Below are 561,184 nucleotides of genomic sequence, written 5' to 3'. Positions count from 1 at the left end.
CACACTTTAAAGCTAAATTAGCCCAATAGTAAAGACTATTCTAGACCCACTTGAATAAAGCTGAAAAACCTGTTCTGCAAGTAAATTAAATGCTTTCTTGAACGAAACTTAACAGTCTTTCAAGACAGACAACAAAATTCAGGTACTTACCTATGTAATATATGCAATGCCTAGGATCCAATTAAAAAATTACTACACATGTGAAGAAGCATTAAAACATGAGCCATAAATGGGAGAAGAATCGATCAATAGAAACAGACCCAGAAATGACCAGGATGATGAAATTAGTTTTTGTTTGTTTGTTTGGTTTGGTTTGGTTTGGTTTTTTGAGATGGAATCTCACTCTGTCACCCAGGCTGGAGTGCAGTGGCACAATCTCGGCTTACTGCAAGCTCCGCCTCCTGGATTCACGCCATTCTCCTGCCTCAGCCTCCGGAGTAGCTGGCACTACAGGCACCTGCCAACACGCCCAGCTAATTTTTTGTATTTTTAGTAGAGACGGGGTTTCACCTGTTAGCCAGGATGGTCTCGATCTCCTGACCTTGTGATCCACCCATCTCAGCCTCCCAAAGTGCTGGGATTACAGGCATGAGCCACCGCGCCCGGCTGAAATTAGTTTTTAAAGCAGATAAGAACTTCACTTTTCTTCTTTAATTTTTTTTTTTTTTTTAAGTTTTAGAGGGCATCAGCACACTGGGGTTACAGGCAGGTAAGATAAGAACTTTAAAGAAGCTATTATAAATATGGCCAAGAACTTAAAGAAACATAAATAATGTGAGACATGAAAACTGTAAAAAGAACCAAATCAAACTTCTAGAGCAGAAAGCTACAATATCTGAATGATAATTTTGCTCCATGGGCTTAACAGCAGATTATACATTGCTGAAGAAAAGATCAGTAAACAAAGTAACAGTGAAAAATAATTATCTACATTAAAGTGCAGAGAGAAAAAAAGTTCAAAATAAAATGAACAGAGCCTTGGTGACCTATGGGTTAATACAAAGTTATCTAACATGTATAATCAGAGACTCAGAAAGAAAGGAGAGGTGATGCAAAATATTTGAAGTATTAATGGCCAAAATTTGAGTTAAAAAATATAAACCCATAGATTCAAGAAAATAAACTAGGCCAGGTACAGTGGCTCACACCTGTATTCCCAGCACGTTGGAAGACCAAGGTGAGTGGGTCACCTGAGGCCGGGAGTTCAAGACCAGCTTGGGCAACATGGTGAAACTTCATCTCTACCAAAAAGTTAAAAATTAGCTGGGCATGGTGGTGCATGCCTGTAATCCCAGCTACTCAGGAGGCTGAGAGAGAAGAATCTCTTGAACCTGGGAGGCAAGATTGCAGTGAGCCGAGATCACGCCATTGCACTCCAGCCTGGGTGACAGGGCGAGATTTCGTCTTTAAAAAAAAGGGTATATACACAAAAATTAGCCAGGCATAATGGCGCATGCCCGTAATCCCAGCTACTCAGGAGGCTGAGGCAGGAGAATCACCTAAACCCAAGAAGCGGAGGTTGCAGTGAGCCAAGATCACACCACTGCACTACAGCCTGGGTGACAGAGCAAGACGCTGTCAAAGAAAGAAAGAAAGAAACTAACCGCAAACAGGATAAACACCAAAAAAAGCTGCACCAAGGCCTGTTACACTCAAACTACTGAAAACCAATGATCAAAAGAAAATATTAGAAACAACCAGAGAGACACTGAAGCCACCTTGCATATATAGAACAAAAGTAAGAGGTACTACTGACTTCACACTTCACATCAGAAAGAAAGAAAGCCAAAATATAATGAAATAAAAAGTTTAAAGTCCTGTACGTAAAAACTCTGTCAACTCTGAATTCCATATCTAGGAAAAATTCTTTCAAAAAACAAAAGTGCGGCCAGGCTTGGTGGCTCATGCCTATAATCTCAGAACTTTGGGAGGCCAAGATGGGAGGATTGCTTGAGTCCAGGAGTTCAAGACCAGCATAGGGAACATAGCGGAACTTCGTCTCTACAAAAAGTTAAAAAAAAAAAAAATCAGCCAAGCATGATGGCACATGCTTGTAGTCCCAGCTACTCAGGAGGCTGAGGTGGAAAGATTGCTTGAGACTGGGAGGTTGAGTCTGAAGTGTGCCAGGATTGTGCCACTACATGCCAGCCTGGGTGACAGAGCAAACTCTGTGTGAGAAGGAAAAAAAAAAAAAAGAAAAGAAAAGAAGTGAAATTAAAGGTAAACAAAAGATGAGAGAATTTGTTGCTAGCATACCTGAATTATGACAAATGTTGAAGAAAGTTCTTCAGATTGAATGAAAATGAGTCCAGATAGAAACCCAAATTCACTTTGGGAGGCTGAGGCCGGCCGGTCACGAGGTCAGGAGATTGAGATCATCCTGGCTAACACGGTGAAACCCTGTCTCTACTAAAAATACAAAAAATTAGCCAGGCCTGGTGGCAGGCACCTGTAGCCCCAGGTACTCGGGAGGCTGAGTCAGGAGAATGGCGTGAACCCAGGAAGCGGAGCTTCCACCACTGCACTCCAGCCTGGGCGACAGAATGAGACTCTGTCTCAAAAAAAAAAAAAAAAAAGAAAAAGAAAAGAAAAAAAACCCTCAAATTCACACAAAAGGAACAAAAAGCACTAGAAAATATGAATATATGAATTAATATAAACATTTTCCTCTTTTGAAAATGTATATAATTAACCACTTAAAGCAAAATAACAAATTGTTGTTAAATAAAAATGTTTGTAACAAATTAAGAAGTAAAACATATGTTAATGATATTGTAAGGGAAAGGGGAATGAATATATACTGTTACAAGGTTTTTGGCACCATACATGAAGTGGTGTAACTGTATTTGAAGGTAGAACATAATAAGTTAAAGATACATATTAGGGCCAGTGCAGTGGCTCACACCTGTAATTCCAGCACTTTGGGAGGCTGAGGCGGGTGGATCACCTGAGCTCAGGAGTTCGAGACCATCCTGGCCAACACAGTGAAACCCCATCTCTATAAAAATACAAAAAAAATTAGCTGGGCGTGGTGGACGCCTGTAATCCCAGCTACTTGGGAGGCTGAGGCAGGAGAATCGATTGAACCCGGGAGGTGGAGGCTGAAGTGAGCCTAGATGGTGCCACTGTACTCCAGCGTGGGCAACAGAGTGAGACTCTGTCTCAAAGAAAAAAAAAAAATAGCCATCTCTACATTATCTTCTACCTACTCTTTTCTCCATATATCATAAATGTCTGATACCTTTGGTCCCATGTCAGATCAGAATGGTCAGGCTTTTATATCCTTGCTTCATAAAGTCACCAGATATGGATTCCCCCAAGATGGGCATGATATCAAACAAGGTAGCTCTCCAAAGGTGAAGCACATACAGAAAGCTATCAGCTGGAGGCTACCTCCTGACTCTCCCTGCAGCTGGGTGACAGGTCCTCCCTTGAAGGAGGACCCAGACAGGGAATTTCCGTGTCTACCACAGACATACATTGTTTCTGTAGGATTCCCACCAGAAATGCAAAACCGGACAATAATCACATGGAAACATTAAAGTAACCCAAATTGAAAGACATTTTTTTGTGACAAATTGCCCCATACCCTTCAAAAATGTCAATGTTAAAAAGATAAAGAAAGGCTGAGGATATTTTCCAGATTAAAGGAGACTAAAGAGACACAACAACTAAATGCGATGTAGGATCCTGAATGAGATCCTGGACTAGAGGAAGAAATGGCCATAAAGAACATTATTTGGACAACTGATGACATTTGAATATGGACAGTAAATTAGATAGTAGTACTGTATCAATACTAAATTTATTAATTTTGATCATTTTAATTTTATTTTAGTTAAAATTAAGTTTTAAAAATGAAGCAATGTAGAACTTTAAAAATATTGATTGTATGTGTTGAAATGCTAATATCTTGATATGTGGTTTAAAATATATTATGGTCAATGCTATCTGTTTCCTTTTACTTTTTTAAGGTGGCTACCAGAAAAAAATCACATATGTAGCTCACATTCTACTTTTATTGCACAGCACTGTTTTATACCGTTACTTTTTCATAATATATAATCACGATTATTTCTAGCACTCCCCCATCCCATGGTTTTTTTTTTTTTTTTCTTTTTTTTTTGCACTTTGAGATTTCTCTATTGGTATGTGAGCCAGTTCTGCAGAAGGCCTGGGCTTTTAAACTGTAACGTGAGATAAACGGTTAAGACTATGAAGTCACCTTTGTGCAGCCAGTCTGAGGGAGCCCCTTATACTGCCAGGCTCTAGGTGGAGTTGCCAGGGAGGTGCAGATGTGTATTTGGGTAGAATTATGTCTGAGTCTTGGGACAGAGCGCTACAGAACCAGGTGAAAAGAGTTGCCAGCAGGAGGGGCTGGAGAGACTGGGGCTGGGATGGAAGCAGGGATTTCTCAACGTTGCATTTGCATCAATAATTTTGCCAATGTGGCATTGTTTCCTTGTCTCTAACACTGCATGTCTAGCGCTGTCCTTAACACATAGGTTATAAATATGATTTTAAAAATTTATAACACATAGGTTATAAATATAATATAAATAACGTATTTATGTTATGTTATTTTTCTTTCAGGTTGGCACCATCTTTGACAGCAATATTTCTAAAACAAAAAAAAAAAACAGAAAGAAAAGTTTCTTATCTGTATCTTGGAAATTCTGAAATAACATTTCCATCATGGAATAAACGGTTTATTAGTCAACGTTGTGTTTTAATTAATGCTTCACATACTCAACAAACATTGTGCATCCTCTCTGTGCTGGGCAGTGACAATGGTAAATATGATATGGTCCCTCCTTTAAGGCACTCACAGGATGGGGAGAGAAACATGTATAAAGACAATGACAACGGCTATGGTCTGAATGTGTCCTCCAAAATTCATATGTTGAAACTCAATTGCCAATGTAATAGCATTAAGAGGTGGGGCCTGTAGGAGGTAATCAAATCATGAAGGCCCTCATAAAAGGGATTGAGGGAGTGGGTTTGTGCTCCTCCACTCTTCCACCACGTGAGACACAGCATTTGTCCCCTCTAGAGGATGCAGCAACATGGTGTCATCTTGGAAGCAGAGATCAGGCCCTTCCCAGATACCAAACCTGCTGGTGCCTTGATCTCAGACTTCCCAGTTTCCAGAACTGTGAGAACTAAGTTTCTGTTGTTATAAATTACCCAGTCTCAGATATTTTGCAATAGCTGCACAAATAGACTAAGACAGCAGCCAAACGAGACAGATGCCAATAAAACCTGACCAAATGGCTCTGGGAGGATTCCAAAGGGACAGAGCTAGAGAGAAACATGGAACACTTTTTACAAAAAGAGGTGATATTTGAGAATTACAGGAAGAATAATCACTTATCAGGTAGATTGTGGCAAGTCATGGAGAAGAGAATCCATAGTTGTAAAGCACAAGCACTAACTATTTAGGGAACTGCAAGTGGTCTGCTATTGCTAGAAGTGTAGATAGGAAATGAAGCCAAAAGAAAGGCCAGGCTCCAAAGAGCTGATATGCCAAATTGCCAAGTTTGACTTTCTCCTGCACGCAATGGGAAGACACCAATGGATTTTCAGCAGAGGAATAAGAAGACTGGATTGGTATTTCTAAAATAAGCAATTCTATAATCGTTAAAAAATTAACCATAAAACAGTTATAAGATAGCTATAAGAAAATAAAGATGGATTTGGCTTTGGGAGAAAGAAGAGTTTGTAAGCATGAAAGCAATGAAGAAACCACAAATAAAAAGATAATAGACCAGATTGACAAGTATAAAACATCTGTACATAAAAAAATGAGTGAAATTAATATTCCAACCAAAAATTGAGAGAAATATATGCTATATGAGACAAAGAATGCCCACATATAATAAGAAAATGAGGAACACTCCCATTGCAAATAGGCAATAAGCCTAAGAAAACAACTTGCAAAACAAACATTTAAATTATAATTAAAGGAGAAAAATGAAATATCCTGCCTTTCTAGTATTAATGGAAGTTGCATTTCATTTTGGAGTAAGCAAGTAGTTCCAGTTGAGAAAGGAAAGCTCTACCTAAAAGACTAATGGGAAATAAATACAAGAGAAGGAGTGACAGAATTAGAAAATAATCATTTTCGACCCCAAATGAAAATAGTGATTTAGACAGAAATTAAGTATTGGTGGTAAAGTCATTAGGTGAATAGTAGATGGATGGACGACGTTCTTATAGTGCCAAAGTATATCACAGAAATTACTCTCCAATTCAAAGGAGAAAACCCACCTGCATGAAGGAAGCAGGTTGCCACTACCATAATTCAGGAGTCAATCTTAGTGGCCCTCATCACTGACCAACAAGATGTCATGGGTCAGTCTCCTGATGTGACCCAATAACAGGTATACCACATCACCTATGATGTATTTTTCCCAAAAATGTTTAACTTTAATCTGTCACATTTTCACAGCTAGCTCCCTGTTTACAAACATTAGAGGGAATAGAGGACAAAGTTGAACAGTACTACAAGCAAGCAACTAGAAAAGTCCTGAAAAATAAAATATTCTGCAGGCAACTTCAATAAGTCAGTGTATGGAGAAAACAAAACAAAACAAAACAGAAAGAAACCATAAATTAAAAGAATCTCAAGAGACATAACAACCAGGTGCAATGCACGGTCTTGGGTTGGCTTTTGTTTTGAACAAACCAGAAAAGACATTTTGAGACAACTGATGCAATTTAACTGTGAAATAGATATTAGGTAATATTAAGAAATTGGTATTATTTTTGTTAACTATGACAATGCTTTTTGACTATGGAAGTAAATGTTATTTTTTAAACTACAAATGAATAAAATACATTTAAAATTTTTTGACTACACTAACAATCAAATAAATATGTTTAAAAACTTTTCATTTTTACCTATGAAATAGGCCAAAGTTTCCTTAAATTAATAAAAAAAAAAAAAAAAAAATTAGCTGGGCGCGGTTGAGGGCGCCTGTAGTCCCAGCTACTCGGGAGGCTGAGCCAGGAGAATGGCGGGAACCCGAGAGGTGGAGCTTGCAGTGAGCCGAGATCACACCACTGCACTCCAGCCTGGGCGACAGAGCGAGACTCCGTCTCAAAAAAAAAAATAAAAATAAAAATAAAAAAATAAAAAAAAAACATTAGTCAGAGTAGGATGGCCAAAGCTTCATTCTGTCTAATCCTTTTCTGGTACAAGTACAAATTAATTCAGCCATTCTAGTAGCTAATTTAACAATGTATATTGAGAGTCTTTAAAATACTCATGTCAGGCTAGCACAGTGGCTCACACCTGTAATCTCAGCAATGTGGGAGGCCAAAGCAGGAGGACTGCTTGAGCCCAGGAGTTCAAGGCTGCAATTAGCTATTATTGCACCACTGCATTCCAGCCTGGGTGACAGGGTGAGACCCTGTCTTCAAAAGAATATATATATGTATATATTCACGGCAATAGTACACTTCTCCTTCTTTTCTTTTCTTTCTTTTCTTTTTTTTTTTTAGACAGACTGTTGCTCTGTTGCCCAGGCTAGAGTGCAGTGGTGTGATCTTTGCTCACTGCAATCTCCATCTCCTGAGTTGAAGTGATTCTCATGCCTCAGCCTCCCAAGTAGCTTGCATTACAGGCTTGTGCCACCATGCTTGGCTAACTTTTTGTATTTTTAGTAGACATGGGGTTTCACCATGTTGCCCAAACTGGTCTTGAACTCCTACCCTTTTTTTCTATAAATGTATTTGGATGAAATAATCAGAGATACAATGAAATATCTATGTACATATATACATACATACATAGTTTATAATAGCGAAAAGTTAGAAACCACCAAAATGTTCAATATTAAATAACTGATAGGACATCATAATATGGTATATTTCATAAGTATGAAAATTGCCAAAAACTGGTAATAATAGGAAAATGCACATAATAAAATGCTAAGTGGAAAATCAGTATATAATGCTATAGATTTTTAATCTTTTCAAATATATGGAAAAAAGACTGGAAGACAATACAGCAAAATATATGTACAGTTTATCTCCGAGTGAGATAAGTGTTTTTTTGTTTTTGTTTTTGTTTTCACTTTTCTGTATTTTACACACTTTCAATAATAAATAGATATTCTTGGCCAGGCTCAGTGCCTCATGCCTGTAATCCCAGCACTTTGGGAGGCAAAGGCAGGCAGATTACCTGAGGTCAGGAGTTCGAGAGCAGCCTGGCCAACATGGCAAAACCCCATCTCTACTAAAAATACAATTAGCCAGGTGTGGTGGTGGGCACCTGTAATCCCAGCTATTCGGGAGGATGAGGCAGGGAGAATTACTTGAACCTGGGAGGCGGAGGTTGCAGTGAGCCGAGAGCACTCCAGTCTGGGCAATAGAGTAAGACTATGTCTTAAAAAAAAAAATTATTTCATAATTAGAAGGAAACGTTCATAGGAAAACACCTCCCAAAACAAGAAGAAGGTTGCATCAGGTTCGCCTGATGCAGTGCGGGACATGGGCTGAGAATGAGAGTTGCAAAAGCCTGTTTATGTAAAATTACATGCTGTCTTAAACAATTTTTTTCTTTTTTTATTTTTTGAGACCGAGTCTCCCTCTGTTGCCCAGGATGGAGTGCAGTGGTGTGATCTCAGCTCACTGCAACCTCCGCCTCCCAGGTTTAAGTGATTCTCCTGCTTCAGCCTCCTGACTAGCTGGGATTATAGGCATGAGCCACCACGCCCGGCTAATTTTTATATTTTTAGTAGAGACAGGGTTTCACCATGTTGGTCAGGCTGGTCTCGAACTCCTGATCTCATGATCCGCCCACCTCGGCCTCCCAAAGTGCTGGGATTACAGGTGTGAGCCACCGCGCCCAGCCTTAAATGATTTTAACAACAAAAATCACTTACACTTGCCATAAAAATTATAATGTGGTAGCATATAAAGTAAAAAATGAAAAGTCACCCCTCAACTTTTCTTCAGTCTTTCTCTTACTCAGTTAGTGAATAGTTTTTCATACACAGCTTTTTCAAAAAATGAGATCATATTCTACATATTGTTCTATAACTTGTTTTTAATGACTTAACAAAATTTTACGGAGCATCCCCCCTTTCTATCCATCAGAATATGTGGGTTTACTTCATTCTTTTTAATAATGGGAGACGGTAATGAGGATGTACCACAAGTTATTGAATCATTTTCTATTAGCAGATGTTTAGGTATCCTTTTCATGACATTACAAACAGCACTGTCACCAACACTGTCATATGTGCATCTTTACATAGTGTGTTTAGGTAGAACAGATTCTTTGGAGTGGGATTTCTCTGTCAAAGGGCATGCAGGTTTAAACTTTTTCTCCTCAAATTCCTATACTATATTGACTTGTACTCTCACCAATAATGTGCTTGTTTCCTCACACTCACACCAAAACTAGACTTGTATCATCGGACTGTTTTTAATTTTTTTTTTTTTCTTTTGAGACAGAGTCTCGCTCTGTTGCCTGGGCTGGAGTGCAATGGCGCAATCTCGGCTCACTGCAACTTCCACCTCCCAGGTTCAAGCGATTCTCCTGTCTCAGTCTCCCAAGTAGCTGGGATTACAGGTGCCCGCCTCACGCCTGGCTAATTTTTGCATTTTTAATAGAGACGAGGTTTCACCATATTGGCCAAGCTGGTCTCAAACTCCTGACCTTAAGTGATCCACCCACCTCGGCCTCCAAAGTGCTGAGATTACAAGCGTGAACCACCATGCCCGGCTTTGCTTGCAATTTTTATGTTACTAATGAGATTGATATTTTTAATTGTTTCTTGACCAAATGTGTGGAATCTTTTGTAAATTACCTATTAATCTGTCCCTTTGCCTAAACAATATATGAATGCTATTATTAATTTGATAGAACCTTCGATTTAAAGTGGCTTCCTAAAATATTACAAATTCTATTAACTAAGGACAAAATGTTTCAGGCTTCACCTGAAACAAAGATTATCATTTCTTAGACTCTTGTTTTGAATGTTTGCTTATTTGGATCCCAAAGTCCAAAAACCTGGTTGATGTTCTCCTCTTTTTAAAAAATAGAATCTTGTGTCATACTTTGCAGATAGTTATATTATCATAATTTTCCAGATGGGGAATCAGAGCACGAAGTATTGTACTTAGAGTCACAGAATGATTCACTAGCAGACATGCATCCAAAATCCATTGCTCCATCTTATTTTTCAATTATGTGCCCCACACTTTCCTCCAATTCACTCCTCACCACAGTCTCATTTACTGGAATAAAGAGCCAGTTAGTATTCATAGGTTTTATTCAAACACATAAATATGTAAGTTCATGAAAAAGTGAAATGATTGCACCTAGGCTATAAATTATTTCTTGTTCATGTTTACAAACGAGGTTTTAATTACTGTATACTTCTTGGCCATAGGAAAAATGACTTAGGAATAATTTTCCTGCAACCAAAATTTAGTAAGAAATATGTTTTAGTACAGTGGTGTTTGCACAGAGAGAGAAACCTCAATGTGACATTCTGGCTGTAGTTTAACAAAAAAAAATAAGGTAAGCTGCAAGGAAAGGACTTTAAACTTTTATTATGGGAGAGGGTTTTAAGTGGGGGATGTTCTCCCGATCCAAAATATGGTTTCCCTAACTGCTATAAATATATAAATCACTTCTTCACCGCCTCCATATGGCAGTGACCTTGTAGGACAGATGGAGTGGAGAGAAAAGCCTATTTCTCAGAAATGAGGAGTTGGCTGTGTGGTACAGTAATACCTTCTCTTTCACTATTTTCTGGGGACTACGAGATGTTGTTATTAATACTGACAAAAATCATTTTAAAATAACTGCTCCTGTTTGTTTATTGTGTGCTAATTACTTTGTACTCATTGAGTTCTCCTAGCAGCCTTATGTTTTCAGTATCTTTTATTTTATTTACTTTACAGGACTAAGCCCCAAAAAACTTGGGCAATTTCCCACACCGAGTAAAAGTAAGAGCCAAGATTCCCATCAAGACCTACCCACTCACATGCAGCTCTGTTCCCCAAGACGCTTTGCTGCCACGTCCATTTGGAAGTTCCGGGATGGTGAAGGCAGAGGGAGGTGCCCTTGGGGCACCTCATATGTCTTAGAGATCCAGCCCAGGTCAAGTCTGTCTCTTGGCTTTGCAAGTTCAGAAAGCCAATGTTCTGAGCTGGTCCATCCAGAAATGGGGTAAAGCACTGGGCTGGGGGCATGGAAAATGTGGGTACAGACAAAATCCCCAGGACTGTGGAGGGGTGAGGAGTCAGGGGCCAGGGAAGCCACAGAGGTGGGGAGATGGGAAATACAAAGAGCACGCCACAGCAGATGTCTGGTCCATTCCAGCCATCACAGCAGTAGGCTGGAAGCCACATCATGGAGTGGTCAGGGTTCCCCAGAAGCCAGCCAAATGGCAACCAGGAATCCTGAGGAACTAAAGCAGCAGAAAGGCCTCTGGGAGCCTTGCCTCCTCTCACTGTGCGAGACCAACCTGTGTGTGTCTGGAGGCTCGCTGGGAGATCAGGGCAGACCTTGGGCTGGGGATGCAGGAGCACAGGGCAGGCACAGCTGCTGGATATGCATTGATTGACCCAGCCAAGCAACCCTACTAGAAACGAAGCTGCAGGTTACTTCACCACCACAACCAATGAACCTTTTGGGTTTCAGTTTTTGGTTCACATTCCTGAAAGGATCAGTCTATTAATTATGTGCCAACTCATTCCCATTTAGCCACAGTGGATTGGAACATGTGACCAAAGGAGTCAGCCAGCAACCAATTAGATTCTCTCCTGAGTTTTACCTAAGAAACAGAATGAGTGAGTCAGATGGTATGGGCATGGAGCTGCAAGGTCATGTGGAGAGCTGGCTGGAGAGCCGGTGAAGTGCCATTTGTGGCCCAAATTACAGGGGAGTGGACATTTAGAACACAGCAAAGGAAGCCAAAGAGAAATGAATAAAATTATATATCTCTGGGGAGAGAGAGAGAGAGAAAAAGAGAGAGAGAGAGAGAAATCTCATTTTATGGTTTTCAATGAAGACAGGCTATTTCCTATAATTAATTCTCTGCGAAATTCCCCCCAGTGTTGATAACAAACCCTCTTTTTATTTGAGTTTCTAAGAGTGGATTGCTTTTCTTACCAACAATTTCTGATCCAGAAGTTCATAAATTTCTGATTTATGAATAAGAATGCCATTGTATTCATGAACAATGGGATGCTACTTTCCAAGGAGAATTTTGCCCACACACATGGAAAATGTAATGAGTAATCCGAATGTCACTTTGTGAGCAGAGTTGTCAGAACCCAGGATGTTGGATCATCTCATAAGTTTGGTTCAGACTGAGGCAGCAACTGGAGAATACTGTTTCCTGAGGAAGCAGAGAGAAAGGAACAATTACTGAATATCTACAGAGAGACCCTTAGATGTTGCATATGGGTTATATCATTTACATCTCACAACTCTTCAGGCATGGTGGCTCACTCCTGTAATCCCAGGACTCTTGGAGGCCGAGGTGGGCAGCCCAAGAGTTTGAAACCAGCTTAAGCAAGATGGTGAGACTCCATCTCCACAAAAAAATACAAAACACAAAAAATTAGCCAGGCGTGGTAGTATGTGCCTGTGTTCCATTACCCAGGAGGCCGAGGTGGGAGGATCACCTGAGGCCGGTAAGTCAAGACTGCAGTGAGCTATGATCATGCCACTGCACTCCAACCTCAGCGATAGAGTGAGACCCTGTCTCTAAAAATATAATAATAATTAAAAAATCCTATTATTTTATTGTAGAAGAATCTGAGGCTACAAGAAGTTAACAAAACTGCCCAAGGTCACAAAACTAGGAAGCCTCACAGCTGGGAATCAAAGTCTTCCTCTTCCTCTCAGGTACTCTGTCTCCTAGGGACTAAATGCTAACAGCAACTCACCACAGCCTTTACCCCATTGAGTAGTGATGGTCAATTTTTGTATCAGTGTGGATGGGCCACTGGGCACAGTGGCTTACGCCTATAATCCCAGCACTTTGAGAGGCTGAGATGGGAGGATCACTGGAGTCCAGGAAGAGACCAGCCTGGGCAACATAAGGAGACCCCTGTCTCTACAAAAAAACTTAAAAAAAAAAATAGTCATCTAGCTACTTGGGAGGCTGAGAGGCAGGAGGATCACTTGGGCCCAGGAGTTCAAGGCTGCAGTGAGCTGATTGCACGACTGTACTCCACCCTGGGTGACAAAGCCAGAACTGGTCTCTAAAAAAAAAGCAAAACAGTGGGATCTCAAAATCAAAATGATTGAACTCATGGATATAGAGCGTCGAAGGATGGTTACCAGAGGCTGGGAAGAGTAGTAGGGGGCTGAGGGGAACGTGGAGATGATTAATGGGTACAAAAAATAGAAAGAATGAATAAGACCTACTATTTGATAGCACAACGGGTTAGTAATAACTTAGTTGTATATTTTACAATAAAGAGTGTAATTGAATTGTTTGTAACTCAAAAGATAAATGCTTGAGGGGATGGGTATCCCATTCTTCATGATGTGCTTATTTCACATTGCACGCCTGTATCAAAATATCTTATGTACCCCAAAAATATATATACCTACTATGTACCCACAAAAATTAAAAATAAAATAAATAAGCAAAACAAAATAAAACAAAAACATGGCTGGACTACGGTGCCCAGATATTTGGTTAAACATTATACGGGATGTTTTGTGAGGGTGTTTTGGGTGACATTAACATTTAACATTAGTCATCTGCTTGGAGTCAAGCAGACTGCCCTCCATAATGTGGGTGGGCCTCATCCAATCAGTTGAAAGCTGGAATAGAGCAAAGTCTGGCCTTCCCCATGCAAAAAGGAATTCTGCTGGCAGATGGCCTTCAGACTCGAGCTGCAGCACCCATGCTCTCCACTCTCCTGGTTTCCTAGCCAGGGGTCCCCAACCTCCTGGCCATGGACCGGTACCAGTCCGTGGCCTGTCAGAAACTGGGCCACACAGCAGGAGGTGAGCAAGAGCATTCCTGCCTGAGCTCTGCCTCCTATTAGGTCAGTGGTGGCATCAGATTCTCATAGGCGCAGCATGTGAACCGCGCATGTGAACTGCGCATGTAAGGGATCTAGGTCGCACAGTCCTTATGAGAATCATCCCCGCCACCCCATCCACGGAAAAATTGTGTTCCATGAAACCAGTTCCTGGTGCCAAAAAGGTTGGGGACTGCTGTACTAGCCCATGCTGCAGATTTCGGATTGACCAGCCTCTATAACCTCATGAGCCCATTCCTTAAAGTAAATCTCTCTATAAATACACACAGGCTATTGGTTCCGTTTGTGGGGTGAACCCTGACTAATACAGGCAGTGATGAATAACTACTACTGGCACTTTTTTTAAAAAGTCTGTATAAGTTAGGGCCATTACTTCTGACACCTCGGGCTTATAGAAAAGAACATTCAGAACCACAAAATAGAATACATCTGTTGCAAAAACTCCCCTCCCTTGTCTATTAAATTAATTAATTAATTAATTTATTTTTTGAGATGGAGTTTCGCCCTTGTCACCCAGGCTGGAGTGCAGTGGAGTGATCTTGGTTCACAGCAACCTCTGCCTCCTGGGTTCAAGCAACTCTCCTGCCTCAGCCTCCCAAGTAGCTGGAATTACAGGCATGCACTGCCATGCCCAGGTAATTTTTTTTTTTTTTTTTTTGAGACAGAGTCTCGCTCTGTCGCCAGTTTGGGTGCAGTGGTGGGATCTCGGGTCACTGTAACCTCCACCTCCCAGGTTCAAGCAATTCTCAGGCTTCAGCCTCTCAAGTAGCTGGGACCATAGGTGTGCGCCACCACCCCCAACTAATTTTTTTGTATTTTAGTCGAGATGGCGTTTCACCATGGTGGCCAGGATGGTCTTGATCTCCTGATCTGGTGATCCACCCACCTTGGCCTCCCAAAGTGTTGGAATTACAGGCATGACCCGCCGCACCCAGCTGAATTTTTGTATTTTCAGTAGAGACGGGGTTTTGCCATGTCAACCAGGCTGGTCTCACCTCAGCCTCCCAAAGTGCTGGGATTACAGGCATGAGCCACCCGGCCCAGCATATTAAATTTCATTAGATTGCATTTTAGAGTAACTTTCTTGACCTTGTCTTCAGATTCCAGCTTAGCTCAGTGTTTCAAGTAGTGGGAATATATAAATTAACCAGGGTATTATTCATCATACTTTAACACCAGCAATAATAAGTACTGATTCTGGGCCTACATTCTTCAGCACAATCACAAATCTCCATAACCTCCATCCGCACACAAGTGTCATTGATACCTGCAAGTGCCAGGGAGGAGATGCTAATTTGAAAACTTTTATTGGCTGTAATTTGTTTGAAGGTGGTGAACTGAATCACAAATCAAGCTGAAGTTGTGCTTTAATATTCTTCATTAGTATACAGAGTTGTTGGAAAGATGTAGGGAGGGTGAGTCAAGGATGAAATCTCAGATTATTCAGTCAATTATGCATATTCTATTTTGGAACACTCTTCTCATTTCAGGCAACCAATAATTCTTTTGGAGGGAAGGGGAAGAGCAAATGGACAGTATTTACTAAAGTTGCATTTTGAACCTTGTGCCAATGACAAGGATACTGTTTAGACAAATACTCATATTTTAATAAAATAAAATTAGGAATAATAATAAAAAAATACAAGTTCCATACATTTAGAAATGAAAAGGGGCCAGTCACGGTGGCTCATGAGTGTAATCACAGCACTTTGGGAGGCCAAGGTGGGAGAGTTGCTTATGCCCAGGAGTTCTAGACCAGCCTGAGCAACATAGTGAGACCCCATCTTGAAAGGAAGGAAGGAAGGAAGGAAGGAAGGAAGGAAGGAAGGAAGGAAGGAAGGAAGGAAGGAAGGAAGGAAGGAAGGAAGGAAGGAAGGAAAGAGAGAGAGACAGAGAGAGAGAGACAGAGAGAGAGAGAAAGACCGAAAGAGAAAGAAAAGGAAAGGACGGAAAGAAAAAGGGAAGGAAGGAAGGAAAAGGCATACTAACAAATAATCTGTGAGTTGAAGAAATAGAACCCTTAAAATTATACAGTGAAAGCACTGCATACTAAAACTTAAGAAAAAATAGCTACATTCTTATGACTGTCTATATTAGACACAAGATAGCAAATTAATGAGGAAAGCATTCAATTCAAGAAGTTAGAAAAAGAGTAATAGAATGAATTAAAAATAATAGAAGGGGCCGGGTGCAGTGGCTCAAGCCTGTAATCCCAATGCTTTGGGAGGCTGAAGCGGGTGGATCACCTGAGGTCAGGAGTTCGAGACCAGCCTGACCAACATGGAGAAATCCGTCTCTACTAAAAATACAAAATTAGCTGGGCACAGTGGCACATGCCTGTAATCCCAGCTTCTCCAGCTGAGGCAGGAGAATCACTTGAACCTGGGAGGCAGAGGTTGCAGTGAGCCGAGATTGTGCCATTGCACTCCAGCCTGGGCAACAAGAGCAAAACTCCGCCTCAAAAATAAATAAATAAATACATAAATACATAAATTAATAATAATAGAAGGAAGAAAAAATGAAGATGAAACCAGAAATTACTGAAAGTAGAAAGTAAATAATGGGATGATTACCAAAACCAAAACAGATTATTTGAAAGGTAAAAGGACAAAGCTCTTTTAGCTCCCAACCAAAGGAGAAAACAGAGTAAGAGATCCACAAATAAATAAAGCTAGTTAGTTATAAAAAGGTTGATGATATAACTATAAACCTAGCAGAGAATTCAAAACCTATTGGGGGATTATATAAATGAATATCACGCCAAATTCTGAAAACATAGTTGAAATGGAAAACTTTTGAGAAAAAATATACATTACTAAAACTTTCAGAGAAGGGATAGAAAATTTAGGTAGACCAATAACTATTTAAACATTGAATCAGTCATCAAAAATTGACTCCCCAAAAAGGCACCAGGCCTAGATTTAAAAAAAAAAACTTTTTATTTTGAAATAATCTTAGAGAAAAGTTGCAAAAATAGCATTGAGAGTTCCTGTGTCATCTTCACCCGGCTTCCCCTACTGTTAACAGCTTACACAACTACAGTACAGTCATCAAAACCTGGAAATTAACATTGGTACTATAACAAAAAGACTAAAAACTTACATAATTTTGCTAGTTTGCCCATGAATGTCCTCTTTCTGTTTTGGTATTCAATCCAGTATCTTGGGTTGCATTTAGTTATATGTCTCCTTAGATTCTTCCAATCTGTGAGATTTCTTTGCTCTTTTCTTGTTTTTCATGACTCTGATACTTCTGAAAAGCACTGCTAACTTATTTTGTAAAATGTCCCTCATTCGGGTTTCCCTGGTGTTTTCTTATGATTAGATTAAGCTTATGCATTTTTGGCAAGAATATTATGTTTGGTCATTTTCAATGCATCCTACATGAAGAGGGTACATGATGTTAGATTCTCATAACCGATAACATTGTTTATTACTGCTGGAACAAATCTGGCCCTTAAAGCCTTCTTGATGGCTGCAGGATGGGGCACTCATCATGTCCCTTTGCTGTAAGAAGAAGAGAACCTTAACCTTAAGGTCAAGGGATCCAGGTTTTTGTTTTTTAACCTTAAGTGCGGAGAGTTCATCATCATCATTTCAAGAGTTCCTGAATTCATAGCAAATTATCATGATCAGTCCATTAAATCCCCTCTCTTGCTTTATATCATTTTTAAGCCCAATGCTATTCATATTACTTGAAATGCATCAGTACACACAATAACATCACGTATTCATAAGGATATTCGTATACTTACGGACACATCTCACACACTGGTAAGGGAGATGCACATGGGGACAAAAGGGAATCTGTAAATTAAAAAAAAAAAAAAGCCAAGAGAGGGGCTTACCTGCCCTGGCAGTGCTAATCATGTCCCCAGGTTGGAAGGATTATGAGAGCAGCTCTCTGGAGAGGTGGTCCACGGAGGTGGGAGCCAGGCAAAAATGATGGGCAGAAACCACGGAGGGTCTATCCAGACCTACAAGCAACACCATGAGGCCACAGGGAATTTGCTGGACATGCAGAGAACTTTCCAGGTCTGTCTGCCCTTCTGTCCACTTTAAGTGTCCAGTGTTAACACATTCAGACCCTGGTACCTGGGTAGCTTCACGTGGAGTCACCTGGCAATTCCTTAGGTTCCTAGAAACACAAACAGCCAGAGTCTGACTGAATTTTGTCACTGATTTATTTCAGGATTGATATAAAAAGTAAATTGTTCTCCTTAGAATGGTGTTCTCCTAACATATCCCATCAGGAAAATGTTCTCTTTTTCTGTGGCCAAACAGTGTGAAGGTTGTAGATTTTACAGAAGGACGAGAACTGAGGGTCATGTCCTGGGCAGTCCTGGCCACATGCTTAAGTGATAGGGCTTGTCTGTGGATTGTCCTTGTTAGAAAGATGGATGCAACTGCAGTGCTGGTCACCAATGCTGGTGACACACAGCCTTATCCAAAGAGATACATTAAGAACTTAGTGCTTGCATTCCCCCAAAGTGATCCCAACCTCTTTCTGGAGGAACTGGTTAATTATGATATAATCAGACAATGTAGTATTTTGCACCCATGGAAAATCCTGCTTTTGAAGCATTCTTATTGACACAGGAAAATGTTAATGTCACTTCCAGTCAAATAATATTTAGGGGGTGTCTTTGCACAGAACGTGAACTGATTAGAGCTGAGCAGAAGGACAAACAAGTCACATAAGAACCTACTGAAAATAAAAGGACGCTGGTAATAAGAACTATTTTCCATACCATAGCTGATTGGTTTGCTTTTCAGACCTCCTGAGCCACAAGAGATCCCCTTTGAACCACGCAGCGCAAGAGCCTGGGTCCTCACAAAATGCTGGGTGATTGCAGTAGCAGAGGAGATCATGAGGGTATTTGCCAGCCAGACCTTGTGCAGGGGCTAAGCCTTCCCATCTCCTCATGGCCCCTAGTCCCAAGGTCATCCTGGAAACACAGTCCCTAGACCCTCATCTATGGATTGAAGAGTAGTAGGAAAACTAGATTTGGGGGTATTTGGACATTTAGAGCACAATAAATCCATACAGCCTGTGCGGTCCTCATTTTTACCCCAAGGGAGGGATGCAGGGACTTGGATGCTGCGCTATCCCTGTGGCCAAAAGGCACCCCCCTGCCACAGTAGGAGCAGTCCCCTCTGTGCAGCTGGACCTACAGACCCTCCACCAGTTCCTGTTTCAGGACACCCTCATCCAATAGGGATATGATTTTTTTTTTTTAATGTTCATAAAGCCTCTTAATCCTGAGAAGGGTTTGACTGTGCATTGAGCTCCTGAGAACAAGATTGCAAAATATCTATTTTTATTTTTATTCTTTTAGTGACAGGGTCTGGCCTGTCACCCAGGCTGGAGGGCAGTGGCACGATCCTAGTTCACTGCAACCTCGAACTCCTTGGTGCAAGTGATCTTCCTGCCTTGCCCTCCAAAGTAGCTGGGACTACAGGCACACACCACCATGCCTGGCTAATGTATTGTTTATTCAATTTTTTTTTTTTTTTTTTTTTTTTTTTGTAGAGACAGGGTCTTGCTATGTTGACTGAGCTGGTCTTGAACTTCTGGTCTCAAGTGATCCTCCTGCCTCAGCTTCCCAAATTGTTGGGATTACAAGGGCAATCCACTATGCCCAGCCAGGATTGGAAAATATCTATAAAGCATGAGTCTAATTATTTTTATATCTAAGCATCCAGATACACCTGGAAGAATCATAGAAGAAAGTAGGCCAACAGCTCTCCCCGCCCCCCATACCATATGTGATGGTTTTAAGGAAAGTTAAAATGTTTCCCTAACAGCTTTATTGAGATATAATTGATATTGAACTTTGTTTTAAGCAAACCGAAAATGAACTTAGGAGTTACTTTTTTAAACTTAGGGTGTGAGAAAATGAAATAAAAGGCATCCATATTGGAATGGAAAAAGAAAAACTATCTCTATTTGCAAATGACATGATCTTATGTATAGAAAATCCTAAGAAATCCACTAAAAAAAACTACTAGAACAAATAACCAAGTTCAGCAAGGTTGCAGGATATAAGCACAATATACAGAAATCAATAATATTTCCATATAGTAGCTAAGAACAATCCAAAAATAAAATTTTTTAAATTCAATTTACAATATAATCAAAAAGAATAAAATATTTAGGAGTAAATCTAATAAAAGCAATGCAAAATTTATACTCTGTAAACTACAAAATACTGTTGAAAAATGTTACAAGTTTTTTTTTTTTTTTTTAGATGGAGTCACCCTGTCACCCAGGCTGCAGTGCAGTGGTGCGACCTTGGCTCACTGCAAACTCCACCTCCTGGGTTCAAGCAATTCTCCTGCCTCAGCCTCCTGAGTAACTGAGATTACAGGCCTGCACCACCACGCCTGACTAATTTTTGTATTTTTTTTCAGTAAACATGGGTTTTCGCCATGTTGGCTAGACTAGTCTTGAACTCCTGACCTCAGGTGATCCACCTGCTTTGGCCTCCCAAAGTGCTGGGATTACAGGTGTGAACCATTGTGCCTGGCCAGAAGATTTAAATAAATGGACAAATATTTCATGTTCATGGATCAAAAGACTAAACATTGTTAAGATGGCAATACTCACCAAATTGATCTATAGATTTAACACAATCTATGTCAATGTACTCTTGCCCCTACCAGCTGAACTTCTTTGCAGAAATGGGCAAGATAGTTCTAATATTCACTTGGAAACTCATGGGACCTAGAACAGCTAAAACAAAATTGAAAAAGAACAAAGTTGTAGGACTCAAACTTGTGATTTCAAAACCTATGAATCTATAGTAATCAAGATGTGAGGTACTAGCATTAAAATAGACATATAGATCAATGCAATAGAACTGAGAATCCAGAAATCTTCATATTTACAGTCAATTGATTTTCAACAAGAGTGTCAAAACAATTTAAAAAGTGGAAGAATCATCTTTTCAACAAATGGTGCTGGGACAACTAGACATCTACATGCCAAAGAATGAACTTGGACTCCCAATTTGTTAAAAATTGATCAAAGACCTAAATTTAAGAGCTAAAACTAGAAAATTCTTAGAAGAAAATATAGAAGTAAATCTTCGTGACTTTGGATTTGGCAATGTTTTTTGAGATATGACACCCAAAGCATGAACAACGAAAGAAAAAATAAATAGGACTTTATCAAAATGTAAAACCTTTTTTACTTCAAAGGATGCTATCCAGAAAGTGAAACAACACCACAGAGAATGGAAGAAAATACTTGCAAATAATATATTTGATAAGAGACGTCTATCTAGAACATACAAAGAACTCTTACATATCGACAAATAATCCAATTAAAAAGTGGGCATGGCCGGGCGCGGTGGCTCAAGCCTGTAATCCCAGCACTTTGGGAGGCCGAGACGGGCGGATCACGAGGTCAGAAGATCGAGACCATCCTGGCTAACACGGTGAAACCCCGTCTCTACTAAAAAATACAAAAAACTAGCCGGGCGAGGTGGCGGGCGCCTGTAGTCCCAGCTACTCAGGAGGCTGAGGCAGGAGAATGGCGTAAACCCGGGAGGCGGAGCTTGCAGTGAGCTGAGATCCGGCCACTGCACTCCAGCCTGGGCGACAGAGCGAGACTCCGTCTCAAAAAAAAAAAAAAAAAAAAGTGGGCAAAGAATCTCAATTGACATTTGTTCAAAGAAGATATACAAATATACTAGTACATGAAAAGATGCTCAACATAACCAACCATCAGGGCAATGCAAGTCAAAACTACAATGAGATGCTATTTCACACCCACTATAATAGCTTTAATCAAAAAGCCAGCTAATAACAAGTATTAGAATACGGAGAAAGCAAAACACCTGTATATCATGCTGCATAGATGGTGGGAATGTAGAATGGTGTATCTACTTTAGACGCCTGTAATCCCAGCACTTTGGGAGGCCGAGGCGGGCGGATCACCCGTGGCCAGGAGTTTGAGACTAGCCTGGTCAACATGGCGAAAACCCATCTCTACTAAAAATACAAAAATTAGCCAGGCGTGGTGGCACTCGTCTGTAATCCCAGCTACTCGGGAGGCTGAGGCAGAAGAATCACTGGAACCTGGGAGGCAGAGGTTGCAGTGAGCCAAGATTGCACCACTCCACTCCACCTTGGGTGACAGAATGAGACTCCGTGTCAAAAAAAAAAAAAAAGAAAATAGTCTGGCAGTTCCTCCAAATGTAAACATAGGTTACATGTAATTCCACTTGTTAAAAAATAAACTGAAGAACAGTACATTTTTAATGAGTTTCTTTGAGCATTCAGCAATTCAGGAATCTGGCCACACCATAACACAAGCAGTTCAGTGAAGGAATATGAGGGGAAATTTTTATAAGGTGTTTGTGGAAGCAAGACAAGGATAAATTTGATCGGTTAAAGTGGAAAGTCCCTAGCTGGCAGTTACTTGGTTTCTGATTGGTTAAGCTTAAGTTTTGTTTTATTGTTGTCATTGAGTTGAGTTTTGGTTTGCTTACATAGGAACCCAACATGCTAGAGCAATCTTAGCCTAATGGCCTCCCAATTAATTATATTAACACATTCCTAGGTATATACCCAAGAGAAATGAAAACATATCTTCACACAAAAATTTGCCTGTTAATATTTATATCAGCATTACTCATAATAGCAAAAAAGTGGAAAAAACCCAATGTCCATCAACTGATGGATAAATAAAATATAATATACCAATACAATGGAATATTATTTGTTATAAAAAGGAGTGATGAACTTATACATGCTACAACATTGGTGAAACCGCAAAACATTATTCTAAATGAAAGAAGTCAGTCACAAAAGACCACATATTGTATGACCCCATTTATATGAAATGTGCAGAATAGACAAATCTATAAAGACAGGAATAAGATTAGTGATTGCTTAGGACTGGAAGGTGGGATTAGGAGACTGGAGAATGATAGCTACGGGGTAGAGGGTTTCTTTTTGGGGGTGATGAAAATGTTATAAAGTTGATTATAGTGATGATCACACAACTTTGTGAAACACCATTGGATTGCACACTTTTTTATTTATTATTTTTCCCATCTCCCTTTCCTGGTATAATTGCACACATTTTTTTTTTTTTTGACAGGGTCTCTCACTGTCTCCTGGGCTGGAGTGCAATGATGCACTCTCAGCTCACTGCAACCTTTGCCTCCCAAGTTCAAGCGATTCTCCTGCCTCAGCCTCCTGAGTAGCTGGGATTACAGAAGCCAACTATCATACCCAGCTAATTTTTTGTATTTTTAGTAGAGACGGGGTTTCACTATGTTGGCCAGGCTGGTCTTGAACTCCTGACCTTGTGATCTGCCCGGCTCGGGCTCCCAAAGTGCTGAGATTACAGGTGTGAACCATCACACCCAGCCTAATTGCACACTTTTAAAGAATCAATTGTAAAGTATGTGATATCTCAATAAAGCTGTTTTAAAAAGTAGGGACTAGTTACTTTAAAAAGAGTCCTTACCTGTCCGGGCGCGGTGGCTCAAGCCTGTAATCCCAGCACTTTGGGAGGCCGAGACGGGCGGATCACGAGGTCAGGAGATCGAGACCATCCTGGCTAACCCGGTGAAACCCCGTCTCTACTAAAAAATACAAAAAAAACCTAGCCGGGCGAGGTGGTGGGCGCCTGTAGTCCCAGCTGCTCGGGAGGCTGAGGCAGGAGAATGGCGTAAACCCGGGAGGCGGAGCTTGCGGTGAGCTGAGATCCGGCCACTGCACTCCAGCCTGGGCGACAGAGCGAGACTCTGTCTCAAAAAAAAAAAAAAAAGAGTCCTTACCTTAAAATAATTTACAACAGAATTCCCTTAACTGGCAGACTTAATAAGTGCATTTTAAAATATAATTCAATTACCATATATTTAAGGCAGGAATTGCTATAAGAAGTGTGGGATACATATGTGGGTCAAATTCACTCACCTGCTGTAACAAAGCATCTGTGAAAAAGATGGCACTTCTTTAATTCAGTCAACCCCATGTATGGAAACAAAATAAAATACAAGATGCAGTCATATACTTTTTCATAAATGCCATCTCCCAAAGAGAATGCCACATCCTCTAAGAAAAGAATGTCAGGTGTGTGTGTAAAGCATACATTTTAGCAGTTGTTTCAATGCGGTTGCTCAAGCTGGATCCATACTCGTGGAGCACTCTTCCTTCCTGCCAAACCTTGAGCAGGACACAGAGGCCTGGCTGAGCTCAGAGCCACTCAGAGTAAGCTGAGACCCCAGTCCTGGTGACAGGTGAAATCAGACAAAGGATTTGGCTTGAGGGTTTCCTGAAAATTCATTCCACTCTGGGACACTTTATGCCTTTCCTGGGACATTGACTGGAAGTTACCAAGTCTGAGTAAATAATGAACTGAATATATTTGTATAAGCATGTAAGGAAGAGATGAACCACAGGCCTGGGTCTCCCTTGAGAGTCCAACACAAGGAACTCGTGGCCCATGAGAGTTTTGTAAGAAAGAAATAGATCAGATACTTCATAAGACAGTCCGGAACTGCAGGGTCAGGGGACAAGCCACTCAGACCCCTAAGTAATCATCGTTTACTGTTTTGTTTTTTGTGTTTTTTTTTTTTTTTTTTTTTTTTTGAGGCAGGGCCTTGCTCTGTTGCCCGGGTTGGAGTGCAGAGGCACAATCTCAGCTCACTGAAACCTCTGACTCCTGGGTTCAAGCGATTCTCCTGCCTCAGTCTCCTGAGTAGCTGGGATTACAGGTGCGTGCCACCACGCCTGTCTAATTTTTTGTATTTTTAGTAGAGACGGGGGTTTCACCATGTTGGCCAGGCTGATCTTGAACTCCTGACCTCAAGTGATCCACCATCCTGACCTCCCAAAGTGCTGGGATTACAGGTGTGAGCCACCACGCCTGGCAAACTGTCTTATCAGCATATCTTCTCTGGAACACAGGACTCCTGACAGATGGAGTTCTAGTTCCCTATAACAGGAGTCAAAGGTCACAAATTCACAAAGGGGGAGACTTCTTATTCCCCATTCATAGGACCTCAGTGAATATTTTTAGAAAAAGGAGCAAAAATATTTATTTCTCCTTAAATTTAACCTTAAATCTCTTTGTACCCAGCTTTTTGCTGGAGACTTTCTCACAAGACTGTTCTCTGTGTGCATATATATCACATTCATATGTACACATATCTGATAGTCCATTCACAGGGTGACATTTTCCATTCATGCCTTTCCTGGGCATTGATGAATTCAGAATTGCACTTAAGAGAGTAGATGAAATTCTGAACTCCAGATTCATCTGAATTCACATTAAGACAGCCATGACAAGTCTTTCCACATAATCAATGTTTTCTGCACCTAGTATTCAGGAAACTGGGATTATTAGACTTCCTCTCCCCACCACCATTATCAGCAACCGGACTTCGATTCCTCAACTGTCAAACAGGGATGATCATACCTGCCATCCTCACAGACTTTGGGAGGTCATGGATAGGGAAGTGCTTTGTGAATTGCACAGACAGACCTCAGTTTGAGGTTTGTTTCTACCATTTATTGATGGCGGGACCTTGGAAAAATTACTTCACCTCACTGAGCCATAGATCTTTTATCTGTAAAGGACACTAGTATCTGTGCACAGATGAGCTATACGGATTAAACAGGATTTAATGTATTTGAACAACACATAGTAAGTGCTAAATAAATAGTAGCTTTATTTAGCTGCTAAATAAAGCTATTACTATTTAATAGTAGTAGCACTTATTATGTGTTATTTAAATACTGTTTAATTGCTGTTACTGCTATTACACCTATGTTTATAGCAGTTGCATCGACACTATTATCAGTTTTGTCAGCATCATCTATAGGCTTGGAACAATCTATAGGCTTGGAAAAAGACATTTTAGAGCAGAGGATTGGAAAGAAAAGTCTGGAAAATATGGAGAAGGAGAAAATGCATCACAGGTACTGGGAAAAGTTAGGAGGAAATGGCCTTTCTAGTGTGAAGGGCTGCAGAGAGTCATGGGAAACTGGGTTCAAGAAGTCAGCAGGAGCCAGAGACAGTGAAAGCCTCTTAAAGCAGGAATAAGACCTGACAGAGCAGAAGCACCATCTTCTCGGACAAACACCGCCACTTTAACTTCCAGCTCCCTTTCTAGCCTCATGCACTTCAAGGAAATCACTTCCTTTCTAACTATAAGCAGCCAGAAAGAACAGACAGTAAAACACAGATAAGACAGCTTGGGCACAGAGGGAGGTGGGGGGAAAGTCTCTTGGGTAACTGCCAAACTTCACCCTCATACAATGGGCCCCAGTAAAACAGTGGGCCTTAATAAGCACATCCCTTTCCCTTCAGGTGCACTAAGATAGGGAAGCTAAAAGCAGACTCGGGGGATATGCCTGCAGCTGCAGAAAGATTTATGGAAACAGACACACAACTCTCCCTCCCAGATAAGCACGACAAAAAGACACAGAAGCTGTCCAAGCCTCTGATAAACTCTCCCACCCTGAATCCTTAAAAACTCTTAGTCTGTAAGAGAGCGTGCCTCTGACCTAACTCGGCCAGAAGCTCCTCTCAGGTTTGTTTTCTCTAAAATAAACCTGTCTTGACTGGTGAACCACGTTTTGTGTTTCTTTCCTCTTTAATTCTTTCAAGACCTTTGATCACAGTCCTGGGAGCAACAGTCTGAGTAACTGTTTTTAGTATTGTCCAGAATGACTGAACTCTCTTTGGTGACCCAGGTCTTGGTGCCAGAGCTGCACAGCAGCAGAGCTTCCTAGTAAATAGGGCTGTGGGCAGGGCCCTTGGTAGATAGAGGCAGCAGCTGGCTTTCGTTAGGGGTCACTGGCTCCACGGCCATGGCACCAGCTGGGCTTCCTCACCTGTTTGTTCATTGGTGGCCCCACCTCCTGGGAGGCCTGATACTGCTGGGGTGTGAGGTCCTCAGGCATGGCCTAATACCTTGGCTATGTATTTATTTTTAAATCAGTTTATTAAAAAAGTAATAGATTATTATTATAGAAAAGTTTGATACATCTCAAAATCACAAAGAAGAAAGTAACAGTAATTTCAGGCCTCTTCCCAGTTCTAATGACTGCCTTTTTGCTTCTATCTATAGTTTTAAAATAGTTTTGTAATATGCTTTTTTCATTCAGCAATAGATCATGTACATTTTTTCAAGTCATAAATATTCTGATATAATTTTTTTTAAGGATTACACTGCAATCTAGTGTATACATTAAATGAGTTTATATATATATAGTTCTTTAAAACAATCAGTGGCATGTGGTAAGCACTTAATACATCTTAGCAATTATTAAACTACGGATATGTCTATAAGCTGTATGTATAATTTATCAGCCCTTTATTATTGAACTTAAGGGTGGCTTTCACTTTTTCACCTCTATAATTATGCTGTAGTGTCCATCCTTGTGAACAAATGCATACTTTTTTCTCTAATGATTTCCTTAGGATATATTCCTAGTAGTAGAATGGCTGGGTCACAGAATAGATAACTTTTCTGATTATCAATACATGTTCCTAAGTACATTTACCAATTTATATGTGGTCTAGGCTATTAAAAAGAAAAACTTCTTTCTCACCTGATGAGGCTGGGTTTGGAGTTGGTTTCTTCTCTGACAGTGAGAATTTCTGCAGCTGACAAAAACGTGACTGCCCCATTTTATGACAACAGCTGGAAGGTATGACCCCAGAGACTTAAAGAAAAGCTCAGACCAGCTGTGCCATGTAATTCATCATGAGATCTTGGATAAGGTACCTGACTTCTCTGCATCTTAATTTCTTGACCTGTAAAATAGTTTTAATAACACCTGCATCCCTTAGAATTGATAAGATCAAATGAGAATTTCAAATCTCTTCTTTCCATGTTCTAGCACATAGGAAGGGCTCAAACACGGCGGTATCATTAGCAGATACAGAAGCAGTATAATTAGTCATAGCACCGCAGCAATAGCAGTAGTAACAAGAACTGAAAAGCCCAGCAACAACCTTTACCTCCTCCTCCTCTCCTGGCTCTAGTCAAGTGGAGACAATGTTGGGGGGCAGTGGGCTGGCCCCTCCCTCTCCCAAGCAGACTGAACAACAATACAGGTCTTCAGCTTTCTCCCACCACCAGTCAAGGAAGTGAGCAAGACACAAGCCTCCACTGCCTCAGGCTGTCCTCACCTCCTGGAAGTGGGCTAATCCAGTGGAAATCCAGCCAGACCTGCCAGAAGGCATTTTATTTTATTTTTAACCAATCTCCTCCACTCTCCAGGTAGTCATCCACCCATGTATCTAATATATATGTTGTTAAATATGCATGTATCTTTATAAAACATGTGTTGTGTTACGGTATTTGTGTAATCATTTCTTTCCCACGGGTAGTAAATGACATTGCACAAAGTCTGATGCAAAAGTCTGGACTAATTTTTAGAATGTTAAATAGGCCACTTTTTCCACAGGACTTTAAGGTAATGTGCTGATGAATAGACTATGCAACTTTATTGCATTTATGTGGTTTTCAATGCCCTTTGAAATGTGATTAATTCTTTTAAGGATCATGGACCCTTGTGACACTTAGCTCATAAATTATTAAATCCAATTAATACTCCAGACTGAACCAAACCCAATTTATTTCAAGTTCCGGTTCTCAGCAGAGGAGGCCTTGGTTCACTACTTCTGAAATAATATCACTACCTCACTCTATCTTCCCTTCAATTCATTTGAGTACTAAAACAGGTGACAAAAAGGGAAAGTAATGCATGGAGAGTTTACATTAACATATAGTATTCTATTAATTTGAAACATGTTACAATTCAGAAAAGTAGAGAGAATAGTAGAACAAACTACATGCCTCCACATTTTTTCTTTAAAAAATGATTTATAAAGTGTGAAATAATATATGAAAAGCCATTAAAATAATATAAAGAACATCACTATGCCCAGCCCGCAGACTAAAATCATACAAATGCAGTTGAAGGCACCTCCCTGACTCCATTCCCCTCCATTGTTTCACTGCCCAAATCACCGCTATTCTGAATTTCGTGTTTATTATTCCCATGCAACTCTTTTAGCTTTTACTACTCATACATGCATCCAAAACAACAGTATTGTTTCATAGATTTTAAGCTTTATATAAATGATATCATACTCCTAATATCTTTCAACTTTCTAATTTAATTTTTGGAGTTTTTTTCTTGTTAATAAGTATGGCTCTAATTCATTCCAACTCCATTGCCACCTGTTTTTAATTGCATGATTAAAATTTATTTTTGCCATGACCAATGACGTCGATGCCAACATTATCAAACACATCCTCTTTTGCACATGTGAAGGAATTTCTCTAGAATATGTGACGCTGTGTTTACAGACAGCAAATCTAAATTCAAAAAGAGCAAAAACTCAGCCTAATTTTTCCTTAATTATGTAGAGCTCTGTAAAATGGTAGAATGTATGAGGCTCCCAACAGGACAGACCCGAGAGTGATAAACCTCATATTCCACTGAGGTCCATTACTTTATATCTCTCAAATATAGTTTTTGAATGCAAGGTAATTTTATTAAGTTGGAAAAAATCTAAATTCAATCATTTATTTTGGTGTGAATTTTAAAAAGAAGAAAGAAAGTGAAAGAAACAAACATACATAGAAGCAAAATGGAAAGAAATATTCTACTTACTGACCTCCACAGAGCTCAGAGAAAGGCCTCCCTCTGGCCTCCCCTAAGCATAGAGAAAAAAATAATCAGAATTAGGAATTCGAAATGCCCAGAAAGCCAAAAGAATTCTTCTTTCAACACTTTCTGCAAAAGCCATATGAATTGGGGAGGCATCTTCTCCCACCTCCTCACTTACAACAACCTATCAACCTGCAGAGAGAGGGCCTTGCAAACATGATGTGGGCTGAGAGTAGTGGTTCACAACCTTTTTTGCACTATGGATGCTCTATGACGACTACCACTAGCACTAATACCTCTACCATTCCTACTCCTATTGCTGACCTGCATTTATTGAGAGTTTGCCATATGCCATGTTAAGCAAACTCTACGTTAGTGCTCAGAACAACCTAGTATGAAGAAATCATCATGCTGTTCTCTGTGCAGAGAAAGAAGCTAAGGCACAAGACAGGTTAGGTGACTTGCTCAAGATCACCCAACTAATAATTAATAGCAGCCTGGCCAAGGATTGTGATCCAGATCTCTGTTGGCTCCTGAGCTTACTAAAGTGCTCAGCAGCTCTGCCTCACTGGCTTTTTGATGATACATAACTGTTATCATTGATAACACTTTATTAGATGATGCCTGTTATGAACACTGCTTACCGCCAAAAAATAGATGAAAATGAAAATCATCGGTCATTCTAGTAGAGGTGTTGTACTTAAAAAAAAACGGCTTTATTGAAATATAATTCACACACCATATAATTTACCCACTTAAAGCATATGAATTTGACAGTTTTAATACCTTCACAAAATTGGACAACCACCACTGCAATTTTAGAATATTTTCATGGATCCAGAAAGAAGCCCCATATCCATTCTCCCACCCCGCTATTCCCCAGCCCTGGGAAACCACTAATCTACTTTCTGTCCCTATAGATTTGCCTATTCTAGATGTTCATATAAATGCAATCATACAATATATGGTCTTTTGGAACCAACTTCTTTTTTACTTTTATTATTTATTTATTTTTATTATACTTCACGTTCTAGGATACATGTGCACAACATGCAGGTTTGTTACATATGTATACATGTGCCATGTTGGTGTGCTGCACCCATTAACTCGTCATTTACATTAGGTATATCTCCTAATGCTATCCCTCCCTGCTCCCCCCACCCGAAGACAGGCTCTGGTGTGTGATGTTCCCCTTCCTGTGTCCAAGTGTTCTCATTGTTCAATTCCCACCTATGAGCGAGAACATGCGGTGTTTGGTTTTCTGTCCTTGCGATAGTTTGCTCAGAATGATGGTTTCCAGCTTCATCCATGTCTCTACAAAGGACGTGAACTCATCCCTTTTTATGGCTGAATAGTATTCTGTGGTGTATATGTGTCACATTTTCTTAATCCAGTCTATCATTGATGGACATTTGGGTTGGTTCCAAGTCTTTGCTATTGTGAATAGTGCCACAATAAACACACGTGTGCATGTGTCTTTATAGCAGCATGACTTATAATCCTTTGGGTATATACCCAGTAATGGGATGACTAGGTCAAATGGTATTTCTAGTTCTAGATCCTTGAGGAATTGCCACACTGTCTTCCACAATGGTTGAACTAGTTTACAGTCCCATGAACAGTGTAAAAGTGTGGAACCAGCTTCTTTCTCTCAGCTTGTTTTCAAAGTCCATCCATGAGGCTGGGTGTGGTGGCTCACTCTTGTAATCCCACAACTTTGGGAAGCTGAGGCAGGAGGATCACTTGAGCCCAGGAGTTGGAGACCAGCCTGGGCAACATGGCAAACCTCGTCTTTACAAAAAATACAAAAATTAGCCAGGCGTGGTGGCAGGCGCCTGTGGTTCCAGCTACTCAGGAGGCTGAGGTGGGAGGATCACTTGAGCCTGGGAGGTCAAGGCTTTAGTGAGCCCTATTTGTGCCACTGCACTCCAGCCTGGGGGACAGAGTGAGACCCTATCTCAAAACAAACAAACAAAAAATACAACAAGAAAGTTCATCCATATTGTAGCTTGTATCAGAACTTCATTCAGTTGAATCATATTTCATTGCATGTGTATGTCACATTTTGTTTGTCCATTGGTCTGTTAATAGACATTTGGGTTGTTTCTACTTTGGGACTATTTATAATATCACTCTGAACTTTCATGTATGTGTAAGTTTTTCTGCCCATTTGTTTCATTTCTCCTAGGAATGTAATTGTTGGCTCATATGGTAACTCCACGTTTAACTTTTTGAGGAACTTCCAAACTGTTTCCCAAAGCAACTGCACTGTTTTACATTCCTACCAGCAATGTATGAGGATTCTGATTTCTCCACATCCTCGTCAACAGTATCTTTTTATTATAGTCATGCTACTGGGTAGAAAGTGCACCCACTTTGTCCTTCAAAGCACAAAATGTTTTAATTTTGATGCAGTTTCGTTTATATATTTTTCTCTTTTCTTGCTTGCCCTTTGTCATATCTAAGGTCAAACCTTATTTTTAATAAAAATATTTTTAACAAACGAAAATCAGAATACATTAAAGCACTTCGTATCCAATTTTTAATATCATATTTCACCATAAGCGTTTTCAGCTGTATTTACCTAAAAATTCCCAGCCCCCCTCCATTTTACTTTATGTTTATGCTGTCTAATTTTATCAAGGCCTCAGAGATTTAGTGGCATTAAACAAGAAGCTGGAGGGCCAGGTGCGGTATTCCCAGCACTTTTGGAGGCTGAGGCGAGAGGAATGCTTGAGCCCAGGAGCTCAAGACCAGCCTGGGCATCCTGGTGAAACTCTGTCTCAACAAAAAAATATAAAAATTAGCGGGGCATGGTGTCACACGCCTGTAGTCTCAGCTACTCGGGAGGCTGCGATGGGAGGATGGCTAGAGCCCCTGAGATTGAGGCTTCTGTGAGCTGTGATTGCGCCACTGCACTCCAACCAGACTGGGCACAAAGTGAGACCCTGTCTCAAAATAAATAAAATAAAATAAGATAAAATAAAAAATAAAATAAAGGAGAAGAAGAAGGTGGAAAAACATTGGGGGAAAAAAACAACCCCAAGCCAGTAAAAACACTGGGGAAAAAACCAACAACTCCAAGCCAGTAAATCTCCATTCCAAAAATTTAACAATATTTTTATTTTTAAAGTAATATAATCACATCACAAAAATGTAGTAAGTATAGAAAAAGAATAAAAGTATCCACATGCTCATCACCTAACAGCCCTATCATTATCTTTTTCATGTGTTTTCTTCTGTATTTTTAAAAAGCATATTTTTGAAGAATTGCAATCATAAATATATTCAAACTGACATTCTGCTGTTAAAATTTAACCCATCATAAGGTTTCTTCCATGTTTTCCCTTAGTTTTTAATAACTATCATTTTTTACCACCTGCAGAATATAACAAATGAATGTGCTATAATTTACATGTTCTTTTATTAGCTATTTCAATTTTTTCAGGGTTCTCTCCTCCCTCCTTTTTTTCTATTATGAATAATGCTTAGATGATTATTATTTTTTGGTTGTAGCTGTTTCTGTATTTGAGATTATTTCCTTAGGATACATTCCTACAGCTGGAATTGCTAAATTGAAAGTTATAATCTTTTTTGTGCCTCTCAATATATATTGCCAGATTACTTTACAAAATGTTTGAACCACTTTAAAACACTATTGGTGATGATTGATAATGATTCTTTGGGTGCTATCGTTTAAAAAATGCTTTGCTAATTTGAGTGGGGGAAGAAAAGCTCCTTGTTTTAATTTGTATTTCATTTTATTACTACTTAGGTTATACTTAAGTTAAACATCTCTTCTTAGCTAGGGCTTTCTAGTTTTATTTTCTTTTAAGTTCACTATCAATGTAAGGAACACAGTCAGACCTGTCAAATATTAAATATGTAGTTCTCTATTCTGTAGATATGTGTATAGATAGATATTTCAAGGGATCCGGTATTTTTAAGTTTTATTTCAATGGGAAATTTATGTTTATAACTTTGTCATAGAGATATAACTCCAGTAAATGTATTCCATACTGGCTGAATCAAGGTCTGTAAATTGGTGAGTTTTTTTCCCTTCTAGGCAGAATAAGGGCAAGTGGGGTGAAAAGATAGATTAGCAAAAAAACATATTCATCTAGATAAGGTATTATTATGCTTAATATTGCTCATGTTAAAATTTTATAGCCAAGTTCCCATCATTTTGTAGACATCTTTTAGTATGTAATTATTTTAAATATAGCCTATTATTTTAATTATCTCTAATTAAAAGTACTTTCACACATCAATGTGTATTCTAATAAAAAGGAACTTTGAATTCTTTCTATTTTACAATTCAGTCTCTATTTCTCTCTTTAAAGTAACTTTGTATGTAGGCAGTAAGTCCTGGGGAGTTTCTTTAGATAAGCTATTAATTTTAACACTAACTCACATTTTTATTTTATTGTGCTACAAAAATAAATGTTAAAAGACTTTTCACTAAGTGTTTCTTGCCTTCACTAAGTACTTTTCTTTTATCTGATTATTCACATGCTGCTTTGAATGAATACTAACTACTTCTATTTGGCATTCTATTTCATAGCGAGAAGTTGGATTCACCACATCCTAATTGTCATTATTATTCCATTACCCAGGTGGTCCTCAGGAGACCACAAGAATGTGTCCTGTTATTCGCAGTTATGGTCGATCATTACCACCTGAATTAATGCACAATTAAGTCATGAATATCCTGATTCAGAAATCTGTCTTGAAAAACTGGAGATAAAAAGACATTTGGAGCAATTTCAGAATATATTTTTTTCTTCATTGATTTTTAAAAGAGCCCATCAGAAGTTTACAAAATGGGCCGGGCACAGTGGCTCATGCCTGTAATCCCAGCACTTTGGGAGGCTGAGGCGGGCGGATCACGAGGTCAGGAGTTCAAGACCATCCAGGCTAACACGGTGAAACCTGTCTCTACTAAAAATACAAAAAATTAGCCGGGTGTGGTGGCGGGCACCTGTAGTCCCAGCTACTTGGGAGTCTGAGGCAGGAGAATGCCAGAACCCAGGAGGAGCAGCTTGCATTGAGCCGAGATTGCACCACTGCATTCCAGCCGGGGCGGACAGTGCAAGACTCCGTCTCAAAAAAAAAAAATTTACAAAATGATATCCATTTACTTGCTACTCAACTTGGACTTCTCCATTCACATTCTCATTAATTCATTATTCTAGGCCTGCTTTAGGAAGTTCTGAGAGTGGGCTCTCATTTCAATCCAAATGAGGGAAAGCCCACCTTGCTTCCTCTGCTCCACTGCTCCACCTACATTATTATATTCATCCCTTCTTTCTTTCCCTATGACTATCTTGATCTCATCAAGGCCTCCCATTCCCACCTTATTCCCCCTTTCTTGGCACTCTTTTTTGTCTTCCCTGACCTTTCTTTGAACACTACCAAATAAATACCAAGTCTTATCTCAAATTTAATGGAATCTCATTTTTCTCAACCCCCATTCTTTCCTCCATAGTAACATTTGTTGTTTTTATTATCATGCATTATCAAAGTAATTCATGCTCATTATAAAATCTGCAAAAACATAAACAAGTAGAAAGAAATGAAAACCATCTGTTATTCCAACTTCCAGAGGTAGCCATTTTCAATTTGTTGCTGCATTTCCTTCAAGTCTTTTTTTAATTAAAAAATGTCTTAAATAAATCAGGATCATAGTAGATACATTTTGTTTCTAGCTTTTTCATCTAGCATTTCATCATGAGCATTTCACTTATGTAAAATTTTAAATACATCACTGAAATGAAAATTGGAATATCTAGAAAAATAGGATTAAGAAAATGAAAATCAATCCTAGTTTTATCAACTCCAGATGATCACTTTAAATATTTTGATCTATTTCTGGTCTTCTTTTTCTATGCATATTTTTAAACAAAAACTGGATCATACTCTACATACAGTTTGTGAGATATGGGGTTCTATGTGAAAATTTCCAACATTTATTCAACACCCCTTGAGTACTTATCCTTTTCTGGTTTTGGGGGCAAAATGGCAAACTAGACAGAAAATGTTTTTGCCCCTAGATCTTACATTCTAGAGGGGAAGAAAGAAAATACGTGAACAAATAAGACAGATGTGATGCTCTTGGGATAAATGCTATCAAATAAAAGAAAGCAGGGTGAAGAATGGAAACTGGCTCTTTATATAGACCGGACAGAGGAGAGTTTCCTGAGCAGACTCCTAAGAAAAAATTAATAGAAATAAAAACATTGTATTGTTTTTCTGGATTTTATGTTATTTGTGGTATATTTCAGCTTTTTAAGTGTTTAAGTTTAACTTGTGATTTCCTTTTTTCAAGTAAATAGATATTTACCATTGTCACAAATTTTGCATATATTTATATATTTTTCTGAGACAGGGTCTCACTCTGTTGTCCAGGCTGGAGTGCAGTGGTGCCATCAGCTCACTGTGGCCTCCACCTCCCAGGCTCAAGTGATCCTCCCACCTCAGCCTCCCAAGTAGCTGGAACTACAGGTGCACACCACCACACTCAGCTAATTTCTGTATTGTTTGTAGAGATGGGGTTTTGCCATGTTCCACAGGCTGGTCTTGAACTCCTAGGTTCAAACAATCCACCTACCTCAGCCTCCCAAAGTGCTGGGATTACAGGCATGAGTCACTGCACCTGGCCTAATTTTGTGTGTGTGTGTGTGTGTGTGTATGTGTGTGTATATATATATATATATATAATGTGTGTGTATATATATATATATATATATATTTTATTTTATTTTATTTATTTTTTTGAGACAGAGTCTCACTCTGCCACCCAGGCTGGAGTGCAGTGGCGCGATCTTGACTCACTGCAACCTTCACCTACTGGGTTCAGGCGATTCTCCTGCCTCATCCTCCTGAGTAGCTGGGATTACAGGCACCCGCCACCACACCAAGCTAATTTTTGTATTTTTAGTAGAGACAGGGTTTCACCATGTTTTGGCCAGGCTGATCTTAAACTCCTGACCTCAGGTGATCCGCCTGCCTCAGCCTCCCAAAGTGCTGGGATTACAGGCATAAGCCACTGTGTCTGGCCATTTTTGCATATTTTTTAAAAAGTGGGTCCTAAATTGCATCAGCTTCAAACCTCAGGAACTGCAGACCTATTGCTGGCAGTCCTGCCTGTGAGGGAGACTAGGAAATGTAACTCTTTTTTTTTTTTTTTTTTTTTTTAAGAGATGAGCTCGTGCTATGCTGCCCAGGTTGGACTGCAGCGCTCTTCACAGGTGTGATCACAGTGCACTGCAGCCTCAGACTCCTGGGCTCAAGTGATCCTCCTGCCTCAGCCTCCCAAGTAGCTGGACTATAGGTATGTGCCACTGTGCCTAGTTCATAGGAGATGTAACTCTTAAGGGAAGAACAGTGTTGGGTGGCACTGGCTCAGCAGACCAGAAACCCAACCTGGCAGTAGAAAAGCCAAGAAACAGATTCATGCTACAGAACTCTGGAAAAGCGTAGGATTTGGAGGCCCCAACTACATCCGAAAGGGAGGCTGAAAATAGGGGGATAGGCTGAGTACGCGCAATACATATTTTCATTTGTCCAAATGAAAATAAGCGAATTTAAAAATGCGTCCAAACTGTAAGGCGTTCTACACAGGTAAAGAGTTATTCTTTCATACGGTTATTAGATTGGTTCACCAGAGAAATGTGGTAGATACTAAATCCAGACCTCAACAAAACATTTGACATTGTCTTTCATTGTACCCTTTAGGAAAGGTTGGAAAATATCAGTTAGAGGCTGAGGTAATTAAGTGGGTTAGGGACTTGCTGAATGATTGTATCTAGGGATGCTGAACTAGTGGATTGATGGGAAATTTCTATTGGCCTGCTACAGGATTCTAGGTTAAACTCTATTTTTTTTTTACAACATTTAAATTCTTGTCAAATTTGCAAGTGACATGAAGTTAACGATAGAAAACTTATCAGAGACAGAGACAGGATTGAAAACATCCTGGCAAACTAAAATTTTCAAGAAAAAATTTAACTGAAATAATTGTCTTACAGCAAAAATAAAATTTGCAAAGATCTTTAAAAATTATAATTTCCAGAGCTAACAAGAGTTTAGGAGAACAGGTCATTTCATATACGCTTAGTAAGAACATAAATAGGTAATTTTTTAAAGGAAATTGACAATATATCACAGGCTTTATTTATTTATTTGAGACAGAGTTTTGCTCTTGTTGCCAAGGCTGGAGTGCAATGGCACGATCTTGGCTCACTGCAACCTCTGCCTTCTGGGTTCAAGCAATTCTTCTGCCTCAGCCTCCTGAGTAGCTGGGATTACAGGCACCCACCACCATGTCTGGCTAACTTTTATATTTTTAGTAGAGACGGAGTTTCACCATGTTGGCCAGGCTGGTCTCGAACTCCTGACCTCAGGTGATCTGCCCGCCTCGGCCTCCCAAAGTGCTGCTATTACAGGCGTGAGCCACTGTGCCCGGCCCTACCACAGGTTTTAGAAACATGTATATTCTTTGACCCAGAAGGCCACTTCTGAAAATTCAAAAATGTATAAAATAACAAAACCAGAGAGGTATATACAGCATTATTCATAGCAGGGAATAATTATAAATAACACGTACATCTAATAAGATAGATTTCTAAGTAAATGATCACATTTATCCAGGATAAAGTACTACATAGCAACAGTTCTCAACTGGGAGTGATTTTGCCCTCTAAGGGACAAAAATATCTGGAGACAATTTTGGTTGTCACATGCAGCAGAGTCGGGAGATGCTACAGGCATCCAGTGAGTAGAGGTCAGAGGTCTGCAACATCCTACAATGTTCAGAAAAGCCCCTAACAACAATTATCTGACCTCAATGTCCATAGTGCAAATATCAAGAAACCCCATTGCATAGTCTTTAAAAATTATGTTAAGGAGAAATACCAGATGACATAGGAAAATACTCAGAATATCTTGTAAAAACTTTTAAAAGGTTACAAAATGGTAAGATTTTCGTACGTGTGTGTGTCTCTGTGTGTGTGGAAAAAAACGTTTAATAGTTATTCATGAGCACCAGGATTACAAGTGATTTAAATCTCCTTCTGTGTGCTTTTCTGCACTTTTCCAGGTTTATTATACCACATGTGGTTACCCTGAAAACCAGCAAATAAAAATATTTGGTGAAAATGAACTATCAAGGATTGGCCTTTCCTGTGGGCAGCGTGAAAAAGCTTTGATGGATATTGTTGATGTCGAGCCTACGTTCTTAGATTAGATTAACCGAGATAAAAGATCTGGAATGAGGAGTTCAGGGCTCTCTCTACCCTGTGTGGGCCAGGTTTCACCTGCAGTCTTGTGTTCAGGGCTGGGCACCACATTTTATCAGGCATAGAGGAGTTGCATATTTTCGTTGTGCCTATTGTGTAGAGAAAGGAGTGTGAGTGTGTGTGTGTGAGTGTGTGTGTGTGTGAGTGTGTGTGAGTGTGTGTGTGAGAGTGTGTGTGTGAGTGTGTGTGTGAGAGTGTGTGTGTGAGTGTGTGTGTGTGAGAGTGTGTGTGTGTGTGTGTGAGTGTGAGTGTGTGTGTGTGTGTGTGAGAGTGTGTGTGTGTGTGTGTGTGAGTGTGTGTGTGAGTGTGTGTGTGTGTTTATATTCCTTGATTTAGTAGAAATGATGATCTCAGTCTGATCGAATACACTGAAAGTCATTTTTAGGTGACTTTGGGATGACTCTGGGTGAATGAATGCTCAGGGTTTCAGAGTTCCTCTCCTCCCTTCCCCATGAGGTGTGCACAAACTTTCATGTTGTCCTGGAGACAATTAAGGAGGAGGGTCCCCCCTTGGTCCTGCAGATACTCCCTCCCTCTACCAGTCAATGCTGCGTGGGCTGGCGGCTACTAACGCCTGAGACTCAGGCACCTTCCTTCCTCCTCTAGTCCTGGCTGGAGCCCTTTGTCTTCCATGCTCGCTGGCACCACCTCTTTCCCCTTTGTGCTGTGGACCCCTGAGGCAGGCCTGTGATCTCACCGAGGTCACACAATCTGGTAAGCTCCTTAGCCAGACTCCCAGACATTGTCTGCAACCTTCTGTGGAGGTCCAAGGAAATCCTGGGTCCTGGCCACACAGGAAGCAGGCCTGCCTGGAGAGAGTTTGACTCAGCCCTCCTGCTAAAACGGGTTGCTGAGTTATTTATTAACGGTGTGCTGTTTGTTTCCATGTATAATTTTTAGTGGGCGGGGGATTAGGAAGCACTTTTCATTTTGACGTAGTTTCAAACTTATAAAAAATTGCACACACCTTTTGCCCAGATTCACCAGTTGTTTACATTTCGCCTTGTTTTTCTTTCTCTTTGTGTTTGTATTTATGTGTGTGTATGTGGGTATCTACATAGTATAGCAGATACACACGTACATACACATAGATATATTTGTTTTTCTGAATCATTTGACAATTTTTATATACAGGTTTACTCTAATTCCTATCAAAATCCCAGAAAAATTTTGATGTGGACAAAATTATTCCAAAATGTATATGAAAAGCAAAAGGAACTAGAATGGCTAAAGGAATTTGGAAAAAAAAAAAAAGTAGTAGGAGAACTCAGTTTATCTGATTTCAAGGCATTACATAGAGTAGTTAAGATGGTGTGGTATTACTGGAGGAATAGACACATGGATCAAAGGGACAAAATAGAGAGTGCAGAGATATACCTGTGTAAGTATAGCCAACTGCTATATATTTTTTTATTTACAACATTAATCCTTTGTTTTGTTTTGTTTTAGAGCTGCAGTCTGTTATGTTGCCCAGGATGCAGTGCAGTGGCTATTCACAGGTGTGATCATTGCACACTACAGCCTTGAACTCCTGGGCTCAAGTGATCCTCCTGTCTCAGCCTCCTGGGTAGCTGGGACTACAGGCATGTATCATCACTGCACCCGGCTTCCAGTTGACTGATTTTTTACAGAAGTGCAAAAGAAACACAGTGAAGGAAAGATAGTCTTTTCAACAAATGGCATGGGAACTGAACCTTGACTTAAGTTTCACACCTTATATAAAAATTAACTTAAAATTGATCATATCTTTAAATGTAAAACTTTAGGAAAAAAAGAAGAAAATTGTTGCTATCTAGGGCTTAGTGATGAATTCTTAGATGTGACATCAAAAGCATAATCCACGAAAAAATAGTAACATTAGACTTCATCAAAATTAAGAAATTTTGCTCTGTGAAAGACTCTGTTAAGCAGATGAAAATATGAGCTACAGACTAGGAGAAAACATCTGCAAACCACATTTCTGACTAAGAATGTGTCTAGAATATGTAAAGAAGTCTCAAAACTCAATAGTAATAAAACAATCCACTTAGAAAATGGGCAACAGACATGCAGTGACATTTCCCTGAAGATGATACACAGATGGCAAATAAGCACATGAAAAAATATTCAACATTGCTAGCCATTAGGAAAATGTAAATTAAGACTATGATGAGATATTACCACATACTAATTAGAACAGCTAAAATTTAAAAAAAAGAAAGACAATAGCAAATGCTGGTGAGGATGCAGAGAAACTGGATCTCACACATTACTGGTGAGATGCAAATGGTACAAACACTCTGGAAAACAGTGTGGCAGTTTCTTTAGAAGCTAAACACAATCATACTCCTGGGCATTTATCCCACATAGATGAACATTTATGTGCACAAAAAGATTATACATAGATGTTCACAGCAGCTTTCTTTGTAAGGCTCAAAACCAGAAACAGCCAAAACATCCCTTAACAGGTAAATGGTTAAATAAACTGTGGTACATCCATACCATGGAATGCTACTTAGCAATAAAAAGGAGCAAACTATTGACTTATGCAAAAACTTGGATGAACTCTAACAGCACTATGTAGAGTGAGAGAGGCCAATCTTGAAGGTTACATATTATATGGTTCCATTTATATAACGTTCTCCAAATGACAAAATTATAGAGATGAAAAGCAAGTTAGTGGCTGCCAAGGTTCAGGGGAGGTGGGGAGGAGTCTGAATATAAAGGGGAAACATGAGATGTCTTGTGATGGAATAGTTCTGTATTTTGATTACAGCGGTAGTTATGCGAATCTACACAGGTGATAAATGGTACTGCACGAAATTTCAAGGGACGCCCCCCAAAACCAAAACAATGTCAAAAAAGAACAAGAAGGCTGGAGGACTCACACTTCCTGATCTCAAAACTTACTACAGGGCTATAGTAATGAGTGTAGTACAGACATACAGACAGACATACGGACCAATTAAATAGAGAGTCCAGAAATAAACCCTCACATATGTAATCAAATGATTTTCAACTAGAGTGACAAGACTATTCAGGGAGGAAAGAACAATGTTTTCAACATGTAGTGCTGGGAAAACTAGATATCTGTTTTTTGTTTGTTTGTTTGTTTTTTCTTTTTGAGATGGAGTCTCACTCTGTCACCCAGGCTGGAGCGCAGTGGCACCATCTCGGCTCACTACAACCTCCACCTTCTGGGTTCAAGCAATTCTCCTGCCTTAGCCTCCCAAGTAGCTGGGATTACAGGTGCCCGCCACCATGCTCAGCTAATTTTTGTATTTTTAGTAGAGACAGAGTTTCAACATGTTGCCCCGGCTGGTCTCTAACTCCTGACCTCAGGTGATCTGCCCACCTTGGCCTCCCAAAGTGCTGCTATTACAGGCGTGAGCCGCTGCACCCAGCCTGGATATCCATTATGTTATGTAAAATACACATAACCTAAAATGTTATATATGTTGTCTAGAGGTGTTTGGCTTCCAGGGACTGTTCTGCTGCAGGCATGGGAAGGTGATGCTTCTGGGTTCAGAAACTGGTCTGCTCCACTGCAACATAAGAAGATGTGGAATCTCATCTGGAAAGCATCAGGCCCTCTTAGGAAGACAAAGCCTATGCTCAGGGGTTACGTGACCTGCCCACATCACACGGAATAACACAGGCACCAGCCCTGCCCACAGGAAGCTCCCAGTGACTGGGCATCGCTGGTCAGAACCAAACTCTGTGCTTTGTGCTCTTACTGTTCCCCATTATTTTATCATTAAGATTTGAACAACAAAAGTGCTATCAGTGCCACTGAATAGTATATGCAAAAATAGTTAAAATGATAAATCTTAAGTTATATATATTTTATAAAACAATGAAGTTGGACCCTTACCTTACACCACATAAAAATTAACTCCAAATGAGTAACAAACTTAAACTTCAGAACTAAAACTATAAAACTTCTAGAGGAAAACATAGGGGAAAACTGCAGGGCATTGAATTTGACAATGATTTCTTGGATATAATTGGCAACAAAAGAAAAGATAAAGTGGACTTTATAAAAATTAAAAGCTTTTGTGCATGAAAGGACATTATCAAGGGACTGAAAAGACAACTCACAGAACATGATAAAATATTTGCAAATTATATGTTAGATAAGGGATTAATATCCCGAATATATAAATAACTCCTACAAGGGAACAACACAAAACCAATGTGAAATGGGCAACAACTTAAAGAGAATAAGAGAATATCTTCTTCTCCAGATAAGATAGGCAAATGGAAAATAAACATATGAAAAGATGCTCAAGGCCAGGTGAGGTAGCTCACACCTGTAACCTCAGCACTTTGGGAGGCGGAGGTGGGCAGATCATTTGAGGTCAGGAGTTCAAGACCAGCCTGACCAACATGGTGAAACCCCATCTCTACTAAAAACACAAAAATCAGCCAGGTGTGGTGGTGCACGTCTATAATCCCAGATACTCAGAAGGCTGAGGCATGAGAATTGCTTGAACCCAGGAGGTAGCAGTGAGCCGAGATGGCACCATGGTACTCCAGCCTGGGCGACAGAGTGAGGCTCTGTCTCAAAAAAATAAAAATAAAAAGATGCTCAAAATCGCTAATCATTAGGGAAACACACTTCAAAACCACAGTGAGATGCCACTTCACACCCATTAGGATGGCTACTATTAAAAACGAAACCAAATCAAACCAAACCAGAAAATAACTGTTGGCGAGGATGAGGAGAAACTGGAACCCTCATGCCTTGCTGGTAGGAACATGGAATGGTGCAGTCACTGTGGAAAATGGTCCGTCCATTCCTCAAAAAATTAAAAATAGAGTTACCGTATGACCCAGTAATTCCACCTTCAAAAGAATTGAAAATGGGATGTCACAGAGGTATTTATTTGTACATCTATGTTCATAGCACCATTCTTCAGAATAGTCAAAAGGTGAAATTGACCCAAATGTCCATTGATGGATGAATGGGTAAACAAAATATGGTATGTACATACAGTGGAATATTATTCAGCCTTAAAAAAGGTATGAGATTCTGGCTGGGCGCGGTGGCTCATGCCTGTAATCCCAGCACTTTGGGAGGCCGAGGCAGGTGGATCACGAGGTCAGGAGATCGAGACCATCCTGGCTAACACAGTGAAACCCTATCTCTACTAAAAATACAAAAAATTAGCCAGGCGTGGTGGCGGGTGCCTGTCGTCCCAGCTACTCCGGAGGCTGAGGCAGGAGAATGGTGTGAACCTGGGAGGCGGAGCTTGTAGTGAGCCGAGAATGTGCCGCTGTACTCCAGCCTGGGCGGCTGAGCGAGACTCCATCTCAAAAAAAAAAAAAAAAAAAAAAGTATGAGATTCTAATGCATGCTACATACTTTCAGGAATGAACCTTGAAAACAGTGTGCTAAGTGAAATATGCCAGATACAAAACGATGTACGATTTTGCTTATATGAGGTTCCTAGAATAGTAGAATTCATAGAGACGGAAAGTAGAATAGGGGTTACCAGGGCTAGGAGGAGTGGGGAATGGAGAGTTATTCTTTAATGGTTACGGAGTTTCAGTCTGGGTTGATGAAAAAGTTCTAGAGATGGATAGTAATGGTGGTTGGACAACAATGCAAATGTACTTAGTGCCACTGAATTGTACCCTTAAACATGATTAAAATAGTAAATTGTGTGCTATGTGTATTTTACCACAATATAAAAAGGCACAGACATACACACCTTCACTCAGCTGCAGTAGCCAAATTTCAAGTTCTCAATACTCATAGGTGGCTAATGGCTATTGGGTAACACAGGCCTAAGATAGAGGATTTTGGGGCCGGGTGTGGTGGCTCATGCCTGTAATTCCAGCACTTTGCAAGGCTGCTCCGCTGTCCATGGAGAAATACCAACGAGCAGACAAAACATGTTACCGCTGTGCTCAGGCTCTGACTGCACCGCTGGGCACAGGGCTGGGTGTCAGTCACGCAGGCATGCAGAAAGCATGAGGACTCACCAGAAAGGTGCGTCAAAAAAGAGATGTACACAGGCAGGAGGCCGAGCGAGGCACCCATCCGTGGAAAATGTGGCGTAAAGATTTGGGGTTATTGTGGTCAGTGGTGGGGGCTGGTGAGATCTAACATCTGCACCTCAAGAACACACCATCCCTTCCATCCGGGGTGCACAGCAAGCAGCTGGCACAGAGACCCCCTTCCCCCACTCCATTCATGCCTCTGAAGCAGCAACTTAATTTTCTTTAAAGGGAGAATGGGGAGGGAACGGAGAGAGGAAGAGAAGACAAACAGCTGGAGAAAGATAAATACCTAACTAAGTTCCAGGAAAACACACACAGAGGAAACACACCAATACTGAAACCACAACAATCCAGAAGCTAGTGTTTGGTTACCATTTGCTTCAGCATCCCAATTTCCCTGATCATCTTTTTTTTTTTTTTTTTCTTTTACTTTTCTATTTTTGAGACAGGGTCTTGCTTTCTAGCTAGGCTGGAGTTGTCATGTGAACATAGATCACTGTAGACTTGAACTCCTGGGCTCAAGCAATCTTCCCTCCCCAGCCTTACAAGTAGCTGAGACTATAGGCATGTACCCCTCCGCCCAGTAACTTTATTTTCTGTAGACATGAGGTCTCATAATGTTTCCCAGGCTGGTCTTGAACACCTGGCTTCAAGTGATCCTCCCACCTCAGCCTCCCAAAGTCATTGATTATCTTGACGTATTTCCTCTCATTAGCTTGTCATTTTCCAGCAGGATATTCTGCGATCCAGTTTCCCTGTTCTGCTCTCAAATGACTGACAGGGGGCCGGCACTCTCAGGGGTGACCTCCATGCAGACAGGGCACTGGAGCACAGCTCTGTACCTCCCAGCAGAGGTGGAAGGAGAAGGATGTGAGTATCCACCTTTGTTAGTACAGGCTCCATGAAAATAAACCATACCACCAAATAAATGGTTTAATTTTATTTCAAAATTGTACAAAATGGCCATAAGCGGCTATAAAAAACTTTGTCTTCAGAACATGTGGAAATTCAGAAACAACAAAACAGGTATCATTCACAGTGTAATGGAAAAGCTTTTTCTGAGGCAGGAATTATAACTCTTCCTTCTTTTTCCCTAGTCTTTCATGGTCTCCCTCCCGGAGGGCTCGAATATAATTGGTAAATCCCAATTCCTGCAGGGAAGGGAGAGAGAGAGAGAGAGAGAGAGAGAGAGAGAGAGAGAGAGAAGCTTTAATCCCTGAGCTGGCCATGCGCGCTCCCTCCCCACCCCCCCGGCCCCTCCAGGGGCTCACTCCTGTGACAGGGAGAGGTGGGCAGACGTCTGCAAGGCAGAGAGGGTCTGCATGGCTTCCACCAGCCCTGACCAGCAAGTGAGAAAACCCTCGGCATCTGGAGTCCAGCCTGGCTCTGGGGACAGGACATCTGTGACAACCCCTTGGGACTCTCCTCCAGCAATGTCAAGCCTCAGCCAGGCCGAGGGCCTGTGGCCTCTCGGTGCAGTGTTCCAGCTGACTTCCGCGGTTTCCGGGACGCTGCCCAGTGCTGTCCCTCCTCAGTGGCAGTTTCCCTGCCCATCAGCTGAGCGAGCTCTGGGCAGACGCCTCTCCCCGACTTACTGTGCGGTCGCTGTCATACTTTTCTGTGAACTTCCCATAGTGGTAGTAGTGGAAAGTGGGGTAGCCCTTGACGGCCTCCTGCTGGCACAGGTCTTGGTTCTTGTCTTTGACACAGTCAACAGCAGCACAGGCGATCTAGGGGGCAAGGTAAGAAGAGTTGGCACAGGGTGTCCCCAGGCTGAGGCCTGGACCCCACAACACAGATTGCACATCTAGTCCACGTCACAGGCTCACTCTGATTTTTCTCCTCAGTGGCAGGTAGGAACTGAACCAAAGCACCCTCAACTCAGGGCTCCTTGGAGACTGATGGTGCTTGTTTTCAATTTCCAGGTGGGTAAGGTTAGGGGACTTGGCCTGGAGTGCCTTTAGCTGTCCTTTAAAATCAAGAGTATGACGATCATAAAGGAAATGATGACTTGAAAGCATTTGTAAACACCACAGTTTCTGTGGTGCTCTCTGTAAGGGACTGGAGGATTCAACCATTTCTCAACTAATATTTCTGGAACAGTTGCTTGGGGGACAGTATAGTGCCAAGGTTAAGAGCAAGAACTTTCAAGTCAAGTTCCCCAAGTGCACTCTTGGTTTGCCTGGACATTAAGACTTAAAGAAAATGACCCAGCCTCTTGGTGCCTCATTTTTTTCAGCTGTAAAATGGGGATAATAACAGTATCTTGGCTATCAGGATATTGTGAAGACTGAATAAGAGAATTCGAGTGAGGCCAATGAGCACAGAACCTGGCACCGGATTCGTGGTCAGGAAATGTCAGCTGTTATTACAGTCACTTCTTCCGACCCCATATACAAGCTCTGTCCCCACTTAGGGGCTCAGTGTCTGGGCAGGGGTTGGATAAAGTGACAATTCCAACACGGTGTGATGTGAGGGATGAGGGAGGTGGCCCAGGTGCCAGGTGAGTGGGGCAAAGGCGCTCTGTATGATTCGCCATCTGAGCCAAGACTGGAAGAGGAGGAGACCAGGGAAGCACATCTGGAAACTGGAGGAGCCCTGCATGACTAAAGCCATCAGAATGTTTGGTCAGAAAGTGGTTCCCACATTGGCCACTGGCCTCTTCTTGACCATCTAGTAAATTCCACATGCTGGGCAGCTTTTCTTCATCATTAGTTGTTTTTTCAAAGGAAGAGAGTATAAAGCAGAAATGGGGAACTTGTTTCCTATTGAGGGTCATACACCAGGGAAGCCGGAGAGGAGGTCCTCAATGGCCACACCCAATACAGAGGTGTTACGGAAGATGGGGCAGACTCCCATGAGAGGGAGTCCTCCCACCAGGCAACACGCACTGAAACCCTGCCGTGTGCCGAGCCTGTTCTAGATGCTGGGGGAACAATGCTGACCTTGACAAAGTCCAGTTATCAAGCGTCTGCTGTATAACAAATGAGATCATTTTAGATAGAGCTCAACGAATGCTTGGAAGAAATTAAAAGAGGGTGATTCAATAAGATAATTTAAAATTGTTGAATAGCCGAGATTCACACAGTTCTTTGGTTGACGGTTATTTGCATTTGGACAAAGGCCCCTTTCCAAGTAGGACAGTCCTGCCAGCCCCCATGGCGACATTTACTCATCATATCCCGCATGCCCAGGTGAGCTGCGGGATGGATAGCTGGAGAGAAGAGTAAGGTGCGGCCTCCCCTGGCCACCAGGCGCCATCCTCACCCTCTCACCCTCATGCTTCCCTTCTACTCTTCAGTTACGTAACATTCTATATAGTGAGACTTATAAAACAGAGTTTACAAACTTGCTGCCTGCAATCTGTGTCTGGCTCTTAGTCCTGTTCTATTTGGCCCACATTGAATTTAACAACAACAACAACAAAATAAATAAATAAATCTGAATTAGCTCCACCATAGAAATGGAGCCAGAAGATCTAATACAACAATTTGGCTTTCCAGTTTCTCTTTCAAAGTCAGAAGAGTTGATGGCACTTACCCTGCAGTCTCACAGGTGACAACTGGCGGGGCGGAGAGGCAGCTGTCCTTCAGGTAGGCTAAATGTACCTTCCCCAGCATCCCCTGGAGCCCAATTCACCCAGGCCACCAGACTGGCCCCTACACACTTCTGATAACTCCAGCCCACCTCTAAAGCACTTTAGTATTTAAAAACATGAGGCAGATGCTCCCCTGGCCAAATGGTGGGGTTCCATTTCTCAGGGCAGGTGCTATGGGGCCCTGCCCAGGGGCACGGGCATCCACACACTCTCCTTCCCTGCAGCCAGCAGCTAAGGCCCCATGTCCAGCCTGGGCCAGGAGCTGCTGCTCCGCTGTGAAAGTGCTGGACGAACATGGCTCCAGGCTGCTGCTCTCCCTGCATCTGCTTTAAATCATGAATTTAATTTGTATACATGCTCTGGAGCTGTTGGAAACACAGTGTATGGTTTTATAAATCTACTAAATTAGAAATGTATACTTGTTCTGAATCACCTAAACTAGCTGCCAGCTGCACACACGGAGTGCAACTTCTAGCTGCAAAGGCGAATCCATGTGCAGTTTCCACAGAAGAGACAAATGCGTCCTCCCCAAAGGCAGCAGCTTAGACTCTTTGGAAAGAAGGCAGTGAATAAAGCTCTTCTCAGTCGTTGAAATTTCACCTAAATGCCTGCACCCCTACATCCAACTCAAGATTTGCACTGATCACCTGCAACACGAACACCTATGATTTCTCAGTTTGCTCTATGGTGGTTGGTACAAATTCCTGGGGCACACACTGCTGGTGTCCTGCCACATCCCCTCGGACCAGCCCTTGCCACAGCACCTGCTACTCTCAGCCTCAGAGCATCCTCCCAGCCTCAAGGAGCTGGACGTAAGGCCAATGACAGATGGGGTTCTAGAACAAGGACCCTGGCTTCCTTGGCCTTTGAGTGGAACAGCTCTGTGTCATGTTTCCTGGTGAGGTTTCCCGTGGGACTGAGCCTTGGTGACTCATACAGTCATCTGTCCAGAAAACACCTGCTTTGGTTCCTCCCCTTTCATGTCTCACTTCCAGGATCCTCTGTGAACTTCCTGAGGTCACTTCCCAAATACATTCCCTGCACATGAGCCCAGGAGCAGAGTCTGCTTCTGGGAGAACTCAAACTCTGACAATACTTGTTTGCGATTCTGCCCCTCTCCGGCTGAGAAACTAGCATATGATCTCTCTAAGATTCAATCACCTACCTCTTCAGCAAAATGAGCACTGTAACAATACCTAGTTGAGCAAGCTATCGTGAGGACAACATGATGTAAGTAATGCTTTCAGTGGAAGAAGAGCTCTCAGTAAATATCAAATATGTTATATTGCTCCTTCATCCAGCCAACATTTACACAGGTCTGAGGGGTCATGACTGTGGGGAGTTCAAGGACAAATGAGGTCTCTGTCCTCAGGGAGTTTTCACTCGGAAAAGGCAGTAGCCAGCCTCATAAACAGGAGGACCTACACGTCACGGCCAGATTCCGGCAGCGAAGTGGGCTCATCGCAGAGGAGGGGCCCCCACTGTCTCAGGGCCTCCCTCTAGGAGTGACCTTCACACCTAGCCCCACCCCACCCCCAGGCTGGGGACACCTTGACGTGCAGTGAAAGGTAAGCCCCCCACCTGCTTGCCAGCCCACCACAGGTCCTGTCTGCCTTGCCCCTTCAATAACACCATCTGTTCCAACACTAACACATTGCAGTCCTTTCCCCATCAGTGTGCCAACCAATTAAGTTCCCAAGTAAGCTCCCGGGAGGGGGTGGAGGCTCCCCGGCTAAAATATGAGCTGCCACACACAGCTTTATTGATTCAGTAAAATAAATCTCTGCAGGACCTAATATTGACTTTGGCTATGAAAATGGAAGTGAACAACCAACTGCATATTGATTGGGAAAGGAACAGGGGCTGGCTTCTGGGTGGAAAAACCCCACAATTCCAGCTAAGAAGTGGCAGCATGGGGTGTCAGGAGACCCAGTTCTGGCTGTCAGTGACCCACTGGGCATTCCTGGGCATGGGACACAGCTCCTCTCTGAGCCTGGATCCCTCACATATAAAGGGAGAGGGGACAGGCCAGCAGTCCCCACACACCAGCCTGTGGCCAGCACAAAAGCCAGCTCTTAAAAACCACAAATTTCCAGCACCATCCCCCAGAGACTCCGATCTGATAGTTGTAGGATGGGACCCAGTAGTCACGGTGCCATGCCTGGAGCACAGGGTGGGCACCAGTAAGTTCAGCCCCCCAGGCCAGATGGATGGCTTCCCTGATGTCATGAATGTAATCTCCAGGAAACCCAGGCAGGCCACCTGCCTCGGACAGAGAGGTTATGAAGTGCATTCCTGAACGCAAGTGAAGGTGATCCCTGGCTTGGAATAAAGGAAGCTGAAAGGAGAGACAGAAGGAATAAGAGACAGAGGGATTGAACCCAGGAAAACGCCACAACACCACTGGTCTAAGACAATCAAGCAAAGGTGCGTCAGTGTCTAAGGGGAAGGGAGCATCAAGGAAATGGGCCCCCGTGTAGCAGTGGAGGGGGAATGGGAGGAGGAGACATGGGATCTCAGTTGCCCGCTGGAGGCCTGGCAAGTCTGGCCTCACCTGCACTGATGCGGGTCAGGCCATAGGGCAGCCTCAGCAGTGGTCTAGTGGGCAGAAAGGGGCCACATCAATGGGGCTGCCCCTTCAGGGTTTCCCCAGTCCCCCAGGTGCCTCAGTTGGACCACACTCCCTGACACCATGCTCCCCAGCATGGCTGGGAGGGCAAGCCCAGGTTGTGTGGGCCAGTCATGCCTCAGGATCCTCACAGATCTCCTGGGGCCTGTGGAGACCTGAGTGGCCGGTGGGACAGGGAGATGGCACACCTCAGCCTTTCTCCTGCTGCCCAGAGCACCCAGCGTTCTGGGTGGGGTATGACGGACGTCAATGCAGAGTGGCACCTATTCCAGTCCTGTGGACTGGCAGCCCAGGCCGTGCTGGATATCCTGGGACCCCCAAGCAGGAGCAACCACCCTGTGCTGTGCACAAGTGGGTGGGGACAGTGAGGGACATGGACATGGGAAGGAAGCTTCCGCTGCCACACACACCTCAGTGCAGGGAAAGGGGCAGGCAGAGGAGAAAATGCTTCTGGTCATTGTACTCCCTTATGGTGGGGGTGAGGGGTGTCTCAAAGCTGCAGCCAAGGCTTGTGGGTAACAACGGGACCTCCTGACTCCAGAGAGAGTCCCGGGCTCTAGGTCTAAGTGGGAATCAGGTCCCCAGTTCGTCCCTACTCTCCCTACATGGGCCTGTCCCCAGCCTGGCTTCTTTTGGCTTTATGTCCCTGTAAAGTTCTCATCACCCCATCTCTGCCACTCTCTCTGGGCCTGTTAAGGTGATCCCAGCACCTGTATCTCTGCTCCTACAAGGTCTGGATGGTACCTTCACGCCTGACCTCCTGTTGGCCTCGATCAAAACTGCAAGCCCTGCCCACCCAGCCCTGGGATGGCCATCCGTCTCTGCTTGTGAGTGCTGTTCCACTGATACCAGCTCCCCTTCCCTGCCTTGGCTGAACCTCCGTCTAGGCCTGCTTGGCCTGTTTACCATCCAGGACTCTCTGCTCAGCTTATGTCTGGCCTTGGTTCCTTCCAGCCTGCCCTCGCCCCACCTGGGATTCCACCCAGGAAAGTAGGTAAACCCACGTGTGACTCTGGGTTTGGGTGTGTGTGAATGCAGATCCCACATGACTGCCAGCTTCTAGGGCCTGTTAGGCCAGAGGTTCCCATGACTGAGTCTCAGGGTTGGGAGGAATCTTTGCAGTCTTCTGCATCAGCACTGCCTGGCATGGATGAAAAGGGAACTCAAAGCCTGGCAGTCAATCACACTTCCCCAAATTCAGGGGTATTTCCCTGTCCCACAAGCCCTCTCCCAGCAGCAGCCCCCACTGCACCAGCTGCCTTGGGGGGATGTGCCTGGGGGACGCACCTGGCGGCCCTGCACTCTAATCCAATCTGCAGCTCTAGCTTGTTAATTTTATGCTTCATCAGTTGGCAGCTGCAGGAGCCTTTCACTTAGGCAGGGCGAGGCTCCACTGACATAGCCTTGCTCTCCTCCACCGTGGCATCCTCCAGTTGACTTTTGTTGGATTTTTAAATTTGTATTTTTAATTATATAAGTAATGCATGATGATAATCCTACAGTAAAAATGTTCAAGCACTAAAAAAGTAAACAGATGACCCTTTTAACCATCCCTCTCCTCCAAGTAAGTGCTGGAATGGTTTAGCGTATCCCTTTTAGTTGATTTTGCAGCATAAATCCAGCCTGCCCTATCTTCCTTATAAAGAGAATGTCCTGGTTCCCAAGGAATTCCCTGCTTACAGGTCTTAGCTGACCTGCCCCTGTTTGGGGAAGGGACTTGAATGACAAGGAGGAAGGTGTAGGAATTAGCTGGAGGCAGATCAGGAGATGAAGAGGGTTATCCTTACCTTTCGGTCATCTTTGAAGGCATCAGCAGCAGCAGTAAAGTGCGGAATGACCTTCTTACAGTGTGGGCACCCTGTGTGAGGGGGGAAGAGAGCACACAGGACAGTGATGCATGGGCAGGGAGGCTGCAGGGCCAGGGGCCCTTCCTGAAAGCTCCAGAGAGGGCTCTCCAGGAGCCCCAACCCAGCCCGCCACACTGTCAGGGTCCTTTCATCAACCTTGCCAGTCTAACCACCTCCCGCCCATGTCTGATCTATTGGTGGGGGGATTGGTAGGAGTCCCTGTCACAAGCATCATATGCTCCTGCCCAGGCTGGGGGGCGATGGTCACTGTAGTATAGTTCTGCTCCTTCCACAGAGGACGAGGAAGAGTCTGATCTTGGGGGCAGAGGGAGCTTTGGGCTTAAAGAGGAAGACACGGAATTCTCAGAGCCTGCTACAATCTTCTCTTGCTCCAGGGACAATAGCAAATCTCTCCATTTCCTGACTGAGAGGAAGTGGCACTGGAAAATGCAGGCTGGGGGGATTTCAGTGCACCCACTGCTCATGCTTTGCTGCTAACTTCTGCGTTCCTAGCAACTCCCACCCAGCCTAGACTATGAGCAGCCAAACCAGGCCCTGGTCCCCGGGTCTCCGTTGACCCTCTGCTCTACAATAACCAGAACCTCGAACCCAGGAACCAGAAGGCCATGGTCAGGGTAAGAGGGAGAGAAGCTACAGGATGTCACCAGGCAGTCCTCAGATCCCTTGACGGTCTCTGTCCCAGGTAGAAAGCTTGTCAGAGCAGCGTAAGGCCTTTGAACTATACAGGGGCCCCTAACTCCAACATCTGTCTCTTGTTCTGGGCATCACCCTGAGCCCCAACTCTGACCTCAGTGTCTCAGAAGCAGGGTAGGGACCTCTGTGGGGGCCACTTTCTCCTCCTGTCCTGGTGAGCCCAGGAAGCTGCAGGCTGACCCAGCCCTTCCCTCAGCACTAACAGATCAGAACCCAAACCCCCCTCCTCTCTCAGCCCTTTCCCAGCCACTGGTGAACAGAACTGCCCAGGGCGCAGTAGGGCTCTGAGGGGAGGGTTTCCCTGAGCAAGGGGAGGCTCCAGCCCACACCTCCTATGTCAGCCGGCCTACCTCAGCCTCGGGAAGGCAGAGATGCCACGGTGGGAACAGAAACAGCTCTGCTCATCTACTTTCTCCTTTTTAAAATAAGATAATAATGACTGGCATTTCAAAGGGTTTTGTGAAACCAAATTAAGGCTAAGCTACAAGTTTAATCTGAATTTTTTCCTTGATCCAGTCCTGAGATGAGCAGGACCACCCACATGACCTGGCTGGCAGAGTGGCCAGCTGGCCCAGAGCATTGTGGGGGGTGACGGGGGGTGGGGGTGTAGAGGGATTTGCCAAGTCTCATGCAGAAGGAGCAGAAGAGACCTGGGCCAGCGATGGGTTATATCAGAAATGAGACAAGCACAGCTTAGCAATGTGTCTAGCATAGCCTAGCTCAGCAGAGACTGGCTGATTTTTTAATAGCCTAAAATGGCAATTACAAGTAACACTTCACTAATTTGACATAACAGAAAGAAAAATAGCTCAAATTCACAAAAATGTCACACTATAAAGGGATGATGTTATAAAATTTTCAAAACACTTAAAGAGCGCAATCTACTGGTTAACAAGGTACGTCACAGACAGCTCCTGCAGGCAGCTGCAGGCCCCTTGTGTGTGCTGTATGCCCATAATAGCATTAGTCTGGCTGAAAATAACCACCCCTTCCTGGAAACCTGGTTTGACTATTAATTTTTCCTTTTTAACCTTTGTTCATTGAAAGTCTAAAGGTAACTGTCAGCCTAGTGTAAATTCCTGTTACCATCAATTTAAAATATCTAGGCCTCAGATTAATGGACTTCTGTTGCATCTAATTTTCTCATTATCCAAAAGAAAGAGTGGGGCCAGTGAATAATGGGAGGAAGGGCTGTTTCAGAAAGTGCACGAAGATGCTTCCAAGAGGTGTCAGGAGGGCCAGATGTGGATGATTTTTTTTTTTTAATGTAGGCTTAAAAAAAAAAAAAAGGCACTGCCTCTGTGTAGCAGAAAACCAAAGAAGCCTCTCAGAGAGGGGAAAGAGGAACAAAGACTGAGGACAGGCTGGACAATTGCAGTTCTAGAGACTCCGCCAAGCTGGCCTAAGAAGGGCAGTCACCATGACCAGACCATTCAGCATAAAAGGAGCAAAGAAACAGCAGGAGGAAGAGCCGTGCAGAAGCTGGGGAGACAGGATGTGGGGGCAGACATAGTGGGAGAAGGGATGTGGGAGGTGGAGAGATGTGAGGGGAGGTAAGGTGTTGGGGTGGGGCAGCTAGAAGGGGAGCAGGAAATGTGTGGGCAGGCTGCTTTTCCTTTAGACCTCTATCAGGCATTTGACTTTACTATTTGACATTTCTGTAGTGTTTAGATCCTTCATATACAAAAAGCATATAGTATATGCTATATTTATATATAAAAATAAGGTTTTTTTATTATTAAAAAGTCAAAAGAGATATCTTTTTTGTCCTTGGACAGTCTTCCCCCTGTAACCCACTGATAAAGATGTATGTCCCTGGGGCAAGGTTTAGGGACAGAAAAACACAGTAAGAGAGATGAAGAAACTCTAAGGAGCAAGCCCTCTGCCAGAGGTTGAGTCACTCAGCGTTTAGAGTTTCGTCAGGGTAGACAGTGAGCCTCTTGAGGCCTGGCAGGGACATGTCTCCTTCCCTTGTACCCTGGGCCCTGGACACTGCACAGCACAGAGCTGATATCTGATGGATAGATGGAAGGCAGGCAGGCAGGCAGGCAGGCAGGAAGGCAGGAAGGAAGGAAGGAAGGAAGGAAGGAAGGCAGGCAGGAAGGCAGGAAGGAAGGAAGGAAGAAAGGAATGAAGGAAGGCAGGCAGGAAGGAAGGAAGGCAGGAAGGAAGGAAGGAGGAAGGAAGGAAGGAAGAAGGAAGGAGGAAGGAAGGCAGGAAGGAAGGAAAGAAGGAGGAAGGAAGGAAGGCGGAAGGAAGGAGGAAGGAAGGAAGGAAGGAGGAAGGAAGGAAAGAAGGAGGAAGGAAGGAAGGAAGGAGGAAGGAAGAAAGGAGGAAGGAAGGACTTGTAGATCTTTGGCAGCCCAAAGGGGTAAGAGTCTCTCCCAGATTCCCTGGGGATTCAAGCACCTGTCTGCCTCAGCAGCCAGGGTCAAGGGTGGCGGAGGGCTTATGTCTGCTCTGAAGGCCCCTCAGTCAGGGAGGAGCTGAAGAGAGGCAGAGGAAGCACTGTGGCTCTGGTCCAGAGGTCTGGGGGAAAGTATTTCATCTGGACTTTGTAAAGTTCACCTCAGGGCTGGGCAAGGGCTCCCACTCCTGCAGCCAGGTTCTCACTTGCGGCTGAAAACACTCTCTCTCTCTGGCCTGTGCCTGTGACAGAGAGCGAGCCACGCAGGCTGCGGGAGGGGCCTGCCACTAACTTGCCCCATGGCCTTGGGCAAGGCTCAGTCCGCCAGAAGGAAGACGTCAGCTCCCGAAAATTTTCAGGCTTCTGGGCACACTGTACAGACTGAAGAGGACAGCCGGAAGCTCCCTAACGGACTGGGAGGGGACAAGTCCCACTCTGAGAAGGAAAGGCAGAAAGAGATGGGCAAGCAGGCTGCCTCAGGGAGGGGGCTGAGGCTGTGGCGGCCCCTCTTAGACCCTGAGATCACAGAGACTCCATGGATTACTGACACTTGAAAGGTGGGGGCAGGGGGAGCCAACAGGAGGGCCGGCTACAACTGAGCGGGTTTATGGCTAGATTGAGCTGCCTGGCTTCTCTGTAGACCGCAGCTTTTATTATCCTCACTCCATTAAGCTGAGTTGTAACCTGGGGGAGAGAGAGAAGGGCAGCAGAGAGTGGGAAATTCTAAGAACCTTTCATTGTAAGTATCAATTAACAACTTCAAAATGGGAATACACAGAAACCCGAGGTCACAGACGTCAATGTCGGCAGACGTGTCACTTCTTCAGCTTAAGCTATGATTAAAACGAGAACAGCACAGGAGCTCAGGAGTGAATGTGGCTGTGCCTATGCCATGGCTCCAGAGCCATTTGGAAGGGCAGGGAGAGGGGGTTCCAAGTGTCTGGAGGAGGAAGAGGGGGCGGAGGCAGCTGAGGGGTGGGAAGTGTGCGAGTAGGGGACAGGGGCATGGAGAAGCCCAGGGACAAGAGGGAACCAGCACAGAGGCAGAGGGATTTAGGATACGAGAAAGGCTGCCCCAAAGGAAGGGGAGTCCAAAAAGGCTGACAAAAGGAGGCCCTGGATTTGAAGGGCCTGTCAGCCTGGAATAAAATTGGAGAGCCTGGTTCATAGCTGCCTTGGTCCCTGGGGTGGGTGTGCAGGTCTTCTTGGTTTGGTGGGGCCAAACACCTCTTACCGTGCCACTCAGTGAGCACCCAAGCTACTTACAAGGGGCGTAGAACATGACCAAGGTGTGTTTCTTCTTCTTCAGGGTCTCCCGGAAGTTGTCCCCCACCAGGTGCAACACGCTTGTCTGCTGCTCTTCCCACGTGGGCTCTGGCGGCGGGGGGGCCTCAGGGCTGCAAGAAGCCAGGGGAGGGGGGAGGCAGCCATGAGGAGAGATTTTTAGATGGGCAAGGAAGTCCACCCTCAATGTCCCAACCACTCGGGGGAACGTGCATGAAGAAACCACTACAATCCTTCTAAAATTTCATTTTAAAACCGTAGTTCAAACGCAAACAAATCTGTGCCACCAGCAAAGATCTTCCCTGATTCCCTCTGAGGAGCCCCTTAAGGAGCCATTTTGTAAAATATGGAAGACTTGACCCCATTTTAGGGCAGGGCAGCCCCCCAGTTGTGGGCCATGAACTCCTTGACAAGGGCATAGCACCACCTCCACTTGGGTTCCCAGGCCCCTCCTTCCTGCCCCCTCTAGGACCCTACATTATCGTTCATTATTTTCTGCTTCTCAGCCTTTGTTCTGGTGGAGAGCATGGGCCAAGGAGTGAGGCGGGCCTGGGTTCAAGTCCAGCTGTGCAACCTTACCAGCTGTGCAACCTTAGGTAAGTTACTAAACCCCTCTGAGTCTCCATTTTCTTTTCTGTTAAATGAGGACAATAGGATCTTTATGAAGAGCATAGAATATATGTAAAGCATCTACTCAGTCAAGGAACTGATATTTACTGAGAGCCTAGATGCTCTAATAAATGCCAGGTGTTGGATAAATATTATTGCTTCTCAGTCTCTTGCTGTCCACTGGGTCCTTCCACTCTGCCTCATGCAAGGATGGATCTCGAGGGCCTTGCAATAGCCTTTGCTCCCCTGCTCCCCTCTCTATAACCCAACTCCCCTTTTTAATTCCTCATTTAATTCCCTAGACAAGTCTATGCGGAAATTACTGTCTCCATCTTACATAGATGGAGATGGGAAGCTGGGGCTTAGAGGCGTCAAAGAAATGGCTCAAGGTCACGATCTGAGCCCAGGTCTCTCAGACTCCAAAGCCCATGCTCTTGACCTAAAATGCTTAAGAAAGTACTTAAACCTGAAAGCACTTAGCCTGAGTGCTTTTCAGGCTCTCAGTAGCAGCAGCGGCACACAGAAAGGGCGGAGGCCCCTCATGCTCGCTGTTTGTGTCCAGGACTCTGGAGCACTGGTTAGTGATGATCGACACTCTGGATTCCCTCGGCTCTCTAACCATAAGTCCAAGCATCACAGGGACCTGGCCAGATCCCCCGCCCCACCCAGTCCTTTCCAGTGAACCAGCTCTGGCACCAGAGCAAGGTTGGAAAAGTGGGTGTGAACAAGCCACTTGCTTCAGACACTAGAAGGCCTTGATGGGTGAGCACCTTGTCCGTTTCAGAGGCAAACCATCGTTTTCCTCTGGTCCCTAAGACAAAGGCCTGGCTACTTTCCGAATCCTCCCAGTGGACGAGCAGGACAAAGTGGGAGAAGCTGAGGCCAGGATCTCACCAGTCCATTCACCTCTTGCCAGAGGCCTCCCCTGAATCTAGTGGCAACTTTGTTCCCATTCCACAAGCTGGTGTTTCTCAGAACACCATGGCTGAGGTTCCCATTCACACCTCCTGAATCAGAGTCTCAGAGTCTGTGCTTTAAAGAAACACCTCATATCTGACCAATGTCCTAACAAAGTAGCTCAGACCGTATCGGTTCAACTGTGTCCCCCTCTAATTCCTATGTTGAGGTCCTAACCCCCATTATCTCAGAATGTGACTATCTCTAGAGATAAATTATCCCTTTAAAGGGATAATTCAGTTAAGATGAGGTCATTAGGGTGTGCTGTCATCCAACATGACTGGTGTCCTTATAAGAAGAGCAGATTAGGTCACAGATACATATAGAGGGGCGGCCATGGGAAGTCACAGGCAGATGGCCAAGGGGAGGGGCCTCAGAAGAAACCAACCCTGCCAACATCTTGATCTCTGATTTCTAGCCTCCAAAATTGTAAGAAAATAGGCTGCACACAGTGGCTCATGCCTGTAATCCTGGCACTTTGGGAGGCTGAGGTGGGTGGATCACTTGAGCTTAGGAGACCAGCCTGGGCAACATGGTGAAACCCGTCTCTACTAAAAATACAAAAAATTAGCCAGGGCGATGGCATGCGCCTGTAATCCCAGCTACCTGGGAGGCTAAGGCAGGAGAATCGCTTGAACCTGGGAGGTGGAGGCTGCAGTGAGCTGAGATTGTGCCTCCAGCTTGGGTGACTGAGTGAGACTGTCTCAAAACAAAACAAAACAAAATTGTAAGAAAATAAACTTCTGTTATATTGTTATATTATATTGTTGAGCCATCTGGTCTGTTACTTTGTTATGGCAACACTAGCAAACTAATACACAGGCTGAGGGGGCTCTTCAAAATCTTTATCCTCAGCTGCAAACCACCGCAGCCTGCCCTGTGGACACTACCGGAGGCCCGGCCAACCACTAGCAAACCTGGACGAAATGAGTCTAGCTCTGGCTATGAAGAGCTGTGTCTCCTTCATTTATTCAAAGGGACTGGAATAAAATGCAGACAATGAGACTTGGGCCTAAGGAGGCTGAGATAGAGAAAAAGCAACACACAGTTTAGTGTGTCGATGAAGCTGCGTCCAGAAGGACTGCCAGCAGTGACCTGCTGATCAGGACATGTGATCAGCACACAAAGGGTGGCTTTAGGGTTGAGGAAGTCAGATCTGTCTTGACTCCTGAGCCCAGGATATTGACCATAAAGTTTACTTCACCTCCTCAAGGTGGTCTCCAGGGGCCGCCAGCCGGCAGTTAGGATGTGCTATTGAGATCGTAACACTTACTTTTGCATCCACTCGAGAAACTTCTTCTTTGTCCTGAGCACGGGCACTGCATATTTCTCTCCATTCTTAAAATACTTCAATGTAGGAAACTCTGAGATGTGGAATCTTTCTGCCAGGGCCTTGTTGACAGTGGCATCGACAGCTGCAAGGACACCAGAGCTCTGGGATGGGGGAAAGGCCAACCATGCATTACAGCCTCAGATGCGGTGCTGGTGGAACACAGGAGCCCAGACGCTGCCCCCACAGCCCATCCTGGACCTGCCGGAATTTAACTGGGGTGGCTAGCCCGATGGGCTCCCATATCCCAGGGAACAATTGAACACTGGCATGGCCATTTCTCATTTAGGAGCTGAGATGAGGCTTTTGAATCTGCCCCACCAGCCACGTTGAGTAGATTGGCACCTGTTCCCATTAGCCAGGGTCCCAGAGAAGAGAGGGAGCAGGTAGAGGTCACCCAGACGGGCATGGGAACATGGCCCAATAGTCCTTCTGCCCTCCTGTAGGATCCCATCTGTCTAAGGCGTTCTACTTGGGCACACAGAGGTACTGCTGGCCTCCAGGGACCAGGGGAGCTGCAGCAGGGCTTGTAGGGCAAAGTCATAATGATTCCACCTGTCAATGATTCTTTCAAAGAGAACGGTGAGGGGAAGGAAAGGAAGCTTACATCTGCTTCTCCATGGAGGGCTTCTGCTGCCTTCTCAAACTCTGGCTTCATTTTCTTACAGTGGCCACACCCTGTGGGGAGAGATCAAGAGAAACCATTCTTATGGCACAGAGGCCCTCGGGATGCTCCCCTGCGCCGCCTCTGTAAGGCAGCTCAGCCCCATTCCTAGACACTGGGGGGACCTGGGAGAAAAGCAGCAGCAGCACCAGCTCAAAGAAAAGAAATATTTTGCTTAATCCACCAGAAATGGGTTGGGGTATTGGGAAGGTACTCCAGACACAAAAATAAAACAACTACATAAAGAGGCCTCTGAGGCCTGAGGCCCTGAGCTGGGCATAAAAATTCACAGAAGCATGAGTATGGGACATAATTACATCCCAATTGTCCCCACATGACATGATAGGATTTTCTTGGGATAGAAACTGCTCCGTCCTTTTCTTACAGCCACATGAACACAGTAAGATGTCACAAATCACAAAATTTCATGCATTAAAAAGTAATTAAGCACTTCGTGTAGATGACAGACCTCGACATTTGTACATCGTTTTCAGTTTAATAGAAAGAGTACTTTCTGGCCTCCGATGCTGGAGGGACTGGGAGGTGAGGGATCTGCAGACTGGCTTAGGCTGGAGGCTGCTCAGAAGGTGAGCCCGGCTGTGCGGGGATCATGCATTAACCAGGATCAGTGGATGACAGGTCGTGACTCAACCTTCTCAGGGGTGTGCTACTGTGTGGGAGCTGAGAACACTGTAATTCTACCACTGATTGTTAGGAAAAAGAAAGACAAGAAGAAAGGAAGACAGAAAGTCAAACAGTATAATCAGAGGAGACCTCCCACTGAGCTATGGAATCGGCTTTCCTGCCTCCAGCTGAGCACATGGCAGGGATGAAAGCTCCTGTCTCCTCCTTCAAGGCCATTTCTGCAGAACTCAGCTCCAGGTGAGACATGAACCTGTCTCATGCTTAATCTCTCCACTCCACTCCTGCCTGTACCTGGCTTCCTCAGCTCATCCTCACCCTGTCCCTCTCAGGGACAAAGGACCCTGGAGTGCTACTCCCCACTTAACTGATAACAGAAAACCAAACCGATCCTCGAGCTCCCAGGCAGTGTTGTCAAGCTCCTCCTCTGGACAGAGCACTGGAGACATGACTTGGTCAAGGGCACTGACCCTCATGGAATGCAGCCAAGGGAGTGACTACAGTTCCGAGCCACACCAACATGTCTGTTCTTCCCAGGTGGATCCAAGAAGAGAGACACTGCTAACCCTCAACTGGGAGGCTCCACAGCAAGAAGAGGAGGAACTGCTGGGTATACAGGCATCTCTGCTGCCATTATCTAGGAAGCTCCCTACTCCTGTTGGGCTATGATGCAGAAGAAAGGGTAGAAAAGGCATTAGCCCTTAGAATCTTCCAGCATAATGACAGACAGGACCATGGTCTTTGGTCCAGAGGGGAATATAGTGGCACACATGATGTCTTCAAGGGATGAACCAGAGGAAGAGCACTCCTCACCTGCCCTGGCAGCCCTGGGGGAGCTGGCAGCTGCTTTTAGCCCTATTACATATTGTGCACACACTACACACTCATCACGCTGGGCTCTAGGTACCGGACAGTGACTCTCTGGTTTTTTTTTTTTTTTTTTTGAGATGGAGACTCGCTCTGTCGCCCAGGCTGGAGTACAGTGGCGCGATCTCAGCTTACTGCAACCTCTGCCTCCTGGGTTCAAACAATTCTCCCGCCTCAGCCTCCCGAGTAGCTGGCACTACAGGCGCCCGCCATAACGCCCGGCTAGTTTTTTGTATTTTTAGTAGAGACGGGGTTTCACTGTGTTAGCCAGGATGGTCTCGATCTCCTGACCTCGTGATCTACCTGCCTCGGCCTCCCAAAGTGCTGGGATTACAGGCGTGAGCCACTGTGCCTGGCCCCAGATGGTGACTCTAAAGGTGGGACTTGAGGTTTTTTTTACCTTCTACCTCCCCATGAAGCAAAAGGATCATCATTTAATAGATATATGATAAATATTTACTGGTCAGCAATGCAGATACCTAATTAAATAATTAGTAGACAACTCCTGGGGTGACCAGGGGCTTGAGAAGACCTCCTGGAGGTGGTAGATGAAAGGACACATGGGGGCAAGTTAGAGACAGAGGACAGAGGTCCCAGTCAGGAGGGCAGGGCCAGCCTCAGAGAAACAAGGATGTCCCCATGCCCAATTCAGCAGTGCAGAACTCTGCTGCCAGGGCTGAGCAAGGCACACAGCCCCAAAAGTGCTCCTAAGGGCTCCTCTGGGACTGCTGAGCTCAGCCACCTAGAGGCTGCCCCTGGGCTGGGCAGGGCAGCTTGGCTGTTCCTGGCCTGGTTCTCCACAGCAGATGTTCTTAATGTCCCCTGCAGTCAGACATTATGGAGATCATGATCAAAGTGGTAAACCCTTCTTCCAGAAAAATGCACACAGGGTTAGACAATGTTGGGAGTTTATGGTCTGACTAGACCCCACTTGGGATCCCCCCTATCATGAGCTGTAGAGGCATCAAGATCATCATTATTTTGAATGACAAGAATATCACTTTCCAGAAATGAACATTAGCATCATCACAAGCCATGTGTCGCCTAAATAATCCAGTTACAAAAGGGTTGTTTTGTTAAGTTGGCTGTTTTCCCCACAGAAACAATTTTACACACCGATTACATGCAGATTCCCAGAGGCAACCACAAAAGCCCATTTAATAGGATGCACCTGAAACAAAAGCATGCAGTGCTATTTGTATTTCCCTGAGCCTGCTCCCAATGGGACACGTGCAGCCCGTGATCCAGTGGGGAACAGTAGGCAGGCCCCTCCTTCTAGGCAGTGGCCCCCACCTCAGCAGTGAGAGGAAGAAGAACTTCAAGAGGGACCAGGGAGAGCTGGGGCAGGAGTCTGAGCCTCCCCGGCAGTCACATTCTTGAGACTGTCACAAAAGCCTCTCTTCTCCTTCCCCACACTGATACAGATACTCCACATGTATGTATAATTCCAGCAGGATCCTCAGAACTGGGGTTAGGAGCCAGGACAAAGGAGGCCACCAGACTCCAAGCCAATCACTTTCCAATGGGAGGGGAAGTGGAAGAACACAGACTACTGACTTAATATGAGGTATATTAAGATTAAAAATTATTTTTTTGCTTCTCACTAAAATAGAGTGGAGTAAACCATCCTTTGGGGCCATGGTCAGGATGAAAAAATTCTACAGTTCTTAAAGGGATCTTCCTGCCCCTGGGGCACCCCCAGGCTGCTGCTCCCTGCACCTGTCCAAGGTGAGCCCCCCACTCTCCTGCTCTCAGGCTGACCTCCTCCGACTGGGGCAGAGCGAGGGGCTCACCCTGCATGAACGAACTGCAGGAGAAGGAAGCTCAGAGACTCGCCTGCGGCTGTGAGTGAGTTCAACCTGCTCTGGAGAGACGTGAGTGGTCCCTGCAAAGTCCTCAAAGGTCCACTGCCCTGAGACAGACTGACTCGGCCCAGCAGCACATAGTGGAGGACACACAGGGAGGCCTCAGGAAATACAGGCGTGAGGCCCTGGGTGGCCTCCGTGGGAGTTGGGAGAGGTAGGGAAGAGAGGCTCCCTTGACCACTCTCCCCGTACCCTCCATGATATGGATGGTGCTGTCAGGTCAGCTGCTGGCAGGGCCCACGGTCAAGGTGGACAGTGGGACTGCAGTAGGAGTCGGGGGAGGGAAGACAAAGAAAAGCCAGCCGTTGCCATTCACTGCGAATCACTGTTTCTTTCGAAAGTGACCCAGCTGATGTGGCAGGACTCCTGAAGATGAGAATTCACTGTGTGCTGGTAGGGAGGTTTACTTCATCCCTTTATCAGGCTCCAGGCCTTTGACGCCACTGCCCTGCTAGGGTGGCAAGTGGGTTTCATTCCACCTGCCAGCTTCCATCAGCAGTGGGCCTGAGACAGAGGCTGAGTCTGAGAACTGGCTCACTGGGAAGAGGAGCCGTGACCACCTTGCAACGTCTGCCACAGACATGCGAAGCCAGCTGAGGTCGATACCAGGAAACCAGTTTCTGCAGCTCACACACGTGGCTGTCTCCTGGACTTCGGCCTCAGCTCCCAGAATTCCCTACCTCTATAAGGAAAGCACTCGCAATCTGTGCTGGGCTTCCACACTGTATTGCAGCAGCCCCACCAGACATGTGACCCAGCTCAGTAGGTCCGTTTTACAGTGCCAGAAATTGTGGCTCTGGAAGATGAAGTAACAAATCCCCCAGGGCCATCACCACCTGCCCCCTCTTCCTCCCAGCCCCTGTCCTGATGGATAGGACCTCTCCACAGGCAGCATCCACCCTGGACAACCCCTCACAATCCTGCCTTGGTTCTGGCCCCTGCTTTGAGTCTTCCCAGTTCACTGTAGCCCCATCAAATGATCTGTTTCTCTTCTAATTACAAAATACTTCTTATTCAGGTATTTCTATGGCATTTAATTTTGTGTTGCTTTGTGACTGTGATACTGCTGTCTTCTGTTATTTAAGGGCAGCTGGGGTATATTTTCAAAACATCAATCATATCAAATCGCTTTGCTTAAAACTTCCCAGTGGCTTCCTATCACAGGTAGATTCAAATCCAAACTTACTATGGCTACAGACCCCACACAGTCTAAGTCCTGCCTACCTTCAACCTCAACTCAGGTCACTCCTACTGCAGCCTCTGGCTCTCCTTCTCTTCTGCAATCACACCAAGCTCATTTCTACCCCAGGGCCCTGCAACATGTTCTTTCCCATGTGCGGCTCACCCTTTCCATCAGCCACTCAGGCTTCCACTCAAATTTCACCTTCTAGGAGACCCTCCCTGACCACCCATCCCAAAGGTGCCTCACGCTATCATGCTTTCTCCCAATAACCTGTTTTGTTTTCTTAATTGTACTCAAAGCAGCTGGAGTAATCTGCTCACTTGTTCCCTGCCCATCCCCTCAACTGGAATGGAGGCTCCGTATGTGCGGGCAGGGGCTGAGCTGTCTTGTCTAGTTGGCCACTGTATTCCTGATACTGCCCACGCTGCTCCACACACTTCCTGAATGAATTAGCCTCATGACTTGTTAGGTTGCTAGGTTTACACCTGTGCACACAAGGTTTGGCAGGACTAAATTCTTTATGGGCAAGGGTCATGGCTTGCACTCAAATAGTCGTTAATATGACTAAACACCTTGAATGAGCAGAACTGGCAACCAAGCCATTTACTGTGCACGCCCCCTCCCCTCCCCTTACCACTACCATCTTTGTGCCTCCTCTGCACCTCACTAGGAGAAAAAATGTCTCCCAAAACCTCTAATATCTAAGGATGCTGTTCTAAAGTTTCCCATACATACTCTAGAATTCTCTTGGTATCGTTATGGTTTTCAATTCTAGCATCAATTCCCTCTGACCCTGAATAAGACACTAAGGCTAAGCAATAAACTTCTGCAAACAGAGTTTAAGATGAGGAACCTGGCCAGGCCCACAGGAGGAGAAAGGTCTGGCTGAGCAAACACCTCCCTCCCTGACACCCTCCTGTCTTGGGGAGCCGCGGGTGATGGATAGAGCTGGCCGTGACCTGAGCACCAGCCCCCTGGGCCTGGCCTTCATGATGTCTCTGGCTGTGGGACAGCTGGAGGAGGAGGGTTACACGCGGGGAGCGGGACTCCGGCCCACTGCATTCCGTGTCCTGATTGTGATTTGAGGGGCCATTAAGTTTTATTGCTAAACTTCCTTGTTGGGCTTTTATCATCTGTGTAAGTGCACTTACTCTAATTTCCATGATCTGGCATAGAGGTCTGCACATCAACTCCTTGATCATGCTCTTTTCTGGCTGTGGGAATGTTGGCCTCCTGTCGACCCCAAGCCCTTGGATTCCTCTAGATTTCATTAAATTCAATTATTCTTATGATTTTATTACAGACCAGCTATAGGGCTTTCCTGGATGCTGGAACCAGAATTTCCCAGGGGACTAGATTAATCTGTAAAGCTCCCTGGTAGCCAGGGTACTGGGGTAGTACTTGGGCCTCTAGAAGAGCCTGCTTCCTGCCTTGCTTGGAATCTGGCTTGGGGCATGCCAGGGAGGGAGGGTCTCCTACAAATGCCAGCAGAAATACGGACACAGAGGGGCCTACAGAGACCTCAGAGCTCTTTTAAGGCTTCCAAATGCATAAGCACCAAAGTGGACTCCTTGACGGTTACAGGCATCTTGGGGAAGACTCACGCACTCACAGACGCCTCTATTCATCACATGGCCCTTCCTTTTATGCAAAGAGTTTGTTTTTTCCTTTATGTTAGTGCAAAATGTGGATAAACAAGCTTTTAAAATTTTACTTCCAGGTTTCTATCCTAAGGAAATAATCTGACATGTAGACAAATATTTATGCATTAAAATGTTCTTTGCAGCATGATTTATAATGGGAAATATGGTCAACAACTCAAACTTTCAATATTATGATGCTAGTTAACTAATTTACAGTGTCATTATATTATACAGTGGAATATTATGTGGCCACAAAAAGCATGTAAAAAAAAACATTTTTAGTAACATATGAAAATGCCTACAAGATAATGTTAAGGGGAAAATGTAAAGGAAAAAGATGCATATGAAAGACTTAAATAAATAAAATTAGGGCCAGATGCAGTGGCTCATGCTTATAATCCTAGAACTTTGGGAGGTCAAGGCAGGAAGATTGCTTGAGGCCAGGAGTTTGAGACCAGCTTGGGCAACATAGTGAAATTCCACTGCTATAAAAATTTAAAACATTAGCCAGGCATGGTAGTGTGTGCCTGTAGTCCTAGCTACTTAGGAGGCTGAGGCAGGAGGATCACTTGAACCCAGGAGTCTGAAATTGCAGTGAGCTATGATCATGCCACTGCATTCCAGCCTGGGTGACCAGAGTGAGACCCTGTCTGAAAAAAAAAAAAAAGAAAGAAAAAGAAAGAAAGAAAATCAGATCCCTTCCTCCCACCTGGCACAACAAACAAACGAAAAATAGAGATGAATTAAAGAAAGAAATGGAAAAATACAAACATTGTAACAAAATATAGGGCACTATTTTTATATCCTAAGGGAGAATTTCCTAAACAACCCACAAACCCCAGAGGTCAGGATGGGAGAAGGCAGACTTGCAGAATGGCTCAGTGGTTAGGCTGTGGCCTCTGGGACAGCCTGGGATTTCATCCTGGCTGCACTTTTTGGCTATGCGACCTTCGGAATGTTTCTTGACCTCTTGGTGTCTCTCCTTCCTTACTTATAAAATGAGAATAATTAATCATGACATCAAATTCACAGAATTTTTTAATGAAGACTAAATGAGTTAAAATATGGAAAGTACTAGAACAACGCCTGATCCATAGTAAGTGTGATCAGTGACCAATAAATATAATAGCCATTATTTAGCTAAAAAGGATGTAAAGCTTTGTACAATGAAAGGCACCATAAACAAAGTTAGAGCAAGAAATAGACTATCGGAACATGGAAAACGGAAAACAGATAAAGATTAATATCTATAATTGTAGAGTTCTAGGTCAAGAATAAAAAGACAAATAAATAAAAAGACCTAGCAGAAAAATGGGCAAAGCGTATGAATAGGTGGTCCATGGAAGAAACATGAAAAGCTGATTATCACATGAAAAGATATCCAGCTTCCCGAGAGGTCAGATAGCTGCAGACAAGTTGCTCTTTTGCCCAGCTTAGCAGAAATATAAAAGGCAGATAGTATCCATGGCTGCGAGGACAAAGGCTCTGTCACATGCCGGGGTTGGGAAAACCTTTCTGTAGGGCAATTTGGTAGCATCTATCAAAGCTCAAGCTTACTTACCCCAGGGCCAGGGAAATTCACTTTTAGGAATTAATCACAAATATTTATACATGTTCCCAATTATATATGCTTACCAATGCTCACTATGTTGTTTGAATAGTGAAAAACTGGAGATAAATACAATACCTATCAATAGTGGAATGGTTTAAAATTTCTGGCATATCCAAATTATAAAATACTATTCAATGGTTAAAAAGATTGAGGTAGATTTAGGTGCCAATATCTACATTTACATGAAAATATCTTCGAGACCTACTGACAATTTAAAAAAAGCAAGTCACAGAAAAATGGATAGAAAGTAGTGCTATTTATGTTAAAAACAAAAACAAAAAAACCCAACCCCTGTTGTTTAGGTAGAAGCACTGCAGAAGGAGAAGGAAGGATCCATCCTCCACTGTGAGTGGTGACCAGCCCTGAGAAGGGGCACGGCATGGGAAGTGAGGGATTTTCACTGTCTACACTGTACTCTTATGTATCCCTTGAACCTTGCACTGCTGACAACAAGAATACTGTTAATATTATTCTTAAATTATTTGTGTAATTAGAAAATACAAGTGGCCAAGTGCAGTGGCTCACACCTGTAATCCCAACTGCTTTGGAGGCCGAGGCAAGAGAATCACTTGAGCCCAGGAGTTCAAGACCAGCCTGAGCAACACAAGGAGACTCCATCTCTACAAAAAGAAATTGAATAATTAGCCAGATGTGGTGGCCTGTGCCTGTAGTCCCAGCTACTCAGGAGGCTGAAGTGGAAGGATCACTTAAGCCCAAGAGTTCGAGGCCAGCCTGAGCAACATAGTGAGACTCCATCTCTAAAAAAATAAAAGAAAAAAAAAGAGAAATAAATGAATGAATGAATAAAGTAAAATGACAGCATGAAGGCACTTAGTGGCATGATAGTTACACAAATCTATACATGTGATTAAAAAACAAGGTCAATTTTATGGTATATTCATTTTAAAAATAAAAGTTAAAAACAAGGGGAAAAAATAAATGAACGACAATAGCAAGAATGATGCCAAAAAGTGTAAAAAAAAAAAAAAAAAAAAGTGGTTACCTCTGGATAATGGGATTATAGGTAGTTTCTTTCCTTGATCATTTATATTTCACTGTACCTTCTAGGTTTTCTACAGAGGTTATATATTGCTTTGAGAATAAGACAAAAATAAAGTTAAAAGCTTGAAAAAAAAAAAAAAAAGATAGCAGCAGAAAATCTTGAGTCTGATAGGGACCTGCTGCCAGAAACAGCCCGGCTCCTGGAAGGCAGTGCAGACACTTGCTGGAGGCGAGTTATGGCAAAGAAAACATCCCATCTCAGACCTGCTGCCAAGGAAAATGGGTTGATGAGTCAGGGGGTGGGCAAGGGTAGAGCCACGTGGCCCCCCACAGGCCCTGCAGCACAGGGGAGAGGAAGGGCGGGGGTGCTCAGGATCCCCAGCACCTGCATGGGTGTCCACGGGCCTAGCAGAGACGAGCTGCTCCTCAGGAACACCCCTCTCTGGGATGCCCGCTTTGCTCCCCTGAACATCCCCACATAAATGATGTCTACTCAGGTGGTCCCACAGCAGCCTGTCCTTCCCCTGCTAATGCAGGCCTGGAGTTACTAGAGAGGGAAAAAAACAGTGACAAGCGGCGATGAGTATGGCCACACACACTCTGACTTCTCTCATACAGAACGCTGCAGAAAAACAAAAGGTGCCACGGGTGGCAGCAGCCAGTGTCCTGCTGACACACCCTTTGCAGAGAGCATCTCTGTCGCCTGCAGGATGGGAAAACTGGGCCTGGGGCTACATGTGAGGCCCCACCGTGAGGACCAGAGGGAGGTCAGGCATGAAGCCTCGCTACAAAGGGGAAGCCAAGTGCTAGCAAGAGAGGCTGTTCCTGGCTTTGGGCCCAGGCTCTGTCACTGGCAGTGCTACAAACGCCCCTCTCAGAGCCCTCTGCTCACACTCAGCCTGTCCTGCCCAGGAGGCCCAGCCCAGCTCCTGGGGGACAGTGTGGCCTGCGGCAGGATGGAGATCACCCATATGAAGGGCCTAGCACTGTGGCTGCCTCGGGCTCATGTATATAGTGACAACTTAGGCATCAGTTGGAGAGGCCACTGAAGTGTCTGTGGAGGGTTTCTAATGGGCTGTTGCTGGGAGACAAAGGGAAGGAAGACAATGGGGAGACGGGGGAGGCTGAGGTGGGAAGTGAGTGGCGGGAGTGCTGGCAAGAGGGTAAAGGAGCAGGGCCCATGGCATCTCCAGGTCGGTCATCACTCATGGTGATGGGTAACACAGAATAGGGAGGGGTGCCGTGTGCCTTTCCTACCAAGAGCCCAGCAGGGCGGCCTCACAAGTATCCCATCAGTTCCAGGCAGAGAAGCAAGTGACTTGCCTCTGGAACCCACAGGTGACAGAGAGCACCGCCTTGGGGCAGCACAGATCAGGAGGAAGCTGAAGGCCCTTTCCCTTCCTGGCCTTTCTAAGCAGGATACGGGAAAGAAACTAACATTGACTGGGTACTTACTATGGGCATAGAAGCAACAATGCAGACCAGCCTGGGCAACAAAGTGAGATCCCATCTCTACAAAAAACTTAAAAATTAGCCAGGTGTGGTGGTGCGCACCTGTAGTCCCAACTACACAGGAGGCTGAGGCGGGAGGATCACCTGGGCCCAGGAGGTTGAGGCTGCAGTGTGCTGTGTTTGTGCCATTGCACTCCAGCCTGAGTGACAGGGTGAGACCCTATGTCAAAAAAGGAAAGAAAGAAAAGAAAGCAAACAACACTGCAAAGAAAGACCATGGTCTTCTCTGGGAATCAGTATCAGGAAGCATTTTAATTTTCTTCTCCATACTTTCCTGTATTATCCCCTGACAAAATGTACATGCATTACTTTTATAATTAGCATAGAGTCATAAAAAATAAATTCAGCTTTTTAGTTTGAACCCCACTATTTTGGTTTGTTGGGGTGTTTCAAAATGTCAATGCATGGCCTGATATTTCAGCTGGTTAGCTTTTTCCCAAGGCTAACCCTGCCAAATGTGAAAGTATGCCTTTTTATATTGTTAACAAAGTTGTTGATTAAAAACAAGTACATACGCTCTAGACAGACTCAGGCCAGATTCACAGTCACAATGTATTCAGGGGATGCTTCCCCTCAGGGTAGCTCCATCCTGTCTGATTCTCCCCATCACACTCAGGAAAAGAGCCACTCATTTTGTCAAATGTCTTGATAAAAGAAAGACATGCTAATTCATCAAGCTCAGCAATCCTGTACCAAGAAACAAACCGAGCAGCGCATTCAGCGATCTGGAGTAGAAGCTGTGGTCTGCTATGTTAGATGGATCCCAATTTGTTTCTGTGAGTTTCTAAAATGGTCTGTCTCCAAATCACTCCGTATTTGGCCTGGGACTGACACCTGGAACACTGTGATTTCTGGAATTCATCCTTTCTGCACTTAGGAAACCCAGGATGACACTGCTGGTCTCTGGCCTCTTGGCATTTGTCCTTTACTCCAGGTCCCTCAAACACTGCAAAAGTGGTTTCTTGATCACTGGGGGTTCTCAGAAGCACTCTGGCACGAGGTACAAAGCCAGGCAGCTACGAGCTCTCTGCTCTCAGTTCACCTGTCCTGAGCTCTGAACTCCCTAAAAAGCATGTATATTCCATCCCTTCATAGGCTAAAGACCACGCTCCTAATGAAAGAGCGTGTAGAAAGAGAATTGTTCCAGAGCTATTACCATCTAATGGGAACATTAACGGGCGGCACATCAGGAAGCTAACCACGTGCTTTTGCCCTGATCCCTCTCACTCTGCCAGCCCAGCAGAAATAAACTCACACGCGCAGAACCATGAATGGCCAGGGGACTGGTGGCCTCTCCTGACTGTAACTGGAAGGACAGACACATGGCAGTGAAGACGCTGGAGGTTCCCAAGAAGAACTGAAAACAGCCAGCCAGTATCTGCCGTCATGGTTGGGACGGGGTGCAAGCAGGGTGATTTCGGCTCTAGGTTCAACATAACTTGCTGAAAGACCTGCTTCCAGCAGCAGCTCTGAGGCTGGCCAGGGAGTGTATTTTATAGCTAGGAAGAGAACTGCAGTGCTGCCTGGCTGGCCTCATGGTGGGCACTTCTTCGGGTACCTTTACCCTTGGGGATGCCCTCACCAAGGCCCTAGCAGACCTGAGGCAGACACCCCTAAGGCCCCATCACTGCACTTCATCAGGAGAGGCCCACAAGACTGGAGGGTTTTCGAAACTTAGTTTTGGGGGCTTGTTTTGGTCTCTTTTCTAGGAACTCAGAAGAAGAGCTATAGGAAACCTTTCCTTTGGATTCCCTTAAGAATTTAGCACTTGCAAGAAAGAAAGAGTTCAGAAAATCCATGGTAAGAGTACGTTGGATAGGTAGCCAAACCCACAGCTACTGTGGGGGAAGGGGAGGCGGCCAGGAGACCAGGGCTCAGGCTCTGACCCTGTTCTTCCTGGATCCTAAGGCTCTTGAGGCCTGAAGCAGCTCAGGACTCATGGAGCCGTGGGCGGTCTACGTCATTTCTCTGTGTGATGGTCTCATCTGTAAAATGGGGCTAATCGTACTCACTTTTGGCACTCTGGGTAAAATGAAAGATGACCCTTCAGGAAGACAATTTGTTACCGCCGTCAGGTGACACACAATTGTTGGCATGAGGATCCTATGTTTAAGAGGAGTAATAACATTTCCTCCTCACAGAATATGCCTGTATGGACTAACCGTCCTCAGGCACCGTGACCTCGCGATTTCAGCCCTGCTCCGTGAGGCACTGACCTCTTGCTTTTCCTCCACAATCTCTTACTCACAACACTCTGTGCCTGTGCCTGCCATCCCCTGGCTCTCACGTGGCCTTGTTTGCCTTCCCAGGGGCAGCCCTGTCCCTCTTGGAAACCACCGATGGTCAATTTTCCACACTCCATGGGAGTAGGGAGGACACTGGCCCAGAAAACTCCTGAGCCACAGGCCTTCCAGCCCTTATCGCAAGCACATTTGATAGCATTTACAGCATTTTACTTCCTTGATTCACTGTGGTCATTTCAGGCTGAAACTGCAACCAGGTGAAGCAGACAGAAGGCATTCTAGATGCTACGTGATCTGCAGCTCTAGTCTGGCCTCCCCATGCCTTCTCAGCTCCTGGGCAAGCACAGGCCCTCCTGTGTGCACCACCATACCTGGCTAATTTTTTATTGCTTGTAGAGATGGGGTCTTGCTATGTTGCCCAGGCTGGTCTTGAACTCCTGGCCTTAAACAATCCTCCTGCCTCGATCTCCCAAAATGCTGGGATTATAGGCATGAGCCCCCAGATGAGGCATCAGCCCTAATTTTATTTCCAGGCCCAGTCTGTTCTAGGTAACATCTCAGGGTGCTTCCAGCCTAATTTCTCCAATTCATGCTGACTGGGAGGAAGATGCTCAGAGCTAGGGGTGGTGGAGCCTCACTGAACCCTAGCTAAGTGACAAATGCAGCCCAGTCAGGACTTCTGTGCTGTTTCTATGGCAATGGGGGGTAGGCCATGTGCACTATGAGGGTGGGGACCTTGCCCGTCACCACTGCATCCCCCAGCTTAGCACGAGTCCTGGCATCCAACAAATAAGTGCTTCTTGGGTTCACGTTGCAAAGCGCCACGCTCATCCTACTCTGAGAGAGGGGAGGGTGTGGAGGGGGAGGAGCAAAGTTCCACTCACATGGGGCGTGGAACATGACGAGGACAGAGGAGTGTTCCTTCACAAACTGGTCAAAGTCTTCATCGGTCAGGTGATAAACGGAGCCGCCCTCATCTGCCCAGGGAGTCTCAGGGACCTGGGGCTGTGGCGGCTGCGGACTGGAAGACCAAAAACAGGCAGAGCTCAGAGCAGGCCCTGGGGCCTGGGCAGCCCTTCTCATTCCAGCCCCCTGGACACGAAGCTCCCCACAGGCTCGGGATGGCCCACTCCAGGGGCTCAGCCTTTAACAAACCAGAAACTGCCCTCATGGAGGTGTCGTGGGGTGAGTGGTGCTGCCCTGCCCACCTCCACCTTCCCCACAAAGCCCCAGACAGGTACTTAGCTGATATCCTGTTATAAACAGTGGCTTCTGGCTACAGCTCTCTAGATAGCCTAAGAAATCTCACTTCCTCCTGGGAATCTGGGGGCTTGTTAGCTTTCTCAACCTATTTCAAACTTTGAGCAAACTGGAAAGAATAAATAGCAACAGTGAATGGTGACCTTTGGAAAAGCTCACTGTTGTGTTTAAAACTGCCCCCTGGGCAGTGGAGGGGAGGAAGAGGATACAGAGAGGAGGGGGTGAGGAGGAGAGAGAGAGGCCAGGTATCTGAGAAAGTTCAGATTTAGGCCATGCAAGGGGAAGCTGCCACATAGGGGTGCAGGGAAGGTCGCAGTGAGGGAAGCAAGGCTGGGGGTATCCTAACTATGAGAGTGTGGACGCTACATCACTAATCCTTCCCAGAGGCCAACAACCAACTTACTTAGTTCTCCCAGAAGCCAAATCAACTCTACTACTCATCAGCTGCAAAATCTTAGGCAGCCGCCTGACCTTTCTGGAGCCCGTTTCCGCAGCGTGACTGTGTGCCAGTCCTATGTCATCATCTGCTAGGAGGAGGGAGGCTTGCAGGGACCCTCTGTTGCTCCAAAGTTCAGGACAAGGCGGCTGGTGGTGACACAGTCTCTCTGCTGCTTTATTGCCACGACTACCCTTGCCAGAGCACCTTAATTGCAGCTTTGAAAAAACCCTCGAGGATGACAAATGTGAAAAGACAACCATTGTGTACCGCCTTTGAGAGCCTACAGGAGGAAACATTTTAAAGTTCCAGCAGCCAGGGCTGGATAATCCAGAAGGAGCGAAGTGGCTGACACAATGGAAATCTGCCACTCGCTTCCCTCCGCAGAAGCCCGGGTATGATGTCGCCTTCAGAAGCCCTCTCTGGCCCTTCTGACTGGGCCCCACTGGCTGCCACGGCCTCCCGGGTCCCAAGAAATGGAAGGAGGCAGGGAGAGGGCAAATCAGTCTCAGCCCATGCATATCCAATGTCAGATAGGACTGGTGACAAAATCAAGCTTCAGAATGAGTCATCAGCCAGACAATGGTCCTAGACAAACATCATGCAATCTAGGTTCCTATACTTGGGCTCAAACTACTGACCCCTCAAAACACTACCAATTCCACTTCTTATCTTTACAATACACCTGCACACAGTGCACAATTATGTGCATCTGAAGGCATTCACTGCAGGTTATTTGTCATAGCGGAGACTGGAAGGACGGCTTAGGTAAACTGCTGTCCATCTACACGAGGGAGGGCTGAGCACTACAAAGAATGATGTTCTGTACGCACTGATGTGGACAAACTGCTGGAGATGGAAGGAACAGTCTAGAATTTGCTAATTTTTGCATTAAAAGGGGGGAGATAAAATATACTTATTCACATTTGCTAATATCTACATAAAGCAACACTCTAAGAACATGAAAGAAACTGGTCTAAGTTGTAAACTCTAGGGTATGGGGGGGAGGATAAGAAGGAGGAAAGAAGTGAAAGGGAGACTTTTGAATGTATTCTTTTTAAGCATCTTAAAATTTTGCCAGCCTGCGCAACAGAGTGAGACTCCATCTCCACAAAAATATGAAATAAAAAAATTAGCCGGGCATGGTGGCCTATGCCTGTAGTCCCAGCTACTCAGGAGGCTGAGGCGGGAGGATCGCTTGAGTCCAGGAGTTCAAAGCTGCAGTGAGCTATGATGGCACCCTCTGCACTCCGGCCTGGGTGACAGAGCAATACCTTATCTCAAAAAAAAAAAAAAAAATTGAATTATGTGAATGTAATCGACTCAAAAACTAAATTTTTAAAAAGTCCAGCAAGTGCACAAATATAGGATGGAGAAGCCATGGCTTTGCAGGAGTACAGGCACCGTAAGGAAATAACCGGAGGAACTTCTAGTTAACCACAGAGGCAAATACACTCTAAAACTGCTAAAATAACAGTTCAGGAGTTTAAAACAAAAAACAAAAAACAAAAAACTTTCTGGGCAGAAAAAGCAGAGTAGGGGCCCAAGAACAACACCCACACAGAAGACAAGGCTCTGAAGGGCCCGGAGGCCCACTCCTTGAAGCAGAGCTACAGCCTACAGCTGAAAACAGGAGGTTTAGCGGTCACAGGAGTGGTCAGATCCTCAGATCCTAGGGCGCCCCCCTCTCCCACCCAGGAGGCGACTGGAAGTTTCTTTTCGGAAGAGGACTGGAGAACTGGGCACCGTGGTAAGAGGATGTACTGGGAAGAGACGAACTGAGTGGGAGTCTGAACCCAAAACGCTAAATGATGCTTTTCACTCCCTGCCTACCCCAGGCCGTGAGCTCCTTGAAGACTGGGCTCTCCCTCACCTCTTTACTAACTCCTGCACCTAATACACAGCAGAAACTCAATACATGCTTGTTGAATAGGAGATTCCTTGAATGAGGGAATGCTCATTTCTCTCATTCGGGGAAAAACGGCTTAAGGAACCGGAAGTGTTTAATTTCGAGAGAGGACATAAAAGAACACAGTGGCTATCGTCAAATATTCCAAACTGCATTAAGAAAAGAAATTCAGATTTGTTTTCTAGGGCCCTGAAGAGGAGAATCAACACTAACGAGTGGAAGCTCCAGAGAAAGAAACTTCGGTTTGGTGTAAATAAGAGTGTTCTGTCTACAGCAGGGGAGAGGGACAGAAGGCCAAACTGGGAGTCAGAAGACCTGGCTTGAGTCCTGTTTCCTCCACTAGCCACAATCAAACAGCTTAAAACAGTGACAAGACAATGCATTGTGGTCCTTTCTTTACCTAGCTCTTAGGCTCAGCTAAGCTGAGAATGGATGTGAGATGCTTTGTAACTTTATAAAGTACTACCCCAATGCTCCTAGATATAATTTATCACCTAAATAATAAGAGTCATTCAAGCATGAATGGGGAACCTCAGAATGAGTCCAGTGGGAGTGAGGAAATGCAAACTTTAAAAGGAGAATTGCTGGGGCAGATTTGATGACTTGTATGTTCCCTTACGATCTCCCTTCATGTGACTGATTTTATGAGCTCCGCAGTTTGGAGACAGCAATTGTCCCAGGCTCTCTAGGACTGGGAGGGTCACACAGTCAGACCCTCATCTAAGCGAGATGCACGTGCCATAGATGAGAAGACGCAACTCTACACATTATGAGTCCAGAAAACTTGGTGTTTGTTAATTCAGTTCACTTCTGGTTGGTATAAAGCTACACAGGCCAAAATGGCCCTGCCTAAAATGGATCACTGCTTATGCACCCCTCCGCCTGTCTTCTAGCCCAACTCAGCATGTGACAGCTTCAAGGGGCCAATGAGATATGTGGCCATTAGGAACACAAAAGACACCAGCGCCACGATCAACGATCAACGTATCTACTCCAGAGCCCTCATACACTCAGATGCCAGGGCTGACTCCCTGCCCTGCCTCACCTGATGCCACCCTTCCCTGGTCCAACCACCAGTGTCACACATTGAAGGGCGGGACCTGGGTCTTCTCTCCTAGGCATTGGAGAGCCATCTGGAGAATTAGTTAGGCTGGCTTCACCCTCATCTTTGTATACTTGGCTGCACAGAAGCCCTGAGCAGCTAAGGGCCAATGGAGAAAGCAGGAAAGATGAGGTCACTATTGCCCACCAGGATCCAAGGGGAAACTGGAAAAGGCTTAATCCACATGGGACCGGGAAAACCCACATGCGGAGCTGGATCTGTGCAGGGGAAATAACAATATGCTATCTTTGGGTAATAGGGTGGGGGAGGACTTTTTGTTTAACCACACTTTTAGGTTTTTCTATAATAAGCCTATCTTAGTTGAGTATCTCTAAAATCAGAAAAGATTTTTAAAAATTAAGCCAGCTGGTAGCAGAATGACATTGCTAGCTCTTGCAGAGGATAAGGCCGTTAACAAGAGCTCCTTCTCTCCCACGGTGGGGGATGGGGGGAAGTAGGAAGTGGGGATGGGGTGCCCAGGACCAGAATCTGGAGGCAGCTGTGGGGTGCAGGCCAGCCAGAGCAATGTGGGTGGGGGAGCCGGGATGGGGTACACCGAGAGGAGAGGAGTGAGAGGACGGGGTGGGAGGCTCCAACGGGGAGATAACAACCTAGTTCAGAAATGCCATTGATGTGCTCCCTTTGTCTAGGGTTAGCAGGTAATTCTGAACACTTAAAAAAAACACATAAACCTTATCCTTCCAAAAAAGATATGAGGGTGTTTTGAAATCAGAAAAGGTTAGAGAAGGGAAGGGAAGCAGACAGATTTTATGCTCTGGTGACAAATGAGATTGCTATTTGTTGAGACCTTCTCCCAAAGCAGAATGAGATGTGTCTGGCTGGAGGAGAGGACACGCTTATTATCAAATGAAAAAGGAAAACAGGAAAGCAAAGGCCCAGGTTAAGACAATGAACACATGATAATGGGCAGCAGCCTTCCCAGGCGGGGGCTGGAAATGAGGTGGCCGATGGGGACAGAGATGTGAGAACGCTTCCAAGAAATAAAAGACATGATGCAAACATGTGCTAGCACTTGTGTCTTATCTCCCGGGAGTAGGCAGAACAAAAGATGGAGATTCTCCACCTTTAGAAATCTAACAGTTAGTTTCATGTGCATTTTTTTTTTTTCCTGGTACAAAACCCACCCTTCTTTCCCATTTTGAAAATACACATTTTCAACCTCCGTATCTTTGGATAACTAATTCTTTAACCCTGGGGTTTGCACACTATGTCCCTAAGGTAACGATAAATATCCACTGTGCTGGCAGCCGAGGGGAGGGGGTCTGAGCAGAACTTGAGGAGGCTGAGTTGGACTGTAGGGGCTGCAGGGATCCATCAGGGCCCTGCCACTGCTTACCGGCAGCACCACCCCCTCACTGTGCCTCAGGAACCTCATTCATAAAATGAAGAGAATGGTAACATCTTCCTTACAGTGCTGTTGTGAGGATTAAAATGATAATCCATGTAAAGAGCTTAGAACAGTGTCAGCCACAAAGGAGAGCCCAAAAGACATTGGCTGTTATTATTCCAACACATATACACAAATACCCATGAAGCAGCAGTGGCTGGTAAGTGCCAAACTCGTGACACACAGAGCGCAGCCTGAGCCGGGTGCGTGCTCAGCGAGGGTGGCCTGGGGAGGCTTCCAGAAGGGGACATCGTGAGCCTGTTGTGGAAGTGCTGGTGAGAAGTGGGAATGGGGTGATTTGGCAGGACAAAGCAGCAGGCCTAGCACAGTGGGGGCTCCAGGTAAGGAGGCAGGGGCCAACAGTGTGGTGGGGTTTGGCATTACAAGGATCTAACCACGTTATAAAACAGGGATCACAGGTTGCTATGAAGCAATGCCTGTGGGGGTTGAACAGTAAAGCACTCAGCAAGCCTAAGGCATTAGAATATTTCTTAGTACCTTCACAGCACCTAAGACAGTGCTGTGTTTGAAATAAGTGTTCAACTGACAATTCTATTTTCAGAGAGACCTGCAGTGGAACCTCTCTCAAATCTGGTAGCCTAGGTGAGAAATACCTCTATCCACCAGATAGACGTGTTGAGGAGAAACTTGATGTGAAATGTGGGAAGATTTCAGAAAGGCCCTGACTATTCCAGAAGAGCTGATAGGCTTAGACAGCCCCTCCCCAATTCCAACCCGTGGAGAAGGGAGGTAGGGGAGACAGACTCCACACCCAACACCGAGGCAGGTCTGATCATCACAGGCTAAAATCACACCAAATCCTCCTGGCTCCTGCAACCTAAATTCCCACAATCCCCATAGTGACCTAGACTCAAGCCAGAGACAGCTATGCAGGCAGTACCACAATTCCCTTCCTTATTCTCTCCCCCAATCCCCAGCCAGAGCCCTGCGACCCTCAGGCCCAGCAGGTGCCCCACCCTCTGGGTCCACGCCCCCTGACACACACACACACCCCACTTACTTCTTCAGCCACTCCAGGATGTCCTCGGCCGTGGACCCATAGTTGTCATACTGGAACAAGAACCGTCCTTTCCTGTGAAACGTGGAGAAACAACGTGGGCTCAGTCAGGGATGCAAATGCCACCCTGAGATTATGGTCAATCACCAGGAAGGGAGGTGAGCTTTAGAAGGAAAGTGGGGGACGTACTCAAAATAGCAGATGGTGGGGAAGCCGCGCACGCTGTACTCCTCCTTGATGTTTTCAAATTCAGAGGAGTAGACATTCATCCCGGCCAGCACCTGGGAGGAAGCGGAGAACAGCCGTGTGGAACCTGTGCCCTACAGACACCCTCTAGTCCACACGCCATCTGTCCAGCTGCTGTCCCACCAGAAAGACATGTGGGACAAAGCCCCACAGACTGATGTGCATCAGGGCTGCGGAGAAACAAGGCCAGCGAAGCCAGCCAGGAATCATGACCTGGCGCTGGAGAAGCCAGGCAGCTGGGCCGAGTGCTACACTCTGCATGCCTGCTCCCTCTGCCTCCCTGCAGAAGGAACCACCCCAGAGCAAAACAAATGTTCTGAGGGTTGCAGAAGAAGCCTGGCCTTGCCATCAACTTCACACTGCTCTCAGAGAGGGACCACAGTCAAGGATGTGTTAACGCCTATTTCTCTGCTCATGTCAACTAGGGTTGTACTCTTTCCTAAGCAATGGAAATAAGTGGCTTTCATACACCAGTTCAGCTCTGCACAACGTCCTTAGACACCTTCCTCAATACCTCATGGTTTGCCCACCTAGGCTTGAGTGTGATGTTTTCAAAACTCACAGCTTATCTGTGGCCAGGGAGGCTGTGTGGTTCTCATAACACAACATGAGAAACGAGGCACCTGCCTAACTCTCCTCCCTCTAGGCTGAGCTGTGTCTCCCCAGTGTTTCCTCCTGTTGGTGACCATTACCCACAGCCTGGCTGGATCATCATCTCAGAATTCTGAACATATTCTGGCTCCAGGGGTCCACATGTCCACTATCCCTGAATCAGAAAGAGTATTTTAGTAGCTGGGTAACTGATGATGTAGCTAAATACTAAGACTGACTCAAAGAATCCCCTAAAACTCCCTCTGCAGTGGCATGATCATAGCTCACTGCACCCTCTAACTCCTGGGCTCAAGCAATCCTCCCCCGTCAGCCTCCTGAGTAGCTGGGACCACAGGTGTGTGCCACTATGTCCGGCTAATAATTTTTTTCTTTTTGGTAGAGATGAGGTCTTGCTGTGTTGCCCAGGCTGGCTTCCAACTCCTGGGCTCAAGCGATCCTCCCTCTTCAACCTCCCAAAGCACCGGAATTACAGGCATGAGCCAGCATGCCCAGGCAAGACTTTGAATCTGTTCTCACCAGAGAACATAGCTAGAATGGCCAGACACACAAAGGATGTTCCACAAAGCAGAGTGGCATAGAAGCGAGGGAAAAGTTAGTTAAAAAAAAAGCCAGCAGCAGTTACAGAAGCAGAGAGAAGAAACCCAGGAAGCTGGACTTCACTGAATAGTATACAAGGACACACACAGAGAGAAAAATAAATAGTGGTTTCAGTGGACAATAAACTTGATTGCAAAGACAGTTTCCACCTATGAGTCATGTGACCTTGGGCAAGTCACTCACCCTCACTGAGGCCCCTTGCTGGAAGATGTGAACATCACAGGGCTCTTTAGAGAACTAAATGAGATGAGAGGTTTTAGCACAAAACTGGAGCTGAGTAACTGTCATCTTCCTACCAAGTCTTCCTGGTGATGGGAGCCGCTGTGCCTCTGGCCTCTCCATTCCTAGGGGCACCTGGGTATCTTTCCCATTGTTTTAAGTCCCTAGCACAAGGCCTCACATACAGCAAGGACACAATAAATGCTCACTAGATCACTGATTTTTTTTTTTTTTTTTTTTTTTGCTAACCCATTTTAGGATGCAGCAAATAATACAGGAAGAATAAATTTGAATTCAAATTTACTTGAAGCCCTGGAACGTTCTATAAAAGTCATTCTGCTCATTTCCCAGACTGCTCCAGTGGCCTGTTCCAGTAATATTTGTCTACTTTAAAAGTCCTTTTTTTTCTGCCTAATTGATCTCCCCAGTGTCAGTGTACATTCACCACAGATTAATCTTACATGTCCTCCTCGCTCATTACATCACTTCCCTGCACAAAACCTTCCAATTTCATTGAATATAGGCGAAAATCCAGCTCCATATTCAATGCCCATATGTTACCTATTTCATTTTTGAATCTTTCTTTCTTACAAAACTCTTCATTGTACACCTGTTAGGGTCTAGATTTTTTATTCTCCCAGGAACAAGACAGTCGGAGATTTCTGCACAGGAAGGAAGTTGGGCCATCTGCCTTCTCAGACATCTTGCTGAGTGCAGCAGCAACATGGTGCAGTGGCTGGAAGCATGGGCTCGGGACGCCTGGGTTTGAGTCCCGATTCCCCATGTGGTCGTGCATTTCCTTCATCGAGTCACAGTTGTCTCTGTGTCTCACTTTCCTCATCTGCAGCCGCCTCATGTGGTTGTTGAGAAGATTCAATGAGATAATACAAGAGAAGTATCAATAACACTCAAAATGTATTAGCTATTTTTGTTACTAGGACTAGGAGGTGCTCTATTTCTGCCCACATTTCTGGAACACTCGCTGTTCTCTCCTGGTCCCCACTTGGTGCCTTCCAGTCCCCTTGCTGAGGCTGCCCATCCCTCACCTCCTGGAGACCCCCAGACTCACCCATCCCTTAAGGCAAATCAAACCTCACCTCTCTAGCCTTTTCAAACCACCTTTGCTTGGGGTGAGCTCTTAATTCTCCAAGTTTCTGTAGCACTTTTGTGCCACTTTGGGGGCATCTATTAGTTAACGAGACAAAGGTTTTTGAACAACTACATACAAACACTCTCTGGAGTTAGAATCTGTGAAGTCAAACGAGGCGAAACACCTGGTCTCGGCCTATGGAGAAGATAAGAACACAGCCTCCCCCCGCCCCACCGCCATCTGCATGCTTGGGGCCACTCAGCTGGCGTGACATGCTCTTCTGTGTGTTCAGCTCTGCTGCCAGGAATCATCACGGCAGCTTCTCAGCGTAGGCTGTATGTGAGCTTGCACTCAGAGGAGAGTAAGATTTCAACAGACATCCTGGGATGGGGAACCGGAGGCAAGGCAAAGAAAGATGTGGCCCAAGAAATGGAGCACATTTCCTTCTAACTGGAAGGCAGGATACACAGAAAGGAGAAGACATGAGAGAAAAGGCTGAATGAGTTGGCCAGGATCACTTTGGGAAAGGCTTGAAATGCCTGAGAAATCAGGACTGTATTCAGGAAGTGATGGAGACCTCCTGAGGGTTTCTAAGTAAGAAAGCAATCCGCAACCCAGTTGCATCTCTCAAAGCAGAAAGGATGAGCTATGAGGGAATGCTGTGGTCGGGAGACAAGTCAGCAGCCTTTGGCAACCAGTTAGCATGGCCCATTAGAGCGTGGACAGGACTGGTGGGCAGGGAGAGGATGAAGGGCGCATGAGGAAGATGCCTGATGATGCCTCAGTAAAGAGATGTTGGGGTGGGGGGCGGGGAAAGAGCCTGGCCCCTGGGGAAAGGTCTTAATGCAAAGTTCACAGTCTGCCAGATGGAAAGATACTGAATTTTCAGACATGCATTTGAGACACAAGTGAAAAAATCCAGATGGAGATGTGAAGCAAGCCATCTGACATGTGACACTGGCACTTAGGGGAAGGACTCGGGCTCCACAGAGTTATGTTTTGTTGAAGCTATGGACAGAGATGTGGTCATTGGAGGGCAAACCGTAATAAGACAAACCCTTGCTCCAATGTGTTAACAGGAAAGCGGAACCTTGGGAGCACCCCCATCTAGCCGGTGGGAGGAACATGGTACAGGGCAGCTGTAGGGAAGAGAGGGGATCAGTCACTTTTGTCTGTGAGTGCTCTGTGGGGTACGGGGCTTCTTGCGCACAGCCCATTTGTTCCTCACCACAACCCAGTGAGGTGGGCAGGGTTGGCATTATCATCTCCATTTTACAGATGGAAAAATGGAGGCTCTAAGGCTAAGGAACTTGGACCAAGATCTCCCAGCTGGTTAGCAAGAACCAGCACTAGAGCCTGGTCTGTACAAATCTGTCGTCATGACGGTTCTATTTCATGGTGTTTATACCCAGACATGGCCGAGGTCCACCAAAGACTGGCAAAGCTCAAAGGCTCAGTGCAGATGTCAATAACTGGCAAGGCTGGGAAGAGGCAGATGGAGACAGGGCTCATTCTAACGGTTGCTCTGAGATAGGGGGCAGCGTGGCTGCTAATGAGGATGTCAATTAGCAGGAGTAGATGGGACAGACACGATGAGTCACCAGACGTCAATGACAGCAAAAAAGAGGCAGCCCTAAGTTTGGAAATGGCAAAGGCTGTGCATCCCTGACCCGGCATGCCTTCCTTTCTAATGATATCATCAGGTTGAACACTTCCCAAGAAATCTGTAGAGGAGGAAGATTTTTGACCCTTGCCAGAGACAGAGCCAGCCAAAAAGGCTCAAAGATGACAGAGATGAAGAGGAGACAGAAGGACCTAATCCAGCTGTGTTTCAGCAGCGAGGAGGAGGTGAGCTTTGATTTCTGGGGAACAGCAGCCCATTTATCAGTCCCACCTCTTCTCTGTGTGTGAAGACAAAAAGCAATTGACACCTGTGGTCACTCAACCCCTCTAGCCCGGTCCCCAGTTTCTGGTGAGCTGCCCCTGCAGAGTAAGCCCTAGCCTCTATGGGCCTCCTACATGGGTGATGCCTGCAGTGGCCAGGGCCCTTCCCCCTTTATGTAGCTGGGAAAGGGCTAGAACTTTCCAGAAGATGCTTTTCTAGGAAATGAGAGGGAAAATAAAACAAAACAAACCCAAGCAAGAAAATATACAAACAAAGAAATGAGTTTACACAACGCAGATGTCTTAGGCCAAGGCAGCCAACACCTGGTCACAACTTGACTTGCCCAGCTTTGTAGACAACGCCCCCGACTTTTCTGTAATGTTGAGGGAATTGGAATGGGTAACTTTTATATTTCTAGACCTGGGCCAGGCAGGAGAAGCTGAAATTCATTTTTTCTTTTTTTTAGAGACAGGATCTCACTCTGTTGTGCAGAGCATGGCACAATCATAGCTCACTGCAGCCTTAAACTCCTGGGCTCAAGTGATCCTCCTACTTCAGCCTCCCAAGTAGCTAGCATTGACTACAGGTGTATGCCATTGCACCCAGCTAATTTTTAAAATTTTTTGTAGATATGGGGTCTCACTGTGCTGCCCAGGCTGGTATTGCCTCAAGTGATCCTCCTGCCTTGGCCTCCCAAAGCACTGGGATTACAGGCGTGAGCCACCACGCCCTGCCGGAAGCTGGTATTCTGAACACGAGTGGTCTTTGCAGTTAACCTTATAACCTGTCCCACAAATGTCCTTCTCACTATGCTTCTGGCCTTAATAACAAATGCTCTGAATTCCTTTAAAAGAGAGAACTATCACTCTTAATATAGAGCTTAAAATAAAACATACCCATCAGGAGTGATGAGCCACAAGCCTATTCATTCATTGGCAAATACCGGGTATCTAATGTGAGCTTGGCCCTGTGCTATGTGCTAAAGAAAACAGACATGAACATGACTCCCGTGCCCAAGAAACTCACATATCATAATTAGTTTCAAGTGCTGAACAAAGTGATCTGGAACAAAAGCAAAGATGAACGTATCTGGCTGTGCGTGACAGGACAAGCTCTGTGGCAGTGTGGGAGGGGGCCTGGAAGAATACTGAGTTTGGCAGTGGATGCAGCATTGGCTGAGAATGGCCCACGAGATGCACCAAGACTGGCACCAAGTCCTCTTCTGCTTCAGTGGGTCTGGCCAGGATAACTTGTGATCTGATTTGGGGCTGAGCTATTTACCTTCCACAGCACAGAATTCAGGAAGTTGAGCTGAGCAGATTTCTAAGTGTATGCGGGTGCAGGCAGAGAAAATACTGTGGGTAATTAATTCTTTTCTCCAGGCTAAATAATCTCAAAATATGGTATCTATTGAGGTCCCAATAATGTGAAGCGAAACTTCCCTGGAGTGTTGTATGTGTGCCCCAAGACCAAATGTCTCCAGGCAAGTTACTAAAAATTCATTAGTGAGAAGCAAGCAGGACCTCAGTGTCACCCCAGAATGAGGTCAAAAGAGAAAGCATTGGCTTTCTGCAGCCCCATCTTGCAGCTGGCGAGCAGGGCCATCGCCATGCCCAGGTGCTGCCACTTAAACTTTTTAAGTTGACTTTGAGCTAATCACCACTTAATTTGATCCACAAAGATCATGATGCAGTTTCAGGACCTCAGGTCTCCCTTAATGGGGCTTTGGCCACACCACTGAGATGGCTCCTCTCGATCATCTTTCATGAAAGATGTATGGATTTTTCCACACTCCCTAGAGGAGCCAGCAGCTGTTTTTATGTTGCCATCAAAACAAGATACTTCTGCTACTTGGGGTAAGTGCAAAAATGGACAAACAGAAATCGAGAAGAATTAGAAGCAGGATCCCAGAGAGGTATTTGCACACCCATGTTCATTGCAGCATTATTCACAGCATCCAAGAAAGCTGGAAGCAACTCATCAACAGATGAGTATGTGAAGAAAATATGGTACGTACATACAGTGGAATATAATTCAGCCCTAAAAAAAGAAGGAAATCCTATGACATGCTACATGGATGAACCTTGAGGATATAATGCAAAATAAGCCAGTCACAGAAGGACAAATACTACAGATTCCACTCATAGGAGTAACTTAAAATAGTCAAAATCATAGAAATAGGCCTGGCCAGATGGCACACCCCTGAAGTCCCAGCTACTCAGGAGGCTAAGATGGGAGGATCGCTTGAGCCCAGGAGTTCAAGTCCAACCTGGGCAACATAGTGAGACCCTGTCTCTAAAACAGACAGACTATATAGACATATATAATCATAGAAACAGAAAGTAGAAAGGCAGTTTATCAAGGGCAGGGGTGGGATGAGAAGGCAGAATTCATATTTAGTGGGTATAGAATTTCAGGTTTGCAAAAGGAAAAAGTTCTAGAGAAAGGTTGCACAACAGTGTAAATATACTCAACACTACTGAACTGTACATTTAGAAATGGCTAAGATAGTCAATGTAATGTTACATGTTTTTTACCACAATGAAAAAATAAGACACAAGGCAGAGAACAAAAAAGCCTGGCAGGGTGGGGGAACACAGAGGTACCAGGGAGCACTTGGTGACTGACCATTGGCCCTTCTGGATGAGGTCTGTCCCCCCTCCCAGCTCTCTTCTCCCCTGCAACACTCCATGTTCCCCTTTTACCTCTCTGCCCCATCCCAGCTGCTCCTACTTCTCTGAAGTCCCATGTCCTTAGTGGCTTCTCTTCCTCCTCCTGTGGAGGTAGGCATCCTTAGCACACGTGTCTCCATTCTGCCTACTCCTTCCTGGGAGAATGCCTGCATTCCCAGGTGTCTCACTCCCCACCCAGACCCACCTCCTCCTCTGGTTTCCACCATTCTTCTCACCCCACAGGAACCACAGAGCCTGGGAAGCCTGGACAGGCCATCAACTCTGTGAGCCCCCTTTCTGCTTCTGGTCCACCCCTAAGGTCATCGCACCTTCTTCTTTGCCATTGGGCTCCCCAACAGCTGCCTCAGCTCACTTCAGAGCCCAGCCCTCAAAATTCCGGACTCATGATGTTCTGACCTTGGTCCCTGGTCCCCTGACAATGTCACATGTGCATCTTGCTGGTATCCTATTTCATCACTGGCCTTTGGCAGGTGTCAAACTCTCCTGGTCCTAGCAACTTGGTGGAGTTCTCAACCTTCACAGAGAACAGGTCTCTGAGCTCCAAGCAAAGCTTCGATTCAGCAACGGCCCAGGCAGCTGGGTCAGCCATCCTCACCATTTCAACACCTGTCCCCACCCGACCCCCGGCACGCTTCCTCTGCCAAGTCCAAGAGTGACCCAGCCCTGCCAGGCAATGGTGCCTCACTTACGGCGTGGCCTCGCAGCTGAGTTGCAGCCTTCTGGAAGTGCGGCATCATCCTCTTGCACATGCTGCACCCTGGTCACAGGCAGGAGAGAGACCACATCCGGTTACAGGGATGGCTGAGCCCTTCCACTCTGCCCTGCCTCCCCATGGCCATCCTCTACCCAACAAGAGCTTATCCAGCCTTGAGAAGCTCAGGACTATTCCAGACCCTGGGAACACAAAAGGAACAGGAGGTGGGAGTCCCGGTCCCCAAAGAGCTTACAGTATCAGTAGTGCAAAACAAGGCACTGCCCAGAAACCACTCATAAATGTTGGACTGAAGAAACAAACATGACACGATGGGAGAAGAGCAGAGCCTAGAATGCTTCAGTGCTGATAATAAATTCAACAGAAATTCAGAAAACCAGAACAGGTGTCAAGAAAGCAACTGCTGCGTGTGCAGCGAAAAGCCACCCCCACTGCCCAGGCAGGGCTGCAAATGAGCTAGAGTCAAACGCCATCATGAAGAAAAACGTGTGACCACGAATACAATCACTTTTGGAATGTCCATGCCTCCTTTCTCTTTCATTAACAAGGATAATTAAGCAATGACCGGAGGCAGGCTGACCGTGAACAGTGCTGGCTCTGGCCCGTGGGAAGAGTGACGGGCCAGGAATCGGGATGCCACGCGGACTCTGATCTTCGCTCAACTTGCTGAAGGCCTTGGAGAAGTCACTCCCTCTCCCTGGGCTGTTTCTTCTGGCAGATGAGGGGGGCTGGACCACACAACCTCAGGCCCCTTCCAGCTCTGATAGCAAAAGGTTCTGTCTGCGATGGCCTTGGCTCAGCCCTCTGGGGCTCTGTGATCTACCATGGTCACACTCCTCTCCTAGTGGTGAAGACCCGCAGCCTTGATAGGGGGCCTTGAACTCCTGGGCTCAAGCGACCAGGAAGGCCAGGTCCCAAACATCCACTAAAACATCAGAGTGACCTTAAACTCCTTCCCTTAAACCAGAGCAGACCATGTTTCAGCACTGATCCCACAGGACATGAGCAGTTTCTTCAGACAGCAGGGATTCTGAAGTGCCAGGCTATTACCCTTTCTGACCACCTCTCTGCTACAAAACAAGGCTTCAGATGCATCTGAAGACCACAGAACCAAAGCTGCCTGGAACCATGTGTCAGGCTGATCTCAGCTTGGCACAGCGGGCACAGGGTCCATGTGGCGACAGGCAGCCTAGCTCCAATCCATGCTTAGCTGACGCCTAGACAGGCTGTGAAACCAGAAGGCCAACATTCCTTCTGGGTCACAAGAACCTCCCCAGCACCAAGCCTATTGGACAAGATGCAGACACTGGACATTTGGCCATGAGGCTCCAAAAATGCCCCACAGCCCCCTCCTGACATTCTTGACAGGTGGACTCACACACACCCCAGTACGTGAACCCTGGGCTTAAGTTCTGCCATCAGTCCTGGCAGGAGAGAAAGGGCTGTTTCGAGGCCAGCCTGCAGTGGGAGCCTACCGAATCTGCCCTCAGAAGATAAGAGGCACCTCTCCTCGGGACCTGCCACCTCAATGCGACCACCACCAGCAGCATGAAGGAAGGAATATGACACTTGTCAGGGGCATTGTTCCCACTGTGGGGATTCAGAGAGAGGAGAACAGAAGCAGGAACAATGCTCTGGGAGAAATGCACCGGGTAGAAAACAGGAGGCTGCAGGTGGTGCAGAGGAAGGAGCTCAGCTCTGGGAAGAACGAGGCCGAGACCGAGGTCTGCATCTCCCCATAACTCCTGCTGGCTGGGTGATCCTGGGCAAGTGGCTTGGCTTGGCTTCCCTATCTGTGCAGTGGGGATAGGTGCCCCGCAGGTGTTAGATAGAGCTGGGGAACATTCAGTGCCTGCAGAGACATCTTAGTTCAACGCCAGGCCTGAGAACGTGCTTCCCGGTCCGTGGTGGGGAAAACACTTCCAGTGAGGGAAGAGGATGTCGCTCCACTCCCCAGGAAGGAAAATAAGGAGGGGACACCTGCAGCCTTTCACTCATTCTTCACTCAGTGACTTGAGTCTGACGCCCACTGGGCCACACTCATCTATCAAGAACTTTATTTACTATCTGTCTCCACAGTGGGGCCTCTCTCTTCCTGTGCTGCCTGTTTGCAGCCTGCAGCAACAACACCCTGAAACAGGGATAAGTCGGCCAGCTGTCCCAGTGGGCAGGGCCAGCGGTGCTGGGTGGAGGTTATTGGTGGGGGAAAGGTGATGGAGGAGGAGTAGGAAACCACAGGCCAAGCCAGTTTCCAATTTAACTTTACCAAAAATAGAGCTGGCCCTGTGATTCCTGAGTTTATCTTCTAGCTGATTCCACTGGGAGGCAGGGGGAGAGGTAAGACTAACTATCACTCTCAAACCCCAAAAGTCAGAGTAGTCAGCCTTTCTATATCATTAATTCAGAAAGCAAACCTGGGGAGCCAGGTTCCTTGTCACCACCGAAGGTTCCCACTGCCTTTGGGCCCATTCACCCCACGTGTGACCAAAGGGTCACAGAGTCCTAACAGACGTCCCAGTTAGGGAACTGCTGTGTATCCCAGGAATCAGCTGAATGTTGATGCCATGAAGACTTGATTAGACTAGTGTGCTAAAAGCACAAGCTTGTTTCATTTTGTGAAAAAACATACACATGTGCATAATCAAAAAAAGAGTCCTGAGGTTCCTTGGGATCTAGGAGTCCAACCAATCTGACCCTCTACCAAAAGTTTAACTTAACCTCCGAGTTTTCTCCTCCCTCCCCGACCACCAATAAGCTTTGTGACTCTGTGAGGTACCTAACTTCCCCTGCCCCAGCTTTCTCTTCTGTAAAGATGATAACTGTGCTCGCATCTCTGTTGTGAAGGGTGAGATGAGCACACTGCCACACAGCCTGGGTGCGTGGCGGGAGAGGGCACAGCATGCAGGTGCAAACTGCCAGTGCACCACTTCTAAATGACTAATGGCATCACACTGAGACCTGCCTGGTTACACCTGGATGCTGTCTTGTGGCACGTGCTGCATGTTGACATACACTCCGTTTTACAGCTTCATTTAACCAATGTGTTGAGTTCCGAAGGACTTTAAGATACACCAAAGGAGGCCCATCCTCTAGGAGCTGTGTGGACAAGGATAATTCCTAAAGCAATTCACAGCTGGGTAGCTAATAATATTCCTCCAAGAAGAAACAAAAAGGGGTGAAACCAACTAATGAACATCAATAAAGAGGGTTAAAGTAGCTACCATTCAGGGCAGAGCTGGATCTATAGCAGGTAAGACACCAGGGCCTTCTCCCAAAGGCGAGCACAGCCCTGGGGCCAGCGAGGAGGCCTGGGGAGGAGGCTGAGACTGGAGGACACCCAGCAATCAAAACAGGGCTGGGAGGGTTGGACACGGTGGCTCACGCCTGTAATTCCAGCATTCTGGGAAGCCGAGGTGGGTGGATCACCTGAGGTCAGGAGTTCGAGACCAGCCTGGCCAACATGGCAAAACCCCATCTCTACAAAAAATAAAAAAATTAGCTGGGCGTCATGGGCACCTGTAGTCCCAGCTACTTGGGAGGCTGAGGTAGGAGAATCATTTGAACCTAGGGGGCGGAGGTTGCAGTGAGCTGAGATGGCACCACTGCATTCCAGCCTGGGCAACAGAGCAAGGCTCTGTCTCAAAAAACAAACAAACAAACAAACAAAAAACAGGCTGGGGAAAGGCTGCTGTTATGGTGAATAAATTACTGGCTCAAGTCAGGCAGAACCACCAGAGTGCCACAGAGGGGCATCCGGCAGGGGGCGTCGTCCCCAGGGCACAGATGGGGAGAACCTTTGCCTAAATAACTCAGGAAGTGGGATTCGAGATGGGCTTTCATGAGCAAAGAGAACTCTGGTTTGCATGACAAACCAGCGCCTATGACACCCTCCTGGGCCACACACACACCTGGGCACACCTGCCTTGCATCATATACAGCCCCTCTGTCACCACAGCCTTCAGGGAGACAATGACGCTGCTGGCTTCATGAAGGGCCGATGCAGCTCACAGAGGGGCAGCACAAAGGGCCTTGCCAGGCTCAAACCCAGGATTATTTTCAGTCTGTGAGTTGGGACCCATTAGAATGTGGAGGTGCCAGACAGTGAATATTTGAGGCTCTGCAGGTCACACTGTCTCTGTTACAAGTACTCAACTCTGCTGGTATAGATCGTGAGCACCCACAGACATCACATCAATGTATGGCCATGGCTGGGTTCTAATAAACCTTTACAAAAAGAGGCAGCTGGCCCGTCGGCCATAATTTGGTGACCCCTTGTCAGAGAGTTATGAAGCAGTAGGAATAACCAATAATTTTTAAATAAAACAGAACAGAAAATAGTAGGCATTACATCTGGTAAACAACAGATGGCAATAGTAAGGGCAAGAGTGGTTTTGCAAAACTTTTGTTTCAGCTTATTTGCATATAATTTATACATACTTCTAATACTGAGTTGCAATATAAAACGTTTTTAATTCTGTGAAATTCAATCAAAAAATTTGAAAGCCACTACTGTGATCCAGTCCCTTCTCTTACAGATGTGGAAACGGAGACCTAGCGAGGTGAAGGACTTGGTCAAGTTCACCCGGCTTGCTGGTGGCACAGCTGGGATTCAAAGCCACATGTTCGGGCTGTCATCTGAAAGATCCTCCTGCCATTTCCACATCCTCCTGCCTCATATAGGGACTGAGCCCAAATCCTGGAACCCATTTCTCTCTGCTCCTGGTTCCCCGATCCTCCCAGGTAGCACCTGCAGAGGATGCCAGCAGAGGATGCAGGAGTCAGAGCTAGACGAGCTGCTGCCCCCAGAGGTAGGCCAGGCTCTGGACCATGACGCCATGCCTGAGGGGTGGAGAACAGCCACAGGGTGACCGGCACTGAGGCATGGCACCACCAGCAGGAAACGGGACATGGCTGGGGAAGGTGGAGCTGACCAGACAGGGTGGAGCTCTGGATAAAGAGGGTAGAAGGACACAGATTCTAGTGGAGACAGAGTGCAGGGCGGACAGCAGGAGGGGAGGAGCCAGATGAAAAGGCAAAGATGAAGGAAAAGAGGAGCAGATGGAGAGATGAGTTTCAGCATTCTAAGCAAGGCACCGGGCTAGTCCCCCCAACTCCGCCCGCAGCCCCTACCCGCCTCCTTCCCACAAAGAGACTAAACAACTAGCTCTGGCCCAAGGGAGAAAGTTTACTCACAGGGGGCATAAAACATGATGAGGAGCGGTTTCTCTTCCTTCTTCAGGAGCCGTCTGAAGTCCTGAGGCACAAAAAGAGAATACCAGCAGCTCACACACAACACAATAACAGGATGAGACCCCCTCCCTGACCCTTCCGCACACAGTGGGGTGAAGGGTAGGGATGGGGAGGGGAGCAGGAACGAGCACTTCAGAAAGTACACGCTGGCAGCTGATTTGCAGGTGGGGGCAGAGCCGCAGCAGGTCAGGAGCTGGAAGAACCACAGAGATGGTCTATTTGAGACCACCATCGCCCTCGTGTATTACAGATGGGAAAACTGAGGCCTCAAGCTAACAAATGGCTTTGGCCACCTGGTGAGAGGGAGTCGTGAGGTCCAGGCTGCTGGCTTTCCTTTCAGTTCCACCTGAACAGTTCAAAGATGGCAAAGAGCGGCTTTTGTCCCATGGGGTTGTTGAATAGGCTGCCCCTTCCTGTGACTTACACAGCGGTTTTGTTGTGGTGCGGATGGCTGTTTTCATGTGTGCCCGACTTGGCCAGATGGGGAGCCGCTCACTGTGGGAAGAGGGGTTAACCCATACCCACTAATCTCTTGCTAATCTCTTCCCAGGCTCCAGCTCTGCCACCACCATCCTTGTCCCCAGGAGTCCACGGAGCACACAGGGCAGAAGGAGGGGGCCTGCTCCACCCTCCAGGAGGTTACAGGCAAAATGGATTTGTAAAACCCTTAGAACAGTGCCGGGCATGTTATTAAGCAATACATAATGATTTGTTAGATACATACAATAAAGGCAAAAAGACAAACGGCCACACAGTGCTCATGTAAAGACTTGAGTGTGTGAACAGGGTAGAGAGACTTTTCTTCCAACGAGAGGCAATGATGGATGGGAAAAAGCAGCTCTACCAAGGACTGCAGTGATGCACGATGATAAGAGCATATTTTGATTAAAGTAAGCTGCTCAACCACATTTTACAGAAGAAAACGAGAGGGTTTTCTCTTTTGAATAATAAGGAAAATAAGAAAATTTCAAAATGCAGCTTTCTGGCAGCAAGAAGGCATTAGGTAAATAAATGATGGCACATTCAGCACAATGGGATACTACTGCTTCATTAAAGCTGATAAAGAGGAGTGTTTAATGTCACAATCAGATGTGCACGGTGCACTAAAGCGGGGGGAAGCAAGTTACAAAACAGCATATAAAATGTAATGACATCTTTGTGAGTAAAAACATTATGTACACATTACCTTGAAAGCCTGGAAGCCTACAAAAATATCAGCAGGCATCTCTCTCAATGTAAAGGTATGGGGTGATTTATTTTTTTTCTTTATGCTGAAGGTGTATTTTCTAAATTTTCAACAATGTGCATTAACTTAAAATTTTTCAGTTAGATTAAAAAAAGTTTAAATTTTTGTGGATATCCAAAACACTAGAATAATTTCTGGAAAAGTTTACCCTCGTTTCCATAACTAGAGAGAGGGTTAAGGCACTCATTTTCAAACAAATTTTGTTTGCACTAATTTCCAAACAAAATTAGTAACCAAGATATTTAACCCTAACTAGAGGTACAGGAGGCAAATGCTTCTAAAATTGTCTTCTGGAATTTCTGGAGATAAAAGCTAGTAAAAGATCCGAGAAGAGATTTTTATTGAGCCTATAGCAATTTGGTTTCATATCCTGAGTAGTAACAGATATTACATTCAAAGATGCTTAATTACCTTCACAAAGTATGAAATTTCAAGCCTACAAATTGAATCAGCCATTCAAACTTGAATTTGGAATTTTTCATTACTTATGTGGACATTCTATTAGCAGACAACCAGCTATACTTCTTATTTCCATAGGAGAGAAAAGAGCACAAAGCGGAATGAGAGGATTCGCTACAGGTGTGAAAGAAATATTTCCGCTTGATATTCCTACAGTTACAGAAGAACAACCTGAGGAAGGTTAGGACGTTGTATCTGGGGGAGGAAGGCACCAGGCAATCACTTTCCAGAGGAGCTCTCAACATTCATCCTCACAGGAGCAGCTCTCCGTTTAGGCTGTTGGTATTTCCATGGTTCTAGGCACATGTGCCATTCTCTCCTGGCACTTGCCCCTCTTATGTTTTTTTTTTTTTTTTTTTGAGAAGGAGTCTTGCCCTGTCACCCAGGCTGGAGGCAATGGCATGATCTTGGCTCACTGCAACCTCTGCCTCTCAGATTCAAGCAATTCTCCTGCCTCAGTCTCCCAAGTAGCTGGGATTACAGGCACGTGCCATCACGCCTGGCTAATTTTTTGTATCTTTAGTAGAGACGGGGTTTCACCATGTTGGCCAGGCTGGTCTCGAATTCCTGACCTTGTGATCCACCCTCCTCGGCCTCCCAAAGTGCTGAGATTACAGGCGTGAGCCACTGTGCCCGGCCTTAAAGATGTCTTTTTAAAAAACATGTGGGCCCGGCGTGGTGGCTATCACTATGTTGCCCAAGCTGGTCTTGAACTCCTGGCCTCAAGCAATCCTCCTACCTTAGCCTCCCAAAGTGCTGGTATTACAGGCATGGGCCTCTGTAACTTGCCTATTGACTGTACTCTTAATGCTTGTTGGCGCAAAAGAAAATGATGCCTTTTTTTTAACCTTCTGGAGGAAGATAAAATGTATCATCATTGTAGGCCAACCAAGTGGATCAGTGGTGATTCAGATTAAGGGCTGGGCACAACATTTTCTGGGATACAAAGAGCCAGTATTGTCATCTTGAAGATATCTTTTTTTTGTTGTTGAGACAGAGTCTCACTCTGCCACCCAGGCTGGGGTGCAGTAGCATGATCTTGGTTCACTACAGCCTCTGCCTCTGGAGTTCAAGCAATTCTCGTACCTTGGCCTCCCGAGTAGCTGGGATTACAGGCATGCGCCACCACGCCCGGTTAATTTTTGTAATTTAGTAGACGTGGGGTTTCACTATGTTGGTCGGGCTGGTCTTGAACTCCTGACCTCAAGTAATCCACCCATCTCCACCTCCCAAAGTACTGAGATTACAGGCGTGAGTAAAAAATTAAAAACTAGCCAGGCATGGTGGCATGCGCCTGTAGTCCCACTTACTTAGGAGGCTGAAGCAGGAGGATTGCTTGAGCCCAGGAATTCAAGGTTACAGTGAGCTATGATCACAACACTGTACTCCTCCAACCTGGGTGACAGAGCCAGACCCTGTCTCTAAAAACAACAACAAAAAAGAGTCAACAATTTTAAAGGAAAAGGGAGAGGAGAAAGAGAAAGATGAAAGCTATGTTTTATTTTATCGAGATAGGAATGAACCTTCTCCCTCCATCTACAGAAAGCACTGCTTGACTCACAGACCATCTGGACAATCACAGAGAAATTCTTGCCCATCCTAAGTGAAGGCATCATACAAACACGGATGCACATGGCTAAAGATGCACATTCAGGTCAGGTGGGCAGGCTGTGGACGGAGGGGCAATGTGTGTCACAGCTTTTGCATTCTTTATTTTTTTAGAGATGGGGTCTCACTACGTTGACCAGGCTACCCTTGAACGCCTAGGTTCAAGCGATCCTCCTGCCTCAGCCTCCTGAGTAGCTAGGACCACAAGCACCTGCCACCACAACCGGCCTGTCATAGCTTTTGTTAAATACTTAAGAACTAACAAAGACTATAATCTAGATCTACCCTTCTACCTCCACCCCTGGCCAAATTTGGAAATCAAAGCATAAGAGGGTAAATAATTGGTTGAAAGCTATAGAATGATCCAGAATTGTAGAAATCTGCCTCAAGTCTCTGGAAATCTAACCTAAATGTCTAAGGTTATTCTTTAAACAAAACAAAACAAAACAAAACAAAACAAAAAACAAGATGTAAAGCCAATCCTAGCAGCATCTGGATTACACAATAGAGAGAGAACATTTAAACCTATATTAATGTATGGAAAATCTAAACGTGTTCAAATAAATTAAATAAGGAAGGTGAAGAATGGAGAAAATTCTCAGGCAACGTGTGATCGCCACTGGTTACAAGATGGAGGTGGGAAGGGGAGTCAAATATTAGGGTCCTGGTCTAGCTTCCCTAGAGGAAAGTACAAGTGATCCTGGAATAGTCCCATTTCTCAGTTCGTTGGGCTCCTTTCCTTGGGAGGCCCTAGTACTAGGGAAGATTCCAGCACCCATCAGAACTGACAGGAATACATTACCTTTTCACTGTCAAGGTGGACAACATCTTTGGCTCCAGGATCTTCCTCCCACAGTGGGGGCCCTTTTGGATCCTTCAAAAAAGCCACTATGGACTGAGGAAAAAAAGAGAGAAGAGAAAATGCATTTTAGCCCTGAAAAGAGGGAGGTGGGGGAATCAGGAACCTGTCCTGTTTCCCTGCCTGGAGACCTGGGCACACCAGGTGCTGGGTTCAGGACTGCATGTGGCATGAGCTTTGAGGGTGTGTTATTTCCACTGTCCACTGACATCATGGATAAGTGCCCCAAAAATGCACCTCCACCACTCCCACCAGGCTTTTTCAATCACAAGACACCTTGCCCACTCCAGTCAGGTGGTCCATGCCTACTATGCATCTTCATAGACAAAAAAAAGAAAATTTGAGACAATGAGTTGGCTTATTCAAACCAGAGACATACTAGTGCTTCTACTAAATCTCATCTCCTCCAAGAAGTCTTTCTGACTAATGGAATAATGGTCTCAGTCTCGTCCAAAGGAGACATTTCCACATTCCTGCAGCCACTAAAACTGTCATCCCATAAGCAGATCATCATGCCTACTTACGACCTGCTTGGTATTTCATGATCTAAACTGGTTTTGGAGTGGATTAAATCCTGATTATCCTCCACTATATGTGAATAAGTGGGGTCCAGGCTGGGAAGCCCCCAGGGCAGGGTGAGCACCAATGTGGCCTCACCCTTGTGGCTATACTTCTCTTCCTGGGCCCCTCTTCTAGACTGCCTGGATTGAAGATCTGACATAGTTCTTACAGATAAAGGGCTTTGCTGGCCTTTGTTATGTGTACAATGACTCAAATCTTTACTCCCTTTGGGGAAGACGTACAGGGGCAGGGAAGAGGAGCACTGTCCTTCCACCCTCCTCCGTACCCCCCTGCCACTCTCATCGGTTCAGGGCAGAAGCAGCATTCCCTTCCCCCTCAGTCACTCAGAGACGGTGCTCAAAGTCTGTGAAAGCCAGGATCAGGTACCAGACCCCAGTCAGATTCTGTTACTTCTGTCAACTTTGACCACGCTCCAGCGAGCAGATGCTGAACTGAGAGTGTGTGTGTTTGTGTGTGTGTGCGGCCTGAGATGAGAAAGGGAGGTGCCCTTCTATAATAATAAGGGTATGCATTCAGCCCATCCACCGGTCACACACGGAGAGGACCTTAGAAAAGCTTATTATTTCTGGAAACTCTATTTGGAAAGAACTACTACGGGAGAATGGGAGACAGCCAAGACTTCATAGGATTTCATTCAGGTAGTGCTTCCTGCCTGTCCAAGTGGAGCTGTGAAACGCCTCCTGGCAAGAGAACAGCCATTTCTGCCACAGCAAAAGGCGGATCCACCCTTTCTCGGTCCCTTGTCAAAGCTTTGCCATGACAACCTAAGGAACTATGGAATTGGCAGGATCTTCCCAACACCCGCACTCACCCACAGCTGCAGAGGCACCTGTCCACGAGGCCATGTGAGAAAGATGCTGGTAGGCGCCCACCTGCCTGGGGTTCCAGAAATACCCGGTGCAGGGTTCTTAATCTAGGGTGCACGAGGGACTTCAGGAGTCAGTGAAACCCCAGGCTCATGTGAAAACATTGACTTTGACTGTATGCACACACACTGTTTCAGGGAGGTCTGTGTTCAGCAGGTGCTCAGTGGGATCAGGACCCCAGAACAAGTTAAGAACTGCTGCTCTGGGGGGCTCCTGGCCCCACGCCCAGCCCCCCGCCCCCATCTCCACCTCAGCCTGAGGTCCCATCCAGTCTGAGGGTGGCCAAGAAGAAAAGACAGCAGTGGATGGAAAAAGGAGAGAAATGACCTTTTAATGTGACAACTGACATGTCCGTACACACAACCTTGCTTTTCAGGTGAGGATTATTCTCATTTAACTGAAGCTGAATAACCCCACCCATAGGTTCTCTCCGAGTTGATCTAACTGGACAAGACCTCATGGGGAAAGTCTGTGGGGAGCAGTACTGGAAGCCCACCCTCAACGGTCCTATTCTGGGTGCTCTGAGTCCCAGGCACCGCCTGACACTGCATCTGGCCTTCAGGACACCTTCCCGGCTGTGATCCTGGCTCATAGCTACTGGGCCCTGAGGTCATCAGTGAGTCATCTGAATGCAGACTGCCAGGCACCTCTGGCCCTCACCACTTCTACAGTAAGGATTTGGGGAGTATGTGTGAACAAGGAAAGGGCAGCTTAAAGGGGATGTTCCCCGCTTTGAGTTTCCTATTCTTTGCCAATGGGGAGATAAGTTCTCACTTATCTGGCCTGTGACCTCTCTAGATGCCGTGGCACAGCATCTGTGACCAGGCTTCTGCCCAACCATGTGGGTTGACAAAAACCACAGCCAGAATATGGGCCTGCAGGCCATGGGCCCCTCCTACTGGGGGCTCCTCCGTCTCTCTGGAGTCAGGGTCCCAGGAAAGTTAATCAGTGACTAAGGTGGGCTCTGATCTCAGCTGTCTCAAGCTGAAAAAGCAGAAGCCATCAGCAGTCAGGGAACCATCCTGTCCCCTTCCCTCTGCCCTGGAGAACTCCAGGGACTCTGCCCCAGTCCTGCTGGGGGTGCTGGGACTAAGAGTGCCATCTGAAACTGAAGACTCTGGCCCCGTACAATGCTCAGCCACTTCTTCACCTTGTTGATGCCAAAATCACGGGAAGGTCAAGAGAACGCCGACCTCACACACCTGATCTTTGTAAGAGGTGGGGCGAAGCCAGGATTCTGCCTCTCCCACCCAGACACCCAGTGGCATGCTGGGGCCGCCTGGGCTCCTTGCTGCTTCTCTGCTACCGCAGTTTTGAGTAGCTGCTCAGAACTCCCTGCTCCATAAGCCTAAGATGGATTCCTCAGAGGTCTCAGTTAAACATAAAATATATACAGCCTCCAATAATAAAACAAAACCCTAGCCCTCTCTCCATCATTGCATAAGCGCTTCCCCCATCCCACCCAATTAAATCTTGTTCCTGGGGAACGTGTGTTCTCTCCAATAACTTCGGTTGACGTCTTAACACAGAATAAGAAGGGCTGAGCAACTGTAGTTGGAAGAACTTTCTAAGTGTCTAAGTAGGTGTTAAGGTGATGAGTAATCAGGCTGAGTCCCTATATAAGGTGAACGCCGTAGCAACTTAAAAAAAGAATGAGTGTTAGTGGATAAGCAAGAAATGACCTGGAGAGATGGTGGGGAGAGACACAGGGAGAAGGAAGGGCAGAGGGAGAGGGTCTCTGACAGCTGCACAGACAGACGGACAGATAGGAAAAAAATGGAAGAGACACAGATGGAGAAAGAGGGGCAGATGAAGAGACAGGAGCACAGGGTCCAACCCAGTGTGGGAAACAGGAGGGTTAGGAAGTGAGTTCAAACATGTCAGGACCAGAAGAAATATATGGCTTCAGCCAACACAGGACCAGAAAGCAGAAGACAGGTTGGAGGAAGGGAATCCTAACCCTGAAGGAGGAGAGTTGCAGTTCAGGAGGACTAAGGGCTGGGGCAGCTGCTTTGTGGTTACAAAGCATGTATAGATTACAGGATTTTATATTTCTTTCCATTTATGCTTTTTCATCTACTTCTAAACTGGATTGATAGCAGAGAACTCTTCAATGATACCCATATCTCATCTGGAACAAGCTACATCAGGCCAAAGGTGCCAACCTGCCCATGTGTGACACCCTGTGCTAACCTGGGCACCGTACGTCCCACCCAGCCTGAGGGTGGCCACTACCGCAGAGATGAGGGGAGGACTTTGAAGCTACAGCAAAAGGAGGCCCAGGCCTTTGGCAGAGAGAGAGGTGACATCATCTGCCTCACTGGACAACTGCTGATACATTCACAAACCCATCTCCAAAGCTGGGTTAATCTGTTGTGTTAAGAGCTACAAACTTTTCCAGATATTCTGCTGACATATGCTCTAGAGATAAGAATCTCTCAGGTCATTCAGAAGAGCTATTTGTGCAATCTGCCCTTTCTTTTCTCAGAGAGAAAACCTGCCAGACTTTGGGCGTCCATTCAGACTCCACCTCTGCTGAGAATGAGGGAGGTAAATTTACCTTAAATGTCACAGCTCGGTTATATTCAGTATGAAATGCACCATCCCTGTCAAATGAGGAGAAAAATGTGTTAACTTTAAGAATGGTTGTGAAGATACATACCTTTGGTTTCCTGCAGCATCTTAATAAGGTTCAGCTTTTGAATGCAGTTCAGGATTTTATTTTTTTAAAGAAACAATTGTAAACACAGGAAGAAAACCATTCTGAAATAAAATTAATCTAACTAAAAATTGCTGTTCACTGGAAATACCAATGAAAACGTTCGGCACTTACTTGGAAATTGGAAATGCCCATGTGTACTTACTGGTAATGGAATAATTCGACCTTTTTGTCCTTCGGGCTCAGGTCAACTTTCATCTTCTTGCACAATTTCCTACTCTCTGCATCACTGAAAGACACAAATGTCGGGAACCATTTATCACCTGAAGTCCTCATAAAGGTGTTGACAGCAAAATCTGCTGGTGTCCTAAGAAATAAGCCAGGTAACTTGGAATTCCCAATAGCAGATGAGGGCCTTACTACAGATGGGCTGTGAGAACTGGAGGGAGGAGACTAACTAGGAGGCTAAGGGCTGATAAAGAAAGACAGAGGCTGGCTGCGGGGGCTCATGCCTATAATCCCAGCACTTTGTGAGGCTGAGGCAGGTGGATCACCTGAGGTCAGGAGTTCGAGACCAGACTGGCCATCATGGTGAAACCCCGACTCTACTAAAAATACAAAAATTAGCCAGGCGTGGTGGTGCATGCCTGTAACCCCAGCTACTCGGAAGGCTGAGGCAGGAGAATCGCTTAAACCCAGGAGGTAGAGGTTGCAGTGAGCCAAAATTGTGCCACTGCACTCCAGTCTGGATGACAAAGAGAGAATCCACCTCAAAAAAAAAAAAAAAAGAAAAGAAAAAAAAGAAAAAAGAAAAAGAAAGAAAGAAAAGAAAATAAAGAGACAAGCAGACAGGAGCAGGTGTGTCACGACTTGTGGGTGGCAACACAGACAGACAGAGGGAGAAGGACATTTAGTAGAGATCGGGTTTTGCTATGTTAGCTGGACTGGTCTCCCTGCCCCCTTCCTCCCTCAGGCCCAGACAAAGACAGGTCCAGACAAAGGAGGTGCCCCAGCAGCTTAGGGGGTGGATAGTCCATGGTAACAAGAAAATAAACTCCAATCCTGGCCACTCTTTAGATTTACCAGGCAAGTTTTTAAAAAGATCGATGCCCTGGCCTTCCCCTGATTATTAATTTGGAATCACTGTCGGGGGTGGGACAAGCAAGATTTTTGTTTTTAGAGCTCTGACATAGGCTACCTGCTATACACTATGTGACCAAGGTAAGAGGAAAACATGCTACCATGTTGAAGAAGTTATGAAATCTGGCCAGGTATCGACAAAAGACAAAAGGAGAAAGGACCAGGCTGTGGTTAAAGGAGCCCCTCCCTTGGCATCTGGGATATTACACTCTCTTCCAATAAGAAATGCCTGTCAGGTACCATTCCCCGTTTACAAAGCACTCGTGCACAACCTCATTTCATCTTAGTGCCCTGCCTGTTAGAACAATGGATTTCAATATGTGGTCCCTGAACCAGTAGCACCAGCATCATCCAGGAACCTGTTAGAAATGCAAATTATCAGCCCCATCCCAGACCTACTAAATCAGAAACCCTGGGGATACCTGAGCAATTGCATTTGAAAAACCTTCTAGGTGATTCTGATGTGTGCTCAAGTTTGGCAACCACTCATTGCATTAGACTAGCTCCTTCACTGGCTCATGTTCTTCTCCCCTACCTCCACGAGGTTTGGCTCCCCTGTGCCCCACACCAGCCCCTTAGAGACCTGACCTGCTCCCACAGCTTCCCCATCCTGCCTGCACTCAGCCAGTCAGAGAATTCTGCTTGTTACTTGGGGGTCATCTCCCCAGCCCTGAAAAGACTCAGTGAGGGCATCTCGGCTACCCAATGCCCACTGGTCACCATTGACTACACAACTGGAGTCATCTTTTGGGGAACTTTGTTGGGACAGGTACGACAGCCACCTGAGGCAAGGCACTGTATCCCCCTGTTGCTTACACGCCTCACCTCCACCAACAGCCATTAGCTTCACACAGCTGTGCACCAGCCCAGAACAGATGGACTAATTAAACCACTCAGCTCAATTCTAAAAGCAACACTCATCAGTGGACATGTAAAAAACGCAGGACCTCATTTTAAGTGTAAAGATGCAATTTGCAACTCAAGAAGCATGTCTTACTGGAGAGGTGTGTGATGGTCAGAGAGGAGGAGTGCCTCCCTGCTCCCTTCCTCCCTCAGGCCCAGGGGTTTCCTCCCTACTAGTCCCAGCTGTCTAGCCATCGCTGCAGCCACTGTAGCTTCCAGCCCTGGGTCTGGCAAACAGTGGGGACTCACGAAATGCATGAAGAATCCAGAGAGGAACTGCAATAGTTCCTCCCCCAAGGTGGCAAGGACATTTTAGGATAGAGTCCAGAGAGAAGCGGCAAGCTGGGGGTGGGCTCTCCAAATACAGAGGGCAGCCCAGGGCATCCGCTGAAAACTTTCTTATCCTAAAGCCCTCTGAGGTCCACATATGCCTCTTCTGACCACTGCTATTACAGTTCAGGTGTGCCCTGTCCCACAGGGACTCTGTGGTGAAGCTGCACTGACAGGTGGTGGGTCTGTTTGAGAACAACTGCGAATGAGGTGCCCCTTCCCCGCTTGAGTTAATTCCCTGGGACAGAGGGCTCGACTCGGGATGTTTACAACCACTCACTTGGCACCTTCCTCGTTGGCCTTTGTTCTGCTGTGCTCCACTGTTTCTGTGACCACCTACCGTCCACCCAAATGCAACAACAAACAGCAGCTGGGGCAGGAGCCAAGGCTGGGATGGGATGTGTGCGGCCTCCCTCAGCCCCATCAGCCCCATCCTGGCACCCGCGGCATGCGAAGGGCTGGCTCATCGCTTCTCTGTTCACGCTGCAGTGCCTGCCTGGGTAGCTCAGACGCTGCAAGGCAGCAACTGGAGGGAAGAATCCCCACCCTATGTCCCTCTCTCTTCCATCAAGCCTGGCTGGCAGCCTCTGCCTGTGACTATCACAAAGCAGAGGGAGGAAACAGGGGCTTGGTTCATTCCCACGCCAATCCCGGTCCACTCTGTGGGAAACCCATCCACGAAACAGTCCCACGACGGCAGCCTTAGGTTCCCTTAGGGGCCAGGCAAATCAACTAAGTTGGCTGGTAGAGCTGGGGCCACAGAGGCACCCCTGCTTATTCTTCAGCTTGGCCTCCAAGGTTCAGCCCAGTGCGCAGCCTCCTGCCCTCACTCCACCTAAGCAAGTGCCCCACGAGCCCTCAATGCAGACTCTGTGCCACCTTCTTTGTTAGGTTTTGTAACACTCCTAAGGATTCTCTCCTCTCCCCATCCCCTGCATTCTTTCTCTCCCTGAGAGGTGAGTGGGGAGGAGGCTTCCTGTCTGGTCTGAGCACACTTCCGGCACAGACCCGAGGACCACTGGATCCAGCACTCCTAATCTCCCCTCCCCTGTTGTCTTCCTCTCCATGGCGCTTGTCAACATCTGACCAACTTGTCCACTGCCTGCCCCATCAGAAACATGTGCTCCGTGAAGCCAAGGGCTTGGTTTTGTGCACAGCTATCTCCCCAGTGGCACAACAGCAACTGACACATAGTAGGCACTCTATAAATCACCTGACTGAATGGCTGAAATGAATGATATTATCTTACCGCTGCTGGGATAAGGCTCTGCGTTTCTGGCTTTCTGGGATCTCTGGGCTCCGTCTACTGAGCTCCAGGAATCCTGCCAGATGACAATTCCTGACAATGTTCTCTCAGCACTGCTCCCCTCCTTCCCACAGTTCTGTCTCTCAGAGTGTATAAGTGTGAGTAGTGTGTGTGTGCGCAAGCATGTGTGCACACACTAATTGTGCAGTGCAGACAATAAATACCAGAAGAGTTCAAGTAGGGGAGAAAATTACCTAAGCTCAGAGACTTAAAAGGATCTGAGTTGAGAGATTAAGTACAATTAATTGATCTACTGCCTACCTCCCTCCCCCAGCCAGTGACTGAGGCTCTAGGGGAGAAAGGAGACAAAGCAGTGAGCAGGAAAACGAGATGCTTTGCTAGAATTGAGGGGATGGAGAACGCCACCATGGGTCATGGAGAAGGGGCTGGCAATGCAAAGACCCTCACCCGCCACTCCCCTGGCCCCTGTCCTGCAAGAACCAGCCATCCCTCTGCCCATTTACTCACCACTGTTCCAAGGAATGAGGCGCCAAGGCCACTGATCTGCTCCATCCTATCCTTCCCCACTTCACTTGGTTCTCTTCCACGAATAATGTGGAAGAAAAGACTGCAGAGGCCTATACACACTTCCCTCCCCACCCCACACCCCCACACCCAGACAGACACATGGGCATGGGTGTTTTCATCTGAATCTGCCATGGGACAGCTGGCTGCCAGTCGGGAGTGGCTGCTGCAGGTACACAGTGCTGTGTTTATTGGATTTTCCTGTGCAGTAATTACTATCCAAGAGACTGGAGACACACACTCTGGGGAGTCAGGCCCAGGGATCAAAGTGGGGGTGAGAGCAGGAAGAAAGAGAAAAAACAAGGTCTGGGAGACGGCGGGGTCAGGGGGTGGGGGTCTGAGGTCTTTCACGAGTCCAGCCTAAGTACCACAGCCCACTAGAATGACAGTTTCAACATCTGGCTCTGCCATTAGCGACCTCTGGCAGGACCCTTAGTTTCCTGAGCTGCAAAATGCCAGAGTTATCCACATAAACTGAATGGAGCTTGATTTCTCTACGGGGTCAAGTCAGACTAAATAAAGCATTGAGACAGGTTGCCTTATATCCTGACACATGAACCACGAGCCAGAACCTGGGGCGAAAAATGAAGACAAAACAACCTCTGAACCCCTGTCATCTCTCTCCTCGCCTCCCAACCGGCTCCTCAGTCAGCCACAGTTGGGGTTCTCACGTCCACGGCAGACCATGTTCAGCCCCTCCTGGTGGGGTAGAAACAAGACCACACTGAAGATAAGAAGGAAGGCTTCTGCCTGTCTTAACATTAACTTTGTGCCCACGGCTACCCCAGCCTCTCTAGCTCCATTTCCCCATCAAAGAAGGGATAACTCTCTTCCTCCCACCGGCCCCGGTCTAACATGGCAGGATTCTGGCCAGGTGGACCCGTGATCCCCTGGGGACAGGTAGGAGAAGAAAGGTAGAAAGTGTCCTCACTTCAAGGACGTGAAGAAAAGGGGGGCGAGTGCTGAGCAAGAAATACTGAGTGACTGCCTGAAGCCAAGTACCGAGGATGACGTGAAAGAATGTGGCTGGAGGATACAAGGCAGGAGGCAATGAGACAGAAGTCCTGGAAGAGCTGAACCTTGACCTTGGACAGGCCGTGGTGGTCACGTAGCACCCTCTGAAGGAAGGATTCCCTACAATAGGGTTCCTCCCCAAGTTGGCTGTTTCCCTTGGTACATGCCTCAAGAAGGTGCATCATAGGGTCTGGATTACGCAGTACAGTCAGTAAGAGTGGTGGGAAAAAAAGAGAGGAACATGGCTTTTCTGAAGAAATGTAAGGTGCCTCCCCTCTGCTGCCCTCCCAGCCCAGCAATTCTAAGGCTCTGCTCCTCAAGGGGATGTGTCACTGCAACAAGTGCATGGTGGTGTGCTGGAAGGTATCTGAAGCCACAAGATAAACATGGCACTTCTTCTGGGAGTCTGTTTTACCCCCGGGTAAGTAATGTTGAACATGCTGAGGAGCAAATGCTAAATTCAAATAGTTTTTAGGAGAAAACATAAGTCTTCAAAATATGTTATGCCTGCTCTGGCAGGTCCCCAATCTTACACCTGGGAAGCTGTCACCGCTCCAGAGAAATCAAGCAGATGGGGAGAAGGGCAGGGAAGAAAGCAGATGTGGTTAAGCAATGACCCTAAGCCTTAAGGAAAAGAAAGTAGCAAGCACCTGATAGGACAGTCTTGCCCCCTGTGAGATGCAGCCTCAGGAATTAGCAAACCAGGCACAGCTCCATGCTGGCTCCAGCTCAACTTCCCAGACAGCAGCACTCCACGCCAAGCCCGAGCCCAGCGCCCAGCTGGCAGGGCACGAGGGGAATACCAACTCCCGCACACACAACCCGCTTAACAGCCGGACAACCACCACCAGCCAGACTGAGCGTGGCTGTTGAGGTCTGAGCCAGGAGTGGAGTGAGGGAGAAGGAAAGCTGACAAAACCCTGGACAGAAGTCAGACGCCCTACAGACACCCCAGAGCAACAAGTTACAGGACCTGGAGCAGGGAGAAAACCAGCGGAGAAGTGTTCGTGTGTTCCTGCAGGTGCGCATAGAGGAATAGGGAGGAAAGAGCCAGAAAAGCAAAAAAATTAAAAAAAGAAAAGGAAAAGAAATATCCATACAGAAAGGAGAGAGGAGAAAAGAGGCCAAAAGAAGGCCAGGCCAGGCACGGTGGCGCATGCCTGTAATCCCAGCATTTTGGGAGGCAGAGGCAGGTGAATTGCTTAAGCCTGGGAGTTCAAGACCAGCCTGGGCAACATGGCAAAACCTGGTCTCTACAAAAAAATACAAAACTTAGCTGAGCATTGTGGTATGCGCCTACTGGGGAGGCTGAGCTGGGAGGAAGGCTTCAGCCTGGGAGGTCAAGTCTGCAATGTACTGAGATTGTGACACTGCACTGCAGCCTGGGCAACAGAGACTGTCTCAAAAACAAAAAGGGCCGTGCAAGGTTGCAGGGAGTCCTGGACTCAGGATTGGGAAAAGGGAACAGAAACCTAATAAGGGGAGAGAAAAGAGGGAGACAGGAGAGAACCTCAGAGAGAAGGACACGCACCCTTCCAAAATGGGGAATGGGGAGGGAGGGGCACAAAGAGAAAAAGACCCCCCTCAAAGACTAGAAGGCACGTGCCCACCACCATGCTTATAACACACACACACCAAGCCTGGAAGCTTCCAGCATTTTTTGAACCAGGCTATTTAGGGATGAAAGCAACTTGGAAGACTCAACCCCACATTTCCCAGAAGATTCAACTGAAGCCCAGAGAGGGGCAGTGACTTGCCAAAGGCCCCACAGCTATTTGATGTCAGAGCCTAGACTCAAAGCTGGGTCTCCTGACCTTTAGTCCTACAAATTCCACTGCACCCTGTACTTTTTTTTTTGGACGGAGTTTTGCTCTTGTAGCCCAAGCTGGAGTGCAATGGTGCGATCTCGGCTCACCGCAACCTCTACCTCCTGGGTTCAAGTGATTCTCCTGCCTCAGCCTCCCGAGTAGCTGGCATTACAGGCATGTACCACCATGCCCAGTTAATTTTGTATTTTTAGTAGAGATGGGGTTTCTCCATGTTAGTCAGGCTGGTCTCGAACTCCCGACCTCAGGTGATCCACCTGCCTCGGCCTCCCAAAGAGCTGGAATTATAGGTGTGAGCCACTGTGCCCAGCCTGCACCCTGTACTTCTTAAGGGTCAGAGCAAAACACCCATGGCCTGGGGCTCCCTCCCATGCCCAAAACCTTCTTCAGGTTCATCCTTACAAGAACCAAGGGGTCCTCACCCAGTAAACAGTTGCTGAGTGAACAAGCATACCATTTCTCCCCCTCCAGCTTCCTCCTGAACAAACTTGTCTAGATGAAAAACAACACTAGGAGAACGGTGTCTCACATTTAAATTGTATTTCCTATTTTAGAAAGAACTTTCATTTACCCGATCCTTATTACAGACCTGGAAAGAAGGCAGAACGTGTATCGCTGTCCCATTTCACAGCTGAGGAAACAGACTCAGGGTGACCGACTTGCCTGGTGTCACAGGGCTAGTGAGCAGCGCAGCTAACTAACTAGTCAGCAGTCAGCCCGGGCCCCCTCCTAAGCCCAAGGCTTTCTCTTTTATTCCACACGCCTGCAAAGACACCTTGACACTGAAGTAGCATCTTCTCTCACCCCAGATGCTCCCTGTTCCCCTCACCTGCCTTTTAAAGGGAAAAGTAGGGTGGCCTGTGTACTCCTGACCTTCCTGGTCATCCCAGCCCCAAGCCCTGTCCCCATCCTAGCCACCAACCCTTCGTGGGCAGGGCAGGAAGTGGAGCTGGAAACGATGAGAGATGGGTGCCTCAGCAGGGCCCATTTGAAGGAGGTGAGCTCTGGCTGGCTACCTGCTATTTTACAGTGACAAGGATAAAGAAGGCAGCCTGGCCCCGTGCCACCTACTCGCTCCTCAGCACACAGCACCAGAAAGCAAAGTTCCCAACGGCACTTCTGCCCATCCCTGGGTGTGTCTCATTCACAGACCCACAGAATGGACTGGACACACTTAGGACAACCGCGAGAGCTCTCATTGCAGGGCTCTGTGGAGCTAACACGGGGGCTCCCCATGTCCTGATGATTCCAGGCAAGTTTAGAAGTCTAGAAGCAGGAGTGAATGAGCTGGAGGGCAGGAGCTGAGTTCTCGGAGATCTCCTTTTCCAACAGTGGTTCGTGACAGCTGCCACCCAGAGTGGCCTACCTGGGCCACAGCCCAGAGTTCTGAACCTTGGGCTACTCAGGAAAGATTGCACCCTGCCTCTAATTTCAAACTCACACCCAGATATTCCTGAGTCCAACTTAATCCACTTTGGCTCCATAATTCACCTACTTATCCACACTATTTTAAAAGCTATCTAACATTTCAGTTTCTATTTCCTCTTACAGGAATAAATTCAACAGAGTAAGGCAACTACATGGAATAGTCCATCCTTCCGTCTTCGGGTTAACTCTTTCAAGCTCCAAGGTGCTTCCCTGCCCCAATTTTAATTTGAGCACGTGGAAATTCACAGGATGTTCTCATTGGCACTTTTATTGACTCCAGACATCATGTTTCCAAACTTGAGTCCTGAAGTTGAATCTCCATAGTCTATCTTCACCCACTACCCCGACCCCATTTCACTCAGGCACCTTGCGCTGCATGTTTTCCAGGCTACTCAGGGACAGCAGCAGGCCTTTCACCTCCACAGGCAGTTCTAGGGGTCCACTCCATAGGTGGCCGCCTGCAGGGAAAGCCAGGGCACTGTGAGCATGTGGTATTGTGCTCTGAGGTCTTTGCACCAAATGTGAACACGACCTCCTCTGTGAAGCTTTTCTCAACCTTTCCAGGCAGAATGGAGGGGCTCTCCTTCCATACATAGAGTCTGTGTTTGTGGCACTGTTCACCTGACATTGGAATCACTGGGCTAAGTGTCTGCCCTCTCCTCACATACTGAGCTCCTTGAGGATGCAGTTATCCATCTGTGTGTTCTCAAAGCACGTAGTAAATGCCCAGTAATGTCTGTTACATGGACCCAGGTGGAGATAGCAACTAAGTCAAAGCTCCTCTGCCCATTTCTGCCACCTACAAGCCTTGTAAGAACTCCCTACAATAAACCTCCATCAGCTTGGCAGAACTGCTGTCATCTCCAGATATGGAAATTCCAAAGTGCCTTGTCTCCATCTAATAGGCTTTGTTACTCTGCCAGTCACACAGAGCACAGCTGGTCAAATATGGGAGACAGAGAGATGCCTGGAAGGCAAGCACCCTTTCGGATCAACTATGAACTAGAATTAACCAATGGCTAAGATCTCACCTACTGCCTGGTGAGCAGCCTTTTCTGTTCAGTTAGTATCTGAATGAATCTAGAAGTATAAGGCCACACACACACACGCACACCCTCTACAGCACACACCACTTGACTAAGACTTATTATCCTAGTTTCACTCAGTGTTTTGTCAAAATATGAATCTCCTTCAATGCTCTCTAATCACAGGCAGAACAAACTTGAGGTCATCAACTTATAAATCAGTTGTGTCCCAAAAATTCACTTGAAAAGTAACCATTTAGAACTCAGACTGAAGAGGAAGAGGATTACACTGGGGTGGGTACCATAAATGTTCACTTAACCTGCAGGGTAGTAACAGGGCGTATTACTCAGGCAATAATAGCTACATTAAAGATTTAGAAGACCTTTACAGGCCTGGGCCCCCTCAGAAGCCAAGGCACAGGCAGCTCGACCCACTGATTCTACCTTTGCATGTTGGGCAGCAGAGGCATCTAGTGGTAATGTCCTGGGTTGGGGGTAAAGCTCATGGTTCTTGCTGCAGACCCACCACAGGCAAACCTGCTGGGTAACCCTGAAAATCACCTTGCCTCTCGGGGTATCAAGGCCACCCTCTGTAAGACAGGAAGGCCCCCTCTGCCACTCACCTCCCTCTGGGAAGACAGAAGAAAGCAACACATAGAAATAGAAGAAAGTGAAATCTCTATGGAAAAAGGGAAGAAAGGGGGCTGGGCTGTGAAGAAAGGGGTGGAAAGCCAGACACCACTCTTCCAGTCCCGAGTGACCTTGAAGTATCACTAGAGGGAACCTTTCCATCGCATACTCCCTCCCAGATTATGAGTCAAGGGACAGTTCCCGTCCCCACCCTTCAAAGCCCCAAGTGCCCCCTGCCCAGCAGCCACATGGCACATGGCCCCAGCACATACCCACAGTCCACCCAGCAGATGGTGCCTTGTCCTTTCACCGCTTGGGCCACTGTGGACAGTAACCTGAGATGATTTTCAGCTGCCGCCTCTGTAAAAAAACAGAAAATTAAACATCTGTGCCCAAAGGCACTGGGTCACCTCTGCCATCTTCCCTCAGAGGTGAGGAAGGATGGAGACCAATCCCAGAGCGGGTGGAAAAGTCCTGAGCACCAGGTAAAACACCCATCCCTGCACTCAACAGTGCCAGGGCCTGTGCTGCAAGAATAGTCCTGGCTCTTCTCAGAAACCCCTGATCCCACCATCCTCAGGGGCCTTCCTCTTGGACACAGAACCCCCAAGTCACCCTGCCTTAATCCACACTTCACACCTTACTCTTCCAAGAATCTCTCAGCCAGATCCTCAAGGCCAGTAAAGTCTCTGACTCATGTCTTTCTGGGATACATTTCGAAAATTCCATAAACAATGACAATCCTATAACTAAAGCAGGGAATGATGCTGCTGACTCCATGTTCAAATGTCCTGGCACCCCACCTAGGAGCTGACGAGAGCTGGGGTCAGATCCTTCCTTTACTTGTGGAGCACACGCTTATCTAGGAGCTCAGTACAACCTGGTGGTAAAATGAGGTCTATACGTGACACTAGGCTCTGATGGGCCAATGCCAAAGACACCTAAGCCCCATTTAACAGCCCACTTCCCCAGAAGCCACGGGGCAAGAGCTGGTCCTGACAGCACCTCCAGGAGTCAGTTGCAGGAATGTGGACCACGCCTTGGGACAGGATGGAGTGATCGCAAGAAAGGAAGACTTTCTCATTGGTGCAGGTGTCAATCCTGATGGGTCAGGGCAAGGCACCCGGATACTACTGTGGGAGGGCAGGGTCTTAGGGACAGAGCCTCTGTGGCCAGGATTTCAGCACTGCCAGCCTGCAATGATCCACTGCAAAGTGGCTGTGGCCAGTGTTTGATTCCTATGGCCAGCAGGCTCCTGAGTCACATTCTCCTAGGTGACACCTGTGAGCTCACTTGAAAGTCCTGCCAGACAAAGACTGGTGGGGAGAGTGATCTGCCGCTTTCTCCCGCCAGAAACCGTATGATACATCCCCACGCCAAGCAGAAATGATGTCTGAATCATGTGCCTCCACAGATCGCCTTTTCTAGTGTGGATAATGGTAGCTGTTTGTGAATACAGAGCATGCTGAGCCTTTCACAGAAGCAAACAAAAGTATCGCTCAAGAGACATGCACGGAGTCACTCGGAGGAGGCACTCCCAGGAAACCACGGCCAGGGTGACAGGAGGAGGGCAAGCCACTGAAGTGGGGAAGCCATTGTTTCACTGTTCTGACTGGGTTCTGGGAAGCAGGGGAGGGGGAGAAATAAACTAGAGCAAGATAAAGTACCCCCTGCCCTAACCTGCATTTCAGCCATGGAAAGGGAGGCACTGCTTGGAAGGATGGGAGGGAGCAAAGAAAATCCAGTTTTTGCACTGCTCAAAATCCCACTGAAGGTCACATGTCTCTTGTGCAGCAGGCCTGGGCAAGGAGGCAGGAAGTTAAAATAATTGCCCAGGCCCCATCAGGCAATGAAAGCAGGAGGTAGGCTGACAAGTGGGAAGCACCAGGGCCTCTACTCGCAATGGCTCGAGACAGGGTGGGGTGAGGGAAAGAGAGCTTAGGCGCTACCTCCTGCCCTGCAAGCTCCTGACAACAGGCCCCACCTTTCCACTCTCTAACTCCCTAATGATTTTCCGGCCTCAGCCCCATTCTGATCTCAAAGCCCTTCTCTCATTGCAGAATCAATACTCTCTTCCCATCCTCCATCAGAGAAAATAAGAGGCAGCGGGGCATAGGGGACCAGCTCCCACCTGCTGCTAGGAGATCTCAAACGAGTCTGCTACTCCCAGCTTCCATTTCCTCATATGTACACTGGATGTCCTCTGACAACCCGCACTGCCTCCCTCCTGGCAAAGGAGCAAATGAGACTGTATTATGATGAGCTTATATGGTGGGATCTACCCTAGAGAAGGAATGGAACATGTCTATCACTGACAGTCATCCTAGCTCCAACTCCAGGAGTATCCAAAGCAGCAAGCCACATGTTTTCAGGGCCCTATGCCCCAGGCCTCAAGAGTACACTGCTTCCCTTTCCCTTGATTTCACCTCTATTCCTGAGAGGTGACAGCAGAGAAATGCTAGTCACATGCTGTGCTCCCAACAATGCACTCGGGGTATGTGTGTCAGACCCTCAGAAGGGGAAGCAGCAGCCGCAAGTGGCAATGAAGACATCCCACATGCCAGGGATGCCTGGAGAATGCAGGCACATCTGGAGCCTCTATCATCCCCCAGGTGCCAGTGAGGGTTGAGGCTGAGCTGCCGGGGAAACCTGTGCCCGGAACCGGCCCAGCCATTGGCTGCTGCTTCTCCAGGGCCACAGAAAACTTGGCATCCTTAGAAGCAGCAAAAAACACTTAACTCCGCTGGAACAACTTCAACGGAGTCAGTGTTCACCCTCCCCCAAAGTCACTGCCAAGAGCCAAGCAAACCTCTCTCCATCTGCTATGTCCTTGCCAGTCTCAAGGTCGGAAGAGAGGCAGGCTGCTGCTCCTGCCCCCAAGAAATGCTGTGTCCCAAGCTTAGAGCCCACTCCAAATTCAGTCTTGCATCTGACCCCAGAGCAGGACAGATGGGCTTGGCAGGGCCAGGGCTGCCAGCTGGGGTGAGTGCTCCCGAGCCTGGGGCCCATTCAGCTGGCAACAGGCCGGCCTGGCCAGTAAATCAACAGCTCTGGCAAAGTGTGCCCTGGCAGGGATCGGCCCCATGCCTGTGCAGGAAGCCAGGACATCCATCCCCAGTGCCCGCCATTGTGATCCTCCATCCTACTTCACACACGCCCTCTCCCTCTTGAGGAGTGAGGGGCTCCAGAGGGCTTTCCCAACACTCATAAAAAGAAACGGAACCACCCCTGGGATCAGAAAGCGGCAGAGCTAATGCTCCTGTATGCCTCTGCCTCTGTCTTCTGAGGAAAGCTAACAAACCCCAAGTCCCTTGGACCCTCCCTGAGTGGTTTTCATCCTAAGGTCTCCTGCTTTCCATGTCCACCCCCTTCCTTCCCCTGAATCCCATCCTACCCCGATGGTTGACCTCAAGGCTGGAAAGGGACACTCACCAGATTTGGAGTAAAGCACCAGTACATTATTCCGGGTTCTGAGCAGTTTTTTCAAGTCCTTGGGGTCAGAGATTCTCTCAATGAGTGAGGAGACCTTTGCAGAGGACAGCCACAATGGCAGGACCACCTGGGGATCAAGGAGCCAATGACCGTGAGTTCCAGCTTCTGGCTGGGCCCCAGAAGAATCGGTGCCCACAGATGTGCTGCCTAGAGTTGCTTTCCTTCCAGAGGATGAGGGCAAACCAACACATCTCATGCACCACACCTACTTCTTCACCTCTAGGGACACTCTGCAGCCCACTCCCAGTCTCCCTTCCCCATGCACTTTTATAAGGCTGTATGGACTACAGATATACATAGTCAGCCCTCTATCTCGCAGGTTCTGCATCCACAGATTTGACCAACTATGGATGGAAAATGTTTGAAAACATAAAAAATAACAGGATAACAGTAAAATATAATACCAATAAAAATAATACAATATAACAACTACTTACATGGCATTTATATTGTATTCAGTATCATAAACAATCTAGAGATGATTTAAAGTATACAGGAAGCCATGCATAGGTTAGATGCAAATACCATGCTATTTTATATAAAGGACTTGCGCATCTATGGGCTTTGGTACCCTGTGGAGGCGGGATGCTGGAACCAATCCCTCAAGGATACCAAGGGAGGTTTGTATAAACATTCTGCATTGTTACACATCAGTCGAGAGCCCCCTGGGAGGTCAATGTCTGTCCATATTCCTCATGTTACCCCAATGCCATATTCTCGGGCAATGTAAAAACTCCATCCCATCTAGCAGCACCAAAGCATAAAATATACAGAGAAATAAGATCATCCCTTAATGCTTAGGGTGGGAATGGATGGGTAAGAGGCTTTTAGCTTTTCTTACTCAGGCAAGTGATCTCAGGAGGTTAGTCAACAAGAAATAAGCCAATTCTCCCCCAGAGAACCCTGGGAAACTTTGGGAACTGGAGGTGTCAGGCACCTCTGCAGGCACAATGAAGGGTGGGCTAAAAGCAGTGGGTGGGGGTTTATTAAAAGTGTGAATAAGGAGTAGACACAAAGCAGATCCCCTTGCCCAGACTGCACAGCTGGGCAACAGCCCCTTGCCCACCTGACAGAAAGCAAGAGGGTTACTATATGGAGAGATTGAGTAAGAAAAATTCCACTGGGAGATAACCCGGCAGAGGGTAGGAGGATGGCCGTCAGAAAAGACAAGGGGATTCAGAGGAAGTCTACAAACTGAATCTTGAGATCACTCATTTCTCCAAGCTCCTGGCCCCCAGCATCTCCCTTCCCTTCTCTGGAATGCGACCTGCCAGTCTTTTTCCCCAGGCAAGAGATTAGAGAATTTCCCTCTGGGGAAACTGAGAAGCATAAGAAAAACAACATAAAGACAGTGATTTGGAGATCAAACAGCTGAGTTCCTGCTCAAATCTCTACTGTGAGGCTCTCCCAGTAAACAAGCACTCTCCACTCCCTCTACACACTCACAGAGCTGCCAGTCCATGGGCGAGTACCTTGCTCTTCAAAACAGACAGATGATCAAAGTTCACCAGTTACAAATGACAGAGACCAGAACAAACCAATGGAAAGATGAAATGTAGAGGAAAAAGAAAATTAAAAGCACAGAAGTAAACAAGAAAATTATTATTCTCAGAGAAATAAAATGGTGCATCCATAAAATAAGAATAGAATGACATGAAGAAAAATAAATACTCAAAGAGAATCATGAAAATCTCTTGGAAAGTAAAATTATCACAGAAATAATTAGGGTTGGAAGTAGAATTGAGAAAACAAAAACAAACTCCTGGAAAACACAACAAAAAGATCAAGAAATAAAAAAGGACTTAAGAAAAATAAGAGAATGGACCCATTAAGTGCAAGAGCCAAATTAAAGAGACTCAAGAAAAAGAAAAAGAGAGAAAAAAAAAGAGAAAAATCAATTATCAAAAAGTTAATTCGAGACCTGGCACAGCGTCTCATGACTGCAGTTCCAATTACTCATGAGGCTGAGGCAGGAGAATCACTTGAGCTCAGGAGTTCATGGCCAGCCTGGGCAACAGTGACTCAATCTCTAAAAAAGCAAATAAATTAAAAATAATCATTCAAGAAAATGTTCCAAACCTGAAGGATGTCAGTCTTCAGATGGCAGGGCCCAGCATCATGAATAAAAAGACTCTTACCAAAATACATCACTGAAAACTTTCAGAACACTGCTGACAAAGGGGAGATCCTAACCATTTCAAATAAAAAAAAAATACAACATACAAAAGATCAGGAGTCAGAACTGCCATAAGACTGTTCATCAGCACACAAAAGACAATGAAACATTGGCTTCACAATTCTCAAGGAAAATGATTTCTAACTGGAATTCTGTAACCAGCTAAACTATCCACCAATCATGAAAATAAACCTACTTGAACAGATTAAAGATATCAGATGTATAAAATTTACCACCAGTGTACCCTTTCTCAGAAAGATACTAGGACCCATTTTCCACTAAAACAAAAAGTAAATGAAAAATTCGACATGGAAACAAAGAATTTAATGAAAGAGAGAGACAAAAGGTTGACCGCGTTGATGGTGAAGAGAAATCCCAGGATGACAACTGTTCAACAGCCTGCAGAGCAACCAGACCAGAACAGAGTGAGGACAGAGCTCATGGAGGAACACGGTCAATAAGAAGAGGCAACCATAGCTTATTTGATATGCTTGGTCATACTGAGAGGAGTTTTAATTTCTGCTACAAAAAATTGTTTTAAAAATAATATGACCAAAATTACACAGCTCGTTAAGTACAGCCAGGACCTGAATCCCAGTCTTTCTAATATGAGCTCACGCCTTCTCAGCCCCCTGCCTCTTTGCAGCCAGAAGCCTTGGATTGAGTCTGAGCCCTACCACTCAAGAGCTAAGATGCCTAGCCAATGTCACTCAACCTTTTAGAGGCTTAGTGACTCCCGTCTGACATAGAGATAATGATACTTCCTTCGTGGGATTGCTGTGAGGATGAAATGGGATAATTTATTGAACGTGTTTTATAAATCAGAAAGCACTCTGAGAGTATCAGTTACCATAATATGCAACACAAACTTCCATCTCAGCAGAGAAGAAGACTGAAACATGACCATATTCTAGTGTTTCTAAATATAATCTGCCATTGGAATTCAAAGTTTCCCTCTCCCCAGAGTAAAGCCATCCAAGAGGAAGCCAAGGTATGATTTCTCCCTCATCACACCCTGCAGAGCAGGGTAAAATGCCTGAGGACCCACTGCCCTTATGCAGGCCACCTTAAGAGCTCACCAAAAAGCTTGCTAAACTTTATTATTATTATATGTTATCCTACTGCTCCCAGGGAGCTAATGGAGTTCAGACTGAAAACTCCACAGCTCAATGCACATGATTAAAGGGAAAAAAATAATCTGTTGGAAAAACACATTGCCTCACTGCTGTTTTTAATCCTCAGATAATCTGACCAGTGGAGAGCAACAACTGCTCTTGCCCAGGGCCTCAGGACTCTGACCTGTAGCCCAGCCTCTCCTGAGGCTGGTAGGCACCTACGCTTCTGGAACTAGGGAGAAGGAAAAGGGAAGGCAGGAGGGAGGGTGAGCCTAGAGCTCATCTGCCAGGCAGCACTGTGTGCAGCTGGGTTGCAGCGACAACAAAGCGTGTACAAGAGAAACCACAAGAGGCTGAGGCTCACAGCACACCCTCAGCTTCCTTCCCATAAAACCCAGTCCATCCCGCAGGTCATCTAACCAAGGGCCACTGAGATTTAACAAACCACTTTCCAGCCAGCCAGCCAAGCCCCTCACCCAGCGTTTGGTGTCACGCAGTAGAGAAGTTAAGCCCAACCAGAAACGTGCTGAGCAAATTTACTTTGCTTGAAAACCATCACTGGGCATGACGCTGGGGCTCAGACTGGGCATAACCCACAGCCAAGCCGGTTTGGAAGCTGTGTGAAGGGTCCATCTCCCTACCCTCACCCCCACCCCCAAGATTAAGAGCTCTGGAGGAGGGCAGGGCCCTGCACAGGGCCTGGTCCATTGAAAGCCCTCAGGAAATGTTTGCCCAGAATTATAAACATGACAAATTATACTGTCACCACACTCCTGACCTTAGCAGAGGTCACCCACTATCAGCATGTGATGGGGTGAGTCCACAGCAGCCCTTGGGAGGCCCAAAGGGACTATGGAAACGAGACAGATCACAGCTCAGGGGGTGTCTGGGCTGGAGCACGGCAGAAGTCAGCGGGGCAGGCTGGGCTCTTCAAAGTCTGCCCAAGGGCCTGGCCTGGTGCAAGAAGAGAGTGGGAAGCATCATTGCCCAGTTAGCAGGGGAGTGAAAGGATGAACATGGCATTGTAGAGACTCATCTGGCCGTGACCTCAGACTGGGCAGCAGCCAGGGAGGCCGGAGGTGGAGGGCCCTGCTGGGTGACTGCCCGAGTGGAGAGACATGGATCAATGCAAAAGCCTCAGAGGGAAAAACAGCAAAACCCAATGACTATTCATAGGTAAGTGAGGAAGAAAGAGAAAAAAAGTCTAAAATGACTCCCAGAATTCTGGGTTGGGAGGCTGGAACAACAGCCAAAGATGGAAGAACAGAGAAGCAGCAGCGAAGGAGGCTTTTCTCTCACATTAAGGAAGATGATAATAGGCTCAGGTTTTGGACAGGTAGACAGTGAGGCATCAAATACAGGCATTCTCCAGGTTGCAAGGTGAGCCACCAAGTAAATGAAGTCCCCGTGGGCCAGGCTCAGAGGGAGGAGACAGGAAACACCCTCAGTGAGGGAGGAGGCAGGACCAAGAGGGAGGTGGGGAGGGCTGCGTCCACAGAGACTAGGGAGGGGACGCTTTTAAAGAAAAGGGAGTGATCCACAGGCAGGCAGAGTGGGGAGGGGCTGGGACAGGGCCAAAGGCGGTGAAGTCCCTGGGAACACTGGAGAGAATGTCAGTGGTACACGTGGCGGGAGCTGGAAGCCAGGTTGCAGAGGAGAGAAAGTCTACCCAGCACAGGAGCTGGGGTGATAATGGGAAGGTGCAAGGAGGTTCCACAGGGTCAGAAGAAGGATAAGTTGTATCCCATGAAGATGGGGGCGTGCAGGCATTAGTGGGCAGAGGCGAAGCAGGATTTGCCCAGAGTGGCAGGATCTGAGAACAAGAGAGGAAAAATCATCAAGATAGGCCGATCCAGGGAGAATCCTGAGACATGGGGTCCAAAGAGTTGAGACACTAACCGGGCTTTTGAGAAGGGGAAGGATGAAAGGCCCCTCTGTGTCTGGCCTCAGACAGACCCTCACCCTAGCAAACAACCACAGGGGCAGACAAGTAGGAGGCGTTTCCTCCCTCCCCATAAGCCCAAGGGGACTTTCCTCCTGCCACTTAACATTCTCCTTTCTCCTCCACTTCAGTCTATTTTAACCTTTCCAATGTACACGCTCCTTCCTTTCCTTAAGATGCAGTCCCAGCAAACCTCGCGGCACCTTGCCAAGAGCCTTACTGCAGACTTCATAAGTCACAACCCACAAACCTTGATAACAACAATAACTACAGCAACAATAACAACGTTAATGATGCAAAAACTATCTGCTCCTTTGTCAAGCCCTTGCGGGGGAAAGGGCAGGATTTGAGAAGTGCTTCCAAAGGCAGCCAGGGTTCCATGCCAGTCATGGCATTGTTCCTGGGCTTGGCAGGCTCTTTACATTCGAAGTCAATCGCTCTAGAGGTAAAGGAGAGAAAAAAGATCCCCTTTGTTCACCATGCAAACCCCTTCTGACCTTCTCCAATAATTGCTTTCTTTCTGCTCACAACCCTCAGCTTTAACAGTATTTACATCAGGGCTGAGCTGCCCCTGCTGGCTGAGCTGAGACCCATAAAGCATCTCCCTGGTGCAGGGCAGAACACTGCCAGCAAAAATGGTTTTCCCCTTTTCTGCTTCTGGGAAACAGAGGCCCCCAATGCCAGGTCCTGCCTATTATCAGCCAACCAGCACATCGCTGTCAGAGCACCAATGCCCCCAACCTCCAAACCCCCTCACAGAGCTTCACTGCACCCCCTCCCTCCAGAGCACCAGTCCCCTTCCACCACCCAATCCCTCCCCTGAGTACAGGCTCTCTTCAGAGTCCAGCAGCAACAGAGTGCCGGGCACGGAGGTCCTCACTGCCCACCTCTGCCATGTCTGGAGGCAATGGGGTGGAGACTGAGTCCTTCCTCATCTTCCAGACCCCCTGCCGTGCTCTTGTAACAGGTGTCTGCTCATTCAGAGCCTGCCAGACAAACCACCATCCACTTAGAAACCCACTCTCTTCTCCCCGCTCTGCAGTCTTCCAGACACCACAGAAAGAGCACTGGCTCAGGAGTCAGACAGACCTGGGGAAAATCCAGGTGCCACCACTTACAGCAAGATGACCTCAGGCCTGTTACTAGACCTCTGAGCGTCAACTCCCCACCTGCAAGGTGGAGAGGAGAATACCAGTGCCCAGTTTGCAGGGTGGCTTAGGACTACATGAGGGGGGAAATGACAAAGAATCTAACGTTTGGCATGCAGAAGCACAGAATAATTGCACTTCTCTGTATTAACAAGACAACTTAGAAGGGGAGCAAGGACAGCAGTAACACAGGGACCACCTCTTCCTCTCCAGGGGCCCTGTCTGCAATCAGGCAGGGCAGCAGGTCCAGGCAGGAAGGAGCGAACACGTACACACATTCAGCCACCAGAAAGCCTCGAATCATCACCAGCTGCACAGCGACCCAGACCAAGAGGTCACACGGCACATTTAGAGCACACTTCCCAGGTTTCATACCCACTAACTCGTTTACCCCTCACAATACCCCAGTGAGTAGGTACCTGCCTCATCCTACAGATGAGGAAACTGAGGCTCAGACAGGTTACATTAATTACGAAGGTCACACAGTAGGTAAGTAACAGAGCCAGGACTACAAGTTGGGCCTCCCAACTCCCGACTCCTGGCCAGAGGAGGCCTGCTTCTCTCAACCCCACAGGCTCCCTGGACTGCTGCAACAGATGGCACAACCCAAGCAGAAAAGGCACATCTCCTTCCAAGGCAGGGCCTGCCAAAGCAACCAGGAAATGCCCCCATCTCCCAGAATCCCAGGGCAAGGAGGGTCCCAGCAGGGGTTTAGACTAACCCTCTGCTTTCTGCAAGCCCAGCAGATCCTGGAGTCTCCCAAGGTTCCTGGGACCAAGAGCATGAAGATCCTAAATGTGGCAATTAGCCCAGGTCTGTTCCCAGCCAGAGACTGTGTGCAGGAAGTGTGTGGTCCTCTCCATCTGCTAACACAGCACACACAAACTCCCCTCTTCACTTACCTCACTTAATGAGGCTGATCGCCACCCAGCATCACCATCAAACTAAAGAGATAAGAGTCCCAGTACGCCGGAAGATAATCAGGGAGAACAGTCCTTGCCACATTACACCTCAGCTTTAAAAAGTTCCTCATCTCTGGGGCGTGTGCCAGCACCCTCACATTCTCTGTAACTAGCAAAGCCGTCTGTCATTATGGATTTACTATTCAATGCAGACCATGAAGCCAGCGATATTCAATTATGTAAAAGCAGCTTGCTAACGGAGGAAGACTTGGGAACAGAAGTTTAACATTGAGGAAAAAGGGTGAAGGTGGGACTCAACCTCTTTTGCTCTGTCACCTGGAAAAAAGATACCCTTATGTTGAGAACTGTGAAGAAACAGGTTTAATTTAGTTTAACCCACATTTTGCTCAAAATAGTTTTGAAATGTCAGAATCTAAGTCTAGACTCTTAAGAAGCTGGTACTAAAGGGACTCAGGGAAAAGAGGAGGACCTGAGAAAACAGATGTGGCCCTGAATCCAAGGTCAGAGAACTTGAGCGGGCTGAGAATTTAGAGCTTGTGGTGTGGCGGAAAGAGCACTGTACCTGGAGTCAGAAGCTCAAGTTTTGTGCTGACTTTGATTATTACTGGTTGATGTCTCTCCTTCTCCAAGTCTGCTTCCTACTCTGGAAAACTGAGGAACTGAGAGTGATTTCCAAAGTTCTTTACAGTCGTATCATTTGGTAAACCTATTCTCATGATCACTACCAGAGGACTGTGAGGTAATCATGCTTTGTGAAGAAACCATTGAGTTTCCCTGGGTAAGTGGCCACCTGCAGTAAAAACCTCTTCACCTCTCAGTCTCCCTTGCAGCAAGTGTGGCCATGTGCCAGCCCCTGGAACGCGAGCTTAAGTGTGATGTGGCAACTTTAACAGACATCTGACATGACTCTTCTCAGTCCCTGCCTCATTCCTGCCAGCTGGAATTTGGACAAGATGGCTGGAACTCAAGCAGCCACCTTGAGACAATGGGGAGGAAGGGCCTGCTAAAGAGGAGCTAACAAGATAGATGTTACCTGGGTCCCTGACACTACACAGGGATATTCTGGCCCTGGAATATCCCTGTGCAGGCTTCTGCATGAGTGAAATAAATGATCTTTTTTTTTTTTTTTTTGAGACGGAGTCTTGCTCTGTCACCCAGGCTGGAGTGCAGTGGCCGGATCTCAGCTCACTGCAAGCTCCACCTCCCGGGTTCACGCCATTCTCCTGCCTCAGCCTCCCGAGTAGCTGGGACTACAGGTGCCCGCCACCTCGCCTGGCTAGTTTTTTGTATTTTTTAGTAGAGACGGGGTTTCACTGGGTTAGCCAGGATGGTCTTGATCTCCTGACCCCGTGATCCGCCCGTCTCGGCCTCCCAAAGTGCTGCGATTACAGGCTTGAGCCACTGCACCCGGCCAATAAATGATCTTTTTAAGGAGTTCTCATTCTGGGTCTTCTGGCACACATACAAATAGATCTTGAACAAAAGCTTTAACTAGAAAGAAATACAAACATCTGTTCTAATTGGGATATTTCAAAGTGCCTCAAGCACCAAATCATGCATTAAACTTTAGATATGTTATCTATAAGGAAGGAGACAGAGAGACTGTCAAGGGATTGATTTACCCAGTGTTCTTCCTAGTAGCCCAGATTTTCAGTGTGCCTGTTCTTATCAGGTACCTTGGTCACCTGATGCCAGCTATCCACAAATGAAAGAAGAATTAGCCCAGGAACTCCCCTGTTTCCTTACCCCAGCCCTTTTCTGGTAAGAGGACCATTCTGGAGACAAAAAAGCCAGGACATCTCTTTCAATTCGGATTTGAGTTGGGCTGACTGGTTTCCCACAAATATAGAAATCCCCTCAAAATTCCTCACATACCATCTCCAGCCTCCAGGTAGCCCTCCAGAGCCAGGGACTCAAAATCTCCTGAGACCACTCAACTCAGCTGGACCAGGAAGCTGTGGGAACTCAATATGCTAATATGTGGAAGTCCCATGTCCTACACCATACCCATATCATCTTGGAGCGCTCCTCATTAGAAATGTTAAATCCCCCCGGCCACGCGCGCACATCTGTCAGCCTATCACACTCCAAAGACAGCAAACATGTCTCTTCTAGGATTCTCTAGGTGAAATATCCTAATTCCTCATGCGTGACCTCAAATCCCCCACTGTCCAGACACCGCCACCTCAGTGATTCCCAGAGCTCTTCCCAATGCTCTGTTTCAGACTGTTACAGCTTGAAAAGAGTAATGTGCTATTTTATACCATAATTTGTTTTTAGAAATAAATACCTAGGCTCTCATAAATCAAAATATAGGAAATTAATCTCAACCCAAATCTTCATTGGTGGGTCACAGTTTAAAAAAAATAAAAGGTTGAGAAACACCATTAGTGAACCTCTTAAAATATGGAGCTCAACTGTCATATACTGCTGGCAGAAACCTCAACTAGTACCATTCTTTTGGAAAGGTAGCTGGCATAATTTATCATGTATCTCTAAAGTATTTATGCTCTTTGACTTGGTAATTCCACTTCTGGGAATGTGTCCTGAGGAAATTAGCAGAGGTCTGACACACATATGACTCACAACCATTCTACTCATAAGAGTTAAAACCTATAAACAACCTAAATGTCCAGCAACGACAGAATGGTTACACAGAGTAAGCCACTCAATAGAAGAATAAGCCATTTAGATGGTATTTTATTTAAATGGTGTTTTTAAAGACTTCGCAATGCAAAAATGTTTGCTTTAATGTTGTCTTTAAAAATAGAATTTAAAATATGCATGGTATAACCACAACTGTAAGTAAACAAAAGTATGCTCAGAAAAACACTGAGGATTTGCCCTCAGTAGTATTTATTCTTCCCCTTTCTCTATTTTTTCCACTTGTCATAATAAGCATGTCCAATCTAAATGTTTAAAGAAAAAAATTACCACCACTTGGCTACCATTATGAAAATAATTAACTGCCTCAAAGTGTCTCCCCATCAGAAAATGTAACTTTACAGTGGTTCCCCACTGTAGATGGCAGAAACCCCCTTAACTAAGGGGCCAACAGAAACACCACCAGTAATGGGTCAAGTTGACGTCAGGTGCCCCCTAATATAACGCACTAAATGAAAACATCGTCAAAAACCAAATTGAGGATAATTCTTTAAAAATGTCAAGGTCACAAAAGACAGAGACTGAAGAACTGTTCCAGATTAAAGGAGACTAACGAAGGACAATTAAATGCACTGTGTGATTCTGGTTTGGGTCCTGAATCAAATACTACCTTCCTAGTTTTGATCGTTGTACTGTGGTTACATAAGAGAATGTTTTTGTGTTTTAGGAAATACTGAAGTATTTAGGGGGCAAAGGAATATCATGTATAAACTTCATATATATAGAAGAGAAGTATGATAAAACCAAATGTGATAAAATACTAATATTTGTGGAATCGAAATAAAGGGCACATAACAATCCTTTGGATTCCTCTTGCAACTCTTCTATAAATCCGATGTTATTTCTAAATAAAAGTTAAAAAGAAAAAAACTTGCCTAAAAAAAAGAAAGGAAAGAAAGAGGCTTCCAGAACACAACCAGATACTGCCCTTAGCTCTTGCATAGGCCTTCTGATTCCTCCCTGCCCAGCACTTGCTCTGTGTCCTTTCCCATGTATGTGCAGTGCTCATGTGTCCTTCTGCACTGCTAGCTGAACAGTCTCGTCTCTGGTCATGAGACACTGGGTGGTTTGGCTTTTTTTATAACTATTATATGGAATCTGCAAAGTACTTGGCATGCAACATATACCTAGCAAATACTTGTAGAATGGTTTTGATGAGAGATATAAGAAAGAACATTAATTTTAGGCCAGGCGCGGTGGCTCACGCCTGTAATTCCAGCACTTTGGGAGGCTGAGGTGGGCAGATCACAAGGTCGGGAGTTTGAGACCAGCCTGGGCAATATGGTGAAACCCCGTCTCTACTAAAAATACAAAAATTAGCCGGGCATGGTGGCACGCGCCTGTAATCCCAGCTACTCAGGAGGCTGAGACAGAAGAATCACTTGAACCAGGGAGGCAGAGGTCATAGTGAGCTGAGATCGTACCACTACACTCCAGCCTGGGCAACAGAGTGAGACTCTGTCTCAAAAAAAGAAAGAAGGAAGGAAGGAAGGAAGGAAGGAAGGAAGGAAGGAAAGAAAATTAATTTTAAAATATGCATACTGTATGCCCCTTAAAAGGGTAAATTCAAGAAAGAAAGAAAGAAAGAAAGAAAGAAAGAAAGAAAGAAAGAAAGAAAAGAAAAGAAAAAAGAAAAGAAAGAGTCAATTTTAAAATCTCATGTAATGCTTATAAAGGATTAAATTCAAGAAAGAAAAGAAAGAAGAAGAAAGAAAGAGAAAGAAGAAGAAAAGAAAAGAAAATTAATAATTTTAAAATAATATACTATTATTATAAAGGATAAATTCAAACATCTGCCATGAATACCGTGAAAACACAGGGTGGGAGAATCAAGGCCTGGGGATCTCCTGGGCCGAGATGATGCCAGCAGCCTGAAATAGAGCCAAACATGGGTCCCTGGATGGTGGTGGTGTGTGTGTGTGTGTGTGAGAGAGAGAGAGGTGGCAGGAGAGGCTGGCCCTGGGATGTGAGACCCTTGGCTACTGGGAGCCAAGAGAGCTAACTGTGCTTATTAACAAACAGAAATGCAAAAGCACCTGGCAAGGAACAGAATGCAAGAGAGGATCCTTTAATTCCAAATCCAGGGCTTAGGGATTAGCCCATGATAACAACAACAGCCAAAAGCAGAGTGCTTATTGTATGACCAGCAGTGAGCTAAGCAGTTCACATGTTATCTAACTGAATTATCTTGACAAGTGTACGAAGTAAGCACTTTTATTGTTCCCATTTTATAGATAAAGAAACTAAGACTAAGGGGAGTTAAGAAATTTGCTGAAGGTCACACAGCAAGTAAGAGAGCTATGATTCAGACCCAAGTCTGACAGACTCCAGCACCAGAGGTGGGGCTAAGGAAGACAGATTCCCAGAGCCACATACATCTTACTGCTTACTGCTGTAAATACAAGGCCAGCTGCATTTCTTCTATTTCGCTTCCTTTAAAAAGCCACACCTTATATTTGGGGCTACGCAGCACAGTTTCTCCCCTCCCGTATTCCCCACGGCACAAATGTGGTTGTCAACAATAGACAATTCAGGGGCAGGGCAACTTATCTGAGAGGTTATGAAAACAGGTTTTCTTATCCTGAAATTGCAACTGCAGTGCATTTAGCCAGGACTTAAGTCCCTAAAGCTTTTAATGTTTTGGAAAACCTCTTCTTGAGCCAAGAGGGCTCTGGATCACTGCCAGCTTGGTGTGCCAGGCCTGTTAACGAGGAAGAACTGGGAGAGGGAACATTGAATTAGGCAGCAGGGAGGGAGGAAGAGCAGGTGAATTCCCACTCCGGAAATCAACTCTGCCTCCAAGCTCCGTTAACTGATAAGAAAATAACAACTCAGTGCTCATGACCCATGGTGTACATCTATGCTTTTACACACATGATCTCATTTCATCCTCTAAAGTTGAGAGTCTAAGCCACTGTTTCCACCCTTCAGGTCTCAACCCAAGAGTCTAGTCATAGAATCAGTGAGTTACAGTAGCATTTTTTAAAAATTACATTGACTAGAAAACATCAGTGAGTAGCATAGGTAGCAACACTGTGCATTCAGTGAACCGAATATTACTGGGTTACACTGTAAAATGTATGACTATTCTTGCAGGAGTTGAAAAACTATATCATAAACAATCAGTGTTTATAGGCAGAGGTGGTACTATCCCCACTTTAGAGATGTGAAAACTGAGGCTCAGAGAAGGGATTTGCCTCGGATTAAGCCTAAAACAGTAGAGCCAGGACCCTGCCAGGACAGATCTGATGGTTTTCTCTTGGCCTGTCAATGTGAATAGTTCCGACAGACATCCCTGGAGCATCATCCACTCCCCATTGCTCCACCCAGAATAACACCTGAGAGGCTGGCAAGTCTGCTTTCCCTTCCAATCTAGCTGTTGAGCGTGACCTGCTGAAAAGAGCCACAGTGACAACCTGATCCATCTTCCCTCTGCTACCAGCACGTTCACAAGCCCCCAAATCCCTTCAGAGAAAAGCACTTGCTCAGGTCACGTGACAGCAAGCAGACAACGGTGACACAGCTCCAATGTGAGCAGAACTTGTGCTACACACTCAATCGAGAGCACCCAGCTCGGCTGGCAAAGTACCACCAGCCATATAAGATTAACTTCGAAATGTGTCTAGTTTTGTAGCTGTACCACAGCACTCAGTATTCTGGGAATACAGATTCCTGGGCTTTATTCTTGAAGAAAAACATCTCCAGGGGCTGGGAGCGCAGGAATTCATTTAACACATATCTCCTTAAGGTGAAGAAACTCCATCACTGACCCATCTTTTAAAAACCCTCTCTCTGGGCCCCACATCACTCCCCTGTCCACTGTTAGCCAGAATTTTCCATCTCCCCCGCTCCTCCCATCCTCCTGCCTCCTTCTATTGCTCATCCCTCTGAAATCTGCCCTCCCTACCACCACCACCACCAAAAAGGCTCTTGGTGAAGGCTCAACAATGACCTCCCTGTAGATAAACCCTACAGGCACTTCCAGTTCTCATCTTGTTTGGCCTCTTGAACTCCATGCCACACTTGGTTTCCCTCCTACTTCTCTAACAATCATTCCTTTCTTCTTTGTAAACCCTCCTCTTCCCATTCTTTAAATGTTGAAGTTCTGCAGCTCACTCAGTCTACCCTCTCTTCCTACCCTATATGCCCAGCCAACTTCACCCACTCTCCTGAACAGCACCCCTAAATCAACATCTCCAGACCAGACCTCTCTTCTAAGCAACACATCTTTACGTTCTGCTTACTCAGCAGTTCTCAAACTGGAGTCAAGTATAATTCTAAAATGTTAAAAGCCTAATTCTCATACAAATAGGTATTGAGCATATTTCAGTTTTACTTAACTCGCTAATAAGAGACCCTAAAAAAGAGGATATAATCCTGATATAAGACTGCTACATTAGATACCAACAGGTTAATGTCCTTCAGGGCAATAATCTTTGTGTTTCTCTTCTTTACCAAACAGAAATAATTTGCATCCTACCTAACTTTACAAAGTATGGCCCATAACAAATAATAAACAGAGTTACATCCCCTAGAGCACAGCTGGTCCTTAGGTGGTTTTTTATACAATACTCTAGTACGATACTAAAAGGTCACAAAATCATCTTTTATTTCTAAGTTTTAGATAATTTTTTTCCACTGTAGTCTACGAATTTGGATGGAGAAAAATGACATCTTTATCTTCACTAACTTCTAACTGAAATTTAGCCTTTCCTGTCTTATGAATGTATTTATAAATGTATAAATGCTTTCTACATTTATGAATGTAGATAATAAATTACAGTAGTAATTAGGGTACCAGTGTCTGTGACTTTGCCACCAACAGAAATCAGATTTCCTTACCACATTTCAAGATATCCTGAAACACTATTTATGCTCATCACTACTTAAAATTATAGAAGTTATCAAACTTGTACCTTCAATCTTTTTATACGATGCATTAATAAACATAAATATTATTTTATCACAACCTTGTTATATTTTGATAACTGTATTTCAATATAACTGCTTTCTTTGTAATTCTATGCATTTTACTTTATACATTTAAACACATTATTCCAAGAAAAACCCAGAGGTTCTCAGAGAAGCCTTTCCTGACTCCTTGAATTAGGTTAGGGAGCCCTGTTATACATTCTCTTACCACATTATATTAACACTTTCTGTTTTCAGCACTTATTACCTGAACTAAATAATTAATCAGTGGCTGTCCCACTAGGCCATGAGAGAAAGAGATGTTGTCTGACTTATTTATGGTTATCCCCAGTGCCTTAGCATGAGGCCTGGCTCATAAAAGATTCTCAAGGAAATATCCATTTGGGAAAAAAAAAGAAGTATCTGTTGAATGAATGAACATCTGTGGCACATGTAGGATGCGGATGCTGGTCCACTTTCCTTTGAAATAGGGGGCATGTACTAATACTCTGCTCAGGACCCATAAAGACTAGACCCCGTGATGAGAACAAATCCACTTGGTCCTCAAGACCCTTCCCTGCTTGGCCCAACAACAGAGCTTTCCTACCAGGCCCACATTTGGGCTCAGATACTGGATCACCTTTATGTTTAAGCCCCAGCTTACAACGCTTAACCTTGATTTTCATCAACATCTTCCAACAAGGATTAAAGGACCTGCTCACAAATTCAAGAAATCTGCCTGCACCAGGGGTTGGAGGAACTGTGGGATTCTTTGTAGCAAATGGACATTCAACCCCTGTGCCTCCGCAGCTTTAATGAGTTGGAAACTCTGAAGCCAGACACAGGCCCACCATCACACCATCTAGGAATGGAATGTGCATCAAACTGGTGCCTCAGTATGATTTTGAGGAATAAAGGCTCTTTTAATCCCACACTACATGAGTGTCTTCAACCCCCCAGTGCAAGATCACAAAGCTAATTAATTATAAGTGGTTGCAAACTGGTATATGGAAAGAGGCCCTGTTGATGTAGGGTGGCAACAGGGGACAGCGAACTGGAGCTCCTCGGGGGAAGGACACAGTCAGCACGTGCCTGGCTGGCCACTCCCGTACAATGTCACAGCCACGAGGGAGTAGCTGAAAAACAAGTTTCAGGGACAATCCTGGAAAATGGCTGCCAACACAGCTGCTTACACATTCAAGCCAGGCACTGAGAACTCTGACTGTGGTCCCCATCTATCTCTTTATTCCTTCACCTTCCAGGCCACAGACTCCTCAACCTCGTCTAAGGGCATGTCGCCTCCCACCTCCCTGTCCAGCCACCCATTCCTCTCCAGGGGTAATGGTACTGGGCTAGCCTACTCACCTCACCAAGTTACATGGGGCTCAAAACCACACTGACGTGAAATACATGGAAATGCTTTGCAAACTCTAAAGCCTTCTACAAATGCATCCGATTTAACAATTCTGCCAACAGATCACATGGGGAGCCAGAGGCTCCAGTCAGTGCTGAAAGATGGCCAGGCAGAAGGGATGGGCTAGCCCACCAGGGCTGAGAACTCCTGCTCCTTCCCTCTCCCGTTGGGACCTAAGATGTCAGGTGTTAAAGACAATACCACCACCACCCCCAACCCCTCCCCCCCACACACATGCACACGCACAAGGAAGGAGAGGTGGGGGGCAAATAAACCATCCCAAGTCCAGGTAATGTGGAAGAACCTCAGTCTCTCCTTATACCCCATGCATTCATTTCTGGCCCACTGTCACTCAGACAGCCTCAAAAGCTACCACAACCACCAAGCAAGACACAAGAGCCCAACAGAACAAAACCGCAAAGCTGGGGCAAAACCTCCAGGGATATAGTGTGTTTGCTGTCTTCATTCCCAAGAGGGGATCTACTTTCAGAAGAAAGGGGAGAGAAACCAAGCACACTTATATCCTGAGCCCTTCTGCACACCGCCCCGACCTGGGATCTCTGCAGCGGCCTGGCAGAGAGGGGGCAAGGAGGGAGTCAAGAGCTCAGCTCCAAGTAACTCCCGTGGGGAGAATCCTAGCAGCACAGGGGGCCCCCTACCTGGCATTCAAATCGTGCAGCCTCTCTCTGGCCCTTCCCTGCCCACCTCCTCCTCTTAACTGACTTCCCCATCATCTCTTATTCAACAACTGGCAATGACTGCTGAGACTCCCAGTGACTGGACACTTTCCTGTGCCAAGCACTGTGCTGGGTGCTTCCTGTATCTCTTCTAATCCTTTCAACACTTCAAGATGGATATCATTATCACCACTTACAAACAAGAAAACTGAGGCAGGGCCCAAGGTCAGGCAGCTCCTGAGTGTCTAGCTGGCTGAAAGCCCATGTTCTTTCCACTACATAACACTTGAATTTATCCTGTAGATAACAGAGAGGAAAGTAAGGATGAAAGTGTTGTTCTGGGAAAATTAATCCAGTCTCTCCCCCTCCCACCCAACCCTGCATGTGACCTGATTGATCTTGTTATTAAAAGGGCAGCTTTCATCATGTCTCTCCATTACCTTCAGAATCGAGTCCCCATGGCTTTGCCAGGCATTTAAGGTTCTTTACGATCCACTTTTTCAGTCTTATTCCCCTCATCCCTAGACTCAAACCCTCCCTCCATCCAGCCTGGCCTATCATTCCTCATTTTCCATGTCTCTGGCTTAGAAGGTTTCCTTCTCTGCCTGTGACATTAATTCCATCAGCCAAACACAGACCAGGGCTGATGACATGCCAGGCCCTGAGTTAGGTGCTGGGGACACCACAGCCAGGACAGGGTACTCTCTGCTGTCACAGAGCTCCAAGTCTGCCCTCCTTGTGAGGCCAGCTCACACCCTGCTCTTTCCTGGGGCCTTCTCTGGTCATTCAGTGTCCCACTGCTTGGCCTCGTCCTGAATCCCCAGCACACGGGGGTTGCCGCTCTTATGGCAGTCAGCCACACTTCCACCTTATATGCCGGGTCTGTTTTAAGACTTCCACTGTAATGTGTTTATTTCTGTGGGAAATGTGCATTCCAGGTTCCAAATAGCATTTTAAATGGCAATTCAGTCCTCAGGCCAGCCCACAAAAGCCTATTAAATATATAATGGTCCCAGAGAAGTACAGAACCTAAATAAGTGTACCTTAAAAGCTCTACAGGAGAAGCCAGGAGCAAACATCTGCCTCCTGCACCTCCAACCACTGTCCTCCAGGGTCTGAGCTTCAAGCGACCATCAGGGGCAGAGGCAGAGAAGCAGGCGGGAGATGGAGGCGTGGGAAGAACCCGATTTACATTCAGCAGATCTGGCTCTTCTCCCAGCTCTGCCTTCACTAACTGGGTGGCCTTGAGTGAGTCCCTTCCCTCCCTAGGCCTCGCTATTCTCTTATAAAAGGAGAAGGCTGAGTTAGATCAGTTCTGAATCTCACAGATCAGCAGAATATATGTATTTTTAAATATAAATATGCAACATGGATTTTATATTATTAAAAATAAATTTTATCAAGAAAGGACTTTTAAAAAGAAATCACAATGTACCACAACCAGCCTCATTTTTCAAAAGGATGCTGTAACCCCCTCCCCCTCAAAATATGGTCATCATGTCAGAAAAATTGACAAGTTTTTAAACTGAAAACATTTGGATTCATGAAAAACAAACAAATACACCATTTTTTTTTCCAGTTTGACTGTAGACCAGAAAAGTCCAGCCCAGCCCAACTTCAGTCCTTGGCCCGATGCTTGAGAACCACTGAGCTGGGAGACCTAGAGTTCGCTCCAGCTTGATGTTTCTCCATCCTACAGGCTTGGTGGAGACCACAGGACAATCAGCATGGATAGCCCTAGAGAAGGGTCAGCTGCAGGGAGGAGCTGAGCTGGACAGCAGGAAAGCAGGCAGTCAGCGCAGGGATGGGAGCAGGACAGCACGGCCCGCCAGGGATCGCCCTGCACCCTAGGGCTACCTCCTGCCCCTGTGCCCAGAAGTGCTTGGGAAGGAAGATACCACCACCCATAGCCTCTGAGGGCACAGACACCCAGCCTGGAAGCTCTTGGAACTAACCTGTCCCATGTGTTTGACTGTGACACCTTCCACCCCAGTATTCTTCTGGAAGGCTGAGGGTTCCCAAAGGAACATTTTTTAAAAATCTTCATTAACTTTCCTGATTATAAACTAATACATATTCATGTGAAAAACTTGGAAACCACAGAAAAACATAAGCAAAGAAGCACAAGTCATCACAACTCCACCTTCCAGAACAATGACTGTTAACATTTTGATGCACTGCTAATTCTTCATGCACGTAACTTCAGCCACCCTGGGGTTTGGTTTTATATCCTGCTTTTCCCTTAGTTATCATACTTGGGCATTTTTCCACATCCTTAGATATTCTTCATAAACATCATAAAATGTTTTCATAATAAACATAACATTCTAGTAAATATAAATATTCTTTACAAACATTGGAATGGACTGAAATATTTCTTCTTCTTTGTTTTTTCTTTCTTTTTGAGATGGCGTCTTGCTCCATCCCCCAGGCTGGAGTGCAGTGGTACAATCTCGGCTCACTGCAACATCTGCCTCCTGGGTTCAAGCAATTCTCCTGCCTCAGCCTCTTGAGTAGCTGGGACTACAGGTGCCTGCCACCACGCTCGGCTAATTTTTGTATTTTTAGTAGAGATAGGGTTTCACCATGTTGGCCAGGTTGGTCTCAAACTCCTGACCTCAGGTGATCCGCCTCAGCCTCCCAAAGAGATGGGGTTACAGGTGTGAGCAACTGTGCCCGGCCAGGACTGAATATTTCTGTCATTCCCCCAAAAATTCATATGTTGAAATCCTAACCCCCAAAGTGATAGTATTAAGAGGTGGGGCCCTTGGCAGGTAATTAGGTCATGAGAGTAGATCGCTCATGAATAGGTTTAGTGCCCTTGAAAAAGGAACCCAGGAGAACTAACTGTCTAGTCCTCTTTCTATCATATAAGGATACAATGAGAAGTCAACAGTCTTCTGGAGGAGGGTCCTTGCCAGAATTCAACCATGCTGGCACCCTGATTTCAGACTTCCAGTCTACAGAACTGTGAAAAATACATTTCGATTGTTCTGCATCACCAGTCTATGGGATATTTGTTATAGCAGGCCAAACTGACAAAAATAAACATCACTTTTCATGATATGAACAAGGCCAGATATTATTTAACCAAGCCACTATTATTGAGCATTTAACCCATTTCCACATTTTTGCTATTGTAAAAAATACGGTGGGTGTATATCCCTGTACATGAATCCCTGCAGATGCCTTTATACCCTTCAGGTCACAGCCCAGTCCTGTGCACATATCAGCCCTCAGTAAATATTGAATGAACAAAGAAACCCAACCTGCTTCCAGGAACCTGGAGAGCCCTTATCAGATAGGCACAGCATTTAAATTTACAAAGGCCCAACCCACTGTCCAGCAATCACTCACCACTGCTCCTGTTGGCATGCTCCCTCCACCTCCTACCTGCTAAGCCAACTCTAGGGCTTAGGGAAAGGAGAAGATAGAAATTGCTTGCTCAGGACTCCCAGGTTCTAGTGCTTTCAGCAAACCTACCTGCTCTTCCGCACCTCCCAGTGAAGGGGAGCCGCAGCCCTCCAGTGCCTAGCTAACTACCACACTCCTCTCAGACTCTGTTCAACTCCACCACCTCAGGAAAGCCATGGCTGACCTCCCTTTAAATCAATGTATGGCTCCCGTTCAGTGAAGGTACCAGTACCTAAGGTCACAGCACTTACTGTTCTGTCATTATTTGCTCACAGGACTGACTCCTTTGCCCAATCCAGGGCAACACCAGATGGCAGGCACAATGTGTGTTTTGCTCTCCACCCAAAATCCAACCCAGTGGAGGGCAAAATATCAATCCAAACAATGTGATTGATAAATAAATGTCTGCTGAATGAAATTTCAGATTCTCAAGCCCATTGTTTTCACAAGAGGGAGGGGAAAGGGAGGAAAGCAGGACCTCCTACTCAGTCCAAGTGCAAAGACCCGTGGGGGCCTTGCAGAAGATAGCTCCCTCCTCCTGGCCCAGAGACCCGCCCAGACCAACTGGCTCCAGGGGACTGATGGCAAAATAGCGTTCAACAAACCCAGACGCAATGAAGTGACACTGCCCCACTCCAGCCTGGTTCTCCCCGAGAGTGAGAACACAGACCTAAGAGAACAGGGGGCTTCCTTCCCCAACCGCTTCCAACCAGAGAGTCCCAGGCCACTCCTCACTGGTGATCCAGGGTATTGGGAGATGGAAGTGTTTCAAGCAACTCAACCCACACTCCTTTTCTCCTCCTCTTTGCCCAGTGTCCTTGCCACACCCAAATGGAAAATAACGGGAAAATCTGGGTTGGGGAGGGTGCCAGGAGCAGGAAGTTCCCTGGAACTTCAGGAGAAAAGGAGCCAGGATGGTCCTAAAATAAGGGAGGGCATAAGTGCCTGGGCCAGCAGGCACACCCATTCCGACCTCTCTCAGGGATGCCTGGAGTCCCTCCACCAAGTGTAGCAAACTCCTCTTGGAGCCCACTCCTTTTCCACTTTCGTAAGATTTTGCAGTTTACACAGCTTCTTTCTCTGAGACCTCATCCGACCCTCAGAACCACCCTATGGGGGTACCTTTGCCTTTCTATATCATGGATGAGGAGACTAGCTCAGATACATTAAATGAACCGGCGCGTCACACGGCTAGAAAGTGGCTGAGGCTCGAGCCAGCCCCTCAGTTGGGTGTAGGAGCAGCTCCTCAGCAGGGGCGGGCTGCGTCGACCCCACCCAGCCCACCGAGCCTGGCCTGTGGGCGGAGGCCCAGGTGGTGGCCCGCAGTTTCCCAGACGCCTGGGGCCGAAACCAAGAACAAGGTGGCCCTAAACCAAGGTTTCCGGCAGTGCAGGTAGTAAGCACCCCCATCCCACCCCGCACTCACACAGGTGCAGGGCTCGGAGTCTGGGGCTGAGCACACCCGCAGCCAGCCGGCGTCCCGCCTGAGCTGGTGGCTTTGCCCCGACCTGCATCCGCGCAAAGTTGTGGCCGTGGCGTAAGCACCCTGCCAGGGATCGCCCGGCGCCCCACAGCTGCCTCCTGCCCCTGCGCCCGGGAGCGCTTGGCGGGGAGGGCACCGGGACTCCCGCTGTCTCCCGCGTAGCACCCGGTGCCCGTCTGCCTGGCATGCACGCCCTCATCCCGGTGCCCCGGGGCAGCTTCCCGCACGTCCTGGAGAGGGCTGGAGCAGAGAGCGCAGAAGGGCACGCGGGGCACACGTGCCGGCCCAGCCCGGACCCCTGCCCCACAGTCTCACCCAGATTGCCAGCAGCAGCCATGCCGGCCCGGCCCGCGCCATCCCCGCAGCCGCTGCCCACCGCTGGCTCCTGTCTCCACTCCGGCGCCCGCGCCCGCCCGCCTGCTAGCTCCACCTCGGCCAACCACCACGGCTACTTCCCAGCCGCTCCCCGCCTCCGAGTTCCCGGTGCCACGTCTGCCAAAGCATGCGCAGCAGCCGGGGAGAGGCGGCCGGGAAGAAGTGCTCGCTGGGAGTTGTAGTCTGCAGCCTGGCTCAGCTGGGGGCTGCGGGTGCGGACTGGCCTCCGACGCCACGTGGCAGCGAGTGAAGTGTGAAAAGGCAAGGTCAGGGAGTAAGGAAAGGCAATTAATGCACGGGGGCTTACTCTGTGCCTGGAGCTTCAGAAACAGTATCTCACGCAGCTCACAGAAATTAGGTTTTATTTTCTCCACTTTGAGGATTAGGAGGCAGTCCAGGGAATTTAAGTACGTTGACCCAGATCACACAGCCGGTAAATGGCAGAGTCCAGTGCTGCCTGTGAAGGACAGGAGAAGCCCTCATTCCTGCCTCCCAGACTCCCCCCTGCTTATTCTATTTAACTTCAGTAAAACATTATTGAGCTGTTGGAAAACAATTTGGTGGCTCCTCAAAAACTTAAACATAGATTACCATTTGACCAGCAATTCCACTCTTAGGTAAATACCCAAAAGAGTTGAAAACAGATATTCAGACAAATGCATGTACACCAGTGTTCACAGCAGCACTATTTACAATAACCAAAAGGTGGAAACAACTCTAACGTCTGTCAAAGGATGAATGGATAAACAAAGTGTGATACATCCATCTAATGGAATGTTATTTAGCTATTAAAAGGAATAAAATGGCCCAGCAGGGCAGCTCATGACTGTAATCCCAACACTTTGGAAAGCTGAGGCAGGAGGATCATGTAATACCAGGAGTTTGAAACCAGACTGGGCAACATAGCGAGACCTCATCTCTGCTAAAAATAAAAATAAAATAGCCGGTGTGGTGGCAAGGAACTGTAGTTCCAACGACTTGGGAGGCTAAGGCAGGAGGATTACTTGAACCTGGGTTATGGAGACTGCAGTGAGCTGAGCTCATGCCACTGCACCCCAGCCTAGGCCACAGAGTGAGACCCTGTCTCAAAAAAAAAAAAAAAGGAGCAGGGGGGATAACATGCTAACATAACACATGCTGCAATGAATGAATCTCAGAAATGTATGCTAATGAAAGAAGTCAGACACAAAAAGTCACATATGATGTGATTACATCTTATGAAATATTTAGAATAGGTAAATCCACAGAGACAGAAAGCATAGTAGTGGTTGCCCAGGGCTGGGGGTGGGGAGGAAGGAATGGGGAATGACTGCTTAATGAGTATAGGGACTCCTTCAGGGGTGATAAAACATTTTGGAACTAGATAGATGATGGTTCCACAACATTGTAAGTGTGCTAAATGCCAGTAAACTGTACACTTTAAAATGGTTAATTGATGTTATGCAAATTTTACCTGGGTAAACATTTTCAAAAGAGAAAAACTATTTAACCCATTCCATGTTCTAAAGCAGGGGTCCCCAAATCCTGGGCCTCTGGACAGTCTGTGGCCTGTTAGGAACCAGGAGGCGAGCGGTGGGCCAGCAAGCATTACTGCCTGAGCTCTGCCTGCTGTCAGACCAGTGGTGGCATTAGATTGTCATAGGAGTGTGAATCCTGTTGTGAACTGCACATTCAAGGAATCTAGGCTGTGGGTGCCTTATGAGAATCTAATGCCTGATGATCTGAGGTAGAACAGTTTCACCCCAAAACCATCCCCTGTCCCCCCACTGTCTGTGGAAAACTTGTCTTCCACAAAACCGGTCCCTGGTGCCAAAAAGGTTGGGCCCTGCTGTGCTAAAGCATTCATGCATGCAGTCAGTTTATACATTCGAGAATGTTTATTGAACACTTACTATGTCCTGAGGCTCAAGATATCCAGTAGTGAGATGAACAAGAGAACTGCACAGTCAGAGGTTGGTAAGTTATAGCTGAAAAGTCCTTGCCTTCTGTCAGGAGAGTCAAAGCTCAAAACTTAGAAGTTATCCATCACTCACTTCCTATTCCCAACAGGCCCATCCAACCCCTCACCACATCCTGTCAGTTTTACCTCCAAAATATATCTCTTCCATCTCCTCCTGAGTCTAAGTTGCTGACATGTCAGTGACTATTACCTAGGAAAGGGTAACAGTCTCTGAAGGAGTGTGCCTGCTTCTCCCCCATACCATCCGTTAATGTCAGTTGGATCTTGCTTGCCCCTCCCTTGAAACTCTCCAGTGGTTTCCCATTACCCTTAGAATAAAATCCAAACTCTTCCCACAACCTGCAAGCCCTGCATGGTCTTGGACCTCGCCTGGTAGACCTCATCTCCTGCCTCCCCCAACCCCTGTCCACTGGGTTCAGATACACAGACCATCATTTCCTCATTCCTCCCCTCTCCAGAGCTGCTCCTACCTCAGGGCTTGTGCTCCTCCTAAATTCTTTGCCTCAGCAATTTCCTAGGCCTTTGTCTGGCTGGCGCCTTGGAATCCTTTAGGGTTCTGCTATCCATGGCCTCTCAGAGAGGCCCTTCAAGAGCAGTCCATCTACAGGTGAGTTTACCCTCCCCACGGCTGAGCTCCTTTTTCTCTATCCCAACTTCTGCTTAGGTTCTGCTGCTTTTTTGCCTAGCACCTACTACAATCCACAAGACTTACTGAGTCCTTGTGTTCATTGTCTTTTGCTCCAGCCTGAATGTCAGTTTCCTGTCTCTCTGTTCATCACCTTGCTTCCAGGGCCTAGCACAGGACGGAGCCACAGATGGTTCTCAATGTTCTTTTTGATGAATGACTGAATGATTGAGCGAGGTAATGTGTTGGGAAGTGTCAGAAATTCCTAAAGCAGTTTTGGGACAGGGCTTCCTTGGCACGCTCTGCTCTGCAACCTCAAACTTATGATCTGCACATGGGAAAGTGAGCCTTGCACCTCTCTGTGGGTCTCTGTTGCTCATTTGTAAAATGAAATGGTTGGTGAGGATGCAGAGCTACTGGAATGCTCACACATTGCTGTGGGAGTGTAAATTGGCTCACCTACTTTGGACAACTGTACATGTACAAAATCTGTGCCAAAATATTCATGGCAGCTTTATTCATAGAAGCTGTTATGGACTTGTGTCCCCCGAAATTCATATGTTGAAGTCCTAACTAACCCCTACTACGTCAGAATATGACTGTACTTAGAGACTTTAAAGAGGTAATTAAGGTTAAATGAGGTCATTGTGGTGGACCCTAATCCCACATGGCTGGTATCCTTATAAAAAGAGGACAGTAGGACACATATATAGAGGAAAGCCCGTGTGAAGACACAGAGAGAAGACAGATGGCCAGCGACATGCCAAGGAGAGAGGACCTCAGAAGAAATCAACCCTGCCAAAACCTTGATCATGGATTTCTAGCTTTCAGAATAATAAAAAAAAACACCAAACCTCTGTCATTGAAGCCACCCAGTCTATGGTGGTCTGTTACGGCAGCCCTAACAAATTGGTACAGCAGCCCAAACCAGAAACACCCCAACTGTCAGAACAGGAGAGGAGATAAATTAATGATAGCATATTCTGCAAAAAAGAGAGACAGAGAGAGAGAGAGAGAGAACAAACTACTGATTATATACAACAACGTGGATGAATCTCAAAACCCCGATGTTGAGCAAAAGTAGCCAGACACAAAATAATATATACTGTATGATTCCATTTATCTAAAGTTCAAGAACAAGCAAGTACAATCTGTGGTGATAAAAGAAAACAAGTGGATGAGGAATAGAGACGGACTGTGGGGAAAGCATGAGTAAACCTTCCAGGTACTGGAAACGCTCTGCATCTTGCTTTTTTGTTTCTCTGTTTTGAGACAGAGTCTCACTCTGCCGCCCAGGCTGGAGTGCAATGATGCAGTCTCAGCTCACTGCAACCTCCACCTCCCGGACTCAAGCCATCCTCCCACCTCAGCCTCCCGAGTAGCTGGGACCTCAGGCGCACACCACCACACTGGGCTAATTTTGTATTTTTAGTAGAGACAGGGCTTTGCTCTGTTGCCCAGGCTTGTCTTGAACTCCTGGGCTCAAGTGATATCTGCCTGACTTGGCCTCCCAAAGTGCTGGGATTACAGATATGAGCCACCATGCCCAACCTGTATCTTGATTCAACGGTAGTTACATGACATTTAACATGTGTTAAAATTAATGTATTATTCCAGCTGAATTGATTTATTATCTAAACTCTATACCAATATTTTACACTTTATATACACTATCTCTCAGTCTTTTTCTTAAGTCTAAACATTTAAGGGTGGTATGAATCAGCTAATCATCAGGATTCCTTGTAGCTCTTGTATCTTCCAAGTTCAAGACTGGCTAAAAGTTCCTGGGTCCAGGGAGGGCTAAACTCTGCAGAAATGTAACTGCCAAAAGGGGCAAGAGTTGAAGGGAGGAAGGGAGGAAGGAAGCTATGCACCTGAGAGCCAGGGAAACAGAGGGCAAGGGACTGAGGGGGGTGGAATAAAAATTTCCAAGAAAACAAGCCATTTCATTCTGCAATTGAAACAAGCTAAAATGCGATTTGTGGCCCTTCTGGGAATGCTTACCAATTCTCACTTCACTCTCCTTGAAATATTAGGAGAATAGCACAGGGCAAGCACTGTCCCTCCTCCATTAGAGCCCTCAATGGGCACCATCCATTTTCCAGCAGCAGCCCCGCAGGGCCAGGCCAGAGACACTTCTTGTCTTGCAGTTTATTGCGAATTATGACACCACCTTACATTTGTGTAGCCAGTTCCCCTCCATCATCTCAGCTGGGATGAGGACTAGCACAATGACCATTTTCTGACATTCAGGCAAGATAAGAATCGGCCCAGAAAAAAAGGAGGAATGTTGAACCAAAGAAGCCAGACACAGACAAGTATATTCTGTAGGATTCGTTTATATGAGCAACATGAGGCGAAGGTTGTCTATTTTGTTAGAAGTCAAAATAGTGGTTACCCTTGGGGGAAGGATGTCAGTAGTCACCGGAAGGGGTCTCTTGGGGTGCTGGTAAGATTCCACGTCTGAATTGGGGCACACGGGCATGTTTACACCGTGAGAATTAATCACACACATCCATGGATTATAAGGTAAGATATGGTTTGGATCTGTTGCCCCACCCAAATGTCAAATTGTAATCCCCAGTGTTGGAGGTGGGGCCTGGTGGGAGGCAATTGGATCACGGGGGTGGTCTCATGAATGGTTTAGCACCATCCCCCCTTGGTACTGTATAGTCAGTGAGTTCTCGTGAGATCTGGTTGTTTAAGTGGGTGGCACCTCCCCCCTCTCTCTCTTCCTCCTGCTCTGGCCATGTGAAGATGCCTGTTCCCGCTTTGCCTTCCACCATGAGTAAAAACTCCCTGAGGCCTCCCCAGAAGCAGATGCTGCCATACTTCCTGAACAGCCTGCAGAACCCTGAGCCAATTAAACCTCTTTTGTAAATCACCCAGTCTCTGGTATTTCTTTACAGCAGTGCGAGAATGGACTAATAATACAAGGTACATATGTTACATTTCACAAAGAAGTTCAAGATTTTTTTTTAAAATTTATTTATTATTATTATACTTTAAGTTGTAGGGTACATGTGCATAACGTGCAGGTTTGTTACATATGTATACTTGTGAAAGAGGAGGAATGAGATGGAAGGAAAGAAAAGTCAGCTCTGAACAGGGAAGGTGAAAGGAACGGGGGATCCCAAAGAAGAAACAGCTGGGAAATAATTCAGTAACCTCAGTGCCTGGGCAAGCAGTCCATACCCCCGAGAGGGACTGACCAGGACAGCTCGTGGTGCCCAGAATACCCCAAGCTGCCTCATAAGCCTTTGCTTCTGCTCATCCCAGCTGCTGACATGCAGCTCCTCCCTCACTTCCTTGCTTGGCTGGTACCTACCAAGCTTGAGCACCACTCCTTCAAAAGCCTCTTCTTACACTTGTCATCCTCCTACTGACACCCTACCAGTCCAGAGCTAAGTGTCCCTGCTCTGTGCTCTTACAATTTCCCATGTAGAACATGGTCCTCAAGAACAAAGACTGGGTTAAATTCATGGAGACAGAAAGTAGAAACCTGGTTTCCAGGGGCCAGGGGGAGGGAGCTATTGTTTAATGGGTACAGAGTTCCAGTGTAGCATGATGAAAAGTTCTGGAGATGAATAATGGTGATGGTTGCCCAACAACGTGAATGTTCTTAATACCACTGAATGGTACACTTAAAAGTGGCTAACAATGGAGAACCAAAAAGTGGTGTCAGGAGAACTAGACGTCTACAGGCAAAAGAATAAAATTGGACCCTTATCTCATACCATATACAAACATTAACTCAAAATGGATCAAAGACCTAAATATAAGAGCTAAAACTATAAAACTCTTGGTGAAAACACAGTAGAAAATCTTCATGATATTGGATTTGGCAATTATTTCTTAAATATGAAACAAAAAGCACAAACAACAAAAGTAAAAATAGGTAAATGGGATTGTGTCAAAATTTAAAACTTGTATACATCAGAGGACACAATCAACAGAGTAAAAAAGCAACCTACAGAATGGGAGCAAATACTTGCAAATGATATATCTAATAATGGGTTAACATCCAGAATATAGAAAGAACTCTCTCACTCTCTCTCACACACACACAACTATCTAAAATAAGCGGTGCCGACCTTGAACACAACGTGATCCGAAGAAAAATATGAACCAGCACATGAAAAATGTGCTCAACATCACTAACCATTAGGGAAATGAAAACCAAAACAACAAGGAGACACCCCCTCATACCTATTAGGATGGCTGCTATAGTGGAAGGAAAGAAGGAAGGAAAGAAGGAAGGAAGGAAGGAAGGAAGGAAGGAAGGAAGGAGGGAGGAGGGAGGGAGGGAGGAGGAGGGAGGGAGGAGGGGAAAGAAAGAGAAAGAAGAAAGAAGGGAGGGAGGGAGGGAGGAAGAAAATAAATAAAGAAATGAAGAAATAATATGTGCTGGCAATGGGTGGAAAAATTGGAACCCTTGTACACAGTTGGTGGGAACGTAAAACGGTTCAGTCACTATGGAAAGTAGCATGACAGTTCCTCAAAAAATTAAACGTGGAAATACCATATGACCTGGCAATTCCACTTCTGAGCATATATCCAAAAGAATTGAAAGGAGTGTCTTGAAGAGATATTTGTATACCCATATTCATTCAGCATTATTCACAAGAGCCAAAACGTGGAAGCAATGCAACTGTCCACTGACAAATGACTGGATAAACAAAATATGGTATGCAATGAAATATTAGTCATCCTTCAAGGAGAGAAATTCTGATACAAATTACAACATGGATGAATCTTGAGGACATTATTCTAAGTGAAATAAGCCAGTCACAAAAAGGCATATACTGTATGATTCCACTTATGAATTACCAAGGATTGTCAAATTCATAGAGACAGGAACTAGAATGGTGGTTGCCAGGAGTCAGGGGAGAAACAAATGGGAAAATAGAAAGTAGATGTTTAATAAGTATAGGGTTTCTATTTTGCAAGATAAAAAGCATTCTGGAGTTTAGTTGTACCACGATGTGAATGTACTTAATATTACTGAATGTACACTTAAAAATAGTTATGGTAAATTTTATGCTATGTGTATTTACTACAATTAAAAGAAAATGTGGCCTTATAAAGGCATGGATACGAGCCCTGGCTCTGCCACTTACTAGCTGTGTGGCCTTAGAGAAGTGACATGACCTCACATCCCCCTTCTGGAAAATGGGAATAGTAACAGTACTTTCTTTACAGAGTTATATTGATGAGTAAGTGAGATTACCTGTGTGAAATATCTAGCTAGCATTTGTACTGGATGGATATTTAGCTCTTCTTTGATAGTCCTCTTTACAAAATATTATATTTTCCTACAACATCCAGTTTCTCAACACCTCCAACACCCATATCCCAACATACACACAAACACACACACACACACACACACACACACACACACACACACACACGGTGTTAACTCTTAAGGACAAAGATGGCACGTCATCTGGTTTACTTCATTTATCTTGGTATCCCCAGTGCCTGGCACATAGTAGGAGCTCATTAAATGTCTGAAATGAACTGTAGCAAGAGGGTTTGACAACACAGATAAGGAAACCCTGTCAACATGAATATAGACAAACAGCGGAACAAACTGATCAAGTAATTTTAAGACAAAAAAGAACTGTCACAGACCTGGGTTAGGCTACATCCTTCCAAAAATGGGCATATGGAAGGACAGCTTCAGGAGAATGAAACTGGGTGAGCAGCCCATCTCCCCAGGAGGGACTGACCGTGACAACAGTCAACCTTTGTTTCAGGGCAGGCCTAGGAAGCGTGTGGTTGGTTATTGAACAATAATTAGTAACTCATTATTGGACATTGATTGGACATTCATCATAGACTCATTTGTAGGGCCTGCCTCTGACATTTCATTAAAAAAACATCACATTACAAAGCCCAGTTCTTAAGTTGGTATGTGTGCTTTCTGCCTGTCCTCTCCAGCCTGGGTCCTTATCTCTTCTGACCATCTTGCCCTCCTTTCCACCTACCCATCCTGACTCCAGCTGGTGAGCTGTTTAACCCTGTAGTCCTGCAGGCCCACCCCTTGGCCTTCAGTTAGAATTATGACCACCCCCTCATGTGGCTGGAGTCCCCCAGACAAACTCTACCCAGTTCTAGGACCTGTGCTTTTGGGCCTCTTTCATGGACCCTAAGTGAAACCATATGACCCTGTGGTAGTGCATTTGAACTTCATCCTACTCAGAAGGTCTCCCTTGAGAACTATATCTCCAATGTGTCTGTATTTTTTTCACTTTCCCCATTTTTTCTCATAACTTAGCTCTCCAACTGATTTTACCTACAAGGTCCCAGGCTCTAGCTCATTTAAAACAACAACAACAAAAACACATTGACTTGCTATAACCAAATCTAGGGCTGACCTTAGAAGACATCATTTTCTTCCTTAACAATAACATTCACATTACTGAAGACTCCAAGTTTATATTTAAAGCCAAATGTCAGCATCCAGGATATCCTCAGATCCTCTATCTTGTGGGGTCACCCTTCTGTTAATAGTTAAATTTAAATGACTCAAAACCTTTTCCCACTTACGATGGGAAACAACTCAACACCTTCTCCCCACTAAATACCTTTGGACAGTCTCAATCGAGGACTCTCACAGTGGGATTCTGGGGGCTCCCGGGGATGAGATGTTTTCCTTTGTCATCTCTAGCTCCCATATCTCGTTTCCACCAAGGCATACACATCTCAGTGGAAACAAGATATTGGAGCTAGAGATACTGGCACTTTGGTTTGTTTTCATCCTGTGCTGACACAAACATGAAGCGGCCCCTTAACCTTTGGGGTCTACACTAACTCTGGGAGTCAGTGTTAGAATTGAATTGAATTGCTGGACACCCATCTGGGGTTGGAGAATCAGACAGAAACCCTTCTGTGATGGGGATTGCTCTAGTGGTACCTGTGGATGTATGTGTGTTTGGCAGACCCGCAACCATGCAGGTCTTGGTGACAGTCAGAATCCTGCCTCATATTTGCAGCATCCCCAAAGGCCATATTGCAACTGAGGGTTGGGCACAGTGATCTAAACTCAGCCAACCAGCTGCCTAGGCCAGTGACTGTATCTTTGGAGGGAGTGCTATGAATAACGGAAGGAATGTTTATAGTTTATAAGAGGGGCACCCATGTCTGGGCAACATGGCCTAGGGTGTCCAGCCCTGAGCAGGCTACTCCTTGGTGTGGCCTTGGCTGGGGCACCGGCTGTCCAGCTTTCTGTTTTTCAAGTCTCATTCTCCAACTTTCCTGGACAGTTCTAATTTTAGTATATGTCTACAAATTCTTTGATACTTCTCACCTGCAAGAACTGGGGCTTAATTCCCCTTTCTGTGAGGATGGGCTAGACTTAGTGACTCACTTCTCATGAAAAGAATGTGGCAGAAGTGGGCCAGGCGTGGTGGCTCACGCCTGTAATCCCAGCACTTTGGGAGGCCTAGGTGGGCGGATCACCTGAGGTTGGGAGTTCAAGACCAGCCTGGCCAACATGGTGAAACCCTGTCTCCACTAAAAATACAAAAATTAGCCAGGCATGGTGGCACACGCCTGTAATCCCAGCTACTCGGTAGGCTGAGGCAAGAGAATTGCTTGAGCCCAGGAGGTGGAGGTTGCAGTGAGCCAAGATCGTGCCACTGCACTCCAGCCTGGCCGACAGAGTGAGACTCTGTCTCAAAAAAAAAAAAGAAAAAGGAATATGGCAGAAGTGACCATGTGTGACCTGTGAGACCAGGCCAGAAGAGGCACTGCGGCTTCCTCCTTTCTGTCTCTCGGACTGCCCATATGTGAGAAGTCGCCTTTCATGTCCTAAGGACTCTCAGGTGGGATTATGGAGAGTCCTGCCTGTGAGAATGAAGCCCCATGCCAATAGCCAGTGAAGTGATGAGGTTTCCTATTGGCATCCCAGTGAGTGAGACATCTTGGAAGCAGCTCCTCCAGCCCTAGTCAAACTTCAGAAGACTGAAGCCCACCGGACATCCTGACTACAGCCTAATGAGAGACCCCAAACCAGAACTACCCAGCTAAATTGCTCCCTAATCCTTAACAGCAGAAATTATGAGATAATGAATGTGTGTTAATTTTTGGCTGTAAGCCTTGGGGGAATTTGTTGTGTACCATAATAGCTAATATACTTCTCCTGAATTTTTTTTTTTTTTTTTTTGACAGAGGTCTCACTCCCATTGCCCAGGTTGCAGTGTAGTGGCACCATTATGGCTCACTGCAGCCTTGACCTCCCGGGCTCAAGCCGTCATCCCACCTCAGCCACCCGAGTAGCTGGGACTACAGGCCCGTGCCACCTCACCTGGCTAATTTTTTGTATTTTTAGTAGAGATGGGGTCTTACTATGTTGCTCAGGCTGGTCTCGAACTTCTGGGCTCAAGCAATCCTCCTACCTCAGCCTCTTAAAGTGCTAGGATTACAGGTGTGAGCCACCGCACCCAGCCTTCTCCTGGATTCTGTGAGCCCTCCCTGCGAGTTTCTTTTCTGCTTAAGTTAGCTAGGGTCAGGGTTGGTTTCTGTTGTTTACAAACAAGCGTCCTGGCTGATACCACTCCACATCTTCTCCCTCTACTAATGTGGCGGCTGCTAACCTCCACTCCCAATCCACGGCCCCAACCCCTCAACCCCTGCCCTGTTATTAGGCAGCGTAGCTCAGGTTTCTCATGACCTCACCGGCATATCCAGGTTATGTCCTGGAGTCTTCAACCTTTCTCATCAAACAGGCCATCCAGGTATTTTCCTAGTTGTAAAATCATTGTCACCACTCCCTGAGAAGGCAAAAACAGCTGGAGACCACTGTGGCATTAAATGACTTGCAGCCTCCTTGCCGCAAGGCCTTCCCATCTGTCTTCCACCCTCATCACTGACTTGCCGCTCCTGTGGAGGTTTCCCACCGTCTCCTCCTCAGTGAGTTAAATTGCCTGGTCTCAGTCCCCTGAGAATGTCCTTGTTTGGCCTGTGTGCAGTTTTGGGTACCATTCACCAGGATCCTCTTCTGAAAACCCTCTCCTTCCTCGATTTCCTCTGTGTTGCACATGCTACATTTCTGCCCCACCTCTCCCACTGCTCTTTCTTTATTTTTTAGGTTATTTAGTCTCTAACTTCCTAAATAATGTGTCTCCCCTGGTTTCTTCCTCTGCGCTCTCCCTGGGCTGCCTCAGCCTCTCTCAAGCCTCAGCTCTCAGCTAAGGGGAACCCCTGAATTTCTAATTCAGCAGCTGACTTCTCTCCCAAACACCAGGCCCCATTTCTTTCTGTTCAGTTAACGCTAATTAGCTCTGTCACTGGTGCCTCAGCTCAGCAACAGTGTGTGAGAGCCAGAGCCTGCTCATCTTCTCTCCTGACTTCCCTCCTATTAATGGTATCATCCTTCCTTCTGGAAATCAGTCACAAATTCCCAGTCATCTTTGACATCCCCTTTCTTGTTACTCCCATATCTCCTTGGTTGTGGAATTCTACCAAGTCCTTCCCTTGGGCACCCCCACTTCCCTTCTTAGCCACTCTGGCCTCTCCCCTCTCATGCTCACCTCCGTGGGTATCTTTATAATCTCTGCCCCTGTCTGCACTCTGCCATCTCATCTCTCAGTCATACAGGCTCCAGAGCAATATTCCTGAGAAATAATCTCCATCTTACTTACTGCCTCACTTAAAAACCTTCCATTCTATTTAACAGTTATTGAGTTCCTATTGCATGTGTATTATTTATGATTCTTTGCATGCAACCTACTGAATCCAACTTGTGCCAGTTTAAACCAAAAAGGGGGTGTTGATTACAAGGATTCAGGGAGAACGCAGCCAAGCCTCAGAACTGGAAAACTCTCAGGACTCCACAGCGTGCTCTCTCTCCATCCCCTCTCTGCTTTTCTTGGCATTTACTGCCTCCTCCCCGGCTGCAGAGCCCAGCTTTGTCTGATACCCAGTCTCTTGCAGGAGATCCCTGTCTCAAAGGAGCCAAGGTTTATTTTTATCCCTGCCACTCAAAAGACCACTCCCAATAGAAATGGAGTCTTTCAGTCCCAGTTTGTAATTTGCAGGTGTGCTGGTCCAGGATCTTCTGCTTGCAAATGATGAAAACCCAACATAACTAGCTTGGACAAAACCATAATTTATGGGCTCTTATAAACAAGCCTTAGAAAGGGCAGGGCTGGGACTAAGCCTCCTTGACAGAGGGTGACAGGGACTGGATATCATTCATATCCCCATTTCTCTTCTCTGACTGTGAGCATCCTTTCTTTAATACAGACCTGCCCTTTACACATGTTGAAGGCCATGAACCCCTGATGACGACTGATGTATCTTACCACCTAAGAGGCTTGACTCTTCTTCCCCAAATTTCAATTTTTTTAAAAGAACCCTTAGAACTCTACTTGATCCTGCTTGGGACAAGTTTCTACTCCTCATAGGCTCTGAAGTCAGACTGCCTGGGTTTAAATCCTGGTTCTTTTACTGATTAGCTCTGGGACTCTTGGCACTTAAACCTCTCTATATCTCAGTGTTCTTGTCTGTTAAGTAGGGATATCAACAGGACCCATCCCATAGATTTTATAAAGATTAAATTTAGACTGCTTAGAATAGTGACCAGCACAAAGTTAGGCTCCGTATGGGTTAGTTATGATGATGATGATGTTGACGATGATGATGATGATGACGACGACAATGACAATGACCACAGGGGAGGAGGAAAGGAGTAACTTCTTCTCGAACCACATGCTTGAGAAGAGAGGAGAAGCTCACCAAAAGGAGGGTATCCTAGGACTGCTGTAACAAAGTATCACAAACTAGGTGGCTTAGAACAGATATTTAGTGTCTCAGTTCTGGAGGCTAGAAGTCTGAAATCAAGGTATCAGCAGGGTTGGCTCCTTCTGAAGGCTGTGAGGAAAAATCTTTTCCCTGCCTTTCTCCTAGTGTCTGGTAGCCTCGGGGTTCCTTGGTTTATAGACGGTGTTTCCCCTGTGTCTTCTTATCATCTTCTCTTTGTACATGTCTGGCTCTGTGTCTGGATTTCCCCTTTTTATAAAGGACACTGGTCGTGTTGGATTAGGGCCCACCCTAATGATCTCATCTTAACTGGATCATCTATTTCCAGAGACTTCATTTCCAAATAAGGTCACATTCACGTGCTAGGGATTAGGACTTCAACATTATCTGGTGGAAAGAGAACACAATTCCACCCACAATAGGCAGGGATGGGGCGGTGCTGGCCAGACCGGCAGCAGCTGTTCCTTCCACTGATGATTCCCAGGACTGCATATACTGATCAGGCTAGCTTGGATCGGTTGCTCAGCCCTAGCCCTATCAACAGTGGCTTGGGAAGTGGGATTGAAGTTGCACTGCACAAAATAATTGCTGGGGACAGTGACATGTCTCAGAGAAAGGGACTGGGATGTTCACATGCTGGACAATCATCTCAGGTGCTGTCCTCTCCAATGTGTAAAGTGCCCATCACTCAGTGGGAGGTCCCTGGAGATGAGCAAGATGTTTATGCAGCAGTGATGCTTGGCAAAGTCCCCTATTGAAGAACGAATGTGGCACAGAGTAAGTGCCACAGAATAAGTGCTCCCGTGGAGGCACAAAGCACTATGGGACCACAAGATAGGGTGGAGAAGTTTCACATTGGTAGGGAGGGGCTGGAAAGAGCCTTTCCAGAGGAATGGCAGTTGAGTTCATCTTAGAGACAAGGGGAGAATTTGGTGGGTAGAGAAGATGCAGGAATAGGAGGGGAAGAGTATGATCCTATGGTCACAGAATGGTGAGGAAATAATCTAAGGTGTCAGGTTAGTCAGATGAAAAATGGAAAGTGATTGCAAACATTCAATGAGAGTTAACCGGATATGTGACATTGTGTTATATGTTTGATGTACATAATCTCTGCTCCCTTCACCGTGACCTCTACTTTGGTACCTTACCATCACTCCTATTCTACAGATGTGGTTCAGGGACCTGCCCAAGGTCACATGGCCAGGAGATGGTTGAGCCCAGGGTCTCCATGCTCAATTACTACCTCTGCCCCCTCTCCTATGAAAGGTTAGCTTGGAAAGCTGTGTAGGCACAGAATGTGACTGGCTTTGCCAAGGAGTGTGGAATTTATTCTGCAGGTAACAAGAACCCACTGAGGAGTTGTTGGCAGAAGAGGACCTGATTGGGCCCTTATTTCAGGATGACAGCTTGGTGCCAGTGTGGAGGATGCTGTGGAGCAGGGAGAGATTCCAAGGGAGCGAACACCTGTCTTCTCCTATCCCACTGGGAGGCAAAAGCATTAACCAGTCATCCTTCTATATAAGACAGCACCGGGGCCTCGGGGACCATTTGCTCACTCGTTCTTTTTAATTTAATTTTTATTGAAGCATAACCTACATACAAAAAAGTGCACAAATCATAAGTGTGGTTTGATAGATTTTTCATCAGATAAAAACACCTCGCGGGTTCATTCTTTACCTTAACAACTCCAAATAATTCCCTATCAAACGTAGCTCTGAACCCACCACTCTGACTACCCCATCCTTCCCTGGGAAACCTCTTACTGATTAATTATGGCTCTACACTTTCTGCTGGAGAAACACACTGTCCTTCCAAAGTCGTATGGGCAGCAGTGCTAACTCTGAGTCACATTTCTAGACTCCAGGCTTCCCCTTACTCACGGTGCAGCCTGAGGCCACAATTCCTTTACCTCTGTAGGGCTTAGTGTCTGCATCTGTAAAATGGAGTAGTAAGGGTTAGTTTCTATTTCACAAACTTCATAAAAAATTAGCTGTAGGCTGGGCATGCTGGCTCATGCCTGTAATCCCAGCACTTTGGGAGGCCGAGGTGGGTGGTTCAGGACTGTTTGAGCCCAGGAGTTCGAGACCAGCCTGGGCAATACAGAAAAACCCTGTCTCTATGAAAAATACAAAATTAGCCAGCCATGGTAGCAAGCACCTGTAGTCCCAGCTGCTCAAGAGGCTGAGGTGGGAGGATCGTTTGAGCCTGGGAGGTCAAGGCTGCAGTAAGCCGTGATTGTGCCACAGCACTCCTGCCTGGGTGACAGAGTCAGACTCTGTCTCAAAAAAAAAAAACAAAGAAAGAAAGAAAGAGCTGTAAATAAACAAATGCGTTATAAATTAAAAATATATAGAAACATAAAATTGATGAAATGTAATAATATGTTATGCTTATAACATATAATATATAATGTATATAATTGATGACATTAATTAATTAAATGGAATAATTATTGGCCATCACCATCTTTGATGGTGTCCATTCCTTTTACTTTGATATACATTTATGGAGGTGTTTTTATGCCAGTTGAAGGCAAGGCGCTGTGGGGGACACAGAGGCCAGGAAGATGCACCCCTCCCACACCTGCCCAACAAGCACTGGAGATATAGTGGAGAGTGGTAGAGAGGTGTACAGTGTGGAAGCCAGGTACACAAATGACCTTTAAAAGATTCTCTCGGCTTCAGCCAGTGTGGTGTTTTATGGGGCTCTGATGGAGCTTGAGCTGTTTACTATCTCTCTCTGCTTTGCTCTGAAGAATTCTGCCTGGAGGCAAAGGGGAATTGAGGCCCAAACTCAGTGGTGATGGTTGGTTAACCCTTTCCGGCCCAGAGTTGGTGATTAGGGTTGGACTGGGAGCTAACTTTAGCTGCTAAGCTTCGTGCTTCATGTTGCATTTTCAATGATCAGTGATTGTGTTTTCTCCTCTTCCCTCACACACTTCTAGCCAGGTCACTCTCAGACTGCCTCTCCCCTTCATTCAACTCACATCCTGGGAGACAGGGAGCCTCAGACTACAGAGCTCCCAGGGGAGGGGCCTGCTTGCTAAGTGGACCCATTATCACCACTGGCCTCCTTGAAGGTCAGTTGCCCAGCTCTGCTTCTCCCCTTCTCCTGTGGGAGCAGGCTCCCCAGGGTACTTTTCCATGCCTCGCAAGCTCCAGTGTGGGTGGCTGAGGATAGGAAAAGCCATGGCAGGTGGAAATCAATGTTTTCTGGGACATCCGAATCCTGCTTCTCTGGGATTTATTTCTGAAGCATGGAATCACAGAAAGGATGCTAAGGTCAGAGGGTTAGAAGTTGGAAGCCTGGAACTCAAGTCTACACGTGATCAGTCCTGATTATCTTGCTGTTTGTTTGTTTCTTGGAGCTTTAGTTTCTTTGCTTATAAAATGAGAATAATACTGACCCAACTCATCGCAAAAGAGTGATTGTCCTTTTGAACTGTAATGTGCTAGGAGGAATGTATGAGATTATTATTCTTACTATTGTTCTTCTTCCCTGCCCTCCCGTTATTGGAAAACCATATAATAGTCTTTTAAAAATAAAATTACAAAAGTAATACATATTTAAGACATATACTATAAGCAGTAAGAAGGGCCCAAGGTGAACAGTTCAACTCCCCTTCACTATCCTCACTCCCACGCCTCCAAACCCACCCTTCTAAGATCGATACTCCTGTTCATTTCTTTTCTTTCTTTCTTTTTTTTTTTGAAATAGAGTTTCGCTCTTGTTGCCCAGGCTGGAGTGCAATGGTGCAATCTCAGCTCACCGCAACCTCTGCCTCGCGAGTTCAAGTGATTCTCCTGCCTCAGTCTCCCAAGTAGCTGGGATTACAGGCATGAGCCATCATGCCCAGATAATTTTTGTATTTTTAGTGGAGCCGGGGTTTCTCCATGTTGGTCAGACTGGTCTCGAACTCCCAACCTCAGGTGATCCACTTGCCTTGGCCTCCCAAAGTGCTGAGATTACAGGCCTGAGCCACTGTGACCAGCCCCGTTCATTTCTTATGTATCTTTTCCGACACCTTCTGTGTGTACACAAGTGAGTATGTATGTAATAGGGTTCTTTTTACCTAAATCAGATTATACTGTACATCTCTTCTGCGCCTATTTTTTCATTTAGAATTTTGAAGAACTTTTCATTTTAGCACAAATAAATTCTTTCGAGTGGCTACATGACACTTCAGGATGTGAATATACTATGATGTGTTTACCAAGTGCCAAAGTTGAACATTTGGAATTCCCATTTTTTCTTTTTCTTTTTTTTTTTTTTTTGAGACAGGGCCTCGCTCTGTCACCCAAGCTGCAGCGCAGTGGTGTGATGATAGCTCACTGTAACCTTGAACTCCTGGCTCAGGTGATCCTCCCACCACAGCCTCCCAAGTAGGTAGGACTGTAGACACACATTACCATGTCTAGCTAATTTTTTAAAAACAATTTTGTAGAGATGAAGGTCTCACTATGTTGCCCAGACTGTTGAACTCCCAGGCTCAAGCAATCCTCCCACCTCGGCCTTCCAAAGTGCTGAGATGACAGGCTTAAGCCACTGCGCCTGGCCTCCCATCCTTTTAAGGTCCCTTAGGCTGGCAGTTTGGAAGCTCCACAGTTGTCCCTGACTTTGTGCTCTTCCTCATTTCATCCTCTTAGGAGTCCTTGGGGCCCGTGGGAGCTGGATGTAGCCGGCATATCCGGCCTCAGGATGGGAGGAGCAGTGAGAGACTTGTCGGCACCCATGGGCTGAGGTCTCCCCAGGGCACAGGAAACAGAGGAGGAAACACTGGGGCTAGGGACATCGCTCAGTGTCTCTGTCTCTGTTGACCTCTTCAATCTTCCTGACTACCTCCCAACCCACGCCGGGGTGCTTGATCTGGCCTCGCAGTAGAATCACCGGGAAAACTTCTGCCATCTCAGAGTGAGACCACGTCCCAGGCTAAGTAAACTAGAATCTTTAGGGGCCAACCCTGGATAGCAGCAATTTGAAATATTTTAGGTGATCCTATTGTGCAACTGCAAGAGCTACAGTGCCTAAGCCTGGAAATAATAACAGCATGACAGGCCTGAGAGTCTTTGCTTTCTTCCTCTTTTCAACTATGAGAGCGAGATGCTTATCTCACAGCATATGCACCAGAATGCATTTAACATCCGTGTTGTGTACATTTTCTTATTTTATTCCTATTTTATTCTTTGCCAAGTTTTTATTTAGTTGCTCTTTTGACTCTTGTTCGAAATTGTTTATGTAAATTAGTAAGAAGCTCTTAGCAGACAATTTGGCAATATGTATCAAGAGAATAAAACTGTTCAGAATCATTGGCCTAGTTATTCCACTTTTGGAAGCTGTCCTACAGAAATAACATAAATGTAGGGGGACGCTATATGCGTAAGATGTTCATCGAAGCATTATTTATGTTAATGAAAAACTGGCAAAACCTAAATGTCCAATGATACAGGAATGGATAAGTAAACTGTGGCACATCTCTCTGGTAGAATATTAAGTAATCGTTAAAATTATGGTTATGAAGCCAAAGTAATAACATGGAAAATGCTTGTGCCATAAAGTTAAATGAAAACGTAGGACACAAAATTGTGCAGATACACTATAATCACAACTACAGGCAGAGGGAACGAAATATAAAGGAAGCAGAAAGTAGAAGAACAAAATGCTAACATAGATTGTGTTAGAATGTTAAGACTTTCTTTCTTTTTCCTGCTTTCCAGGTTTTTATAATATGATTACATTACTGTTGAGCTGGAAACAAATGGTAAAAACAAAAAATTTCTCTTGTGCATTTTTAAATATGTCTGTCTGAGACTGGAGACACCCTAATGTTAAGATCCGTGGCCAGGCGTGTGGTGGCTCACACCTGTAATTCCAGCACTTTGGGAAGTCGAGGCAGGTGGATCACCTGAGGTCAGGAGTTCAAGACCAGCCTGACCAACATGGAGAAACCCCGTCCCTACTAAAAATACAAAATTAGCTAGGCGTGGTGGCTCATGCCTGTAATCCCAGCTACTTGGGAGGCTGAGGCAGGAGAATCGTTTGAACCTGGGAGGCGGAGGTTGCAGTGAGCTGAGACTGCGCCGTTGCACTCTAGCCTGGGCAACAAGAGCGAAACTCAGTCAAAAAAAAAAAAAAAACACAACCCTACAAACAATGCTAAGGCCACTGTACAGCATGCAGCACCTCAGGCTGCCTACAAAAGGCCTGACAACAATGGATCAGAAGTCAGAGGACCTGGCTTTTAGCCCCACTCTCAACTTCACAGTGTGACCTTGAGCAAGTTTTTCCTCCTTTCTGAACCTCAGCTTCCTAATCTGTGAAACAAAAGATTCAACCAGGAGGATGCTCAAGAGCCTGCCGGCTCTGAAGTGTGATGATCATGACGTGGGTGGTGAAAAAGATGATACTATTGAACCCCAAGTGCATTCAGATCCATCGAATGGGAGACTAAGAGGTAGAAAAGTATCTGTCCTAAAATGTGTGCAGGCCAGCTGCTCCAGCTCCTTGTTTCTACACTCAGAATTGCTACACTCCACCCTTTAAATCCTGAAAAGCATAACTGAATAAATACAAGGCAAATCACGCCCTTCTGTTCAATATTTGGTCATTTCTCTCCACAACACTTGCATGCAGTCCTGATAACTTGTAAATATAAGTGCCTCTGAAATATGCAGGAGACTGTTTGGAGCCAATCAGGAAACCCTGCTCCACCCCCAGCCCTGATTTCTCATCTTGATAAAGTGATTTTCCTCAACAGGCAGAGGATGGGGAGTCATAAATCAGTGACAACACAGCTCCTTGGGGTCCGTGCTGCCCTCTGCTTGGGAACGATGCCTCTCTTAGATGATGTGGATGCACCAGCCTGGGGCTAGAGAATAACAAGGAGAAAGGTCTGGGGTTGTTAAAAGCAGAATCATTCTGATGGGAAGGAAAATTGAAACCCCAGGATTTAAAGAGAGCAATAAAGGTGACGATGGGAACCGGGAAGCCCACGGATACACAGTGCCGCCTCCCTCATCTGGCAGAAGGGAAGGAGCTGCTGGGATTGCTGCCTTTTCCACATGACTGAAGTTTAACTGTTGAAGTGCCAGAGTTGACCTTTAACCCCATTAAGATGCTTCTCGATCTTCTTAAATGTCGGTGTAAGACATAAGTTAGCGTTTTTCTAATAATGCAAGGGAAAGGAACCAAGAGTTATATCATCATATATTTATTTGGGTGATTATTTGGGGAATGTCCATATTCCTCATGGGACCATAAGTTCTGTGAGGATGGGGACTGTGCATTTCAGCCCTCAGGATGTGCCTGGCACAGACATATTTGTTGAATGAGACACTCAAGACCTATTTGTTGAATGAGTGGATGAGAACCCCCGACTTCCAATAAGCTGTATTATGAAGAACTCTCTGCACTGTACATATTGGAAAATGGCTTTTGCTAAGCTAGGCAAAACTGGAAATGTATCCAAGGGCTTTATGGGGCCTATAAAGGCACTGTTGTACTGAGAATTGACTAGGACCCGGCTGGAGCCCTGCGGAGTCCCAGGAAGAACTCCTTCTCCTCACTCCTGCTTGTCTTTGGACTCTTTCGGTTTCTCTCCCATTGAGGCCCATCTTTTTCTGCTCTGCAGAACAAGGATATCTTCATCTTTTATTGGTCCTCAGTTTCCAGGACCGAGATTGGCCCTTCTTCATTTTTTCAGTTCCTCAACTTCCCAGGATAGGGCTGCAGTTGGCCTGGTTTGGTTGGTGTGCATCTCAGAACCGATTAACTGTGGCCAAGGAGCAGGGGGTCTTGACACCATAGGATGACTGCCCTGGAAACCGTGTAGGTGGAATGGGAGTGGGAGTCCCCAGACAAAGGGGTATGGCTCCACAAAACAGTAGGCCCTCACTACATTCACACCATCTCCTTTAGTTTTTATCACAATAATCTTGTAAGGCAGGTGGGCCTGTTGTCTTCACAAGCAGAAAAACTAAGGCTAAAAAAAGGATAAGAAATTTGGCTGAGGTCACACTCCTAACAATAGGTGGAGACTAGAGGCAGGTGTGGCAAGAGAGAGGTGGCATCAAAGCCTGGGGTGTCCCTCTGTGCTGTGCAGGCTCCTTGGTCAGCCTTCCAAACATCGGCCACTTCTTTGTACTGCAGTAATTGCAGCAGACAGGATGGCCCAGAGGGCTGAGTGATCACTGACCCCAGGAAACACGCTGCAAATTGCCCTTTTGGAAAAGCCCCAAAGTCAGCTTGCTTTTGGCTGTTTGTTTGTCTCTCTGAAAGCTGGATGAAGGTTGTGTCCTGTCTGCTCTTGGGAGCCATGTACTGCAGGTTGCCTTTTTGCAAAATTAATTAGCAAATCAAAGGTCGGAGCTGCCTCCTCAGTGATTGCTTGGACCTCCAGAATAGCTTTTTCTTCCTCACTGTGGCCGTTGGTGTCCTTTAACTCTTGCACAGCAATGGAAGCTGGCTCAGTTATATCTGCATCTCTACCCCCAGGAACTAGACTCACGCACTGTGCCTTCTATATTTAGGAGGTTTTTGTTTTGAGTGTAAGGGAAGATTATCCTTTGCCACTGCCAAGAAGCTGCACAGGTGTCTTTTGACCCCAGCTTATCCCATCACTGACATTATCATCTTTCTCATCACCAGGTGACACTTTTCTCCAGATATGCCACTGGTCATGATTTCCCCAAGTTCTTTTAATGTTTGACTCTCAACAACCTCTTAAGCACAAGCAATATGAAAACCATATCTTTAATATTGTCACAAGGCTGGAAAAAAAATCTTCTATAGTGTCTACATGGCAGAGCAGCTTGCTCATGACATTTGTTTTGTAATAATACTTCATATTCTGAGTATCTCCCTTCTCCACAGGTCAGATCAGGAAAGTAACATGGAGAAGATGAAGCGGAGGAGGCAGGGCAGGGAGACGGTGAAAATATTGTCAGCTCATAACCTTGGGGAGCATTTTATAATTACCTAATAATAAGATAGCTTGGCTTACCTAGGGAGTTCTGCTGTTCTCAAATAATCATTCATGAAAAGTTCAAATGGATGTTAGTACCAGTTAGGAAAAATATATTTGTCTGAGAGCAACTGGTGTCATGTATTTAAAAGATTCATTCAGTTAAATCTCTAAAAAATATTGTAAACTCCTGGTGGGAAAGAGCTTTCAAATAACAGAAAACAACTTAAAATGCATGAAATGATGAAGAGATTTACTATTATTTCATGTAACAAGGACAGTTTTTTGGGTTGGTCAATTTATTGGTTTAACAACAACCTCAAAAACCCCAGCTCTGTCCATCTCTACTTTCTGCCATTCTCAGTACACTTGCTAGCTTTCCTCACAGTCACTAGATAGCTGCACTATCTCTAGACATCACATCCTCACACATCACCATCCAGAAGCAGAAACTGGACAGTCTTTTTTTGTGTGCCTTTATTTTTTATTTTATTCTATTTTTTTGAGATGGAGTCTTGCTCTGTCACCCAGGCTGTAGTGCACTGGTGCCATCTTGGCTCACTGCAACCTCTGCCTCCCGGGTTCAAGTGATTCTCCTGCCTCAGCTTCCCAAGTAGCTGGGATTACAGGCATGCACCACCACCCCTGGATAATTTTTGTGTTTTTAGTAGAGACGGAGTTTCACCATGTTGGCCAGGCTGGTCTCAAACTCCTGACCTCATGATCTGCCCACCTTGGCCTCCCAAAGTGCTGGGATTACAGGCATGAGCCACCGTGCCTGGCCCTGTGCCTTTATTTAAGACTAAGAAACCTCTCTTGGAATAATCTACCCAGTCAGTAGCTACTAACGGGTCACTGGACAGAATTCAGTCACGTGTCCTTTTCAAAGCCAATCACCAGCAGAATTAGCAGAATAGTTTTGAATGACTAAGACTGTTGGACTGGGACTGGAGTGATCCATCCTTGAAATACATGACTACCCGATATCTGAAGAGTACATATATTCTCTTAACAAAAAGGTAGCTATTGGGTAGGGCATCAACAATATCTGCTACAGGGTTCACTACACGTTTCTTGATTTTAATCTATTTTATTCTGCTTAAACCCCAGGACATTTGATTCACTGATACTTACTGAGATAGACATCATTAAGCCTCACATAATAACAAACTGGTTTCAGAAAACTATAAAAGTGCTCGAAAGAGACAGTATTCAGAAAAGAGTTCCTTGAAAAAGTCCCAAAATGATCTACAACTTCACGACGAAGTGATTCCTTTTCACTAACTTGATATAATCAAATTCTGTGCCTCATTTTGAAATGCCAAGGCAGCCCTTCAGAAAACAAATGACTCCATCAACCACACTTGCTCAAATCTGTTTTTGCTTTTTCAATTAGCACTGGGCCAGAGAGAGGATGACTGTATGATATTTGAAATAACAATTGTATCCATATATACCTATATGTGTGACTGTCTACCTATCTATCTCTGTGCACCCATCGATCCACCTGCCACCTCTCATAACTGTCTACATTCCACAAAAGCTAAGATGTGCTCTTTGACATTTTCATTAGAGGAACTTGGGAATCCCTCTCATAGGATGGCACTCATCATATTGCAAGCTCTTTTTTTTTCCCCTCCAGTTTGACACTGAAAATCTTTCCATTGCATGTAGCAGAAATCGATCATGGTTAATTTATAAGGAAAAATAATTTATTTGGAGTCCATAGAATCAAGAGAAGATCCAGGGATCTGCGTACAGGAACCAATTACGGTTAGTTGCTGGGATGAATTCACTCCTGCATGCCAATCCTGCCCTCAGATTCAAGAGTCTGGAGAGAACGTCCAATTGGCTGCGCTTAGCTACAGGCCCTTGTGTTAGCCAGAGGCAGCTGGGGCACTTTTATTAAAATGCCTATCAAAACTGCAAAACTGGGGGAGGAGTCTTTCCTCATCAGGAAATCAGTGTTTGGGGGCTGGATGCTGGGCAAGCAAATACAGACACCCAAAGCAACAATGAGCACTGCCTGAAAGAAACACAGAAGCAGCACATGGAGCAAACAGGATTCATAGAATGTAACAATAAAATAACTTTTCTTGCTTTGCTTCCCATGTCTATTTAAAGCTGCTTGGTGGAGGAAATCTACCCTGTGACTGTAAACTCTACCCTGACTGTAAACTCTACTTACTTCTAGATAGTAAAACAACCCACGGTCACTTTAAGATGCAAACACAATCTGGAATTCAATAACAGAATGTTAATTTTATTATCACTTTCATCTTCATTCAAAGATAAGACTCCTCCCCAGTTCCCTACCCGGAATCAGGGATCAGTTGCAGGCAACCTGTCTGCCTCTGGTCATGAGAGTGGTCAACTTTTCTTTCCCTCTCATCCCTCCCTGGTCACAGCGAGGGTGGAAGGCATGGGAACAAGGACAAGAAAGTTTGTATTTAACTGGTACTGTCATCAAATGTCCTTGTGTTCTCATGGCAGAGCAGAGTTTTAAAGATGATTCTTTGTCCCTGGGCACCTTCATGGATTTTTTTGAGACTCATTTACTGTCTTTTTGACCACAACCCTTTTGCTCTCAGCTTCCCAAGTAGCCCACCTCTCTAGCTTTCTAGGTTTCATGAAGCAGATGACAGACACTAGTCTCCTGTGCTCCCGGCCTCTGACAGTGAGGGTCACATACTTACTTTTCTGAGTGATCCCGTTGTATCCCCCTTCACTCGGCTTGAGCTGAGGGATTGGCATAGCTCTGATGGGGTGTGTGTGATTCTCGGCACAATGCTCTCCAAGGAAATTGTCTTAAGATAATCCCCCTCTCCCCAGCTGCCATACCCTCAATTCTTTGGGTTCAAGAACACGAGGGGTTCAAGAATTATAATTTTTTTTGTTTTTTGAGACAAGGTCTTGCTCTGTCAGCCAGGCTGCAGAGCAGTGGCACGATCATGGCTCACGGCAGCCTCAACGTCCTAGGCTCAAGCAATCCTCATGCCTGAGCACCCCCACAACACCCCAGTAGCTGGGACTACAGGTGCCCGTCACCATGCCCAGTGAATTTTAGTATTTTTGTAGAGACGGAGTCTTGCCATGTTGCCCAGGCTGGTCTCAAACTCCTGGGCTCAACCATTCATCCCCCGTCAGCCTCCCAAAGTACTGAGGTTACAGGCATGAGCCACCACACCTGGCCTGTAAATAAGTTTTAAAAACCTTTGCCAATAACAGACAATATTATTTTGTTTTCATTTGCATATCTTTAACTACTAATGAGAGTACACATTTTCATATGCCCTGTGTGTGTCTAATAGTAGGAATAGTTAATACACAACTCTTACTATGCACTAGGTACTTTACTTAAGCCAACTCATCTAATCCTCACATAGACACTATGCAGTAGGTACTATTATTATTCCCATTTGGCAGATGAGGTTCAGGTTGATAAATTCACTTGCCCAAGGTCACACAGCTAGTGGATCTGGCTCTAGCGTGCTCCTGACTGACTTTTTCAACATTCCCTGCTCTGTTCATTCTACCTTACTCTGTGTCCTCCTTTTCTTTTTCTTTTCTTTTCTTTTCCAGTTCCTCCTTACCCTTCTTCTTATCTTCTTCATTTTCCCAGGGAGCACTTTGACCTCACTAGCTGTTGCCAACCTGTTCGTTTGGGTTCAACACACATATAGTGAACATTTAGCATATGCCAAACACTATGTGAGGGGCTGAGAGACAAATACAACTTGGAGTGACCCTCAGGAGACAACCATCTAATAGGGAACTTATGGGCTGCACACAAAAAGCACATCATGGTGTCCTAGGCATGCTCACAATTCCCCCTCCACAGTGACTGTTCTCAGAGACATTAAATGACCTGGAGGTCACGCAACTCAGCCATAGTGGAAGAGAGGAGACAGTATGAGGATTTCTGGCATACAAATCAGTCTCAGGTGAGCTCTGCAGACCTTTTATACTTTTACTGTTTTCATTGTCATTCCGTGTCCGGGGCACTAGAAATAGCCTTCATATCCATTTTGAGGCTGTTCCTGGAGCTTAAAGCTCATGGAAGGATACTCTCTGGTTAACTGAGGTGTTACTCTAGCAACAGCAACAATACAAATCAGAATAGTAGCTGCAAATTTCACATCAAAAGACTCAGGTGTGGAAACGTGTAACTTCATTTTCTTACAACTCAGTTAATTTCTGACCCCAAGCCTGTATTCTGCTTGAGGCAAGAAATTTATTCTAGTCACTTTCAAGTACAATCAATAAACTTCAGTATTTCTCAGTCTTTTTAAAATTCAAAACTTAGTCTATTCAGGATGATTTCCACTTTTCTGTGCTCCTGGAGAAAGGTGGGATTCCCTAAGTGGTCCCCCATTGGCAGTGTGCTTCTGAGGTGGATGGTGGTGTCTGTTTGCAGCTTCTGTGGGCCTCATTGTTGGGCTTGGCTGGGGTAATAAATAGTCCTGCTCAAACAGAGATTGCACTGTCCTGGTGCTGGGGATCCCTGAGTTGTAATCACATCCCAGTCAGATTTGCTATGGGGACAGTCCACACCACATCCCTCTGATGCGTGACCCCTCATCCCAACTGAGATCCCCTCCTAAGGCTCTCTCTCAGTTAACTTCCTTGACCCACCTATAAGAACCTGAGTCACCCTCTCATGTCACTCTCAAGGCCTAGAAAGCCCAGGGGATAAGGGCTTTCTGTCCTCTTGCCTTATGGCCAGAATGAGATGGAGAAGAGGAAAAAGAGAAGAAAAGAACACAGTGGTTATCATCTCAAATATCATTCTGTTGCATCAGTACACATTGCCTCCTCCAAAGCAGTGCTATTTTTTCATTTCCAAGTTGAAATCTACCAACATGCTTCTTTTGTTGCCTTTTAACCAGGTTTCTACTTCCTTCTCAGATTGATCAAAGAAACACTGGGAACTTTCCTCTCCCTGAGGAACTTCCACAGATGTACTCTTTTGGTCTCCATCCCAAACGTGCTGACCTGTGAATGTTCATCCACTGCCAGCCACCTCTGCCCTCTCAGCCATCGGTCCTCTGCACCTGGGACCTGTTGCTCTGCACTTATGGACAATCTCAGCTTCCATCCAGCTCCACGTTTCACTCTTTCCACTCTTGAATTGCATGAACCCAACCAACTGGTTGATATGTTTATTTTTCATGTCCTTCTTTTCTTCTATGTAAGTGTTTGTTTATTTTTTAACCTTTTTACTTGTCTTGAATCTTTTTTGGAAATAGATGAGGTCTAAATTAAAATTGTAATAAATAACACCAGTGTAGCCTTTTTAAGGTTAAATGCCTAGAACTACCCACATTATGCCAGATGTGGATACACCATAATTTTCCTGTCTCCAAATTGCTTTCATTTTGAATAGGTTTCTTTGTGATGTTTTTCCTCCTTCTGAGTCAGTAATCCTAGTTAGGTAAAAGAAAGAAAGAAAAAGAATAATGGTGTTGGGTTATCTGTGATATCCCAGGTTTTATGCTGGACACATTTGTCTGCATTATCTTACTGCATGCATCCCAAATTCCTAGCTGGAGTCAAACCATATTTACCCTATGGTTCAAACAAGCCTATCTGTAAGACTGCAGGGGGAAATGGGTGGACAAATAGGCAGAGATTGGTTTGAGTCTCCTGTGAAAAAAATTAATTTTCTGAGCTTGAAGAGAGAATCCACCTGGAAGAGAAGAATTTGTTAATTCATTCAACAAATATTTATTGAGCATCTACAATGTACCCAGCACTGTGCTAGGGATACAATGGTGAGCAATTCAAGGGCAGTGAGCCAATTTTGGAGGAGAGGAAGAGTTCTGAGTGCAGCAGGGGTGAGTATATCGCTCGGCTTGTCCTCTGACCCAGACAGTCCTAAGGCACCACAGCTGCAGTGCAGAGACAAGAAACACCAAAAGTTGCTTTAGTTCCATTTTCAAAGAAGAGTGAGAGAAAAGTTGAGGCCAATGTGTTCTACATCCTGCAAAACAATCCCTCTTCACAAACATCAGGAAACTTAACTTGGAGACGTTCTTGGACACCAGAAGGGGACGTAAAATGAGACATCAATAGAGTCTAGGGGCATTGACCCAAACAACCAAGGCAAGGAGGGACAGAGCAAGGGCAGCTGACAGGACTCGGGCCCTGGACTTGACTGAGGCATGTGCTGGGGCTTGCAAGGACTTATCGGGAAAAATTCGGGGAGAGCTGCAATTCCCAAGTTAAGAGGGTGGAGTTGGAGAAACAGCTTTGGGACTTGTGCCAAGTCTCTACTTGTATCCCCAGGCTAATGTGGCCTGGAGTGGGTTAAGTTATTTCACACTGGGGCTCAGAGGAGATAATGCTCTCTCAAAGTCATTGATTTGGTAACAGTCTTTCTCCAAAGTCCTTCCCAGACCCAGTCCACCATATGGTATTTTAGAAGAGCTTCAGGGTTCCCATCTCTGCTCTGCTGTTAACACATTGTAAGATGTTGGACAAGTGAATGTATTCCCTTGATTTGAGCTCTACTTCTTCATCTTTTGAAGGGAGTTGTTGGACTAGAGGAGCTGCAATATTCTGTGATTCTTGGGCTGATTTCACTGGTTCTGGGTACCGCCGATAATCTGATCCAGTCTTACGTATCCTGACTAATCCCCCTCATGTCCTTGGCCCTTTCGCTCTAGCCAAGCCAGTTTTCTCACTGTCCGTTGAATACAGCACACTCATTTCCATTCCTGACTCTTTGGCAAATTCCTCCCTAGGGACACTAAACACATCAGAATGCACATGCTGGTCAGACCACGGTCCCTCCATTGTCAGGAGGGACATACCCACTACCTTCCCTGATGCGGACTTTCCAGATGGGGGTATGTCAGCTTCCCTGGGCATCTATTTACATCTCTGACATTGCTTTGTCCAGATCCTTTGTGAATTCATTTATATTTCCCTCATATACTACATCTTGCAGTAAAGTGTTCCACAAGTTTATTACCCATTCCTTTTATTTGCCCTAACTATTCCTCTCTCATCTTCCCCTCCAGCGAGTATTTGGGTTGAATAAGTCCTTGTTCACCTTCTGGTTGTTGATGAGTTTACTGATTGCCTTCGTGTCCTTTTCCAGTCTGGAGGGTTCTAACCCTTTCTGGCCTGTCTTCCCTCGGCAGCCTTCGGTTATTCTTTTCCGTTCCTTCTCCAGTATCTGAACATCAGAGGTTCAGGTACTAGAACCCAGCACAAATCAGTGAGAGGTGGATGTATCATGTTTAAAGAAATGCGGGGGTGGGGGCTCTGTTATTTTCAGCCACCTCCTCCCCTTGCTGATGCCTGACGTGTTTTCTTGGCTTTTGGAGCAAAGCAGGACTTTCAACTCATGTATCGGAAGGGAAAATTCTTCCAAAGGCCCTCTCCTGACTTTTGACAGAGATGTTAGTCACAGAGTTCGGATTTTATTTTTAAACGTATCTGCACATACCACATTAAATTTATCTGCCCCTTTTCTGGCCAAATTATACAAACTCGGTGGGTAACAATAACTAACACTTAGTGAGCTTTTACAATGCCCCAGGCACTGTATTAAATGTTCTCCTTGCAGTATCTCTTTTAATTCTCTCTGCAACCCTATGAGGTAAGGACTATTATTACACAATGTTGAAGACAAGGATATTGAGAAACAGACAGATTAAGTAACTTGATTATCACACAGCTGGCAAATGACACAGCCTAGACTCAAACTCAGGGAGTCTGGGGTTTTCAGCCTTGATGCTCTAACCATTCGACCCTGGCTGTGGACTGGAATCACCTGGGAGCTTTGGAAAAAACCACTAATTCCTGGGGCCCCACCCAGGGCAGTTAAATCAGATTCTCTGGAGAGATCTTCAAAAGCTCCCGGAGATGATTCCAATGTCCATCCAGGGTCAAAGACCAATGCTCTGGTGCCTCCTCCTGTCAAAGCCTGTCAGTTTCTTGCTACTGTACCTGGAGGATTATAGTTGGAGCCATCTGCAAGGGAAAGATTTGTCATGTGACCTTCCCCTCCAGAACATGTATAAAGATGTTAAATTATACCAGTCTTGGCACAGACTCTTTTGTTTTTTTTTTGCTGTTGTTGTGGTAAAATATAAATAACATAAAATGTATCATGTTAACTGTTATTTAAAAAATATTTACTTTTTAATACATAAACTGGGTCGTTCTACATATGTATATTTTCTTTTTAAATTGTGGTGAAACACACTAACATAAAATGTGCTGTCTCAGTGCTCTTGAAGTGCACAGTTCAGTGGCATTAAGCACATTCACATTCAGCCACCGTCACCACCATCTATCTCCACAACTTTTTCATCATTCCAAAGTGAAACTGCACCCATTAAAACCTAACTCCCCATTTTACCCCTTTCTCAAGTCACTGGCAACATCCATTCTACTTTCTGTTTCTGTGAGTTGACTACTCTAAATACATCATAAAGGTAAAATCATACAGTATTTATTCTTTTGTGTGTGACTTTTTTACTTAGCATGTCTTCAAGGTTCATCCATGTTGTAACATGTGTTAAATCATTTTAAAGGCTGAATATTTCATTGTATGTTTATCCACTTATTGCATAGATTCTTGAAGAGAATATTTTAACAATGGGCCATCTAAAGAAGCCTAAATTTTTTTTTTCTTTTTTTTCTTTTTTTTTGAGACAGGGTCTTGCTCTGTCATCCAGGCTGGAGCAAAGTGGCTGGATCTTAGCTCACTGCTCTCTTGACCTCCTGGGCCCAAGGGATCCTCCTGCTCAGCCTCCCGAGTAGCTAGGACTACAGGTGTGTGCCACTATGCCTGGCTAATTTTAAAAAATTCTTTTAGAGTGACAGGGTCTCGCTATGTTGCTCAGGCTGGTCTTGACCTCCTGAGCTCAAGCAATCCTCCTGTCTCAGCCTCCCAAAGTACTGGGATTACAAGCAGGAGACACTGTGCCTGGCTGAAGCCTAAATTTGTTCCTACCATCTATTTTCTGTTTCTAAGTCATTCTCTTGATAAAAGAGATATCGTTCTTTCCTCCCCCTCAAGTTTCATGGTGACTTAACCTTTTAAAAGAGCCTTTCTTAGAGAACTTTGTCAAAAGCTCTTTAAAAGTCTAAGTGGGTTATAGGTGTTTCCTTATTATACCTAATCCTCCTTTACTTTCTTAAAGAACTCCACTAAATGCATGTTTCCTCGCCTGCACCTGTCCACGACTACATTTTCTTTGTGACCTAAGGCAATTCCCACCTCCTTGGAGAAGCCTTCCTGGACAGTAAGCCTCAGCGACTCCCTTTCCCCTGAACTTCTCCAGTGTTTATTGCCTGCAGCAGTCAATCTGGCATTTACCTGCTATTTACTTCTTGCTTGCACCTCACGTTCCCAGTAAGATGATCATCCCTTAAGCACTGCTTATCCTCTGTGTGTGTCCTCTCTAGCCTCAGAACAGAACTGAGCAAATAACAGGGGTGTGAAAATTCTTATTTAATTGAAGTGAGGAAGCCTGCTGCCTCCCACTCAAATCAGGGCTTCTTGGCTAACATCTCAGATCCAAGCTACCTGCAGCATCGCCAGGATGTGTTAAGGACACGTTCTATCCCCCTCATTTCCCAGATGGGAGCAGAGCCAGCACTAAGCCAAATGGATGGGGCTCAGGCAAAGTTGTCTTCATCAGGCCTTCACTTACCTCACTTGGCTCACACTCCCCCTTTCTCTACTGAGCACTCATATAGTTTCTCTTATTCTTTTTTATTCTTCCCCATCTCAGTTTCTTCTTCTGCTTTCTGACCCCTTAGGGTACTACCTCATGCAATAAGGGTGGATAATGGGTTTTCATTGTTTTTGGCATATCTGCCCCAATCAAGATCCTCCTCAGGTGCTGGGGCTGTCATAACAGTCTCAAACTGGTCTCCCTCATTCAAGTTCAGCCACTGCTACCGTTCTCACTGTATCGGCCTTCTGCCCCAAACTTTGGATTATTTCCCTTGCCTGGACTATAGGAAAAATTCCTTCCGCCTTCCATGGCATTCAAGGCCTCTCTGGCCCTCCCATAATCACACATCATCTCCTACTGCATACCTCCATGCCTTCTATCAATAATAATATCTTGAATGCCTTCTCTCCAGGGGCTAGGGTTCTAGGTGCTTTGTATGGTCCTGGTACAGTGGTGTGCTCAAAAGATCATTCAGAGGAAACAACTGTTTATCTCCCACTCCTGCTAAGGTGCTGTTAATGCATGGGTTGCCTTGTTTAGATAAGGCATTAGGCCAACCTACTGTTTCACTGCTATGAGGATTTTAGTCCATGGAACACCAGAGGAGAGACATTTTGATGGGGACAAGAAGCCTTTCTGGACCTCTCAACCACTCCAGTGGTTTTCTACCCCCAACCAGGCAGAAGGTTCTCCCTCTTTATGCCGTACCCAGGGATCTGGTCCTGCTTGGGTCTTCTAAGCACCAGGCCAGGTCCATGCCCCTTCTTGGTTACAACCTGGGATCCTTTCCTTCCTTCCTTCCTTCCTTCCTTCCTTCCTTCCTTCCTTCCTTCTTTCCTTCTTTCCTTCCTTCCTTTCCTTCTTTCTTTCTTTTCTTGACAGAGTTTCACTCTTGTTGCCCAGGCTGGAGTGCAATGGCACAATCTTGGATCACTGCAACCTCCACCTCCCCGGTTCAAGTGATTCTCCTGCCTCGCCTCCTGAGTAGCTGGTATGTGCCACCACGTCCGGCTAATTTTTTGTACTTTTAGTAGAGATGGGGTTTCTCCATGTTGGTCAGGCTGATCTCAAACTCCCAACCTCAGGTGATCCGCCTGCCTTGGCCTCCCAAAGTGCTGGGATTACAGGAGTGAGCCACCACACCCGGCCGGGATCCTTTTTCTAATGGGATGCAGATCTCCTTCTGGGAACACTGCTTTAGGTGACCTTGGCCAACGCCCATCCTGTTTTGATCTTGTCCAGGACCTCTGTGGCTTCACACTGGTCCTGGGAGATAATCACAGACACAGATCTCTAGTGTTCAAATGCCTTCAAGAAGGGTGACCACACCTTGTGTTCTTCCTTGGGTCTAAACATCCTAAGAGTTGCCGCTGTCCTCCTTGCCTGGAGTTCAGCCCTTGACTTGACCCTTTAACCTGCTCATCTGCCAGGAATCCTGGTGTCATCCCTAAACTAGCCATGCCTCTGATCATCGCACCCCACACCTCACTTCCTCTTGATGTATCCTCAGCCCAAATCTGACAGTCTGTGCCAGCTCAGCAGGAAAGAGGGAGGCAGAGAGGTACTTGTGAATGCCCAGGAAGAGAGGTGCGACTACCCCTGGGTGTCAGCCCGAGGCCTAGCTACAAAGCCTGCCTTTCCTCTCTCTCACCACACCCTTGACTTAGGACTGTATGAAGAAAAACTAGAAATGTAACACAGGGAACAAAAATGGTTCCAGAAAAAATGTGTGCCTATGGGACTGATGAACACTTTTTGTGGGTTTCAGAGCTAACTCTCCCCTCTGTTGTGACTTGGAACGCTGCAAGTGGTTAAGTGGGTTGAAAAACAATTATCATCTGTTTTACTATAATACACATTTTCTATTAAAGAGTTTTTAATTGCAAATATAAATATTAACTAATAATTAAGCAACTGGAGAAAAAAATTTATATGGAAAAATCTCAGTTCAAGTGTAGCTCTGAAAATTACCAATTGCATCCCTGATTCCTATCTGTAAAATGAGGATAATAATCATTCATTTATTGAATCATTATTTTGTGCCTTTAAAAACAAACAAACAAACAAAAAGCAAGCCCTGTTCTGTAAGCTGGGGCTATAGTGCTGAACAAAGCAGGCAAGGCCTCTACTCTCATGGAATTTAGATTCTGGTCAGGGGAGACAGACAATAAATATGTACAATGTCAGGTGGTGATAATGACAAGTATTTGTCATTTTTGAAAAGATGGTAATACATCTCTGATGAACTGATATTTGAGCAGAGATTAAAGGAAGTGAGGAAATGACCTATGTGGACATTTGGCAAAAGAGGTTTCCAGGCAGAGAGAGCGTCAAGTACAAAGGCCTTCAGGTGAGAGCCTTGGGTGTGTGAAGAACAGCAGAGAGGCTGGGGTAGCCTGAGAGAAGTGAGGATAGGGAGAGCGCTAGCAGATAATGTCAGACAGGCCTTGTGGGGCTGCTAAGGCTTTTTCTCTAGAGAGTTGGAGAGTCATAGAAGGTGTTTGAGCAGAGGAGTGATAGGATCTGACTTAGGACAGCTTCCGTGTGGAGAATAGACTAGGTACAACGGTTAGAAATAGCACAGCAAGCCGGGCGCGGTGGCTCAAGCCTGTAATCCCAGCACTTTGGGAGGCTGAGACGGGCGGATCACGAGGTCAGGAGATCGAGACCATCCTGGCTAACACGGTGAAACCCCGTCTCTACTAAAAATACAAAAAACTAGCCGGGCGAGGTGGCGGGCGCCTGTAGTCCCAGCTACTCGGGAGGCTGAGGCAGGAGAATGGCGTAAACCCAGGAGGCGGAGCTTGCAGTGAGCTGAGATCCGGCCACTGCACTCCAGCCCGGGCGACACAGCAAGACTCCATCTCAAAAAAAAAAAAAAAAAAAAGAAATAGCACAGCAAACATCCAGGGGAGAGAAGAGAGTGGTTTCAACTAGGGCGCAAGTGGATGAGGTGGGGTGAAATGGTAAGATTCTGAAAATATTTCAAAGATAGAGACGATAGGATTTATGGATGGTCTGGATGTGGGGTATGAAATGACTTCAAGATTTTGACCTTGAGGAATTGGAAGAATGGAGTTTTTATTTACCAGGATGGGGAAGACTGAGGGAGGAGCTGGTTTGGAAAAGCAAATCAGAAGTTCAGTGTTGGGTGTGTTAAGTTAGAGATGTCTCTTAGAAGGTCATGCAGAGGAGGGGCAGGTAGCTGGTTCTGTACATCCAGATTTTAAGAGAGAGCGAGGGGTCAGAGCTGCAGATACAAACTTGGACGTCATCAGCACAGAGAGGTTTCCAGCCAGTGACTGGACAAGCTCATCTAGGTCTTCAGTGTGGCTGTCTCCCTTACATGGCTCTGAAGGTCAAAGGGGAGAGAACATGGCAAATACTTTTGTAAACTGTAAAGTGCTACACACAAGGAAAGGACCAAGTGTGCAAATATGGTAAAGAGCATAATGTAGAGCAGGATTTAAAGAAGTATCTTCAGGTAGAGTCAGAATCATAGAATACATGTGCAAGGAGAAGCTTACAAACCAGTGGATCAACCCCTTCCATTTTATCCAGGAGGAGCTGAGGTTGGAGAGGTTAAGAGGCTTGTCCAAGGACACTCAGCTCATCAGTGGCCCAGCTCATCCTAGGACTGGGGAGCCCTAACTGCTGGTGCGGTGCTCTTTCCACCACGTGAAACACCTGCTCACATTTACTGCTTCAGCTCTCTCTGATTCTGTTAACCAGGGCCAAGTAATTCTTCAAACAGAAATCTAATTATATCGCCTTGTGCTTTTATACATGCTACTTCCTCTGCCTGGAATACTCTGCCTCCTCTTGCTTCTCTGTCTGGCAAATTCCTGCCTTATCTTCCACTCCTAGCTAGAATGGCCCTTTCCAATGGAGACTTCTTTGTCCTGTTTGGTAGAGCTGGTAACTGACTCTCCACGTGCCTGCAGAGCTCCCATCCTGTGGCAGTCCTTGCATTTGCTCTGGCTACATCTGCCTCCCCTGCCTGCCTGTGAAGCTCTTCCTATGACCTCTCTGCCTCGCATACTGAGTGACACTTAAATGTTTGGGAAGGAAGGAAGGAAGATCTCTTCTTTCACATTAGTTCAGGACAATGGCAAAGCAGTCATTCTGTGACACTTCAGTTCCTCTGACCTGAGCATGCTTTTGGTTCACAAACTGACAATGACTTCTGGGGTGGGTATTTTCTTTTTTCTTTGCCATCCCCAGGCACAATGAGCAGACAATTCTGGGACCAGAAAATGATTTGGACATTATACTTGCTTACTTTTTATTTTCAATTCTCTGTCTCCTATTAGTATATGACTGGCTGTTTGCCTTTTGCTGCAAGACAAGGTTTGTGTTTGTGCCTGGGCTATGCACAAGCATGTGTACACACACACACACACACACACACGTGGCCTCTTGGGAGAGCCTGCATTCATTTTTTAGGTTTATCTCCCCGAAAATGCCCTCAGGTAGGAGGAAGAAGTGTTGTGCTCCCAGCTTATCCTGTCAAACTGCTTCTTACCATCGTCCAGGGGTAGGAGGACGGCAGGGAGGAGGTGCTTCTCTGGGGCTCTTAGTGTCTCCATTCTTCTGCTGTTCCACCCTTGAGCATGATAATTTGGACCTATTTCTTAACCTCTTGGAACCTTAGTTCAATATAGGTTTGGAATTTCTAGGTCAAGAGTGAATCCTAAAAACTCCTTCTCACCCCCTTTATTCACTGCTCTTTAGCTTGTTTGCTTGAGATAACACTGTTAATTACTATATTTCCATTCTGCTTAATTAACAATGTTTCTCAGTAGGAGGAGAATTGCTCCTAACAGAAACAATTATCTTATAGGTTATTGCAAAGGTCTAAGGAAGGTGGCAGAAGCTGGTTGTGACACTGCGGTGATGGGATCAACACTCCAGGTTTTGCTCCAAGTAAGTGATTCAGATTCTAACCGGGCTGGGTTTGCCAAAGAGCAGGTGGTAAGCCAGGCCAGTAAAGAAACTGTCCCTTCCGGAGGGTTGGGCTTCTGAAGCTCTCTTGTATTGAGAGCTCTTGAGTAATCACTGTTAATCAATACAATACTTTAGGATGCAATTAGGATTAATTAGCCCAGTGTTGCTAGCTGCCCTGCTACTTGGTCTGTCTCTTTGGGTGCCTCCTTATCTTGGCTCCTGCTTCCCCTGAAAAGGAAAATTTCCTTCCCTGTGTCCCCAGCCTGGGGTCTCCTCTCTTCTCTTCCTGTGCCAGTCCCCAACCCCCTCTCCACTTTACAACGTGGAGAGGGAGAGCCAGGAAGGGCCTTGACTTGACAGTGGGAAGAAAAGAAAGAACACAATCAAAACATGGTAGCAAACAAGAGAGCAGGTGAGAGAATGTGTGAAGGGTGGAGAATATTTTGGTTATCTTTCAAGAGAGAGCTGTGGCTGACAGAGCCACTTAGAAGGCATTTTGTCTGTTCTCCCAACCAGACAAATTGGAAGCTCTCTTGTTCGTTCCCTGGTCCTACAGTATGAAATAGCTTCAAGGTTTTTTGTGTTAATTAAAAGGTATGTCTATATTGCACATACTTCTATTTTTTGTGATGACAAAAACATTCCCCACAGCTCTGTAGGGAATGAGGGGGGCACGCTTATAACAGTGGGAAGGTTCCACAGTGGGGATCAGGAGACCTATCCCCATCTCAACCTGGGACCTGGAAGAATGGTCCAGGGCTCATGATAGATTTTCACTCAATATCCTGTGCTGCCTCTTCCAACTTGATTTTCACCCCAATATTAAATGAATGAGCTACCAGACTGGTATGCCCGCACATGCCCATTTCCTTCCTTTTCTTCTCTGCGTCTCCGCCTTTGTGTCCAGAAGGTGTTTTCCCTTTGTAAGTTTCTCTCCATTCTGCACATTATGAGTTTCAGCATTTCCGTTGCCTTAGAAAGTCTATCTTTGAGGTCTTGCACTGTCTCTCTTTCTACAGTGTCTCATAAACTCCCTTCTTGGATTCAGAACCACCCTTTCTTTCCCATTATCCTGTCAAACTGCTTCTTGCCATGGTCCAGGGGTAGGAGGATGGCAGGGAGGAGGTGCTTCTCTGGGGCTCTTAGTGTCTTAATTCTTCTGCTTTATCGGGGTTTCCTTTACCCAGAATTTTATTATGTAAAATGCTTCACTCAGACTTTGTTCTAATTATCCGATTTTTGGCATACTCTAGAAAGTCTTTTGATATTTTCCTTCCTCCAACATCTATTTTTATTCCATAGTTCTCTTTGGTTATCTTTTAGATTCACACTTTCCTGGTTTTAGCTTTTCAGATCCTTTGTCTTTCTCACTCGTTCTTAGGTCACCTTTTTTTAAATTTTCAAATATATTTTTTGTTCAGCAGAGGGCTCCCTTCCCATCCCTCTTGCAGCCCGGGCAGCTAGGATTTGAAGCTTGCCCCCTGCGTCTTTCTCTCCCGCCTTCTAGCCATCAGAAACACTAGATCACTTAAACTTGTAAACAATTCGGCCTCGCTTGTTTTGATTGCGCTAAACCTTACGTCCTCAGCCGAGAACGCTCCAGCACCTCCGCGGATCGCTCATCTCTTGGCTGCCCTCCCACTGTTCCTGATGTTATTTTACTCCCCGTATCCCCTACTCGTTCTTCACAATTCTGTAGGGTGCGTATTACTAACCCCAGTTTACAGCTGAGGAAACTGAGGCTTGGAGAGGTTCGCTCAATATCGTACAGTTTGCAAGGTTAACCCTAATCGGCCAGTTCTGGCTTTCAAGCCCAGCCCAGCAGCCTAGCCTTCCTCTCTGCCACTGCAGGTTATAACGGCTCTCCCCCGTTTTACACGAGGTCCCTTCCCCTTCAAATCCACAGGCAGGAAGATCGTTCCGAACTGATGGGGCTGGGGAATGTGGGAGTCCGGAGTGGGATTTGGGGGAGCTTCTTCAGGCCCGGAATGTTGGGTTGGCCAGGTCCCGCCGATGGCCCGCGAAGATGTAACATTTGAGATGGGGTGACCGAGCACTGCAAGGCGGGATGTGGCAAACGGCGGCAAATGCTCGGGGGCCTAGGTCTCGCCGCCGGAATGCCCGCCGGGGAAGGGGCTTCAGCCCACCCGGCTGGTAACCACACTCTGCAGGCCCTGGGCGGGAGTCGGCCGAGCGGCCGCGCCGCAGGGCGCCCCCTCGCGCTCCTCCGCGCGCCTCGAGGCTGGCGGGTGCAGCGCCCGCCGCGGCAGGTCCGCTCCAGCCCCCTCCTCTCTTTCGCTCCCGCTCCCCTCCTTCTCTCCTTTCGCTCGCAACTCCTCCCCCACCTCCCCCTCCCTCCTTCTGCTCCCGCGGTCTCCTACTCCCTGCTCTCTCCGCGCGCCGGGTCGGGAGCTAGTTGGAGCGCGGGGGTTGGTGCCAGAGCCCAGCTCCGCCGAGCCGGGCGGGTCGGCAGCGCGTTCAGCGGCTGCTGGGAGCCCGAGTGCAGCTGGCGCGGGCCGGGGTCGGGACTGCACTGGAGCGCTGAGAGCTGGAGGCCTTTCCTGCGCGGCCGCCCTATTCCCAGACGGGCCGCCAGCTCTCCTGGTTCGCCCCCGACGCTCCGCGCCGCCCGGGAGTCGGGAGCCGCGGGGAATCGGGCACCTGCACCCGTCGCTGGGAGGTGAGTCCCGGGAGCCCCGGGCGCTTCCCCTGCGCGGGTTGGGGCTGCAACTTGCAAACTTCAGCAACTCGGGTGGGTATCGGGGTAGGGAGGTAGGGGTCTGGGCTCTGGCAAGTTGAAGCCAGGTAGGTGAGGCTGCGGGCGGGAGGACAGGGGGTCCTCTGGCTTCCGCGCCACCCGCTGCCACCTCGGCTTAAGAGCCCTTGGCGCTGCCGCGTTCCCGCCGCCCGCCAGCTCTGGGTCCCGGTTGCACTGGGCCCTGCCCGGGCTGTGGTCGGCGCATCGGGGCTGCAGCGGCGATGGGGACCCGGGACCCAGGCCTGGAGAAGGAGACGGACGGGTGAGGCTGAGGGACAGAGGGACAGAGGGACAGAAGGACAGAGGTGAGGAGATGGAGGCTTAGGTAGGGCCGGCTAGTAAACAACGCGGAGGGAGAGTGCGGGCGGCGAGGCGCGTGGGAACGCGTGGCCCGCCTGGAGTGTGAAATCTCCCGCTCAGGGACGTCCCCGCTCCACCGCCGCCGCCTGCGGAGCCGCCGCCCAGATTCTTCCCAGACCCCCCTCCAGGACACTGTTGCCCTGCGGAGCACGAACTCTGCCCGTCAGGCCCCAGGGGCAGTGGCTCAGGTCCCTGCACTCCCGACTGGGAGGGTGGAGAGGGGTGCGGCAGCTGGAAGCGGGGACGCGAGCGGCGATTTCCCGATTTATGTTTCTCATGGTAATTTGTCTTTGTGGTTGGGGCTGCCCATTCACTTTCCGCTCACGTCCTGCGGGAGATCCAGCGAGAAGGGAGGGAGCGGGGGGCGCTTGGGCACAGAGAGGGATGCAGACGGGAGAGGGGATCGGGGACCCGCGCGGGGCGGGAGCCGAGAGGGAAGTGGTCGCGGGACTGGAGGAGGAAGAAGGCGAGACTCGAGAGGATCCGGCCCAACGGAGCCGACTCCTTTGCCCACCGCAAACTTTAAACAAGGAGGAGGACCACCTGCAGCGCCGTTCTCACCCCCTCCTCCCCCCTCACCCCAAGCCCAGTCTTTGGGTCGTTCCGACTGCCCACCGCGCCAGGCGGGAGTGGGCCTCGAGTCTGGATGAGGAGAGAGGAGCGCTGGATTCTGCCCGCACCCCTGCGATCCTGCCCAGGCTTTCTGCAGAGGGGCGGGGTGGGAGCAGCCGGAGCCGGGAGAGCTGCCTACCCTGGGGTGCACTCCTTCCTGGCTAACGGAATTGGGACTGGGGGTTTGGAAGCTTGCGTATCTAGATCTCACCACGATCCTACCTTCTCTGGCCCTAGCCCCATCTTTTTCCTTCAGCCCCTAGTGAATCCTACCTCCTTCCACGTTTCTCAGGCACCCCGACCCACTTCGGCCGCGGGGCCTCTCTCCACAGCCCTCCCTGCCCGCTTGCTCCTCACTTCCCACTTCCGCTCATCTCTTTAAGCCTGTTCTCTTCTTGACAATCAGCAGTGGCCTCTCACCTTTTCTAAGCCGGGACAGATGGCCTTGAGGAAGGGGCAATGAGGAAGGGGCAAGAGGGGAACTTGAACCTTACAACTGGACCTCACAACTTAGGAAAAGAGGGGCAAATTTAAAAACAGCTTGGAAAGAAATAGCCAGTACCTTGCCCCAAGTCTAGATTTTCAACGGAGGAGGAAATAAAATATAGGAGAGACGGGAGAACTTGCCACTTGGTCACTCATGGGGTGGTGAGAACTGTTCTGACCTTGGGGTGTGGGAGTAGACCACTCGCGAGGAAGGGCTGCCTCTGGCTGTGCTGTGTTGGGAAAGGTGAGTGTAGGTGAGTGTGGGTTTCCGGGGGTGCTCTTTTCTCCATGTGGACACCTATCACCACCAGTCTGAGAAGGAATGGCAGATCTTCCATCCCTTTTCTTTTTCCAAGCAGCCAATGCCAGAGCCTTCCTCCTCCAAAGCCAACAGTAGTGAACATAATCATCACTGTGGACATCCAACACTGTTTAAACCCCTACTGTGTGCAATGCACCATGCTAAATGCTGGTAGATAAAAAGAGGTACAGTGCTGAGCCCATGCCTAGAGAGGTTACTAAGTTCACCAGTTTGATCCTGAGATACTTGTCTACGTGTCTGGGGAGGGAGAATATGGAGAGGAAAATGCAGTGGCTGTACAGGCAGCAAGGTTCCTGATGACCCAAGGGTTTAGGAGAGGAAGGGTTAAAGAAAGCTTGATGACTCAGGTCAACCAGAGAGCTGAGCTTATTGACTCTGGCCTGAGATAGGACACCCACTAGCGAGGGGAAAAAGTTCCTTTACCACTTCTAGTGCCAGACTAGAAAACCAGAGAAGCCGAGAGGTCCAGCTCCAAACTATAGATTGCTACCTCCCCATTAGGACTGAGGAGCCCCAGAAACTTTCTTGTCTTAGGGTGAACTTCCTGGCTTGTTTGAAAGACCCTCCACTGGTCACTTCTTATTGAGACTCAAAGCTGGAAGAGGCCCTGGAGATTGTCCATGTCAGGAGAAGCACAAATTCAAATGCCTACAGAGGGCAGGCAGATCACAATGTGTTGATCAGGCAATTAGAGTGGCCCAGCTTATGGGCAATTGGGAGTTCAAAGCCAAACTGGCCAAGTGAAATGGTCTTAAGAAAATCAATTAACAGCCTTTAAGTAGCCTGACCCCTTATATCTATAGAGTAAGAAATTAAGATTCTAAGAAGTGAGCTCATCTGCCTTGAATGTACATGTTATCTTTTCTCCCTATACCTTGAGGATTGATTGAAATATGTCATGGCCTGGTTCTACCTCTGACCTGTTGGGCCCTTGGCTCACCCTCATTCTCAGGGCCCATTAAGATTCTTCTGTGAGATGATAAGTTCCTTGAGGGAGCCATCTTGTTTTACTCAAATCTGAGCACATCACATCCATCAATATTAGGTTCCACATGCAGAGCCAAGACTGGATTCAGATCTCCTGTCCCCCTTCCCACTGGGAATCCAGTGGGTGTAAACCAATTTTATTCTTTACAAAAAAGAGAAAATTCAACCATAACTTTTTGTTTCATCTAATGTAGCAATAGGGTTAGAGGAGATAAGACTAGAAGCTCACATTGGATGTTTGCAGATTCCAAGGAACATCCAGAAAGCCCTGATCCCTGAGTGGGGATCTAAAAAGAGGAATGGGAACCATCATGGGGGAGAGGAACAGCAGACATTTATGGATGGAGTACATATATTTGGGAGGAAGATGCTATTGGGTCCAATTATTTGAACACTGACCATGACACTCCTGTCCTTAGTCTTGGTCACCCTCTTATATCCAATGATCTGAGTTAGCAACTCATTACCAGTCAACAAGTTCACCACTTTCATTGATGACTGAGGTGGTAGAATAGACAGAGAGGACAAAAAGACAAGATCCCTGATTAGAAGTGCATGTCACCTTGTTATGTCTATTGCCTTAAAGAACCCAAAGCTGAGTTCTGGTGCCACATCACCTATACCCTGGCAGTAGACAGAAGTTTCCTATGATCTTCTAGTGTTGGCTTTGTCACTGCCTGGGTACAGGGTAGAAGAGACCATCAGTGGCAGTAAACTCCTGTATTCACTCACCTACTATGTGCCAGGCACTGTTCTAGGAGCTGTGGATACAACAGTAAACAACATATGCCTCTGATCTCCCAGGATGGGATAAATCAGCATGACTAAGAGTACACAATTATCAGCATTGCCTCAACATCTGTGGTGGAATTTACTGTGGTGTTTTTCCCCCTGTGGGTTTGTCTGGGAGACCTGACAGCTAATGTGGAGTTGTCCAAAGGACTTGGAGTCCAGGGTTTTGAGGGAGGGTCAGAGGGCTAGGATTCCATCACCTTAGCTGTTTCCTAGTTTCAAGTTCCCTCTCTGTGCCTCAGATTCCTCACTCATCAAAAGTAAACATGTACTTTGTACCTACAGTGTAGATAGAGGCAAAGCCAGGCTCCTGGAGATCTGGGCATCTGGAGCTCTGGGGATGACAAATGCTTGGAGGGAGTGTTATTTATACTTAAGCGTCTAAACCACAGTGGATTCTGGGGACCATCTTTTGCCTTATTCAGTCACCTTGATCACTAGCTTGTCTTCATTTCGTGTGTGTATGTGTGTGTGCGCTGGAAATGGTTACTTCTAATGAATGAGTTTTCTTTACATTCAGATCTTTGCATTTGAGTTTAGCCATCACTAAGTTGGCCTTAAATTTATGACAACACTTAACTAACTTGGTCTTAAATGTATGGCAAGAGGCCAAAGCAAATGCCTTGACTAATGGAATTTCATTGAATTGACAGAATTGAGCCCTTCATTTATAGCATGTGTGGACAACACCTGGATTTTTCACTGGCATCGTACTATACTTTTGCAAATCCCCTTCTTTGTGACTTTTGGTTTGATGACATCTGCCTTAGCTGAGGAGAGAATCCTCTAATGGGTAATCTGGAACAGGATCTTCATGAATGCCATTCTCTTTCAGATGGATCTCCTGCAATACTTTCCTTCTGAAGAAATTTCCTTTATAACCAGCTTGAATGCTAGAAAATGGCAGGGAGAAGTTCCAGCTGAGAGTTGAGTTTTGAAAGGAAAGGGACAGGAGGGTGCTGAATGTTGTGTGGCTCTGCCATGCCACTTCCCTTCCCTTCTGTTTTAGTGAGCATGAGAGATGAAACCCAAACCTTGCATGATGGCCTCTCAGTCCTGATTTGAGTGGGAGACTCACCAGTGAGAAATTATTTGACTTGGTGGCTTCAAAGCGGAATAAAAAATGAAGATGGTTTTCTGTCCAATTTGCTGCTGGGCACAATAGAGAAAGCAGAAGGAGGGATCTCTGGGACGGGGACTGGGGTCAGGAGAGTTTAACCTTGAGCTCTTCTTGGCAGTTGGTCTGCTGATTCTCCTCCACTGTCTCTGACTTGAAATAGAGGGACAAGGATTCCATCGGGCTTTCCCTGAGTACACGAAAGCTTTAAAGGCAATGCTGTGTGTGCTGAATCCCTCCATGACACTGTCCTCATTGATCTGCGTTTAATAAGGATGACTTAATCAGACTTACACGTGGAACTCGTTTGAATTTGAAGCCTTGTCGATATGATCAGAGTATCTTTGCATTCGAACCAGGAATGTCTCTGGCCAGCATCTTCTGTGATGGGAAAGGTTGGTACGTGAAGGATGGTTGGTGACCATCTGTCCTGCCAGTCCCCTGAGGATCAAATTCGAGGTTTCAGTTATGGAGCGGGGAGGCTGGGTTAGAAATGAGGGAGGCTTTTCTGCTTGAGCACCTCTGCTAAACCACTGGGTTCTTCATCTGTGAATGGGAGGTGTTCACAAGAATCCTAAAGCCCTTTCTGGCCCTCAAGTCAGTGGTTTTGAATGGATATTACAGTTGCTTCTTGATTTTCCAGGAGTGGCTCATTGACTTTTCTGTGGATTCTTTGTGGGGAATGTGAGTCTCAGGCTAGTTTCTAGTTACCATCCAGCCCCCCTGTTGTTAACCCATCTGACCGACTGCCAGTCGCTGCATCTTCAGAGAATGCATTTTCCTGTTTGCCTCAGCCTGAGCCAAACATCATTTGGAAGGTAAATCTGCTGTATACTGAGGCATACATGTGCATATAAACATACATATATATGTATATATATACACACATATAAATGTAGATGCAAGGCATTCCAAAGCTGTGTGTTACCGGTTGACCATCTGATTAACCGCAGTTCTATCCGCAGTTCCGTTCCTTGCCAGCACTGATGTGAGCCCGCCCTTGGAGGCAACTTTAGGGAAATGGCTTGCGGGGTAACAATTTAGATCCAGTCCGCCACCTCGCCCTGCTAATTTTCTTGTATTTTTAGTAGAGACGGTGTTTCACCGTGTTAGCCAGGATGGTCTCGATCTCCTGACCTCGTGATCCGCCCGTCTCAGCCTCCCAAAGTGCTGGGATTACAGGCTTGAGCCACCGCGCCCGGCCTAGATCCATCCCTATTTGCCAACCCCACTGGCCTACCTGAGCCAAAACTCCCTCCCTACTGCCCTAGTCATCATCCCAAAGGCCCCCCAAGAGCCCCACTGTTAAGAATACAAAAGAGCTGCAGTTGACTCTTAATTATTCAGGGACAGATGGATCCAGTGTGTGAAGCACCCGACTCAGGCCTCTTCTTTCCCTTCTTTCAGTGCCTTGAGTAACTCTATATCTGTGGTGAGAAGCTGGGGGAGATCTTATCATTTAATACAAACTTTTGTTTCTAGCAGCCAGCTCCCTCTGCTTCTCTTCCCTCAAGGTGCCCGGGGGAAACTAGTAGCCCTCTCCCAGAGGCCTCATCCACTCAAAGCAGACTGCTTTTAAGGTTTACACATTGCCCTGTTGGTTGGTGTGTATTTCTGCCCAAAAGCAGGACAGAAAAGGAAAATCCCACTAGCTCTGGCTGATGCAGGGTCAGGCCCCTGCAGATTTCCCCCTTTTGTAGAGCCTGGACTTTCAGTGTTTGGCGTCAGGGGTACCCTGGGTGGCGTCAGGGGTACCCTGGGTCCCATCAGGAGTCTAAGTATAGAGCAGTGTCCTCGTGGTAAAAGCTCCAAACAGGCAAGGTCTAAGGAGCACTTCTGTTAATGTCCCCAAGGCTGAGGGTAATGTTTCTGCATAGACCAGGTGCCTTGGGGCACCTGCTCCCTTTCAACAGCTCTCCACGTTCCAGAGTGAGACTTTCCTCACTTTCCTGCCTAGGCCCTGTCCAGAGAGAAGGCAGCTGTGAAGTGGGGTGAGCAGCCTCAAGTCCACCTCTGTATACAGGTAACAGTGGCTTGGTCCAGCTCAACAAGTAATTCACTGACTTCCGTAAAAATCACCTGCAGAGCTTTAAAAAAATATATATTTGACAGCCCTATCCTAGACCTTAATTAAGAAAGAATTTCTGTGGGGGGAGCCTGGGCACTGGTATTTTTTTTGAGCTTCAAATAGGCAGCCATGGTTGAGAGCCACTGACCTAAATCTTCTTTTCTAGGCTCTACCTGGCCTCACGCCAATGGCATGCAGAACCTCTTAGCCCTCAACCCTTCTAAACAGCCAGGTCCTTTCTAATGGGCACCAGCTACAGCTCCTGGCATTCAGATCATAGCTACTGTTTGTGTTCTGAATTTAATGACTTTCTATTATAAGCTGATTGTGAGAGCTCCTGTCTGGTTACTTCTTTTTGGTCATTTTTTTCTTAAAAAGCATTTACAAAAGTAATGAATATTCATTCAACATTTTTGTGTGTTTCGTCTAGATAGGTATGTAACCAAATTGTGATTGTACTCTTTGTAACCAGCCTTTTCATTTAACAGCATATTGTGATAATTTCCCCCTTCCTAAGTATCCTACTAAGATGGGCTTTATAATGGCTGCCTGGTATTCCATCATGTGGATGCGCCATAATTTATTTAACAAACCCCCAGGGTTGGACATTTAAATTGTAAACCACTTTTCACTATTATAAACAATGCTGCAGTGAACATCCTTGCACATAAATCTTTGTGCCTATCAATGATTATTTCCTCAGAACAGATTTCTAGAAGTGGAATATTGATGCCTTTTCACATGGACCATTTAGACCATTTTTGACTGACTTCCTACAGCAATAAAAAGTTTCCGGGGCCGGGCGCGGTGGCTCAAGCCTGTAATCCCAGCACTTTGGGAGGCCGAGACGGGTGGATCACGAGGTCAGGAGATCGACACCATCCTGGCTAACACGGTGAAACCCCGTCTCTACTAAAAGATACAAAAAAAACTAGCCGGGCGAGGTGGCGGGCGCCTGTAGTCCCAGCTACTCCGGAGGCTGAGGCAGGAGAATGGCGTGAACCTGGGAGGCGGAGCTTGCAGTGAGCTGAGATCCGGCCACTGCACTCCAGCCTGGGCGACAGAGCGAGACTCTGTCTCAAAAAAAAAAAAAAGAAAAAAAAAGTTTTTGGATTCAGAGTTTTAGAGACATTTTTCACTGCTCTCCTCTGAGACTTCGCGCTGACTGCTTCCCCCTCCCGGATTTGAGGTCAGCATCCCTTGACCTAGCCTTGGTCCGAGGCTCTGTCTCCAGATCAGTTCCACAGAATACTGCCTCTCCCTTCGTAGGAACTCCTAGGCTCTCCTGCCCCCACCTCCAGCATCCTTGTTTCTCCTTTCACCTGTTCAGCCCTTTCATCGTCATACCTCCAGCCCCTGAACCGTAACACTCAGTGCCTTCCAGCTAGTGTTCTGTAAAAACAGCTGTGGTTTATAGAGTTGTTACTATACACCAGCCTGGTAAACTTTTTATGTGCATTATCTCTTTTAATCCTCAGGTGCCTTATGTACACATTAAAAAAATATTTATTAATTTATTTGAGACAGGATCTTACTCTGTCACCCAGGCCAGAGGGCAGTGGTGCAATCACAGCTCACTGCAGCCTCACCCTCCTGTGCTCATGCCATCCTCCCATCTCAGCCTCCCTCCCGCGTAGCTGGGACCACATACACACACCACCATACCTGACTGACTAACTTTTGTGTTTCATGTAGAGATGGGGTTTCTACCCAGGCTGGTCTCAGACTCCTGGGCTCAAGCGACCCACATCCCTTGGCCTCCCAAAATGCTGGAATTACAAGCATGAGCTACTGCGCCCAGCCCACATACTATTTTTATCTCCACTTTCCTCATAAGGAAACTGAAACCTTGAGAAATAAAATTATTTGCCTAAGGTCACACAGCTAATAAGTAGTAGAGCTGGGATTTAAACACAGAACCTACACATTTAACTACCACATACGCTTTTCTCAATCTTCTTGGTGTTAACTCTTGGCTTGTTGTCAACAAGTTGTTCAGAAATGTTCCCTCAGCATCCCATGGACATATGCTGTGTCTTTCTCCAGTAGAAGAGGGGCATTTCTCAGTACAAACAGCAGGAGAGTCGGGATGCTGTTCATCAACGCCCCCCTTTCCTTTTTACTTCCTGGGTCATGTCCTCATCATCCCTTTATCCAGGTAACCCATGCTAGAAAACATTTCTTGCTCCTCACTGACCAGCTGCCAAGATTCCAGCATGCCTTGCAGCTGAGTAGGTCCAAGTTATGATGTATTCCTATTACAGCTTCTCCAGCCAGTTGGAAGAATTTGGGTGCTACTTTCCCAGTGTGGAATATAAGGCTGTCAGGGAGGCATGCTATAGTCATGACAGGGCATAGGCAGTTTGACTTCTACTGGAAACCAGATACTGCTTAAAGTGGAGAATTGGATGTATTCTTGCATTCTTGCCTCTGTAACATTGTCATGACTGAGAAGGTCAAGAAATGGCAACTGAAACTATCCTGATTCAATTCTGACCATGATCCAGAATGAGGTGACAAGATATGATAGGATGATCAGATGAAAGTGACCACATGCGCCTGGTGTTTATAATAGCCAAGGAAAGAAACCATGTACCCGGAGACCTCCCTTAGACTATAGGAAGTCTGACTTGGGGAATTATGATCCTAGAATTAGGGATTTTAAAAGAGAAGACAGTTTGTGGAAGGTGAGATTCTGGAATATGAAGCTTCGCGTTTTTATCCATGACTTGGATGAAACTGGAGTAAGCAAAATCAAATCTGTTGACAAGGCCGTGATAGGCAGCTCCAATAAAAGACAGAATAAAGATTCAAAAATGATCTCAACAAACTGGAATGCTGGGTTTCAACTAACAAAATGAAATCTAACAGCAGCAGATGGAAAGTTGCATTTAGATTGCAGAAATTAATTACTCAAGTTCATGAGAGGGTTGGGAACAGACCTGATTTGGTTGAGGTCCTGAGAAAAAGATCTGAGGGATTCAACTGCACACAGGCTTCATCAGAGCCGGCAAGGTGATGGGGTGGCGCAAAACAACACCATCTTAAATGGAGCTAAGAGAAATGTGGGGTCCAGATTGGGTTCTTCCTGGTCATTCTGTGCTCATTTATGAATATGGATTTGAGAGGGGACCCTGCCCAACTCAGATGTGCTTCGTGGAGGGCATCTGGCATCAGGAGGAGGTTGGGAAGCCCAGCCGCAAAAGGTCTGGTGAAAGAAGCTCCTCTGCTAAGACAGGAAGAAAACGCTGAGGGTAACTGTGGTCAACCACAGAAGAAGCAGGGCTTCCTATGGAAGAACATACTCATCAGCCCGGGAGAACCAGAAGAGCCCAGAGTGAAAAGTACAGGAACCTAGGTTTTCTAGAATGAGCATCTTCCCAAACAGATGGACTCTAGTGAAGTAAGCTTCTGTTTCAGCACTGGCCAGCAGTTCTGCTGCCTGGCTTTTGCGGGACTCCTGCCCTGGGAACAGGTGATCATCCTACCAGTGTACCTCTATGTCTTTGCGGCTCTGAGGCTGGAACGCCAATTCCTTTCCTGATCTCTTTAGAGCTGGGATTCTCAAAGTAAAGCCCCTGACCGGTGGCATTAGTGCCACTAGAACTTGTTAAGAACGCAACAATTCTTGGGCTGTACCCCAGACCCACTAAAAAGGTTCAGTCAACCTTTTGCTGGGCTGGGGCCTAGCAAAAAAAAACTTTTTTTTTTTTTTTTGAGATAATGGAGTCTCACTCACTCTGTCACCCAGGCTGGAGTACAGTGGTGCAATTTCGGCTCATTGCAACCTCCGCCACCCAGTTTCAAATGATTCTCCTGCCTCAGCCTCCCAAGTAGCTGGGATTACAGGCCTCCACCACCATGCTTGGCTAATTTTTTAATTTTTAGTAGAGACGGGGTTTCACCATATTGACCAGGCTGGTCTTGAACTCCTGACCTCAAGTGAACCGCCCACCTCAGCCTCCCAAAGTGTTGGGATTACAGGTGTGAGCCACTGCGCCCAGCCAACCTGTGCTGTTAAAAACCCTGTTGCATGCTAAAGCTGGAGACACTGCTTTGGACCACGTTAGGTCATTCTTTCTGTTGCTGGATGCTTGTGGTGATTATTTGAAACTCACAACCTACATCCCTTTACTAGGGAAGCATTGGAGAACCTTGGAATGAGTGTGGGTTTGAAAATGAGACAGATACTTGGCTTCAAACCCAGCATGGCTGCTTTTTGGTTGTGAGTTTTGTGTAAGTTCCTTTCCCTTTCTGAGCATCCTTTTCTTTTCTTTTTTTTTAACTGTAAGATGAGGTAGGACTGTGTTTAAAGGAGGATTAAATGAGCTCATTTAATAATCCTGGGAAGTATAGTCAGCTCTCTGTATCTGTGTAATCCATGTGAGGATTCAGCCAAACTTGGATTGAAAATATTTTAAAAAAATGCATCTGGGCCAGGTGCGGGGACTCACGCCTGTAATCCCAGCACTTTGGGAGGCCGAGGCGGGCGGATCACAAGGTTAGGATATCGAGACCATCCTGGCTAACAGTGAAACCCCATCTCCACTAAAAATACAAAAAATTAGCCGGGCGTGGTGGTGGGCGCCTGTAGTCCCAGCTACTCGGGAGGCTGAGGCAGGAGAATGGCGTGAACCCGGGAGGTGGAGCTTGCAGTGAGCTGAGATCATGCCACTGCACTCCAGCCTGGGCGACAGAGTGACTGTGTCTCAAAAATAAATAAATAATATAATATAATATAATATAATATAATATAATATAATATAAATGCATCTGAGGCTGAGCACAGTGGCTCACACTGGTAAACCCAGTGTTTTGGGAGGCTGAAGCCAGAGAATCACTTGAGACCAGGATTATGAGACTAGCCAGAACAATAGCAAGGCTCTCCCTATCTCTACAAAAAAAAAAAAAAAAAAAAGGTTTTTTTAAAATTAGCCAGGTATGGTGTTATGCACCTGTAGTCCTGGCTACTTGGGAGGCTGAGGAGGATTGCTTGAGCCCAGGAGCTCAAGGCTGCAATGAACTACGATAGCATCACTGCACTGTAGCCTAGGTGACAGAACGAGATCCTGTCTCTAAAAAATAAAAATTAAATTAAATTAAAATTTTAAATGTATCTATACTAAACATGTACAGAGACTTTTTTCTTGTAATTATTCCCTAAACAATACAATATAACAACTGTTTACGTAGTACTTACGTTGTATTAGGTGTTATAGGTAATCAAGTAATGATTTAAGGTATACAGGAGGATGTGTGTAGTTATAGGCAAACACTACACAATTTTATGTAAGGAACTTGAACATTTGTGCATTTGAGAATTTGCAGGAGGTCCTGGGACTGATCCCCCAGATATACTTAGGGATCACTGCGTCTTCTTACCGGCATCACAGTTGCCTCTCCTGCAGAATACTGTCTTCCCGGTGAGTTCTCCCTGAGCCCCTCAAAGAGAGGTCTGAGTGTAAGTTCCTCTGTGTCCCCTCACAGCACACACCAATGTGGGGCTCCCTCAAGTTAGGGATCAATTAACTCCCTGGACAGTGGAGAGTCAGGGCAGCTTTCCTTCCCACCCCTCATCCTCCTGGTACCCCTATTCTGTGAGCATGAGCAGGTTCATCCCTCCAGTGGACCTGGGTCTCACGAAACCTGATCTTCTGAGACCCATGAGTCAGCACACAGTTTAATCTGCTGAAGCCCTGGATGAACAGTCTTGAGGCCCAGACATGGCATGGTGGCCTCTAACTTTAAATAGGTAAGAATCTCGAGTTGCTGGTGTCAAGCCAGGCTGGGAATGTGAGTGGACCCTCTTTGGAGCTACAAGTTGCCTGAGTCTTTGGCACAAGTCTCTACTGAGTGGTCAGCAGGTGGAGTCTTGAGTTTCTCAGAGACAGAGAGCTCAGGTCCCCACGAGATAGCCCATTTGATGTTTTGGGCAACACTGCCCAATAGCATTCTTTTATTTCTCTGAAGTCTGTTTCTCCCCCTGTGGGTTCCATCACTTCTTGGTGTGGATGGCTGTTCGTCCCTCTTCTATGCCACAGCTCTTCAAACATTGGAAGCTGGTGAGCCTCCCACCTCTTCCCCACTTCAGCAGTCATCCTCTGGCTTGTCTCTTCATCTCTGGGCATAGGACTCTGAAGATCTCCCACTTCTCTCCAGTTGAGGTCACCAGGGACCAAAGGTGGCCCTCCAGGTGAGGCCTGACCAGCATATCCATATCAACTCACCTAGTGTACCTTCTGTTAACATACCCTCAACTCTAATCTGGCTGTCTTTAGCAGCCACACAGCACTGCTGATTTCTACTGAGCTTACAGCCAACCAGCACCCCAGGGTCTCTTTAACATAATGTACTCAGCCGCATCTTCCCAATTTTACCTGTGTGTTTGAATTAGTTTTCTAGGGCAGCTGTAACAAAACACTCCACACTGAGGGGCTTAAACAACAGAAACTTATTATCTTCCAGTCCTGGAGGCCAGAAGTCTGAGATCAAGGTGTGGGCAGAGCTCCTTCTGAGGGATATGACAGCAGATCTGCTCCGTGCTTCCCTCCTGGCTTCCAGTGGTTTGCTGGCATTCTTTGGTGTTTCTTATTTTATAGAAGCATCAATATAATTTCTGCCTTCATCTTTGCAACACGTTCTCCCTGTGTGCATGTGTGTCACCAAATTATCCCTTTTAATAAGGACTCCAGTCGTAGTGGGTTGGGATCCACCCTCCAGTGTGACTTCATCTAACTACATCTGCAACAATCCTATTTCCAAGTAAGGCCATAATCCGACATACAGGGGGTTAAAACTTCAACCTGTGAGCTTTTTGGGGGGACACAATTCATCCTACAACAGTGCTGTAGCTTTTTGACCTCCTGTTTGGGACTTTACATTTTTCCCTAATTTATCTTATCTTGAAATAATCTCTCCAGCTGACAAAGATATTTCGGATCCTGCCTCTGTCATCCAATGTATCTGTTGCTGCTGTCAACTTCAAGTGCTTCTTGTACATTGATCCAAGGATTTGCTAAGAGGTTGAATGGGGTGGTGTGTGTGGGAGCTCTGCAGCATGACCCCTGGACACTTCCCTCCAGGTGGCTGGGATCCATTGCTAAGCCCCCTTGGGGTACAACCAGCTGTATGTCCCACTAATGCTACTGCCTTCCAGCTTCCTCTCTAGCTTATACACAATGATTTCATGAAGAGCTTGTCGGATGTCTCATTTAAGATCTGGTTGATGAGCAAACTCCATTTCCCTTGTCTACCACCATGGTGACCCTGTCAGTGGAGGAGATGTGCTTTGCTTGACAGGACTTTTCTACCAAACACACACTGTCTGCTGGTGATCTCAGCTGTCCTTCTCAAATGCCCACTAGCCTTCGTTTAGAGTCTCTGCAGGAGGCACATTGAGTTGACCTTTGTGGTTTGCAAAACCCACCTCAGACCCCTTTCTGGAAGTTAAGACTGCATGGTCCCCTGGAGGCCTCCCAGCCACCCTAGTGCTTGCCAGAATCCTATCATGATTCCTATGAGATCAGGAATCTACAGCTGTTCTGAGCCTCATTTGCATGTTCCCTGTTCGCTGGATGTGTGTCCGGGCCAAGTGGCTTGAACACATTCAGAGCAGCTGGAGCTTCTCCGGGCCTCTCACCAGCCTCCAGCTTGGCCCTCCTGTGCCCAAAGCTCCTCTCACCATTTCCTTCCTGTGGAATACCGCACCCTGATGGGGGAGACAGAAGCCAAGCTGGAGACAGCTGTAGGACGTGCCAGAGAAGCCTCCCAGATTGATGAGCAGCAGCCTCGTTCCCCTTCAGCATCCTTTACCCTCCAGCTCCCCTCTTCCCTGAAACCTTTCCTTCTCTCCTTCCTATTCTGGCTCTTTGACTCCGTGGGGAAAGCACATAAGTGAAGATGGTGTGTGCCTCCAGACGCTGGACGGGGGGCATGAATCTGGCTAGATTGGGAGCAGGGAGAAGAGCTAGATGTGAGGGCCTCAGACACTCTGCTGAGGAGTGGGGCTTGGAAGACAGTTTGGGGTGGGAGGGAAAGCCGGGAGCCACACAGAGCTGGGTTGAACACCTACTTTGCCACTTACTATTAGAGTGGACTTTGGGCAAATTATTTCTCCTCTCCAAGGCTCAGTTTCCTCATATGTAAAATGGCCATCATACCTACTTCAGAGGGTTGTTATGGGAATTGAACGACACAAGTTCCTTTCTGTATAGCGGGTCACCTGGTAAAGCACCTGGGACCTCAAGGTACCAAGCGAACCAGACCTTTTGCAGAGTGGACTAGCGAGCTGGAGCCCAGGACTCAGCAGTTTGCAGAAGGGGACGGGTGTTGTGAGGATTTCCTGGTTTCCTGAGAGCTTACACTGTAGCAGCCTGTTTTAAAAGCTGTATGTGTTTTAGCTCATGAAATTCCTCACAGCACCCCCATTTTGGAGTGACTGAGCCAGGCTGAGATAGGAAGGTATTAGATAACTAGTAAGCCAATCCCAGTCTTCCTAGCCATGTGGGCCAGTGCCTCCCAACTCTCTCCTGTGTGTGACCAGTGTGTTCTTTTCATTCCCGCTTTTCCTTCATCCATTGCATTGCCTCCATCCCTGGCTCCATTCTGCAGGACGCTGCATTGAAAACAGTCCTTACACTCTCTCCTCCTCATGGTTGGGCTGGGGGCAGGAGGGGACTCAAGGCTCTGTCCATCTCTAAGGACACCTCTCCAGGCACCTTCCGTGAAGCCCTAGTCACAGCCAGGTCTGTTATCTCCACTCCCTCCATCCATCTGTAGAGAAAAGGATGTCATCAGTTAGACTACAGCTGATGGAAGGCAATTCTGGCATGGCCTGGCTGGAGAGCTTTAGGACTGGGGTGGGGGGGTGAAGGAAGAAGGTGGGGGAAAGGTGGTGTGGGTCCCTTTCTTGCCTCCTGCAGCCCTGAACCTCTGGATGCTTGATGAGAGGAGGTGAGGTGCTTCTCTATTCAAGATGGCTGCACACCTAATTAACCTGTGGCTTTAATGACACTTCGCAGCCCAATCCTGCTGGGAGGGAGGATTGTTCAGAGATTGTCGCACTGGGCTAAGTGTCTGCAGCGGTTTCCACTTCAGGAAAGCCTCTCCTTGAAAGGGTAGGACCGGCGAGGATGGATCCACACAGACCTGGGGTCTAGGTAGGGCAGAGATGCCTATGGCTTTGCCCTGGTCATCTGCTGGGGAAATCTCCCTAACCTAGGATGAATCTTGGCCTGGTTCGGTGCTTGGCCTCCTCCAGGGGCACAGAGGAAACTGGTGGTGGGGGTTGGGGGAACATGGGGGAGAAGGCATAAGAAGGCTTAGGGGTGGTTGAAAGCCTTCAGCCCCAGGGATTCTGATGGGATCTGCATCGTATTCTCAAATAACAACTTCCACGTGTAAGGACTTACTACCGGCCAGTCTCTCACTGAAGTCCTCATGAAGGCCTCCCAGGGAGAGATGATCCCCGGTTTACACACGAGGAAAAGACCTCAGAGAGGTTAAGAAACTTGCCTCACATCTCGTAACTGTATAGAGGTAGAGGCAGGATTTGAACCTAGGCCACAGTGAAGCCAAAGTGTGCTCTTTAACCTGACACTGGGCCTCTCCTGTGGCTCCTGCGGGCACAGTGCCAGACAGAGCCCAGGAAATGCATGTGGTGTTGGAGGGAGATTGGAAACCAGGAGGGTCAAGCAATCCGAGGAGGCAGAGTTTCACTGCAGGGATGTTGTTCAGAAGCTCTGTCTTTGCTGGGAGGCCCAGAGGGGGTTTCTGGCTCATTCTCTGTTCTGGAGAGGTGATGGGAAGCCACTCTACCCTTCAGCACAGGAAGTGCTTTCTCAGCCAGCATTGCCATGGCCGCTTCCTCTCTCTAGCCCTGTACTGGTTCCCAGTCTGTCCCTCTCCTGTGGCCTCTCTGGGGTAGCAGCCTTAGTGCCTGTTCCTCTGTCAGGAGCATGTGTCCTGGGCTCTGTTTCTGAGCTTCCAGGATGCAGGCATTAACCTTGGGTTGCAGACTCTGTGCATGAGTATGCTGGGCAGGGCTTCATTTCACAGAGGCCTAGGGGCAGAGTCTTTTGTCCTGGGGAAACCCCACCTTCCAGCTGGGCCTGAATTCGGGATTCCCCCCTTCTTGGGCAAAACCCCAGATTCCGTCTCAGATCTTTCCATATGCACAGGGAATATGGGTAAATCGAGGCCTGGGATGAGCCCTGGCTACCCCACAGTCTCCTACACTGAACTGCACAATCCTGACCTGGCTCAGGTGTGACACAGAGGCTGAATGGGGTGACCATGTCTTGGATGCTCGATGTGACAGGCATTCTGTTTTCTAAACACAGGCTCCCTAATCCCCAGGGGGCCATCCCAAGAGCTCTTCCTTCATCTCATGAATGGGGAAACCAAGGCTCTGGTAGCTAAGTCACCAACCCCAAGACACACTCTTTCCATTCCTTTGCTGCTCTGATGGAGGTGGGAGAGTGAGGGTCGTGAGATGGCAGCTTTGGAAGGGGCTCCACTGTTACATGAGAGGAGGGGCTTGCTGTACATCTCCCCTACTTCCATGTGCTCAAGAATGGCCTTTGGGCCTGTGCATTTGAGAGTAGGCTCCCAGGATGGGTTGTCTGGCCCCATCTTCACAGGAGTGTCCTGGCCTCAGTGACAGAGCCCATGACTGTCGGTCCACATGTTCAGTCCGATTCACACTTGCTATTTGCTGTAGAGGTTTGGGGTGGTGGGTCCCAGATAATTCACCCTCACCTGCTCTGGGCTAAATGATGATGATATTGAGAGAAACCTTTTTTTTTTTTTTTTTTTGAGACAGAGACTCATTCTGTCACCAGGATGGAGTGCAGTGGCGTGATCTCAGGTCACTGCAACCTTCACCTCCCGGGTTCAAGCAATCCTCCAGCCTCAGCCTCCCGAGTAGCTGGGACTATAGGCACGTGCCACCATGCCCAGCTAATTTTTTGTATTTTTAGTAGAGATGGAGTTTCACCATGTTGGCCAGGATGGTCTCCATCTCTTTACCTCGTGATCTGCCTGCCTCAGCCTCCCAAAGTGCTGGGATTGTAGGCGTGAGCCACCAGGTCCAGCCGAAACCATTTTTTAATGGACCACTTCACTGTTGTTGAAGGACATCTGCATCCTCATTTACTTCTCCCAGAAGCCACAACTTCCCTTTCCTTAACTCCATGCCAGACACTGTTCTAATGCCTTCAGTACATTGCCTGCCTCACTTAATTCTTACAATTACTAAGTTCTGAGTTTGGTACTGTTATACCCATTTTAGAGGTGAAGAAATTCTCCAGAAAGGGTATGACCAAGGTCGTACATCTACTAAAAGGCAATTTTAAACCCTTGTCTTCCAATTCTAAATTCCATGGTCTGTCCCATCCTACCACATGGCCTCTGCTGTTGGTGTGAACATGCTGGGGGATTATGGGGTGTCAGGCCCTGGCCCTGAGCCGTGGGGTTCCAAACCTCCCGAAGGCACTCCCCACCTCTCACCCATCCAGAGCCAGCCACCTCCTGTCCTCCAGGCCCCACCATCAAAGAGGGACTCAGTTCATCCAGCGGGGAGCTTGGGCATCAGCATATGTTTTGGGGCTCCCGCGTGAATCAGGCACCTTTTCCTGCCTTTGCCTTCAGCGCCTGCTGCTGCCTGTACTGCATCACCATGTGGTCTCCCTGCTATGAACTTCATTTCCCAGGGCAGGGACAGAGCAGCATTTGTCTTTGTGTCCCTTTGCCCAGCCCAAAGCCAGGCACCAAGGCCTCAGTAAATGTGTGTCGAGTTATGGTTAAAGAGAGAGCTAAAGCCATAAAACATCCCAGTTTCCCCCTCCTGCATCTGTCTTTCAAAGCCTGGACAGAGCATCTTCTCAAAAAGAAGATCCTTGATTTTCTATTTCCACTGTAGGGTGAGGACCAGAGGTCCTGAACCCCTGCAGGATTTCAAGGTCACTTGATGAGCCTCAGGGCCTGGAAATGGAGCAAGGGAAACGGGCTGGCTGCTGCGTGGAGCAACCATGGAATAGCATTGTCTTTCTTTTCCTTTCTCTTTTTTTTCTCACTCTCTCTCATACACACACATGCACAAACACACATACACGCACACACATACGTGTGAATGGAGGGAGTAAATCTTTAAATACAGTGGTGGGTGGGTGCAACGTGCAAAGCTTGGGGGAACACATTTTGTACTCTGTATTTATCCCTGATGTGCTCACAGGACCCTCCCTCATCCCACAGAGGAAGCTTAGATAATTAAAACCTGCAGAGGTAACACAGACCCTTCCCTTACCCACAGTCCCCTCTCCTAAAGACACTCCCACTGTGTGTTCTTACCCAGAAGGAAGAGAGGAAATGGAGAAGAAAGTAGGGAAGTGTCAACCCCCGCTCCCTGCACTGAGAACCCCTCTTCACAGAGTGGAGAGGGGAGTGTGGGTGCATTGATAGGAGTCTGGGTAAAAGCTCCCTTTCATCTCAGGCTGAAACACTAAGCCTTGATTTCCTGCCAGCCGCTCTGTCCATAAAGCAATTGCCCTGCCACAGGTCCACCGGGTCCGTGTCTTATGCAGCCTCATTGAAAACTGGGTGGCATTGATGGAGCAGGTTGCGCTGGGAAGCTTGGGTTTCCTCTGCCCAGCAGCCTGAGCCACATCAAAGGTGCACCTGTGGTGGGGGGCAGGGCACTGCTCTTCGGGCTGTCCTTTGGCGACACCCAGCCCTGGGAAGCTGCAGCCCCCCAGCTCCAGCTGGAGGCCTCTGTGCCCCTCAGCTCCTGAACCCTGAGCCCAGGGGAAACCCCTGCCACTGTTGGTTGACACCTACCTGCTGCTTGGATGGCCACACCTCTCTCCCCCTGTCTTCAAATGGGCCCAGTGTGGTCCTTCTCCAAAAACCTGCACCTAACTCAGCTGGCTTCTGGATTGTCTATGCTTTTTCTTGTCTACCAGGCTTCTGAATGTGTAGCCCCTACCTACTGCATTTGTGTAATCTCCCAAATTTGACACTGTTGACAACATCTTCTCAACACCCTGTCCTTCCCCAGCTTCCTCCTGACCCTCCTCCACACCTTGTCCTCACTCTCTCCTCTGCCTCCACTCTCCTCCCTTCACATTTGGATCCCACCCACCCATCAGGGCTATATCCAGCCATTCCTGATGCAAAAGGCCTCTTCTCCTGGGCCCCGAACTCTGGGGTGCCTTCAAATAATCCTTTAACAAATACCCACTATACACTTACAGGTGCCGAATACCCTTCCACCACTTTGGAAGGGGAAAGTACTGACAAGAACCCTGTCCCCATGGAGTTTATATTCTAAGCAGCGGAGACAGAAAAAACAGTGTTCGATTCTCAGTTTATTTTTGATTAGATGCCAAGCCTCATGAAGCTAGATGTTAACATATAGGCAGATAAGTTGCAAGTGATTTTTACCAAGTAGAGATGCAAATTATTTCTGTCCAGTAGAAAAGATAACTCCAAAAATTATGGTGTTATTGCCCTGTAGGACAGTTCTGTCTCGACCTAACAGACTTATTTCTGCATGCCTTTCTTGATCATGCAAACCCCGTTCTTCAAGTTCTTTTGAGCCAGCTTTACCATTCCTCATTAATGAGTTAAATAAATATACATATATGAGAGCATTTTGAAAATTATACTTTGACAGTGGCTTATACATTTTCTGTGTCTTTACTTAGTTTGGTCTGCCTCCTGGCATTTCTGGAATTGGAATTATACTATATTGGAGTATACTGGAATTGGATTTATACTGTACTTGGTATCTGTCTTAGTTCATTTTCTGTTGCTTATAACAGAATACATAAAACTGGGTAACTTATAAAGAAATGGAATATATTTCTTACTGTTATGGAGGCTAAGATGTCCAAGGTTGAGGCACTGCATCTAGTGAGGGCATTCTTGCTGTTGGGAACTCTATAGAATCCCAAGGTGGTGCTGGGTATCACATGGCAAGGGGGCCAAGCATGCAAATGTGCTCACTTAAGTCTATTCCTTTTCTGGAAGGAGCCACTAGTTCCCCTCCCATGATAACCCATTAACCCATGAATGAACTAGTCCATTCATAAGGAGTGAGCTCTCATGATCCAATCACCTCTCAAAGGCCCCACCTCTAATACTGCTACAGGGGATTAAGTTTCAACATGAGATCTGAAGGGGATGTTCAGACCATAGCAGTATGGATAAGGGGAAGAATCAATGTTTCAATTGAGAAGTGCTTAGCAGATATCACTTAACTCTCAAGTGAGGGAGGAGGTGGCCAAAGAAAGTTACCCTGGCTCTGGCCTCCCTGTGATCTACCCTAGAGAATGAGAGGAGGGTCAGGGTCTGTGTATGTTAGAGGTAGTCCCAGGGGCTATCTAGTGAGCCCTTGTCCACCCTCAGCTCCTGAGAGCAAAGCCCTGATACAGCCCTAACACTGAGTGGGACAGAAGGAAGGGGGCAAGAGCAAGATCCGTGTGCATAAGTAGGTGTTGGGAGGTCCAGGGATGTCCCCAAGGGTACACTGGCTTGCAAAGTTGCCCCATGCTCAGAGGGCAAGGGTAACATTGTGGGAGTATTCTTTTATGTCTAAACATTACCACCCTCTCATTCCTCATGCTTTTCTGGGTGGGAAGTTCTGCTTTATATTTTATTCCAATTATTCCATTATAGTTTAGACCCGGGGATGCAAAGAGAGGCTGGAATATCTGAAAACGCAGCTGGGATTGTAGTGGGAGGGCTTGTTTGTGGTGCAAAGCAGCTGCCCTTTTCATCTAAACGGCTGTGTTTCTGTTCTGAGAACGGGGGTGATGGTGGTAGGGGATGTGTGCGGAGCAGAACTGAACATAGATGGGAGGAGAATGGTAAGGATGATTCTGTGGGTTCCCAGGCCTGGCAGTTGCTCAACACAGAAGACCAAGGCTTCCCTGGGCTTAAAAAAGCCCAATTGCCATCCTGGCTCTCTCAGCCTCCTGAGTACCTCTTCCTCCAGGAAACCAAAGCAGCCCAGAGTTAGGGACAGGGTTTGCCCCTCCCCAGGACCCCACCCCAAGCTTCCAAATCTCCCAATTCCTAATTTCAGCTCTCAGTGCAGCACCAGCAAGCCCTTTAGAAGGCTGTTGTTTAAAATAGGGATTTCCATTCAGTTTAAATGTTGAATGTGTTCAGTGTTTATTTAAATTGGTATGGGAAAGCTTTACTAACATCCTTTTCTAATTGGAGCTGGGATGACTTTAAAAAGTTACCTAATCAGTGGTGGGGGCCGCTATTTGGGGAGCATTGTTAGTTCCTGGAGACTGAGGGCGGCAGGAAAGGAAAGGCATTTCTTCTTTTCTCTCTCTCTCTTCATTTTCACGCTCCTGACTTGTGAGTTACTCCCATCCTCCTCTGTCGTCCCCTCATTTGGTTCATGTACCACCCAGCAGCCACCCCTTGGGGGTCATTTACCAACACCAGACATTGGAGGCACAAAGATGGATGAACTGCTTTTCCCAGCGGCAGACACTCCTAGCCCAGTGGACAGTGACCCTTCATGAGTGGACAGTGCTTTCAGGTTGACAGAGCACAGTCACATTTGTTGTGTTTTGAGTCTCATGAGAACTGGGGAGACAAGCCAAGGCAAGCATTATCCATCTTAGGAGGAAGTTGAGGCTCAGAGACATTGCAGAATAACTCCAAAGTCACACAGGTGGTGTTTGACCAAGCCAGAAAGAGAAGAGCCTTCTGAGTAATGGCCAAGCCCATAATCTCTGGCCATGCAGGCGCTGGCAATGAAAGATTACAGGAATTGGTGGGATGGAGACAAAAACAGTCTGCATGGTAGGCAGGTCCCCGGGACCAGCGTCCCCTGAAACTGGAGTGTTTCAGGTATCAGGATTGCTCTCTCCATTGCCTGGAAAAAAATGAAGAGCTCAAATGACCCCCTCAGGCCAATCACTCTTTCATCCCTGGGAGTCACATTCTGGTGGCCAAGGAGTCCTGAGTCCCTATTTATTCTCTATTCCACCTCCCTTGCCCTCAACCTCAGCCTGTTACAATGAGAGGAATTGGAGTTAAATATACAATGAAGCCTGGGCAACATAGCAAGACCCCATCTCTCTAAAAAAACCACAAAAGATTAACCAGGTACGGTGATGCACACCTATAGTCCCAGCACTTTGGGAGGCTGAGGTGAGAGGATCACTTGAGCCCAGGAGTTTGAGGCTATAGTGAGCTATGATCACACCACTGCACTCCAGTCTGGGCAACAGAGCAAGACCCTGTCTCTAAATAATAATAATAATAATAATAAGCATCAAATGAAGAACATTTCTTCAGTGAGACAGAATGGGGTGGGGAGTCAATTACAAAAGGAACTTGTGAGGTAAAAACTGGCATGATGTCCTTTAATAGGTGACAGATAATGTCCTTTCTGGCTAGGGAGGACCCTGATGCTGTCAGGGGTGGGGCCAGGTGGAGGAAGGCTGTGGGCAGGAAGAGGGTGTGTAGGGGAGCAATGGGGTCTGAGTGGTGGATTGGCTATGGTGCTTGAGTGAAAGTGTGCTCATCCCCGGAAGGAGTGAGTGCTCAGGGCTTCTGCCATTCCTCTGACCTTTCATGCTGGCCTTCTTGAAGGCAAGAGAGGGTGTAGAAGAGATAACCTCTCAGAGTTCCATAAGGCACTGGTTCTCCCATTCAGGAAGTTTTTCCTACAGAGTATTCTGGATTTTCAGGGAGGCAGTGTGAGGTTTGGTCAGACTGATCATCAGATATACTAGGGGAACTTTAAGAAAAGACTGAGTTTGGGCCCACCCATGAGATTCAGATTTGATAGGTCCAGGTGGGGCTGGAAGCCTGAATGTTTGTTCTAAAAGAGCAACATCCTAATCCAAATACCAACTATTTGTTCACTGGAAATGAGGTGCAATCAATTTCCATCAGCGTGGAGGAGCCTGGTGGGAGGCCAGCTGTAACATATTGTTGCCTGGGTATGTTATATTTGCAGTCTGCCCCCGGAAATCCCAGCTCTCCAGAGAAGCTGGGGTGGGTCATTCTAAAGTGTAAAGTGTTCTACCACACTTTAGATCGGCCTCTTTAAGCAACAACACTTTTACATTGTTAGCCATTGTGTTTGTGATTCTCTATAAAATGTGTTATATGCATCCCTGCCTTCTTACACGGGGTAATGCAAGTGTAAATGTAACCTTTTCTTGGTGTCCCAAGGGTATATTAGAAACCTTAATTAATGGACTGGGCTCTGATTCAGTGGGGTGTATGGGACAATTTGCTTACGCCAAATGGCCCCCTGAGGTTTTGAATTTTGTGCCTGCTCTTTCCTTTTTCCAGCTGTGCCTCTTGCTGACGGATGTCCCTTCTTGCTAGACACAGTGTATCTGCCTAAGGCAAATTTTTCTTCACGTTTAATTTGCATTTCTTATATGGGCTTGGAAAATGGGTAACTAAAGTTCTGAATAGGGCACCTTGTAGTAAACTTCCCATCCTCCATTCCACACCTCCTCCCGGAGTAGCAGCAGTGAAACTCGGGCTTGACTAAGGAGATGGCCTTGACAGGTTTAAGGGTACGTATGCTGTTTAACTTTAGCAGGGGTTGGGCCATAAATGGACACATGACACGATTTTGACTAATGAGATTCGAGGAGAGGTTTTTGATTTCTAGGAAAGTTCTTCCTGTTTGTCAATAGAAAGCCACCAGAAGTCATTCTCTAGGTAGATGTTAAACAAGGAAGGCTGCCCTGATTGTTCTTGGCAGCTGAATTATAACTTCAAGAACTTCCTTTTTTTAAAATTTTTTTCCAAGACGGAGTCTCAGTCTGTCGTCCAGGCTGGAGTGCAGTGGCGCAATCTCAGCTCACTGCAGCCTCCGCCTCCAAAGTTCATGCAATTCTCCTGCCGGCCTCCTGAGTAGCTAGGATTACAGGCACCTGCTACTACGCCTGGCTAATTTTTTGTATTTTTAGTAGAGATGGGGTTTCACCATGTTAGCCAGGCTCGTCTTGAACTCCTGACTTCATTATTTGCCTGCCTCGGCCTCCCAACGTGCTGGGATTACAGGCGTGAGCCACCACACCTGGCGAACTTCAAGAACTTTCTTTGGGGAGAGGCCTCCTGAGGATGGAGAATGGCAGGATATGGAATTTTAGCGGCTGGCAGAGTGGAGAGATGGAAAGAACCTGAACTGCATGGTTTTTATTATCTCTAAAGCTTCTCTCATGTGAATTATTCTATTTTCTTTGGTTTAAGCCTCTTTGAATTGAATTGGGTTTTGGGTTACTTGAACTAAAAGCATACCAATGGCAAATACTGAGTGGATGAGCTAATAGTGTGTGGGTGCAAGGGGAAGCCTGAGGCTTTAGTGGGAGCACTTTGTTACTGTGTTTCTGTTTCTCTGAAGGTGGTTTTATGTTTTGATTTGGAAGTAGGCTTATTTCTTTATGAGATTTTCCCGGTGGGTAGTGGCTGCTTCTCATTCACTTTTGTGTCCTCAGTACTTTTTGCAGTGCCATGCACTTACTGGACATTCAAAAAACTTAAATTGACTTGAACTCAGCCATCTGCAGGTGACTGCAGCGTGCTTTCCCCTTCTTGGTGGTAACTGTACCTGCTTGTTGATTTTACCTGTCACGCTCACTAGGATGATAGACATATGACACACTATGGATGCTAGTGATTGTTTTTGTAGTGCTTTCCGGGTTACAAAGCACCACCTCATCCTTATCTCTGGAAATAAGTATGTCTGGGGTCATTACCGTTTTACAGATAAGAAAACTAAAGGACTGTGTGTTTACGTGAAGTTTAATTTTCTGGCTAGTTCTTAACAAATTTAATTTGGAAATGGCATCCAAAGCATTTTCTTTGAGAAGAAATAACCCTGTGCTCAAAAAGGAACCCCTCTTTTAATATTTCTCCTAAACAAGTGTCCCACTGTTTGCTGAGACGTGAATGACTTATAATGATCAATGTCTGCAGGTTGGGGCTTCAGGAGGCTACTTTGACTGGAGGCTGCCCCTGCCTCCCACCGCTCCCTCCAAAGAACTGCAATTTGCTGTCAGGTTACAGCTCTTCGGGATTCACAGCTTGAGCTTCCCACTTAGTTAATTGGTGCTTATTCTTCAAATTGGGTTGTTTTCACCAGTAGAAGAGAAGCAGGAGTTTGCATCCGTCTGCTGCTCTTGCAAGCTTTGCAGCAAGAAAATGAACTGGGAAACTTGAAGTGTCTCTTACTTAGAACGGTGATTATCCACACAAAAGCATTTGGGAGCGGGACACTGAGTAGGTTTGCTTCTGAGGGAATGCACGCATTTTCCTGTGTCTATCAAGACTGACAGGCTCCCTTGGAATGCAATGCACTGGGTTAATGGAATAGTGAAAGTTGAGCTCCACCTGCATACCCCATCCGTGATGCCTGTCCACCTGACACCAGCACAGGGCTCCAAGAATGATGCCCTCCCAACGCCTCTTCCCTAGCTCTCTCCCCATTACCCCATGGGTTGCACCCATTTGTGTTTTCTGGCACTTGGGTTTCTTCATCCTTGTGCTCACTGAGGCCTCTCGACATGCTGGGATGCACAGCCTATTCTGATTCTTGTGCCTTGGTTGTCTAGCTGAATTCTCTTTCACTTCAAAACACCTATAGAAATTGTTGCGGAGAACACTTATTTTGACATTGTTTCAAAAATGGCATTGCATGTGTATCTTGTCTCCCGGAGGGCAAGGACTACGTTTTACATTGCTTTTGGAGGAATGAGCAGTGCCCAGCATGCACCTTATTGTGTAGAATTTGGAGTTATCAAAGGAGTTTGTTACCCAATAAGTGCCTGAGGAATGTCATCACCTCTTCTTTTTGCTTTATGGATTCCCTGTGCTCGCTCCTCCTGCCACTAAGTACCTTGCCTGGCTGCCTGCTATGAGGTTGAATGCAGATGTCACCAGGCTTGGGCTTTTAAGGGCATGAATGGGTATGAACTTAGCTCATGTTGTCTAAATGCATTCTTCAGTACATTATAAATGTAAATGATAAATGTACATTCAGTACATTATAAATGCATTCTTCAGTACATTATAAATACATTCTGGAGTTTCGGTCACTGGGAATTACGAAGGGGAGAGAGGCAGGAAGAGAAGAGTTGGATAGAGTGGAGCGGATGTATTGAGTATGAAGGGAAAAAGGTTTGAAGATTCCTCCACTGCCCCGATGACTGCAGCTCTTTGTGAATTTTCTGCTGCCACCAGCTAAGGTTTTAAAAAAACGGAGGGAGTCAGGGTGTGGGTAGTTCCTTCTCCAAAATCTATGGTTCTTGGACTTATTTTTCTTTTTCTCCATGATACTCCTGCTGCTCCCCAAGCCTCTGCAGAAAAGCTCACCCCACAGAGGCTGAGCTGTGGCCGGTGGCTGCCACCCACTGTGTGAGAGAGGGTGGGGATGCCGAGGTCATCCCCACATTCAGACTCCCCTGAGATTTCCCTTCAAGCCTTGGCTGTCTGAGTTTATAGTCTCTTCCCACTGCCTTTCCTTCTTCTCCAGCATCACCCCCTACCCCGTGTCACATCCTGCTGGGGCCCAGTACCTTGAGCTCTGGGGGGCACTTGGATACGAAATCTGTCCTGCTTCTCCCAGGGCTGCCTCCTGGGGACCAACCTGTCTAGCACAGTCCCTTGCAGAGCGAGGCCAAGCCTCTGGGATTCAGTGTGTGCTCCCACTTCATCCTTATTTCTCGCCTCAGGTGGTTCTCCACCTGGAGTGGGTCGACTACCACCACGTACGCAGGTGTCTGAAAGTACGGGGCTGTTTTGGGTATTCAGGTGACTGGGGTATCCTATTGTCATTTGGTGGCCAGGGATGCTAAATCCTTGCAGCTCACCAGGAAGGTGCATCCCTCAAAAAATGCCATGGCCTCCCCTGTTAAGAAGCACTGTGCACCCCAGTCTGGAGTTCCAGCTTTAGTCTTCTACAATGGCAGTGTGTTGGAGTCACAGTAGGTTTGAGTCCCTGGGTTTGAGTTCCTGCTCTGCCACCTATTGGCCCTGTTACTTTAGTTCCCTAGCCTCTGTCTCCTCACCTGCACCATGGGGTGATGACAGTGACCCCACTTCACAGAGCTTAGATAGGGTTAGATTTGTGAATACACCTAAAGCACTCTGGACAGTGCCAGGTGCGTGCCAAATGCCAGAGAGCCATTTGCTGTTATGATGCCCTTTACAGCCTCTTCCTGCCTGGCCTCCAGGGCCACCCCTTTGGCCTCAGGTTGAAACTGTTGTCCTGGCGCTTGCCTCATGACGACTGGGCCATGGCCATCATGACTGAGAACCTTGGCTCAGGGTTTGCACCTGCACCACCTCTAGGACCTGCTCCCCTTGCCCCATTCCTTCCCAGTCCAGCTCCTCCCTCCTGCCCTTGCCTTATTCTGTCCTTCAGGAGGGCTGCTCCTTTGTTCCTCCCCCCCTTTTTTTTTTTTTTGAGACAGAGTCTCACTCTGTCACCTAGGCTGGAGTGCAGTGACGCAATCATGGCTCACTGCAACCTCTGCCTCCCGGGTTCAAGCGATTCTCCTGCCTCAACCACCTGCTGGGACTACAGGCGTGCGCCACCACGGCCAGCTAATTTTTGTATTTTTAGTAGAGACAGGGTTTCACCATGTTAGCCAGGATTGTCTCGATCTCTTGACCTCGCGATTCACCTGCCTCAGCCTCCCAAAGTGCTGGGATTACAGGCGTGAGCCACCGTGCCCGGCCTGTTCCTTTTATTAGGAGTCTATTTTTGTGGCTGTCTTTTTCTCTGTGTCCCCATAGCTGTTGTGGATGTTCGGTGTTTTCTTCCTTAGAACCTGTTTTAGCCTGTGTAGATTCTTGGGCCCCACTTCAGAGACTGTGCTATAGGATGTCCAGTTGGGACCGAGTATCTGCATGGAACCAGATGCTGGCGGTCTTCGTGGAGCCAGCCTGCGGCTCCATTGGTCCTGTCTGTATGACTGCTCCTCCCTGGGGAGGGGAAGGGGGAAGGGAGAAGGGAGGGTCCTCGCTGCCCTCAGCTCCAGGAGGTAGAGGCTCATTGGTGTTTACAGCTGGTCACCATTTGCCTCAGGTACAGATGTCATTATCTTTGGTGAGTTTTTTTTTTAATCTACTTAAAATTCTACATTTATATTTTCTTCCAGCTGGGGACACGCCTCAATTCTAAATAGCTGCTTTGGGGAATGAAAGATGATGGAAGGTGAGAGGTGGCATTGCCTTCCCTTAGGAATGTGGTGTAACGGGAAGGGGGGCCTCCGGGCTGGAACTCGACGGCCTGGGTTTCTAGCTCCGACTCCATCACTAGCTGCTGTGTGACCTTGGTTGAGTCAACTACCATCTCTTGCCCTCATTTTCCTCATTTCTAACATGAAAGGGTTGGACAGATTGGACTTGCTGAAGTTGTCTTCCCACCCTCAAAGTCTGTAAGTCAGTAAGTCTGTTTAATTGTGCTGACAGCTTTAGAGTGGCTAATGAATGAGAGTTTAGTGGGAACACAATTAAGTGGTAATGAAGGCCTTAGCAGTAAATCTCTCTACTTCTTGCAATGAGTTGAGAAGATGAGACTTGGAGTGCCTTTTCACTGAGCGGAGCCCCTGGGAAGAGGGAACAGAGAACTCTAGGCTCCTACTTGGAGACTAAAGGAGGCCAGGAGTCAGGGACGAAGTCACACCTCAGGGGAAGCTGGGTAGCTAGCTGACTATCCTACAGCCAAATGGGTGGACTAGCAGGGTAGGTCTGGAGCTTTGTGGGGTGGAGTGGAATACTGACAGCTCTGCAGACCTGGGTAACACTGACCCAGGCTTCCGTCCATTTCCAGAACATGTTCACCTGCTTCACCTTGTGGAATCCTCTCACACCTGGTGAAATAGATAAGCCTGGAACTTTTATCTTTCCCATTTAACAGATGAGAAAAGGAGGCTCAGAGTGGTGACTGGCCCAAGGTCAAGGAGCTGATAAGTGATAGATCAGGATTCAGCCAGGCTTCTTGATACCAAAGCCCCATCCTTTCTACTCTACTCGACTAGCTCCTCCAGTCTGCGGGCCAACCTCTGCGGGCTGCTGTGAGTGGCCGACCCCGGAGTGAAATGGGTCTTGCTGTTCAGAGCACTCCCAGAGGGTTTGCCAAGGCTCCCTGGGCCTTGGCTTTGTGGATGGGCCCTGGGAGAAGGAAAGATCAGGTTGGTATACGAGGTGGGGATGCCTGGTCTGTGGTAAGAAGGCCCCAAGGGAGGCTCCTGTGAGGCTTCTCAGTGTCTTGACAGGCTGTGGCCTTGCTGCTGAGAGCTGGCTCAGCCAGGTACGTCACTGTCACCAAGCTCTCCATGGCGGTCGTCAGGCAGTGTTTGCCCCCTGAGGTTGCATCAAGCTGGGAATGTCCTAAAGTGGAGGCGTGAGGAAGAGAAGGGGTGATACCTACAGACTGGGGTATCTCTGTCCCAAGGAGACAAACTATAACAAGACCCGGTGAGGAGAGAGGCCCACTCTGGGTGGTGTGGGGCAGGGGCAGGGTCTCCTGGCCTGGGGGTAGAGGCCTCAGGCCGATGAACTTCCCTCAAAGACTCTGGCTGCTGGTAACTTTGGCTGCAGAGACACAGACCTTGACCTTTCCCTTCTGAGTGAAACAGGGCGCAGGCATTATGCAGAGATGCAGCATCTTTGCTGCAGAGGGAGGGAGGAGGGAAGGGAGGGAGGGAGCGAGTATTCGTCTGGGTCCTGCCCTAGAAATGCTTCAAGTAATAAAATCAGGATGACTTAAGAAATCCATTACCCCTCTTGGCCTCCCACAGCCACCAACATGCTCTGGTGGAGATGGGGAGGGGAGAGGTCTGGGGACCAGCCAGGTAACGTGGCCTCAGTCTCCTGGCCTGTGAACCAGGGGATGGGGTAAGGTCCCCATCAGCTCTGACCTCAGGTGGGTCTGGAGGAGAGAAAATCTTCTGGGGAGGGGCAGAGGAGGGATTGAGAGGAGATGCCAGAAAGAAAGGAGAGAAGAGGAGGAGCTAGAGGGGAGGAGAGGAAACTGAAGGAGGCTGAGGAGAGGGGGAGGTGAAGAAAGCCATGAGAAAGCGAGCAACCCACAGAACACAGGTGTTCGAGTCTTTGCCTGGCCGTGGTGAAGTCTGTGACCTGGATCCGGTCAGACACTCTGAGCCTCGGCTTCCACACCCGAAGAGGAGATGGCAGTGCCCACTGCACTGTTGCGAAGGGGGAAAGGGCAGTTCACAAACCATAAGTGCCACACAAAGTGATATGTTGAATTCACAAGAAAAAAAGCAAGAAAGGAGGTAGCGAAGGTGGAGCCAGGGCAACAGGAGAGAGCATTTTCGGGGCTTCCCTTTCCTTGGGTGTGGACATAGGACAGCCGGTGGGAGTGGCAAGTAAAGAACCCACAGGTGGACCAGGGAGGGAACCAATCCTCCCTTGGTGAGGCCGTTTGCGCCCCCTCCAGGAGACAGAATCCAGGGGCTCCCTGCGTCTCTAGCTGAGGGATCTTTGCCTGTGCAAGAACATTCTTTGTGGGGACTGGACAGGTCGAACGCTACTCTGGCTTCCTTCCCAGAGGCCCAGGGCAAGGGCAGGGCAGTCTTGGGCTCTGGGGCCTCACGGAACATCCCAATTTCTGTCAGACTTAAACTCTTGAAGGGCTGAGGAGGCTGGTGTGAGGGGTGCACGGTTATAAAAGAAAGCCTTTGACAGAATCTTGAACAGGAAGGCTAGAAAGACAAAAAGAGAAAAATATGGCTGAAGAACATTCTGGAAAGCCCCAAACCAAGACAGTGCTCTTAGTCCACGTGGGCCCAGCCCCACAGTCCCTCCTTCCACTGCTCGTGCCTGGATCTTGGCATGTGCGAGGCCAAGGCGGGGAAGCATGGGGCCGGGGTCAGGGCAGCCAGCTCCCCTGGCAGGCTAGATTTATGATTTGGCTGAGCTGGGGAGAGAGGGAGCCTGCGATGATCCAGAGTATGAAAGGCAGCCCAGTGTTTCCTGGAGCAGCCGTGGTGCCAAAGGCAGGGACATCCATCTGGCCTTGCTGTGTAGTACATTTGTCACCCGGATCCCGGGGCCCAGACGGCCTCCCTTCTGCCACCCGTAGCCACCGAGGCCAGCTCCCACCTTCAGCAGCCTCTGCTGTGGGACCTGCAACCCCCGTAGATGCTGAGTGTGTGTGTTGGGGGAGAGCTGCCCCCTCCCTTGGGACCCTCTTAGGCTTCGCCCTCCAGCTGGCACCCATCCAAGTTGGTGTCTACTCAGTGTTCCGTGGGGATGAAAAGCCCTGGAGTCAGAGAGGGGAAAGGCCCTCAGACTAGTGCTGTGATCTCAGGCTGTGTTCTGAGGAGCTCTAGAGCACCTCCAAGTCACCTTAAGAGCTGCTGAAGGAGGTTGGCAACCAGGCTCCAGCCCTTGACCCATCAACGTAGCTCTGCTTCTGTCTGATCTGGATATATACAGATATTCTAGATAAGATTTCACTTTAATAATGAGAAATGGAGGCTCAGAGTGATGAGAATGGGTTCTGCTGCTGAAAAGTAAACAGTTTGAAGACCACAAATCTGGTCTCATTTCAAAGAGGAAGATACAGTGGGCCAGGGAAGACCAGCAGCCCAGCCAACTGTTGGCAGAATAGGGACTAGAACCCAAGCCTCCTGCCTCCCCAGCCATGATCTCCCCATGATACTGGGCTGTCTCATTTGAGGTGCTGGTCTGAGCATTCACGGCCATCCCCTCTTTTGAACCGCAGGCACTGCTCTCAAGCTTGGGTGCTGTGTCCTCTCAGCTTTAGCTATGCTAGAGGGGGCTTCAGGATGTAAACCATGTGTGGCCCAGGCCAGCTGTTTTCAGGTATGAATTGAGACCTGTGGCTGACCCACGATTACAGCTTCTTCTGCCTAGAACCTGTCTCTAGGCGCCGATGCTTGGGCTATGGACACCCTGTCATCCCGGGGGGCTGTTGGTCGTTATCAAGGGTTTTCTGGTAGAGCATAGGCCATTGCCTCTTCTTCCCTTTTGGTCTCTGGAGAAACTTGTCCTGTTCTACTCAGGCCTCCATTTGTCCATTTGGGATTCTGATGGTTGTTGCTGACCCAGCCACCCTCTGCCATGGTCCCTGGGTTCTGTTCCAGAAAACCCCAGACTAACATTTTTCCCAGGGAAGCAGCTCTCTCCACCCCCACCACCCGATGCCCTGCTTCTCACAGGGTCCCTCCAGCCCTGGCCACAGTCCTGGTCCCCAGCTTGGCTTGTCCTGGGTTATGTTCCGCCTCCTTGGCTGGACTTGCTTTTCCAACCTGACATGTTGCCCCTCCGCCTCTCCTCTCTGGGTTTACAATCCCCGGCTTTCCTCCTGCTAAACACCCCTCTCAGCTCCTTCCAGCCGGCCCTTCCCCTTTAAGCAGCTCACCTGGGGGCCTCCTTCCCAGTGCAAGAACCACCACCTCCGTTTCCCAGGATTCCGTAGAAGAAGAAATAAAGGATCCAGCATCTCTGAGGGCCAGGCATTGTGGGCGGCATTGTACCCATTTCATCCCATTTGATTCTCACAACAGCCCTATGAAATAGATATTAATATTCCCACTTATCATATAGGGAAACCGAGTCTCAGAGATTTAGCAGCTTGCTCAAGGTCACACAGTTGATAAATTCACACTTCTGGTCCTGCCTAACCCCTGAGCCAAGGCAGTCAACCACAACAGCGAGCTCCTGGGCGGTCACCTCGCATGGTCAAGCCAATTACCCTTAGGACGAGGGTGGCACAGCCTGTGGTGCTGTGTCTCCAAAGAGCTCCTCCCAGCGCCAAATCCCTCACTCTGTTTACCTCGTTCCCCATTTCTCCCTACAGACCCATCAGCACACACCCATCATGGCAGGAAAATGTAGGAAGGAGAGGCAGGGGCCTCCCTGCTTTCACAGGTCAAGAAAGGGTAATCACTTTTGCACTCGTTGAGAACCACCATAATTGTTTGCAAAGCAAGAGGTAAATATGAAAGCCATAGATGGGGTCCTGGCCTCCTCTGTGGTAGCCAAGATGTGAAACAGAGAGGTGTTCCGCCCTACAGGTGGCTAATCTTACAGGAGAGGGAGAGATGAGAGGCTGTGGAATATCCTCTACTCCCCACTACACTCTCTGCAGTCCTGGCTTCCCTCCAAATGAATTGTGCAGGCAGCCTGGAGTTACCACTCATCCTGTTATCTGTAGGGTGTCTTGGTGGGCAGCACAGAGGAGGGAAGGTTGAGGAAGTCAGGCTGTAGTGGCGCCGGGCTGGTGGCACACTCCAGAAGGGCTTGCTGTCCTCCCAGCCCAGGACCCACAGGAAGCCTGGTGAAGAGGATATAGCTCTGAGATGGGCGGGTGGGGAGAGGCTTCTGAGGCTTATGGACAATGGGCGTGGGGACAGGTGGGCTTGAGGCGGGGAGGACAATGACCAATATGGGAGCATAAAAGGACCTGGGCTGGGAAAAGGAGGGGCGATGCCGCTGACTATTTGGTGAAATGCTTCTTCTTCCAAAGTTGTTCCCCGAGAGTATTCGGCAGGGGGAGCTGACTGCTGACAGCAGCAGCTGTGGGGGTGGCAGGAGCGGGAGGGGTGGCATTATCACCCTCTCAGAGCGGGTGGCAAGGGGGCGGGGAGGAAGGGATGGTGTCTCCTGCCTCTTCTGGAATCTGTGTCTCTCACTGCCCATCCCCCGTCTCCAAATCCAGGAGGAAAGAGGGATTGGATGAAATTAGAGAGGGACAGAGAGATGCTCTGGGAAGATGCACGCACTGCTTCTCACCCTCCTCTCTTGCTCACACGCACACATACGGTCTCTCACACACTCTTACACACACACTCTCTCTTCCTCCCTCTCTCACTCTCTAAGCCAGGGCATTACACCACTGCTCTCTGGTCCAGCCAAAGTTGGGACGAATAATCCACTCCACGAGGATAAATCATCCTAAACCATCCTCAGGCAGCTTTGAGGAAACACGGGAGAGGAAGCCAGCCCTTTTGGGGTGGCCAGGGCTTGGCCAGCTGGGAGGACAGTCTGGCGCTGGTGATTGGTGTGTCACAGCCGGGCTGTGAGCTGCTTCCAGCGCTTTTGTCTGGCGCTGGGAGTGAGGCTCAGCAGTGCGAGGGACAATCGGAGCTGCTCGGGGGCAGGCTGCCGCGTTGTGTCCTGCTTTCCCGGGGCCAGACCAAGCCGCCTGGAGCTGCTCGTCAGGTTTTCTTGCTGACCTCACCTGAGCACAGTGGCCTGGGTGGACTCTATAGGAAATGTTGGTTTCTCCCCGTGAGCAGTAGCAGCAGTCCCGGCTCTCCTGGACTGAGAACTCATCAGCCTCAGGAAGCCCAGAGCCCCTTTCAGGGATCTGGAACTGGAGTGCCTGTGGCCTCAGGTCTGCTCCCAGGCGTGGGCTGAAGTCCTGACCTCTGTCGCTGGGGGCGAGGAGTGGGAGAGCCCAGAGCCCAGCTGCTGCCCAGGCTCTGGCAGACAGCAGGCTGATGGTGCTGGCTTCCCGGGACTGCTTCTCCTGCCTGCTGTCTGATTTCCCTGCACGGTGCCCACAGCTGAGCTACTACGGGTGAGTACTTGGACAGATGTCCCTTTCTGCGCTCGCTGGATGTACCCAAGTGAGTCACAGTGGACCAGCTCTGACGGTGTATTTTCAGAGACTAGACGTTAGTTTGCCTCACCTCATGCCAGCTGGATGGAGTGGGAGATCTAGGGAGCAGGGCCAATAGGGGGTGAGGAGGTGGGGCATCAGGGAGCTGGGGCTGCAGGTATTTTTCTCGGGAGTCAGGAGACCCTGGAAGAAGTTTCTCCTACTTCTTCCCTCTCCTGGTTGGGTAGAGATGTGTCTAAGAGCATGTGGAGGGATGGTGTCTCCGAAATGCCCCACACCCACAGGTGCTCCAGGCTTTCACTTGTACTCTTACTGCTTAACCCCTGCTAGGTAAAGCGCATAGATCGCAGAGTGAGATCTGCCCTTTCCTTTCCCTGGCCACGTGGCCTCCTCCCACGCTGACATCATCTTCCCAAAGCCATTGAAAAGTCTCTGTGATCCTTCTGCTTTTGCCCTGGAGTCCCTGACCCGTGGGCTGCTGGGCTTCTCAGAGTCACTTTGCTATCAGCGCTGCCAAGAAAGAACACGGGAACTCTTTTTTTCTTTGCAAACAGTGGTGGGTCCCCGCTTTGAATGTGCGCAAAATGAAACACCATAAGGCTGGAGAACCACAGCCTTGGGAACCCAGAGACCCTCTGTTATAGCCTGGATCCCTGCCTATCCATTAAAACCCTTCCCCTTGGTGGTTACAGTTTTGTTTTCAGCTTGGGCTGCGTCTGGGAATAAGGAGGCCTAGGAGGTCGCCACATGCTTCCTGTATCCATAACGGGTTCTCAGCGATCTGTTTTGCCATCACAGGGATGCCCATCTTCCTGGAATTCCTAACATGCCTGCAATCGTGTTTTCTCTCCTTTGTGATAGTATGGTCTTTGCTTAAATCTCCCTAAGTTTCATACGATGAGTATGTTTTGACAAGATAACCTCTGAGGTCCCACTGGGAACATTTCCAACTTTCCAGAAGGTTGTGTGTGGGAAAACTCTGTGGTGCGCCCCACCCCCACCCAGTATACTCCAATCCTTTGGAGCTTGTCTGAAATCTAAGGCAGGGCTGAAGGACCATGATTCTGACTCATCTGAGATTTTCCTTCTTACAACTCACTCAGTAATCACGGCATGGAGGGTGCAGCGGTGTTTAGGTCAAGGTTTCTCAACAGCAGCACATTGAAAATTGCAGATGGATAATTCTTGGTGGAGCAGAAGGGGAGTGTCCTATGCCTTGTAGGAAGTTTGGCAGCTTCCCTGGCTTCCAACTGTGAGATGCCAGTAGCACCTTCATTTGTGACAGCCCCAAATGCCTCCAGACATTGCCAAAGGTCCCTCAAGGGCAAAATTGCTCCTGGCTGAGAACTACTGGTTCAGGTGAACACTGCTGCTGCTACATCTTCTCCTTGGGCCCCCATGTGGCCTTTGGTCCCCTGAGACTCGGTCTCATCCTAGCCAAGTGAAGTGTAACCATGTCTGGCCTAAGAGTGCAAAGGCTTGGGCTCTGGGCTTGTGTGAGCTTGCTCACGTTCTCACCCAATCCTGACTGGAGAATCACTTCTCCCAGCCTCCACCAACCTCCAGCTCTTTCTAGTGGAAATGCGGTGGTGAGTCTCGGCTGCTGGTTTGGGTCCTCCATCTGTGCAGTGTGAAGTCTGGGAAGGAAAATCCCACTGTAGGGTACCACTGTTCCTTCTTGACTCCTGCTCAAAAGCTAAAGTGGCATCAAGGCCAGGATAGGTTTAGCATCCAGAGCATGTGTGAGCATACACACGCGTGTGCATATATTTACACATACACTTGCTGGCAGCATTCTGGGTCCTGTACTGAATGTGAATGATGTGGAGGTGAGCCCTGCCCTGGGGAGCTGTTGAGTGAGACAGACACCATGTTCTGCACCAATAATGAAATAAATCAATCGAGAGGATTCTGTACCTTGCTTGGATTAAGTCTCATCCTAAAGGCAAAATAATTCTGAGGAAGAGTAAGCAGAGGAGAAGAGCCTCTTGAGTTTCTTGTTATCAGAATCCCTGTGGGGTCACAGGGGTCCTGTTCTTCATCGGTCCAGGAGGGCTCCGTGAAGGAGACATTCCAGAACCTATGATGTGAACAGGTGGCAGTGTGGTTGTGTGTGTGCATGTGTGTACATGTATGTCGTATATTGTGAAGCCCTCGGGTCCTTCTCTTACCTGACAGTGAGTTTGGGGGGCAGGTAGAGAAGACAGCTCAGGAGTGCCCTTGTCTCCTCCCAGGCAGGCAAAGTTAGTCCTGGGTGAGAACCACTGGTTCAGGTGAACCCTGCTGCTGCTGCTACATCCTCTCCTTGGGCCCTCGTGTGGCCTTTGGCGCCATAAGACTGGGTCTCAACATGGCCAAGTATTTGGCCAAGGGCAAAATCCTTCTGTGTAGGAAGTATTGCCTCCTGTGTAGGAAAAAAGGCGCCGCCCTTCTTTCCATGTCTCCCATTGACTGTGCAGAAACTTGTCCCCAGAGCTGGAGGGCAGGATCCCCAGCTCCCCCTTAGCAGAGGAGGGACTGATAGGAAGCCTCATGTTGCAGAGAAGTTATTGGCCAAAATCCAGTTTGTGGAAGGGAGCTGAGAGGTGCTCCAGGTGCCACAAACCAGCAAATCATCTCTTAATCAGCCTGCTGGGCTTTGAAATGCCTTGTATGATCTATTTCAGCAGATTTTATCTCTAATGATGCTCGATACTGGCAGGTAAGTTTACAATCTCTAAACAGCATCTGAAGAACAGGGACAGGGAGGTGGCTGGACAGTGCTGCCTGGGATCTTTAGTCACCCCAGACAAGCCACAGCATATTGTTTTTAGGGCCCTGAGTCTTCATGGTCTCTGCCTAACTACGCAGAATCAGTTTGCCCCCAGCAACTGTTTGGGAGCCTTCACCCTTCTCTTTTTCTGACCTTTACTCCCCCAAGGAACCAATTTTCTCTGAATAGCTCAATGGACATTGGAGTAAGGGAGAGAAATCTCACCAGATGGACAGCTTTGGGGTAATAAGCAACTCTGTGATTTGCACCTTTCCAACCTCTAGGGTGTAATGCTCTGAGGTTTGCAGTTTCATGGCCCCAGGACAGAGCTGGGTCACATCTACCGTGTGTCTATTCTGTTCTGTGCTGGTCTGTGAAACTTCCAAAAGTGACATGAGGATTACCCAACGTGGAACAGAGACAGAGAGGTCCTTCAGAGGCCCTCGTGGGCTGCCGTAGAAGGCACAGCACATGTCCATGAGACCAGGTGCAGAATCAGGAAGCCTTCCCAGAACGCTGATGGGCCAGTCCAGGGTCGACTATGAGGGGAAGGTTCAGAGCCAGGACACTGCCTCTGCAGTCTCAGCGCAGCTCTGCACTTGGGACCTTTCTCCCCACAACTAAGCCTGGCAACATCAGGCAGCAGACCCCAGCTCACAGCCTTCCCTGACCCGCCAGCAGCCTCTGTGTGGCTGCTGGGAATCTGCAGGGGCTCTGAGCCTCCCATCTGAAACTGATGGGACAAGGGGCCATCTGTGGACAATAGGAGCTTCTCCTAGGGTTAGGGATTCCAAGACCGGTCTCCCAGAGCAGGGGTGTGGACTCTCTCAGAACATACGCTGGTTAGATGCAAAAAGATTGTTTTCCCCTAGCAGAGCAGGGAGAAAGATGTGGAGGGGACATTTTGGAGAAGAGGGACTCCTGTCCATACTGTGCCAATTAGCAACAGACACCCCACTGGCCATCCCCAACTGGTGGGATTATACAGGTGGGATTCCTCTTGAAGTACACTGATGGCAGAGCCTGTTTCTCCAGAGCAGAAGGGCTGCATTCATGCCTGCATTCATTTCTTTATCCAACTTTTACCAAGTGCTTACCAGGCTAGAGCTAGGTGATGTGTCTCTGGCTTTGAGGAGCTCCCAGTCTCGAGGAGGATGAGGCTGATGTGTCTCGAGGAGGTGTGGTAGCCCTCATGGGCATGAGAGCCCAGATGAGGTGAGATTAATTGTTTTTTCTGGCCATTCTCCCAGCAGAGCTTTCCAGGCCCCACCCCAAGGCCTTAGGAGATAACAGATGTGAGGTCAAGTCACAGCTGGAAGCAGCAAGCTTGCTCCCAAACTGCCAAGTCCTAGAGAGACTTATTAATATCTGCCCTCCAGGACTGGCAGGAGGCTCCCCAGTGTCCCTTAATTGTTCACTCTGTGTTACTTGCTTTCCGTAATCTGTGTGCTCCCGCTCTTCCTCCTGCTGCTGTCTGCCTGTCCAACTGGTCACTTTATCCTCAGTTTCCCATTCCGCCCCTCCAGTGGGATCCGGGTGGTTGGGGTTCTATAGACTCAACCTTAGCACATGGAGGATATAGACGGTGTTTGATTTTAGCAGAGTATGGGCTTTGTCCTATCCCTTCTGCCTCACCTCTACACTGGGGTTTCATGCTAGAGCTGGGTGCCACACCTTCTTTTCAGGAAACCTGGCTGTGAGTTCCTGGCTCTGCCATTAAAGCCCTATCGCCTCAGTTTCCTCGCCTACAAAAGGAGGGGTTTTCTAGAACAGTTGTTCTCCCAGTGTGTTCCTTGCACCATAGCACAGCATCACTTGGGGACTTGTTAGAAATGCAAATTCTCGAGTCTCACCCCAGATGGAGAATCAGGATCTCCGTGGCTGGGTGCCAGCAGCCAGGGTTTCTGCATGGCTTCTGGGTGGTTCTGATGCAGCTCAGGTTTGAAGACCACTACTCTTGCACATCTCTGGGGCCCCCTTCCAACTGCACTTCTGTGGCTGGTCTCAGCATTTTCCAACTTGCGGTAAGTAACCAGTGACGTGCAAAGATCCAGTGACCACATTCTGGAGCACTGCCAGCTATTTTGCAGGTATCATAAAATTCTCAAAATTGAAAACAAAAAAATCCAAAAAACCCAACCCCAGCAAAACCCACTCCTTATGTCCTGATTTTTCCCGAAAGGGATTCAAGGTAGTTTACATCCCCATTAATTTCAGTGTCTGTCTTCTCCCAGTCCCTGTCAGGAGGAGGCTGCAGAAGTATCTGTGCAATCCTGTGACCAATACAGGGCGTCCGTCTGTAGCACACACCATGGCCCAGCAGCATCAACACTCCTGCCCTTCCAGGACCTCTGGGGAGAGTGGTGCCTCAGTGATTTTCATGAGGACTCTGTCCCCAGAGCAGCAGAATGCCCTAACATCCCTCTCCTGCTGCTGGCATTTAGCCCATTGCTGAGTTAATTCGAGCAGTGCTAATAACCAGTTTGAGGGAGAGGACCTCTTGCAGACCCCTAAATCCTACTCACTGGGGTGCTGATAACAGGATAAGAATCCTGCCCGGCCACCTGCAGCCATTCAAAAACGGCACGTAAAAGGCCCGCCGCTGGCTGGATTCTGTGGAGATAGCAAAAGAGGCAGACCTTTTGTCCCTGTCCTTTGTGAACCCATGTACGGGGGGAAGAAGACTGCATGTTCAATGTTTAGTAGAGTTTCCCCCCCGGCCTGCATTTTTCCCTTCCCAGGACTTCCCCTCTCCAAGCTTTCTCTCTCTCTCTCTGTCTCTCTCTCTCTCTCTCTCTCTCTCTCTCTCTCTCCCCTGTCTTCCTGGTATCACTTTCCTGGAGGTCCTCAAACCCCAGCCCATCTGGCTTCACTGGGTCAGGCACAGCATCCCTTTTTCCGCAGGTTCTGTGAGGGCCCAGCCCCAGCTGAGACCTTTCCTGGCCTCTCTCCGGTCTCCAAGGAGCCTGCAAGAAATGCAGCCTGAGAAAACAGCCTCCCTTCCCTTCCCCCACCTCTCTGTTCTTCTTCCCCACAGTCCTGGGCCCCACACAAGCTCCCCAAGGCCTGCTAGCTCATGGCCCTCCTAAACTCATGTTTTATGCAGGAACATCCCCATTCTCATGGAAAGTGCAGCAAAGTTTGGGAAAGAATTTCAAACCTCTTTTGAAGATGGTGGAGCAAATGCAGGGTTATAGGGTTAACTTCAGCTGAGAGTTTTTTCTTGGCTGAGTGGACACCCCCTTGGCAAGTGTGTGTGTGTGTGTGTGTGTTCCTTTCTACCCAGCATTTGCATTGCAGGGAAGTAGGGGGAAGACCAGCACACTTACACACCACACACACACACACCCCAACATACACACACACACACACACACACACACACACACACACTGGGCCTGCCTCATCTCCCAGTGCCCCCTCCTGCCTCTCTTGCCTTATAGGGAGCAACAGGAGTGACTTGTCTTGGATTTAAACATTCTTTGGAAGCACAGGGAAAAAAGATCATTTGTTTCTCGAATATTAGAAGGAAGATGAAAATTTGTGTGCAACTTTGGTTTTGGTGATTTTTCAGAAGATCTCATGTCTCTTTGTTTCAAAATGTCAAAAATGGTTGTATATAATTGATTTAATAAAAATGAAACTATCTTGTTGGGTAGATCAAATTGTATGTTGCAGTTTGCTCTGCTAATAATTTCAAGTTTCCCATTATAAAAGCACCTGTCCTTTCAGAAGTCTCACATGCACTGTCTTCTGACACTTTTTAATAAGCAGGCAAAGCCTTGAAGAGAAGAAACCATCTACAACACACTTAGAGTAAGACAAAGGACAGTATTATGCTTTCTGGACTTGGTGTTGGCAAGAAACAGAAAAGCACTTATTTTCAGAAAAGGAATTGTGAAAAGAAAGGAGAGGAAAACCTTTAAATCTCATTGAACACAATTTACTCCATAGAATTTTATCTAATCAGCCTCATTCTTTGAGCCATCACCTTGAGTCATATTTGATTCTTCTAACACTTCGTTTTTATCATCTTCCCTGAGTCCTGAAAACTGAAGATTTGCCTAAATTGGGACAAGCTTCTCTCTCTTTTCACATGTTAATTTATTTCTTGATTTGGACTATGTTTTTCCAAATATGGCTCCATTTCTTTTCACATGCAGTAGAAGATGGAAGGGGCAGATTGGAACCATAGGCTGGCGTGGCCACCCTGTTGGGGGATGGAATTTTCTTGGGAGATCCCCCAGCTTTCTCCGGGCTCACACCTCCTCCTGCAAGATTCCAGCTATCTGCAGCATTGAGCAGCTGGGCGCTGGGGTTTGGGAGCTTTTGGGGGGTAGATCTGTCAAACACTGTGGCCATTCCCCTTTTACCTCTTCACAGGTCTGCCTCCAAATCCTAGATCCAGTACTTTCATGGAAGCTGAAGTTGCTGGGGACAACATTTTTCTCATTTTTCTTTTTCTTTTCTTTTTTTTTTAAGAGACACTCTATCACCCAGGATGGAGTGCAGTGGTACAATCATAGTTCACTGCAGTCTCCAACTCCTGGGCACAACGGATCCTCCTGTTTCAGCTGGGACAGAGTAGTTAGAACTACAGGCAAATGCCACCCACCAGGCTACTTTCTTTAAAAAAAATTTTTTTTTTTAAATTTAGAGACAGGATCTTGCTATATTGCCCAGGCTGGTCTTGAACTCCGGCTAGAAGCAATCCTCCTGTCTTGGCCTCTCAAAGTGCTGGGATTACAGGTGTGAGCCACTGTGCCTGGCCATTTTTCATTATAGTAATCCATTTTACTTCCTCTGTACTTATAAGTTGAAATGTACTTGGATTCTCAGTAACAATTGATTTTTCTGTAGGTCATTTAGAAAGGAATGTCAAACAAGATGCATCATTATATGCAGACAAAAAGATTGATGTAGCTTTTTTAACTTAAAATCTTACGGTGTAATTTTTAGAAATGGTTGGGGAACATAAAAATACCCTGTCCTAGACACTTTATTCATTCTAAAAAGTTTTAGGATCCAGAAACGTATTTGAAATCGTATATTTCAAAGAAGTCTTTGGGACAAACGGGGAAATTATTTTTTCCCGTATGTGATTTTTCTGGGCCTTTACATTTTCGGTTGTGTCCCTGGGGAACTGCCTATGTCAGACAAATTTAGAATAAAATCTAATTTCCTCTTTCCTTCTCTGAAGCTTTCGTTTTAATTACTTTTTTTTTTTTTAAGTAGAACTTTTTTTCAATTTAAATTCTACTTCAGATTCAGGGGATACAAGTGCATGCTTGTTACATGGGTATATTGTGTACTGGTGGGGATTGGGCTTCTAGTGTACCCATTACCCAAATAGCAAACCTTGTACCCAATGGGTAACCTTTGTCGTTATTCTTAATGAAAACTATTTGTGATGTGCCCAGGATTCTGCTGTGGGTTTTTGTTGGAGCAGAGGAGCCCCAGAGGGAGAGAGAGCAAAGAGACAAAGACATGGGCCCAAACAGAAGCCACAGACGGACATGAAGAGGCATGGACATATTGGCAGCCCCCGACTGGCAAGTGACAGCAAAGGGGGCTTTTAGTGGCAAACCCAGATGCTCTCCTTCTGAGGCCACCCCTGCTGGCAAGAATGGGAGTCATAAGGTTAATGGGAGGGCCTCCAAACACTTTGCCAGGCTTCTTCATTAGCTGTGGAGTTGGGGAGGAGGTGAGGCAGACAGACCTGAGGGGAGGGTTCCCACTGGACCTTCAGAGCCCACCTGCAGCTTCCAATCCCTGAGGGATGGCCCTATGTGAATGAGCTGTAGGTGGTGGGGCAGTGGGGGAGGGGGAGGTGGGGTGGGGAGAGGATGGGGGCGGTGGGGGCATGTGGGGGAGTGAAGGAGAAGAGAAGAAGGAAGGTTACTTAGAGAACTATGGGCAAGCCCTCCATAGCAAAACGTTGTAGGAAGGAAAAGGCGGCCTGTACCAGCTTTGCTAGCTGGTTATTTCTTTCCTCCTCTGCTCCTCTGCACGTAAGACCAATGATGAAGCTGATGATGAATTTCCTACTAAGAGCCAAACTCTTGGAATGACCTGCCCTTGCTTCTCTCCTTCCTCCTCTTTTCCCTATCCCTTACCCTGTCCCTTACCACTCCCTTTCCCTCTGCTTCCACAGCAGGAGTAAGATAATCATAACACTAACATTTATTGGGCAATTACTGGGTGCCAGGCTCAGGTGAACTGGCCCTGGTCAACCAGGTCCTGCCCAACTCTTAAATTCAATTTGGTAAACATCAGTAGCCTCCAATCTTTAGTGGTAGGTGAGGGCTGTAGGCCTCCTCCTCACCTCATTCCTGGGTTACCATGAAAGTCAATCTCAGGCCAAATTCTGCCTGTTTAAGATATTTATTAGCAAACCAGCACAAAACAGTCACACAGCCTGTTCTGGAAACTCAAGGAAGTCCTGGCTCTCTGATCCTTTAAGTGCTCCAGCAGTACCTGGCCTGAAAGGTTCTCTCGAGGCCTGAAATGTTCCCTCGAGGCCTGAAAGTTTCCCTCGAGGCCTGAAATGTTCCCTCGAGACAGTTGCCACAGGATTTGGTCAACCATCTGGTGCAGGGATTCTGAGCCTTGGAGGAGATGCTAAAGAAATGGGGGTTGTTCACTCTAAAGGAGAGTTTCATATGGGAGCCTGAATGAAGATACAACTGACTAAACACTTTGATGACTTTTTTTAATTTTAATTTTCAAACTTTGAGATGCTATAAAACAAATATAGAAAACCACACAAAGTAGATGTTTTAGTAATGGGTTATTATAAAGTTAAGCTTTTTACACCATCACCCAAGTCAAGTAATAGGACTCTGTCAGCCATTCTAGAAGCTTCTCTGTGCTCCCCCAAAAGTAGCTTGGCTTTCTTGTGTGTCTTTATAGGGTTTTTCCCCTCCCCTGGATGATTTATTGTGCACAAGGTAAGGCTCCAGCTTCCTGAGCTCAGAACAACCCATAATGCATTGAACCTGCAGGAGAAAAAATTTAAGTTAGACTGTAAAAAGAATGTTCAAGATTTTAGAACACTAGAAATCAGTGACATGAGGACAGAGAAAAAAATGAAACAAAACAAAACAAAATCCTTGAGATGACTTAGATGTACTTCTGGTTGGAGGCAGGGAAATAAAGGAGACGAGCCTTAAAGATCACCCCAATGCCTGGAGCTGCCCCTCAAAATTAGACTGGCCACATGCCCCTTGCCTCTTCTGACCAGCAGGAGGTGGAGGAGTGCTGCAGGTGGGGTTGGGGGAATGGACACCAGGCTCAGGTGAACTGGCCCTGGTCAACCAGGTCCTGCCCGACATCCCGCAGCCGCCCTGCCTGGCCAGCTGGGGTCTGCCAGGTGTCTATAACCCCTCCTTCTGTGATCAGAGGCATGCTCTTCCTCCTGATGTCTTTAATCCTGCCTCAGCCCGTCAGAGAGAGTGACTCTCGAAAGAGAGAATGACCAGCTGGTGGACAGGCCTGGGATCTGAGCCCATGCCATTCCCGGGTGACCAGGGCAGCTGAACAAATACACTCTGGCCCTAGGCCCAAGGGACATCAGGCAAGGTGCCTGGAGGAAATGGGGCAGTAGAATAAGAGGAGAGTGAATGGTCTCCCTGCTTTTTCTCCATTCAGTGTGTGGTTTCCATGGGACTCTAAAAGTGTTTACAGGCAGCAGACCTGGGGAGTTGGGGGTGGTGCATGAAGGGATCTGGGCTGCGTGGCTGCAGGGACTAGAAAGGGAAGACCAGGGGTTGGTAGGGGAAGAGGGGGAGGGCTGGGGCACTTCAAAAAACCAAATAAAAAGTTGGCTGTTGAATGCTTTTTGCCAACCGTAGTCAATTCTTAATTATCCCCGTAATGGGCGGGAGCGGTGGCAGGAATCATGCAAAGTAGCAAACAATCCCAAACCATTTAAGCTACATGATTTTTTAAAAGAGAGAGAAGATTTCCCTTCCTAATGATGTCTGGCTCAGGCTGATGTTAAATGAGGGAAGTATTAACAGCGAGCTCCCCAGGGATCGAGGCTAGAGCCAGTCTTATTTAATGTGTTTATGAATTATTTAGCATCCACATTTCCTGATTTTGTGAACCAGTACTGGGAGGGGGCTGTCAGTCCTCCCAGGAGCCAGAGGAAACCCTCTTCCGGAGACTATGCCCTCACTGGAGGAAATCCTCCACATGGGAAATGAGGAAGGGTTTGGAGGTGTCAGGCTAACCAGCTGCTGCTCGTGGGACACGAGAAGTCAAGAGGCACGACCCTCCACCCTTGTCCTACCTGTGGCTAAAAGGAGTGTGGGTCTCTGCTCTAAAGCATTGCATGGCTCCCAAATTCTCTCTAAATTAAGTGCAGCCAAAGCCCTCCACTGTACGGTCCCAGCCTCTGTTCCTGTCACTCCAGCCCTGACTTGAGGAGCACAGCCTACAGGGGCTGATGACCTGCCATGGTCACGTGGCCAAATGCAAAGCACTTGGAATTATACCCAGACTTCCGACTCAGAGACTCCATCCATCCGTGTCACACCAGATCCTGGTTGCCTCCCAAACCCACATCACCTGTTTCTGGAATGTGACCCCTGCTGCTTCTATCTACTGTCAGGATTCTGTCTATCTCAAGTGCCACCTCCTCGGAGAAGCTGAGAAGCCTTTCCGGCTCCAAAAGTGTTCTGTCTCCACTCAAAAACCAGTGCCTGTGTGCCTCTCTCATGGCTTGGGTCAAGCTCTGCCTGTGTGACAGCTTCGGTGTTCTTGTCTCATTCTGCCTCCAGCATGCTGGTGTGCTGTTCAGGAGTTCGTTGAGAAGCCAGTGGGGACCTCCATGGGAAAGAGTAGGAAGTGAGTGTAGGAAGTTAGATCTGACTCTCATAGGCCAGACATGCTCTCAGGGATGTGCTGACCTTATTTCCCAATGGGACCCTACCTGTTGGTTTTCCCAGGAAGCCATCAAATGCAGCCTGGCCACACATGAACCAAAGCTGGGGTCATGTCTTTCCCTTGTGGAACGTGGAGCAGCTCTGGGACGGAAGGCCTCCCAAAGTGGGGTGCCCAGTCCCCTACCTCAGCATCACCTGTTGCACCGGACCCAACACAAGCTCTGAGGGGCCTAGGACCCACATTGTAACCAGCTCTTCAGGTGTCTCCTATGTTATGCGCAGGATGGTGTGAGAACTGCTCCCAAAGGGAGGGAGGGCAGGCCCCTGCGATTCGTGGAGGGCAATTGGAGGGGGTGCACAAGCACATGTCTATTTAACACACACCAGCCTGCAAGAGCCAAGTGTGTGTTCGTGCCCACATTTATGGGTGCCACTCCAGTAACCATGTCCGTTCTTTCTTTGCCATGTCCTCAAAGCGCTACCTGGTGACATACTTTAAAAAATAACTTAGGGATACATGCTACAACATGGATAAACCCTGAAGACATTATGCTAAGTGAAATAAGCCAGACACAAAAGGGCAAATACTGTAAGAGTCCACTGATATGAAGAACCTACAGTAGCCAAATTCAGAGACAGATAGTAGGATGGTGGTTCTCAGGAGCAGGTGGGGAGTGGGGCTTGGGGAGTTACTGTTTAGTGGGCAGAGTTTCAGCTGGGACAGTTGAGTGGGTGCTGGAGATGAATGGTGGCAATAGTACACAGCAGCGTGAATTCACTTAAAGATCCTGAACTGGACACTGAAAGATTGTTAAAATGGTAGATTTTGTGCTATGGATAATTCACCACAATAAAAATAATAATAATTTGGGTCATTGCCCAAATGGAAGAGCATCCAGGAAGAGCATGGCTGGCCAGAATTATTGGCCTTGGTCCTAGTCTTGAAGCTCTCCAGGGAAGCTGACCATCAGTCACCACTGCCCACCCCAGCATCCCTGAAACAGGGAGTGCTTCCTTGGTCCTTTAGATCCACACCAGAATACATCATCCTGGGACTGGGATGGAGTTTTGTGTCTTGGGTCAGAGACTGGCTTAAGAATGACACAGAAGAGAAATGATACTTTTCGGGTGGGGGATGTCAGTGGCAGAGTCCAGTACAAAATGTAGGTAACATCAGCAGCTTCCCAGTGATGAAATGTCAGGCGAGCTGTTGCATATGGCCCAGATAAGTATAGCATCCCTTCACCCTGGATATGCAAGGCCACACACTTAGGGGAAAATCAGTAAAGTCATATCCACAAATGGGGAGTTGCCAGTGCTCTGACATAACCCAGTAAATCTAAGGATGTTAGAATGTAAATCTAAGAATGTTAGCTGTTAGAATGTTCCCTTAAAGGTTTTGAGCCCATATGCTGGTTTGGCCAAAACAAACAGCTAGATAGCCGGGCATTATTGCAGGGGGGCTGGAGACAACATGGTCCCGGCCTTGGGGAAACCAGGTGGATGGCCTGTTGTTCCTTCTTTAAGGGATTGTCTTTCTGGATTTAGTTGAAAAATCTACCAGGATCCCAGGACAGAAAGGAGACAGTGAGGGGGGGACATCCCAATTGTGAATGCCCCTCTCCCTTAAGGCTGCCATAGGGTGACATGTAGATTTCATCTCCAAGTCCCTGAAATCAGAACAAGAGAGAAGGGGAGCCCTTGAAGGCAGCCAAAAGAAACTAGCACAAATGAAAGTAAGTGCTATTTACACAGCAGGTAGTAAACTTATGTGGAACTGGGAACCCCCAGAAGTGGCACAAGCTTAATCCAGGAAGAGAGTTGGGGAGGATGTGGAAGCGTTTGTGGATGGCAGGTTGTTTGGCTGGCTCTGCAGGCCATGTCAGGCAGAAAAGCATTTCTTCCTGGAGACACCCAGGTGATCTCAGAGACAGAGGGGCTCTCTGCTGCTCCCATCCTGAATGTTCTCCTCGGCGGGTCTTTCCACTGTCCACGTTCACCTTGCCTTGTCCTGAGAGCGATGGTGTCTCTGGTCATCCTCTCTCAGTTATAACCCTTCAGACACCTGAGGACTTTGGTTCTTCCCCCGCCTCCCATCCCATTTATCCCATTGTTCTTTTCCAGCCTGCAGAGCCCCAGTGCTTTGTCCTTTCTTGTCAAGGCATTCTTTGTGTCTTGCGTCTCCCTCTTTGAACCGCCTTCCCAGTTGTTGTGCGATGGCTCACAGGGCAGGCTGAAGATGGCCAAGCAGGACCTGGGCAGGAGGACGGGCATGAAGGGAGCCAGGTGGCATTTGAGGTCACACAGAAGGGGTGGAAACAGAGCAGCCCAGAGCTGCAGGACGTGGTAACAGGGGTAAAAGAGGCCTGGAAGAGGGGCAGCCACTAGTCTCCTCTCCTCTTGCTTTACCCTTTGCTCAGTTGAGCTGAACATGCATTTGTTGAGCACCTACTTACTCCCCATCAGGCAAGGCCCTGAGGATGAATGCCCCTTCTGACACGAAGCTGGCTGCCCATGCCTCTCCCCTCCTGGAGGCTGCCCAGCGGAGGGATCCGCCTCCAGCCTTCTATCACGATGAAATGTTTAGAACGCTGGTCCTGGGAGATGGACCTAACCCACCACCAAGAGTCTCTTTCTGCCCAGACGCTGTCATTCTCTGGCAGTTACCTATTTAGCTGTAAGGTTTTCAGGGACATAACTCTAACCAGCAGTCTATGGGAGTCTATTAAAAACAAACAAACAAACAAACAAACAAACAAACAAACGAAACAGCTCTGTCATCATGGGCTTGTACAACCCAGGGTTGATTTTCTTCCTTTCTCAAGTGTTTGGGATGCTGCGCGGGTCCCTGTGGCCCTACGCCCCGCCTCCCCAGCCGGCCTGTGAACATTCAGCTGCTCGCTTCCCCAGCTGAGTGAGCGGTTCTTTTCAGGGGCAACCGACTGCACATAGATTCCTGAGCCATGATCTCATCGGCTCATGAGAGGCCGAGCACGTCCACCCCACCGACTCGCATGGGACAGAGAAGGGCACCCTGGGGCCCAGGTGGGGCTAGGCCTGGTTCAAGGGTTTGCCCTTTGGATTAGTGCCAGGGCTGGTGGAGTTGCCCACTGCCTGCAGCTCTGTCTCCTGTGTCTGTCTGTAAACTCAGCTGTGGGTCCCTGCCTGGGGGCAGGACTGGCTGGCTGGCTCCCCATCTGCCATCACTCCACTGGGGGCCATTCACAGAGCCCCTAGGACACAGTCTTGCAGAGCTGGTCTGGCCCTGGCTCAGATGCCTTCCTGCCCACACTCCTACCTCCAACATCCCTTTAGTCGGCAAATATTTATTGAGTGACAACTGCAGTGCTTCCCAAAGTGGGCCCGTGGAGCCCTCGGATCCCAGCCATCTGGAGCGGTGGCTAACATGCTGGCTCCTGAGCACTGTGCCAAACCTGGTGCATCAGAATCTCTGGGGTGGGGCCTGGAGACCTGCATTTTAATTGGTTCTCCCCAGTGAGACTTTTGTACTCTAATGTTTGAGACTTGCTGACTGTGATGGTTAATTTTATATGTTAATTTGGGTGGGCCACTGTGCCCAGATATTTGATCAGACATTATTCTAGTGTTTTTGTGAGGGTGTTTTTGGATGACATTAACATTTAAATCCTAGGAGCATGAGAGGCTGGCTAGGCAGAGCTGTAGTCCCTGTTGCCAGCCCTGACTCTTCTCTGGGTAGAGGGTTCTGATCCTGGTGCTCTCCATAAGACAGGACTGAGTTCTAGGAGTGCCAGACTTAGCAAGTGAAAATATAGGTTGTTCAATTACATTTGAATTTCAGGTAAGCAACAAAGAGTATTTCAGTATGAGTATGAGTATGTCTCATGCAATATTTTGGATACACTTATACTAAATAATTATTTGTCATTTATTTGCAATTCGTTTATTATTCAGTGATCCTGCAACAGCTCTGGACACCTTCCTCTCCAGCATGGAGTCAGGGATTGCTTTCTGTTAATCATATGACCCTTTACAAAGGGCTTTCTCAAATGTGATCTCATTCAGTCCTCGTAAGAGTGGGACAGGGAGGCATAGTACGCATCATCCTTCTCCTCCTCCTCATTTCACAGCAGGAGCTGAGCCTAAGAGACTGTCAGTTTCTCACCTGTGATGAGAGAGGCCCTGACTGCACAGTGTAACCATCTGGAGGGCTTTTCTTCTTTTTCAAGACAGAGTCTCACTCTGTCGCCCAGGCTGGAGTGCAGAGGCCCGATCTTGGCTCACTGCAATCTCCGCCTCCCCAGTTCGAGCAATTCTTGTGCTTCAGGCTCCTGAGTAGCTGGGATTACAGGGGTGTGCAACCGTGCCTGACTAATTTTTGTAATTTTAGTAGAGACTGGGTTTCACCGTGTTGGCAAGGCTGATCTTGAACTCCTGACCTCAAGTGATCTGCCCGCCTCGGCCTCCCAAAGTGCTGGAATTACAGGCGTGAGCCACCGTACCTGGCCCCGGAGGGCTTTTAAATCACTCAGATGTGTTTGTGTGATGTGTTTGATGTCTGCAACTTACTTTGAAATGCACCAAAAAATAAAATGGATGAATGCATGGGTAGACAGATGTGTGATAAGGGAAATACAGCAGAATGTTGGTAATAGAATCTAGATGGCGGGTATACCGGTGTTCACTGTGCAGTCTTTTAACTGCTTTGTATGTTTGAAAATATTCTTAATAAAATGTTGGGAGAAAAAAAAACATGGATGCACAGGCCTAACCCCAGATCAATTAAATCTGAATCTCTGCAGGTGAGGCCCAACCAGCTGTATTTTTTCAAAGCTACCCAAGTGATCTGATCTAACCCATCACTTCTCTCTGTGTACCAAGCATCACCTGTAGGGTGCAGGTACCTTACATCAGTGGTTCCCCAACTGAGTGTGCAGTAGTTTCTGGAGAGCTGGTTAAAACACAGATTACTGGGCCCTGCCCCCAGACTTTCTGATCCAGTAGATCTGGGGTGAGGCAGGAGAATTTGCATTTTAAACAAGTTCCCAGGAGGTGCAGATGCTGCTGGTCCTAGGAGCACACTTTGAGAAGCATTTCCTGCATCTGCACAGCCCAACACAGGGTGGGGAAATGATGAGAGTATATAAACCACATGCTGCATCTGTCAGCAGAGGAAGCTGTTGGCTGCGTGAGGGTCAAAAGGAGCTTCATGGATGAGCTGGCATTTGTCTGAGCCTTGGTGGCTGAGGAGGTTTTCGTTGGAGGAGAGGGCATTCTACAGGGATGGGCGAGCAGAAGTGAAGGGATCGAGGTGGGCAAGTGCATGACGTGAAGAGTATCTAGATTTGGGATGTGATGAGGAGGTTGGATAGAGGGGGAATGGCCAAAGAGGAGGCAGGAGAGGGAGTTTGAGGCAGATGGAAAGGCCTTGCTATGCAGGGCATTTGGATTTGATTGTGTAGGCAGTGGGGAGCTGGTGGGGGTTTTAAGCAGCAGAATAATGTGACCAAATCATTGCTGTAGACTGTGTTCTGGCAGCTTTGTGTAGGACGGATTGGAGAGGAGAGATGAAAGATAGGAAGCGTACTTAGGAGGCTATTGTGAGCATCTGGAGAGAGAGACGGAAGGTCCGCATAATCACAACACTAATAATGATGATAAAATAATGGCTGACATTTATTGAGTGTTTTCTAGGTGCCAGATAGTGCTATGTGCTTCCGCAAACATTATCTTTTAATCTTCACAACTGCCCTGTGTGGTTTTACAGTTGAGGGAACTGACTCAGAGAGGCTAAGGGAGCCTGGGCTGGGATTTGAACCCAGGGCTGCACGTTTTGTGGCATGAGTGCTTCAGTGTCAACCCAGGCTGTGCCAAAGCAGGGGGGTAGTGGGGAGGAGAAGGGGGAGGGCAGGTCTCTGCCTTGGTCTCCGCCTCCTCAGGCAGAAATCCGTGTTCCCTGGCTCAGGGTCTCATCGTCCTTCCTTCCCCTGCCAAGGCTGAGGCGCAGCTGGGCAGGGGAGCATCCATCACACTCCTTTCCTGCCAGGCAGCAGCGGCAGCTCTCCTGGCAGACAGGGGCTCAGCTGTGCCTCTGCTTACTCCACTGCTCCTCACCCCTGGACCCAGGGTCCCCACTCCATCTCTCCTTGTCTGGTGCTCCCCACGTCTGCCTGCAGACCACACCTGTGGGCACTTGACTAAAGCTTCTGGGAGGAAAATGACATGGCTTCCCGCTCCCTTCCATATCTCTGCTGTCCTTGTGGACCTGAGCGGAGGACACTTCCGGGCTCCCTCCCCAGAATTCTTGCATTTCAGATGCTCCTCCAACAGGCCTCTACGAGGATAACTCTATTCCAGTTCCATTGTGGAAAAGGAGAGCTGGGGGTGGGGGCCGGGCCTACAGGGTGAGTCATAGATAAAGTCCTGCAAATAGTAAGCCTGTTAGCTGTTATTCTTATTATAACTGAGCTCTATGAATATGGAACTTAAGGGGCTTTGGCACCAATGGCCAGGTTTAAAGAGAGATATTCATTAAGCACTGGAAGGGTTTTGTCAGCCCTTGACCATCTTTCTGTCTCCAAGAAGGGCTTCTTTTATACCAGATCAGAAAGAGCTCACTGTACTTCTCTTAAAGACCACCCCCCTTCTCTTCCCATCCCCTGGCCCAGGGCTGGAGCTCTCTATTCTGCCCACAACCAAGCCCCATGGCCTGCTCACCTCCTGGACACCCTCGACCTGAGAGGTCCTCAGGCATGTGTCCCTGCCTCACCCTCCCCAGCCCATACACCCAAACCCAGAAGGACTAGTCACCTGCCTTGTAGGCGCTCAGGGCTAGGGCGGCAGTGAGGCTGCATCATTGCACCTGCAAAGAAGCTTTGAAGGAATGATCTGGATCTCAGGCATGTGCGCAGGCGAGTGTGCACCCACATACACCTTCCTGTGTCTGGGGCAGTGGTGGTGGTGGAGTCCCAGGCCTGGCCTTCACTCAGACCTGTCTTTCCCCTGTGTGTGTGCAGGAGTGAGGGGGCTCACCTGGCAATGGGAGTAGGGCTGAGACCAGTTCCCAGAAAGGCTTCTGGCTGGGGCTGGACAGGGTTTTTGCTGGTCCCTGCTCTTTCTCCCACCCTCCCCACTACATCAGCCAACCACCTCAGGCTTCTCCCTCCCCGCCTGCAAGTGTGTGTCACATGGCGGGAGCAGATGGGGGGTGGTGTGCTTGGGCTTTCTCTCCCCTCAGCCAGCCATTTGCTCTCCAGATGGATCTGGGCACTGACAGGGTGTACATTCGGGGAATGGCAGCCTGCTCCTAGCCGGCCCGACGCTGTGCCCTGCTGAGCTGGAAGACAATTATGTTCTGGAAGTTCAGGAATCTGAGCTGGCAGGACCCAGAGTACCAGGAATTGAGCCTGGTGAAGAAGACTCACAGCCCTCCAGAAGGAAATCCTGAATGGGGTTTAAGGAATTTCTCCCTACCTTCCCCTCCCTCTCCGCCCATCCCCACTCCCATACCTCTGCCCCTCTGTCCTGGGCTCCACACTTGGTGGGTTGTAGATTTCCAGAGTGGGATAGTGAGGCTCCACATTGCCTGCCCTCCCTGGGAATCTACAACCCACCAAATTTGCAGCTTCGTGCAACCCCAACACAGACCCCAAACACTTTCCCTTCACTGTTTCATTTATTGCACAAACACCATCATAACTGCAATAACGTACACCAAAAGGAACAAAACTCTGTCCATTTCACGACCTTCACAGATGAACTGGCCTCAGTGTTCTTTATTCCCTTCTGATCACTGTCGGTGTTCCACCCCTCCTCACTCTGCAGCACCCTCCACTGCCTGCCAGGCTGGGCCCCACTCATCTTGGGGTGGGGTTTGGGGTTCTGCTTTTGGCTGGTCACATGGCAGAGGCTGAGCTGGACTAGCTTATGTCCTCTGGGTTAGCAGCTCATTGGCTGGCTCCCCTCAGGGCACCAGAGGCCCCGGGCCACTTGGCATCGAGTCTGGAAGCTAGGGGTGTAAAGGGAGAGAAGGGCGTAAACGTAGCTTGAACACAGGCTGGAGTCAGGGGCTCAGACTGGGATGAGCATCCATCATTTCTCTTTGCTGCCCCGGAATCAATACTGCTCACTCCCCAGAGAGAGCATTGTGAGTGATTTTTCTGGAGACCTTGGGATCCTATTATGTTTACCTCTTAGATTTCCAAAACAAGGTATATAGACACTCTGAATGACCTGTCATTAATCCGTAGGGGTTCTCCCACAGTTTCCAGGCTCCCAGCTCCCAGTGGCTCGGGGCCTTATCCAGTGTGAGCCATCACGGCTTGACTTGGGGAATAAGGGTGTTTCCGGGAGCCTGGAGGGGCTGCGGGGTGGGAAGGCAGACCCGGGCTAACTTCCCACTCTGAGCATTTGGATCTGTAGCTGCTCTCAGGGCCTCTGGCTTCTCATCAGTTAAATGGGAGCCATGACAAGCCTTCTGCAGACTTCACAGGGAATCTGATGGCATCATGGTTGTGAAGAGCAGCAAAGACCCATCCACATGGGGATTTGCATGATTCCTGACACGGCCTTTCTGCTTGTCACCTATCCTGCACCCAGCCCAGCATCCCAACGGCTCTTACCAACTCAGGTGGGGGTCTCTCTCCCCAGTGCTGGCCCAGTTACATCTGTGAGATCATCTGGAGCCAGTGGTTAAAGAGCTGAATAAAGTCAAACCATAGCACAGATAATGCAGAACAGGGTGTGATCCAAGAACAATTTTTATTTTTAATTTTATTTGACTCAAATTTCGAGGGTGACTGATCCAGGCTGAGTTTTGCACACACGTAACTGGATGAGGGGAGAGATCTGGAGTGTGCCACATGCCAGGGAAAAGGGCTGGCATGCTTTACACACGGGCAGCAGAACCATTTGTCTTACCATGTGGCTTGGAGTTGCACTCATTTGAATACATCTTAAGTCACTGTACACTCTCCATAGCATTAGTTCCTGGCTCCAAAAAGTGTGTTTCTGCTGCTTTCCCGGGAAGGCAGGGGAGACCAGTGTTAGAGAGAGGTTTCACCAACTGCCAGCCTATTCCTTGTCACCGCAGACAGTGGAGTAAAAGGGTTTAAGTTGCAGCAAGAGGAAAGCAAGTCAAGTAGTGGTAGAGCTTCCTATCTGGAGCAGTGAGGGACTCTTCTCAAAACTCTCCACGCTGGAGAAGTGAACCAGCCATGGTGGATCTATCAGCGGATCCATGTGGACAACAAGCATTTGTTGAGTGCTTGTTCCGCTCTCAGTGCACAAGTATCCCACCTTCACAAGTCTGTGAAGAAGTTGTTATGATTGCTATTGTTGTTGCTATCATTATTCCCCCTGTTTTTTAAAGAGAAGGGAGGCAGCAAGGCTCAGGGATGAAGAAGACGGTGCCTGTTGCTCCCACTGGGATTGTGTCTATTAACGAGTTCAGGAGTGGCTGATATCAGGGCTTGAACCACAGTTTCCCACTCCAAGTCCATGCTCTTCTCACCATGCCCCACCTGCCTTCCAGAAAGCCTTGGGGAAGGCTTCTTGGGCAGAGGCCCACCAGCACCCACGCAGCAATCAGTGTGTGAACACCTTCCCCACTGGGCATTCAGGAGCAGAGACTCGCTTTCATTCATCAATAGACATGGGCTGAGGATCCAGAGGTGAATAAGACCTCATTCTTGCTGGCTCTTGGCAGGCAGGCCTGTTAATATCTTTGCTTCATGGCCCACGATGGATTTGGAAAACATTTCCGATCAATTACCTGGAGCAGAATTATCACCTGCCACATCTCCCTTCTCAAGGCTGGCTGCTTTATGAGTGTCTACACTTTCAACCATGAGTGGGCACATTATCCATAGTCCTTTTGCCTGAGAGCAAAGATTCATTGCCCTTTGTTCCACTATTCAGTCATTCTCTTATTCAACAAATAATTCAGTGTCTCTTATGTGACGGGTGCTGGGTTAGCAGCTGGGGATATAGCACTGAGCAAAACAGACATGGTTCCTGCCATGAGTTTGCAGACATTAACCAGCTAATTCTCCCATCCCGCTCTGATGTATTCCCAAGGACTAAGGCGGTTTGTTCAGGAGTGACTTCCTCAGGCATGGCACTTCAGGGCACTATGCTGCCTCAGGGTCAGCCCTCCTGTCTCCTGGGAATTACAGGCCACTGGGTAGTGCTCCAGGACCAGGTCTTTATTGATCATTCCCTTTGGAAGGAGGCAAAGGACTCTCCCCTCTCCAAGCCTTCTGGCTCTTGACCCAGCCCTTCCTGTGAGTTGCCCCGATGGACACACTTAGAAGGGCCCCTAAAGGGAAGGCTATTCTGCTCAACCCCCAGAAAGAAGGTATATTTTGCAAAGAGGCCCAGTTTCTCTGTGCAGTTTGATGATTTGGGAAAAGCATGGGCACTGGAGTTAGGCTGATTTAGACTTCAGTCCCAGAATTGTCCTTCCTAGTTCTGCGACCTTGGGCGAGTCATGAACATCTCTGTGCCTTAGATCCCCAGCAGTAAAGTAGGGGCAATAATACCTACCTACCTTGCAGGAAGGCTGTGGTGATTAAACGAGATGTTCATGAAAGTTTCTGATGCATATTTGCCATTTAATAAATGTGTCTCACCCTTTCTTCTGACTTTTAACTTCTAAAGGACACGATTACCTCTTGAGTTGATACTTACCAAACAAAGCCTTGCCAATATTAAAAGGTAAGGAAGTGGGAAACTCTCCTATTCTATAGCTGCTGGGCTATAGCAGTGGTTCCCAAAGTGTGGCCCCTAGACTGTAAGCATCACCTGGGAACTTGCTAGAAATGCAAAATCTTGGGCTCCACCCTAGATCAACTGAATGAGAAACTCTGGGGCAGGGGCCCGACAATCAGTTGTAACAAGCCCTCCAGGCAATTCTGATGCACATTAGTGTGTGAACCGCGAGGCTGGAGACTGCAAACCAGTTGTCAATGGGCCAAATTCTTTCACAGATGTGTTTTGTTTGGCGTCTGTCATCAGCTGGAGCTGAGGAGCAGCTCCTCCTGGGGAGTGATGGTGCCCTCCTGAGGGGGTTCACAGTCCTCGCTCTGCCACTCCCTTTTGTGTGACACCAGCTGGCCTCACTTGGCTGCCCACCTGCTGTGGGCATCCACATTTGCAGCCCAGGCTCTAGGTCAGGGGCAAGTGTGGTTTCTGAGCCCTAGAGAAGTAGCAGTTCTGCTTCAGCGGGTCCTGAACATCAGCCGAGACAGGGAGCCACCCAGCTCTGCAGGAAATAGGAACAGGGTGGACTGCTTTCTAATTCCTGAAACCAGCAGCCAGGTCTTGCTGGTTGAGCTTCAGTATTTGGTTTGAAGTGTTGTGAGTTCCCAGCATATAACATACACCCACATTCAACTGTAAGTCCAAAAATACCTTCCACAGCCAAATAGAGACGATTCTTACATTCCCCACTACCTCAGATTATCTGCCTCGCTGCTCTCTGCCACCCGCGCTGTTGGCACAAACTAATGAGCAGTGACTTTCCCTGCGTCAGGGAACGGAAAGCAGAAGGGACCAGTGACTCCGGCATCCGCAACAGTGAGTGGGACACAGAAATATCAATGCAGGTGGGTGCCAGGAAGGCTGGGGGCACCTAGGGGCTGTGGTGTCCATGAGGTGGAGCAGAATGGGAGTGGAGCTGGGAGCTCTCATTGGAGACACTGAAATAGAGAATTATGATCAGAGGCCCTGGCAGTAGCAGGCATCCTGACCAGGAGAGAGAAAGAAAATGCATCCAGAACCCAGCACGAGATAGGACACAGGGAGGAAACTCTGGGCAGTGGGAGAGGAACTGGGCTGGACTCAGCTTTGGATACAGGGAATCAGGAGGAGACCTGATCCCTAAAGGGTGGCATCCCTTCTCTGTGCCCCACAGCCAGGAGAGAGCACCAAGCCCCTTCACCTTCCTTCCTGGGGAACCTCTCTCCAAAGCATCCCTGGAAGGAGGCGGGAAGCAGGTTGACTAAGAGCATGGGCTTTGGCATCAAAGAGATCTGAGGGCAGATCTGGCTCTGCCACTTCTGGTCTGACTTTGGGCAAGCCGCCCAACCTCTCTGAGCCTCAGTTTCCTCATCTGAAAAAAAGGCAGCAAAGCTTATTTTATAGCCATATGGTGAGGATAAAATGAGATCACATTTGAAAAACAATTAGCACACTGTCTGTCATAGAAAAAAGAACATGAGAAAGCTTAGATATAATTAAAATTATTCGAGCACAGAACCCATGTATTTTCACCAGAAGTCCTGGTATCTGGGATTTGACAAGTTGAGGATCATTGGTGAGAAAAATGGAGTCAGATGTAAGCATTGGCAAGTGAACAGAGGATAGAATGCTCAAAAGAGGGGTTCCTCAAAGAGAGAAAATGACCTGCCCCAAGACTTATGGCCCATAGCATTTATTAGGACCCTTGATGAATGTTGGGTAGAAAAGATGTAAGAATGTCCTGACAGTGATGGCCACCAGACACAGCTGAGGTCACCAAGAGATGTGGCTGGAGTAAAGCTGCCCTGGATTGAAGGAGGAACTGTCTTCCCTGGAGCCTGGAGGATGGACAGGATGACCTCAGATGCCCGCAGAGACATTATCAACCATAGGAAGATCCAAACTGACCTGATTTCCACTGCCCTTCCATTTCTACTGGAAATAAATGTATTTCCGGCCGGGCGTGGTGGCTCAAGCCTGTGTCCCAGCATCTTTGGGAGGCTGAGACGCATGGACAGGTCAGAGATCGGTGACCATCCTGGCTAACCCAGTGAAACCCCGCCTCTACTAAAAAATACAAAAACTAGCCGGGCGAGGTGGCGGGCTTCGTAGTCCCAGCGCCAAATGGGAGGCTTGAGGCAGGAGAATGGCATGAACTCGAGGCGGAGCTTGCAGTGAGCCGAGACTTCACTGCACTCCAGCTCTGGGTTACAGAGTGGAGACTCCGCCTCAAAAAAAAAAAAAAAAAAGAAATGTATTTCCAGTAATGTTGGGGTGGGCGTTGGAGTAGGGTACATAAGAGTGCAAACAGCTGCTTCTCCCACCCTTCCAATCTAAGAGGCACAGCACCTGTGGGCTGGACCCCCATCCTACCCTGCTACTAGGTCACCCCCAAGGCCACCATCCCTCACTCAGCTTCATTGCCTCTAGGGAGGCAAACCCTGAAAAAAGAGCCTGGGGTCGGGGATTTGCATCCATACATTTCTGTCTCTGTGCACCTGTGTAAATGGTCCAGAGGAGAATAAAGCAGACCATAATTATCACAATTATAATAACAGGGGAGAGGCACAGATGCAGAAGTATAATCCAAATTAAACTGTGAAGGAGGTAGCTACATCACCTCTCAAGGCCCTTTTTACACTAATACTCTGTGAGTCTCTGAGCCTAAACCTTCCTGGGGGCCCAATTCTGATAATGTGGTGACATGAAGACCAATTGACTTTTGGATTTACAGTTTTCTGGGAAAGTGTTGCTGAGCCTTGGAGAGGATCTGCACATTTTCTGGAGAGAAGGGGGTAGCCAGGGAGGTCAGGAGCGCATGGAGGATGCAGGAACACATGCTAGCTCTAGTCAAGGCTGCTGTCCTTGGGCGGGCTGAGGGCTGGGCCTGGTGCATGGTCTCTCGTGCACATAGAGTGACAGGGCAGAGCCCTGGGCCAAAAGAGAAGTATGAAGAGCTTAGTTTTGACGCCAGCCTGCTTCTTCCCCTACCTCCTTCTCAGTCCTCCTCTGGGAAGGCAGAAAGGGCCAAAAGGCCTATCTCAGTCCAGGTTCCCTGGAACAAGCAAAGCCTGAATATATTCTTGAGCAAGTGACCAACCAGGTAGTGCCCTCCAGAAGAACCAGCATAGAGCAGAGGACGAGGCCAAGGCTACACGATCCCACGATCCCACGAGGAGCCCTGGAGCATGAATAGCACCACAGAATCCGCTGCACCTGGAGACATGGGGGCTGGGCTTCTGTACTCCTCTATCAGCTGGTGATTGCCTAAGAGCCTTGGAATGGTGGTGAGGGTTGTAGTCTCCAGGAGTCTGCAGTGGGTGAAGGGCAGGCCTCTGGAGAGGGTTGCAGGTGTGAACCATTAACAGCCAATCTGGATGAGTGCACCCACCCATGCATGGGGCAGGCACCAACAGCACCTGCTACTCTTTCTCTCCTAAGAAATGTCATGTTAATTCAACACAAGAAGATCCTTGCTTACTTCTGAAGATAGTTTCGAAGTCATGTGGGGGTAGTTAGGAGGAGGAATTCTAAGGTTCTTCACCACCCTAAAATCTACAGGATTACATTCAAAAGTGAATAATTGCTGGGATAATTCTTCCAAGACTTGTCACTTTTAAAAGCTTATTATAATAAACATTCTTAAGGCTGGGTGCGGTGGCTCACGCCTGTAATCCCAGCACTTTGGGAGGCTGAGTCGGGCAGATCACCTGAGGTCGGGAGTTCAAGACCAGCCTGATCAACATGGAGAAACCCCGTCTCTACTAAAATTACAAAATTTAACTGGGCGTGGTGGCGGGCACCTGTAATCCCAACTACTTGGGAGGCTGAGGCAGGAGAGTCGCTTGAAGCCAGGAGGCAGAGGCTGTGGTGAGCCAAGATGTAAGCGTTGCATTCCAGCCTGGGCAACAAGAACAAAACTCCGTCTCAAAGAATAATAATAATAATAATAATAATAATAATAAACATTCTCACAGTGAACTTCCACGCTGAGTCGGCACTCCCCTCACACAGAACTGTTGCTCAGGGTGGTTGTTTCTCTTAAGGTGACCCAGCCAGTCAATATGGTCCATGTCTAATAGGACAATTTCAGGCAGTACTACAGACTTCTGGGACTATTCTTTTTAGGAGGGGCCCTTCTCTGAGCAACTCTTTAAGTCACAAACCTCTTTGCATGCTCCAAAGCATCAACTTCAAATGAAAACATTTATCAACTGTTTTCAGTGTTCAAGACACTGGTAGGTCCTGGAGGCTGAAAAAGGAAGTGGTATCTGCCTCCCGGGGTTTGCAGTCAAACCAAGAGCCATATTTGGAGCGAATGGGGAGGTTTGATTAAGTGCCAAATAAGAGGGTAGGTGGACATCACAGGAAGTGGGGAGGAGGAGGGAACTTCTGAAGGGGAGCGGTATTCCATTATGGCCTTCTGAGAAGGGTCTGGAATCAGAGAGATTCAAGCTAGCTGCTGGAGAGTCCCTTTCTTCCAGCTGGTTGTCGCTGGGCCACCTGTGCCAAGAAGCGGCACATCCAGCCATTGATGTGTTCACACAAACCCGTGTCGGCTGAGCTCCCACTGTCTGGCAGGCTGTGAGAGGACTCCCTCGGAGCTCCCATCTCATGCAGCCATGGCCCACTCTACTAGCTGCTTTCCAGTTCCTAATCCTGCGTCCTGGGTCATCCAGATTGGGAGGCACTCTGAGCAGCGTGTCTGCTCTTGACTTTACCCCACTCTAATTAAACAAGTGGTCGCTTACTTATCTCCCTAGAGAGAAGAGGTTTTAGGGTAGGGAGTGTATCACTTATGAATGCTTTTGGATGCATGTAACAGAAAACACCACCTACAATAACTTTAAACATAGAGATTTATTTAATCACTTCCCAAGAGGTTTCAGAAGGGGCAGCAGCTGCTGGTCTTTGCTCACTGACTCAACAGCATCAAGGTATTCTGTTGCCCTCTTGGCTCGTCTCTTGTCTTATGGTTAAAACAGGGCCGCTGTAGCTCAAGACATCACATTCAAGTGCAAAGGAGGAAGGTGGAGAAAGGAAAGGGATTGGTGCCCACTGAGTCTTATCTCTTACAAGGAAGACAAATGTCCTCCCAGAGCCTGTAGCAGACTTCTGCTTATTTCTCCTTGGTCAGACCTGGGCACCCGTAGCTTCAAAAGAGCCTGAAGAAGCAAGTGTCTCGCCTGAGGCTGGAAACATTGCCACTCTGTGCAATGTGGGAGTTTATTATCGAAGACAATGGGGGAATGAATTTCAGGGAGGCAATCACGTTAGCCACAGAGAGCTGGTGACTTCCTCATATAATCCCAGGCACTGAGCTCCTGCCCAAGAAACTTCTGGACAGTCCCTACCACTGAAACGTCAAGCTGCTTCTTCCTAGCCCGTCCTTAGATGAACCTTGAGAACATTATGCTAAGTGAAGTAAGCCAGTCACAAAGCTACCCTACTGTCCTCTTCCCTCCAGCACATGGAATCAAACACCAGCCTCCTCGCCCTCCCTCCCTGACTCAGCCAGGAGGCTGTTCTCCTGGTTTCTGCTCAGTTTCACCCACTGTGGAGCCCCTCTGGGAAAGTTAAAGGGAGGGAGAATGAAAGAGGAGGGAGAGTGTTAATTAAACACCAGATGTTTAACTCTGTTAATTAATGGCTCTGTCACCCTGAGTGGCAGCAGCCTTCTCTTCTCTGTTTCCTTCACCCTCACTATTCTCTTTTTCTCTGGAGGGCCTTGAGTTTGAAGCTAAAGGACTCAACATTTGTTCAGTGGGGCCCTGAGACCAGCAAAGGGTGAAGGGAGAAAGCTGGCTAGGGCAACCCAGGAAGAGAGGGCTACCTTGTCCAGGAGGGAGGCATGGACATATTTGGCGGTAGGAACGGAAAGAAGGAACAGTGGGAGAGACCAAAGCCCAGAGGTCAAAGGAGACATGTTTTGTTTGGTGCATGTAGGGATTTCAAAAAATGCAAGTGGTTGCAAGCATTTAAAAATGGGGAAAATGTCACATAAATCCAGATGTGCAGATCTTTAAAACTAGGCAGGTCGGGGCCTGTGTCCTCACACAACAACAGTTAACTGGTGGAAAGTGGAGCGGGGTAGCTGGTAGCTGTCCCGCCCAGACGAAGCGTGTGTCCTCCCATCCTTCTCTGCCTCCACCCCACATACTTGGCTCATCTGTCACATGTCACCTGCCATCCCATCTGGGGTTGGGATCCACTGAGGTACAGGTGCCAGGACTCGACAATGGGTTGCCTGTAGGAGATGATAGAGAGGAGAGCCTGAGAATGCTGAAATGTGAGTCAGGATATTTGGGGAAATTGTAGGACCAATGACAGAAATGAGGAACGTGGGAGGAGCAGGTTAAGGGAGAAAAATGGCAAATTTATTTTGAGCAGGCTGCGGTAGTGATGCCTGGATGACATGGAGACGGAGGCGGCCTGGTGGTCTGGAGTCTGGAAGAGAAGGACTGGCAATCCGCAGAGCTGGTGGGGCAGGGGTGGAAGTGAAAGCCCTGGGGAGGGAGGGAGGGAGGGCGGCTGAGACCACCCAGTATTGCCTACAGTGAGAGAAGAGGGAATTGAGGATAGAACCTTTGAGAACCACACATTTGGGAGAAAGAACCAGAAAGAAAAGTTAGGGTCAACTGAGAGGGTAGAAAGAACCTGGACTGTGTAATGACAGAGAAGTAGAGTGAGTCTCTGACTCAAAAAAAAAAAAAAAAAAAAGAAGAGAAAAAACTGTGATATAAGTGGCTGATTTTATTCCAATGTTATTAGAGCTAAGAATCTGAAAGGCAGGAAAGAGGTTAAAAAGCTGATATAAGTGGCTGATTTCGTGTCTCACTGGGGAGCCAGCTGTAGCAGATAAGAAGGGAGACAGAGAACATGGGGCATCGGGAGGAGCAGAACATCTGACTCCCTTGGCTTTCTGGAAATACCACTTGGGCATCAAAACAGATCATATAGAGGAAAGTGCCAGAAAAATATTGAACCCTGTTTCTGTTTTCCAGGCTGGAGTGCAATGGAATGATCTTGGCTCGCTACAACCTCCGCCTCCTAGGTTCAAGTGATTCTCCTCCTCAGCCTCCCAAGTAGCTGGGATTACAAGTGCCCACCACTGTGCCCAGCTGATTTTTGTATTTTTAGTAGAGACAGGGTTTCACCATGTTGGCCAGGCTGATCTCAAACTCCTGACCTCGTGATCCGCCCACCTTGGCCTCCCAAAGTGCTGGGATTACAGGCGTGAGCCACTATGCCTGGCCCTATATCACAGCCTTTTAGCCTCTTTCAGGCTGTTCAGATTCTCTTTTTTCTTTTTTTTTTTTTTTTTGAGGCGAAGTCTCATTCTGTCACCCAGGCTAGAGTACAGTGGCGCGATCTGGGCTCACTGCAACCTCTGCTTCCTGGGTTCAAGTGATTCTCTTGCCTCAGTCTCCCAAGTAGCTGGGATTACAGGCACAAGCCACCACACCTGGTAATTTTTTTGTGTTTTTAGTAGAGACAGGGTTTCACCATGTTGGTCAGGCTGGTCTAGAACTCCTGACCTCAAGTGATCTGCCCACCTCGGCCTTCCAAAGTGCTGGGATTACAGGCATGAGTCACAGCACCCGGCCAGTTCGGATTCTTATTTCTAATAACTTTAGAAAGAAAGGCTTGGTCTCTAATGGAAAGTTTCATTAGCATCCCAGAAATGACCCGCTAGGTAAGCAATGGCCCCTGGTGCTGTCTGCTCATCTCCTTGAGCGTGTAGGAGGGATGCAGCTTCTGTGACCAACACAGACACACACACGACTCTTTGCCACCCTGAAAAGTCTCTGCTGTCTGTGAGTGGCTAAAAGAACGGGGCTTTGGAGTCAGAGTGCCCTTGGGCCAGACCTGACCTGCAGCCACCCATTGTGACTTTTCCCTCACCTCTCTAGCCTTGGTTTATACATGTGTGAAATGAGAGTAAGGGTGGTGTGTGCATTAAATAGGATAATTTTCATGGGGGGCCAGGGGGTTGAGGAAGCTGGGGCAGAGTCTGAGCCCATCACCCCAGTCTGTGGTTCTTTCTGTCTCCCTCTGACACCACCAGCACAGAAAGCAAGGCAGCAGATGTTACTGGTCTCACTTCATTTCCATAGATTTACAAGCATCCCTTTATGTGTTACTGAAAAATTGGGTGTAAATCCTATTTTAAGAACACAGTGGAACTCATTACTTAAAGAACACTTTGGAAAATCCTTTTGGGAAGTGAATAATAATCACCGTGTGTGCTGGTGTTGATGAATTTCTTTTTGTTGGAGTGCAGTTCACCTGGAAGGTCTTCCCGCAATCTCCCTCTTTCTATTTTATGGCTGTCCTTTTTCTCATGGGACAGACCCTGTTCGCTTTTCCTGTGCCTGTCGTTTCCACATCTCTGCTCCTCCGTCTTCCCCGCCCCCTGGGCCTGCGTGTCCGGCTTCCTGATGTTCCTCTAGCAGTAGCTCCTTCTTCCCTGAGACCATGTGACCATGACTTGCTGGGATCTATTTACTGGCTGCTACTCCTTCTTCAGAAATTCAGTCACAGATGAGTCTCTGGATGCCAGAAATGTGTTTGCCATGTGGGTATGACTGAGCGGGAGTCCCTAGGGTGGCTGTGGCAGGCAGATTAATGGCTCACCAAAGATGTCCATGTGCTAATCCGTAGAACCTGTGAATATGGTGCCTTACGAGGCAAAAGGGAATTTGCAGATGTGATTCAGTCAAGGACCTTGAGATAGGGAGATTATCCTGGATGATCTAGATGGGCCCAATGTAATCACATGGATCCTTAAAAGTAGAGAATCTTGCCCAGCTGTGGTCCACAGGAGAGGTAACAGTGGAAGAAGGGTTAGAGATTGCAATGTGGCTGGCTTTAACTATGAAATGTGGGCAGCCTCTAGAGGCTGGGAAAGGCAAAGAAATGGATTCTCCCCCAGAGCCTCCATTGAGGAATGTAGTCCTGCTAATGCCTTGATTTTAGCCCATTGAGACCCATGTTGGACTTCTAACCTATAGAAGCATAAGACAATACATGAGTGTTTTAGGCCCAGTGTGGTGGCTCATGCTTGTAGTCTCTTTGGAGAGAGAGAGACAGGAGGACACTTTGGAAGGCTGAGGCAGGAACATCACTTGAAGCCAGAAGTTCAAGACCAGCCTGGGCAACATAGTGATATCATCTCTACAAAAAAATTTAAAAATTAGCCAGGTATGGTGGTGCAGGCTGTTGTCCCAGCTCCTTGGGAGGCTGAGGCAGGAGGATCTTTTGAACCCAGGAGGTCCAGGCTGCAAGGAGCTATGATCGTGTCACTGCTCTACAACCTGGGCAGCAGAGCAAGACCCTGTCTCCAAAAAAAAAAAAAAAAAAAGTTTGTTTCAAGCCACTAGTGTGGTGATTTGTTAAAGCAGCACCAAGAAACAAACACAGCAGCAACCATGTGGTCCCAGGGGCTGTCTGGCCTCATATCTGACCTCATCTCTTTTGCCTAGTTCATCATGTATCCATGACTCACCCAAAATTCTCCCCCTTCAGTGAGTGGTTCCAGCTGGTGCCTGGCCTGCGTCTCTTGGATGCCTTGAGGCTTCACTCCGTCTCCTGTTGCCCACCACCTCGTCCCTGGGCCACCTGATACCCCAGCCCAACAGCTAAGGTGTGGATGGACAGTAGGGGGCTGGCTTCTCTCACTGGTCAGGGGTAAGTGTGCCCAGGGGAGTGTAAGGGGGCTGCAGCAGGTACCAGACTGGGGGGAGAGCAGGGAGAAGACCCCCTCATCTGGGGTATCATCAGCATACCTCCTAAGACCTCAGTCCACTGTGTTTGAGCAGCTCTTCCTTTTTAAAAATTATGGTAACATATATATAACATGAAATTGGCCATTTAACTCTTTTTAAGTCCATGGTTCAGTAGTATCATGTACACTCACATGGTTGTGCAGCCATCACCACCCTCCATCTCCAGAACACTTCATCTTGCAAAACTGAAACTCTACACCCGTTAAACAATAACTCCGGCTTCCTTCTGCCCCAGGCAAGCACCAGTCTACTTTCTATCTCCACAGATTTGACTATTCTAGGTACCTCATATAAATGGAATCGTGCAGTGTTTATATTTTTGTGACTGGCTTACTTCGCTTAACATAATGTCCTCAAGGGCCATCCATGTTGTAGCGTGTGTCAGAATTTCCTCCTTTTGTAAGGCTGAATAATATTCCATTGTATATATCTTGCACATTTCATGTATCCATTTATCTGTTGATGGACACTTGGGTTACTTCCACCTTTTGGCTATTGTAAACAATACTACTATGAACATGTGTAGGAATATTTCTTCAATATCCTACTTCTGATTCTTGGGGGTATATACCCAGAAGTGGAGTTGCTGGATCATACGGTAACTCTATGTTTAATTTTTTGAAGAACCGCCAGGTTGCTTTACATAGCGGCTGCACCATTTTACATTCCCACCAACCCATTTTAACCATTTTCAAGTTATGCGGTTCAGTGTCATTAAGTATTCACACCGTCCTGTAACCATCACCACCATCCATCTCTGTAGGAGCTCTTTGAATTACAGAGAACTAACTCTCTGGATATGAGGAACGTTACTGGAGGAAGTGAGCAGAAATGGGCCCTCCCCACAAAGGTTTATGCTGAGCAACTGAATTTATGCTGGAAATCCCAAGAAAATCCAGGCCTTTAGTTGGATTTGCTGCCTGTTTTTGAGCTGTGGGCATGTTTTCAAATGCAGTTTTCATTTTATGCTGCAACTGAGTATCTGATAGTGAAATGTTTCCACGGAGAGAGCCTGCCCATGGGGAGGAGGAAAAGGAGGCTGCTCTAATGAATAGATAAGCTTGATTTGCGTCTGGTGACATCCTTAGCATTTAATTTCAGCAATTAAAGTAGGCAAGTCTCCTTTGTTTTCTTTTTCCTTGCAAAAACAATAAAACATTACAGAATGTTTGCTAAATAAAAACAAAATCCTAGTCATCATATTACCTTAGTGAAGCCACCACCACCATTTGTAATGCTAATCTGTGCAAGGCATGAACCAAACATGCTATTCACCTTATTTTGTTTAAGCCACACTGCTACTCTATGAGGCAAGGGCCTGGTTCTCCCCGATGATTGCACGCTCTCAGCGCATGCATTTGGTCCATCTTCCTCCACATGCCTGTCTTCTACACAATTGCCCTCATGATGTTCACACTTTGTTTTCCCAAGTGATGTAAACATTCTTGTTGTATTCTTGTTTTCAATTCTTACCATGTGTTGACTTACTCTGTTCTTAGGAGCAAGACTAGTCTCTATGATCACAAATACAGCAGATTATAGACCATGTTTAAGAGGTTTTCGCCATCTGCAAACCTTCCCTGGAGTGGCCTGGGCTCTACCCACATTGCTATGTCAAATAATGTCATTTTCTAAATGGCTGAGTCCTGTGTGATGTGCTGGCATTGAGTAAGGGGCAGACTCCTGAGCCCGACTGCCTGGGTTTGAATCCAGCTTTTACAAGTTTGACCTCATGCAAGTTACTTTTTACTGGTCTGTGCCTCAGTTTTCCCATCCATGAAATGGGGATGATTATAATACCCGCCTCACAGGGTTATTGTTTGGATTAAGTGGCATAATATAAAGAGCATAGAACACTTCTGGGTACATAATAACATTGTTATTATTGTTGTCACTGTTACTTGATCCTGCTATTATTTAGTCTCTGCTGTGAGCTCCCTGCCCAATCTTGCTCTGTCCTCCCATCCTCAGTTTCTTCATCTATAAAGTACAGTGTTGAACCATGTGATCTGTGTCAGAGTCCTTCTTGTTAAACTTTCGGTCATCACCTTGTTCCTTTTATCTTCCCCACTGCAGCTGGAGGGATGTAGGTGGGACTGCAGGGAGGACTGCCGGAACACTCATGACACACACGCGTGACTTGGAGGTTTCTAGGAATATATGGAGGAGAGAAGAACTCAACCCAGATTGCAGAAGGCAGAGGCAGGGGATGAACTTGCCACTGGGAGAGGGCAAGGGAGTTGGGGTAGGAGAGGCTCCCCATGTCCTCACCCCCCAGATTTTAGAGCTGAAAAGTGCTAGGAAGGGTTTCCTCCCCCTAACCCTCCCCACTCTGGTCCAAACCTTCCCTCTGGGCCCCAGTCCCCCAGATGGTCTTAAAGGGAAGAAAAGAGGAAAATCCGTATCCAATCTGCTCTATTCAGAGCAATGGGAAGGCATCTGCATCTCAATCTTATCTTTGTGCTGAGTTGGGCTAAGCTTGGCCCCCCAAGTGGTGAGTGATGGGTGGGTGGGAAGATGCCTTCATCGCCCCCACGCAGAAGCCAGCTGCGGGGCCACCATATTCGTGGCCCTGGGCAGGGGCAGGAGAGGGCTGCCTCCACAATGCCTTTCCCCCCCTGCCAAACTGCAGACAGTACACATTCTTCCCTGCTCTTGGTTTCCCCTCTATTTCCTCTTCTTTTATTTTCCTTCTCTTTTTCTCCCCCTTTCCCAGGCAGGCAGCCAAGTGGAGACTTTGAATGGAGGCAAGGATGGAGGGGACTCAGGAAAGAGGACCGGCCTGAATCCCCTTCCCCAAAGATCCTCATGTACTGAGCTGGAGGTGGGGAGTAAAGGAAGCATCGCCTTCCTTCCCACCCACCCTGGCCCCTGGCTGTCAGGCCTGGGCTGGGGGAAGCTGCCAGGTGGCTGTCATCACGCTGGGCTCGGGGCTCCAGACTCTGCCCTGTCCATCTGGAACCTCTAGAATTTCTCCAGAGCCATTCAGGACCCGGAAAACCTGCCTCCCACAGCCCAAACTCACAGGAGGCTGGTGTGCAGCAGGAAGTCAGCTGAATAATTTATAGCCAGAAAGCACTCTCCCTAGTAAGGAAGCCAACTCAGAAAACCAAATTAAACTGGGAGGGCCGCTTGGAGAGCGTGTGGAGCCAGGGCTGTGGAATGCAACGATAGGGCTGGGGCCAGTTTGTCTTCCAGGGAGGATGGTGAGTGTAGCGGCCTAGGGTGTGGGCTTGTGCAGCAGACAGTCTTGGATTCAAATCCCAGCTTCACTGGCAGTGGCAGGGGGACCTTGGGCAGGTGCCTCAGCTTCAAGAATGATGCTTATGTGGGCACCTCTTGGCCTTCTTGCAAAGCTGCTGTGAGATCCTGCAGGGGAAAGAGCGTACTTAGCACAGTGCCTAGCATGCTGTCAATATGCTCCAGGCACTTGTACTCAAGCCCTCATCTTTTAGGGTTGTAAATTGTCTTTTTCTTCCTGAGGACACCCTTTCATGGTTTTTTTCACTAAAAAGAAAAGAGGTCTGAGGTTACCCTGGAGAGGACCTCCTTGTCGGCCGCAGTATGAGTGGCCGTGCTGCTCCTGCCTGGGTGCAGCTCTGTGGGCCACACGACTTCCAACCTGGTCCCTCATTCTCCCTGCTTCTGTCTGGAGCCAAGCACCGCAGTTGGATTGGGGAATTCTCCACAAGGGTGCAAATGGGCCTGAGATCTAGCTGCATTCTGGGTGCAAGACCAGCTTCCCAATGTCTACAGTTGCCCTGCTGATAAACGGCCTGCTCTAATTCACCTGTCCCCTTGCTCACTGCCACCAAACTTCCCAAAGCATGCACCGACCCGACCACATCTTTGTACTGTCCCAAACTAGCCACAAGTCCTCTTCAGCAGACGGAGACCTCCTGAATCTTTAGGTTTGTGCTCAAGTCTCACTGTGATTTGGCCTCGGTCCTCCTTTCCAGACTCAACTCCCTCTCTGCCTCCCTCCACCAGCTTCTCCAGATTGTCCAAGGATAGGCCAGGGCCAAGTGTTTCCCCTGCTGTGCCCTCTGGAATGCTCTTCGCCCCTGGTGGCTGGGGAAGCTCCACCCTTGTTCTCTTCAAGAGAGTCCCGCTTTCTACACGAGGCCTCTTAGCCGCCCTCCTGACTGCAGCCCGTCAGCCACTTTCCCAGGGCGTCTTTTCCCTTTTAGGGTATTGCCTGCTGCTCTACCCATGCATCCATCTTGCTGGACCCTGCAGGAGGGCCGGGCCCGATGCATCCTCCTGCTGAATGGAATGATCCCAGTGTGGCAACTCAGCTGCTACCCACCCCAGAGTGGTCTGGGTAGTCCCCTCTCTGAAAATGGGGGAGGGTTCAGTTGTGCAGGGGGCGCCTGTTAGGAGGCCAGTTTGGGCTCTGTGGGGAATTCAGCTCTCATACTCACTCTCTTCGCCTCTGTCTCCGTCGTCCTTTGCCCCTGAGCAGAGGGCACGGGTCGCTCTGTAGCTGTGGGCCTCCTGATTGCTCTGGCCTTGGCTCCTGCCTCCACTTCTCTGCGCTCCTTCACTGTCACTCGCCAATTTCACCCCCTCCGCCTGTTTCAGCAAACCCTCTTCCTAATCTCTGTGCTGGGAAAATGAGCCCAGAAGAAGTCCCATACAAGGCGGGGAGGCCTCAGGGGGCATGTGCGTGGGCGTGCATTCTCTCACACACATACACGTGCATTCACACGCCTCCAGGCACCATTAGAGTGACCCCAAACCCAGGACCCACAGGGAACTGGGACAGCAGCGGGAGAGAAGGCAAGAGAAACTCTGGCCAAAGATTTGGGAAAATGCTTTCTTCGCTGCTGAAGATTTCCCAAAATAGCAGGAGTCAGCTGGTGCTGCATCTCCCCTCTCCCACTCCTAGAGCACTCTGCCCCAGCTCCAGTGCCAAGCAGGCCTGAGGCAGGGCAAGACACGGGCCTTCTGTGCCCCTTTCCCCATCCAGACCCTGGGCCACGGGTCGCTGTCTCTGCTCACTGGAGACATGTCTCCTCTCCTCTTTTAGACTGTAAGCTCCTTGAAGGCAAGGACCATGCTTTTGTCTTGTGAACCTCCCTCCTCCCCACTTTCTCATCTATACAGGACCCAGCACATAGCAGGTGTTCAGTAAATGCTCAGTGAAGTATTGTATAAATGAATGAACAGATACTTAGGTAACTAGTGGAATATGTTTTACATATTACTAGTAAACTAAAATATGAATTGGATTTCATAAAGAGCCTCCTCGGTACCAGACTTAGTTCTGGGTGTATCAAAGCATTCTCTCTAAGCAAGAAGCTATTAACCTTATTTCACAGGTGATGAAACCAAGGTTTGCAACCAGGTAGGGCAGCCTCCCAAGCTCAGGGCTTTCTATGATACTATACAACCCTCAGGATAATTGGATTGGCTATGCACTGCTGGTGGGAACTTCTGGAACTATTTTAACATCAAATCAGACAGACGTGTTAGAAATAGAAGTTTCTGTTTGTCTTGAGAGTATTTGGTTGTATGTATGAGAAACCAAAGTGTATGGGATATGAATTATATTTAGTTAATATAATCGAGATGTGAAAAGCAAGGACTTAAACTAGTTAGGAGTGTATTATTTGCTCATAATAATAATAATAGCACTTATACAATGCCTACTTTGTGGCAGATGCTGTTCTAGGCCTGTTAGAAAAAAATAACTTATTTCATCTCCACAACAGCTGTGAGCTGGGTGTTATTATTCTCCCCATTTTGCAGAGAAGGAAACAAGAGACACAGCAAGCATAGGAAAGGAGTCTGGAGGTAGACAGAACGGAGTTGGTTCCATCTTCAACGTCCCAGGTTCCACCTACCTCAGCATATGGCTAAAGGTCACGTCCTTTGTTTTTTTAGAGACAGGGTCTAAAAAAAAAAAAAAAGAAAAAGAAGAAGAGAAGATGACTACTCAGGTAGGCTCAACACCTGTAATCCCAGCACTTTAGGAGGTCAAGGTGATAGGATAGCTTGAGTCCAGAAGTTTGAGACCAGCCAGAGCAACATGGTGGACTCTGTTTCTACAAAAAAATAAAAAATTTAAAAAATTTAAAAAATTGCCAGGCCTGGTGGTATGTGCCTGTAGTCCCAGCTACTCTGGAGGCTGAGGAGGGAGGATCGCTTGAGCCTGGGAGGTTGAGGCTGCAGTGAGCTGTGATCATTCCACTGCACTCCAGCCTAGCTGGCAAAGTGAGACCCTGTCTCCAAAAAAAAAAAAAAAAAAAAATGACCACCACATAGGGTCCATATTTATCTGTCCCAGTTTCCTCTACAAAGACTGACCTGACCTGCTTTGCCATCCTTAGCATATGGCTAAAGGTCACTTACCAGCTGCAGATGGCTACTGTGGCACCATTCCTCCTATCTGCCGACCACTCTGGAAAAAGGGAAGCTCTCTTAGAACACATCCCTCTAAGCCCCACTGACAACCTCCTCATGCATCTCATGGGCCACCTCTGCCTGAAAGACTAGGGAAAGTTTTGAGCAGGGCGGGTTGCCTCCTGCTGTCATGAAGCCGAGGCTCCTTTAGAAAGGAGGAAGGCAAGGACAGACTTAGGAGGCAACGCCTGTCGGCAACTCCTAGTCTGATATAACTCCAATGGGATTAAGTAAAAACGGGAAATTTTATTACAAGGATCTGGGAGTGGGGGTGGCTCATGGAAGCAGAATATATTTAAACCTCAGGAAAGGGCTGGAATTGGGAACTGGAAAGCTGTCAGCACGCCTCTGTCTCCTGTCACTTGTCTTTGCCTTCAGATTGTCCTCAGCTCACATGGCAGGTAGCAGATAACCACCCCACGGTGGGCACAGAGGCTCATGCCTATAATCCCAGCATTTTGGGAGGCTGAGGGATTACTTGAGGCCAGCAGCTTGAGGTTACAGTGAGCTATGGTCATGCCTACTGCATTCCACCCTGGTTGGAAGCAGAGTGATATCCCGTCTCATTAAAAAAACAAAAAACAAAAAACAAAACAAACAAACAAAAAACAGAATATGACCAGGGTCCACATTTACATATTCCAGTTTCCTCTACAAAGACTGACTTGACCTTGGGGGTTCACACACCCACATTGCTGTGGGAGAGACCTGATTTGTTTGTTCTGATCACTTGACCATCCTGGTACAAGTAGCTGTGGCTGGGATGGGGACCCCATGGTACATATGAGGCTGCTGGGGCCTACCCCTTTGACCACAAATGGAGGGGAGATGATTGCCATAGATGGGTAATTCTTGGGAGTTGGGAAGTCACCTCCCAAGTCTAGAACTCGCCTCGAAAAGTCAGACCCCGAACATTTCCAGTGATATGGGAACCGACCACTCTTCTTTTTTCAGTATGATACCCGTAGTTGTGCTGAAATTTGCAAAGCTGCAGGCATAGACTCCTTGCTCTTGCCTCACCTGGAGGGAAGGTAACTGAGTAGAGGAGATCCCAGATCTAGGCTTTGCTCCATCCCTTCCCCACCCTTCGTGTCCTGTCCTTCCCTTCTCTCCTGAAACAGCAGACAGACGTGCTGTGCTGGGCCCCAGGTGGACACAGTAATATTAATCTGCAATTACTGATTCAAAAGGGACTTGGAGGACATATTTACATAAGAATGGAACTTCTGCTGCAGAACTTAGGTACCTTAAGTCCTAGGGTTCAGGGTAGGAGAAGGGGCCCAGGATATGCTTCTAATTCCGGCCCCTGGAGCTTGGGATCTGGCCACATAGAGGGCCAGGCCTGGGGCTCTGAAGCTGGTGGTCAGACCTGGGGCGGGGAGGCAGAGAGGCCTGGGAAGGGAGCACAGGTCAGCGGGAGGGTGGGAAATAGTGAGGGGAGAGGAGGGCAATTGTCCTGGCACCTTGGATATTCTTAGGGGCTGACAGGAGAAAAGCCCCAGCTAAGGGCTAAAAAGCTGCTATTTGCATATGCATTGAGTATCCCTAATGAGGTGTTCTATCAGTCAGGGTCCCCCCAGGAAACAGATGACATACTCACTTGGGGTAATGTGAGGGCAGTTTAATAAAGGAACTGTTTACAAAGGTGTTGGAAGGGGGTTTGGGAACCACATGGGATAACTCCCTGTGCAGTACCCAGGGGCTGGTAAGCAAGGAGGCGGCACCACCCCTAGTTCTGAAGGGAGGACAGAGGGCGCGATTTCCTTCTGAAGCCTGGAAGCAGGGGAGCTCTGGTCTGTCGAGGGATGCAGCTGCGCTCACTCTACTGCCTTCTCCTCCCTCTGTTGGCCAAACCCAAGCAGGGCCTCCTTGGATGCAGTTCTCCCACATTCGTCCACCTCCCAGGCACAGAGCAGGGAGGAGGTGCAGGCAGAGGGCATCCAGCATAAGTGTCAGAGGGCAAAAGGAAATGCTCCAGTCCCTGTTCCTCTCTCCCCAGAGCATCAGAATAACTCATGCTAGTTGATCACTCTGTCTGCCAGGTACTGCTCTAGGCCTTTTAAAGGTAATAACCCGTTTCATCCTCACAACTGCTAAAGAAGTTGATATTGTTATTATCATCCCCAGTTTGGAGAAACTAAGGCAGAGAGAGTGTTTTTCCCAGAGTCACACAGCTAGCAAGGAGGAGGGCCAGGACTGGGCCTCAGGTTGTCTTGCTCCAGAGATTTGGCCTTGCCCTTTGAATCCCTCTTCCCCAGTCCTGCGGCCTTGTTTGAGGGGCCAGGGGTCAATGTCAGGAAAATTGGTGGGCTCCAAGGATGGGCAGCAGAGCCAAACCCCATGCCACAAGACGGACCCAGGCTAGCACTTAGGAAAAACTCCACGTGAGTGACAGTGTGAAAAATCACTTCAGGGAGTGGGTTTGGACCAAATCTCCCTCCCAGAGGGTCTCTGCTAAGAGGAATGGTCAGGCTCTTCTGGGGAGGAGTAAAGTATGAATGAGTTTGAGCCTGAGGATAAGGGGATCAAAAAGGTGCTGTGGGTCCTAATTCCCTATGGGGTGCAGACCAGGGAGGGAGTAGGGGGAGAAGGGGCCAGTTGGGTGCACTGGCTTCATCCTGTTATTTCCTTGGAGGCGTACAACCATTCAGTGATGGGTATTATTCCATTTCACACACATGTGAGGAAACTTAGGCAGGAAAAAAGTAATCCTACTGTGATTTTCCAGACCTGGAGTAAGGTAGTGGCAGTAGGAAGGGAAGAGCGAGGAAGGGTTGGGGCAAACGTCTTAGAGCAGGAAGGAGCCCCAGCCCTCTAGTCCTCCAGCTTCCACCCTGGGAGCTGCTCATCAGAATCACCTGGGAATTCCATACCTGCCAGTCCAGGACTCTGCTCCCTCAGGGGGATGATTCTAATTCACCCCAGCTCCTGGTCGGAGATCCCCAATCTAGTTCAACCTTTCATTTCATTGCTGAAGAAAGTGACACCAAGGAGTTCACTCTGGGTTAGAGACCTTTGAGAGACATAGGGTCAGTGGGGCTTGGTGACATGTTGGATGCACTAGGGAAGGAGAGAGGAGGTGGAAGGGACTCAGATGCGACAAGTCAGACAAATGTTAGGGTTTTCCAGGAGTTTTAGTGAACCCAAACTAGTTTTTTTTAAAGTTTCTTAAATCTAAAAACTTTATTGAGTGGCCAATATGATTACCTGGTCACAAATGAAAATAATATAAAAAGGTATTTACTGAGAAGCCTTGATTCTCATTTTGCTACTTAAAGATAACCTACTAAAATTAGTTTTGATTTATTTTTCTAATGTATATCAATGCTATTATAAATATATATAAATACATATGTTCTTATTTTTACCCTCTTATTTTCACAAAAGGTACCATGCTATTAAGCTGTTCTGCACCTTGCTTTTTTCACTTTTTTGATATGGATATTTTTCCATATCAAAGCCTAGAGGAAGCCTGGGCAGCAGAACAAGACGACCCCTCCACTTACAACAGAGCATGCCCCTCTAGCCATGCATGATGGTGCATGCCTGTGGTCCCAACCACTAGGGAGGCTGAGCTGGGAGGATCGCTTGAGCCCAGGAGCTCAAGACTGCAGTGAGCCATGATAGTGCCACTGCATTCCAACCCGGGTGACAGAGCAAGACTCTGTCTTTCTAAAAATTAAGTAAAATAAAGAGAGAAAATCTTCATAGTTTTTAACAGCTGCATAATATTCCATTGTGAAGATATACCCTAGTTTATTTGAGCAATCTCCTGTTTCTGAATATTTGGTTGTTTCCTGCCTTTCTGTTCTTTCAAAGAATGTCACAATGAAGAATCTCGTATGTAAGTCACTTTGCATGTGTGCAGGTGCCTCTGTGGTCTGTTTTTGCCCTCAACTATCTGTGAAGAGGCAGGTTTGATTTTTCAATTTACAATCTGTCACAGATGGATACTTACATAAAATTCAATAAAAGTGAATTACTAGAGAAATGAATTGAAATAAAACATGCAACATACAAGCCTGAATATTTTGTTATTAGATTCAATATACATAAAATTACTCTGTCAAATTATTTTAAAGATTTTTAAACACTGACTCTCAGATCTCTGCATTTCTGTGACCGTGGAGTTGTTTCAGTGTGTGAATCGACACTGGTTTGTGGAACACACTCCAAGGAGGACGAGTGTAGACACAAAGAATTAGGTTGCTAGGTTGAGGGGTAAATACATGGGTAGTTTTGCCAGATATTGCCAGGATCACCCCACAGGGATTTGCCATCTTGCACACCCCAACCCCCACAGCAGTATATGGTAGTGGCCCTCTCCCCACTGCTTCACCAAAAGACTGCAGCATCTAACTTGGATTTTTGCTAAACTGATAGATGAGAAGTGGTATCTCAGTCTATGTTTTAACTGGTGTTGCTCTTATTATGAGTGAGGATAATTGTCATTCATATTTTAAGCTCCTGTTTATATTTATATTCTTTGCCTATTTTTCTACTGGATTGTTAGTCTTTTCCTTCCTGATTCCTAGAAGTTCTATAATCGCTGCATGAATTCATCTTGCTCGCTGTCCAGAAAAGCTGATGCATTGAGAACAGCGAGTTTTTGCAATAGAGAAAGAACTTAATAGATGCAAAGCCAGCTAAGCAGAAGGACAGGAGTTTATCATTATTCAAAGCAGCCTCCCCCAAAATTCAGAGGGTAAGGCTTTTAAAGGATAGTTTGGGAAGCAGTGGGGCTAGGGAGTGGAGAGCACTGATTGGTTAAGTCGTGGATGAAATCATAGGGAGTTGAAGCATGTCGTCTTGTGCTGAGTTCAGTTCCTGGGTAGGGGGGCCACAAGGTCAGATGAACCAGTTTATCAGTCTGGATGGCACCAGCAGATCCAATAGAATACAGGGTCTCAAAAAATACCTAGAACACCAATCTCAGGTTTTACAATAATGTTATCTATAGGAGCAATTATTAATCTTGTGACATGTGGCTGAATGACTCCTGAGCCATATTGTCTTATCCTGTGGCTAAATTGTTAGTATTACAAAGGAGGTGTGATCCCCAAGCAAGGAGGGGGTTTGCTTTGGGAAGGGGCTGTAATCTCTGCTTCAAAGTTAAACTGTAAACTAAATTCCTTCCACAGTTAGCTTGGCCTAGGCCTAGGAATGAGCAAGGGCAACTTGCAGGCTAGAAGCAAGATGGAGTCTGTTAGGTCAGATTTCCTGCACTGTCATACTTTTTGCAAAGGCAGTTTCAGTTCTTTATATATTAGTAATATTAGTCTGTTGTTTGTGATATGAATTGCAAATATTTCTTTCTAGTTTGTCATTTTCCTTATGATTTTGATGGATTTTTTAAAAAATTTTTTATTTATTTATTTTAATTTTTTTTTTTAATTTTTATTTTTAGTAGAGAAGGGGTTTCCCCATGTTGGTCAAGCTGATCTTGAACTCCTGACCTCAGGTGATCCGCCCTGCTCAGCCTCCCAAAGTGCTGGGATTACAGGCATGAGCCACTGCGCCCGGCCTGATTGATGTTGTTTTGGGGGAGAGGAGGGGGAAGTGCAGGTGTTTGCGATTTTAATGTAGTCAAATGTATCAATCTTTTCTTTGATGGCTTCTGGATTTTGAGCCATGGTTTCTCATGCCAAGGTATAAAGGATCCTGCCTGCATTTTCTTCTAGTATTTTTATGATTTTTATCCTTAACATTGAAATCTTTTGTCTATTTGAATTTTTTCCTAGTATATAAAGTATGAGTTACGGATCCAGATTTATCTTTATACAAACAACTACCCATGGCCTCAGCTCCATTATTAAAATCCCTAAGATACTACCTTTATCATTAAAACTAGTTTTAAACCATTTGGAATCATAAATAGAAAAGGCACTGTAATTTGTCAGTTTTGTAGAGAATGCTATTACAGGGGAAATTAGCTTTCAGGGAATGATCTATATCTTTGCATTTACTAGAGCAGAGCAAACTCTGAGTAACATAAATACAATAGAAATTTATTTTTCAAATCCGGTGGGGGCACTGATAACCACAAGGAAATGGAGGGAAGTGGGCCCAGATGGAGGGAGCCCTTGGTGAGACTTAGTGTTTACTTTACAGGTCTTCTCCCCTGTCTGCCTCCCGGAGCTAGGACTGCAGAGGGGCCCACCATGGTGCTTGCAGGCCCCCTGGCTGTCTCGCTGTTGCTGCCCAGCCTCACACTGCTGCTGTCCCACCTCTCCAACTCCCAGGATGTCCCCAGTGAGCCCAGCAGTGAGCAGCAGCTGTGCGCCCTGAGCGAGCACCCCACCGTGGCCTTTGAAGGTAAGAGCTGCTTCCTACTTGGCCCTGTCTTGCAATGGCCGTGTCCTGAAGGACTTAGGTCAGGCCTTGGCAGGATGTTTCTGGCTGTTGAATGTCCTGGGGATGTTCATTAACTGCTGGGTCCCGGGGTCCTGAGACTCTTCCTCTGGTGCTGGATGTTTTAAGAAGGATGGGGAACAATGGGCTGGAGGGGTCTAATTTTTGTCTCTTGGTAATTTATTCAGGCCCTTCATGCATGCCAACCTGGGGGAAGGGGAGTCTTTTGCTAGAAAAGGAAGTTGTGGATGCCCTGGGTGGAGGTGGCCAGGGGTCTCAGCATGACTCACGCATTAGGAGGTACCTGGAGATCTCTGGAAAGCTTCCTTCTGCTCTAAGGGGCTGCAGCGATCCCTCTCTTTAGGGTCTTGGGAAACCTCAGTGCAAGGGCCCTGGTGACTCATAATGCCTTCTGTTTGTCAAGGGAGGGTATGAGAATGTGCTATTAAAGTGTTTCCCAAACTGTGATCTGTAAATCACTGGACATATTCCAAGGGGTCTGTAAATTCTTGATAAGAGTTTCTAAAATTAGTATATACATTCTAATACTTGCTAAAAAACAAAACACAAATACCAGAGCATCCCAGACATTCTCTCACGACCTGTTACCCAGTTTGGGTGGGTCCTGGTTGTGTTACAGTCACATTAGTACTTCATGAACCACCACCTACTTGGCAGCTCACACTGGGATCTGCAGATGTAGTCTCAGGGGTCCCAGGCTCTTAAGTTTGATCGACACTGGCTGGTTTCCTCCTCATAGTAACCCTGTTGGGGAGGCAGTGCAAGGAGATCGTCACTGCCTTTTACAGATGGGAAGCCTAGGCGTGGCGGGCCAGAGAGGCTTGTCAGAGCCAGTCCTCAGTGCTGGGCTCCTGACTCCACGTGCAGTGCTCTGTCCACTGCCCACTGCAGAGCGATCAGGTGCTCTACCCTCCGGTGGCCCATACGGGAGGACATGCAGAGCCCCATCCTGCAGGAGTGGGCGGGGCAAGATGGAACCCGATTGGAAAAATCAACCAGTGAGGCCCAGGATTTGAGGGGTGGGAGAGGCAGTATGTATGAGAGTCTGGGGGTGTTGAGGAAGGGTGGGATTCCCAGCTGTGGGCTGGTTCCTCTCAGGGAGGAAGGTTTCCAGCTGTCTTCTCGGTGCTGTCTTGTTTGAGCTGGGATCCAAGGCTTTGAAGGCTTAAGTGGATTAAAGTAAATTAACAATGTCCTAAGCCTGCAAAACGCGTGCACACCCTCAGACTTCTGATGGCTCCTGGAGTGCTGGTGGCTGTCCCTGAAGAGGACAGAGGGAGACAGAAGGAGTGGATTCTTAGGGCTACCCTCCTCACATTGGGGCCCCTGTGGCAGCTCCTAATGAAACATTTCCTCCCAGGGGCTTTGTTGGGGGCACTGTTGGCCTGGCTGAGTCTGGGGGCAGGGATATGGAAGGAGAGCCGGGGAATCCCTGTCTCCCGACCAGGCAGGTCTCCATCTGTGCAAATTAGATTGGGGGGAGGAAGTCAGGGAGGTGGGAGATATCTTCCTTGTGTGCCTGGGGTCCTTGAAACCATTTTTGATCCTCAGGTATGAATTGAATGAATCTGACTTCTCACCCTACCCTCCTACAGAATGAAGGAATGCCCTCCTCCCCTTCCGCATTCTGACAGCTTTGAGTTTTCCTATCCATTTACTGAATTTGTATTGGGCCCTGCTTTGTGCCGGCTACAGAAGGGGATGCTGTGGGGCCTTGGAGGTGAACAAAAGTTTTCTTTGCGTACCTAATGATCTTGTATTGTTGGTTAAAAGTCACTGCCTTTGGTCCCTCAGCCCAGCTGGTACTGGTTCTGGTCTTGGACCAGGACTGGTTCTCTTGTGTTCCTACATCCCTTAGCACAGCTGAGCACACAGTAGGGACTCAGTTCACACTGGGCAAAGGACTGTGCTCTGGAATGCTGTGCTCAGAAGTTGCCCTAATCAAGGACAGCACCAACCCCAGCCTCCAAGCCCCCTAAGATGTTACACTTCCTTTCTGACCAATCTGTAGGCTGCCAGCTTGTAACTGTGAGTTTCCCTCTCCCCTGACACCTGACTGAGCCTGTGCATAACCCCTAAACACCCTAGAGGAGCTGCCAGTCGCCGAATCTGACTGCTGTTTTTCTGTCGTGTAAGGTTAAATTTTCTCCTGTGGGTTTCTCTTGGGGGGGCCAAGCTATGTTTCTCTTCAGCCTGCATATTCTCTCATTTGCCAGTGTTACCGTTCCAGGCAGCAGGAGAAGCCAGCCTGGACTTAACACTGGCGGTGGTTAATCCACAAGGTGGGTAATTGAATTGACTATAATTAAAATCACAGGCGCGTCATGGAGAATGTCATTTTTCTCTTAAAGTCACCATCCAAAGCCTTTGCCATACATGGAGCTCAGAACGTGCTTGGTGTTTTAAAGACAGCCTTCCCTCTGGTCCCCTTGGCCTGTTTAATACAAGCAGTCTGGTTCCCTTCCCAAGGCTCCCCCAGGATCCCTGTGCTATGCCCGGCCCCTTCTGTCCCCACTTCCCCCATCCCCCTTGCCCGTGTTGGTCGGGGCTATGGGAGAGGGACTGAAACTGGAAGAGGCCACCACCCTCCATACCTCCACTCCCACCTCCCCATTTTTATCCCAGCTTCTACCCTGTTTCCTCTTCTTTTCCCCTCCTCCCCAAGAAAGGGTCTAAGTGAAGACTGAGCTGGGAAGTCCCCAGAAGGAGTATCCACTGCAGACCCAATATGCCACCTCCTCCCTCATTCAGCTGCCTATATCGGGAATACCCTTGTTGAAAGGGAAGGAGGGAATTAAGGTGTAATCTGTTTGCTGCTGTTAGGGAGCACCCAGTCTCACAGGGACAGGGAAGACCCCACCCTACACACACAGAAAATATTTGACCACATTCAGAGTAACAATAACATACAATGTGAATGGAATGAAAAGGATAGAGAGAATGTGGAACAAAATAAGATCAGGGTGGAGAGGCTGTAATCCAGGAAGGCTTCCTGGAAGAGGAGGACCCTTGGTTTCATTTCTAAGGTAATATAATATTTATCCAGGATTTCTGAGAGGTCAGCTAAAAACCTAACCCACCAGACTCCAGATCCACTTCTTATCCTATATTGCCCAAAGACCATCGTGACTACATGACAATTCTTGCCAACCTATAATCACCTGCTGGGGGCAAAGGCAGGCCCAAGGGGTTTGCTTCATTTTGCTGCAGAATTTCTTTCTTCTTCTTTTTTTAATCATGCCTATCACAGTTTTCTGAAAAACATCCAATTCGCAAAACCTTCAGTTCTCCAGGGAGCGATTAAGTGTTTGCCTGTCGTGCAGAAATGAAGGGCTGCTTTTACTCTGTAGTGGAGGGATAATGAGCAATGATTTATTTCCCTTGGATTACACACACAGTCTCTCTCCCTCCCCAACCTCTCTCCCCGCGCCCCCCTCCCGCCACCCGGCCGGCCGGCCGTTGTGTGAGTCAGTTGCTAAGGCGCTATGGGGAGAAAGCACAGTGCCTCCCATTACCCCGGAATCTTTACCACCATCGGCATGAAAGTCCCTCTGCTCCATGGCTCTCTCCTTACTGGTGCCAATTCCCACCCATCCATGGGTCATGCACAGGCTGAGGGAGAGCTATCAGGAGGCTGTGAACCAAGAAGGGAGAAGTGTGTCTCCAGCAGGAGGGAAACAGAGAGAGTCAGCTGGCACTTTCTAAGCAGGCCCTCCCAGACCACTCCCCATCCGCCCAGAGGCTGTGAGGTCTCCTCTCTGCCCACCCAATCCCTTTGAAAGGCCTTGGTTGGGAACAACCTTCTTTAGAGGCAGGGTGGACACTGACCACCCAATCTCTGCACCTCCCACCTCTGCAGAATCTTGTCTGAAAATCCAATTCCCCTCATACAAGGAGGGATTGAGGATTATTCATATATTCGTTCAAACACTGCTAGGTGCTGAACTGAGACTGGAGATCTAGGAAGCAAAGTCTTTCTTGGCCCCCAGGGCAAACTACCAGGCTAGACACACAGTGTGGCAGTAAAGTAGAAAACTACGGGAGCTCTTAACCCTGGCTTGAAGCAGTCAGGGAAGGCTTCTTGGAGGAGGTAGGGATGGGGGTGAACAGGAATTGTTCCATCGAGGGAGAACAGAAGCACAAAGGTTTGCAGGCTCTTGTGGGATGGACTTGGGGAAGTATGAAGTGTTTGTTTAGTGTGGCTGGGGTGGAGAGTTTAGGGAATGTAAAAGGTGAAGCATCATTCTTTCAGGGGATCAGTAAATAATCACTGTGCCAGGCACTGGACTTGGGAGGACAGGGGACCAGAACCTAAGGGCCTTCGCAAGGGTTGGACTTTTCCTGGGGGTGGTTGGGAGCTGTGGACGGATTCTGGGCTGGGGAGTGACATGACCACATTTGCATTTGAGAACAAGCGCTCGGGTTGCTTTGTGGGAAATTGACTAAAGGGGCAGGCGTGGAAACCAGGCTGGTTAGGAGGCTGTTGGCACTGCTCCAGACAAGAGCTAGTGGTGGCTTGGATGGGGGTGGGATACAGTGGGAAAACAGTGGAAGGATTTCAGAGGCAGTTTAGAGGTAGAACAGGCAGGATTTGCCAGTGTATACTCATGTGGCTAGTGAGGGTCTGGGGGAAGTCAAGGGTGAGTATAGGTATCCCTTCATGCCTCTGCAGGGACGGTAATGCCCTCCTCTGAGATAAGGAATGTGGCAGAACAGTGACTACAACACCCATTCCCAAGTCCCTGGGGCCACAGAGGTGGGCAGGTGACACCAGATCTCCTGGGTGGCACTGCCCCACTTCCCCCCCGATTTTCACCCTTCTGTTCTGTGGTCTGCTGCGGTGCAGTTGGGAGCCCCTGGCCCAGCAGTAACCACAGTGTTGCCTCTCCCTCCACCAGATCTGCAGCCATGGGTCTCTAACTTCACCTACCCTGGAGCCCGGGATTTCTCCCAGCTCGCCTTGGACCCCTCCAGGAACCAGCTCATTGTGGGAGCCAGGTAACAAGGGGCAGAGGGGTGGGGGCCGGAAGTGCAGGGGCTTGGAGCTGGGTGGAGGCAATAGTATTCAGGATGAACTCACCTGGGCAGACCCATGTGCTGGGCCCCGTCCTCTCTGCTGGGCCCTCTCCGTGTGGATGTCTGTCCCCCACAGAAGGAAGCGTGTTTTGGCTGGGTGGGGTGGGGGTGACTCTTGACTTCACAATCTCAGCCAGCTGCAGGCCTCTGTGGTTGACAGTTAGTGAGGGCAGGGATGCCTGCTGACCACCTCTTGCCCGGTCCCTGCCTGGTCCCTGCTCGGCTGCCAGAATGGCTTTCTGGGCCAGTTCCCTGGGAGCTCCATGCAGAGAAGGTGCCCAGGAGCCCCCTGCCGGCCAGCCGGTGGCCTGCACCTGGGACGGCTGGGTAGGGGTAGAACCTTTCCCGAAGGACCTCACCTGCCTGTGGCCTGACTTCTTAGTCCGCTGTTCAGATCCAATATCCAACAGACAGTACTCTCCAGGGGAACCTGCGGAGGCTTTCTGGGTGGACTAGGAGGAGCTCATTCCTCGTGAAACCACAGACCACTGGCTCTGGTAGGGAGGGGGCTTAGAGAGGGCCGATTCCAGAGGGTCTCAGGGTGCAGTCCCTGGCCCAGCAGCACCTGAGAATGTGTTGGAAATGCAGATTCTTGGGTCTTTCTCAGACCTCTTGAGTCAGAAACTCTGGGAAGAAGCAACCTGTGTTTTAGCAACCCTTCCAGGTGGCCTGATCACACTCAAGTTTGAGAATCTCTGGTGTCATCCAACTGTCCTCATTTAAAGCAGGCGGTAGCAGAGGCCCTGAGAGGGGAAGGTGACCTTCCCAGCATCACATAGCATGATGGCAACAGGGTGTGGGGACTACAGCCAGGTCTCCTTAACCCAGGCCTAGAGTTGCTCTGCAGGTCTATCTGTGTCATCACCTGGGACTGCACTATTTTTCAGCTCTGCAGCCCAGAAGTTCTGACTCAGTGGGTGTGGGGTTGGGGAGAGGGTGGCCACTGGGTTGGGCACTTCTAGGCCACGCTGTAGCTGACCATCCTTGCCCTGGAGCTTTCCTTAGTGTCTCCACCCCTTCATTTGCTGTATGAAAATGAGGCAAGTCAGGAACAGAGCTCTGGATTAGGTGTGGATGAGCTGGGTTCCTGTCCCGGGGGATCTTGACCTTGGAGCCTCAGTAAAGTAACCTCATCTGTAAAGTCTGGGTTACTGTCTCTGTGCCACCAATCTCACAGGGCTGCTGTGAAGCTGGGCCTGAAAGCATTTTTCTTTTAATTTTTTAATTTTTAAATTAACTATTTTGTCTTATGGTAGGACATTCAAAAGGTACAAAGGAGTATATGGTGAAAAGCAGGGCCACCCTCTCAAACAAGCAGGACCCCCAACTGAAGGTGCACCCAGTGGTGAGATTCTTGACTGTCCCCCCAGAGGGAGTCTGTCCATATGCAAGTATACAAGAGGATGGACTTTATTTTCCCAGCAAAGAGAGTAATTGTTTTACTCTCTATTTTGAGATGATTGTAGATTTACATACAGTTGTAAGAAATAATAGAGAGAGATCCCATATACCCTTCACCCAGTTTCCCCCAAGGCTAACATCTTGCATTACTGTAGGACAACATTACAATCAGGAAACTGGCCTTGATGTGATCCTTCAACCTAATTGTGATTTCTCCTGTTTTACATGTGTACTTTAACAAACCTAGATGGTAGCATCCGAAGATTCTGCTCTGAGCCTTGTGAAAGCATTTCGAAAGCTGCCATTTATTCCGCACTGGCCATGTGCCAGGCATGTGCTATATATGTAGTAAGTCAGTTATTGCATGTAGTAAATGTAGTAAATCACACATGTGTTTAATCTAATACATGTAGTAAATTATACCTGCAGTAAATCATTGAATCTTCACAAGTGGGTGAACCCAGGAAGTGGGTTCTATGTACCCCCATTTTATGGACCAGGAAACTGAAGCTTGGAGAGGTTAGGTTACCCTGTGACTGTGGTCACACTGTTCTTCCTGGTCTGCTCTGTGGCTTCCCCAGAAGGTGGTTATGTTTTCTGTCTGGAGGCTTCCCACACACAGATGGAGGGACACGTTTTCCTGCATCCTTGAGCCTGGCTATGCCCTCAGATGGACGGGAAAATCAATTCTAAACCTGGTCCCTCAGGCTTCTTAGAACCAACGTAGTGGGTCCTTGACCACTTTCTTTTCCTGTCTCCAGCTCATTTTCCTTCCTCCTTTTCTTCTGCCTGACATTGTCTTCCCTTCTTCTTGACCCCTGGACCTCTGGAATTCAGGCTAGGGAAATTTTATATTCATTTATACCCCTCCTTGTTCCACAAGGGATTTAGGGTGGGTCAGGCTACAGAGATTTCTCTCTGTTCTCATATTCCAGCTCCCAGGAGAGCTGACTGCGATGTTGTGATGAATGATTTTTGATGGGATAAAAATGAATAAAGTGATGCAATGTTTCCCCTAATTTGTTAAAGCTGTGAGCAGATGCCTGTGTTACCTGAGCAGGCAGCTGGGGCACAGCCATAAGCTGGAGCTCATCTGTTCCCAGCCCAGGAGGGTGGGATGGGGGGAGCTCTGCTAAGGACTTGGGGAGGGGGTTGGGGAAGGACAGCAGAGGCCTGGAGCCAAGGTCACCCAGGAGGCCCCCCCAGCCCCAGGACAGCAAAGAAGCTGAGTGGGACCTGGGCCTGGAGCCAGAGCTGGGAAGAGAAGTCTCTCGGCCTGCGGCGTCTCCTTCCGGCTCTGGATTCCTTCAACACGGGCCCCTCTTTCTCTTTCTGGCCCACTCCACAGCCTTTCCCCTCATTTCCCTCCTCAGCTGAGGTAGGCCAGAACTTTCTAAAGTCTTTATTCCTAAAAAGTTTAGGAACCGAAATAGGAATAGCCCAAAGAAGACCGAAGAACCAAAGCAAGAAAAGTGTTGGGGAAACCAAGACCTTACATGTGTTCAACATGAACAGAGCCTTTTAATGTGCATCACACCATTCCTCTGTCTCCACAGTCCTGTGAAATAAGACAACCATTCACTTCCCCCATTGTACAGACAGGCACTGAGGCTCTCAGAAGGTGGCAGGTGGCTGAGCTGGAATTCTCCCTGTCTGTACATGGTGGCCTTCTGGCTCCAGCGTCCATGCAAAGAAATTGCAGCAGTGGCTGACACTTACGATACTCAAAAAGTGTCTGATATCATTATTCCTAGTAGTAGTATCCTCTTTATTACTGAAGGTGAAAACGGTTTGAGGTAGGTGAGCCTGGAAGCCCTGTGCAGGCTGGACTGTGGGGAGAAGGATGGTGAGGTGGTGGATGGGGTCTTTTGGGCTAGAGGAGAGAGGGCGGTCCAGAGAGGTGGCCACAGAAAGGTCAGACCCGGAGTCACCGACTGCTGGAGAGACTGCAGGAGATGAACAAACAAACCGGACTCAGGACCCCAGGACGTGGAACCAGGAGAGATGGCTGGCCTGTGTGAGGAGGGGTGGGTCAGGGTGGTGGGCCAGGATAGGAGGAAGCTGGCTGTCTGCATCCCTGTAAGAGTGCTGTGAGGTTTTACGTTTAACAGCCTCCATGTTTGGAAAAGGTGGGGTCAAGGGGTTCCTCTCTGGGCCAGCTGAGTTGGCTGGGAGCAGAGACAACATGGGACTTGGAGGAAAGTCTGGGTTTGAATCCTAACTCCTTCACTTACTATCTTGGTGACTTGGGCCATTTACCCACCTTGCTTCATCATCTGTAACATGGAGCTTCCTGGATTTCCTCCCAGGGTTGTGTGAAGATTAAGTGAGCAAATGGAGGTAAAGCTCTCCTTGGGGGTTGACCCTAGGCAATCAGCACCCAGTCCTGGCATCCCAGAAGGCCCGAGCCAGGAAGCTGCTCCCTGGGTCCTGCCTGCAGAACCAGCGTCACTTAGGATGTCTGTTTCCATTTTCACAGGAACTACCTCTTCAGACTCAGCCTTGCCAATGTCTCTCTTCTTCAGGTACGATTGCTTTCTTCCCTTCCCTTCCTGTAATTTCCCGTATTCCAGAGCCCAAGGCAGGGCAACGCAAGTGGCGCCATTCAGAATTCAGCCTCTAAAGTTGAAAACAGGAGCCACTTGTTCTTTTCACTGGCCATGGACTCAGACCCTAGCTATCAGGGTCACTGCAGGGAATGTATGTGGAGGGGTGTGGCTCACATCAACGCAGAGGCATACAGGGCTCTTGCATCATGCAGCAAGGCTGCTAATGAGGAAGGGAGGAAAAGAACGCCAGGCTGGGCTGACCAACTGTCCCTGACTGAGAATGCAGAACTTCCAGTGCAAAAACTGGGACAATACTGGGCAAACTGGATTGGTTGTTATTGTAAGTCCCCAACCTGGATCCACAGGAGGGTCTCTGAGTTCAGGCCTCCACGGAAAGAGTATTCCTAGTTCCTTTCCTAGCCCAACCTGAATGATCCCATTCTAACTCAGCATTTTCTCTGAGCTGTGATTGATTTATTATCTGCTGCCAAGAAGGACTTCCCAAGCATAATTCCCTAAGTGCTCTGAGAGGCGTTTTAATGGGACTCCTTGATCCAGAACATTTATCCCAGATTGAGAAACAGATGCCAAACCATCTTTGCAGAGGCTGAATATTGTAGAGAAAGGAAGGCCATCTCTTCTTCTTCAATGAGGGGAGAGCCTCAATTCTCATGTCTAGGAGACATGTTCTGGTCTCCCAATGATTAAGCATTCATTGAGCACTTACTGTATACCAGAACTCAGCTAGGGGCCACGGGACTATAAGAAATGCAGAGTCTCTGGCCTTCAGGAAAATATGAGAAGTGACTAACCTAATCAGAAGTTAGAACTTAATCATGTGCCGGGCTGTTTGTATAGAGTTTCACTGCCACAGGGGAGACCTTCTTGGGGAGCTGGTATGACATTCTGGTCATACCTGGGTCCACACACCCAGGGGCGTTGCAGCTCTTGGCTGGTTGCTAGAGGGGAGGTATAAGGAAGCAAATGTGTGCCCAATGGAAGGGAAGGGTTGGGAGGAACTAGGGCAAATTGAAAGAAAATGCCATTCATTTGTCCATCTGTCCTTCTATCTGTCCATCTGTCCTTCTATCCATACCTTTACTAGCCAGCCTGCCCATCCATCCATCCATCCATCCATCCATCCATCCATCCATCCATCCATCAATTCACTCACCCAATAAACATTTGTCGAATAACTACTGAAGGCCAGTCTCATCCTAGGCATGGTACAAGGCATTTGAGTTCCAAAGTGAATCAGGCCCGGTACCTTGCCGCAAGGAATATGCACATAAGAGATCACATATGATTCCCTTGAGGGACTGTGCAGCGTATTCCTGGGATCTGGGCTGGAGCGAGGCAGGGGAAGTTCCCCAGAAGCAGCATCTTGTGGCCTGTCAGCTCAGTCACAGGCAGCCAGTCCAGAGCCTAGTTTCCAATTGGCAGGAAAGTAAGCCAAGATGCCAAACCCAGCAGGTCGGGGCCTGGGGGAAGCCAGTGCAGAGGAGGTTCAAAGTGGGCGGGAGGAAGTGGACCCAGGGGTCCCACCCTGAGCTCCAGGCAGCTGGCTTTTTATTTGGTTCCTGTGGTGTGCAGATGAAGGCCTTCTGGGAGTGTAATGTGGCTGAAGGGAGGAAGAGAAATAGATACACAGAAATAAAAGCAAGGCTGCCAAGACTCTGCGCTTGATGACTGAATTCTGGGGTTTGGTTCATCCAGGTCAGTGTTGACCCTGGTGTCAGCCTGGAGCAGGTATCTTATGGCAGCCCATAGCTCAGGCTTGGAGCAGGGTCTCAGCTCCAAGGGCATTCCCTGAAGGGCCCTACAGGCAAGCCCCCAAAGTGCCAGGAACTGGCTTGAACACCTTTCCAGCGTGTCTCTTAGGGGCCTGACCTCAGTATTTCAGACTGGATTCACTGTGACAGAACTAAGGAAATAAATACATTTTATGTCCACATTCCCACCCTGGTGTGTGCCATCTGTCCACAGAGGGGAGAGAACAAGCAAGAGGTTGGGGCGGGCCGTCCAGCGTCCCCTGGAGCAGACCTTGGCCTCTGGTCTTCAGTGCCCGGTCCTCCTGTCTGTTGTCTGGTGAGGAAGCCCCGACTTGTAACTCTCAAAGCCTGACTTCAGGGGTTGTCCTGCCAGTGCCTTCTCCCGGGGCTTTGGGTCCCTGGTTATAAGCTTTCAGTTCTCAGTGTCTGCTGTCACCAGCAACCAAGTGCTGAAAATGATCTGCACCACTTCGCTGACAGGGGCGGCTAGGCCAGGGTTCCCCAGCCCAGTTTCCTCTACTCTCCCTGTGGCCTGGGGCTACACTTGGGTTAAAACTCCCCATTAAAGAGCCAACTGATTCTCCCACTTGGCCCCAGGGCATGATTTAAGCAAACTTAAAACTCAGTGCTTTATTGATAGTTTAAATAATTAACATTCCGTAAAGAAAAATCTTAATGTAAACAGTTTTTGCAAACCAGTATCCATTAAGGGACTTCTAAGTACCTAACCCCTATTAAACAATTTATGTAAACCACTCTTCCTTAAAGAAAATTGAATGCCCAGCTCCTTCCCAATCCTCCAAGCTCTGAAGTAGGGAAGAGGTGCAGCTAGGAGCAGATGGGGCAGTGTGTGTGTTGGGGATGGAGGAGTAGGGGGAAATCAAATCAGCTCACCTGTATGGTTATTTATCAGTCTAACTTAATGAACTGGTACCGGGAAAGAAAAGGAGGCCAGTGATCGACAGCGTCCCCGGGCTGCTGAGAGGACCAGCATGATGAGCTGTCTTGGAGTTGGCAATTAGGAGCTCGTGAGCGACCTTTGCCAGAACAGTTCCATGAGACGACCTGGCTGGAGGCCTAATTGCAACAGATTTATGATCTTGGTTTGCCAGATATCCTGCGAGGCAGAAACGAGGACTGTTCTGCACATATGCGTCAGGACGCACAATGGGGCTTTGTTCGGGCCTGGGCAGACATGGAGGGCAGTGCCTGAGCTCTCTTCCAGTTTATCTCCACGTCCTCCAAGCTCACATCTGGCAGCCCTGGAGTGGTTTGAAGTTTAAACTCCACTGAGCAGTGGACTTAATGCTCCAAAAATGCGTAGACACTCAGCCATTGTCCCTGGCCCCCAAGTGTCCGTGGGAGTTGCTGAGTTTACAGGGAGATGATCCACGTCTCTGAGTGTCGTCTGCTTCCTCTCACAGCATGAAAACCACGGAGCTACTGTTACTAGAGATCATTCTGGAATTTCTGGGACAGCCCTTGTTTAAAGCACTCTGTGTTCCAGATTGATCAGACATATCTCTCTCCACCCCTTCACAAAACTCCACTAAAAAGAGTGAGAAATTTTAAAGGGTGCACATTCACAACAACAGAGAGAATGAAAAAGATGTCAGTGAAGAGGAGATTATGCATTCTGGGGCAATGGAAAGTGGTCAGAGGCTGGGCACAGTGGCTCACGCCTGTAATCCCAGCACTCCGGGATCCCGAGGTGGGTGGATCACCTGAGGTTAGTAGTTCAAGACCAGCCTGGCCAACATGGTGAAGCCCCATCTCTACAAAATTAGCTGGGCATGGTGGTGGGGACCTGTAATCCCAGCTACTCGGGAGGCTGAGGCTACTCGGGAATCACTTGAACCCGAGAGGTGGAGGTTGCAGTGAGCAGGGATGGCACCACTGCACCCCAGCCTGGGCAACAAAGTGAGACGCTGTCAAAAAGAAAGAAGGAAGGAAGGAAGGGAGGGAGGGGAAAGAAAGAAAGAAGAAAGAGAGAAAGAGAGAAAGAAGGAAGGAAAGAAAGAAAAGAAAGAAAGAAAGAAAGAGAGAAAAGGAAGAAAAGGAGGAAAGAAAAGTAGATAGAGCAGATTGGCTTGCAGAGGGGATGCAGTGGACAGGCAGCTGACTCCTCAGAAGGGCCCCAAAATTGGGTGTCCCATATTGTGTGATGTGAGGATGAGGTACAAGGATAAAAGGGAGGATTGATTGAAATTCTCTAAATTAAAGGGTTGGGACCCAGGTCTCCTATCCCATCCCAAACAGCAATCCCTTCTTCCATCTTCTCCCTCCCTCCAAGAAAGAAAACCAAGACCCTTTCTCCAAACATTCAACTGGAAACGCCCTATATTTAGGGACTCCTAAAGGGCACTGATGGTGTGTGATCAAACGAAAGTCTACTTCCTCCTCCCACCCCCTGCTCCCCTAGCCCCACTTCCAGGCAGGAGACTGAGGGAGTCTTTGCTGGAAAAACTCAATGACTCCAGAGACCAGACTTTTAGAATATGACATAGAGGGTCTCCCAGTGAAAAAGGCTCCTCAGCCAGCACCCTAGGAGAAGCCCACCAGTCTCTATGAGCCCTCCCATGGAGTTTCCAGTGAGCTGGTTAGTACTTTACTCTTAAGGCAAACAAACAAAGATGCTTTTTCATCATGTAATTTCATACACACACAAAAGCAAAGAGAATTGTACATGAACCCTGTGTATTCAACAGCACTTAAAAGCTTTAACAATTATCAGCTCATGGTCAATCATATTTCATCTACATATATCCCCCCACGTCTCTGTCCTGAAGCAAATCTCAGACATACCATAACATCCATAAATATTTCAGTATACATTTCTAAAAAGTAGGGAATTTTTTTTTTTTTTTTTTTTTTGAGGTGGGTCTGACTCTGTCACTAAGGCTAGTGGCACAGTCATTACTCACTGCAGCCTCCAGCTCCTGGCCTCAAGCTGTCCTGCCTCAGCCTCCCAAAGTGCTGGAATTACAGGTATAAGCCACCATACCAGGCTGGGATTCTTTTTATGTAAGTGGCCCAAAGTTAAAACTTCATATCACTAAATGTCCAGTTATTGTTTACATTTCCCTACTTATAAAAGTTTAAAATAATTTCAGTTATTTAAATCAGGATTCAAATATGCTGCAATTTGTTGATATGTCTCTTTAAAACAATATTTCTCTCTGTGCAATTTTTTATTGAAGAAGCCTGGTCACCTGTCCTATAGAGTTTCCCACAGCCTGGAATTTGCTGATTGTAATGCAAGTGGCATGACTGAACATGTTGCTTTCTTCCCTGTATCACCTGTACATTGATTGTTAGAGCTAAAAACTTCATTCAATTTAGATTCTGGCAAGATTTCTTCATAGGTGTTCTTGTGTTCTTTCTTTAGGAGGTACATAGTGTCTGATTTTCTCTTTTGATGTTAGTAACCAATGATGATCTGTTTCTAGATCCCTTAATTCTTTAGGTATTACAATCAATTACCTGGGCTACTTTTATAAAAACAAACTTTTTGGGCCGGGCGCAGTGACTCACGCCTGTAATCCCAGCACTTTGGGAGGCCAAAGCGGGTGGATCACCTGAGGCCAGGAGTTCAAGACCAGCCTGGCTAGCATGGTGAAACCCTGTCTCTACTAAAAATACAAAATTAGCTGGGTGTGGTGGCACACACCTGTAATCCCAGCTACTCAGGAGGCTGAAGCAGGAGAATCACTGGGAGGCAGAGGTTGCAGTGAGCTGAAATCACACCATTGCACTCCAGCCTGGGCAACAAGAGTGAAACTCTGTCTCAAAAAAAAAAAAAAAAAGAAAGAAAGAAAGGAAAAACACCTTTTCTTCATCTACTACATGATGACCCAGTGATGTAGTCATATAGGAAAGGCAGGATAAATATTTGATATTCCATCTTTATTTACCAGTTTTCAAATAATGAGCTGGTTTGCTAGTATCTTTCAATGGTGATCAATTAATTTGTCTTTTATTATTATGTTCACCACAGACTGGTGGATATAAACATTGTTGATGTCTTTCAATCCATTGCAGTTATTTTTCACGATTACCCCATCTTTCACCAGCAGGGACCTCTTCATGTTGACTCCCGGGTCCTTTAGACCCACCCTAGTCATCTTTGATTACATCCTTGGTATCTGATGTGACAGAAAGTTCCAGCCTTACCTTGTGCATTTGTTGCCCCAGATCTGGAATCAGCCATTTCTCCAAGAAGCCCTGGTTTCTTTCTGGGGGAAGTGGTTAGTAATTTATTTTTAGGTATGAACAAATAGCCAGAAATCACCAGACACTTGAGGAAAGCCTCTAAAGTGAAAGAGAAGGCCAAAACAAGCAAATGGAATGAGAAATACTGTTAGAAACAGAAACAATGAGAGAAATAATTTAAAAAATTTTGGCTGGGCAGGGTGGCTCATGCCTGTAATCCCAGCACTTTGGGAGGCCAAGGTGAGTGGATCATCTGAGGTCAGCAGTTCAAGACCAGCCTGGCCAACATGGCAAAATCCTGTCTCTACTAAAAATACAAAAAATTAGCTGGGTGTGGTGGGGCATGCCTATAATCCCAGCTACTCAGGTGGCTGAGGCAGGAGAATCGCTTGAACCTGGGAGGCAGAGGTTGCAGTGAGCAGAGATCGTGTCACTGCACTCCAGCCTGGGCAACAGAGCAAAAGTCTGTCTCAAAAAAAAAAAAATTTGATTAATGATAAACAGCCAATTAGTATCTTCTGAGATATACAAAGTATTTTGTTTATAAAACAATAAACTTAAAATATGGAAATTTAAAATGTGATTGGGAAAATAAACATTGAATTGAAGGATTAGAAAATAGTGTTGAAGAAAAACCTACCAGAACAACAAAAAACAAGAAATGAAAAGTAGGAGAGAAATATCAGAAAACTAGAGGATCAATGCACAAAGGCCAACAGTGGATTGGAATATTAAGAGTTCCAAAAAGAAAATAGAGGAAAAGATGAGGAAGAAATTAAGGATGAACTAACATAAGAAAATTCGCCAAAACAGAGAATGAGTCTTCAATGCTAAAAGGTTGACTGAGTTCCCAAAAGAGACCCGTCCTAAGGCACATCAGTGTGAAATTCAGGACACTGTTATTAAGGAGAAGATCCTAAAAGTGTCCGGAGCCTAAAGAGAAAAAGAAAAAGAAAATGTCGTCAGACTCCTCAATAGCAGTGCTGGAACTTAGAAGACAACGGAGGAATAAATGCCTTTAAAATTCCAAGTGAAAGTTATTTTCAATCTAGAATTCGGTATCAAAACTACCAATCAAGTATGAAGAAAGAATAAGTCAGACATGCAAGAATTTGAAAAATTGATCTACCATGTTCCTTTTCCTAGGAGGATACTGGAGATGTGTTCCACCAAAATAAGCAAATAAATCAAGAAAGAGGGAAACATGGGATTCAGAAAGCAGGAGAGGAAAGAAGGTAAGTCCCAGGCTAACAGTCAAGCAGGAGGCCTCAACAGCAGCCAGAACACTGAGCAGGAGGATGGAGGTTGGGAGATGAGGAAGAGGATGGGAACTCGCAGATTATCGGAATCATTTGTGCGTGCAGTAAGAAAATCATATTGAGGCCAGCATGGTGCCTTACACCTATAATCCCAGCACTTTGGGAGGCCGAGGGGAGCAGATGACTTGAGACCAAGAGTATGAGACAAGTCTGGGCAATACAGCAAGACCCTGTGTGTACAGATACTTTTAAAAACTAGCCGAGTGTGGTGGTGTGCACCTGTGTTCCCAGCTACTTGGAAGGCTGAGGCAAGAGGATCACCTGAGCTCAGTGTTAGGTTTTGAAGGGAAGGTGAAGGTTAAAGAAAGACACACACATAGCAAGAGGGTGGCTCAACAGCAAATGCAGGCTTTATGTCCAGCATAAAACCTATAGAAGTGGGAAACTAGCCTAATGCCAGAGCGCACCGCTGCCTACAGGCTGGGGGTACTTGTAGGTGTGGGCAGGAGGGGTCTGGGCAGTATGGCTTGCTGCCCGGTGGGATATTGATAAGATGTTCCCATGATGAGGCGGTTCTGGCCCTTATTCCCATGGAATGTCATCATGGTGTTCCTTGGACCTTTGCCCAGTGAGCTATGACAGGGATGTTTCTTTAGTTGGGCCTTTGTTTACCTTGTGGTCAGGTGGTTAGGAAGGATGTTTCTCACAGCCCGAATGCCTGGGAAATGTTTCGCTTTGACCAAGGTTTGCAAAATAGTGGGGAAGCTTAAAATGGTGCAGTTTGGACTAACATCCGGGAGGTCGAGGCCACACGCAACGCTAAAAATTGTTTTTATCAACACCCCCGCCGGGGGGAAAAAAAAACACACTTCTCTCTAAAAAAAAAAAAAAAAAAAAAAAAAAGACTATACAGGGGTACATAATATCATATTGATGTAGGGACTTGTGTAAGACCTGTTGGACATTTGGGGAAAATCGGTGATAGGTCCACGCAAAACAAGCAAATGGAGACAATCAAGACAATTATTCAGTCCAGGAAAAACAAAACATTGTTCAAATAATAAGAAAACCTTATCAGAATACGAATATTTCATTGATTCTCACTCACATGCACATGTTTTCACATTTCAATGAGTCTGAAGTCGGGACGTGTCTTTCAGTCAAAGACATCTGACAGTCACTATCAGCCAGGTGCAGTCTTGATGTTGTCATGCCCGTGCAGGTATGAACTTAGTCATTTTTTCTGGTGTTCTGACCAGACAACAGCAAACCCTCGACGTTTCAGTCCACAAACCACTTTAGGATTACACGAGGGAAGAATGTGAGTCCTGGTTTGTCAGAAACCTGTGGGCATCTTTTGGTATGGCGCCCATTCTGTAAGCATCCAAACTTGCAGGATGAGGTCAATGGTATGGAAGAAAATTGTGGAGACCAGAGTGGAATGCTCTGTAAGAATTACTGCAACACTGACACCTAGGTAGTTCAAAGAATGGTTCTCCAAACAGACAAACAACAAAATGAGCACTGACAACTCTAAAAAGTGATTCAGAGGAGATGAATGCTCAATTCAAAGGTTTAAGGATACTCAATTTTGCGTATATTTTTTGTGTGCACGAGATTGATATATGATAAAACATATGTCTAAATAAGAGCACTTTCAATATGTTTACGTTAAAATTTTAACTAATAAGAACATTTGATTGGCAGCAATTTTCTTTCTCAGTGGTTCGTATTACAAATTGATGGTGCCATACATTCATTGAAATCTGGGGTACTGGCTGTAAATACCAATGTTGATTTTAATTAAAACTGTCATTACAATGGGAGGATGGGGAGACAGGAAATGTTATGTGTGCTTTGGTGTTGGGAAGAATGGTGGTGGGTAAGTGGGAAAAATCTTCACCTCTGTAGCAGGAATTCAAAAGATGAAGCCTGAGATTGAAACATCTTTTTTAGAAATCAATTTAAAAAAACAGAGAAACAACTAAAAGAAGTGAAGGTGGTTGTCCTTGGGAAAAGGGGTGGGGTATGGGAGGAGTGGGTCGCCAGGGTTTTAATTAATACATTTTAATACTATTTAACTTTTTAAACTCTGTGCATCATTAATTTGATAAAAATAATTTTTGAAATGAATTAGAAATAAAAAAATGGTCTCAAAAAAGCCATTCTGTGCTGTTCTCTCTATAAACACATATCCTCTTTTTGGGGCATATGGTCTAACTTTTGGTTAGAGAAATCTATTCACCATGAGAGGCTGCAGGATATAGCAGAAAGAGCTTCGTTCTGGTGTCAGTTGTCTGGATTCGCATCTTGTTTCTCGTTTACTAGCTGTGTGACCTTGGGCAAATTGCTCCGCCTCTCTGGACTTCAGTTTTCTTCCCTGTAAAACAAGCAAAAGGCTACGTGTTTCACTGTTATCTGTGAGGATCAAAGAGAAAAAGTGTGTCAAGACCCTGGCACAGTGCCTGTCCCATTGTTGAGTCCAGCATAACTTTAACTCCTTTTATGGTACAGCCCCCCTTCAATGGGATCAAGGCTGACCTCTGCTCAGAGACTCGAGGACCCTTTGCTCATGCAGTCCTCCCAAAGCCACGCACCGTCCGGGGCTTTGGGCTTGTGCAACTGCAATGTTTGTGGCTCATTGCTCTTTTCTAGCCCCAGAGGCCCCGAGATTTCTTATTTATGTCCCTCTCTTCTCTCATATCATGCTCAGCCTGGGAGATGATGGGTCCTGAGTATGACAGTGCTCAGTTGTTTCTGTCCAGATGAACACCGTGGCTCTGTGGCCAGACTCAGGGTCCTTTGCTCTTCTCCAAGGTCTGGGAGACACAGAAGCCTGGGCTCCAAACTCGTCACTCAGCTTCCGAATCCAGGGTGTGCAGGAGTCAGCCTCCCTCTGCCTTACAAAGCAGCCATCGCCAGTGGAGGTTGGCTGTGGGCTGGAAAGCATAGAGAGGCCTGCTACTCCCTCTCCCAGCCCCTTGCCTCCCCTCCCACACTGCGGCCTCTGGAGCTCTGCAGGCAGTGACTTCATGGCTGGAAACAGCTTTGTTAGAAATTAAAAGTAGGTGGGCTCTTTTTTCCCTCCCCATTTGGATGACAGAGCTGCTTGCTCAGGGTTCCCTCTCCCAGGACAGGTAGGCAGTTCATGTTTATACATGTGACCCAGAAATATATAATGAACCACACCAGGGCTGTTGACATTGCCTGGACGTGGAGGGCATCACACCTCCCTCCAGCTGCTGTTCAGAGAGAGTAGAGGCAGAACAGATGAAGGGGAAGAAGGGATCCTGGGTTGGGGACAGCCCTCTCCTAATGCCATGGACATGTGAGAACATGGCACTGTCCTGCAGGTCCCCACATGAAGGCTGTGTTCCCAAACACATTACCCCACGGCAGAGCATGAGTGATGCTACCAGGGAAGCTGAAAGGAAAGTGCAGACAGTGGGGGTGGGAGGAAGAACAGCAATTAGGAAAGGGGAAGTCCTAGCCCTTAAGACTATGGGAACACACATAGCCTTTGGAATCAGAAATGTGGGTTCCAGTCCCTGCTCTACACGAGGTTCTGTGTGACTTGCTTAGGTCACACAGAACCTTGGTTTTCCCCATCTGTTAAGAAAAAAGCCCAGAGTTGTCATTAGAAAATTAAATCTCCTACATTCAGGGTTTGCCAAATCTTTTCTCCCTTCCTGCCTGCCACTCAGTTGAGGGCCATCTGGCACAGAATAGGCGCATTTCCCACTTAGGGCCTGGGGTGGGATTGAAGGTCCTTCGGCCACTTCCAGCTCCCTGGCTGACTCCGAGGGCAGAGCTGCGTGGGGATGATGAAAGATTCAGAAGCTGTTCCTCCAGGCCGCCTCTGACCCAAGCAGGCAGTGTGGGTGTTGGACTGAGGGTGCCCACCCGTGAAAGGCCTCTGGGTAAGGAGACTGGGCAGCCCTCCCAGACCCATGTGGATGTAGTGAGAGGAGCCCTCACCCTGCAGACCATCCCTCCTTCACAGCTTCCTGTCAACTCCCGACACCGGCTGCTGCCTGCTCTGGTGGCGAGTGGCAGTGAATGACACAGCCATGTGATGTCTGTGTGTTCCTGTGTTCCTCCCCCAGGCCACAGAGTGGGCCTCCAGTGAGGACACGCGCCGCTCCTGCCAAAGCAAAGGGAAGACGGAGGTACGTGGTCTCAGCGGTCCGGGGGCCCCACCTGGAGCTGGAAGGAGGCCTATGGTTGTGGGGATGGAGTGGCACTGTGTGGACATGAGGGCCCCTGCTGGAGAGGCTTGGCCAGGATGAGCTGGGGCTCCTTGGGCAGGTGGGGATATAGCTCTGTGGCCAGTTGGTCCTGAGCATCTGAGTGAGCAGTGAGGCGGAGAGATGACGTTGGTGGGAGGGGACGTCCACAGATGTGACCTGGACATCGGGACAGGTAGATCTGGGGTCAAGGGAAGTGTTTTAGAAGACTTGTTGGCATTCATGACGCAGTGGTGTGAGGGTGAGATACCCAGCATCACACCTGGAGAGCTATGCTGTCTGCTCCTTTCCTTCCTGCCTCAGGAGGAGTGTCAGAACTACGTGCGAGTCCTGATCGTCACCGGCCGGAAGGTGTTCATGTGTGGGACCAATGCCTTTTCCCCCGTGTGCACCAGCAGACAGGTGGGCAGCTCACGGTGGAGCAGACCGAAGGGGGCACCATGCCGGGGGCTCTCCTGCCCAGGCACACAGCCTTGAAGGCGGGTTGCCAAATTTTGCAGACAAACAAACAGACACCCAAAACAGAAACATAAAAGGACACCCAGTTAGAGTTGGAGTTCAGATAAACAATAAATGATATTTTAGCATAAATGTACCCCATGAAGTGTTTGGGATAGACTTATTCTAAAAATGTATTCCCTGTTCATCTGAAATTCAAATTGAACTGGGCCTTCTGTATTTTACTGGTCAGCCTTACCTTGGAGGGTCCTGACTGGGGCTGGAGGCTGATGGAGCTACTGGGAAGACCTCTCCCTCCCTGAGGGCTGCTCCCTCAGAGGGACCGTGAGCTGGGCAGTGAGATGATGCTAGAGGAGGGGAGAGACCCAGAGAGACCCGGGCCCAGGAAGAAACAAAACTCAGATGGAAAGAACAGGCAGCCCCAGGGCCTCAGGGAAAAGTGTCCCCTTCTCCCCATTGTCCCCAGGTGGGGAACGTCAGCAGGACTATTGAGAAGATCAATGGTGTGGCCCGCTGCCCCTACGACCCACGCCACAACTCCACAGCTGTCATCTCCTCCCAGGGGGAGCTCTATGCGGCCACGGTCATCGACTTCTCAGGTCGGGACCCTGCCATCTACCGCAGCCTGGGCAGTGGGCCACCACTTCGCACTGCCCAGTATAACTCCAAGTGGCTCAATGGTAAGGAGGCCCCAGTGCCAGGGGTGGGGACTCCCCTGGTTCTGATCCCACCAGCCTACCCTGAGCCCCCTATTCATCCGCCTTCCTGCCAACCTCTGCAAGCGCTCCCACTTGCCTTATCAAGGAAGAGGTCCAGAGTAGGGCAGTGTAGACCAGAGCATGCTGGAGATGAGCCCCAGATGAAATCACAGATGATGTCCCGAGGCCCCAGAACAGATGGAGGGTGGGCTATTAGGAGAGAGGGAGATAATTAGGAATTGTTTAGGAAAACAAGTTATGGATAAGAACTTATGGGGCCAGGTATAGTGGCTCATGCCTGTAATCCTAATACTTTGGGAGGCTGAGGCAGGAACATCTCTTGAGGCCAGGAGTTGGAGACCAGCCTGGGCAACATAGCAAGACCCTGTCTCTAAAAATAAAAATAAAAAATAAATCAGCCAGGCGTGGTGATGCATGCCTGTGTTCCTACCTACTCAAGAGACTGAGGTGATAGGATGCCCTGAGCCTAGGAGTTTGAGACTGCAATGAGCTATGATCACATCCCTGAACTCCAGCCTGGGCGAAAAAGTGACAGCTAGCCTCTTAAAAAAGAAAGAGAGAGAGGTTATGGAAAGGGCCATATGAGTTTCCTAACCCTTGGGGCTGAACCCCTGCTTCCTCACTAACTATTAGGTTGGCGCAAAAGTAATAGCGGTTTTTGCCATTAAAAGTAATGGCGAAAATTGCAATTACTTTTGAACCAACCTAAATACTGTGTGTCCTTGAGCAAGTACTTAAGCTCTCTGTGCCGCAATGTTGTATCTATAATATGGGGATAATCATAGGATTTACCTCATCTGTTGATCGACTGGATTAATCCGCATAAAGTACTTAGGATAGTGTCTGGCACCCAGTGAGAGGTGTGCGGTGACACATGTTTAATATTATAGCTGCACTTGGTATTGAAAGTGGGAAGAGAGTTAGTTAGGGTCCCCAGGCCACCAAGCTTGCAGGGAGAGGGGTGTCTGGTGCCCATCTGGGAAAACTGAAGTGGTTGAGTCCTCCTGACTCTGCTCTCTTCTTCCCCGCTGGCCTGCCTGCCCCTTGTTCCTCTTCTGCCCACCCAGAGCCAAACTTCGTGGCAGCCTATGATATTGGGCTGTTCGCATACTTCTTCCTGCGGGAGAACGCAGTGGAGCATGACTGTGGACGCACCGTGTACTCTCGCGTGGCCCGCGTGTGCAAGAATGACGTGGGGGGCCGATTCCTGCTGGAGGACACGTGGACCACATTCATGAAGGCCCGGCTCAACTGCTCCCGCCCGGGCGAGGTTCCCTTCTACTACAACGAGCTGCAGAGTGCCTTCCACTTGCCAGAGCAGGACCTCATTTACGGAGTTTTCACAACCAATGTGTGAGTCCTGTCCTCTGCCAGCCCCTTTCCTGTGATGTCAGGAGCTGGCCTGGCCTCATGGCCTGGTGGGCTTCATCTATAAAATGGGGACTTCCATGACTCCTGACGGGGGTCATCTGAGGATTTTGTGACTTACTGCTTCTGGAGCGGTAAGCACGTGTTCTGGGTTGCTAGGAAGGACAAGCCTAGGCCAGAGATGAATAAAGCAAATGGATCTGGCTTAGGCTGCATGAAGGAGGAACATGCTGGTGATGAAGGTGGAAAAGCCTGCCTTGGATGAGGGGATGTAGCCATGTAGGGGAGGGGAGCAGGCAGCAATAGCCTCAGGGAGGCTCAACAGGGATTCCCTAAGGTCCCTTCCAACCTCAGGACTATGGGATTCTGTTCAATCTAACCATCAGTCTTCTGGTAACCCTGCCATCACCTCCCATCTAGACTGTGCTGGAAAACCAGGCTGGGAATGACAGCTCCTTTTGTTTTCTAGGTGTGAGGACGAGTAACCCTCACAGATCATGACACCTCCTTCTGTGTAAGAGGCTAACCCAATCAGACGACTCTCCTATAGACCAAGCTTGTCCAGCCCACGGCCTTTGGGCTGCATGTGGCCCTGGGCAGCTTTGAATGAGGCCCAACACAAATTTGTAAACTTTCTGAAAACATTACGAGACTTTTTTTTTTTTTTGGCATTTTTTTTCTTTTCTTTTTCTTTTTCTTTTTCTGAGATGGAGTCTCACTCTGTCACCCAGGCTGGAGTGCAGTGGTTCGATCTCGGCTCACTGCAACCTCTGTCTCCTGGGTTCAAGCAATTCTCCTGCCTCTCAGCCTCCCGAGTAGCTGGGACTACAGGTGTGTGGCACCACACCTGGCTAATTTTTTGCACTTTTAGTAGAGATGGGGTTTCACTGTGTTAGCCAGGATGGTCTTGATCTCCTGACCTTGTGATCCACCCACCTTGGCCTCCCAGAGTGCTGGGATTACAGGCATGAGCCACCATGCCCAGCCAGCAATTTTTTTTTTTTTTTTGGCTCATCAGCTATGCTTAGTGTTTAGTGTATTTTATGTGTGGTCCAAGACTATTCTCCTACCAGTGTGGTCCAGGAAAGCCAAAAGATTGGACACTCTGATATAGACAATGACGGATGGGCACCGAGACCAAGGAAGTCACTGGCTGCACAATGTTCTTTGTAGGAATACCAGAAACCTATGAGCCATGGAGTGGTGTTTGCTCACTTTGGGCCCCAGATAGCAGGCACTGCATGAGGGCCAGGCTAGCTATAGGAAGGACAGTGTGAGGGGGTGGACAGAGAGGAGAGTCAGGAGTAGGTGGAGAGGCATCGAAACTGACGCCATCAGTGTGAATTCTAAATAGTGTATTTATTGCATGCCTTCTCCATGCAGGTGCTTGTCCTGGTAGGGGTGGGGCGTCAGGGAGCAAAAGCAGACATGGTTCTGCCTTTAAAAGCTTAAACAGGGTGATGGATATTAACAACAAATTTTAATCGTGATAAATGCTACAAAGGGAAAGGGCAGTGTGTGGAAAAGCCTCTAACAGTATAGAGGAGTGATGATCAGGGAAGGTTTCCTGTAGGAAGTGACATCTATAAGATGAATAGGAATAAACTAAAGGAGAGGAGCATTCCAGCCTGAGGTAACATGTGCAGAGGTTTGAGGTGGGAAGAAATATTTCAGGAGCTGAGCAGTGATCAGTGTGGCAAGACATTTAAGGGTGAGGAGAAGAAAGACAGGAGAGGAGGCTGAAGGGGTAGGGCAGGGAGGGTATGTCCCAAAGGACATTGCAGACTGCTTTAATCTTTATTCTAAGAGCAAGGAGAAATTATTGACAGGTTTGAAGCAGGCCAGCAACCAGCTCGGAGGTGCGTTTTGAAACGCTCACCACTCTGGCTGCCGTGTGGAGAATGGATTAGGAGACTAGACAGGCTGCGGGCAGACCACCAGGAAGACAGTGCAGCATTCAGGGGCCTAGAGGGGGAGCTGAAACCAGGCAGAGGTGGAGAGAAATGGACACATTTGGGAGAAGAACTAAATGTGAAGAATAGAACTGGAGGCATTTGGTATGGTGGTTTCCTCTCTGTGAGCTGTTCACGTAAGATTCATGGAAACATGCTTCTGTGACTGAAAGGGTCTCCTGGGTCATCTGGACTCAGGGTGTGGCAGGCTATGGCATAAATCAGTGGTTTGGTAACCAGCTTTTGTAAATAACTAAATCAGAATAGAATGGAATAAAATATCAGAGTCTTAACATATTTAGTAAGGGTAAGTTCATACACTTCTTTATGGATGTGTGCATATTATACTGAGTTGTAGGGTAAGATATATCTCTTACCATGGGCCATGGACTACAATGTTTGAAAGTCACTGTATTTCAGCCTCCTGCTGGATAAGGGAGGGAGGGAGGGAGGCAGTAGCACAGAAGGATTCACCAGTGCTTCTTGTCAGTGGGTCGTTCCCAGGGGGTTTACAGAGTGTGAGGACCACATCACCTCCCTTTGAGATCCCCCGGTGGTACACGAGACTCATCATAGATGCTTACAGAGCGTTGGGAATTGGACATGACAGCTGGCTGTGGGGTATATGAGGAGGGTGCCAGGTCTTACAGGGAGGGCCTTGTCCCACTACTTCTTGCCTTTCAGAAACAGCATTGCGGCTTCTGCTGTCTGCGCCTTCAACCTCAGTGCTATCTCCCAGGCTTTCAATGGCCCATTTCGCTACCAGGAGAACCCCAGGGCTGCCTGGCTCCCCATCGCCAACCCCATCCCCAATTTCCAGGTACAGAATCTCCTCCTGTTTCCCTGTCTTCACACACTGCCTTTCCCCCAGATTACCAGCCACAAGCTGATTCCCAACTGCTTAGCAAAGACAGACATCAGCTCTGTTCCTGCCAGTCCATGCCCATCTCTGGGATCCACAATGGTTCCCTGAGGGTATTAGCCTGTACCACTGTGAGGGAGAAAGGGAGAGTGGGTGAGGGGCAGTGTGAGGAAGCATGGTCGGAGCCATCTCTAAATGTGAGCCCATACCTCCAGGGAGGCAGGGAAGTGGGACCTCAGCTCTCCACAGTGTAGAGGACCAGGAAAGCACTACACAAGCTGTCTTGCTGGAATTTGGGGATGTTAGCCAGAGCTTTCTCGCAGTGTGTTCAACATGGCTACTAATTCCTGGAAGTGGTCAGTGCTAGAAGTTGTCAGGGAATGGTTAGGGCCCAGCCGTGGGTAGTGTTAGCATGCCCCATCCTGTAATGGAGAAGGGGAAAGAACGAGGGGGCAGAGGAGGCTGCTGATGGTTGACTTTCATGTTCGCCCAGCTTCCCACCCAGGGCGTGGGATGGAGCAGGGAAAGACCTCAAGATTTGCAGTCCTACCGTCCTGACCCCGATCTAGCCTATCTCTTTGTGACCTTGGACAAAAAAAGTCATCCAACCTCCTTCAGTCTCTTTTTCCTTATCTGGAACTACGGATAATGCCGTAAGAGATAACACCTCACAGATAATGTCCAAAGGTTCATATGCCTGGAATGTAGGAGATGCTCGGTAAAAAGTGATTGGCTTCCAGCTTTGGTTTAGAAATCATAAGGACTTTGAGCTGGCAAGGACACAGCAGAGGGACAGCAGGGCTTGGCCCAAGGTAGGAGGGGGCACCTGCAGCAACAGCATAAAAATCACCAGACACTCGTCCACACTCAAATTATCCGTTTTTAGATAGTCCAGTCCTCTTTGCTCTTCTCCTTCCTCTTCCCCAAACCTGGCAGGATCATCCTTCCCCTTCTCCCCAGCCTCCTGTTCTTAGTTCCCAAAGAAGAGGCATCCCACCCTGGAAAGGGTGCAGGACGCCCAGCAGGGATGCTGGGGGTGGGGGATGCTGGAGAATCAGCGTCCGCTGCTGCGGCCACCTGGGTTGCCAGGAGGAGGGAGCCGGCGGGGGATGGCGGCAGCCCCGGTGGCCGGGCGCGTGTGACCTGGCTCCCCGCGGCAGTGTGGCACCCTGCCTGAGACCGGTCCCAACGAGAACCTGACGGAGCGCAGCCTGCAGGACGCGCAACGCCTCTTCCTGATGAGTGAGGCCGTGCAGCCGGTGACACCCGAGCCCTGTGTCACCCAGGACAGCGTGCGCTTCTCACACCTCGTGGTGGACCTGGTGCAGGCTAAAGACACGCTCTACCATGTACTCTACATTGGCACCGGTGAGCCGGCCCGGCCCAACCTGGACTGCAGGTCGGGGGTGGGTTGAGGGTTGGGGCAGGGCTGCAAGCTTCCAGGGCCTTCAAGGCCACCTTGGTCTGGCTCTCCCTCTCTCCCAGAGTCGGGCACCATCCTGAAGGCGTTGTCCACGGCGAGCCGCAGCGTCCGCGGTTGCTACCTGGAGGAGCTGCACGTGCTGCCCCCTGGGCGCCGCGAGCCCCTGCGCAGCCTGCGCATCCTGCACAGTGCCCGCGCGCTCTTCGTGGGCCTGAGCGACGGCGTCCTGCGGGTCCCACTGGAGAGGTGCGCCGCCTACCGCAGCCAGGGGTAAGCCGGGACAGGGGCGACTCCCGAGACCCCCACTGCGGAGGCGGTGCTTAAGAGGCGGGGCTTTGGACCCGGGAGACCTGGGGTCGGTCCCTGCAGTCTCCACTAGTGTGCCTTAGGACGAGTCACTCCACCTCTCTGAACCTTGGTTCTCTCCTCGTAAAACATCTTGCAGGGTTTTTGTGAGGGTTAATTGAGATAATCTCCTCCAGGTACTGACCTGGAGGAAGTGTGTGCTTAGGGAATTTTGGTGGGTGGCTGTTTTTATCTCTGTTGTCAAACACATAGCTAGGGTCAGTCAACCATCTCTAGCCCACTTGATTTATTCTCAGTCCCTTCAGTACAGAGAGGTCTTTATCTTTGAAGCCACAGCACTTATTGCCCGGATATGGGGCAGATGGAGATGGTGCTTTAAGTCAGCCCCACGTTTTTGCTCCTCTTCCTTCCTTCCTTAGAAGAAGTAAAAAGGGCTGCTGTAGGTAGGGCAGGGGTGAGGCGCTACGTGGCGGGGTTGCCCTGGCTTCGCACTGCTTCTCAACTTGGTTCTTCACACCATCGCTTCAAGTGGACTCACAGATTTGACAACTGTGGCATCAATGTTTAAGGGGGAAATCAAAGCCTATTCCAAAGCCAAATGGAAATGTAGCCCAGACTCCTACCACCCGAGGCTCTCCCAGGCTGCATCGCCTCATTTTCATGATACTCAGAAGCTGGCATCGCCACAGCCATGCAAGCTTCTGTGGCCTTTGCAACTGAGAGTCCTGGCTATGCCATCTGTCCTCAAGATTCGGAAGACAAATGGTATCCATGATACAGGGCTGTTCTTCAGCTCCAGTGGGGTGTGCTAGGAGCTGGGCAGAGGCCCGTGGGGCCAGGAGGAGTTGGATGGTTTTGGTGAGGCAGCCAAGGAGGGGGGGTCTCAGGGCAGACACTCCAGCTCCTTTCAGCCCCAACACAGGGCTCCATCAACAAGACACCACACACTTACTAAGCCCTACCATATTCTGGGCACTTTGTAAGACTGTTGGTGTGAGAGAAGGCAAGAGAAATAATCCCCAAACACTGACTTCTCTCAGATCTCCAGATATCTGGGTGGGAAGAGAACCTCGGCCTATATCAGACATGTGGGGAGAGATGGTCGGGTATGGCGGGAAGGACTCCAGTGGTGGAACCAGACACACCTGGGGCTCCATCTCAGCTCCATCATCTACTCACTATATGATCTTGAACAACTGAATCTTTTTGAGCTTCGGCTCTCTCATCAGGAAAATGGGGAGACATTTGATGGAACAAATGATGTTTAACGCAGGCAGAGTTGTAAGGATTGGGACTGGTATTCATGAAGTGCCCAGTCCAGTGAATCACAGGTGGTAGCTGGTATCTTTATTACTTTTTCATCTCCCCAAATGCATTTAGGAGCCCTCCAGCCTCCTAGGCCCTCTGGAGTCTTGCTGAATATAGACAGGACAACTTGGCAATGAATCACAGGTTTTCACACATGGCTTGTTCTCCGAGAGGTTGTAAATCCTTAAAGGCAAACCCAGTGGCCCAGTACTTTTTATACTCCACCAGCGAACCCCACCCAGCCCAAGGCACAACGTGGCCTTCCACACATGACTGATCCTTCAGTTGACTGATTGTTTGGCTTGAGAGGAGTTTGGTGCAGGAGAAACATGGGGAATGGCACTGGAAACTAGATTGAGGCCAACTGAGAAGGCCAAGGGAGGATTTTGACTTGAATCCTGTGACTGTGAGCACTGGAGTGGTCCTAGAGCAGTGGAGTGCAGTCATGGGCTGTGTGAAAAGATCAACCAGACAGTGGTGAACAGCACTGTCATATAGCAAGTGGATGCCAGGTGGGCTAGTATGAGTCTAAGCCAGATCTGAAGGAATGGGGCCTGTAGTGGATGGGAGGAAGGAAAGGCGCTGGGATGTTCAGCTCCAGTGGGGTGTGCTAGGGAGGCCTGTGCTCACATTCTGCAGAGAGGGGCTGGGGAGGTTGCATAGTGTGCCCGTTGCACTCCTGCCCTGGAGCAAGGCAGAAAGAGGTCAGTTTGGAGTTTGGTGCTTTCATCCTATTTGGTTTCCTGACTTTGGGATAGGAGCCCTTGATGTGTATAGTGAAAACCCTGCTAAAAAACTATAGGTGAATCCAAAAAGTATGAAATGCAAGGTCACATTATCGGAAGATTAGTAAAATGGCTACAGCAAGTACACACAGTCACCAAGCTGTGCACTCCAGGAGTCTGGGAGCCAATTGCCACAATATATTAGAATTTGCACTGTTGTGGGATGTGTTGTCACAAGGTTTTACTGTGTCCTAGGATAGACATTTCATGCTTTTTCCCTCATTCCTTCCAAAACCGGCAGGAAGATGAGGGTGGGTAAGCAGAGGCCTCTTCAGGCTCTCTCCTCTGCCCAGGATCCAGGGGCGTATCTCCAACTGCCTCTTTTCACTCAGGAGAATCTCAGCCCCATGGGGCACCACGGAGACCTGGCCTGGCCAGAGAGAGACCAGTGCTCCCACGAGGAGGAGCCCGGGGAATAAACTGCTGACTGGCTCTGCAAAGCGGGTGTTTTATGCATGAACCACCCCTTTCCTCCTTCCAGCATGCCTTTCACCCTGCCTTTGAGAGGGATCCTCTACCCCCAACTCACTCACAGATCTCCCCTGGCTGCCCCATGAGCGCAGGGAAGGCCCACTCTCAGCCATTTTTTGCTCACAAGCTCCAGAGATACCTTTTCCACCCTGGACAGCTCCCACTGTGAGACTATTGCACCACAGTGCAGGAATTCGCCTGCCTGCAACTTCCACCATCCATCTGTCCCGCAAGCCCATGGAATGAACCTGTTCCTTTTTGTAATGGCTGCTTGAGACACTGTAGTAAAAAAAAAAAAAAAAAAAAAAAAGACAGACATGGTGATATATTATTGGTCTGATGGCTCCTTTATGAAAAGAACTCTAAACTGCCACCCATTTCTACAGTCAGAGACACACTCTAAGTCTCTTATCCTTGGAGCTTTCATTTTTCCTAAGAGCGTTCCCTGCTCTGTAAGCTTTGAAGTGGCCTTTGGCCAAAAGCAGCAAATGTGGTTCCACTTGAGCCAAGGAGGCAGTTATCCCTTTTTATTCACAAGAAGAGAGCTCGGGCACTGGCCCCAAGAAGTCTCAAGCGTCCCCTCAGGCTGCCAGGGAAGGTGCAGGGCAGGCGTGTCCATGGAGAATCTGGTATCTTCTTCTCTGGGACTTAATTGAGGGCAGGGGAAGCTGAAGGGGTGAGAGGGCTTGGAGAAAGGAGGCTGGAGCCAGCATCTACTCCATGTTTTTCTTCTTTCCTATTCTGCCATGGTTTGGAAAGACAAGACACTTCATCCCTTGGCTTGGGAATCTTGACAAAAGTGGCCCCTGGCACAGCAGTTCTTGACCATGGGTACTCAGCAGAGTTACCTGGGGCCGGGGGGTATTTAGAAGATTCCAGTGCCTGGGCCTATTCCAGTCCAAAAAGCCAAACTACAGGTGGGTGGGCTTTTTGTTTTGTTTGCTTGCACTTTTTAAAGGGTGCCCAGGATATCCTAATTTGCAGTCAAGACTGGGAACTCCTTCTGTAAAACTGGTTAGGCTCTAGATGGAAGAAGGAGCAAGAGGCAAACTGCGTTTCTCCAGAATCTTCTGCATTTGTCTTATATAGGCTGATTCAGGTTTTCTGCCCTTACCCATTTTCTCTGCTGGCAGACGTTGGTTTTTTGATGGATAGAATATTGTTTATTATTATTGTTAGTCACTAGCTATGGCTAATTCTCTTTTCCAGTTTATTTGTGTCACTTCTAAATTCCACATCCCCTGCCTCTAGAGGTTGATACCCCTTTTTGAGGGCTGAAGGAAATAAATTCAGGAGTGGGCTTTACTGAGTTCTCATTGGTTGAATTTGCTAGCACTCCTCTTGATCCCAATGTCAGCCAGTAAGCAGAGTCTCAAAACCAAGGTTGCTGGGACTACTTGTGTACATGTGTTGCATGCAGTCCGATGATGTCCAGTTTGATGGACTCTGCTGATAAAACACCCTCAAATCAAACCATTGATCCCAGACGAAAATATGACCACATTTATCTTGTATAATTTACTGAAATTGCCCTTGAGTGAATAAACTGGAAACAGATTCCTGAGCAACAGTTGAGTATTCTGGATTCCTGGGTGGGCCAGAGTATACACTCACCGGACTCCCATGATTGCCTCGCTTATATGAGGTCATGGGTTGGTCCCGAGCAGCGGATAGTACTGTCTTCTTTGCCCTCCTTTGGTGACAAGGAGAAGCCCCACCCTCTTCTTTGTATAATTAACCTCATTTTTCTCTGGGGCCTGACAGGATTTATTGAACTCACTGAAAGTTAAGAATTCACCTGACAGGTGACTCTCCCTGAAGCTTCAAGAGATAAGAAAAATTCTACCCCTGAGGAGCCAAAAGCGGCAACTCTTAGCTCTTTTCTTGTTTGTTTGTTTTTGGTGTATCTCTTTAGCCCTAGGCATCTTTGTTCCCTTTGTCCAATGGGACGATCCCTCTGCAAACTCACAGAATGGTGTGAAACTCCCCACCAGGCTCCATCTTCTTTGTAGTCCAGTACCTCCTTCTCCAAAGCCTCTTCTGTTTTCCAATCTCCAATTTCTGAGCCCCTGCTTAGTGCTCTCTCCAGACCCTCTTCAGCAGACTGGCTCAGAACGGGATGGAAGCTGGGGACAGGAGCCAGAGGGATCGAGGTATCCCTCCAGGATTGGCAGTGGGCTGAGTGTTGGAGGGACCCTCCTTTTGGCACCAGGATTGGCTACTCTCTGTACTTAGCAATGGATAGCAAAGCCTGATTCCATAATCGCCATAGACTTTTTCTCCCCTTTGGAGTCCTACTAGTGGAGGTTAGATTTTTCTGTTAAAAAATTACACGAAGACATCAAAAGGAGAAAAGGAAGAAAGGAGCTCTGGACTATGAGAAGTGGAGGCATTTGGGGCATGCAACAGTGTGTGAACCAGTATCATTCTGGGGCCACTGTAGAGAGACCAGCCCTCAGGGTTGAGGAATCGAGAACTAGGATGTGACCTCCTATAGCTTGAGCTCATTCTCACGATGCTAAACCACTGGACTCTGATTCCTGCCACTAAGCAGCACAAGCATGTGGGTGCTCCAGGTGACCATGGACAGTATCCAGGTGTCTGCTGATCCTGTGCTGTGTTTTGAGGGATGGGCTCATATTCAGTGTGTGAAATCAGACACAACCTCCCATGGGAAGCAGAAGTATGAGGGGGAAAGCGTGGTCAAAAGCTTAGGTCTGGACCCAGCTCCACCACCTCTGATCTGTGTGATCTCAGGAAAATACTTATCCCTTTGCCTCTGTACAATGAAAAGTCTGTGTAGGGGATCCCAGTGGTTCTCAGCCTGACTCCCATTAGAATCACCCAGGGAGCTTTTAAACACTACTTCGCCCCCAGAGAGTGTTGATTGGGGTGGGCTCAGGTATTGGTATGTTTTGAAAGCTCCTCAGGTGATTCTAATGTGCAGCCAGGGTTGAGAATGGCTGGATTAAACCATCTGTAAGGCTTTTTCCACCTTTAATGTTTTATGACTCTATGATCATAGCATGTGTCAGGGAGGCACTTCCTCTTTGGGTTCCTGGTAACCACATCTGCCCCTGTGGCTGTGGGTGAGGAGTATGGGGCACCCATATTTGGGGAAAGCAGTGCCGTCTCTTTTAAATGTGCAGTCTCTGGAGGATGAGGGTTTGAGTCCTGGGTCAGGTCATTGGGTTTCCCCCAGATAACATGGGGATAGTAACAGTACCTACTTCATTGGGGTGCTGGATTTAAATTAATTCATGCTTATAAAGTGCTTAAAATGATGCCTTACACACAGTAAAGGCTCAGTGAACTTCATTATTATCATGGAAGACAAATGGATGGAAAGTGGTGCCCAGAGGGGAGTGTTCAGGTGTGTTCCTGAGATACAGGTGAGACTGGGAAGCCAGTGGGCTTGAGTCCCAGGACGTCTGTCTGGCAGGGCATGCCTGGGGGCCCGGGACCCGTACTGTGGCTGGGACGGGAAGCAGCAACGTTGCAGCACGCTCGAGGACAGCTCCAACATGAGCCTCTGGACCCAGAACATCACCGCCTGTCCTGTGAGAATCCCTTTGTGTCTTCCCATCTCAGACCCCTCCTTCAATTCAGGCTATGACTCCCCACCAATATTCCCCCAATCCCCTGAGATCTTGTGACTTCCCTGCCCTTCCTTGCCTTGGGTAATAGGGGTACTGTCCCCCATGCGTGTCTGCAGGTGCGGAATGTGACACGGGATGGGGGCTTTGGCCCTTGGTCACCATGGCAACCATGTGAGCACTTAGATGGGGACAACTCAGGCTCTTGCTTGTGTCGAGCCCGATCCTGCGACTCCCCTCGACCCCGCTGTGGGGGCCTTGACTGCCTGGGGCCAGCCATCCACATCGCCAACTGCTCTAGGTATGTGAGGACAGGGCTTGCATGGTATCTGCCTTGGACCAGGATGGGGAGAACTAGGGAAATGGGGCCCCCTCACTCAGGTGTTTGCACTAAGGGACAGAAACCACTTCAGGGCTGTGCTGGGGACTGGATAGGTGGCTAATATCTGAGGCAGGAAACCTGAGCCCTGAGCGAGTTTCCACGCTAATGAGAGATAAGTTTCTATCTCTTGGTGGCTCTTGATGCAAAGAGGAATGCTGGGCAGACATGGAGGTCACTCCCAGACAAAGGTGAGCCTCAGTAAGTCTCATCCCAAACATGAGGGACAGCATGGGATGGTGGCAAGTCAAGCAAACCTGGTGCCAATCCCGGATTACCACCGTCTGGAGGTGTGGCCGTGGCCTAGCTACCTAACCACTCTGAGTTTCTCTCAGTGAGGGTTATAGTACCCACCCAAGAGTTGTTGAGAGAGTTAAATGAGATGAGGTATATACAGAGCTTTCACAGTGCCTGGTACCTGGGGACTCCATAAAATAACTAAGCCATAATTTCAGGCACTTTTTTTTTTTTTTTTTTTTTTGAGACAGCATCTCACTCTGTTGACCTGGCTCGAGTGAAGTGGTGTGATCATGGCTCCCTGTAATTTCCTGCCTCAACCTCCTGATTAGCTGAGACTACAGGTGCCCACACCACACCCAGCTAATTTTTGAAATTTTTTTGTAGAAACAGGAGTCTCACTATATTGTCTAGGTTGGTCTCGAACTCCTGGCTTCAAGTGTTCCTCCCACCTCAGCCTACCAAAGCTCTGGGATTATAGGCATGAGCCACCACACCCAGCCTTGGACACTCTTAAAACAACTATTTCATACACATTATTAATGTAGCCCTCACAGCAACCTCATGGGAGTAGGAATACAATCATTATCCTTACTTTAAAATTAAGAGTACTATGAGGCACAGAAGGTTCTGGTAACTTGCCCAGGGTTTCACAGCCAGCAAGTGGTAGAGCCCAGATTTGAAAATTGGAGTCAGAGTAGGCATGAGTGCACAGTGTCTGAGGCTGGAGCAAAGCATATGCAGTGTAGTACAGGGGACAGAGTGTGGGTTTCAGTGCAAGGATTGTGACCAGCCAGCAAGGCTGAAAGGGAGTCTGCAGATTGGAAAGGGGACTAAGACCTTCTTCTCTAAAGTCTGCCCTTTTGTCCCCTGTGAGTAGGGGCCATGTCCTATCTCTGCGTCCTTAGTCCTGAGCACAACCTGATATATAGAAGAAGGCTCTCAATACATGTCTGAAGGAGGAACAAATGAACAGATGGATGAGCGAGTCTGCCTGAGATGACCTGTTTAGGAGAAGATATTTCTATGTCACTGTCCAGCTCTTTCTGACAGCAATAGAAAATATATCGGCCCAGAGATAGACTAGATCTAAGAAGCTAGGGCTCAGAGGGGCATCTGTCTCTATCCCCTCCCACTCCACCAGGAATGGGGCGTGGACCCCGTGGTCATCGTGGGCGCTGTGCAGCACGTCCTGTGGCATCGGCTTCCAGGTCCGCCAGCGAAGTTGCAGCAACCCTGCTCCACGCCACGGGGGCCGCATCTGCGTGGGCAAGAGCCGGGAGGAGCGGTGAGGGAGAACGCGCTTGCTTTGAGGTCCCAGACTTTCCCGGCCCCCCAGAAAGCGGCCTGGATTCACCTCGTGATTCCGGGGACTCTCGTCCTTTCCGGTCTTGCATTCCCAGGGATCTCTTGTCAGGGAAGGGGGTCCCCCTCCTTGGATTGACGCCTCTCCCCCGACCCCAGGTTCTGTAACGAGAACACGCCTTGCCCGGTGCCCATCTTCTGGGCTTCCTGGGGCTCCTGGAGCAAGTGCAGCAGCAACTGTGGAGGCGGCGTGCAGTCGCGGCGTCGGGCCTGCGAGAACGGCAACTCCTGCCTGGGCTGCGGCGTGGTGAGGGTCGGGGCCGTGGGCCAGGGGCGCGGCGTGGGGCGCTGGGGCCGAGGGGAGGGCGGGCCCGGAGGCCGCGGGGCTCTAAAGTCGCCTCTTCGCCACCCGCAGGAGTTCAAGACGTGCAACCCCGACGGCTGCCCCGAAGTGCGGCGCAATACGCCCTGGACGCCGTGGCTGCCCGTGAACGTAACGCAGGGCGGGGCGCGGCAGGAACAGCGGTTCCGCTTTACTTGCCGCGCGCCCCTGGCAGACCCGCACGGCCTGCAGTTCGGCAGGAGAAGGACCGAGACGAGGAGCTGCCCTGCGAACGGCTCCGGAGCCTGCGACACCGACGGTACTCCGCCCCCCGGTGCCCCACTCCTTCCTCCCTCCCAGCCCCGGCGCGGTGAGGGCGGGGGCGGGAGGCCCTGGCCGGGGTCGGGGTGGCCGGGCGCCCAGTCGCTGAGGCTTAGCCCCTCCGCAGCCCTGGTGGAGGACCTCCTGCGCAGCGGGAGCACCTCCCCGCACACGGTGAGCGGGGGCTGGGCCGCCTGGGGCCCGTGGTCGTCCTGCTCCCGGGACTGCGAGCTAGGCTTCCGCGTCCGCAAGAGAACTTGCACTAACCCGGAGCCCCGCAACGGGGGCCTGCCCTGCGTGGGCGATGCTGCCGAGTACCAGGACTGCAACCCCCAGGCTTGCCCAGGTAACCCTGCACGGAAGGAATCCTTGGCCCAGGGAAACTCTGTTATCCTGGAGGCTCCCCTCCCCCCGCCCCAGGCCTATGCAGGAGCCCCCATGCCTAGGTGACTCCTTCTCCCTGACATCTCTGTGCTAGGGACCCTCAGAGCAAATTTCTGCCCCGGCCATAGATGCAATGGCTACTCCGGTGGAGTAGGGCCTCAACTTATCCTCCTGGTTTTTTGTTTGTTTGTTTGTTTGTTTTCACTTTTCTTAATGAGTTAGACAGGTAAGAAGTTTGATTGGAGGTGGAGTCGGTCTGTCTCCCTCCGGGTGTCTCTGCTGCTTCCCGCGTGTCCCTCACCTGCCGCATGGGGTGGGGGCGCTCCCTAACAGTGGATTGTTGGGTAGCGGGTGGATCAGGTGGATGTTGAGGTCACTGTGGCTCAGGGCAGAGTGGCCTGGCCTGGTATGGGGTGGAAGACCGTCTCGGGCCCTGCCTGCCCCTACAGCGCCTGACAGACCCCGTCCCCTTGCAGTTCGGGGTGCTTGGTCCTGCTGGACCTCATGGTCTCCATGCTCAGCTTCCTGTGGTGGGGGTCACTATCAACGCACACGTTCCTGCACCAGCCCTGCACCCTCCCCAGGTGAGGACATCTGTCTCGGGCTGCACACGGAGGAGGCACTATGTGCCACACAGGCCTGCCCAGGTACGAGGCACATCCCGCCGGGGCTGGGAAACGCCATGGAGCCCTCTGATCCCCACCAGGGGGTCCCTGGGCAGTTAACCTTATCCTACCCACAACCCCCAGAAGGCTGGTCGCCCTGGTCTGAGTGGAGTACGTGCACTGAGGACGGAGCCCAGAGCCGAAGCCGGCACTGTGAGGAGCTCCTCCCAGGGCCCAGCGCCTGTGCTGGGAACAGCAGCCAGAGCCGCCCCTGCCCCTACAGCGAGATTCCTGGTGGGTCCCCCTGCCAGCACCAGCGCAGCAACCCTTCCCAGCCTACACTCCCAACTTCCTTCTCCTTCTGAAGCTTGTGTCCTGGTGGGGAACGAGGGGCACAGGATGAAACATGGAGGTGGGAAGGAGATGCCGAAAGAGAACTCCCATATTTGCCTCTATGCATACATTTGGGGTTTGGGCCCTCCTCATTCAGTGGATGGGCTAGCCCTTCTCAGAGGTGGGGTCTGGGGAGAGAGGGAGGTGAATGAAGGCCCCATGCCCAGTCGTACGGCTGAGCGTTGACCTAGGGATCCTCCCAGGGTTGCGCCTACCCTCCTCTCGTCTCTGCCCCTGACACCCTGTCCACTGGTCTTCCTGCAGTCATCCTGCCAGCTTCCGGCATGGAGGAGGCCACCGACTGTGCAGGTAAAAGAAACCGGCCCCACCTCATGCTGCGGTCCTCCCAGCCCTCCAGCACCCCACTCCAAAGTCTGGACTCTTTCCACATCCTGCTCCAGACAGCCAAGCTTTGTTGGGGTTCCCACTGCTTTGAGATAGTGTGTAGGGTGGTCTGGGCAGTTCCCTCCATGCCCCCCCAGCTAGGAGGCCATGATAAGTCTGTATCCTGTCATCTGACTCTAGACCCTCTGGTTGCCACCTCTGACTTGAGCCACAGGGTGCCTTGTGAAAGAGGTCCCCAGTGACAGCCTCCCCAACCTCCCCGTTTCCTTTGGCTGTGGCCTCAGAGCCCTTTCCAGAGCCTCCTGTTGCTGTTTCTGCTCCCAGGGAGGCAGGCAGGAGTCTGTCCTCTTCACAGTGGCCCTTATCTTACTACCTGCCTCTCTTCCCCCAGGGTTCAATCTCATCCACCTGGTGGCCACGGGCGTCTCCTGCTTCTTGGGCTCTGGGCTCCTGACCCTGGCAGTGTACCTGTCTTGCCAGCACTGCCAGCGTCAGTCCCAGGAGTCCACACTGGTCCATCCTGCCACCCCCAACCACTTGCACTACAAGGGTGGAGGCACGCCGAAGAATGAAAAGTACACACCCATGGAGTTCAAGGTGGGAGCCTTCTTACAGAAGAAGAGGGCAGGGTAGGAGGGCAGGGTGAAGAGCGCAGGGGTTCTGGCCCTCAGCTGGGTGGAACTGGGCAGTGGTGGTGTGAACAGAGCACTGGATCTGCAGTCTGAGTGTGCTTTCACGACTGGCTTCTGGACTCCTTGCCCTGACTTGTTCCCTTCCCTTGTGTGTTCCCTCACCCCTTTCTCTGGTTTCTTCTTCTTCCCACAGACCCTGAACAAGAATAACTTGATCCCTGATGACAGAGCCAACTTCTACCCATTGCAGCAGACCAATGTGTACACGACTACCTACTACCCAAGCCCCCTGAACAAACATAGCTTCCGGCCCGAGGCCTCACCTGGACAACGGTGCTTCCCCAACAGCTGATACTGCCATCCTGGGGACTTGGGCTCCTTGCCTTCTTAAGGCACAGAGCAGGTGGAGATGGGACAGTGGAGCCAGTTTGGTTTTCTCGCTCTGCACTAGGCCAAGAACTTGCTGCCTTGCCTGTGGGTGGTCCCATCCAGCTTCAGAGAGCTCTGGCTGGCATTGACCATGGGGGAGAGGGCTGGCTTCAGGCTGGCATATGGCTGCAGGTCCAGTTCAGCCCAGGTCTCTCATGGTTATCTTGCAACCCACTGTCATGCTGACCCTATGCTGCGATGCCTGGGCTGTGGACGTACTGGGCATTTGAGGAATTGAAGAATGGAGATGGCAAGAAGGCAGGCTTTTAGGTTTGGGTTGGAAACAACTTCCTGTGGCCCCCACAAGCTGAGTCTGGCCTTCTCCAGCTGGCCCCAAAAACGGCCTGTGCTACGTCCTGATGATCTCTGAAAGTAATCAATAAAGTGGCTCCAGTAGCTCTGGATTTTCTGCCAGGGCTGGGCCATTGTGGTGCTGCCCCAGTGTGACACGGGACCAAGGTCAGCGCAGGTTGTCCACCTCTGCCTGGAAGTCTATACTCTACCCAGGGCATCCCTCTGGTCAGAGGCAGTGAGTACTGGGAACTGGAGGCTGGCCTATGCTTAGAAGTCCTTTAATCTGGGCTGGTACAGGCCTCAGCCTTGCCCTCAATGCACGAAAGGTGGCCCAGGAGAGAGGCTCAATGCCATAGGAGGCAGAAGTCTGGCCTCCGTGCCTCTATGGAGACTGTCTTCCAGTTGCTGCTCGACAAAGTTGTTGGCTGAGACCTGCTTGGGAGTCTCTTCTGGCCCTTCATCTGTTCAGGAACACACATACACACACACACACACACAAAATCACAATTTGCTACAGCAACATAAAAGACATTGGGCTGTGGCATTATTAATTAAAGATGATATCCAGTCTCCAAATGTCTCTGTGCATCTGTGCGTGGGCTCCTCTTGCATGGTCTAGGCAATCTGAGCAATGCACCAGGGTGGCAGATGGTCTCTCAAGGCAGAGGAAATGCCCCAAGTAGCCTTATCTTTAATAGATGATATTTTTCCATTTGTGGAGTAGAAATATACGTACAGTGTACACATACATTGCCCTACACCCTTTTTGGAAAAGGTGTTGGGGATAAGCAAATTCACAAGTGGGGTCGTAAGGTACACCAAAGGCAACACAGGAGAGAGTTCTGCCTGCTCCTTTAACATCTCTTCCAGGCAATAGCTCCAGGGTGTGAGTCCAGAGGGAGAGTGTTGATGAGAATTATTTTGTGAGATATTTATACTGCTGAGTTTAATAAAATCAAAATTGAGAAACAGGCAAATCTGTGAGGTGGGAGAAGCCTAATATAGTTTTTGCTGTATTAAATAAAGATAACCTCAAAGCCTCAGCCCACCAAATCAATGCTGCCATTTTGGATGAGATTGACGGACATGTTAAATTTAGAGAGCAATTTCCTGACTTAATTGGCTGGATCAATTCTCCTAGGATTCCCAGCAGAATCTAATTGTAGGTCAGGCTGTAAAATCTGCCATTCTAGTGGTAGAGGAGGCAGAGGCTCTGGGGAGGGAGGGAGGAGTGCTTGAAGCTTAAAGGTTCTTGGAAGGAAGGAGGAGGAAAGAACATTCCTGAAATCTTTCCTGTTTACCCCGGGACAACTGGAATGGCAGTGTCATCAGCACAGTGGAGCCCCATCGGAGAGCTCAGGAAGCATGTGAGTATTGCAGTTTTGGGATTCCTGATTGGTTCCTCCTGGCCCCATATGTCCTGAGCTCATGGGGGCCTGCAGGGCATTTGATTTATTTATTTATTTTTATATATTTATTTTTGAGACAGATTCTTGCTTTGTCCCCCCGCTTGGAGCACAGTGGTGCGATCTCGGCTGACTGTAACCTCTGCCTCCCAGGCTGAAGCGATCCTCCTACCTCAGCCTCCTGAGTAGCTGGGACTACAGGCGTGTGCCACCATGCTTGACTTTTTACTTTTTTTTTTTTTTTTGAGAGATGAGGTTTCACCATGTTGCCCGGGGTGGTCTCGAACTCCTGGACTCAAGCAGTCTGTCCCCCTTGGCCTCCCAAAGTGTTGGGATTATAGGCGTGGGATTATTATAGGCATGGGATTATTATCACCACACCCAGCCAGCAGGGCATTTTAGATCCTGGGGTCTCAGAGCCCCTTGGACCTGAGGGTCATTGAAGTTTAAAGAGTGTTCCAGGGCCCAGGGTGCCTGCTTCAGAAGGGTCACTCATGGTGTGTTCAAGTGGAGGGATTAGGCAGGACTGCAGGAGGCAGTCATGGAGACTTCCCAGGCAATGCCCACCCACTGTTGACTGCAGTGGCATCAGCAGAATGCAAATCCTTGAGTGCCAGGTCAAAACACACACACACAAACACGCACACACACACTGAATTCTCTTTACAAAAATGTGGCTTTGGAGGCATGACTGTTCAGAATGCATGAAGGATCCACACTGCTCGCAGATGAGCTGACAAAGTTGGTAAGGGCTATTAAGTAAACAGCCCTGGCCCACAGATGAGGAACCCCGGGATGTGCTCCCTGACAAGGAGGGTGTGAAGATCTCTGACATGTCAGGGAGCTGAGGTGTGAAGGGCAAGGGGTTCTTCTTTGTCCCAGCTGGCTCAGCAGGAGTAAGGAAGATGCAGGAGTGGGTGCTCTAGGCTTTTTTGCACCCTTTTGTGTATAAACGACTTTTTGAGTATGTGTGCATTTTCTTATTAGTCATATGTGTCCACTGCAGAAAATTTAGAGGATACAGAAAACCAAAAAGATAGTTATACTGAAAACCAAGGCAGAGACTTAGGGATTTTAAATGCTGGTATAAAGACATTTATCCCTCTTTCTCTCAGAATCACCACCAAAACAGAATGAAAAACAAAAGTTCTGTCACTATTTTCAGTAAATCTAGGATGTATGTGTAACCCCAAATCATGATCCATGAAGACAGAAAGCAGATGGAGGAACCAGGCATCCGGTAGAGTGGATGTGGGCCAAACTTAAGCATCCAAGTGATTTCAGAAGGAACCAGATACTAAGCATCCAAGTGATTTCAGAAAGAACCAGATACTGGAGAAACCAGGAAGGAGAAAGGTGGGGTTAAGGTGGGGACTGAAGAGAGAGGGATTGGTTGTATATCTGTGTGTAAGCTTCAGCTAGACTTTCAAATTGTCTTCACTCTCCACCCTTACAGTCTGTCACCACTCCTCTGTCTCCACAGGGGGCAATAAGTGTGTTCCCTTAAGACACTGAACCAGAGAAACCTTGGACTTGGGGACACCAGGCCCAGAGGTGGGTGTGTGGTAAGGGGTTGTTTGGACAGACTCGTTGTCAGTGGGATTCAGCCATTGCCTTTCCTAAGCTAACTCCAAGACTCTGACAGACAGGCTTTTCCTCCCCCTCTTCTTCCTCCTCCTCCCCAAGTAAAAGACTAGAAGATGACCCTTTGAAGAAATGAACTAACCCTACAAATTCTGAAATAAGCCAGCTGCTCATCATGCTATGTAGTCCTACAGCAAAGTACACTCGTTTACAAACAGTACCCTGTACACAGAGCTTGCAGTTAATTTTTAGGGCATCCACACTGCTTGCAGATGAGCTGGCATAGTAAGCAAAGGCTGTTTGGTAACCAGCCCTGGCCCCAGAGGTGAGGAATCTCAGAATGTGCTCCCTCACAAGGAGGGTGGTACGAATGGGCACATAAGGATCACAGACACCAGAGGAAAAGGTCCAACATGAAAGAGACACCAAAACAAACAAATAGATAAAGTGGAACTCAGTGAAAACAGAGACAATACAGAGAGAGCACTTCAAAGACACCCCATTCTTCAGAAATAAGTGAAGATACCATATGAAATAAACAAAGGATGTAATTTTTAAAGGACATACTTAGGTTCACAGAAATTTAAAAATATGACAGCAAAAAAAAAAAAAAAAAAAAAGCTAAAGGGCTTAAAGAGACAAGAAATTTCCCAGAAAGTTGAACAAAAGACAAAGAGAAAATAAGAGGGGATGCTCTGGTTTCCCTTCAGAATGAATAAATCTTTTGCCTCTTACTAAAACACACACACACACACACACACACACACAGAAGAAAAGGAAAAAAGAAAACAAGAGGGAAAAGATAAGAAAACAAGAGGATCAGTCCAGGAGGTCTAACAGCCCATGAGAAAACTCAGAGGAGAAATATCAAAGAAAGAGTACAGGAAAATTCACTAGGACCAAAGGAGGAGGTCTCCAGATAAAAGGCCCCACTCAGTACCTAGCACCATGGATGAAAAAGATCTCCCCTGAGTCATATGACTTTTCAAAATACTGGCTTCAAAGCACTAGGCTTGAAAAGAACATTTCAACAACAGACCAAAAAAAAAAAAAAAAAAAAAAAAAAATGGGGATATGAATGGTGTAAAATCTCTTACTAACAAAATTTGAAGCTAGAATACAATGAAAATTGTACTTAAAATTTTTTGAGTAAAAATGATGTTCAGTTGTGAATTTTATACCCAGCTGAACTATGAGTCAGTCATATGAGAATAAAGACATTTAGACATGCAGAGTCTCAAAGAATATATCTCACATGTGCCTTGGTTTCACTAAAACAAGGAAATAAACAAAGAAAATGTGCATCCAGAAGAAAGGGGACCTAACACAGGAAGGGAGTGAAGAGGGGCTGAAGCCAGGAAGCAGTCCTAGTGGGCAACCAATTCAGATTGGTATTGGAGGATAGCATGCACCCAGCAGGATCCAGGAGAAAATGGAACTGATAGGTTATGTGGCAGGTTTGTATGGAAAGTTGTATGAAGATTTATTTTATAAAACTACTGGGGGTGGGTTGTAGAAAGACTTTAATTTTCATTCGAAGAAAACTAAGCAAATAAAAAGAAGCTTTTTTCATTCTTGTTGCATAGTTTATTTAAGCTTTTTTTTTTTTTTTGTAAAATAAAACACAGGTACAGAAAATCATTAAAAAGCAAGTATAGCTTAGTGAATGTAGGGCAAACACCCTTGTAACAACCATCCAGGTCAAGAAATAGAGCTTTAACAGCCAGCCCAGAATCCCTTTCTTTGTCTCATCGCTGTTACATCCCTTCCCTCCAAAAATGAGATCATTATTAGCACCAGGAAAGGAAAACAAAAAGAGCACAAGGAAGGGAAATGTAGTCCTTGTTTGCCATTTGGTTCAACCATGATCATATTGATAATAATCACAGTAACTGAAACACTGTATATGGACTTAATAACAACTTTTTAATATATATTACAATTTTTAATCATGTAGGATACAACACCAGAGGGACAAGCCTTTGAGCTTTTTGGTCCCAACTGAATGTTGGGGTAAATTTTGGGAGGGAAATAAATAACTTCTTGTTTTCCCCTAATTATAACCATGGTACATGTTCATTAAAGAAATTTTGGAAAATAAAAAGAAAAACATATTAAAAAGAAAATATAAATGCTCTAAAATCCAACCAGGAGACAACCGTCATTTTAATATATTCTTTTTCCAGGCATTTTTCTATGGCTCTGTGCAGATTTGAGAGTGTTTCATAAAATTAAGATATTCTATGTGGATGGTTTTTATTCTGATTTTAAGACAGAACGTTATATCATTATTTTCCTACACTGTTAAAAATTATCTTGGGAGGCTGAGGCAGGCAGATCACCTGAGGTCAGGAGTTCAAGACCAGCCCGGCCAACATGGTGAAACTCCGTCTCTACTAAAATAAAAAAAAAAAAAAAAAAAATAGCCGGGCGTGATGGTGGGTATCTGTAATCCCAGCTACTCAGGAGGCTAAGCCGGGAGAATTGCTTGAACCCAGGAGGCGGAGGTTGCAGTGAGCTGACACGGTGCCACTGCACTCCAGCCTGGGTGACAGAGTGAGACTCCATCTCAAAAAAAAAAAAAAAATTCTCCCTAGAGTCTCAGGATCCCTTTCAGTGGCTGCCCTAGGATGGGGTCAGGGAAGGGAGAGAGGGCTTCGTTTGCAGGACTCCACAGGTAACAATGTACCCCACCCCACCGCTTCAATAAGAGAAAGTTCACTTTTTATATATTTGTTTGTGCCACTAAGATTTACTTTGGAAAAGGTTTGCGTAGCGGTTGAAAATCCCAACTTTCTGTTAAATAAGTTCTATTTCTATTGAAAAGAATTATCCATTCTATGACATACATTTATTCTCTATTATGTAAATGTACGGTTATATTACATAAATGTATCATAATTTATTTAAACCACTCTCATTTGTTTCAACATTTCTTTTACCAATGAATACTATTATGGACCTCCTTCTATTATACATATTCCTATGTCCTTAGGATAGATTCCCAGAAGTGAAGGCTTGCAGGTAGCAAGTACTCATCAATGTTAGCCCTTAGGTTAGTAACCATGAAATGAGCATACACTGCTGGTGGGAGTGTAACATACCAATCCCCTGAAGAGAATTTTGGTCATAGAAGTAGCTGCGTTCCTTAGGCTGGGCCATCTGGGGAAATCAGACACCCTGAACCCATTATCCTCACACAGGAACCTGGGAATATGTCTTCCTTGGAGAGTCAACTGGACGAGCCTTGCCTCTGAGACTTGCAGCATTCCAAAAGCGGATCTTCCAGAAGAGGAGAGACACCCCACCATTTCTACCAAACAATGTGTCAGTCACCTAGGTCCAGCATTTCAGGAGCTCGCTAGGAAGGAGTCTTTCAACTGGAGGTCCACCAGGCCTGTGCTCACTGGGGCCCCAGGCTCCTCCCAGGACCCAGCTGTTCTGGACCAGCCTTGCCTGCCACTCAGACCACTCCATGGCCCCCAGCTGCACTGCTTGGTCACCCTGACGGCTCACTGAGAACCCTGCAGGACGGCCCCAAACACACTCCTCTGGCAAATCCGCGCACCTTATCCTCAGCTGCCAACAGGGCACTCACTTAGTCCTTGGGGGCTGGGCCTCTAATTCTGTAGTGCTGACTGGAGGAGGCTCAGGCTTTAGAGTCTGGAATGTGAACTCTGAAGTTTGTGGGAAAATTTATCTCTACCCATAAGGTCCTTCCACTAATCACCCTCCAAGCACCCTAAAAGGGAGATGTTTCCCTAGGTTTGCACCCCAGTTTCCAGGGCTGGTAGGACACAGGATCCCCACAGTACTTGGACATTCCTAATCAGCTCTGCCCAGCACTGAGCACTCTCAAAAACAGAGGGTCCACTTCCCCCACCACCCCTGATAAATCTCCCTTCCGAGATTCCTAGGGGTGTAGCTCCAAAGAGCTCACGGTACAAAAGGATATCCAATAAAAAGTGAATCTCCCATTCTCGATTCCTAGGCCCCAAGATCTCATTCCATGAGGCACCTAGAGGTAGATCAGGGACACACACACATATATGTATGTTTATCATGTCTGAACATAAAATGCACCAAACATTGGCTTTGGCCTTGATATTCGGTAAAAATCTTTGAATTGGCCTTCAATCTCAGCTTTTGGAAGTCTCAGTAGCTGAATGCCTACCTCAATATTATTTATAATGCCCCTGCGAGTTTGTGCTTAATCTATAGTCATCGTTACACAGGTTATCATTAAATCTTCTTTTTTTTTTTTTTTGAGACTGGGTTTTGCTCTGTTGCCCAGGCTGGAGTGCAGCGGTGTGATCATGGCTCATTGCGGCCTCAGCCTCCAGGGCTCAGGCAATCTTCCTACCTCACCCAAGTAGCTGAGACTACAGGCACATGCCACCATGCCTGGCTAATTTTTTAAAAGTTTTTGTAGAGATGGAGTCTCAGTATGTTGCCCAGGCTGGTGTCAAACTCCTGGCTTCACACCATCCTCCCACTTTGGCTGCCCAGAGTGCTAGGATTACAGGTATGAGCCACTGCACCTTGTCTATCATTATATCTAATCAGCATGTCAACATTAGTAATATGCACAAGGCATACCATTTAGATTTATTAATAGATGATACTATAAATATCAAATGAGTCTTGAAGTGAAATGAATGTCTCTTTTATGCTTCATATGTTAAAATTCTCAGTCATTTGAACTATATATATTTATTATTACAAGATTAAAAGGCCACAATAATTAATGTTTCACATAATGATGGTGAAAGCTGCTAATTTTATGTTCAAAAACAATCACTTTTAAATAGCAAATAAATTGAGAAAAAGACTGAGAAAAAGGATATTGAGAGAGAATGTTAGTGAGATAACTTTAGGAAGAACATTGTCATCTCTGTGAGCCAATGAATGTTGAACAATTTTCAATAATACCAGGCAGAATAATAGATATTTGATTAAGTCATAACTCTAGTATTTGTCAACTAGTTTGGTGCATATTTCACATGCATTACGGTAAATAAAATCACCTTTAACAATTATGTTTGATTTTTGATATTTAATTCCATTTAGGTTATGAGTCTTTCAGGAATAAATTCCATTTGGGAATTCACATTTATGAAAATGAATTTTTAAAAATAGAATGTTAGCTTTTCTACCTAACATTCCATAAGCAGAAAAAAAATTGCAAAACCATGTACAATATCCATGACAAATCACCTTTGATTCAGACATAACAAGAGATATAAAGAAAATGAAGAAAAGAAAAAAAGTGCAGGAAAATGTAATATCTGAAAAATACCTGGCTTCTCTCCCATTCTCAGTGGAAAGTGAGCATCTATTTCTTATGACAAAACTGCCGTAAAGGCCAGGTGCAGTGGCTCATGCTTGTAATCCCAGCACTTTGGGTGGCTGAGGCAGGTGGATCACCTGAGGTCAGGAGTTTGAGACTAGCCCAGCCAACATGGTGAAACTCCATCTGTACTAAAAATACAGAATATTAGCTGGGCATGGTGGTGGGTGCCTGTGATCCCAGCTACTTGGGAGGCTGAGGCCAGAGAATCGCTTGAACCTGGGAGGCGGAGGTTGCAGTGAGTCGAGATCTCACCATTGCACTCCAGCCTGGGCAACAAGAGCAAAGCTCTGTCTCAAAACAAACAAACAAACAAACAAAAAACCAAAAAACAAAACTGCAGTGATGTGAGCACAGAGCTGTTTTGCAGCTGATCATGCTGGGTGATTACTGTTCTTGCACCATAAGGCCAAACTTAGAATTTGACCATTAGCAAAATTATAAGAATAATTACATTCTTTGGGATGAAATTTCAGGTTAATTCTTACATCCCAGGAGTTTCATTCTGAGATGGTATTATTTGGTTTTGACCCCAACTTTAATTCAATATTGATTTTAGCATTTGCCCAAGTGTGTGTTCTGGGTACACACTATTCTGCACCAGCTTTCCCACTTAACAATCTGTCATCTAGAGTGTTCCACCTCTGTCTTTTCCCTAACAATTGCCACCAGCATTTATTTAACCAAACCCCTAATGATGAACTTTTAGGATATTTTCAATCTTTTGTTACAGTGTTGCAAAGACTTTTTTTTCCTTTTTTTTTTTTTTAATGAGACAAAGTTTCATTCTGTCACACAGGCTGGAGTGCAGCGGTGCAGTCACGGCTCATTGCAACCTCTGCCTCTGCCTTCCAGGCTCGAGCAATCCTCCCACCTCAGCCTCCTGAGTAGCTGGGACTACAGGTGCATGCCATCACGCCCAGCTAGTTTTTTATATTTTTTGTGAAGACGAAGTTTCACTATGTTGCCCAGGCTGGTCTCAAACTTCTGGACTCAAGCGATCCACCCGCCTCAGCCTCCCAGAGTGCTGGGATTATAGGTGAATACTATCCTTATATATATACAGCTATAATGGCAGAATGAATTCTGAAAAAATAGAATTACTCAAAGAGTACACGTTTTAAAATTTTGATAGATTTGCCCAATTTACGTAACATTACATTATATCTTTTCTTTTTATCTGTCTTTCTCTTCTTATAGAAGTGATTCTCCACTTTTAGTGCAGGGGTCATTCTAGGGGAAGGAGAAAGTCGGCCAAAGTGGCTTGAGAGTCCCTGCATCTCCAGGCCCTTCTCATGGGAGGAGAGTCCCTTCTTCCTCCCGTGGCTCTGGTCCCCCTGGAACCTGGTCAGATGCTCCTTGAGGGCCACACTACATCTGGTTTTGTTTTGTTATTTGGGTTGTTTTGTTGTTGTTTTGTTTTGTTTTGTTTTTTGATATGGAGTCTCGCTCTGTCGCCCAGGCTGGAGTGCAGTGGTGCGATCGTGGCTCACTGCAACCTCCGCCTCCCTGGTTCAAGCAATTCTCCTGGCTCAGCCTCCTGAGTAGCTGGGATTACCAGAGCCTGCCACGACACCCAGCTAACTTCTTCTGGTTTTAGTAGAGATGGGGTTTCACCATATTGGCCAGCTGGTCTGGAACTCCTGACCTCAAGTGATTCACCTGCCTCAGCCTCCCAAAGTGCTGGGATCATAAGCATGAGCCACCACGCTCGGCTTACAACTGTTTTTTGTTTGTTTGTTTGTTTTTTTCCATCAAATCTTGCCTCTTTTGATGTCATAGGCTTGCTGGGTCCCTTTTCTTTAAAATACCAATTGGCTAAGCAGACTCTAGCCTAAGTGTGGCTGGTTGACCGTGCATAAAGGTTTTCAGGATCTGACCGCAAAGAAGTCAGTGATGTTGGGGCTTTCAGGATCTGTCTCTGGGCATTTTGGGCAGAGGGAATCCCAAAGCCCTCGACATTGAAGCTGTCTGGCATCCTACGACCCTCCCTTCTTCCACCCCTTTCCTTATCTCAGGAGTAGGGACAAGGCCCAGGCTTTCTGGAATTCCTCCCTGGATCCCCCGACCCTCTGTTACCAGCACTTGTGATCTGGGCAAGGAGTGGGGCCCTTCTGGCTGTTTAGGGCATCTTTTCCGATTTAGAGAGTTCCTGTGTTCTCTTCATCTTCATTTTAATGTCCTTATGGTCCCTCAATGGTGATAGAAAAGCTGTTATTGTCACTTGATGTGTGGGAGGGACTTGAGACAAGTGGGCATAGGAAGACCAGACTTGCATTTCCACCCCAGAAAATGACAGGCAAATGGACATCTCAGTCACGGTTCTGTCATGTCCATTACTCCCAGGTTTCTAAAACAGCTCCTCCCACCCATCCTCCTCCCATCAGACAAGCAGTGTTGAGCTGGGCTTTGCACAGGGATGGCCATGGATTGGCTGCCTGCCACGGTGTGCAGTCTTGAAGGACCCTACCCAAAAGCCCAGAGGGAAATCAGCTAAGCCGGTCAGAGGGGCTCTCTGTGGGATCTGGGCTGAAGAATGAGGATAAGATAGGTTAGTAGCGATGGAAGAATGGAGCAGAAACACCGAGACTGAGAAGGAGAAAGACTGCGCTGGCTGAAATTGAGAGAGAGAGAGAGAGAGAGAGAGAGAGAGAAAGGGTAGCTCGCCCCCTCTTGGCTCCAACCCATATCCAGTCGAATCACCTTCTTACGATGGCTGAAGTGACTCCATGATTCTTATTAACTGTAGGAGCTCTGTATCTCATGGACATCTATGGGTGTGGCTCAGAACTCACTCTCCTGGCCCAACTTCTCCCTCTACCCAAATACCCTACAAAGCAGATTCTTTGCCCAAAAGATGTTACCATTGGCTTGGCCTATGATCTTTACTTTTAAATTCCCTTTCAGAGAAAAGAGGAGTTTGACACATTCGTGTTTGCCTTCCTGGGCCACATCCAGAAATAAACGGTCTATGTGCTGAGGTAAATCCAAAATCCGGTTCCCTGACATCTTATCTCCCCACTCAGAGGAATGAATCCAGCTCTCAGCCAGCGCCACACACGTTCCTATTGTACTGTGGGGTGGAAGACTGACTATTATTATTATTATTATATTTTCTTTTTACCACATACTTTCTGAAAGATTTCCAAAACATTAGTTACACCCTCACAATTTTTATGTTGACATCTAGAATTTCTCATCATAAAAAGCTGCAAAAGATGTAATTTCTGGCATATTGTAAATACTGACATTTTAAAAATAAAACTGTTCTGTTAAAATGTAGTCAAGAGAATCTAAAAAGTACAGCGTTTAAAAAAATACAGAAAGAATTCTTGAACAATTGGAAAATTTGCTTTGTTCCTTTTACTCCTTGGAGTATCCTTCTACTTCTCCCACAGAATTTTATCCTAGTGTAATATATTTTTAAGGCTGAAAGTCTTTTATTGTTCACCTATCATACTTCTCTGCAATGAAAATATGTATATGAGTTATAATTTTAATTTTTAAAATGTCTTCTAAGGTCTAAGTCTAAAAATGTATTTGAGATTAAGATATTCATGATTATTATTGATGTCAAACATTATAAAGATATTTGAACTTTGACAATTATTAAATACAAAGTAAAATTTTAGAGAACAGAAGTTTAGAACAAATGTCACTTATTACCAGAATGAAAAAAATTAACAGGAGAGAAAGACAATGTGTGCACAAGAGCGAGTGTGCGACACCTAAGAACGCCGGTAAGTTCAGAAATTGAAAAGTCATTGTTGTTAAATGAATTATTTACAGACGAAATCTTTTAGATTGTGGACATTGAAATCTATGGCAGAAATTTTTAAAAATAGACAAGTTGGCAATGATAAGAAGACTTGTGCCCAGGTAAAAGATGAATATGAATTTTATAGTATTTGATAATCTTTTGGCAGAATTTAATAAAAATGGTAAAACTTTTAAAAGGAAAATACGATAAAATCTTTATGAGCTTGGGTTAGGCAAGGACTCAATGTGACATCAAAGGCGTGATAATCCATAAAAGAAAATATTGATTAATTGGACTTCATCAAAATTAAGAAAGACACTGTTAAAAGAATGAAGAGATAAGTCACAGGCTAGGAGAAAATACTTGCAAATCCAGAATATATAAAAAATGATCAAAGTCCAATGAGACTCAGGCATGGTGGCATGCACCTGTAATCCCAGGTACTCAGGAGGCTGAGGTGGGGGGATTGCTTGAGCTCAGGAGTTCAAGACGAGCCCGGACACAACCCTGTCTCAAAAACCAAACTAAGAAACAAAAATCCAGTGAGAAAACAAATAATCCAGTAAAAAAATGGGGAAAAGGTTTGAAGAGACCCTCTCCCAGAGCAGATTTAGGGATGGCAAATAAACAAGTGGAAAGATGACCAACATCCTTAGTCATTAGAAAAATGCAAATTAAAACAATGAGATACCACAGCACATTATTACAATGGGTAAAATTCAAAAGGCTGATCAGGCTGGGGGCAGTGGCTCACGCCTGTAATCCCAGCACTTTGGGAGGTTGAGGCGGGTGGATACTTGGTCAGGAGTTCGAGACCAGCCTGCACAACATAGTGAAACCTTGTCTCTCCTGAAAATATAAAAATTAGCGGGGTGTGGTGGTGCACACCTGTAGTTCTAGCTACTCAGGAGGCTGAGGTGGGAGAATCACTTGCATCCTGGAGGCAGGGGTTGCAGTGAGCTGAGATTGCACCACTGCACTCCAGCCTGGGTGATAGAAGAAGACTCTGCATCAAAAACTAAAAATAAAAAATAAAATGAAAATAAAAACATAAAAAGGCTGATCATACCAGGCACGGTAAGGATGTGGGACGACTGGAATTCTCCTGCACTGCTGGTGAGAATGAGAACTGAAACCACTTTGGAAAACAGTTTGGAAGTCAAGCATTTCAAAAGACAAAAATCACAACAAATTTAGCTTAAAGAATTTTTTCTGTTTTATTGCCATTCTAGAATTGAGCAACACTTCATTCCATAAAATAGAGTAAGTATTCCAATGAGCTGAGCAGAAGAGGCTGGCTTTATAGACAGAGAAGGGCTGAAGATAGCAAAAACTATCTATCTAAAAGAGAAAGAGTGGTCATTTCAAAGTTACTTTCCATGTTTCGGGGGACAGGGAGACAAAACGGGAAAGATAACTGGTTCCCGTCAGGTGACTTCAGGTGACTTTTTGTCATGAGGATGAAAACACGGGGAACTTCTTTGTCATGCCCATTAAAGACTGCAACTGGCCTGTCTGGGGAATTGGCTGTTCTTTCTTCTGATTTCTTAGAAGGTCAGATAATAACTTATTTTCCATTTGGTGATATGGAAATTTAGCATGAGTGGCTCCATTTTGACTTTTAGAGTGGTTCATTGGGGCTTGGTGCAGGAGCTTAGTCCAAAAAAACAGGTTGCTATAATTTGTGTTCAACAGCATATGCTTACTATATGATCAGCCATTCCATTCCTAGGTTTTTGCCCAACACGAAGGAAAACATAAGTCCACACAAAGACTTGTACACAAAGGCTCATAGCAGTTTTACTGATAAGAGCCCAAAACTGCACAGGATGCAAATATCCATCAGCACATAAATGGATACACACATTGTGATATATGATATATCCACACAATGGAATATAACTCAGCAATAAAAGGGAACAAACTATTGATACATGCAGCATCATGAATAACTCTCAAAATAATTATGCTGAGTGAAAGAAGCCAGGAAAAATAATTAGAACAGGGCATACTGTATGATTCCATTTATATACAATTCTAGAAAATAAAAATGAATCTATAGTGACTGAGAGCAAATCATGACTGCCTGGGGAGGGGGTATGGAGACAGGAGGGGTGATAGGGAAGGTAAAGGGGGTAGATGTGTTCACTATCTTGATGGTGGTGATGGATTCATGGGTGTGCACCTGTCAAAACTTTTATTTTGCACTTCGAATATGTGAGGCTAACTGTATGTCAACTGTACCTTCATTAAGTGGTTAGAAAAGTGTGAGTAAATGTCCAAGAAAATGTAAAATACAAACTTACCTCTTACAATGTTCCTTTTACTCGAAGGTGTATGATTCATCTGTACAGTAAGGAATAGGGAACTTCCTACTTTCGCCTCTTTGCAATACTCTCAAGGATGCCCCTGGGACACAGACCAAGGCACCAGAGAAGAAAGTACTGTCAAAGCTCCTCCTTACTACTGAGAATGGTGAAGAGGCAGAGAGGATGAGCTCAAAAGCAGCATGTTTTATTCCAACCCGGAATATAGTTAGATAAGGCATGCAGCCTTGACCTAGGTGTCACGTGGAAGAAACAAGGTCCTGCTGCCCTCATGGTTGCTCACTGATGCCCTCCTTGCCTTCAGAGGTTTGGCGATCTTTCGCAGTAGTTGGGAAATAGGAGAAGTAAGATTATTAAATAACAATTGCCATCCTTTCTGTTCCTCCACTCTATAATCCATCTGAATCCTGAACATCCCGAGTCAAAGCACCCCATCTCTAATGCCACATTGTCTGGGACAGAAATACATACAGAAAAGGGACAGATACCAAGCCCTACCCTGGACTCATCATGACAACTGTTGTAAGAGGTACCGTGGATGCACATTCTTAATCGTCTTCTCCCACGTTTTTCTGGCAGTGAGGAGGTTTTAATTTTACTATGAGTTTTTTTATTTTTATTTTTTACATCCAGGACCTCTGCAGCAGTGCTGCTAGGTGTGAGAGATGCGTCTGTTGCTTGTGAAGTGGGAACATGGAGAAGGTGAAAGGGCAAGTGGGAAGCAGAACACAGCCATGACCTCTTTACAGCAGGAGCTGTCTTCGATCAGTTTTAGGAAAGCAGTTCTTGCTTTCATTCAGTCTCTCGTGCCTGTGAGCCTCTTGTGCCCCTCGCCCTGATCCGAGGGCCCCTGATGCTGAGGGATGACCCTGGCCTTCTGAACTCCGCTCCACCATTTACTGAGCAGCTGTGTGCTGCGTGATGTGGGGGTGGTGACACCTACCTTGCAGGGGTTCTGAGAAGAGTAAATTGATTAAAGGACTTTGTGTAGCACAAAGGGCAGCCGGTACAAATACATGGCCCTCGGAAAACCCCCTTCCCTCCACATTTGGACAAAGGGCTACCCAGCACCTACTGTTTCCTGGTTAGAACCTGGGGCTCTGCAGCAGCCACATGGCCTGGGCTCAAACCCAGCTCTACTGCACACCAGCTATTTGACCTGGGGCAGTTTTCTCCTCTGATGCAAAATGGAGCTAATAATAGAATCCACTCTGGGTTTGCCGTGAGGCTGAGGCATGGAAAGTGCTTAGAACAGTGTCAGGCATAGAGCAAGCACCCAAAATTATCACCACTGTTACTGAGCTAAGCACTGGGGGTTCAGGCCTGTTTCTGCAATCTGAGTCACAGACATGTCAAAGTAAATGTGAGAAGTATGATCTTCAGCTTCATAAAAATTGCTTTGTTGACAAAATTCGAAAATATAACCTAGCATCCTTTGGGGAACAAATGATACCCATCCAATAAATTATGCATGAAACAACTCTCTAAGACACCACTAGTGAAAAATGAAAGTATCCCTTATAGGGCCTCCCCTTCTCCATTTATCCAAATGAGAATTTGCCTCTCTTCCTCCAGCCCTTCTTACATTGTCTCCTTTCTGTCTCTTGCTAGAATTAAGAATTGAATGGTCTTAAAGATCATCAAGTCATGTGTGTTTTAAGTTTTTATTTTGGTAGAGATGGAGTCTCACTACATTGCCCAGGCTTGTCTTCAAGTCCTGACCTCAAGTGATCCTCCGTCTTGACCTCACAATGTGTTGGGATTACAGGCGTGAGCCACTGCACCCCACTATCAAGTCCAGTGTTTTATATAAGAACTAAAGAGTTGAAACAGGGCCCATTCACATCAAGGGCATATGGTTTGTACCCTAAGTAGAGAAAAGAATAGGAAGGGGAAGGAGAGGTCAGTGCGACTCACTCTACTGTCACCATTCTCACCTGAGCAGAATCCTGAAATGCATTCATTTTCTAGTGGACCCTATGGGGCTGGCTAAAGAACTAACCTGGGGACTCATAGTGGTAGCTAAAGTCTTCATATCTGAACAAAGTAATGTGCTTTCCGGATATCTTTTCTAAGAAAATCATCAGAAACTAGGATAAATATACAATGATGTATTCCCCAGAATCGGTCCCCTCAGGAACAACCTTAATGTCCAACAATAAAATGAAATTTTAAATTCTAAGTTTCCCTTGTCATGGGAAAATGTTCAGGATATAATGTTAAGAATATAAAACAAAAATGTAGTACAATCTGTACTACATTAAAAGACATTTACAGGAAGAAGAAAGCATTATACTTTTCTGTATTTAAAAATATCTTTAATAACTGTTTTTTGTTTTAAACAGGGTCTCACTCTGTCACCTAGGCTGGAGTACAGTGGCACCATCACTGCTCACTACAGCCTTGAACTCCTGGGCTCAAGCAATCCTCTTGCCTCGGCCTCCCAAAGTGCTGAGATTACAGGCATGTGCCTGGCCCTGTGTATTATTTTATAATGGAAAAATTATTTTTAAAAATCAGGGTAAGAATTCTGTTTCCTATATGGCATTAAGATAGATACACTGTGTGTTCACCCAACCAGCATTCATTGAATAGACGCTGAAGACTCAAGAGGGAAGGGAGGGAAGAAGGCCAGGAACACGTATGAGGCAATCAAAACGTGCCAGGAGCTTTGTGTTCCTCACTCTATTCCAACATCGTAAAATCCAGGCAAAGGTAAATGTAATTATCCCCCTCCTTGATTTTATGTTTCTTAAATGAATGAGGACAGGGGATTTCCAGAAGACAGAAAGGAATCCCCGTCTCCGGGCTTGTCGCGGAGGAGAAGGATTTGGCCCAGCCGCCTCTGCTTCCTTGCTCATGTTTTTTTTCTCACCACATCTTGCTGCCCGAACGCTCAGGAAGCTTTGGCTCCACTTCTACTGCCATTTGGAGTTTGATTAAAAACAAAATGCGGACCACGTTATCACAAGTGCTTTCAATACATGTTTATTGCAAAACCACAAGCACAGTAACCATAATGTCAACATAACCGTATTTCCTAACGGAACAGGAGATCGCCATGCCTAAGTGTGTGCGTTTTCCAAAGAAATGGCGGCTTATTTGGAAGCTCACACGCCGTGAGTGATGACGAGAAGCCCTATTGTGAACTAGGAGTTCTAAACCATTAAACATTTAATTACCACTTTGGCAAAGCAATGCACATTACCATTTCTACAATGGAACAGCACAGAGATTTTAAATGCATCTTTATTTTTTAGAATCTTCAGTATTCACAATATGCAAAATGAAGCAGCATTTTAAGTAAAACTCTATGCCAAAACGGTTTCTTAAAAAGTCTGGATTAAAAAGAAAGAAAACCACACATGAATAATATTTATCAGTGCTCACAGTTGACACTAACTATAGTTTTTTAAAAGAATAAAAATACTCAAGACTTCAACATTTCCTTACAAAAGTATACTTGGCCATAAAATAAAAATCTATAAAACCCCAAATATTACAAAAGTAAAATGCAAAAAAATTTTGTATACAAATGTAATACAATCTTTACATGGTAAGGATTATTTAAAAACACACAGAACACTTCCTAAGTGTGGATATGCTTGGGAGCTGAACTCATCACACACCCCTGCTCTGACCATTGCACAGACCTAGCAGATGGCAGAGCGGGTGCATGGCCCCCGGCGTTGAGTCTCAGTGTGGCAGGTTTTAAGCTCCCCCCCGCACCCATTCATACTTGCTTTATCTCTCGTACTGGAGAAGTTTGCTCAGGCAATGGGGTGTCACAGGAGCTGCGGCACCTGCCTTCCAGGAGCCTGTACATAACCTATATCCTAGTGTTACTGCTTTAAAATCAGGCCCTGGAGCTGGGAGGACTCTCAAGAGATGACCCTGTCCTCTGGGACAGTCCTGACCCACTCTGGCAGCGAGTCTACCGCAGCCTGCTGGAGCACTATTTCACTCTGGCGGTCAGAGGGTTCCACTGCAGCCATTTCTGCCAAAAACTTTTTCCAGGATGGACCCAGATACCGAACAGAAAAGGACTTTGTTCTTTGACTTCTTGATATCCTCTTCAAAGAAGTCAGGGGCATCAAGTGTCGCCTGGGACTGGAATGAGGGAAAGGGGAGGGGATGAGTTGGAATGAGACTCAAGGCCCAAGGCCGAGGGGAAGGGATGGGGGTCTGTTGGGCATGCTAGGATCCACCAGTGTGGAGAGTGCTGCAGGCTCCCTCGCCAGCAGAGGCCTCTGCTCTGGGTTTTTGCCATCATTCTATCTCCACTGCCGGCTTCCTGCTCTGACTGTAATGTGGTGCAGAGCCATGAAAGCCAGACAACTAATAGCATAAAATGAGGCCAAATACACCTTGGCTCGAGAACAGACAGGGAGAACAATAAAGTGCTTGGGCTTTGGAGAGTGATTTTGGTTGGACAGGCTTCCTGGCTTGCTTCTAGGTATGTGACTGAGAGAACGGAGGCAGATGGAAAAGTCTGGATGGAATAAGAGATAGTAGCTTTACTTGGATTGAAATCCCCTTAGACTACCAGAGATTTCTCTGCATCCAAGAACTGATATGAAAAGTAATTACTCTGGCAGAATGCATGAAACACAATAAAGTAGGTATAGAAGGCATGCCTTCAATCAGAGAACATTTCTTTAGAGGGGTGATTGTGAAATTTAAAGACATTTGAAGAAAACACAACTCTTCCCAGGCTGCAGTGTATGTCTAGATTTACACTGCGTCCTCAGAGCACAGGAACCTCCACTATGCCAGACGGGGCATCTGTGAGGCCAGCTTCCCCAGATGGCTGGTTCTACCTTCTAGAGTTTCCACAAGCCTTGGAGTCAGCTGCTCACATTTAAGAGAAGGAAGGAAGTGTGAGATGCCAGACTGTTTCCCCACCTCCAGCTCCACAACTCTTCATGCTGGGGTCCTTTGCCCTGACTTCTTCTGCCTGTTTCCCCTGTCACTCTGTTTCTTGACCCCTCCCTCCCTCACACCCTCATTCTTTGAAAGAACTTCTAGTGCAAAGGGGAGTGGCTCTGGAACTGATGACAGAGGGAGGTTGTAGAATCTCCATACCTCGAGAGATGAAAAGGCAGCTAGCCAGACCCTCTGCAGGCAGGATGTGCTTGGAGGCGGGAGGCTGGGCCAGATGACTTGGTGAGAATGAGCCAGCTTCAGAGTTCTGCTTTTCAGAACCTGCTTCCACCACAGCTCCATGCCTCCAAGCCTCCTCCTGTACTTTGGCTCCGCACACATATTAACAAATATGTCTACAGGTCTGGCTTCTATTTCAATCCTCTTCCACTGCGGTCTCACAGATCTCCTTACATGATCCCTGTCTCTCCCTTGGTAGGAGGCTCTTTTGGCCTAATCCCATGCCTTAATGAATGAATCCTGGCAGATCTGAAACCTTCGAAAGCTTGTTAGCTTTCCCTAAAAACCTTTTCACTTATTTTCAAGCCATCAAAGCAGATTTATCTGCCTTTCCCTTCAAAGGCTATCCGGGGGCATTTTTTAATTCTATGAAGGTCACACATAACTATATATTGATTAGGGACAGCATGGATTTTTAATGGCCCAAGGAAACAGGATTTAGAACATATTTTCCCAAGAGAGTAAGATCCCGTACAGGAACCAAGACAGCTGTACAGATGAGCTACAAAGCTTCCAACAGCCCTTTGGGGGGCGGGTGTTGCTGGCTCTCAGTTAGTTTTTATGAATGGACTCACTGGAATGCAAATCTGCGGGCCAGAAGGCTGATTTGTTTGCTTCTGCATCCTCAGTGCCTAGCCCAGTGGCCAGCACGAAGTGGGAGCCCAAAACATGTTGGTGAATTATTAAATTATTAGCTACAGATTCCTCAATCCTGGTTCTTTTTTAAAAAAATCTTAATATGATCTGCTTTTATGATACAATCCATGTCTGACTTTAGAGTGTTCATTATGTTCAAATTATATTACAAAGTAGAATAGAAAAGATCATATAGTCTGCTTTAAGATGAGAGAAACAGTTTTCCTAAGAAAAATTAAAGCTTTAAAAAAGAAAACATGAATGAAACTTCAGGACCTAGATAACCAATAATTTACTGGTAAAGGAATACTGACAAAAGAGTGAAAAGGTAAGGGAATCAGCAGTTGGTTCAATAGAGTAACCTTTTCCCAATTAGATGGAAGGATAATTATAGGCAACAGAATATAGCATGGAGCTTCTGTGCCTAGGTGGTCTATATTAAGCTTGAGTAAAAAAAGAACAAATATGGGGGCTTCTCTATTCTGAGATAGAAAAGGGTCAAACATTAGGACTAAGGTATCAATTGATTTTTTTCCTGAAAAGGTCAGGTACAATTGGCAAAAGAGGAGGGAGGCCTGGGGGTGGGGATTCTTTGGGACATGGGGCAAGGATCCTGGAGCCAAAACCCAAAGGACAGCGGAGGTTTGGAGGAGAGGGATGGCTTCACTGGGGACACCTGTATTACTTACTACAACAATTCCTCAGCAACAACTCATTGACAAGGAAGGGTAGTGCAATGTGACTCAGTGAATTCAGGGAAGGACTAAGAACCACCACCCCCAACACACACACTGAACTTTACTAAGCAGGCCCTATTCTTCCTATGGCAGGTAAGATGGGATCGACCCCCTCTCATGACTTCTTCCAGGCACTTTCTGAGTCACAGACCTAAACAGAAACAGGTAGTTATGTGTGTAGGCCAAGGAAGTGATTTTGTTTGGGACTTGTGGATGCAATGTATTAGGATGGAGGCGGGATTTTCTTAATGCTTAATTTTCATAAGCCTCCAAAATGACCTATTTCTGGTGGGGAGGGAAGTGAATTCGGAACTGGGGGCATTTGTAGTAAATGAAATAATTGGCAGGAACTAAAACCTGCCCTTTTTAGCATTCTTTGGGTTTCTGCAAAGGGTCAGGGGGCTGGGACTTCACTAGCAATGCATCAAGTGTGATTCGGTTTACTCACAGGTAGAAACCTGAAGGCTTTCTGCAGTCTCCAGCCCCCAAAGTAGCTCTGCTCTATGTGGCTAGCTGATATCCCAAATTCTACCATTAGAAAGCCCCCTTTTGGTGTTTAGTCTTTGTTAGTATTCAAATTCCCCTTAGAAAGGAGACCCACAAAGCCTTGTAAGTATATGCATCTTAGCATGTATGCATTTGTTAAATTTTGTCTTAAGAGAAAGCTGGGGTACCAACAACATTCCCAGTCTCCCATAGGAGTAATAACCCATTCCTCAGCCACGGAATGATGGAAGGGTTGGGATTCCTCATGCTAAAATTAATTCTGTGCCTCCAAAAAGATCCAGGTCTTCCTCATGAAAGGAATTTCAGTGGGGCAGAATGTCTTTTCCTCGAAATCAGTTATGGTTTATGATATGAGGATAACATATGGGCTCCTACTATGCATAATTATTTGGGAAACTGTCACTTGCTCGTTGTAATTGTTAGTTCAGGAGTGTCTTTGTTTTTTTAAAAACCTTCTGGCTGGGCATGGTGGCTCATGCCTGTAATCCTGGCACTTTGGGAAGCCAAGGCAGGTGGATCACTTGAGGTCAGGAGTTCGAGACTGGCCTGGCCAACATGGCAAAACCCCATCTCTACTAAAAATACAAAAATTAGCTGGGTGTGGTGGCGCATGTCTGTAGTCCCAGCTACACGGGAGGATGAGGCATGAGAATCCCTTGAACCCGGGAGGCAGAGGTTGCAGGGAGCCAAGATTGCGCCACTGTACTCCTCGCAACAGAGCAAGGTGCTGTCTCAAAAAAACAAAACAAAAAAAATTCTTTGTTTTTCTGATTTATCTTTCACTGCCATGTAATTGTACATATATAATTACTCTGTATACAGAATGAATAGAAGTATACATGGACAAAGGAACGAATAGATATAACAGTCTGAAAGTTTCCCTAATGCTGGTACCTGTAACACATCACTAACAGGGCCTTGTAGAAGTTCCTTGTTGGTTTAAAAATATAATGTATAAACTAGGAGTACTGGTGGAAAAGTATTGCATTCACGTTTTCTACTTTCGGCTGTGTGACCAAGAGGTGTAGGTCACAGAACTGTAAAACTTTTCAGCAAAAAGAAACATCTTCTCTGACCCTCCTATTTTAGAAGTGAGGAAGCCAAAGTTCAGAGAGAACAGATGACTTGCCCAAAGCCCCAAGGCTGCTTGGCAGCCGTGCAGAAGACAGAGACCCAGACTTCCTGACATTGAGGTTGGTCTTCTGGTTCACTTCTCTCTCACAGCTATTAATATTATGCTCATATTATAGTCACGAGGAAGTCTTGTTGGCCAGGCATGGGGGCTCACGCCTGTAATCCCAACACTTTGGGAAACTGACATGGGAGGATTGCTTAAGTCCAGGAGTTTAAGACCAGCTTGGGGAACATAGTGAGACCCCTTCTCCACAAAAAATAACAAATTAGCCAGGGGTGGTGGCATGCGCTTGTAGTCTTAGCTACTCAGGAGGCTGAGGCAGGAAGATCACTTGAGCCCAGCAGTCTGAGGATACAGCGAGCTATGATCGTGCCACTGCACTCCAGCCTAGATGACAGAGACTCTGTATCAAAAAAAACCAAACCAAAACAAAAAAAAACCTTGTTTACTAACATTAAAAAAAAAAAAAAGAGCCTTGTTTACTAACACTTGAGTACAGATCATTCCTTGACATGCTGAAACTTTGCTCTTATTCTGTAAAATATCTGCACAGTGTACTGGAAGAATCTGACCATGTGGAGATGGCATCATTGCAAAGCAACTTACAATTCTTTGATGCCTCAACTAAAGATGTAAGTTCAAGGATTGGCTTTCCTATCTGACCCAACAGTTTTGATTTCTACAGGTGCAAACCCATGCTGCCTCATAATGAATCCGGCCACACCAAAGGACTCGTATCTGGTTTGATCTGATTCTGGCGAGCAAATACAGTACCCCGACCCGGCTCCCAGAATGCTATCTTAACATCAGATGACAGATTTTTCTCTTATTGCATTTGATAAATTTAATAAAGCCTGCGTTTCATATATAAAGTCCTTTGGGAAAATAAACAGCACCTGCAGCTTATCTCCTCCCACAGACACTGAAAAAGCAATTTCTTCTTACTGAATGTGGATGCAGCATAAGATTTCATATGTTCACGTACAGGGCTCACGTGAGGGGGGTACTGCACAAATGGAAACACGATGGTGCTGGGCAGCTCTCCAGCTTTACAGACTGCACATGCCTTGGTCATGTTCATATTTAAATAAGAATGAACTGGTATTTCTGAATTGGAAGAAACCTAAGGGAACATCTTTGTTCACTCCCTCATTTTAGAGATGTTGCTAAAGGAGAAATGAAGTGACTTGCTCAAGGTCAAATAGCTGAAGTCACCAGGCCAGGGTTAAGAGCCAGGCTCGTGGGCTCCTACACCAGTGCTCTTTTTCTCTGTCCTTCCTAGTAGGGTCCATGAAGAATCTGCTTGCCTGGGTCTCTCCTCTCCACTGCTGGCAACTCAGAAAATCTGGGTGTCACATAGCTCGCTCCCAAGCATGGTCAGAAATAAGAAGACAACACCAGAAAGGGGAAAGCTGCATGGGCAAGAAGACAGGAAAGAAAGAAGTGACCAAATGAAGCTGAACTCCTGGCCTGCTACAGTTCATCATTTCTACTGACAGCCTGAAAGTTAGGAAAGACACAGAAGTTGACCAGGAAACGATAAGAATTATCAGAATCTCCATTAGCTATTTTTTTAAAAAATGAAATTGCACAAGCCAGGCTGGGCAACATGGCGATACCCCATCTCTACAAAAAATATAAAAAAATTAGCTGGCCATGGTGGTATACACCACCTATAGTCTCAGCTACTTGGGGGGCTGAGGCTGGAGGATTGCTTGAGCCTGGAAGATTGAGGCTGTAGGGCTGAGATCACACCACTGCGCTCAAGCCTGAGTCACAAAGTGAGACCCTGTCTAAAAAAAAAAAAAAAAAAAAAAAATTGCACAAGATTATTCTTTTGACTTCTGTTTTCTACAATATTGTGTGCCTCTGCTGAGACGGAAGCCAAGCAAGCCCTGTCGAGGAAATTTATATGGATTTTGTAGGTCGGTTATTCACTTTCTTTTCTCACAGTACAGGGAGCTTAGCTCATAGTGTTAAGAACAGAAATTGTATTTCCAGTAAGAAAACACAATAGTGTATATTGGAACTCAACACAATAGTGCATATTGGAGCTCACTTTTGAACTTTAGAATATGATAGCGCCTGACGGTACATAAGCAGGTCTATGAAACATCTATATTAACCACAATATGCTACATTTGGCAGATTCATCTGGGAGACAAATAAGGATCTCAGAAACTCATATGGTCCAAGAAAGAGATTGCTAGGTGCCTCGATTTTAAATGCCTCCCGAGTTTTTAGACATAGATATGTAAATGCATACACAAGTTTCCTCTGAAAGAATGAATGATGCTTCCCTCCAGAGAGAACGGATTAAACAGCATGTTTGTATGGAGGTAGACTTTACTTTCTATTCCTGTGCTATTTTATAACAGTTACACACTCATGTATTTCTCATGTAATTTTCAACACTTTAAAAGAAATGAAAAAAAAAATACTTAAAAGAATTACTTATGGCTAACACATTGGTCATTTAGGGATAGAATGCTAGTCTAGGAGCCGAGTGATCTGCCAAAACCTGGCTGTGTCATTTAACCTAAAAGGTTCTCTACTGATTTGTAAAATGAGGTGGCTGAATTAGATCATTTCTTTGATTCTATGATCCTTTTGGGTAAATGGGAAAGCCAATTTGAATTAGATGAAGTCTAAATTAAATAGTACTTTAAAAGAAGTATCATTTTCTAACATTAAGGTAAACTGACAGTTTCTCCAAGTTATCCTTGCCATTTTGTTCAAGGTTGCAGAAGCTGCCTTTATAAATCAGAAGAATTTATAAAGTAGGGAATGCAAAGAGTTCTGTGATATTTGGGTTGATTTTCTGGTATCCCCTTTGGAATCCCAAGCCTTACAATGTACTATGTCCAGCAAGCACGTTTAGAGTTAAAATAGCTTGATGTGTTTTGATCATTTCATCAAAGCTACTGAAATCAATTCTATTCTTTCATTTTTTAGCTAGGTTAAAAAAAAGTTTAATTCTCCCTTGTTGAATGAACAGAACAGCTGGGGCTGGGTAGCTTTTTGTTCTCTCTTTTTGAGAGTGGGCTAAGATGGAAAGCTACTGTGTGAGGCATATCAGATTCTAGAGCACAACCAAAAGACCACATAAAGCAATTAGCCCATATTCTAAAAATGCAACAAGTAATAACTATAGAAACTTGTTAGAGACCTTTGTAATTCCCATTTCAAGGAAATACTTGAACTTCTAAGACTTAAGATGTGAGAAGACCTGTTAAATCTTTCTGGAGCACCTGGACTTACTCATGTTCTGAGCTTGCTAGTGTCTTGTTCAGGAGAGGAAAGACTGGGCGTATGGCCTTACTTCCTACCCACAATGAGAATGGATTTCTGCCAGGGACCCTGGGGAGGGGTCGAGGGTGAAGAAGCCTTTGTCAGAAAGTCAGTTCAAGAAAGTGGAAGGTCTCAGGGATAGAGCTGAGGTCAGATTCATCCAAGGGTTGAGAAAGGTATCTGACGAGTCAGAGCCTCAGAAAATCATAAAGTGATCTAAATCCTGACCACAAACAAATGTAAATCAGAGACTGAGGGCCATGTAACTGCCTGTATCACTCCCATCCCCCTGGTCAGAGATGACACCCTCAAGGGACCTCTAAGGGCCTTTGTATTAGTTCCTGGAAGCCTCTCCTAAGTTTGAGGTTCCATCTGAACCAGAAGGACACATGAGGAAATGAGAGCTCGAGAGCCAAGCTGTCTGCTGAGTGGGCAGGCCACCCTGCCTCTGCTGAGCACAAAGCACCCCAAAGCCCACTGTAAAGCCCTGTTCTAAGACCGCCCAGACACGTCCCCTCTGAGTATTGCTCACATTTCCTAACAGACCAGCACACTGTCTGATAGTAAAGAAATAAACTATCTTGTCTCTTCTGCATGAATATAATTCCAAATCAAAGTGGAATTGCATTTTTCTCCTATATTCATAAAATAAGTTTGATAAAATGTTCTCATAGTTTCCTGCGTTTCTTTTTTAATATGACATTTTCTTCATATCACAGCTTTAGTACTTGCCTTAATATGGCAAAATGGTAGTAATTTCTGTAATGATTTCAGGGACAAATGTGCAATGTGATTTTTTAAACACTAATTTAAAGCAAATTTGCTAAGCATTTTTATTCAGTCTTGGGCCTAAAGTGAAGCTTGTACTTACGCAAACAGTAAGACGAATGCCTGGATTTTAGTAAAACAGTAAAAAAAAAAAAAAAAAACTAATTAAAAGTTAAGTAGATGGGGATTTAATCTCTTCAATTTAAAATCCCTTAGCTTAGATCTCTCATTAGAAGGGCTTCATAAAAACAAGCTGTAAACATTGTCCATAATTAAACACGAATATATGATCTATGAAAAAACTTGGCCCTCAGGCCATATATATTTAAATATACAAAATTCCATTTGTATTTGATTCTCTCGTTATTAGCTCCATCCTCCAGTGAAACGCATTTGTGTGTACAACTGTCTTGTTCCTATACCTCCACCAGGGATCATATTAAAAAATGCTTCTTCCCATAAACTGTGAAGTATTAATTGATAAGCCACAGGGAACTTGCACTACAGCATGTCCTTACCAATTCATAGTTTATGGGACTGAATTATTCATCGGAATCTTTTTACATGATGTCATTGCAACCCAAGAGCTAAGAGCTGTCAGAGCACCTACAGGATAGTGATGGAGAAAAGAGAATTTTACTTATAAACCAAATAATCACCTCAACTTAATCCTTGTACTTCCCATACTCAATAATGGAGGCTTACTCTTAAGCCCTATCATTTCTGAACATGGAAGGTATTCATGCACACCCAAAATGGTCTAAATTAAGCTGCAATTCTGTGAGGTAGGAAAAAAACGCCTGGTTTGGGAGTCAGAAACTGTGAGCCTCAGTTGTACTTTACCTCTCTAGAATCATTTCTATAAATTCTAAAACGAGGGTTTGGATTAGTGAAGGGTTAAGATTTCTTTCAGCTGTAACATTTCATTAGGATTCTATAATGGTTAGAAAGTGTAAAGAAAGCAGCTGGTCTATTTTGATGCATGATAGAAATAAAAAAAAGAAAATATGATTTGCAATATTCAAGTAAACAATGCGTAATGTTCTCCCCACCCCCAAGCCTTTTGGTTCCCTTCCTGTCAGGTTTGGTATATGAAATTGTTGATCACTTAAAACAGCTGCAGTTTGTAATTAGAACAATTACCTGCTGGAGGGGTAAGAACATACAAACAAAATACAGGGACTCATCTCACCTCATGTATTCTAAAAACAAGAATTCTGAACAATGCAAGAATCTTTAATCACTACCCACTTGGGATGTTTTGAACTAATTAGTCATTTAGGTAATACTTTTAAAGTGTTATTCTACTTTGTGTTAAAAGAAGAATTAAGCCTGGTATGGTGGTGCATGCCTATAGTCCCAGCTACTTGAGAGGCTGAGGTGGGAGGATCACTTGAGCCCAGGAGTTTGAGTCCAGCCTGGGCAACATAGTCAGATCCTGTCCCTGAAAAAAAAAGTGCAATTAACCATAATTAAAATGCTCTACAGAAGAAATCTTACTATAGCAGAACTTTATACCATAACATCCTCAAACATAATAGTTCTGACTAAAACCAAATACCTTATAATTCTTCCCTCTCCTTTCTGTATTCCCTCCGAAGAGGAAGGGGTGGTGCTTATTTAGCATCTGGTTCATGGTCTGTGGATATCCTTAATGGCTGGCTTTGAATCATTTTCAAGGAGTCTGCCTTCTTGGCCTGGTATGGTAGCTCACACCTGTAATTCCAGCATTTTGGGAGGCTGAGGTGGGTGGATCACTTAGGAGTCTGAGACCAGCCTGGGAAACATGGAGAAACACTGTCTCTACTAAAAACAGAAAAATTAGCTGGGCGTGGTGGTGCATGCCTGTAGTCCCAGCTACTCGGGAGGCTGAGGCGGGAGGATCACCTGAACCTGGGATGTGGAGGTTGCAGTGAGTTGAGATCGCACCATGCCACTGCACTCCAGCCTGGGTCACAAAGCAAGACCCTGTCTCAAAAAAAAAGATTTCTGCCTTCCTTTTATTTCATTTTTATTTCAGAAGAATGACAGAATTAACTGGAACTAAGTCTAGCTTTTGTTTTTTTCTTCTCTTTAGCAAGTTCCTTAGTTCCTTCAGTCCTTCTGCTATGTGAGCAGGGTGTTTATAAAGACAGATGATTTAAAGATGACTGAAGACAGATGTTAAATTTGAACGGTTTCTTACTTCCCTAGTTTCACAAGTTAGGGTCTTAGAAGTTGCCAAGCAACTTCTAAGGATGCTCCTCTGGGACCGAGGTGAGTTAATGCACAGCCTTGTACTTGCTAAGGGGGAGGGGAGAGAGACTTGGGGATCTGCATATGGGTGTGTCATGGCGTGCACAGGTGCAGAGAGGAGCAGAGCCCAGTGTTGCCCAGCTTTCCTGAACCATACTTCACCACCTTGGCTAGTAAGAGCCACTTGCACTCTGTCCAGAAAAACACACAAGTATATATACTTAGCTGACAATGAAGGTACAATTTCAAGTGAGGAAAAACAAGAAGAGGGGCTGGAGGAAGCTGAGAATAATAAAGGTATAGTCGTATTCTTGACTTTTTGGGAAAAGGGTTGGTTTCTGTGTGTGAGGGGAATGATGTAAATAAGAATAGTGGTGATACCATACTCCCACTGCAGCGTATTTTACGTCACGGTGAAATCCGTTTCTGAGAGCTACCCAATGTGGAACTCTTACTTTTTAAAAAGCTATCGTCTGTAGAAAGAAGATAGGTACTGGCAAAACACTGCCCTCTCAAATATGCTGACTCCACAGAGAACGGAGTATTTTACAACCTAAGCTGAAACACAGGATGTAATTCAGAAATCATTCCACAGGGCTGAAAGTTTCAATGTGATAAATTATTATTTTTAAACTAGGGTCACTGAATAAAACCTAACCCTGGTAAATAATGGTTGGCTCTGGACGTTACATCTCATGCCACCATATACAGGCAGAAGACACAGTATGTCTATGTGACTTGTCATTTCATTTGTAACAAAGTGCTAGATCCTAATGGAATTACATTTTTCATACAATATTTAATGTAATTATATTAAACATTTAGTCACCCTCACATAATTATTTAAGGGCCTAGTAGATGAAATTGTATTTCACAGAAACAAGGATAAGTTGAGATGGAGACACAGTGCCTATGCTCGGAAGTCACTGGAAAGCACCTGATCACCATAGTAAAGATGGCCAAGGGCTTCTGACCTGATTAAAATAAGGAGTCATATAAGAAATGGCTTTATTAGAAAAAATGTAGTGTACACATGGCTAATTTCTATCATCGATATACCTCTTGGCTATTTTATCATTAAAATTGGATACAGGGTTTGAACTTCTTTAGAAGTTAGTGGCATATCTTCCTATTCTGATATGTGACTTAGGGAAGGCGTTATCTTCATGTGATAGACACCCTTTATTTCTTTTCATAATTACAAGTAATCAGTAGTTTAGCACTGGCACAAAACAGAGAGAGTATTACTTAGGTAGTGCTTTATGTGTAAGAAGTCACACTTCCAACCCCAGAATCAGGCACAGGTATGCCATCTGTAGAGTTTTAAAATCCCCTATTATCACTCAAGTCTCCCATTATTATTATTACCTAGTAGTAATTAAATTAATGTGATAATCTGTAACCTAACAAAACCTCTGAATGAAGTTTCTTTCTTCTCCCTCTTTTCCTGTTAGATGTGCAATTCCGAGCAAATGTGCAGTGTGCAGTATTGATTTCCAGCCTCCTTTTAAACTCCTTCAAGTCTGTGCTATTACACGGAGACAACCACATCAAGATAGAGTCTGTCATAGGATTCCCTGAAGCACAGAATGAGGAGGAGACTAAGCAAACACGACCCGGGAAGGCACCAGTTGAACCAAGACAACTCTGTAAGACAAAAAACATGCAGTTTTAAACATTCATGTATCACCAGCAGACCACCACCTGTATGCCGGAAGGGGTCTGCTCTGCATTAAAAAGTACTTATAATAAATGCATCCTGGAAGGCCTAGAAACTGACTTTCAATAAACAGTGACAATCTGGAGACTAAGTGATGTGTGTAATATATGAAGGGGCTTCCATGTGGAATATTTTAAATCAATATTGTTCATAACTTTTCATCAATTTAATCCACCTTGACTTTGGTTACAAAATAAATTACTTCAAAGAAAAAAATCAATCACCTTTAAATGTTAGTTTGATAATTATTTTTTAAGTACCCTCTATCACATCACCTGTCCCTGTTTATAAACAGCTGATGGATTAAAAAGACAAATACGAAAATCACCTGAATTTTGGGATAACACTTGTATATATTTTGGATAGAAGTATCTATTTCTCAGCAAAAACATTAAGTAGAAATCACCGTAAAATAGATTAGAAAATATATTTAAAAATAAAACATACAAAAAAATCAATCATAATTCTGCCCCCAAAGAGATCACTGTGAATATTTTGGCTTATTTCTTTCTAGTCTTTTTCTTTTTTTTTTTTTTTTTTGAGACGGAGTCTTGCTCTGTCCCCCAGGCTGGAGTGCAGTGGCCGGATCTCAGCTCACTGCAAGCTCCGCCTCCCGGGTTCACGCCATTCTCCTGCCTCAGCCTCCCGAGTAGCTGGGACTACAGGCGCCTGCCTCCTCGCCCGGCTAGTTTTTTGTATTTTTCAGTAGAGACGGGGTTTCACTGTGTTAGCCAGGATGGTCTCGATCTCCTGACCTCGTGATCCGCCCGTCTCGGCCTCCCTCTAGTCTTTTTCTATACCAGCATGAATGGTTATGTATGATGCCAATTATTGGAAAACCTATAGGCATCATCTGAATAGTCAATTCTGTTGTTGTTTGATTTAATGTGTCAAGAACATAGTTCTTCAGAAATGCTCTCATGAATTCAGGACTCTCCAACAAGACAATCTTGAGCCATTTGCTACCAACACACACTGACCACTGTGGCTGCCTCTAGCTGCTTCCTGGAGCTCCGGGGACCCTAGGGCTGTGCATCTGTTCAGCCTTCCTCTACCCCAATCCCATCTGCCAGTTAATCCCAAGGCTCTGAAGTGAATAGCTCCTTGGCATAAAGAGGTTGGTAAAGGTGGTTGGTACAACGTTTCTAGTTTAATATCCATTCAGCAGTTTCAATTAAAAAAATAAATGAGGAAAATAAGCTCCTTGGTGCCTTTTTTCTTTTTTGGTCACTGTTATGAGTTTGTATTTTCCCTTTGTACTTCTACAAAATGCTAATTCTGCCTTAATCTTCAAAAGTCATCCTAAAGATTTCCACACTGCTGCTTTAGTTTAATCCATAATTCATATGGCTAAAGGAGCAATTTATGCTCAGGAACGGAAATCAGAAGACTGGCAAGAAAAGGTACTACAATACCTTTTTTTCTGTAATATGCTCACAAATATAGCCTCCCCACCTCTCAATTACTATGTTTTAAAAGTCAGACATGCTATTCTATAGCATGTAACAAAGACATGTATTTCAATGGTATTTTTATGCAAAGCTGTTTTCTCTGCTTTACTGGGATTGAACATAGTCTAAATACTCAGAGAAGCTGTGATCTATGAGATCTGGTCTTCATTCTCATGTTTCTTGAAATGACACACTGGGCATTTTCTGCTTTTATGTTGACTATAGAACCCCTGGATTTCTGATAATTTTACTAGGCAAAAAGAAGTAGTAAAAAATTAAAAAGTAGTAAAATATAGACAATAGCATTTTGTTTGTGTTAAAAGGGAGAACTTGGACTTCAGGGTCGAATTTCAAGCAACAGATAAGTATGGTAATTGACAAAACGGTTTACAACAATGACAGTTGCTAAATCTTAGAGACTGTATTTTATGGGGAATGAAAGCAACACACATAGCAACAATCAGCTTGTCCTTGCTTTTCTTAAACTGAGAAACTTGTCAAATATAGCCAAAACAGACCTTTTATTTCAGAGTTATTATTAGAATTGTAAAATCATTTCTTCTACATAGGTTCAGATGAAATCTCTAAAAACGTCTCATAATTGCTCTTTAGCGCCACGGTTTGTTGACTGGTTTTTACTGTGTTCCTCTCTCTGAAAAGTCAAATCCACTTCTCAGTAAATGCCCTTGTCTCGGTCAACTGCAAGTGTTCTTTGAAATTATTTGCCTTTTTAGAAAGCAAAAGGTCAGAGATAGAGGAACCTCTACATTTTCCTGCTGAAAACCATTCACATAAACCACTGTTTAGGCGCTCTAATAAGCAAGGAAATAACTTGCCTAAAAATCTAATTTGACTTGGCAGTAGCAAAGTCAACTGCTGTCCTTTCTGATCCTGATGTAGATGAACTAACAGAATCCTGAGCCACTGAATTTTTCGTATTATAATTCTTTTCAACTTTTAAAAGAAGCATGGTTTTCTAATACTCCTTCCCTTTGCCTTTCACTAGATAAAATATAAATCCACACTTGAAGGCAGGCCCCTACAGTCTGCCCCATACTTCTGCTGGGCCACTATTGTCTACTACACAGCAGTCGCAGTACTCATTCTGCCACCTTACAGTTTAGACAGGTGCTCGACCTTACTCAGTGAAGTGGGCTCTGCACCAAATGATGAGGCTCTGTTGGGACTGAATTAATTGGGATTTTGCTCATCCTCTTACCTTATTCTTCTGGAAGCACTGTTGTACTTTTCACTTCATCTTTCCCTTCAGTGACGCCATGCTTTCGGTTTCTACCACTTATAAGTACTTGTCTGTTTCCAGCTACCATCCTCCAGAAACAACTTCCTATTTTCTTTTATGATGATTTAATAAGATTGTTTCCTTTCTCACTCAAGGTGAGCAGCCAGCTGACCCCATGATTTCCCAGGATAATGCCCTGCTATCTTCATTCCACATCAATTACCCTGTAGATTTTACAATCACATTCCATTATTCTAATTCTTAGATATAAAATTACTTCTCACTAGTCCACATCTGTTGAACCTGCTCTTTGTTTTCCTGGTAACCATTAGTCAACGCCTCCCACCTCTGCTAGGCCCCTGAATCTTTTGAGTGACAACACAGCTTCACATTCATGGTCAGCCACTTTAAAATGAAAGGACTGAGATAAAAATTGTGATGCTTTTAGCTAAAACCCGCTGCAAAGCTTCTAGAACAAAAAGTAACAGACAACACAAACTTCAGAATATTAAACAGAATACATTTCAGAGCACATAAAGGATATAAGAGCATTCTCAAATTGATTTTTCTATGTAACGTTATTAGAATAAAGCATCACCATGCTATATCAACTCAATGAGATTCTCAAAACAAACACAGGAAGCAACTCAGTTTTACAAATATGCTTATATTAGGGAGCAAGTAACAACATTTTTTTTGAAAGTGACCTTGAAAAATCCAAGTCAGTAAAACTCTAAAAAACTTCTGACAAGGTTCCAGGTACCCAAAGCAGAATTTAAATAGGACGTGGAGACCCTGTGACCCAGGGGTCCAAATAAGCCAGTGGCATTGGTACAGGAGCCTGAATCACATTTGCCCTCAATGACTGCAATGGCTCTATCTGCAAGCAAATCGCCAGCAGAACCTAGCTTGCTAGGCAAGGCATTCTATTGTGGTCATTTTGGGGTTAGTCTGTATAGCCCTAAAAATTGTCTGATGTATTCACTTATCAGATAGCACACTGTAGGGGGAAAAACCCTAGTCAGGAAGTTTAGTATTTCCTTGAAAAGTGACTTAAAAAACCACAGATCCTTATGATGATTAAAATTCAGGACTTCTAGGTGGGGTGTGGTGGCTCATGCCTATAATCTCAGCACTTTGGGCGGCCAAGGCAGGTGGATTGCTTGAACCCAGGAGTTCAAGACCAGCAAGGGCAACATGGCGGAACCCTATCTCTACAAAAACCACAGAAATTTAGCCAGGTTTGGTGGTGCATGCCTGTGGTCCCAGCTACTTGGGAGGCTGAGGTGGGAGGATCACTTGAGGCTGGGAGGCTGATGTTGCAGTGAGCCATAATGGCGCCACTGCACTCCAGACTCGGTGACAGAGCAAGGCCCTGTCTCCCCCTATCCCTAAAAAAATCAGGCCTTCTAATCACATAATAGTTGAATTTTGACATATAATTAACTTGTGGGTGAGTTTTCAAGTTTCAAAATAACTGAATAATGACGTATGAACACTAGCTTTAATGGAAGGGGATTCAGTTTATCATATAAAATGTTTAGGGTACTAGGCTGCAGAACTAACAGTTATTGTTAGGAAACAGTTTTACAGAATTTTTAGATTTGCAATTTATGTATAATCATACCTCAGACCACAAAGAATGTGGACCTCTGCTGTAGGACTTTTAGGGCAAGATCAATTAATCCTACTGAAAACAGTTTCAACACAGATTTCATGGTTCTAGTAACTTTAGCCCTAGAGAGATGTGGACGATGTTTTCGTGTATTCATTATGCACACTCATAGATACACATATAAAAGCATTTCTTTGCAATGGAAGACTAGATATTTAAATTCCTAGCATCAGTCAGCTAATTATCTAGAAGAAACAAAACAAACATTGGTGGGTGCCAGCTGTGCCCTGGACTAGGCTCTTTCACAGGTATCTTCTCATTAACTGCCTAAATGTCAAAATTTAATGAGACCTTTTTCCTGGAAACCACCTTGGTGGATTAAAATTAATGATTATTTAAAGTTTCATAGGGTACTATGCTCACTACCTGGGTGATGGGATCATTTGTGTCCCAAACCTCACTGTCATGCAATATACCCATGTAACAATCCTGCACGTGTACTCCTTGAATCTAAAATAAACATTGAAATTATTTAAAAAATAAGTTTCACTTTTGTTCACAATAGTCACAAAGTTTAGGTGGAAACTTTTTAACATCTATATAGACATGTGTAAGAATACATGGTCAGAAACCAACCAAAAAGAGGGAAGTTTTGTTTCTCCCAGCTAGATGAATCCTTGATTATATCAGAAATGGGCAGAAATAGTACTAAGTATTTCTTCTGCACCTTCTGCCAAAGAAATAGAGTATCTGCTTGTATCTGGTCACTATGAATTTGCAAAATGAGGAATGAGCACTGACTGACGTCAGTTCCATTTAATTCACTCCAGACACTAGATGCTGTTAAACAAGTCAAAACTGCAGCAGGACCCAGGAGAGTGACAGAGATAAGCTACTAGCCAGGCAAAATGGTCAGGTGTGCACGGAGCTCTGTTGCAGTAAGACAGTTTAGGGCAGTTTCCATTATTGGTGTCTTCCCTGCCTTAAACTGATCAATAAAAATGTGTTTGTTATATACTAGAGACCATAAGCAAAAGATTTATTGGGAGATAACATTATCTGGCATCTGCTGTTGTTCTTTTTAAATACTGGGAGGATAAAACTCTATTTCTAGCTGACAGAAAAAACCATGCTCTGCTGGGCGGCACCGACCACTAAGCAAAGCTGTGCCCACCGGCTGGAAAACTGCTTCTACCATCCCAGGGGGCACCACAGCCATCTCCGATGCTTTACCAGACAGACAGGCAATAAGCCACTTAATTTAAATTGTGATATAACTGAAGTGGACTAAAGCTGATATGTAACGATTGTCAGACCACGCTGTTGAGAAAACTAATTGGAAGCAAAGAACCTGATTCCTGGTGACGGCGCTTTTCCCAAATGGAAGCACGTGTTTCCAGGACAACAAAGAGTGGTCTTCTGACTTCATTAATATCACTCTCCTTCATATGATAAACCAAAGTTGTATCAGGTTTAGCAAAGACCTACTTTACCTGCATTACTGATTGACAGCAACAATCTAATACACTATTCATTATATTAAGAAATTCATCTATCCTACGGACACTTTGTGCTGGTGGGTGAAAGTGCTATGCCAGAAGTTGTCCAAAACCCAGGGATGATTCTGTTTCACACTGGCTTTGCAAGTTTCTGGCCAGGTGCAGCGACTCATGCCTGTAATCCCAGCACTTTGGGAGGCTGAGGTGGGTGGATCACTTGAGGTCAGGAGTTCCAGACCAGACTGGCCAACATGGTGAAACCCCATCTCTACTAAAAACACAAAAATTAGTCAGGCATGGTGGCATCTGCCTGTAGTCCCAGCTACTCAGGAGGCTGAGGCAGGAGAACTGCTTCAGCCTGGGAGGCAGAGGTTGCAGTGAGCTGAGATGGTGCCACTGCACTCCAGCCTGGGCAACCGAGTGAGATTCTGTCTCAAAAAAAAAAAAAAAGTTTCAAAATTTGTTTTCCAGTCAAGGAGGTTAGCATGGTTATTATTTCAGTTATAACCCTGTCAGAAACATTCCTATAAATAATTCGGCCTCTTGGAGGTCGCATTTTAGAGCATTCCTTACATTGGGTGACTTCCTCTCATTTATCAGGCTTTAAACTCCATATACACTCCTAACATTAAATTACACCCTGTGTTAAGAGAGATTCCAAGTAGTTTTTAAAAAGCAATACACCAGAGGTTCTCAATGAGAATCTGCATATTTGAATCACCTGGGCTCCAGCCCAGGTTAATTAATTCAGAAATTCGCAGGGCGGGGAGTACAGGGCCGGGCCAGGGAAAAGCGAGGGTGCACTTGAGCTAGAATGCATTTTAAGAAAAGCAATTGAGGAATTTTTCTTTTACTGGCAATGCAAGCTCACATTAAGTAATTTGCCTTAGAGACTTCTCCATATAAAAACTTCTATACTGACCCAAACTTTTCTTGTAACACATTTAGACAGTAAACAAAAAATCAAATTTCTTACCTGTGTGATAAAATGTGAGAAAAAATAAAAGTACTCCCATAAATATATTACTTAAAAAAGTGACGACTCCACAAGTAATTCCTTCTGGGACTGGGTAGACAGTTTCCACAAAAAGCTCAAAAAATATAGGTACACTGCTATTCAAGAACACTCCCAGGAGAATACAGGAGGCGTACAACGTCACTAAAATAAAAACACAAACATTTTAGTTCCACGGTAGTGGCCAGGCGTCATATCACACAGATCTTTGGGGTGTTCTCTTTCCCAAGTATTGACTCAAAAATGTCTTCTCTTTTCAAAGGTAGTTGATAAAGTTTGACAAAGTTTCACACGTCTGCCAGCTCTCTGCTGTGGTTTTCTGGAGTAGACACAACCCATTTTATTGCTGGATGGGTACCAGTTTATTTCCTTTATCTTTCTGGTGGATTATTCCAGAGCACAAAACAATTTACCACTATCATATAATTAAAAGGATTCTTCTCCTGCTTGGTCACGCTCCTTCAGACTCATTCCATAATTTTAGAAAGAGAATGTAAAATCTAAGAATAAATGTCAGAAACATTAAATGTTACTGAAAATTACATATTTAAAGAGATTGGTTAATAATTGCTTTCAAGCACAAAATAAACATTATGCAGTATGTAATTTCTTGAGAAACACAACGGAATTAGTCCTCAATTTTGGAATGGGTTTTAGGTCAACATTTTTTTTTAATGAGTAACTTTTCTGAAACACAGAAAAAGATTCCATCCAGAAATGTACAATTAATAGTGACTAGGATCCCCAATCAAACCATAAAAAGTCTATTAACACTATTCTGTGGCAAAATCTATTGAATAAGGATGTTATTCTTATAAGAAAGTCTGGGGAAATATACTACAATTAATTTTATCATTGCTACTACTGTCTCTCTATAAACCTTTGTTAATTTTAACTTGAAGGTGAAAACAGAACCTGAAAGGAAAAAATGATACCCTATTTAGAAACCTAAAACATGTCTCTATATCCTAATAAGTATATCACATTCACTGATAATAATGAGTAGAATTTATCCTAAGTTTAAGGTTACAAGGAAAATATTTTTAATAAAAATATTTGTTAAGGAAAAAAACAATCCTGTATGGGAATTGCAGAAAGTAAGGAAGTTACATTAAATCTGTTATGTATTATTCACACACTCACAGAACATATCAAATTACCAAAGTTTACCACAACTGATGCAATCATCAACAGTCCATGACATTGTTGAAGGGGTAAAAAAAAAAATAATAGTATACACTGATTTCTAATAGAATTTCTCTAATTAACCTCCACTCTTGCTTCCCCCTCCAATTACATTAGTCTTTGGGGATTATAAAATATTTAGTATATTCTGATAATACAAATAGTTGGTAATTACTTTGACTGTTTCTTTGAATAGAAGATGGATATGGAAATAGATAACAAAAGAATCACTTAGTGAATAAAGAACATACTGCTGGCTAAGGCAGTGACCAAATTATGTGCACAATTACTTGGGAAGCATCTGACAGCTATGATAAATACCACTTAAAATGTGACAAAATTTTCAAGAGATTCTTAAAAACAAAACATAATACTTCATGTTCACTATATATCTGCTAGATGTAGATCATATAAATCATCACATTTCCTACTTACATATGACTCATTAGTGGTACATTAGGAAATCTAGGGATGGAATATCACTGGTGGCTTCTATAGAGTATTGTATTTCCAAAACATTTTAGAATTATTTATTTACTATTATTATTATTAAGATGGAGTCTTGCTCTGTTGCCCAGGCTAAAGTGCAGTGGTGCGATCTCGGCTCACTGCAACCTCTGCCTCCCGAGTTCAAGTGATTCTCCTGCTTCAGCCTCCTGAGTATTTGGGATTACAGGTGTGTGCCGCCATGCCAAGCTAAATTTTTTTTGTATTTTTAGTAGAGATGGGGTTTTGCCATGTTAGCCAGGCTGGCCTCGAACTCCTGATCTCAAGTGATCCACCTGCCTCAGCCCCTCAAAGTGCTGGGATTACAGGTGTGAGCCACCGCGCCCGGCCTAGAATAATTTATTGATCAAGCTGGCATGATGGCTCATGCCTGTAATCCCTTTGGGAGACTGAGGCAGGATTGCTTGAGCCCAGGAGTTCGAGACCAGCCTGGATAACATGGTGAGACCCTGTTTCTCCAAATGATAATAATAATAACAACAATAATAATAATGATAATAATAATCAAGTTATTTTTTAAAATAAAAATTTGTTGATCAGTCAGTGGTAGTCAGAGGAAAGAGAACCACTGACCCAAACATAGATGCGCCTAAGAGTTTAAAACAAGAAAATACTGAAGTAAATAACAGGAAAAAAATCAAGCTCTTAAGGACCACCAAGTGCTACTTCTGAGTAAAGATTCCCAAATTCCAATGGAATTAGCTGTTTTTAGGAAACATGTTTTGAAACAATACTTTCTACATTTTTATTTCTGAAGGAAATGTACTCCTACATATAATTTATAATCAGACAAATTAAAATGTAATAATTGAAAAATAATCACAATCTGGTTAATAGAATAATTCTATGTGGTAAAATAATAAAAATATAGTAAGAACACACTGAAAGAGAACTATCAATATAGAGTCTCGAAAAGAGGGATTTGATTTTAATGATTTTTTTTTTTTTTTTTTTTTTTTTTTTTTTTTTTTTATCAAGCACGGTACAGAAGAGACTGAACTCTTCTGACACATCTCACGGGGAAGCAGTGGACTCTGTCTGAAAACCCTGAGACCTCAAGACCATACAACTCCCTTGGCCCTCATTTCATGCTTATTAAGAATCTTTGGATTTTGGCTTTCTACGTATCTAAATCCGGGAGGAACTTGGAAGATGAGGGATAAATAACTGTTGTTGGAAAGATACAGTTTTTATTGTGGTTAAACATTCCTGATAGAACTGTAAATAGTTCATCTTCTGGTGAGTAATTTGGAAATGTCTATCAAAATAAATGATGTAATTACTCTTTGACCTAGCAATTTCATGCCTAGGAATTTATCCTACTGCTATGCAGGTATAGATATACAAAGAACACTTACCAAAAAAAATGTAGTATGAAAAGATTCAAAATAAGCTAAATAACTCCCAATGGGGCGGGGGGGGGTGTTGGTTGGTTAAAAATTTATAAAACATCCAAAGAGATATTATACAATTAAAAATGAGGCACCTCTGTATGTATTATAATAATATTAATAACATCTAAGATACATAAGTGAAAAAGGTGCTGAAAAGTATGTTATATTAACATAAAGGACACATACACATTATCTGTCTGTAAATACACAGAATTCCCTAGGAGAATACAGAAGAAACTGGCAATCAGATTTGCCTTTAGAGAGGAAAACTGGGGGTCACAAGAGAGTAGCGACTTTTCACTCTATACTCTTTTTCTACTATTTGAATTTGAATTTTTTTACTATGTGTATAGCTTAGTTAACAGAATTAAAAGAAATTTCATGATGAACAAATGAATGGACAGTGGACACAACTCCACTTCATGTGAGTTTGTGAGCTCATGAGCTCAGAATTGGTTACCACCAGGTGAGCTGACCCAAAGAGCTGATGTCTATACCCAGGAGCCACATAACTTAGCCTTGGCACAGAATCCTTGACATGAAGATTCCCACTTCATTTGTTAGAATTCCTATATATGGAGGACAAATGGGCTACTATATGTAGGATAAATGGATGATATAACTTCAGAAGCCAGTAATCAAAAATTAGGTATTTTCATTCAATTGTCTCAGTATTGGTGTTTGCTTCTTGTATTACTATAAAAGTAATGACCAAGAGGTTTTTATTACACTGGGTAGACATGTGGAAATCACTTGTTATTGCAATAAGTAAACAATCATAATAATTTACCCAGGAAGGGGTTAGATTAAGATCTTCATCTTCAGAATGGGGGAAGGTAGCTGTGTCAGGACTGATTTAATATATTCCAGTGTTCTGGGGCATGCATAAAGCAGATGCTGATTATTCCAAGTCTGAATTTGACTTCCATTTGAGTTTTCAGTTTAGAGTCTCATACATTCAGTGGGTGAATGTCATCTATTAAAAGTCAGGCAGACAAGATAATTTCCTGCTTGTCATGGAGGGTTCACACTACATGATCATTAAATATTTCCATAACTTTGTATAATACTGATACTAAAATTATAATCAACTGCCTTTCAATTAAAAATTCAAGGTAATTCAGCAGAACAAACACAACTCAAGTGCTGATGCAGACTTTTTTTCTAATAAAAAGCTAATAAAATTTCATGGGCCTACACTTTAAATTGCAAAAAACAAAGTCCTGTGCAGCACAAACTACAGTTAGAAATGAATGTATTTCAAGCACATGACTTGGATCATAACCCTGAAAGTACTCCTTCCCACCCTTGTTCCCGCAACAAACCAAATTACTAAACTTTAGGGAAACAAAACTATGTATGAATACATTTTTATTAACTACAGTTACACTAAAAACTTAGGGGATCAGTGGTTATAAAACAAATCACAGATAAGAATAAGAACTATTCTATCAACATCTAATGAGATTCTCAAGGCAGCAGTAACAATTGCAACTTCATAATCTTGGATTTATATAATTTCTAAAAATATTTTAAAAACTGCTTTCGCATATATTATTTGATTATCCTATCAGCTCTTTGAGGCAGGTAAAGTATTTTACAATTGAAGTGACCAAAGTTCTGAAAGTAAAAAAACAGCTTATTTAGAAACACTGTAAATTAGCAGTGCTAACAATATGATTAAGGCCTACAGACTCTCTAGCATGTTTTCTGCCAATTCACTGTGTCAGAGTGAAAAAAAAAAACAAAAAATAACAAGGCCTGGTATTTTTTAATCCAATGGTATTGACACGAAAGGCATATTTCCCAAATCCGTATTCAGCACAAAAGCTGGAAGTGACTGCACATTATATGACAGAATCAAAACCAAAGAACATCAAAAGGTTACAAACAAAAAGATGAATTTTAATCATGATAAATATAAAACTGGCCCCAAAAGTCTAAGTATAGAAGAGGGAAAACTTAGCTTAAGCTTTTCTTCAAAACGACTTATCAGATACGTATTATGTGGAGGCTGCTATGTTAGAGCAGTAAATACCTCAGATCACTCTTACTCTAAGGAATAGGATGGACACCTGCTGCCCCAGCAACCATTTATATGCACATTGTTAAGATGATAATTATATTCCTCTCTCAAAAAAAAAAAAAAAAGCATGTCTAACCAATAGAAGCAACAGCTTTGGTGCTGAATGCAGCAGGAAGTGTGCTAAATTCTAGAAAAATATTTTAAGGAGGACCCTAGCAAGCTATGATAAGTTTAGAAGAGCGTGATCCAGCAGGTCAGTGGTGTGGAATCCACATCCGATGAGGAATGGTTCTAAGAATGGCGGCGGTGGTGGGGGGGATGGTTAGATTAAAAGCTAAGGTCAGACATGACAGCTGTCTTCAAATGTTTTGAGGGCTGTCAATGGAAGAGAAAGGGAATAGACTTGTTCTCTGCGAGCTTTGTTGCTTCAAATCAGTTATAACTCACTGGGAGGATGAATGTTCTAGGCCCCAGAGCTAACAACAAAACAGGTAATGTCTTCTCTTGTGGGAGATATTCAAGTTGTAGACAGATGAACATAAACCTGGGATGTGACAGAAGAGATTCACTTACTGAATGATAAATTATATTAGATGATGCCTAAAGTTCATTTAAGTAGATCAATAACAAATTTAAACATATGTAGGGAGGAGAACTTAACCAGGATATTAAAAACAAAAATCTTGCCAGGCATGGGGCTCACATCTGTAATCCCAACATTTTGGGAGACCAAGATGGGCAAATCGCTTAAGCTCAGGAGTTTGAGACCAGCCTGGACAATGTGGCGAAACCCCATCTCTACAAAAAAAAAAAAAAAAAAAAAAAAAAAAAGAAAGAAAGTTAGCTGGGCATGGTGGCACACGTTGTAGTCACTAACTTGGGAGGCTGAGGTGGGAGGATAGCTTCAGCCTGGTAGGTCAAGTGTGCTGTGAGCCAAGGTCACACCAGTGCACTCCAGCTTGGACAACAGAGTGAGACTGTTTCAGAAGAAAAACAAAAAACCAAAAAACCTGTAGGTGCTTCTTGGTGGAAAAGAATAATAGAAGATTTGCTTAGAGTTTTATGAAGAAATAAGTAGCATTATAAAATAACACAACAGATTTTTATTATAAATTATCTTAAGGAGTAGAATCAAGAAATTTCCCTGAAGGGTAGGCTTATAACATTAATATACTTTACTGGACAAACTTTTATTATTGTGCATACTGACTGAACTTTTATTTCATGATGAAGTTAGGAAAGTTAACTGGGAATTATTAGATTAGACCTTTATTACAACTATTTCACAATCCAATTAAACTTGAATAAGTGAAAATACACCTTTTGCAAATGAAGGTACATATAAAGAGAAACAATAAGCAGCCAGAAGAAACATTCACAGTGTTTGCTAACTACATAGCTTTTTCATAGGTTTTGAGCGTGCAGAATACATAGAATATACATGTATGTGTGTACACACACACAGATATACTTTTCTGTATCACTGAGCTGTACCTCTTCTCTCAGCATCACATTTCTTCCTCAAAAAAGTGACTGCTGTGGCCTTCATAATCTACCGCTGATTAAAATATGCAGTATATGCAACTGCGGTTCCAAAAGAGGATGAGGCATATTTTGCTGCAATGTACTATTAAATCATGGAACACTCACTGATGCCTAGTCAAGCCCTCCAACTCTAAGAAACACAGAATCTGCTGGAAGACTTATTTCTCTTCTTGAAAATCTCCGTGGATAAACATTATATGATCTTCCTCCGCATTTAATGATTCTTACATTAAGATTTTTCACAAATCCATTCTCTTAATCCATATTCTACTTTTTCTTTCTTGAGCGGTCTGTCATAAGCACAAGACTTTGTCACTTTTAGTCCATAAAATTGAAGAGTAGTTAAGAACAGAGGCAAAATACATGAAAATATAGCAAGAGGATTACTCTCTAGCCTATACATGTTGCATGCCTTTTTTTTTTTAAGAGACAGGATCTCACTCTGTTGGAATGCAGTGGTCATGGTTCACTATAGCCTCGAACTCCCAGGCTCCAGTGATCCTCCCACCTCAGCCCCCTGAATAGCTAGGATTACAGGCACATGCCATGCCATCTGGTAATCTTTTTATTTTTTGTAGGGACATGGCCTCACTATGTTGCTCAGGCTGATCTCAAACTCCTAGCCTCAAGTGATCCTACTGCCTTGGCCTCCCAAAGTGCTGGGATTATAGGCATAAGCAACTGACCCAGCTGTTGCATGCCTTTCAATACAACTGGGTATGTTTCCTTTCTTTAAAATAACACCTGAAGTCACCTTGTGGTCAGCTATCACTCCCTGGGGGCTTCTGTCTAGCTAGTTGTCCTTCCTTACTTCCCCACCCAGCGTGTTTCTGATATCACTGTCATAGCATTCTAGTAACTTTAGATGAAACTACATAAATAATCTCTCCCAAGGCAACTTCTGTCAAACAGTCAAATTATACTGTTTCAGTAAACTCAGCGAAGTGCTAACATTTTTCAAAATGCCATTTTCAAAGCATTCATCTGTTCAGTACAAAATGACTTGGTGAGTTGTGGCTAACAGGGCTGCTAGACATCTAGTTCTCAGATAAGATGAATAATGTGTTTTCACAATTTTGTTTATTGCATAAACTTCAAGATTTTGAAACTCATGTTATCTAGTCATGAGGTTATTTATTCACCCTATTCTAAGTACTTCAATTAATAAAGACATAATGCAATTTTAAATATTCTGAGTTTCCGTAAGGAAAAGACTCCAAGAGGATGTATGTAAGCAAATAAATGTATCAAAACAATATGCTCTGGGATAGACTGGAATGACCCAGATTTTTTTCTGTAGAGATGGTAACAATAATATCACAACCAGTGAACTACAGACAGATTGTAATAGAAAGTTTTAATGAGGTTGGGCGTGGTGACTCACTCCTGTAATCCCAGCTACTTGGGAGGCTGAGGCATGAGAACCACTTGAACCTGGGAGATGGAAGTTGCAGGGAGCTGAAATTGTGCCACTGCACTCCAGTCTGGGTGACAGAGTGAGACTGTCCAAAAAAAAAAAAAAGTTTTAATGAGACAGCAGTAGCACTTATAACACATGGGTTGAACAAAATTAACTAGCTTTCCACTTCTTAAACAGTTTAAATTAATGCATATATTTACAAATACATTTCATGTAGAGTCTTCTGATACATAAAAAGCCATAATAGATATTCTAAGTTTGCTAGGAAAGAGGAAAAAGACTAGATATTTTCCTGATTAAAATACTAGTAAAAAAGAAACATGAATTTGCCATTATGGACTTTAAACACAAGCCTAAAGGTATAGATTTGTCTATAATTAGATTTTGTAGTAAGTTTCCTTTCATGAAATCTCTTTTACTTAAAAGGAATTAGGTCAGATTTTTACAAGGCTTCTAAGAGTATCTGTGACAGATTTATTTAAATTCTCATGTTCCATTTAAAACGTGCCCTTCTACCTTCCTACAGCAAGTGCTGAATAAGAGTGACCACAATTGCTGACTACCATTGGCAACAAGTAATGTTTATTGCGGCTCACATGGAGATAACATATACTTCATTCATTCATTCACTCATTCACCCCTTCTTCAGGGCTTGTGCTAGGTTCCACAGTGGGAGTTGGCAAAAAACCATGCTCCAGATTTTCAGACTGGCAGGGAAGATAAGACATATATACCCAGGTAAGTATTAAGTAGTATTAGGGGAGAGAGACAAAAACCTGCTATAATTCAAAGAAGGAATGTGGACAAATCTAGTCCTTAACTCAGTGTGCTTGTAAGGTAAAAATGTATCTTTCAGGAGTATCTAAGCGACATTCAAAAACTTACTTACAATTGAAAAAGACAGTAGAACTTATAAATTCTGTGGTTGTTAGGTTGGCCACATCAACTCTATCTTTCAATTCTGGCCTTAAGTTAATTTAGAATTCTGCTTTCCTTTCTGTCCAACATAATTGTTTTCAATACCAGACTGGTAAAATATGGTCTTGACTAGCGTCAATCACATCAATTTTAAGATTTAAAAGATGTATAATTTTCAAATACATTTTTCCCTGATAATAAAATTAAAACATACTCATACAAATCCCGACCAAAAAAAGAGATTAAAAAATTAAATTCACTCTTAATCCTCCACCCAGAGATAAAGCTGTTAATTTTATCATATTAAATGGAAAAGACATAAAATTTAATGGAATGTACTATCTTATAATACAAATTCTATACTTAATTCAAGGGAAAGAAATCTGTTCTTTATGTACTCATGACTATGTTCTTGTAAAATCCCACAGATGCTAACTTGACATACAGTATCACACACACACACAAAAACTGAATGTAATGCCATGAATAAGAAGAGTTGTAAACTAAGACTGTTCTACTAGAATGTTGTACAACTGCTAAATTATGAAGTTATACCAGAATAAAATTTTTAAAAAAATTCTGGCTCTGGCTCAGAATACTTGCCAAAATTGTTCAGAACCCCAATGTAGGATGCCAGTGTGTACAACAGTGCACAGTATTTTACTCTGTATCTAATTATTACTTTGGACAACTGGGTTTTCCAGGCTAAGCATGTGTACAGAGAAGAGGGACTGTTGGCAGGATGGTGTAGAGCAGGGATTTCCAAGCCTTGTTTGTTCTTAGCACTCCTAGTGTCTCAATAATTTTTTTCACAGTGTTCCAAGGCCAAAAGAAATAGCCAACAATCCCATTAATCACATCATTTGGTTCAAACTATTTAATTACATGTATTATATGTCCTAACAATTTAGTAGCCATTAAAAAATAATACCCATAAGCTAACGGAAATATATTTTTATTTCAGTCTTAAAGAACCACAATTACCTATTGATGAGACATGTGCACCGATGCGCACTGCAAGACTTTTAAATGTTTTGGAATCAGACTGGACACCCTCCACCCTCATTTTGTGTTCCACACTAATTTTTGCTTGGCACTTGTGTGTACTTCCTTTTTATCACAGCAACTGCCAAAAAAACTACTTTGCAAAGATATGATGTCATCAAACAGAATGCAGTAGAATCTAATGCTGAAATTGGGAACTTCTCTGAACTAGAGGTTCAACCAGTATCTGACAGATGTTGCAGATCCCTGTGCTGCCCTTGTGAGTTTACTGAGGCACTCCAGGGTGGCTGGCTTGGTGCACAGGTTGCTAATTTTTAGTATAGGGTAACCTTATCCCCTCACCCTATTATTACTGCAAACGTGGTAGGAAATCCCAAATAAATGGCTGTCCTTGAAAGATTTGATGTCTCTGATGTGTAAACTGGTGGTTCTTTTATTACAGAGTATAGGGGTTCAAATTGGGATATGCAATATTCCTTACATATAATGTGGACTCAAAACACCTGCCTTCTCAAAGATTCCCATGGAACATACATGCCACTGGGAAACAGGTCCCTATGGAATCACTTTCAGACTTTTATTTACTTCTACTCATACAATGCTTGTTATAAATGACTGTTACAATCTTACAATCTACCTTTACAACAAATAATCCTATAATTAAACATATAATGCAAAAGGTGGATGAATATTACTTGCAAATAATATAAAATATGCATCTTAATATTTTGCTGGAAGAAAGGAAGACGCACTAACAGTCTCTGGTTTATAAGCCAATAATAATCCATAATAAAGCCATAGTAATTTTAAAAACATCCCATGGTAGGCAGAGTAATACCCTCCCTCCCCTAAAGATATTCATGACAATATCTGGAATTTGTGAATATGTTACTTCACAAGACAAAGGGGATTAAGGTTGAAATGGGACTAAAGTTGCTAACCAGCTGACCTTAAAATTGAGAGACTATTCCAGATTATCTTGGTGGGCCCAGTGTAACCATAAGCATCCTTAAAAGTGGAAGTGGAAGAGGAGGAAGAAAGAGGAAGGCAGAAGGGTTCAGAAGCAGATGTAATGATGGAAGAAAGGCACAGATAATGCGACGTGAAAAGAACTTGACCCAAGGTTGCTGGCTCTGAAGGCGGAGGACAGAGCCATAAACAAGGAATGTGGGTGACCTCTACAAGTTGGAAAAGGCAAGAAGAAAGATTCTTCCCTAGAGTCTGTTCACGTTTTGATTTTAGCCCAGTGAGACCTGTGTTAAACTTCTACCCTACAGAAATGTAAGGTAATAAATTTCTGTTGTTTTAAGTTGCTAAATTTGCATAACTTTTACAGCAGCGATAGAAAACTAATAGACTCTGAATTGATTATATTAATAATGACAACAAAAACAACAGCAACTAAAAATGTTTCAGGTCTATTAGATAAGCTAAGTAAGCTGGCTGTAATATACTTTCAACAGGTATTTCCAGTAAGTTTTACTTTATATTAATGATGTAATAAAACTAAATGTAAAATAAACCTATAGAGGCTGGTTCAAATAATTTTACTGAAGTATACCATAGTTTTTTTGCCTTTGTTAATTTTTATTATTGTTTAACAGTGATATAATGACTATAACCAGGATAAAAATCTTTGCATTATGCTCCGATAGGAATTTTTTAAAAAATAAGCATTCCATGCTCTATGTTTTAAGGCTAAAGATTATACTTCTTTTCCATATGAAAAATACCAATTAAAGTATTTTTAGTTATTTCTTGGACTCTTTAGATAAGATGATAGTTTGATGACTGGACAAGAGAAACTTTTTTGTATATTTAACACTTACTTATAGAAAGCAAGAAGAAGTCCTACTGTCAGAGTTACGTACATTTCTATGAACGAAAATATTTATTAAAAGTTCAAAAATAGCCTATGTTCACCTGTAGTTAAAGGTAGGTGTGTGATGCTGTTCAAACAGGTCAGGGTGAACCACGTGGATGACAGCGTAGCTCCGGAAAACAGGAGGAGAAGAATTAGTTTCAGCATACCCCTGATAAAATCTGCAAACCTGAAAACAAAAATGTTCTATTAATTCTAGTGGGATTTAAAAATACTATTTAAACAAATGACACACTTTCATTAACAACTACTTGAGGAATTTTCCATGTGTTCTTTTAAAAGACAGTTTTGTGTGTTTTTTAAACAAATTTTCTTACATGATGTTACTTTGTGATAATTTTTCCTCTCTTATAAAACACAAAAAAATGGCATCTTTGTTCAGGATCTATAATTTATAGGATATATTCTGAGTATTTACTTTTTTTTTTTTTTTTAGAGACAGGATCTCACCATTGCCCAGGCTGGAGTGCAGTGATGTGATCAAGGCTCACTGCAGCGTCAACCTCCCAGGCTCAAGCAATCCTTCCACTTCAACCTGCTGAGCAGCTGGGCTAATTAATTTTTTTTTTTTTTTTTTTGTACTGACAGGGTTTCCCTATGTTGCCCAGACTGGTCCTGAACTCCTGGGCTCAAGGATTCTCCCACCTCAGCCTCTCCAAATGCCAGTATTACAGGCATGAGCCACCATGCATAGCTGATTCTGAGTTTTTAAGTGCCACTGTCATTTTCTTTATATTTTTCTATACTTTCCAAACATTCTATAATGAAGGTGTATTATCCCAGTTTTGAAGATCAGGCTAATTTGTTGACATGAACTTGCAAAGATCTCTCTTAAAATTCAAACTCACTCCGAGAACAAATACCGATGCCTTCACCAGAGCCTCTGAGGTCCTATGTGACCTGCTGCCTGCCACTGCTCTCTCTTTTCCATTCTCCAGTTGGATGGCCATGTTTCTCTTTCTCATACATACCATGGTTGCTTACCACAGCAATATGTAGCTTCTGTACTTGTTTCGTCTGCCTGGAATGCTGGTACCACCCAGATCTTCACATGTCTTACTCCTGCTTACCCCTCAGGTCATTCAGGTCTCAGCTCAAAAGGCCCTCTGGGCTCAGTGAAGAAATCTTTCCCCATCCCATCTCCACTTTCTATTTTATTTCTTCATAGCACTTTCTCTATTGGAAATTGTCCTGTTTTTGCATTTATTTTTTGTCTTCCCTACCAGACTGTAAACTTCCTGAAAAGAAAACATATACAGCATCTGGAATAGGAATATTATTCTTCTAAACTTGGGACTTTTATAGTATTTTAAGTTTTCATGTTTGAGTTTTCATGAAACTAAAAGGCATCTGGTAGAGATGCTTATCATTTAGCTATGCCAAAAAAATTTTCCACTTACCAGCTGCTTTTCCTCACCTGCAGATTAACTGTTGATTATATAGGCACAATCCTCTGGCTGCACAATTTATTTTGTTCTTCAGAATTGTTCCTGTTATAGAATAGCTGATCCCATCTCAAATACGACATTTACTATATTCGCTCCACTTTGAATTTTCTGAAGTTAATTTTAATTTCTATTGTAATGATGTGACTGTCTTTCTTAAAACTTTGAATACTGTCTTCTGTTTTGTACTTATTTGACATGATATGGTTAATCATGTTTGTGTTTTCTAGAATAAAATGACTTCCTATGAGAGCTGATGCCATCTTTTGGTGGGAAAAATGAATTAACTTTTGCCCAATGACTTAAATTTGTCCTCAGGCAGAAAATTCTTACATATGCTGAAAAAGTTTCCACGACTTTACAAAATGTTCCTCAAGAAAATCCAAAAGACTATTTTAATCCCACGCTTACCTAACAGTTTTCAGATTTACATTTTGGTATGCTGCAGAAACTTATTTGTCAGATACAGAGGTGACAAGGTATAAGAGAATCAAACAGGTTTTTGGTACAAATCAGACCTGAATTGCAAGAAAGTTTCACAGAAACGGATCATACAAGAATAAACCGACAGCTGTAGTCTGCTATTTTTGGAGACCCAGTCCTTTTGAATAGGCTGATACCATTGAAGTATATTATTAGGACCAAGAAGTCTCTTTAATAGTGGTCTTTAACAACATAATTACAAAAATATCACCCAAAGCACTCATGTCTACAAGGTAGCTCTGTTCTAGGGAATCCCTAAAAATGGTATTAGGAAAGTAATTTTAAAGTTGATTTTAGGGCTAGGAAATAACTGAAATTGATTTCAGATCCCAGAGTAAGGGTAGTATTTTTTAGAACTTCCATTTCAACAAACGAAAAGCAGAAAAGTCCTCATTCTAACTTTTCCCTCTAGTTATATTGATATCTAGTTAAAATTAAGGGGTATAGAAGGAAAATAATGAGAAATAAACATTTGAGACATCATTTTTTGATACATAATTGTTCCCTCTTTGACCAATTTGGTGCTCAGAATAGGATGTAATCAATGATGACTCACTATAATTGGCTTGGAGATTTAACTAGAAAAATGAGGTATAATTCTTGTCAAAATAAGACAGGTCGATGTATTTTTAATATCAGTGATTTCCTACAAATACTATTTTCCCCTTCTGCTTCTTTAGCTTTTAGTTTTCTTATATTTTCCTAACTTAAAACTTCAAATAAAATGATTTAGAAATTACAGTGTCAATTTATTCTTTTAATATCCCTGAAACACTATATGAACCATAAAGTCTAGGTATAACATTATCCCATATCAATTAGATTCAAGTATTTAGATATTGAGGTGATATATGGCTCTTATTTGATCTTCCCAAATACGTAATTAGATTCTCCTCTTTATGGTAAAGTTGATTGCCTAATTTTGTTTTTGCGCATAGTAAAATGATTTGGGAAGTGAATGAATATTGTCTCTTTGGAAAATACCAAGAGTAGTTTTATAGGCATTTGCCTAAAAGAGTGACATTTTCATTCTTTTCCTTTTTTTTTTTTTTTTTTTTTTAGAACAAATGGGACCTTTTTCCTTCTTCTGACTAATTCTAACAATGTGTTGTTGTAATAGGTTGTGATCAAAGAGAGTATGATGAAACTGAAAGTCTTCACAGACATTGTGCATCAAAAAGGGATAACCATAGGAAAATACCTGCCAAAAAAGACCATAAATACATAATATCTCCTAATCAGGCCCCTCCTGTTCATGGAAAGTTCTAATGACACTTCTACAAATGATTTCTTCTTAACCCTTTTAGTCTCCACGACTATTAATTTGTCTTTACTATTACATTACCTTTTTTGGACTCCATTTGTAGATGTTGTTCTCCAATAACACGGAAAGAGGCAGTTTAATTACACTGGAAATACATTTCCAGTCTCCAAAAAAACACCCAAGGAAGGGACTACTCCAGAGAAACTTTCTTATAGCAGCAAATTCTTTTTTTTTTTTTTTGAGATGGAGTCTCACTCTGTTGCCCAGGTTGGAGTGCAGTGGCGCAATCACTGCTCACTGCAACCTCTGCCTCCCGCGGTTCAAGCAATTCTCCTGCCTCAGCCTCGCCGGTAGCTGGGACTACAGGTGCTCATCACCACTCCCAGCTAATTCTGCGTTTTTAGTAGAGACAGGGTTTTGCTGTGTTGGCCAGGCTGGTCTTGAACTCCTGACCTCAGGTCCACCCACCTCGACCTCCCAAAGCACTAGGAGTATAGGTGTGAGACACCATACCCATCCTGTTAGCAGTAATTCTATATAACGCATGTGAATTTTCTTGTAGTCTGAACAAGTACCCCTTTCTGACCTTTGCTTGTTTTACTTTTCCCTGAATTGCAATGTTTATTTAGGGGAGCCTATTTATCTTTAGGCTTTTTTCCCCTTCCTCTGTCCATGCACAAGTTTAACAAAATATTCTCACCTTGCCATAGCTATTCCAACAACACAGCCTCCAACTATGGACCAAAATCCAATCCAGCCAGCATCTACCTGTTAAGAAAGAAGCAGACACATCGAATATAAGACGATCATATTGCAATATAAAAGGAATGAAAAAAAGTCCTCTATAATCAATATGCTAATAGCTAAATGGATGAAATAAAAGAATTCACGTGTAACTAATGTATACAAGCATCTAAGAAAATATGTCCTTGATTAACTTTTTATTGGAATATTGAAGTCAACAAAATAATCAATGTCATCAAACAAATATTTTTCAAGTATGTACTACATGCCTGATGTTGGACTAGGAACTCTTAAAATTAAGAAAAGGATGGAAGATAGTCATAGCCCGAAAAAGTTTAAATATAACCAATATAGGAAACTGCTAGGTAATAATTAGATGCTAAAACATGGGGCAACAACTAAAAATATATCAGAAGGTGGAAGTCAGGGGGAAATGTGGGGCTGAGCAAGAGAGTAGACAGAGAAAAAGAAGTTGAGCTGGGTTTCAAACGTATAGCTTGTTCCCCTCTTGAGAAAACATTTCCAGCCCTGCCATTTACTAACTGTGTGACTCCGGGCAAATTATGTCTTTTTACCTATAAAATGGATTAAATGACATAATTTGTATACAGTACCCAGATCAGTGGCCAGGACATAGGAAGTGCTCAGTAAACATTAGCTGTTATTATTATTACTCACTGATGAGTCTTCTCCATCTATCTAGTCTCTTTCCTGCCTGTGCGGCCACACTTTTTCACAGCAATCTATGAATGCTGCCTACGTTTCCTCATCACTCCTGTATCTTTAACTCTTATTATGACTTGGTTTCTGTCCCAACTGATACTCTAGGTCTCAGTTCCTGCATTAATGGAATGGGGATAATAAAGTTTTTTGAGGGTTAAATAAGTTAATAAATGTAAAGTGCTCAATACATGTTAGTTGTTATGAAATAAATTTCATGTCTCTAATAATACTGGTACATCTTGTCTCCTCTTTCTCCTTCCCACAACCATCATGCTTGCTTTTATTACCTTCTTACTTCTTGAACCCTGTAAGAGCTTCTTAAATGGTTTTCACAATCTATTTTGCTCACTGTTGCCAGAATAATTATCCTAAGCATTCCGCGTCCCTGCTCGGAAATAGTTACTGGCTTTCCTTGTGGTTACAGGACAAAGTTCAAACCTGACCTGGCACTTGAGCATTGTCCAAACTAGCTTCTACCTTTTATTGTTTTTCGAGTCATATTTTTCATTATACTTGTGACAGGGATTGCCAGCTGTCCACCAAACGATTTCTTCTTCTACTTGGGTACTTAGCTAGATGACCTGTCCCAGTTCCTAGCTGGAACAGGTGACCATGTGTCAGCTCTCATTAATGGAAGTGAGCATAAGTGAAGTGTGCCACCTCCAGGTTAGAACTTGAAAGAAGGTGTATGCCTCCTCCATGCTTTCTCTCCCTTCCTGCCAGCTGCAATCTGGATGTGGCTGCCCAGCTGCGCCCATGCATATAATGACAAGGTCCTAGGGGGCAGAAGAGATACAAGTGGAAACAGCTTCTGTCTCTTAAATCAGTGTGAGGAAAAGAGCTGTCCAAACTGTGGACAACTATCCTAGATTACAAACACTGTCCCAGATTGCAATGTGAATGACAAATAAATTTTTCTTAAGTCTCAGAATTTTGGAGTTCTACTTCTCCCAGGAGGATAGCCTACTCTAAGTGATACAGTAACTTTATATGAGTCTTTTGCTCTATTGGTGTTTGCTGCCGGAAGCAAACACGAAGGCTCTCAGGAGAAAGATAACATCCTGAAGCTTAAATTATCTCTGTATAGTTTTTCATACTATTGGCATTTGAGGCAAGATAATTCTCTGTTCTGTAGGACCACTCCTTTCACTGCAGCGCATTTGGTATCTATAATCCAAGGCCCACTAGGCTCCCACAAACAATTCCTTCTATCCTCTAGGTGAGTGGGGTCATGCTCTAGGTTAAGGACCACTGCACATCGGGCTGTACTGATGCTGGTACTTTCAGAACATTTTGTACTTTTCTACTTGCTTTGTTCATGACATTTGTCTTAGTTAATAAAATTCTACTCAATACTTAATTTAAAAATTAAAAAAAATTGCTTTCCTTTAATTTTAAATTCTACTTTACTTAATAACTGATATGATTCAGGGTCTCTGTATCTCTCAGAGTTTGTACCAAGAAAGATACTTGGAAGGGCTTTTTAGGGTTTAAAACATGAGGCACAGATCTGCCAAATCAGTATCATTTTTTGTGTGCATGACATGGGGCCTTACTCTGTCACCCAGGCCAGAGTGCAGTGGTGCGATCTGGGCTCACTGCAGCCTCTGCCTCCAGGGCTCAAGTGATCCTCTCACCTCAGACTCCCAAGTAGCTGGGATTACAGGCATGTGCTACCACGCCCAGCTAATTTTTTGTATTTTTGGTGGAGACAGGATTTTGCCATGTTGCCCAGGCTGGTCTCGAATTCCTGAGCTCAAGTGATCCACCTGCCTCACCCTCCCAAAGTGCTGGGATAACAGGTGTGAGCCACCATGCCCAGTCAAAATCAGTATCATTTAAATGGGTGCTACACTTTTCCTTAACAGAACTGAGCATACTTGGAACACCTGCCATCCAGAAAAACAGGTGAGAAAAGTAAAGGAAGGCTTTCTTCTTACAGTAAAGGTGCTGCTATGGTCTGAATGTTGGTGTCCCTCCCAGATTCTTATGTTGGAACTTAATCCCTAATGTGATCATATTAAGAGGTGGGGGCCTTTAGGAGGTAATGAAGGGATGAGTGCCCTTATAAAAGAGGTTGAAGGGAGCTGCCTTGCCCCTTTGCCACATGAGAATGCAGCAAGAAGGTGCCATCTTGGAAGCAGAGAGTGAGCCCTCCCCAGATATGAATTAGTTGACACCCTGACCTGGGACTTTCTAGTCTCCAGAACTGTGAGAAATAAATTTCTATGATTTATAAATTACCCAGTCTAAAGTATTTTGTTGTGGAAGTCTGAAGAGACTAAAACATGTACACTAGGTAATTTAGATTAGTATTCTGGTTGAGAACTAGAAAACCTGGGGAAAATTTTATCTGAAGGCATCAGAGAGATAAGAAAATAATCCAAAATTCTGAAACCATGATCTAGGATGGGAAGATAATCTGAAGAGATAAGCATGGTATTTGGAGACAATTTTCCTTTAGGGTTGTCTGCTAATTTCAGAGAAGGTGGCTAAGGGACTGAGAAGTTATTGACAGCCTCACTGACCTAGAAGAAAAAATACCAGTTTAGGGCCTGCTGTGGGGTGGCCTTGTAAAAATCCCGCATTTTAACTGGGCACTCTGAAGGGCTACACCTAAGAGTAGGAGGAACTAGAAATGGAACAGCCTCCTGAAGGATTAAAGCCCAGCTTTAAGTGATCTCAAGCTCTGAAACTAGATTAAGGTGAATACCAGACTCCCGCCAGAAAAAACATAAATTCTCTCTGAAAGAAAACAACATCATCTTGATACTTAAATTATCTCCACAGCTTTTCATGTACTATGTCTAGCACTCAATCAAAAATAACTGAATGCATAAAGAGATTTTTTTAAATTACCAAATATCAAACATATACATAGACCTACAAGGGACCAAGATAATGGAATTATGAGATACAAATTTGAAGTAACTATTTTTAATAGAGAAAAAAAATAAGATCAAGCATTTCTGCTGAAATCTGTCAACTATAAAAAGAACCAAAGACAGGTTTCTTTGGTGGTGGCTCATGCCTGCAATCCCAGCACTTTGGGAAGCCGAAGCAGGCGAATCACCTGAGGTCAGGAGTTCAAGACCAGCCTGGCTAACATGGCCAAACTCCATCTCTACTAAAAATACAAAAATGAGCTGGGTATGGTTGTGCGCGCCTGTAGTCCCAGCTACTGGGGAGGCTGAGGCAGGAGGATTGCTTGAACCTGGGAGGCAGAGGTTGCAGTGAACTGATCAAGCCGCTGCACTCTAGACTGGGTGACAGGGCAAGACTCTATCTCAAAAACAAACAAACAAACAAAAGAACCAAAGACAAATTTTATAAAATTTAAAGTAACTCATAGATGAATTTAATAGCATATTTGACAGAGTTGAAAACTGAAATAGTGAGTTGGAAGAAAAGATAGCTAAAATATCCAGTCTGAACCATAGGAAGGAAAAAGAATATGTCATAACAACAACAACAACAAAAAAGTGGGTGATGGCCGGGATCGGTGGCTCACGCCTGTAATCCCAACACTTTGGGAGGCCGAGGTGGGCAGATCACGAGGTCAGGAGATCGAGACCATCCTGGCGAACACAGTGAAACCCCATCTCTACTAAAAATACAAAAAAATTAGCCGGGCGTGGTAGCGGGCGCCTGTAGTCCCAGCTGCTCGGGAGGCTGAGGCAGGAGAATGGCATGAGCCCAGGAGGCGGAGGTTGCAGTGAGCCAAGACCGCGCCACTGCACTCCAGCCTGGGCGACAGAGAGAGACTCCGTCTCAAAAAAAAAAAAAAAAAAAAAGAAAAAAAGTGGGTGAAGAAAAGAAAGGTAAAAGAGTGGAAAATTCAAAAAACAGAGTTAAGAGACTTAGAGAATACAGTGTAAAGGTATAATGTATATAGTTAGAATACCCAAAGGAAATTAGAGAAAACAGAGCACAAGTTTTGAAGAGACACTGACTAGAAATTTTCAGAAATTAATGAGAGACATCAAGCTAACAAGACAACATTCAATAAGTTATGTAAACCTTAAGTAGAATAAATTTAGAAAAAGAATGCCACCTAGTTGTATCAAATCAAAGCAAAACTGCTGAAACCGACGATGAACAGAAAATCTTAAAAGCAGCCAGCTTTTAAATTTGAGAGCTGACTTCTCAATTAAAACAATGGAAGCCAGAAGAAAATGGAATTTTTTTTCAAAGAACCAAAAGAAAATGACTGTCAACCAATAATTCTATGCCCAACAAGATACAAACTTTAAAAATGAAGATAAAATGAAGACATTTTTAGACCAAAACAAACAATAAAATAAAATGCAAACCCCAAACTAAAGAATTTGTCACCCACAGACCTGTACAATAATCAAACAAAAACACTAATGGGTGCTCTTTAGATAGAAGAAAGATGATTACAGATCTGAAGACTGAAGATAAAGAAATAAAGAACAAAATGAATAAATATGAAGATAAATTTGAGTCAATGAATATCAACTGTATAAACAATAATGTCTTGTGCAGTTAAAATATATGACAGTAATAGCCCAAAAGATGGGAGAGGGTTAAATGAAGTTAAAGGGTCCTAAAAACCTTAGATTATCATAGAAAAGGTAAAATTCCAATTTGATAAGTCAAGTGTGCATTCTGTACTTTTTAGGGTAATCATTAAATAGTAAAAGAGTCTATAACTGCCAACCTAACAGAGTCAGGGGAAACTAAGTAATAAATACTTAATCCAGAAGGTAAGAAAGAAGGCAAAAAGAATAGAAAGGGCTGAACAAAATAAAGACGAATAGTAAGATGGTAGGTCTAAACCCAAACTTGTCAGTAATTATATTAAATATAAATGCACTAAATACTCCAATTAAAACACAAAGATGGCCCGACATGGCCCACACTTTGGGAGGCCAAAGTGCAAGGACTGTTTGAGCTCAAGAGTTCCAGACCAGTCTGGGAAACATAGAGACTTCGTCTCTACAAAACTTGAAAAAATTAGCTGGGCATGGTGGCGTGCACCTGTAGTCCCAGCTACTTGGGAAGCTGAGGTGGGAGGATCATTTAAACCCAAGAAGTTGAGGCTCCAGTGAGCCATGCTTCTGCCACTGCACTCCAGCCTGGGCAACAGAGCAAGATACTGTATCAAAAAAAAAAACCCCAAAAAACAAAAAAAAAAACCCTCAAAATGGATTAAAGATTTAATCTTTTTCCCGTTTGCCCTGAGAGTACTCGCCAGAGGCGCTTTTGCAGCTGCAGCATTTACCCCAAGATATCTTCACCATGAACTATCTTGCTTTTATGACTATTTTCACATCACTCTTAGTATATCAACTTTGGAGACAAAAGACATCATTCTACTTATAGCATTCTGTTTTTAGTAGTGGTATTTCCATTTACAAAACAGTAATTCTCAACTGCTGAAAATGTCAAATCCTAGAAAAAGGAGCATTCCTACATGTGATGTTAACATCGTTCTCAAACAGTCATTGGCTAGAGATTCATTTGAGGAATCTGATAGACGATTCTGATGATTCAGATGATTCTGATGTTAGTTCTGTTTAGAAATAACTCCAAGAACAGTTTTTATATTTTCATATTGAAAGTTAGTCAGATTTGCTTCAGCATCAAAGAGCATGTTTATATAAAATTAAATGAGCGCTGGCAGTGAGCTGCACATTTTTTTTCCCCTAAAAGGGAAAAGGGTTCAATGTAAGACTTGAAACTATGAAACTACTAAAAGAAAACATTGGGGGAACACTACAGGACACTGGTCTGGACAAAGATTTTTTGAATACAGCCTCAAAAGACAGGCAACAAAAGCAAAATTGCACAAATGGGATTACATAAGACTAAAAGGCTTCTGAACAGCAAAGGAAACAATAGAGGGAAGAGAAAACTTACAGAATGGGAGAAATATTCACAAACTATACATCCAATTAGGGATTAATAACCACTATCTATAAGGAACCCAAATAACTCAACAGCAAAAAAACCAATCCAATTAAAAAACAAGCAAAATACCTGAATAGACATTTCTCAAAAGAATACACACAATGGCCAACAAATATACAAAAAGAAATGTTCAACATCACTAATAATCAGGGAAATGCACATCAAAACCACAATGAATAGCATCTCACCCCAGTTAGGATAGCTATCACCAAAAAGACAAAAAGTAACAAATGCTGACAAGGATACAGAGAAGGGGGAGTGCTTGGACCCTGCTGGTGGGAATTAAAGAAGTACAGCCATTATGGAAAACAGTACAGAGGTTCCTTAGAAAACAAAAAATAGAACTACCATATGATGTAGCAATCCCATTTCTGGATATATACCCAATAGAAAGGAAATCAGTATATAAAAAAGAAATCTGCACTCCCATGTTTATTGCAGCACTATTCACAATAGCCAAGGTCTGGAAACAACCTAAGTGTCATCAACAGATGAATGCATCAAGAAAATATCGGATATATACACAATGGAATATTATTCAGTCACAAAAAAGAATGAAATCCTGTTATTTGCAGCAACATGGATGTTAAGTGAAATCATGTTAACTGAAATAAGCCAAATACAGAAAGACAAATATTGCACGTTCTCACTCATATGTGGGAACTAAAAAGGTGGATTTCAGGAAAGCAGAACGTAGAATGATAGTTACCAGCTACTGATGAAGAAGGGTGGGAGGATGAAGAGAAGTTGGTTAAGGGGTACAAAAATACAGTTAGATAGAAAGAGTGAGTTCTAGTACTCAATAATACAGTAGGGAAATTACAGATAACAATAACTTACTGTACATTTCAAAATAGCTATAAGAGTTGTAAGGTTCCCAACACAAAGAAAAAATAAATGTTTGAGGTGGTGGATAGCACTCTTACCAATTTGATCATTACACACTGTGTACAGGTATCAAAATATTATATATCCCCCCAAAATGTGCAACAATTACATATCAATTTTAAAAAAAAGAAAAATAAAATAAAAATGTTAAAAGCTGCTAATTTCAATAGCTTCAAAAAGTATCAAATACCTGAGAATAAAGCTAATAAACACACAGAAGGTATCTTTGCTGAAAATTATAAAGCATCATTCAGAGACATTGGGACCTAAGTAAATGAGGAGAAACATAACGATCATGGTTCAGAAAACTCAGTATTATAAAGCAGTTAATTTTGAAAATGATCTGTAGATATAAAAACTCTAATAGAAATCCCAATAAAGGGGGATATTTACTAAATATCAAAACTAGTGCTTATTTATAACACTAGTATAAATAACACAATTTGGTATTGGTGCAGGGACAAAGAGACTAAAGGAATCAAGTCTAGAAATACACCCGTGTATAGAAGGAAACTTGCTTACAACAAAGATGAACAGAGGGCAGTGAAGGAAAAAAATGATCTTTGCAAACACTGATCCTAGGTTAACAAATATCTATGGGGAAAAAAGAAACTTAACCCTTATCTTATAATAAGTACAAAATCAATTCTAGGTTTAAATTCTAGGTAAATGTGACAGGTAAAAGAACAAAGCTCTAGAACAGCACTGTCCAATAGAACTTTCTTTGATGATAGAAATGTTCTCTATCTACACCGTGCAACATGGTAGCTACTAGTCTCATGTGGCTATCCTGCACTTGAAAAGTGCTACACAACTAAGGAAGTTATTTTTTACTTTTATTTCATTTCAATTGGTTTAAATTTCAAATTAAGTTTGAAGTTTATTTTGAATGTGGCTAGTAGCTACTATACAGGATGACACAGTTGTACAAGATAACATATTTATGAACTTGGAGCAAGCAAAGATTTATCTTTATCTTTTCTGCATTACAGCCTCAGTCTGCTAAATCAAACATCTAGAGTTTCTAAGAGTTGGTTTCTAATGATTGCTTTGTAAATTTTTAAACTTTTATTTATTTTTTGAGACCACTGCACCTGGCCAAATAGGGGTCACACTTTCCTGTTTATTTACATGTCTAATGCATTTTTTTTTTAAATTGTATACTGGGCTGGGCGCGGTGGCTCACTCCTATAATCCCAGCACTTTGGGAGGCCGAGGTGGGCAGATCACGAGGTCAGGAGATCGAGACCATCCTGGCTAATACGGTGAAATCCCGTCTTTACTAAAAATACAAAAAAATTAGCCGGGCGTAGTGGCGGGCGCCTGCAGTCCCAGCTACTTGGGAGGCTGAGGCAGGAGAATGGCGTGAACCCAGGAGGTGGAGCTTGCAGTGAGCCGAGACCGCGCCACTGCACTCCAGCCTGGGCGACAGAGCGAGACTCCGTCAAAAAAAAAATTGTATACTGTATGTTGTGGATGATACAATAAAGAGATTCTAGATTCTTTTACTTTTTCTAAAATGGTTGACTTTTGTTCTAGTAGACAGTTCAATTATTGCTTGATTACCTTGAGGATGTGTAGGCCTCATTTTGTGCTTTATAAGCATAGATCTCCAAAGTGTCTCCTCTTCAGATTTTTGTCTTTGTTTATGATGGGTCTAAACTAGAGTAAGCCTTTCTCTATCTAGGACATGGTCCTTGATTCTACAGTTTGACTGGGCCAGAACTCCAAGACAATGCTTGACCTCTTCTATCTTTGTTCTGCTTTCAATCCATACCATTCTCTCTGTTAAGCCTCTAATAGCTTTGCCCTTTATATGTGCAGCCCATTTCTCAGCCAAAGATTACTGGAGTCCCCACAAAGTCCTCTGGGGAGCTCCCTTCTGCACAGCTCTCTTCTTTACATGTTGGTAAGAAAAAGGTAGCCCAATAGTGGGCAAGAGACTCAAACTGGTATGTCACCAGAAAAGGATATTCAAAATATCCAATTCACACTGAAAAGACACCACAGAAGTCACTACGATGGCATACAACTGCACAGCTATCAGCACGTCTAAAGTGAAAAAGACTAATATCATCACACAAGTGGCAAATGATGTGGGATGATGAGAAATTTCATGTATTGCTGGTAGGATTATACATGGATACCACCACTTTGGAGAAGTTTGGCATCATCTACCAAAGTAGCATATACTATAACCAGCAGTTCCATTCCTAGATATGTATCCATTAGAAATGTATATAGAAGTGCATAGAGACATGTATGAGAGTGTTAATATAGCATTGTTTGTGGTTGTCAAAAAAGGTTAACAATCCAAATGTTCACTAAAAGCAGAATAGACAAATTGTTGTTTTTTTTTTTTTTTAACTCATACAATAGAATATCACATCAGTGTGTTTTCTTCTATTTACCTCTCCATATTTCTCTATCCTCTTTTCTACCGTGCTATCTGGAAGCAAAGAGAAGGAATGGATGGTATCAAGCATATAGGTGAAATGGTTATTTTTAAAGAAATGAAATACCCTTATTTGGAGCCCACAGAGAAAGTCAGAAACTAGATGAAGAAATAGCTATATAATTGATGATGGGATCTTAGTCGTCTTCATAAGGTATGAAGAAAGGATAAAGAATGGAGTCAACAAAACTAAGATTTCCTTCCTTTCTTAAAAAGCCAGTAGTATCATTAATAATGCCCAGAGAAATGTGAAATTCATAACTATTGTCAAAATCAAGGAGGAAAATCAACATTATTTTTTACCTATTCCATAAAGATCTTGCTTTTGCAACAATGGTATAGGACAATGTTTTACCCAGTCCTTGAAGCTAAAACCAAGAACACGTAACCAGTATTTATAAATCAAATGAATGAAAATACCTACAACATATAAAGAAATAAAATACTTACTTGGCTGACGTGCGCTGGTGTTAAAATTAAGTCCAGAACTCCAGACCAGCCAGCAAATACACCAAGTGGTATGGCATATGCTAAAGCAATCATCAAAAATCTAAAATTGCTGTGAATGAGAAATAAAAGGAAACATAGCAATAAATTAAAAATCTAGAATAAACATAGTCATGAAAAATGTATGTCATTTGGAAACTGGAACACCAGAATCAGAAAATATCTACAGAATAGCCATTATTAAAAACTAAAATAACATGCTGGGAAGGTAGCAGGCGAAAGGGAATGCACACACACTGCTGGTCCAAGTGTAAATTGGTTCAGCCACCAGGGAAGGCAGTTTGGCAATTTCTAAAAGTACTTAAAAGAGAATTACCATTTGACCCAGCAATCCATTATTGGGTATATACCCAAAGGAATATAAATCATTCTAGTATAAAGACACATGCACGTGTGTATTCACTGCAGCACTATTTACAATAGCAAAGACATGGAATCAACCTAAATTCTCATCTATGGTAGACTGGATAAAGAAAATGTGGTACAAATACACCATATATATAATACTCCTCAGACATAAAAAAGAATAAGATCACAACCTTTGCAGCAACACGAATGGAGCAAGAGGCCATTATCCTAAGTAAACTAACAGGAACAGAAAAGCAAATACCACATGTTCTCACTTACAAGTGGGAGCTAAACATCAAGTACATATGGACACAAAGAAGGGAACAACAGACACTGGGACCAACTTGAGGGTGCAGGGTGGGAGGAAGGTGAGGACAGAAAAACTACCTATTGGATACTATGGTTATTATCTAGGTGACAAAATAATGTGTACACCAAACCCCCATGACATGTAATTTACCCATGTAACAAATCTGCACATGTACCCCGAGCCTAAAAGTTAAAAAATATATATGTATATATACATACATATGCACATACATGTATATATACATATGAATAACTATATATACATATATATGTGTATATACATGTATATACATATATAGTTATTCTTCAAGAAGTTCAAAGTGGCAAGCTTTATAAAAGAAAAAGTCTGTCAGTTAATAAAAAATCTGTGAGTTAATAAATTCAAGCTTCTGAAATTTTTTTTTTTTTTTTTTGAGACTGAGTCTGGCTCTGTCGCCCAGGCTGGAGTGCAGTGGCCGGATCTCAGCTCACTGCAAGCTCCGCCTCCCAGGTTTACGCCATTCTCCTGCCTCAGCCTCCCGAGTAGCTGGGACCACAGGCGCCCGCCACCTCGCCCGGCTAGTTTTTTGTATTTTTTAGTAGAGACGGGGTTTCACCGTGTTAGCCAGGATGGTCTCGATCTCCTGACCTCGTGATCCACCCGTCTCGGCCTCCCAAAGTGCTGGGATTACAGGCTTGAGCCACCGCGCCCGGCCTGAAAATTTTTTTTTTAAGATGGAGTTCCATTCTTGTTGCCCAGGCTGGAGTGCAATGGTGTGATCTCGGCTCACTGCAACCTCCGCCTCCCTGGCTCAAGTGATTCTCCTGCCACAGCCTCCCAAATAGCTGGAATTACAGGCACCTACCAGCACACCCAGCTAATTTTTGTATTTTTAGTAGAGACAGGGTTTCGCCATGTTGGCCAGGCTGGTCTCGAACTCCTGACCTCAGGTGATGCACCCACCTTGGCCTCCCAAAGTGCTGGGATTACAGGCGTGAGCCACGGCACCCGGCTCGCTTCTTGAAATTTTTTATTTTTACAAGAAAAATATTTTGTTCATATTGTTTAAAATTCTCAATGTTTATTATACAGATAACCAATATTATTTCATCAAATGGGTAGGTAGTTTAAAAAAACCTCTGGCCAGGCATGGTGGCTCATGCCTGTAATCTCAGCACTTTGGGAGACCGAGGTAGGAGAATCACTTGAGGACAGGAGTTTGAGACCAGCCTGGGCAAGATAATGAGACCTCATCTCTATAAAAATATTTAAAAATCAGCCGGGTACAGTGGTGTGCATCTGTAATCCCAGCTAATTGGGAGGCTGAGGCAGGTGGTTACTGTGTGCTATGGTCATGTCACTGCGATCTGGCAGTACTTGACAAATCAAGCTTAGACTATTTTATGACCTAGCAGTCATGTTACAGGGTCTATTTTCCAAATAAATTTTCAGGTCTATGGTGACGTGAATGAGGATGTCACTGCAGTAGTGTTTGTGGTAACAACAAATTGGAGGCAATCTGGGTACCCAATGAGAATAAGTAGATGAAATGTGATAAATTAATGCCATGGAGTACAAAGAACTAGGTGTACACACGGCAGCAGGGGTGCACCTTGAAACAGTGCTAACATCACAAAATGAGAGTTGTCCAGACATTACATGCCTCCTGATGAAAGGAGGCAGCATCACTTATGAAGTAGTCTTGTAAAACAAAAACAAAAGCAAAAATAAAACCTGAATCACAACATATTTCTAGTTAACAATTTACAGGAAACACAAAGGAGAGGGGAACATGTCAAACTATACAATGAGGAAATCAACAAAATCCAGACGTTGGGAATAAAAGTGCTGGCTCCTCAACAATTAAATTATAAGAAACAAAGAGCCATGTCAAGGAAATCTATAGATTCTAAGGCACTTTGGACCAATTGCAATGTGTGGACCTAATATGGAAACTGTTCAAACAAACTGTTAAATGTTTATGAGATAATTGAAAATTTAAACACTGATTTGATACTAGCAAATTATTATTTAAAAGTTTTTAGTTAAAATAACGGCACTATATTTATGTTAAAAAGAGTCTATTTTTGACATATATTGCACATACTGAAATATTTCTAGATGAAATGGAGTTGTCATCTGGGATTTGTTTCATGATGCAGGAAGCTGGGAAGTGGGAAGTGGGTGGTACAAAGATGAAACAAGACTGGTTGTAAACTGACTGACAATTGTCAATACCGAGTTATAGGGGTTATACTATTCTACCTTTGTATATTATTGTAAACAAAGATGAAACAAGACTGGTTGTAAACTGACTGACAATTGTCAATACCGAGTTATAGGGGTTATACTATTCTACCTTTGTATATTATTGTAACATTCCAAAATGAAAAGTTAAAAAATAAAACCCATGTAGTACTTAGTGAAAAATGTCAAACAGAATGACATCCACAGTATGTCATAATTTAGATGAATTAAACACAGATGCATACAAAACAGTACATACACTGCAAAAGTACAGAGACAAAGAGATACACATTAAAGGCATTTGAGAAGTGGCCTGGGTTTGGGGAGGGAAATGGGAGAAGGAAATACAAACGACGAAAAAATAGATTAATACATGTGTTCACGTGTTGGCAAATAATCTGACCCAGGAAGCAATGATTTCAGGAATTCTATGAGAGACTGGGGTTAATTACACTGGTAGGAAGGGAATGGGGCATGGCAGGCCCAGAGAACTCCCCAGGAGAGCCCAAAGGTAGAAGCTGGCAATCGTGCACAGTAAGCAATAAAAGACAAAGGAATGTTAGGTACTGGTGAAAAGGACTTTTTATAGAGAAGGAAGATCTTATACTTTATGGTTTAAACAGAATGAAGAGTTTGACTCCAGGGTAATTAGAAGTAAACACAAGTCAAAGTGGTTGGAGGGACAATTTTTTTTTTTTTTTTTTTTTTTGAGACGGAGTCTCGCTCTGTCGCCCAGGCTGGAGTGCAGTGGCCGGATCTCAGCTCACTGCAAGCTCCGCCTCCCGGGTTCACGCCATTCTCCTGCCTCAGCCTCCGGAGGGACAATTTTAAGTTAACTGTTTTTCCTTGTCAGAACAATCTTGTACATAACGCCTTGGCTTAAAATGCTTCAGTGACTCATTATTTCCAACAGAATAGTCCAAAATTATTAGTATGTCATAATATGACCCCAATCTACCTCTCTACCTTTCTCTATTGCTATCTAACATCTGCAGCTAGGTTTGCAGGGAAAAAAATTTATTTAAGTGGCATTGTTTTTAAAAAGTGATCATCTTATTTATTTTTTATTTTTATTATACTTTAAGTTCTAGGGTACATGTGCACAACGTGCAGGTTTGTTACGTATGTATACATGTGCCATGTTGGTGTGCTGTACCCATTAATTCGTCATTTACATTAGGTATATCTCGTAATGCTATCCCTCCCTCCTCCCCCAATCCCACAACAGGTCCCGGTGTGTGATGTTCCCCTTCCTGTGTCCAAGTGTTCTCATTGTTCAATTCCCACCTATGAGTGAGAACATGCAGTGTTTGGTTTTCTGTTCTTGTGATAGTTTGCTGAGAATGATGGTTTCCAGCTGCATCCATGTCCCTACAAAGGACATGAACTCATCCTTTTTTATGGCTGCATAGTTTTCCATGGTGTATATGTGCCACATTTTCTTAATCCAGTCTGTCACTGATGGACATTTGGGTTGGTTCCAAGTCTTTGCTATTGTGAATAGTGCCGCAATAAACATACGTGTGCATGTGTCTTTATAGCAGCATGATTTATAATCCTTTGAGTATATACCCAGTAATGGGATGGCTGGGTCAAATGTATTTCTAGTTCTAGATCCTTGAGGAATCGCCACACTGTTTTCTACAATGGTTGAACTAGTTTACAGTCCCACCAACAGTGTAAAAGTGTTCCTATTTCTCCACATCCTCTCCAGCACCTGTTGTTTCCTGACTTTTTAATGATCGCCATTCTACCTGGTGTGAGATGGTATCTCATTGTGGCTTTGATTAACATTTCTCTGATGGCTAGTGATGATGAGCATTTTTTCATGTGTCTGTTGGCTGCATAAATGTCTTCTTTTGAGAAGTGTCTGTTCATATCCTTTGCCCACTTTTTGATGCGGTTGTTTTTTTCTTGTAAATTTGTTTGAGTTATTTGTAGGTTCTGGATATTAGCCCTTTGTTAGATGAGTAGATTGCAAAAATTTTCTCCCATTCTGTAGGCTGCCTGTTCACTCTGATGGTAGTTTCTTTTGCTGTTCAGAAGCTCTTTAGTTTAATTAGATCCCATTTGTCAATTTTGGCTTTTGTTGCCATTGAAAAAGCGACCATTTTAAACTGTCATCTTACAAATGTGTGCCACTAATCACAATTCAACCTAACTTTTTTTTAAACCTATTATGTGAAAGGCAATGTACTATGTACTATAGAGAAGTGATTTTCAAAAACTTTTCACTTTATTTTTAGTAAGAAATTTATTTTTACTTTGTGACCTACCCATATATATGCAACATATACACTGAAACAAAAGTCTAAAAGAAGGTATCCTTATTTCATGTGATGAAATAATATTTTCAATTCTATTTTATTCCATTCTATTTTGCTTAAAGAAAATAGCTGTCAAAACACTGAATTAGTTGGCTGTAAACCAAAGTTTGAAAAACAATATTACATAGCATTTGAAATGTGGCTGGTGCAACCAAAGAACTGAGTTTTTAATTTTATTTCTTTTTAACTAATTTAAATCTAAACTTGAAGCAGAAGCAGTGAAAGGTACTTTTCCATTAAACATAACTCTGTTTGGTAGGAGTACATTTCCCTTGAACAGCTGCAACACTAAGATATTATTATAGTGTGCATGCTGGGGCAGGTGTTGTCTCTAGTATTATAATCCATCACTGATCTTGGTGTCAATGAACGGATTCAGTTCTAATTATTTTTTTCTACACACTGATGTGACATGTGACATTGTAATTTGTGTATTTGAATATTTCCTGTAGAAAGAAGAGACCAAAATAGAAGAAGGCATGTTGCAAACTTCACAATGAATGGCAATTACAATTTGCTGCAGCAGAGCAAAATAAAATGTCTGCTGTGGAAAAAAAGTTTAGAATAATTAACTGAATAATATTAAAAGACATTTTAGCAAACACATGGTCAATTTTATAGACATTTCTTTTCAATGATCAAAAAAGAATTAAGAAAATTAGTTGCCTGAAATCAGAATTAAATGTCGGACAAACATTTAAATGATTTTTAACAGATCGGAACTTATAATTTGGCCAGCTATAAAATGGTTTGGATCCTCGTACAAAAATAAAAGCATTTTAGATGAAGAGATGGTAAAGGAATTGTTTTTAGCTATGGTAATTTGTTCAAAATTATGGGGAAAATAATAAAAATAGTATTCTACAGAAGTGTTAGATCTGCAATTAAGCCCCAAACAATGGCCTATAGAATGTAAGATCCTTTTTAATGATAGCAAATACCTGTTGATTCAAAATTTCAGAAACTGTAATTATTTATTTTTAACTTAGGATAAACAGTGCAATACAAGAGACATTGTTCAATGAATACTTTTTTAACTGTAAATTTAGTGATACCTAAAGTATTCCACTTAATTCCACTGGAAATCAAGTATTTCCAGTAAAAATTTAATGTCCAAATTGACATGTGCTTTAAGTGCAAAATATCCACTGGATATCAAAGATGTTATATGAATAAAAGACTGTAACATATTTCATTAATAAGTTTTAATATTGATTACATGTTAAAATAATGTTTTAGATATGCTTGGTTAAATAATATGCTACTAAAATTGATTTTACTCATTTCCTAAAACTAATTTTACTTAATTTTACTTATTTCTAATTAATTTTACTTATTTTTCCTTTTAAAATAAGATTATTAAAAATTTTCAAAGATTTTTATCCCAAATATACAAAGAATTAAAACAATTTTTTTAGAATTTCAACAGCTTTTGGGGTACAAATGATTTTGGTTACACGGATGAACTGGATAGTGGTGAAGTCTGAGATTCTGGTGCACCTGCCACCTGAGTAGTGTACAGTGTACCCAATATGAAGTTTGTTATCCTTCACTCACTGCCATCCTCCCCATTCTGAGTCTTCAAAGTCCACTATACCACTCTGTCTTTGCCTACTCATAGCTTAGCTCCCACTTATAAGTGAGAACATAGAGTGTTTGATTTTCCATTCCTGAGTTACTTCACTTAGAATCATGGCTTCCAGCTCCCTACAAGTTGATGTACAAAGCATTATTCTGTTCTTTTTTATGGCTGAGTAGTATTCCATGGTGTATATATACTCATTTTCTTTTCCCACTCATTAGTTGATGGGTACTTAGGTTGGTTCCATATCTTTGGAATTGCAAACTGTGCTGCTACAAACATGTATGTGCATGTGCATGTGTCTTTTTCATACAAAGACTTCTTTTCCTTTGGGTAGACACCAGTAGTGGGATTGCTGGGTTGAATGGTAGATCTCCTTTTAGTTCTTTAAGGAATCTCCATACTGTTTTGCATAGAGGTGGTACTAACTTACATTCCTACCAGCAGTGTATAAGCACTCCCTTTTCACCACATCCATGTCAACATCTATTGTTTTTTGACTTTTTAATAATGGCTATTCTTGCAGGGGTAAGGTGGTATCTAATTGTGGTTTTAATGTGCATTTCCCTGATGATTAGTGATGCTGAGCATTTTTTCCTTTTTTTTTTTTTTTTTTGGGCTGTTTGTATGTCTTCTTTTGAGAAATGTCTTCTGGTAATGTCATTTGCCCACTTTTTGATGAGTTTTTTTTTTTCTTGCTGATCCATTTGAGTTCCTCGTAGATTCTAGATATTAGTCTCCTGTCAGATACAGAGCTTGCTTGCAAATATTTTTGCCCATTCTGTGGGCTGTTTGTTTACTCTGATGTTTATTTCTTTTGCTGTACAGAAACTTTTCATTTAATTAGGTCCCATTTATTTATTTTTGTTTTTGTTGCATTTGCTTTTGGGGTCTTAGTCATGAATTCTTTGCCTAGGCCAATGTCCAGAAGTATTTCTCTGACATTATCTTCTAGAACTTTTATGGTTTCAGATCTTATATTTAAGTCTTTGATCCATTTTGAGTTGATTTTTGTATAAGGTGAGAGATAGGGATCCGGTTTGATTCTTCTACTTGTGGCTTGCCAGTTTGCCCAGAACCATTTATTAAATAGGGTGTCCTTTCTCCAATTTATGTTTTTGTATGCTTTGTTGAAGATTAGTTGGTTGTATGTATTTGGCCTCATTTCTGAATTCTCTATTCTGTTCCATCGGACTGTTCCATTGACTACTTTCATACCAGTACCATGCTGTTTTAGTAACTATAACCTTGCAGTATAATTTGAAGTCAGGGAATGTGATGCCTCCAGATTTGTTTCTTTTGCTTAGGATTGCTTTGGCTATTTGGACTCTTTTTTGGTTACATATGAATTTTAGGATTTTTTTTTTCTAATTCTGTGAAAAATGATGTTGGTATTTTGACAGGAACTGCACTGAATCTGTAGATTGTTTTGGGTAGTATGGTCATTTTCACAATATTGATTCTTCCAATCTATGAGCGTGGAATGTGTTTCCACTTGTTTGTGTCATCTATGACTTCTTTCAGCAGTGTTTCATAGTTCTTGTAGAGATATTTCACCTCCTTGGTTAAGAATATTCCTAGGTATTTTAATTTTTTTGTAGCTATTGTAAAGGGGATTGAGTTATTCATTTGATTCTCGGCTTTCTCATTGTTGGTGTAGAGCAGTGCTACTGATTTGTGTACACTGATTTTGTAACCTGAGAGTTTACTGATTTCATTTATCAAATCTAGGAGTCTTTTGGAAGAGTCTTTAGGGTTTTCTAGGTATATGATCTTATCATTGGCAAACAGTGATAGTTTGACTTCCCCTTTTTCCAATTTGGATGCCTTTTATTTCTTTCAGTTGCCTGACTGTTCTGGCTAGGACTTCCAGTGATTTCAAACTGAAGTGGTGAATGTGGGTATCCTTGTCTTGTTCCAGTTCTCAGGGGAAATATTTTCAAGTTTTCCCATTCAGTAAGATGTTGGCAGTGGGTTTGTCATGTATGGCTTTTATTTTGAAGTATGTCCCTTCTATGCCTAGTTTGTTGAGGGTTTTTATCATAAAGAGATGCTATTGAATGCTTTTTCTCCATCTATTAAGATGATCATATTGTTTTTGTTGTTAATTCTGTTTATGTGATATATCACATTTGACATGCTTATTTTAAATAATTTCTGGTATGAAACCCACTTGATCATGGTGTATTGTCTTCCTGATGTGCTGTTGGATTCAGTTAGCTAGTATTTTATTAAGGATTTTTGTATCTATGATCATCAAGGCTACTGGCCTGTAGTTTTCTTTTTTGTTATGTCTTTTTCCAGTTTTGGTATCAGGGTGACACTGGCTTCATAGAATGAGTTAGGGAGGAGTCCCTCTTTCTCAATCTGGTTTTGGTATCAGGGTGATGGCTTCACAAAATGAGTTAGGGAGGATTCCTGCTTTCTCAATCTTTTGGAATAGTTTCAGTAGGATTGGTATCAATTCTTCTTTGAAAGTCTGGTAGAATTCAACTGTGAATCCATCTGGCCAATCTGACCATGGCCTTTTCTTGGTTGGCAATTTTTTTTTTCAAATTAATATTTTATTATTTTTAATTGCTTGATTTTATTTATTTTTATTTATTATTATTTTTTATTATACTTTAAGTTCTAGGGTACATGTGCACAACGTGCAGGTTTGCTACATATGTATACATGTGCCATGTTGGTGTGCTGCACCCATCAACTCATCAGCACCCATCAACTCGTCATTTACATCAGTTATAACTCCTGATGCCATCCCTACCCTCTTCCCCCTCCCCATAATAGGCCCCGGTGTGTGATGTTCCCCTTCCCATGTCCAAGTGATCTCATTGTTCAATTCCCACCTATGAGTGAGAACATGCGGTGTTTGGTTTTCTGTTCTTGCGAAAGTTTGCTGAGAATGGTTTCCAGCTGCACCCATGTCCCTACAAAGGACACGAACTCATCCTTTTTTATGGCGGCATAATATTCCATGGTGTATATGTGTTCGTTGGCAATTTTTAAGTTACTGAATCAATCTCATGGCTCATTATTGGTCTGTTCAGGGTTTCTATTTCTTCCTGATTTAATCTAGGAGGGTTGTATGTTTCCAGAAATTCATCGATTTCCTCTAGATTTTCTAGTTTGTGTCCATAGAGGTGTTCATAGTAGTCTCGAATGATCCTCTGTATTTCTGTGGCGTTGGCTGAAACGTCTCCATTTTCATTTTTAATTGAGCTTATCTGAATCTTCTTTTCTTGGTTAATCTAGCTAATGGGCTATCAATTTGGTTTATCTTTTCAAATAGCCAACTTTTTGTTTTACTGATCTTTTGTATTTTTTGTTTCAATTTCACTTAGTTCTGCTCTGATCTTTGTTTTTTCTTTTTTTCTGCTACCTGTGGTTTTGGTTTGTTACTGTTTCCCTAGTTTCTTGAGGTGTGACATTAGGTTGTCAATTTGTAATCTTTCAGACTTTTCAATGTAGGCATTTAGTGCTATAAACTTTCCTCTTAGTGCTGCTTTTGCTGTATGCCAGAGGTTTTAATAACTTATATCACTATTATGGTTCATGTCAAAAGAATTTAATTTCCACCTTGATTTCATTGTTAACCCCAAAATCTTTCAGGAGCAGATTGTTTAATTTTCGTGTGTTTGTACAGTTTTGAGGGTTCCTTTTGGAGTTGATTTCTAGTTTTATTCCACTGTGGTCAGAGAAGATGCTTGATATGATTTTGACTTTTAAAAATTTATTGAAAACTACCAGAAAATGTAAGATTCCTTATGTGGCTTGCATTTTATTCCTATTGGACAGTATTACTGCAGCAGATATAAAGTCATAGATACTACTTCTTTACCACAAGAAACTTACCATTTGGGGAGAGGAACCCAAGAAAAGAAAGAACCAATTAAGAGAGAGTTGTTGGAAGAATCAATTAAAAACTCCTCACAACTAACTACGAAAAAATTTCAAATGACAAAGTATAGTGGTCCAATTGCAAATCATAACCAATAGTGGTGTTTTATATATCCCAAGAATTAAATTCAGTACTGGGCATTTGAGCCTTCAAGAGCAGAGTTTAATCTAACTACAGTTAAGTTATACCAATAAAAATAAATAATATATTAGGCTTCTTAAAGTATGATCCTCCTGCTGGTACATAAAATGATTTCAGTTGATATGAGAATAATATTATTTATTTTATTCACTTTGTATTGACTATTGCCTGCTTATTTTAATATGCCTTAACAAATATATAATAAATTAAAATAATGTGCATATTAGGAAAAGTATAACACATAGAATTCATAATTTCACAGACACTATTGTATGATATAGATTCTTTATATCACACAATTTCAAATACAAATCAAGTTATTTAAGAAAAATAAAATATTTGATTTTTAAAACATTAAGCAAATAATAGTATAGGTGATATACAGAGAAGGCAAAAATTATAGAGGTTTTTGTTTTTGGTGATTTTTCAAGATAGATTTCTGGTAGGAAATCTAAAATATTCAATTAGTATTTTATCAATTACTACCTAATCAATAGGTTGCTGAAAAATTACTATCTTAAATTATTTTTTAAAAATCTGAAGTTATCTTGAAGGTGTCAGTCAAAGCCATCCAATGACTCTCAGTATATTTACCTTAATAATCTACAGACGCTTCTCCGATAACTCAACCGCTGGCTAGCTGCAGCAACACTGGGAGGAAGAGGAGGTCGGGGTGGGAAATAAGCTAGTGTTGCAGAAAATATTAAGCAGACAACTCCAAATTCTGAAAGAAAAAGATAGGTAAAATGTTAACCAGGCCACACAAAAAGTTGAATACTTCAAGTATTTATTTGTTTTTTCAAACAGGGTCTCACTCTCTCACCCAGGCTGGAATGCAGTGGCATGAACATGGCTCACTACAGACTTGACCCTCCTGGGCTCAAGTGATCCTCCTGCCTCAGCCTCCCAAGTAGCTGGAACCACAGATGCATGCCACCATGCCAGGCTAATTTTTATTTTTATTGTTTGTAGAGATAGGGTCTCACCATGTGGTCCAGGCTGGTCTCGAACTCCTGAGCTCAAGTGTCGTTCAAGCCATTCTCTTGCCTCAGCCTGCCAAAATGCTAGAATTACAGGTGTAAGCCACCATGCCCGGCCTCTCAGGTATTCATTTATCTAACACATATTTACTAAGCATCAACTGAGTCTGAGGCTCATAAAGATAAGCAAAATATAGTATCTAGCCAAGATTGCTCAGTCTAGTTTAAAAAAAAAAAAGAATATATAAAGATACAAATTCAGCAAGTAATTGGTTAGAGGTTATACTAACAATGACGCATATGCTGGTGCTATGGCACATAGATAAAAAGATTGAGGAAGTAAACAAATGTTGCCTTATGGAGAAAATATTAAAAGCCAACAATACGTTACTATAAAAGAGATTGTGAAACAGGTCTAGGATGATTGTCTAATAAGTATGGCACTCAGAAAAAAAACTGGTAAGAAATAACAGGATAGGAGGTTTGTTTGATTCATGATAGGATAGTCTGATGCACTGTGTAAGACAGACCCAATTTACAGATTGTACGGGAAATCTGAACAAGAAAGCATCCAAAAATAAGAAACCAAGAGACAGAGAATAGAATTTAAACACAAGAGTAGCTAATGTAGAGTATTAAAAAATCAGAAGTAAAATGAACACCCAAACAATCTTAATTTGTCCCCATTATAGAAGGGAAGGTTCTAGCATCCCAACCTTTCCCTCTATAATTCTGGCACTTGGAAGTTCCAGCTTTTGATAACTGTGTCCAATTTTGTAGAAAAGCACAGCACTAGTAGAAAAGTCAGGAAACTTGGAATATAGACCCGTCTATGCCATTAATTAGCTTGTAATTTGAACAAATCCCTTAATCTTTCTAGGCCAATAAAGGGATTGAATTTAGGGATTTCTAGAGGTCCTTTCAGTTGGATCATTTTAATTCTAGGGCTATTCTTAGCAAAAAGGACAACATTCCTATAAGACAATTAACCACAGATAATTCTGTTTAATGCAGTTAGAAGTTTAAAGATTCCTATTTTTTTAAACAGAAGATTGTTAACAGATTCCTTTTTCTTTTCTTTTTTTTTTTGGTGTTCTCAATTTGTTTATTCTTTGTCAATCTGAGGAGCAATAAGAAGTTAATGAACTGTTCTAATTTAGAGTTATTTTAATTATTAGTAATACTGAATAAGCACCTAAAATATGCATATTGGCCACTTGTATGTCTTCCGTGATTGCCTTATTCATATTCTTTGACCCTCTATTGGCATTTTTGTAAACAACTTCACTGAGATATAATTCACATGACATACAATGCACACATTTAAAGTGCACAATCTAGTGGTTTTTCATTTACTAGCAGAATTGTACAGTCATAACCACAATCAATTTTAGGATTTTTTCAACATCCCAAAAAGAAACTCTGTACCCATTACTCCCAATCTCCCAGCCCTAGGCAACCTCTGCTCTACTTTTAGTCCCTACAGATTTGAGTATTATGGACATTTCCTATAAATGGAATCATATAATATGTGGTCTTTTATGACTGGCCTCTTTCACTTTGCATAATGCTCTCAAGGGTCATCCATGTTGGAGTATCAGTGCTTTACTATTTTTTATTGTTAAATAATATTCCATTGTACAGCTATACCACATTTTATTCATCCACTCATCAGTAGACAGACATCTGGGTTGTCTCCACTTTTTGGCTATTACAAATAATGCTGCTATGAACCCTCATGTATACATTTTTACATGGGTGTATGTTTCCATTTCACTTGGATACATATCTAGAAATGGAATTTCTGGATTGTATGGTAATCTTTGTTTAACATTTTGAGGAACTGTGAAACTGTTTCTAAAGTGGCTACACCATTTTAGATTCTCATGTATGGGAATGTATGAGGGTGCTAATTTCTCCACTTTCTTGCCAACACTTTATTATTTTCCATTTTATTGATTCTAGCAATCCTATTTGGTGTGAAGGGTATCTTATCATGGTTTTAATTTGCATTTCCTTAATGACTAATGACACTGAGTATCTTTTCATGTGCTCGATGGACATTTGTGTATTTTCTTGGGAGAAATGTGTTTGAGTCCTTTGCCCACTTCTTAATGGCATTGTCTTTCTGTTGTTGAGTTGTAAGAATGCTTTATATAATCTGGATATAAGTCCCTTATCAGATATATGATTTGCAACTATTTTCTCCCATTCTGTGGACTGTCTTTTTCACTTTCTGGGTTCTTTGAACCACAAAAGTTTTAAATTGTGATGAAGTCTAACTTATCTTTTTTCCTTTGTCACTTGTGCTTTGGATGTCTTATAAAAAGGCTTCACCTAATCCAAGGTCATAAAGATTTACTCTTTAGTTTTCTTCTAAGAGTTTTATAGTTTTAGCTCTCACATTCAGGTTTGAGTTAACGAGGTGGTTCAAATTCATTCTTTTGAATTTGGATATTCAGTTGTTCCTGTACCATTTACTGAAAAGACTTTTTCCCTTATTATCTTAGGACCCTTCTGAAAAATCAATTGACCATAAATGTAATGGCTTATTTTTTAGAATCTCATTTCTGTTCTACTGATTTATATGCCTATCCTTATGCCAGTACTATGTTATCTTGTAGCTTTGTAGTAAGTTTTGTAGTTGAGAAGTGTGAGTTCTCCAATTTTGTTCCTTTTCAAGATTGTTTTGGATATTGCTGGTCCTTTGCATTTCCATGTAAATTTCAGGATCGCCTTGTCGATTTCGGCAACAAAGGCAGCTGGGATTTTAAAAGGGATTGTATTGTATTTGCAAATAAATTTGGGGATATCTTCACAATATTAAACCTCCCAACATGAACATAGAATGTCTTTCCATTTATTTAGGTCTTCTTTAATTTCTTTCAACAGTGGTAGTCTTCAGATTACAAGTTCTACACTTCATTTGTTAATTTTATTCCTAAACATATTCTTTTTGATGATATTGCAAATTGAATTGTATGTTAAGATTGTTCATTGCCAATATATAGACATACAACTGATTTTTACATATTAATCTTGTACCGTAAAACTTTGCTAAGCTCTTTTTTTAGATCTAATAGTTTTTAGTGAATTGCAGAGAATTTTCTATATTCAAGATCTCATCCTTTTCAACAGAGACATTCTTTACTACTTCCTTTACAATCTGGGTATCTTTTGCTTTTCTTGTTCAGTGATACTGCCTAGAACCTCCAGCACAGTTTTAAAAAGGCATGGAAAAATGGACATCCTTGTCTTGTTCATAACCCTAGAAGTGAAATGTGATGTTACCTGCAGGTTTTTTGTTTGTTTTTTGAGACAGAGTCTCACTCTGTCACCCAGGCTGGAGTGCAGTGGTGTGATCTTGGCTCACATTACAACCTCTGTCTCCCAGGCTCAAACGATTCTCGTGCCTCAGCCTCCCGAGTAACTGGGATTACAGGCATGTGCCATCATGTCCGACTATTTGTTTTGTACTTTTAGTAGAGATGGGGTTTTGCTATATTGGGAAGGCTGGTCTCAGACTCCTGGCCTCAAGTGATCCTCCCTTTTTGGCCTCCCAAAGTGCTGGGATTACAGGCATGAGTCACCATGCCAGGCCTCTTGTGGGTTTCTAATAGATGCTTTTTATTAGGTTGAGAGAGTTCCTAATTCATTGATTGTTTCTAGTTCATTGAAAGGGTGTTGGATTTTTCAAATGCTTTTTCTTCATCTTTTAAGGTGATCATGTTTTTTTCCCTTTTATCTGCTGATATATTACATAAATTGAGTTTTGAATGTTAAACCAACCTTGCATTGCTGGAATAAATCCCATTTAGTTATGGTATATCAACCGTTTTATGATATATGTTGCTGGAATCAGTTTGCTCATATTTTATTCAGGACTTTTTGTTTATACTCATCTGAGATCTGGATCTCTAGTTTACTTTTCTTATGTTACCTTTGTCGGGAATAATTTAAGAATCTTTAACTTTTTAAAATGACAATCCTAGCACAGTATTTTGAATAGAATTAAGTCAAGGGACAGTATTTCAGAAAGGCAGATTGGCAAACATGAAAGCAATGAAGAAGTAACTGGGAAACTTTGAGCAGGGGCTTCTGCTTGACTGCATGGGAACCATGAGCTGCATGCACTCCACTGACACATGCTTAACAGTGGTTAACATCATGTAAAAAATACAATAACTGCTTAGATTTTCAATAAAAAGAATAACATGACCAAAATGAAGTTTAAAACTTATGTTTCACCTGCGTTCAGTTTTATTTACTCATTTTTACATTTTTATTATTTTTATTTTTTCTTTAAAAGGAATAAGTTGTGTAAAGGAGGTGAAATGCTTTATATACTGCTGCTTTCAGTTTTAATCCCTCTAAACCATATTTTGAAATATAAATGTCATCAAATAACTCTCTGATGTACAATTCTTCAGAGTGTGGCCTTTGCCTACAATATGGTGAACCTCAAACCCTTCAGCCCTGCTTAGAAGGTTTGCGTGGGGCTTGCTTTCCTCTCTAGCTTCACCTACTACTGCTCTCACCAGATCTAAGCCACTCTGGGCTTGAACGTACCAGGGTGTCTCCCTTCACGGGGCTTCTCCTTTAAGTTTCTTCTCTATAGTGTAATCTTCCTGCCTACTGTATTTAACCATCATTCTCTCATTCCTCAGACTCTGATTTAGATGCTGCATCTCCAGGAAGCTCTACTTCACCTCCAAAATCTGGGTTAGGTGCTCCTTTCCGAGCTCTCAGAGCAATTGTAGGCCTTTGGTTTATAATACTCACTGTTCTATTTTGTAACTGTTGACCTGTCTGTATCATTCAGGACACTGTAAGTTCTGTTACACCAGGAACCATGCCTATCTCAGTGACTCACATAGTGACAGATACATAGGCGTTCAAAACATGTTTGTGAAATTGATAAGTGAACAAAGAAGTTAAAACAAGGTTCAGTATAATTGGGTCCCTTATCATTCCAGTCTCATTTTCTGCCACTTGTTACCTATACCCAAACACAAACATTTATACCACTCCAGCCATACTCAATTACTTGCAGTTCCCTAGACATATTGAGCTCTCTCATACCTTCCCTGCCTTTGCAGTTACTGTTCCCTCTGTATGGAATACACTAACCACTCAAACACTTGGTGAACTCCTACAAAATTCTTAACTTTAATTATTACATTCTTGTTGAAGCGTATCCTCCCCCTCAACTTCCCTACAAACCCAGGTAAGTTAGGTCTCCCAACCTCTGAATATCTTTATTTGTATTATAATTGTCTCATTGTTGACCTTACCAATTCCTAGTGCTTAGCACAGTGCTTGGCATATAGTAAACACCTACAAAAAGTTTTCTGAATGCAGAGGAAATAATAAACAGGCATATGGAGAGAGGGGCTATATCTATGAAAATCTGTAGGAGATTATACTATAAGAGTGGACCAGGGCTCGACTCTAGAAATAAAATAATTCAAAGAGAATATTTTAGAAAGGTCAGCATCCCTGAATAACAGACTAAACATACAGAGAGTAGGAAATGAGGATAAACTGTAGATGATCAAGGTAAATAAGGTTACAGAACATGGCCAATAATGGAGAAACTACAAGGGAGAAAATGGGCTTAACATCTACCAACAGATAGATGTTTAACAAATGGTTATTGTCAATCACGACGTTTTCTATCCTGATATCTACAGAGGACACAGAAAATGTGTTATACAGTGCTTAACTGCAAATAGATAAAAAGACTAAATTAAGAAATACCCCTCCATGTGGCAATAATAAATTTAAAATTTAACTTCCCAGGAAGAGTGCTAAGTTTTAATTAAGCATCTCTATATCATATGATAAGGAATGCACAGTGTATGTAAGTTTACATATTAGTCCTCTCAAGTATTTCATATGAAGGTGTCTGGTATACAAAACGTAGAGTGAAGATGATTGAGATAAAAGACAAAGTATAATAAGAAGAAAATAAACTTCAAATTACCTGCATATAACACAGCCTCTATGCGATCTTTAATATGTGCCCTGCTGCTCTCTGCAGCGAGAAGAGGTGATGTCCCATTGGGAGCTGGAACAACAAGTGGTCCAACTAAAAATGCACATGCTCCCCCAAGATAACTGAGCATTGATGCAATAGCTGTGGCTGTGGCCCTTTCATCTGCAGAAAACCACGTCGTGGAGAGAAATGGTGCTGCATTCATTACAGTTGGACCTGCCAATCCATTTAACATCTGTCCTCCATGAATTAATCTGGAATTTAAAAATTAAAAGGCTGTGAGGTATTTGAAACAGGCATTTTCTAAGACAAAAAGAAATGAGCCAAACAGCAGTTTTTAACTATGTCAATAAGTATACATATCTGTAAAGAATATGACATGCCTAAAAGACATGTTGATTTACCTTCTAAAAAAGGTATGCTGACTCCCTATGAGGGAGATCAAACATAGTAATAGTTACTATTTATTCATTTCACAAATATTTACTGTCACCTATGATTTGTGCCACACATCAAACTAAGTACTTCTTGTAAGTACTTAGAACCTTGCTTCATTTAGTTGTTATAACAACACTAAGTGGTAGCTATTATGATCCCCATTTACTGAGATGAAAAATCCTAGGTTCAGAAAGATTAAGAAACTTGCCCAAGTGCTGACAGGCAGAGCTGAAATTTAGATCCAGGTCTGATTCCAAAATCCATACTCCTTCTACTAGACTGCCACTCATTAACAGACCTACTAAGTGCCACCAGCCTTACAGTTGAGCTCAACATTTCATACCCACTCTTTGCCAAATGGTGGAAATACAAAAAATGAAAGAGTCATTGAAGTATCTTCTAATAGAAAAGGTCATTGAGGAACTGGAGGACCTGGGTTCCAGCTGAGCTCAGAGCTAGCCCTGAACAATACCTAACTTTGTGGGGTTCCATTTCTTCCTCGTGAAATGAGGAGATCAGTTTAAGTTGAATATGCATTTACGGAGCATCTGTTAGGTTAGGGTACTGTAATGACAGGATCACTAAGTCCCTTCCAGTTCTCACACTCTGATTCTGACTTAAATTGTAAGGATTAATGAAAAGTAGTTTCCTTTTTTCCATTCCATTTGTTCTCTTGCTGACCTTTTCCCAATATTCTACTTAGCATTCCTGTTCCTTGTTGACCAACTCTTTTCTCCCATTGCTCCCCCACCCCCAATATACACGTTCACATTTAAGAGCTGCCTTGAAGTAGAAAAGAGGCCAGAAGTCCAAAGAAAGCACAGGCAAGAAAGGGAGACATGTCAACCTCTCTTGCCCTGGAGGTAGAGGAAAGGGAAGGGACAGTACATGTGACATTTTCATGATATGAACTCATCTTTTTCTTCCGCTTGTTTTGCTTTCTAAGCACTATGTTTGTCTCAAATCCTCTTTTTTTTAACTGCCATCTTAAGCCAGTTAGAGAAAAAAAAGTTTTCTGAACGCAGAAGAGAAAAATAAGCACATGGGGAGAGGAAGTGTCCTAATGTAGAAACACAAGAGTGGGAAGTGAAATATGTGAATTAGGGCTGCCCATAGCTTCACAATGTTGGAAAAATTACATGAAGGCAACATAGCTCCAAGTGTCATTGATATTACTAAATTTAAAAAACTCAATTTAAAATTGAGTTTAAAAATCTCCCTGTGTAAGGGGAATTATTTTCTAGATGACAGAAACAATTTAAACTGTTTACTTCCTCCAAAAGCCAGTGGAACCCAAGCTGTCCCACAGCAGTTTTATTATAGAAATGTTCCAGCAATAACATCATTAAGTGGTTTTAATCATTACCTGTGATGGCACAACAAAGAGACAATGTGTGACGGTTCATAAAGTAACTGCTTTGATACTTGATACTTTTTATGAGGTATTAGACTCATGTCAACTAGAAGAAGGCTTGGAATGAGTAAACTTTACTATGTCTAAAAATGTTAAGGGTAGAACAAGAACATGGAAGAAATAAATAAAAAACAAACAAACAAAAAGACTGATAAGAAAGCAGGACTCCTGGCTGGGTACAGTGGCTTATGCCTGTAACCCTAGCATTTTGGGAGGCCGAGGTGGGTGGATCACTTGAGGCCAGGAGTTCAAGACCAGCCTGGCCAACATGACAAAACCCCACCTCCTCTAAAAATACACAAATTAGCTGGGCGTGGTGACGCATGCCTGTAATCCCAGCTATTCAGGAGGCTGAGGCATGAGAATCGCTTGAGCCTGGGAGGCAGAGGTCGCACTAAGCCAAGATTGTGCCACTGCACTACAGCCTGGGCAACAGAGCGAGACTTTGTCTCAAAAAAAAAAAAAGAAAAAAGAAAAAAAAGAGAAAAAAAGGAAAGGAAAGGAGAGGAGAGGAGAGGAAAGGAAGGAAGAAAGGGAGGGAGGGAGGAAGGGAAGGGGAGAAGGAAAGGAGGAAGGGAGGGAGAGAAGGGAAAGAAAGAAAGAAAAGAGAAAGGAAGGAAGGGAAAAAACGAAAAGAAAGAAAAGAAGGAAAAGGGAAAGAAAGAAAAAGAAAGAAAGAAAGAAAAAGAAAGAAAGAAAGAAAGAAAGAAAAAGAAAGAAAGAAAGAAAGAAAGAAAGAAAAAGAAAGAAAGAGAGAGAAGCTCCTCATAGTTAAGGAATAAAACTCAAATTATTCCCATGGCTGAACTCTTTGATACTTCTCAGTGGAATCACAAATAGACTATATCCAAGCAGCAAACCTAAGAGTCAGAGAATGTGTGAGTTTCAGATAATGTAAGGGCCATCCAAGTCCGGTTTACTCGACTCTTAGACCAGAACATTTCTCACTAAGACACAGTATGTGTTAAAATAGTATCCAAAGAAGGAATAGCACCAGGGACACTTCAGATGGGTTCTTGATTTAAAGGTCCTTGAACTTGGGAGGCCAATCTAGGGCATATAGGTTATAGTTAAAAATCATCTCAGGAATTAAAACAAGCTTATGTGGTGTTGTAAAGTTACTCCAATTTTAGATAATTACATGCTTTTGCATTAAAAGTCATCATACACCACTCTTCATAAACAAGCTCAGTAGGAGAACTAGTTAGCCTCTGAATTCATGAGAAACCTGGAAGGGAAACCCAGTCCCACTCCTCCCAGCACTTTGTAGTTTTCCAGAACTCAGTCCTGCTCCTTCTGACACTTCTATCCTAGCACCCCTCAGGGTTCAGCAGCTTCTAATGTGTTATAACTGGTCATAAGCACTGTTGTACTGGGGACTGTGATGTTACAGTAATCTGTAGTATCAAGATTTTCATGTTTGCCTGACACTATTTTCTACCACCTACCATTAACAAACCCCATTTTATGAAATAAATTCATAAAAAGATATTTAAAAATAAAATTCTGCTTTATATATTAAGTCTAATTTTTCCATTTAATAGGAATGCAAAATTAGAGATACATTTTTTTCTGGAAAAATACTGACCCTAAGACATCATAAAATCACATGAACATTACCATAACCTCTTTAAAATGATAATAAAGGAAATAATATAATTATAAAATGTTAACTATGCATTTATTACTGAAGTCAACAAACATATACTGAGTAGTCACCATGTGTTGGGTAGGCACTGTGATAGGCAAATGAGAATGTAAAATTAAAAAGCTAAAGCCCTTGCCCTTAAGAATCCCTAAAAAGCAGGTGAAGTGTCACTTACCAGCACTGTAGCAGGAATATAAAGAAAAAGAAGGCAATGGTTTGGCCTGCTCCTATGCTTATGTTGCCTATGACAAGAATACAGACAGAGGTCTCTGCATGTCCTTCTTCTCTTCTGACCTCTGGCCCTGGTCTATATATCAGGGCTTTGCATATATACATGTGGAGCTGAAGGTCCAAACTCCATCTAAGCTCCATCTACCCCCTCCAAATAGCTGCCCCTTAGCTATCCCTTAGGCCTAGGAAGTACACAGCAGGGATGCAGCCTACTCTTGGAAGAGCAGGCCTGGGAAAGAGGCTTGTTGTAAGGACTGTTTTTGGGGTCTTGTGTAGCTAGTGCTTAAGATTAGAGGGTGGAGGCCAGGGTGTGCACATCCCCTTGGCCCTATGAAATCCTTAGCCCCACATGGAAGGGCAAGGCTGAAAGCCAGAATGGGACACCCTCAGGCATGAAGTCCAGGACAGGGACTCTATGGCATGGTTTAAAGTGGTACTGGCAACACAGTGGGGAGGTGGAGGACGGATGGTCTGGCGAACCGTCAAGGTAATATAATAGATACGGCCAGGCGAGGGGGTGGACACTGGTGAGGAGGGCACCCACAACTCTGTACAAACATCCAATATGTGGCTATTATAGGCTGGAAGCTAAGAAAAGCAGTCTGAGCTGAGAAATACAAGTTGGAGGTGGATTTGGTTGGGGAACAAACACTGGAGAATAACAATATTTTAAAAATAGAGGAATGGGAGTCGAGCAAGACGATTGAGAAGGAGCCATTATAAGGCAGAAAAAAAGTAAAAGAGGAAAGACTGGTATCACAGCAACTAAGGAGAGATGAATTCCAAGAACATAAGAGTAAGTGGTCAACAACATCACATCAAAAGAAAGATCGTTTCTAATAACTAAAATGTAACCACTGGATTCAGCAAAGAGGAGGTCATTTGCAGTCTGAGGAGAAGCAGTTTCAGCGGAGTGTTCAGCATGGAAGTCAGACTCATGAGGAAACAGAAATCTAGATTTAGACTATTTCTAGAAGAAACAGATGTAGGAATAAAAATTAGGTATATAAGCTTAGCAAAGTGAACTCAAAAGAAAAAACATCCAGCTTAAATGAACAGTCTGAACTAAAAAGTCTCAACACTTTCACATATTAAAAGATAAAATGCAACTCACGATTATCCTAGTGCTTTCTAAGCACTTACGAAAGAAGCTGGCTTTCAGAAACTAATACCTATTGATCTGGGCTGACTATTAAAAATGACAAAGAAAAACAAAAGAGGAGTGATTCACAATCTTCAGTACAGTGAAGTCAACCACACAGTTTAATATTAATTGTTTATGTCATCATTACATGCCTCAGTTTTGTTTTACCATGTAATAGTTAAGGTCCTTGTAGGTCAGGATCATGGCTGCAGTCCCCACAGGCCTCACTCCCATAGCACTAAGGCAGTGTGGATGCTCTCGGGAACTCACAGACTGAGCTCAGCACAGGGACATGCAGTCACTGAAACACACAACTAAACTGCGTTTCCAAAACCACACAAAGTTATCCAAATGCACACGTCAGATCAGTTCTGTTGATACATTTTAACAAGTTTAAATTCAGTAATAACAAAAAAAAAGATGACTAAGAAATATTCTCAAAATAAAGCTTTAAAAAGAAAGATGCTTTAGGGTGTTTTAAAAGCAAGGCCAACGTGACATGACTGTCTCAAGCACAGTGGACTTGGGAAGGGTGGGCAGAAGTTAGGAGTATGAAGAGGCAGCTTCGTCTTCTGGGCGATAAGCTCTGGAGCAGAAAGGCAGTTGTCCGGAAATGGACTTGTTAGTTTACGGGCTCTGACTCTGGCTTCCTTACCTGAAACTCCACATCTGAAGAAAGCAGGTGCATCCTCACAGTTAATGGACTGCATTTCTCTTGCACCTCTGCAGGAGAAGCTGGGAGAGATCTGTCAGGAGGCAGATGTGTTGCCTCCTCCTATAGCCCAGTCTCCTCATACTGACTCCTTAACTCTCTCCCGTTTCTCCATCCACCTCCCAACCCACGGCCCCCAACTCCCTTTTCTTCCCTCCTCTCTGAAGTCTTTTTCCTTTTCCCTTTTCTCCTTACCTAGCCTCTGTCTTCTTCTGGAGCCTGGCTCATCCTATCCCCACAAGCCAGATGGAAAAGTAGATGAGGGAGAGTGTATTAGTCCATTCTTATGCTGCTGATAAAGATATACCGGAGACTGGGTAATTTATAAAGAAAAACAGGTTTAATGGACTCAGAGATCCACATGGCTGGGAGGCCTCAGAATCATGGTGGAAAGCGAAGGAGGAATAAAGGCATGTCTTATATGGCGGCAAGCGAGACAGTGTGTGCAGGAGAACTGCCCTTTATAAAATCATCAGATCTCACGAGACTCACTCACTATCACAAGAACAGCAGCATGGGGGTAACCACCCCCAGGATTCAATTACCTCCCACCAAGTCTCTCCCACAACACATAGGGATTATAGGAACTACAGGTCAAGATGAGATTTGGGTGGGGGCACAGTTAAACCATATCAGAGGGGAACTTCTCCTGCATTGGCAGAGCAGGGATGGTGGAGACGAGGGAGGGAGACCTGGGGCTGCCCACTAGCATCAGCACTGCCGAGACTGCTAGCCTGTGGCAGGACTAGGAGAAGACCCAGCTAGGCTCAGCTCCGGGTGCGCTGCAGAGTCCCACTGCCCTCAATTAGTGCTCCTGCCCACAGAGGACAACGCCTGCAGGGGCGCGTGGGACAGCGCTGGTGCACAGCTGCATTTCTTTTCATATTATTCAACTGACTGTAGCTTTTCACACAAATGCCAATAGCTGAAGTGCAAACTGAGGATCTACAGTCCAGGTCCTCTAATGTACTTGACATTGTAGCTTGCATTTAATACTCTGGTATCCTAACCTTTTGCTTTCTGATATCCTGGAAGAAATACCTACGATTCCTAAATTATCTCTACTTAAATAATGTGATGTTTTAGAACTAAAATCTTTAGAGTTTATAACCCAACCCCTTCCAGAAAGTTAATAACACATGTAAAATCACATTTCTAATTTTATAACTTTCCTTTCTCTAAAAAGTATGGCGGAGGGGGGGGGGGGGGGGGGGGGGGGGGGGGGGGGGGGGAGAGCTCCAGTCATACAACTAGCTAGTGGCTCAGCCAGAACTAGAAATCAAAATTATAGCTAATTTCATCAGTCCACAAATCTCTGCTCTCTCACATGATCCCATTCTGAAGGTTCTCTGTTAATAAAAAAAAAATTACTGATTGTTAAGAAAATCCAATGTTCTTAAATCCAAAGGCACACAGTACAGAATATTTTTATTCTGTTCATAAACCTACTTTATAAACCTCTAGTTTATTATGACTAACATTGATGCTAACATTAAAGTTGGCTTTTTAGAAATCTGGCAGACACTTCCTCAGTGCTATTCCAGTATTCAGAATTTAAATTCTATATATTTTTAATATGAAGTAATTTAGAATACATAAAAATACCTCCAAAACTCAATATGTCAATAGTTCAGAAACTTTCTCCCAATTCCTAATTATGCCATATCAAAATAAACTCTTAGGTCATATTCTTTAAAAAAAAAAAGTCTTTAAAAAAAAGTCATGTTTATAGGATTTTTTTGATGTTGAAAATGGCAAAAGTGCTGGAAATAGTTTTCCTTTACTTAGCCCAAGAAAAGGTGGGCAATAAAAAGGGTTTGAAATGTTATGAATTACCTACAGGAAAAAGGAAGATAGGAAAAGAGAAATAGACGTGGTGGTGGAAAAGTAATGAGCCTTCCAAAAACTTTGGTATCACAGCCTGTTTTCTTCCATAAAAATCTATTTTATTTTTGTATCCTTTACTAATTTTGGTCAATAATGATTCAATTAAAAATACCTACTGAGTATCTGCTATGGTCAAGGCACCTGCAGCTAGGCACTAAAGGGAATATGAAGATGAGTATTACAGTCTTGGCCCTAAAGAAGCTTTTAATATCTTATCAAATACCAGCTATAGAAAATACATTAAAAACACAGTGAAAATAATATTAGATTAGCTATCACGGGGCTTAGCTTCTAGTCTTAGCTAAATTAATTAACCATATAATCTTTAGAAAATCACATTCTCTTTCTGTTTCAATTTCTCCAAAGATACTTTCTGTCTCACAGGATTTTTTTTTTTTTTTTTAGGCAGGGTCTTGCTCTGTCTCCCAGGCTGGACTGCAGTGGTGTGAAGGCAGCTCACTGCAGCCTCGACCTCCAGGCTCAAGTGATCCTCCCACTTCAGCCTCTCAAGTAGCTGGGATGAAAGGCACGTACTACCACACCTGACTAATTTTTAAATTTTTTGTAAAGACAGGGTCTTGCTATGTTACCCAGGCCAGTCCTCCTGGCCTCAAGTGATCCTCCTGCTTTGGCCTCCCAAAGTGCTAGGATTACAGGCATTAGCCACCGAGGCTGGCCTCTCACAAGGTTTTTTTTTTTTGTGAGATGGAATCTCACTCACTCTGTTGCCCAGCTGGAGTGCAGTGGTGTGATTTCAGCTCACTGCAACCTCTGTCTCCTGCGTTCAGATTATTCTCCTGCCTCACCTCCTGAGTAGCTGGGACTACAGGCACATGCCACCACACCCGACTAATTTTTGTATTTTTAGTACAGATGGGGTTTCACCATGTTAGCCAGCTGCTCTTGAACTCCTGGCCTCAAGCAATCTGCCCACCTCAACCTTCCAAAGTGCTGAGATTACAAGTGTGAGCCACCAAGCCCAGTTTCTCTCACAATATTTTTATTAAGATCATATACAACAATCTCTCAGCAATGCAAAGGGGAAAAATGGCCTTAGTACTGGTCTGAGAGAGGTCTACTTCCCCTCATTTTGTTTCATTCCTTGTTTCTTGTCACATAACTTTTATTTTGCCTTTTTGTTTAAAAGTATATATTAATACACATTCATAGTAGAAAATTTTGAAAAGAAATGCATAAAGAAGAAAAAAAATCATCTATAAACTGAATACCCCAAGTCAGACAACCACTACTAATATTTTGATTTTCCAGTCTTTTCTTCTTTCAGTTTTTTCCCTAATGCATCTCTCTCATGCTCTCGATCAATCAATACTTAATCATACATAGGTAACCACAGATATCATACTGAATATACAGCTTATGCACTGAATCATTTTATAGTCTATCAAGCGTTTTCTCATTTCATTATTCTTTATAATAACTGTTAATGGTTTGTGATATTGTATTATACAGATATATAAAATCTCATTTAACCATTTTCCTAATGTTGGATAGTTGTTTCCAACAACTTATTTGTGAATACTAATAAAGCTGGCGTGAAAATCTTTGTATGTGAATATTAGCTACTTTCCAAATTATTTCTTTAGGGTAAGTTAAAATGTATGAACACTCTAGATCTTAGGAAATATACTCGCAAACTGTTTTTCAGGAGGGTTAGTAGTAATTTACATTCCCATCAGTAGTAGCTGACGGTGTCCGCTTCATCAGCATAGAGTATCATTATTTAAAAATACAAGCACACTGGGCAAGGTGGTGCACACCTGTAATCCCAGCACTTTGGGAAGCCAGGGCAGGTGGATCGTTTGAGCTCAGCCTGGGCAATATAGTGAAACCCTGTCTTCACAAAAAATAAAAAAATTAGCTGAGTATGGTGGCACATGCCTATAGTTTCAGGTACTTGTGAAGCTCAGGTAGGAGGACTGCTTGAGCCCAGGAGATCAAGGCTGCAGTGAGCCACAATTGCCTGGGCAACAGAATGAGACCCTGTCTCAAACAAACAAACAAACAAACAAAAAATAAATAATACACATACACACACACATACACACAAACACACACACACACTCTCACACACACACACACACACGTAAAACTTGGTGATTAGTTTCCTATTCCTGTTATAACAAATTACCACAAACTTAGTGGTTAAAATGATACAAATGCATCATCTTACAGTTCTATAAATCAGAAGTCCAACATGGGACTCCAGGGCTAAAATCAAGGTGTTCGCAGGGCTGGGCTCCTTTCGAAAGGCTCTGGAAGAGAATCTGTTTCCCTGCCTTTTCCAGTTTGTAGTGGCCGCCTGCATTTGTTGGCTTAAGGCCCCCTTGCTCTGTTTTCAAAAGCAGCAACTGCAGTTGCTGGAAAAGGCAAGGAAACGTTCCTCCGACTTCTTCTTCCTCGCATCTATCAGCCTTTCTCTTTATGATTTTCCTTTATTTTCATGTTCGAAAAAAATATCTTTCCCATGTGGAGATCAAATAAATAGCCCCATATATTGTTTCTCAGCTAAATATGTAACCATTTCATTTATTTGAATTTATTTTGATACATCATATGACACGAGGATACAAAATGGTCTTTTCCTTCCAAATAGGTAGCCAATTTGCTTGTGGCAGAGATGATTAACTATTACCCCAGTGTCATTCTGTTTTCCTTCTAGTTACAGAGGACCTTAAGTTTTTGCAGTAGTAAAAGTGCCCCTCACAGCTAGCTGGGGCCTTGTTATTACTAAGTTCAGGCCAATGAGACTAGAGCAGGAAGACCTCAAGGTCACCTCCATGAAGAATGAAGACAACTGCTTTCCTGTACTCTGCTTCTTCCTGTGGGGTGCAATGTGACTACTGTGCTGATGAACTGGCTGTTTACTATACTGTCAAGGTCATCTACCCGGGGAGAAGGTAGCAAGACAGAGGGGACCCAGGTCCCTAGACGACCTTGTAGATCAGAACTGCTACCTGCCCTGGCCCACCTGCTTACTCTGGACTATTAAATAAGAAAGAAATACCGTCTTCTTTGAGCCACGCTATTTTGATATCTCTTCATTACAGCAACTTAACTTGTCCTCCAATTGAGAAATTAGCTCAAGAATTGGGGTGCTGCATTCACAAAGGCACAAGATATTGGCACTGACTTAGTGGTCAGGCTATAGGCAGAAAAGGCAGGTGACCTGTGGCAGCAGCAATACCACTGCTTGTGATGACCTGGGATTGGCTGGAAAAAAATCAGAACATTACTCTGTGTTTCCTGCCCCTTACTGAGTTTAGGATGGCACAAGAGAGATATAAAGAATTAGCTGGTTTGCAAGCAGAGATGGAACGGACAAGAGCTCTGCTAAGACAGTTTCTCTGCCCGAGGCCTGCAATATAAATTTAATGAGAATCCAGAAATTTGAAGCCTCAGGTTGCTTCTGAATCCAAACGGCAGGAAATAAAATGTGCTTCGGAGCCAGTCTAGCAGCAAAAATTAGGTTAAGGGTGTTATGTTTCTTCCCAGGCCTACTTTTTTCAGATGGCATCAGGTAAGGCTACCACTAAATTGAGAAAATCTGCGATGGGTACCCAAGTTGGTAAAGGAAAGAGGAGATTCAACAGGTATAAGAACCATTAGCAGAAGGAGAAATATTTTGGCATGGCTACAGTTCATGGAACCTACCTGATGTAAATAGACCAAAAGACTACTAAGCATATGAGGGAAGCGTATTGCCAAGATACTACAAAACACTTCTACCAAGGTTTAAGACTGCTTGATCCCTAAAGTAATCTTCAGGTTCCCAAATCAGCATCAAGCAGAAGGTGAAATGTCCAACAACCACTTCAGGTGTGGTCACTGGGGATAATGGACAAAAAAGAGCCTTCCAGAGGACAAAGCCAAAAGCCACAAACAATAATCAAAGACATTACTCTCAGAGAGCCACAAAGATCTGATAGAGCCCAGAGATTCTGGATTCTGAGCTGGATACACTAATTGGACAGGACTTCGAGTCTTCTCCATTGAGGAAGGATGAATGTGTTCTCTGCATGGAAGAGGGGAGTGCATGGACATATGGAGGCATCTGACAGCAGAGACTCCTAACTGTTTCCGCCTATTTATTCTCCCTTTCTTTGTTTTGGTATAGCATCCTTGAGTTTAACTACATTCACTGCTGCTGAGCTGCTTTTCCAATCTCTCTTCCAGATCCACGTGGCCAAGTTTTAAGTCTGCAACCAATGAGATATGGCTAGAAATGACAAAAACAGGCTGGGCGTGGGGCCCACATCTGTAATCCCAGTACTTTGAGAGGCTGAGGCAGGCAGATTACTTGAGGCCAGGAGTTCAAGACAAGCCTGGCCAACATAATGCAATGCCATCTCTACTAAAAATATAAAAATTAGCAGGGCGTAGTGGCAGGTGCCTGTAATCCTAGTTACTTAGGAGGCTGAGGCAGGAGAATTGCTTGAACCGGGGAAGTGGAAGTTGCAGTGAGCCAAGATCACGCCACTGCACTCCAGCTTGGGTGACAGAGTGAGACTCTGTCTCAAAAAAAAAAAAAGAAGATGTGGTCACCTGCCTTGGATATCCCACTTCCCCTCCTGTGGGCTGGAATGACAGCCAGATACAGACAATAATATCACCCTAGGAGATGCTGGAGCAACAACAGAGAAGGGACTTAGGTCCTGGAAGACCTTTCAAAACAAAGCTGCCTACTTCCCTTGAATAGTCCACTATCGTTTGGACCAGGGGTGTCCAATCTTTCAGATTCCCTGGGCCACACTGGAAGAAGAAGAACTGTCTTGGGCCACACGTACAATATACTAACACCAATGACAGCTGATGAGCTAAAAGAAAAAAAAAATTACACAAAAAAACTCATAATGTTTTAAGAAAGTTTACAAATTTGTTTTGGGCCACATTCAAAGCCATCCTGGGCAGCATGCATGCCATGGATTAGGCAAGCTTGTTTTAGATTGTTTCTTGAGAGAAAAATGAACTACTACCTTATTGAGCCTCAATATATTTGGTTTCTTTGTTATACAGCTCAGTCTGTACTTTACTGATACTTACATACACTGTCAATAAATATTGATGGTTAAATTATAAATTTAAACGATGAAATCTGAGAATCAACAATTGTTAGCCATGTCTACTATGTCCTTTTTTCTATTCAATTTTCAAAAATGCTCATGTTACTTATAAGTTATCTATTATATTTGCAACACCATTTCTCCTAGTTTGCATTTTAATTTTATAATGTTTTAAAGCATAAAGCTGCAAAATGTTGTTAAAATGTTAGCCTAACTCTAACCCAAAAACCTTTTCCCTTTGTGATTTGTGTGTTTGTTTGTTTGTTTTTGTTTTTGAGACACGGTCTTGCTCTGTGGCCCAGGCTAGAGTGCAGTGACGTAATCTCGGCTCACTGTAACCTCCACCTCCCAGGTTCAAGTGATTCTCATGCCTCAGCCTCCTGAGTAGCTGGGATTACAGGCATGCACCACGCCTGGGTAATTTTTGTATTTTTAGTAAAGACTGGGTTTCACTATGTTGGCCAGGCTGGTCTCAAACTCCTGACCTCAGATGATAAGCCTGCCTCGACCTCTCAAAGTACTGGGATTACAGGCATGGGCCACCACGCCCTGCCTTTATAAATCTTTTTACTCCCTTTTTTTCCCTGCTAAGTGCTTATCATGACTGATCATCTTTTCTTATCAATCTTTCTTATCTGAAGTCCATCTGACCACTATGCAGAAATACAGTCATGAGTTTTACTTGCCTTGAGTTGTCTGCAGTTTTAAGAGTCAAATTAAGGCAAATAGACTTATTAGAGGCTAATCCTTAATCTGCTTTAAAATAAGACATTAAATGTATTGTGTGATTATATTTTAGGATGGACAAGCACAAAGCTATTTGTTTAATCAATTATTATTTAAAGTGAAGATGGGAGGTAGTTCTCAAATTTAAATGAGTATAAGACTAGGGAACTAGGAAAGTAGTTGTCAAATTTAAATGAGCATAAGACTAATTAAAAGAGCTTGTTAGAACTGCTCATTCTCAGGGTTCACTCAAAAGCCTAACTCAGTGGGACTGGGTTGGGGCCCAGGGATCTGTATTTTAATAAGCAGGTAGTCTGTGAATTATATTTTAGAAGACATTGATATATGGGAATCTGAATCTTCTGTATTTTACTGGGAAGAGTCTTAGTTGTTAAATCTACCAATTGCTCCTTTTTACATCAAAAGATTCACATTTCTATGCTGGGGAAATTTATATATAACCCTTCCTTCTCTTTACTTTTCTCATTATTAAAGCTCTGAGGTGGTGATTTTAGTTTTACTTAGCTAGTGCTTTCAGTTAAAAAGGTAATACAGGATGGATACGGTGGCTCACACCTGTAGTCCCAGCACTTTGGGAGGCTGAGTTGGGAGGATCACTGGAGCCCACAGTTTGAGACCAACCTGGGCAAAATAGTGGGACTTTGTCTCTATAAAAAATTTAAAAGTTAGCCAGGCGTGATGGCACATCCCTGTACTACCAGCTATGTGGGAGGCTGAGGCAGGAAGATCCCTTGAGCCTAGGAGTTTGAGGCTGCAATAAGCTATGATCATAGCACCACACTCCAGCCTGGACAACAGAGTATCTCCAAAAAAAAAAAAAAAAAAGTAATATATGCACATGGTAAAAATATTCCCAAAAGTAGTAAAAAATAAAAAGTAAATGTCCTTTCCACCTCAGACTTCTATTCCTCAGATGCTTTCCCCAGAAAAAAACCAATGATACCCTTCCCATTTTTTTCTAAGTAAGAACATGTTAAACATAATATTCTAAAGTTTGCCTTTTAACTCAACAATATATTTTGGAGATATTTTCATATTAGCACTCACAGGACTTTTACTTCCTTTTCACAGTGCAATATGATTCCATGATATACTGCATCATAGTCAGTCCTTTGCTGAAGGCATCTGGGTTACAGCCAGCCTTCTGCTATTACAAGCAAAGCTGCACAAACATGGTAATTCTTGCAAATTCATAGAGCTTTATATGTGGGCTGATTTTCCGTAAGTGCAAATATAGGTGTAGGTTAAAGGACATGTATATTTGAATCTGGTAAATACTGCCAAAGTGCCCTCCAAATAGAATGATGTCCCAAACTGCTCATACATCAGCAGCGCCTGTTTTTCCCCACATCTCAGGCATAGCACATTATGAATTTGTTTTCATCTTTGCCAGTAAATAGACATTTGTCTGCTATTTTAATTTTCATGTATTTAATTACAATGAAAGTTGAATATTCTCCTGAGTTCTCTCAAGTTCTCAAGAAAGAACTCTCTTGAACTTCTCTTGAGTTCATGCCATTTATATTTTGACTTCTGTAATTGCTTGCTCATATCTATTATCTATTTTCCTCTTGAGTTGCTATTTTTCTTACTGATTTCAAAGAACTAAGGAATTACTCATTTGTCTTATTGTTGCAAATATTTCCCAGTTAACTTATCTTTTGACTTTGTTTCGCAGTATATTCAATCATAAAGATAATCTAAATTTTTACATAGTCAAATGTATCAAGGCTTTTTTTTATGGCTTCTGGGATTTGTGTCTTAATTGGAAGGCCCGCTCTACCCTCAGATTCTGTAAAACAGTCATGCTCTAATACTTTTATGATTCATTATTTACATGTAAGTCTTTGATCCAACTGGGATTTACTAAGTGGTAAGGCAGGGAGATCTAGGTTCTTTTTCCTATTTATTCATACAGCTAAGCAGCTGTCACAAAATCATTCACGAAACAATTCACCTTTTCTGTTAGGGTCATTTTAAACATAATCCTGTCAGCTGCAAATAATTTCACAGTGGAAATCACGTCTGTAATCCCAGCACTTTGGGAGGCCAAGGCAGGTGGATCATGAGGTCAGGAGATCGAGGCCATCCTGGCTAACACAGTGAAACCCCGTCTCCACTAATAACACAAAAAAATTAGCAGGTGTGGTGGTGGGCGCCTGTAGTCCCAGCTACTCAGGAAGCTGAGGCAGGAGAAGTGCTTGAACCTTGGAGGCGGAGGTTGCAGTAAGCCGAGATCGCGCCACTGCACTCTAGTCTGGGTGACAGAGCAAGACTCCATCTCAAAAAAAAAAAAAGAATTTCATAGTGGAGTGTATTTCTAGAAAGTCTATGTTTACTAGAACCAAACTATTTAATACATGCTGGTAAACATTAAGTATTGTTAATATTAATGAAAATTACACTGAATTGAAAGATAATGTGGTGTGTATTGGCACATGTTTACCTGTGTAATAAACCTGTACATCCTGCACACGCAACCCGGAACTAAATAAAATTTAAAAATATACATGGCATGTGTTATGGGAATCACTGGATATACCTATGATTAAGAGTAGACATAACTTACTATAAGTTCACCCTCCAGAAGTCCTTACGTTGTTTACTGGGAAAGCAATATAATATTTCACACCATAGAGTAAGCGCTCATTGCAATAGAGTGATGGCATTTACAATTTTTGGGGGTATTATTTGGCTCCAGATCATAGAAAAAAAAATGCTTTATAATTTGTTATTCCAAGTTCCTTATTTACCTGAGAGAAACGTGGGAAAATAATTTTTTTCCTGAATTTTCATCGGTACTATGCAAATAAAAGAAATACTGATACTACATATAAGTAGAACACCATTAGGAAGAGCTTGTCAGAATGCTGCTATTCTCATGTCTTGATACTTAAGGGAGCTAAGACACAGGAAGTCAAGGGTGCAGGGGAGCCATTCCAAAAGGCTGGGTCAGAAGCTCAAAAAGTTCTGAGTGAAACAAGGCCACAAAAACACAGACTTCTAAATGCTTGTTTCAACACTGGCGGAGACTGAAGCTTAAAAGTGATGGTTACAGACTCGATTTGTTGAAAATACATGTTCCAAGTGTAGCATTTTCATTTTAACAGCTGCATCATGCATTGTTAATAATACTGCTTAAAAGAAATGCTTAAAGACTACAAAACGAAGTCTTATTTCAAGGGGTTAATACTCCTGTAGTCTTTATAGATGAATGCCTAAGATTGAAAAATCAATTTATACACTCTTTTTATGAAAGATTCAATCTCTGAACTTTTTATTTCTACTTCTTACCTGTTCTACATTTGCTTACATTTCTTTATGAATTGTTTCTTTTTCATACCACCTTCTCCAACAAGATGGACAGTCAACTCTATTATTCCCAGAATTTTATATCTGGAAAGGATATAAAGGGATATGAGACTGGAGACAAGTAATAGTATGCATGGCCCAAAACAGAAGAAAAGCTAGCAAAAATAATAATAGGCATTTTTTTTTTGAGATGGGTCTTGCTATGTTGCCCAGGCTGCTCTCAAACTCTAAGCACAAGAGATCCACCTGCCTCAGCCTCTCAAAGTGCTGGGATTACAGGTGTGGGTCACTGCACCTGGCCTTAATAGGCATTTTAAAAGAAAGCAGTGTTGAATTTAAGCTTACATGAAAATTTGTACTTAAAATCTGTGGATGCTTGAAAAAATACACCTCTGCATGTTTGAAAAATTAAGAGCATCTCAAATACAATAATGAGACTTGTGTTAAAATCTAACTCAGAAGGATGGAAAATTATGACTAGCTTTCCATAGAAACCAAATGACTGTACTATCTCCCTTTTAAAATATGAACCCTTGTACCCTAAATTTTCTAGAAAGAGAACACTTTTTGAAAATTCAAAACTAAACATTTATTTTGAAACTGAAAAATTCTGTTCCAAAAGAAAGTCAACATCTTGTCCCTGAAATCCACTCTCCCCCACTTCTATGTTCCCCATCTGTTAATGGAATCGCCAATTTCAGAGTCTCTCGAGTGAAACTTCCAGCATATCACTCCCATCTCTTTTTCTCACATTTCCCCTCAGGTCTGTGCCACCCTTTCCATTCCCCCAACTTCCCACAGCATGGAATCATTCTGGACTCCTTTCTCTTACTCCCCATATCTGGTCCATCAGCAAATGGACCAGAATATAATTATATTTTGAATATTCAAGATGATCAGAATTTGACCACTTCTCACCACTCCCACTACCACTACTATGGTCCAAGCCACCATCATCTCTCACCTGGTTTATTGTACTCGTTTCCCAACTTTCCTTACTTATGCCCATGACCTCAAGCTTCAGTCCATTCTCGGTGGAGCAGCCAAACACCATGGCACTCTCAGCTCAAAACCTCCAAAGGTTTCCCAGCTCAGAAAAAGCTGAGGAGATGACGTGGTCTTAAAGAATCTGGTCCCACACTCCCACTACCACCCCATAACTGCTCTGACGTCATTTGCTACCTGCTCTTCCCATGCCACACCAGCCTCCCTGCCAGGCATCCCTGTCCCTTCTTCTGCCCTGAATTCTTGCGGTTCTCTCTGCATATAACACTTGATTCCTAGATACTGCATCATCCATTACTTCTGTCAGGTTTTTAACCCAAAAGGTGATCTTCCCAGTTAGGTTTTTCTTTCTGAAATCTCACCATCCTTTCTTTGCCTTTTCATATCTTTCTTTCCTATTTTACCCTCCCTGGCACATACTATATATTTTACTTATTTATCTAGTTTATTGCTGGTTTCCCTGAGTGGAATGAAACTACATCACATACACAGTATGTAATGTAATGTACATTACATAGTAAATTACTACGTACTATGTAAATGTACTATGTACTATGTAACGTACTATGTAATTTACTACATTACATAGTAATTTTTATCTGCTTTGTCTTCTGTCATATTCCCAATGACCACAAGAGAGGTTGGCACATAGTAGAAGCTCAGTGAATTCTGTTGAATGAATGAATGACCTAATAAATGAACCAACAAAAGAATGACTCCAGCTTAGGGTCCCACTGTATCATTCCAGGTCTTCTGCCAGCAATCTCTACCCCTTATAATCAATCCAACATGTCTCAATCCATAGTGAATATAACACAGATCTGAAACTAGCGCTCCTCTGATTAAGAGCCTAAGGGGCTTCCCACTATCCAGTGAGTAAAGTACGCTGTTAATAACATAGGATGGCATCGAGACTCTTTAGAATCAAAATATCACCTTCTAACCTCATCTCTTTACATCCCATTTTTACACCTTAATCTGTAGACCAGTATCTCTCGAACTTGAGTAATTTATGGGTCCTTCTGAAAGGGAAAAAATTTCTCAATGACTCTCAAGGTCACATTCAAGGACCCCAGTCTGGGAAACACTAATTTAAGAAATTGGCATCCTGGTCAACAAAAACATCTTTTTATTGCAGATTATTACTGGTAAAATAATACTGTATTATAACCAATATAAAAACAAAATTTAAAACCTTCATATACCTTACACTCTCTAAGAATAAATCCATGGTCCCAGTTGCAGAAAGGCTGCTATTTACAAATAAGACTACCTATCCACCCCAGAAAAGACCTATGCTTACCTGCCTCCATGGCTTCACTCTTGCTAGTCCCCCATCCTGGAATACCCTTCCCCTGACTATAGTTACCAACATTCTACTCATCATTCAAGGCCGAGTTTAATTACCACCACCTTTATGGACTCCTCTTTTTGATACCTGCAGCCAAAACTTCTACTAGTCTCTTGGGGCAATTTTGTATTTCTTCTGGAGCATTAACTACACTATTATATAAATAGTATGTTATACTATTATACTTAAAAATGGTATGTTATACTATTATTTTCTCATGATAATTGTTCCTGAATAATATGAAGATTAACTTGCCCTTTTTATTTCCACAACAACCAGTATAGCGTCTTCCATGACAATAAATGTCAATTAAATTAATCATCATATAAGGTAAAAAAATAAATGCTTCTATAAATATGACCCTTTACTGATCTTCTTAAAAATGTATACACAAAATAAAATGAAAAATGAGGGAGAAATGTTATCGACAGGATTTACCTTCTTTTAAGCATTAAGTCTGATACAGGTATGCATCTTAGACCAGTTCCCAAAACCATAAGGAAGGATGTCAGGAGCACAGTTATCCGGAGACCTAAAATGAAAAGAAAAACATTGAAATTACCTTGATTTTCTCCTAAGTCCACTGTTAAAAATAAAGATTACTTTTAGTCAATCATACTGACATGATATGCTAATATTATGGCTTTTCTGTGTAACTTTAAAAATGGGGGGAAAAAAAGACGACAAACCGTACATGCTGAAAACGAAATGATGGGCTGGGCATGGTAGCTTATGCCTGCAATCCTCCTTGCACTTTGGGAGGCCCAGGTGGGCAAATCACCTGAGCTCAGGAGTTTGAGGCTAGCCTGGGTAACATGGTAAAACTGTCTCTACTAAAAATAAAAAAAATTAGCTGTTTGTGGTGGCACACACTTGTAATCTCAGCTACTTGGCAGACTGAGGCATGAGAATTGCTTGAACCTGGGAGGCAGAGGCTACAGTGAGCTGAGATCGCACCACTTCACTCCAACCTGGGCGACAGAGTGAGACTCTGTGTCCAAAAAAAGAAAAAAGAAAATGAGATGATTCTAACTTTAATGGAAAACAGGAATGTTCATATCAAAGACGGAGGAAGAAGTTCTATTAAGTTTAATTTTTCAGAAGGAATGTCTAAAATGTTCCATTCAGATATAATACTTAAAAATATGGCAAATAATTTAAAAAGACTAGATATTTTAGTTTTACATCTCTAATAGAAAAATTTGAATTTTCAAATGTAAGCTGCTAATAAAAAAACTCTTACCTGTCCCTAAAAAGTATTTTAAGGTGATAGATCATAGCTTTAAGATTTCTCAAAAATGACAACTAGGGAACTACATATTTTATAATCAGAACAAGCTAATGCTTGTTAAAGGGTCATAGGAAGTGGTCCTCTCTGATTATCAATATAATCACAGTCTTTATTTATTCTTGATTTATCCGACGGTTTTCATTATAAAATAACGCTTAATAATGTTAAAAAATCATGGCTTAGGACTTTAGAAGACAACGTGGATCAGATAGTTTTTTCCCATTGTATTCCAAACACAACAATTACTTTGAAAATGTGTGTCAGTGGTTGTTCACACAGAGGGCAAAATATACAAATATAAAAATAAGATAATCAGAAATAGACACAATATTCTAGCTATGGCAGAATAATCTAACAGAACCCTTTCTTCCTATTGTTGGAATGCTACACCTCTGTTAATACTAAATTAACATAACTTACTGTTTGTGGCAGTCACATCATATAGGTGGTTCACACTAAGTCTATGGCAAAGGTGGCCACATTGCTTCAAATTTTTCCCAAATCCAACATCACCTCGAAACCATTTCACACAGAGAACAGACATAAACTGATTAATGTAATATTTCTTTTTTTCCCAGGGCTCTCTCTCTCTCTTTTGGCAGACGGTACATGGTTAAATGTTTGGTTTTCAAAGAGCTACTCTGCTTGAAGGAAATTGAAAGTCAACAAGACTATAATTATGCAGATCAAACATAGCAAAGAAAATAAACTTGAGATCCAGATCAGGCATATACGCTACGTTAAGGATAATTTGTGATATGAACTGAATTACTTTATAATATTCTTATATAATCTGAATATGATTAATACAATTTACCAGAAGGAATACCATAGGGAACTGTGTTTCTTGGTAACAAGTAATGCATACATACTGCTCATTTACTGCTTCTACTAACAGAATACAGACTTTAAATATCACATTACAGCCACAGGAAACAGAGTACAATTAACAAAAAGTACACACATAGTCATAAATATCCTAAAATCACAAGACGTTGCTCCTATAAGGATATACTGGGTACCCTACAAGATACTGAATAGAATTTTTATAGGTTGGGGACCATAAGGCTTACATTCTACATGATACTTATTTTTTTCTAAAGAGTTTGTTTGCAATTAAGGTAAGCAGACACCAAGCAAAGCAATGAGGCATTATTTATGGCCATATGGTCCAATAACTAGGCTTCCTATTGTTACTGCTAAAGGCTACCATACTTCACTCAGTTATGCTTTTTATCAAGTATTTCACAATACAACAGCTAATATAAACTTCTAAGAGTAAAGAAATTGTGAAAAACTGCTTAGTAAAGCAACCTCTGGCCAGGCACCGTGGTTAATGCCTATAATCCCAACACTTTAGGAGGTGGGAGGATCCCCAACACTTTAGGAGGTGGGAGGATCCCTTGTAGCCAGAAGTTTGAGATTAGCCTGGGTAACATAGTGAGACCCCATCTCCACAAAACTACAAAAATGAAAAATAAAGCAACCTCACAAGTACAGTGTGGTGGCTTTCTTGTGTATTTTTAATTGCTGCCAAGTGTTGTTTAATCTATCCCAGCTGGCAATCTTGAATAAAATGCTTTCTTCATGTCACTCACATCTTGACAAGGCATGACTCTAGAATTCCATGTCATCAAAAAGATATCAATTCATCAAGGGAGAGGACTTATGAGGACCCCAGGAGAATAGCCTTATATAGTTTGGATATTTGTCCCCACTCAGGTCTCATGTTGAAATGTAATCCCCAATGTTGGAGGTGAGGCCTGGTGGGAGGTGTTGGGATCATAGGGACAGATCCTCGTGAATAGCTTGGGCCATCCCCTTGGTGATGACTGAGCTCTTGCTGAGTTCACAGGAGATGAGATCTGGCCCTTTAAAAGTGTGTGGCATCCCCCTCCCCCACTTTCTCCTGCTCCTGCTTTCACCAAGTGGCATGGCTGCTACCTCTTCACCTTCCATCGTGATTGTAAGCTTCCTGTGGCCTCCCTGAATGATGAGCGAATGCCAGCACCATGTTTCCTGTAAAACCCGCAGAACCATGAGCCAATGAAACCTCTTTTCTTTACACATTACCCAGCCTCAGGTATTTCTTTATAGCAATGCAGGAACTGCCTAACACATTGGCTTCTGAGACATATAGGACTGTTACATAAATAGACCCCAAGTGATTACAACAGTAATAGGATGTAAGTGCAAAAGCATCTGTGAACAATTTCAGAAAAACAAACATCATTGAAAATAAAAACATTTCTTTTCAAACACAGCATCCAACATTCAGAATGCTTCCTTTCAACAGATGCAATAACTCCTTTTGCTGGGGACCATTGAGTGTAGGAATGGAAGCCTCCACTGCAGATGTCTAAAGAATCAGGCTGCAGAGTTGACTAAATCCCTCCCCCAAAACCCACACACCCATAGTGGAAGCATGGAAAGTCAGCAACAGGCACAGTGCTCACCTGGTAAGACCACCCCCTTCCCTGGCTCCACACTTCCATCAGCTGAAGTGAAGATGAGCTCTGCTGGCTCTGGGGTAGATCCTCTTTTCTCTGCTCATAACCTTCACAGCCTCGTCACCCTAATCTGCCTTGGAGATTGTCAGAACTAATGACATCATGCCTGTTTTTCCTGTTTAAATCAGACACAAAAGATTCAAGATTCACAGGTCATCCTTATCCTGATAGGGCTTTATACATCCCCTAATGAGACCTCATCTCTGCCACCTACCTCCTCAACCCCAGAAACCTACCTCTGTGCCTTCTGGAGTGCTCAGGCATAATCAGTGGAATCACTACCTTCCCGAAGCTCTTCTCCAAACATTCTCTCTACCTTCTTACTCCCAGAGAAATCCCTTACATTGCTTTCCCTGCCACTTCCAGATCATTCCTACTCTCTCTGCCCACAAGTTACCCAAGTTACCTGGTCTTTTTTCTCCCCATGCTTTTAAGAATTTCTCTTTATCAATGGTTTTAAAGAAGTATGAACATGATGCGCCTTGGTGTAGGATTCCTTATGGGTCTTCTCCTGGGATTCTTAAATTTCTTAGATTTGTGGGTGTATAGATGTCATTAAATTTGGAAAATGTTTTGACCATTATTTCTTCAAACTTTTTTTTTGCATCACTCTATCTCACTCCATGCTCTCCCTGCTTACTTTTCTCTCTTCTCCTTCTGAGACTCCAATTACATGCATAGTATGCAATTACATACTCCAATTACATGTAAATTGTCCCACAGCTCACTGATAACTCATGTCTTTTGTTTGATCATTTTTAGTCTTTATTTCTCTGTGTTCCATTGTGGATAGTTTCTAGTGCTATATATTCAAGTCACACTGACCTTTTCTTCGGCAATGTCTAGTCTGCTGTTATATCCTGTCTAGTATATTTCTGTCATCTCAGACATTGATTATATTTTTCACCTTCCACATTGATCACATTTTTCATTTCTAGAAGTTCAATGTTGTTCTTTTTTTTTTTTTTTTTGAGACAGAGTCTCGCTCTGTCACCCAGGCTGGAGTACAGTGGCGCGATCTCGACTCACTGTAAGCTCCGCCTCCCGGGTTCACACCATTCTCCTGCCTCAGCCTCCTGAGTAGCTGGGACTACAGGCACCTGCCACCACGCCCGGCCAATTTTTTGTATTTTTTAGTACAGACGGGGTTTCACCGTGTGAGCCAGGATGGTCTCGATCTCCTGACCTCGTGATCCACCCACCTCGGCCTCCCAAAGTGCTGGCATTACAGGCGTGAGCCACCGCGCCCCGCCCAATGTTGTTCTTTTTCTGTCCTCTTTGTCTCTCTTTAATGTGTTCACGCTTTCTTTCTTCTATCTTCTTGAACATCTGTAGTATGTTTACAGAGATTTTTCCATTACAGGTCTTGGGAACATGAACTATTTCCAGCCTGTGTGATCCTGGGGAACTGTTCTGCCTGTTCTTTTTTGGCAGGCCTTCCTCCAGTCTTGGCTAATTTCCTCACATGTATCCTCTGATCAGTTTTCTGCTGAAGACTCAAAGGAACACCCTGCCGATCCAGAACATTCTCTGTGAAGTTTCCTCCTCCATTGTTTTCTACCTGAAGAATTCTAGCTATGTTGGCCTCTTCGAATTCTCACCTTTGTCTCCTTAATTCAGGAAAACTGCTGGGCTCTGAGTGAGCTCCCCATTTCTGTGCTCCTGTCTGGCAATTCTCCCTGGATAGTAAACTGAAGCAGTCATAGGGATCACTGCCCTGTCCTGCCCTGCCTGTCGACCAATGTTTGAAAACCATTGTTTTACGAATTTGTTTTGTTCTAATATTTATTTATTATTATTTTTTAGAGATAGGGTCTCACGATGTTGCCCAGGATGGTCTTGAACTCCTGGCCTGAAGTGGTCCTCCTTTCTCAGCCTCCCCAGTGGCTGGGATTAAAGGTGTGCCATGCCCAGCTCCTGAAATTTATTTAGTTCCATATATTTTGATTCCTTATTTTTCATTTTTAATTAAGATAGAAGGATAAATTCAGTTCCCATTACTCCATCATGGCCAGAACAGCCTTTGGTCTAATTTTTTCTGACTAATACCCACTGCTCCTTGCTGTGGTTGTCTACAGACCACCACACACCTGCCTCCCGGTTATTCGCCTTCACTGCTTAAAGATGTCTTGGCTCATTGTTACTCCTCAGGACACTATCCTTTCATAAACCTGGTGATTTCAATATCCACTACATGATCCTTTCAGTATGCTAGCCTCTCAGATCTCTGACCTCTTGTTCCATGGTCTGAGGTAGGCTCTTAGCCCTACCTTAGCCATCCACGCTTTTGTTTATACTCTGACCTTATCTTTACCATAACTGCATCCATGTCATAATCTCAATTTCTTTTTTTTTTTTTTTTTTGAGACGACGTTTTGCTCTTTGTCTGGAGTGTAATGGTGCGATCTCGATCTTGGCTCGCTGCAACATCCGCCTCCTGGGTTCAAGCAATTCTCCTGCCTCAGTCTCCCGAGTAGCTGGGATTACAGGTGCCCGCCACCAGGCCTGGCTAATTTCTTGTATTTTTAGTAGAGAGGGGGTTTCTCCATGTTGGCCAGGGTGGTTTTGAATTCCTGACCTCAGGTGATCCACCCGCCTTGGCCTCCCAAAGTGCTGGGATTACAGGCCATAATCTCAATTTCAAGCACCCCATTCCTCAACCATGGCCTCCTCTCTTTCCCATTCATTCTCTCTAGTAGTCTAACAAGAACAAATTCTTGATTCAATATGGAATGACAGTTTGGGAGCTTGCTATTTCTTCTCAACCACCTCATGTGTTTTCTTTGTCCTCCTTAGATTCCATGGTCCATTGTCAGATTTCTCTCTACCTAACCCTCTACTCTTGGTCTCCACTTTGTCAGTCCTATTCACCTGGTAAAACTGTAACTCTGGTTAAATCTCTCTGCCAAGTCTGCCCATGCCTGTACTTGCCCAGCAGAACAGGCTGGAAGGAAACACACAACCATGCTGACTGGTCTCACTTCAAATTAATGATCAGTCACTGAAAGCAGCCCTCAGTGCTACCCAACAATCCTACTACAACTTCCTAAACCATGTGTCCTTCATTTTTCCATAAAATAGTTTCATAATTTATCCTCTCTCATTTGGTCCCTATTTGTATCCTCTCTCTCTGTTCCCCTATTCAGGGGATCATTTGTATCCTCTCTCTCTGATCCCTCATCAGGGGATCATTCTGTTTCTTATTTTTCTGAGGGGGAAAAAAGCTATAACTTCTACAAGCTCTTATCATCCATCATCTGCATCTGTATGTGTATACTCTTATCTTCTTTCCTGTTACTACTAAAGAATCAACTGTCAATGCTTCCATCTAAGGCCAACTTGTCTACCTGTGCCCTGGAGGACCGCATCCCATCTTGCCTACATGGCTACAGCAGTTCCTCCCTTTCCCTCCAGCATCATCAATTTCCCCCTTTTTATGGAACTGTTACGATGTTGCATTATATAGATATGCTTTAGTATCTCTTACCGAAAAAAGAAAAAAACAAAACAAAACCCAAACCTCCTTAGTACCCACATTCCCTCTGGCTACTGCGCATTTCTCTGTTGCCCTTTATGGCATAACTTCTTGAAAGAAATGTCTACATTCACTGTCTTTGATTCTTCTCGTTGCATTTTATTTCAGACTCACCACATCATTCCAGGGAGATGATTCTTTTAAAGGACACCAAAAGATCTCCATGTTGCTAAATCCAGTGCTCTATTCTCAGTCCTCACTAGCTGGTTCTTTGTTGTCTTCCCAACCTCTAAATGTTGTAATGCCCCAAGGCTCAGTCCTCTACTCCAGGGAAGCTCCACCCTTCTCCACAGGTGATCTCACCCAGTCCCACAACACTTTTTATACATTTTTTTCTTTTTCTTTCTTTCTTTTTTTTTTAACCAATAAGAATGAGCTTGAACCAGACCCATGACTTTAAATACCATTATAGGCTGACAACTCCCAAATATGCTGCACAGGCCTCTCCCCTTAACTCCATACTTGTATATTCAATTGACAGTTTAATCTGTCTACTTGGATATCTAACAGGCATTTCAAATCCCTGATCTCCATGCCATCTGTTCCAAAATTGCTCTTTCTACAATCTTCCACAAATCAGTAAATTGAAGCTCTATTCTCCCAATCAGTAATACTAAAAAGTTGAGAAACAGCTTAGACTCGTCTCCTTCCTTCACGCTCCACATCTCATCCTTCAACAAATACTGGTGAATCTACTTTCAACACATATCTGCAATCTAACCACTTCTCAAATCCTCCACTATCACCTTAGTCAAAAGCCACCATCAGCTCCCATCTGGGTTATTCTACTAGCCTAACTTGTCTCCCTGTTCTGGCTCTTGTCCTAAAGACAAGAGCGTAGTCATTGTTTTACTCTTCCACGGAAAGCCCGTCAATGGAGTGAGGCCTCCTCACTTGATAATGGCTGAGATGCCATTTAAGAATGACTTACAGGGCCCTATATCTCCTGGCCTCTCACTAACTCTCTGACCTCATTTCCTACCACTGTTTCCCTCACTGGCTCTACTCCAGCCACAAAGGCCTCACTGCTCTTTCCTGGATATGCCAGAGAAGTTTGGAATCTTTATCTTTGCGGTTCCCTTTGCCAGAAACAGTCTTCTCCAGAACTAACATGTCAGGTGTCATTTTTCCTTCAGGTGTCTGCTCAAATACACCTTATCAGTGATGCCTTCCCAAAACCCTATGTAAAGTATAATACCACCCTATCACATTCCCTTCCTCCTTTACATTGCTTTTCTCCAAATCATGTATCAATATCACCAGGTGACATACTAAATATTTGCTTTTCTTGTTTGCTGTCCGATCTCCCTATTAGGAGGAGGGTCTGTGAGGGCCATATCCCCAGTGCATGGAACACACTGGGTTGCCATCTCCTTGAAACTTTTAGTTAGCTTCGAGGGCACACTTGGTCTTGGCTCTATGATCTCTCTAGCTAGTCCTTTTCTGTCTCCTTGCTGGTAAATGAAAAAGGGTGGGAAGGTACAAACCCATTTTAGGAAGATAACCAGTCTTTCTTCCATACTAATCAGGCTGGGGCTTGAGGCAGCACAAAGACCAAGAACCACCTACCCTCCAGGGTACAAGACACTTTAGTGCCTTGCTTGAGCCTAGGAGTTCAAGACCAGCCTGGGCAACATGGTGAGAACCCGTCTCTGCAAAAAATACATGGTGGTGCATGCCTGTAGTCTCCGCTACTCAGAGGCTGAGACGGGAGAATCACCTGAGCCCAGGGAGGCTGAAGTTGCAGTGAGCCAAGATCACACCACTGTACTCCAGCCTCAGTGACCAAGTGAGACTCTGTCTCAAAAAAAAAAAAAAAAAAGACATTTTAGTACCCAAGGATGCCAGAAGCAAGAAAGAACTTTCTTTCTACGTGTGTAGATGGAACACCTGTAGCAGGAAAGCCAACATATAAAAGTGTATTTGCTTTCTTCTACTAAAAATGAAAACTACTTCCTAATAAAGAGAATTTTAAAATATATTTTTTATTGCTTCAATCAAAGGAAAATATAAAATTGAATTCACCATATAGTCACAAGAACTACTGAAGAACTGAAGTACCTTATTTGATAAAGTGAACGGGTAGTTTCTAATTTATCCTGCCACGGATGGATAGTAGGTACAATTATAATAAGAAGGGTGCAAATTAACATTTTTCTACCATAAAAAACAAGGTTGGCTAAATTTGGGGAATAATACTGAAAAATGCTCCTGATAAAAATAAAAAGAAACTACAGCTCAGCATTTTCCCCTGAATTTAGCCAAACTTGTTAAGGGAATGACCAAGGAATTATCACAGATTGGAGGAAACTAAAGAGAAATAACAACTAAATGCAACAGAGGACCCCAGACTGAATCCTGGAACAGAAGAAAAATACATCAGCGGAAACAAAATCTTTTTTCTTTTTTAAAAAATATTATTGTAACATTGATGATAGGTAAAGTACTTCTTTGGGTTTGTTTGTTTGTTTGTTTTGAGACAGGGTCTCATTCTGTCACCCAGGCTGGAGTGCAGTGGAGCGATCATGACTCACTGCAGCCTCTACTTCCTGGGCTCAATTGATCCTCCAGCCTCAGCCTCCCCAGTAGCTAAGACTACAGGCGCATGTCAACATGTCCGGCTAATTTTTGTATTTTTTGTAGAGTCGGAGTTTCACCATGTTGCCCAGGCTGGTCCCTAACTCCTGGGCTCAAGTGACCCACCCACCTCAGCCTCCCAAAGTGCTGAGATTACAAACGTGAGCCACTGAGCCCAGCAGAAACCCAAAGAAAATCAATATTTAGTTTAAAAGCAAACAAAAACCCAAAGAAAATCTCCATTTGGTAGGAGGAGCCCTTCCTCCGTATCTAGTACACATCTTCTGCAAAAGTATTTGCTGTAGCTGGAAGTTCTACAGCTGTCGAGACACACCCATTCAGGGCTGGATATCTTTGTTAGAAGGTCCTTCCTTGTATTGCTTTGAGTTACATTCCTTTGTAACTTGACTCAGTCTAGTTCTTCCTTCTAGAACTACACATAAGTCTAATTCCTCTTTTACTTGATCTTCACAGTCTATATTTTGCCTCAAGTTTCTTTTTGAAGTGTGATATACCCAAGTTCCCTTCACTTTACACATCATGATTTTTATACCCTTTATCATTCTTGTGGCAGAACCTTCAAAGTTCTGCAGTTTGTCAAATGGCCTTCTCAGAATCAAGCTCAGAACTAAACACTAATGTAGAGCCTATCAAACTATTTCGCTTCTTGTTTTGGACACCATGCTTCTATGCCTAAAACTGTCCTTTCTTTTTTAGCAGCTACATTACATTGTTGATCATTAAGGAATTTACAATCAACTATTCCTTAGTCTTTTTCACATGGATTCCAGTGAAGTAATTCCAGTGAAGGAGGAGAGAAGGAAGCACAGCTACTAACATGACCCTGCCATTATTACTCTCTTAATAACCAACTAATTTTGAGTGCTAACTACATGCCAGACAATTGCAATTCTATACCTACCTACACTTGACTTTTGCTGAGGTCTGAATGTGTTCCCCTCAAATTCATATTTTGTTTATTCATTTATTTTTCTGAGACGAGTCTTGCCCTGTTACCCAGGGCAGAGTGCAGTGGTGCCATCACAGCTTACTCCAGCTTCGACCTCCTGGGCTCAAGCAATCCTCCCACCCCAGCCTCCCAACGTGCTGGGATTACTTAAGCCACTGTGCCTGGCCTCAAATTCACATTTTGAAATCTTAACCCTCAAAATGATGGAATAAGAAGGTGCAGACTTTGGAAGGTGATTAACTTATGAGGGTGGAACCCAAGTGAATAGGATTACTGCCTGTATGAAACAGACCTCAGAGGGATCCCCAACCCCTTCTTCCATCTTATGTTATAATGAAAAGACCACTGTGTAGGAAGCAGGCCCTCACCAGACACCAATTTTGCCTGAGCCTTCATCTTGGACTTCCCAGCCTCCAGAACTGTGAGAAATAAATTTCTGTGTTTAAGAACTACCCTGTTTATGGTATTTTGTTACAGCAGCTCCAGTGAACTAAGACAACCTTCTAAATCTGACTAAAGAACTCATTGCAACAAAACTTATAAAACGTTGAACAGAAACTGTACAAAGTAGCTCCCAAGCATTATTCAATTAATAAATATAAAATCTTGCACAACAGCCTCTTGAGGGTAGACTGTCACTACTCATCATTTATCCATACTTATGTGGTACGTATGCCTTGATTCTCAGTCCTATGGCTTTTTTTTTTTTTTTTTTTTCTCCTCAGAGAATCACACTGACAAGTGGTAAAGAGAGATGTCGAGGGTACCATTCTAAGAAAGCATCTTCACTCATCTGCAAGCTTTAATTGAAAGTCGCAACTCTCAACTGAGAAAGCCACATACACACATTTTAAAGCTGCCGAGTACCACCTTCCAGAAACCAAAGTGTCAGATCTGAGTTTCCCAATAGCTCTTCCTGGGCTGAAGTCATTTATTACACAAAACCAACTCATTATTTCCTTACATCTGGGCACCATCAATCTATTTTCCGACCTTTTCACCCTCAACATCCCCAAATCCCTTTGAAGTCAAAGCATCAGTCATTTTTGTCAGGTGTAAAACACACTGCACATGCACGGGCATGCTCTGATGTTCACAATATGTAAAAACTTGAACATTTAGAGATCGCTTAAATCCCTGGTGTTGCATAAACGGCCTGATAAAAACATAAACATTTGCAAGGTAGCCTTCCCACATTTGTCGCTTTGGGGACGGAGGGTTCCTAAATCAGAAATGGAATGCTAGCAACACTCCATCACCTCACACAACCCCTATGCCGGGGCCAAGGGAGGCGGCTGGCAGGCCTGGAGCGCTGGCAGGCGCCGGCTCCCCGAGGAGACAGCGCGGGCTGGCGCTCCCCGACCCCTCACCTCTCTTGTCCAGGAGCCACATGAATGCGAAGCAGGGCAGGAAGCCGATGGGCCCCCACAGCACGAGCAGCGCGATGTCCCAGCTGGAGAAGCCGTAGGCCTGGCGCGCCGAGTTCTGGATGGGACCCCAGGTGTTCCAGACCAGGCCCTGAACGAACGCCAGCAGCGAGAAGAGCAGCAGCACCAGCCAGCGGCGCCCGTACACCCGCCCGGGACCCGGGACCGCCGCGGGCAGCGCCGCCGCCGCCTCCCGGCTTCTCCAGGAGGCCCCCAGCCCAGGCCCGAGCCCGGGCCCCAGCAGCGGCTGCCTCTCCTCTTCGCTGCTCCAACGAGAGCCCATGGCGACGCGTCGCGCGCGAAGCCAATGCCGGGCTCAGTCCAGGTCACCGCCGACTAGCCCAGGGCAGAATCGTACGGAGCAGTGGGAGGCGGAGGCTGCTGTGGTCTCCCTCGGCCTCCGGGCCGCGCCTCGTGCGCCTGCGCGGCCCGAGCCGGGCCGGCGGGGAGGCGGGGCAGGCGGCAAGGAGGCTGGGGTCCGCCCTCCCCTCCGCGGGTGGCTAGGAGACACAGGCGAGAGGAAAGGAGCCAGGTCCCAGACTGAGGGCAGGTAGCGCTGAAAAGGCAGGGACAAGCGCGGCTGAGTCGGGGAGAGGGAAACTTGCAGAGAGGCTGTATTCGAGGAGGTTGGGCAAGGAACCCTGGGGTGTTTGGAGGAAGTGTCCAAGTTAAATCTTGTGCGTAATAAACAACTCAGTGACCTGTGCTCACTTAACCTAATGCTTGCGTCTATTTTGGGCTTATTCTTATTTTTGTTGAGTTAATAACTTCAGAAATTATAGGCAGAGGATAAGATTTAGGCGTAGTTGGTCCCAGGGGATTATCTCATAAAAATCATTTATGTACAATAAGTACTGCCTATTTTTGTTATTTTTTTTTTTTGTCTTACATATCCAAAGAGGAGATTGCAAACTAGCCAATTCCATTCATATATATGTAAACTTTTTTTTACCCATTTCGTCTGTCACTTAATAGGCGAGCAATAAAGGTATGTCCAGTAAAGTTGTAAGATTTTTGCCCCAAAGTGACCCAGATCCATCTCCAGTGATTATGATTTGACCACAGGGTAAACGAGAAGAAAGGTGGTTGTTGATCTCTTCACACAGCTGTTTGTTTATTTTGGTATACAAATCCAGAAGCCTGACAGCTGTGGATTAATGTCCTTGAAAACCTAAGTCAAGCAATTTGGCTTGTCTGCATCGGGAAATGAGTCACAGGGAACGCAATCACAGGATTCTTTGCCCGAGGTTCGTATTTCCCGGCGGCCACTAAAATTAGGAGTCAGGTTGCTACCAGAAGGGCAAGAGAGGTGTAAGAGAAGCGTGAGCTAGCCTCGCATTCAAGGCTGCCAAGAGCGGCTCGCGAAAGCTGAAGTCAGAGACCCATCCCACCGCCGGAGCCCCATAAAGCGTCAAACCTTCCCCTAAAACTCCAATCATCTAGGGTGGAGAAAAGCCGAGGCGGAAAGCAAGGATCTGACTAGAAAAGGAGACACAGAAACGAAGCTAAGACTACAGGAAAGAAGCCTAAGGTCCGGGTTAGGTAAAAAAGCGCCACAACTCAGGCCACGTGTTCGTATTTCCACACCCGGGGTATCAAAACAAAGCTGCGTGGTCCCGCCCAGCATCCATCACGTGACCTCCACGTGAGCGCCTGCGTTTCCGTAGGAGGCGGGCGGGAGTCGCCGGGGCTCCTTCCTGTGGTGCAGCTTCGGGTCCCGGAGCTTGGTCCCTACCCTGACCCCACCCCAGCTCCGCTCCGCCTTGGGTTCCGGCAGAACCCGCCTTGCGGTAGCCATGGCAGCAGGCTCCGAGGCGACCACTCCTGTGATCCTTGCAGCTGGGGCTGGAGGGGAGGAAGGTAGGTGCCAGGCTGAGGTCAGACCCTGAGTACAAACCCAATACCAGTTGACTCTCGTGGCACCCCTCGTGGGGCCGTTTGCCTTAGCCCCGTCCCAGGTCTCTCTGGCCTTGCATTGGACTATGAAGAAAATTCTGTATTTTCTAGCGAGCGTGGCATTTCTCGAATTGTGGCATCCAGATTTTTGATCGTCATAGGGTAGCCTACCAGTGCTGTTTCACGCATGGGGTGTTTGTTTTGTTTTGTTTTATATTTGCCCATCCTTAGCTAAATAGGGGTGTTTTGAATGTTGGGATTAAAATTAAATTTGTGAAATTGAAGGCAACCTTTGAGATTAATGGGAGTTATCTGAGACTTGTGAACAGGGATTATGCGCTTTTGTTCTATTTCAGTGAACCCTGGTTTAGCAAGTGGAGATGAGGTTTGGAGACCCATGAGCCTGAGATCCCTGTTATTATTTATTGAATGATTGCACCGTGCAGCGCTCTGTTATGGATACTGTCGCGGGATCCAGAGACTTTTGAATATTTATAATAATACCTTTTCCAAAGGAGCCTAGAAAGGAAAAAGAATGACTTACTATATGTTCACCTGAACTATTCTACCAGTAGTACACTTTGTGAGGGTTGTTATCAGGAGGAGGGATCTCAGTGGAGAGAACATAAATGCTTCAAGGAGGGAATAGTTTGAGGTCGGCCTTTTTTTTTTTTTTTTTTTCCTTTGAGACGGAGTCTCGCTCTGTTACCAGTCTGGAGTGCAGTGGGGCGATCTTGGCTCACTGCAACTTCTGCCTCCCAGGTTCAAGCAATTCTCCTGCCTCAGCCTCCCGAATAGCTGGGACTACAAGCGCGCCACCATGCCCAGCTAATTTTTGTATTTTTAGTAGAGACGGGGTTTCACCATGTTGGCCAGGATGGTCTCGATCTCTTGACCTTGTGATCCGCTGAGGTGAGCCTTTCTGATTGGATGAGATGGTGACAAACTCAGGTAGTGGTGCTGGGTTCAGGAAGTCAAGGAGCAGAAAAGGATGGATGTATTTAGGGATCAGATAGCTTGCTGAACCCCCATTCCAAGCAGAAGAAACAAATTATAGCCTTCTACTATCTGACCACTTTCTACTAGGGAGACAATTCTTGACCTTCATCTATACCTCCATTGCATTGATTTTTCCATTTTCTATCCACTGCACCCCCTTATCCAGAATGTATGTCGTTCCTTTGAAAAATTCTGTTGTCCCTTCCTGCACCTTTTTCTGACAAAACTCTTACTCTGGATGAAGTCAACCTTTTGCCCACTTTGTACCTGCACTATGCGCCTGAACTTTGCTGGAAAAAGTCCTGCACAAATTGATGACCGTGTAAAGTGAAAATGGCCAAACTCTTGAATATTCAGCCAGTATGGGCTTGAGATCCCTTTGATCCTCTGTTTCTCTAGTGAGCCTACCGACTTTCTCCAATGACAAATCCCCAAACTCTATAACCTCTCTCTGCCTCTTTCCTGATTTCAGGTGATGACTTTGCAAGTCAGGTCAATTCTGCATCTAATCTGTCTACTTTTTTCCTCCTTCACTATCAGACCCTACTTCAAATCATCCACATTTTCTCACCTCAACTACACTGTATCTTGACTTGTGTCTCTGTTTTCTATTTGTACCCCTCTAATCCCTTCTCCATTCAGCAGCAAAAAGTGACTCTTCCTTATGTAAAATTCTTCAGTGAATTACATTGCCCTTAGAAGTTAGAATAAAACCCAGACTCTTAACCATGGCCTTGGTTTGGGTTCTGCTGATGTCTTTAGCAGGATCTCTTGTCACTCACCTCCCCTCTCGCTTTTCACATAGCTGACTTAATCTTTAGGTTTTAAAGTATGTCACCACCTGAGACCTTAAGAGACCAAACTATCTAAAACAGTCACTGTGATTTCTCTTGCACCCCCCAACCCTAGATATTCTGGAATGCAGCATCCTGCTTCTGTCATTTTACTTATTACAATCTGTATTTATTATTTGTTTTTTCCATTAGATTGTAAGTACCTTGAGGGCAGGACCTATGTCTGTTTCATTCACTGCCGTGTGCCCAGCTGCAAGTACAATGCCAGGCACATAGTTGGCACATGCCACGTTTGTTGAATGAATTAATAAGGGCACTCCATGCCAAGTCCAGAGGCAGAAGGAGAAAGCATGACATTGGCCAAGAACTGAAAGAAGTCAGTGTCAGGAGTGGTAAGAAAAGAGGTATCCTAAAGGTTACCTTATGCCTGGTTAAGGAATCTAGACATTAAGATAGTAGGAAGCCTTAAAGAGCTTTAGGTGAGGGAAATAACATGATTAATTTTGGTTGTAGGAAGATCACTGTGTCTGAAGGGTAGAAGATTGATTGGAGGGAGAAAGACTGGAGGACAAGGTACTTAATCCCTTTGAGCCTCAGTTTCCTCCTCTGTAAAATGCATGATCATTGTGAAGATTAGAGTTAATATGTGTAGATTATCTAGCATAGTATCTGGCAGGAATTGGATATTCAGGAATGGTGACCATTTTTATTATTAATAGAAAGTGCCAGCCTTAGTGACTGATGTTGAAACTGAAAGAAAAGAAATTAGAGATGTTATGTAAGAGAATGAGAAAAATAAATACATTAAATAAAGTCAAGTGAAAGGGTCGGTACATTCAGTACAATGATGAATACAATGGGAGTCATAGAAAAGTTCATTTAAAAAATTTTTTGTTTATTTTTTATTTTTGTAGATACAGGGTCTCACAGTGTTCCCCAGGCTCGTCTCGAATTCCTGACCTTAAGTGATGCCCCTACTTCAGCCTCCCAGAGCACTGGGATTTCAGGCATAAGCCGCTGCACCCAGCTGAAAAGTTCATTTTTGAGCAAACTTATTCCATGATCAAAAAGTATTTGAATGGCATATGGTAAACAGACCTTTATCATGTGGTAAAGCAGAAGACAGTCTTTGCCGCAAAATAGCTTATAAATATCATTTTTGGCAATAAAGACATATCCAAAAGGTCAGATGTAATTAGCTGGGATATAATACTCAGTATGATACACATGAAGTACTTTGGAGGCTGAGAGGAGAAGGAACTAACAGAAATTGGGTTGGTTTGTGCTTCCTAGGATAATTTCTTGAAGATGAGCCAGGTGAGGAGACTGATTCTACTAGAGTAGAAATAGTGACAGAGAACCTGGGTGAAAAAGAGGAAGACTTGTATCCATTGAGTCCAGAGAAGAGCAGGGTAAAAACAGAAATGTTGAAGTGAAGAAGAGAAAAATCGTGGGTTTCAGTCTTTGCAGAAAAATAGAGCAAGGCACCACAAAAGTAAGGAAGTAGAGAAAGGTGCTGGAGACTTCAGAGTGAAGAAGCAGCCAGCCGTGTTGGTGCACGCCTGTAATCCCAGCACTTTGGGAGGCGAGGCAGGCAGATCTCTTGAGCTCAGGAATTTGAGACTAGCCTGGGCAACATAGTGAAACCCTGTCTCTGCAGAAAATACAAAAATTAGCTGGGCATGGTGGCACGCACCTGTAGTTCCAGCTGCGTGGGAGGCTAAGGCACAAGAATCGCTTGAACCTGTAAAGCGGAGGTTGCAGTGAGTTGAGATCATGCCACTGCACTGCACTCCAGCCTGAGCAACAGAGCCAGACCCTGTCTCAAAAAAAAAAAAAAAAAAAGAAGCTTTGGCATGGTTGCCATAGGGTTGAGGATCATTAGGAGTGAGTCAGTGATTGGGAGCAGGAAAGGGTAACCGGTAGAGGTGAGCATAAAATCATAGAATTGATCACCTTGGTTATGCTTGATAGCTCATTATACAGAAGTGCTTAGTTTCAATAAAGTTTTATACATTGCTAAAAATCAGGTATTCTTATACAGTTATTTGAAAAAAAACATTTGTTTAGCATCATTTTATGCCACGCACTGGACTAATCTATAGGGAGATAAAAGTAAGAGGTTTGCCTTCAAGAATGTGATATTGTTTGTTTGAAATAACAGCTTAGAAATAATTAAAAACAAACATGAAACTACTTATTGTTAATTAAGAATCCATTTAAATTCTGAATGTGAAATGTTATTCTCATAATCATACATTGATTGAAGCATTTATTGAAATTAAAAATTGCAGTTATTTGAGTGTGATTCTGTCTTTCAAACTGAGGTTATTATATTTCTTTCTATTGGGCTGTTTTTTAGTTTTTAGTTATAGCCAAGATTATGCCTTGATGAAGAGAAGAAGAATGTGTTAGTAACTCTTCTTCCAGTGCTTCCTGAGGAAATATCTCATCTAGAGTTGTATGGAATTGATTTTCATTTAGAATGAACATTCCTACATAACTGGATTTACTCTTTTTCAGCTGGCGACACATACTCACCATGTCATTTTTGTTGTCATTTTAAAGGGCAAAGGGTGGAGGAGTTTAAAGAAAAGCAAAAGCCTGTGTTATCTCAAAAAGTAAAAAATTCCCATGTTAGAATCCATATGTAATTCATAATGTAGATAAAATTTTTAATTTCACTGAATGCTTGGTAATGATGAATATCAGAAAAACAATACCATTTATTTTATTGTGGTAAAAACGTATAACATAAAATTTACCATGTTAACCATTTTTAAGTGTTAGTAGTGTTAGGTAGATTCACATCATTGGGAAGGCGATCTCTAGAGCTTTTTCGTCTTGCAAATCTGGAACTCTACATCCGTTAAACAATAACTCCCCTTTCTTCTCTTCCCCCAGTCCCTGGTAACTGCCATTTTATTTTCAGTTTCTAGAAATTTGACCACTTTAGATACTCCATATAAGTGGAATCATATAGCATTTATCTTCTTGTGACTGGCGTATTTCTGTTAGCATACTGTCTTCAAGGTTCATCCATGTTGTAGTATGTGATAGAATTTCCTCCCCTTTTAAGGTGGAATAACGTTCCATTGCATGTGTAAGCATTTTGCTTATCCATTTGTCAACAGACGTTTGAGTTGTTTCCACCACTTAGCTATTATAATAGTGCTGCTGTGAACATGGGCGTGCAGATGTCTTTTCAAGACCTTGCTGTTGAATATTTTTGAGGAAAAGTAAGATAAAATAATCATTTATTTTAAATTATCAAAAATTCACTTAGGGGAGGCTGGGCTTCAGTGGAAACATTTTGGTAGAAATTTTGGAGGTACATTGCAAAAACCTTTAGTATTTGAGATGTCATTCCTTCTAGTGTTAACTTCACTTAAAATATAGACAGATTTCCTTTTTCTTGCTTTGGTTTAAGACTAGTATTACTTTTGAATTTACGAGCCATTTTTTGAAGTAAAGATAAGTTTTCTGGGTTAAATGGACAAACGTTGTAAGTGTAGGAGGATGGAAAGAGACTAAAAGGCTCATGAACCTTTGGTAACTGTCCAACATGTAACTGTCTCAGGTGCCCAGCCTGAACTTCCCGCATGTTCACTGCCACACCAAGCATTGGTATTGATAAGGCTAGGTCATAACGGCCGCGACACTAACGTTTGTGGTTTTTTTCAGTGATAGACATCACCTTCTAGACATTGAAATTCAAAGGGTTTATGGTTAGCCATCATTTTACTTAAGCATTATGTTGCCTTTCAGGAGAATTTTCTTAGTTTGTGTTGACATTTTAAAATAGTGGCTACAAAATGAAAAATTCTTTTTAGTGTAAGTTTTACCATTCAGTCAGTACTGATCCAGTAGTACCACTCAGTACTAATCCAGTCATTTTGTTAGCTAGTACTTGCACGATTCCATCGGGTTTTTCTAACATGGCCCAAATGGTCATTATGTTTTGCCCTAATATCTACCATTCCAGAGGTTTTAAAATTTCTCATATGTATATACAATAGTTGTCTGATGAAACACCACATATATACTTAGATGTATACATTCAGAAATAAATGATCTCACTGTGCCAGGACCCAGTTTTAAATTCATGCTATATCATTATAGTGAGTCTCTGTATTGTAATGTGAGACTTACTCTTATGTCAACTTCTGAAGGTTTGTAAAAATCTTTTTAATTTTTTCATTAAAATTATACCTGATGAGAGACAAGGTATAATTTCAAGATTTTTGTTATATTCTATTAATACTCAGAGTATTCTGGACACATGGTAAATGTTCCTTATTCTTGTCTTAAAGTTGAAATCTCAGATACAAATCCAGGCCAGGTGTTAATTGACTGACACCAGATAGTTGGCATACTCAGAGAAATTAGGTTTCAAATTATCTTGTACTTTGCATTAATTTTAAAAAATTACTGAGAAGGATGCAATTTATTTGTGATGATGTTTCACTATCTCCAAAGAATTAGTTGTTAACTAAGGCTGTAATAAATTGACTGGAGAACGTGCTACATTTGGAGAGAGAAAATTTTATTGTGTAATACCCAGATCACTCATCTGTTTTTTTCAGCAGTTTCTAAGTCATCTAGTTAAAAATTACTACCTGCTGCAAGTTTAGACCTAAATACCCTTATCCTTTGAAGACTGTTGAGGTTGCTTCAGAATTTTTATAGCTCTTTGCAAAATATTTCTAGCATGGAGTAACTGGGTGCATCCGTAGGCTGTTTAATTAATACAGGGTAGCATCGCATTCTTCTTTAAAGGAAATTGTAACATTTAAATTCATTAATTTAATGGCCCAGTTTATTGTTGATTAAATTATCAGAAGCCAAATTAGTTTTATCTCACAACCAGCTGATTGTTTTATTTCACGATGGGCCTGAAATTCTGTAAATATGCTAATTTCCTGTTATGATGAACATCTACTCTGCTTTGCACACACTTCATAGTGCTTTCATTCATTTAGCAAATGTTTTGGCATTTAATATATACCAGTCACTAGGCCAGGCACTCGCTCAGCAAATTTTAGTATTGGAGGTCTCCTATTAAATAATCTCTGGGATGTGTGGGATTTTTAGATCAGATAATTAAATTTTTTAAATTTAACTTTATGCTAGAGAATATTTACTTCTTTGTAGCTTTTTTGTCAAAACACTACTCATGTGTTACTGTCACCTGTGTACATATTTATAAAAGGCTACCCAGTTATATCTACTCAAATATGGACCATTTTGGGAATAATCAAAGCCATGTGATCTATTGGCTCTAATGTAAGGTAAGTACAATAAATAAATCCCTACCCCAAAGTAATTCATGTTTCTGTTTTTCTCTGCCCTTTAAAGTTCCAGAAGCAAAATGTTCATAGGTTGAGTATTTTACAACCTTAGAACTGTGTATGTCAGACTGTGTGTCAGACCAGCCATGATTCATCCAGCCCAAGCCACACAGCACTGTATAGGGAGAATATGGTTATCCTTGAAAATGATGGCCTCAGAAAGCAAGGTGTTATACCAGCTATGAATTAATAACAGTCTTGACTAGAAGGTTTTTTTTTTTTTTTAATCTAAAATGATTCAGGAGGTAGTAGTTGGTTCAGTAGCACGAAGATGAACATATTTGCATTCTTTTGCTTAAGGTTTGCAGTTTCCTGGACCTTTCATTTGTCTCTCAAGAGGGCTAAACATTATGTCTGCTTTCCAGGCAGTATATAGAAAAGGATGAGGGCAAAAAGTCTGACTCACAACTTCAATATGTGCACATGAGCGTGCACGCGCATGCACATATACACACACATGGAAATTATATATATATTCCCTATCTATCTATCTATCTATCTATCTATCTATATTTGGCTACTCCTGTCTGCAAAGAAGTCTGGGAAATAAAATTTTTCAGTCACTCCTGTTGCCCAAAGTTCTTTTAATAAGGAAGAAGAGAATGAGTATTGGGTAAGTAGAAGTTAAAGAAAAAATTATTCAGTGACACTTGTTAAAGCATGGTAAGGAAGACTATTCAGGACCATCACCATAGATATAAGGACTACTGTAACGGGATCTCTCAGTTGGGGAGAGAGATTGGGCCCAACTCCAAAGACAGCATGGGCAAGTGAGAATTTACAGCCAAGGAGCAGAGTCAGTGGATGAGAAATTACGAAGAGGAAACACCAGGGGTAAGGGGAAATCTGGCTAAACCAACCTAACAGGATTCTTGCTGAAGGCAGGCCAAGGTGATCAGATATCACCTGGAGGTCGGTTGAGGATGAAAAACCTGATCAGATGTCAGGGATGGGGGCAATTCTTGCTAAACTGACTTAGCAAGGTTCTTGCCTAAAACTGGGTTTTACAAGGAAGTGCATAGATGGACCTAGCAAAAGAATCAAAGCCTGACTAAAGTTTGGCCAAGCAAAGAGTCTTTGTCAAAAGTAACTAGCACTCCCTGCCATGTGTGCTCATGCACATACAACTCATGCGCTCCTCAAAACATTCCTCTCTCCCCAGAGCACATGTGAATGATTATTTATGAATTGATCTTGAGCTTTCCTGTGTATCCTTTCAGCTTATATTTTTTCTTCTGAGTTTTTAGCCCTAGTTAAGTTGCACAGTCAATTCTCTAGAAATAGGATTGTGCAGTGGAAAGAGCACTGGACTTGGACTGAGGGGACCTGATAAATCTGGTTCCAGTCCTCTGACATCTAAGCTTCCATTTCTTCCTTCAGTTAATGGAAATGAATTACCGTCTCTGCCTGTGTTTTACAGGCTTCTTATAAGATCAGATGAGCACTTTTAATGTAAAAGTGCATTGTAAACAGTGAAGCATTAAACAATTAAATGTATGGTATCGTTATGGTGCCTGTGTTCAAAATCAAACTACTCATCTTCCCAACAGAATGAGTTATTGCTCTTCTCTTATGGCAAGTCACCAAGTCTAGACAACTCAGTCTTGTGGCTACATCTGACTCCCACCCCACATCTCTGGTTGTAATAGCCTTTGATATTATTCTCTGAGTATTTCTTCATCTTTACCATCTCTTACTTACTCACTGCCACCCCTGTTGTTCAGGCCTGTACCATACTTATCGCTTGGCTATTGCAATAGCTCTGAGTCAACTTCAGGTCCAACTCTCCCTTCCCACCTCACATCTCTACATATTTCTAGGCAGCCCTCATTTTTAGTGAGTATAGTATACTATGGGATTGCCTTATCATAATTTAGTAAATATTTTTCTGCTTTGGGGCATTAGGTTGTTTACATTTTTTGTTGTTATAGTGCGGTAGTAGACGTTTGTGTGTGTGTGTGTATGCTATACATAGCTCATGATTAATTATTTGTTACAGTAAATTCCTATAACATGAGTTACTGAGATAATGAACAGTTCTTTCATTTTCCCAGTTGTTTCCCAAAGGATGATTCCAATTTATATGCCATGAACAATAGAATACTATTTATCATGAATATATTATAGCTTTTCATAGTGTAGGGATCAAAATATGCCACCCCCAAATATGCCACTTTGGTACATTGATTATTTGGGGTAAAAGGCATTGAAAAGGCTGGGCACAGTGACTCACCCCTGTAATCCCAGCAGTTTGGGAGGCTGAGGTGGGTGGATCACAAGGTCAAGAGATCAAGACCATCCTGGCTAACATGGTGAAACCCCGTCTCTGTGCATGGTGGTGCGTGCCTGTAGTCCCAGCTACTTGAGAGGCTAAGGCAGGAGAATCGCCTGAACCCAGGAAGCAGAGGTTGCAGTGAGCCAAGATTGCACCACTGCATTCCATCCTGGCGACGGAACAAGACTCTGTCTCAAAAAAAAAAAAAAAAAAAAAAAAAAAAAACATTGAAAAACAGCAGATGCAGGGTCATTTTGAGCTCCCTTTTTCTTCCCAAAAGCGGGAGGTAAAACTTCCATGTGAAAGTTGCCCTCCCTGTACCAGGAACAAGGAAGACATTCTTGTAACCAAAGATGGGTAATAAAGGCTGAGAGAAATCTGTACTAACAAACCTTGTTAAACCAACCTTTATCTTCCCAGTCACTTTTCCACAATTACCTGTACTCACCCAACTTCTTTGTCTTGTCTCATTTTCAAAATTTACTACTCTTTGCCCAACCTACTATATAGATGTTAAGCTCTAACTGCTTCTTTCCGTCTTCATTTTTCTTGTGAGGGCTCCCATGTACATGTAAAAATTTCTGAATAATGTTTGTATGCGTTTCCCTGTTAACCTGTTTTATGTCAGTCTCAGCTAGAGACTTTAAGAGGGTAGAGGAGAAATTTGACCTTCCGTACAAGTAGTCTACAGCAAAACTTTAAAAACACATAATAAAAAAATGTAGGTGTTCATTTTCATATACGCGGAATCCAGGCATACCAAGTCCAGGAAGATTTGGTGCACTGCAATATAGGTAACCTTGTACTTAGACTTATAGACCCGTATGGAATGGATGAAGAACTTGAATGCAAAGTTGCTGTACATGTCAAAAGTGAAAAACACAATAAAAAGCAACCATCTCAAGGAAAAACAGAAAATTGTATTCTTGGTCACATAATGTTATCCTTTACAGGGCTCTTTACCTTGTAGAGGTCACCTGAAGATAAACCAGGGGCTGCTTTTCAGTGAGACTAAGGGTGCCTTCTCTTCCTCACTGCATGCAGTCCCTGACTCTCCTGCCTTTCCCCTCTGAGCATCCACACTGACCTTCTCACTTAGAATGATGACTGTGTAGAAGGTAACAGATTGTTCTCAAATGTCATCTACCAAGGGCTTAGAGCCTGCTGACTTTCACTGAGGGCTTAAGAAGGGATTCCAAGTTTTTGTCCTTGTCTGAGAAAGGAGGCCAAACTGATTTAAGTTTTCAGTTTCTTTAAAAACAAGCCTTACCTTTAGACAAACACAAATTACTCAAGTTCTTTGATGATTCCTTCCCTATCTCTCTTCCTTTTATCATAGAGAAGAAGGTTGGGTGATAGAAGAATTTGGACTATTTATGAATTTTTCTTAATGTTTTGGATTCAGTGTAATTATAGATAAAGTAACTAAAATAGAGGGTTAGCTGATCATTCTTGATAATCATAAATATATGTTTTGAGGGTCAGAGAGTATGAAGCATTTTTTAAACCTCCCAAAAAACTTGCCATCTTAAGACGTCTTTAAAAGAGAAACTTGCTTGTTCTTTTATTCAAAAAATACTAATCTTTGCTCTCCTATCCAAGATTAATATTTTATGATTCTGTGACATTTATTTAAATTACAGTGTTGGTTTGTACAGCTCTTCTGTACTGTTTATAGATGCAGTTGAAACCAAGGATTAATATTGATTGCCATCTAAGTACATCTTTTATCCTTTTAAAATTGCAATAAAAATAATCCTTCTCCCTCCCCGGTTGACTGCTACATTGACTCAGTAGTCTTTCTGGCATTAACCTGTGATATAACAAGTAGAATTGTTGCTGACTGCAGCAACTCTAGTTGTTCAAGAGTAGTTCCCATCAGCATTTCTTACATAATCCTCTACTTAGGAAGTAGTGTTTTCCAAAAAATCACACCTTCTAAAATTTAAAGATGTAGTTGGAAAGCCTTTTTTAACACTAAAGTTTCATTTTTGACATTGAATATTGTAAATATCTACCAAAATTTAAACACTTAAAATTTAGTATGAGAAAAATCATTTAAGAATTAGGTCTTTTCACCTGCCCTCATGTGTTTATCACAGCATTATTCACAATAGCTAAGAGATGGAATCTGCTTAGGTGCCCACTAATGGTGAATTGAATAAAGAAAATATGAGATACATACATATATATATATATATGCACCATGGAATACTATGCAGCCATAAAAAAGAATGAAATCATTTCCCTTGCAGCAACATGGATGCAGATGGAAGCCATTATCCTAAGTTAATTAATGCAGAAACAGAAAGCTAAATACCACAAGTTCTCACTTATAAGTGTGAGCTAAACATCAAGTACACACAGACATAAAGATGGGAATAATAAACACTGGGAACTCCAAAAGAGAGGAGGCAGGGAGAGGAGCAAGGGTTAAAAAACTATCTGTTGAGTACTGTGGTCACTATTTGGGTGATAGGTTCAATAGAAACCCAAACCTTGGCATTGCACAATATACCCATGTAACAAACCTGCACATATACCCCTGGATCTAAAAAAAGAAAAGAATTAGGTCTTTTGAGATCATATGTGTATAGAAACAGCAGTAAATGATGTATACATCATTGTAATTGTAGAGAATGATTTGCCATGATAAAAACAATATTCGCTATTTTTTTCTCCATATTGTATGAAAAAACTTGATAGTTTTCTATCTATTGCTCTATTCATTTCTCTTTCTAGGTGAACATGTCAAACCTTTTACGCCAGAGAAAGCAAAAGAAATTATCATGTCTTTACAACAACCTGCAATCTTCTGTAACATGGTGTTTGATTGGCCAGCACGACACTGGAATGCTAAATACCTTTCGGAGGTCCTTCATGGCAAACGGATACGATTCAGAATGGGGATGAAAAGCATGAGCACAGGTATGACTATAGGTAATCACTATCATAATGTCTCTTCAGGAGCATCCCTGCATTCTCAGCAGTGGCCTCCTGATCTCTTGAAAATCCTTGCTTTCTAATCCTTTTTTTTTTTTTTTTGACCATTCACTGTACATACAGGAATATTTTATTGGAAAGTTTGGAAAACAGTTTGGCTTAAGTGTTTTTTGTTTTTGTCTATATAAAGTATAGACAAAACAGTCTATAGTTTATGACCGCATACAAAATGTATTTGTTCATGTATCTTATATGTATATTGCTAAACATTATTGTGGTTCATTAAATGTTAGACACTTAATAAATAAATATTTGTTAATGTGCTCTTATTTATGTTCCTATTAGACCAATACTAATCTAATAGTGCCGTCCACTTTTTACTCAAGTAGAATGTGTCCTTTTATTTGTGGCTTCAGGCACTATTTATAGTTGTATAATTACTGGGTTGTAATTTTATCCCTTTGCTTTATTGACTGACTGACCTGTTTTGCATTGCACAAACATGAACCATATGTAAAGCTCGCTCTTTTATTCTCTTAAGCAAATAGATTTTGCCTCTTCTTTTCTGAAGACATAACATTTTGATTTGTTTGCCTTATTTTCAGATAAAGCAATTACCATTAACTCTAAAATTTAGATAATTTACCATTAACTCTAAAACTACTGTTTCTAATCTAAGAGAGTCTATAATCATTTTCTGGTGTTTAACTTATATTTCAATATGGGTAAGTTTGGTAGTCTAGAATTTCAGTTTTTTTAAGCATTGAGGTAAAGTAGCTTGTTAATATCTATTAACAGCTCAGGAGAACTAGAAAAGTCCCCAGCATCCCTTCCTGCTGCTCCAACCTGCTTTCTCTCATTTTGACCTTGTAGCATTGCTGACAGAATTATTTAGTTTTTGGTGTCTGGAACCCCTTTGTACTCCTGTGACAGATGTAGCATGTTGAATATACCTGGAACTCTTTGTCATCTCATTATAATCAAAGATCAAACTGTTTAAAATTCAATCTTAGACCAGCAGCAATAACATAAAAATCAAATTGTGCCTTTTCCTTGTTGATTTTAGTCAAAGAAATCTGCCTCTCATTGAAGTGTCTGTTAGACACTAATTTGGATAAAAATAGAAATAGTAATTTTTTCACATTCTGGTTAGATTCCAAGTACAATACTACCAATAGCTAACATTTATTTAAAGCTATTGTTTCAGGCACTATTGTGAATACTTCGCACATACGGTATTAGCTTTCTGAATCTTCCTAAAACCTTAGGACAGTGCTGCTATTATCCCATTTTATAGATGAGACACAGTAATTTGACATTTTCAAGTTAATACTTAAGCACCAAAAAAAAGGGAAATAACTCTCTGAGGTTGTGAGAAACGACTCTGAGCTTTTAGTAAAGACAATGTTCTTTTTTATTAAATAAAATCTACATAACATAAAATTGAGCATTTTAGCTATTTAAAAGTATGCAGTTCATTGGTTGTTAGTATAGTCACGATATTGTACAACCATCACTACTATCTAATTCTGGAATATTGCTATTATCCCATAAAGAAGCCCAGTACCCATTAAGGCATCATTTTCCATTCTGCCTTACCATAGGCCCTCGCAGCCACTGATTTACTTTTTGTGTCTATGAATTTGACTACTTAGAATATATCATATAAGTGGAATCATTCAATATTGGCCCTTTTGTGCCTCGCTTCTTTCATTTAGTGTGTTTTCAAGGTTCATCCATGTTGTAATATGTGTCAGTACTTCAGTTCTTTTTATTGCCAAATAATATTCTGTTGTACAAATATGTACATTGTATTTATCTATTCATCAGTTGATGGACATTTGGGTCGTTCCATTTTTTGGCTATTACAAATAATGCTACTATGAACATTCATGTACAAGTTTTAGTGTGGACATGTATTTTCATTTCTCTTGGAGTAGAATTGCTGGGTCATACAGTAATTCTGTGTTTAACATTTTAAGAAACCGTTTTCCAAAGCAGCTGCACCATTTTATATTCTCACTTTCAATGTATGAGAGTTCTAGTTTGTTCCACATCCTTGCCAACACTCCATTTTAAAAATTATAGCTATTCTAGGCCGGATGCAGTGGCTCACGCCTGTAATCCCAGCACTTTGGGAGGCCGAGGTGGGTGGATCACGAGGTCAGGAGTTTGAGACCAACCTGGCCAACATGGTGAACCCCTCCCTGTCTCTACTAAAAGTACAAAAAACAAAGAAAAAAAATTATAACTATTCTAGTGTATGGGAAGTATTATTATAGTTTTGATTTGTGTTTCCCTAATGACTAATAATGTTGAGCATCTTTTTATGTGTGTATTGGCCATTTGTATATCTTCTTTGGAAAAATGTCCATTCAAATCCTTTGCCCATTTTCTAATTGTTTTTGTCTTTTTATTATTGAGTTATAAGAGTTCTTTATGTATTCTGGATACTACCCTTAGTAAGTATATGACTTGCAAATGTCCCACTACTCAGAGATAACCACTAGTTATATTTTGAGGAATGCCCATGTAGGCCTTTCTGTATTTTAAAAATAAAGTTGTATTAATTTTCATAGCTTGCTTTTTTTTTTCTTTTACTCTGAGCAGCTTCTCTTGAGATTGTATGATTTTTCAATGGCTACCTAATATTTTATTGTTTGGTAGTATCATAATTTATTTTAAAGTTTTGATGACTTAGATTGCTTACAAGTTTTAAATTTTAAAAAGACTGTAGTGAACATCTTTGCAAACAAATTTTGTCACAGTTTCTGATTACTTCCTTAGGATTGATTCCTAGGAGAGTTACTGGATCAAAGGATATGAGCATTATCATCATTAGCAGCACTATCTGTGACGCTCCTTACACCAGAACCTCTGAGTCATTCTGATTGCTTGTCTTGAGTGGTGTCTTGTGACTCAGTGACTTACATCCTAAATATCTAGCATCCGCCTGCTTCTGTCTGTCTCCACAGCTGTCCTCTAGTGGGCATTACCCCGCTTACTCTCTCTCACCTCCATAGTTGTATGGCCTCATCCTAGTCTGTCTGCACCCCTTGCCCTCCCTTTCCACACCATTCCTCATACTGAAGCCAGAGACGACTTTTAGGAAAACAAATCTAATCTTATTTCTCTGCTTAAAACACTTAAATGGCTTCCAGTTACGCTTAGGCTAAAGACCAAAATGTCCATTGTGGTGTGGAAGGCCCAGCATCATTTCTCTCCCTGAGCTCAGGCCAGACAAGCATTTTTCAGTTTCTGTATTTCCAGGGCTTTGTTTCTTCCCACTTCAGGACCTTCGCATGTGTATGTAGTTCCCTGTGTCTAGTCTCTCTTTTCTCACTTCCCTTTCCGCCAACTTTACCTAATTAATTCATCTCCTTCTGTCAGATCTTAGCTTAAATGTCATTTTTCCTGACAAATCTATCCTTCCCCATACCACAAATCAGGTGTGACTATTCAATTACCTCAGAACACTTTGTATTTCTTAGTAACACTTAGCACAGTTGTAATCACATGGTTGTATAATTACCTGTTTAAAGTCTCTTCCCCTCAAGAAGGTCACTTCTGTGAGGGCAAGGGCCACATCTCATCATGGGCTGAGCACCTAATGGACATTCAATTTGTGAAGTGAAAGAATGAAAGGCTTTGAAACATATGGCTAAGGGCTTTGCACGAAGGTGGTTTCTATTTACATTCTTTTCAGAACATGTGAGGGTTCCTGTTTTGCTACTCCTTGGCCAAAACTGAAATTTATCTTAAAAATCTTTCAGGCTGGGCATGGTGGCTCATGCCTGTAATCCCAGCACTTTGGGAGCCTGGGGCAGGAGGATTGCTTGAGCCCAGGAGTTCAAGACCAGCCTGGCCAACATAGCAAAACCCTGTCTCTACAAAAAGTACAAAAAAATTATCTGGGCATGGTGGCGTGCACCTGTTGTCCCAGCTACCCAAGAGATTGAGATGGGAGGATCACCTGAGCCTAGAAGGTCGCGGCTGCAGTTAGCTGTGATCACGCTATTGCACTCAAACCTGGAAGACAGAGCGAGGCCCTGTTACATGAAAAATGTTATTTCGGCCGGGCGCGGTGGCTCAAGCCTGTAATCCCAGCACTTTGGGAGGCCAAGACGGGCGGATCACGAGGTCAGGAGATCGAGACCATCCTGGCTGACACGGTGAAACCCTGTCTCTACTAAAAAATACAAAAAACTAGCCGGGCGAGGTGGCGGGCGCCTGTAGTCCCCGCTACTCGGGAGGCTGAGGCAGGAGAATGGCGTAAACCCGGGAGGCGGAGCTTGCAGTGAGCCGAGATCTGGCCACTGCACTCCAGCCTGGGCGGCAGAGCGAGACTCGGTCTCAAAAAAAAAAAAAGAAAAATGTTATTTCATTATTTTAATTAACATTTATTTGGCTGCGTGCAGTGGCTCATGCCTGCAATCCTAGCACTTTGGGAGGCTGAGGTGGGTGGATTACCTGAGCTTAGGAGTTCGAGACCAGCCTGGACACATGGCAAAACCCCATCTCTACTAAAAATACAAAAAATTAGCTGGGTATGGTGCTGCACGCCTGTAATCTCAGCTATTTGGGAGGCTGAGGCATGAGAACCACTTGAACCCAAGAGGCAGAGGTTGCAATGAGCCAAGATAGTGGCACTGCACTCCAGCCTGGACCACAGAGTGAGACTCTGTCTCAAAAAAAAAAAAAAAAAACAAACAAAAAAACACACATTTATTTGATTGCTAGCGATATTGAACATATGTTCATGTTTATTTGTAATTTGTATTTTTTTCTGATAATTGGTCTTTGACTATTTCCTTATTGGGATTTTAGGGTTTAAAAATTTTTTTGAATTCTTTATATATTATGAAGATTGTGGCATGGCACAGCTACTCACACCTATAATCCCAGCACTGTAGGAGGCCTAGAAAGAAGGATCACTTGAGGCTGGGAGTTCCAGAACAGCCTGGGCAACATAGCAAGACCCTGTCTCTACAAAAAAAAAATTGTTTTAAGTAGCTGGGTGTGATGGTGCACACCTGTAGTCTTAGCTGCTCAGGAAGCTGAGGCAGGAGGATTGCTTAAGCCCAGCAGTTCAAAGTTCTGACCACGCCACTGCCCACCAGCCTGGGCAACAGACTGAGACCCTGCCTCTAGAAATAAAAAAAAATAAGTAAAACAGATGAAAAAAAAGAAGATTGTGTTGTTAACTAATAAGCTTCCTAGTTATTGTTTGCTTTCTCATTTTAGCTTCACAGTTTTATATTTTTATATAATCAAATAATGCTTTATTAACATTTTTATTTTCATTTAACTTTAGAAATTCCTTCTTTATCCTGAAAATAGAGAAATATTCTAATAGTTTTTTTCTAATTGATTAATGATTTCTTTTTTACATTTAACTATCCATTTCTTACTTATTTTGTTATATGGTATTCAATGAATTTTTTTATACAAATAGCTAAATTTGGAAATTTTATTCCAATACCATTTACTGAATATTTCTTTTTTACCCTACTGACTTTGGAAATCACCTTTATTATATTACTATATTCTTGTATATTCCAGCATCAGTTTTTGGGCCACATATTAAGCTACCAGTTTGGGGGCCAGTAAAACAGTTTTAAAACATGCTTTTAGTACTGGTATGTATTTTAATATTTGAATATACAATTCATCCTCCCTAATTACTCTTTTTTCTTAGATATTATTGAATTTTATATATCTAAATGAACTTTAGAGTTACACAAAGTTCTCACTGTAAAGAAACCTGTTGGAATTTCAAATGAAAATTGATTAAGCTTTATAATTAATTAATCCCATTGTTATAATACTGTATCTTCCTACACAGGAACATGTTATCTTTACTTACGAAGTCTATTTGGGTCTCAGTAAAGTGATTTATAGTTTTTATATAGGTCTACAGATTCCTTAAAATATTGTAAATTTGTTATAGCTGTTATGAAGGAACTATTTTTGCCTGTTAGTTTTCTAACTGGTTGTGATTGCTCATAGAGGAAAGCCATTTGTTTCTGTGTGTTTATATTGTGTGCACCTACTAATTAGCCTAGGTAGTTTTGTGTTGTTTTGTGGGTTTTCTAGTTAGACAGGCATATGATTTTAAAAGTAAGGATAACTTTGTTTCCTCTCTGTTGAGTATATTTCTTATTTCTGTTTTAGGTCTTAGGTCTTGGTTAGAATTTTTCTAGAATACTTGAAATAGAAGTGTTAATAATTGGCATTTTTGAATATCATGTGTTCCTTAGTTTATTTTAGGAAGCAGATAGAGAACATCACATAGCATTTTGGATCAGATTTGTTTCCCAAGATACGTGCTCAGTGGCAGTGTTGTATCTCAGTTGGCAGTAAATTTGGCAAGCAGTTGTAGAAATAACCCTGAACATCTGAAAGCAGGGGGATAGAGTGATCAAAAGACCTGTTTAGAGTTTAGGCATCATGTATTATTTCTTACTTGTAAAATGATGAAAGTTTAACAAAATGGAGAAATAGTTGTTATCCTGTTGTGCAAAAACTATTTTAGGACCCCTTTTTATAATAATTAAAAGCAAGCTCAGCTTGTACACTACTGCCAAATCCTGACCTCAGTTGCGCTTCTTACCTAGTACTTTACAGTAAGTAGGATGAACATTATAGTTGCCTAGACTACTTCAACATTAAATGAAAGAATCTTGGTAAAATTAGAAAGGAATAATTTCATTGCATAAGACAAACTAAGAATAACAACTGTACTACCCAGAAAGAAATTGTCATTATAACAAAATCAGAGCAGTACCTTTGATGATGCTACTACCAGGAAAGAGTGAAAAAATTATATTTTGAAATCATTATGGAAATGAAAAGATCTGTCATTTTCATTCATTCCATTCATGATAATTTTCCCCTGACAGTAACAGTTCTCATATGTAATTTTTACATTTTTAGATTTAACATTTTTTAACGTGCAGAGCTTGCTATAACAGAAAATGAAGTCTTCTAATGAGGCCAGGTTCTGGGGGCTGCAAATCAGGCTTGCCTGAGATAACTGGCCTCAACAGAAAAGTCCTGCTTAGTCCACCCCAGGGGCAAGTAGCTCATTTAATGGCTTTAGTATTCAGTTGGATTGAATTCTAGGAAGTGAAAACTCCTAAGACGGTATAATATGTTTAGACTTACGGTGGAGTTACTTAAATCTTTTAGAAATGACTCCTATTTCCCAGAGTCATACAGCTTTCTTGCCACATGCACTTTTGTTTGTCAGAATTAAACTTTATGTACTTCTGTGCTTTTATGATAAATTTTTGATGAAGTTGGTAATTTTTTTGTTTTGTTTTTGTTTTTGTTTTGAGACAGGATCTCACTGTCACCCAGGCTGGAGTGCAGTGGCACAGTCTTTACTCACTGCAGCCTCAACCTCCAGGGCTCAAGTGATCCTCCCGCCTCAGCTGCCTGAATAGCTGGAACTCCAGGCACATACTACCACACCTGGCTAATTTTTTTGTATTTTTTATAGAGACAGGGTTTCACCGTGTTGCCTGGGCTAATCTCAAACTCCTGGGCTCAAGCAGTCCTCCCACCTTGGCCTCCCAAAGCGCTGAGATTATAGGCATGTGCCACTATGCCTGGCCAATGTTGATATGTTAAGAGTTTATGTATATTGATTGTTTACTATGTGCCAGGCACTAAGTGCTTTACAAAAATTGTTAAAATTTAAATAGTTCTTGAATATGTATATTTTAATCTTTTAGATAAATGTGCCCTAGTTAAGTTCTCCTGCTTCTCAAAGTGAGGTGACAAGTTAAAGTGGATGAATTAGGATGATTCGTTGACATACACCCTGTCTCTATTACCTCTCTGCCATTCTGTGGCTTAGGAAAAAGAAGAGAAAGGAAAAAGATGATTGGATAATTCTAAGCAGTTACAGGCAGAAACATAGAGAAAAGATAAAAGCCGTTGAAAGAAGAATATTCATATTCTTCTTGCTACTGATTCAGCTGACTTTTAAAGGGTTCCAAGTAAATATATGAATGGATAAGAAGTACTAATAATAGTGCCTAACATTGTCTGGGCACGGTGGCTCACGCCTGTAATCCCAGCACTTTGGGAGGCCCAGGCGGGCAGATCACTTGAGGCCAGGAGTTCAAGATCAGCCTGGCCAACATGGCGAAACCCCATCTCTACTAAAAAGTACAAAAATTAGCCAGGCATGGTGGCACATGCCTCTAGTCCTAGCTACTTTAGAGGCTGAGGCGGGAGGATCGCTTGAACCCGGGAGGCAGAAGTTGCAGTGAGTCGAGATTACACCACTGCATTCCAGCCTGTATGACGAGCAAGACCCTATCTCAAAACAAAAACAAAAAATAAAAAATAGTGGTGAACATTTACTGAAATCTGCTGTGTCAAGCACTGTGCTAACTGATCTATATCACATCTTGAAAAGATTTCATGTTTTGTAAAGGAAGTCATAATCAGATTTCTTAAATATTAACTTCCTATGTTCATTTAAGTTGCAAAAATAAAATTAATTTCATCATTCTTTTAGAAGAATAGTCTGTGTCAATCCGAGACTCCAATCTTGACTCACTGGGGTCACACCCATAATAGCAAGCCACTGTGGACAGATAAGATACCTTTTCTTGAAGCTTTCCTGATCAACCCTCATCTCTAGTGATCTTTGCCTTTTCCAAGTGTCAGCAGCATAAAATTTTGCATTTAACTATATGGTGCCTCAAGTTTTTATTTACTAAATCCTCAAGTTTGGATTACTAAATCTACTCATAGGGTAGTCTTTAATCTTAAGGTTAAAACTGTGCTTTATACTTTTATGTTTAATCCTGAGTATTGTGAATTTTATAAATGGCTCTAATTATGTAACAAGTACAAATTAATTTTTAAATTTTTTAATTAATTTTTTTTTTGGAGATGAGGTTTTGCTCTGTTGCACAGACTGGTCTCAAATTCCTGGACTCAAGCCGTCTTCCTGCCTCAACCTCCAGAGAAACTAGGATTACAGGCATACACCACCACACCTGGCTCAAAACGAATTTTTAGTTAGTCTTCAAAGTTAATGTTTTGGTTGAAATCATCTTTATTTTTTAAAAAACAACAATAATTAGGAAATGTGTTCATTATACATTTAAAGTTGCATTCTCTTACATTGCAGTTCCTCAGTTTGAAACTACATGTAGTTATGTAGAAGCTACACTCGAAGAGTTTCTGACCTGGAACTGTGACCAGTCTAGTATTTCTGGACCATTTAGAGATTATGACCATTCCAAGTTCTGGGCTTATGCTGACTATAAATATTTTGTCAGTCTATTTGAAGACAAGACAGATATTTTCCAGGTAAGTCAGAACCTTCCTTCTAATCTTGGTAGGAATTTGTTTTTGAGAACACACAAATTAGAATCTCCCTGGCACCTTCTCTGCCTTTTTCTCTCATAAGTAATCGCCATGAGTCCTGGATATTTCACCCACTCAAACCGAAAGTTTGCTGAAGAGAAGTGTACCATTTGGCTCACACAGATGAGCAGGCTTCCTTGTTTTCCTACTCCCAAACTTCCTATACACCCTCCTTTGCTTTTAAACAGTGCTTGAGTCGGTTTGGAGTATGTTAGAAGCATAGATTGTATGTAAAACTTCATTGCCTCCTGACCTCCATGTAAGTTCTTGTCGCGTCAGTGAGGCAGATGAAAGCATAAAGCCGATTCTGTGAAGGAGCATTCCCTGGGCTGTGACCAGGCTGCTGCTGCAATTTCTACCTGCTCTAGGGGTTTTGGACAGCTGTTTTATCTGGCAGTTCATGGCCTGAGGCAGAGAACACTTGGCTCCCAGTATTTGGTAGCGGAAGCCGTGTAGAAGTGTGGGAGTGACTTGCAGAAGTAAAATTATGGAAGTTCTTTGCCGTATGTTGACATAACTGACAACAGAGTTTCTAGACTACCATATCCTCTTTTCTTTTAAATGTTTTCTACCTTAAACTGGCAGTTTATTTTGTGAGATAATTTTGCAAACTCTCTGCTCTTGTTTCCATGTGTGTCTTAGGTGTGGGGCAGGAATGGGAGCCATTCCAGAAGCTGTTTGGAGGACTCTGCCTTGCCCCCACTCAGGCCAAGGCTCCAGAGTCCTTCTTCCTGCCCCTTCTTTGTGGAGAGAAATATTTCACCATCCCTGCAGGCTGTTCACCTCTTTTCCTCTCTGCCACCACCCACTCTCTGGACTTGGCTCTCATAGGCTGATAGTTCTTTGGCTCCTCAGTAATTTTCCATTCAGTGTATATTTTTCTTTTTTATGTTGAGTCAAGATGTAAATGCTGATGTTAACATAGGTATTATAATAGATCCTCCCATCTCAGCCTCCCGAGTTGCTGAAAGTATAGGAATGTGCCACTGTGCCTGGCTTAATTTTGCTTTTTTATATTAAAAAAAGGAAAAATGTGTCACCTTGCCCCATAGTTTTGTTGTTGTTGTTGTTGTCATTGTTGTTTTGAGATGGAGTCTCTGTCACCCAGGCTGGAATGCAGTGGTGCAATTTCAACTCCCTGCAACCTCTGCCTCCCAGGTTCAAGCAATTCTCCTGCCACAGCCACCGCCCACCCGCTAACCCTGGTAGCTGGGATTACAGGTGCCTGCCACCACACCCAGCTAATTTTTGTATGGTTTTGTAGAGACAGGGTTTCACCGTGTTGGCCAGGGTGGTCTCGAACTCCCGACTTCAAGTGATCCACCAACCTAGGCCTCCCAAAGTGCTGGGATTACAGGCATGAGCCACTGCACCCAGCCTGTCGTTGTTAGTTGAGAATGTATTTTCATTCTCTTACCCATGAAAGAAATGCATAGGTTTTAAAAACACTCAGTAAATGACTCTGAATTCAAAGTGAATACCAAATGTACTATTTACTTATTTTTAAATGATAATTTTAAGGTAGATGTTTTTTCTTACAACCTTAATTGTGATCACCTTATGGTTCTTTAATTATGGAACTTACAGTTTTCATAGTTAACTTTAAAAGTGTTTTGTTATGTTTCTCATACTCACCCCCCACCACTCTGTAAATCAGACTAGTACTTTACTCCATATTTCAGGTAAAATATTGCTTAATAGTAACATTGATCAAGTACTTACTTTTGGGGGGAATTTTTCTAATGTTTTACATTTATAATCCTCAAAGTAACTCTATGATTTAATAATTATCCCCATTTTAAGAAAAATGAGACCCAAAGAGGTTAAGTAAACCTTTTCTAAGATTATACAACTACGAAGGGGTAACCCAAATAGTCTACTTTCAGAGCTTTAGCTACTCCAGAGCTTTAATGACTACTGTGCCTACAGAGGGTGTGCATACATTCAGTCCCGTTGGGACTCTCTGTCCTGAGTCTAGGCTCACTCTGCCTTGGATGAGTCTTTGATCTGACCCCATTAGTAGTTCTGTCTAATCCCAGGCAAGGCAGCACTGAGCAGTATGTGACCTGTCCATTAAGTGCAGATATAAAGGGCAGTCTTTTTGGCAATGTGCTGGAATTCTAACTGAGCCCTTATAAAATCTGATATTTTGAGTTGAATGAGTTTTCTGTCAGCTCATATTATGGCAATTAATTCTGCTATGAATAACCACATCCATTAGGATTATATCACCTTTTGTCTCGAAATTTTCTGGGCACCAAGTCTTCTTACATCACAGGTACCTATGTCGGTTTAATTCATTCAGCTACCAAGTCTTATTACTTGCTGTTTCAAGCTTTCTTATATCTGTCATAAAATGGTGGGTAGTTAAGCATTAAAATGGGTACATTTTAAAAATGTTTATTAATTTATTTAAAATGACACAACCCACTATATGTTAACATAATAATATTTTTAAGAAAATAACTATATTAAAAAAATTTTCAGTGTCATCAGAGGGATGGATTGTTGTACATTTTGGCATGTCTCCTTGATGTCTGGCTGTAAGAAGACAGCTGGATTCTCTGCTTCTCCATTCAAGCTATTGCAATTTGTTGGTTTGTTTAAAGTATATGAAGAAAATTTTGCCTCACACACATATGAAACTGAAAAAGGGAGGAGTATTTATTAATAACAGCCTTTTCAGATAATTGTGGATTGTTTTTATACCACACCACACTTGATGAGGGGTAGTTTCTTAAAGGCTCATTAGTTGCAATATAAAATCTGAACCTATAATGAATGAACTCTATACCCTTGTAATAAAATCCATTGGTCTGTCTTGCGCAGAATGGATCTTATGTAATGTTATCATGGACCATTTGGAAAATATTGGTTTACTGAATTATGTAGATCTTCCAAATGTTGACACATTTTCAGTATACTTGATACATTTCATTATTCAAAAAGTCATGTTTGTTAATACCACTGTTCTTATCAGAAAAAAGTCTTAGGAAGCTTTCAGGCTCATGTATTTCTTTTTCTTTTTTTTTGAGACAGAGTCTGACTCTGTCACCCAGGCTGGAGTGCAATCACATGATCTTGGCTCACTGCAACCTCCACCTCCTAGGTTCAAGCAATTCTCCCGCGTCGGCCTCCCGAGTAGCTGGGAGTATACACCGTGCCTGGCTAAATTTTAGATTTTTAGTAGAAATGGTGTTTCACCATGTTGACCAGGCTGGTCTCGAACTCCTGAACTCAAGTGATCTGCTTGCTCAGCCTCCCAAAGTGCTGGGATTGCAGGCATGAGCCATCATGCCCAGCCCAAAATATAACTTTTAAAATAATATAATTAATTATAATTACTCTCCAAAACTTACAAAGGATAAATATTTCAATCCAAATTTCAAACAGCCCCTTAAATTGACATTGTACATTAGCAATTGTCTGAGTTTCTTTTTCCTTAGAAAAATTACCTTAGGTACATAAACAGAAAAGAGGTAATTAACTCTCTACCCACTGATAGGCTCGATAAACACCTTAATTCTTACATTCCAACTTGTCTCATCAGAAAGCATCGCTGGCCATCAGATGCCATTATTCATTATCAAATCACCTGCCTCAATTTCAACATGCTCTCATAGCTATGTTTTAAAGTCCAAGACATGTTACAACTATTCTTCCATCTACTATATTTTGGGAATCTGTGACCTGGTGACTTAACAAGGCTCCTGACCTTCAGTAGCCAATTGAAATCACAATGTCAAATGGAATCTACCTGAGAAGCATTCTTGGGGCAAAATTCCTTTTATTACATGTTGATTCTTAATAACTTCAATTATAATGATACTTACTGATAATTGCAAAAGGTAAAACCTGTCATTCTTACCTAATGAGTCTGAAAGAAAGAAATTTTGTTTTGTACTGTCACAAATTCCCTACCTTTCTAGGAAAGTGGAGAACAAAATGTTCAAAACAAGTGCTTTATTTAGATTAGTCAGTGATATGATGTATAACTAAAAAATAATAAGATTAATTTTATTTGCTATACACAAAAGTCAGTTAAGTGTCAAAATCATACTTTTAGGCCGTCTTGAGGCTACAGGATATTTTCCAATCATACCAATATATTTATCAATATGCATATTTTTCATAGATAAATTTAATTTGTGGAAGAAAAGAGTTAATAGGAGGAAACTTCAAGTAGAGGCTGTAAGTAAAAACTTACAAAACTAGTAGAGAGCCAGGGAGATTAAGAATTTCTTACCAAGGCTGACAAATGCTACACTGATTAACTAGAAGCCGCAGAGAATTTGACAAAGGTGAAGCTAGGGGTTTAAGTCAAAACATTCTCTGAGGGGTCCTAAAGACCCAGAGAAATATCAAAACAAGAAATGGTAAGAGTAGGAAAAAATCCACTTATGTAATCATTCAAATACCTATTATGTATTCAGCAGTATGTTAGCAGTTTACAGGAGTAAAAAATTATAAAATATAGCCCAAAGAGCTTACAATATTGTTAAAGGAACAGGAGGACACAAACGCTCTGTGTCACTTACTATTTAAATAGTAATCCAAATAAAACATATAGGAAGGAAGGCAAGGGACAGATGGATATGGGTACAAGTGGTTGAGAAGGTTTCATAGCCAAGGCTGAACCTGAGCCAGGTCCTAAAACATAGAACTTTAACAGGCAGAAATTGAAAGGGGCATGAGCAGAGGCCAGGAGGTAAGAGAGAGCATAGGTCAGTGAGGAGACTGGACAGGGCCTTACGCAGAGCAGACAGGTGGCGTCAGCCATACTTGGGAGGGTCTTAAATGCTATCCTTATATAATTTTAAGTTATAAAACATTTGTGAACATGATTAAAGTATTTTAATTTTAATCTGGAGTATGACTTAAAATGTATTTTCATAAGAAACTGTTTTAGAATTACTTAGAGGAGGAGTCAGAACAGAAGAACATAGAGTAATTACAGTTGTGATGTTGTAAACCAGAGTGGCCCATAGACCCCTGGGGGTCCCTGACAACCTTTCAGAGGATCTTTGAGATCAAAATTATTTTCATAATACTTCTAAGATGATATTTGCTTATTTCACAGTGTTGACATTTGCACTGATGGTACAAATGCAATGGTGAACAAAACTGCTAGTGTTGAGACAGTGGGATCAAAGTGTACTAATAGCATTGTATTAAAAAAATACACACACAACTTTATTGGGGTATAACTGATATATAATAAACAGCATATATTTAAGGTGAACAGTTTGATTAAGTTTTACATATACATACACCCAAGAAATTATCACCACATTCAAGATGACAAACATTTTGATCATGTCCAAAAGTTTCCCAGTGTCCCTTCATAACCTGTCTCTCCCTACACCCTCATTCTCAGACACCACTGATGTAGTACTTTCTGTCACTGCAGGTTAGTTTGGCAGTTCTAGAATTTCGTAGAAATGGAATCATATAGTAAGCACTCCTTTTTCATGCCAATACTATTCAAAGGAGGAGACAGACATAGTTAACATCAAAACAAGGAAACCCAAGGTAGAGAGGGTCATTTTATCACAATAAAAGGTCAATTCACCAAGCGGACATAATAATCCCAAATGTGTATGAACCCAATAACAGTTTCAAAATACATGAACAAAACTGACGAATCTAAAGTGAGAAAAACACAAATATACAATTATAGCAGGGGGATTTCAATACCTCTGTCTCTATAGTGGGTAAAACAAATATACAGAAAATCAGTAAGGACACAGAAGACTTGAACAATCCACTTGATTTCATTGACATTTATAAAACACTCCACCCAACAACAGAAAACACATTATTTCCAAGTGCACATGGAACCTTTATCAAGATTGATTATATTCTGGGCCATAAAACAAGTTTCAATAATTTAAAAGGATTTAAGTCATACAAAGTATGTTCTCTCACCACAACAGAATTAAATTAAAAATTCATGACAAAAAGATAGCTGAAAAATCCCCAAATATTTGAAATTAAACCTTAAACTTCTAAATAATCCATAAGTCAAATAGTAAATCACAAGGAAAATTAGGAAATATTAGGCTAGTCCTTGACTATAAGTCAAGGCTGAAGAGATATGCTAAGCAACAGTCTGCAAGTAAGAGACAGGGAGGCCCAATATTAGCCTTGGTATAATTTAGTTGCTTAAAAAGAAAAGTGCCGTCTGTCAGTGCATTAATGGTATGATGTCCGGGTCATGGAATGTTACAATTCCATGGATACAGGTTCTGTGTAGACTGTGTCTGGGGTTCAGTTTGGGAGCCAGGCTTTAGGCCTGTTGACAAATAAAGGAAATTGAGAGAAGAGCAATTGGAAGGAAAAGTTAATGCTGCTGCATCTAGGTTAAAAAAAATAAAGGAGAAGCTGGACAGTCTTTCTGATAACTTAAAAATAGCAATTTTTGGCAGGAAATAAACTTGTTCTCTTTAGTTATAGAAAGCAAACCTAGGATCCTCCTCTGTAAGCTACCAGGAAGTAGATACTGATTTTGTAGTAAGTGGTCAACCAGCTAGCTACTTTCCCTCCCAAGCTAGCTACTTTTGCTCTTTTCAGGGATGGTGTAGAATAGAACTTTCTGAGAATAGATGATTTTTAAAGATTTTTCCAACTCTTGAGGTATGTGTGAGTAGACTCCAGGACAGATCACCCTACTGATCACCCTTTTTGGTTTTACAGATGTAGCACCCAAACAGGGCCTCCTGTTTCTAGCAAGACTCAAGACAGATTCCTGGGCCCACATTGACTTCAGACATTTGACTACCCATAAGTAGCTAAACTTACTTGGGCAGAGAATCCCAACTCTCAATGCTGTCTATTTTTACACTGACAATTTTGCTTTTTTTTTTTTTTTTTTTTTTTTTTTTGAGACAAGGTCTTGCTCTGTCACTCAGGCACTCAGGCTGGAGTGCTGTGGTGCAAACAGCTCACTGCAGCCTTAACCTCCCAAGCTCAAATGATCCTCCCTCCTCAGCCTCCTGAGTAGCTGGGACCACAGGTGCATGCCACCACGCCCAGCCAATTTGTTAAAAAAAAGTTTTTGTAGAGACAGAGCCTCACCAAACATTGCCCTCGCTGGTCTTGAACTCGTGGACCCAGGCAGTCCTCCCACCTCAGCCTCCCAGATTGCTGGAATTACAGGCATGAGCCACCACACCTGGCTGACAGTTTTGTTTTTCAAGTCATTACTGTTAGACAAGAGGCCAGGGAAGCCTCTCCTCAGTTTCTCATACAGTAACCTCACCCTGTAGAAAAATCTTTCTTCAGTGATTCTTTCCAAAGCAGGGCTCTAGAACAGGGTTTTTCATGTGGGGTTGGTCTGTCACTTCTTTGAAAGTATATATGAAATTTCATGTGTGCTTTTTCTGAGGAGAAGGGGCTTTGGTATTCATTAGATTCCTGCAGGGACGTATCTATAAGATTAAGAATCACATAACCTGTCTCTTCTTAGCTAAGACAAGTCTCTTTTTTCCTTTTTATACTGAATGGCTTTCAGCTACCTTTAGTTAAATTCTTCAGACTGAGGTGTGGTAAATTGTTCAACAAGGACCAGGTTAATTGGAAGCCTCCCCTAAGCTCCCTGCTTGGGTACAGGGCTCTCCTGCTGTGATCTTAAAGCATTTCCTGCATATTTGTGTCAGAGCACTTGTTACATCATGTTGAAAAGCTCTGTTTATAGGATTATCGCCCATTATTAGATTTGAAGGGTTGGCCTGTGTTACATTAATTTTTGTATCCCCAGCACCCAGCATCACACCAGGTGTATGCTCAAAAATGTCATTGGCCTGAACTATTTTAACCATCATAAGTCAGTGGATTCTTCTTTCCCTTCCAAGCAGCCAGTGTGTTCCAAGGTCTAACCCTGAGCCTGGTACTAAGTTAGGCATTGAGAAAACAGGGGTAAGCTCCCAGTATGGAGGTTATAGGCTATATGCAGAGAGAACAGGATTTTTACCACCCACTGGAACTGCCACATGTGAGCCATATGCATTTACAGTGGTGCTGACCTTGCAAAAATTCCCCCTTCTATGTCAGACATTAGTTATGTGCACGTATTCAACCATTTTCATCACTCAAAACAAAAATGAAAAAAAAGTGCCCTTTCTAGTCTTCCTCAAAACCATCCATTAAATTTCTCTTTAAAATCCTTTCTCTTTGAATACAGCTGTTAATGTTTTCCCTCTAAAAATAGAAAATTTGGACTGCAGTTACTGATAAAAGGAATGTCAGCATTGAGAATGATGTTCTGCACATAGAAGTGGGGTTTTTTTCTTTGCTTTTGTTTTTTAAAACCAAAAGGAAAATTTTGTGAGTAAAATAAAAATAAGGCAGAACCATCATGCCTGGTTCACTAGTATGTTCTTTTTCTTTTCTAGCTTATAAATCTGTTTAATCACATGGATTTCGGTTTATGTGTGACCCTATTTTTCTGTGCTGCAAATGCACTGTCGGCTTCTAAAAGTATAGGCTTTTCCCAGTAGTTGACTTGGGCAGGATTTGCCCACAGAACCAGGCATATGAAGAGTCTAAGTCCAGAGCACTGTGCTGTCTCTGTTTTAAAGATCATTGCACTTAAGAAGTTCATGACTTTGGGGAGTATATTGAAAGCCATCCATGGATGTATATTTCAAAAGATGTACCTTGACACCCTCACCTGAAGACTGATCTAGTAGGTATGAGCTAAGGCTCCAGCATTGATAGTTTTAAGTAACCCCACTAATGTAGGAGAAGGCTTCTTTTATGTGGTCATTGAAGTACACAAAGTTAGTAAGTTGCATATATACACAAATATATGCACTGCTTAGAGGGAATAAGGATTTCTGACTTCCTCGGTTGTGTCTCTGAGATATTTGAAATAATGACGTTTCCACTGTATTCACTGTTCTAACTGCCCAAAACACACTTTCCCTAAATATCAGCAGAATCCTGTCTGTTTCCAACTCTAAAATGTAAGCTTCATCTGAGTGGGCATTTTGTCTCTTTTGTTCATTGATTCATTACAAGCTTCCAGAACAGTGCCTGGCATGTTGTAAGTAGTCAGTAAATATTTGTTGAATGATTACTATTAGTGTGGTTATTCAAATATGTTATTGGCTAGAAAGATTTCTTGAACTGCCCTGGAAACCTAACCTCTTCCATCTGTAGCATTTTCCATAACAGAATATTCTAACTGCCAAATAACAGATGTGCAAGTGAAAATGGGCAACATTACCATACAGAGAAGTTGGTTAGTTCTTGATGGATTGCAACTTTATTTCAAAACAGGATGTGAAATGGTCTGACTTCGGGTTTCCTGGAAGAAATGGACAGGAAAGTACATTGTGGATTGGCTCCTTGGGAGCCCACACACCCTGTCATCTGGACTCCTATGGTTGTAACTTGGTATTCCAGGTACAAGGAAGGTAATGTGTGTGTGTATGTGTGTGTGTGTGTGTGTGCACCTATGCATGCATGCATCAGGGGTGGCAGAGAGAATAGGGCAGTACCCCAAGGTGTAGTCCCAGCCCCATTCTGTCAGCCTGCCTCATGATTGGGGCAGATCTCTTAACCTCTGGTTTTGGTTTCTCCTCTGTGAAATGAGAACAGTTAAAATGGTGGTTTACAGGCGAGTGCTTTGCCGTGATCAGGATTGTCTTCAGAGAGTTGATTGTAGAATTCTGGGATTCCACTCCCAGGTCAGCTAGACAGCTCTCTGCTTGGTTTTTGTTTTTTTTTTTTTTTTTTTTGTAAATTAGAGACATTTGAGACAGAGTCTTGCTCTGTTGCCCAGGCTGGAGTGCCATGCGTGATCCTAACTCCTAGACCTCAAGCCATCCTCCTGCCTCAGCCTCCCAAGTACCTAGGACTACAGGTGTGTGCCACTATGCCCAGCTAATTTTTAAAAAATTTTGTTTAGAGATGGAGTCTTTCTACGTTGCTCAAGCTAGTCTTGAATTTCTGGCCTCAAGCCATCCTCCTGCCTTGGCCTCTCAAAGTCCTGGTGTGAGTCACTATGCCCAGCCTATGCTTAGCTTTTCTTTTTTACATGAGTTTGTAGTTTTCAAACTTTTATTTTAAAATGGGAACACCCTTTCTCCAAATCTAAATAAATAAGAGCAGAGCAGTTTGTTGAAAGGAAGAGGCTCCACTGTTGCCCTCAAGCTCCCCTCCAAGGGATGCCAGCGATCTTGATTTGAAAAATACTGGACCCTTTAAACTCTAAATTTTAGTTTGTGCCTACCTGACACAATACAGCGTATTGTTACCTTAGGTCAGTTTTTGTCTCCATCTATCTGTGGACTCTAGAAGGGATAGGCAGTGCTTCTGGTTTCTGGAGTTCTACGAGAGTCTTAAGTATTTATGCCACTTGGAGGATGTACTCAGATGTATGTGCAGCCTTATTTTCCCCTAATTAATGATGCCCCAGTCTTTTCTCCTGGTCATGTGGGATATTTACAGGGCAGCACAGAGAGTAAAACAGAAAAGGCCATGGACAAGTTCTCAGACCTATTAGATGTGAAAAGAATTGTGAATAGGTTCAGGAGAAACAGTCAGTATGTCTGTGGATACATTTCACATGTGAAGAATTCTGAAAATTACAGAATGGTAGAAGTTATCCACTCTCTGATGCATTTCATCTTTATTAAAGGGCACAGAATGTGTCAGGTACATAGCTACACGCTGTGGATGCAAGAGTCAATCAAATGAGTGTGGTCTCAACCTTTGTGGAGTTAACAGGCTAAAACCTTAAACTTGGTAAGAGATAACATTTTAAGTAGCTGCTGTCCATGTGTTCTGAATGGGGAAACAAGCCAGAGAAATTCAAGTTGGAAAAACATTATCAAAAAATACCTGAATTCTTTCTATGATATAAAGTTAATATCACTTTTTTTTAACTTTGTAATAAGACATTTTCTGGCCTTATATAACTCTGGAATAATAAAATAGCTTTCGTAAATACCCATTGAGTATCCTTCTGTACAGGGACCATGTGTTACAGTAGGTACAGAGGTGAGGGAGTAATACACCATCTCTACCGTGGGAGAGCTCACAACCAGATTGCAGGCGAGCCGACAGACAGCCGTGATACAAGGCAGAATGCCCATGCTCTAGAGGAAGGTTTCACAGAGCTGTAGGACTGAGAAGTAGAAGAGGTCATGTTCCTGTTGGAAAGATCAGGGAAGATTTCACAGAGGAGCTGCCATTTGTGGTGGGCCTTGAAGGATAGATAAGTGCTTGAAAGACCCAGATGGGAAGGGCAGAGGAACCCTGAGAAAGCATGGGGTAGAGAGGACCCCTTAATTTGTCCAGTATATGTTGTGCATTGGAGACAGAGGGAGTAGACCAGAAAGGCAGGTAGGTTGAGTCCCCAGTGTCTTGACTTCCAGGCAAACACTGTTACTCTCTGTTCTTTCAGCATCCAGAAGCATGAGAGGTTTTTAAAGCAGGAGATCGCATGGTGATTGAATACCTTTTCTGATAGAAGGATTCATGCATTTTACATTTTTTAAGCCAAACAAAGCAGATTGGATGGGATGGTTATCATTATGGCTATTCCTTTGGGAAATATTGCTATGGTGCAGGGGAAGGAACTGGGATCTGGAGAAGCCAAGAGATCTGTGACCTCGTTCTGAATCTACCACCACGCCAGTGAGTGACACTGAGCAAGCTCTGAGTCTTTCTGCCACTACTTTGAAAATGAAATTAGACTGATGATCTCTTCAGAGCCCTTCCAACTCTAACATTCGAAGCATATCGATACTGAAAACTGCTTTCAAACTAATACAGTGGAATGGAGCAGCTCTTAAAGCTTAAATTAAATTAAAGCTTTAAGATTGGGCAAACAGCTTTTGAACCTCAATGGTTTTTAAACTGATGACTGTGTAAACTGATAGACTGCCTTATAGCTCCGAAATGAATTTTTTTTTTTTTTTTAGATACATGGTCTTGCTTTGTCACCCAGGCTGGAGTGCAGTGGCACAGTCATAGCTCACTGCTTCCTCAAAACTCCTGGGCTCAAACAATCCTCCCACCTCAGCCTCCTGAGTAGCTAGGACTACAGGCACACACCATCACACCTGGCTAATTTTTTCAGAAAAATTTTTATAGGGATGAGGTACTGCTATGTTTCCCAGGCTCCAAGGCTAGTCTCTATCCTGGCCTCAAGCAATCCTTCTGCCTTGGCCTCCCAAAGTGCTGAGGTTACAGGCAGTGAGCCACCACACATGGCCTGAATGTAAATGTTTACTGAAGAGTAAAGCATTTCATTATTTCTATAAAACCTTCAAATTTCTAAAGCAAAATAAGACTTCAGTATATACTACTTAGTTCGAAAACAGCAGCCCCTGTTTCTTGGTTCTGAAAGGACTTGATGGCCCCACTCTAACAACTGCAAGGGGTCACTAGAGGGCTTTGGGCTTCTTCTCTCAGAACTAGGTTTTTCCCTCTTTTCTCTTTGCCTCCCCATCTAAACATCTAGATGTCTAGGTCTCTTTTTTTTTCTCATACTTCCCTTGCTTTTGCGTCAGATGTCTTCCCCCTATTGGCATAAAGCATAGGTGTGTCTAGTGTTTTGTGAGTTAGAATGTATTACCTCCATTTTCAAAACTGTTTTAAGTGAGAAACATTTGACAGTTTTGTTTTTGAAAATTCCCACATTATACTGCTTTATTTATGTGGTGTTATTTGTGCATGTCCACTCCCTAATGGATTAACTTAACAAATGTTTAACTTAAGGAATTTATAACCCAAACAGGGAGAAGTCTGGAAACTATTTGGTGGATGGAACTATGAGTGTTTGCTCTGAATAAGATAAGAATACAGATATTTGAAAGGGTGGGGGTTATTGTGAATAGCTCTAGAGTCAGGGATGAAAACTATGAGAAGGCAGACTTTGATTTGAGATAAGAAAGAATGATCTTACGAACTAGATTCTGTCCCAGCAATGTAAGAGGCTGCCTCACGGTGTCCTGAGACATCCATGAGGCAGCCCCTTAGTTGCTACACAGCCTTCCACCCAGTATCTGCAGAGCGATTCTAGCGCTGAGTCAGAGATGGCCAGGTGACCACTGATGGTGCTTGTATTCCCTTAGGGATCGAATTTAAATGAGTGAAAATGAACACTTAGCTTTTGCCTTCTTACATGTTTTGTCTTAAGATCAGAGTACTAACTTGTATCTTTTTTCTTTTTTTTTTTTTTTTAATTAGGAAACGATGGCATCTCTTTCCTCCTGAAGATACTCCTTTCCTTTATCCAACTAGAATCCCTTATGAAGAATCTAGTGTGTTCAGTAAAATCAATGTTGTCAATCCTGATTTAAAGCGTTTTCCTCAGTTCCAGAAAGCTCAAAGACATATGGTTACACTGAGCCCAGGACAGGTAATAAGGCTTTAAAACTTGAATGACCTGCCAGGGGACATCACAGCTGTAACTCTCTCAAGTCCTTATGCTGTGTGCTTCCCCTCCCCGCGCAGTACAAATGAGAATGGCTTCCTTCCCTCTGCTCTGCTGTTGGAAGGTAGCCGCCCCAGCTGTAGGCTTCAGACGGGTACACCTCTGCTTCACAGGTCCTGGAAAGGAAATGGCAAGAGGGAACACAGCTCCTCCTATTGGTAAAGAGGAGAATGGACTTTGGAGGAAGACAGTCTACAGAGTCATTTTCATTTAGGTCAGGAGAAAATGTTCAAGGCATGGGTACTTGAGCATCTCTGGAACATTTAATCACAGTTAATATCTGTTCAATTATGATAGAACTGAACCCAGACACGTAAACACAGGTCGGAATGCATCCAGGTGTGGGCCAACAGGGGCAGAAGGAACTGAGAATGTTTGCTTTTAAGCAAGAATGGATGTTGTTTTCATAAATTACTAACTCTGAAACATTTCCAAAGATATTGTACATAGTGCTGCTTCCCAGTGAGGAAAATTTCCTTTTCAACATTGGCGCTTGCTGTCTGATATTTCATTAATAATTTGAAAGGTTTTCTTAGTCACTTAAAGAGACTTTATTCTCTTGATTATCCCTCTCCCTTCCATTGTACCCGTCTCACTCACTCTTTTCCTGCTTCCTTCACTCAAGCATTATCAACTCAAACAATTTCACTTCACTGAGTTGCCTCAACCTGTTAGTCACTCAGCATTCACCTCTCCCCACAGCCCCTGACAGCAACTAATCTTTTTCTATCTCTGTAGATTTGCCCATTGTGGACATTTCACGTGGTGCAATATTATGATACAGGGCCTTCTGTGTCTGACTTCTTTCACACAGCATAATGTATTTAAGGGTCATCCACATTGTAGAATGTTACTAGCACTTCATTTCTTTTTTATGGCTTAATAATATTCCATTGTGTGGCCATATAACATTTTGTTTATCCATTCATCAGTTGATGGACATTTGGGTTGTTTCTGCTTTGTTGGCTATTATAAGTAATGCTGCTTTGAACATTCATGTACAAGTTTTGTGTGTACATATGTCTTCATATGTACACATATGTTTTCAATACTCTTGGGTATACCTAGGAGTAGAATTGCTGGGTTACATGGTAACCCTCTGTTTAACTTTTTGAGGAGTTGTCAAACTGTTTTCCATAGCAACTGTACTATTTTACATTCCCACCAGCATTGTATGAGGGTTCCAGTTTCTTCACATCTTTCCCAACACTTGTTTTTCTTTTTTATCATTATGTTTACAGCCATTCCAGAGAGTGTGAAGTGGTTGCCAATCATTTTCTCTTCTGTCTTTAATAGCCAAATTTGAATGACTGGTTTTGTTCATTGTATCAGTTTTCCTTACCTCCTGTCCGTTCTTTAATCCACTCAAACCCAGCTCTTTCTCTCACCACTTTACTGAAACTTTACTCTGATAGGACATGCATAACCTACTTGTGACTGTCAAGTGGACTTTCATAGTTTCCAGTTTTCCTGAAAGGATCTTTCTGTTTCCCAGTCCTGCCTTGTTCATAGCAAATACCAGTAGTTTCCTAAACCTGAAGCCCAAAAGCTTCATATCATCTCCATCTGCTCTGCTCTCAATAGGAAATCTCATACTGAGTCTGGATAGATGCCATCCTTCTTGACTCTGCCCATTGCTTTTGTTTATTATACCTTCCTATTTATATTTTAACATTTAATAAGTGGGCCTTTGCAAATATCTGCTGTCCTTCTCAGACTCTCCCGATACCACTATTTTAACCATCCCCCTACTTAGAATTTCTCAGTGACTCCTAATGCCTACCAGATAAAATCTAAATTCTTATTTTGAAGTCCACTGTCCCTAAACTAATTCCCCTACCTTATCTCCCATTATTCCCTCTGTGATAGTAAGACTGACCTACTTGCTATCCTCTATAGTCCTACCTCCCTCTCCTGTACCTCTTATCCTTCCTGGCATGTCTTCATTCTTTTCTCAGTCTGAATTCTCTCCTAGCCCGGGTTCAAATCACACTTCCTCCATCCATGTTGCCCCTGACCTCCCTAGTTCATGCCTGTTTCACCTACCTCTGAAATTCTCAAACATCATTTTCTTCTAATTTACCGCTTCTATAATGCCACCTTTCTTTACTTTATCTTCTCATTGGCTAGATTTCGAACTGTGAGAATACAGAAGCCATGTCCTATGCGTTTTACCTATGCCCTTTCTCAGAATGCATGCAACTATTTTGTGATGGAAAGGAGGAAAAATTAGAATCTCAGAATCATGTACTAAGATTTAGGCGCAGACGAAGAAGGCCCAGGATTAAAGAGAATAGAGATGCTGGCAGTATCCTTTGTAGAACATGTGAACTTGTCAATAAAAAAGGAGTAAAAGGAAAAAAGGATTGCGGGGTTTTTTTCCTTCGCTTTTCTCCAGCAATATTATTGTGAATTCATTTGTGTTCCTTTTTTTCCTAGCAGCCTCAATTAGGGTCTGAGTCTGACATAAAAATGAAATGTCCTGTTCTTGTGCTAACCATTCTTTGTTTGGTTTTCAGGTTCTGTTCGTTCCCAGACACTGGTGGCATTATGTAGAATCCATTGATCCTGTCACTGTCAGTATAAACTCATGGATTGAACTGGTACTTTTTCATTTCGTTTCGTTTTTTTAAGTAAGTGCAGATCATGCTTTTAAAAGATGTATAAGGTCTGGCTGTACAACTTGGTAATTAATTTTTTTAACCAATGCTTCAGTATTTTTTTGTTGCAGTGCACTATAACTTATGCATTCTGTCCTCTGTTAATGGATGTTTAGGTTGGAAATTGGAATTTTAGTGGTGTGCCACTCTCTTTAAGTACACAGAATGGGCCTGATGCTGGCAGGCAGGGTCCTTTCCCTTGACCAGTGTTGTTAGGAAAATTGTGTTGGGTCTGGCCAGATTTGCCGATACGTGTCCCTTGTTGCCACTCCTCTTCCATACTGTCTGGGCTGGAAATACCTGCTTCTTTTTTTTTTTTTTTTTGAGACGGAGTCTCACTCTGTCGCCCAGGCTGGAGTGCAGTGGCTGCATCTCAGCTCACTGCAAGCTCCGCCTCCCGGGTTTACGTCATTCTCCTGCCTCAGCCTCCCGAGTAGCTGGAACTACAAGTGCCTGTCACCTCGCCCGGCTAGTTTTTTGTATTTTTTAGTAGAGACGGGGTTTCGCCGTGTTAGCCAGGATGGTCTCAATCTCCTGACCTCGTGATCCGCCCGTCTTGGCCTCCCAAAGTGCTGGGATTACAGGCTTGAGCCACCGCGCCCGGCCAATACCTGCTTCTTGGTTCAAGGTCATTACTAATTGCAGAATTCTGTCTTGGCTTCTATGTATTCTCAAAGCGGAGTCTTTCTTTCAGTGCTAGATTTTTATCATTTCATTTCTGCCAGAGGCCTTTCCTTGCTATGTGTTATGCTTAATCCTGGTTGCCTGCTCTGTTTGACAATTAGAATAGCTGCTTGTTATGCTCAAGTCTGTCTCTTCAACTGGGGCCATAATTGCAGCTGGCTCTTTTTAACCAGAGGCCCTGACTGCATCTCTGCTCTCCTTGACCTGAAGCCTGGATTGCATCTCTCTGCTCTGTTTGACAGCCGCATCCTCTCCCTAGTCTAGTTTTTCCTATCCTTTGGTAATAGGAATGGCTTTGGAATCAGTGGAACAGAAGGAATATTGTAACAAAGCTATATTGTGTGGGCTTAGACAAGAGTTGTAGCCCTTGAGGCTTAGGTGAGAGGTATGGCAGGAGATCAGTAACATAACAGAAATCTTGCCTATAGCATGCTGAACTGGAGTTGCAGCAGACGTTAAGGTAGAATCCATGGGGAACTTCCACTCCCAATGCCAAAGTCGTATCTACAATAGCCCTGACAGGTGCTTCACCTCCCAAGGAAGTTCACTTGTTAAAGAATAGAGCTGTCATCTTTTTAAAATATTTGAAAATACCTCCAAGTGTTTCCATAATCTTTTCTTCTTCCATGCTCAAAAACTCTTACTGTCTTTAATGGGGTGTTTTTATGTGACTTTTTCCTTTTTCCAGACTTTTTACCATTCTGGCCACAGACTTTGGAATCAGGCAACTTTAAGATACAAGTTACCTTTGTTAGCTATCTAACATAGATAGTTACTTAATCTCTTCAAGCCTCCATTTTCTTGTAAAATGAGGATTATAATTGAACCCACCTCAGTAGAGTGGTTGTGAGGTTAAATTGGAGAACACATTGTAAAAACATCTAATATAGTGCATGGCATATGGGAGGTGTTTAAAAAGTAGAAATTGCTATGAGGAGGAGGGAGAGTTATTATGTCTAGAATAGTTCTCTTCATATATAGTGCCTAAAACTAAATATCAGTGGGCCTTATTTGGTAGAGTATAAGATTTCTACCCCATATGATCTCCATCCTAAATATTTCCAGTGCTGCTTGTAATATTGGGTTAGTTTTTTTAGTAATCTCATTTCACTTTAGTTTCATATTCAACTCTAAAATGTTGGTGCTTTTTTTCAGATGATCTGCTGTCAGGCAGGTTGAATCCTATCCTGTACCTATGAAGCTGATTTTAATTCTAAATCCAGTATTTCACAGTCATCCCTGTTAATTTTCATCATGTTGGTTTGGTTGAGCATTCCAGCTTGACAAGATAATTTTAAATTTGGGTCTTATCTGTCCTTTTAGTGAAACTTCAAGCTGGCCTGTGCCCTTTTGATGTGTCCCCATTAATTAGACTTTGAGTGTATCCTGGCTTTCTGGCACAGGAAGATATCTCAGGATACCCTTTTTTCTTTAGTGCCCCAAACTTGGAAGTCTATGATTTCTCCAGGTAGCCACAGTTCTTTTTGTAGGGAATGGCCTTTAGAAACTGAGATCTCAGCTCCAAAGCTGTTCATTGCTCCTGGGTGTCACTGTTTCTAGGCTCTTTCAGTGATGTAGCTAGAATGTGAGATAGATGATTGATTGATTGATTGATTGATAGATATTGATATATTTCTAATTCACGTGTTTAAAAAATATATCTAGACAGGTAATGTGCTGACATCATAACAAGGCTTAAGGGAGGCATGTCTCACACATGAGCATGACACCCAATCATCAGACTTTTGAACTATAAAAGTAATTCAAGTTTGACATGATAGAATTTTTTCTTATTTGTTTCTGTATTTTTATCTCTTCTCTTACACTGAAAATCTGGGTCCTTAAAAACAGTAACATAAAGCCGGGCATGGTGGCTCACGCCTGTAATCTCAGCACTTTGGGAGCCGAGGTGGGCGGGTCATGAGGTCAAAAGATCAAGACCATCCTGGCCAACATGGTGAAACCCCATCTCTACTAAAAATACAAAAATTAACTGGGCATGGTGGCGCACCTATAATCCCAGCTATTCAGGAGGTTGAGGCAGGAGAATCGCTTGAACCCAGGAGATGGAGGTTGCAGTGAGCCGAGATCAAGTCACTGCACTCTGGCCTGGCAACAGAGCGAGTCTCCGTCTCAAAAAAAACAAAAAACAAACAAACAAACAAAAAACCCAGCAATATACTTATTTGTTTGCTGTATCCAGCAATATATTTTTTAAGATGTCAATTAGGCTGGGGGCGGTGGCTCACACCTGTAATCTCTGCACTTTGGGAGGCTGAGGCGGGCATATCACAAGGTGAGGAGATCGAGACCATCCTGGACAACATGGTGAAACCCCATCTCTACTAAAAAAAAACACAAAAAATTAGCCGGGCATGGTGGCACGTGCCTGTAGTCCCAGCTAGTCAGGAGGCTGAGGCAGGGAAATCACTTGAACCCAGGAGGCGGAGGTTGCAGTGAGCCGAGATCGCGCCGTTGCACTCCAGCCCGGTGACAGAGCAACACTCCATCTCAAAAAAAAAAAAAAAAAAAGATGTCAAATTTGTATTTCCAAAATTCAAATAGAAATATTACTACTAACCATAAAACTTGCCAGTAAAAATTAAAATTTATTTGCAATTCTTTTTATTATTAGACTGTATCTATTACTAAGAGGGATAGATACAAAGTCCTTTATTCAGGAGTCATTGTGAAGGACTTCTTTTCATTTATGGTTATTTTACTAATTGGATATTTAGTTAAGTTCATTTGTTTCCGTTTTCAATTTTAGGATTTACTTTTTTAAAATTTTGATCTAATTTAATATTTTGAATATGTAGAACATTTAACTTGTCAAAACTATATTAAAAGTTATACTCAGGGAAGTCTGCCTTTCATCCCTGTTCCATCCACTCCATTTTTCCCAACCTTGATAGCGATCCATTTTTATTCATTTCTGGTTTATCATTTTCAGTGTTTCTTGTAAACATATATCTATATATAAAATTAAGTAAATGAATACGTATATTTATATATGTAAATAAGTATGTAAACAGTCTTATATGTACAAAGTGCATAAGCATATAAATACATCTTTGTATACTTACTTATTTATATACTTATTCAAATATATTTTTTATTTTCTATCCTTTATTCCACAGAAAGTAATAAACCATAGTGTTCCACACCTTGCTTTTTTCAACAATAATATCCTGAATTTCACTACATAATAGTAAAGAGAAACATTCATATTTTTCTTCAACCACTGTCTAGTACTTCATTATATGAGTGCTCTACTGTTAATTAGTTCCTTTAAGGATAGATGTTTGCATTGTTTCCAGTCTTTTGTAATTACAAATAATGCTACTGAATAACCTTGTGCATATGTTGTTTTATATTTGTTGAAGTGTGTCTTTGGGGAAGATCTTAACACTGGATTTGCCATGTCATAGGGTAAATGTATCTTTAATTTTGTTAGGTTTTGCCAAATTCAGCTTCATTGTGATTGTGCCATTTTCCATTTCCATTAGTAGTAAATGAAAGTACTTGTTTCCTCCACAGCCTCACCAACAAAATCTGTTGTTGAACTTTATTGTTTTTGAGTCATAATTAGAAACCAAGGTCATATGACCTTTTCCAGGTCATAAAGGAATTCACCAATGTTTTATGTTAGAAGTTAGATTGTTTCATGTTTTTTGCATTTAGATCTCTTATCCATTTGGAAGTTTTTCACTAGGATATAGTATAAGGTTGAGATCTAATTTTATCTTTTCCAAAATGATAATAGGATTGTCAGGACCATCATTTATTTTAGTCTGTTTTCCCTTATGATTTGAAATGTCTGTTTCATCATATACTAGATATCTGAACGTATGTGGGTCTATTTTGTCCACTGGTCTTTCTTCCTATTTATTTAGTGAGGTCTTACGTTTTAAAATCAGTAGGACTAACCATTGCTTTTTTTTGCATGGTTTTCCTGGCTATTCTTGCCTCTGTTTTTTTATGTGTTCTTTAAAATCAGCTTGTCTAGCATCAGAAAAAAAAACCCAAAACCTATTGATTTTTTAATCCATATTAAATTTTATCTGAGCCTTATGATTTTGAATTGTCCTGTCCACAAATTAGGTACCTTTCCACGTATCCAAGTCCAGGTTTTTTTGTTTGTTTTTGTTTTTACAGCTGTGTTTTAAAGTTTTCCTCACATAAGCTTTGCACATTTCTTTTAAATGTTTATTCCTAAACACAGTAGCATCTCCTTATCCTTGGATATATTCCAAGAACCCCAGTGGATTACTGAAACCCTGAATATTACCAAACCCGATTGTGATCAGTCAACACTTTTCTGTTCATGCCTTCCACCTACAAATGTAATGTCTTAACTAAGATGCAAACTTAATCCATTTTAACTAAGCACTTATGCACTGTGGCTGCAGCTTTTGCAGTCTGAGGTGTGATAGCAAAGCTACCATAATTTTTTCTCTTCGTAGTTTTGTAGATAGAAGATTTGTTACCATAGACCTTAGTAACCTCAGCATGCTGGTTTTTTCTCTCCTTAAGTCGAGAACTTTCACCTTTTCACTTAAAGGAAGCACTTTACGCCTTGTCTTTGGCATATCCAAATTGCCAGCATCACAACTCTTGTACTGTGGGGCCATTATCAAGTAAAATAAGGGTTCCTTGAATATAGGCCCTGCAAATACCACGACAGTGATCTGATCACTGAGCTAACTACTGAGTGACTCAGAGGCAGGTAATGTGTACTGTGTAGAGTGGAATGGTGGGAGATTTCATCACACTACTCAGAATTGCATGAAATTTAAAGCTTATAAATTGTTTATTTCTGGATTTTTTCATTTAATATTTTCTGACTGAGATTACCCATGGGTAACTGAAACCATAGAAAGCAAAACTGCAGGTAAGGAAGGACTGCCATATTTCATCTTTTTTTGCTGCTAGGGTAAGGTCTTATCTTCCATTCTGTCTTCTGAGTGGATATTATTAGTGTATATGATAGCTATTGATTTTTGTGTTAATTTGAATTATTTTATTTTGTGGTAGTTTTATACTGACCTTCTGGGATTTTCAGTTATCTCTCAGATTACCTGAAAATTAAGATAGTTTTTCTTCTTCCTTTCTAATTTGTTTGCCTATAATTGTGGGGTGGGGGTGGAGATTTGGTCTGATTACATTGGCTAATCCATCCAGTTCATTAATAATAGTGGAGATAGTGGGCATCCTTGCCTTGTTCCTGACTATGAAATGCTAGATTTGGGGCTGAGTTGTATGTGTTGTATCATATTAAGTATCCATCAATTTCTATTTCATTACTTTTTGTTTTTTAAAATCAGGAAAAGGTATTGAATGTTGTTGAATTGATAAAGAAGATTACATAATATTCTTCTTTAGTAAACATTTGGTAGTGCAATAAATTATATCAATTGGTTGCCTAATATTGATTCATCCTCAATTTCTGGAGCAAATTCCACTTGGTTGTGATATACTGTTTTTTAATTTACCATAGGATAGTGTTTGTTCATATTTTATTTAGATTTGAATTTACGTGGCTTCAGTAACATGAATGACTTCACCACAGTGTTTTTAAAAGGCTCATTATACACTATTTAGTAATCTTTTCTGTCATTTTCCAAAGGATTAGTATCATTGAGTATAAACAGACTCCATACTTAGAAGTGTGGTAGCTAAGAACTTCATGCTGATTTCGAGTGGATGATTTCTGTCCTTCACCAAACCAGACCTCCAGTTCCTTCTTCAACATCTTTCTGTATAATTCTGTTTGAAGGCCACTCATTCTTTATTGAAAAACTGGAATGCACAATTGGAGTTACATAATCCTATCTTTCTCTGTCATATGTTGCTTTTATCATTGTCTCTTCAACATTGGACAATAATTCCTTCTTTTTGCCAAATTTAGCTCCAAAAAGCTCTTAGGTTTTAGAGCCTACCATACTTGTATAACTCAAGTTAACTCCAGGTTCTGATATTGCTTTCATGAATAACATATTTGGAAAAGAGTAGAGATTTTAGCTCTGTTCGAGTGGTGCTGTGTTCTTCCCAATCCCTTCCTTATGTATTCCGTTCACTCTTCTCATTCTCTTGTTTAAACAAAAAAGTTTTGTCACATTATCTGTCCATCTATCCATCTGTCTTATCTCTGTACACATATGCACACATATATATTTTTTTCTATTGGTTCTCTTTCTTTGGAGAACCTTGACTGATACACCATGTGACCCAGCAATTCCATTCCTAGGTGTATACCCAAGAAAAATGAAAATGTAGGTCCACACAAAAACTTCTACACGAATGTTCACAGTAGTAGTATTCATAATAGCCCAAAGTGACACAACTCAAATATCAATCATCTGATAAGTGGATAAAATGTGGTATATGTGTACAATGGAATATTTTTCAAATATCACAAGGAGTGAAATACTGATGCATGCTATATCATGGCTAAATCTTACGGTATATAATGAATCTAATGTTTTATGTTATATCTGTATCTGGTTATCTGGCTACATCTTCTGTTGGTTGTGTTTTTCTGAGGAACTCTGATATACCATATGATCCAGCAATTCCATTCCTATGAGTATATATGTAGATAGATATCTTTACATGATATCTACATGTCCGTAAATGTAGATGTCTATATAATACATAGAAATGTCTGTACTTATATAGAGAACAAGAGATTGAGATTTACTTTAAGGAATGGGCTTACTTGATTGTGGGGGCTGGCATGTCTGAAATTTGTAGGGCAGGCTGGCAGGCTGGAAACTCACATAGGACTTCTATTACAGTGTTGAGGCAGAATTTTTTTCTCTAAGACATCTCAGTTTTTGCTCTTAAGGACTTCAACTAATTGGATGAGGACCACGCACATTATTGAGTGTAATCTCCTTTACATAAAGTCAGTTGATTGTAAATGCTAGTAATATCTTCAAGATATCTTCACAGCAACATCCAGATTATTGTTTGACCAAACAACTGAGCACTATAGTCTAGCCAACTTGACTCAAAATTAATCATTACATATGGTAACTCTGTGTTTAACCTTTTGAGGAAATCCCAGGTTTCTGAAGCACCATTTTACATTCCCACCAGCAATGTATGAAGATTCTGATTTCTCTGCATCCTCACCAACACCTGTTAATATCTGTCTTTTTTTTTATTAGTGCTGTCCTAGTGTGAAGTGGTATCTCATCATGGAGATTTGCCTTTTTAAGTTCAATATTGTGTTTCTAAGATTCATTTGTGCTGTCACATGTAAGCTGTTCATTCATTTTCACTGTGATATAATACTGTGTTAAGATACTCCATAATTTATTCATTATTAATATTCATGCCGCTATTTCAATTACTATTCATATATTAATATATGTATATATATCAATAATTTATATTTATAATAATTTATACATTATTCATTGTTCTATTGATGGATGATTTGGTGTTCAATTTTTTGCTTCTGTGAACAGAATATTCTTATACATGTTTCCTGGCACACATGTGCAAGAGTTTCTCTAGACTGTGCATAAATCTCGGAGTGGTATTGCTGGTCCGTAGGGTATACAATACTCAAGTTTACGAGATAATGCCACCCATGTTTTCCAAATGTCTCTATCAATTTGCTTTCCCATTAGTGTATAAGACTTTTGTCTCTCAATGTCCCACGTGGAACCATCAGGCCCCTTTTTGCCAATTTCATGGGTTTCTCAATTTGCACTTCCCTGGAGGCTAAACATATCTTCATATGTTTATTAGTCATCTGATTGCTCCTTTTAAAAGTGCTGGTCATTGTGTCTTTTGCCCATTTTAAAAAATTTGCTCATTTCTCTTATTGGTATGTATAGATTATTTATTCTACACATTAATATTTTATCAGTTATATATGTTACAGGCATCTAGTTTGTTTTTTTTCTTTGTGGTGATTTTTGGTAAACAGAAGTTGTTGATTTTAATGCAGTTCCTCATTAATGCTATACCTTATGCTTACTCTGTCTTAAGAAAGCCATGTTTAGATGGATAGCCATCTCATTCTTGTAGCCAAGCATGTTTATTGTAATTTTTCTTCCATCTCTGAAATAATTTGCTTGTCAGACTCTATAGGGATTATTCCTCTGTATGTGGTACTTTAAAAAAAACTTTAAACATGTCAAATAATGGAAAAGATTGGAGAAAATATCATAAGGTGATTGATACTTAAGGCCGTGTCTTATAGATAGAATACATACTTAAATTTGGTGAAATATTCTGCAACTCTTCTAGATGGCAGGTGATAGTAAATACACAAAAATTGTGGTTCTACCAATAGCATATTCATTCCTTCTATAACAAAACTTGTATTAATGAGAGAACAGAAGATGAAATTAAAAGAGACTTTATTCTCTCTTAAAAAGCCATGAGACTTAACAAAAGTTAAAAGTGTGTTTTTTTTTAATTCAGGAAGAGGATCACCTGGCCCGGGTAGAAGAGGCAATCACTCGTATGCTTGTGTGTGCCCTGAAAACTGCAGAGAATCCACAAAATACCAGAGCCTGGTTAAACCCCACTGAGGTAGGCGGCTTCTGGTCTTCATCATGGCAGTTAAGTTTCCTGTGGTAAACCAGCCCTGACTAGGACTTTTGTTTTCCAATGTAACTAAATGTATGTAACCATTTTAAAGGGTTTTTCTTTTTCCTTAGGTTGAGGAAACGTCCCATGCAGTGAACTGTTGCTACTTAAATGCAGCTGTTTCTGCATTTTTTGATCGTTGCAGAACATCTAAGGTAGTAGAAATCCAAGCACCGAGAACAGATGGAGAGCGCATGAAAAAGGAAGAATTAAATGTGTACAGCCACATGGAGGTGGGCCAAACAGGTAGCCAGAACTTGACCACAGGAACAGGCAAACCGGAGGCAGCAAGTCCCTTTGGCCCTGATCTGGTACCTGTGGCACAGAGGTCCGAAGAACCACCTTCAGAAAGAGGAGGCATATTTGGAAGTGATGGGAAAGACTTTGTTGACAAGGATGGAGAACACTTTGGAAAACTGCATTGTGCCAAGAGACAACAAATAATGAACAGTGAAAAGGCAATTAAGGAACAGATTGCCTCAAATGCTACTACGGCTCCTTCTCAAACATTCATTTCTACGGACGACTTGCTGGACTGCTTGGTGAATCCACAAGTAACCAGGATAGTGGCACAACTTTTGATACAAGGAAGAAGTTTATGATTCTAGTGGAAGATGACTTTTAAAATAATATTTTTTAAATATGTATTTTTAAGTAGTGTGACTGTAAAATAAAGATGAACCAGCAAAAGGTCAGTTTGCACGTTTGTAAATGTATTTGTCCTTATCGAATTACATTTCAGTCTGTTGCCACCTTCTTTTTTTTTTTTTTTTTTATTTAAGTTCTAGGGTACATGTGCACAATCTGTTGCCACCTTCTTTCATGCATATTCCTCTTTGGCCAAACTGGCTGCTCTTTGTTTGTAAGCTTTTGTTCCTCCCTCATCCCATACTTTCAGCTTGTCTCAAATGTAAGTCCCAAGTATTTCCAGCAGGAAGTAATGTCTTCCTCAGCCTCAACCAGGGACCAGCCTGCTGCTTACTTTTGCAAATAAAGTTTTACTAGAACACAGCAATGCAATTCATTTACATATTGTCTACGATGTCTTCAGGATTACGACGGCGGTGTTGAGTACTGACAGAGAGTGTGTGGCCCAGAAAAAATATTCACTATCTGTTCCTTTACCAAAAAGCTTTGTCAGCCTCTGGTCTAATGGATCCATTGGGTCTGGAATCTAGCCTTGCTCTGAGGTGATCTCACTTGTAACAGCTGCAGAATTCTCACTGGATAACCCCTGTCATTCAGAGCAGGATACCAATCAGGAGAAAAGTAGTTGTGGGTTCAGTATGAGGCCTCTTCAGGCAAGGAACTTGGACATCTAGGAACACCAATCCTGGGACTAAAAAGGACTCAAAATCCCCAAACAGTGACTAAAGACTTATCTCAGTGAAATTGATCCCACTCTCATTACATTTGCAAGATCCAGGGATAATTAATCACCATCACTGTCTAAGAAGGAATTTAGAAATTAGAAAAGCATGTTGATCTCTGGGTAACCATGCATGAAACAAATACACAACAGAAAAGATATGCAAAGTCACCTTTGAGTTGAACTAATAGCTGGCTATCCTACTGTCCTCGAGGTAAAGAGTATCAGTAAATCCAAAGAAAGTATGTGTTTTCATGGAGGGAAGAAGGGTGTTGTTACATAAGCATGCCTAGGGAAAGAAGGGTCTGAAAAGAGTCCTTCTGTGGCACTTATCTCCATCTGACCACTATGTATTTACCTATGAATTTCATTAGCATCTCTCCCAACCAAAATGTAACTCCTTAAGGGTAGGGACTTTGATTATTGCTGTTATCTGCAGAGCCACAATCAGTGCCCAGCATGTAGTAGGTGCTTATTAAATATTTGAATGAGTGAATAATAAAAATGAGACCTTATTGACAATACCTCATCAAGTACATTGGGACAGAGAATGTGGCCAAAGATAAGGTAGCTGTTATTCTTGGTATATTCCTATTGCAGAAATAGACATCATTTACTACAGATATTTTACTTTTTATGCTTGCTACTCCTTTGACCACTTTTTCAAACTGCAGATAGTGACCTATTATAAAATCATTGTAGCAGGTGAGACCAGCGTTTTTTGTTTTTTTGTTCTGTTTTGGTTTTTTGTTTTGAGGTGGAGTGTCGCTCTGTCGCCCATGCAACAGTGCAGTGGCCCGATCTCCGCTCACTGCAACCTCTGCCACCCGGGTTCAAGCGATTCTCTCAGCCTCCTGAGTAGCTGGAATTACAGGTGCACACCACCATGCCCAGCTAATTTTTGTATTTTTTTTTTTAGTAAAGACGGGGTTTCACCATATTGGCCATGCTGGTCTCGAACTCCTGACCACGTGATCTGCCTGCCTCAGCCTCCCAAAGTGCTGGGATTACAGAGACCAGCGTTTTTTGTTTTCTGTTTTTAAATGGAATAAATAATTTCACTGAATTGGAATACTCTATTATTTCAGGAAACCTTTCATGAAAAAATATTTCAGGGTAAGTATATCTCATAAAACTTTTCAGTTACATCTGTGTATGTATTGGGCCTGATATAAAATGTATTTTTTAGTGTAGGTTGGGGTCAGGAAAGTTTACAAGGCATTTTGAGACAAAACATTTAATTCAATTAGAGTTAAATATTTGAGATGCTGAGACCTGGGAGAAGAGTTAACACATTGTTGTGCATGGATTTCTATGGTATGAAACAGATTATGGGGGATAATTTCCTGATTTCATAGAGACCGTAAGGCAGCAAGAGGTTCTGACTATCTGCAGAGAATGATGTGAGAAAAGAGAGTGAAAGGGGGGCTGTCAGCCACCACGGTAGCTGTGTCCCTTTTCATCCTGCATTTCACAGGTAAGCTGACTGAGCAAGTGAAATCATTGATTAAAGAGAACCTCAGCTGGGTGCCATGGCTTACACATGTAATCCCAGCACTTTGGGAGGCCAAGGCGGGCAGATCACCTGAGGTCAGGAGTTTGAGACCAGCCTGGCCAACATGGTGAAACCCCGTCTCTACTAAAAATGCAAAATTAGCCAGGTGTGGTGGCACACGCCTGCAGTACCAGCTACTCAGGAGGCTGAGGCAGAAGAATCGCTTGAGGCGTAGCTGGAATTACAGGTGCACACCACCATGCCCAGCTAATTTTTGTATTTTTTTTTTCTTTTTTAGTAGAGACGGTGTTTCACCATATTGGCCATGCTGGTCTCAAACTCCTGACCACGTGATCTGCCTGCCTCAGCCTCCCCAGTAGGCGGAGGTTGCGCTGAGCCGAGATCACACCATTGAACTCCAGCCTGGGCGCCAAAGAATACAAACCCAGCCGAATGTGCCTGTAATCCCAGCTGAGCCAGGGAGATTGCTTGAGCCCAACTCATGCAACATAGTTGCTATCCTTAAAAGAATAAAAAATAAATAAAAGCTCAGCCTTCCCCCTAATGTCACAGAATCAAGGGAGCAGCAGCAGGCTGCCTTATCCATTAGGTGCAGTAGACAATGGCTAGGGCCCACGAATCTTTTAGGAGGCCACAAAGATTTTTAGTTTCTTTTAAAATCAGGAACAAAATATATAATCCAGCCTCGACTTCATTTGTGTTCATGTCAATGCAGTTGCAAATTGTATTTAATTTTTTTATGCAATAAAGGGCCCACAATGGCAAAAGTGCCTGAGGTCCATGAACATTTTATAGTGGCTCTGGGTGTCAGAGATACCAGAATTATTTGAGGTGCTTGCCCAAAATGCAGATTCCTGGGAACCACTCTAGTGCTAGAGAATCTGACTCCTTTGGGACGAGGCCAGAGCTTGGAGTTTCAGCAAACACCTCAGGTGATCCAAATACCAAAAAAGAGAATTTCTGACCCTAGAGTAAACAACCAAGACCTATCACAGGTGCCAAGTGGACTTGTTTCAGCCGGGGCTACTTGCTGGGGTCGATAAGCCCTTCAGATTCACTGAACTGTGGCTGTATCATGCCCCTTCCTGTAATTTTCAGCCAAATATTAATATACTGAGCATCCCTTCATGCTGTCATACTTAGTTGTGGTTTTAAATTATTATTATTATCAGCAGTGGTCTGTGTTTATCATTAAGTCCCCCCATATTTGCCCTTTAAGATAAAAATGTTTACCATTAAATGACAGTTTTCCAGTATTTTATTTGAAAAGGAGGAAAATGACAGTTAACATGTTTAGATTGAGGATAACTATAACATTACTGAATGGATTGTTATTCTTCGGTGCGATATACCCTGATACTCAGCCTTACCCTGAGTTAACCAAACCATTGGAGAACAAAAGCAAATAACAGCGAATCTTTTTTATTCCAATTTCTTACATTTATTGTCAATGATGAAATCAGATGTCAGTGGCCTGCCTAGAAAGCCACTCTTAAGCAATAAGGAGTCTGCCAATCCACTTAAAAAACAAACCACAAGAGCCGGGCGCGGTGGCTCATGCCTGTAATCCCAGCACTTTGGGAGGCTGAGGCGGGTGGATCACAAGGTCAGGAGATCGAGACCATGGTGAAACCCCGTCTCTACTAAAAATAGAAAAAATTAGCTGGGCGCAGTGGCGGGCGCCTGTAGTCCCAGCTACTCGGGAGGCTGAGGCAGGAGAATGGCGTGAACCCGGGAGGCGGAGCTTGCAGTGAGCCGGGATTGCGCCACTGCACTCCAGCCTGGGCGACAGAGCAAGACTCCGTCTCAAAAAAAAAAAAAAAAAAGAAAGAGAAAAAAAAACAAACCACAAGAGGAAAAAATCCAAAACCTCTATGTTAATGAAGCAGCAACTGTGGCCGCCTAACCTCCTCCACTTCAAGTACAGGTGTTCCTAGCAGATTAAATCCCTTAATCCTCCCAGCGACCCCTAGCATCTGATGTGCTATCTGCACTGGCTCCGTGTCGGTATCAGCTCTGGCCTTGGCCTACAGAGTTTCAAATAAAGAGACTATAATAGAAGAAGCCAGAAGGAAAAAAACAACAAGGGAAGATGGGGGTATTTCAAGACTGTCGGAGATGTTCCTGAATCAGTGGCATTAATCTAGAGGCCATGTTCTGCAGTGGGAAGAGCAGTGGACTTGACATCACAGGGACCAAGATTCAGTTGCTGGCTCTGAGGGTTCCTGCTTAGGTGATCTCAGGCAAGGAAGCTTCTTGCACTCTGAGCATGTTTCCTCAAGTTTCAAATACAGAGAGAATTCTTACCTCACAGGATTGTTTGAGGAATTGAGACAATGTGTGTGAAAGCACCTATTTTACTACCTGGCACACAATCTACGTGCTCAATAGATGGTGTTTGAATCTTAAACTTACCTGGGGAAACTTTTAAAACTTCATCATTCAATAGATATGAGTTAGCAGATTAGCAATATGACTGCTCACTTCCTTTGGTTTATTTATACATAAGACATCAAAAGCTAGGCTATCAAGGAAAATATACTATTTAATAATCTTAGAGTTTGTTTAATCTCAGCACAGGAGAAGGGTTTCACAGTGAAGTTGTGTAGTAGGCGTTATCCCATTGTTATCACTGGGCAGAACAAAGACCAATGAGTAGACACTATAAGAAGGCACACTGGCCGGCCGCGGTGGCTCACACCTGTAATCCCAGCAGTTTGGGAGGCTGAGGCGGGCGGATTACCTGAGGTTGGGAGTTCAAGACCAGCCTGGCCAACATGGAGAAACCTCATCTCTACTAAAAATACAAAATTAGCCAGGTGTGTTGGCACATGCCTGTAATCCCAGCTACTTGGGAGGCTGAGACAGGAGAATCGCTTGAACCTGGGAGGCGGAGGCTGCAGTGAGCCGAGATCGCGCCATTGCACTCCAGCCTGGGCAACAAGAGTGAAACTCTGTCTCAAAAAAAAAAAAAAAAAAAGAAGGCACATTTTGGTTCAACATTAAAAAGAGCTTTCTGGCAACTGGAGCCAGGGTTGTGCGGCGCAACTCCATGGGGCAGGATTCCCCCAGACCACAGCCACATCACAGCTCCTGGACCATGCAGGGAAAGTACACTGCAGTCCCAGAGCCCTGGCCAGAGCTGTCCCACATGTCACTGGCTAGTTTGGGGAGAATGAAGTTCCCATCATGGAATCTGTTCAATTTGAGGTAAAGTGACAGTAAGTCAAGAATGTTAGAATGTTAAAGAGATAGTTCCTACTTTGGATAGGAGCCTGACTGGGCTTTTTTTCGTTCTTCATTGGTTTATCAAACATTTATGGAGTATCCATTGTACATCAGGCACAGACCTCATCCCAAGGAAAACAATATGACTAAGATACCATCCCTGCTCCCAGAGAAGACCCTACCCACTTGGTAATACTGTGCTCCCCACAGCACTATGGCATCCTGACGTGGGGCCGGCTGTCTCCCGCAGTGGCAGCTGTGCTTAGCTGTGCCCTCTGTCTGTAAGATTGTTATTCTCTCCTTCCTGAAAATACAAACCTGTTCTTTTCCCACAGATTTGATGTCCATACTTGTGGACACACAGTTGCAACTGCATTATCTCATTTAAATTCTCCAAGTTATTAGGTCTCAAGATAAGTTCATTTCCATTACGAAAGAGAAGCTGAAGAAAGACTGACTTCAGTGACAAAGAATGATCCTTGGATATTAGGAAAAATCTGTTAAGAGGAATTAAAAAACCTAAAACTTTTTTTACAACTAGATATGTACAAATGGATAATATTTTGTGAGAAGGATACCAAAACATTATCTTCTAAAAGTAATAAGGTACTCTGGGTATGCTTGGTAGTCATAAAATACCACAAATAAATTTGGATGTTGCACATTATCTGTGACAGTGTCATACAGGTCAGTAGGATTTTGAGGGTTCTTTGAAGGAGGCACAATTAATGATTGATTTCCGTGTGTATAGATTCCAGTAAGCACTCGCACATAATACATATGCTTTCTCCCATTTGCATCTGGTCTGGAGTACGTATCATTGGCAGAATAATTGGCATTGACAGCAAAATAGGTCCCCTTTCCATATGCCACAGCTGTGAAAAGAAAAACCATTTTTAAGGATTTCAATTTAATGTAAAATTTGATATGTTGGCCCAATCTGTTAAATAATGTTATTTCTAAAGCCTCTCTTAAAATTTTTTTTTCTGTGCTTTTCACTTTTAATCATCAATTTTTCTACCTAGAAGGGCCAGTCAGTCCCCTTTGGGATGAAATACAGTGAGTCCTACCCTGAAACTCGGGCTGCAACATGGCCATCAATGATGGGGGACCGCAATGAATCCACATGGTCCCAGCCAACTCAGGCTCTCATGGCTGATGCCTCATTCCAAGCAGCCAGATCACTCGCTTCCTTACCATTCTTTCCAGCATAGCTGCGATTAAAGCCATTTCGATTGACGTATGGCACGGAGCCGGCATCTGTCCCATGGAAGAGTTGCTTCTCGTTCATTGTCTGGCCATTCTTGGCATCCATGGTTTTTTTCTTTGCCTGGTAGCTATTCCAGAGATCTGGATTCTGGATCCTCTCAATCTGCAAATTAATAAAGAAAAATATTCTGCCAGTTCCAAGAGCACTTGCCAATATACAGCAAATGAAACATGATCACTATGTTTCATAAATAAAAGCACACTAAACAGAAAATCCAATGCCAGATGGCAGCTTTCTGCATTCAGAAATCTTTTTAGATCCAGTGTTTCATAAAACCAGGCAATGGGAAGAATGTTGGTTTAATTTTTAACATCTTCTATGTACCGCATGAGCGCAAACAAGGTTTAGGATTTTAAGTACTCATGACATGAATTCCGCTGGCCCAACTTCTGCAACTCCTGCTTTTTACATGTACTCTAATGACTGCTCCTGTTGCTGTGTCCACCTTGCTTTGCACTCTGCCTCTCACCACCTTAGTCCTTCTGGGATACTGGTTGACCTAGTTGTGTACTTACAGTAAGAGAAGCAACAGAGTATCTAGGCAAGAATGAAATTAACTAATGAAAATCTCTGGTCCAGTTGGAAAAGTGGAGCCTGAACCTTGAATGTTGTAGACCAAAGTGGCCATGCTTTCACCATCTCTTTAGGCAGTGGCCTCCAGGGCGGTGCTGGAAACTGCTTGGGTCCTCGGTTGCAGTTCTACTTCTAAACTTCCCTAATCACCAAGTAGTAGCAGTTTCATAAAGCTGTCCTGGGAAGACTGAGGGGTGGATAAAGGTGGCCAAAGTCCCTCATGGAAAGGCACAAGGTAAAGGTTCCATATTGCCCATGTTGTCAGAATGTTTTCCATTTTGGAGAACTCTCAGGCTTAACACTATTACCTGCCATCATCTGGTTCTTTTTTTTTTTTTTTTTTTTCCAGTTTTGGGTTTTCTCTTTTTAATTAAGATACAATTTTTGCACTCTAATTCAAAGTCTCAGCATTAGCATAAATTTTGTTGATCTGGTTTATGATTTTAAAATTATTTTTCCTTTGTATTCTTTATCTACGGCTAAATTTCTAATCTTCAAAATGCCTACATTCATTTTATTTCATTTACCTTAAATTTTATCTCACTCATTTTTAAATCCTTCAACATTTTTTGAGTTTTGAAATAATTCTCAATTTCTTAGTCTGCTAATTCTTAAATTTAAAAAGGTTGTTTCTTACCCTTTAAAAAATTTTAAAATAATTATGTCAAGTAATTTTTGAATATAGTAATCCGATTCTATATTTTTCATGGGATAAATTCTAAGATAAAAAAATTAGAAATAGCTAGGCGCGGTGGCTCAAGCCTGTAATCCCAGCATTTTGGGAGGCCGACATGGGCGGATCACAAGGTCAGGAGATTGAGATCATTCTGGCTAACATGGTGAAACCCCGTCTTTACTAAAAAATACAAAAAACTAGCCGGGTGAGGTGGCAGGCGCCTGTAGTCCCAGCTACTCGGGAGGCTGAGGCAGGAGAATGGTGTAAACCCGGGAGGCGGAGCTTGCAGTGAGCTGAGATCCGGCCACTGCAGTCTAGCCTGGGCGACAGAGCGAGACTCCGTCTCAAAAAAAAAAAAAAAAAAAAAAATTAGAAATAAATCTTAAACTTTATTTAGTAGGTTTATTATTAGCAGCAGATGTCTAGCCAGGGTAGATTACTTTTATCAGACCAACCTCTCATCAACAACTACTAGAAGAGCTAGAGAGGGAGAAAAGTCTATCTGAAGGCATCAAAGATTTGATGAGCTAAGATTGCAGAGAGAAGGGAAGTATGGTGAAATAGTAAGATAGAAGACAATAATTTCTTCAAAGTGCTGAAAGAAAATAATTGCCATCTAAAATTCTATGCCCAGTAAAAATATCCTTCAAAGAATGAAAGAGAAATAAAGATATTTTCAGATAAATAAAAACTGAGCGAATTCATCACTACCAGATCTACATTGGAAGAAATACTACATCTAGATGAAAAATTATCCCAGATGGAAGCGTGGAAATATAGGAAGAATTGAAGGACTCTGGAAATAAATGATAAATATGTTGGTACATGTAAATAAATGTAAACAAAAATGTTTCATTGGGTTTCAAATATAAGTAGAATTAAAATGCATGTTAAAAGCAATACAAAAAGCAAAAGAGAGATAAATAAGGTTTAAAGTATTCAAAGGTCTTTGCATTGTCTGGGGAATGATGGATGTACTAATTTACATTACAGTTCAGTAAGTCAAGGATGCATGTTATAGTCTCTAGGATAAGCAATGAAAGAATTAGAATGTATAACCAACAACATAATAGGGGTGAAAATGAAATAGAAATAATACAAAAGAAACCAGGAAAAGATAAAAAAAAGAACAAAGAATAGATATTACAAATAGAAAACAAAGATTAATATGGTACATTTAAACCCAAACATATCAGTAAGTACAGTAAGTAAGATTAAGTACTCCAGTTAAAGATAAAGACTGTCAGACTGGATGATGAAAAAGCAAAACTCAAGTATATGTTGCTACCAAGAGATACATCTTAAATATACAGTTATTAAAAGATTAAAAGAAAAAGAATGCGAAAAGATATACCATAACATGCTAACAATAACCAAAAGAAAGCTGGCATAGCTATTTTAATATTGCTAATAATAATTTTGGTATGATAATTTTGAAACAATTTTATGTATTCTATAGGATGAAACAAGTAAGAATGTACTATTATTAAAAGCCAAAATCTCTATTGTACACAAAATGACATAAAATATTAAGATATTAAGAAAAAATGTTTCAACATTAAATTTCAATTGAAAACATGAATATGGCTGGGTGCTGTGGCTCACACTTGTAATCCTGACACTTTGAGAGACTGAGGTGGGTGAATCCCAGCACTTTTGAAGTCAAAAGTTTGAAACCAGCCTGGATAACACAGACTCCATCTCCACATACACACAGAAAAAGGTGTGGTGGCATGTGCCTGTAGCCCCAGCTACTCTAGAGTCTGAGTGGTGGGGATTGCTTGAGCCCAGGAGTTGGAAGCTGCAGTAAGCTGTGATCACGCCGATGCACTACAGCTGGAATGACAGAGCACACCTTTGCCTCAAAAAAAAAAAAAAAAAAAGAAAAAAGAAAACATAAATACGACTTCATGATTTTCTTAGCTCTAGCCACAAAAGACCCTGGAAGCAACAACACCTCAATAGCAGTGAACACACACAACACACAACTCTTGGTTTCTCACTACCATTCCCCACTAAAAGGTAACAGGGCTTCTTAGAAAAATGTCTGATTCCAGGCATGAGACAAGGAAAGTACAGGGTGAGCAAGACAAATCTCATGGCAAAAAGTAAAGAAATGCTCAAAGATAAATGGGGTCATTAAAAGACATGGGAGTCGCCGGGCGCGGTGGCTCACGCCTGTAATCCCAGCACTTTGGGAGGCCGAGGCGGGCGGATCACAAGGTCAGGAGATCGAGACCATGGTGAAACCCCGTCTCTACTAAAAATACAAAAAATAAGCCGGGCGCAGTGGCGGGCGCCTGTAGTTCCAGCTACTCGGGAGGCTGAGGCAGGAGAATGGCGTGAACCCAGGAGGCGGAGCTTGCAGTGAGCCAGGATCGCGCCACTGCACTCCAGCTTGGGCGACAGAGCGAGACTCCGTCTCAAAAAAAAAAAAAAAAAAAAAAAAAAAAAAGACATGGGAGTCAACTTCCTGCCAGCCAAATGTAGGATAATTTGTACATCTAACAGAATAATCACTGTAATTAAATATAACATACTGATTTTTTTTCAAAATCAGGAAAAAAAAAAGAACATTTATTCTTTAAAAAAATGCCAAATAACATATATAGAAGGAATGACAGAATTAGAAATTCACCATCCTGCAACCTCCAGTGTAATGATGGATTCAGGCAAGGATCATCAATGGAAGTGAAAATCAATCAGTACAAGGTTGTTGGGGAACAGGATACTCATATGCTGACGAAGTATCATCCTACAGATAATCTACTGATTCCAGTGGAGAGATATGGTGGTCACCAACTTGACTAGCGATCAAACTTAGCATCATTAATAGTGGGATGGCCTTACCATCTGAGGTTCCTGATGTGATGTATCACCTATGAAGTATTCTTGCAAAAAATATTTATCTGAATTTATTCAAATCTTTCAACCTAACTCAGCTTACCAGAAATAAAGAGGATAGAGAAATAAATGATATTACCAAGAATCAGATAAGTCTAGAATCTATAAAACTGGCATGGATTCTTCCACAAAAATCAAGGCATGACAGATCCAGAATGTGATACATTCTACAACACAATTGGCTTAAACTCTAAAAAATTCAGTGTCATGAAAAATACTTTTTTAAATGCAAGAGTACTATTCTATATTAGAAGACACAAAGGAGACATAATGTCCAAACAGTGTGTGAACTCAGACTGGGGTGGGGGAGGGGAAGTTATAAGAGATTTTTTTGAACAATTGGAAAAATTAGAATATGGACTGGGGCCGGACGTGGTGGCTCACGCCGGTAATTCCAACACTTTGGGAGGCCGAGGCGGAGGGATCACTTGAGGTGAGGAGTTTGAGACCAGCCTGGCCAACATGGTGAAACCCTATCTCTACTAAAAACACACACAAAAAATTAGCCAGGTGTGGTGGTGGGCACCTGTAATCTCAGCTACTTAGGAGGCTGAGGCAGGAGAATCGCTTGCAACCAGGAGGCAGAGGTTGCAGTGAGCCAAGATCACGTCACTGCACTCCAGCCTGGGTGAAAGAGCAAGACTCTGTCTCGGGGAGGGGAGGGGGAAAGAATATGGACTGTATATTGGATATTACTGAATTAATGTTAAGTTTTTAATTGGGATAATGGCATTGTCATAATTTAGGAGAATGTCTTTAATTGGGAGATACTTGCTAAAATAGGAGTATCATGATGTCTGCAACTTACCTTCAAATGCTTCAGCAAAAACAGACAGGCAGAGAAAGCAAAAGTGGCAAAATTGTTGAATCTAAGTGGAAGGCTTATGGATATTAAAAACCTTAATCATAAGACTTAATAGTCATAGAGGATGAAAGACCACCCATTTTTCATGTTATTTTCACAATTCTAGGGACCTCCCTGGAGGTGCCTTAAGTACTACTGACACCCCTGCTTTTATCTGGTTCATACACTGGGATTTCACATAAGATTTTATTGAAAAAAAAAAAAAAGGTTTCACTGTAAAAAAGTGTTGAAATCAATTCTCTGGTCAAGGTCTGCCAATATGCAGCAGGCATCCATAGGGCCCACTATAGATATTGCTGGTCAACCAGAACATTCATTCTTGCTCAATCTAAACTTAGCATCTCATCACAATGTGCCAGTCAGCCACTACCAGTTAGTAGTAATTGGTACTTGGAGTGAGACTTACTTGTTATCTCAGAAATAGACCATGATAGAGTTGTGTACTTGAATCACATTGTCTTGGTGCCTCACAGAATTGTTTTCATTCAATCAGGCATCAATTTTGTTCAACCAGTTTTACATTATAAAAGACAGTGGTGTAAAAGTTGATGCTGAATTTATTGTGAGGATGATGTTGAGGATATTCTCTAGTACTTGATCCACAAGAGAAACCTCTCAGGAGTCAGTCTCAGTATTGTGAGGAGCTGTGAACCTCCTTATCAAATGGTTTTCTTTTTCATTTATGGACATTATGAGTCTTGTAGCTGAATGTTTACTTCTTGCTTAGTCTGCTAGGAAACTCAGAGACAAATTGGTAACCTCATGTTATATATTTTTGAGAACTAGTAGTACCTCTGTATTATCTTATTTTCCCTGCCATTCTTTTCTCTTTATCCATTTTCTTTGTCTATTTACTTTATCTGAAGGTATAGTCTACATCTTTGCAGAGCACTTTGAATCTTTTTGAATCATTATGTGCTTAACTACATGAATAAACAGTGTTGGCAGTTCAAATAGAGAGTAAGAAAAATTTGCAAAGAAAGAAAATGCAGGTCTTCCTGGCAGACTTGTTATGGCGGATCAAAGATCTCTGGCTTTACTCAGAAAGTGGCAGAACCAGAAACAGAAAAGAGGAAGGAAAGGGAAAGAGAATTACATACATATGATGCATTAGATTTTAGAGAAGTTGATTTTGCAGTTAGATATTCAAGTGGAGATTTTTTTTTTCTTTTTGAGATGGAGTCACTCTGTCGACCAGGCTAGAGTGCAGTGGCATGATTTCGGCTCACTGCAATGTCTACCACCCATGTTCAAGCGATTCTCGTGCCTCAGCCTCCCGAGTAGGTGGGATTACGGGCGCCTGCCAACGTGCCCAGCTAATTTTTGTAGTTTTAGTAGAGACGCAGTTTCACCATCTTCGCCAGGGTGGTCTTGAACCCCTGACCTCGTGATCCACCGGCCTCGGCCTCCCAAAGTGCTGGGATTACTGGCGTGAGCCACTGCACCCGGCCTCAAGTGGAGATTTTTTAGGCCACTGGGAGTATGTCCTAGAATTTGAGTCAAAGACCCAGGTTGGTAATGTTGATTTGGGAGCTATCGACATTGAACTAATAGTTGAATCCAAGAAGGGTAAAAATATTCCCTGGTGAGGTACAGAGACAAAAGACCCTTTAAGCATAAGTGGCATGAATAAAGCTAGAATTAAGGGTTTGGAAGAGAAACAGTACCTGCGATAATGAAAAGAAAATTGGTCAAGGAAAAGAAAACTCATAATAATATTGCTAGAGAAAGTCAAGGAAAAATATAATTTCAAAGAGCAGTATCAATAATGTTTAAAAATGGAAGAAGATGCCAAAATAATCGGTTGTTTTTATTTGAGAGCAGGATTGCGCTATGTTACCTATGTTACCCAGACTGGCCTCAAACTCCTGGGCTCATGCAATCCTTCCACCTCAGCCTCCCAACAGCTGGGACTACAGGCACAAATCATCACACTCACCTGCCCAAAACAATGATGATAAATAAGGAAAGGGCTGCTGGCTTTATCAAGGAAGCACTGTTGACCTGTGAATAGTGGGGCAGAGTAACATGGTCCTGATCTGAGGAGGAGCCTCTACATGGCTCTCTGTGGAATTTGCTAGTTATCAAATCCAATTTTAAAGCCATATCTTTGAATTTGTATTAGCTTGCTTCACAAAGTAAATCTATGTCTTTAGTGTTCTATCATATTACAACTGAATATTGTAATCACTGACACAAGAATCTTAATGCCTCAGTAATTATAGTCACATGAGTAGAATCTAGAATCTACTAATTACCATAAAAATTCTAATTCTGGGTTAAAAAATGTGATAGGAAGTGAATGAAAATGCATTTTATATAGGACCATGAGAGAACTTATTTCCACCATTCAGAAACCACATTTCAGCAGAAGGCTTACCTTCTCTATTCTGAAGTGTGCGCAAGTCTGATTAAACTTGCTTGCCACCGTGTTGTACTCAGGATCACTAGGCTGCAGCTCCACCACACAGAAATTCTGCTGCTTCATATCACTCCAGTGTGCAGGGATGTCAACTGCAAAGGAGACATTTGAGGATGCCCTCGTACATCCCCGGTACACTCTGGAAAATTTAGTATCTGTGTTCTTGTGTTACTATCTTCCAATCCTAAGCATTCAAAAAGTTCCTTATCTTTCTAGGAGAACGCTTTTCAAAGCATGAACGACAGACAACCTACATGAGAACCAACTGGAATGCTTGTTAAACCAAAATAAAAGGAAAGCCACAGATCAACCGAATCAGCATCTCTGAGGAGCAGAGCCTGTGTGTCTGCCTCCTAAGTTTGGATCATACTACGATTTGAGAACTGTTGGTGCAGTATAACTCATCTGTGTTTTCGGTCCAATCTCTAATAGTCACAATCTAACAATAAATTATTTCCCTACAGTGTTCTAAGTAGTTGCTGTTTTGTTTATGCATGGATTTTTGCCAGAACTCCTCACCATCACCACCACAGGCACTCCACATCTATTTTTTCATTATTCTTCATAGCATCTTTAAGAGGCAGTTGGGTGGCAGATTTTGCTATGTGATAGGCTGTGGTGACAGCTCTGTCTCCTCCTCTGCTAAGCAGAATACTATATGTGATGTATTATTTTCCAAGGGTTGCTCAGAGTGTTAGGAATCTGTTCACACTGATCTCACAAGAGATAAATATGGTGTAATGGTGTAATGGAAGCTAATTTACTTGTTTTCAAGGGGGACTTAATCTGGTTCGAAGGTGGGAATGGCTGCCTACACAAGATAGGCATTCCCTTCTTGGAGAGTAGATCTGTTCAGAGAATCTGAAGCCTGCTTCCTGTCATGTGCATCAAGGAACCTTTTGCTCTCGGTAGAGGTGACTTCTGGGAGAAGTTCCTACAGGCTCCCGATCCTCCCTGGATTATCAGTCAGACACAGAGAGGGTCCACCCTCTGACCAGGCTTTCCTTTCTGTTTTTCCCTTTGCCCTTTTGTTCTAGAAAACCTTGGGCCATCACTTTTCCTTTAAGCCTATGGTTTTCCTTCCCCTAATTGATGCAGCTATTACCTCCTCAGCACAACTGGCTTTCGGAAGCTTATAAACTGTAAAGATGGGAACAAAGGTGAGATTTGACTATTGTTACCAAGAAGATAGTCATCTTCAGGCTTTTGGGTACATCTGTTCTGGGTTTTCCTGGCCATAACGTAAGCACTTTAAGCTCAGAGGCCATATTTTCTAGTTTATTTCATTAGCGTTACATGAGTTTTTTCCTATTTGAAATTCTGATGTATGTACAAAATAGTGTTATGCCCAAAGTAGGTGTGAAATAGTAGATGACAAGTATGAATGTTTAACTCACCTTCGGATTTCACAAGGCGCTGAACAGATAAACTGAGGCTGTTTGCATCTGTGGCAGTGTATGTGTTCAAGTTCACTGTGTAGTGCTGATGATTAATTTTGACATCAATAGTTTTTTTCTTTTCTCTTCTTGCATCCTCTAATTTCAGATTGGTTATTTTGTCAAAACGATAAAAAATGTTATTGTCATTATACTGCCATTCTATAAACTCACTGATACAGTCTGCCCGGGATTCCTCTTCTTTGGCCAGTCGAACTCTCTTGATCATTGCCTCAATTTCATCTCTAGCCTGCATCACATCTCTGCTAATTCCCAAAACCTTAATCAAAGGTCTCTTATTGTCCAGGAAAATGTTAATATTTAACTTCTCCTGCAGCTCTTTCAACTTCTGATACTCCTTTTCATCAAAGTATTTGATGTACTCATCTTCACTGGTGTAAGGACACTGTTCTTTTTCAATCAGGTCTTGCAGCCAGGAGATAGTTTGTTCCACACACATGACATTTTCGCCACACACCCGAAAAGTTGCTGATTCTGTTTTCTTTTCCAAAACCAAATGATTCTCTTTTTTGGGAGATTGCTTTGAAATGCGCAAAAATGCTAAAAAGAAAAGGAAGATTAGGTATTTCCCATGTGACATCAACGTTAGGAACATGCATTTCATAAAAGCAAACAACTCACATGCAAGTTTAGACATCATAGACTGTTGGGAAGAAACCTGAGTCCCTTCTCTTTTCTTCATGATGGCATAAAACACATCCAGTAATTGAGGCAGAAAGATAACAACTTTAACTTTTTTCACAGACTTGGCTGATCCTTTCTGGACAAAGTCTTCAATGGCATCAATTATGGCTTCAGCAACCTTTTCTGGGTCTTGTTTGGCATTTCCTGGAAAAGCAAATAATAAAATTGCTGAAGGACAAAAGGACCTAAGTGGAAGGCTGAGGAATACATTAGGGTTTCCAATGCTCAGAGAATAAATGCCCACTCCTCAATTCTTTCATCATTGTGGAATTTTCTAACAAAGCATCAGCAAACACTTTTGAAGTCCTAGATGCAATGAGGGTTTTGGTTCTAGGATGTCAGGAAGCCCACAGCCTGGCAATGAACAAAGGACCCAGAAGTCTGACTTTTGGTGTCTGACAATCATATCTACTCTATTCAGCTGATCCCAGCTCATTGTGTTCCTCCTCTCCTATTACAGAGCACAAGCAGCTTTTCTTCTTAGCTCACTAGTGTCCTCAAAATTTCATGAAAAGCAGGTGCTAATATATGTTGACATAAAATACTTTCTAAAGATGAAAACCTTTTTTTGGATCAGTCATCACTTGATTTTATGTATGTATCCTTATTCTCCCAGACATCTCTGGGAACCTAATTTAAGCTAAGCAAAATTTAGTAAGACACCCAGTGCTATAGGCTATTTGTTATAATCTATAATTTTTCAGACACAAGTTATCTATAAGCCTTCAAGAAGCCTTTCCCTCCACACTCAGTGAGATTTTAGCTGACCACCAGGATTCAAGGTAGCTACCTGGAGCAGAGTGTTCCCTATTTTCAGCATACACCATATCCTCCTTCTCAAGCCATGAAAGTGACAGCCTAGGTAAGATCATGAAAAGTCCCTTTCCAGCCATGGGAACAGTCCCATGTGAATAACAGCTGGCAAAGTCACATGATGGGCAATGTAAAAGTTCCTTGGCCAAGCTGATGTGACAGACTAAGAGCCCACCTGGCTAATTGTTGTTGATGGTGCCCACACTATTGCAGAACAAGAGTAGGCTTCTTTGACTTGGTTATGCTGACAATTGTGGGAATGTAGACAAACCTCACATAAAATTAACCAAGGGGGGTTGTTCAAATCATTTTAAATCAGATGATCAGAGAAAGAGGGAAATTCTCTTTTGCAAAGCTGTAATTTTCCCATGGTATTTGAAAAAGTTTATATGGACAAGTTCAGTTACATTCATTCACTTTCAAGAAACATCTGCCATGTCCTATCACTGGCTAGGTACTCACTAGGCACTTACTAAAACACAGATGATGTGATATGTGGGGATGAGCAGGTGATCAGTAGGTGAAATATGGAAAATTGAGGGACAGGCTATGCCAGATAGAACTATGTAATGGGTGTATGTTTGACCTGGCATGTATGCAGAACAGACCTAGTTTTGAGGAAGATAAGTCTGGAGGGGTGTGGAGGAAGCATGGAGTGGGGAGCCTAGGTCTAGTTAGGAGGCTGTATTAAAAGCTTAGTCAAAAGACAAGAGCTGAACAAAAAGAGGAGGCCAGAATGAAGAGTAGGGATTGAGGAGCTATTTTGGAAGTAAAGTCAGGAGGACATAGGGACCAGCTGGGTTTGTCCTTAACCTTTCCCTCTCCCTCTTTTGCCATACACATACCTTCACTATATCATGGTTCATGTTGCATTGCAGTTGTTTGTTTGCATGCCTGTCTCTCACACTGGGCTCAGTGCTCTTTGTGAACTGGATCCTTTTCTTAGTTATCTTTCTATCTCCAGTGCCTAAACATGGTGCCTTGCAGATGCGGGCACTCGGTAAACATTCAATCAAATAATTCCTAAGCTAATGAAGATTACAGTGATGAAGAGGGTAGAGTCAAGGACTCTAGATGGAAAGTGATGTTTTTCACATGATTGGAGATATAAGAGGAAGGGCAGGTTTGGGGAGATGACAAGGAATGGGAGTTTGGAGTCTGCGCTGAGCTTGAGGTGATCACAGGTGTTGCTGACCACCTAGTCTCTCCTCTTATGCAGGTGTCTCTAAGGAATAGGGAGGAGGCTCCTTTAACTGCCAGAGGCTGTCTTGATCACAGTCTTAACTGAACTCATATACACCACTAAAAGAGAAAGCTTCCACATCTATCAGTCTCAGGACCAGCTCAGGTGGTGATAAAGACAGGTAAAGAGGACGTGCAAGGATAACCCACTAACCCTGATTTATTTGTGCAGACCAGCAATGCAACCAGGTCAGTGGAAGAAATGACAGGATTGCAGCAGCCCAGAAATGCTCAAATGTGTACATATTTATACAAAATGAAAACTACCTTCTGTCTGTGTTTCTTCTTTTGACTCTACCAGGGACTCCTTTGGGAAGGTCTGTGGCACCCCTAAGCTGCCTGCTTTCTCGGTCTAAATCACTTGAAGGTGGAAACCCAAGACTAGAGCTCAGAGAAAAAAGCAGATGGAGACAAGAGACTGAGGAGTCATTGGCGGGTGTCCTTAAAAGATAAGTAAGTAGAGAGATGATAGATAGATAGATAGATAGATAGATAGATAGATAGATAGATAGACAGATAGATAGATAGATAGACAGATGACTGATAGAGAGAGATAGGAGAAATGTTGGCTAATCTGCTAGGAATAGATGATACTCTAAGGGGAATGAAAACAAAGGGATCAAAAATTATACTTTCAGAAATAGAAAAGTTGTAAAATAGATATAGAATTCCATCTCAGAACATTATAAGGAATGGTACAGAATTACAGATATGGGTCAGAGGGTTAGAAGAAGGCCCAGAAATTGACAAGGAAGATTAAGTTTCTTGAGGCTAACCTTTTGGAAAACCTAGAATGCCAGCATAAGAGATTCAAACTTAGATTCCTGAGCAATAGAATGACAGATCTGATGCTGACTATTCTCGCACTGGAACCAGGCAGCTCCGTTCACTTCAAGCCTAAAAAGGCATGCCTCCCCTGACCAGCTCTCTGAAGGAGACCAAGCAGGAATTCCTGAAGAGCTCAAAGAACACCTATGTAACAAAACTGCACATTCTGCACATGGACCCCAGAACTTAAAGTATAATAATAATAATAATAAAGCCCACCTAACTAATGATAAATCCAGAGTGCCATCCTTATATATGAAAAATCACGCTGTCATTACATAGTTTTAGGAAAAGAAGAAAATCAAAGAAGCAAGTAGGCTGAAAAGAGGAAAGTGGGGAGTTGAGTTTCTGACCCACTAGGTTCTGGTGACTGAGAAGCTTCTACGCAGAAATGCCCTGGGGCCAAGTGACACAGCTGACTGTTGAGCTGAAGCCTGGAAGTGTTCCTCTGGGAATCAGCTAGAGTGAGGTGGAAGTTGTTGTACTAAGATTCTCCATGGAGAGGGGAAAGAGGAGGAAGCTAAGGGCTGTATAATGGAGAATATGAAGGGAATGGAAAAAGGTGAAGTAACTGAGGAAAGAGAATGAGGGATGGCCTTTCCATTCTCTCCTTTCTCTTCCCCACCTTACTTCCCCTTCCCTTCTTTCTCTCTCTCTATCTAACATTCTAACACTCTCTTCAGTTTCCTGCGTTTTGTTCCTCTTTTACTCAAACTGTCCACAGGCTTTGTCATTCCCTTGGTAGTTGCCTCATGGGGAGGAAGCTGTCCACTCCTAGCTTAATGGTTGCTGCCCTGGGTCAGACTCAGCACTGATCACATTCACACTCAGCTCCAAATGGAAGGGAAAGTAGACGCCTTGGGATTTAGCCTTGACAGCCAGAGGCTACAAACCTGTCCCAATGGCTGGGAGGCAAATTGATGAGTAGTTTTGTTTTTCACACTCCTGCAAAACAGAGGAAACTGAACTCTTGACATCATTTCCACCAATTACATGAATGATATTCTTGCACTTCAAAAATCCACCTCTGGTGATTATATAATCATTTTTGTGCTGCTGAGCTGGGAAACACAAACAAAAAGATGCAAAATTAGTAGATGTTGAACCCATCATTTGTTTAGAAAGCAAAATGTGTAACTTGGCAAATAAGCATTTTGTGAATAAAAAACTCCTGAAATACTATCTTTGATGGAATGGTATGACTTTACTTTTTAACTGTGAGATTACTTTTCACTTCTAAGTCTCTGTGATTGAAATTCTTTAGTAAAATGTATCATTTTAAAATTAGAGTGTTGTCTCCCCAACCCCAAGTCTTTCCTCAGCCTCTCCACAGCCTCCCATACAATTACAACTCCGGACCAAAAAATAGAAGGTGCTTTACCTTGCTGAGAACACTCCATTTCTACATTTTGTCCAGCACATTCTAAAATTGCTTTGGAGACCCCTACATGAGAAAATCAAGATGATTACAAACATGAGTAAAAAACCACTATGGTATATTTGGATCAGAAAGATTATCTAAATGCATTCTCCATTATCTGAGGAATACTCTAATTGGGTATTGCTGATGACAAAGAAGAAAACTTCATAAAATAAACATTATTAATTATGGAAAACCCTGTCAACATAATTTAGAAGTTATTAATTAACAAGCCAAAGTTATAAAAACCAGTTTGGCTACAGAAACCCTCCTTCATGGCATCTACCATTAACTATTGAACTCATCAAAATTGTACAAGTACCTGCTTTGAGATTAAACGACTTTGATGTGGAATTTACAATCACATCTGCCTCTTCTTTGGTGATATCTCCAGAAGCCACCTGGAAGATGATGGAGCCAATCTTCATTTCATGCACACCTAAATCAGGGCTAGAAACAGTCCCATAAAAACCTGAAAAGAAAAGAAGTAAAGTCAATAACCAAGTCAGCCACAGCAAGAATGACTCGGGTATCCTGTTCACATGTGGCCCTCTTGTATGTCTTCCCTCTCTCTCTCTTTCTGTGACCTCTGGTCTTTAACCCGGCCCTGTCCCTCAGCCTCAGTGATGATCTGTTTAAGAAAAAAGAATTAGAAAATAGAATCTATATCAAACATGAACTCTGGTGCTGGCCAAGGTGAAGTTAGTCTGCTATAGCCTATCTCTCCCATTGATTACAACTAAAAACAGGACAAAAAGCCACTACCCAAGAGCTCTGAAAAGTTACAATAACAGCAGACAGATTGAAGAAAGGAGCCAAAACTCGCAGAAGCAATCTGCTAAGGGGGGTGGTTTTCCATTTTGTTCTGTTTTAACATTTTTCCTCTTTTCTCTCCCAGCTTTGACCCAACGGTGGCCCTAGTCTCACAACATAATATTTAAAATGTCCAGTCTATATTACAAAATTGCTTGTCATATAAAGAACCAGGAAAATTTGATCAACCCTTAAGAATGTCAATCCAGCCAGGCACGATGGCTCACGCCTGTAATCCCAGCACTTTGGGAGGCCAAGGTGGGTGGGTCACTTGAGTCCAGGAGTTCAAGATCAGTCTGAACAACGTGGTGAGACCCCATCTCCACAAATAATGCAAGTATTAGCTGGGCATGGTGGTGCACAACTGTAGTCCCAGCTGCTTGGGAGGCTGAGGTAGGAGGATCACTTGAGCCCCCAGAGTTTGAGGCTGCAGTGAGCTGAGATCGTGCCACTACACTCCAGCCTAAGTGACAGAGTGAGACCTTGTCTCAAAAAAAAAAAAAAAAAAAAAAGATGTCAATCCCGGCCAAGCACGGTGGTTCATGCCTATAATCCCAGCACTTTGGGAGGCCAAGGCAGGTGGATCACTTGAGGTCAGGAGTTCAAGACCAGCCTGGCCAACATGGTAAAACCCTGCCTCTACTAAAAGAAAAATACAAAAATTAGCTGGGCGTGGTGGCACATGCCTGTAATCCCAGCTACTTGGGAGGCTGAGGCAAGGGAATTGCTTGAACCCAGGAGGTGGAGGTTGCAGTGAGCCAAGATTGCACCACTGCACTCCAGCCTGGGCAACAGAGCAAGACTCCATTAAAAAAAAATGTCAATCCCAAAGTTACCCAGATGGTGGAATTATAGAAGACTTTAAAGCATCTACTATAACTATGATCCATGAGGTCAAAGTAAACACATTTGAATGGATGGAAATGATGTGGAATGAATGGAAAAATAGGATGTCTCTGCAGAGAAATAGAAACTATTTTAAAAAGACCTCAAGGAACTGGAGAAACAAGAACAAACTAAACCCAAACTCAGTGGAAGAAATAACAAAGATCAGAGCAGAACTAAATGAAATTGAAACAAACAAACAAACACAAAAAGATAAAAAATGAAACAAAAAGCTGGCTCTTTGAAAAGATAAAGAAAATTGATAGACCGTTAGTGAGATTAACCAAGAAAAAGAAGAGAGAAGTTCCAAATAAGCTCAATTAGAAGTGAAACTGGAGACATTACAACCAATACCACAGAAATACAAAAGATCATTCAAGGCTGCTATGAATACCTTTACGTGCACAAACTAGAAACTCTAGAGGAAATGGATAAATTCCGGAAACGTACAACCCTCCTAGGTTAAATCAGAAAGAAACAGAAACCCTGAACAGACCAATAACAAGCAGCAAGACTGAATCAGTAATTTAAAAAATTGCCAACAACAAAAAAGTCCCAGACCAGATGGATTCACAGCTGAATTCTACCAGACATTCAAAGAATTGGTACCAATCCTACTGAAACTATTCCAAAAGATAGAGAAAGAAGGAATCCTCCCTAAATCAGTCTAAAAGCCAGTATTAAACTAATAATAAACCCAAGAAAGGATACAACAAAAAAAGAAAACTATGGACCAATATCTCTGATGAACACAGATGCAAAAATCTTTGACAAAATATGTGCTAACGAAATCCAACAGCACATCAAAAAGATAATACATTATGAACAAGTGTATTTCATCCCAGGGATGCAGGGATGGTTTAACATATATAAGTCAATAAATATGATACATCACATAAACTGAATTAAGAACAAAAACCATATAATCATCTCAATCGATGAGAAAAAGCATCTGATAAAATCCAGCACCGCTTTATTATAAAAACCCTCAACAAAATAGGCATAGAGGGGACATATCTTGAAGTAGTAAAAGCCATATATGACAAACCCACAGCCAACATCATATTGAATGGGGGAAAGTTGACAGCATTACCCCTGGGAACTGGAACAAGACAAGGATGCCCGCTTTCACCACTTCTATTCAGCATAGTACTGGAAGTCCCTGCCAGAGCAATCAGACAAGACAAAGAAATAAAGGCCATCCAAACTGGAAAAGAGGAAGCCAAACTGTTGCTGTTTGCGGATAATACAATTGTATACTAGAAAATCCTAATGACTCCTCCAAAAAGCTCCTAGATCTGATAAACAATTTCAGTAAAGTCTCAGGTTAAAAAAACCGATGTACACAAATTAGTAGCCCAGCTACACACCAACAACGACCAAGCTGAGAATCAAATCAAAACTCAATCCCTTATACAATAGCTGCAAAAATAAATAAATAAATAAAATACCTAGGAATATACTTAACCAAGGAGGTGAAAGATCTCTACAAGGAAAACTACAAAACACTGGTCAAAGAAATGACACAAGCAAATGGAAACACATTCCATGCTCATGGATGGAAATAATCAATATTGTGAAAATGACCATTCTGCCCAAAGCAGTCTACAGATTCAATGAATTCTCATCCAAATACCGGTATCATTCTTCACAGAACTAGAAAAATAATTCCTAAAATTCATATGGAACCAAAAAAGAGCCCATATAATCAAACAAGTCTAAGCAAAAAGAACAAATCTGGAGGCATCACACTACCCAACTTCAAATTATACTACAAGGCTATAGTTACCAAAATAGCATGGTACTGGTATAAAAATAAGCATGTAGACCAATGGAATAGAATAGAGGGCCCAGAAATAAAGTCAAATACTTAAAGCCAATTGATCTTCAACAAAGCATACAGAAACATACATTGGGGAAATGATACCCTATTCAATAAATGGTGCTGGGAAAACTGGTAAGCCACATGTAGAAGATGAAACTGGATCCCTATCTCTCACCTCATATAAAAATCAACTCAAAATGGATCAAAGACTTACATCTAAGACCTGAAACCATAAAAATTCTAAAAGATAACATTGGAAAAACTCTTCTGGACATTGACTTAGGCAAAGAATTCATGACTAAGACCCCAAAAGTAAATGCAACCAAACCAAAAATTAAAAATGGGACCTAATTAAACTAAAAAGCTTCTGCACAGCAAAGTAATCAGGAGAGTAAACAGACAATCCACAGAATGGGAGAAAATATTCAAAGACTATGCATCCGACAAAGGACCAGTATCCAGAATCTACAAGAAACTCAAACAAATCAGCAAGAAAAAACAAACAAACAAACAAACAAAAATAATCCCATCAAAAAGTCAGCAAAGGATATGAGCAGACATTTCTCAAAAGAAGGTATACAAATAGCCAACAAACATAAGAAAAAATGCTCAACATCACTAATCTTCAGGAAAATGCAAATTAAAACCACAATGAGATGCTTAAAACCACAATGAGATGCCTCCTTACTCCTGCAAGAATGGCCATAACTTAAAAGTCAAAAAACAATAGCTGTTGGCATGGATGTGGTAAAAAGGGAACACTTTTACACTGATGGTGGGAATGCAAATTATTACAACCACTACAGACAACAGTATGGAGATTCCTGAAAGAACTAAAAGTAAAACTACCATTCAATCCAGCAATCCCACTACTGGGTATCTACCCAAAGCAAAATAAGTCATTATATGAAAAGACATACACACACACGTTTATAGCAGCACAATTTGCAGTTGCAAAGATATGGAACCAACCCAAGTGCCCATCAGCCAACAAGTGGATAAACAAAATGTGCTATATATACACCATGGAATACTCTTCAGCCATAAAAAGGAATGAAATAATGTCTTTTGAAGCAACTTGGATGGAGCTGGAGGCTATTATTCTAAGTGAAGTAGCTTAGGAATGCAAAACCAAATATCCTATGTTCTCACTTATAAGTGAAAGCTAAGCTATGAGGATGCAAAAGCATAAGAGTGACATAATGGACTTTGGGGACTCCAAGGGGTAGGTTGAGAGAGGGGTGAGGGATAAAAGGCTACATAATGGGTACAGTATATGCTGCTCAGGTGACAGATGCACTAAAATCTCAGAAATCACTACTGAAGAATTTATCCATGTAATCAAAAACCACTTGTATCCCCAAAACTATTGAAATAATAATAATAATAAATTGCAAAGGAAAATAAAGTTCAAACTTTAAAGAATTTAAAAATTTTAAAAAGAACCAAATAGACATTTTAGAACTTACGTATATATATCTAAAATAAAACATTCACTGGATGGGCTCAATAGCGTAGTGGGCAGAGAAAAGACTCAGTGAACTTGAAGATAGGTCAAGATAAATTATCCAATCTGAAGAACAAGAGAGAAAAGAGACGTGCGGGGTTGCAGGGGGGTGGTAGGCATGGGGAGAACAGCTCTGCAGAGACCTTGGAACACTGTCAAAAGGCTTAGCACCACAGTATTGGAAAACAGAAGAAGATATGAAATAGATCAGTGCACAAAAAAGCACTTAAAGAGATAACTTAAAAATTTCCAAATTTGGTGAAAGACATACATTTTTCTATTAAAGAAGCCTTGGTGAAACTCAAACAGGATCAACTCAAATATGGTAACAACAAATTTGACAGAGGTGAAACATTTGGTTAGCGTTGTCTCTCTAATTTGTCTATTTTGGAAAATACATGTCACATTCTCCTCAGGATATGGTAGTCTTGTCATTACTTAAAACCCATTGTACAGATTATATAACTTGGCCTGCCTTTCCCCTCTGCTTCAGATGATGTAAACATGACCAGTGTCTTACACGCTCAGGCATATGAAACATAACTTAGTATCATTTGTCACTCATTGTTTTTTCTTTCATAAAAATTATCACTACTATCTTTTGCCTGTCAATGAACAGTTACTTAGCAACTACAAATCACTTTCCAATTTAGAAGCTTTACTGAACCTTGTGTATCTTCAGCCTTGGAAATTTTGTCACTGATGAGATTTCCATTAGCCCTTCTGGCAAATTCATCTGAAAATGCCTGAAATATAAACATAGCATTGATCATTACACTCCTCTGTAGACGAATAAATTGGAATCATCAGGGTGTTTGGTCCTGCATGCATACATACATATTTGGGAGATAACCATTATCAAACAGTATTATTTAATTTCATTGCAGATCTTGAAAGTTATGAAAACAACACATGATTCTGTCTCTATAAATATGTCTAATGAAAATAAAGATGTGGACAAAGATATAAATACAAGGATATTCACTACAGTACCATTCATAATAGAGAAAAAACAGTTAAAAATTCAACAGGGAAAAAGTTAAATAAATGTTGCTGTATCCATGTGTTGGATTATTTAGTAGCCATTAAAAACTGATTTTTGAAGACTTTTTTATTTTTTAATAAATGAGATCTTGCTGTGATGCCCAGGCTGGAGTGTCACCCAGGCTGAAGTGCTAGAGGCATTCATTGCAGCCTCGACCTCCTGGGCTTAAGCAATTCTCCCACCTCAGCCTCCCAAGTAGTTGGGACTATAAGCATATGGCACCACACCCAGCTAAGTTTTTTTTGGTTGTTTGTTCTGTTTTGTTTTGTTTTGTTTTGTTTTGTAGAAACAGGATCTCCCTATGTTGCTCAAGCTCGTCTTGAACTTCTAGCCTCAAGTGATCCTCCTGCCTTGGCCTCCCAAAGTGCAGGGATTAAAGGTGTGAGCCACTGTGCCCAGCCTCAAAGAAGATTTAATGAAATAGAAAATAAAAGCAAAGGATATTAAATAATATATAATCACAATCTTTTATTTATTTATTTATTTATTTATTTATTTATTTATTTATTTAAGATGGAGTCTCATTCTGTCACCCAGGCTGGAGTGTAGTGGCGTAATCTTGGCTCATTGCAACCTCCACCTCCCAGGTTCAAGTGATTCTCCTGCCTCAGCCTACTTGGGAGGCCACCACACCCAGCTAATTTTTGTATTTTTAGTAGAGACAGGGTTTCGGCATGTTAGCCAGGCTGGTATCCTGACCTCAGGTGATCTGCCTGCCTTGGCCTCCTAAGGTGCTGGGATTACAGGCATGAGCTACCGCTCCCAGCCAATCCCACTTTTAAAAGTACATATGTAAAAAAGCAGGCTGGAATAAAATCCAGCTAAAGAATTTATGCATTTTGCATTGTTCAAAGTTTCAACAATGAACATTAATTACCATAATAGTCAGTCAAAGCAAATAACTTGCCTATTGTAAGAACTACAATGTTAAGAGAATGACCATCACAAGGTCCCAAACACTTCCATTTTTAATTTCCTATTTGTACCAAAAGAGGAGGGGCTGGGGAGTAATGATTTTTGGAGCAAGTAGCTGGTGTATGTGTTCTAGTGTTAATAAACCTGTGAATTTCTTTTTTTTTTTTCTTTTTTTTTTTTTTTTTTTTGCCTGTTGGTGACCCTCCAAAATCATCATTTTCTTCCTCTTTGTAAACAAGCAACAGATAATTTTTTTGGAAAAAAAAATCAAGTAACATCTTGGCTAAAGACAGATGCAATAATGGGAGAAGGACTCAGAGAGAGGGTAGAACAAAGATCTCAGACTCACAGGCCTCCAGGAGCCAGGTAGGTAAGGCACATGGGTAAAGGTAGACTGATTTGACTGTGGAGAACTAGAGAACACCTGCCACTCAGACATGGAAAACTTCCTGTTCCAAGCAGGAAGCCATGTTTAATGTGCCAGAAGTTTTTAAGTTTTAGGTCATAGTGGATATCTAGAGTTTTATGTAAAATTTTTGATTTTTAAGTGTTAGCAACTGATTGAATTTTTTAAAAATAATCTAAATAAAGCACATCTGAGGCCATGTTCAAATCACGGGACTGCGGCTTTCCAATCTCTGTGACAGTCTCCATCTATAAACATCTCAATAGGCTTTGCTGATTTTTTTGTGTGTGTGTGCAAATGTAACCAAAGTTTAACTGTCTTTAAGAGTCTAAAGAGAAAAAGTGTAACAGACACACACAGAGAATTTCAGATGGTACTAAAGGTATCTATATAGACTAATTCTTTTTACAGAGTATTTGCAAAATACTCAGTCTTTAGGAAAGAAAATGAATGCTGAGGTTGTATGAAAAAGAGTGGTATTTGAAGGTTCAGGTCTGTGTCACAGGACTCATGCTGTATTCAATCACCTGTTCATTCAAAAACAGCACTTCATGCCTCTCATTTAGTTCATTTTGTGTATATAAATCTTAGCTCTAAAGTAATTGTGATTTATAGGAGGGAAAGTATGTGCTATTCCTACTCGTCCTGTTCCACGATCCACATCACCTTGCACAATGCAAGTCATAGGGAGATTATTTTAAAAGCTTCTGTTGCAAAGAAGAGTAACTAATTATACAGGACAAGTAAATGGACCACATATTTTACTCAGGTGGTTGGCTGCCTGATTAGAATTTACGTTAGATTTACTTGCTTCCAATGAACTTAAAGGTAGTATCTAGTGTCACAGAAAAATTAAGTGTTACCTAAAAATTCAGATGGTCCAATGATCCATAGATATCTCTTGGGTTGCTGATTTTAATCTATTTGATCAATTTTTGTAATATCATGGGAATTTTTCAAACATTGAATGTCGTCTACTTTATTTGATTAAGTAAACACTTGGACTGCAGGGATAATGGCTTAAATGCCTGTTGTGCTGCCATAATGCTGAGTCCAATGGCTCTCCCACAGCTGATGCTCAGTAAATGTAGCTGAATGATGAACTCATGACTGATGATGGTTCTGGTGTTTCTGGTCCCAACTCTCCTATCCACATGGGAATGTGCTAATCCATTCTAACCACACCTTCTGATATCTTCCTAGTGATAAGGCCACACTGTGCTTTTATGCTCTGCATTAAAATTTTTCTATGTCCATATGGAGGGAAATCCTATAGTCAACTCCATTGCAATATGTGGGCCTTATTTGGATTCTGCTTCAAACACAAAGCTGTAAAAACAAAACGCTTATGAGATAGTTGGAAATTTGAGAATTGATTTGATAATTGGTTAAATAAAGGAATTATTGTCCATTTATTTTAGATGTGATGCAGTATTGTGGTTATGTTACTTTTTTAAAAAGAAATGTTATTGTTTAAAATAAATATTGAATTGTTTATGGATAAAATGATATGTCTGGGATTTGCTTCAAAATAATATAGAAGGAAGGGAAATAAATGGAGATACAGATGAAACATACTGGCCATAGGTTGATAACTGTTGAAGTTCAGTGATAGGTACAACGGACTTCATTATACTATTATGTCTACATTTGGATATGTTTGAAATTTTCCTGAATAGGAAGTTAAACTTTCCCTACATCTGTAACTTGTCTTAAAATTTGTCATGCTACAACTACAAGTATAAACTACTTCCTTACTTTCCTGTATGGGGAAATGAATGCAAAAAGCATCCTGTCAGAACAAAAAGACATTTGAAAAAACATTAGGTCTCAGTTACAAAATAATCAGAAATGAGTGGCACTGTACCTTAATATTTTCATGATCACTTGGGTGCAGCAGAAAGTGAACCTCTTGTAAAGTTTTCAGCTGATTCTTGCTACTAAATTTGAACACCTCTGAAATGATTAATTCAGCAAATATGGTTTTAGGAAATCCCAAGTTTCCTGTTCCTATTGCTGGAAATGCAATTGATTTTAAGGACAAGCTGTCAGTGATCTCCATACATTCTCTGATTATGTCTTCCATGATCTGAAACGCACAAAGCATATCCTTATACATCTTGTCTAGAAATGGGAGTTAGAATAAAAAGGACAAGAATTTAGCAACCTTGTGACCTCGAATACTCCTTTTTGCTTTCAACAGTGATTAAGGGCAATCAGAAGAGGAAAGAAAAATACAGGAGAAAGAAAGGAAAAGGAAAAGAGAATGCGAAAGACTTAAACACATTCACAATGAAGGAAAGAAGCAAAGCAACTACTGTTCTTTTCCTTCATTCTCTTCCATTCTTCACACCCTTCTCTGGCTTTCTTCACTAAGCAAGTAATAATATTATGTTCAGTAACCCTTCCCTGAGCTCCAATAATTATTGAGCACAATAATTCATTTATATTATTAACTAGTCATCAGGAGAAGTCAGCTACAGCTGAAAGAAATGGCCACATGATGGAATCTGCCAAAAGTGTGATTATTGTGGAAGAGAAACAGACAAGGCCCAATCTATGTCCAATCAATATGCTAATAAAAGGAGAACCCAAAGGGCTACCCGACTTCCTGGAGAATTCAAAACCAGGGCCAACCTTGAGTGAAGATGTGCTACCATTTCTCCACTCCGGAGCTACCACGTGAAGCACATAGCGACAGTCCAGATTCCAGCTGTTGGTTTTGAGCACTGTGCCCACGCTGACAGTCATCCCTTGTCCAACTGTGTCCAATTCCTCCTGGAGCGCTGGTCCAGCTTTTTCCAAGAGGGCCTTAGAAAGAGGCCCCCTACTAAGCTCAAGATCAGAGGGAACGGAGTTGACAACAACATCCGTCTGAAAGACAAAACCAAAAATTTGTTTCCAATTGTAACAAAAAGCATTCATCAATGATTACTATATTTGAGCCACTGGGCTTGGCACAACGGGAGACAACTAAGATGATTAAGGTTTCAGTGATTTAAATATCAACACAAGACAAAGTGTTACTAAATACTTATTTAAGTGGCACTTAGGAACAAAAGAGAGCAGTCAAAAAGCAATCTATGAATGGTATGGCATCACTGGAGGAGTCCAGAGAAAGCTGTTTCAGTAACTAGTGAAGACACCATGAGCAATGTGGGCTTTGAGAAATGGGAAGAATTTCAGCAGGCAGAGTGAGACAGAGAGCAGCATGACATAGGCATGGTGGGTTGTGAGCTGTGAACAAATTAATTTGATCTGAGAGAGCTTCTGCAGCAAAATGGTACACTCCAGGCTAGAAATGTTACACTGGGGGTAGACTGGGGGGCCCACCTCGAGTGCCAAGACATCTGGACTGCCTGACAGGCAGGGATCAGCCCTGGAAGCTTTTTTCATCAGTGAATGTGAGCAGATTAGAGAGGCCAAGAGAACAGAAAGAGGGAACGTAGCCAAGTGATTTTCAAAGCTGGCCTGCCTGGGTCACTAAGGAGTAATGCAGAGCAGTTATTGCAGTCATGGAAGCTACGCATCTATGGGAGTGAAAGGAAAGCAAAGTATGACTTTTTTTAAGAGAGAAGGTCTTGCTCTGTCACCCAGGCTGGAGGGCAGTGGCATGATCATAGTTCACTGCAGCCTTAAACTCCTAGGGTTCAAGTGATCCTCCCACCCCAGCATTCCAAGTAGTTAGGACTACAGGTATAAGCCACCATGCCTAGTTGGGAAAAAATGTCGTGACATTTGGTGTCAAAAGGGACAAGGAATGAAATTCATTCCCATTACTGATGCTTGGTCAAAAGAGTTGATTTTTAAAAATGAGACACAAAATTATTTTTAACATTTTGAAATAATGCAATGGTTAAGAGCCTGAACAAATTCCAATCCTGGCTCTACCATTTGCTAGTTGGGGGATGTGGGCAAATTACTTAACCCCTTTAAGTCTCACTCTCTCGTCTGTGAAGTGAGAAGAATAATAGTCCTAGAATCTGCCGCATGGCAGTGAATAAGAAAATGCATGTCAAAAACAGCACAGTGTTGGCTGGGCATGATAGCTTACGCCTCTAATCCCAGCACTTTGGGAGGCCGAGGCAGGCTGATCACCTGAGGTCAGGAGTCAGATATCAGCCTGGCCAACAAGCAGAAACCCCATCCCTACTAAAAATACAAAAATTAGCTGGGTGTGGTGGCGGGCGCCTGTAGTCCCAGCTACTCGGGAGGCTGAGGCAGGAGAGTCACTTGAACCCGGGAGGCAGATGTTGCAGTGAGTTGAGATTGCGCCACTGCACTCTAGCCTAGGTGACACAGCAAGATTCCATCTCAAAATAAATAAACAAACAAATAAACAAGAACAACAAAAAAAACCAGCACAAGGCTTGGCACATAGTAACAACCAATATTAGCTATGGTTTTTGTAGTTATTACTTAAGCTTACTATAAGTAAAAATCTGTTTTAAATCTTCCAGTTCAGCACTTTAAAACAAAAAATATTTTATACAAAGTAACAACTCAAAAAAGAAAGATGGTACATAGAAGAAAGTATTTGAAAATCATATATCTGATAAGGGACTTATATCCAAAATAGAGAAAAAATACTTAATAATAAAAAGACAAATAACCCAAATGAAAAAGAGAAAATATAAGCCAGGTACTTTGGCTCACACCTGTAATCCCAGCACTTCAGGAGGTCAAGGAGGGAGAATCACTTGAGGACAGAAGTTCAATGTTACAGCAAGACATGATTGTGCCACTGTCCTCCAGCTTGGGTGACGGAGCAAGACCCTGTCTCTAAAAATAATTAACTAACTAATTACAAGTGGGCAAAGGGTCCACGTGGACATTTCTCTAAGGAAGATACACACATTGTCAAAAAGGACATGAAAAGATGCTCAACATCATTAGTCATTATGGAAATTCAAATCAAAACCATAGTGAGGCTCGGGCGCGGTGGCTCAAGCCTGTAATCCCAGCACTTTGGGAGGCTGAGACGGGCGGATCACAAGGTCAGAAGATCGAGACCATCCTGGCTAATATGGTGAAACCCCGTCTCTACTAAAAAATGCAAAAAACTAGCCGAGCGAGGTGGCGGGGGCCTGTAGTCCCAGCTACTTGGGAGGCTGAGGCAGGAGAATGGCGTAAGCCCGGGAGGCAGAGCTTGCAGTGAGCTGAGATCTGGCCACTGCACTCCAGCCTGGGTGACAGAGCGAGACTCCGTCTCAAAAAAAAAACAAAAAAAACACAAAAAAAAAAACCATAGTGAGATGTGACTTCGCACTCACTAGGATGGCTATAATCAGAAAGAAGATAATAACAAGTGTCAACAAGGAGGTGGAGAAATTGGAACTGTCAATGTTGCTGACAGGAATGTAAAATGGTGCAGCTGCTTTGGGAAATGATCTAGCAGTTCCTCAGATGGTCAAACACAGAGTTACCACATGACCCATCCATTCCACTCCTAGGTATATACCCAAGAGAACTGAAAACATATGTTCATACAAAAACTGGTATACAAATGTTCATAGCAGAATTATTCATGGAAGTCAAACAGTGGAAACAATCCAAATGTTCATCAACTGAAGAATGGATAAATAAAATGTGGTCTATCCATACAATGGAGTATTATTCAGCCATAAAAAGGAAGTAAGTTCTGATACATGGTACAACATCGATGAACCTTGAAAACATTCTGCTAAATGAAAGAAGTCAGTCAGACAACTACAAATTGTATGATTCCATTTATATTAAATTTCCAGAATAAGTGAATCTATAGAAACAGGAAGTAGATTAGCGGTTGCCTACGGCTGGGGAGGTGGGTGGACGGAATGGGGAGTGACTGCTAATGGGCACAGGGTTTCTTTCTGGAATGATGAGAATGTTCTAAAATTAGATTGTGGTAATGATTGCATACTTCAGTGAACATACTAAAAACCACTGAATTGCACATTGTAAACAGGTATGGTATGTGAATTATATCTCAACAAAGCTGTTTAAACAAAAAGGAAGGTGATTGAGTGTGACTGTTAATCAATTTTCAGCTTTTCTCAAGACAGTTGTGATGTAGAAATATGCTGAAACAGCAAATATATTCAGGTTAATATAGTTTCAATTGTGTCATCTTTTATCACATTACATTGGACACTGGATGTATGCTTAGATATACTTTTTCTTTTAAACAATTCAAAGCAAAACATTTGGCAAGTTTATTAAATTTTGTTCATTTCACTTAATATCATGTAAAGCACATATTCAACTGTATTTTGTTTAAAGATGATGAAGATAAGTAACACCCAGTGCTAGTAATTTAGGACTTTGGTCTTGGTCTTTGAATAAAACACTCAGACTTGATGAAACTTTCATTGTATTGTGATGTCTGTTTTCTTTTATGTATATTGTGCTAATTGATCTTCCTTTTAAAAAGCGGGGCAAAAAAGAGCCCAGCAGCATTCTTGGGTGGCAGGAAGGGCATTCACCCAGCTCTGGGTCCCAGGGTCCCTCTGGCAGCCCCGAGCACATTCACTCCACGCCAGCAGAGGAAGGTTGAGGCAAATATCCACTAGAAGACACAACTATGGCCATGCCAGTTAAGACAGTAAGGAAAAATGTTTCTGTTGGTTGGGAAATAAGTGCTGCCCGGCATCTGCCCTCACTGCTCCCACCATCTCCACCCTGACTCCCCTGCCAGGACTCCCCCAAATCTTCCAATTAAAGAAGTAGTGCCTGGCACAGTAGGAGGCTTCAGACCCTGGGCAGATGGCTGCTGTTCTGATTAGTTAGACCCTATGTTGCTAAATACAGTGGTTCATGCCTGTAATCCCAGCACTTTGGGAGGTTGAGGTGGGCGGATCACCTGAGGTCAGGAGTTGAAGACCAGCCTGGCCAACATGGTGAAACCCCATCTCTACTAAAAAAAAAAAACAAAAAAACAAAAATTAGCCGGACATGGTGGCACGTGCCTGTAGTCCCAGCTACTAGGGAGGCTGAGGTGGGAGAATCACTTAAACCCGGGAGGTGGAGGTTGCAGTGAGCCGAGATGGTGCCACTGCACTCCAGTCTGGGTGACAGAGCGAGATCCTGCCTGAAAAAAAATTAAAAATAAAAATAAACATTTTAGCCCCCCCGCCGCCGCCATGCCCCTGCAGCCTACAAGAATTGTCCCTACATACTGCCTGGCACCTGTAACTTCCTCAGGTCCACTTTTCACTTCCTCACTGGTGTTGGGCGCTGATGGTCCCTCAGACTCTGGCCCTAAGCTCACTCTTGCTCAGCATCATTGACAAGATTCCTGTCTTCTGCATACCCTATGCTCTGATTGTTCTGTATCTGCTGTCAGTAAACTAGGAAATTAGTCTTAGATTTACCAAAACACGGCAGGCGTATAGTATAGAGAACTGTCTAAATGTGTGATATTATGGATTTCTACATCTACTGGAAACCTAGAAATCTGACCTCTACACACTTTCAGTTCTCACAAATAATTGGCTGATCTCGATTAGTAAATGATTTGGTAAGGAGCCCAGTTATCTAAGGAAAATTGTTAAAAGGTGGGCGTGGAGGGCATGGGATTCTCTCCCTTGATTCTCCCCTTGGTCCTTATCTTTCTTCAGCCCTGCATGAGAGAGTCGCTGACTAAGTGGAGTCACAGTGCCCTGGTGGTGTTCTGTAAAGGCAACACTCACCTTAGCATTCTGCACGCCTTCTTTCACCAGCAGCATCTGCAGGCCTCCCGGGGACACCAGACTTCCTTGTTTCCATGATGTTTTCCCAGGCCCTGCTGCTGCTGGTAAACTGGGCGGGGCTGCTGTATCTGGCAGGGTGGCTTTAAATACAGTTTTCACAGCTTCTGCAAAGGCCTCAACGGTCTTCTTAGATACATCAACAAGGTAGATTTCTTTCAAGTAGTGTCCATCCTTCTTGCGTTGGAAGTTTTCCTTGATGGCAGAAACAATGGTCTCCACGCATCGGCCTAAGGGAAAGCCAAAGACTCCAGAACTAATAGCTGGGATGGCTATGGATCGGTACTTGTATTTTTCGGCTAGACGGAGACTTAGTTGCACAGTTCTCCTTAATAGGTATACACACCTCGGGGCCTCACATCCGTTCCAGCGGGGCCCCACTGCATGGATCACGTGGTGGTAGGGCAGCTTTCCTGCCTTGGAGATGGTGGCATTGCCCGGTAGGAGTCTGCCCTCTCTCTTCACTATCTGGTCACAGTCGGCCTGGAGCTCAGGGCCAGCTGCTTTTGAGAGCGCAGCGGCCAGGCCACCATAATGCTTAAGGTCCTCATTAGATGCATTTACCACCACATCGACAGGAAGCTGTGCCAAGTCACCCTGCTGCACAATGAGCACGATGCCGGGGGCCAAGGCCGTCCGAGAGAAGCACTTCTGCCCAGAGGGGCTGTCTCCTTCCTTCACTTCTTCATTCTCCTGTAGTTCAATGTAACAACCAAACAACCGTTTGATCTCACGTTGATAAAACCATGCTTTATCCCGGAAGAACATCTTGGCTCCTGGCTTATCAATATGGACACTTTTAACACAGACTGAATCCCGGGCTTGCTTGACGATGTCCATTGCCTTCAGTACTTCGGTCTTTGAGCCAGTTAGTAAAATGCCTTTTTGTTTGTTCTCAGGATTGAAACTTACCTGCACATTTGTTCTCTTTATCTTTGGCAAGAATAGCTTCTTTTCTGTCTTTAAATAGTCAATAACTAAGGAAGGCTTTACTTCAACCAGTCTCTCTATTTTCATGTTTTGTTCAATGAAGTTAAAAAGCAATGCATAGGTTTCATTTACTTTCTTTACACAGCCTGTAATGATGACTTCAGCTGTGGTTTCTGAAGATAACTCACTGATGATTACAGTGTTTGGGGAGAAATTTTGTTTCTTACGCAAATTATGAGTGAGCCCTTTCCAGTTCTTGCCATTAAGAACTTCTTTGTTCTCAACTTCAATGCGCTTATAATCTAAGGCACTGAGCATTTGCTTTTCAGCTTCTAACAGGGCTTCAGAAGAACAGCTGGTTAAGAGAACAGTTGTACCCTCTAGCTCATAAAGTGCAAGAATTTCCTGTGCTATGAAAAGACACTTAGAGAATTCTTTCCAGTTTACCTGTTGCAAAAACTGAAAAATCTCAGGAGAAACCTGAATGTTTTTCTGAGCCATGGTGTACACCTTTTCCTGGATTGCACACTTGACTTTATACACATCTACACTAGGTCCTTTCAAGCACAAGTGTTGAGTGACTCCATCATAACAAATCTCTATCTCTGGGCACTCTGTGTGTAGGTGGTCCAGTAGACTGCTGTGACACAAAAGAAAATACCTGCCTGGAGAAATGACCATTTTTTCCTTTAAACTCTGCTCTTCCCTTTTAATTTTTTGAGTAGTGCTTTCTATTAACTCCTTGACTTGTACCTCAATGCTTTGGACATCCTCTGATTTCCCTGCTAAGATTATCATTTCCTTAAGTGTATCAAACTCAATCAAAATCCTGTCATCTTTCACATCATTTTTTATGGTGTCCCACATTGTTGGATCCACTTTAATTGGGGTGACTTTATATTTAGACCTGATGCTAGAGAGTGCCGTGGAAGTATCTGCCTGCCAGGTCTTGATTCTCGGTCTTCCTTCATTGACTAAGGTGGCTGCTGGTCTGATGGTAACTTTACCACTGAGTTGGGACCATGTGAGCTCACAGTGACAACGCCTCATTTCATCGTTTATCTCCTCAATCAGGTGATTCTTTTTCTGTAAGAACTTCCATAAGGGAAGATCTAGTGACTCTTCAAATGGTGCTGGAAGCTTGATCAGAGGCTTCTCCTTTCCATACAAGGCTGTGCCCAGTGAGGCATAGTACGGGAACACAGAAAGCGGCATTTTATTGAAGTCGAGTTTTGTGGCCATGATGGTGTCTAACACTTAAAAGGAAAGAAATAAAATAACGTAAGCCCAGGATGATATATGGTAAATAAAAACAAAACAAAATTTTCCTATTTTAGAGAAAAAAAAAATCTAATGTTTTTCTAACAAAGGAAAGAAATAAAACAAAGTAAGACCAAGATGGTATGTGGCAAAGAAAAACAAAACTAAATTTTCCCATTTTAGAGAAAAAAAAATCTAATGTTGGTAGGATTGTGATGTTACAGCATATTAAAAAAGCAGCACTACTCTCAAAGTGCTCAAATATAAACTGATATGGGTTAGCAGTGCACAGGTGCACAGGTATCCCTTATTGAATGGAATAATTACTTTCTAGCCAAGATCCATCTATGCTGAAATCCTGTTAATTAAATTCCATTTACTGTTTTCCTGATATTACTGATATATCACCATCATGTTAAGAAATACATGAGTTTGGTCACAAGCGTGAGAGTAATGTTTGCCCTAGTATAAAAAATATTTTGGTGCTCAAAGTGAAGCTCACCTTAGTATTATGCTATTTGGTCTTCCTGTACAGTCCTATAATTTTAGGCTTCAAAATTGAGTTAGATTAACATTAATACCTTGAAAAGGAGGAGCATAATAATAAATTATTATAGCTTAGCATGTGTCACACACTATTCTGAGTGCTTTACATATATTTAACAACCATTTGAGGTAGAGACATTATTATTATCATCCCTACTTACAAATGATAAAACTGAGGCTAGGAAAGGTCAGATAACTTGGATAGGGTTACATAGACTGCAGATAACTCAGCTAAGATTCAGTGTTTGTCCAACCCCAAAGCCCATCCTCTTGCCCCTCTACCAAACCCGAGTCATCATCACGGTCCTCTGAGAGCCCAGCCCCACAGACTATGATTCAGTAAGACCCACACCTCCTCCTGGCCCTGCTGCAATCTCCTTTTTCCACTTCACTGGAACACTCCCATGGGTGTGTTTGCGTGTGTGTGCATGCCCATGCTCTTCTCTTCCAAGCCCCTCCTCATATTGTGTAAGTTATTAGGCAGAGCATCTACAGAAAGGGAATCGGAATGTGCTCCAATAACAACTTGGGTTAAAAGAGCAACCTTTATGGAAAGCTGTTAAAGTAACTTCACCTTGTGTGTGATTGGGTCCTAGAGCTGGTATCGAGCATGATGGAAAGACAGTGGCCTTCAGAGGCCCAAACATACAGCTTCAACTTCCCAACGTGGCCCTGTGGCAGCCCTAAGCCTAGGCAGTATTTATGATTACCAACATACTGAGCACTGTCAGGCACCAAGCACTTTGCTGGTATTATTTCATTTCAACCTCACAGCACTCCTCTAAGGTAAGCAGTAATGTGAGTCCCATTTTACAGATAAGAACACAGAGGCTTAGGTGGGTTAAAGTAACTTGGCCAAGATTACAAAGCTAGTAAGCACCAAAGCCAGGAATCAAATTCAGGTCTGTCTGATCCAAGAACCATGGCAGATGTCATCTTAATATGCCTTCAAGTCTCCATCCTGCTTTGCTTGTCTGTAAGGACAAAGTTTATCTAACCGTGCAGATTATTAATGGGATTGTGAGATACTGTAGCAGAAAAAACAGCCAAAGATCTTACAGACACAGGTGTTCAATGAAAATTCTTTCCTTAAAAATTAAATCAGATTTTGTGAAGTTGAACCAAATAATTTTAGAGTAAAATGCCTAATTTTTTCCTCTCAAGAAATCTACGTAAAACACAATATTGTGCAACAAATTCTCTTTTAAACCAAGCTCTATCTACCATCTGCCTCATTATTGGCAACCCATTGTGAATGGTGAACTATCCTATAAGAAAAATTAACGTTATAGGTGAACAGGAGATTTGGAAAAAGGAGAGAAGTTAGGGTATATGTTATGGGACCAGAATACCCAAGTTCAAATCCTGACTGTGTCACTTACTAGCTGCGTAATCTTGGGCAAGTTATTGGACCTTTCTGTGCTTCAGTTTCCTCATGTGTAAAACAGGGATTATAACAATCAAGATGCCCATAAGACAGACTGTCTGAGTGCACTTGGTAACACCCTGCAAAGCTATGCAAATGTAAGTTATAATTAAAAGAATGAGAAGCTAAGTTGGATGCAGTGACTCATGCCTATAATCTCAGCAATTTAGGAGGCAAAGGAGGGAATATTGCTTGAGCCCAGGAGTTCAAGACCAGCCTGGGAAACATGGCGAAATCCCATCTCTGCTAAAAATACAATCTATTAGCTGGATATGGTAGCATGCACCTGTAGTCCCAGCTACTCTGGAGGCTGAGGTGGAAGGAACCTGAGCCTGGGGAGGTTGAGGCTGCAGTGAGCCATGATCATGCCACTGTACTCCAGCCTGAGCGACAGTGAGAACTTGTCTCAAAATAAATAAATAATAAAATGAAAATTAAAAAATAAAAAGAAGGAGAAGCTAGAGAACAAAAAAGAAAGTCAGTATATCACAGATTGTGGAGGACAGAGAATGAGTGAGTTTGGAGGAGGAGGTGTGGTCAAAAAAGTTAGATGGTACAAAGGGATCAGGGAGGAAGGGAACCTTTGAGAGGGCCCCATAGAGTTTACATGAATAGCTCTGGGAGAAAATAAACCTTCATTAAATAGTACTTAACATTAGTTGTGTATGTGCAGAATAGCCCTTCTGAGGACAAACCCAACAGCCCCATGCCCTCAAGATGTTTGAAAACCCTGAAACTGTCAACTCTCACCACAAACTGGGAGGTTAATTTCTAGGGTAGAGGATTTTATGTACCCCTCTCTCTCCCCGGGCCCAAGACCAGGCAGAGGGAGATTTGAATATGTGACAGAAGCTCCTCTTTGTCCCTTTGCCCAAGGAATAGTAGGTCTTTCATTCCATTTTAATTCAAACCATACTTTTACCCAGTTTTCCCAACTCATAAAAATTGAGTTGGGAAAAGGGAGGTTCCTTCAAGTACCCTGTTGGAACAATTTCTCTCAAGTGAGTGGCATACCACATTATCCTATGTCATGCCCCACCCTTATTAATCCCAGGCACAATTTTCCTTCTTTTCCTAAGAAGCCTGGCCCCCTAACTCCTTCTGCTCAGCCTTGACCTCTGAACACAAGTAGAACCTCCAAGCTGACCTTGTATATGCCTCAGAGAACTGGCAGTCTTTGTCACAAAACACTCACAAGTATTTCTCTAAGGTTCAGCTGGACATGGTTTTCACAGGGTCACTCCAAACAATATTCCAGCAGGCATCCACTGGTCATGTGAAACCACTCCTGTCCATTTTTGAATGACGGTACAATAGGTGAAAGTAGTAGTGGTACTGTACAGGAACTCTACGAGTTGCTGAGTATTTCTTTACCTAACCTTGTTGTAATTAATTTGAGTGTTTCTATCAAGTGTGTGGCTAAAACACAGATCATCTCCTTTTTAATATAGTATTTCAAAGATCCCAAGAATGTATTTTTCAGTCCATCATAGGTAGAGACTCATGAAAGAATCTCCTTAAATCTTTCAAAAACTTGATGTTCCTTCTCTAAAGTCTGAATCACTGGCCTTATTAAGCATCATATCCCAGATGAACAGGATTATTTATTCAATTCCCAAAGAAATGCATAAATAAACAAATAAAACACATCAGAACTAAATTGATAACTGTTAAGCTCAGCTAAAAATGGCCTAGATTATGCCATGTATGACAGGTTAACAAATATTACCTTTTCTGTCAAAAAATTCAATCAGAGCTGAACTCTCTTCAGGAAAATATTCAACATTGGCAACTCTTCCCCCTCCACTATAGGGATTTTCAAAGAAAAGTTTTAAACTGTAGTCATCAACACCAGGTGGCAGGTTTTCAACCCTGATTGTTTTTGTCACTTCCAGAAGTCTTGGAGAAAGCTGAAGTTGTTTAATTGAATGGTGCCTGGTACAATCATCAACAAATCTTACAGTATCTACAAACCAAAAAAAAAAAGGAAAGAAAATCAGTAAATTTTGATTGTATCTTTATGTTGTATAGAAGAAAATGTCTGGCTACTAATTGAGTTAAAAGGGAGAGCTAAGCACTCCATTTTTAGACACAAGATCTTAACACCTACATGAGAATTTACATACCTAAAACTCCCAGTCTCTGAGCGACACACATGCGAATGTCTTACCTCGATTGCTGCCACTGAGCTATGTCCCCACTTCCTGCCCCAGCCGTCACCAACCCTCCTGAGGGCTTTCCCTACAAATCTCATTTCACCCCTTTCTCAAGCCCTTCAATAGCTCCCCATTACCTGCAGGTATGAGTGTTGACACTCCTCAGCCAGGTGTACAATGCCCTTAGCGATGTGACTCGAAACTAATTTCCAAGCATCACCTTTGGTTATTCCCTGCCATTCATTTTATTTTCCATGTTGCCACAACATGGAAACCCCCTTTATTTTTGTAAACCCCCTTCTCCTTTAAAGGGTCTTTGGGTATACAATTTCCTGCATTTGGAATGCTCTTCTCCAATTTTTTATCTTGATCCTATTCATCTTTCAGGACTCAACTGTCTCTTTGATAATAAGTATTGGCCGGGCATGGTGGCTCATGCCTGTAATCTAAGCACTCTGGGAAGCCAAGGCAGGCGGATCACCTGAGATCAGGAGTTCGAGAAAAGCCTGGTCAACATAGTGAAACTCCATGTCTACTAAAAATAAGAAAATTAGCTGGGCATGGTTGTGCATGCCCGTAGTCCCAACTACTCGGGAAGTTGAGGCAGGAGAATCACTTGAACCCGGGAGGCAGAGGCTGTAGTGAGCTGAGATCATGCTACTGCACTGCATTCCAGCATGGGCGACAGAGCAAGACTGTCTTAAAATAATAATAATAAGAAGAAGAAGAAGAAGAAGTATCGATGGTGGGCCCACGATGTGCCAGGCACTGTGCTAGGATCTGAGGATACGAAAATAAACATAACAAGTCTCTGCCAGTGCATCATCCATGAGGGAGCAAGTCTTGAGAGCAAATAAATTGCCTATTGTGGGATCAAATGAGGTGGGAAGACTAATACTGGGAATCAGACAATGATTCCCAGAGTAAGTGGCTCTGATCTGGGTTTTGAACAATGAAGAGGGGTTTACCAGATGGATAGGGAAACAGCTATGTCAAGAAGATGGAATATATTCTGGACATTATCAAATGGTACTACTGGAGTATAAACTTCACAGAAGCAAGACCAGGCCACCTTGTTTGAAAGGGGGTCCCTTTCCTCCCATTTCCCACAGCTTTTTGTTCACAGCTTAGAGAGACAGCTTCTTCTCTTGGACCTTCCTTATTTGTTTACATATGGGCTTCCTCCCTGACCCCAGGCTGTGAGTTTCTCAAGGGCAGGAACCTGATTATTCATCTCTGCCCACAGCACCTAGACCAGTGCCTAGCACATATTAGGCATTCAAGATTCTGATCAATGTACAAAAGCAAGTCCATTTAGTTTTCCCTTTGTAAGAAATAGTAATAAATTTGAAATAATAATAGCTCCCTTTGAGTCCTTACTACGTCTCAGGTACTACGTTAAGTTGTTAGGTACTTTTATTTTCTTTTTCTTTTTTTTTTTCTTTTTTTTCTTTTTTCTTTTTTTTCAGACGCGGGCTCTCACTCTGTCACCCAGGCTGGAGTGCAATGGCATGATCTTGGCTCACTGCAACCTCTGCCTTCCAGGCTCAAGTGATTCTCCCACCTCAGCCTCCTGAGTAGCTGGGAGTACAGGTGCGCACCACCATGCCTGGCTAATTTTTGTATTTTTGTAGAGATGGAGTTTCACCATGTTGCCCAGGCTGCTCTCAAACTCCTGGACTCAGGCTATCATCCACCTTGGCCCCCCAAAGTGTTGGAACTACAGGCCGTGAGCCACTACACCTGGCCCTATGTTAAGAACTTTTCAAACATTATCTCATTCAATCTTTACAAAAACTATATTAGGTAGGTATTATTGTGACATTTTATAAATGAGGAAAGTGAGGCACAGACAGGATAATAACTTGGTCAACCTCATATAACTAGTTAAATGGCAGAGCTGGACTCCATGACCTGTGCTCTTAACCACTCCACTGCGATGGCCATGGAAGAGTGAAGGCTTGGAATTGGAAAATGTACTTGTTTTGGGTGGTGACAGCTCTCTTCCCAATCTCAGAGATTGTCTACAGATTCCTGACAATTACCTTAAAGAGCACCCGTCTTCTGCATTACATGCACTTACTCGTACCTACATATGTGAACGACCATGAAAGTGCTAAGGAAATATCTGGTAAAGTGGTAAGAGGACAGGTGTAGAGGTAGGCTGCCTGGGTTCAAACCCAGTTCATCCATGCATTCGCACCTTTGTGTTTTGTCTCCCCAGCTGTAATATGGAGATCATAAGATCATAATAATTTCATAAGGTTTTAGAAAGGATAAACAAATTAATACATGTAAAGAGGCTGGCATAGCACCTGGCTTATAGTCAGCACTCTATGAGTGTGTGTTATCATTATCTTCCACGAAGTCCAGTTTGGTAATACAAATATTTACTTCACCCAGTGAGATAACACATGTGAAAAAGCTGACTCCTTTACTTGGAATCACTTGGATTTTAGATGTCTATTTTGCTGTGTTCACACGTTCTCTTACTCTCTCTGCCTGTCTCTTTCTCAGTCACACACACACACTTGGGTACTCCTGCAATAAAGTTAATTCTACTAAAAATACCAGAATTTGGTTTCAATATGAATATGCTTCTTTTTCAAAATTAAAAAAAAAAAACAACTATATTAACTTGGAAACCTCTCTTAGTAGCTACTAGAAAGAGTCAAACTTTCAGAGATGTCCCACTAAGAGGTATCTCAAGTCCCATGATGTGGTGCAAAGAAGATAGACAGAGGAAGCGTCACTTCATCTTACCTATGTGCTTTTGAAAGGTAACAACAGCGACATCAAAATCTCTTATTACTTCCAGTTGAAAGTCATCACTGGACAGGCCACTGATGTTCTCCACTAACAAGGTAAGGATTATGTCAGTCACATTTGCCTTGAGGTTTTCAAATGCCACCAAAGAGGAAATATTTTCACATTCCTCTGGGAGATCTTCAATGTTGTCTGATCCATCATTGAGAGGGAGTTTTGCTTCCAATTCTTCTGACACATCTGATTTTAGGAAGACAAAAGAGGTACAAGATGTTATAGTTATCTACTATGGTCTTAGCAAAGTAAGTTATCACAAGGCACTGCCCTCTTTCCTTGCCAATCTCTTGGCTAACTCACAGAAAAACAGACCTTGGATGGCTTTTTGCTTTATTTAAATAAAAGCAACATGTAACATGTAATTGCCTATTACTAAAGTTCATATTTTTAAATTTTCATGTCGAAAAAATACATCTGTATTTTCAAGATTATAGGCATTATAGAGATAAAAAGATTTTCATTTATTGCTGGTGGGTACACATATTAACCTCCAGAAATGAATTTTAAAAATTAGTATGCAATTATTAGTAATAAGAAAAAATACTCACACTACTTAGCTAAGTAAATAGTCATTTATAGAACAATTTACATTATAGGACTATTTTTATATGTGAATTTTATAGTAAAATTATACATAATTGAGGTTTAATTTTATTATACCCTTTTCTGCCTGGCCTTTTTGAGGAACCTGCCTTATCCTTCCTAGCACTTAATATCTATTTCTAGCACAGCACCATACTGAAATTATTGAGCTAAGCTTCTCAAAAGCAAGACGCATGTTTATTCATCCTTGTATTGCTGGCATATGGTATATAACTGAGGCTCAGTAAATGTTTGCTGAATTGGAGATTTACTGCTTGGGTCACTGGAGGAAAGCAAGACTATCTGATGGTGCCCAAACATGGGTATTACCTAACACATTATACTCCGAGAAACAGTTAAGTTCCCATCACTGAAGAGAAAAAAGGATCCCTATAGCAAATGATTAAGGAATACACACAGAAGGTGAAATGGCCAAGGGCTGCTGCATACAAAGCCCGCTGAATGGCAATCACCCAGCTGACTCATTCCTCTCCACTGTTGACCATAAGAGTGAGTTACACATACACACAAGGTCAGTCTCACTGTATGCTTGTCCACTGAAGCATGGTGTGTACGATCTGATCTTTAGACATTCTGTGGACAATTATTCAATGGGGACTCTTATTGTGTTCAAGACCCTGGATATAAGGAGAGGAAAGAATATAAAAACATTGGATAAGACATTTACAGATTTTCTGATGGAGGTATATGAGAAAAATGACATGTGTAAACGTTCGCAGTGGCAGCATAAAATGCTCTGTGTGCACCAAATCCATTTTGCTTACTTCCTGGACAATATTTCTCAAGTTTCCTGCAGTTCAGTTTCAACAGTAGTGTCCCTGCAGTTAATGGAATATGGGTGGAAGTGAATTGCACCTTCAGGCCTGGCCAATATAAACCTCCTTAATATGAAACCCCATTCTCCCTTGCAGTGACCTTGGACACCACATTTAGAGATAATGGTGTCAAAGGGTGGAAGGAGCCTGGGTCCCTGAATGACCACATGAAGTGGTTGACACTCCCACCACCACCCCAGCTGCCAACTACACTGAACTCTGATGAGAAGGACAAATAAACTTGTGTTGTGGCCAGGCACGGTGGCTCATGCCTGTAATCCCAGCACCTTGGGAGAATGAGGCAGGCGGATCACTTGAGGTCAGGAGTTCGAGACCAGCCTGGGCAACATGGTGAAACGCTGTCTCTACCAAAAATACAAAAATTAGCTGAGTGTGGTGACACACGCCTCTAATCCCAGCTACTTGGGAGGCTGAGGCAGGAGAATCGCTTGAAGTTGGGAGGCGAAGGTTGCAGTGAGCCTAGATTGTACCACTGCACTCCAGCCTGGGCAATTCCATCTCAGAAAAACAAACAAACAAACAAACTTGTGTTGTGTTAGGTTACTGATTTGGGAGGTTGTTTGTTACAACAGTTAGACCACTCTGTTGTGTGCTGGCTATCATGCCATGAACACACTCATGCTAAGTTTTTTAAAAAAAAAAATAGCTTAAGGATAGAGCAACTACATGAATTAGCACTAAGTGAGACAGGTATAACAAATCAGAATGACTGCTGGGCTAGGGAGGAGGCTGTATGTGTTTAATCCCTGCTGCCACTCTTTAGCCATGTGACCTTGGGCATGTCTCTTAATCATAAAATGAGGGTATAGGACTAAGTGAACTGGATTGAAAGAATCTTTCCAGCAACATAGTTTTATAACCCCATCAATATTAGACGCTTCACCACAAAAAAAGGCTTAATTGACCAAAAAAGAGCATTAACAATCAAGCCAAGAGTCCCAGAAAGAGATAAAAGGGCTGGGCTGGCATGGAAAGACTTGAGAGAAGAGGAGGAAGTTCAGCAGGTCTTGAAGGGTATGTGGAACTGGGTAGAGAAAAGTGGGATAGAGGTAATTGTGAGCAACAGAAGCACAGGGAGAGTGCTGCAATTGCATCAGACAATTTAGAAAACAGCGATTAGACTGATGTGGCTCAAAAGGAGCACATTTGTGCAGAATGAAGAAAATGAGGCCAGAAAAGCAGACTAGATCCAAAAGGTGGTCTGGACTTTATCTCCCAGTTTGTGGTAAGGGTGAGTCATGGAAGGTTTCCATGAAAAGGATGGCAGGCTATTTAGCAATAGTGCAAAGGGCTGGTCAGGTTTAAGGAGAAGGGTGGCAGACACAGACAGAGCAAGAAGGGAGCTCCTGCCATGCTGAACTTGTGAGGTAAAAAGGAAGGGCCTGTGGTGAGAGAAGGATGGAAAAGGAAAACTTTAAAAGAAAATGAGGCTGGGTGCAGTGGCTCATGCCTGTAATCTCAGCAGTCTGGGAGGCCAAGGCGGGAGGGTCACTTGGGGCCAGGAGTTCAAGACCAGCCTGGGTAACATAGTGAGACCATGTCTCCACAAAAAATGTTAAAAATTGGCTGGGCATGGCAGTGCATGCTATGATAGCCCCAGCTACTTAGGAGGTTGTGGTAGGAGGATTGCTTGAGCCAGGGAGGTTGAGGCTGCAGTGAGCCAAGATAGCCTGAGCAACAGAGTGAAACCTTCTCTCCAAAAAAAAAAAAAAAAAAAAAGGTCTCTATAATCAGCAGATGTGAAAGGCGTGATGCGTGAAATGTCTAGTAGGTGACGAGCAGACTGATTGTGTACTTCAAGAGAAATGAGGCGGCCAGAAAGGCCCCTGCTTGGGGAGGAAGATGACACATGCGGCTTCGGGCATGTTGGCTCTAATATACTTCCCAAAAGAAGGTCAGACAGAAATTCTGGAATTGAGAGGGGAGTCCAGTCTGGGGATATGGATTTGAAAACATCAGAATTTCCGACCACAGGTAAGCAGTATTTCTCTGCTCTTGCCCTTTTCTCTTCTCCAAGACCTTCCAAGTGCTGGTTTCTACCTTTCAGATCCAGCCCAACTAAGCTTATCCTGGAACAGGACAGTAGCTCAGTGCTGACATCACCTGACATTGGTGTGTGTGCCTTTCCCTGCCCTGTCACCTCCTGCTGATGCCTCAGTTTCAAACTTTTCACATGAGGTTTCGGGCATGCCTAGTGCATTCATGGTTGCAGTGTCTTCCGCTATCCCCATCCCTGAGAAACAGAATCCAGTTAGTACCTACTCTCCACCCACACTTTGCTCAGTTCTGAAACCGTCTACCCCGTTCCAATTAATTTAAAGAGTCCCAGCCTTAGGGCCATTGTCAGGGATCAGTGTGGAGTAACTATTCAGCAAAGAATCTCTGCTTCCCTTAAAGGAGCCAACTTAAGTATCTTGTGTAGACCACCCAAATTTCTAGCTGGCTACTATCCTTAGAGTCCAGGTCAGGTAAAAACAGGTTAGAAAACGGGCCTAAAATCCCCAGGACAATGAAAAGTCTATTGGTGGAAGGGGACTGGGGCTTTCGCTGGGAACACATTTGGGAGTTTTAAGCAAATTTAAAACAGTGCTGACATGTCAGTTAAGACAGAGTTAAGGTAAAAATCTACGACGTCATAAGAAACACAGATGTGATTAAATTTTAGATCTAGGGCTATGGAGCAAGAATAAATATGCACATATAAAACCACTTCCTGGTCTGAAGTTGAGCTTGAGAGTATAGCACTTTGGCATCTTCCAAGAAAAAGATAAGGATTTAGGAGATCCCAACAACAAACACTGGGAGCTGGGGGAGCCAGTGCCACAAGTGAGGAATGGAAAGCAGGAATTACTCTAAAGAGACAAAAAATTCCTATTTCATGAAACTCCTGAGCTGCCTAAGAAAGCCATGCATACTAAATTCCACAGTTTTAACAGGACATCCATATTAGATAAAAATAAGCCATATATCCCTATCCAATCTTTTTGCCAAATAAAGGCAGCTCTCACTCCAGTGCCATTTTCCAAGAGAAAGTTGCAGAAAACTACATGTTCTCAAGATAATTTCAATATTAGAGGACAATGATTATATATTGTTCCTTTTCCTTAAGGTTTAGATACATGTATCACTTTATCTCTCTGGTTCGGTTCATTCAGAGTAGTTCACTTCCTACCCTTTATAATAGCATGCTTAGCTCTGAAAACTAGTTGCTTCTTTAGTAAATGTCAGGTGGCATGACAGCTCAATGCCCAGATGCTAATTGAGCATTGGAGTCCACAACAGCTAATTGGTCGCTAGCTGTTTCCTACAGCAGACGAGATAAGAAGAGCTGCTGTCTTTTAGAGGACTGCAATCCTCCAATCCAATCCTGCACCAGTGCTCAAAAGCCTGTGTTCACAGAGGAGTCACAACTTCCTGTTTTGGCTTCAGAGCACAGCACCCTCACACCCAGTGCTCAGGAAGCAGTGCTAAGCCACATGCGACTCCCTTGGACATATCAGAACATGAAGAGGATGCAGTCCAAGGCAGCTCCCAGCGGAGCACATCCTGCATTGTGGAAGTCAAGAAGAGAGGGCTGACCCCCTCAAGTGCTGCCTTTAATAACTGCTTGGTGAATGTCAGAGTCATCTCAACTGAGATTTTACCTGGTTCTTTAACATCTTCTTTGGTCTTGGATTCCTGAAACGGAAACAATAAAGTAGCATTAATACATTAGTAACAATTTCTTTACATAAGAAAATGTCCCTGGGACCAGCCTGGAGATGGAGGATAAACAGAAACAATAATGAAAAGGTCTGATAATGGTGCTCTTGAATACATCTGGGGCCACACATAGTGGCATATTCACTTTCAAGTCACAAAAATTACCAATGAAGATGAGACACAAATAACAGAAACCTCAATTAACACCAAGTGTTTGGGAATATGAGGTACATCCTACATCAGAGAAACATCTTAGCTCATAATTTTTCCCTCGTTTAATATTTATTGAGGCTGAACTTGGTGACTCACACTTGTAATTTCAGCATTTGGGAGGCCAACGTGGGAGGATCGCTTGAGGCCAGGAGTTCAAAGCCAGCCTGGGCAACACGGTGAGACCCCATCTCTAAAAAAAAAATTTAGGAAAAAAAAATTGGCCAGGCATGGTGATGCATGCCTGTAGTCCCAACTACTTGGGAGGCTGAGGCAGGAGGATCACTTGAGCCCAGGAGTTCAAGGTTACAGCGAGCTATGATGGTGCCACTGCACTCTAGCCTGGGAGACAGATCAAGGTACTGTCTCTAAAAAAGATAACAATTAAATTAAGGCCAGGTGCAGTGGCTCACACCTGTAATGCCAGCACTTTGGGAGGCCAAGGCAAGTGGATCACATGAGCCCAGGAGTTCGAGACCAGCCTAGGCAACATGATAAAACCCTAACTCTACAAAAAATACAAAAAATTAGCCAGGTGTGGTGGCATGCGCCTGCAGTCCCAGTTACTGGGGAGGCTGAGGTGGGGGGATCACCTAAGCCCAGGAGGTCAAGGAGGCAGTGAGCCATGATCATGCCACTGCACTTCAGCCTGGGCAACAGAGTGAGATCCTGTCTCTGAAAAAGAATACTAAAACAAATAAAAATAAAACATTTACTGAGTGTTTATTATATATAACAAGAACTGTGCCATGTGCTTTATACAGATCATCTTGTTTAACCCTCACAATAATCCTACAATCTGTTGTTGAATCATTATTGTTACTATTCCATTTTACAATTGGGGTGATACTTAATACATGTGGTATGGATTGCTGTCTCTTCAAAATGACATACAAAATAAAACAAATATAACAGGTTCCAGGTTATAAAGAACTCAGGAGACACAGACCCCAAATTTTACATCCCAAACCACCATTATTATAACCCCCAAGTCTTGACTTTTCCAAATGTGTTTAAAATCACAAAAAGTACCCCCAGCCAGGTGTGGTGGCTTACGCCTATAATCCCAGCACTTTGGGAGGCCTAGGTGGGTGGATCACGAGGTCAGGAGTTTGATACCAGCCTGGCCAATATGGTGAAACCCTGTCTCTACTAAAAATACAAAAATTATCTGGGCATAGTGGCGTATGCCTGTAGTCCCAGATGCTCGGGAGGCTAAGGCAGAAGAATCGCCAGGAGGCGGAGGTTGCAGTGAGCCGAGATCACACCACTGCACTCCAGCCTGGGTGACAGAGCAAGATTGCATTAAAAAAAAAAAAAAAAGAAGTACCCCCTCTTACTTTATCCCATACTACCCTACCCTACCACTGCCCTCACTCTCCCTACATTTGTAATCTGCTTTCCTCACTGCAGTTTGCTTCCTACTTTTCTTTCCACTGTATTTTCCTCATTGTGATTCTCATTTCACACACCTTGGAAGACCTAAATCCCTTTTATTCATGCCTAAAGTTTACTTGCCTGTGTTAGAAGTTCCTCCTCAAAGACATGATGGATTTCATCTGTGGTTTCAGGTAACTGGACAGTTAATTTGAATGTTCCTTTTCCTTGCAATACTAACTCATGATTTTTTCTCTCCAGAACCTTCTGCCGAACTGAAATGTCCAAAAGGGGGAAAAACGGCCAAATGACAAGCAATCTTTATTTAAAAAATTATTCTATGATTTCTATGGGCTGCATTACCATCCATCAATGGCTTCGTTGGTTTCTCAAGAGAGGCTACATGAAGTAAAAGAGGAAAAGTTTAGCAAGCAGACATGGATATGAATTGCATCCTTAAACTGACTTTTTAATATTGACCATGTTTCCTAATAAGCCGTACTTACAAAGCCTTAGTTTTCTTGTCTATTTGTAAGGTTAATGGAGATATGTTGGTAATGTATGATAAAATAGACACATCTGAAACAGGGTTTAAAATGTTATGTCAATTTACACCAACTTTTCAGAAATCCTGTGAACTGTATAAAAGTGAGATACAGCTTCCCATTCATTTCTATTTGCTATACACGAATAAATACAGACAAGTGCTGGTGGGCTCATTCTTATTATCTGCCTATTAGGTTTATATGAATCAAATCAGGTTATGCTATGGGCCCGCACCTGTTGAGGCCATTTCCTGGCATGGAGGGTGGAGAGTGGAGAATATCCTCTGCAGAAGAAGAATGCACTTTGGGGACTTCAAGGGTAGGTCATTCATTGTCAGCAAATTCCTGACCCTTGTTACTGAGAAAGTGGTTCCTTAAGTAGGAAACTGAAACTGACTAGGGATTTTCCACCCCCAAGAACTTTGACCATACTAGGTTTTGAGTTTGTTTTTGTTTTGTTTTTGTTTTGTTTTGTTTTGTTTTTTGTTTTGCTTTGTTTTGTTTTGCTTTGTTTTTGAGATGGAGTCTTTCTCTGTCGCCATGCTGGAGTGCAGCGGTGCCATCTCTCCTCACTGCAACCTCCAGCTCCCTGGTTCAAGAGATTCCCCCGCCTCAGCCTCCCAAGTAGCTGGGACTACAGGTGCACACCACCACGTTCGGCTAATTTTTTTGTGTGTTTTAGTAGGGATGGGGTTTCATTATGTTGGCCAGGATGGTCTTGATCTCCTGACCTTGTGATCCGCCCATCTCAGCCTCCCAAAGTGCTGGGATTGCAGGCATGAGCCACCGCGCCTGGCCGGTTGTGAGTTTTAATAAGTTTTGGGTCATCTGTGCTGGGGGGTAAGACAAGAGGGGCCACTGGAGCAGCCTGGGGGTGGAGGAAGAGGAGTTGTGGGCTCGGGCTGGTCAAGGATGATAGCCCAGAAGTAAGACTAAAATCTTTTCTGCTTGGAGGGCTAGAATTGAGTTATTTTTATCATCACAAAATTATATTTTGTGATATTTGTATTTTTATTCATTTGGGGTTGTCAGCAAACTACAGAAATTCTGAAACTTTAACACACCAAGGTCACCTGGGATGCCGGTTAAACACATGCTTACCACCCACCCCACATTCACTGAACCTGAATCTCTAAAACAGAGCTGGGAAGGTGCCTGGTTAACCTGCTCTCCAGGTGATTCAGATGGGTGAGATCTACTTCTAAGGATAATGGAATCTAAAGAAGAAAGAAGCATCCTTAAGGGCCAGATCGATGGTGATGTTGACTTCTGAAGTCAAAGTGGGGAAAACTCTCAAGGGAAAGCGACACCCAAAAGGGAAAAGATCACAAAGTTGCCCTTCTGAGCACTTCTTGGTGAAATTAATCCTAGGAAAACATGGTATTTTGTTTTCATAAGGGCCATGAGCCAATCATGTCTCCTGTCCCCCTCCTTCTTTCCTTCTGTGCACCTTTCTTTTTCTGTTTCATTTTTCCTTTTTAGATCCCTTCTGGGGCCCTCTAATTGCACGGCCTCAGCCTCAGCCTCCTTGCTTCTCCTCTGGCCCAAATGCTTCTCCAAATCCAGAGACAAGAAAGCGGAATTAGGGGTTGACTAGATCCCAATGGGTCACCATCCATAAGATGCCAGTGGAAAAGGCGCCCATTCTGGGAGCTGCAGGTCACAGGCTTCCCATTGCAGACCAGGGAGCCCTTGAGCCAGCAGATCATCAGTGGGCTCTTGACCCACCAAGTAGTGGGGAGTAGGGGAGTGGGGAGTAGTGGGGAAGAAGGGAAAAAGCCCCTTAATGGCCTGTAAGGAGGGAACTTTGCCGACTTTCCCCCTCCAAAGCTCAAATCTCCCAACCCACTGTCACTTCAGAATATCATCCTTGCTCCCAATCTGAGCACTAGAGACTCAGGGAAGAGGCCCCGGCAGGCCGTCGACAATGTGGCCGCTGTGACGGCTCTACGTTGACATTCAGGCCGTGTGATTTTAGGCAGCGCCTCTGCCCCTCTCCCAAGTGACCCCAGGACCTCTGGAAATCTCCAAGCCCCACGAGGAATCTCTGTGACTTGTCACGTTTCTTAAAGAAAAGGAAAAGATAGAAAAGGATGACAAGAGGATAGACTCACTTCACAACAACAACAAACAATAACACCACCACAACAGGGAAAGACAGAAAATGATCAAGGGATAAAGAGTCACTTGCGCGGTTCCGCCGCCACCTCCGGGCCGCGCCATTAAGCGCCTGGAAACGCAGGGCGCCGGGGAACCGCAGCGCCCCGGGAGCGCCCGGAGTCCATTCTGTCGCCCCCGCCCCCGCCCCCGCCCCCGGCCCGGCCACCTCCGCTACAGCAGCCGCCGGAGCCGGGCGGGTCCCCCCCGGTGCGCGCCCCGCCGCCATCTCCCTGGAGGGAGGGCAGAGGTGTCCCCTCCTCACCCCACCCCTCGCGCCCCTCACCGTCCTCCGGGTAGAAGAGCACCAGGAAGCGGGACGGGCTCCTGGGATCCTGGTGGACCTCACACTCGCCGCCTCCCGACTTCTTCCGGCTCTGGAAGTACATCTGCAATTTGGTGCTCAAGTTCTTCGGGGGGTCGGGGCCCCAAGAGCCCTCGACCAGCAGCGGGAAGGAGCCGGGCACAGCCATCCTCAGCACCGCTCTCCGCCGGACTGCAGGGGCCGCGCCAACTCCGGGCCGCTAACTTTGACTCTTTCGCTTTCGTTTCCTGGAAAACTCCCAGGCCTTGGTTTCCTTTTGCCTTCAGCCTAAGACAGCGGACCCAGGAATGGCCGAGTCATCCCCCGCCCACCTCCCCACCTTCGCATTCGGCCCACAGCCAAGGCCAAAGTAACCCTTTGGGGCTGGCCAGCGGCGCCCCGGGAAGGCGGCCTCCGTTCACCTGTGCTCCGCGGGCTCCCACACCCCCTCCTAACTCCGGCCCCACTGCCTGCCGCTCACCCCAATCGCAGATCAAGTCGGCAGCTTTGGGGCACCAGACCTTGGCCAAACACAAAGATCATTTAATTTTTGCCGCAAGCCGACCCTTTACAAAAGAATAAAATGACTCGCAAACTGTGGCCTTTTTAGAATGTTTGCTGCCTATTTGGGGGCTTTTTAAGCAATCAATGTGATTATCAGAATTTTACGTTGCTTTCCCTGTTTGGCTTTCTGTTCCTTAATCTGTTAGTATTACATGTCTAGAAATGTGGGAGAAACAATTACACTCACAGGTTTTTTTGTGGAATATTTACTAGGCGCCATGAACTCACTCACTGAGCTCTCACTGAGATCACGGAGCTATGGTGAACACAGCGGGGAATAGGTGCTCTGGGAAAGAATGTACATGTGTTCCTGGAACAGATGAGGAGTGGCTCCTAGCCCAGCTGTGGTGGCTCAGGGAGGGTTTATGGGGCGGTGACATGTAACCTGATAACCCCAAGGATATGGAGGGGTAGGGAGCTTGGAGGGTTAGGAAGCGGAGTTCCACGGTGTGATTCACGCGTACAGGATCACTCCGGCTGCTGCGTGGTGGCTAGAGTGGAGGCAGAGAGGTCAGCCAAGTGGCTACCATAGTGTCCCAGGTGAGAGACAAGGGTGGCTGAGACTGGGATGCTGGCAGAGAACTGAGAAAAGGAGGATCTCAATTAATAGTGAAAGCAGGACTTGCTGAAGAATGTGAACCTTGAGAGAAGGAAAAGCTCAAGGATAACTCCATGGTCAGCCATAGATGGCCCGTGCAAGTGGCTGGATAATAGTGGCATCTGCAAGAGGGGAGGCCAAGTGGTGGGAGAGAAGCTGGGGCTGTGTGTTTCCTTGACCCCAAATAAAGCAGTGTTGCAAGTCGAGTTGGGAGGGGATTATCATTCCAGTGCTACCGATACTTCAGGTCAGAGAAGTGTCTGCTGGACTGCTGGGGACCGGCAAGCATCGTCTCCTGGAGAAGAGGGAGTAGAGGGAGATGGCAGCTTCTGAGGACTGAAAGGGAGGGAAGGAAGTGGAAGCAGCGAGCGTAACAGGCTCTTTGCAGAAATGTGACCGTGAAGGGGAAAAAGGAGCCAGGCAGCAAGTTGTGGGGTTACAGGATCGGGCTGAATTTCAGAATGAAGAGAACCAGAGATGGGCCAAATGGTTTACCTGGCTTTTATTTCGGCTCTATAATAATCCTAAACAGTATACAGATATTTTTCTCCTGCCTCCAGCTTGCTACCTGCAGATGGCGCTCATCATCTGATCCAAACTGCTCTGGACCCCTGCATGCGGAGGAGGGGAGGACAAGCGCCCTCGGCCAAACTTGGTGACCGTTTCTCCCCAGGGCCTTTCCATCTGATCCCAAACCACAAGTAAAATCAGCATTCCTCCTCTCCCACTCTCCCCTGAGTTTGGGGTTCCAGGACTCAGCAAAAAGTTTCTCTTTTTCCTCACATAATTATTGTATAAGAAATAAAGTCAGAGGCATTTCTGGATTACTTTCGAGGGTTTATTTAATTATCAACAATGGTCTTACCACCCGAGGTCTGCTTATCACGCCTGGGTGGACTGGGAAGGAGCTATCAGAGGATCAGGATAGCAGGTCTTGATTGTTTGTTTGTTTTTTTTTTTTGAGACGGAGTCTCGCTGTGTCTCCCAGGCTGGAGTGCAGTGGCGTGATCTCAGCTCACTGCAAGCTCCGCCTCCCGGGTTCACGCCATTCTCCCGCCTCAGCCTCCCAAGTAGCTGAGACTACAGGCGCCCGCCACCACGCCCGGCTAGTTTTTTTTTTTTTTTGTATTTTTAGTAGAGACGGGGTTTCACCATGTTAGCCAGGATAGTCTCGATCTCCTGACCTCGTGATCCACCTGCCTCGGCCTCCCAAAGTGCTGGGATTACAGGCTTGAGCCACCGCGCCCGGCCGATGGCAGGTCTTGAAAGCCAAGGAAGGAAAGTTCTAGAAGGGACAAATTGTTGAACAGCATTAGCTCCTGCAGTACTTTGTTTCCTGTAAGTTATTTTCTCCCTGTTCACTTGAAGAATGCTTATCCTCTCACAATTCTCTGTCTCCTGTGGGTATCTGGCTTCTGACCCTTTCTTCCTTGGAAGCACGTGTCTTCTCAGGGCCTGGGGCTGGGGTGGCCTTCTGCTGTAGAAGTGGCTGTGTTCCTATCACTGTTCCTTGGTTCTCCTTCCACCTCACAGCCACAGCTCATCTTAACATAACAGCCCATGTCTGCATTTTTGGGCTGAACTTCCCTTTCCCTACTTCATCTAATTTCCCCTTTCTGGTTTCTCTACAAACTGCTGTAGCCTAGCATCGTGCTCCTTTGAACTTCTCTGCCAACTAGCATCGGCCTCCCCATTTCTCCCATTAAGGCATAAAGGAGGGAAAGGGCTGCTTTCCCTTCTGTCCTGAATCAGTCAGTTGTAGGTACCTCACACCCACCACTCCACCTCATTTTGCTCCTGAAACTCCTGGCCCAGTCACCCCAAAATAAGACATGGTCATAAATCAAGGGAAAAGTACTCCAAGAAGTTCTGCCCTCAGAGGGAGCCCCCTGATGGACACATCACAGTCCTTGGCCTCACTCCCTATGCTCAGGTACCTTTTGGGAGCTTTTATCTTCAAATCTCCATAGGGACAGTCTCCATACCCCTCAACTGACCAGGACAGTAATTACTAATGATGCATTTTCCCAAACAGAAGTAATTTTGTTTCACCAATACTACGGTTGAGTGGGAGGTGGAGGTGGCGTCTCCAGAAGAGTCCAGAGTAGACTTGATCTTTCCATGTTTGTGTAAAGACCTTTCCTCATCATGCAATTAGGTAACCATTGAATTGAACACACATGTGTATGTCTCAAGACAAACATTCATTCTCAGTATAATCTAGATCACATTTTTAAAAATAGAAACACACAATATTTTATTACCACACTATATCATGCACAATACCTACCAGTAATGGCTGTTAAATATTGAGCAACCAGATTTTTGAAACAAAGTTTCCATGTGTGTTATGTTTATTATAAATTTTACTGATATAATGGTTGGATAACACATAATTTACAAATAATAACAGAATGCGTAATACTCCATTGTAATTTCTAAATAGCTGATTGATTCTCAAACAATGTTTCAAAGATTTTTCCCACACTTCTATCTATACTAATCATTCTGGATTTTGTTTCTTTGAATTATTGGGCAGGGAAGATACTTAAGTATGGAAGATTATTGCTCTAATTTGAGTGAAATAAAAGTTTATTAGTGCAAGACAAACATAACTCATTTAATGATAAAGTTTGTGTTGGAGATCTATATCTATATCTATATCTATATTTTAAAAAGCCATAGCCAACCTATGGTTGCCATTGAGGAATGAGTGTAGTTTTGACATAAATGTAAGTTGACACTTTTGTTTACATTAACAAGTAAAATGAAAGTGAAGCAATGCAGATATATGTCAGAACCCTTGTCAATGACATAATTCCTTCTTTACTAAATTGGATAAAAATTTTCAAATACTGGAAGAATATTTCCTCAATTGTTTGTGCTTTTTACAATGTAATAGCTATAGATGTGACCCACTTTTAAATAATCTGCCCTGTTAGCATATTCTCCATCACTTTAAGTCCAGATAACCAACAAAGCAATAACTCAGGCCCTGATTTGTAGTGTTTGTCAATTCCACGATGTAAATATTCTCACTACAGCTGATGAAGTTCCTAGTGTGATTTCACTGAATGCTGAGTTGGAAAGAGATGAACAGTGGCACACCATTACAAATATCACAGATATTTATTATCTAAAAGCTCCAAATCCTAGATCCATCAAAGCCTGAGGCAGGACGTTTTTATTGGATTATGGACTGCCTGGAAATGTAGCGACGGAGTCAATGTGGTAATCAAATTTAAAGAAAAACAACAAAAACTGTCAGAATTCAACTTGAAAATTAAAAGAACTCATTGAGTTCTGGGCTCACTTCCAGAACTGTCTGTGTCAGTCTGTGTCACCCAGACACATCTCCACTAAATTCTTGAATAATAAAGACAGAAAGATGTTTCCAGAAGTTTTACTCAAACATCTAATCTCACCTTTCTTCTTGGTTGCTACAATGACCTCAGATCATGCAGCTCAAGGAATAATTTGTTTATATTACTATTATACTAGAAGACAAAAGTATTTCCTTTGAAGCCTAAAAAAATGCTTTCACAAGGGAAAAATATAAAATGAAGACTGTGCAGAAATAAATAGTATAAGCCTAACTTCAGTTCAGTTTTGCGGACAGGTTAGGAAATAGCTTTAATTTCAGTCAGTCACCACAGGTTCTTTCTCTCCTACCATTTCATATTTGTATGATTCTTATGATCTTCTTCTCATATGATTCTCTTGTATGAAACTTATCTCAAAGTATGAACTTTGTTTCCCAAGAACATTAATATATTTACTTATTTTCTCAATCCTTCATTACACACAACATAGTTTGGAATTGGAACTCTGTTACAAGCTGAATGCTTGTATCCCCCCAAATTCGTATGTTAAATCCTAACTCCTAATGTGATGGGTATTAGGAAGTGATGCCTTTGGGAAGTGATTAGGTCATAAGGGTGGTGCCCTCATAAGTCAGATTAGTGCCCTTATAAAAGAGAACCCAGAGGGCTCCTCTCTGCCTTTTGCCATGGGAAGGCATGGCAAGAATATGACCATCTGTAAATCAGCAATTTGGGCCCTCTGTAGACATGAAATCTGCTAGCACCTTGATCTTAGACTTCCCAGACTCCAGAACTGTGAGAAACACATTTCTGTTATTTATTAGCTAGCCAGTCTATGGTACTTTGTTATAGCAAAACTGAATAGATTAAGACAAACACCAATACAATTATCAACAACAAATCCACTAAATAAACTGCAAGATTTCTCTGTAGTTCTTTTTATCCACTGAATAGAAACTATCGAGGGTGTATAGTAAGATTACTAGGCTCAAAAGTTATTTGGAATACTTTTTTCCTGAGTATAGTTTTGTTATAAGACACATAATCAGGGTCATCATTTCTGTTTGGATTCAATTTTAGGGTTTTTCCTCATACTTGTTGACTTTCTTTTTGGAAATGATAAAATTTTGACACTCAGAAATCAAAACCATATAAAGATATTCAGAGAAGTCCCCTAATCCTCTCACTCCATCTCTACTATATCTGTAAGTAACCAGGTAAGCATATCATCAGTTTCTGGAATATTGTTTCCCTGTTTTCTTTTGGCAAAAATATTTTTTGTGTATGACTTTTTCTTCTTTTCATACAATAGGTAACATGCTATAAATAAGTAATCTATATCTCTATCTATACACAGTTATACTTCAACTTTTACATTTAATATATGTTCTAAGTTATTCCATATCAGATCACAGAGATCTTCCTCATTATTTTTTACAGCTGCCCAGTTCACTGAAGTATGGATATATAGAATTTATTTAACTCATCTCTTAGGCCTGACATTTAGGGCATCTCTAATATCTTGCAATTACAAATAATGTCACATTGAGTAACCTTGCACATGTTTGTCTGGTTATTTGTTTGTTTTTTGGGGGAGTATATTTTCAGTGTAAATCCCTAGATGTGGGAATGACAGGTTAAAGAGTAAATGCACATACACTTTCCTTATATATTGCAAATTTCTTTCTATAGGTGTTTCAGTTATCTGTGGTTAGATAACAAACCATTCCAAAATGTAATGGCTTAAAACACAACCATTTTATATTTATCACAACTCTGTGAGTTGGCTGGGCAGGGATCAGCCAAGATGGTTCATCTCTGCTATCTGAGGTGCCGGTTAAGCCTGCTCATACGGCTGCTATGTGGTCTAGAAGATCTAAGATGGCCTCACTCATACCTGGCCCCTCAGCTAGGATGGTTAGAATACAGGGCCTTCCTTTGATGTGGTCTCTCAGGCAGGGTAGCCTAGACTTTATATGGCCCTGGCTTCACAGTGAGCAAAAATTTAAACTGCAAGTCTTCTTAAGGCATGGGCTTTGAGGTCACATAACATTGCTTCCCCCATTTGATTGGTAAAAGCAAGTCACAGGGCTAGTTCATATTCATTCACATGGAAGGAGACTGATATGGTTTGGATTTGTGTCCCTGCCCAAGTCTCAGGTCAAATTGTAATCTCCAGTATTGGAAGAGGGGCCTGGTGGGAGGTGACTGGATCATGGGGGCTGATTTCTCCTTTGCTGTTTTTGTGATAGTGAATGAGTTTTCATGAAATCTGATTGTTTAAAAGTGTGTAGCACCTCCCCCTTCTCTCTATTCCTCCTGCGCTGACCATGTGAAGGCATGCCTGCTTGCTTACCCTTTGCCTTCCACCATGATTGTAAGTTTCCTGAGACTTCTGCAGATATTCTTCCTGTACAGCTTGCAGAACTGTAAGCCAATTAAACCACTTTTCTTTGTAAATTACCCAGTCTCAGGGATTTCTTTATAGCAATGTGAGAATGGACTAATAGAGAGACTACACTGGGTATGAATACAGGAAAGTAGAAGTCATGGGGGCAGCATTTTGTAACAGTCTACCGCAATAGCAACTGTACCATTTTACACTGCCACCAGCAATGTATGAGAGTACCTGTTTCCCTATAGCTTGCCAATAGAAAATCTTATCATAAAAGTATTGATTATATTATATTTCATGAAAAAAACAGACTGAAATTCACAAATTGATTTTACAACCCATTATTACAGTAGGATCTACAGTTCACAAAACAGTATAGTAACTCATTTAATTCTCACAACAAACTTATAAGACAATTAATATTATTTCCACTTTACTATGAGGAAACTGGTTAACAAGAGACATGCCTAACCTAACTGGTTAACAAGAGACTTACCTAACTAAAGACATAGAAAATATCTTGGTTATCAAGAAAATATCAAGGTTAAATATCTTGCCCAAGGCCACACAGCTAGAGAATGGTCAAGCTACGATACAAACCCAGGCTGTCTTGCTGTAGAGTTCAATATTATGCTATACTTTCATAGTGCATACTGCAGTGCTCTCTGCTTGGATCCCTTCTTCAGGGTTATAAACCCATTCCCCAGCTGCTGGAAATATTGGCTGCTGACAACTCATAGCAGCATCTCTCATTGATCTTGCCTTTGCCTTACCTCTCCCACCTTCAGCAGAGATTACTGTTGACTCTTACGTTTGAATCCAGGTCTACCTCAAGGCCAAGTTAACCATATCATATTTATATGGCCTGAATAACAAAGCTCTGGTAGTGATTGTATGGGAAAATAGAGACTTTCATACCTGGTAGATGATTTGTTAATTTTTCCTTGTGATATTGCCACTTTCTGCTTATCTTCTTTTGATTTTGCTTAATTTGAGGCTATACAGTTTCAAGGTTTTTATCTTTTGTTTTAAGAGACAGGGTCTCACTATGTTGCCCAGGCATGTCTTGAACTTCTGGGCTCAAGTGATCCTCCCACCTCAGCCTCCTAAAGTGCTGAGATTACAGGCATGAGCCGCCACACCCAGCCTCCAGTTTCAAAATTTTTATATCTTCCCAGTGAATTGTTCCTTTTTGTCATTAGTGAGTGTCATTCTTTCTGCTGTATTCTCATTGCCCTAATGTCCGTTTTGTCTTATATTAACATTTCTATGACCACTTGCCAAGTGCGGCAGATACTTCAAATAGATTGATTACTTACTCTAACATACTCTTTTTTTCCTTGCTAGGCGAATTTCAATTTTGTTTAGATACTAAGTAGCAAAGTGTTTAGGTAAAATAAATGTCCTTTAGACCCACACCTGACTGATGCTTGGACTAAGCCAGTTTTAGTAATCTAATTACCTTCTAGTGGGATTGGTTTAGGGATGACCACGTGACCCAGGTCTAGGAAGAGATATAAAGAGAAGTCCATTGTCTGCTCCTGGGAAACACTTTCTTCCCCCATAAATACAGACATTTGAGAAGAAATCCTTTTTCTCCTTCTTTTTTTTTTTTTTTAATGTTATCAGGTAGGATGTGACCAGCCATTTTGTAACCTTGAAGACTAATCTCTCAGAAATTTACAAAGTGCCTGGATATTTGATGGCACCATTGAGCTTTAGAGCTTTAGAACCAACCTTAGAACCACCTACCTCAAGATTTCTTGCAACATGAGTCAACATACGGCCTTGTTATTTAAGCCTGTTTTAGTTAGGTATTCCATTGCCTATTGCCAAAAGCATTCTATCTGATACACCTGAAAAACTTTCATCCCTTTTCTGTCAAATTTTCTATGTCTTTAGTTTAGGTAAGTCTCTTGCTAACAGAATATGACTGGATTATTTTAAATCCAATCTGTATTTTAATTGGCAAACATAAATTTCTAGATATTATAAATGACTGATATAGTTAGACTTATTCCCACCATTTTATTTGTGGGTTTTTAAATAAACTATCTTCTTCCTTGTTTATTTTTCTTCATTTCTTGTCACATATTAGATTGATAGTTTTTCTTTATTCCCTTTTTCGTTCTCTATTTTGATTGAATTTCTGTACCTATTCTTTTGCAGATTTTAGACTAAACAAAGTTTAAAGCTACTCAATACATCTTCTCAAATGACACAAAGACCTGAGAAAAACTTGCCCCCTATTTTGCTATCCTTTTGCTATTGTTAACTGTTTTTTAACACTCCAAAATTAGTCTTTTCAGAATTAGTCAATATTTATTTAGCAATATGTTTAACAATTAACAATTGTTCCAAAGCACTATTTTTTCTTCCTCATTCAATCTTGTTTTTCCTAAAGTAGATACTTATTCTTTGCAGTTCTTTCTGTAAGAGCACATGAATGGTGAGCTTTCTCAATCTGTTGGACTGAAAATGTCTTTAATTTTAATGATAATTTTTATTTTGAAATAATTTTGACCTCACAGAAAAGTTGCAAGACTAATATAGAGAGTTTTTTATTTCCTGAACAATTTGAAAGTAAATAGCTGACATAATATCCCATCACCCGGAGTATGTTAGAATAGGGCATGGCGAAATACGGCATGCTGCGTCAGAACAGCTATAAGAAGTAAAAAAAATAACAGATACTGGAGAGGTTACAGAGAAAAGGGAACACTTATACACTATTGGTGGGAGTGTAAATTAGTTCAACCATTGTGGAAAGCAGTGTGGTGATTCCTCAAAGAGTCAACAGAACTACCATTTAACCCAGCAATCCCATTATTGGGGTATATCCCCAAAGGAATAGAAATCATTCTACCATAAAGATATATGCACGTATATGTTCATTGCAGCACTATTCACAATAGCAAAGATATGGAATTAACCTAAACGTCCATCAATGACAGATTGGATAAGGAAAATGTGGTACATATACACTATGGAATACTATGCAGCCATAAAAAGAACAAGATCATGTCCTTTGCAGGAACATGGATGGAGCTGGAGGCCATTATCCTTAGTAAACTAATGCAGGAACAGAAAAGCAAATGCCGCATGTTCTCACTTAAAAGTGGAAGCTAAATGATGAGAACACATGGACACAAAGAGGGGAACAACAGACACTTGGAGCCTACTTGAGGGTGGAGGGTGGGAGGAGGGAGAGGATCAGAAAAAATATCTACTGGGTACTAGGCTTAGTACCTGGGTGACAAAATAGTCTGTACAAAAAAATCTCTGTGACACGAGTTTGCCTACATAACAAACCTACACATGTATCCCTGAACCTAAAATAAAAGCAAAATATATATATATGTATGTATATATATGTGTATATATATGTATGTGTATATATGTATGTATATATGTGTGTGTGTATGTGTGTGTGTATATATATATGTATGTGTGTATATATGTGTATATATATATGGCATGCTGGCGAAATCCAGCATACTACTTGTTTGTGTAAATAAAGTTTCATTACTTCCCTGCCTTGAGCCTGGAATCACTCATTATTCCAAAGAGTGCTGTGTTCATCTATTTTAAAGTGTTACTGTCTCAGGCTTTCTCAGTGGACAGTGCTAGGGAATACATGTGTACACACACAACTGCATTTTTTATTTTTCTCTCTCTCTTTACATCAATATATCTATATACATATAAAAATGATGAGTTTATACTGACACCTCCAGTTCCAAGCCAACACCACAAAGTTCATTCTTTTTTTTTTCCTTTGCATATTTGTAACTCCTTTCTCCAATAGCGAGAAATCTGCCTTCCATTATCCTCAATATATTTACTTATTGGGTCAATCTCTTCTATATAACTGTGTTAGATTCTATATAACTGTGCAATATCCTGTGTTGGTTACATACCAATCTCCTGTTGCTACCACCATATCCCCATGCAGCCACCCTCCTCACATTGCTCAGGCATTCCTGGAATTAACGAACTTGATCATAATATTATATATAAATAATATTTATTATATTATAGATAAATAATATATTGTATGTAATATATTAATATATATTATATATATAAATATGTAATAAACATCATGTTTATGAATAAACATACACAGGGAATAAATATTCCATGGGGAAGGCTGACATTTTAAAACATCTTTTAATGCCACTGAATGGAAGGCTGGTCATTGGCTGGGAATAAGTGTCATCTGCTCAATCCATGTGTTTTCCACAGCCTAACCATTAGCACCTTGAAGAAAGCTGTAGCGTCCTTCCTCCTTGCAGTCTCAAATTCAGACTATTTGGATGTTCCATCTATCATCCGTCAAAAAGTACAATCTTGTGAGCCATTCCACATACAATCAGATAGTAAATATCTCAAAGCCCTTACATACAAAAAAACTTTGCTCTGAGGAAGAGATTTGGAAAATCTTTTCTGTTTCTAAAAGTCAGTCATAAGCCCGAATTAAAATAAACGAAATCCCTATCCTACGTATCAACTTCTTCCCTAAATCCCATAATTTGTTAGTCATTTAAAGGCATGAGCATGAAAGAAATTTCAGTATAAATGACTCACTTTTTATAGTAGGCAATGTAGCTAACTTAAAACAATTTTTTTAAATACAGCAGGAGGTAAGAACATTATTCCAGTTGTCTTTTCCTGCTTAACAATCTTCCCTCAAATTTAGTGGTATTATCCCTCAAGATTCTGGGGGTTTACTGGGCTAAACTAGGCAATTCTTTCTCAAGAAATGAGAAATTTGTAATCAGACTGTGGCTGAGGCTGGAGGCCTCTCAAAGGCTACTTACTCACACATCAGGTACCCAGCCTAGGATAACTCAAAAAACTGGGAGCTGGAACCTCTGGAGCTCCTCTGGTATCTCTTTCAATACGTGGGATCACCACATGGTTTCTCTAGCATGGTTTCTTCAGAGTAGGTGAACTTTCAACTTGGTGACTCAGCTCCTAAGACATGTTGAGAGAGAGCAAGAGAGAGACCAAAGCTTTATTACTTTTTATGACTTAGCCCTTAGAAATTATAGTTTCACTTCTCAAGCATTCTATTGATTAGAAGTGAGTCACAGCCTGAACAACATAGCTAGACACTGCCTAACAAAAATTATTTTTTAAATTAACTGAGCATGGTGGCATGCACCTGTAGTCCTAGCTACTTAAGAGGCTGAGGCAGGAGGATCACTTGAGCCCAGGAGTTCAAGGCTGCAGTGAGCTATGATCGTGCCATGGCACTCCAGAGAGAGACCCCTTCTCTTAAAAAAAGAAGTGAGTCACTAAGGCAAGTTCATAGTCAGGGAGAAGAGAAACAGATTCTATTTCCTCATTCGAGGGGTGTTTAAGAATTTGCATACATTTGCCTCTCGGTTCCAAGAAGGTCAAATAGGAACAGCTCTAGTCTGCAGCTCCCAGCATGATCAACACAGAAGATGGTGATTTCTGCATTTCCAACCCAGGTATCTGGTTCATCTCATTGTGACTGGTTGGACAGTGAGTGCAGCCCATGGAGGGCGAGCCAAAGCAGGGCAGGGCATTGCCTTACCCAGGAAGCACAAGGGGCCAGAGGATTTCCCTTTCCTAGGCAAGGGAAGCCATGACAGACTATACCTGAAAAATCAGGACACTTGCACCCAAATACTGTGCATTTCCAATGGTCTTAGCAAATGAAACACCAGGAGATTATATCTCGCACCTGGCTCGGCGGGTCCCATGCCCATGGAGCCTTACTCACTACTAGTACAGCAGTCTGAGATCGATCCGCAAGGCAGCAGCCTGGCAGGGGGAGGGACGTCCACCATTGCTGAGGCTTGAGTAGGTAAACAAAGTGGCTAGGAAGCTCAAACTGGGCAGAGCCCATTGCAGCTCAACAAGGCCTGCTGCCTCTGTAGACCCCACCTCTGGGGTCAGGGCACAGCTGAAAAAAGGCAGCAAAAACTTTTGCAGACTTAAACGTCCCTGTCTGACAGCTCTGAAGAGAGCAGTGGTTCTCTCAGCACACTGTTTGAGCTCTGAGAATGGACAGACTGCCTCCTCAAGTGGGCCCCTGACTCCCATGTAGCCTAACTGAGAGACATCTCCCAGTAGGGGCTGACTGACACCTCATATAGGTGGATGCCCCTCTGGGACAAAGCTTCCAGAGGAAGGATCAGGCAGCAATATTTGCTATTCTGCAGTATTTGCTATTGTGCAATATTTGCTGTTTTGCAGTCTCTGCTGGTGATACCCAGGCAAACAGGGTCTGGAGTGGACCTCCAGCAAACTCCCACAGACCTGCAGCTGAGGGACATGACTGTTAGAAGGAAACCTAGCAAACAAAAAGGAATACCATCAACATCAACAAAAAGGACATCTACACCAAAACCCCATCTGTAGGTCACCAACATCAAAGAACAAAGGTAGATAAAACCACAAAGATGGGGAGAAACCAGAGCAGAAAAGCTGAAAATTCTAAAAATCAGAGCACCTGTTCTCCTAAAAAGGATTGCAACTCCTCACCAGTAATGGAATAAAGCTGGATGGAGAATGACTTTGACGATTTGATAGAAGTAGGTTACAGAAGTTCGTAATAAAAAAACTTCTCTGAGCTAAAGGAGCATGTTCTAATCCAGCGTAAGGAAGCTAAAAACCTTGAAAAAAGTTTAAATGGATGGCTAACTAGAAGATCTTAAATGACCTGATGGAGCTGAAAAATATGGCACAAGAACTTCATGACCCATGCACAAACTTCAATAGCTGATTCGATCAAGTGGAAGAAAGGGCATCAGTGACTGAAGATCAAATTAATGAAATAAAGTGAGAAGCCAAGATTAGAGAAAAAACGAGTAAAAAGAAAGAAAGAAATCCTCCAAGAAATATGGGACTATGTGAAAAGACTAAATCTACATTTTATTGGTGTACTTGAAAGTGATGGGGAGAATGGAACTAAGTTGGAAAACACTCTGCAGGATATTATCCAGGAGAACTTCTCCAACCTAGCAAGACAGGCCAGCATTCAATTCAAGAAATACAGAGAACGCCACAAAGATGCTCCTTGAGAAGAGCAATCCCAAGACACATAATTGTCAGATTCACCAAGGTTGAAATGAAGGAAAAAATGTTAAGGGCAGCCAGAGACAAAGGTTGGGTTACCCACAAAGGGAAGCCCATCAGACTAACAGCGGATCTCTGCAGAAACTCTACAAGTCAGAAGAGAGTGGGGGCCAATATTCAACATTCTTAAAGAAGAGAATTTTCAACCCAGAATTTCATATCTAGCCAAACTAAACTTCAGGAAGGAGAAATAAAATCCTTTACAGACAAGCAAATGCTGAGATTTTGTCACCACCAGACCTGCCTTACAAGAGCTCCTGAAGGAAGCACTAAACATGGAAAGAAACAACCGGTACCAGCCACTGCAAAAACATGCCAAATTGTAAAGACCATCGATGCTAGGAAGAAACTGCATCAATTAACGGGCAAAATAACCAGCTAACATTATAATGACAGGATCAAATTCACACATAACCTTAATTGTAAATGGGCTAAATACCACAATTAAAAGAAATAGACTGGCAAATCGGATAAAGAGTCAAGACCCATCAGTGTGCTGTATTCAGGAGACCCGACTCATCTCATGTGCAGAGACACACATAGGCTCAAAATAAAAGGATGGAGAAAGATTTACCAAGCAAAGGGAAAGCAAAAAAAGGCAGGCGTTGCAATCCTAGTCTCTGATAAAACAGACCTTAAACCAACAAAGATCAAAAGAGACAAAGAAGGTCATTACACAATGCTAAAGGGATCAATTCAACAAGAAGAGCTAAATATATATCCTAAATATTTATCCTAAATATCCTAAATATATATGCACCCAATACAGGAGCACCCAGATCCATAAAGCAAGACCTTAGAGACCTACAAAGAGGCTTAGACTCCCACACAATAATAATGAGAGAATTTAACACCCCATTGTCAATATTAGACAGATCAATGAGACAGAAGGTTAATAAGGATAGCCAAGACTTGAACTCAGCTCTGCACCAAGTGGACCTAATAGACATCTACAGAACTCTCCACCCCAAATCAACAGAATATACATTCTTCTCTGCACCACACTGCACTGATTCCAAAATTGACCACATAATTGGAAGTAAAGCACTCCTCAGCAAAGGTAAAACAACAGAAATCACAGCAAGCTGTCTCTCAGACCACAGTGCAATCAAATTAGAACTCAGGATTAAGAAACTCACTCAAAACTGCACAACTACATGGAAACTGAACAATCTGCTCCTGAATGACTACTGGGTAAATAATGAAATGAAGGTAGAAATAAAGATGTTCTTTGAAACCAATGAGAACAAAGACACAATGTACCAGAATCTCTGGGACACATTTAAAGTAGTGTGTAGTGGGAAATTTATAGCACTAAATGCCCACAAGAGAAAGCAAGAAAGATCTAAAATTGACACCCTAACATCACAATTAAAAGAGTTAGAGAAGTAAGAGCAAACAAATTCAAAAGCTAGCATAAGGCAAGAAGTAACTAAGATCAGAGCAGAACTAAAAGAGATAGAGACAAAAAAAAGCTTCAATACATCAATGAATTCAGGAGCTGGTTTTTTAAATGATCAACAAAATTGATAGACCACTAGCAAGACTAATAAAGAAGAAAAGAGAGAAGAATCAAATACACACAATACAAAATGATAAATGGGATTATCACCACTGATCCCACAGAAATACAAGCTACCATCAGGGAACACTATAAACACCTCCACGCAGGCTGGGTACAGTGGCTTATGCCTGTAATCCCAGCACTTTGGGAGTCCAAGGCGGGCAGATCACGAGGTCAGGAGATCAAGACCATCCTGGCTAACACGGTGAAACCATGTCTGTACTAAAAGTACAAAAAAATTAGCCGGGCTTGGTGGCATGAGCCTGTAGTGCCAGCTACTCGGGAGGCTGAGGGAGGAGAATTGCTTGAACCTGGGAGGCAGAGGTTGCAGTGAGCCGAGATTGTGCCACTGCACTCCAGCCTGGGAGACAGAGCAAGACTCTGTCTCAAAAACAAACAAACAAACAAAACACCTCTACACAAATAAACTAAGAAATCTAGAAGAAATGGATAAATTCCTGGACACATACACCCTCCCAAGACTAAACCAGGAAGAAGTTGAATCTCTGAGTAGACCAATAACAGGCTCTGAAATTGAGGCAATAATCAATAGCCTAGCAACCAAAAAAAGTCCAGGACCAGATGGATTCACAGCCCAATTCTACCAGAGGTACAAAGAGGAGTTGGTACCATTCCTTCGGAAACTATTCCAATCAAAAGAAAAAGAGGGAATCTTCCCTATCTCATTTTATGAGGCCAGCATCATCCTGATACCAAAGCCTGGCAGAGACACAACAGAAAAAAAGGAATTTTAGACCAATATCCCTGATGAACATCGATGCGAAAATCCTCAATAAAATACTGGCAAACTGAATCCAGCAGCACATCAAACAGCGTACCTACCACGATCAAGTGGGCTTCATCCTAGGATGCAAGGCTGGTTCAACATATGCAAATCAACAAACATAATCCATCACGTAAACAGAACCAATGACAAAAACCACATGATTATCTCAATGGATGCAGAAAAGGCCTTGACAAAATTCAACAGCGCTTTCATGCTAAAACCTCTCAATAAACTAGGTATTGATGGAACATATCTAAATATTGTAAGAGCTGTATATGAAAAACCCACAGCCAATATCATACTGAATGGGCAAAACTAGAAACATTCCCTTTGAAAACTGGCATAAGACAGGGATGCCCTCTCTCACCACTCTTATTCAATGTAGTTTGGAAGTTCTGGCCAGGGCAATCAGGCAAGAGAAAGAAATAAGGAGTATTGAATTAGGAAAAGAGGAAGTCAAATTGTCCCTGTTTGCAGATGACGTGATTGTATATTTAGAAAACCCCATCGTCTCAGCCCAAAATCTTCTTAAGCTGGTAAGCAACTTCAGCCAAGTCTCAAGATACAAAATCAGTGTGCAAAAATCACAAGTATTCCTATACACCAATAACAGTCAAACAGAGAGCCAAATCATGAGTGAACTCCCACTCTCAATTGCTACAAAGAGAATAAAATACCTCAGAATCCACTGTACAAGGAATGTGAAGGACCTCTTCAAGGAGAACTACAAACCACTGCTCAATGAAATAAAAGAGGACACAAAGAAATGGAAGAATATTCCATGCTCATGGATAGGAGGAATCAATATCATAAAAATGGCCATACTGTCCAAGGTAAATTGTAGATTCAATGCCATTCCCATTAAGCTACCAATGACTTTCTTCACAGAAATGGAAAAAACTACTTTAAAGTTCATATGGAACCAAAAAAGAGCCCACATTGCCAAGACAATCCTAATCAAAAAGAACAAAGCTGGAGGCATCATGCTACATGTAATCAAAACAGCATGGTGCTGGTACCAAAACAGATATATAGACCAATGGAAAAGAACAGAGGCCTCAGAAATAACACCACACATCTACAACTATCTGATCTTTGACAAACCTGACAAAAAGAAGAAATGGGGAAAGGATTCCCTATTTAATAAATGGTGCTGGGAAAACTGGCTAGCTGTATGTGGAAAGCTAAAACTGGATCCCTTCCTTACACTTTATACAAAAATTAATTCAAGATGGATTAAAGACTTAAATGTTAGACCTAAAACCATAAAAACCCTAGAAGAAAACCTAGGCATACCACTGAGGACATAGGCATGGGCAAGAACTTCATGACTAAAACACCAAAAGTAATGGCAACAAAAGTCAAAATAGATAAATGAGATCTAATTAAACTAAAGAGCTTCTGCACAGCAAGAGAAACTACCATCAGAGTGAACAGGCAACCTACAGAATGGGAGAAATTTTTGCAATCTACCCATCTGACAAAAGGCTAATATCCAGAATCTACAAAGAACTTAAACAAATTTACTAGAAAAAAACAATCAACTCCATCAAAAAGTGGGCAAAGGATATGAACAGACACTTCTCAAAAAATGACATTTATGCAGCCGACAGACACATGAAAAAATGCTCATTATCACTGGCCATCAGAGAAATACAAATCAAAACCACAATGAGATACCATCTCACACCAGTTAGAATGGCAATCATTAAAAAGGCAAGAAACAACAGATGCTCGAGAGGATGTGGAGAAATAGGAATGCTTTTACGCTGTTGGTGGGAGTGTAAATTAGTTCAACCACTGTGAAAGACAGTGTGGCAATTCCTCAAGGATCTAGAACTAGAAATACCATTTGATCCAGTGATCCCATTACTGGGCATATACCCAAAGGATTAAAAATCATGCTAGTATAAAGATACATGCACACAGATGTTTGTTGTGGCACTATCAGAATAACAAAAACTTGGAACCAACCAAAATGTCCATCAATGACACATTGGATTAAGAAAATGTGGCACATATATACCATGGAATACTATGTGGCCATAAGAAAGGATGAGTTCATGTCCTTTGCAGGGACATGGATAAAGTTGGAAACTGGGCAGACTGTCACAAGGACAGAAAACCAAACACCGCATGTTCTCACTCATAGGTGGGAATTGAACAATGAGAACACTTGGACACAAGGTGGGGAACATCACACATGGGGGCCTGTAGTGGGGTGGGAGGCAGGGGGAGGGATAGCATTAGGAGAAATACCTAATGTAAATGATGAGTTAATGGGTTCAGCAAACCAACATGGCACATGTATACATATGTAACAAACCTGCATGTTGTGCACATGTATCCTAGAACTTAAAGTATAATAATAATAATAATTTGTAGACATTTTTCTTTTCTTTTCATTTTTTATTTTTTTGAGACAGGGTCTCACTTTCTTACTCAGGCTGGAGTGCAGTGACTCAATCACGGCTCACTGCAGCCGCTACCTCCTGTGCCCAAGTAATCCTCCCATCTCAGCCACCTGAGTAGCTGAGACTATAGGCACATGCCAGCACACTTAGTTAATTTTTAAATTTTTTATAGAGATGGAGTCTTGCTGTGTTGCCAGGCTGGTCTTGAACTCCTGGGCTCAAGTGATCCTCCTGCTTCAGTGCAGACATTTTTTAAACCACACATACTCCAATCTTTTCCTTTGGATTTGAAAAGTGATTGAGCTTCCTTTGTTTCTTGGCAGGTGTTGCATCCTGGCCAAGTGATCTGGGTTTCCATACATATTCTAGAAAACAGTAGTTAATTACAAGAGCTAACATTTACGGAGGGCTTGCTAAATGTCAATCATTATTCTAAGTCTCTAAGTTCTCTATCCTCTTTGAATTGTATTTCACTTGATATCTGAATAAAATGTCTGAAATCCCCATTCAGTGCACCGTGGAAAGGCCCAGAGCTCTCTGCAGTATCTGTTTTCAGGGGCCTCCATTTTTCCAGAGAAAGTCCACAACTAAATATTCTCTGTGACTCCTGCCTCTGTGGTCCTGTTTTCAAGCTGCTTCTACTCTAGAAATACTACCCCATTTCTTACCCCAAATGCTCACTAACATACTTAGTGAAGATTAATTACATCTCAATGTAGAAATCAACTCCCAGGTCAAAGTTCACACATAATTATTTCTAGGAATTAATTTATCAAGCAATTCCTGCCCAAACCATTTAACAGTTAACATGGAGAGGTCCTCCCTGACTCCCCAACTTGAGATCAGAAGTCACAAGTTGGCACCAAACAAACCTGCCCTGAGACCTGCTTTTGAAAAATTCAAATTAGATGCTAACATTTTAAAAGTGTGAGTCTTCATATAAAACCTCAGATTTACAGCTTATTTGGGGAAAAACAAACAAACAAAAAGTCAGATGATTTGCCATCAGCTGCAACCAAGGGTCTGGGCTCCAGTTCACTAAAATTTCCATTTGGCTTACTTTGCTCATTGGCATCCCAGCCCCTCTAGACATTTGGGTTTGCAACCCCTTGCCCTAAGATCCACCTCTTCTGATCACCCCCTTCCCCATGTTCCCAGGCCCCTACTGCTTCTCTTTAAGCCACCTATACAAACTCAAAATCCCTCACTTTATTATACTAAATAATTTAACTTTCTTTAAATCTTGCATACACATCTAGTTATCTAGCCCAGGTTTGACTGCAAACTTTTCCCTTAAAGAGCTAGAGAGTAAATAGTTTAGGTTATGTAGGCCATATGGTCTCTGTTGCAACTACTCAATTCTGCCATCCTAGACCAGAAGCAGCTGTTACGGAAATATAATTAAAAACTAAATCTCCTGCTGACCCGGAAAACCTCTCCACAAGGCAGAAGAGAAAAAATATATAGTTATCAAATAAGCATTAAACCAGAACGTGATGCTTATCACAGGCAGTCCACTAAAAAGATTTCAATGATAGAAAGAAATCTCACCTTTTTACGTAGTCCAGTAGATACACCCCATTACACACATGTTCTCAATTGATAACTAGCTTCAAGTGAGAGGACTTGACAATACCATTTGTCACACATAGGTCATCCTAAACTACCCAGTAATTGAGATGGCCATCTGTGTTAGTTAATTGTCTTTATCTGAAGAAATAATAAAGTTTCTTGTATTTCTATGACAAGTAGGTAGCTATGATTTGGAGCCAGATGCCAGCTGAAGTCAGACTCCTGCCCTCCCATGGAAACTGGGAGATGGGGCACCATCTTCCTTGATGATTACATTTCAAAGAGATGGCTCCCAGGTCTTTGAGAAAACATTCCTGGGTTGTAAAACTGGCAAGAGGCTTTAAAAAAAAAAAAAAAAAAAAAAAAAAGCCTTCAAAAGAGATTCTGATACATCACAAAAGGGCAGAGAGAAAATTAACAATGACAAATTGTCAAAAATAAAAATGGGAGGAGAGTTTCCTTTCCTCTTGTGCACCTGAGAGAATTAGATTTTTAATTTTTGATTCATAGTCACCCATATACAGCCATAGAATGTACATAAACAAGTGAGTATGGCTGTATTTCAGTACAACTCTGTTATGGACACAGAAATTAAATTTCTTTTTCTTTTCTTTTCTTTTTCTTTTCTTTCCTTTTTTTTTTTTTTTTTTTTTTTTTTTTTTTTTTTTTTTTTTTTTTTTGAGACAGAGTCTCAGTCTGTCACCCAGGCTGGAGTGCAGTGACACCATCTCTGCTCACTGCAACCTCCGCCTCCCAGATTCAAGCAATTCTCCTGTCTCAGCCTCCCAAGTAGCTGGGATCACAAGCTCATGCTACCACATGCAGCTAATTTTTACATTTTAAATAGAGATGGGGTTTTTGCCATGTTGGCCAGGCTGGTCTTATACTCCTGAATTCAGGTGATTTGCCTGCCTCAGCCTCCCAAAGTGCTGGGATTACAGGCGTGAGCCACCACACCCGGCCTGGCCTTTTATCTTTCTATCAAAATATAGATTCAACAAAGTTCCTATAACTAAATAGAAACACTGTCATCTGTCCATCTGTGCAGTTTAGGAAGGCAGCAAAAAACTCTGTTTTTATAAGCCAATTCAATGTCCTGCAAAGACAATCTCATCATAGCAATATTAAAGTTTTTTAAAAATCTAATTTTTTTTTTTAAGATCAGATTTTTTTGGAGAAAACAAAAAACTCACAACCCAAAGGATGGGATTTTACATCTCTGGACATCTCCCACATAATAAGTCTAAGATTACAATCATTTTCAAATTTTACATGTATTCAGGAGCGGGACATTAATCAATCCCCATTTCTATTTTAACAGGGGGGCAAGGTAGGGGAGAGGGAAAAACAGTTTGGTATCTATTTGGAGGGAGAGTAGACATGAAGGGGGCAAACCCTAGCTTCTCATTATCTACAATCAATGTTTTTTTTTTTCCTTAAAAAAAAAACTTCCAATCTTCAGTATCTCTTTAAAAGCTCACTTCTTAGCTACTAGCCAGTCCACCCTAATTATTTAAATTCATTTGGTACATACCTTTGTCCACCGGGTAAATTATATTCATTATGCCCACCGCTGCAGCACGTATAAACCAACACCCCTGCATGGCTGAACAGGGCCTAATCTAGGACTGATGGGAGAAGTGCTTGCAAACCAAGATCAAGGTGTCATTTCTCTGCTAATACTGTCTACCAAACTGATCCCTACAAAAATGCACATAAATGCAGGCAAATTTAGCTACTGTGTTGCAAGAGAAACCAGGACCTTGTTAAATAGTTCTCTCCATTACCATTTATTCTCTCAAGGGAAGCTTAAAAAAAAAGGAAAAGGAAAAGAAAAAGAAAAAACAACCCATTGGTCTGGCCACCTCATAAATCCAGCAAGCATTGGTGTGGCATTTGAGTGGAGAAGGAAACTTGGCGGAAAACAAAACCATCGAGGTTGTAAGAAAGGCTCCCAATTTAACTGTCCCTGTCCCTATTTATCCACCTTTATTCACCACCCAAGACCATCCATTACCCTAGAGCACTCTGATCTATAAAAGGGGTCAAAGCATCAGGAGCAGGCAAGGAGTGAGAACCAAAAGACATCAAGAAACCGATTTGCTTGAGAAAAGCAGCAATTCTTCCTTTCACAGTTCTCCATGGCTGAGAGAGAAAATGCCCAAGAGATCATCTGTGTGACTTAGAGACTGCTTTTTGGGAGGTTAAGAGCAGCATGAAGAGCTTAAGATGACAAGAGTCTAAATTTTTAAAGTTTCAACGTTTCAACAGAATGTGGATATATTCAAACTTTCAAAAAGGACAGTGCTTAGAAAGGGTAAAACCAGGACATACAAAACATTGGGAATTATTATGACCCCCAAGTGCTTCCGGCTCCAGGAAATAACTACTCTTTTGTTTGCTGGAGGTCACACAATTTTCCCCTATTACCTGATGCAAAATGACTCATTACCTCCCAAATGCTTAAACCACGATTTTCCCATTTATTTTGGTCCAATGCAGTCCTATTCTTTATGGCCTATAGACTCACTCCCAACTACCCCCCTGGGGGGTAAAAAAAATGAAAGCATTCCCCCTAGACTGGCCCCCAAAACTCAGAATTAAATAACAGGAGGGGTTGGCAGCCTCCTGAAGACTAAAACAACTTGAGGCTAAATCTACCTTTCCAAGAGTGAAAAATTTATTCAGATAATGTTTGAGAATTCATATATGCCACAATAGGATAAAACTAAAAAGCAGAAATCTCACACTTTTCCTTATACCTCCTTCCCCTACCAACCAGATTCCAGACCTTATATCACTGTCATTACCATTTCCGCTAAATGGAGGCCCCTAGGCACTAATCACACTGGCAACTGCATGGTGACATAACACACCACAACTTTTCCACTAAAAAGCTGTAGTCTCTTTCTCTCTGGCTATATTGGCGATTCTCCAGTTATTTCAATACTTTAAAGGCTGCAGCAGCATGCAAAATAATTTCATTTAAAAAAAAAAGGTAAGAAAAGTCTCCAGGAGATGGTGAGTTTTGTTTTATCTTGTTTGGATAGAGGTTTGATTTGCTCTCGAATGTTCCAGGGTGGAGAGAAACTAGGAGAAAGCACAGGATGTCAAGGTCTACTGGGTGTAATCGTCTCCCTTGTTTTCCTCTTCACCAGAAACAGAGACAGCAGCATACTTGCTTGCAGAACTGAACTTGGAAGCTGGATTTTCCTCAGGTTTCTTTGGCTCAGGTGTAGATCTGGAGTCTTCATCCTTTTTCCTATCTTTCCCATCTGACTCCTTCCAGTGGTCTTTGTTTCCTCCATTTCCTGGACTACAGTTAGAGCTCCCAGTTTGGCCTTTTGGGACATTCATCCCATCCACTTTACTTTCATCTTTTCTTGCTGGTCCTTCCTCAGATTATTGAGCTGGAGCTACTTTTCTCCCACCACTTGTAGGGGATTGCAGCTCTGTGTCTGAGCTCTGAAATGGAGCAGGACGGTTAGAACTTTGCTTCACCGAAGCATTCTCCTTTGGTGGAGGGGCTGGCATTACCTTTGGGTCAGGTAGGATCAGGTTTGGGAGGTTTAGAAGTTGGAGAGTAACAATCTTCCTCCTTATTCAGTAATCTTCTTCTTATTGAGTGTTGCGTTTTCTAGAGACTTCTCACTCTCTCTCCTTTGTGCATTTCTGCTGGGTGTGGCGGAAGTCCCAGTCTGCAATGACTCACTTCCTGTCCGCGACCATTCCAGTTCCTGAGTTTCTTCACTTCACCAGCTTGGGTGTCTCTCCCTAGGCCATCGTTCTAGTTATGGCTCATCCAGCTGACGCTGCAACTTCTCTTGTTCCTTCTGTAGCATTTCTTCTACTTCTTTCTCTAGCAGCTGTGTCAACGGGCTTTCCCCCTCCAAAGGTAGAAGCAGCTCGACTGGACTGGGAGGTACTAGCAGAGGAATCATCTTCCTTAGGAGTACTCTGAAGCTTTAGATTCAGTTTGGGTCTTTGGGAGGGACCTCTATCATCACTCATATAATCATCCTGAGAGTAATCATCTCTGGGGCTCCACGACCGATCATTGCATCTGTTGCATCGGTCTTCAGAGCGGTCCCTGCCTCCTCTGTAGTCATTATCCCTGCGGTACCCACTGCCAAACGCTCTTCTGCCAGTGCCTATCTGGGAATCATAGCCTCTATCAAAGTCTCTGCTGCCTGGGTCATCATAGCGATCCTGGCCGCCATATCGATCTCATACCCCAGCGTGGGTCATCCTGATACCCATCGCGATACCGTTCTGAATCATACCGATCTCGATACTTGTCTCCAAAGCAATCATCACCTCTTCTGGGCGAGTAGTCATCAAAGCTGTCTGTAGCAAGACCAGCCCTCCAGTCTTTATCTGTTTTGTCAAAATTCCGATTTCTCTCATGGCCAAAAGAAAGATGGTCCCTGTCTTTATTCTGTGCTTGATCAGCAACGTCCACTTGAAATCTCCTGTTACCTAGAGATTCTTTATTGAGACTCAGGGCACTGAACAGGGAATCCCGGTCCTCAAATTCAGCATAACCAAAACCTTTCAACCTCTCTGGATTGCTGGGTGCACGTGGTAAACGCACTGCACTGGTATTTAATCCTTTAAAGAATTCCTTAATTGACTCTTCTGTCACATCATAGGGTAGGTTCCCTAGAAAAGCAGTGTAGGTTGGCGATTTGGGAAGACGGCTCCGGTCGATAATGGGTTCCCGAGCAGCCCATGGAGCAGTGGGAAGGACGGAACGGTCAGTTGGGGGCGCTCTATACACATCGTCATCATTACTGTGCCAAGTTGTTGAAACATCTCCTTCCAGGTCACCCGTTTCATTAGCCCAGCTGACTGGTTTGGAAACAGCTCCTTCCTCCACCAGTCCCCCATCCTCAGTCAGAAAGTCTGTTAGGGAGATAGTCTTCCCCTTCTTATTCTTCTTTTTTGCTGAGGCCGCCATGTTGGGAAAAGGAAAGAGAAGGCAAAGGGAAATCTAATGTTTTAACAACTTGACAGAATAATTCACTACAATAGTCTGTTGATCTTAACCCAGCTAGAAACATTTCCTAGGTGTGTCATTTTCTCACTTTGCTCATGTATATTCATGGTTCTGTTATAGTCATAATGGGTGTATATGTTCAATTTGGTATTCTTCCTTTTATGTAACATGATTTATCCAAATATTTTCTATTTCCTATAGCATATTCATCGTTTTCAGTATATCACTAGAGTATGTCATTTTGATATGCCATAGTGAGTTTCTTTCTATATATCTGTATTGTTGGGCTCTTAGCTTTATTCCAATGTTTTATCATCATAAAATAAACATTATATATAGTATACTTTTTATTAAACATTATTTCCTCAGGATAAATTCTATTACTTGGTCAGGGGTTAGGCATATTTATGATTCTTTCAATAAAGTACCATTTTGCCCTTCAGGAAGATTGAATCAATTTACACCGCTATCATTAATGCACGAGCATATCTGCTTCCCGAAGCTTTGCAGGCTTTGGCTTTTATAACTTTTTAAAAGTTTTTCTAAATTTTTTTAAGGCACAAAATGAAACTTCACAGTAGGTTTAATTTGCAGTTATTTTACTAACAAGGTTGAATAGTTTTGAAATTATGTTTTACCGACAGTGTTTCTTGTTGTATGAACTGTTTTTTAATCATTTGTTTCATAGACAGTTGGTATTTTACCTATTTATATTTATATGCACTCTTCATACTTTTTAGTTATTGAACTTTTGTCTTCATGTGCAAATCTTTTCCCCAGCCTTCTGAATTTTTAAATTTCAGCTTTATTGGTATTCATTCCATCAAAGATAAAGCTATCTAAGTAATGAACCTGTCCATCTTTTTTTCATTCATATTCCATCAACAGTCAAAAAGTGATTTCCCCTAGTACTAGTCTTTTATATGTGTGTATTTGTTTTTATTTTAAAATTGTTTAACTCCCAATCTACTTGGATTTTTTTTTTTTTTTTTTTTTTTTTTTTTTTTTTTTTGCAGAGTGTAGTGGAAAGTGTGGGTCTTTTAAATATTCTCATTATTGATATTCCTGTATACCAAGTGTTTCAAATTTGTTACCAGAACGTTAAATGTCTGCTAGGACAAATTCTTCTTATCACTCTTTTTGAATCTGAAATACTTTTTGATGTTCTTGCTCATTTATTTTTTTCCACATACAATAAAAATTATATTAATTTTATAAAGCATCTTGTTTCTAATTGGTGACTGGTCACCTGAATCCTCTATGCACTGTGGTGAGTTGAGGCTGAGTTGCATCCTTGGTAAGGTTCAGCCTGCATTAATTTTACTCCTGCTTCTTCAAGATTTTCAGCAGAAATCCTGGTGCATTCTCCATGCTCTTCCACCTGGTGGGTCCAGAATTCTAATCTTTGTCTTCACAAGACTGCTGAAGGCTCTGTTCTGCTTCAGAGGTTTTCTGTTTCTCTTTTTAGACTCCAGCCTCGTGCATCCCTGTAATTTCACAGATGTTCTGTGGAGACATTCTAAATCTCCTCCCATATCCCTCCTGGCCTCTGCCTCCCAGCAGTGGTCTTCCATGGGTGCAAGGCCTGGAGTTATCAGTCTCCTGACCAAGTGCAGAATCAGCAAATGACCCCTGGGCAGTGGCTGCAGAATTCAGCTCTCCCTAGCTGTGATTCTCCTTCTCTGGAGTTTTAGCTCCTTCAGTTCTTGCTAACTCAGAAGCCCTTTTCTGCCTTAAAATAGATGGCTCCTCTATTTTGTTCTAATTTTCTGCTTATTTTATATGGGAACACACTCTGTCGCTAGCTAATTCATCGCACTTGGAAACATAGGTTTATTTCACCTTAAACATTTTTCTCATACCTTCTTATATTTTAAAACAAAAAAATCTTATTTCTGTTTGACATATTCCTCAGGAAAGCCTATCCTGACTTCCCAGGCTCAGTTAAGTAGTACATTTTATAGCACTCTCTACTTCTTTTTAAACATTTATTGCAATTTTAATTACTTAATTCTGTAATTTATTTTTTAATTATTTTATTTTATTTTATTTTATTTTATTTCTTTTATTTTATTTGACGGAGTCTTGCTCTGTCACCCAGGCTGGAGTGCAGTGATGTGATCTCGGTTCATTGCAACCTCCGCCTCCCAGGTTCAAGCAATTCTCATGCTTCAGCCTCCTGAGTAGCTGAGATTACAGGCATCCACCACCACGCCTGGGAATTTTTTGTGTTTTTCATAGAGATGGGGTTTCACCATGTTGACCAGGCTGGTCTCGAACTTCTGACCTCAAGTGATCCGCCCACCTCAGCCTCTCAAAGTGTTGGGATTACAGGCATAAACCACTGCACCTGGCCTGTAATTTATTTATTTATTTTTAGAGACGTTGTCTCACTCTATTGCCCAGGCTGGAGTGCAGTGGTGCAATCGCGGCTCACTGCAGCCTTGCTCAACCTCCTGAGCTCAAGGAATCCTCCCACCTCAGCCTCCTAAGTAGCTGGGACTACAGGCATGTGTCACCAAGCCCAGGTAATTTTTGTATTTTTTGTAGAGACAGTGTTCCGCCACGTTGCCTAGGCTGGTCTCGAACTCCTGGGCTCAAGTGATCCACCTGCCTCACTCCTTCTAAAGTGCTGGGATTATAGGTGTGAACCCCTATGCCCAGCCTGTAATTTATTTATATAATGTCAACACATCCTGTTGATTCTGTTTCTCTAGAGAACCCTGACCAATAACATTATTTAGTATCAGGCCAAGTTAAAGGGTTTTTTTGTTTTGTTTTAAATTTTATTATACTTTAAGTTCTAGGGTACATGTGCACAGCGTGCAGGTTTGATATATAGGTATACATGTTCCATGTTGGTTTGCTGCACCCATCAACTCATCATTTACATTAGGTATTTCTCCTAATGCTATCTCTTCCCCAGCCTCCCACCACCTGACAGGCCCTGGTGTGTGATGTTCCCCACCCTGTGTCCAAGTGTTCTCATTGTTCAGTTGCCACCTATGAGTGGGAACATGCTATATTTGGTTTTCTGTCCTTGTGATAGTTTGCTGAGAATGATGGTTTCCAGTTTCATCCATGTCCCTGCAAAGAACATGAACTCATCCTTCTTATGGCTGCATAGTACTCCATGGTGTATATGTGCCACATTTTCTTAATCCAGTCTATCACTGAGAGACATTTCGGTTGGTTCCAAGATTTTGCTATTGTGAATAGTGCCACAATAAACATACATGTGCATGTATCCTTAGAGTAGCATGATTTATAATCCTTTGGGTACATACCCAGTAAAGGGATCACTGGGTCAAATGGTATTTCTAGTTCTAGATCCTTGAGGAATCGCCATACTGTCTTCCACAAAGGTTGAAGTAATTTACACTCCCACCAACAGTGTGAAAGCATTCCTGTTTCTCCACATCCTCTCCAGCATCTGTTGTTTCCTGCCTTTTTAATAACCACTATTCTAACTGGCATGAGATGGTATCTCATTTTGGTTTTTATTTGTATTTCTCTGATGACCAGTGATGATCAGCATTATTTCATGTGTCTGTGGGCTGCATAAATGTCTTCTTTTGAGAAGTGTCTGTTCATATCCTTTGCCCACTTTTTGATGTTTTTTTATTTTTATTTTTCTGGTAAATTTGTTTGTAGATTTTGGATATTAGCCCTTTGTCAGATGGGTAGATTGCAAAAATTTTCTCCCATTCTGGAAGTTGCCTGTTCACTCTGATGTTAGTTTCTTTTGCTGTGCAGAAGCTCTTTAGTTTAATTAGACCCCATTTATCTATTTTGGCTTTTGTTGCCATTACTTTTGGTGTTTTAGACATGAAGTCCTTGCCCATGCCTATGACCTAAATGGTATGCCTAGGTTTTCTTCTAGGGTTTTTATGGTTTTAGGTCTAATATTTAAGTATTTAAACCATCTCGAATTAATTTTTGTATAAGGTGTAAGGAAGGGATCCAGTTTCAGCTTTCTACATACGGCTAGACAGTTTTCCCAGCATTTATTAAGTAGGGAATCCTTTCCCCATTCCTTGTTTTTATCGGGTTTGTCAAAGATCAGATAGTTGTAGATGTGTGGTGTTATTTCTGAGGCCTCTGTTCTGTTCCATTGGTCTATATATCTGTTTTGATACCAGTACCATGCTGTTTTGGTTACTGTAGCATTGTAGTATAGTTTGAAGTCAGGTAGTGTGATGCCTCCAGCTTTGTTCTTTTTGATTAGGATTGTCTTGGCAATGTGGGCTCTTTTTTGGGTCCATATGAACTTTAAAGTAGCTTTTTGAATTCTGTGAAGAAAGTCATTGGTAGCTTAATGGGGATGGCATTGAATCTATAACTTACCTTGGACAGTATGGTCATTTTTATGACATTGATTCCTCCTATCCATGAGCATGGAATATTCTTCCATTTCTTTGTGTCCTCTTTTATTTCATTGAGCAGTGGTTTGTAGTTCTCCTTGAAGAGGTCCTTCACATTCCTTGTACAGTGGATTCTGAGGTATTTTATTCTCTTTGCAGCAATTGAGAGTGGGAGGTCACTCATGATTTGACTCTTTGTCTGTTATTGGTATATAGGAATGCTTGTGATTTTTGCACACTGATTTTGTATCCTGAGACTTAGCTCAAGTTGCTTACCAGCTTAAGAAGATTTTGGGCTGAGACGATGGGGTTCCCTAAATATACAATCATGTCATCTGCAAACAGGGACGATTTGACTTCCTCTTTTCCTAATTGAATACCCTTTATTTCTTTCTCTTGTCTGATTGCCCTGGCCAGAACTTCCAACACTATGTTGAATAGGAGTGGTGAGAGAGGGCATCCCTGTCTTATGCCAGTTTTCAAAGGGAATGTTTCCAGTTTTTGCCCATTCAGTATGATATTGGCTGTGGGTTTTTCATATACAGCTCTTACAATATTTAGATATGTTCCATCATATCTAAACATAGTTTGTTCAGAGGTTATAGCATGAAGCGCTGTTGAATTTTGTCAAGGCCTTTTCTGCATCTATTGAGATAATCACGTGGTTTTTGTCCTTGGTTCTGTTTATGTGATGGATAATGTTTATTGATTTGCATGTGTTGAACCAGCCTTGCATCCCAGGGATGAAGCCCACTTGATCGTGGTAGATATGCTGTTTGATGTGCTGCTGGATTCGGTTTGCCAGTATTTTATTGAGGATTTTCGCATCGATGTTCATCAGGGATATTGGTCTAAAATTCTCTTTTTTTATTGTGTCTCTGCCAGGCTTTGGTATCAGGATGATGCTGGCCTCATAAAATGAGTTAGGGAGGATTCCCTCTTTTTCTTTTGACTGGAATAGTTTCTGAAGGAATGGTACCAGCTCCTCTTTGTACCTCTGGTAGAATTGGGCTGTGAATCCATCTGGTCCTGGACTTTTTTTGGTTGCTAGGCTATTGATTATTGCCTCAATTTCAGAGCCTGTTATTGGTCTACTCAGAGATTCAGCTTCTTCCTGGTTTAGTCTTGGGAGGGTGTATGTGTCCAGGAATTTATCCATTTCTTCTAGATTTCCTAGTTTATTTGTGTAGAGGTGTTTTGTTTGTTTGTTTGTTTGTTTTTGAGACAGAGTCTTGCTCTGTCTCCCAGGCTGGAGTGCAGTGGCACAATCTCGGCTCACTGCAACCTCTGCCTCCCAGGTTCAAGCAATTCTCCTCCCTTAGCCTCCTGAGTAGCTGGCACTACAGGCTCATGCCACCAAGCCCGGCTAATTTTTTGTATTTTTAGTACAGACCTGGCTTCACCGTGTTAGCCAGGATGATTTTGATCTCCTGACTTTGTGATCCGCCTGCCTCCGACTTCCAAAGTGCTGGGATTACAGGCATAAGCCACCATACCTGGCCTGCATAGAGGTGTTTATAGTGTTCTCTGATGGTAGTTTGTATTTCTGTGGGATCGGTGGTGATAATCCCATTTATCATTTTGTATTGTGTGTATTTGATTCTTCTCTCTTTTCTTCTTTATTAGTCTTGCTAGTGGTCTATCAATTTTGTTGATCATTTAAAAAACCAGCTCCTGGATTCATTGATGTGTTGAAGCGTTTTTTGTGTCTCTATCTCTTTCAGTTCTGCTCTGATCTTAGTTATTTCTTGCTTTCTGCTAGCTTTTGAATTTGTTTGCTCTTGCTTCTCTAGTTCTTTTAATTGTGATGTTAGGGTGTCAATTTTAGATCTTTCTTGCTTTCTCTTGTGGGCATTTAGTGCTATAAATTTCCCACTACACACTAGTTTAAATGTGTCCTAGAGACTCTGGTACATTGTGTCTTTGTTCTCATTGGTTTCAAAGAACATCTTTATTTCTGCCTTCATTTCATTATTTACCCAGTAGTCATTCAGGAGCAGATTGTTCAGTTTCCATGTAGTTGTGCAGTTTTGAGTGAGTTTCTTAATCCTGAGTTCTAATTTGATTGCACTGTGGTCTGAGAGACTGCTTGCTGTGATTTCTGTTATTTTACCTTTGCTGAGGAGTGCTTTACTTCCAATTATGTGGTCAATTTTGGAATCAGTGCGATGTGGTGCTGAGAAGAATGTATATTCTATTGATTTGGGGTGGAGAGTTCTGTAGATGTCTATTAGGTCCACTTGGTGCAGAGCTAAGTTCAAGTTTTGGATATCCTTGTTAACCTTCTGTCTCATTGATCTGTCTAATATTGACAATGGGGTGTTAAATTCTCTCATTATTATTGTGTGGGAGTCTAAGTCTCTTTGTAGGTCTCTAAGGTCTTGCTTTATGGATCTGGGTGCTCCTGTATTGGGTGCATATATATTTAGGATATTTAGGATAAATATTTAGGATATATATTTAGCTCTTCTTGTTGAATTGATCCCTTTAGCATTGTGTAATGACCTTCTTTGTCTCTTTTGATCTTTGTTGGTTTAAGGTCTGTTTTATCAGAGACTAGGATTGCAACGCCTGCCTTTTTTTGCTTTCCCTTTGCTTGGTAAATCTTTCTCCATCCTTTTATTTTGAGCCTATGTGTGTCTCTGCACATGAGATGGGTCGGGTCTCCTGAATACAGCACACTGATGGGTCTTGACTCTTTATCCGATTTGCCAGTCTATTTCTTTTAATTGTGGTATTTAGCCCATTTACATTTAATATTGTTATGTGTGAATTTGATCCTGTCATTATGATGTTAGCTGATTATTTTGCCTGTTAATTGATGCAGTTTCTTCCTAGCATCGATGGTCTTTACAATTTGGCATGTTTTTGCAGTGGCTGGTACCGGTCGTTCCTTTCCATGTTTAGTGCTTCCTTCAGGAGCTCTTGTAAGGCAGGTCTGGTGGTGACAAAATCTCAGCATTTGCTTGTCTGTAAAGGATTTTATTTCTCCTTCACTTACGAAGCTTAGTTTGGCTGGATATGAAATTCTGTGTTGAAAATTCTCTTCTTTAAGAATGTTGAATATTGGCCCCTGCTCTCTTCTGACTTGTAGAGTTTCTGCCGAGAGATCTGCTGTTAGTCTGATGGGCTTCCCTTTGTGGGTAACCCGACCTTTGTCTCTGGCTGCCCTTAACATTTTTTCCTTCATTTCAACCTTGGTGAATCTGACAATTAGTGTCTTGGGGTTGCTCTTCTCAAGGAGCATCTTTGTGGTGTTCTCTGTATTTCCTGAACTTGAATGTTGGCCTGTCTTGCTAGGTTGGAGAAGTTCTCCTGGATAATATCCTGCAGAGTGTTTTCCAACTTGGTTCCATTCTCCCCATCACTTTCAAGTACACCAATAAAATGTAGATTTAGTTTTTTCACATAGTCCCATATTTCTTGGAGGATTTGTTTGTTTCTTTTTACTCTTTTTTCTCTAATCTTGTCTTCTCGCTTTATTTCATTAATTTGATCTTCAATCACTGATGCCCTTTCTTCCACTTGATTGAATCAGCTATTGAAGCTTGTGCATGGGTCACAAAGTTCTTGTGCCATATTTTTCAGCTCCATCAGGTCGTTTAAGGTCTTCCAGTTAGCCATCCGTCTAACCTTTTTTCAAGGTTTCTAGCTTCCTTGTGATGGGTTAGAATATGCTCCTTTAGCTCAGAGAAGTTTTTTATTATGACCTTCTGAAGCCTACTTCTGTCAACTCATCAAAGTCATTCTCCATCCAGCTTTATTCCATTACTGGTGAGGAGCTGTGATTCTTTTTAGGAGAAGAGGTGCTCTGGATTTTAGAATTTTCAGCTTTTCTGCTCTGGTTTCTCCCCATCTTTGTGGTTTTATCTACCTTTGGTGTTTGATGTTGGTGACCTACAGATGGGGTTTTGGTGTAGATGTCCTTTTTATTGATGTTGATGCTATTCCTTTCTGTTTGCTAGGTTTCCTTCTAATAGTCATGTCCCTCAGCTGCAGGTCTATTGGAGTTTGCTGGAGGTCCACTCCAGACCCTGTTTGCCTGGGTATCACCAGCAGAGCCTGCAAAACAGCAAATATTGCACAACAGCAAATACTGCAGAATAGCAAATATTGCTGCCTGATCCTTCCTCTGGAAGCTTTGTCCCAGAGGGGCATCCACCTATATGAGGTGTCAGTTGGCCCCTACTGGGAGGTGTCTCCCAGTTAGGCTACATGGGAGTCAGGGACCCACTTGAGGAGGCAATCTGTCAGTTCTCAGAGTTCAAACACCATGCTGGGAGAACCACTGCTCTCTTCAAAGCTGCCAGACAGGGACATTTAAGTATTCAGAAGTTGTCTGCTGCCTTTTGTTCAGCTATGCCCTGCCCACAGAGGTAAAGTCTATAGAGGCAGTAGGCCTTGCTGAGCTGTGGTAGGTTCTGCCCAGTTTGAGCTTCCTGGCTGCTTTGTTTATCTACTCAAGCCTCAGCAATGGCAGACGCCTCTCCCCTAGCCAGGCTGCTGCCTTACAGTTTGATCTCAGGCTGCTGCCCTAGCAGTGAGCAAGGCTCCATTGGCGTGGGACCCACTGAGCCAGGCACAAGAGAGAATCTCCTTGTCGTTAAGACCTTGGGAAAAGCACAGTATTTGGGCAGGAGTGTCCCATTTTTCCAGGTACAGTCTGTCACAGCTTCCCTTGACTAGGAAATGGAAATCCCCCAACCCCTCGCACTTCCTGGGTGAGGTGATACCCTGCCCTGCTTCTGCTCGCCTTCCATTGGCTGCACCCACTGTCCAACTAGTTCCAATGAGATGAACCAGGTACCCCATTTGGAAATGCAGAAATCGCCTGCATCAATCACGCTGGGAGCTGTAGACTGGAGCTGTTCCTATTCAGCCATCTTGGAACAGAGCTCAAGAGTGTAAAGGATTTTAAAAACATTCTTTGAAAGATAGAAATGACCCAGAAGGGTTTTTTAAAGCAAAATATGTATTAAAATTATAGTAGATATGAAACTCATATATAATGAAAGATTAACTAACATCTGGATTTTAAATTTTTATTGTTCTTTAAAAAATACATCAGAGAAATGGAAGGAAGGAAGGAAGGAAAGAAGAAAGGAAAGAAGGGAGAGAGGGAGGGAGGGAAGGTAGGTATTGTCTTCTATAGGACAAAAATACCTTCATGTTCTCTTCCTTTCTTCCATCTCCAGGATTCAGCCTCCAGGTCTTTCCATTCAGTAACATGGAAGGACTGGGAAGTTAAGGCTATGACTTTCAACTGATACTGTAGGTTACAAAGATTTTGTAGATACTAGAGGAAACATGGGCCTTGCGGAGGAAAGGATTAATATGGTTTGGCTTCTGTCCTCACCCAAAATCTCATATTGAATTGTAGTTCCTGTAATCCCCGTAATCCCCACATGTCAAGGGAGAGACCAGGAGGGGGTAATTGAATTATGGGGGCAATTTCCTTCATACTGTTCTCACGAGATCTGATGGTTTTATAAATATTTGGTAGTTCCTCCTTCATTCATTCTCCTTCCTGCTGCCTGGTAGAGAAGGTGCCTGCTTCTCCTTTGCCTTCTGCCATGATTATAAGTTTCCTGGGGCTTCCCAGCCATGCTGAACTGTGAGTTAATTAAACCTCTTTCCATTATAAATTACCCAGTTTCGAGCAGTTCTTTATAGCATTGTGAAAATGGACTAATACCAAGGTTGTAGTCTGGAAAAGAAAGGAAGGCTCAAAGTTGGGAGAAGAAGTTAAAATAACATGGGAGAAAGGAGAACACTGTAGCAGAAGGAAGGGAGGAGTGTTCTGTATCCCACTAGCTTCACCTGGTTAAGGCCTGGATGAGAAGACTGCCCATAGGGATGAGTTCCAGTAGAGACATGAGGTCTCCTTGTTCCCCCTTACAGTATGGCTACTTCCTTGGGATACTCAGAGCAAAGAGCACATGGGGTGTCTGTTGCTGTTGCATGGTTGTGTGCTCACACCACAGAGAGAGGAGAATAAAACAAAGTCCCTCACCCCAGTCAGTGACAGACACCTGAGTCACCTTCAATGTGGATGAAAAACTGGACAGCCCCTCTTGGAGATGACTGTCAGATAGAGAGTTAGGTTGAATTACCTAAACAGCCTCCATCTTTCTCCGTGGGTGGAATCCCAGTTGAGACTTTCTCTTCTTTTATTTGGGAATTAGTTTGCTTACAGTTATAAAATGTACAATCCATACCATCTTTCCTTTTACTTTTTGTTTGGTGTGTTTTAAATGATGCCTTATCTATAATGCATCTAAAAACCCTGACTTGCTCTCCAAAGTGATTAATTAGTACTTCCACCAGCTATACAAGAGCTCCTGTTCCACAGTCTCAACACTTGATATTGTCAGACATTTAAATTTTCCCAAGCTGATACATGTGAAATAATATCTTATAGTTTTAATAAAGTTGAATAGTTAAGAAATCTATTTATTGATCATTCAGTTTTCCTTTTTTGTGAATTGCATCTTCATGGTCTTGCCATATATTTGCGAGGAGTCTTGCTTTTTCTCTTGATTCATAGGAGTTCTTTAGTATTATTTGGATACTAGTCCTTTACTGGTTATATGCACTATAAATCCTTGTTTCAACATGTGACTTGTCTCGTTCACCTTATTTATTGCTTTTTAAAATTTTTTAAAGAAGTTGTAAAAATTTAAGGGATAGTGTTTGTTTTTTTGTTTTGTAAAATAGGTAAGACACTGATATCTTGAATTCCCACCTGTTGTGGGAGGGACTTGGTGGGAGGTAATTGAATCATGGGGGCAGGTATTTCCCATGGTATTCTTGTGATAGTGAGTAAGTCTCACGAGATCTGATGGCTTTATAAGGCGGAGTTTTCCTGAATATGCTCTCCCTCTCTTTGCCTGCTGCCATCCATGTAGACATGATTTGCTCTTCCTTGTCTTCCACCGTAATTGTGAGGCCTCCCCAGTCACGTGGAACTGTAAGTCCATTAAACCTTTTTTCCTGTATAAATTACCCAGTCTCAGGTATGCCTTTATCAGCAATATGAAAGTGGACTAATACAGACATTCATGAGATTCAAAATTCAAAGGTACGAAAGTACCCAGTGAAAAATCTCCCTCAGGCTGGTCATGATGGCTCATGCCTGTAATCCCAGCACTTTGGGAGGTGGAGGCGGGTGGATCCATTGAGGTCAGGAGTTCGAGACCAGCCTGGCCAACATGGTGTAATCCTATCTCTAATAAAAATATAAATATTAACCAGGTGTGGTGGCAGGTGCTTGTAATCCCAGCTACTCAGGAGGCTGAGGCACAAGAATCACTTGAATCTGGGAGGAGGAGGTTGCAGTGAGCCGAGATTGTGCCACCACACTCCAGCCTGGGCAACAGAGTGAGACTCTGTCTCAAAAACAAACAAACAAAAACCTCCCTCCTATTCCATCTAGCCTTTTAGTTTCCTTTCTTGCAAGGAAAACAACGCAAAAAAAAAAAAAAAAAAAAAAGCTATGATGCTACAATAAATAACCTTGTACAAATAATAATTCCTCGCTTTTATCTGTATGACAAATTCCTAGCAACGGAATTGCTGGGTCAAGGATATGTGCACTTGTAATGTTGATAGTTATTGCCAAATTGCCCTCTATAGAAATTGAGCCCATTACCTCCCACCAAGTGAGCCCCACTTCCCTGCGCCTTCACTGGCACAGTGTGTTACAGAACTGATCTTTGCAAATCTAATAGGTTAAAAAGAGGGATATCTCAATGTAGCTCTTAAAATAAAATGTATTTTATTTTATTTATTTTTCAAATAGGTGATATATGCACATAGTATAAAATTTAAAGGAAACAAAAAGGTAAGCAGTAACAATTAAGTCTCCTTTACACCTTTTTTCCATAGCACCCAGTTCTGTCTAGAGGGAACACAGTTACTAGCTTCTAGTATATCCTTCTAGAGATATTCTATGCACATCTGAACACATATTTAAATATGGGAGGATTTCTCTTATTTGGACAGACTTGTGTTTTCTTTTGCATTGCAGTCTACAGTTATCAAAAGGCTCTTGCCATCGTTGTAGTTAGAAATATCTTCCTGTTGGATTTTTTTTTTTTATTTTTGAGACAGGGTCTTACTCTGTTGCCCAGGCTGGAGTGCCGTGGCACCATCAATGCAGCCTTGACCTCCCAGGCTCAAGTGACCCCCAATCCTGCCTTAGCCTTCCCAGTAGCGGGGACTACAGGCATGCACCACCACACCTGGCTAATTTTAAAAATCTTTGTAGACATAAGGTCTCACTCTGTTGCCCAGGCTGGTCTCAAACTCCTGGGCTGGAATCAAGTGATGCTCCTCCCTCAGCCTCCCAAAGTGCTGAGATTACAGCTGTGAGCCACGGTGCCTGGCCTCTGCTGGAATTTTGAAAGCATTGCTTCGTTGTCTTTAAGCTTCGTGTTGGTGCTAAGAAATCTGAAACCATTCTGATTATTGATCCTCTGTAGATAACCTGTTCTCTTTTCTTCGCTCTAGAAGTTTTTCCTTTGTGTTTCTGAAATTTCCCCACGGTATACTTTGGGGTTGGTCTGCATTTTTTTTTTTCCGTTGTGCTGAGCACTAGCTACAAACTTTTAATCTGAAAACTTGTGTTCTTTAGTTTGGAGGTGTTTTCTTGAATTATTTATTTAATTTTTGTTTTTCTTTCTGTTTTCTGATCTCTCTTTCTGATGTTGGACCACTTGGCCTGGTCCTCTAATTTTATATTTTGTTTTCTATTTTCCATTTCATTGCTTTTTCACTCTACTTTCTGAGAGTTCTGCAACTTTATCTTCCAATACTTTTTTTTTTCATTTCTGTTATTATGTCTAAGGCCTCTTACTTGTTTCCTAAATGTTCCCTTTTTATGGCATTTTCTTTCTGATTATAGTTTTTGTTTTTGTTTTTTTTAAAAAGTAGCTTTATATTCTGAGTTAGAGATTTTCCTGCAACGTCTGTTAAATCTTGGTTGTCTGTTTCACAAGAGTTGAAAAAAGTAGTGAGAATTCTGAGCTAGTGAGTGGGGCTTATCAACTTTGAGTTTCACTCTACAGGATTTGGTGGCCTGTGTGTTGATGAATTTCTAACATCAGTCTCTTTAGGTAAAATTTCCACGTGTATAGAAATTTTCAATCTCTTGCTTGGTGAGTAAACTTCCGGCTGCTGCTGTTCTGGCAGCCAAATGGTGGAAGGCAGTTTGGGGAGGGCTGTCATTTCAGGATTAAGTATTTAGTATGCTTTTGGCTTCTGATTCCCCTATTTTTGGTATAGTACCCAACGCCTTGTCTGTGCCTGATATCCTGCTCAGAGACCCTTCATTTTACTTTTTATAGGGAATAGCCTCCAGATTTCTCCTGGAGTAGGAGAAAGGCAGTTATTCTGGGCAAGGAAGGGGCAGAGAGATCTAGGGATGTAACTGTTTCTTCAATGGCTCTCATCCTGTCTTTCTTATTTTAGTACCTGCCTAGCTTTGCTGCTTTACTCTTAGCTCCAGAGAGACACTCTTGTTCTCAGTTCTGAGACTTTTAAAGGTAAATCGAGTGGTTTCTCAGCTTTCCCTCCACTTGCCAACTTAGGGTTGAGCTGTTGTAAGTCTGCAGTCATTATCACAGATCCATCTGCCTTTAGCTTCTAATATGTCATAGCTACATCTCCTCTTCTGTCTCCCTGTTCTGGAGGGTATATGTGTCCTTTAAAATCCCATTAATGTGGTTTTCCTAGGTTAGAGAAAGCAAAGTTAGATGCATCTTAATCCTGAACCTCAATTTTTAAAATATTAATGCAATCAAACGTATTTATGGTTGTCTCTATGATTTGTGCAATTCATGACTTCCCTTCCAAATTTTTAGTTTAAAATAATAATATGTTTTTTTCATTATCATTTTGGTGTAATCTTTAACCCTGGAAGTTATTATTTGAATTTATTTATTTATTTATTTTGAAACAGAGTCTTGCTCTGTTGCCCAGACTGGAGTGCAGTGGCGTGATCTTGGCTCAGTGCAACCTCTGTCTCCTGGGTTCAAGCGATTCTCCTGCCTTAGCCTCCCGAGTAGCTGGGACTACAGGCACGTGCCACCACACCCGGCTAATTTTTGTATTGTTAGTAGAGACGGAGTTTCACCATGTTGGCCAGGCTGGTCTTGAACTCTTGACCTCAAGTGATCCTCCTGCCTCGACCTCCGAAAGTGCTGGGATTGCAGGCATGAGCCAGCTCTCCTGGTCTATTATTTCAATTTAAATATGAGGAATTGAGGCTGAGTGTAAGTGGCTTGCCCAAGTTTACCCAGTTAGCACATTATATTAGTTCTAAGGTCAGGACTGACCCCTCCAAGTTTGCTAATGCTAAGCCAGGTCTACATGGTGCCAACTCTTGATATTCTGAAATGAATTTTCTTTCCTTCTCTTTTTTTAATTTCTAAATTTTGTCTGTACTTAACCTCTTGAATTTTTAATCTGTTAGGGACTGAATTGCGTTACCCCAAAATTCGTATATTGAAGACCTAACCTTCAATGTAACTGTATGTGGAGATAGAACCTTTGAAAAGGTACTTAAGGTTAAATGTGAGCACAAAGGTGGGGCCTAATTTGATAGAACAAGTATCCTTAGAAGGAAACGGAGAGACACCAGGAATGTGAGCACCGAGGAAAGGCCACATGAGGACACAGTAAGAAGGGTCATCTGCAAGCTAAGGAGAGAAGTCTCAGGAGAACCAAACCCTGATGACATTTTGATCTTGCACTTCCAGCCTTCAGAACTATGAGAAAAATAGATTTCTCTTGTTTAAGCCATGCAGTCTGAGATGTTTCACTATGGCAGCCCTAGCAGATTAATACACTGTCTCTTGATCTGCTTTCCACACCAGCCTCTTTTGTTAGTTCATTGGATTAATATTTATTACCTATGGAAAGACAATGGTGACCCCCAAGTCCCTGGATTGTCTGGCAGCAAATAACAATCTCAGCAAATGGGTTGTCCTCCGTTCTGTTTCTTGGTTGTGTGGCTTCCTGAACCGCAGGCCCCTTGCCTGCCTAGTTTGTTCTCTAGGTCTTCATATGATGTAGGAAGGGTCAACATGGTGGAAAGATGAATCCAAAGAAGAGAGTGTTTTTCCCTGAAACCAAGAGCCCAAATGGCCAAGTCTCACACCCCAAGCCTCCTTTCCCCTGGATCTCACCCTGGCCCCATTAGCCAGCCTTCCTTCCTTCCTTCCTTCCTTCCTTCCTTCCTTCCTTCCTTCCTTCGACAGAGTCTTGCCCTGTCATCCATGCTGGAGTGCAGTGGTGCTGATCTTGGCTCACTGCAGCCTCCACCTCCCAGGTTCAAGCGATTCTCCTGCCTCAGCCTCCCAAGTAGCTGAGAGGCAGGGTTTCACCATGTTGGCCAGGCTGGTCTCCAACTCCTGACCTCAAATGATCCACTGACCTCGGCCTCCCAAAGTGCTGGGATTACAGGTGTGAGCCACCATGGCCGGCCCCCATGAGCCTTTCAAAGTGAGAAGGCTTCTCCGGGGAAGAGCCAGCTCCATGCTCTTCCCATCTCCAGTTCCTTCTTACTGCCCCACTTCCCTTGTATGAGAGAGGGAGAAAAAAGAACTGGGAAAAGAGAGTAAAAAGGGTCAATCCAACAGAAACACATGCCTGAGTATCTTGTCTCAATTACTAAGAGATATCCCTGAGAAAAGCATTCTCCCTTGACTCACCCTGGAGTACTTTTCCTTTGCAGGTAGACACACAAGGAAACCATTTAGTTTGCAGCTAAAGCATACATCACTTAACTTTAGTTAAAAGCTTACTGGCAGGGCTCAGTGGCTCACGCCTGTAATCCCAGCACTTTAGGAGGCCGAGGCAGGCGGATCACTTGAGGTCGGGAGTTCAAGACCAGCCTGGCCAACATGGTGAAACCCTATTTCTACTAAAAATAAAAATAAAAAAATTTGCTGGGTGTGGTGGTGGGCCCATGTAATCCCAGCTAGGAGGAAGGAGAATCCCTTGAACCCAGGAGGCAAGGTTGCAGTAAGCAGAGATAGCACCTCTGCACTCCAGCCTGGGTGACAGAGTGAGACTCCGTCTCAAAAAACAAACCAACAAAGAAACAAACAAAACTTACTTTAGGCCAGGCACAGTGACTCATGCCTGTAATCCCAGCACTTTAGGAGGCCGAGGCAGGTGGATCACTTGCAGTCAGGAGTTTGAGACCAGCCTGGTCCCTGTCTCTACTAAAAATACAAAAATTAGCCAGTGCCTGTAATCCTAGCTACTCAGGAGGCTGAAACAGGAGAATTGCTTGAACCCAAGAGTTGGAGGTTGCAGTAAGCCGAGATTGTGATCATACCACTTGCACACCAGCCTGGGCAACAGATTGAGACTGTCTCGAAGAAAAAAAAAATTATTTTTAAGTATATTTTAAAACTTGGGGGCTCCTGGTGAATAATCTAAGGTAACAAGATAAAAGTTATTCTAATGCATGTGATTATTATGTAATCTCCCTTAATTGAATGAAGTGTCCTTTTCCCCCCAAAGCTATATTCTTTTTTCAATTCCAGGAAATTTTCTTTCATATTCTTGACTTGCGGTTTTTCAAGCTGCCTTTTGGTTGTGTTTACTCAGAAACCCCTTTGATTAGGACTTTGAATTTGCGTACCCTGTTTTCTGAGTTAATTAAGCCTTCTTGACTTCTTGTGATAGGACTATTTAGTGCTCTTTCATTTTTCAGTTTTTTGTTGTGATTTTTTTTTCTTTTTTTTTTTGAGACGGAGTCTTGCTCTGTCACCCAGGCTGGAGTGCAGTGGCGCAATCTCAGCTCACTGCAGCCTCTGCTTCCCAGGTTCAAGCAATTCTCCTGCCTCAGACTCACGAGTAGCTGGGATTATAGGCACGCACCACCATTCCTGGCTAGTTTTTGTACTTTTAGGAGAGACAGGGTTTTACCATGTTGGCCAGGCTGGTCTCAAACTCCTGACCTTGTGATCCACCCGCCTCAGCCTCCCAAAGTGCTGGCATTACAGGTGTGAGCCACTGTGCCCAGCCATTTTTCATTTTATTTGTTGGTTTACCATTTTTTAAGTCAGTATACTGTTTTCTGCTTTCATTCATGCAATGTGGAGTCTATCAACAACTCTGATCTTTCTCAGAGATTTGACACCCAGTCCCAGCACTGCCACTTACTAGCTGAATGAGAGAGGCATGTCAGCTGATCCCTTTGAGGATCAGCGTCCTCCATCAAAGGGGCCCTTCCTCGGAGGACTGCTACAGAGAGAAGTGAGATACTGTATATATTAAAATGCTCTGTTGGCTGGGTGCGGTGGCTCATGTCTGTAATCCCAGCACTTTGGGAGGCCAAGTGGAAGGATCACTGGAGCCAAGGAGTTTGACACTACTCTGGGCAACATAGAGAGACCTTTTCTCTACTGAAAAAAAAAAATTATTCCAGTGTGGTGGCACGTGCCTGTGATCCTAGCTACTTGGGAGGCTGAGATGGGAGGATTGCTTGAGGCTAAGATGGGAGGATCACTTGAGCCTGTGAAATCAAGGCTGCAGTGAGCCATGAGTGCACCACTGCACTCTGGAGTGGGTGACAAAGTGAGACCCTGTTTCAAAAGAAAAAAACAAGGCCTGGCACAGTGGCTCAAGCCTGTAATTCCAGCACTTTGGGAGGCCAAGGCGGGCAGATCACCTGAGATCAGGAGTTCGAAACCAGACTGAACAACGTGGCAAAACCCCGTCTCTACTAATAATATAAAAATTAGCCAGGTGTGGTGGCACATGCCTGTAGTCCCAGCTAGTTGGAAGGCTGAGGCACAAAAATCACTTGAACTTGGGAGACAGAGGTTGCAGTGAGCCAAGATCATACCGCTATACTCCAGCCTGGGCAACAGAGACTTTGTCTCAAAAAAAAAAAAAAAAAAAAGAACAAACAAACCTCTGTTAACAATAGAACATTTGGCCAGATGTGGTGGCTCACACCTGCAATCCCAGCACTTTGGGAGGCTGAGGCGGGCAGATCACCTGAGGTCAGGAGTTCAAGACCAGACTGGCCACCATGGTGAAACCCTGAGTCTGCTAAAAATAAAAAAATTAGCCAGGCGTGGTGGTGAACACCTGTAATCCCAGCTACTTGGGAGGCTGAGGCAAGAGGATCACTAGAACCCGGGAGGTGGAGGTTGCAGTGAGCCAAGATGGCACCATTGCACTCCAGCTTAGGCAACAGAGTGAGACTCCATCTCAAAACAAAAAACAAAACAAAAAACAATAGAAGTGAGTTATTGCTCTATGATGTTTATCATTATATGTTCTAGATTCCAATACTCCTACTTTTACTTTCTGGGTTCTTGTTTTTATCCCCTCATCCCGTATTTACACTGAATTTGTTTTTGTTGTTGATCCCAGATTTGTTAATTTTATGTTGTTCTTTTTGTATTGGTACTTCCCTTATCTTGGGCACTTTAATTGGAATTTTAGTGGAGTTAATATGAAAAAAAGAGCTCCATCTAGCACCATAAACTACAAAGACCTAAAGAGAAGCATTTTCATTATTTTTTTTTCTGTTTAGGTGGAGGGTTGATTTTGCATTGTACTAATTGAGTAAATTGAATGTGAAAAAGGTGTTGAGAGTTGAGCGGTCTAGGAGTGAAGAGACAAGAATACATTAAGCACATGAAAAGAAAGGCTCAGATTGAAGAGGTGGTTGGATTTTGTGGAAGCCACAATCACTCCTCTGATAGGTCTTAGTTATAGAGTGATAATTTTAGGAACAAGAGACTTAGGGGAATTAAATACTGTGTAGAAAATGCCCTTCTCAGTGAAATAAAGAAAAGAAGATTGAGAATATTTATATCCTAGTTACCACAAAAATAGTGTAAACAAAGAGAAATGGGCCAAAGGTCTTTTAAGTTATTCATACTCTGAATTTAGTTGTAAGATTCCCTTCCTGTGTTTACTAATGTAGTGAAGACCAAAGCTAGGATATGGAATAATTTAATCAATTAAGCTTGTAAAGCATATTTACTATAAAGCTTGTTTACTAAAAGAAACTGTATTTGTTCTAGTCAAGTACTCAGAAGAAATTGAATTTGATCATACTAGCTACGAATGATCTCACCAGTCCTGTGATAACCCGCCACACTGTAAATGAATTTGCAAACCTTGTGTTCAATTAATACATTACCATATATACTATGTGGAATTTGAGTGGCTATCTAATATTGGTGCAGAAAAAAATGAAAATATTTCCTCTGATTCATCCAAGCAGAGTGTGTGTCCTTTTTTCCCACAAGTGAGAGAAAGAATTAAAAAAAAAAAAGGAACAAGAAGGAGAAGAATGGTAAGAAAAGCAATAAGAGAAGATATTTGAGACCGTAAAGGCTTCTGTGAAAGAAGGCTGCCAGTCCAGAATTAGAGCTCATGGTCTCTGGTCTTGGATCGATCAGGTACCATTTACCTGAACTCTGAAGATACAGAGAACAGAGATGGATTTCTTCAGTAATTAGCAGTTTGACAAGACTTCTAATTTTGATACTAAGCTAGATAACAGTTAGTTCTTAGGATAGAAGTAGAGACCATTCTAGTCATATAGAGAGGAAAAATCAAGCCAAGTGGGAAGGAGATGGACTTAAAGGATGGAAAGATACAATTTAGCTTCAGACTGACGGAAGGTAGAATTTCTAAACAACTATAATTATTGATTAGTTCATTGTTCTTCAAGAAAGCATCACAACTTTAATAACATGGGTATACTGTACTCCAGACTTCTGTGTCTTACTCCTGACGTAAGGGTACAGCAAAATAAACTAGGGAACAACATCCCTGAGTAACAATATTGGAGGAGGCAACAAGTCAGCAGTGGACATTGTAAATAAGAGTCCACCTAACCTAAGTAAAAGGGTTTTTTTGTTTTTTGTTTTTTGTTTTGAGATAGGGTTTTGCTCTGTGACCCGGGCTGGAGTGCAGTGGCAGGATTATAGCTCACTGCAGCCTTGACCTCCTGGGTCCAAGCAATCCTCCCACCTCAGCCTCCTGAGTAGCTGGGACCACAGGCATGTGCCACCATGCTGGGCTAATTTTTTATTTTTTATTTTTGTAGAGATAGGGTCTCCCTATTTGCCCAGGCTAGGAGTCCTTTCTTGTTCTAACATGGCTGACGAGAATTCTGCAATGGTATTGAGAGACAAGTCCCAGGCAGTAATTGCATTACTTAACCTTACTTTGTTCCCTGGGACTATATTTCCTTCAGGTATGTTACAAATTGCAGCAACAGAGCATTTTGACTGTCTCGTTGAAGGTAGATTAGGATCTTTGCATCTCATATTCTAACCTCATATTTATCAAAAAATATAGGTACCTTATTTTGACACGACATGTAGGTAGAAACAGGCAATGAAATACTATGCAACCATTAAAAATAATATGTAAAATATTTAATGACATGAGGAAAATGATACACTGCAAAATAAAACTGATTATTAAACTATAAATGATGATTACATTTTTTAAAATTTTATAATTCTATATACATAAAAATAGGGAAAAGATATAAAGCAGAATAACTCTGCCATTAAAATTATGTGTACAGAAAAAATAACAACACAGGAGAACAACTTGGAATGTTAAATGAAAAATGGTAGAAATAATATCATATGATTCGTGACTGAACAAAACGTGATTTTGACTTTGTTGAATTTGGACAGAGAAGAAACTGGAAGGGAGAACATGAGAAATTGGCA

The 561,184-nt window shown here is 43.8% G+C and overlaps 5 protein-coding genes, 1 non-coding gene and 1 pseudogene across 11 annotated transcripts; 2 read left to right on the top strand and 5 right to left on the bottom strand.

The window, feature by feature from the left end:
* Positions 1-45,896: 45,896 nt before the first annotated feature.
* PDIA5 (protein disulfide isomerase family A member 5) lies at positions 45,897-138,275 on the bottom strand. Of its 3 annotated transcripts, XM_021934127.2 has the most exons (18): positions 136,368-137,936; positions 115,855-115,981; positions 114,554-114,649; positions 112,695-112,782; positions 102,501-102,584; positions 102,197-102,242; positions 98,132-98,224; positions 93,960-94,020; positions 88,744-88,811; positions 80,902-80,993; positions 80,716-80,787; positions 74,464-74,600; positions 60,954-61,024; positions 60,290-60,450; positions 57,433-57,563; positions 52,986-53,056; positions 46,567-46,701; positions 45,897-46,122 (listed from the first exon to the last, which is right to left on the bottom strand). In XM_021934127.2, exons 5-18 carry the CDS (start codon positions 102,551-102,553, stop codon positions 46,042-46,044), a joined length of 1,272 nt encoding a protein of 423 aa, XP_021789819.1. In that variant the 5' UTR covers positions 102,554-102,584; positions 112,695-112,782; positions 114,554-114,649; positions 115,855-115,981; positions 136,368-137,936; the 3' UTR covers positions 45,897-46,041. The 3 variants fall into 3 exon arrangements, with proteins under 3 accessions (XP_021789819.1, XP_021789817.2, XP_021789818.1); XM_021934125.2 differs by lacking the exons at positions 114,554-114,649; positions 136,368-137,936 and adding an exon at positions 138,097-138,275; XM_021934126.2 differs by lacking the exon at positions 114,554-114,649.
* Positions 138,276-245,129: 106,854 nt separating this feature from the next.
* SEMA5B (semaphorin 5B) lies at positions 245,130-298,148 on the top strand. Its single transcript, XM_031663045.1, is given in 21 exon segments — positions 245,130-245,283; positions 257,901-258,104; positions 263,060-263,159; positions 267,118-267,163; positions 278,537-278,599; positions 278,981-279,079; positions 279,603-279,816; positions 280,923-281,208; positions 283,860-283,995; positions 285,198-285,405; positions 285,523-285,730; positions 291,773-291,890; positions 292,046-292,227; positions 293,687-293,830; positions 294,007-294,488; positions 294,618-294,836; positions 295,351-295,521; positions 295,624-295,773; positions 296,137-296,181; positions 296,609-296,814; positions 297,043-298,148. Coding segments are annotated over 21 exon segments (3,564 nt in total). The 5' UTR covers positions 245,130-245,159; the 3' UTR covers positions 297,202-298,148.
* A 28,251-nt stretch (positions 298,149-326,399) lies between these two features.
* On the bottom strand, positions 326,400-411,105 carry SLC49A4 (solute carrier family 49 member 4). Of its 3 annotated transcripts, XR_002520297.2 has the most exons (10): positions 410,376-411,099; positions 398,561-398,654; positions 379,141-379,406; positions 372,769-372,898; positions 361,283-361,391; positions 350,786-350,853; positions 346,935-347,062; positions 334,973-335,155; positions 333,849-333,939; positions 328,010-328,118 (listed from the first exon to the last, which is right to left on the bottom strand). XR_002520297.2 is itself a non-coding variant. In XM_021934121.2 (9 exons), exons 1-9 carry the CDS (start codon positions 410,713-410,715, stop codon positions 328,003-328,005), a joined length of 1,434 nt encoding a protein of 477 aa, XP_021789813.1. In that variant the 5' UTR covers positions 410,716-411,105; the 3' UTR covers positions 326,400-328,002. The 3 variants fall into 3 exon arrangements, 2 of the variants coding, with proteins under 2 accessions (XP_021789813.1, XP_021789815.1); XM_021934121.2 differs by lacking the exon at positions 333,849-333,939 and having other exon boundaries at positions 326,400-328,118; positions 410,376-411,105; XM_021934123.2 differs by lacking the exons at positions 328,010-328,118; positions 333,849-333,939; positions 334,973-335,155 and adding an exon at positions 337,646-340,667.
* Positions 411,106-412,088: 983 nt separating this feature from the next.
* On the top strand, positions 412,089-460,501 carry HSPBAP1 (HSPB1 associated protein 1). Its single transcript, XM_003894013.4, has 8 exons — positions 412,089-412,292; positions 424,490-424,675; positions 433,845-434,026; positions 443,366-443,502; positions 447,287-447,458; positions 450,053-450,136; positions 459,323-459,433; positions 459,562-460,501. The coding sequence occupies exons 1-8, from the start codon at positions 412,229-412,231 to the stop codon at positions 460,090-460,092; spliced, it is 1,467 nt and encodes a 488-aa protein (XP_003894062.2). The 5' UTR covers positions 412,089-412,228; the 3' UTR covers positions 460,093-460,501.
* On the bottom strand, positions 452,536-452,639 carry LOC116274049. The gene has a single exon (XR_004182528.1). It is a non-coding gene; the product is annotated as a small nucleolar RNA U13 (small nucleolar RNA).
* A 4,401-nt stretch (positions 460,502-464,902) lies between the features above and the next one.
* PARP14 (poly(ADP-ribose) polymerase family member 14) lies at positions 464,903-515,360 on the bottom strand. Of its 2 annotated transcripts, XM_003894012.5 has the most exons (17): positions 514,738-515,356; positions 511,891-512,024; positions 510,105-510,138; positions 504,962-505,204; positions 501,772-502,008; positions 495,824-498,066; positions 490,791-491,027; positions 490,021-490,242; positions 486,455-486,533; positions 481,080-481,229; positions 480,719-480,781; positions 480,231-480,398; positions 476,392-476,598; positions 475,711-476,310; positions 474,272-474,405; positions 466,801-466,975; positions 464,903-466,478 (listed from the first exon to the last, which is right to left on the bottom strand). In XM_003894012.5, exons 1-17 carry the CDS (start codon positions 514,922-514,924, stop codon positions 466,189-466,191), a joined length of 5,403 nt encoding a protein of 1,800 aa, XP_003894061.1. In that variant the 5' UTR covers positions 514,925-515,356; the 3' UTR covers positions 464,903-466,188. The 2 variants fall into 2 exon arrangements, with proteins under 2 accessions (XP_003894061.1, XP_021789812.1); XM_021934120.2 differs by lacking the exons at positions 464,903-466,478; positions 474,272-474,405 and having other exon boundaries at positions 466,863-466,975; positions 514,738-515,360.
* A 22,386-nt stretch (positions 515,361-537,746) lies between these two features.
* On the bottom strand, positions 537,747-540,371 carry LOC101011843 (annotated as a pseudogene).
* Positions 540,372-561,184: the final 20,813 nt, after the last annotated feature.

Source organism: Papio anubis, chromosome 2 (assembly GCF_008728515.1).
Source record: "Papio anubis isolate 15944 chromosome 2, Panubis1.0, whole genome shotgun sequence".
NCBI classification, from domain to species: domain Eukaryota; kingdom Metazoa; phylum Chordata; class Mammalia; order Primates; family Cercopithecidae; genus Papio; species Papio anubis.
The sequence above is the reverse complement of the archived record's forward strand: the minus strand, read 5'-3'. Positions and strand labels throughout refer to the sequence as shown.

Coding starts and splice junctions, on each gene's coding strand:
- PDIA5 (XM_021934125.2), bottom strand. CDS start 138,138: ATGGCGCGGGCCGGGCCGGCATGGCTGCTGCTGGCAATCTGG. Junction 102,243..102,500: donor GTCGAATTATTCCATTACCA/GTAAGTACACAT, acceptor CTCATTTGACAG/GGATGGTGCATTTCATACTG. Junction 98,225..102,196: donor ACCGAGCTGTGACATTTAAG/GTAAATTTACCT, acceptor TTTTTTCCTCAG/TCCATAGTGGCTTTTTTGAA.
- SLC49A4 (XM_021934121.2), bottom strand. CDS start 410,715: ATGGGCTCTCGTTGGAGCAGCGAAGAGGAGAGGCAGCCGCTGCTGGGG. Junction 372,899..379,140: donor AGAGGCTGTGTTATATGCAG/GTAATTTGAAGT, acceptor TTTTTCTTTCAG/AATTTGGAGTTGTCTGCTTA. Junction 347,063..350,785: donor GTTGGAATAGCTATGGCAAG/GTGAGAATATTT, acceptor TTTTGTTTTCAG/GTTTGCAGATTTTATCAGGG.
- HSPBAP1 (XM_003894013.4), top strand. CDS start 412,229: ATGGCAGCAGGCTCCGAGGCGACCACTCCTGTGATCCTTGCAGCTGGG. Junction 424,676..433,844: donor GATGAAAAGCATGAGCACAG/GTATGACTATAG, acceptor CTTACATTGCAG/TTCCTCAGTTTGAAACTACA. Junction 447,459..450,052: donor TTACACTGAGCCCAGGACAG/GTAATAAGGCTT, acceptor TTTGGTTTTCAG/GTTCTGTTCGTTCCCAGACA.
- PARP14 (XM_003894012.5), bottom strand. CDS start 514,924: ATGGCTGTGCCCGGCTCCTTCCCGCTGCTGGTCGAGGGCTCTTGGGGC. Junction 510,139..511,890: donor AGGAGGAACTTCTAACACAG/GCAAGTAAACTT, acceptor TTTCCGTTTCAG/GAATCCAAGACCAAAGAAGA. Junction 502,009..504,961: donor TACCTTTCAAAAGCACATAG/GTAAGATGAAGT, acceptor TTTGGTTTGTAG/ATACTGTAAGATTTGTTGAT.